This window comes from Polyodon spathula, chromosome 4 (genome assembly GCF_017654505.1).
Source record: "Polyodon spathula isolate WHYD16114869_AA chromosome 4, ASM1765450v1, whole genome shotgun sequence".
NCBI classification, from domain to species: domain Eukaryota; kingdom Metazoa; phylum Chordata; class Actinopteri; order Acipenseriformes; family Polyodontidae; genus Polyodon; species Polyodon spathula.
The window spans coordinates 51398093-51974808 of record NC_054537.1 but is presented as its reverse complement, the minus strand read 5'-3'; the positions used below and the strand labels follow the sequence as shown (position 1 = coordinate 51974808).

Below are 576716 nucleotides of genomic sequence, written 5' to 3'. Positions count from 1 at the left end.
TTAGAACGATATTGAAGTGCTAATGCTGTTAAACGTGTAAAGGCACCAGATCACCTGGACTGCTTATTACTTGGGATTTACGGTGGTCTGCGCAACCAACTAATTTAACTAACCAACTTTTTAAAGCATTTAATAAACCGAAAAGAGCACTGCTAGTGCTCTGATTCGTTAACTTCAAATTAAATAAGTCTGTGTGATTTTTCTTTGGATATATAGCACTCCCAGTGAGTTACAGGAGTTTTGAACATCTCTGTCCTTCTTAAACATCTCCCCTGGTTAAGAGTGTCCTCAAAGCATATATATCAATGAAGAGAGTATGTGCAAATTCTGACACTTCTATCCTGACAAGTCCCCCAGTCCTTGCCGATGAGAAACATCCCCATAACATGATGTTTTCACCACCATGCTTCACAGTAGGGATGTTATTCTTTGGGTGGTGCGCTGTGTTGGGTTTGCGCCAAACATAACACTTTGCATTTAGACCAAAAAGTTCCATTTTAGTTTTGTCAGACCACAAAACTTTTTGCCACATGGCTCCAGAATCTCCTGAGTTTTTTTGCATACTTCAAACGGGATTCAAGGTGGGCTTTCTTGAGTAATGGCTTCCTCCTTTCCACCCTACCATACAGGTCAGATTTGTGGAGTGCTTGGGATATTGTTGTCACATGCACACTTTGACCAGTCTTGGCCATAAAAGCCTGTAGCTCTTGCAACGTTGCCATTGGCCTCTTGGTAGCCTCTCTGATCAGTCTCCTTCTTGCTCAGTCATCTAGTTTGGAGGGACGGCCTGATCTAGGCAGGGTCTTGCTGGTGCCATACACCTTCCACTTAATAATTGTCTTGACCATGCTCCAAGGGGTATTCAAGGACTTTGATATTTTTTTATACCCATCCCCTGATCTGTGCCTTTCAACATGGTTAAGTCTTTGCTTTGAAATGCACCACCCAGCAGAGTAAACCTACTGGAACTGCTGAATTTATCCTGAAATCATGTGAATCACTACAATTTAACACAGGTGGAGGCCAATTAACTTGGTGTGTGATTTTGAAGGCGATTGGTTACACCTGAGCTAATTTAGGATTGCTATTACAAAGGGGGTGGACACTTATCCAACCAAGCTATTTCAGTTTTTATTTTCAATTTTCTGCAAATTTCTAGAATATTTTTTCACTTGGAAGTTGTGGGGTAGGATATATAGTTAAATGAAAAAACATACAAACATTGAAATGCATTTAAATTCCAGGCTATACAGCAACAAAAGGTGAAAACTTTGAAAGGGGGTGTAGACTTTCTATAGGCACTGTGTGTATGTATGTATACATACATACATACATACATACATACATACATACATACATACATACATACATACATACATACATACAGTGCCTTGCAAAAGTATTCGGACCTCTGACCAATTCTCTCATTACTGAAATACAAATGGTACATTGAAATTTCGTTCTGTTTGATATTTTATTTTTAAACTCAATCAATTATTGTAAGGTGACATTGGTTTTATGTTGGGAAATATTTTTAAGAAAAATAAAAAAATGAAATATCTTGCTTGCATAAGTATTCAACCCCTGGAAACTCCCAGTTTGCACCGATGAAAGAAATTGCCCAAACGAGGACACAATTACCTTACCATTCGCCTCCACCTGTGAACCATTAAAGTTGCTGTCACATTTTCTGGATAGAAACCCCACTGTTGAAGGATCATTGGTAAGGCTGTGAATCTGAAGGAAAATGAAGACCAAAGAGCATTCTACAGAAGTTAAAGATAAAGTAATACAAATGCATAGATTAGGGAAGGGTACAAAATAATATCCAAGTGTTTGGATGTCCCAGTGAGCACAGTTGGATCAATAATCAGGAAGTAGAAGATGCATCACACCACCCAGGCACTGCCAAAAAAAGGCCATCCCTCAAAAAAAGCGCTCAAACAAGGAGACTTGTGAGAGAAGCCACAGAGAGGACAGCAATCACTTTGAAGGAGTGTGGCAAAGTGGTTTGTAGTGCTCCAACAAAGGACAAACACGAAGTCTACCGGTCAGGTTTCTTTTAATGCCCTTTTTAAACCGGGTTTCAAATAATAAAGCTGGCTCTACCCAGCAATGGGTATTACCAGCTACAAAAAAAAGGGGTTGCAGTCCTGAAATAATAAACACAAAACACGTCTCCAAACTGGGTGCTCTGGTGCATGTGTGGTGCTCTGAGTGCTGGTGCTGGTGCTCGTGCTCGTGCGCGTTCAGGTCCAGCTTCGTATCAGCCGTCTGGCAAAACAAACACAATACTCCTCAATGAACCCACACTTCATTCAAGATTCCGTCCTTGTCTCCTCCCATTAACCACAACAAAGGAGCCGATTACGGCGTCACGTCCCCCTAAAGTACCCTAAGCCCCGCCCCCTCCGATAGCTAGTTCAATCACGTCTCCTCCAATTCATGACTGAAACTTCGCTCACCGTACTAGGGCGATGACTCCAGGTACCGTAACGTCGCCCTCTTCCTGAGTGGCCGGCTCCCGACTGTCCCCAGGATGAACTGCCCAACCATTCAGTAGGAAGCCCGCAGCTCCTGTTGTACAGTGCCCTCGCTGGTCGAGGGAGATTTTTGATTTGGATTCATTTGCTCTCCGTCACAAGGAGCTACAAAGTTCAGTGGCTGGGAGTGGAGTAATGGTGCACCAGCCAACCATATCAAAAGCTCTGCATAGCACTGGCCTGTATGGGAGGGTGGCAAGAAAGAAGCAGTTACTCAAAAAGCACCATCTGAAATCACGTCTGGAGTTTGCCAGAAAGCATGATAGTGACCCGGCTACAATGTGGGAAAAGGTTTTGTGGTCAGATGAGACCAAGATAGAGCTTTTTGGCCAAAACTCAAAGCGCTACGTGTGGCGCAAACCTAACACTGCCCATGCCTCAAGACACACCATCCCTACAGTGAAGTATGGTGGTGGCAGTATCATGCTGTGGGGATGTTTCTCATCAGCAGGGACTGGGATTCTTGTTACAATTGAAGGAAGAATGGATGGAGCAAAATACAGGGAAATACTGCAAGAGAATCTCCTTCAGACCGCTAAAAAACTGAAGCTTGGGAGGAAATTTACCTTTCAGCAGGACAATTATCCCAAGCACAAGGTCAGTACAACATTGGAGTGGCTCAAGAACAAAAAGGTGAATGTCCTACAGAGGCCCAGTCAGTCCTGATCTCAATCCCATTGAGAATCTGTGGCACTATTTGAAAATTGCGGTCCACAAGCGTCATCCAACCAACCTGAACAACCTGGAGCAAATCTGCCAAGAAGAATGGGCCAAAATCACTCCAACACTGTGTGCAAAGCTGGTGCATACTTACCCCAAAAGACTTGAAGCTGTTATTGCAATAAAACCAATGTCACCTTACAATAATTGATTTTGGATGTTTTAAAAAAATATATCAAACGGAACGAAATTTCAATGTACCATTTGTAATTCAGTAATATGAGAGAATTGATCAGGAGTCTGAATACTTTTGCAAGCCAAACTAATATATATATATTTATATATATATATATATATATATATATATATATTATATATATATTGCGGTAAGCCTAGTGCATATGTGTAAAACAGTTCATTTGTAAAATGTACCAATGCTAATTTGAATCCCAGTGCACCAGTAAAACTTTATTCTGCTAGGCAATTTTTCTTATTACTAATGTGATTAAATATAGTCATATGCTTTGACCATAACTGTATTTGATTTTTTTTTTATTTTTATAATTGTTTTATGTATATTTTTAAAAAAATGGCATCCAATAATGCTGTAGGAGTTTTTAAAAAAGTGAGCTGGCTTTGCTTTTTTATTTGTTTTTTTTTTAGTTTTTTTTTTAAATGTACAGCACTTTGAGATGCTTTGCATTTAGGTGCCATATAAAGTAAAAGTTGTTTGTTGTTGTTATTATTATTATCACCCCCACCCCCCACTGCAATAACGTATGAAGTTACAAGTATATTTTAAATGACTAAGTGCATTCACAGAATAATGTACAGGATCTTATTTACATGTGATTTGTGTGTGTGTTGTGGTATATTATAGCTATGTGGGTGTGTGTGTGTGTATATATATTATATATATATATATATCTATATATATATATATATATATATATATATATAATATAGATATGACTACACACGGTGGTGTTATATATATGGACCGGCAAAGTGCACGCATGTAACACAAAGGTGACCAAGCCGTGCGGGCACGTCTTTTAACAGTAGTGCCACTAGCTATTTCTGTTAGCAAAACCGTTTAGTGTCTAATAAATGGATGGCAAAGGCTTTGTAACACAAAGGTGACAAGTGCGGGGAACTTCTTTTTCAAGGTAGGCCACTAGCTATTCTGTCTAGCAAAACCGTTTACTGTTAGTGAAAGGCTTGTGGTTTTATGAGTAATCGTCAGTTATACAATAAATATATAAATCATCAATAAAACAAGAAACGTTCGATTTGTTCATAATAAATAAATAAATAAAAATAAAAAAAACCTGTAAAAATGTTGTACTATTACAAAGGAGCTACCAAGGTAATATGCAATTCTAAATACAACCTTGCTTGCTTTATCAACAACTCCTGAAACTGTCTCAATAATGTTACTTGGAATATTTGCCTTTCTCTGATCTTGGATTTTCTGTGCTATACCATGAACTTTGGAATCCACATGCTTCTTAATTTTAATCCTGAGAGGACAACTTGACGCCTCTACTTCCATTGCAAGATTCTTCAACATGATAGTTTATTAGAAATAGATATGCCTTGTTCTTTAAAGACTCCAGTAGTCTTGACAGCACTGCAGTCCACACAACCTATAAGGCAAATGGGTTCACTTTAGAAAATTAACTGTCATCTAAAGTTCAGAGCTGTACCCTGTTTAATTGACAATTCATGGGGCATGAGCTGTGGATGTAAGGATAGGGCAGAAGAAGCAGAAGGGAGCGGTTAATAGGACAGAGTGCCAGCTAGAAAGGACCGGACCTAGGATAGAAGGTGGTCAGTGGCTGAGGGCTGCGATGCCGACACAACTCAGGGGCAAAGGACCCAGCAACCAAAAACACATACAAGGTTTATGACTCGGGGAGCCACCCCTCGAGAGGAAGACGGTCCTAGACCGAGACACGAAAGGAGAGAGAGAGAGAGGTACCCAGCGTCTGAGACTTCCGTAAAGGGGCAATCGTTAGACCACCAATTGGTCGAGACTTCACGCTGCCTGGGACCTGAAATAAGGACAAGGCATACAGGTTAGCATGGGACTTGAGCAAGGGGTAGCCACGTCCCGAATTGAAGCAGAGTATAGAACAGAGCCTTGAGTGAGGTAAGATAAGCGCAGGAGCTGTGAAAGGACAGAGTGGGGCCGGGGGTCCGCTCTGACTCACATGGTGAGAACCCCCCTGAAGGTAAAGGAAGGCTGATGCCTAGCCCTGAGGTCAGGGAAGTGAGACTCAATTGCCCCCCAAAGGATGGAACCCCGGCTCCTCGTGAAATCTCCCACACCATGAGACGAACCAAAGACAGCACATGCCAGCGCATAACAAAGACCAGAAGGACAAACGGGACAAACAGGAGGATGGTTAGTAATTTAGTAGGATCTGACTGTGTCTATACCTGCTGCTCAGTTGAGAGATAAAACCCCTTGAGGCTGGTTAGGGGAAAACCTCTGGTGGCCCCAGCAGACAGGAAGCCCCCACTCCGGGCATACTAGCAATTTTAGAAGGAGCAGCAACTATATCAGAGAAGGATGAATGAATGTAGGAATCCACTGCAGAGGAGGACAGGCTCCCACACATTTGTGATCTGGCTGGGGGATGGGAGGTTGGGAGTAGAGGAGGGAGGTCTGCTGTGGAGGCAAAGGTGGAGAGGAGGGAGACCTGCTCTGGATGAGAGGGTGGAGTCGAGTGATGATAGGAGTGAGAAGAATCAATGAACAGAGGGTCCTGGGGGGGGTTCTTGTTTGGGAGATACCTTGAAAAGGGGGATAGGAGACTTGACATTTGACGGATGAATGGACCGACCGTGCTGAAATTGATCCATCTTGGAGGTATGCTGCCAAGTGATGGCGTAAGCATCAAAGGCGGCCGAGTGGCAGCTGATCTCCATAGGGAGATCCTTGTAGGGAGAGAAGCGGCTTTTCGAAAGAGTGGAAATTAGCAAATGGAGAATGTACATTGATATAGGCAGACAGGAAGGTGAGGCAGGGGGAAAGCTCTGAAGAATTCCACAGAGGGTGTGGCGAACTGCTGGTATGGAGAGACTGGAGGGAGATGGAGAGAATCCCTAGCATGGATGATGAGACCCAGGATCCGGTTTTGATTGAAGGAATATGATTATTCAGTTCTGGGTACAGAAGTTTGAAGACACTGAGCAGGCTATAGAATAGGAGCTCTGGAACAGTTTATGAGAGTATTGTCTATAGGGGGTAGGAGGACATTGACTGGAATGTTGATAATCATAGGACATGGTTCTGTGACTGACTGGTGGCTCACGTTGATGAAATGATGACTTTGAAAGTTGAATAAGGTGCCTTGATGAAGCTGGTCAGATTGGAGAAGTGATGCCAGATGAGTAAACATGAATCTGGGAACAGGAATAAGTCGTGGGAATGGATGCCTGATGCAGGGAAGCTGGAAGTTTCTGTAATGGTAGATTCTGAGCATCTCAAAAAGCAACGAAGTAAGGTTGCTTCATGACCAGGTCCTTGAGAGTTGAAATTGGAGAATGTCAGTTGATATAGGTAGGCAAAAGGTTGAGGAAGAGCGGTCCTGAGAATCCCTCGGAGTGACAACAAACATCAGGAATGTATAGAAAAACTGGAGTGTGACCACATTCAGACCACATGCTAAACTAGCAGTGACACAAGTATCATCTAACTCAAGTCTTTTCTACTGTGGAAATGTACATCATACAAGGTCATCTTTTAAAAATAAAGACTAAATGTAGTCTTTTTCAAAATATGATAATCCATAAAATCCATGTTGTAAGTATCCACAGTACAACGGCCAAATGTCTGAATAATTGGAGACCATTGACTCGGCGGAATTGCTGGCGCACTGTGGCAGGAAATGGCATTGTGGTGACATTAGACTAGAAGGCGGAACAAACACAGATATGTAGGTACTGCAGTTCCAAAAGGCGTGGCGTGCGCCGTTTATTAAATAACAACAAAAATAAATAAAGTATTTAAATAAAAGAAACACGGCTCACAGAGCAAAATAAAACAGGTTAACAAAAAGGCCAGGCCTGCTAGCGGAGTGACAAGGATATAGAAAGACAAACGTTCTCCTCTTGCTCTGACCGAGGGTCAGCACACCACCCCAGTGCAGAGAGCTGCAGGTATTTATGCAGGTGCCCATCTCCCGATTAGCAACAAATTAATCACTTATTTAATTCGGGAGATGGCCACCTTCTGCACGAGTTTTATAATGTGGATGGGGCTTCCCATCCATGCTGCAAAACGTATACAAAACAATAACAAAACACATGGTGATTTGCCATCATAAAAATAAATAACAAATACAATAAATAAATCATAATTCAATTCAATACAAAAAGAACACAGGGGCATAGGGGGAAACCATGTTATAAAATAAACAAACACCTATAAATATCAGGGCTTTCCTACAATCCTGCTACACGCACACAAAAGCATGTCAGGTCTTTTTAATCTCAATAGCACTGCTTAACAGATCTAATAAAACATTGAGTTTATATATATATATATATATATATATATATATATATATATATATATATATATATATATATATATATATATATATAAAATTGGTTTAATCATTTACTCAACTCTGTCTTGTGAATTTACAATATTAACACATACTCACCAAGCTTTCTGACCTTGCAGTCCAACCAGGGGTACTTCTCCTTAAATTTTCCCCACTTTTTCTGGTTCCGAATATCAGACCACAAGTTTAGATCAGGAGCTGATGTCTCTGTCATCTGAAATCCATCAATTCACAACCACCAAAACTGCTTTCAGAATGCTCTACGTCTTCAGACTCCAAACTGGTACTTACTGAAGGCTAAAAGAATGTTTGATTGACACCACTTTTTTAACAAATAAAAACAATTACACAATGTTGTAAACAAAATAAATGAACTTTTTACTGTCAGTCTCAAGTGCAATGGATGATTGTTGATAAACGTGTTAGCAGAAGAGATTCATTCATTCATTAATGTGAAGCTTTATACACTAAAATAATATTGTAACAAAGCGCGGTACACAGTCAAAACAGCATCTGTTTATTGGCAGAACAGCTGGCAAACAGGTGACTCCAAATTACCCACCCTGAACAAGAAGAGAGGTTCCCTTAAATAATCAACAAAAACATAAACAGATTAATTGCTATTGGCACTCAGCTAACCAGAGTTCTTATATACAGTTCTTTCCCCTCTCAGGTGCTGATCATGTGAACAGTCACAGACCGGACGGAGCACCTCATGTGAACAGTTCTGTGAGCGCCCTTACACGGGCAAGGATGAAGGCTACTAGCACCGCCCTGCAGGTCTACTGTGCTTAACAGAACATAAACAGAACAAAAACAACCAATCACAGAACACTCACACACACATTTGCATTCCTATATTTTTGGGGACTTGTCATTGACTCTCCGTGGCAAAGTGCCCTCCCTTGTGTGTATTTTGTGTTGTGTGTTAATGTTGGTGTATAGTCATTGATGCACAGGATATAAACGGGTCTGGGTAACACAAGTGTTTAAAATGTAGATTTGTATTAATCACGAGGATTGCACAGCACTTCACGTGCAAGTAAAATGTAATAATATTTGAGCACAGGAATTGCACTTTATTAATTCATATGCAGTTGTACCGCGACTCCAATTGAATGATTGATTCGCAATCGAGTCTCGGTACAGCTGCATAAAAGCTGCATGTTTTCACCCACTCGGGATTGTGTGTTCGGTGAGTGGAGAACGGGATTGGAGAAGGAGGTAAAGATAATAAGAATAGTTAAAGTATCAGCTCACCGTGTTTGTCTGTGTAGTCCGTTTTGTTTATCTCTCTTGTTTTGGCGAATGTGCCATGTCCTGTGTTTATGTTTGTTACAACCGTTTTATTTACTGTTCTGTTAATTCATTAAATGCTGAGTGAGACCATTAGCTCAGCTCCACCAAACTCCACCTCTCTTTCTGTTTATTTCCTGGTTTCTGTTTCTGGTCTGACGTCCCCCGCTCCGGCAGTCTATTTATGTCCTGTTTTTGTTTGTTATAACTGTTTATTTTCTGTCTGTTCATTCATCAAATGCTGAGTGAGACCATTAGCTCAGCTCCACCAAACTCCACCCCTCTATCGTTTATTTCCTGGTTCCTGTTTCTAGTCTGAAGTCGCCCACTCCAGCTGTAAGACTCATCTAAATTTTTACTTACTATTTCTAACAGTCAGACAAAACTCCATACAGGGTGAAAGTCGACAACAAACTAAATATTTTGGCACTTTTTTTTTTTAAATTGTTCTTAAAAACGTGTTTTACAAAGTGGGGACAACCTAGTTTTTTCAGGAGATGCTATCTTTGTGGGGACATTTTCTCAATTTTGTCCACACATGGATAGTAATACCTGCCCCCCCCCCCCCCCCCCCCCACACACACACACACACACACACACACACACACACACAGAACACGCAGTCCAGTGGCCACAACCCCCTGCTCGAGCTACAGCTGAGAGCTCTCAGTCTCGTGCACAGCAACACAACACAGGCGCTCACAGTTAAAATTTCTTGGGCCCGATCTTTGAAATTGGACATTGGAATATAGTAGTTTTTTGAGCAATTCATAAATCTGTTTTGTGCCTCGCAAAGCCATCTGCACATTCACTACCAAAATAGCAACTGCACTCAACAGCCAAGTGCGAATGCAGAATGATGGACAGTCACCATTAGTAATGGCATTACCCCGACAAGCTGCTCTCATTGGTGTTGCCACAGTATGTACCGATATGACAGCAGACGAGACCACACAATATATCCTGCACACATACATACGGACCATTCAAATACACAATTGGCTCCATAGCTAGGCGAGTTTTCAAATTAATGAACTGATAACACCACTGTTTTATTGAAAACGGACAGTATTGTATCACGAGGAAATACTATATAGGTTTCTTTAAAGGCCAGCTGATCTGACATAGCTGTATGTTTTTTAAGTAAAATTTTTTAAAAAGTCTTTGGATACTGTCTTTTTTTTCTGAATGATTTTTTTTTTTATATAAGTTGTGTCTTGACAAAGTCTACTGTGGTAGCACACTCTCTGATTTGTAAATGTAACGAGTTCATTCACTTGCAAAGTAAACATCAATCAAGCATTTGTATACACACAATATACAGAAATGCGTTATGTTATTCATTCTACTCACCCAGTTGAACATCATGATTAAATGCAGTTTGTAAGGTTTTGAGTGTTGCCAGAATGGATTTTTTTCATTTTGACATTTTTTTTTTTGTAAGAATAATAATTAATTCTAAATATGCTCCTAAAACGTTAATTGTAGCCTACTATGATTTCTCAGTAAATGAACAGTCTCTGTACAATTAACAACCGACATTCAGCAGACTGGACAGCTGCATAAAAACAGCCAGAAATTACAGTTAACAGAACTGTTTGTCCCGCCTCAGCTAACTTGTGATTGGACTGCTGCAGAGAAAATACAGCTCTTTGATTAGTTGATGGTATCACCGGTCACTTTAGAAAAACGTTATCATGTCTTTCACAGCAAGAGTGCCCTGATGGTGACTGGCTCTCTGAACTGCAGCTGCCCACCCCTCACACATAATGCTCAGCAACCTATGGAATAGCCAAATAAAGCAATGGGCCACAAGATGGGTGTATGACGTATTTATACAATTAATTTACAGATATGTGACAACACACAGCAAAGATAATAGGCAGGAACCCCCTCCCCTCTTCATCCTTCTCTCAATCTTCATTTCCATACATTGATGGTACACATTGGATGCAGATATGCCTGTGGAGCAGTGAAGAACACATACAGTACCGTGAAAAAATATTTGCCCCCTGTCTGATTTTCTGCATTTTTGCATATTTTTGACACTAAACGTTATCAGATCTTCATCCAAAATCTAATATTAGATAAAAGGGACCCAAAGTGAACAAATAACACAAAAGTTTGATACTTATTTCATTTATTTATTAAAGAAAGCTATGCAACACCCAATGCCCCCGTGTGAAAAAGTAATCGCCCCCTTAGACTCAAGTCCAATGGGGTTTAGGTCTGGACTAGGCCTGTGATAAAGAGAGAGAGGATCGATGTTGTAAATCTCCCTTCCGATCAGAAAAGGCGTTGTGTAAAGATGGTGGTATGTTGCCTCCTAGATGGACCGCCTTGATGGTAGGTGGAAACCGGAAGGTGACCATATTAGGGGGAGCGCGTAGTTGCACTTACCCAGAATGACTCCATTGCGATCAGCTGCGGGACGGCCCTCTATTGGAGAAACCATGGTGATGGGTTGATTACAAGGAGGAGGTCATGGGTACAAAGGGGAAGCAGCTACGTCAGTATGCAACTTTGCACTGAACAAACGTAACCTGAGGACTGGAGCCTGTTTGTTGTTATGTGTGTGTTTTTCTGTGTTGCAGAGGAAGACTGAGCGCCCCGGAGCTGTCACTACCGAGCCAGCAATCATGTCACTGTACAGCATCACGTCTTCTTGCATCACGGTCCCCGGAACGGCGCACGCACTATTTCATGCACGGAGAATGCGGGACCAAAGAAGTCCATCAGACTATTGTTATTATAATTATTGTTTTTGGGTTTGCAAGCTCGCCATGTACCCCCCAATACCATTGCTGGTAAAGGGGTGGATTAATTTTGTTGTTATTATTAAAATACACTGACTGTTTTTGGGAGCCCTTCAGGTTGCATTGAGCTCCCACCACCTTTCAGAGACTGATGGATCAGGTCTTGGCTCCCCATCATCAGTATGCAGCGGCGTACATTGATGATGTGGTGATTTTTAGCTTCATCTGGAAGGAGCATATTATTAGGCTTTCAGCCATCCTACGGTCTCTAAGGGAGGCGGGACTAACAGTCAAACTGGGCAAGTGTGCATTTGGCAAACAAGAGACCCAATATCTTGGCTACATTATGGGTAATAGTTGGGTAAAGCTGATCGCCTCCAAAGTCCAGGCGCTGGTGGAGATGGTGATCCCGAGAACCAAGTCACAGATGAGATCACTATTGGGGTTAGCTGGCTATTATCGCCATTTTATCCCCGAGTATGCCACCATAGTCAACCCCCTGGTCGATCTCACCTGAAAGGCTGCTCCAAAATTAGTTAAATGGACAGGGCAGTGTCAGGAGGCATTTGATATGATTAAGAAGCGACTCTGTCAAGCTCCCGCTCTGATTTCACCAGATTTCAGCAAAGAGTTCATCCTTCAGACTGATGCCTCCCACATTGGTCTGGACGTGGTCCTGTCCCAGCAAGTCGACGGGGTAGAACACCCAATTATTTATTTGAGCAAAAAAATGGCTCCGAGGGAGATTAACTACTCTGTCACTGAGAAGGAGTGTTTAGCTATCAAATGGGCTACTCAAGTTCTTCGCTATTACTAGTTTGGGCGTTCTTTCTCTCTTTTCACTGATTATGCTCCTTTAAGGTGGTTACACACAATGAAGGACAATAACGGCAGGGGCGGATTACTTTTGTTGTTATTATTAAAATACACAGACTGTTTTTGGGAGAAATACTGCTTGGACATTACTTTTATTTACTGTGCTACTTACACCTGATGACAAGGCAATTCCAAAACTTTAAATTTATTGTTCTTCAACCATTCTGATGTAGACTTGTGTGTTTGTAACAATTCACATGCTCCATAAAGTGGGTGTAAGTTTCACCCACTTGTCCATTTTATTAGGGTCAGTAGCCTGGCCAGGTTAAAACTCAATTTCCCATAGTTCCTTGCTATCACCCTCTGTTCATCCTCTCCCCCCATTGGCTCATTCAGATATCCACTCCTCCAATCTCAGAGCTCCTTGGAAGCCAGCACCGTTATTAAAGCTGGCTGGGTAGGTAAGGAAGGAACTCCCTTTTCTCTTGAGGAATCAATTTTACAAACAGCATATTACTTAATTACTCCTCATTTTCTACGATCACTATTTTTTCATCAACCTTCATCCATCTTCATCAGTAGAGGACTCTATTTGGGACTTCTTTATTTGTTGGTGAGATTATTCCTTTTCTGTTTGCTGGTTTAGTTTCTACTTTACTTTGATACTTTAGTCCCTGTAATTTTGGTTTTGTTCTTTTGTTACTTTGGATTGCATGCTTCGCATTACAAGCATTGCTTCACTGGATTTGTTAGGCCTAAATTTCATTTATCATTCACTGCCATGAAGACTGTCTTTGTAATTGGTTTCCCTGTATAATTATTCATTCACCTTTGTCTTTTTTGCCTGTCGGTGTGCTGGTTTTGTGTCGGTTTTGTGTGTGTGTCGGATTACTGGAGGCTGACCGGACACCGCATTCATTTTGCTTTAGTGTTAGTTTGTTTGGATGTTTGTTTAGTTCACTTTACTTTCTTACTCAACTGTACCTTCCACTTAACTAACTGTTCTCTGCAATATGTTGTTGTCCTTCTATTTCATTTCTTACATTATAGTTCACAACAATAAACCGTTTGTTAGTGAAATTGACACCCCTGACGTTCCGGCTTTTGCTGTCTGTCACTCTTGCTGACTTGGTTAGTTATAGATATTGGGCCAGTAGTATCTCCTTAGGGAGGACAGTACAACTGCTTCTCAGTTATGCAGAGTGATCGTTACATGTTTTGGATCATTGTCTTGCTGCATGACCCAGCTGCGCTTCAGCTTCTGCTCATGGATGGATGGCCTGACATTCTCCTGTGGAATTCTCTGATACAGAGCACAATTCATGGTTCCTTCAGTGATGGCAAGTCATCCAGGTTCTGATGTAGCAAAGCATCCCCAAATCATGACACTACCACCACCATGCTTGACCATTGGTATGAGGTTCTTACTGTGGAATGCAATGTTTGGTTTCCGCCAGACATAACGGGGCCCGTGTTGGCCAAAAAGTTCCACTTTTGACTCATCTGTCCGTAGAACATTGTTCCAGAACTCTTGAGGATCATCCAGGTGCTTTTTGGCAAACTTGAGACGAGCATTCATGTTCTTCTTAGTGAGTAGTGGTTTCCGTCTTGCTACTCTGCCATGAATCCCATTTTTGCCCAGAGTCTTTCTGATGGTGCAGTCATGAACACTGACCTTAACCGAGGCGAGAGAGGCCTGCATTTCCCTGGATGTTGTTCTAATGTTCTTTGTGACTTCCTGGACGATTTTACGCCTTGTTCTTGCAGAGATTTTGGCAGGACGGACACTCCTGGGAAGATTCACTACTGTCCCAAACTTTCTCCATTTGGACAATATGGCTCTGACTGTGGTTTGGTGGAGCCACAAAGCCTTAGAAATGGTTTTGTAACCCTTTCCAGACTGATAGGCATCAACAATTTTTTTCCGGAGGTCTTCAGGAATTTCTTTTGATCGTGGCATGATGTGCCTCTATTACCTGTGTGCTGACAACTTCACTCTGCTGGTAAGGGCCAAAGTTAGTCAAATTTATATTGGGCAGGGTTGGCCAAAATCAGGCCTGATTGTTAACCAAAGTATTCAAACAGCTGACCCTAATTATCCCTTTAATTGGGTTGAGTTAACTAGGGGGAGCAATAACTTTTTCACACCTGAAGATTGCATATTTGATTACCTTGCACCCCAAACAAATGAAAGAAGCACCAAACTTGGTGTCATTTTTTCTCTCAGACTCCCTCTATATACTACTACAACCCACAAAAAGATCTGACCAAATTCAATGTGAAAAATGTGCAAAAATGCAGAAAAACAGACAGGGGGCAAATACTTTTTCACGGCACTGTATTTCTGTATATGTAAACACACTACAGCTTTCCATCGTATCAATATAATACTCTGTGATAAAACACATAACTGATCCGGGTTCTGTCTATTGTACGTTCAACATTGCATTGCAGTTGATGCGAATGTCATCAATATCGTAACAACACGGACAAGCAGTTGATCAGAAAACCGTTGAAGCGTATTGAGCACAGCTTACTATTCACCCCCCTTCCCGTAATGCATACTTAACGGGCTCCATCTGTGTCTGGCTGTGGCGTGCCATATTCTCATTACCAATTACGATGACACCTAAACACTAAGCAATTGTACTGTACATGGTTCCGAGGTGTCCATGAGGCACTGCTTCTACCTAGGTCAAAACTTTGAAGAAGTTATATGAGAAGTGTGGAAACATTATATTACCCAAATTAGAAGTGGGTAAACGCAGCTTACCTGTATATACCATTGACTACACTACTGCTGTCTGTCCGAACTCACTTTTCAACACCAGTACAAGACCTGTACTGTTGCGATATACCTGTCCATGTTTAAGATGGTTTATATCGATATACTTGCATCACAGATATTCTGTAAACAACAAGATACTCAACTCCACTGACTCACTGGCCCTGAATATCAAAAGTGTCTTTCAACAATCCAAAGCTTGTTGTCTTTGTTTGTTTTAAACCGACTCTTATCCCGACAGGTTGAATAGGTGCACTATACATAAAGGTGGCAGCATAACTATTCAGTATTTAAATGAAAAACCTATATGTTAATAATGCAAATGACAGTTTGTACATCATTTCAGGATTTCAATTAACAGGCAGGTGGTATTGAAAGGTAGTAAAGGTGGAGGAAAACAAAACAGACGTGTTTCAGGAGATATGGAAAAGCAAACCTCTATACCTTTTCGTTCTCTAATAGAAGATATTATAATAATAATAATAATAATAATAATAATAATAATAATAAATAAAATAAAATAATGACATATAATAATAGGGATAAATAGATAAAAAAATAAAGTTAGAGAGCTCATTTTAATGTAACCTAATTTTGTTAATGTATGTTCTGTATTAATTCAATTATAGTTTCATGTACCCGGTTATGGAGGATATTTTATGCCAAAATAAAAAAAAAAAAAAATGAATACATAAATATAGACTCTTTTTTATTTATTTGTTTGTAACTATCACTCTGCACAACTGAGAAGCAGTTACATTTTCCTGCCAAAGGAGTTACTACTGGTAATATTCCTATAACTAAATAAGTCAGCAAGAGTGACAGACAACAAAAGCAGGGATGTCAAAGATGTCAATTTTACAAACAACTGCTTTATTGTTGTGAACAATAATGTCAACAAATAGAAAAAATGAACAAAATACAGATGGGATAGAACCAATAAAGAAACAACAAAAATAAGAAATATTGGAAATAATAATAACAATAATGATAAGAAAGGAGAAAATAATTACAGGTAAGAATAAAGCTGATATAGTTAAGTAGAAAAGGTGGACAAAACAGATAAGTATAAAGATGGTACAGGTCAATGGAAAACAGAAGGCCAAAAAGTAACACAAAGGCGTAATGGGCAGAGTGTCTGGTGGGCCTCAAATAAAACCACACACACAAACACAAAAACAATGCACAGACAGACAGAGAAAGATAAAGGTGAATGAAATGATCACAGATGGTAACAATAATAATAACAGTCTGGATGGCAATGAATGGTGCATGAAAGTTAGGCCTAACAAGTCCAGCAAAGCAATGTAATTGAAAACCAAACAAAGTAACAAAAGAACAAAAAAAAAATACAGGAAACAAAGTATCAAATTAAATTTGAAAAAAATCCAAACAAAAAAGGAATGATCTCACTAACAGATAAGGAGGTTGAGCAGTAATGATGTTGAAGTAGAAGGTTGAAAAAATCGAGTATGGTGAAATTGAATCAGTCCAGTAGTGCTGTCACACATAAAACAACAAACACTAAACAGACCTTAATTAAACAGCTACACTTAAACAAGTAAGAGTGAAAGGAAAAAGAGAAAGAGGTTGGACAAAGTGCAGGATACAATAAAAAAAAAACAATGACTGCACTGGAATTATCTAAAGATGCCAAAGGATTCATTGATATTTTGACACACACACGCTGAAGGTGCAAGGGATGAACGCCATAGTAGCATTTTAAATTAACAATATTGACAGTATCCTCTTTGAAAGAATCTGGCTACTTGACTTTGTAGTTGTTGGGTCCAAGTCTCTTGATTACAAAAGATGGCCAAAGCCATTTAGGAGCAAGTTCCCTTTACACAGCACCTTCACAGGTCGGGAAGAAAATCTAACACCAAGAATCATTCGATCTCTGTCACACCCTACCATCGGGTTTGGCCACCTTACCAAGCACTCTTCCTGGTCGGGAGGCAGACTAGCAGCATAGATTCCTTCTCTCATTGTCACAGGAACAAATCAACTTGCAGGGGGGAAAAGTTGGCCAATAGAATCCCCCACTGCCCCCATTGTCCTACCGGAGACTAGCACTAACTTCTCAATCATCACTTTTTAAAAGTATAACCAGTTTCAACCTAGAATTACTGAATATGGTAACTTATCTGCAACAGCCACGGGTACGCTGCCTGTCTGACTTCCTATGGTGAAATGGTGAAATACAATTGTGTGGTGGGATATGTCTTGGTTTCCCCATGGATACAGGAGATAACCACATTCCTCCCAAAACAGAAGTCCTAATTAAAGTCTGCCCGCATCCTGAGTCTACCAATGCATGGATGAAGACTTTACTGACCCTTACACCAATGGTACAAGGTCTCTCCCAACCATTACCCCGAGACTTACCTGCCTCCTGTGTCCGGAAGTGGGACTGAAGCAAACCAGGATGAAGTGCTCCAGCAGAACCTGCATACAAAGCGGACATAAACATTATAATGTGATGTAAGGATTTTGCCTGCCACTTAAGCAATTGCTGACCCTCCAAAAACTTTACACCTCTTCTTACAAGGTGCAAACCATTGTAGAAGTGAGTAACTAAGAGCTATATAAAAGCACACATCTACAGAGACCTGTTATTGGCTTCTGGATGGCTGCTGTGGTACACTTCCTGATTTCTCTTGTTGTGGATAGGCAGGTACATGTTCGGAGGAGAAGGGCAAGATAAAGAAGATCCAGCATATTCAATACCAGGGTCACTTAGTTTGGGATGTAGAAGGATGCGGTGCTAAAGTGTTATTGTCTCACTATGTAGGTCATCCTTGGTCATAGCTGAAATGAGGGATGAGCTAGACCCCAGCGTCAAGCTATTGACCACTATCCCTGCACAAGTGAAAGTGCTGTGTTCTCTGCACTACTTAGCCTCGGGTTCCTTTCAGACCACACTTTGCTGCCCATTGTCTTTTTTTTTGGTTTGTATTTTCCTGCTCCACAAATGTCATACAGCAACTATTGATCTCTGTTCTCCTAACTCTGCAAGTGCAGCCACTAAATAGATTGATGTGCTCATTAGACCCTCATTATCATAATATTGGACCAGTTTCCCAGGCCAAGCAGGGAGAATGGACAAAATTGGAGAGTATGGAAAAACACAATATCGGCTGGCGAGATCTATGGACAATGGAACAGAGCAGTATCAGTTTCCTCATGTTCTCCCATCATGACAGAACCTTAATCTATGGGTAGGAGAGGATCCATGGTGTCCTTTTTGTTCATTGCCAGCTACATTAAGACACATTTTGGCAGGATGTAAGGACGATTTACTTGGCGTAGTGACCAGGTGCTGTGATGTTTGGCCTTAGGGTTGGAAGACAAGCGCAGCATGATTAACAGGTTGCCACCAATTCCAGCAATATATGACACACAAAGAACAACATTCCTTCGTAAGGCGAGCAACCACTAAGAAAAGGTATTAAAACCAAAACTCTAGGACAACTGGAAGCTGCTAGAGACTGGAAAATGTTGGCAGATGTTGAACAACGGCTTATTTTCCCACATGAGATTGTCACCACTAACTTTCTACCTGATTTTGTCTTGTGGTCTGGATCAGCACACTTTCTTCACCTGGTAGAGTTAACAGTGCCATGGAAAGATGCTGTGGATGAGGCGTATGAAAGGAAAGAACTTCGGTATGCTCAACTAACTGCTGAAGCAGAGCAGCAAGGATGGATTTACCCAGTGGAGGTGGGTTTTTGAGGATTTGTGGCACACTCCACAACCTGGTTTCTCAGAGACATCAGATTCAGTGATCAAGAGTTGCGAAGCATAGTGAAGAACTTATCTGAAGCAGCAGAGAGGAGCAGCAACTGGTTCTGGCTGAGATGAAAAGATTCTGGTTGGAGACAAATGTCGATGGAAAGGAAGGTAAGCAAGCTGTGCTTAGCTGAGTGGAGGACAGAGTGGGGTGATACTGGGATGCCAGAATTACTTTTGAGCCCTCTTGAGGTGTCGTTGGCTAGTCGACAAAACACAGGGATGGAAGATGACCACTTGAAGACCCCAGAGAAGTACCCTACTCAGCTCAGTCCAGACAGTTGTCATGCTGAGGCGCGCTGTGGTTGATCCCTGGAGCCAGCATTGTAGCCGTTGTGTGTGTTGATGTGCCAGGGAGGCAAAATAGGCTGATCCCTGGAGCCAGCATTACACTTCAACCATCAACACCAGGCAGAAGGATATCTACATCATCAGATAGAAGGAAACGCAGATGGATCACATTAGTTTACTGTAAAATAAGCTATGTTTAGCTGGTGCTTTTCTTGGTGAGAGCTGAGTCCAGTATCAACTGCCACATTCTGATACCCTTGTGATAAAGTAGGGATTTCTCTAGATATAACATGATACATAGTGAGGCAGACAGACAGATAGTCACCTCCATACACCCCTGTGGCAGGGCTAAATAACATGTTTTGCTTTGGGTTTCTAAATAAAATATGGTTTTGGGTTGGTTTCTAAATAATAATGTGTTTAATGTGTTTAATTAGATTGCACGCCTGGGAGGTTAATTAAAATGAATGGGCACAAGGTGGCCAGGGAGAATTGAACAATTGACAATCAATTAACCCTGCTCACCTGCCTTTAAAAATAGGTTGAAAAGCCAGTTTCTTGGTTCTTCTTTTGTTTTGTGTTTGTTTGATGCTGGCGTCTATGCTTGGTGGAGGTAGAGGTGATGGTAGAGGTGATGGTAGAGGTGAAGGTGGTGGTGGAGGTGAAGGAGTTGGAGGTATAGGTGGAGGTGAAGGAGGTGCAGGTGAAGGTGAATGTGGAGGTGGTGGAGGTGGAGGTGGAAGTGACGGTGAAGGAGGTGAAGATGGTGGAGGTGGAGATGAAGGTGATGGTAGAGGTGGAGGTGAAGGAGGTGAAGGTAGAGGTGGAGGTGGGGTGGAGGTCAAGGTGGAGGTCAAGGTGAAGTTGAAGTTGGAGTTCCTTCACGACTGCAGGTTTAACTGTGATCCTTCAGACGAGAGGTAGAGATTAATTTAGGGGATTTATTAATCCTACCCAAGTTTATTTTAGTTTATGCAGGGAGAAGGTTCCTGAAGCAGGACCTCCCTTTTAGTGGCAGTAGAGCTTGGCCTGAGCTTGGCCACCTTTTATTTCCTAATTGTTTTTGCAGTGTTTTGTTTTGCCTTTTTGTTATTCATATACTGCATTGTGAATGTCCTCCCACACTAGGGCTGCCACTGTTGGACATTGAAACTGCCTGCAACTGCTTGTAAAATAAATAAACCCTGGATGCCTGAGCAGCATTTCAAAGTCTCTCAAGTTCCTCAGCAGATAGTAATAGTATAGGATTACAAGAGACAATGTTCAAAGGTAAAAATAAATAGCGTGGGAAACTGAATATTCTGACATCAACAGAAGAGAAAACAGTTGAATTCACACAATTATCATTTGCCCAGGTCTCTCTTTAGCCTAAAACTAGAAGACAATGCAGAGTCTTGAGTAGAGCACTCTTTCTTCACTCATTTGTGTATGTTTTAAAAAATAGTATGCATATAACATACAATATAAATTATACAAATTGATAAAAACTGTACTACTTTGAATTATGGATAAGCTTGTCAAGTAGAATTATATAGAGAATAGTATATGGGTCAGAATATATTACCAACTAATAATATATAAATACATGATGTCTATGGAAAGGGCATAATTATATGAGAATAATTAGCTCCCTCAATTTTTACTACAAGGAATACAAATAAACTGTCCTTTTTTGTTGATATCACAACTTTATACAAGTGACCGGTAGGGGGCACTACGTTTGCGAGAGCTCAATCAATACTCCTGAATTGTACTCTAATACAGAATTGTGCTGTAAGGGATGCCTTTCATGGATTAAATGTTGACCCAATGACCTGTCTACTTCGTTGGTACTGCCGTAGCGCTCATTCAAAGAGATGCTGCAGTGTAAACCCTACTGAAATGGTTACAGTAATACCAATACAAGGCAATTCCAGCCTCTGAGTAATTCTCAGTCTCTTGTTCCCCAAATCACTTCAGTAAATAAGAGCCTTTTAGGTGATGTTGTCTGGTTAAAAGATTCTATTGATTGACTGATTGATAAGGCTCGAGGTCAAAATGTGCAATAGGTGCTACTGACTGAACTTTTAACCTACTGCTGTTGTCATAATACAGTAACTGCTTGAAGTGCTGTCACATGCTCCTTGAGTAACTCAACAACTAAAAAATAATCACATTATTCAGGAAATAGCAGACAGGCCAACGAAATGTAGAAGACCAGGTTTTTAACAGTATAACAAACTCCCATTTTTAATTTACTTTCAGTAAAAGACCTCAAAAATCTGGCCATTTATTTAATTAATTCCATTTTAATTCCAGTTTAATAACATACTTGTCATTCTGTATTTATTCAACTTTCCAAATAATTGACAAAGCGATAACATGAGTCATTTCTATAATTTTTTTTAACGTCTGTTTTCATGGATTTAAAACATAGTTTGATATCACTATGTAACACAATTTTTGTTCCTGGGTAGTAAGTGTTATTTCCTAATTGCTTATGCCTCAAAAGTATAGAAAATGGCTATTATTCCCCACAAACTTTGTTTTTGTGACTAGGACAGTGATATTTTGAAATTTACCTATTTCCAATGAGAAAATGGGAGAATTTGTGTCTTCATTCACATAAAGTCAGAAAAAAACAACATATGAATCCAAATTAACATGTATTTATACTAAAGTAATACAAAAATGACTACAAAAGATTTAGAAGTGAGTAGTTTTTCGAGATTTACAATTATACTGTAAATCACTTTCACGAGTCAGCCCCCAAATGTAGTCTCCCATCATGTTCCGTTATACTGTCCTTGGTAGCGATGTTCAAAGTCCAGTATATCCTGGTGGAAGCTCTCGCCTTGCTCCTCCGAGTATGCTCCCATGTTCTCCTTGAATTTATCAAGATGAGCATCAAGGATATGGACTTTGAGGGACATCCTACAGCCCATTGTGCCGCAGTTCTTGACCAGAGTCTCAACCAGCTCCACATAGTTTTCAGCCTTGTGATTGCCCAGGAAGCCCCGAACCACTGCGACAAAGCTGTTCCAAGCCGCTTTCTCCTTACTAGTGAGCTTCTTGGGGAATTCATTGCACTCCAGGATCTTCTTTATCTGTGGTCCGACGAAGACACCGGCTTTGACCTTTGCCTCAGACAGCTTAGGGAAGAAGTCTTGAAGGTACTTGAAGGCTGCCGACTCCTTATCTAGAGCTCTGACAAATTGTTTCATAAGGCCCAATTTGATGTGCAGTGGTGGCATCAGCACCTTCCGGGGGTCCACCAGTGGCTCCCACTTGACGTTGTTCCTCCCCACAGAGAACTCGGTCCGCTGTGGCCAGTCCCACCTGTGGTAATGCGCCTTGGTGTCCCTGCTGTCCCAAAGGCAAAGATAGCAGGGAAACTTGGTAAAACCGCCTTGGAGACCCATCAGGAATGCCACCATTTTGAAGTCTCCTATGACCTCCCAGCCGTACTCATCATACTTCAAGGCTTCCAGCAAGGTCTTGATGCTGTTGTAATCCTCTTTGAGGTGCACCGAGTAAGCCAGGGGAAGAGACGGGTACTTGTTACTATTATGGAGCAGCACAGCTTTGAGGCTCCTGGATGAGCTGTCAATGAAGAGGTGCCACTCATTCTGGTTACAGGCGATTCCGATTGCCTCGAACAGACTGGTCACATTGTGGCAGAAGCAGAGCCCATCTTGACGGGTGAAGAAGCTGGAAAAAGGTTGGTGACGCTTCCTCTGATCTGCGACTTGCACACTTTCATCCAACAAGTTCCACTGCTTGAGCCTAGACGTTAAAAGCTCGGCATTGGACTTGGTGAGACCAAGATCTCTAATCAAGTCATTGAGGTCTTTTTGGTTGGGGTAGTATGGGTTTCTCTCCTCAGCTCCACCTCGGAAATTGTCATCTGGATCTACAACGTCTTCCTCGCTCTCTGACATGCTGCTCTCTTCTAAAGACGGCTGCTCTCTCTCCGGAGGAGTGGGTACGGGGAGCTCATGGCAGTGTGGCACCGGGGCGATGGATGAAGGAAGGTCCAGATACGTGATAGCAGGTGCATTCTTGTCATTCCGACATTTGGAAGGGTCCACCATGTAGAAGTAGCAGTTGCTTGAGTGGTCAGTGGGTTCCCACCAAATTCTTGGGATAGCGAACTTCATGGCTCTCTTTTCCCCTCTGTACCATCCTACAAAAATATATTTATTTCACCCATGGCCAATGTGTAAGAGATTCTCGCAACATTTTTCATATATGATATATTTTTTCAATAACATTGAAAATTGTAAAACATTTTAAAATTAAAAACTTTTACAATTTTAAAAATTTTAACAAATTTTATAACATAAAATTCCGAGCAACAATTGTCCATCTTACCTATTAGAGCTTTTGCAGTGCTCGCAGGTGAATGAGGTGCCCAGGGTTTGTCTTGATCCCCGACAGGCATGCCGAAATATGCCTTGTAGGCCTCACACATCTTAGTAGATGCTTCCACGGAGTACTTTTTTGCTCTTGTCTTGATAAATTGGCCGCAGACATAGCAAAATGAGTCTGCCGGATGCTTGCAGCCTCTTGATGCCATCTCAGAAAAATGCAGATATGTATTCACTTAGGCAGCTGGAACTAAACTGAACTGGTGGGCTTAAGGCCCCTGTATTTATACTACTATTTATATTACTGGAAAGTTCTAGAAGTTACTCCAAGTTTACTCAGCACTGAATCTTTCTGGAATGTTCTAGAAAATAGGTAAATTTCAAAATATCACTGTCCTGGTCACAAAAGTTTGCAGGGAATAATAGCCATTTTCTATACTTTTGAGGCATAAGCAATTAGGAAATAACACTTACTACCCAGGAACCAAAAAAAAAAAAATATATAGTTACACGGTGTATTCATGAACATGTTCTAGATGGTTTTTGGAGGGGGGGGGGGGTTGTAATTTTTTTAAAACTGCGTGTAATGTCCTGTGGGGCCAGAAGTCATGGCCAAAGACGTAGTGGTACTAAGGTAACCACCCGTCCCTAAATATAAAGATCAAGTCCAGTCCCAGAGTAAATGCCACCGTGGCAGAATGTGTCCTGGATTCCTAGACACAGTGCAATCCTACAGTTTAGCGCCACAGTCAAATCAAAGCATATCTGTATATCTGTTTGGCAATGCCTTACACAGTCCCAGAATGATTGACACATTGGATAGGCAATCTAAGTCATAAAACTATATAAGCTCACATGTTCCCTAACAGCTTGACACTGAACAGCTTTGGATAGCAAACAAAATACAATTTGTAGAATATTTTAATTTGTCTTTTCTTTGTTTGTAGAAATGGCTGAATCTAAAAGTCAGTGACATTGACAGTGATATGTTGGTAAAGGAAGGAGTACCCTGTAAGACCGCCATTCTGTGATGAGATACGGGGCTTTTTTTTTGTGGACACGTTTAAGTCTCTCCTTACCCAATATGACGGTATGCGTACCTAATCCTTCTCACCGTTTAGGTAAGTATGTTCTCCATATTATATATATATATATATATATATATATATATATATATATATATATATATATATATATATATATATAAGAACATAAGAACATAAGAAAGTTTACAAACGAGAGGAGGCCATTCGGCCCATCTTGCTCGTTTGGTTGTTAGTAGCTTATTGATCCCAAAATCTCATCAAGCAGCTTCTTGAAGGATCCCAGGGTGTCAGCTTCAACAACATTACTGGGGAGTTGATTCCAGACCCTCACAATTCTCTGTGTAAAAAAGTGTCTCCTATTTTCTGTTCTGAATGCCCCTTTTTCTAAACTCCATTTGTGACCCCTGGTCCTTGTTTCTTTTTTCAGGCTGAAAAAGTCCCTTGCGTCGACACTGTCAATACCTTTTAGAATTTTGAATGCTTGAATTAGGTCGCCACGTAGTCTTCTTTGTTCAAGACTGAACAGATTCAATTCTTTTAGCCTGTCTGCATATGACATGCCTTTTAAGCCCGGAATAATTCTGGTCGCTCTTCTTTGCACTCTTTCTAGAGCAGCAATATCTTTTTTATAGCGAGGTGACCAGAACTGAACACAATATTCAAGATGAGGTCTTACTAGTGCATTGTACAGTTTTAACATTACTTCCCTTGATTTAAATTCAACACTTTTCACAATGTATCCGAGCATCTTGTTAGCCTTTTTTATAGCTTCCCCACATTGCCTAGATGAAGACATTTCTGAGTCAACAAAAACTCCTAGGTCTTTTTCATAGATTCCTTCTCCAATTTCAATATCTCCCATATGATATTTATAATGTACATTTTTATTTCCTGCGTGCAGTACCTTACACTTTTCTCTATTAAATGTCATTTGCCATGTGTCTGCCCAGTTCTGAATCTTGTCTAGATCATTTTGAATGACCTTTGCTGCTGCAACAGTGTTTGCCACTCCTCCTACTTTTGTGTCGTCTGCAAATTTAACAAGTTTGCTTACTATACCAGAATCTAAATCATTAATGTAGATTAGGAATAGCAGAGGACCTAATACTGATCCCTGTGGTACACCGCTGGTTACCACACTCCATTCTGAGGTTTTTCCTCTAATCAGTACTTTCTGTTTTCTACATGTTAACCACTCCCTAATCCATGTACATGTGTTTCCTTGAATCCCTACTGCGTTCAGTTTGAGAATTAATCTTTTGTGCGGGACTTTGTCAAAAGCTTTCTGGAAATCTAAATAAACCATGTCATATGCTTTGCAATTATCCATTATCGATGTTGCATCCTCAAAAAAATCAAGCAAGTTAGTTAGGCACGATCTCCCTTTCCTAAAACCATGTTGACTGTCTCCCAGTACTCTGTTACCATATAGGTAATTTTCCATTTTGGATCTTATTATAGTTTCCATAAGTTTGCATATAATAGAAGTCAGGCTTACTGGTCTGTAGTTACCTGGTTCAGTTTTGTTTCCCTTTTTGTGGATCGGTATTACGTTTGCAATTTTCCAGTCTGTCGGTACCACCCCTGTGTCAAGAGACTGCTGCATGATCTTGGTTAGCGGTTTGTAAATTACTTCTTTCATTTCTTTGAGTACTACTGGGAGGATCTCATCCGGCCCAGGGGATTTGTTTATTTTAAGAGCTCCTAGTCCCTTTAACACTTCTGCCTCAGTTATGCTAAAGTTATTTAAAACTGGATAGGAACTGGTTGACATGTGGGGCATGTTGTCAGTATCTTCCTTTGTAAAAACTTGTGAAAAGTAATCATTTAACATATTTGCTATTTTTTTTTCTTCCTCTACGATTTTGCCATTTGTATCTCTTAAACATTTAATCTCCTCTTTGAATGTTCTCTTGCTGTTGTAATATTGGAAAAACATTTTGGAATTGGTTTTAGCTCCCTTAGCAATGTTCATTTCTATTTCTCTCTTGGCCTTTCTAACTTCCTTTTTGACTTGCATTTGCAGTTCTGTGTACTCTTTCTGTGTACTTTCTTTTTGGTCCTTTTTTAATGCTCTGTAAAGTGCCTTTTTTCGCTGAATATTTTTTTTAATTGATCTATTAAACCATTTTGGCAATTTAGTTTTACATTTAGATTTGTCTACTTTAGGGATATAATTGTTTTGCGCCTCTAGTACTACATTTTTGAAGCAAATATAATATTATATATATAGTTAATATCTTAAATATATCTGACCTTGACTATACTTTTGCAAAATTCTTCAGTTTCAGCGATATCAAGTTAAATAGTGTTATGAAAATACAGTATCAAATAGTTTATACGAATATACTAAATATACCCCCCCCCCCCCACCACCACCACCACCACCAGGTGTCCCATTTTTGCATTTTTAAAATGTGGTCACTCTAAGTGGTGCTCATATAGTACTTTTGGACACTACTGGATTTACTAGAGATTTTTAAAGTATGAGTAGTATACTGGAAAGAATCAGTTAATGCATTTGCATTCTGTTACAATTACCAATTTTGTTAATTTACTTATATTAAGTGAAAAGTTTTACAGGTGTATAAGTTACAAATTAACGGAATACCAATTAAACTGTAAAAAGTCAATAAGACCTAGAATTCAGTTACATTATAATACATTTGTGTGAATAACAAAAAAAGAAAGAAAAGAAAAAGAAAACAAAATAACAATAAAAATGAAGGTAAATACCTTTGGTCTATATCTGTCAGTGACATGTCACAGGTAGTAATACAAAAGAGCCTAATGATGCACATCTTGTTCCCATGCGGAGTAGTGTCCCCAGGCATGTGACACAGTCTGTGACAGAAATGCAATATGGCAGAATGAAAGGGCTCTTAAGATAAGAACAGAATGCTTCTAGCCTCTTTTTAACTACCAGAATTGAGGGTGAGGTGGCCAAAGAGCCTGTTGTTTATGGTGTGGAAATGTGGGAACCAACAGACTAAAGCAAATCTGGCAGTTTAGCAGGTTGTTGCTTTCTTTTCTTCACGAATGTACACAGAGTCAATATGCAGTCAACAAGTTTGATTTATTAAGACAGCTTTCGCCTTAAGCTGACAGAAATGTGCAGTCCCTTTGGTCACTGGTTATTTCACTGTATATACAGAGGTTGGACAAAACATTGCAAAAACATAAGCTATGTAGCATACGATTTGTATAAATGGACATTCCATCTTTGTCGCTGACATATAGTCTACTTTTATACATGTAAACACTGCATCTCCCTATTACAAGCCAGTTTAAATAACAATGAGCAAGACAGGAATGGTAACTGAGTGATTGAAGTTATGAATGAATTAGTGCTATCCTGCCTCCCATAGTGGCCCTTCATTCAGTTTACAGTGTTAATTCATTTCAAGTATTAAGTTGACTTATTTGCCTCAGCAGAACACTAATGAGCCCTGTCCATATACTCTATACCATAATTAATGGTGACAGTATGATGAATATTTATTCATCTATTTATCAGCTCCATTATATTTAAAACTTAATGGCAGTGTAAGTACCTGACATGTTACACTTTTTTAAAGGTTTCTGATGTGTCAGCAAGAATTGAAAAAAATAATTAATTGAAGTGTACAGAGTCTGGATCTGAGATGCTATCAATACTGACGGGACGGGACGGGACAGGGGATTTGATACTTTGAAAAATCAAACTTCACCATGCCTATGGTTTAAGTTACTTACTTGAAAGACCTTGAAACCTCAAGAGAAAATGTCCATCTCAAATGGCTCTAATTACATTTTATCATGCAGGCCATTTTCACAAACACAAAAGCTCAACCCTATTTAATATTCCGAGAAACTAAAGTACATAATAAACATGTCTTGTTTAACACAGCATATCCTTTTACATGGTTTTAATAACCACAATAATGCACATTCTTAAATGTATAAATTAAATGGAAACATGTAGAATACTGGGGAACAACGTCAAATTACGAGGTTTAAGTGATAAAGCTATAACCCACTGGGATACACAGCTGGACTTTTTAGAGCATTTTATAGCACAGGAATCACCTTAAATTGCATCAAGCACCACTCTGTAGTTATCCAAGTAAACCTCGAAGGACCTTAAAAACAACCTAACTCTGACCCAGTATACAGTTTAATCAAATCTCAGTCAAGCAGACTACTTTGATGCTGAAACACTTGATTTGTTTTACAAATCCATTTTGTGCCTAGCCTGCAAGGCCACCTGAATAGTTAAAAATAAAAAGGTGGGTTTAATAATTATGACCCCCTGTCCTTGATTCTCTTAACACATCTAAACATGACTAATAAACACACAACGTTGCTCTAACAGGTGTTACCTTGCTAGTTCAGGCAAACTGCACTTGAGCCACAATGGAAAACGTGATGGTGATACATTGACTGGGTGTCAGTTTATCAAAGAGTGCAGAAATTCCTAAAACCACGTCAGCCCTCTGATAATTAATGAGCTAATTTGTTTTTAATACTGTTTTAATGCCGTGAGAGAGGGGAGGAGTTGCTACCAAGAATCAAACTTGGGTCCCAAGCCACACAACAAAGCAGCTTAAAGGAGGAGTCAAAGTGACTCAGGTCAGCAAATACTTGTTTAGTTCCCACGGCCTCTTTACCAGCAACGCATTCCACAGTGCCTGCATTCTTCAGAAGTTAAATCCCTCTAGGTTAGGTTAATTGTTGCACAATTAGAAAGCCTTTGTAAGGTTTGTCTATCTATTTGAGCACAATCAGAGCTGCTCACCTGAAATGCTGTTTCAGAGGTTTTCCACAATGGATGATGAAGGCGTGAAGAAAATGCAACATTTCCTGTGTCCCCTTAAATGCTGGCTTTGTTTGCTGGAATCAGTACATCATCGAAAATGTAATTCTTAACTTTCTAAAAGTGCTTCGCCTAATAGAGTTTTGCTGTGTGAATTTAATATTAAATAGGAGAAAAAAACAGCATGAGTGGTATGACAGCTGTGACAAAGTGGCTGAGTGGATGCAGGTGCAGGGGTGATGCAGTGTGGTAATGAAACAGACAGACAGTTTTAGTCCAGTTTGGAAAAGGGATCTTTATTTTTGTATCCAGGTCTCTGGTGACCAATAACAATAATAATAAAAAATAACGGGTCACCAGTCCTGGGTGAGTGCAATATTACTCGTGGTGCACATACAAAAAAATACAAACTATTGCAATATGTAGTACATACTTAACACCCCCCCCCAAAAAAAAAAAAAAAAAAAAAAAACTAAACAAAAACAAAAATAAAAAATAAAAAAACTAAAAAAACTAATTGTAATAGTTGGACTTCCACACACAGTATGGCTATGGCTATGGTTTAATTTATTTTTTTATTTTTTTTCCAAACACCTGTACCTTTATTACAGAATACTTGACACTCAGGCATTACATAATTATGCAAAAAATAAACTTTACTGCAATTTTTTACAAACAGAAAAAAACCCTGTAAATTCAGCAAAAATACAGGAAATAAAGTTCACTATCACCGCTACACACTATCTTGACTAAACCATCAACCTAGTTGTAATAGAGACAAGTTTTACTTTCTGTTGAAAGTAAAAAGTGCTTTTGAAAAGCAAAAATAAGCATCCAGCTGTACAACTGATATAATAGTTCACAGTGTCATAGGCAAAAAATAAAATAATAAATAAATAAATAAATAATAACTTGTTTTTCAAAAACAGGTAACATTGCCTTGCTCAGAAAGAAATGATTTAAAAAAAATGTCTTTGATAATCGATTGTTTATTAAACAGTTTGAGATGGAGGTGCAGGGGGCGATGTTGCCTGTAGCCCATGGTTATCCTTTTGCCTTTCACTAAGCTAACTCTCTTGCTGCTCTTCCTGTGTTTAGCTGCAGGGCTTGCCTCATAACAGAATGTTTATACCTTGAGGACTTGTCTATAACACTGTGTGAACGAGTTGTTTGCAGTGTTCAGGTGTACAGGTGATGCAGGGGCTCCAACAACGACAGACACAAAGTTACGGTTCAAACAGCACTTTAATATTTCACTTTTCTCGGTTTGAGACCATCAAATAACAAGGCTAGCTCTACCCAACAATTTGTATTGCCAGCATATAACAAAAGGGGTTGCAGACCTGAAATAAAAAGACAAACACAAACACGCAACACAGAACAAAAACCTGTCTCCAGACTGTGTGTGCTGTTTGTGCAGGTGCGGTGCTCTCAGCAGTGGTGGTATGTATTTACAGGGCCGGGCATAGTGCTGGTTTCGTACTACAGCTCCCAGTTTCGTAATAACCATCTGGCAAAGACAAATACAACAGTTTATCAATGGAAAAACACTCCACTCACTCCAGTCCTTGTTTCCTCCCATTAACCACAACAAAGGAACCAATCACGGTGTCACTCCCCCGCTAAACTACCCCAAGCCCCGCCCATCTTCACATCTCCTCCAATTCATGACTGAAACTTCACTCACAGTATTAGGGTGAGGACTCCTGGTACCGTGACTCTTCCCCCTTCCTGAATGGTCAGCGTCCAACTGACCCTGGAATGAACTGCCCAACCATTCAGTACGAGGCACACAGTTCCTGTTGTACAGTGCCCTCACAGGTCGGAGGGAGATGGTTGATTTGGATTCATTCGCTCTGTCACACACTGTCATATAATCTGCAGTACTGATTTTACAAACGTTAAGTTATTACCATAACCCTGGTTCCCTGAAAAAGAATGACAACCATAACTGAATGTGAAGAGCCCTCTCTGAGTTTATCACTGAGCATATATAAAAAAGCTGCCCTATCAGGGCCCTGCTGTGAGGAAGAAGTCCCTCCCACCTCCTGTTGAAGAGCATCACTCTCACAGTAGTATATCGACATTTTCTTTCGAAATCAGAGGTCAGCTGGGGACATGACCTCGAAGGGTAATGGTTGTGGTAATAACCTAACCTTTCCTTTCAATTAGAATGACAACCATTACCGAATGGGAAGCTGTACCAAAGCTGTCATTGCTCCAGATTACCTACAGCACAGCCTCGCAGCGATAGCCTCAGAGCCCACATGACGCCTAAGGGCAAGCCGTGTGCAACACTCTAGAGCCCAGAGTCTTCAACATCAAGGTGGTAAAAACGTGCAAATGTCTGACTACCTGTCCATGTAGCAGCATTGCAAAGCTCATCTAAGGATGCACCATGAAGGAAAGCCCATGAAGTTGTTTGAACTCTGGTAGAATGGGCCGTAATGTCCCTCGGCAAGGGGAAGTCCGTCTGTTCATACGCCAAGCGTATGGCATCTGCCACCCAGTGCGCTAGACGTTGCTTCGATAGGGCCTGACCTGTAGAGCAGGACCCATAGCAGACAAACAGCTGGTTGGACCGTCTCCAGGACATCCGCCTATCCAGGTAACAGTGCAGAGCCTGGACCGAGCAAAACATGTGCTGTCTATGGTCCTCCTTTGACTCGTGCGGGGAAGGTCTGAAAGTTTCCAAAACCCCTGGTTGGTTAATATGGAATGATGCGACCACCTTTGGCAAAAAAGCTGGGTTTGTTCTTAATGTTACTCGCGAGTCATTTCCAGTGAAAGCCATACATGTGTATGGCATGAAGCTCACTTACAGCCTTGCTATTGGTCGTGTCCGTTGGTCAGTCCAGTTGTGAGGAGGGTTGATGGCAGCCTGGGCCCCTCAGCGGCTGTCTCCATTGGGCTTGGGAAGGGATGGGTCTTTCTTAGACCCCGGCCTCCAGCCGGAGAACTGGTTACCCCTGGCCGGCGGTGGTCCCTTGCCACTGGCTCTTCCTCTGCCTACTTGTTTTCCTGGGTTGGGGGTGGAGTTGAGACCCAGTTGCCCCTGCAGGCTGTGATGGCCACCTTGGGTGCTGGCAGTAGGCAAGAAGGAGCGAGAATTTCGAAGCGACCTCCATGACCTTGTGGGACCTCTCAAGGCTCACATCAATGGTCACTCTGAATGTCTGCCCCGGTGTAATAGGTGCATCTAATAGTGCTACCTTCTCGGTCTCCACCACCGGACTGGGTTAGCCAAAGGTGCCTTTGAGTGACTACCAGCGCCGCTAGAGACCTGCCTGATGCCTGACCTAACTCCCCCATTAGGTTAGTCATCGCCCTTGTTACCGTCAGTAGCTCCTGTGTCCACCTCCGTTGCCTGCTCCTGCACCCTCTCAGCCAGCTGTGTCTGGTACAAGACCAGTATAGATATAGCATTGGTCGCCCTGGTTGATAGTGCCACTGATGCATATGCCTTTTTCAGCATGGCGTCAGTTGTTCTGAACTGCTTGGATGGGCAGGTCGGGTCTTTGTCCCCTCTGGTGAAGGTGGAGCCTTGCACCAGTACTGTGACCGTATCCCTAATGGCAGGGAACATACCCAGGCCAGCTTCTTGGGCTCATGTGGTGTGAAGCAGGGATTCTGCCGTTCTGGAGCTAGAGGGAGCAGACACCAGGTTGCCCCAAGAGGCGCAAACCAGCTCCAGGAAGTCCTGGCATTGTGGTAGAGCTTGCTGTGGGTGCTCTTTTTGTTTCAGGAAGCGGTTCCCTTTTCCTTCCTGTTCTACTGGCCAGAGAATGTCCGTGGCAGCAGCTGTGCGCTGCATTAAGGCCCGGAACTCCTCCCTCTGTGACACATGCAGCAGGAGCGGTATAGAGCCCACTGCTGTGGCTTGCCCGATTGAGGTGGCAGGGTCAGAAACATCCAACCTAGATGCTGTGAAGGACAGCTCGCCTGGGCTTAGGGGCCTATGTGGAGCCGGGGATGGGGAGCGTGAGTGGGGAAGCTGGAACTGCCCGGTGGTAGGGGGCAGTCTACCCTACAATTTTAAGAAGGTCTCCAGCACAACCTGCTGAGCCCTCACTATCTCGGCCAGATCCTGAAAATGCCACTCAGCTCAGCTATGGTGCTTCTGTGGTGCGCCTCTGTGGGGAAGAGGAGCGGTAATTCCTGGTGACCGCCTACCTCCTGGGGAACGTCCCCTTGAGCATGGTCTTGGGCGATGACCATCTCGCCTCTACGGGCGGATGTCTCCACCTCTGCACATGTGGCGGAGAAGGTGAAGGTGATCCAGGAGTGTGAGGGAGGTCCCTGGTCACCGTGGCAGGAGGGGTTCTTGAGGAACTTTGGGTGGGGCCCTAAACCCCTGATCTCATTCTCCCCTGCTCTGGGGAGAAAGACTCTGCTGGGGAGAGGGCTGCCCTCTTGCGCTTAGTTCTTCTGGAGAACTTGCGGCAAGGAGAGCAGTCCAGCTTGCCCACCAGCGCCTTGGCTGCATGGTCTGGCCCTAGGCACAGGATGGATGCTCATCCTGCCTGAGGAGCTTTGCCGTGCACTGGTCACACTGGTGGAACCCAAAGGAGAACCCATTGGAGCACACTGACAGGGCACAGGATGTTGAGTGACACATCGGTGCCGAATGTGTTAACTGGTGCCGAGTAATCGGCGTCGGTGTCGGCGTCGATGGTGAACCAATCAGTGTCGGTGCCCAGAAAGCATGGACGAAGCCGGTCTGATAATAGGTGCCGAGTGTATCACCTTAGGCGTCAAGAACACGCAGTCGGTGCCGAGCAGTCGGTGCCGAGAGCGACCACGGTTGGTGCCGAGTCTGCCGGTGCAGAGTCTGTCGGTGCCGAGACTATCGCCAATGCTCTGACCAGAGCTGAGTTAATTTGGTGTTGAGGGCAACGGCGAAAATGTTTTTCACCCTTAATGGACAAACAGAGTTGGGGTTAGCTTCAAGGTGCTGTTCAAGTCAGTGCTGAGTTAATACGGTGTTGGAGTCGATGTCGACAAGAGCACTGTCCTGTGCTGATGTAGCAGAATGAGTCGGCGTCGGCGCCGATAGGAAGCGCAGCCACACTAGGAAAGCCTGAGGCTTGATAGGGGCACATAGGCCCGAGCTGTAAGGTAGCTGAGTCCGAATAAATCGGCATAGAGAACTATGCCACAAGCCCGCAGGGTCACTCTACAACACCACAACAGCTCGACCAACAGTAATAACCTCACACAAGGTATTAAAACAAGCAATGGCTGCTTGCCAATCTCAATAAGAGGGGTCGAAACCAACTCTAATCAGGAAAACTGATGCGAGACTAAGGCAAGAGCAATCTCTAAAAACTCTCGAGTTGCTTACTGTGTGATTTTGATAAATTTGTGGGTTTAGAAAAACCGACAAATCAGCCAATTCCCAGAGCAAAGACGTACAAGGCCACCTGTGACCTGACTCAGTGGACTGAGAGAGGGAACAGTTTTGTAAAGAAGAATGGTCAAATATTGCCAAATCTAGGTGTGCAAAGTTGGTAGAGACCTATCCCAACAGACTCACAGCTGTAATTGCTGCCAAATGTGCTTCCACCAAGTATTAACTAAGGGGGGTGGAGACTTATCCAATTATGATCTTTCAGTTTTATATTTTTAATATGTAACTTTTTTTTCCCCTTAACATTATGGAGTATGGTGTGTAGATAAATGGAAAAAAATCATCATTTAAATGCTTGAAACTCTGAGGCACTGACACAACAAAATGTGAAAAAAAGTTCAAGGGGGTGTAGACTTTCTATCGGCACTGTATATTTATACATATTATATAGATATATAAGAGGAACGGTAGTTTTTGTAGTGTGTTTACTATGTTTTATTTTCATTTTTTTTCACCTTTGGTTTTGATTATTCTTTTGTGCACCTGTACTCTTTACCGCTCACAGTATTCCTGTGGTCCTGTTTACTATAGTTGGTAAGCAGGCCACAGACAACAGCGCCCTCTGCAGGCTAAACATAAAATAACAAAAGAAAGAAACCTAATAAAACCGGGGACCTGTGTAGTGTTCCAATTACACTTCTCTGTGTCAGTGAATTCCCTACCCTTCCACAACCTCTTATACACAATGAGATATAAGTCATTAAAATTGTTATTGTCCTTCTTCCTCTTCCGTTTACTTTTTTAAGTGTGTAGCGACTATTCAAACAGAAAATCTAAATAACTGGACATTTACCAATCATGTGTGATGTTGGTCAACGTCAAAATAAGCCAGGGATCGCAAGCAGTTTGATATCCACAACATTTATTAAACTATTTATTTATGTTTTAAAACAGCACATATCACAGAAGAATTAAAAAAAAAAATTACTCAATTTGAACTTGCAACGCGATGTCCTTGAGGGGCACACAGCCTTAGCCCACTGCACCACTGCGCTGTTGTTGAAATGTGTTCATTTTTTAAGCTTACATCCATGCCTAACCAGCTTTCGCTGAAAACTTGAAGGTTCTACTTGATTCTAGAAATGCTCTATTTCCTGTTTGAAAATATCTAGTTTCCTGTTTGGTAGATACCATAGAATGGAATTGTACACAAGAGTGGCATGTAGCTTCCTTGTCTAAATCTTTGATCTCTGATAAATTGTAGTTCCTCATTTAATTAAAAATAAAAAAAGAATAATTTATTAGGTAGAAATAAATTATTTTAAAAATGCATAGAGAAATAAATATATTTAGAAATAGTTTTAAATAAATACATGTAGAAATTAATGTTTATATTATAAATGTAGAAATAAATTAATAAATTAATAAATATCAAGCCAGAAAAATAAGTCATATTAATTGATTTGGCTGATGCTTTTATCCAGAGCAATTGACATTTGTATACCTAGATACAAAAAGTATGTTTCATGTGTTACACAACGAGACATTAGTGCTTCTTCACTTGTAGCATGTGTGCAGTAGTGATTAAAGCACTGTGCTCTTGACTGGAAGGTTGTGAGTGGGACACAGTGCTGCTTTACCTAGATTGGTCCAGTAAAAAACCCAACTGTATAAATGAGTAATTGTATGTAATAATAATAATAATAATAATAATAATAATAATAATAATAATAATAATAATAATGTCACAATAGTAAATTGGCCTGGATAAGAGTGTCTGCTAAGATATACATTTTCAGGCCCGGTTGGTAAAAATACTTGGATTGGAGACTGCTTGGCAATACCAGGTACTTAGTGGAGTAGTCAAGGGTATATACAGGTAAACGGTGTTTACCCACTTTGAATTAAGGCAATATATTGTTTACCCACTTCTATATAGAGGATACAGAGTTTATTCACTTCTACTCTCCTGTGATGTGCAAATCCTGGCTTAAAGACAATGGCCGCGATCTTCGAAATTGTGCCAAGTTGCCATATTCGAAACGTCCTTTTGTGCTTCATAGTCCATTCTGCGCTGTGCAGAAATAAAATGTATGCATCGCACAATATGGGGGGAGTGGTCGACAATATGCATGATCCTGGTATATTCAAAGATATGCACCAAGTACAAAACCAGGTTTGTGATGCGCAGAATAAGAATTATAAAAAGACTGTTAACTCTGCGCACACTACCTTTCCAGCAGTCTACAAACAGGCAACAATGGGAAACGTGGGTAGCACGCAGCGCCTCCGTCAACATTTGGAGGAATGATGCATGGCACACCCAGAAACACAACCCCGACATAGGCGAAGATATATTGAAAGGTTGTACTGGCCCCTGCACGCATATGAGCTCAGCAATGAACAATTTCTATCCAGGTATCGTCTCGACTCATCTATGCCACATGCTGCATGGTGACCTGGCCAAAACAAACCTGCGCAGTCATGCCTTTCTGAGAAATTGGTAGTGTCTGTCTGTATGCGTGTCCTGGCTACTGGGACCTTCCAGAAGGTAGCAGGTGATACAGTGGGGATCACCCAGTCAGCTGTGTCCTGCCCTCTTGGCCGGTTCATAACCGCATTGCTGCGACGTGCTGAGGACAATATTAATTCCCCATTACCAGAGCAAACAGGGAGGACATAATGCAGGGTTTTTATGAAGTTGCGCACCTGGGAGAGGGGTGGGGGTGGGGTGGGGGGTGAGATTGTACAGCTGGCATCAGTCCAAACTCTGCAGTGCATTTGAGTCTGGACACATCCCAAATGCTTTCCTCCTTGGTAAGTAGGCTACACGGTTATATTTACATGCAGGTAGGATTCCAGTTGTATTTGGAATAGTAGGAAATTTGAATAGCTATTCCATGCCATGTAAACAGGGTATTCCAAATTAACCCCTATTCAGGATACCAGGATTCTGAAAACGTAATACTGAATACCCATTTAGTATTAAGATACTACTGAAATACTTGCCCTTCTAGACACCTTATTCAGAAAACCTTTTTCTAGAAACATTAGTCTTTTTTTATAATCTATAATATATGAGACGACGGCTTTTGTGCCCAACAAAGCCTTTACAAAAACTGTGCACAAATATATTAGTACTGTGGTTTTACCACACGTTCTGAATACGGGTTAAACTCATTTGAGTTTTTTAGTAGATCAACTGTCATCATATATATATTATATATATATATATATATATATATATATATATATATATATATATATATATATATATATATATATATATATATATATAATATACACTAATTATCCCTTGCACTCGTTGCCATTATAAAATGCTTTCTCTAAATTCTCAACACAGTTGTATCAAGTCTGCAAGTTCGTGTGTGCGTGCTAAAGAGATACAATCCACACATACAGTCCCACAAAGAGAGAGATTTTAGATTTTTATTTGCACTTTACTTGAAGTAAAATTACCCAATTACAGAAAATCCCCCCAAAAATATTAGAATTCCCCCCACAAATGTTAGAATTCACAAATACCATCATCACATTTTTTTCTCTCTCCTCCACCCCCACCCCCCACATTTCATCTCTATTTCTGACAAAAAAAAACATCAAGTATTACAGGTTAATGATCCGTTCTTCATATATTTCATATAAGGCACCATTTGTACACCAAAACATCTCAAATATGACCACGTTATGCATTAGCTTGTAGTATTTAAAACCCAACTGAATCCTACATTTAACAAGCATATTAAATACATGTGCCGCCTCTTGGCTTTCAAAGCCATTTACCTTGTTCTTCCTGCTCTTGTGAATAGCCATCTTAGCTTTGCTAAGCAGGGAGTTGACTAACTGGTCTGTGCACTTAAGTCTTTTATAGTACTTTGCTTCAAAACAAAAAAAATGTTGTATTAAAAACCAAGTTAAGATCTTTAAATAGATGGGCTAAAAGGTACAAAAAAAAGGATGTTAAATTGGGAGCATTTGCTAAAACAATTAAAAAAAACAACGAATTTTAGAGATGTCTAGAAAATGCTGGATTGTAGGTAAACATTCTTACGAGAGTTTAAAAGGGTTAGACATAGGATGATTGCTGTCATTACCAATAAGTCAATATGGGAAAAAATCACAAGTGTCATTGTCCATCCAGCAACAGTCCAAACCTTAGTTCCATAGTTTTTACAATATGTTTTTATTTTCAATATAACACTAAACACATATACACACACACACACACACACACACACACACACATATATATATATATATATATATATATATATATATATATATATATATATATATATATATATATATATATAGTACTGTGCAAAAGTTTTAGGCAGGTGTGAAAAAATGCTGTAAAGTAAGAATGCTTTCAAAAATAGACATGTTAATAGATTATATTTATCAATTAACTAAATGCAAAGTGAGTGAACAGAAGAAAAATCTAAATTAAATCCATATTTGGTGTGACCACCCTTTGCCTTCAAAACAGCATCAATTCTTCGATTTGTCTTAAAGATTGACCTTCATTTCTTAAAATAATTTGACTTTTTCTTTTTTCTTTGCTTAACTGAGCGTATTTTGCCATTTTCTGCTCCCTTACATTCAGGAATAACAAACTTGTGCCTATGCTACCTGTAATTATAGTAATCACGGAACCTCGCCTGTTAACAATAATTGGTGACAAAAGGTTAATTAGGTAACATGCTAGTTAACTCAAAGAACATCTAACAAAGACACTTTTATAATTAGGCCAGTGTTCTAACAGTGTTATGCACATTTCAGACTTTTAACTGACTTGGACTTCAGACTGAAATCCCCTTTGGGTGACCATTTCATTGAAATTGACAAGATTTACATTTTCATTTAAAAATTACATTTTTGAATGCAATTCACTACGATTATCAGCTTATATCAGTACACGTATCATAGTACTCAAATTAACTTTCATTCAACTAGTGGTAGTAGTGGGTGAACAGTTTACCTAATGAACAGTGGGAAAAAGGCACAAATACAAAATAAAAATACCAAAAATTATTTTAAATTTATTTTTTCTAGCTAGATTATTCTATTTGCATGCGTTTTTCAACTTGTCTGTTTTTCACTTTGATAGAAGCCGTGATCTGGACTATAGAGCCAGTGTAGTGTTAGAAAGTGGTACATCGTCAGAATGTGGTATACGTACCACAACTTGACTCATTAAAATAGTACATTTAGTATTATTTTTACTATTTGTTTTGCAAAGAAGAAACGTTATGTTTCACTTTCATTGCACATGCACTTTTATTAAGTCTGTAATACAATGATGCATTTACGAGGTTGTACTTCAGTTCATTTGATTTCAGATCAAGTATTTTGTAATCTTTTTTCTTTCACACAAAAACATTATGTTTATGTATTTCCTAGTGATGGCTGGTGGCCAAAAAATTTGGGTGTTGACACCTCAGAAGATGCAGGTTAGGGGGTGAGGTCCAGGCGGCCAACCTCAGTGATAGAAGCAGTTTAGCCATATTGATCCATTTTGTTTAAAGCCCAGAAGTTTGCCCAAAGCACTGCAATGCCTAGTACTTGAGCTGCATATACCACAAACTGAAAGAGTACAGTAGGATAGTTCAATTCACTGTAGCATTAACTTAAATAAAAGAGGGGGACTTGAAAAAGCAGAACTAAAAATAATAATAAAGCAAATAAACAAAAGAATTGAACTACTGTTCACCAACAAGTCCATTTCTGGTAAAATCTTGCAGTACATTTCAAGGGTTGAAATTTCTCCAGCAGATCCTTATTCTGTCTTTGGTTCGTGTTCATTAGCATCATCCAGATCCAACTCAGCGTCAGCCATACAACACATGCATATCTTCTGGGTGTTCAACGAGAGAAAACCTACAAGTGAAAGCACATTTTATAAGAGCGCCTAGATATTGCAGTATTACACAACAAAATGCCACCTGCAATTGTTTTGAAACTATATTAACAATATTAATTTGTCTACTTTTGTGTCGAACCTTCAACAAATGATAAAATGACAAACTGTAGAAATATTATTCTCACAACACTGTGATATGGAAATTTGGTACCTGAACCTTCCCTTTTCAAATGTCCTGATTTGCATTCATTTTGCATTGAAGCTGAAATGTTAGCCTGTAAAAACTTACGCAGTAATTTTCCCAGGAAAGCAGGCCTCATCTCTGGCGTGAGGTAGATACAGAAGTAATACACAGGGGCCCCCGAGAGGGCAACCGCTATACCAACCAGGGAGTTTATAGTGTCGCTATAGAGGGGTACCACCACCAGGAATACGCTGCAGATGCAGTACACTATAGGGAAGAATAGGCTCAGCTGTGAGGGAAAACAAAAGTTGCATTTTAGGGTTACTTTATAGGGTTTCCTACTTAGTCATTTTAAATTGCACATTTTTGGAACTTTTGGCACTGGCTATAATCTTACCTTGAGAGCAGAAACATGTGGACACGCCTGAATATTCACTATCCTGCTTCTTCCATGCAAAGACTGGCAAATATTGCTGACATGTGTTGTAGTTTTGTGATACTACTGTGAACTGAGGACTATGGAAATAACTCTTATGGCTGGTTTCACAGACCCCAGTTAGCAGTAGCCTTGGACAAGTTTACCCAAAATAACATTAGTTAGTCCAATATTAGTGATAATTAGGCTTCATGAAACAAGCCGTTCGATAATAACATAACAAGCATGAGGCCTGAAAAACTTAAGTCACATTATTCAAGAGAAGCACTTACCTTCACAGGCCTGGGCATGTCTGGGTATTTTACTCTGAGGTATATCTGACTGGCAATGGAGAGACCAATGAAAAGCCAGTAGTTAAAACTGAAATAATTAATGAGCTGAAATACATCTTCCACACAAAGGTAAATCAAGGACATCCCTCCCTAGGAGAAAGAAAAAAGTAGGAATACAAAGAAGGATATCAAATTATAAAAATAAATTACAGTCACTCATGATTTAAAGTCTGTTTTCATTAAGTTTACATCAGAAGCACAAGGCTTATGGCAGTTTTTTTTTAATGAAAACTGAAGTGCACAAACATACACAAACCAAATAAATAAGCCTATAAAGACTGACATTGTGATGAGTCAAAGGAGTTTCGGTCTGCAATTCAGCCTCCCAACAGTAGAAGGCATCAAACCAACTCGGAACTTCCCTTACCAAGGTCTTGTGACCATGACAAAAGTCATCTTTTTGAGGGGGGGCACCTTGGTGAGGGGCGGAAGTACGAGTATGTAAATTCCAGCCACTGGAGTCAAGTGAAGTTAAGGATACCTGTCAGTCTGGGATTGGTGATCCACTGACTACCGGGGCAGGGTTTGCATACTAAAGGGAACGTGCTACTGTGTTCGGGGTTGGCCCTGAGGAATAGAGGCGGGGAAAAAAAAAGGCTGGAGGGAAGTACGTGCGGGGTTGGACTGTGTTATTTACTTTTAATTACGGACGGAGGCCTTACTAACTTTGCCCTTATCTGTTTTATTCCTTTTTGTTTCATTTTGGATTGAGCAGATCACGAAGAGGATTAAGAGGCTTCCGTTCCTTTATTTTTGATTACTCCAGCACTCCCTCCCTCACATCCTTCTTTATTGTTTTTTTTTTTTTCTTTTCCGTGTAATATTAAATAAAATTTTTATTTTTTTTACACGTAAATCGCTGTCTGGAAAATCCATTTTTACTCACACGCCTCACAGACATATAAACATAACAAAATGACGCAATGTACATGTACATGTAGAATGCTGTTTTTTAACCATTGAATTATAGAATAAATTGTTATGATACAATTTTAATAATAATAATAATAATAATAATAATAATAATAATAATAATAATAATAATAAAAATACATAATCTCTTTTCTACTAAGGTTATGAAATAAATATATGTCCCTTTATTGTATAATGAATGTAAAATCATGTGGGAACACTAGCTGTTTAGACCACATATGTACAGCCCGACATAAAACTCTAATATCTTTACTTTTAACTAGCTTTGGCAAAACCCTGCAAAACAAATTCAGAGAGCTAGGAAGGAAATTAAAAGAGAAAACCAAAACTGTGGTATTTTCTGGTATAATACCGGCAACTTGCAAAGGACCATATGGACAGCTGGAAATAATTAATCAAAACGCATGGCTGAAGACGTGGTGCACATGGGAAGGCTTCACTTATCTTGATCATTGGACCACATTCTACAACGAGGACTACCTCTATAGACGGGACAGACTGCACTTAAATAACAAGGGAACCAGTCTACTTGGAGAAAAGATCCTCAAACAGGTTCAGAAGCATTTAAACTAGAAAGGAAGGGGGAGAAATCAACAAAAAAACAGAAGGGAGACCGCATCAAAACAAGAACAACAACTCAGGTAAGACAACCATTAAATGTATTTATCTAAATGCTAGAAGTATCAGAAACAAAATTTTAGAACTTGAAGCTACTGCACTAACAAGTAACTATGATGTGATAGGTGTTACAGAAACTTGCTTGTCTGAGAGTAATGGGGAAGAATATAATATTTATGGGTATAGACTGTATAGGAAAGACAGGCAGGACAGAAGAGGAGGAGGGGTAGCGTTATACATAAGAAACAGTCTTGAAGCCCAGGTGTTAAACCTGGACAAAGAAAATAAAGCCAAATCAATATGGGTCAGAATAACGGACAAAAATTCAAAGGGCATAATAATAGGAGCATGCTATAGACCGCCAGATTCAGACGGTGAGCAAAATAACCTGTTATACAATGACATTAGAAATACGTGTAGCAAAGGAGAAGCCATACTAATGGGGGATTTCAACTTCCCCCATATAAAATGGGAAAACCCGGTGGGTAGCACGAAGGATGAAATTGAAATGGTGGAAATGACAAATGACTGCTTCCTAACACAATTTGTCAAGGCACCAACTAGAGGGGAGGCATGCCTTGATTTAGTCTTTTCAAATAACGAAGACAGAATAACTAAAACAGAGGTCAGAGAACCACTAGCAAACTCAGACCACAACATGGTCTCATTTGAAGTGCTTTTTAAAACCCCAAAAGTAATGACTAAAGCTAAGGTTTACAATTTTAGAAAAGCAAACTATGAAGGTATGAAACAGAGACTAACAGAAGTAGATTGGAGTAAAATAGAGAAAACATCCACAGAAAAAGGATGGTTGTTCTTCAAAAATGTAGTACTAGAGGCGCAAAACAATTATATCCCTAAAGTAGACAAATCTAAATGTAAAACTAAATTGCCAAAATGGTTTAATAGATCAATTAAAAAAAATATTCAGCGAAAAAAGGCACTTTACAGAGCATTAAAAAAGGACCAAAAAGAAAGTACACAGAAAGAGTACACAGAACTGCAAATGCAAGTCAAAAAGGAAGTTAGAAAGGCCAAGAGAGAAATAGAAATGAACATTGCTAAGGGGGCTAAAACCAATTCCAAAATGTTTTTTCCAATATTACAACAGCAAGAGAACATTCAAAGAGGAGGTTAAATGTCTAAGAGATACAAATGGCAAAATCATAGATGAAGAAAAAAAAAATAGCAAATATATTAAATGATTACTTTTCACAAGTTTTTACAAAGGAAGATACTGACAACATGCCCCACATGTCATCCAGTTCCTATCCAGTTTTAAATAACTTTAGCATAACCGAGGCAGAAGTGTTAAAGGGACTAGGAGCTCTTAAAATAAACAAATCCCCTGGGCCGGATGAGATCCTCCCAGTAGTACTCAAAGAAATGAAAGAAGTTATTTACAAACCGCTAACCAAGATCATGCAGCAGTCTCTTGACACAGGGGTGGTACCGACAGACTGGAAAATTGCAAACGTAATACCGATCCACAAAAAGGGAAACAAAACTGAACCAGGTAACTACAGACCAGTAAGCCTGACTTCTATTATATGTAAACTTATGGAAACTATAATAAGATCCAAAATGGAAAATTACCTATATGGTAACAGGGTCCTGGGAGACAGTCAACATGGTTTTAGGAAAGGGAGATCGTGTCTAACTAACTTGCTTGATTTTTTTGAGGATGCAACATCGATAATGGATAATTGCAAAGCATATGACATGGTTTATTTAGATTTCCAGAAAGCTTTTGACAAAGTCCCGCACAAAAGATTAATTCTCAAACTGAACGCAGTTGGGATTCAAGGAAACACATGTACATGGATTAGGGAGTGGTTAACATGTAGAAAACAGAAAGTACTGATTAGAGGAAAAACCTCAGAATGGAGTGTGGTAACCAGTGGAGTACCACAGGGATCAGTATTAGGTCCTCTGCTATTCCTAATCTACATTAATGATTTAGATTCTGGTATAGTAAGCAAACTTGTTAAATTTGCAGATGACACAAAAATAGGAGGAGTGGCAAACACTGTTGCAGCAGCAAAGGTCATTCAAAATGATCTAGACAAGATTCAGAACTGGGCAGACACATGGCAAATTACATTTAATAGAGAAAAGTGTAAGGTACTGCACACAGGAAATAAAAATGTACATTATAAATATTATATGGGAGATACTGAAATTGGAGAAGGAGTCTATGAAAAAGACCTAGGAGTTTTTGTTGACTCAGAAATGTCTTCATCTAGACAATGTGGGGAAGCTATAAAAAAGGCTAACAAGATGCTCGGATACATTGTGAAAAGTGTTGAATTTAAATCAAGGGAAGTAATGTTAAAACTGTACAATGCATTAGTAAGACCTCATCTTGAATATTGTGTTCAGTTCTGGTCACCTCGCTATAAAAAAGATACTGCTGCTCTAGAAAGAGTGCAAAGAAGAGCGACCTACAATTATTCCGGGTTTAAAAGGCATGTCATATGCAGACAGGCTAAAAGAATTGAATCTGTTCAGTCTTGAACAAAGAAGACTACGCGGCAACCTAACTCAAGCATTCAAAATTCTAAAAGGTATTGACAATGTTGACCCAAGGGACTTTTTAGACCTGAAAAAAGAAACAAGGACCAGGGGTCACAAATGGAGATTAGACAAAGGGGCATTCAGAACAGAAAATAGGAGACACTTTTTTACACAGAGAATTGTGAGGGTCTGGAATCAACTCCCCAGTAATGTTGTTGAAGCTGACACCCTGGGATCCTTCAAGAAGTTGCTTGATGAGATTCTGGGATCAATAAATTACTAATAACCAAACGAGCAAGATGGGCCGAATGGCCTCCTCTTGTTTGTAAACTTTCTTATGTTCTACTGCCCTACTTATAGAGTCCTGATTATGCTTTTACTGTGTGGTAGTTGACCATTTACTTTCAATTCACTTTTTTAAAAGCTACTCTTCAACAATATTGTAGTTCTGTGGTTTCAGTCATTATTAACTCATTATTATAGGGTTTCCTAACCATAAAGGTTGAACACTACAGACTAGTTCACTTTGTGTTGGTTTTCACCTGTTGAAGTCCCCCCCACACAGCCCCCACACCCCATACAGTGTCCCTCTTCACACACAGACCGCCACCCCACACCCCCCCACACAGCCCCCACACCCCATACAGTGTCCCTCTTCACACACAGACCGCCACCCCACACACAGCGCTCCACTCCATAGTGTCCAATCCCCCACACACAGCCCTCCAGACCATAGTGTCGCTCCCCCCACACACACAGCCCCCTATACCACACACACAGCTTCCCAGCCCATAGTGTCCCTCTCCACACACACACAAACCCCTATCCCATACACATCCCCCCCACCCCCCCCACACAGGGAGGGATGGGTGTTGTCCGGTGGGTACGTTCCGGAGGTTTGGGAGGTCCCCCTTGTCCCATGTGTTTCGGGGGGAGGTGGGGGTGTGGGGTGTGGCCCCGGGGTTGTGTCGGGGCCCTTGTGTGTGTCCCCCCCACCCCACATTGGGGTGGCAAGTGTTGATGGGGTGTGTCGGGTGTGTAGTGGTTGAGAGGGTGTGTCGGGGGTGGGGTGGGGTGGTAGTGTTGGGAATGTGTGTCGGGGGGTTAGGTGTGTGTCGGGAACCCACTGGGGGGTGTGGGTGGGTATGTGTGTCGGGGGGGGGTTACACACATGTGTCGGGGGGTGGGGTGGGTAGTGTTGCCTGTGGTGAGGTGTATGTGGGTGGGGTAGTGTTTGGGAATGTGTATCGGGGGTGGAGGTGTATCGGTAGTGTAGTGGAATGTGGTAGTGTTGTAGGTTAGTGTATCGGGGTCGGGGGTGGGGTGGGTAGTGTTGGGAATGTGTATCGGTGGGTAGTTTTGGGAATGTATCCGGGGGGGGGGTGGGGTGTGTCGGGTGGTAGTATTTGTTGAGTGTGGGAATGTGTCGTGGTGGTTGGTGTGTATCGGGGGGTGGGGGTGTGGTACCAGAGGGAATGTGTGTCGCAGGGGTGTGTGCGTATGTGGGTTGGGTCGGGGGGTTGGGAGTGTGTCCATACAGCCCACCCATTACAACCCTTACACACATCGTCCCACCCCACAGCCCACCCATCAAAACCCTTACACACAGCCCCCTCATCACAACCCACACACAGCCCACCCATTACAACCCTTACACACATCGTCCCACCCCACAGCCCACCCATCAAAACCCTTACACACAGCTCCCTACCCCACATGCACAGTGTCCCACTCCACACACATACACAGCCCGCCCCCCCCCCCCCCCCCCCCCCCCCCCCAACACACAGTTAGAAAGCAGTGTGACATAAGCTGCATCATCTTGAAATATTGAAACTGTGAACAGGTGAAGAACACAAAAGTTAATATTGTCTTTGAAAAAGGTCAAAGGACAATCTGTACACCAAACAGTGTCATTTTCAATACATGCAATACATTTTTACTGTTTCACACACCCTGACTAGCACTACCTAATATTTCCTTATATTAGATAATCCTACAAAAGAGCTAATCATCTGGAAAAAGGAGGACTGCCCTTTACGGATTTACCTTAAATTATTTTTAAAAACATAGTGGGACATGAAACTTGGACTAATTGGTTATTAGTATGGACATCGGCGTATCTGTGTGGAAGTGGAAGTTCATCACTTAATTCTCTCTGCCTCTGAACAATGGTGACTATGTACAGTACAGGCAGTTCTTGCACTTAGGACACAATTGGTTCCTGAAAGTCACGTTGTAAATCGAAGCGTCGTAAGTCGAAGCACATTTTTCCAAGGAACAATGTTATAAATTGAGGTTACGTTCCTGACTCTTCAGCTAAATAATATAGTTTTACAAAAATGACCTGTTATATTGTCATGCAAATATTTATTTAACTCTTTACACTCAGCCCGGTGGTTATGCACATATTACTCAGACACCCGCCTGGCTTGTTTAAAGTACAGACTCTGGGCTTTTCAATGGCATATTCAGTGTGTGTATGCGGAACTCCTAGCAGTACGATCACCTGAATTTAAGCCCCTCATCATGTGACAGAGTTCACGCTTAGGTTTCGTTTGGAGTCCATTGCGCTTATCAGTCATTGTTAAGGGCAAATAAATAAATAAATTACATGCATAAAAAAACCTCTAGACTAAGTGGGGTGACCACGGCAGCATGACGCATGGCTCGTATTTCGCCGTGTCGTAAATGCTGTATCGATGTCGTAAAGTCGAAGCAGGGTAATAATGCAAAATGGTCGTAAGTGCCGTGCGTCGTAAATCGAAGCATCGTAAATCGAGGATCGCCTGTATATATTTTTACCATTGTTGGGACATTATATTTTATTTGTATTATTGCATTTTTGGAGTAAACTCAATTTCGCCTAATCCGTGTTTTTCACTAATTTGGGCTCAAATCGGTTCCAATCTGCAAGGATTAACCAGGGTCTACTGTAGTTGTTAATTTCCAAGTTCAGGAATACCCACGTTGAACAGCAATGCAGGAATAGGAGTGTATCTCAAAACATGGATCATGCAGAGAATGTCTGGAAGGTGACCCTCCCGGGAACCCACAAAGAATAACCTGCAAGCATAAAGTAATGTTATTCACCATCAACAGCAAAAAAAAGTGTAAAGACATGCATAACTCTACAACAAAACGTGAGCAGGTAATTCATTCATGTGACTGGCATGCATCAGAAATTGTGTTTATAGATAAAGACAAAACATTGTGTATTCTAACTGTACAGTGCTGCCCATAGCTAAAGTAGACACTCATAAAAATAACCCTATGTGTTTGTCCTTAAGAGCTAAGAAATACAAAACCAGAAAATGTAATTTATATAAATATCGACTTAACATGTTTTACAGTATAAAGTACATAAATGAATACTTGACTAAAATCAATGATGGCTTATTATATTGTATAGTAAAATTATCTTTAATGTATTATGCTTTTGTAATGTCTAAATGCTTCACAGACTTGCTAAAATGGAGGGGCTCCAGCTCAGAGCAATTCCAACAAAATTCCCTGAGAAAGGAAAATATAAGTGTAACACAAATATGTATTTCTCCAACTGTTCCTTCCAGGTTTCCTGACATGGCTCTGTCTCTTCTCCTCACCTCCTCCCTACAGGTGTACCTCAAGGACCTGTCCTGGGACCCTTCCTCTTCTCACTACACCCGCTCACTGGGTACTCTCATCTCCTCTTTTGGCTTCTCCTAACATCTTTACACTAATGATGCACAGATCTTCCTCTTCTTTCTCTCCTTTGACTTCCACATTTCCTTCCACATCTCAGAATTCCTCTTTGCTCTCTCAACATGGACGCATTCTCATCACCTCAAACTCAACCCCTCTAAATCTGACCTCCTCTGACCTCCCTATCTCAGTATCGCTTGACTATCACCCTCTCTCCATCTCCTTCTGCTGAAAACCTAGGTGTTACTCTCGAGTCTCGACCCCTCCCTCTCCTCCTCTCCACATCTCTTCCCTGACACACACTTGCCGCTTCTTTCTTAGCAACATCTACCAAATCCGTTCTTTTCTCACTACTTATTCCACCCAATTCCTGACCCAAGCTCTTGTATTCTCCAGATTGGATGACTGTAACTCTCCTTGCTGGTCTCCCTGCTTCGGCTATCTGCCCCATTCAGCTCATTTCAACTGTTGCTGCTCATCTTCTTTTCAAGATGGCTGCTTAATGCAATCTGTTTGAGATTAGGAGGTGTGTGTCACTGCTGAGAGGCATATTTTTTTTTTTTATTTCCCACCCATACTCCTGAAGAGACACACCCCAATGAAGCTGGGGGAGTAACAAGGGTGTGTTTTTCTCTCTCAAGAGATGAAAAATAAATAAAACATGGTCTATGGGCTTTATAGTTCTATGTAAGATTTATAATTGAGTGTTTAAAGTTGTGGATGAACATACGCTAAACACAATACATTATTTAATTTAAGTTAGCTTTCATTTCTCTTCATACAGGATCGTCTTTATTTTCATACATTATTAATACATAAATAAAGATGGTTTGATATTTAAAAACATATGCATGCAATATACCTCTATTACTACCATCTCCCCCTACCAAAGTAGATAGTTTGACATATTTGGGGCTCCCCCGAGAATAATTCAAACTCAGTTCGGTAATTCAAAGTAGTCTCACTTTGACATGAAGTAATGTTTTTATTTATTTATTTAGTATGAAACTGAAGATGATCCGATATGAAGAGAAATGAAAGCTAACTTACTTTAAGAAATGTGCTGTATTGTATTAGCATATGTTCACCCACAACTAAAAATGCTCAATTAAAAATATTTTGTAAAAGTATACAAAAAAGAAGAAAAACCACACCCTTGTCACTCCAAAGCTTCACTGGGGCGTGTCTCTTCTCTGATCAATGACAGAAAGGACACACTTCTGATCTCAAACCCGAATGCAGTAATCAGCCATCTTGAAAATACCTCTAAGTGTAAAAACTCGTAAGGATGTTAACAAAATGAAAAACTAGAGGTATGTTATTTAAACAGTTGTAGCAATATGTGGGGATGTATACCACTATATTTTTCCGAACCCCGCTACTTGTTCTTTGAATTCAAAGGAATACAGTATTGTTTTCTAGTTTTTTATTTTTTTATTTTTTTTTTTTATGTAGGACATATATGATGGTGTAACAGGGGGTCTTAGTATCTGCTACTTTTGTTGTGGGTGTCCGCTGAATGATGAGAGAGAGACAGAGGGATGCAGTTGACAACGCCACTGAGGCGTCCAGGTTTTATTCAAATAAACGGAAACAGGTGACCGCCACTAGGGTACCAGCAATGATAGCCCTAGTGCTCCGGAACCTACTCTGTGACACACTAAAATAAACTGTTGTGGGATCAAAAGCCCCTAAATTAATCCCTACACAACTCACTGACCCTGGCTCTCCACACAGTACTGAGGCTGCACGCTTGCTGGAACTTGAACAAAAGAACTGGCTTTCCAGCTCCTTTTTTATACCATGTGGCTGGGCTTAAATGATCATCAATTAGTCAATTAAGTCCCAGCCACATTCCGCACATAGATATGGCAGAGAAAAATTTAAACACATCCTTGCCAAACTTAAATTCAAAACTTTCCAACTATGTACAACTGCAAAAACCTACCATATCTAGTGCACACTTAAGTTCAATATTTTTTTTTTAATATATACATATACACAACAATAAATTATTTACATGTGCAAGGATATTGCCCTGCCACATACACTCCCACTCAGAATGGAACCCCTAGGGTCCATTTGACAACTAACACACTACCCGCAATAAACACATGGGTGGGTGATAGGCAACACTGGGGCTCAGCTGGCCTCTATCAAATACCAGACGACCAGAGTTGCTCTCAACAACTTGCACACCCTGCCGTCTGATGCCAGTTGGCCCCAACATTAGCTCCCTGCTATTTACTAGGTTTCTGTACGGTTTAACCCCCACAGTGACCCCTGGACTTATATAAGGGGAGTGCCCGTTTAACCCCCACAATGACCCCTGGGCTTCTATAAAGAGGTGCCCATTTAACGCCTGGCCTACCCCTTAACCTCAGTGTCACCTCTGTCTAATTGTGGGTCCCCGCTGGCAGTGAAGAGCAGGTGACGGCGATGCCGGGAGGGCAGCCCCTAGCCAAGAAGGCAACAATGGGAGCTCCACTTCTCCCTCTGGTGGTGATGCTGGTTGTGAAGGTGGCAGTGGCTCCTCCCCTTCTGGCTGCGAAGGCAGCATTGGCTCCTCCCCTCCTGGTGGCTGCTGAGGGTCAACCATTACTTGCCCTCGTACCCCACCAAAAATTTTTTGAGGGGTGAGGCCTTAGCTCCTCCATCAGGGGATCGTCCCCCCTTGTAAATTGCCATGGCAACAGTTCTGGGCACGGCCGTGGCTCTTCCTCTTGGGACAGCCGCTCTTCTGCTTCGCTTTGAACTGCAAGCTCCTCCCACTCTAGGTCCGTGTCTGCGTCCTCTTCCCGGTCATGGCAGTTGGCCTCCACGTGCCTATATTCCATGCAAACAGAGCACATGGGTGCACAGGCCCGGGCCAACTGGGACTGCTCCGCCTCCCACCACTCTCTATGTATCCGGTCGACCACCCTGCCCATAGCATCAAAAGCCTCTTTTACTGCTGGATAGTGCCCACAGATCCCCTTGAGCTGGGCTTCTGAGGTCAGGAGGACGAAATCCACCAGCATCTCCACATGGATGGCCCCCAGGTATTTCCTCCCCTCCATTTCCAGCCACAGGGGAGTCCTGGGGTCCAGAATCCAGGCCAAGGAGATGTCCCTGACTCTCTCTAGTGGGTGGTCTTGCCTTGCCTCGGCAGAACTCAGCGGATCCCCCTTCTAAAACCACGTGTAACAGGGGGTCTTAGTAGCTGTTACTTATGTTGTTGGTGTCCACTGAATGATGAGAGAGACAGATGGATGCAGTTGACAACACCACTCGGGTCCAGGTTTTAATCAAATAAACAGAAAGTTGCATTGACAGGTGACCACCACTAGGGTACCAGCAATGTAGTACAGGATGACACACACAGACATAGTGTAATCAAAATAACTCAAAAAAGGCAAAACAAAACACAGTGAGAAAACAGCTAACAACATATAAAAGTTTGCCAAACACTGGCTTAGCGCTGCTCCCACTAAAAGGGAGGTCCCAATCTGGGAACCTACTCTGTGACACACTAAAATAAACTGTTGCGGGTTCAAAATCCCCTAAATGAATCCCTGCACAACTCACTCACCCTGGCTCTCCACACAGTACTGAGGCTGCATGCTTGATGGAACTAGAACAAAATAACTGGCTTTCCAGCTCCTTTTTATACCATGTGGCTGGGCTTAATTGATTGTCAATTAACCATTTGCAGTCCTATGTCAGACCAGGTCCAACATTACAATTTTCCCTTTCCGGTCTGATGTCAGACACTGTCCAACATCATCAAAAGACGTCGAGCACAGGTCTGTAGTCTTTTTTTCTCCGGAAGAGGCAGAGAAAACCTTTCAATGACCGTGTGAGACTGATAGGAGCCGAAAAAAAAGGGGGCGGATCCGAGCAATACACATAGCCCCTGCAACACAGAGATAGCACTGACATACAAGATAGCTGCTTCTGCATCCAGTTCTCAGAGAACATCACAGACATTTGTAGAGCTTTTTGAGATGTTATAGTAATAAAATTAAACTTTGATCGCATTATTGAGAAGTTTGGTGATAAAATGAGTGATCAGGAGAGGACTTATCAGTATGCACGACTATGAAGAGGTATGTGATAAATAAGGTGAACAAGGGGTGGGGCGGGGTTGGAGATACAGTACTGAGTGTCCTGTTGATATGCAGTGCCTTTTAAATCTGTTTAACTGTTAAAAAAATACTTTTAAACAACTCATGTAAAATAAACAGTGCGTGTGAAAATAAATTGGACCAGACAGGCGCTGAATAAATGGACCGCAAAAGGGTTAAGCCCCAGCCACATTCCGTACATGGATTTGGCAGAAATGGATTTAACCCCATCCCTGTCAAACTTAAATTCAAAACTTTGCAACTTTATATACAACTGCAAAAAACTGCCATATCTAGTGCATACTTACAGTCAATATTATTTTTAATATATACATATACATAACACCACATTATTTATATGTGTAGGGCTTTTGCCCTGCTACAAATGGAAACAACTATTTAGCACAAGTATGATGTAATATACAGTCACCAAGACAGTTCAATAAATTAAATATACTGTACAGTAGTAACTGTTTGTATTAATGCCAATGTATGAGCACAACACCTATGAACAAGAGGGGCCATACAAAAATACAAAAATCCAGGGCCAAATGACTGCAAGCCACAAAACAAACTACAAAAGTAAAATTATAAGTGCCAATAAGCATGCATTGATGATCCCCATAACTTTGTCATTGCTTACCTGGAGGCAGCTATAATTGAAGAATTCAGCCCACCATAGCACGATATTGCCACCGATAATGGGATCAGCCATTTAACAAAGCCAAGAACTTCATCTGCAAATGTCTGTAATAAAGATTTTAGGTTTGTATGCATTTGAGAACACATCACTTTTAAAATAATATTATTATGACTGATGACAGGGGGTATAATTGGATTCAGTTATTTACTTTGCTCAACAATTCAACACAGTTCTCGTATATCTAAATCAAGATTGTTTATAGCAAATAAGCCAGTAAAGACTTTTACAGTTACTGTCATTTCTACAGCACTTGATTAAACTGAAAAACAAACCAGCTGTCCCTCAAAAGGACCAGGTTGTAATCTAATTAGTTTGACATCCAGGATCTCTCCATCCAAACACCAGACAGCATTATAATAAATGGCTACATTCACAACAAAAATAGAGGTAGCACATAGGTCTGTCACAGTATTATTCACTAAAAAAAAAAAAAAAAATCCCGACCCTGTCTTATATTTTGACTAGGTTTTACAACAAACCATGGGTGTCATTTTATGGTAATTAAAGAGGGGCTATGCTAATATGTCATATAGCATGCATCATAAAAACGTTACAATATTGTAAAGCCATAAATATTTGCAAGCCTTTTATTGTGCTTTTTTCGCGTATGAAAAAAAAGAATATCAAATTCCACTAAAAATACATATTTCATACACTGCAACAGTTCACCAGCATTTCTGGAGCAAAATAGGTTTTATGCATGTGATTCGAAAATATTTATGGCTTTACAATAAACATGCATTGCATTAAAAAGGGTGTTTACAGTGACTAAGATTTTAGAATGATAACACAAGTTTATTTACAAATTGTAGCCACAGGGATTTACAGCAGATTTAAATGGAGCATTCTACTGGTCATCATCTGTCTTTTTTTCTCTAAAGTTGGTTAAATGTAATTATTTGTTAAATGTTTCTCTAAAGAATCCTTTATAGTACAAAAGGGATTCATAATGTGCTGTTGTAAAGTTCTGGCAACATGCTACTGCTACTACTAATTAAATGAATTTTGTTTTATAAAACTATGCAAGGTAATGTGTGCTTTCGCTACACTGTATCATGAACTTCATAAAAAATGTTTTCAAAGAGAGTATAAGTAGTAACTATTATATGACAAGTATATTGTAAAGACCCTGGGTCTGCTGTAACTACGTTGGGGAAGGTTCTGTGAAATAGGGTCACCACTGCAGTGCAGCAGGTGTTCAGGGACATCAGAATCGTCACCAAACCGGAAGCTCGGCTTGCCGCTCGAGCGGGAGCGGTGGCAACACTGTTGTCACAAACCAAGGGACGAGATTTTGTAACTATCCAGAGATCGAGAGGGGTAAGCTGTGTCTGCTTGGGATTGGTGGCTGGTGCATGGGGGTAAGTATTGAGCAGCTGCTGCTGCTGGGAGGAGGAGAGAGACTATGCTGCTCAGCTGTATTTGCATCACTGGCTAGTAAAGCAGCACACTTTTACCTATCAAGTGTAGAGTCCTGTCTTAATAAACCATGCATTCGAGAACTTGCAAAACCTGTGTGAGCCTGCTTCACATTTCCACAATACTACAACGTTGTATTTAAATATTTTTCAACATGGGATCCAATGCTATGATCTTAAGGACCGTAAGCCAAGGGTTTCATAATTGATTTAAATGGAGAGCTCAGCTCATTGCTGAGATTTCAGTGAATTATCAGCCACAGTCTGGAGGTATGTATATCAGCTTGACTATTTATACAGTATATATATATATATATATATATATAGATATATCTATATATATATATATATATATATATATATATAACAAATTTACAAACAGATTAACCTGTTTTAACATTATTCATAGATGTATGTTTTCAAATTTGCAACACAAGTACAGGTGGAATTGTATTTATGTCTCAGTAAAATAACAATTCTCCAATTTTTCCCTTGAACGGGATTCATTTTTATAATGTAACGTAATATTATAAGTTGAAGGTGGTATAATAACATCATGAATCCATTCTGGTTGCCAAAATTCATTGTAAATGTAGCTAATGTTTAAAAGTGCATTATCTTACTCCCACACTAACCAGAGCAGATATGCCAAACTTATGGGACATTGTAGTGCAACCACAGGGATGGGAATTAAGACTTCTATTGTGTCCAAAAGTGTGAGCCACACTTTATTGCAAGCTCTTTCCCATGCCAAGCACAAATGTCCTCAACCCTGTCAAGGACTGGGAAGGTAGGGGCACAGACTTCAGATTTTAGATAATTTGAAGAGTACTATTAACCCATTTCCCTAATTTGTGCCAGTTCGACTGCTGTTTTCATTCTGCTGTTAACATAAAATGTATTTATACACAGTGCTTCCTCTATTTCATGATTTGATCATTCACAAATGTAGTTAATCAAGGTTAGGCCACACTGACTATAAATTGTTCGCCATACACTTGTTTTGATGTGCAAGATGTGCAATAATGAGGAAGGACTTTACAAGCATTGCAGATCTGAAAAAGGTTGAGCTTGACTTTTAAAATACATGATTCAGTGATATCAGAATCGCATACATGCATTGTTTCAAGCCACTAGTTTAACGGTTAATTAGCCATGACGTTTGTTTCCTAGCTTGTTTTTGTGCCATATTACAATATTGCCATGGCGTGTCTAAATAAATCGTTCAGTTTAAAGTTTCAGTATAATAGAAATATGACTTAACATGGGATGCCGATACTTATCGCTGGCCATTATCCCGCACTGGCGCGCCATAAATTCAGTATCACGCAGAAGCAGCAGAACTTGTGTGCTAAGCTTAAATGTATTTCTCTTTCCTACGCAGCACACGTCAGATTCCCTACCACATTTCAAGACATACTTCCCAAGCCTAAGCTCACAGTAAAACCTGATGCAGCTGAAACTATTATCTACTAGGAGTATTCTTCTATGTAGGCAACCAGGTCCTTGATACAAGGTTTTAATTACATGGCTTTTCTTTGTATTTCCAAAAATCTCAATTTCCTTGGAGGTAGTTTCCAGTGCGTCCAGCAGGTGTCTCACTGACTGCCCTCAAGATGCCAAATCTATACTGTAGACCAGGACTTCTCAAACTCGGTCCTGGGGCCCCCCTGTGGCTGCTGGTTTTCATTCCAACCGAGCTCTCAATTACTTAACTAGACCCTTAATTGAACTGATAATTTGCTTAAATAGACCTTTTTGCTTGTTTTGAACAGTTGCATATTTCAAGTTAGCTATAACATTTTATAAGTAACTGTTTAAGAGCTGAAAACAAGTAAAAAAGTCTAATTAAGCAAATTATCAATTAAGGGTCTAGTTAAGTAATTGAGAGCTTGGTTGGAATGAAAACCAGCAGCCACAGGGGGTCCCCAGGACCGAGTTTGAGAAGCCCTGCTGTAGACCTATATACTCAACTCTGAGTAGCTCTAAACTGATTACATTAAGATCTTGAAGACAAACATGGTGCACTTACCACTGCTACAGCTTGACTGCTTAAGACTGTATCCAGGTCCAAGACTGTGTAATAAGCGATATTCGTCAGGATATAGATAACTGTAACTATAGGCATGGAAATGGCAATTGATAATGGCAAGTTCCTGTTGGGAAAAGTTAAGATGCGCAAGATTTAGCTCAGTTTAAAAAGACCTGTCAGTTTACTGTAGTGACTTATCAAAGGCACCTGATTAAAACATAAAAAAAATTAAAGTTGTAAATGTCTGTGTTTAACAATGTCTGGCAGTTAAGAGACCTTACAGAAACATGAACTGCTAAGAAGTGGAATAAACTGTATCTTAATGTCAATCTCTATATAATAGTCTGTTACCAATTTAAATATATTGTAGATAATTCTAAACAGTTAAAATCAGAGGTCCTACATGTTAAAAAATGGGATCCTGGCCCTATTCTCACAACAAATCACAACAAAATGTATGTGTTAAACTTCAATAAGGGCACTTAATGAAGCAAACCAGATGAAACATAATATTACTAATACATTATATGCTTTGTAATTCATATTTTGATAATAAATAGAAAAAATATTGTTCTTGCTTTTCACAGCCTGTGAAAATTAAGCAGAAACATGCTTTTGATTAGGTACTGTAAGTTTACTGTAGATTACAATGAGATTACACACTCAAGCAAAGCATTAGAACAAAAGCCACAAGGTTAGTGGACTAAATCTTTTAAACAGAGCCAGACAAACCCACAGGCAAAGCAGAACATAATTTCTAAAAAAACATCACATCATGGAGCAATTTAACCTTACAATGTATTATTATTATTATAAAACATTTTGTAGTTAATAAAATAATTCTATCAATTTCTCCTTTCATGAGCATGTGTTATACAGTGGACATGTTACACTGGATTTAAAAGGGACTCCATTTGCTTACCTTTCAGGAAGTGAGTTACATTTTTGTTTTAGTAGGTCTTTTCACATTAGGTAGTGTTTTCAGAGTTATGGTAAGCAGCCGGCTGGTTAATGACAGCTTAAAGAGCTTTTGAAGGGATAGGAGCAATACTGTACTGTATTAGATGGGCATGTAAGATTAATGGAAATATTTTATTAGCTGCAAACACTTGAATAAAAAGAAACATTCTGCCTGGACAGATAACACGATGTTCGTTACATCCTGCAGAGAATCGTGTTTATGGATCTGATATTCTGACGTAGAATTTCTCTGTAGTAAGGTTTAATGAAGTGTAGATTATTGCAGTCTGTACCTTTCTGGGTTTTTGATTTCTTCAGTAACAAAGTTGAGTGTGTCCCAGCCAGAGTACGAGTACAGAGCCGAGTAAAGAGCCAAGGCCATATCGCCTGCATTCAGCATGGAGCCGTCAAAAGAGCTGTCAAAATTCCCAGTGTTACCTGCAAATAGACATACATTAACATACAGTAAATGGCTCACATTTTACCCATTCACAGTTCGAGCCTAAAACATTGAAAATGCTTTGTATATGTTACTTTTACGATATGATCAAAAAGTATAGCTAGGAAGGGTGTGTCAGCGGGACCTCCTTTATAGCAGGAGCAGCACGCCACCTTGCTCACGGAAACCTTTTGATTTTTGAGCTGTTTACAGTGTTTTGTTTAGATTTTTTGTACACTAGTTGTATAGTCACCCATGATTGGTAGTGCCACACGGTTTCCCTTATGTTTATTTAAGCAGTGTCACAACAACCACTTCCTGTGTCTCTCCCCATCTGTCAGCAGATAACCCACAGCCCCTATCATAATTACCCATTACAAATCTTTATCAAGCTTACTGTTAAAGGGGGGGGGGGGAGAAGTTTAAGGGTGGACTGAGGGGCTCCCGAGTGGCGCATCCAGTAAAGGTGCTCCACTTGGAATACAGGATCCGCCTTATAGTCTGGAGGTCACTGGTTCGAGACCAGGTTATTCTTTTGCCAACCGAGGATGGGAGCTCCCAGGGAGCGATGCTCAATTGGCTGAGCAGCTCCCAGGGGAAGGGAGGGCTAGGTCAGCCAGGGTGTCCTCAGCTCGCCGCGCCCCAGCAACCCCTGTGGTCTAGCCAGACGCCTGCGGGCTTGCCTGTAAGATGCCCAGGGCTGCATTGTTCTCCGACACTGTAGCTCTGTGTGGCTGCATGGTGTCTGCAGTGTGTAAAAAAGGGTCGGCTGATGGCACACGCTTCGGAGGACAGCGTGTGTTCGTCTTCGCCCCACCCAAGTCAGGAAAAGGGTTGTGTAAACCATAAATAAATAAATAAATAAATAAATAAATAAATAAATAAAGAGCCTGGCACTCTCATTCAGAAGATTGCACCCAGCTGTGTTTACATTGCACTGCTTTAACTTTTCATACATAAATTAACTGTCACATAATATCTCACTACTATACAGTTATTTCACTAACCTCTAAAATTACAAAATGCGGTTGAAATTTACCTTGACCCAGTTTCACTAAGCCAGCAATGATGATGATGATCAGGGCAATTACTTTGGCAAATGTTGAAGCCACCTGCAGCACCGCACCCCACTTTACTTTCATACAGTTCACAAACGTCAAGAGACCTGTGGAAAGTTTACAAAAACAATGCTTGGATTATATGGATTTTGAACCCAGGAATATAATTAGGCTCATGTTAGCATTACCTTATTCCTATACTGTTTATGAGAGGGTCAAATATATAGGATAGACCCCCCCCACCCTCACATCAATACCCAGTGTTTTAGAGACCACGATCTCTCTTTACAAAGTATAAAGTATGCATATGAATAATTGTTAACAAAGTCACATAAGAACAAGATTAGCAACTTGTCCACTTCCCTTGTGATATTTCAGCCAGGGTTTAACTGTATTCAGCTCAGGCATCACTGATCCTTTTAAACTGTTATTATGAAAACATGAGAAGCCTAGAAACAGACAGCCTAACAATGACAGGGATGTGGGAAGCTCACCTCTCACCTCTTCCCATTTCCCTGCTAATTGCATTCAACAAGAAGCTCGACAATAAGACACAGTGCACCATAGCAAACAAACATAAGAGATCTGGGATCTCACTACCAATGCTGACATGACCAGTGGACCCAGGCAATTAAAATAGTGTGCTAGTATCAAAAGGAACTTCTCACTGCCTTACAGAACAACTCTGCTACCTGTTTATTGATTTATAATCAGTAGTAGTCGTTTATAGCCCTATAGAGTCTATCAGAACTCCAGGAGTTTACAATCTTATTATGTACAGCTGCAAGATTATAAGGTTTACTATGTACAGGTCACATGGGCATCTTAACTGACTTCAATACAGCACAAACTGGCAACTTAATAAAAATTATGACCAAATTATTCCTGACAGAGGAATTGAAAAATCATGTAAATGCTGTCACAAGAAAAAAAGACGGAGTGATATAAATTTACTAAAAGCGTAACTGGAAGAAAATTGTGAAAATAGGAAAATTCATCAAATCCAAAAACAGCACCATAACAACATACCGGCGAAACGTATCCTGTCACGAGACGTCAAAACAGAGAAGAATTTGTGCCGCATACTGGGAAGCATAGACGCGTCAATTTACTGCGGTAACCAAACAGACTTCACAAAAACAAAATATAGTTTAGTGGCAAAACAAAAGCATTTAAAAAAAACAAGAAGGTAAGGGACTCATACTGCCCAACCTGAGTACCAGCCAAATAATATTTTACAGATCTAGTATTTGAAAATTGGAGGAAGTAGGGTGTATTGAAACGTTTCTTATGAAGTTATGGGCATTCCGTAAAGTTGGGCAGCTTGGGCATAAACATTTTCGATGAGGCTTGTTGTCTGCTGCAGAAAACCAGTGGAGACAGATTTTGAAAATGTCATCCTTTCCACAACTGTGGCATAGTACAAAGTAGTAATACCATAAATCTTTATCAAAGTGCAACCTTAAGAAATGTGTTTAAGCTCTTTTTGAAGTACAAGAGCCATACCAGCAAAAGTTTACATACCCCAATGGAAATTTATAATTTCTAGAAATTTTTGAAAACAAAAAGAATTTTTGGAAAAATCTTTTGCAGCAAAAGTTTTGCTTTTGTGGATGAGTAAAAAAATTAAGAAATAGATAATTGTTTTTGCAAAACTCATATTCATACCCTTTGATGCTATGATAGTATTGTCTACAAGGTACTAGAAATGTCAATGTGATAATGCAGAACCTAAAATTCTAGAAAAGTCTAGAAAATGTTGGATTGTAGATGAACAGTCTTAGAGAGTATAAAAAGGTTAGGCATAGGGTGATTGCTGTCATTACCAATATGTGAAAAAGTAAAGAACCATCTGAAAACCTTAGGCAGAAAATGGATTCAGCACAGAGAATCAGCTTAAATGAATGGCAGTGAATGAATGATGATGATAGCAATTGCAATTGCAATTGCAATTATGACTGTGGTGGACACTCAGGGCCCGAATGAAAGATAAATTTGGCCGGAGGTCTCGTCCATGGGTGCCCGATGGCTACCTGCGCGAGTCCGGCAGGAAATACATGAACATTTACATGCATCCCAGTGCTGCAGATAGGACGAGGACGAGGACGAGGACAGGGCCATGGGCCATGGGCCACCCCCCCCCATATACACACACACACACGCTATAATACAGTGTATGTAAACCTCATGCATAATTCCGCATCTTGAATTCTATATGCTAAATTCCACGCATTGCGACAACTTGTAAATTAATCATTTAGCTCGCTTTATTTGTGCATATAATTAGCTTAGTGAATACAGCTACCGCTGGTTCATTTTTGTGCACAGTGTGGCTTCCCCCTGCCACGTGGTAATTATGGTCATTTACCACCGTTTAGTGAATGAGGACCTAAATCTGTTTATATTGAACCTGTTATAGTTTAAACATTTTGAATGCTTTGTCACTTACATTCTGAGTGCGAGAGCTACATCCTATACATCTAATTTTAAGTGTTAAATTAGATGTATAGCATGGCTCTCCAGATTTAAGGCTGACAATCAAATCAAACACTTAGTAGCCTAATGTGTACAGGCAACAGCAAAAACAACACGTACTGCAACACTTGAGCTGTTCCGGCTATCCTTAACAGTGATTTTATTCACTTACTGTTTAAGATGTTTGAAACCAAAGATTTTAGATATACATGTAAAAGCAGCTCACTCTTATCTTCAGGTTGGTTTGCACTTTTAAGCAACATGCTGATTGAACTCAATGTGATTTACTACTATACTACTGTAATGATAGGCTTCAAATTCTGTTATTTTACACGCCACACAGGAATTAAAATAAATAATGCATACTCTTAACTGTAAAGCGTAGCTACTAAACACTAACCAAAAGTGTTTACTTAAAAGTGGTTGTTAGTGGATACTGTAATAAACACTTTTTGTATGCAGTAGCTATGCTTTGGAATTAATTGAATATGTTAACCACAATTTTCAACACCTGCAACTCAGAGGTTACATTCTACAGGGCATAGTTTTGTTCTGTTTACAATAGCACCAGACATTTAGCTTGTATGGTAATAGAACACCTTGAAATACTTGTAGCTAACAAAATAATTACTTAAATATTGCACATTTTGCCCTTCCGTTACCTACATAGCTCTCAAAACATACAGGGGTAGATGTACTAATATGGGCCAGCCACAGAGCAAACATACCGCAATTTGCATTTCTGTTGCAACAATTTTAACAAAGTATACATTTTGTTGTATATACTGACAGAAAATATGTTAAAGAGAGCCGCAATATAGTAATTTAACTATGTTTTGAGTCATTTTTGTCGAATAAATAATAAAAGGCAGTTTAATCCCATCAGATTCTATAGTGGGTCCCCCACCTTCACCTCCCAAAAAGCTTTTCATAATCATACAGGAGCCCCTCGCTAAACCAGACATGTCTGTCCAACATAAGGAGGTGTTTTTAAAAAAAAGGTTTTAAAAAAATACAATAAAATTGCACACACATACATTTATAGCGCTCAATATATTTTAAATGTATAAATCATTGTGCTGAAATAACACTAATGTGTTTTGGGTAGGCTACACATTACATTAGGAACAAAAATATAAATCTGTACAATAGGCCTGTACAGTATACAGTACAGCAGTAAAATGTATACCTGGAGCCCTATCTTTTTACTTTAGCCTGTAGGCTACCGGTAACAAAATAAATCATGCTGCTGCACTGTACACATTGGTGTACAATGCAAATAAATTATTTTAAATTGAAAATAAAATTGTTTTATTATTATTATCATCATCATCATCATCATGGCCTACTTAGTAGCCTAGTCAATTAACACAAAATAAAGCCTGATGCCGCATTGACAAGTTATGATATGAGGACAGTCAATTCTCGTTAATACGAATTTCAAGAGATCAGCAACACATTTTGCATTATATAACCCTTACTCATATTACCATGAGCTGCCTGCAAGTAGAGCCTGTGTTTTTCACATATACGAAATAAAAAGAAATGCAAATATAAAACAAAAAAAATCACTATGAAGCAAACACAGAATGACATTTTTAAATTGGGAGGTTTATACAAAAAAAATACTTTAAATAAATACTTGCAATCGTAGTTGTCAAGGCTCAACGGTTACCATAGACATGGTCTGAAGGGAAACAGAAGCTCTGACTAGAACTTGTATAATTTGGAGTGAGTCGTTTGGGAAGATATTGTCGTTAAGCATTATCTGTTTATTCCTTTTCCTTTTGGGTTGTTTGCTTATATTTTATATTAGTATCCTAATGCTTTGCTTTATTTCAAATGGTGCAAACTTTGCACTAGAGCAAATGCTGTTTTGAATGAATTAATCTGCTTTGCTTAGTGTTTAAATATTGAGAAAACCCAAGCTTGTTGCATAATGAAGCCCTGCTACAGTGCAATGGGATTGAAATACAGTTCCTATCAGGTTTTTTTTTTTAATGGGTAGATTGCTGTATGTGCAATTATGACAGCTCCACAATAGTAGGACAATGTAAATATATATTTATTTTATCTTATTGTATTTTTAGCGTGCATGGGCAGTATTTACTGTAAATAGGCAGTTAAACTGCATGTTACTGCTACTGACGCTTATGGTAACACAATTATTTTTGCGGCGCGAAGTCTGTTTGTCAAAATGTAAAAAAATAAATGCTTTTAAAAAAAAATAAGGTGGATAATGTTTAATAAACATGTATGTAATTAAAACATGATGTATACAATTATTTGTATACATGTATTTTAGTTGTTTTATTAATGTGTACCTGTAATAAAATTTAATTTGTGAAAAATAAAGTTGCAACAAATAAATAATTTCACAGGGCTCTACCTAGAAGCCAAATGTATACTGTCAGTTTTTATTTAAGTTAGTCAGTGGTGCAGTGCTAAATTGTGCACAATTACAAACCACCTGCACCTTAATAAAATAGGTGTGTTTCCTATTCCTATACCGATATTCAGAATGAGCTGGAGGAGTTCCAGAGTTTTTAAGGCTTGTAAGCACACCCTGCTTTTAGGGAAAAAAGGTATTTCGTGTGTTCACCTAAAAAATGCATTGAGAACAACTGGCAACACATGACAGAAAGCAGACTGGGAAATGCCAGCAACAATTGTGACTGTACAAAACACGCCTTCAAAAGTTCTTAACAAATTGTTGCAATTAATTAATTAATTGTTGCAACTGGTCGGCAGCTTTAACATCTCACTATAATATTTGAGAACCCTCAATTGCACTTTCCCCAATCCCTTTTTGAAAATGTATGCAGGAACACCTATAATTACATATTCACCTAAGGTTGAACCGCAAAGAAAAGCTGCCGCCACAAAGTACTCCTTAACGAGTCACAAACAGCATTGCGCATGTTTACTGCATTACAGCCTAGACTTCCGACTCGTTTGCAGCTGGTTTGCTACTATTGTGACAGCCGCAACACTTTAGTACATCTACTCCAGTTTTTAAAAGAAAAACATGTTATAGCAACACGTGTAAAAGACTTAGCCTAGTAACTATTTAGATACCTACAATGACTAATGGAAAATGAAAAGATTCTCAAAGAAAGAATGATTACCACTCACATATGATAAGGGCAGCAATGAGGCGGACAGCAATATAAGGTGGTTGGCAGGTCGGGTAAAAAGGCTGGACCAGGTAGTTCGAGAATGTCAATGCAATAACAGCCTGGCATGCAGGCTCTACAATCAGCAAGGAGGTCCACAGCCTAAGAAACGCCAAGAACCCTCCAAAGGACTCCAGGATGTAGGCGTAGCTGGCTCCAGACTTCCTAATTGTGGTACCAAGTTCTGCATAACAGAGAGCACCGAACACTGAAAATACCCCTCCTACTGCCCATATGACTAGAGAAAGTCCGTAGGACCCAGTGTATAATAAAACTCCTTTTGGTGAAACAAAAATCCCAGAGCCAATCATGTTTCCTACGATGAGGCAGACGCCGTGCAGCAAGGATATCTCCTTCTTGAGTCGGACGGAATTACTCGAGATTTTGTCACAATCATCCGCCATGTCTTATTTCATCTGAAGTCAAGCTGTTACAACAGTCAGCAAATACACATCATCAAGCCAAGACTTTGTGCTCAGGAATCTGAAAAAGAGACAAAGAAGAAAAAATATTTCTTGCTTCTTGTAATTAGTAAAATAGTAACAAATCGGGCAAAGTGTTATCCAACAATAATGGGATCAGTACTTTAAACTAGAACAAATGGTTTTTTTACACTTAAAACATTTCTGGGATGTCACCCTTTGATCTTTTGACTGATTCATTCTACTAATCTTCTAACTAAAAGTGGCTGAGCGGTTTTGAAGAGAAGGGGAGTGCAGGGCAGTTATACTGTTGATTAACGAACCCACAGTTGGTGCTACAAATCCATAGAAAACTGTGGATTAGAACACTGTTGATTCATCAACGAAACCACAGTCAGAACAATTCAATAGAAAAGCAAATACCATTTTATTACACAACAATCATTTCAACAATTAATTAATTAATATTACACAAACGTAACACTTGGAAAAGGGCTTGTGTCAGGAAGTTGACTGGTGTGGTTAAAAAAACAAGTCCAAAACAAGTATTTAATTTCCAAAACTTGTAAGTTTTATTTACTTCAAAATCACCCCACTACCAGCAATGGTAGTGGTGAAAACAAGACGATAGTGTGCAGTCCCAAAACAAAATAACAAATAATAATAATTAGTTTTCACTCTCCCATAGCTCCAGTGCGGGGAGGGTGCAATCCCATGTTGTGACTGTGTGCAGGGGTGAGTGCTCCAAGATTTTGTGCTGGCTCTGCCACTTCAGCTCCTATCAATCTACTTCTGCAACACAGACAACAAAACACAGCAGCGGTCTGGCTGAATTAGGATTTAACGTAAAGGGCCGTACTCATGTAGCTGCGTCCTCTTTGAACTGCCAAACTTCTCGCTGTGATCAGGGTGGTGCCCCGCTCTCTCCAATCATTGCAGGCGGCACAGCTGATCACAACAGAGTTGTTCCGCAGTTCCACAGCTACCGCCTTCCCCAAAAATGGCTGACTGTCGGTGCTGTCTTCCCATCGAGTCGATCCATCCTTGAAAAGGCGTACCACCATTACCTAGTGTCCTTCCTGATCATGAGGTAGATTTGAAGCTTGCATTCCTTCTCTCCTCGTCACAGCTTGCGATTTCAGTTTAGCATTTCATATTGTTTGCTAGTGCAGCAATACAATTGTACGTGTAATTTTTTTTTTTTCATAATTACAAAAAGTGACAAAGTTTCTTTATTGACAGTATAACTTTCAACACCATTCTGAGTCCCTAACATGTCTTTAGTGGATAAAGCATACACACAACAAAGGATGGGTTTAAACAGGACTATACCTGTATGTTTATCTGTTTCCACAATGTCCCTTTTCCAGTGGAAACATGGGTTCTTTTAAAAAGAAAAACAAAATAAACCCTAGCTCATGTTTTGGAGCACTAACTAAAACTTAACAGGACCCCTAACTTTAATCAGACACCAATCTGGTTTATTGATTTTAAATATTACTGTAAACCCCTTTATTTTCATTTCCAAAAAATGTTGCTCTACCACAAATGTGGTTGATATTAGCACCCTTTATATTTGAGGGGTGCAAAAGCATAACAGTTGAATTTACTTAAGTTTATTCAATAGCAACATTTAATTTTTATAAAACGCTTTTCATAAGCATCCCAAAACAACAATTTACAATATTGAATAACTAGAACAAATGCAATAACTAACACAACTGCAACTTTAATACTGTAACTAGTACCAACACTCTACAGTAATACATGGAATAGTTTGTGCTCAATAATAAAAAAAAGCAGTTTGCACAGACACTTTCCTAGTTCCTTGATAAAACTTTCCGACGGCACTGGCATTTCCAAATTCTGCTGCATACCGCCCAATCTTCACTCTTAATTCAGGGGAGTACACTCCACAGTTACCATGTCCCAGGTTTTGGATGCAATGGGTTTTTCACAAACTGCTACATCTGCTTCAGAAACAGAAGTCTGATCCTCCTGGCTGGAACACTGACCTTGGTAAGGCATCCCAATTTCTTAAAAAATTTCAACATTTTTGCTGAAAACACTCTTCAGAAATCAAAACATTCTGGATTTTTGAACAGTACTATTCAAACAGGTACTGGTAAAAAAATACTTCCAATATTCATGTACTGCAAAACAGTACTGCAAACTATAAACGTCAGTTATCAAGGCAATATTTGATGCCAGGTAAAAAATCTCAAATTACTTCCAATTTTTACCTATTGCATTTCAGTACAGTACTACTGGTACAATACCTTTTTGGCATCCATTAACTTCGAGTTCTCATGCTAACATCTCAAAAATAAAATGCATGCTAACAAAAGGGGGTTTACAATATTCATGTGTCACAGATTTTGTATACTTTGTTTTAACATACACTGCAGTCAGGTCTATACATGGTTCCTTACCTTCCCACAGACAGCTATTGTCTTTGAAACATGTCCTTTTATACCAGCCTGGCTTGTTAAATTTCAAACAGGTGTATTAGTTTAAGAAAAAAAAGCAATTTCATCATCAATTTGTAAGCCTCCATCAATTACACAGATGTTAGATTTATACACAGCTTTTGCATTTCTTCCTGGCTTTAACACCAGAAACAATGGAGACATACTCATACCTAGAAGCCCCACAGCAGTCTTTGACGGCTGTATTTAAAACACTGTATATAGTATAATGAAAGGAGAAAAAGTTGGATATAATTTTTTTTTTTTATTGAATACGTTACATAAACATCTGAAGCACATTATATATACTGTATGTGTATATATATAAACATTTATTTTACAAATCAAAACAAGAAAATGTAAATAAATAAATACCAGACATCGGTTTACAACATAAATATTTATAAAACTGAAACAATGCCAATACATTTTTAACTTTTCACCAGCAATCAGTTTATTATCAGAAGCGCAAAAGCAACTGAACAACGTAGATAAATAAAACTTATAAAACAACTCCATATTTTCTTGCATTGTAAAACTCCACGGTCTCTAGTATTTGTTTTCACTAGTCCTGATTCTAATTAACTAACCAAAACAGCACAGCTGGCAAGCAGGCTCCAGCCTTTGAAAAGGCTGTTTGAAAAAACAATAGGCTGTCAGTCATTCACTCAGGCAGAAACTAATCTAATTACAGCTAAACATTTGTGAACTGGTAAATAAAAATAATAAAGTAGAATACCGTTCTGTATAATCACAAAACAATTGTTTTCTGTGTGGCAGTCAATGTGACTGCTCCCGGGGCTTTTAGGTATAATGTAATGTATCTCCTTTATTTCTGCTCTCTCTTTCTCTTTCTCACAAAGCTTGCTTTGTGAGAATATTTAATACATAAGGACAGAAAGGTACATGAAAGCGCAGCCCCATATGTGTTACACAACTGCTGAAAATGACATTTTAAAATAAAAAAAAAACACCAAAATGACCACTGCGGGGCTTCTTGTGTTAATCATTGTTCAAACAAGCTTACGGCCCACTTATGTACTTCTCAAAAACCGACGGCAATGTTATTTAGGTCTGCATCTGTTCTAGGTTTCACAAAACTATCAATAATTTTACTCTCTGTTCCCAGTTCACATTCCTTTGTTTTTTGCACTTTTACTTTTCTAATGCCACTTTTATGTTCTACATGTAAAACACAGTCCTCACTACTATTCACTTACGACAAACATTTTTTTCTGTGTGCAAGGGGGATATTAAACTTACTCTGAGGAATTCATAACAACATTCCTGCAATGTGATAGATAAACACTTTATCTCACTGTTTGAACTGGAGGTTTGATGGTACAGTGGTTAAGGAAAATGGTTTGATACCTGCAGGTTCCCAGTTCAAATCCTGGCTCGGCCACTTAACTTTCTTGTGCTCCGTTCTTTGGATGACACGTAAAACTGAGGTCCTATTGGAAGTGACTCTGCAGCAGCAGTTGTTGATGTATAGTTCACTCCCTAGTCTCTGTCACTTTGGATAAAAGTGTCTGCTAAATGACCAATTCATAAAAAATAACAAAAGGAACACAAACCTCATCCAATTACCAAATGAACAATTAAATGTTGTTATTTTGATGCAAGTTCGATCCGCTTTTATTGTGCCTGATAAACAAGTTAAGTTAGTAGAAACAATAGGGGCAACCTTGACTCCCACCGCTTTTACATTGTGCCAATTTGCTTGGTGCTGGCCAAGGTTGCCCCAATTGTTTCTTCTAACTTAGCTTGTGTTCTTGATAGAACTTAGAAGAAACCATGGGGGCTTCTGTTTCAGATATCGCTATGTGTATATATCTGTGTGTGTGTGTGTGTGCAGTAAATGTAGGGTCTACTGCAGAGGTTTTCAAATTGTGGAGCGCACCCCCCTGGGGTGGCACGATGAGGTTATTAGGGGGGTGCCAGTACTGGAGTGCAAAATACTTCTGACTTCCTGGCGATTGTAAAAGCTCTGCAGCAAATAGCAGGCCAAGTGGGCCCTAGGCTCCAGGATGATTGACTGATCAACTACCCAGGCAGGGATCATGTTTAATCTGATCAACCCCCTGTTAAATCTGACCAGTCCTGGTCCACAGAGCTTGTGTCGGCCAATTGTAGCACAGCGAGTCTATCGTCCAGCCCACTTTCATTTGAAAGTTGTGCGGCTAATCATAGCAATAGTTCATACAAAGTGCAGCTGTGGCGGGTTTTAATATCAAATACATTTTGTTCACAAATAAAATCACCCACATAAAACTAGATTTAGATACATTTACAGTTTATAAATAGGGGGCGCCATTGCTTTTAGTTTAACTTACAGGTTTTGCTGTGGGCAGAAAGTAGAAAACAGACAAATGAGGGTGCAACAGTTTATAAAATAAATATTTTTTGAAGTTATTATAAAAAAATTAAGCTGGACAAATATTACAATTACTATTCATAATCACATCAACATTAATAAAAACTTGACGCTTATGAAAATGCACACTCTTTCGTCTTATTCTGCTTTTATAAAATGTGAAAACAAGGATTTGGAGGGTTTAAAAGCCCATTAGTTGCTTCACAGCAAAACATTATCAATTAAACTGATTTTAATAGTATTATTCAGGGTTCGACATTAACCATGGCCCGGGGCTGGTAGACAGCGCATTTTGGCTGGTAGTTATGAAGCACCACAGGCCCGACTGGGCCGGTTACATTTAACTAGTATAATATACATATAGTGCATATGGCTTCCGTTTAATGAATCCAGGAAAACGGGCCACTGTGTCAAAAAGCTGAAAATGAATCTATAAATAATTTTTTAAAAACATAACTATGAACTAATTCTAACTTTCCCGCTGCGCGTCATATTTGTTGTACAGTCAGAATCTGAGACTGCGTACTGAAGTGTTGTGTTGGTACTCGCTCCCGTGGCAAATCTTTTACAAATCAGGTTTTCTACAACTAGGTAACCAATAAGCCATAAAGAATTTAATTATGAAAAAAAAAATTAAGACGAACAGTTAGACTGGAGGCTTCATTGTGACAGAGAAAAAACGTTTTGCCTTGTTTGGCATCAGTTTCTGAGACTTGCAGATAAAACAGCAGCTTTATTTGTTGTGAATTCAATTGGAATTCAATTTGTTGTGAATTGGACTCTTCTGTCCAGTTCATCCTATACAAGTTCTATGGGATTGAGGTCTGTTGACTGGGCAGGCCAGGTCATTAGATTGAGTTGTCCTTCACTTTCCTTCTTTGCCAGATAGTTCTTGCACAACTTTGAGGTGTGTTTCAGGTCATTATCTTGCTGAAGAATGAAGGTCTGCCCAACTAGCCGTAATCCTGATGGAATGGCATGCTTCTGAAGTATGCTATGATAGCCATGCTGGTTGAGCTTGCCATGGACTTGGTAAAGATCACCAACTCAGTCACCGGCAAATATTTCAAATTTTGACTCATAGGTCCATAAGACCAACTTCCATTCCTCAAACGTCCAGTTTCTGTGTTTTCTGGCCCAGGCAAGTCTCTTCCTCTTATTCTCCACTCTTAACAATGGTTTCTTCGCAGCAATTCTTCCAGTTAGGCCAGCTTCACGCAATCTCCTCTGAACAGCTGATGTTGAAACATCTGTACTTCCAGTAGCATTTAGCTGAGCTTGTATTTCAGGGGCAGTTAATTGCCGGTTTCGCAGACTTGTGACTCGAATGAACTTGTTCTCTGATTCTGAGGTCACCCTTGGCCTGCCTTTGACCTTGTTCGATGGTCTTGGCCACAGCAGTTACAGACACTTGCAAAGTTCTTGTGATTTGTCTTAAAGATTGACCTTCATTTCTTAAAATAATTACAGACTTTTTCTTTTTTCGTTGCTTAACTGAGCGTATTTTGCCATTTTCTGCTCCCTTACATTCAGGAATGACAAACTTGTGCCTATGCTACCTGTAATTATGGACCCTCACCTGTTAACAATAACTGGTGACAAAAAGGTTAATTAGGTAACATGCTAGTTAACTCAAAGAACATCTAACAAAGACACTTTTATACTTAGGCCAGTGTTCTACCACCGTGTTATACACATTTCAGACTTTTAACTGACTTGGGCTTCAGACTGAAATCCCTTTGCTTTGGGTGACCATTTCATTGAAATTGACAAGATTTACATTTTCATTTAAAAATGTAATTTTTGAATGCAACTCGCTTATGATTATCAGCTTATGTAAGTACATGTATCATATAATGAAATATTGTTGTTTAGTGTTTATAGACAAGTTTATACAGTTAAAACCATAGATAATCATGAAAAACCTGGTTTCAAGCAGGTGTACTCAAACTCTTGACTGGTACTGTATGTGTATGTGTGTGTGTGTGTGTGTGTGTGTGTATATATATATATATATATATATATATATATATATATATATATATATATATATATGATAGAGATATCAGAAAAAACGACAGGTGATGAAGAACATAGTCCGAAACGATCTGATAAATGATTTTACATTAATCACATTTGTACGTGCCTATATTACATTTCACCTTTATTTTGAATTTTTTGATACACAGCAGTTGTCTTTTTGAAAAAAGGAAAAAATGTACACACCCCCCCACACATACATACATACACACATATATATACACACACACACACACAACACAATTAAAATATCAAATCAGTATGATGGTTATACAATCTCAATTAGCAAAGGTTTAGGGCTCAATTCAAATGTTGATTTCCTTCAGTTTAAAGGCTTCAAAATCCTGTTCTGTCTCAGTGTTCCGGAATTATGGGGCCAGGTGGCAACCATACTGCCAAATAGCGTCAGCATTGAAAACGTAAATGTAGACAGTATTCTGCTACACTAAAACAGTAAATACACTAAACAGCAGTACAGTGTTCTTTGATATTCAAAAACAAAGATGGCAGCACAATTAAAATATCAGATCTTAGTCGTAATATACACATTTTAGTCGTAATATTAAATGAAACAATTGTGCTGGCGACACTATTTGACAGTGGGATCATATTTCGCACTACAGTGCCAAATACTGCCAGGTGACACTGTTTGGCATAACACTAGTATTGCTACTTATTGCGAAACATAGCCCAACTGCCAAATACTGTGACCAGCACAATTGTACCAAAAATACAGGTCGGTACTGTTAGCACAAAAACAAGTCCAGTCAAATGCTTATAAATCACATTAAAATATATTAATAATTGAGATTATTTAAATCTCTGATTTGGAAACTGAAACAAATGTACAGATGTGTTTGATCCCAAACTGCACTTGTAATTTTAACAGCATGCCAGTAATCTAGCTTTACCGGGCATCACGAGTAAAGCCGTGCTTTCACTACCAAACTGTACTCTAGGACTTCACTTTCCTTATTTTAAATTTGAACATTCAATAAATATTTTACAAGTGATATGTCCGTGCTTTCAGATACGCGGGCCTCTGTTCAGCCTCATGTGTTTAATAAAAATATATAATGTAGGCTACACATACATACTCCTTACCTTCGCTTCCTGAAACGTGTGATTCTGTTGAAGTTGCTGTAGTGTTGGATTTCTCTACAACCAGAATCTTACCGAAGCTTTGCTCCGTTCTACAGGAAGCTCAAATGCAGTGCGATTTTTAATAGTATTTTTGAAGAAAATAAATAATGCAGCGTGGCTCAGGAAATCAAAAAATAATTAGTGAGACCGTGAAAATGTCGTCATCACTCCTCTCTAGGTGAAACAATGTAATCCAGACTGACTGATGAAATCGACTCAAAGGAACGCCTCTCACACAGTCGTGTCTTCTGTGTTCAGCTTTAAAAAAAAATAGCTCACTAAAAAAAAAAAAAAAAACGTATGTATAAGTATATGGGATTCAGCCACTGAGTCTGAGCTCTTTCAGGTACATGATAATGACAATAAAATAGGAAACACATGCTTGGAACTACGAATATATAATTCATGGACCATTATTCATACATAGTTTGTTACTCTGATATTTATACAACCAAACCCTTAATAGACTTAATAGACTGGATAAAAAGCAGTTTCAACTACAGTAAAAAGATAATACGTTCTTTCTTTGGCAGAATTAACCAGCCTCTAAAACTTTAAAAACATTTTGTTCATTACTATACACAGAGCCGCAGCTAAACCATGGACAATCACCGAGGCACTTGCCCGTGCACACCCCACACTAAAGTTTTTATAGCGCAAGAAAAAAAGATAGAAAAAGATAGTACATTTATTATGTGCTGTTTATTTAAATACAAAAATTTAGGTTTTTTTTTCTGAATTAAACTTAGAGAATGTTGAATATCTGGGGTTCTAAATTTGCAGGACCTGTGTAGTTTTGTACAGTGTAAATAAGTAGCTTTTTCTTTGCAACATTCTAATTCAATATTAAAGAAAATAACAAACGTAGCAATACCAGAATATTTGTTGTATACACTATGCTTTGCACATACATGCCAACTTATACAAAGGTAAGAAAGCTTCATTATGTCGATTTTACTGTCATGATGGACGTGTCGTGTTGAGCTGGGGGAGGGAGTGTTTTTTGCGTATGACTCCTCCCATGTGTATTGGTCTCGAATTCACTGGAATTTTTTTTTTTTTCTTTCTTGTTAAATGCACAGACGACAAAAAAAAAAAAAAAAAAAAAATGAATGCAAACTATGCAAGCGACTGTTGATGTATCTGGAGGAACATTCAATCTCAGGGGTCACTTTACAATCATAAATTCATATTAATAGTAGTATTTATTTATTTATTTATTTATTTATTTATTTATTACAGAAGAAAAGGTTTTATTGTTCCAGTTCACTCACCAGTATTACAAATAAAGGCAAAAATATTTCACATGAAAAGGAGTAACTATGTAAGTGTGGGTGAATGGAGATTGAGTGGCGGAAGAGCAGGGGCTGGTGTGTGTTAGATTACAGGCATCGATCATAGTAGTCGTAGTACAGCGTGACTGTGACGGACAACCTCCTTGGACGGTGACTGTTAAGTTTGTTTTGACTTAAATCCACTGCAATTCGTGCTGCTGTAATGCAAGCAGCACCAATTTTGTGTAAATAAGAACATAAGAACATAAGAAAGTTTACAAACGAGAGGAGGCTATTCGGCCCATCTTGCTCGTTTGTTTGTTAGTAGCCTATTGATCACAGAATCTCATCAAGCAGCTTCTTGAAGGATCCCAGGGTGTCAGCTTCAATAACATTACTGGGGAGTTGATTCCAGACCCTCGCTATTCTCTGTGTAAAAAAAGTGCCTCCTATTTTCTGTTCTGAATGCCCCTTTGTCTAATCTCCTTTTCTGACCCCTGGTCCTTGTTTTTTTTTTCAGGTTGAAAAAGTCCCTTGGGTCGACATTGTCAATACCTTTTAGAATTTTGAATGCTTGAATTAGGTCGCGTAGTCTTCTTTGTTCAAGACTGAATAGATTCAATTCTTTTAGCCTGTCTGCATATGACTCACCTTTTAAACCCGGAATAATTGCAGGTCGCTCTTCTTTGCACTCTTTCTAGAGCAACAATATCCTTTTTGTAGCGAGGTGACCAGAACTGAACACAATATTCAAGATGAGGTCTTACTAGTGCATTGTACAGTTTAAACATTACTTCCCTTGAATTAAATTAAACACTTTTCACAATATTTCCGAGCATCTTGTTGGCCTTTTTTATAGCTTCCCCACATTGTCTAGATGAAAACATTTCTGAGTCCTTGTTGAGTCCTTGTTGTAGAATGTTGTCCAATGATCGAGATAGGTGAAGCCTTCCCATGTGCACCACGTCTTCAGCCATGCATTTAGATTAATTATTTCCAGCTGTCCATATGGTCCTTTGCAAGGTGCCGGTAGTATCCCAGAAAATACCATAGTTCTGGACTTGTCTTTTAATTTCCTTCCTAGCTCTCTGAATTTGTTTTGCAGGGATTTTGGCCTGTCTCTTCCAATGTTGTTTGCACCAATGAGACTACCGGGTTGTCTCCTGTTCGTTCTAGGAGCCTGTCTATGTTCACAGTGATGTGCTTGACAGAGGCTCCTGGAAGGCAACACACGACATGTCTATTTATTTTTAATTATAAAAACATGATTACTGTTCTTTATAATATATTTTTAAACTACATGTGAATTATTTATTCCATTTATATGGATTACTGGTAAAATAGGCTTTTCAATCAAATATCAACAAGTAGCTATGGTGACGTTACAAGTCAATCATGCAAATTAGTAAATTATGTTCAAACCTTCTTTCGTTAATGTGTTCCGAACCTTCAAAGGTCAAAATGTACCCGTCGTTGAAGCCTTATATTATCCAAATACCTTTTATGTGATATATTAATTCAAAAATCACATTCAGAAATAACATTAATTTAAGTGTGTGTGACAAGAGGGTAAATTGCAACGCTAACATTAAGTGGACAAGAAAATCCTACCAATCTGTAATCCTGGTTGCAGCGTACCAATGATCCTGGTAATTAGTTTATCTGATCAGAACAAGTGGAATAAATTAAACTGATAAAAACGATTAAGGGTCTGTCCACACCACATAACCGATCTCGAGAACTGTACTGCAAACCGTTTTAATTAATCCAGCTCAAAGCGTCCACACACTGTTAAATAGTTCGGATACAGTTCCTAGCAGCGCAATGAAGAGTGGAAATTAATACAATAGTATCACACCATGCACAGTATTTTACTTTAAAATAATGTGTTATGCTTCGTATGATGGTGCATGTCCCATAATAAACATGGCAAATGAAAATAACTGTTTGCTGTGAAATCCCATCAAGGTATCTGTTTTTTTTTTTATTACAGGGTGATGAAGTTTGAAAAATAACAGTAAAGTAACATGCATATCACAACGATAGCCTGTAAGACAAAATTTCAAAATTTTAAAAATACCCGTACTTCTTGTTGTCGTAGTCTGCCGGTGGAAACCTGTGCGGGGGAAGAAATAAATAAATACCACACGTGGTTAAAAAGAACCTACTGAGTCTGAACGCTGATATCTCCCTGGACAGGTGCACTTGTTCAGAGGTACGTGGACTGCATGAAAGTAGCAAAGAAACAAAGTACTGGTTTAAAACTAATAACTAACTTATCGGTTAATACATTTGTAATAGATTCTAAATTGGGTGTAAAAGTCAGCGTTTGTAATTATTTTTAAGTTCATTGAATTCAAGTGGACTTACCTTAACTTTGGCAAACTTGGTTGAAAGATTTTAGTTTACATTGCAGTGGCGCCATGTTTGTGAGGGGCAGCAATGCCTAGAGGTCGCCATGTTTGTTGGAGGCATGGTTAAACGTTTGGTTTTACTGTATTCATAGAAAACAAGGCGCAACTAAATGGGGAGGGAAGTCAGACCCAGCTCTCAGCTCCTTTTATAGAAGAGTTGGAGGGAGTCAGTTCACATTCCAACCAGTCCACAATGGACATCTTACCCTGCTGGAAGGTTACAGAATGACAGCTGTATGGAAATCCCCCAACCTAGATGCCTCAGCCTGGGTATCTGAACACTCTAGATGAAAGGGGGCAGGGCCCCAGCCTGACCACGGGTAACCTCGCTGGATGGAAAAGTACAGACTGAGTTCTCCCGTTCACTCCAGCGCCGGCCCTGCCCATCTCACCAGCTCGCCTCAGGACCCGCTTTAACACAGCCCCCCCTAAGTCCGCCAGCGGACAAAAGATCGACTTCTCTTCTGGGTCCTTCCTGAACCACCCCTTGCTGACACCAATGTCAGAATGGTGAGATGGGCGGGGCCAGTGTGCTGACTACTTGTTAACAACAAGATAGAGCGCACCCTGCGGGTCGGGGCGTGGTCAGCGATCTGGAGTGAAAGGGAGTACTCAGCCTGTACTTTTCCATCCAACGAGTTTACCCGCAGTCAGGCATTATGTTTCGCACCTGCCTGGTAATAGAAGATATATAAAGTACTATACAGGAAAGAGTGGAGGTCTGGTGGTGAATAAAACGTAGATATTGTTCTCTTGGATGTCATTTGTTAAAGATGACAGTTGAAATAGAACTAAAACTGCTGTCAAACACATACTCCACATTTGATCTGGACTGCAAAGTAGCAACCTAACTTCAGCCTCATTTACAGCAGGCCCCTTGGGAGTTGGTGGCAAAGTTTGACTGCAGCATTTATAACGGCTAATGGAAACCATTTCAAGGTGACTGCATGTGTACATAGTTTAATGAAAATTTAAAGATTTCAGTTCATAAAGGACCTTTTCTTGAAATTTTGTGTACATTCTTTAATTCATGTAGGTTAGATTTTCTTTACGTTTTAAATGCAAAGGTTTATTGATGTATATTATAAATTATAATACTGTAATTCTTGATTTTTTTTTGTATACAACTATAAGTGGGCTTGCGTCTGCTAAGAAATAATAATAATAATAATAATAATAATAAATATAATAATAATAATAATAATAATAGAGAAAGCAATTGTATTTTTTTAATTAAAATAGCCATGTATCTTTACTAGTCACATAATCCTGGTTACATAACGTTTTTATTTTTTGTTTTGTTTTGTTTGTTTTCCTTGACCTTTTGTTTACGCAGTTCCAAATGCACTAAACACTCTGCTATGGGTATCTACACAGTGTGCATTAAGATAAAATAATTTGAATATCTTAAAATAAAAATGTAGCAAGAAACTCAAAAATACCATGTTTGTTGGGTTATTGTTAGAGCTAGTTTAACAACATAATATAGGGCTACTTTTGGGCTGGTATTTGGTTACTTTAGCTACAAATGTATTTAATTTCTGGCAACCCTGCAGATTGGATGTACCAAACTGGACCAGCTTTACCCTACTGGGCACAGCTGATTCTTTGTTTGCTCATGTCTGTGGTAAAACATGAGTGATGTGCACGGGCAGCAGTTGTCGGCTGCATTTTGCAATCATGTAGTAACGACAGGACGTCATGATTTCTTTGTGTTGTGTTTAATCAGCTATGGTTTGTTTTCATTAAAAATATCTGACATTTTCTTTAATACGCAGCTTATCACAATGATCTTACTTGAGCAACCTGTCGAGTTTTGTCTTGGTTAAAAACATGTATATTTTTGGGGTGGAGTGGGGTAAGGGCGCTGGAATTAGGGGCAGCACCCCCTGGCTTTGCATGGCTTCCAGCATATACAGGGGTTACAGTTTTGTTCAATAGCTTTCAGCACCCCACTTTAAAAATTGTTCCAATGCCACTGGGGGCAATATGAAGCCTACATGATATTACTTGCAGCTAAAACAATATAAAGTACTTATTATTAGTTTTTAATGCTTATTGTATTAACTACGCGACCTACTGCTTTAAAAGTAGCCTATTTTTTAATATATCTTTTTTTGGATTTCAAAACTTGAAAGTAATCTGAGAACGAATTTAATGTTGTGGCTCTGTGCCTTGTGCTGTTATGTCTAGAATATATCCTAGTCGTGTAAATTATATTAAAAAGCATAATGTATTGTATATAACATTAATGTTTACAGATATTTGTTTATATGTATTTTACATACAGTACACACACCACACAAGATTGATATTGGGTGTATATACAGTTAGAACACAGGACACCAAATTAGACAGCCGACAATATCAGAGTTAAGGATATGATTTTGTCATGGAGGTCACGGAAGTCATGAAAATCGTGAATTTGAACAAAAGTCTGTGAAATCTTGGAAATGGAAGTAAAAACACATTTGGTTAGGCACTGCCTTTATTTCCTATAAAATGCAGGATGTCATGCACTGAAAATACAAATATGTGAGTATCTGTAAATTGTTTGGTCATTTATGTGCAGCTATGTAGGTCAGCGAATGAGATTTGTATTTTGTATTTGAGCGAGCATGTAATTGAACAGATCGTATGTTACTGCGAACATTTGGTTGTGATCTTTACAGCACCTGTTAATTAATTAATTAATTAATTTTAAAGTGGGCTTGCATCCGTGGGCATCCGCAGGTAGGTGCAAACCATGAATGAATAATAATAAATAATTAACGCACTCCACATTGGCACTCTGCCGCCTATCCCCCAAATATTGAATTTAATGAAAATCAGGAGCTGAGACATGGCCCATCCCACAGAGCATGGCTGCACCGGGGGAGAGAGCCCAGCCTCCCCAACCCGACCATTCACCCCACAGAAATAAATACAAACCGCTCAGCACTCGGGTAAGGAGAAACCCCCTACTCACATATTTTTTATTTTTTAGGGGGAAACCTCAGGAAATCTGTGGCTGAGAGCGGCCCTTTCTCCAGGCTCTAAGCAGTCAACTCCCGTTTCAGCTTCCCAGCGCTTGACTGAGCAGCCGAAACAAAAAGAAGCGACATGAAAGAGTAACACACAGAGCTTTTATGTGCTTGCTGATGACGTTTTGGTTAGGGGCGGATTCTCCTTCCAGAAAAGCAACCAAGTTTACAATTCTCTGTTTTAATTCAGAAACCAAAACACATTAAAAGTGAGGCTCTTCTCCAGAGCCTCCAATGCTCCAGCTTTCCTCCAATACACAGATTGTGGCAGCATTCCCACAGTCAAGGCTAACGCTAATCCCCATCTAATCAAAATACAGGGCACTTCCTCAGCAATCCTATTTGAAGTAGGATTTTAGGTTAGTGTGACAGAAAGATAATGAGTTCTGGTGATAAATCTCACTCCCGACCTGTGAGGGCGCTAAAGAACGGGAGGAGAAGTGTCTGGAAGGGCTGGCCTGACAGTTCGTTTCCGGGACCAGGAAGTCGGTCAGCCTGGAAAAAAGCAAGACTCTGTTGTAAGACCGTATTGACCTGAAAGGTAAACAAGGGGCAGCTGCAAGTAATAAGGCAGCTGCAACCGTTTACCAAGATTTCATGCGGGATTACATATAGGGGCCAGGGTAACGCTGATCTTTTCCTTAGAAACTAGAATATAAATAAAAGCACTTTTTCACCGGATTATAATTGTCTGCCTGTCACTCGTCAGCCAAATGTTAATGTACAATTGAGAATGTATAAGTACTTACACATTTTTTTGTGTTAACCGCTACAGTAGGAAAGGGGTTAGATATTGTGTACTTAACTGTCTGCATAGATCTAGTTTGGCACTAACAGGAATTAATCACAGGCTGTCTGCAAAGACCAGAACAGGATAAAACCACGTGACAAGCTGCACTAAGAAACGGGGTGAGACAACTCCAAGAATAAAGAAAGAATTTTTTAGAACAGCTCGGCCTCATAGCCGGTGAAGAGCAGCCCTTTGCAGCAGAATAGGAAGGGGGGGTGGGGGGTGAGACTGAATTTGTAATTGTAATGAGGTATAAAAGGAATTATAACCTGTGGATCAGTGAGCTTACCTTGTGTTTTACCACCTGTGTAACCTCCCGGGCTCATGATTAAAGTTCTAACCTACTACAAAGACAATGGACTGGTGTGAATTCCTTCCTCCTACATGAACTTGTGCTGCGACAGGTGATTCCGCAATCCACGGATGGTAACATTGACAGATGGCTAGAAAGAAAGTAGGTACCTTTGTTATTTATCCTTTGTCTGTTTATTGGTTACTTGGTGGATTGTGGAATACCTAAGAATTATTGTTAAAAGGGGGAATTAACCGGTATTGTATTTATGTGAGTAAGGTTAGAAGTTGTGTTGTGTCTAGATGTATATAAGTGGCGTTGAGAATGATGACCTGTGGGTGAAAAAGACCACGAATTTTGTGAAGGTGGCTTCGGGGTGGTCCCCGATGTTTTAAAAAGACCATGAATATAGGTGGAGTTGAGAATATAGGAATCTCTATTGTCTTGTGATTGTGTCATATGTAAGGTGTTTTGTTAATTGACATTTGTTGTCATCTGACTATATTATTGGTTTGCGATTGTTTGTGTAATATTATTATTATAGGTGTTTTGAGATGTCAACTGAAAAAGAGAAAGAGACTTGACCAGTCTCAGACTACATATTGGCAAAATTGAAGAAAGTTAAAATTAAAATGGAAGGAGGTTACAGTTGTAGGTAATAACTGCACTGATGAATTAGCACAAGGAGCAGTCAATTGCTATTTGATTTTCCACCAGATGTAGACAGATAAAGCAGTTGGAGCAGGGAGTACTGTACAGACTGTTTAAAACAAGCAGGAGAATAGTACCCCCTACATTAAGCAGGTGGGCTATTCTGAGCACATAAGAAATAAGAGCACTACATAGTGTATTAAGGGGATCCCATATCAGCCTATGAAGAAAATACTAGTGCCCAGAACTGCATGCTAAAACAAGAGATCTACAGAGCATGTTTATTCTGCCAGAACTTTATTGAAGCATTACATTCAGACAGGCAGAAGTAAATGAGAGAGATTTCTGTTTGGTAAGGTGACTGTGCAAATGGAACATATTAAGAATAGTACCTGGAAATGTTTTATTAAAATATTTTCATGAATTAATACTTGGATTATAGATTGCATAAAAAATCAAAGACATGTTACTAATTTGGCTAAAATGATTTATTAAAAGAAAGTATACATTATACTATTTAACTTTAGAGTATAATTTGTATAAATGAAATTCTGTTTATAACAATTAAAATAAATGTTATTGCAGTTTACTGGTAATTATGTAATGGTAATAAGTAAAGCCTGATGTGGTTTAATTTTATTACATGAATTGAATAAAGATTAAAACACAAATTAGTAATAAGAGATGTGAACAGTATTGTAAGTAATTTTTTTCTGTTTTGCTTTTGTAGAAAGAATGTAACAGAATTACTGTCTTGACTTAACAAGTAAAGCAAAACTATGCAAAGAAAATAATAGGGTTTTAAGAGAGCAGTTGGGAAGGTATAAAATGCTTATGACTGTTTATTGAGAAAGTGTGTTAATATGCACCTTCCTCTTGTAATACAGCAGGCAGCTTGTGTATTGCAAAACTATTTTTTTTTTTAAAAAGGGAGAAAAGAAAAGGGGAGAGTACAATATTTTTTTTTTTTCCTTTAACACTTTCTTAAATTTAATTTGAAGCGTTCTAGGCGTTTGGCCAAAAGGAACAGAAAAGGAGTTCAGTCTTTGTGTTTTACATGTATATGTACTAACTTTTGCAAGTCTAACCAGGGCTAGACGAGGGGATTTTAACAGAAGTTGAACCGCATCAGTGTGACCTGGAGGGAGAAATAGAATATATATAAATACTGAACCGCTAGAAGAGTGAATGATACTGTATGTAGAGTATTGTCTAGGCCAAAATACATTGAGAATGTGGCTGGAACCTAATTGAATAATGGGATAAGTAGCTCCAGCCACATGCGAAATTACTTTGTTTGGTGGAGGTGTTTTGGGGTGAATGTTTCTGTGTTGTGTGTTACCAAGTTCTGAAGGCTCTGCCCAGCCTGAACAGTTTTTTTGCCACCTTTTATTTTTGGCTCTGTAGCAGTGTTTTGTTTTACTTTTTGATTTACTTTTTGTTGATTAAAACAGCGCAGCAGCGCTTTAACTGCAGTTTATTGTCTCCGAGTCTCTGACTCCTGGCTATCCTGTCACAGATATAAATACTGAACCTTTTGGGGTGGTGCACTGTATTATTCAGGAGTGAGAACAGGGAACATTGTACTGGATGGGCAATAGTGACGTCAGGTGAAGTAGTGGCCAGGAGGGCACCTAAAGAACTAGCCTAGTGCAATGCCTGGTAGTTACATGCATTGACTCAGGCCTGTGTGTTTGGTGCTAACTCAAGCTTGACCATACACACAGATAGCTGATACGCTTTTGGGGTGGTGCACGATTATTCAGGTAGTTGGGAGAGACGTGGTTACGTGACAACAGGACGGGGAGTAATAAAGAACTATGAGGTTAACTGTTGTAAAAATTAAAGCTCACCAGACCAGGGCAGACCCACATGTAGTTGGCAACAGAACGGCAGACGAGGCAGCTAGGGCAGTGGCCTGGCAACCGGTGCCAAAGCCCCACACCCCACAGGTGAGACAGCTGAAATAACTAAATTGCAGCAGGTAGGAGCCCAGCAAGAGGATGGAGTCTGGCCGATCCCCTCCACCAGACAGGTAATGGCTCCTGAGAGCATACAACGCTCTCTATTGGAGCTGTATCATGGACCCTCTCAATGTGGGAGGGATGGTTTGATTAACACATTAAAGAAAGATTGTTTTTGGCCTAGTATGGGCAGGGATGCAGGGAAACACTGCCAGAGATGCTTGACATGCGCAAAGGCAGGGGGTAAGCCCCTGAGAGTGAAACTGGGTCATCAGCCCAGACCGAGAGGTCCCTGGCAGAATCTGCAGATAGATTTCACGGGACCCCTCCCCAAGGATTACATCTTAGTAGTACTATACCAGTTTACAAGATGGGTAGAGGCATTTCCCACACACAACTGCACTGACACCACTGCAGCGCAGATCCTGGCCACCGAAATACTACCCTGCTGGGCATCAAGCAGCGATTCCACATTCCATTCCATCCACAGAGCTCTGGGTTTGTGGAATGGACCAATTGTTCACTGAAAGAAGCAGTGCAGTGGAACAGGAATCTCTCTCTTCGAGCTAATGACAGGGTGAGCCATGACTCTCCCAGGTTTAGTGGTCAGCACAACAGAGAGTAGCTCCCCTTACAGAGATGCCCTGATGCAATATGTGCAGCAGTTGGCCAACCAACCTCAGAAACTGCAAAACCATGCCCAGACATAGCAGGACACCAAAGATTTAATGAGTCGGGAGGAAGTGGGGTACGTCCTTCCCCAACCTGGCGACCAGGTTATGATCAGAGAGGTAGGGCTCTGACCTGGTCTGTGAGACAAATGGCACGGGCATTATCAGGTGCTGTTTACCACTGACACCAGTGTGAAACTAGAAAAGGTCACTGGGAGTCAATGGAAACATTGGTCTCAAATAAAACCATATCTAACCACAATTACTTCTGTTTCTTGTGTCCAGAGGAAGGCCAGAGGATGAGACATTAACTATTTCTGTTCTAGACCTTTCTCCTTTCTCCACCAGTTGATCATAGACGTGTCAGTTGTATGAGGAATGCATATTCAGGGGGCACTGCTGCTCCTGTGGGTGACCTGATGTGGGGGAGGGCCCCCATGCAAAAAAAAAAAACAGACTGGCACTGGTAAACTAACCCTCCACCTCCTGGAGTGCTTCGCTTTGATTGCCTATCCCAACAACCACTTCACTTCTGCAGCTCCAAGAACATCCCAAGGAAAGTATGGCAACCCATCCATCTTTAATTTACCTTAGGGGGCGGCAACCTCCAAACAAAATTGAACACACTACACTGCGAACACAATGAGATACACATTCAAATCACTAGCCCTTGTACAGTGCAATGCTGGTGCCAAGTACCCCAAATTAGAAGGTACTACGGTAGCCTATGGGAGGAGGACTGGTCGGCTTGTACAAGCGGAAATGACAGCCCATTGTTGCCAGCCCATTTGTGGCGACATAGAACGAATAAATGGCACAATGATAAGGGTGAGATATAATAAAACTAGCTTATGCACTGTCACTAAACAGGATGCATTTAGATATGATCACTATGAACCCGGGAAGTATAAGAAACTGGGAGCATACACGTTTCTACACAATTCACCATTTGTAACAGCAGCACCGAATACACCGGGAACATGTATAGTGGATCGGTCAGGTTTATTTGGGTATACCAAGGGCCGGGACCAGGGACAGAGGGGTCCACCGAATGTTGCAACTACACCGGTTGGGTGCCAGTTGAGCTTGGCACAATGGATAGCAGTTGGGGCATACCTCTGACGGAGACCCAATTGGTGGGAGCAGCATGGTTTAATTGGACACGGTGTTACCCTACTCTGGAGTGCCCCAGCCCCGAAACATGTGGTTAAAACAGCACGTGTGAAAATAAATTGGACCTGATGCACCTGACAGGCACTGAGTAAACGGACCGCAAAGGGTTAAACAATTAGACCCAGTCACTGTGGGAAAAGTGACTGGGGTGAGTGTGATGAACTCCCTCCAACTGAAACAATTATTGGCGAATGCCCATGGCTTGAAGTAGAAATACAAGGGGTGACTCTACCTTATCTGTTGGATACTGGTTCCCAAGTGATGTTATTTAGTCAGGCTTTCTTCTGGAAATGGTTGCTGGATAACCCGATGTAGATGGCTGCAGACCTAAAGTGGTTGACCCTGAAAGTGACAAATGGGCTGAAGATCCCTGTGGCAAAGTGGTGAATACGTGAATGTGAGTGCAGTGCAGAGCTGATTAATCACACAGACAAATGATTTAGAGGTGCAAGGGTGTTTATTAATGATTATAATGTCCAGAGCCTTATGGCAGAACCTGCAAACAATAACAATGATGGAAGTGGTACAGCGGCGTGTATCACTCCTGTTTGTAAAATCCAATGGGTTTGACCTGCAACCAAAAAGTCCTGTCTTTTCTCACCCACACAAAACACAAACACAGACACAGTTCCGACAGTCCGTGATTTTAGTGCTAGCGGTGCAGAGACAGTTCCTGTAGTGGAAAAGGTGACTTGTGATATTCAGGTTTATGCTGGCCTGCGGTTGCAGCTCCAGATCATGTTTAGTATTCTTTTTGTGAGAAGACAAACAAAACACACAGTGTTAGTACACAGACTGACAAAACACTCACGGCTTTCAGTTTCAATTTATACAGGTTCCTTCTAGGTCGTTTGGTATAACCATATGCAAAGGGACAGATCACTGAAGCAACGCCCCCCTATTTATACCCTCGCCCATGACCCCTAGGTTAACGAACACATCCGCTCCTCGAATCCTCGGATGCCACACTGTCTACCGTCTGGGTCAGTGAGGTTGGGTTTGAAGTGTCACTTACTAGCCTGAAGCATGCTACTTGGTATTTCACTTTAGACTTCGCAAGTGGTTACTGGCAGGTAAACCTACACCTGGGAGACCAAGAGAAAATGACATTTACCACCCTACTCTGGCTCTGTAATGCACCAGAAACTTTCCAATGGCTGATGCAGTGGTGTTGGGAGGGCAAGTTATCATTCTCTACTAATCTACCTAGACCATGTGTCTATTCACCAGATTTTGACATCCATCTGATGCATCTGGAACAAATCTTTGAATGTCTGTGGAGGCATGGGTTGAAACTGCAGCCTGCTAAGTGTCAATTGCTCAGAAGTATCAGACATGTTGGGAGTACCGGTGGAATATCCCCAGATCCTGAAAAATTTGCAGCAGTGCAAGATTGGCCGCCCCCAAAGACTGTTTGTCAAATACGGTCTTTCCTGGGTTTCGTGGGGTATTATCGAAGATATATCGAAGATATTATCTCCTCGTTTGCCAGGCTCGCAGCACTGATACACAAACTATTGGTGGGGACTGCAGTCTCTGGGAAGAAAACAGTTTTGGTGTCCTGGACCTTATCATGCCAAGCGGCATTCGAAGAACTAAAGAAGGCCCTCCTCGAATATTCGTTACTAGCTTATGCAAACTTCTCTTTACCTTTTCGTCTTTATACCAATGCCAGCCTCAGTGGATTGGGAGCTGTGAGCCCAGGAAGAAGGGAGAGAGAGGGTCATAGCTTGTGCTAGTCAGAGCCTACGTGCAACAAAGAGTAATGACCAGAATTATACCTCATTCAAATTAGAACTTCTTGCGTTAAAATAGGCAGTGACAGAAAAATTCAAGGATTACTTGTGGGGAGTGCCTTTAATCATCTACACAGATAATAATCTGCTGGTGAATTTGGAAATGAACAAATTAGGAGCAACAGAACAATAGTGGGCTGTGCAATTGGCAAATTTCAAACACCAGATCAAATATCAGTCCGGCACTGCAAATATCAATGCCGATATTCATGTCATGACGACCAGATAGGGATGACTCAGTGTAACAGGATGGCGTGTGTGGTGACGTCAGACCCGGAAGAAACACTCAGTACTGCCAGGTGAAATGTGAATTGTGTTGTTGTGCAGTTTAATAAATAAACAGAAAAGAAAAGTTTGAACAAAAGAAAAACACTTTGTAAAATAAAATGGCACAGCAGCCAAAACTAACAGGCAGACAGACAACAGTGGATGAACAAACAAGTATTGTGCTCGTGTAAGCCAGCACGTAGCAATCGTTAATCTTAGTTTTTACCTCCTCTCCACACCCGTTCTCCACTCACGAACACACAACCCCGAGTGAATGAAAAGATGCTGCTTTTATGCAGCTGTACCGAGACTTGATTGCTAATCAATCATTCAATTTGAGTCTCGGTATAACTGCATATGAATTAATAAAGTGCAATTCCCTGTGCTCACATATTATTCATTTTACCTGCACGTGAAGTGTTGTGTAATTCTCGTGCCTAAATAAAAATATACATTTTAAACACTTGTGTTACACAGACCCATTTATATCCCGTGTACCAATGACTACACGTCAAGATTAACACACAACATACAACACAAAATACACACAGGGGCAGGCACTTTGCCACAATTACACTGTAAATTAATATTGAAAGAAAAAAGAAAGAAATCATTGTACATGTTTTGTCTATGTAGAAATATTAGTTCTTACCACTTGGTTGCTTGAGGGAGAAATCACGTTTTATTTACAGTGGGTTGCGAAAGTATTGACCCCCCTTGGAATTTTTCCCATTTTGTTTCCTTACAACCTGGAATTAAAATTGATTTTTATTTGGATTTCATGTAATGGACATACACAAAATAGTCCAAATTGGTGAAGTGAAATGAAAAAAATAACTTGTTTCAAAAAATTCTAAAAAATAAATAACGGAAAAGTGGTGCGTGCATATGTATTCACCCCCTTTGCTATTAAGCCTCTAAATAAGATCTGGTGCAACCAATTACCTTCAGAAGTCACATAATTAGTTAAATAAAGTCCACCTGTGTGCAATCTAAGTGTCACATGATCTGTCACATGATCTCAGTATATATGCACCTGTTCTGAAAGGCCCCAGAGTCTGCAACACCACTAAGCAAGGGGCACCACTAAACAAGCGGCACCATGAAGACCAAGGAGCTCTCCAAACAGGTCAGGGACAAAGTTGTGGAGAAATACAGATCAGGGTTGGGTTATAAAAAAATATCCAATACTTTGACCATCCCACGGAGTACCATTAAAGCCATTATTAAAAAATGGAAAGAATATGGCACCACAACAAACCTGGCAAGAGAGGGCCGCCCACCAAAACTCACGGACCAGGCAAGGAGGGCATTAATCAGAGAGGCAACAAAGAGACCAAAGATAACCCTGAAGGAGCTGCAAAGCTCCACAGCAGAGATTGGAGTATCTGTCCATAGGACCACTTTAAGCCGTACACTCCACAGAGCTGGGCTTTACGGAAGAGTGGCCAGAAAAAAGCCATTGCTTAAAGAAAAAAATAAGCAAACACATTTGGTGTTCGCCAAAAGGCATGTGGGAGACTCCCCAAACATATGGAAGAAGGTACTCTGGTCAGATGAGACTAAATTGAGCTTTTTGACCATCAAGGAGAACGCTATGTCTTGTGCAAACGCAACACCTCTCATCACCCCGAGAACACCATCCCCACAGTGAAGCATGGTGGTGGCAGCATCATGCTGTGGGGATGTTTTTCATCGGCAGGGACTGGGAAACTGGTCAGAATTGAAGGAATAATGGATGGCGCTAAATACAGGGAAATTCTTGAGGGAAACCTGTTTCAGTCTTCCAGAGATTTGTGACTGGGACAGAGGTTCACCTTCCAGCAGGACAATGACCCTAAGAATACTGCTAAAGCAACACTTGAGTGGTTTAAGGGGAAACATTTAAATGTCTTAGAATGGCCTAGTCAAAGCCCAGACCTCAATCCAATTGCGAATCTGTGGTATGACTTAAAGATTGCTGTACACCAGCGGAACCCATCCAACTTGAAGGAGCTGGAGCAGTTTTGCCTTGAGAATGGGCAAAAATCCCAGTGGCTAGATGTGCCAAGCTTATAGATACATACCCCAAGAGACTTGCAGCTGTAATTGCTGCAAAAGGTGGCTCTATAAAGTATTGACTTTGGGGGGGTGAATACTTATGCACGCTCAAGTTTTCTGTTTTTTTGTCTTATTTCTTGTTTGTTTCACAATCAAAAATATTTAGCATCTTCAAAGTGGTAGGGATGTTGTGTAAATCAAATGATACAAACCCCCAAAAAATCCATTTTAATTCCAGGTTGTAAGGCAACAAAATAGGAAAAGTGCCAAAGGGGGTCAATACTTTCGCAAGCCACTGTAGTTGTTATTGTGATTTTGTTTTCCTTTTTCATGTTGTGTAAATTCACTCGGATTGTTAAGGGTTAATTTGGACTATACTGATAATTCCCATAGCTGTTTTCCAACAGGCATTAACATGATTGTTTCCCTATATAAACCTCTTTCTGACCATACAAGGGCACACAGCAGGACAGGAAAGCACAGAAGGAGTTGTGGCTGACCTCGAAACCGCCAGGACTGGATCTGGGGGTCGACTGCAGGGACGCAGCTTGGCATAATTACTATCAGCATTGCCTGGACTCAAGTACAGTGGGAACTGGATTCAAGACACGAATGGACCGTGACTTGCACCACATTGCAAGAAGAAAAAAGGGAAGTAGCATTTTAAATTGATTTAAGTATGGTATCTTGTACCAGGATATTCTTTGGACTGAAAATGTGAGCCTTTTGTGATAGGGACTTAAGCTGTGTTAAAAGGAAAATATAAAGAAGAAAGAAGAAAAAGGTCATGGTTATAGTTAATAATATAAAATGTACTGCATTAAGCATCTAAACCGCCTAGTAATATAGAGATACTACTACTTGCTAAATGGTGGCTATAGTTTGTTAATCAAACTGTATTATATTACGCTGTTGCAGGTCAGCAGAAGTACTGTTACTGTTTGGGGGGAATCACAGCAAGTTTATTTAGCCTTAACTGTTAAACCTCTTAATAATGTTAAGTTTTAGGTAATTTATATTGACCACATTCAAGTTGTTGCCCTCACAGAAGTATGTTTATTAATGCATAGCTCCATTTAGTCTCATGTATAACTGAACATAGTGACTCCAAAAAGTCTGTGATAAACTGCTCTCCTAATATATAGTGTAAGAAAATAATGAAACTGATAAACAGTATTAGTGGTGTCAAATATATATGTTTATTTATATAGCTTGTGTCACTCTGGGCTACAGTGAGATTAATAAAACTGAGCACCAGACAATACATTCACTTCAGTTTTGTAGATTCTAAAACACACCCTTATAATGATGACATTTGTGTCCCCTTGTGACAGAAATACAATGAACATTGGTTGTAAATGTCCCTTCCAACCTGCGAGGGTACTAAGCGAGGACAGAGTTCTTTGGAGGGGCTGGCTTCTTTCCCAGGGTCGGGAAGTCGGCCAGTCTGGAAATAAGTGACTCTGTTGCAAGAACGTATTGACCTGGAAGGGAAACAATGTAGCAGCAGCAGAAAAAGGCAGCTGCATTCGTTTACCATGCGTGTCAGCATATAAAGGGGACAGAGAATCTTAATCTGTTCTTTTGCATTTGGTTTGTAGTGAGTAAAAGCCAGAAGAACAGTAAAAGTGTACTGTTGCCAGAATTCGTGAGTGTTGTGTTTTGTTTGTTTGTAATTGTCTCGTCTTTTACATTACCAGACAGCTAACACAGTTCCAGAGCTGTCACCAGGGGCCAGCACAAAACCAAACAACACTGCACCTTTGTCACAAATATAAAATGTATCACCCACCATGAGCACTACTGCACGCACCCAGGACTGATGACCATGTTTGTATATTGTGGATGTACTAACTGTGTTTATTATTTGGGACTGCAACCTGTTATTATTAAACAGTGCAATACACATTGCTGCGTATTGCTTGAGATTATTGCTTAGTTACCAGACCTGCAAAGATAATAACACATTTCTAAACTGGATTATAATTATCTGTCTGCTTCTTTCATGCACTGCATCACCGTTACATCTATCTACAATACACCACTTTGCCACATGTGGTGTCAGAACACAGGACTATAGATCACGCAGCACTTTCAGTAGTGCTGCAGGTGCTGGACAGCAGACAGGAGGCTGTGGAGAGACGGAGAGAGGAGCGGTACACAATGTTGGTGGAAAAGGTCGGTCTGGCGGTCCAGACCACGGTACCAGCAGCACCCTTCGTGATGGTCCCAAGGGAACGGGCTAAGAAAATGATGGTGGAGGATGACCCCAAGGCTTACCTGGTTGCTTTTGAGCAGCCGGCTACCACTGTGTCATGGCCCAGAAGATAATGGGCGAGCCAGCTGGGATCCTGCCTGATCAGGGAGGCTCAGGCAGCATATCAAGCCATGACAGACACCAAAGCCGCTGATTACGACCTGGTAAAGCAAGCCATCCTGTGCCAGCTCAACATCATGGGGGAAACGCACAGGGTACAATTCCCGGAGTACTGAAGATCCCCAGATACATGTCCCAGGATGGTGGTGTAGCAGTTGTGTGATCACATGGTGCACTGGCTAAGCCCCGCTCAGAAAACAGGTCTGCAAATGGGTGAAGCCATAACAGTGGAGAAATTCTGCCATGTGGTCGGTGCTGAAACCCAGGTATTACTGCTTCCAGCTTTATTGCTGGAAGCATCAATAAAACTGGTGGAAGATTTCGAGGACTACCTGATCTCAGCCCACACCAACCTGGCCACAGCTCCCATCCACCGGATCAGCTGCACACCACCTCCTCTCTCTGCTCTATCTACAACACCGGGACCAAAACTTCCTAGATCTCCTGCCCCAATGGGCAATTTGTCTCCTCTTCATGGAAGTTAAGGTTGGTCCCCAGCAGGGGTAAAGCAGTTATCCCGGCCTCGTTGCTATACCAGCAATGAGGCATTAAATTAACCAATGTTCCCTCCTTCTCCTCTATTTTTTTTAAGATGCAATCAACAGGGGCACCATGTCAGGTCATGCCCAGGGGCAATGGAGTGTGACATGGCAGCGTGCAATTGGGCATCTGGAGTGGGTAAGCGTGGAGAAAATAGCTGGGAGGGGCCTTGTATTGTGAATGCAGTTTTAGGCAAGGTGACGAACCACACATTAGTGGTCACCGGGTGACCTTGATTAAAGCAGGGCTGTATGTTGTGGCAGCCACGAGGCTAGGTGGTGATCTCCTGCATCCATGGAGCTACGGTGACATACCCCACCCTAAAAGTATATTAATTGGTAGGACCGATAAAACACCACCTAGTAGTTGGGGTGGCGGAAAGGCTAGTACACCCAATAATTTTTTGTCCGGACTGGCTAAATTATAAAGAAAACTTGGAAGAAAAAAAGAAAAGGAATGAATTGGTAAAGTGTTTCCTTTTCAAGCTGAAATGTTTTCCCCCATTTTCCATCCTAGAAAAACAAATAAAGAGAGACGGACTGCAAAATGGGAGGAGGCATCATTAAGACAACGCTCAGGTGGTAACAAACACCAGTCAAAAGGAGTCAGAATGCAGTGTGACCAAGATAGCGAGGCTACTGGGGCATCTGATCGTGGAACCAACTTTCTGTCTAACACGTTATAGCAGGTCATAAAATATTAAAAATACGTCCCATCAGGACATCTGTTTATCATCCACAGATCGATCATTGGGTGGAATGCTTTAATCAGACCATGAAGTTGATGCTGAGACAGTTTGTAACACAAGAGCAGAAACATAGGGTATCGCTTCTTCCCTACCTCCTTTTTGCATTGAGAGATGTGCCGCAGAGTTCGACAGGGTTATCCCCCTTCGAGCTCTTGTACGGCCAACAGCCTTGCGGCATCCTCGATCTGTTGAGAGAGGGGTGGGAGGAGCACAAATACTCATCCAAAAATGTAGTGAAGCATGTCCTCCTACTACGAGATCATCTGGATTTGGTCGGTCTTTTGCCCTAGGACAACCTCAAATCGGCTCAGCACCAACAACAGCAGAATTACAATAAAAATGCATTAATTCGAACCTTTAGACCAGGAGACAAGGTAATGCTGCTGCTTCCCTCCTCAGAATCGAAACTATGTGCTAAATGGCAGGGGCCATATGAAGTGATTCGGACTATAGGAATGATGAATTATGAAATTAGACAGCCCGGTCGCCGTAGTGAACGTGAAATGTATCATGTAAGTTTATTAGACAAGATAGAGGATGATTTAGGCCCTGTCCAGAGACCCCTAGGACTAAAATCATTTCGATAGGGGAACAGTTGGTTCCAGATCAGCAAAGGGAGCTGCTTAAACTTATTGAGGAGTTTAGCTGTGTTTTTTTCTGACTTGCCCAGCAGAACTAACTTTGTTGAATATAACATAATATATCCCTCAGGTGTCACAGTACGAGAGAGATCATACCGGATCTCAGAAAGTCAACGAAGTGGCATTCGCAAAGAGGTATGTGACATGCTCGAACTTGGGGTGATTGAACCTTCCAGGAGCGAGTGGTGCAGTCCAATTGTCATAGTGGCCAAGAAAGACAGCACCAATAGCTTCTGTTTAGACTTCTGGAAGGAAATGCTATTGTCAAATTTGATGTGTACCCTGTGCCTCAGGTTGACAAACTTTTAGACAGACTGGGAAAGGTTTTATGTCCACATCATGAATATGCAGCAGCCTATATTGATAATGAGGTGATTTACAGCTCCACCTAGCGACAGCATCTGGCTAGGATTATAGCCATCCTTCAGTCTCTAAGGGTACAGCCCAGCTAACAGCCAACTTGAGAAAAAGTGTGTTTGCCAAAACGGAGACTCAATATTTGGGATTTTTAATGGGAAATGGAAGAGTGAGACCTGTGGTCACCAAAATCCAGGTTTTGGTCGATGCGGCGATCCCCAAAACCAAGACAGGTGAGATCAAAACTGGGATTAGCTGGTTATTACTATTGCTTTATCCCCGAGTATGGAACAGTGGTTAACCCTTTAGTCAAACTCACCAAAAAGAGTGCTCCAAATTTGATTAAATGGTCAGCTGAGTGTTAGGAGGCATTTGATACGATTAAGCATAAACTTTACCAGGTCCCTACTCTTACAGTGCCTATAATAATTATTCACCTCCCTTTGACGTTTTCAGTTTGTTGTGTTACAACCTGAAATCTTGATGCATTTAAATGGGATTTTTGTCTTTGATTTACACAACCTACTCAACACTTTGAAGAGGCAAGAGAATTTTTATTGTGAAACAACAGTTAATGAAAAAAAAAAAAACTGAAATGTTTTGGTTTGATAAGTATTCACCCCCCTGAGTCAATACTTGGTAGAATCACATTTGGCAGCAATTACAGCTGTGAGTCTTTTGGGGTAAGTCTCTACCAGGCTTGTACATCTGAATCGTTCAGTATTTGCCCACTCTTCTTGGCAAAATTGTTCAAGCTCTGTCAAGTTGGATGGGGATCGTTGGTGGACAGCAATCTTCAAGTCTTGCCACAGATTCTCAATCGGATTCAAGTCCAGGCTTTCACTGGGTCACTCTAGGACATTCGGTGTCGCTTTGGCTGTGTGCTTGGGGTCATTGTCCCGCTGAAAGGTGAATCTCAGTACCAGTCTTAGGACTTCAGCAGACTGAAGCAGGTTTTCCTCAAGGATTTCCCTGTATTTAGCTCCATCCGTTTTGCCCTCTACCCTGACAAGCTTCCCAGTCCCTGCAGATGAAAAGCATTCCCATAGCATGATGCTGCCACCACCATGCTTCACAGTAGGGATGGTGTTACCTGGGTAATGTGGTGTTTTGGGTTTGTCCCAGACATAACGCTTTGCATTTAGTCCAAATAGTTCAATTTTTTTTTCATCAGACCACAGAATCTTTTGACACATCTTTTCAGAGTCTCCCACAAGCCTTTTTACAAATTCCAAGCAGGATTTTACATAGGCTTTTTTCGGAAATGGCTTCCTTCTTGCCACAGTTTCTCCCACCTCAGCCATGGAATGCTGTAGGTCTTTCAGAGTTGTCATTGGCCTCTTGGTGGCTTCTCTGACCAATGCCCTTCTTACCTGGGTCCTCAGTTTGGGAGTAGGTAGGACAAGGATCTAAAGGACACAGTTCATGTGGGAGAAGTTAGACAACAAGCAGTGGAAGGGTTGAAGAGCATAGACAGCAGTGTTTTACATAGACAGCAGGACGGCCTGCTCTAAGCAGATTCTGGGTGGTGCCATATACCTTTGCCTTCTTAATGATCAATTTGACTGCTCCAAGGGATAGTCAGTGCCTTTGAAATTCTTTTATACTCCTCCCCTGACCCATCGGTTGCTGTCCTCCACCCTGGCAACCCCACATGCTGCCACACCAGGACTAGGTCAGTGCTTCCCAGGCCAGGTAGTGTTTGACTGGGGGGCAGTGTAATGGTAGGTCAGTTTGGGACTGCTAGTGTTACTGTATTGCTGTGTGTGTGTGTGTATGTCTTCCTGTCTTCCCCGCCGTTTGTTTGTGTCACCCTGCATGAGTCTGTGACTAGAAGCATGTTTTGTGTCTAGACAGTGCTGGCGTGCTGCCTGGGGGTGTCATGTGCACAGTACAGCTTTATGTAGATGTGTATGTAAAAGTTTAACTTTACTCTTATTCCTTGTTAAATAATATCTCTTTTCTCTACAGGTTTAAGATTCTGTGGTGTACACCAAAACCCCCTAAGATGGACGCCCAAGGACCACAGACCAGATAAGTAAAATTTACTTTCTTTGTTACAAAATAGAAAAGACAATATCAAGATGGGTTCAAATTGTAAAATCACCATAAGTACACAAATAATCATTTCAGCAGTTAATTGATATTAGGCCAGTAACCAAACAGGCTAATATCTCATTAGGCAATATTTTAGACTAGAAAAACAAGCAGGCTAACAATTCAATAGACAATATTTTATCAGTTATTACTAAAAACTACTATACTTTATCATCAACTGGTCCCTGGACATGACTCGACTACAAAGTACTTAGCTCTCAAGAAGATCCTTATCAAAAATCTATCCTAACAGTCTTCAGCCCTATGGTTGGTCCCAATCGAGATTTTGCTGGCCACAGGCTGGTCCTCTCAAATGAGTCCTAATCAACAGTCTGTATAACAGGAATAGTGTGCCCCGTACTGGATGGTTTGGCAGTTCATTCCGGGGTCAGTCGGAAGCTGGCCATCCAGGAAGGGGGAGGAGTCACAATACAAGAAGTTATCGCCTTAATATGGTAAAGAATGTGTCAGTCATTGGAGGATACATGATTGCAGTAGCTATTGAAGGGGGCATGACTAAGGGTATTTCAGGGGAGGTGACAAAACAATCTGTTCCTTTCTTATGGTTACTGCAAGGACCTGTACCCGGAATTGCTCTTCGGGCAGTCCATTGTAGAAATGTGGTTGTCCAAAAAATGTCAAGTTGCCCATAATTGTCCTATGGACTGTGATTTGTACAAAGTACAGTGTACTGAATTTAGTTACAGTATCTCAGGGTTCATACACTTTTTCAACATCAAAATTCCAAACATTTTCCATACTTTTTTCCAGACTTCCATTTGTTTTTCCCAGACTTGCATTTTAGTTAGCTGCTACTAGTTTTTCGATAGTTATCCACATAGGCGGGCAGTCGCAGAGCATTATAGCTTTTTGACCAAGAGCAGAAGTTGCTCCTGGTTTTCTAAAAGTATTTGTCAGACTCTGGAGGTGCATATCTAGCAAGAGACAATGCAGCAAAAAAGGAGAGGAAGGAGTTCCATGTGACATTCCCAGAATTGGCTAATGCATATGGTTCAGTGCCACATGAACTTCTTTGGGCAGCATTTGATTTTTTCAGCGTACCAATGACAATAACAAATTTAGTGAAAGCCTACTTTGGAGATTTGTAATTTGGTTTTTCAACATCAGAATTCAGCACTACATGGCAATGCCTAGAAGTTGGAGTAATGGCAGGATGTACCATTTCTCCACTGGGTTTTAGCATGGCAGTGGAAGTAATTATTAGGGCATCAAAATGGGTAGTGGGAGGAGAGCTCTTGGCTTCTGGAATGTGACTACCACCAATTCAAGCATACATGGATGACATGACATCAATGACTACAGTAGCCTGGACTAATCAGTTATTGGGGAAATTAACCAATAACATTGAATGGGCATGAATGCAATACAATTTCATTAAATCAATACAATACAATTCCATTGCATCTCTGTAAATAAAGGTAAAATAGTAGATAAAAGGTTCTACATTAACGGTGAGGCAATACTAACAGTGTCCAAGAAGCCAGTGAAAAGTCTAGGGAGATGGTATGACAGGGATCTAAAGGACATAGTTTGTGTGGGAGAAATTAGACAACAAGCAGTGGAAGGGTTGAAGAGCATAGACAGCAGCTCTTTACCGGGCAAACTTAAACTCTGGTGCTTTCAGTTTGGCCTATTGCCAAGACTGCTGTGGTCACTGACTATGTACGAGGTTTCCTTGACAACAATTGAGACGCAGACCCTTTGCAGTCCATTTATTCAGCGCCTGTCAGGCACGTCAGGTCCAATTTATTTTCACACACATCGTTTAAAATATTAAAATATTAAGGCACATTTTGACAGGATGTAAGGTGGGTCTTAGCCAATGACGATTTACTTGGCACCATGAACAGGTGCTGCTGATGTTTGGCCTTAGCATTGGAAGACATGTGTAACCTGACCAATAAGTTGCCACCAGTTCCATCAAAGCATTACACACAAAAGACAATATTCCTCCATCCAGGAGAGCAACCACCAAGAAAAGGTGTTAAAACCAAACCTCGCCCAGGACAACTGGAAGCTGCTAGAGACTGGAAGATGCTGGCAGATGTTGGTCAATGGCTTATTTTTGTTCATTTGGTAGAGTTAACAGTGCCATGGGAAGATGCTGTGCATGAGGTGTATGAGAGGAAGAAACATCGGTATGCTCAACTAGCTGCTGATGCGGAACAGCAAGGATGGAGAGTCCGAGTTTACCCAGTGGAGGTGGGTTGTCGAGGAGTTGTCTCAGAGATGTTGGGTTCAGTGGCCAAGACTTACGTTGTACAATGAAGAACTTATCTGAAGCAGCAGAAAGAAGCAGCAACTGGCTGTGGTTGAGACTGGAAAGATTCTGGCTGGGGATCTCAAGCACAATAGAAAGAAAGCAACGCTGATGTACGGGTAAGTAAGATGGGCTGATCTGAGTGGGAGGTGATGCTGGGACACCAGAATCACTGTTGAGCCTTCTTGAGGTGTTGTGGGCTAGTCGACGAAACACCAAGGATGGAAGGTGCCCACTTGAAGACCCCAGGGATGTACCCTACTTAGCTCAATCCAGATGGTTGTCATGCTGATGCACTGGGGAGACTGCACTGGGTTGATCCCCGGAGCCAGTATCGCAGCCGTTGTGTGTGCTGATGTACTGGGGAGGCAAAAAAGCTGATCCCTGGAGCCAGCATTACACTTCAGCAACCAACACCAGACAGAAGGATATCTACATCAGAAGGATGGAAAGCAATGCAAATGGATGGAGATGCAGATGGATCACACTAGTTTACTGTAAAGCTACATCTTAGTTGGTGCTTATATTGGCGAGAGCTGAATTGAGCATGAGCATGAAATTTAACATCTACTCATGTAATGGAAATCATGCAAAAGAGAAGTAAGCTACAATCTAAGAAATGTCCAATATTTGAGAACTATGTTGCATTATTTACAAAAAATATATACAATATTGTATACTGCAAGTATACTTGTCCCAACATAGGATAGTATCATGGTCCCAATAGTATACTAAAACCAGACCATTTGGGCACAAGTATACTCGCAGTATATTAAAATGTGCAAGTGTCGTATATTAAGCATATAGGTCAAATACTAAATACAGTACACCCTTGCAATAACAACCCTGTTTGGGTCCAAAGCCTTTTGTTCGACAATCCAAAACAAACAAGCTGCTGGACTAAGTTGTAACAGTCACCCTACACAGTTGATAGGCAACTGTACTGTCCTCCCTTAGGAGATCCTACTGACCCAAATAATTACAACTAAATAAGTCAGCAAGGGTGACTGACAGTAAAACAGGGTCTTCACAATGTGTCAATTTCACTACATAAACGCTGGTTTATTCCGAGGAACACAAAGCTTGACCAAAAGAATAAGACTACACAATTTCAGTAGAAAACAACTCAATTAGGGACAGAGTGACAAAGAAAATAATATAGTGTAAACCAACCCAGGAAAACAGATTATAAAGGAAGATACACAGCAGAGCTTGAGAATATAACCACAACCGTTTAACAATTACTGACACAGAGGATGATTAATATGCAGAATGAGCAAACAATGCAGCACAAAATATAAATCAACAAAATAGTAATGAAGTCCCAACAATTAACAAAAGAAAAAAAACAACAACGACGAAAAAGTCCATGGAAAAAGCTCACCAAATCGGTATGGAAGTTCAGATAATTACTTGGGATGAATGTGAACGATGATGTAGAGGTCTTCAAGAGATGAAAAACATTGAGAGTGATGAAACGGATGTTTGATGAATACTGAGGTTGCCAACAGTCCAGAACAGATGCACAAAAACAAACAACCACACACTCCAGCAAAAAACACAAAAGTAATTACCCACCTAATTAAGCAAAAAATGCTAACTAGACAATAAACTAAAGCAGCAGACAAAAAGAAAACAAAGGCTAAAGAATAATATCTAGCTAACAGTATAAAGATTAGGTTTTAAAAGGTAGACAGACTCACAAAAATGCTAGCTACAGAACAAACAAAAACCCCACCCCAACCCCCCACAATCAGAGAAATAAGAGACAGGTGAAGAGTGACTGTGTGAGAGGATTGGTAGATGAAAATTTGAATGGACCAATGGGGAATAAGAAAGAAAGAAATGGATACTGGGAAATGTAGTTTTTATAGGTTGGCCTGGCCAGGCTACTGCCTTTACTTAAAGAGAGAGGTGAGTGAAAATTACACCCACATATGTAGCAACAGTGCTACATAATTCTCCCCCCCCCCCCCCCCCCCCCCCCTTGCGGAGGTGCAAGGGATGAACGCTGTAATAGTGTCTAAGATTCACTACATTCATGGTTTCCTTCTTATCGGACTCTCCCCATTGTATACGATAATTGTTAGGGCTTAACTTTTTGGTTATAAGCGCAGGCCCTACCCACTTAGGTGCAAGCTTAGCGGAAAACTTACCAGAGGCATCAGATATAGGATGTGATCTGATCCAGACCAGCTCACCTGCATACTGACAGGGTACTCTCCAAGCATTATAATTCCGAGCTTGATGTTGTTGGGCTTTAGAGAAACGATTCCTTACTTCTCTTGTCATTTCCTGTTGGCGATCCAGGAGTTGGTAGGGATCCGTGTTAGGGGCAGGAGAAATGCAATGAGACGGTCCAAAGGGCCTTTGAGGTTCCTCCCCAGAGCCAATTTGGCTGGTGTGAACCCTGTGGTATCATATTTGGCCGTATTGATTGCAAACCGGAACTCGGGTAGCCATTGATCCCATCTGATGGTTGTTTCTGACAAACGAAGCAATCATAGTTTTACGAGTGCAGTTGACTCGTTCTGTTAGATTGGTTTGTGGGTGGTAACTGGTGGTAAGTTTCTGTATCACCCCCCAGGTTTTGCAAACCTCAGAGAGTGGCTGACTGGTAAATTGAGGACCACGGTCTGACAAAAGATGTTGTGGTGTTCCCCATCTTGTAAAAATGTCCTGAATTAAGATACTCACAATTTTGGGAGTTTTACTATCCTTTAAGGAGAATAGTTCAACTCATTTTGTGTAATAGTCGACCATGACAAGGAGGTAAGAGTTACCTTTTTTATTCCTTGGGAATAAACGTCAGGCTCCTTCACAGTCGTGGATTGAAGGAAACCGGCTGGCTTTTGTTCGAAGGTTTGTAGGTCTGGCAAATCTCTCTCTCACACGATTCCATGTGTCCTTTCGTATAGTGGGCTACCAGGCAACCTCTAGGATGCGCCGTAAGGTCTTCATTCTACCATGGTGCCCTCCAAGGGGGTTGTCATGATAATACTGATGGAAGGAAGTAGTTAGCTGTTCAGGTATAATCCACTGAAATCTATACCCCTCATTAGCAATCGGCACCCGACGATACAGTAGTCCTTGCTGTAATACAAAGGAAATACGATCATCATTGGCAGTGGTGTTATCAAGATCTTTAATGATTTTGGCGATAGCAGGGTCCTTGGACTGAGCGACCGCAATCTGGTCCAAAGTGGTCAGAAGGTCCCCACTACTCGCAAAGGCTTTGCTTACACAGATTGCAGTAGATGAGATTAAAGATGTTATTACAGAAGCCCTGGAGAGTGCATTTGGCACGATGTTCAAACTACCTTTAATGTAGAGAACATGAAACGTAAACTGCTGCAGATGGAGAGTCCAACGGGTCAGTCAGGAGGAAATCTTGGGATTCTTGAAAGCCCAGAACAGTGCCGCGTGATCAGTGACCACTTCAAACTCTACACTCTCCAAATAATGCCGCCATTTCTCCACTGACCAGACAACAGCAAGACACTCCTTTTCAGAGGTAGAGTAGTTTCTCTCTGCTGAGTTGAGTAACTTGGAAGCAAAGGCAATCACTTTTTCTTCATCTTGGTGAGATTGGGTCAGCACAGCTCCAAGTCCTACATCATTTCCATCAGTGTAGACTCTGAAAGTCCTGTTGACATCTGGATGAGCCAGGACTTGCGGACTGACCAAAGCTTCCTTTAGCAGTTCAAAACTTTGCTGACACTCTGCATCCCATTTCCATGGGACATTTCTCATTTTAAGGCGATTAAGAGGAGCAGTAGTGTCGGCAAACTTGGGAATATACTTATGGTACCAACCCGCTAACCCCAGGAACCGTTGCACCTCTTTCAAGTTAGTAGGTACTGGATAATTCTGTATGGCTTTGAGCTTCAGGGTATCAGCTGCTATACCCTCTGCCGACACTACATGTCCTAAAAAGTGAAGGGAAGGTCTAAAGAAATTACATTTTTTTAGATTCAGCGTTAGGTTGGCTTGATGGAGCTTCTGGAAAACAGCTTTGAGGTCTTAAGGTGTTGTACCGCCGTTGGTGAATACACAATGATGTCGTCAATGTATACAAAACACACCTTCCCTCGGAGGTCTCCCAACACACGTTCCATAAGCCGTTGAAAAGTAGCAGCTACGTTTTTCAGTCCAAATGGCATTACATTAAACTGGTAAAGTCCAAAATGTGTGGAAAAAGCAGTCTTAACACAACTGTTTTTGTCCAGTGCCACTTGCCAATACCCCGAGCGTAAGTCCATTGAACTGAACACAGATGCATCCTTCAAAGATTCCAGTATGTCATGTATGAGTGGCATAGGATAGGCATCGAAGATGGTCTTGGCATTCAATTTCCTATAATCGACAGAGAACCGATATCCACCATCTTTTTTCTCAGTTAAAACCACAGGGGATGACCAAGGAGAGATCGACCACTCCATCTCGAAGCATATCGTCCAGGTGTTCCTTTATGAGAGCTTTCCTCAAGGGAGACACCCTAGACGCATATCCTCGGACGGGAATCTCATCTTCCGTGGTTATGGTGTGTCGAATCACCTTCGTTATTCCCAGTTGGTCAGTACAGACTGATAGTCACTTCTGCTGGGGCCTTGCCAATTGCAATTGACACCACTCCTGGATGTCAGATGATATAATCACGGTCCCGGTTGCGGCTTGGAGTGACTCGGTATTACCGATAGAAGGCAACTGAAGACTAACAGGGAAATACAAACTCATGTTAGGTATGTATTCCAACCATGACATTTGTAACTCCGATACCTGTCGAAAAGGATGGTAAGTGAAACTATGGAGTCGTTTTACACTGTACTTTTTGTTAGGTATCGGAGTTACAAATGTCATGGTCGGAATACATACCTAACATGAGTTTGTAGTTTCCGACAAAAGAAGCAATCATAGTTTTAAGAGTGCGGTTGATTCGTTCTGTTAAATGGTTGTGGTTATATTCTCAAGCTCTGCTGCGTATCTTCATTTATAATCTGTTTTCCTGGGTGTGTTTACACTAAATTCTTTTCTTTGTCACTCTGTCCCTAATTGGTTTGTTTTCTACTGAAATTGTTTAGTCTTATTCTTTTGGTCAAGCTTTGTGTTCCTCGGAATAAACCAGTGTTTGTGTGGTGAAATTGACGCATTGTGGCAACCCTGTTTTATTGTCAGTCACCCTTGCTGACTTATTTAGTTTTAATTATTTGGGCCAGTAGTATCTCCTAAGGGAGGACAGTACAGTTGCCTATCAACTGTGTAGGGTGACCGTTACAAAGTTAAGGAAGTAACCTTAGATAAAGGCATTAGCTAAATTATTAATAATATTAGTACTGTTTTATTCTTTGATTTTCTTTATTACAGTATTTGTCACTACAGGCACTAATAATAATAAATAATAATAATAATAATAATAATAATAATAATAATAATAATAATAGTAATGAGATTGTGAATAAAAGTAGAATTACAAGTACAGTACCTGTTTGTGGCTGCATCCAGTATTCTGGCTATATCCTACTCACTGAAGGACACAGTAAATAACCCTTCCCCCCAAAAAAACACATCAGCAAAGTTTCAGTTTTGTTTCGATTGCAAATGTTAATTTTAATCTTGGTTACTTATTTAAAAACAAAACAAACAACAACAACAAAAAAATATCAATGCCATACATTTTATTAATCACATTAACAAAATTAAAAAAGCGATGTTAACATGTTATGTGCTAAATCCGATAAGTGATAATAACTATTATATTCTCTTTTTTCCTGGGTTGGGAAATAGCGATAACGATTTATTAAAGGTAACAACAAGATAATAAAATGTGAATCTTGGTGAGCTCAGTACAGTAGCTTGTAATTCTTAAAGCTTGTAACTTTGTTTAAAAAAATCATATCCTTCAATATTAATGTATATACTTTGGCTGTCATAGTGTCCATTTTACCCTTTGTTTCATTGGATCAGACAGAATCATGTGACATATACCAGTGTGCTGACTGGATAGGATTGCTTGAGTTGTCAGAACGTTGTCAGGAACTTTATTACACGGGGCAAGCCTTGTGGGATTTGGTCTCAAGCAATATAGTTGCTACTAGTAAATTGCATAGACAGTTGCCGGTAGAGATGCTGACCCGCTTTCAAGATCAAGTATAATAATAATAATAATAATAATAATAATAATAATAATAATAATAATAATAATAATCACTGAATTATTTTCATTTTCCTGTGATACTAGTAAGATTCCAGACTTTTTCAACACTTTCATAACTGAGACATGGTTTTTCAAGCATTTTCAAGCCCTGGAAATCAGTTTTTCCATACTTTTTCCAGACTTTCAGACTAGCCTACGAATCCTGGCATATGTATCATTATTTGTAATAAACTATAAGATATATTTTGCCAGCAATTATGTTTTACAAATTCAGTGTTTATCTGATATGTATAATGTTTATCTGAAATATATTATTTAAAGAAAGTACTATTTATTGTGTTTTTTCTTGTTAGTTTAATAAGACAACATGCTCAACAGACAGTAAATAAAGAGAACTAAAATGGATGCTGTCAAACTGTAGTGTGTCTTTGGTATTAGGTTAAAATCTTTAATAAAATACCTTAACTTAGTAGCAGACTAGTGTTAGGAATATTTTTGTTCACAATAAATACAGGTATTTTATTTTAGGTTTGAAAGACTACGTTGGATCATTATGACATACCTGTCAAGGTCCCATGACACTTGACCATGACTGAGGATATATACAGTGCCTTGCAAAAGTATTCAGACCCTGACCAATTCTCTCGTATTACTGAATTACAAATGGTACATTGAAATTTCGTTCTGTTCGATATTTTATTTTAAAACACTGAAACTCAAAATCAATTATTGTAAGGTGATATTGGTTTTATGTTGGAAATATTTTTAAGAAAAATAAAAAACTGAAATATCTTGCTTACATTAACCATACACATTAATATTTGGTAGAGCCACCTTTCGCTGCAATAACAGCTTAAGTCTTTTGAGGTAAGTATGTACCAGCTTTGCACACATTGTCGGTGTAACTTTGGCCCATTCTTCTTGGCAGATTTCTTCCAGGTTGTTCAGGTTGGTTGGACAATGCTTGTGGACCGCAATTTTCAAATAGTGCCACAGATTCTCAGTGGGATTGAGATCAGGACTTTGACTGGGCCACTGTAGGACATTCACCTTTTTGTTCTTGAGCCACTCCAATGTTGCTTTGGCCTTGTGCTTGGGATCATTATCCTGCTGAAAGGTGAATTTCCTCCCAAGCTTCAGGTTTTTAACGGACTGAAGCAGATTCTCTTGCAGTATTTTCCTGTATTTTGCTCCATCCATTCTTCCTTCAATTGTAACAAGATGCCTAGTCCCTGCTGATGAGAAGCATCCCCACGGCATGAAGCTGCCATCACCATACTTCACAGTAGGGATGGTGTGTCTTGAGGCAAGGGCAGTGTTAGGTTAGCGCCACACATAGCGCTTTGAGTTTTGGCCAAACAGCTATATCTTGGTCTCATCTGACCACAAAACTTCGCAGCTGGGTCACTTTTATGCTTTCTGGCAAACTCCAGACGTGCTTTCAGAAGGTACTTTTTGAGTAACGGCTTCTTTCTTGCCACCCCCCCCCCATACAGGTCGGTGTTATGCAGAGCTCTTGACATGGTTGACTGGTGCACCATTACTTCACACCCAGACATTGAACTCTGTAGCTCCTTCAAATTAATTGTTGGCCTTTCTCTCACAAGTCTCCTTCTTGTTTGAGCGCTGAGTTTTGAAGGACAACCTTTTCTTGGCAGTGCCTGGATGGTGTGATACAGCTTCCACTTCCTGATTATTGATCCAACTGTGCTCACTGGGATATCCAAACACTTGGATATTATTTTGTACCCTTTCCCTAATCTATGCATTTCTACTACTTTATCTCTAACTTCTGCAGAATGCTCTTTGGTCTTCATTTTCCTTCAGATTCACAGCCTTACCAATGATCCTTCAACAGTGGGGTTTTTATCCAGAAAACGTGACAGCATCTTTAATGGTTCACAGGTGGAGGCCAATGGTAAGGTAATTGTGTCCTCGTTAGGGCAATTTCTTTCATCGGTGCAAACTGGGAGCACAGGGGTTGAATACTTATGCAAGCAAGATATTTCAGTTTTTTATTTTTCTTAAAAATATTTCCCAACATAAAACCAATGTCACCTTACAATAATTGATTCTGAGTTTCAGTGTTTAAAAATAAAATAGCAAACAGAGCGAAATTTCAATGTACCATTTGTAATTCGGTAATATGAGAGAATTGGTCAGGGGTCTGAATACTTTTGCAAGGCACTGTGTATATATATATATATATATATATATATATATATATATATATATATATATATATATATATATATATATATTAGGGATGCACCGAATCCAGGATTCAGTTTTGGATTCAGCCCGAATACCTACTGTTTGAGCAGGGTTCAGATTTGTCCAGATACTTAGGATTCGGTGAACCGAGTCAGAATCCTATATCCTCCCAGGCGCACATCCATTTTAGTACATCTCTCCAATGTGTGTAGTTCTTTAAATAAAGAATCCGGTATCGAATGTAATTTTTGTATTTAATAATAAAAACACTTTTGATGAACTCTTTCGCAGCTCTCAACTCCCTAAATTACTGTTGGCGTATGCACTAAACACGTCACGCAGCTGCTGAATGCAAACATACCACAGTATGAACAGCATATTCACATCAGACTTTTAATGTAGTAACGGTATGCAGTAAACCTGTAATATTTACAGTGCCTATGGAAAGTCTACACAAAATTTTCAGATTTTATTGCCTTATAGCCTGGATTTAAAATGCATTTAAAAAAAAAAAAAAAAATCATTTATCTACACCTCCTACCCCACAACTTCCAAGTGAAAAAAATATTCTAAAAATTTGTAGAAAATAAATTAAAAATAAAAATTTAAATTTAAATTGTAGTGATTCACATAATTTCGGGATAAATTCAGCAGTTCCTGTAAGTTCCCTCTGCAGGGTGGTACATTTCAAACAATGACTCAACCATGAGCACAAAGGCGCTTTCAAAAGAACTCTGGGACAAAGTTGTTGAAAGGCACAGATCAGGGGATGAGTATAAAAAAATATCAAAGGCCTTGAATATCCCTTGGAGCACGGTCAAGACGATTATTAAGAAGTGGAAGGTGTATGACCTAGATCAGGCCGTCCCTCCAAATTGGATGACCGAGCAAGAAGGAGACTGATCAGAGAAGCTATCAAGAGGTCAATGGCAACTTTGCAAGAGCTACAGGCTTTTATGGCCAAGGCTGGTCAAAGTGTGCATGTGACAGCAATATCCCAAGTACACCCCAAATCTGGCCTGTGTGGTACGGTGGCAAGAAGGAAGCCATTACTCAAAAAAGCCCACCTTGAATACCATTTGAAGTATGCAAAAAGACACTCAAAAAAACAGATTCTGTAGCCATATGACAAAAAGTTTTGTGGTCTGACGAAACTAAAATGGAACTTTTTTGCCTAAATGCAAAGCGTTATGTTTGGCACAAACCCAACACAGCCAAAGAACACCATCCCTGTTGTAAAGCAGTATGGGGATGTTTCTCATTGGCAAGGACTGGGGCACTTGTCAGGATAGAAGGGAAAATTAATGGAACAAAGTACAGAGAAGTCCTTAAGGAATACCTGCTGCCCTCTGCAAGAAAGCTGAAACTGGGATGGAAGTTCACCTTTCAGCAACGACCCAAAGCACACAGCAAAAGCTACACTGGAGTGGCTAAGGAACAAAAAGGTAAATGTCCTTGAGTGGCCCAGTCAGAGCCCCAACCTAAATCCGATCAAAAACTTGTGGCATGACTTGAAGATTGCTGTCCGTCAATGCTCCCCAAGGACCTTGACAGAGCTTGAACAGTTTTGTAACAACAAATTGTCAAATATTGCCAAATCTAGGTGTGCAAAGTTGGTAGAGACCTATCCCAACAGACTCACAGCTGTAATTGCTGCCAAAGGTGCTTCCACCAAGTATTAACTCAGGGAAGTGGAGACTTATCCAATCATGATCTTTCAGTTTTGTATTTTTAATATGTAATTTTTTTTCTCAATAAAAACGTTTTTTCCCCTTAACAGTGTGGAGTATAGTGTGTAGATACAGTTCTGTTAAAAAAGTATTTGCCCCCTGTCTGATTTTCTCCATTTTTCCACACTTGTCACATTAAATTTCGTCAGATCTTTTTGTAGTAGTATATAGAGGGAGTCTGAGAGAAAAAATGTCACCAACGTTTGGTGGTGCTTTCATTTGTTTGGTGTGCAAGGTAATCGAACATGCAATCTCCAGGTGTGAAAAAGTTATTGCCCCCCTAGTTAACTCAACCCAATTAAAGGAATAATTAGGGTCAGCTGTTTGAATATTTTGGTTAACAATCAGGCCTGATTTGGGCCAGCCCTGCCAACTATAAATCTGACTAACTTTGGCCCTTAACAAAGTGAACTTGTCGGCACACCGGTTCTAGAGGCAGATCATGCCACGAACAAAAGAATTCCTTAAGAACTCTAGAAAAAAAGATGCCTATCTGTCTGGAAAATGTTACACAGCCATTTCTAAGGCTCTGGGGCTCCACCAAGAGAAATGGAGAAAGTTCAGGACAGTAGTGAATCTTCCCAATCTGCTACCATCATCTCAAACATGCATACAGTAGCTATGCACAGATAGCGTCTGCAGCTCACTAACCCGCTCTGCGGAGGTGATAGCCAAGCGGAAGGCTGTCTTCATGGACAGGAGCTTCAACAAGATGGAGTATATAGGCTAAAATGGGGCCTGCATGAGAGCCGCCAGTACAATCTCAAGGCTCCATTCAGGGAGAATGGCCCTCCTAGAAGGGCGCAGTTGCCGAGTACCTCGGAGAAATAGAGTAGCCAAAAAATGAGTCAATGGAGGCATGACAAGCATAAACCTTCAGTGTGGAAGGTGATTTACCAGCCTCAAACAGATCTTGCAGAAACTGCAAGATGGCAGGCATGGGACAGGAGATTGGATCATGACAATTAGAACGGCACCAATCTTGAAACCGTTTCCACTTATAGGCATACAGCGACCTAGTGGAATACACCCTAGCATTCTGCAGTGTACCCACGACTGCGTCTGAAAGCCCTAGGGCTGACCAGCGGTCCCTTTCAGGGGCCATACCAATAGCTGGAGCCTGACCGGAATGCGCATTCAGAGAAACATACTTCAAAGTATCCTCCATATTAACACAATCCACACAGATGTAACGCTTATCAACTTGTCGTGTTTATTTACCACACACTGCTCTTTCACACTGGGCACAGATATCAGACGTTTTGTTTTTGTTTTTATTGCACTTAGTTACCTGCCATTTTGCAGCTTTCTGATCAAAATGTTTTTGCCAAAGCTCCGTGGCTAATGTAACCCCTTCCTTTGCAAACAGTACTCTGCGTTGAAATTCTTTTTTTTTCCGGTCTTTTCGTGTGCGCTGATTTCCACTCAGTGTAAGCTCACGTAAGGCAGACAGGGTGACATTTCATGAATCAACGGCTTTTATTGATCTGCACATGCAGCGTCGGGTCTGTAAGAAGCAAGCCTGGAGTCACTTCAAATAAAATAAGTGTAATACCAAAAAAACAATCATATTAACATTGCAAGTGTACACAATATTAACACGTGCTAACCATGTTTCGCCGCACTTAGCATTCAAAAATTATTTTAACATTTTTTCCATACCACATAATGCTCTAAATGTGTATCTTATAACAAACATTATATATATATATATATATACCAATCAGATAGTTTAACAAAATATCTGTAAAAATCGAAATGATAATATTATAAATCAGAGCACCTCGAACACACAGCCTCATCTGTAAGAAGCAAGCCAGGAGTGACTTGTTCCTGCGCAGATGGGTTCTTACCCTTGACCTCAAATGAGGCACTATTGAACAGGCTATCAAATTTTAAAGGAACAGTGCAAATTCAAATTGCACCTGTTACACTAGCATCATAAGATTTCCCTGAAGGCTGCCATGTCCAGTACACCGTAAAATACAGCAACTGGACACCGGTGATTGCTTTCACAGAGTATTAAGTTTTGCACAAATGGTGGAAACTCTCTTCTCACTTTGTTTACTGTTCCAACCAATCTGTTTTTTATTTATTCAATTGTTTTTCTAATTAGTGAAATAAAAAAATTGTCATTGGTAACATTTATCCCTTTTCCTAAGCATGGTTACATCAGCCTATGTATCACATTGCCACCCAGTCTCTGACCAGCTGGCGAGTTTCATCTTTGCACAGGTAGGGGTAGGGTAAGCTGCCAGCCAAAACTTGATCCCAAATTTAACAGGTTTGTTGGATGTGTATTGTGTCCACCGACACCATGCTTTTGTTGGAAACCACTGAGTGTCCGTGTATTGTTTTATGTCTAGCTTGAAACAGGCAATGCCTTTTCAGTGAAGTCATTCATCAAAACACAAAAATACCAAGATTTCTCAAGAAAGTCTTGTAATAGTAATATTATCTGACAGCAGACTATATGCTCACATAGACAGCATTACAACAGAGATTTGGATAACAGATCTAGACCTCAAGAGCAATATTTTATTCAAATACTGCTGTAAACTCAGCAGAGATAAAGGTAACAAACTGGCTTGACAACCAGACAACCGCTGATCTTTAACACACACAGAGTAATTTAAATTTGAAAAGTGAAAACCTTCAAAATGACTACCGTGGCGGTTCTAGTGTTAATTACTGGTGTTCATTGTCATGAAACCGGTCAGGTTTTATCAGTGCTAACAACTCATGTTGTGCTCATCTTAAGCACCTACAGACGCTAAACACTTCAGACATGAAACGCAAATAACAAAACAGTAACAACAAACCCCCAAACACATCGCACTAACACAAATGTTTAATAAAACGAACAAAGATCAATCAGATCCAATTCTGTAGTCTTAAACAAAATCCACAAGCAACAATTTAAAGTTTACAGTGATTTATATTCCCCATTTAGTATATTTATCGTCCCAGTAAACTATCAAATCAATAAACAAAATGCTACTGGTATTTATTCAACCCTATACTGATAGACTGATAGGTAGATAGCTCATTATGATTTTTGGCAAGGTCTAGACCCTTAGAGATGGAAAATAGGTGATAGCATTGAATAACTCTTTGCCAAATCTGTTTAATCACCATATTTTTAACCACACCCCAAATTCGCCAACAGCCAGAATTCTATAATTGTGCAGCAGGATCTTTATATCATACTCCTATAAAATCTTCATTGTTTAAGTTAGGGAATTGAAAGATAGTCAAACACCTGCACTTACCATTACAACAAACAGGATTTAATTATTTTCACTGGTTTGCCATTCCAGAGCTCGCAAAATGATGAAATGGATGAACTCCATGTAGGCCAGTCTCTTTATAGCTTCACATATACACTTGTGTACACATACTGTGTGATTATACATCTTGCCTTCAAGAACTGCAGTTACTGAGCCTTCTGCAATGATGCCTGCTTCATTGTAAAGATCACGAAGGCCAGCATCCTGAAATCATTTTGAAAAAGGCACTGCAGATGATATGAAATGTGTCCAATCGAAGGATGATGTTGGCATACCTTTCTTTGTGCTTCCAGACAATTTCTGATGCTTTTGCATACAGAGCTTGATCCATGACTATTCTATTTTCTGAAATTGTAGAGCCTTCCTAATTAGTTCTGACTGGTTCAAAATTTCAGACACTGCTGTCAACTTAGTAGCTAGGGCATTGATGGTAGGAAGATAGCCAATGGCATCCTGTGAGACATTAATTAAGTCCCTAGTACTAATGTTAAACCCTGTCCAACTGGGTATTTTCTGGTTTACTGCGTCTGCCTGCCTTGCAACTAGCCAAACAAAGTTTTTGTTCTGAGCAGCCCTAGCTTCCTCTGTGCATTCCTATGTGGTTGCAATGGCTATTAGTGGCTGTGGGCCAACCCTCTCACCAGCAACATAAACTGCCAGTTCTTCATTTGCAGTGGTTACAGTTCATTGCTTTTGTTTCTCAATGCTAGGGAGAGGAGCCTTTGGGAGATTTGGTCCATAGACTTTGGCCTGTATGGCAATGCCATTGACTCGATGAGTGGTCGCCTTGCCAGTCAGAGTCTCTTCCAGCCTATCAATGTTGTCCCATGCTAAACTCTTGAAAACATAAGGCTGAATGTTGGCTGGAAGAAGAGTTGGCTGACCAAACCTCGTAAATAACTCTTTTTTTTTTTTTTTTTCGAGGCTTGGGGGGCTTTGGGGGGTGGGGGGGGGGGGGGGTCCCCCCCCCCCCCAATTGGCATCCGTGCAGTCGGGTCCCTGCTCTGACGATATATATATATATACAAAATTTTTACAAAATGTATTGACACTATTTTTTAATATTTGGAATTGTATAACGTTTGTCTTCAGTATATTCACTGAAGAAGATAAGGATTGGAAGGTCTTTTTGATTCGATAAGAAGTTTCTGTTTTACAACTGTACTTTTGTCGAATGTTTGACATTATGTAAGAACACATTTTAATATTATATTTAGAATGTAAGCTTGTTTTTTTCTATAGATCAAAAAATCATGGCGCTTAAAAAATGGCATATAAATGAAAGTAGCTTGTTGTTAACTGATATACCCAGCATATAAAAACAGTTGTATATATTGTTTACATCGCATTCATTCTTTCTTAATTATATCATGTGTTAAACACAACAAATTAGGAACTTTTTCAATAGTATAATCAATTGTGGTGGCTTGTTGCTAACTGAAGTACCCTACTGTAGCAGGGGAGGAGATCTGTGCTGACTCTGCTGGCGTGTTCATAGTGCTGCAGGAAGAGGGCAGCAGTCGTCCAATAACTGCCTGTGAGTCATGGCAGTGACACGGAGAGGTGGGAGAGAGGGGATGTGGCTTTTCCTCTCTCTGAGTGACTGAGAGACAGGTCTTGGGGGGATTGTCAGTCCTATAAAATAACACTCTACTGCTTCCTCAGGTCTGCGCTTTTAGACGTGCTGAGCTTGTGGAAGCGCTGGCCCAGGACTAAGAACGGCCAGGAGAAAGCAACCCGGGAGAAACAAGAAATAATAAAAATAAAACAGAGAGACATAGTGTTAGCAGGGAAACCTTGGGCAGAACCCCGAAGTAGAGTGCATAGTAGGCAATGACCAGGATAACGCTGCCAAGTGAAGCACCTTTTATTTATAGTCAGGCCACGGACAACAGTGCCCTCTGCGGGCTAAAACAAATCACCGACCAAAGAGTCTAGATTAATAAAACTTGACACCTGTGTGGTGTTTCAAGTGCAACTTTCTGTCTCCTGTGTGTCACTGAATCACCCACCACCGTTCCACACCTACATATAAAACGCATGATGCTTGATAGTTACACAGTTACCCATTTGCAATGTCATCAGTGCATATGAGTTAGGCATATAAATATTTGAAATCAAAGTAAATAGCACGAGCAGCCTTTACTTCCAATGGACTCCCACATGTCTATCTCCCCAGTAAAAACAGATAGAAAAGTCATTTGAGTAGATAAACAGTGATCTGTTTTGCTGGACAGTGTTTCATTACCATTTTTCCACATAAAAAAAAAACATTCTAATAACCATCACCCCAATAACAACACACAGAAAACAGGATCTGCATTGCTGGACAGTGTTTCATTGTCAACTTCCTCCAGAAAACAGTTGCCAATACCCATCTCCCAAGTAAAATATATGCAGAACACTGATCCTGGTAGATAAACAGTGTTTCTTTGTTGCATTGCCTCACATATCCTATTCTGTATTATTACTCATCTTCCCAGTAATAATTGGGAGGAAGCAGCGTTCTTTGTATTTTACCACTGCAAAGAGTATAATTAAGTAATAGTAACAGTATTCCTACTGGAAAAGTATATATAACTGCAAATTTCAATATTTTTTTCATACACAGACCTGCAACAAAATATTGTCTGAATAACATTTAGAATGAATAAAACCCAGTATAAACATGTTTGTTGTGCCATCTAGTGACTGTCATATTTATTGCAGTTATACAGTCAGCAACAATCCACTCTAGAGAAATAATAATAAATTGCCACACAAAATAAAGCAACTTTTTGCTTAACCTTTTAAAATGGATTGCTGATAAAACATCAAACAGAAACTATGGCATACATATGTTCCACTATATATATATATATATATATATATATATATATATATATATATATATATATATATATATATATATATATATATATATATATGGCACAACATCTCAATGGGGTTTAGGTCTGGACTTCGACTAGGCCATTCCAAAACTTTACATTTCTTGTTCTTCAACCATTCTGATGTAGACTTGCTTGTGTGTTTCGGATCATTGCCTTGCTGCATGACCCAGCTGCGCTTCAGATTCAACTCCAGCTCACAGACAGATGGCCTGACATTCTCCTATAGAATTCTCTGATACGCAGCAGAATTCATGGTTCCTTCAATGATGGCAAGTCATCCAGATCCTGATGCAGCAAATGCTTGACCGTTGGTATGAGGTTCTTACTATGGAACTCAGTGTTTGGTTTTTGCCAGACATAATGGAGCCCATGTTGGCCAAAAAGTTCCACTTTTGACTCATCTGCCCGTATAACATTATGGCAGAACTCTTGAGGATCATCCAGGTGCTTTTTGGCAAACTTGAGATGAGCATTCATGTTCTTCTTAGTGAGCAGTGGTTTCCGCCTTGCTACTCTGCCATGAATGTCATTTTTGCCCAGTGTCTTTCTGATGGTGGAGTCATGAACACTGATCATAGCCGAGGCAAGCGAGGCCTGTAGATCTCTGGATGTTGTTCTAGGGTCCTTTGTAACTTCCTGGATGATTTTAAGCTTTGCTCTTGGAGAGATTTTGACAGGACGGCCACTCCTGGGAAGATTCACTACTGTCCCAAACTTTCTCCATTTGGACAATATGGCTCTGATTGTGGTTTGGTGGATCCGCAGAGCCTAAGAAATGGCTTTGTAACCCTTTCTAGACTGATAGGCATCAACAACTTTTTTTCCGGAGGTTCTTCTGGAATTTCTTTTGATCGTGGCATGATGTGCCTCTAGATTTTAGAACCTGTGTGCTGACAACTTCACTCTGGTGGTAAGGGCCAAAGTTAGTCAGATTTATATTGGGCAAGGCTTGTCCAAATCAGGTCTGATTGTCAACCAAAGTATTCAAACAGCTGACCCTAATTATCAATTTAATTGGGTTGAGTTAACTAGGGGGGCAATAACTTTTTCACACCTGAAGATTGCAAGTTTGATTACCTAGCACACCAAACAAATGAAAGAAGCACCAAACTTTAGTGTCATTTTTTCTCTCATACTCCCTCTATATACTACTACAACCCACAAAAAGATCTGACCAAATTCAATGTGAAAAATGTGCAAAAATGCAGAAAATCAGACAGGGGGCAAATACTTTTTCATATTATATATATATATATATATATATATATATATATATATATATATATATACACACACACACAGTACTGTGCAAAAGTTTTAGGCAGGTGTGAAAAAATGCTGTAAAGTAAGAATGCTTTAAAAAATAGACATGTTAATAGATTATATTTATCAATTAACTAAATGCAAAGTGAGTGAACAGAAGAAAAATCTACATCAAATCAATATTTGGTGTGACCACCCTTTGCCTTCAAAACAGCATCAATTCTTCTAGGTACACTTGCACACAGTTTTTGAAGGAACTCAGCAGGTAGGTTGGCCCAAACATCTTGGAGAACTAACCACAGTTCTTCTGTGGATTTAGGCAGCCTCAGTTGCTTCTCTCTCTTCATGTAATCCCAGACAGACTTGACGATGTTGAGATCAGGGCTCTGTGGGGGCCATACCATCACTTCCAGGACTCCTTGTTCTTCTTTACGCTGAAGATAGTTCTTAATGACTTTCGCTGTATGTTTGGGGTTGTTGTCATGCTGCAGAATAAATTTGGGGCCAATCAGATGCCTCCCTGATGGTATTGCATGATGGATAAGTATCTGCCTGTACTTCTCAGCATTGAGGAGACCATTAATTCTGACCAAATCCCCAACTCCATTTGCAGAAATGCAGCCCCAAACTTGCAAGGAACTTCCACCATGCTTCACTGTTGCCTGCAGACACTCATTCATGTACTGCTCTCCAGCCCTTCAGCAAACAAACTGCATTCTGCTACAGCCAAATATTTCAAATTTTGACTCATCAGTCCAGAGCACCTGCTGCCATTTTTCTGCACCCCAGTTCCTGTGTTTTCGTGCATAGTTGAGTCGCTTGGCCTTGTTTCCACTTCAGAGGTATGGCTTTTTGGTCGCAAGTCTTCCATGAAGGCCACTTCTGACCAGATTTCTCCAGACAGTAGATGGGTGTACCAGGGTCCCACTGTTTTCTGTCAATTACTAGCTGATGGCACTGCTGGATATCTTCTGATTGTGAAGGGAAGTAAGCATGATGTGTCTTTCATCTGCTGCAGTAAGTTTCCTTGGCCGACCACTGCGTCTACGGTCCTCAACGTTGCCCGTTTCTTTGCGCTTCTTCAAAAGAGCTTGGACAGCTCATCTGGAAACTCCTGTCTGCCTTGAAATTTCGGTCTGGGAGAGACCTTTCTGATGCAGTATATCTACCTTGTGTCTTGTTGCTGTGCTCAGTCTTGCCATGGTGTATGACTTTTGACAGTAAACTGTCTTCAGCAACCTCACCTTGTTAGCTGAGTTTGGCTGTTCCTCACCCAGTTTTATTCTTCCTACATGGCTGTTTCTGTTTCAGTTAATGATTGTGTTTCAACCTACATGTTGAATTGATGATCATTAGCACCTGTTTGGTATAATTGTTTAATCATACACCTGACTATATGCCTACAAAATTCCCGACTTTGTGCAAGTGTACCTAGAAAAATTGATGCTGTTTTGAAGGCAAAAGGTGGTCACACCAAATATGGATTAGATTTAGATTTTTCTTCTGTTCACTCACTTTGCATAAATATAATCTATTAACATGTCTATTTTTGAAAGCATTCTTACTTTACAGCATTTTTTCACACCTGCCTAAAACTTTTGCACAGTACTGTACATATATATTGTGAATGATCCACTCACTTTTCACATTCGTTGCCCCTTTCCGATAGACCCACGACACAGAAATGGAATTGATTTAGCGCTGACGTTCACTTTTAATAACACAAAATTAAACAAAACAAACAAAAACCTAACTCGGTTTTGGAGCTCTCACTAAACACCAACAGGAACCTAACTAATACGCAGGACGGCTAAGCCGTTTACCTGCTACACAAACACAATACACGACAAAAGTTTTTCACACAACACCTTACTCGGCATACGACTGCTCACACACACACAGTCGTGCTCGTCTCTCAGCAGCCTGGAAAAGACTGGCTGCCTCTCTTAAATACCCTGCACCTGGCTTCAATTTACAATTAGCACCAGGTGCAGGGGATTATCTAAACAATAAAACAATTAAACAATTAGCCCGTTCACCCAAAAGTGCATTCCCACATATTTTTAGCAGGGAAAGATTTTAACCCCCTCCCTGCTATCTTACTATATATATATATATAGACACACACACACACATATATATATATATACTGATGCACAAAAACCCCACAAAACTCTGGTCTAATGGATTTAATCAAATATTTTAAACATAGCTATCAAACAAAATCACAGAGAATGTGAACACAAATACTAAGTTTTCAGTATAAAACATGACATTGTCAAAATGAAAACATTACAAAGTTAGTATCGGGTATGTCCTCCTTGAGCATTAACACAATCCTGGCAGCGATGATGCACAGACCTGATCAGCCTCTGGATAGACTGCTGTGGATGGCAGGGGCAATTTGGCTCAACAGATGTTCTATTGGACTCAGGTTAGGAGAAAAAGCTGGCTACGGTAGGATCTCGACATTGTTTTCTTGAAGTCGTACAATTGTAATCCTAGCACTGTGTGGGCCTGCATTGTCCTTCTGGAAAATCAACACTTCCAGATTGGCTTGCAGAGACAGAAAAACTGTTGCCTGAAGGACTTAGTCAATGTGTCGCTGAGCAGTGATGTTGCCCTCAATCTGCACCAAAGGCATTCTTGTGTTAAAGGCGATTACTCCCCACATCATCACACTTCCACGGCCCATCCAGTTGGCTTAAACAACATAACAGTCAGCATAATGTTCACCATGATGTCTCCACACATGTTGTCTTCCGTCAGGTCTGTCAAGGGCAAAACGGCATTCATCAGTGAATATTACCATCACTCTTTCTGACTCCACCTCAGATGTTCTCTGGCCCACAGAAGACAGTGATTTTGTCTCTCAGCTGTCAACATGTTACCCCTGAACAGCTTCCGAGCGTGCAAATCATTTTCATGCAGACAGCAAACTACAGTCTTCTGCTGATGTGCAGGTTATTTCTTCCTGGAATTTCTCGTGCTGTAGCCACTGCAGTCTGAAAATGATTACACAGATGGATCAGGCCGATATAGTTCTGGGCTGGTGTGGTGACCCTCTGCATTGCAGGACGTGGCCCGTCCCTCACAGAGCCGGTTTCCTGGTTTATCTGGACTTGTCTGCCGATTGTTGAAGCAGTACATCTCATTCTCCGGTCAACTTCTCTCACAGACAGACTGCCTTCAATCATGTTGATACCAGCCAGACGATCTTCATTAATCAAGCAGTGCATGGTTGTATCTTTGCTGTTCTTGCGTTAATTAAAATCATGTCTTTTTGAATGGCTATTTTTACAGACTCGTTAACTCATTTTGTTAATTTTAACTCAACACGAACACCAAACACAAAGCGTTTTATGAAATCACATGACTTGCGCTCTATATTTTGTTATCCCAAGGAACAATACTACTCAAACAATCAACAAACCTATCTGCTCACAATTTAAAATGTAAATAACATTATGTATGTGCAATTGATGTGAAACTTAGATGTTGCGTTTTCATTGTGCATCAGTGTGTGAGTTTATATATATATATATATATATATATATATATATATATATATATATATATATATATATATATATAGTGCCAAGAAAAAGTTTGTGAACCCTAATGATAATTATGGAAATTCCATAGTTTTACCATGACAGCCTTCTTGAATCAAAACCAGTAGGGTTTATATTAACCAATTCCATGTCTTTTGAAACAAAATGATATATGAATTAGAAAAACAATGAGTAATTTAGATTCAGAGTATGTGAAAAAGTAAGTGAACCCCTGGTTTTGTCAGCTCAATTAAGGGAATAATTAGAATCAGGTGTTTAAATAATTAGGTAGATCTTCAGGGGTGAGTTTGGGAAGCCCCATCCTATATAAAGATCAGAAACTTTGTGAGTTTGGTCTTCACCATATAGGTGTGTGGCCACGATCAAAAGAAATCTCTGAGGACCTCAGAAAAATAATTATTGATGGTCATCAGTCTAGAAAGGGTTACAATATCATTTCTAAGGATTTGGGGATCCACCAATCCACTGTCAGACAGATAGTCTACAAATGGAGAAAGTTCAAGACCACAGTCACTCTACCCAGGAGCAGTCGTCCTACCAAAATCTCTCCAAGAATAAACCGGAAAATCACCAAGGAAGTCACAAAGAACCCCAGAGTAACATCCAAGGATCTGCAGGCCACTCTTGCCTTGGCTAATGTGAATGCTGAACAAGAATGGTGTTCATGGAAGGATAGCCAGGAGGAAAACCCTGCTCTCTAAAAAGAACATTGCTGCCCGTCTGAAGTTCGCCAAAGAGCACATAGATGATCCACTTTTGGAACAATGTTCTCTTGACAGAAGAGTCAAAGGTGGAATGTTTTGGCCTCAGTGAGAAACATTGTTTGGCGAAAACCAAACATTGTGTTCGAACAGAAGAACCTCATCACAGCCATCAAGCTTGCTGGTGGGAGTGTGATGGTTTGGGGCTGCTTTGCTGCCTCAGGACCTGGGCGGCTTGCCATCATTGACACAACCATGAATTCTGCATCAGAAGATTCTAAAAGAGAATGTCAGGCCATCTGTCTGTGAGCTGAAGCTGAACCGAAAGTGAGTCATGCTGCAAGACAATGATTCTAAACATACAAGCAGATCTACAAAAGAATGACTGCAGAAGAAGAAATTCTGCATTTTAGAATGGCCTAGTCAAAGTCGCCTGGATTTTTGGACCTTACCCCACTCGACGGGTACGCTGCCCATCGCAAGAAGCACATGTCAGAGTTTTTTTTTTTGTGATCAATTTTTTTTATTTATTTATTTATTTTTTAATAACATTAACAAAATAATAAAATGAACTATTTACAACATTGCCCATTAAAAAAATTATAAAATAACTAAGAAAAAGTTACTTTAATAATGTTATCTAAAAAAAAAATTACATACCAAAAATAGAGGCTAGTATGAAGGTAATGGAAAGGAAGCCCATGTCATTTAAGCATCAGCGCAGCCAAATCGGCAGCAGTTGCTCTCCATGCCTGTATAGTTGTCAGACGTGCCTTATTAATCCTGGCTGTGGAGCATTCCAAAAAAACAATGCTTCTAAAGTCCGAGAGCCAGGTGGCAATCATAAGAGGAGTAGGGTCTATCCAAAGCCGTAAAATGGATTTCTTGGCTGCAGTTAACCCTGCCAGAAGTATCCTTCTCTGGTGTAGAGAAAGGCCCAGGGAAGAGTCATCATTCAATTGTCACCAGTCTGACAAACTGTACAAACTAGGGGACCTTTTCATTTTAAAAAGTATGTATGGAGTAGCATATGCTTTATGGATAAGTTTAAAGTGTATTAATTGGTGAGCTGGGTTCTTGGAAAACGTATTGTTCCATACATTGTCCCAATCAAGAGAAAAGACCAGCTTTTCGATTTCACGTTCCCAAATTTTTGTAACTGGCAGAGTATTACATGCTTGTTTTAGCAAGTGTCCATAGATAGTTCAGACTATCCCTTGTGAACAGCTGAGTCCCAAGGAACCTTATAGGCATGTAAAGCAGACCTTTGTTTTAAATATAGAAAATAAGAGAAACCTGGGAGAGAGAAGACTGCCTTGGGTTCCTGGAACGTTCGAAGGCTACTTTCTGTTAAAATATCTTTAAAACTATACACACTGCTACTTGTGTAGCAGTGTGTAAAGGCTACTTTCTGTTAAAATATCTTTAAAACTATACACACTGCTATTTGCCCAGATAGGGTATATAAAAGGATTACCTCCTGTTAGTAAATGATTATTATTCCAAATAGGAGACGAATGAGAAAACTTAAATGGACCTCTGTGGCAAAGTGGCTGGTGGAGAGGAATAGGTGTAGCGGTGCGATGCAGGAGTGACAGGCAGACAACGATATCCAGTGGAAAAGTTATTTTATTTGTAATCCAGGTCTGGTGACCATCAAATAATAAATCCCCGGCTATACACAACAATGTGTAAAGCGCGGGGATAACAAAACTGGGCACAGTCCCGAACAAAAACAAACACACAGTCAACAGTCCTGGGTGAGTGCAGTTGTGCTGGTGCTGAGTGAAAACAACGGTACTTCGTGACGATAGTGCAGTGGTGCTCCAGACAGTGCTGACCCTGTCGACAGCTCCGGAGGTGTGCTTTAACTGTCTACAAGTGAAGAACAGACAATTAACAGGACAAACACAATAACACACAACACAAATTATTTTTCCACACACTGAGAGCTCCTCTCTCAATCCTTCTCTCTCTCTCTGATCGTTTTACCCAAACGAAGGAAAAGATCAGTGTTACCCTGGCCCCTATATGTAATCCCGCATGATATCTAGGTAAACGGTTGCAGCTGCCTTATTACTTGAAGCTGCCTCTCGTTTACCTTTCAAATCAATATGGTCTTACAACAGAGTCTCGCTTCTTTCCAGGCTGACCCACTTTCCTGACCTGGAAACGAACTGTCAGGCCAGCCCTTCCAGATACTTCTCCTCTCGTTCTTTAGCGCCCTCACAGGTCGGGAGGAAGATTCATCACCAGAACTCAAATTTCCGTCACATATCCCACCGCTCAGAGTGGAGCTGAAGGAACACTCGGCTAAATCTACCTTCCCCATTACTCCCCCCTCCCGGGAAAAATAATCCGCATTTTGGTTAAACACTTTTTTTCAACTACGGAGTAGTTGCGATCCCAAGGTAACATTTTTTTACTCAGGTATAATATCGGGTGTTCTACTCCAGCTACTTTTTGGGACAAGACTGCACCCAAACCTACATCTGATGCGTCGGTGTGGAGGATGAATCTCTTGGTGAAATCTGGTGTGATAAGAGTGGGGGCCTGGCAAAGTGTACACTTAATAGTATCAAATGCCCCCTGACACTCAGCTGACCATTTAATTAAATTTGGAGCACTCTTTTTGGTGAGGTCGACTAACGGGTTAACAACTGTGGCGTACTCGGGGATGAAGCGGTGGTAATAACCGGCTAAGCCCAGTAGTGACCTCACCTGAGTCTTGGTTTTGGGGATTGCTGCATCAACCAAAGCCTGGATTTTGGTGACCACAGGTCTCACCCTTCCATTCCCCATTAAAAATCCCAAATATTGAGTCTCTGTTTTGGCAGACGTACATTTCCTCAAGTTAGCTGTCAGCCGGGCTGCCCTTAGAGACTGAAGAACGGCTGTAACCCTAGCCAAATGCTCTCACCAGGTGGAGGTGTAAATCACCACGTCATCAATATACACTGCTGCATAGTCGTGATGTGGGCGTAAGACCTGGTCCATCAGTCTCTGAAAGGCAGCGGGCACACCATGTAGCCCAAATGGCATGGTTTTAAAGTGGAACAGCCCTTCTGATGTTGAAAATGCGGTTTTCTCTCTGGAGCTGCGGGTTAAAGGGATTTGCCAGTATCCCTTCGTCAGGTCCAGAGTGGAAATAAACCTCGCTTTTACCAGTCTGTCTAAAAGTTCTTCGACCCGAGGCATGGGATATGCATGAATTTAGCAATAACGTTCACCTTTCTGAAATCCACGCAGAAGTGGTTGGTGCCGTCTTTCTTAGCCACTATGACGATCGGACTGCACCACTCGCTCCTGGAAGGTTCAATCACCCCAAGCTCGAGCATATCCCATACCTCTTTGCGAACACCACTTTGTCGACTTTCTGGGATCTGGTACGGTCTCTCTCGCACTGTGACACCTGGTGGAGAGATAATGTCATATTCAACTAAGTTTGTTCTGCCGGGCACGTCAGAAAAAACATCGTTGAACTCCTCAATAAGCTTACGCAGCTCTCTTTGCTGATCCTGAACCAATTGTTCCCCCATAGAAATCGCACTTGTGCTCGGGGTCTCTCGACAGGGACCTAAATCATCCTCCATATTGCCTGGGGCTAGAAATAAGACCTCCCTTGCCTGCCAGGGCTTTAATAAATTTACATGATACATTTCACGTTCATTTCGGCGATCGGGCTGTCTAATTTCATAATTTACTTTCCCTATAGCCGGAATCACCTCATACGGCCCCTGCCATTTAGCACACCGTTTCGATTCTGAGGAGGGAAGTAGCAGCATTACCTTGTCCCCTGGTCGAAAGGTTTGAATCCGTGCATTTTTGTTGTAATGCTGCTGTTGTCGGTGCTGAGCCGATCTGAGGTTGTCTTGGGCCAAACGACCAACCAAATCCAGGCGATCTCGTAGTAGGAGCACATACTTCACTACATTTTTAGACGAGCCTTTGTGCTCCTCCCACCCCTCCATCAGCAGGTCGAGGATGCCGCGAGGCTGCCGGCCGTACAGGAGCTCAAAGGGGGAGAACCCCGTTGAACTCTGCGGCACTTCTCTCACCGCAAAAAGGAGGTAGGGAAGAAGCGATGCCCAATGTTTCTGCTCCTGTGTTACAAATCGCCTAAGCATCGACTTTAAGGTCTGATTAAAGCGTTCAACCAAACCGTCCTATTGTGGATGATAAACGGTCGTCCTGATGGGACGTATTTTTAATATTTTGTACACCTGCTGTAACGTATTGGACAAAAAATTGGTCCCATGATCAGTCAAAATCTCCTTGGGGATCCCTACTCTAGCCATAATCTGTGCTAACTCGGTGGCTATTGCAGCTGCACTAGTGGACCTCAATGGAACTGCCTCCGGGTACTGCGTTGCATAATCGACCACTACTAATATATGCGTATGCCCAGAGTCAGAAGGTAGCAAAGGGCCCATTATGTCCATTGCAATGAGCTCGAAAGGAGTGGAAATAATGGGCAGTGGGACCAAAGGGGCGGGGTGCACTCGACCCGGCGCTACTCGTTGGCAGTCTGGGCATGTGACTATATATTTCGACACATCAGTATGAAGACCGAGCCAATAGAATTGAGCCAATATTCGTTCCCTCGTCTTCTCGGCTCTGAGGTGCCCCACAAAAGGGATATCATGCGCCAGCCTCATGATCTCGGTCCGACAAGACGGGGGAAGTGCAGGGGCGGACAGGATTCCGACCCGGGCAGAAGTCAGGGAGTCCTTGAAGTCTTCCGCCAGTTTGACAGCCTCCTCCAGGGTGTCGGGGTTGTGGCCAAGCCGCCGCGGTAGCCAGCCACTCGAACGCCACCAAATACGCCTCCGGGTCATCCTCTGCCGACATCTTCATCACCCATGCCTTTGGGGGCGACATCACCGGTGTTGTGGTAGGGGTCGTTGCTGCAGCAACGGCCAGCCCTACCCGTTCAATAAGCTTCATGTAGCACTCCTCCCTCCTTCTCTCCTCTGCGTCGCATCTGCTCTCCAGCGCCTGCAGCAGCTCCGCTAGCGCGTTGCGGTCCATAATCCCACCCAGACACCACGTGTGGCAAAGTGGCTGGTGGAGGGGAATAGGTTTTATGGAACCAGATTTCAACTTTGCTGAGGAGAACCATGATGCAATTATATCATAGCCTCATGGGAAGATGGCTCCTTCCTTCAAAAGCAGCCCCTACCTCCCCTGACCATTACTTTGGACCAGCGGTTTAGGAATTGCTGCTGCGCTCCCACTGAGAATGCAAGGCGCCTCGGCAGGTAGAGAATGAGACGTGTGCGACTGCTGTACTTGTCAGGCTGTCTGGCCGGGCGAATGGTTTATCACACTGGACCGAAAGAATGTAGATTCCACATTCCTATTCGTCCAGCGCACAGGAAGTATCTCCACTTCACCTTACAGGGGAGCTTCCTGAGTTTTCTGTGCTGTGATTCAGCCTCTCCTAAGGCCCCCACACGTTTTCAAAGTGCATGGATGCCATCCTCGCTCCCTTGTGGCTGCAAGTGATCAGGGTGATGAATTAGCTGGACAACTGGTTGATCTTCCCAGTCGCAGGAAGGAGCAGTGGACCACACAACAATTTGTGATGAAACATTTGTTTGAGGCTGGGTTTCACCCTGAATGATGCCAGAGCCAATTAATACTGGTGTAAAGTATGGTCTACTTGAGTCTCTGGCTGGATTCCCTTACGATGCAAGCATACTTGACAGACAACAGATGTCTGGGCAGGTAGATGAGTTCTCGGACCCTGGTCGGTTCCCTGGACATCCCTGAACATAAAAGCGTGGGAGCTGAGAGCAGCCCACGAGTGGCCTAAAGCGTTTTTGTACACTTTCCCACCTATACCGCTGCTCCTGGCTTTTCTCAAAAAAGTCTGATTAGAGAAAGCGTCAGTTCTCCTAGTGGCCACGGAGAGTATGGTTTTTGACCCTTTGCCAGCTGTTGCATGGCCAACCCTGGGAGATTCCACTTCACTTGGACCTCGTCAGTCGGGCGAAAGGCTTTTTTTGACACCTGGAACCGGGCATGTTCCAACTATGGGTCTGGCCCTTGAAAGGGACCGCTGGCTAGCCCTAGGGCTATCGGATGTGGTTGTGGGCACTCTGCAGAGCACTAGGGCAGAATCCACTAGGTCTTTGTATACATGTAAGTGGAAGTATTTTCAGGCTTGGTATCTGGTTAGAAGCCATGACTCCATATCTTGCCCTGTGTCAGTCATTGCTTCCGTCACCCTCATGGGTTTGATGGAAAAAGAGGAGGATCTTCCTTTGGGTGAAGGTTTTATTCCTTCTGTGGGCAGGACCAAGTCATCCCAGGAAGGGGCCTTTCGGCAGCTCTGGTATAGAGAGCTCAGCAATACCTACCTGACGGGCAGGAATATCCCACACCTAATGCAGCAGTGGTTGCCTTCTCTTTCAGGGAACCAAGGTTATGGTAACTAACCTAAAGTTTAAAAGCATGATGTGGTAGATATGAACTCTTTTTAACGTAACTGTTTTATGATCTCTCATTCAAACAAATCAACTGAGATCTGTATGTGTTACTGTACTAAAATACAATAAAACATTGCTGTATTTTATTTTATTTTTTTTTACAATTTAATCGTGCAGAATTTTATTTTTGTATACAAAATAAAATCAACAAATAGAAGAGCTAAATTTTCTCAGCGGCAGTCCAATCATAAGTGAGCGGACGCAAACACAAACAGTTTAAGTTCTTTAGTAGGTTTAACCAATGGGAGAATCAAAGATCTGTCCCTTGTTTTACAGCTATCCAGTCATTAGTGAACAGCCTGGACATAAATATGCTAAGGTAGGATGTAAGAATAGTTGAATTTCACATGGTATTGCTTATTATAGAGGCTGTTATTGAGAATTATACTGAGAACTTCAAAGTAATATTTCGAATTGCTTTTTACAAATAAAAAAAAGAAATGTCATAAGACAACAGAGACATTGTAATCAGTTTGGTTAGAAATCAATTTTCAAGAACTCCAGAGTTAAAAAACAAACAAAATTGAGGTATAAACCACAAATACCTCAACTGACACATGAAGTGAAAGGATATACACACCACTTCCAAAATTGAAATTATGAAAGGAATCCATGGCTCTCCTGGGTCATGGTCTCCTGGGCCAATAAGGGGCTACTGACGGCACACTGAGGAGTCGCCACGAGAGGAGGTCTGCTGCCCAGTTTATCACACAGGGGCAGGTGTACTGCTTGCAGGGAGAAAAGGTGATTGTGCGCCCAGGGCAACAACTTGCGGGCTACTCAAAGGAGACTGGGAGACCTCAGGCTACCCTGGTGGTTTATAAAAGCCACCACTGTAGTCTTGTCCATCTGGACAAGCACATATCTCCCTTGAACCTGCTGTAAAAAAAAATTCAAGGCTAGAAACACTGCCTGCAACTCCAAAATATTGATATGGAGCCCTTGCCATAGGGGTTTGTGACAGAGAGTGAATGATTCTTGGTGTTAGATCTCCCTCCCGACCTGCGAGGCAGCTGCATAAAGGGAAAAGAATACCCTTGACTAAACGGCATGACAGTTTAGTCCCAAGGTTAGGTGGAAGTCAGCCATCTAGAAAGGGGGCAAAGCTACAGTATACAAACTGAATGACCTGGGCAGGAAATGGTGTGGCATCCGTGGATTGGAGGAGCAGATGCACTTGTTGACCAAGGGGTCATGGGTGATGTTATAACAAGGGGTTAGTGATGTGATCTGTTCATTTGTGAATGGCTAAAGGACCGAAAGGAGAACCTGTATTGTGAAACACAGGTTGTCCGGTGCCCTGGTTTTATAGGGATAGTGGAAATACACTTCCTTTAAATCCACCATGGTGAACCAGTCGCCTGGCATGATTGACGGCAACAGCATCTGCATGGTCAACATTTTGAACCTCCGTCGACTCAGATACAGGTTAACCTGCTGAGGTTGAGGATTGGTCTGAGGCCGCCATCCTGCTTGGGCACCAGGAAGTACTTGGAGTAAAACCCCTCTTCTAGAAGGTGTTCCTTGCCAATAGTCCATTTTTGTAGCAGTGCTTTCACATCGAGACTCGTGGGTCCATGACTAAAGTAGAGTCACACCCCAAAAGAGAGAGGGGCCATGTTTGAACTGCAGAGAATAGCCGGTCTGAACAGCAGTACACAACCAGTTGTCTGTGGTGCTTTGTCACCAATACTCCAGGTGACTCCCTGAAAAGGGACCCTGGTCCTGAGGTAGCAAATTGCTAGGGCTGTTGCTTGGCTTGAGGCTTAGCCCGATGGTTTTGCCTGTGTGCTTGATGGTAGAACCTTGTTAAAATTCCCCTGATACACAGCCGTGAGCCGATTATGAAAACCCCAGCTGGCTATAGCAGCCACCTGTACCAGTCTCTGAGGCTGCTTGGTCACCAGCTTGGCGCTTATTTGCTCACTGGTGGAGGTTGCTTGGGAAGTAGGCACAGCAGCTGTTTTGTGGAATCTCTTGCACGTTGAGAGCGTTGTAGCATCTTATCTACCGTGGGTCCAGCAGAATGCCCAGGTATAATGGGGACATCCAACAGCGACACTTTATCTCCGTCAGCCACTTGTGTCTGGGATAGCCACAGCTGTCGTCTCGCGGCTAACGGAGAGGCAAGATTTTTGCCCACCGCCTGTCCGTTCAGCTTAAATATATGGAGCAGGTTCTTAACAAGCCACAGCTCATCTACCTGTTGTGGTGTGGGTCTGTGGTTCTGGGAGAGAGACCTAAGCAAACAGGTTTGGTAGGCTACCAAAATGCTGTTATAATTATCCAGTCATGAGGTGAATGTGCCAGCTGAGTAACCCCCCTTCACCCTTTCAAGACCAAGCATTTTTCAGTGGGATGCGCCCTCAGGACCAGGCATTTTTTGGCTGTTGTTGACTTCTCTTCCTATAAAAATTCACGCTTTTTTTTTTTTTTTTTTTTTTTACAGTAGCATCTTGGGGAACATTTTTATGTACTTCAGAAACCATATTAAAAAAACACTTTTTTTAAAAAAAAACAGTATTTCATTTTTTGTTTTATTTTATTTATTTTTTGTTGTTTTTAAATGAAGTACTTTTTATTATGTATTCTTCTTAGAGATACATGTATAAAAATACGTTATTCGATGACCCGAGGGACCTTATATTACTTCCTGAAAGTTTTGTTGAAAAATATGTTGTTTGGGTAAATTACAAGACACTGATTCACCCGAGTGATTGCAATGATGTAATCCAAATTTATTCTGTGGATCTTTGTAAGCAATAATGGACAACTATTTATTTTCTCAAAATAAAAATTTATAAATAAAATAATAGTTGCACATTTCATTATTAAGGTAATAAGGAAAAAAAAGCCTGATACATTTAGTTCATGAAATAGTATATGTTTATATCCACTTGTTTCTTGATATTTATAAATGTTGCAAAAAAAAAGTTTTGTTTCTGTTTTTGTATCTTCCTTGGTGCTGTAAACAGTCTCCATCTTTTAGACACTAAATGCCCCTCTCAGTGATGTCACATAAGAAAAAAAAACTATCAGGAAGTGAACGTCAGTCCCTCCCCTATCCATTAATGAGTGTTTCAAGCCTGTACTGCAAAGTACGGTGGCCCAGTAAGTCATCAAAACAAAGTGCTTTTTTATCGTGTTTACACGATCGCACTCCTAGAAGCTCACTTCAGTATGACTGTGTTAACATGATCCCAGTCCTTAAAGGGTTAAGCATCACCTTTGAGACCTGACACAGTTTATTTGATCAGGGAGCTGTCTTTACTAAGGAGCGCTAACTTGTGTGTCTACACCAAAGAAGCGATGGCCGCATCTACTTGCGGGAAGGGAGCCAAGCCAAGTTTCCCTGCCTCATGGATATGCTTACAAAGTCCCCAAAGACTTGGAAACAGATGGAGCTGTAGCCAGGTGACCCCAAGATGGGTGCACCTCAAAAAGAAAATCCGGGTGCACTGGGGGGGTGGGGGTGGGGGTGGGGGTGGGGGGGGGTGGGGGTGGGGGGGCGTGGAGAGGAAGTGACACTCTGTGACAACTGCTGTATATATATATATATATATCTATAGAACCACCCATATAGAATTTTATGTACTGTTTTTTAAATTAAGCAGGCAGGCATTTTGATAGTCACTGTTAATATATGTAACCCCTTTTCACAAAAATCTAATTTTGTGCAAAATATAAGTCTAAAATAAAATGAAGGCACAGCAAACACTGTAGGCCTACCTATGAAAGTATCTTTTGGATGGGAATACTGCTGCTACATGGTCTAAGATAGAATGCAAAATAGGTTTAACCTTTCAGGGTCCGCCCAATGTTACATATCCTGCCGGCGACCTGTCCCTTTAACTCTTTTTACGCAGCCACTGTGAGAGACAGCCAGTCTGTCATTGGAAAGAGGAGGTTATGGAACCCTTTGTAACAAGGTCCTACTTGTGTATTTTCAGCAGATTACCATATAAGATCATAAGAACATAAGAACATAAGAAAGGTTACAAACGAAAGGAGGCCATTCGGCCCATCTTGCTCGTTTGGTTGTTAGTAGCTTATTGATCCCAGAATCTCATCAAGCAGCTTCTTGAAGGATCCCAGGGTGTCAGCTTCAACAACATTACTGGGGAGTTGATTCCAGACCCTCACGATTCTCTGTGTAAAAAAGTGCCTCCTATTTTCTGTTCTGAATGCCCCTCTGTCTAATCTCCATTTGTGACCCCTTGTCCTTGTTTCTTTTTTCAGCTCGAAAAAGTCCCTTGGGTCGACATTGTCAATACCTTTTAGTATTCTGAATGCTTGAATTAGGTCTCCACGTAGTGTTCTTTGTTCAAGACTGAACAGATTCAATTATTTTAGCCTGTCTGCATATGACATACCTTTTAAGCCTGGAATAATTCTGGTCGCTCTTCTTTGCACTCTTTCTAGAGCAGCAATATCTTTTTTATAGTGAGGTGACCAGAACTGCACACAATATTCAAGATGAGGTCTTACTAGTGCATTGTACAGTTTTAACATTACTTCCCTTGATTTAAATTCAACACTTTTCACAATGTATCCGAGCATCTTGTTAGCCTTTTTGATAGCTTCCCCACATTGTCTTGATGAAGACATTTCTGAGTCAACAAAAACTCCTAGGTCTTTTTCATAGATTCCTTCTCCAATTTCAGTATCTCGCATATAATATTTATGATGCACATTTTTATTTCCTGCATGCAGTACCTTACACTTTTCTCTATTAAATGTCATTTGCCATGTGTCTGCCCAGTTCTGAATCTTGTCTAGATCATTTTGAATGACCTTTGCTGCTGCAACAGTATTTGCCACTCCTCCTATTTTTGTGTCGTCTGCAAATTTAACAAGTTTGCTTACTATACCAGAATCTAAATCATTAATGTAGATTAGGAATAGCAGAGGACCTAAGACTGATCCCTGTGGTACTCCACTGTTACCACACTCCATTCTGAAGTTTCTCCTCTAATCAGTACTTTCTGTTTTCTACATGTTAACCACTCCCTAATCCATGTACATGTGTTTCCTTGAATCCCTACTGCGTTCAGTTTGAGAATTAATCTTTTGTGCAGGACTTTGTCAAAAGCTTTCTGGAAATCTAAATAAACCATGTCATATGCTTTGCAATTATCCATTATCGATGTTGCATCCTCAAAAAAATCAAGCAAGTTAGTTAGGCACGATCTCCCTTTCCTAAAACCATGTTGACTGTCACCCAGGACCCTGTTGCCATATAGGTAATTTTCCATTTTGGATCTTATTATAGTTTCCATAAGTTTGCATATAATAGAAGTCAGGCTTACTGGTGTGTAGTTACCTGGTTCAGTTTTGTTTCCCTTTTTGTGGATCGGTATTACATTTGCAATTTTCCAGTCTGTCGGGAGCACCCCTGTGTCAAGAGACTGTTGCATGATCTTGGTTAGCGGTTTGTAAATAACTTCTTTCATTTCTTTGAGTACTATTGGGAGGATCTCATCCGGCCCAGGGGATTTGTTTATTTTAAGAGCTCCTAGTCCCTTTAACACTTCTGCCTCAGTTATGCTAAAGTTATTTAAAACTGGATAGGAACTGGGTGACATGTGGGGCATGTTGTCAGTATCTTCCTTTGTAAAAACTTGTGAAAAGTAATCATTTAATATATTTGCTATTTTTTTTTCTTCATCTACGATTTTGCCATTTGTATCTCTTAAATTAGGAAATAGCCTTGATCCAAATGTTTTGGAATGTTATTTTATTATTTGTTTTATTTAGCAGACATCTTTATCCAAGTAATTTACAGAGACTAGGGTGTGTGAACTATGCATCAGCTGCACAGTCACTTATAACAACGTCTCAACCAGAAGACATAGCATTAGGAGTAAGTGACTTGCTCTGGGTCAAACAGCGAGTCAGTGGCTTTGAACCAGGGACCTTCTCGTTAGAAGCCCCTTTAACCACTGGACAACACAGTCTACATAGATCAGACCACAGTGTATATGATAACAGTACGATATTAATGCATTGTTTTTAATTGTTTTGTATATTGTTGTTGGTAATGTGCAAAATAAAACAAACAGTAATTCTAAGTACTTTGCAGCTAAGGCATACGCAGTTAGACGGTAAAAACTGGGAGCTCCAGGACCGGGATATATGTGAATCTGTAGTATAGTGAGGGGCGATACAATGAGGGGTGGGTGTATTTGTTTCCCTTTCAATTTGAAGATGGTCACCAAAACATTGTTATGGGATATACGCCTGCCTATAGGTAGGTGTCACTGAGCTCTTTCTATCATAGCTGCCGATAGACCTCCTCCCCTCGGCGACACCATCGGTCCCGCATACCGACGGTACATAAACTTCATGCAGGGGAGCCTCACCCTCTTTTTGCTTCTCAAGATTGGTACAGTGAGACCTTGCATTGAGCTCTTTTTTCTCCTTAAAAAGCGATGCATAATTTACTGCTAGTTCCCCTGCAGTTCATGCTGAAGCCGGCTTCACCACTTTTCCCCGAATTAGTAGCTTTAGTTTGTAGCCTTTTTTATTCTGTTTGTAACTATCAGCACCTGCTCACTTCGCGTGTCAGGCTGCTTCTCTCTGTCTGTACGTCTTAGTACGGTAAGTGTTATTGTTAAGAACTGTGTGTGGTTTTCACCCCTTTTCTTACTTGGGAGAGCGCTGTTACTCCACGGGGTGTCCCCGCTGTCGAGTTAGCCCACCAGCTGCCTGCGCCGCAGATCAGGCTTTGTTTGATTGTAGCTCCACATCCCTGTGCTTGCGTAGAGGATTAGCAGCAGTGCAGCTGCTTACAGACAAATCAGCCATATACTCCTCACTGAGGCTTCCTCGTTGTTGAGTTGAGACGTACGCAGTTTGCGTTGGCCTTCACCTCGTGTGTAGATCTTACAATCAAGCAGACATTGTGCTCTCCCCCATCTGTACTGTAATATTGAACTGTTTTTGTATTTTACAAACTCTTTTTGTATTACTGTGTTGTAAAGTCAATCACTCACCTCGGCTTCGGCCCTATCCCCATCTTGTACACTTCGCGCTGCTCAGGTGTATGACCATGCAGTCAGGGTAAGCACTGTGCATAGCTTCCCCGGTGTTTTTTAATACCGCGGTGCGCGAGACTCAGCCCGTGCTTCTTTTCTACCACGGTGCTTATTGACTCGCTGTACCGATACAAGCTAGCACGCCATGCTGCAAGGTATGCGGTACTGCACGGCAGGCGGTACACGCGGTGCACAAGATACTTGGTGCACATTAGACCCGGTGCTGCGCAGCACTCAGTGCACCGGTGCTCGGTGCATTCAGGGTTATGACGGGCAGGGCTGGTTTTCATGCTTGTGAGGCCTGTGGGACTAATATCCCACAGGAGGACAGGAACAGCAGTGCTTAGGCCCCGAGCACTCCTCAGCCCTGTAAGGCTCCTGCGGCATCTGAGTGGCTTTTCAGCCCCGAATGCTCGCCAATTGCCTGGAGAGAGTCGCACAGGGGCGTTCTGGGGGGTTTCCCAATGAGCAGGTGGCAGTGTCCACACGCAGCCCCCAACCCCCCACCCCCTGCATCACCAATGGCTAGACGGGTGAAGAAGTCCCGGCAGGCACGGGATATTATGGACATGAAAGCTCAGATCGGCTGGATCATCTTTTAAAGAGGCAACAGGCTCCACCAGCTCCAGTCATGGGCCCCCATGTGGCTCCCAGTTGCTGTACTGCCCCCTGAGCTCTCCATGGGAAAGCAGGGCGAGCGGGTCGACTGGGCGCTTTGCTCGGATGAGGACGCGTTCTCTATCGCTGCCTCATGGGGGGAATCCGCATTCCCACCGGATACGGAGGTCGAGGCGGATTCTGAGTTCCCTGCTGATGAGGCCCCTAGTTCCGTGGTTTCCTCGATTACTAGCGCACCTCCACTGTCACTGTCGGTGCCCGTGCTCATGGGGCACTCGGTGGTGTACCTGCAGGTCCCCTGGACAGTGCCGGCAGAGCCATGTCGCTCCGTTTTTTGGCCACATGACGTGGCTCCCCGAGCTCAACCCTTCCCAGCTTTCCCTGATTTTATGGAGGAGGTATGCTCCTCCTGGAACCACCTAGCCACAGAGTCGGGTTAGTTGAGACAACGTTCTCCACTGGCCTCACTGGAGGGGACGGAGAAGCTGGGCCTGGCTGGGTTCCCCCCCGTAGATACCACCATCGCAGCGTTGGTCAAGGCTCCACTGGTAGGAGGTATGCCCTGTGTGCCTGAATCTGCAGTGTAGGGTTATGGAAACACACATCCGGCGGGCTTACGTGGCGGGGGCCTGCTGGCACTCTACCCCGACGTGGACAGTCAACAGGATGGTGCCAGTTCCCACAGCCCCACTAGGTAACCTTAGGCATCGCCTACAGGCCTCATCACATGCAAGGGACAGGACCTTCCAGCAACGTGGTGGGCGTGGCCATGGACAGCCCACGCAGCAGCACCCTAGAAGGCGGTTCCAGGGTACCCGCCCTAGGCAATCGCCACAGCCAGCCTCGCCTCAGCCTTAGCCGTCCCAGCAGGGCCCCTGAGGGCTAGTGGCCTCAGACCCAGTTCACGGCACAACAGCTGCACTAGTGGCGTGCTTGCACCTCCAATGCGTGGGGGCTCGCAACCATACAATACAGTTACGCGCTTCAGTTTCGCTTGGGACCCCACTCCTTTTCGAGATGTCACGACTGTGACATGATGGCTCCGCTTCAGGACTCTGTGCTCCAGACCGAAGTAGCAGCTTTGCTGGACAAGCGCGCCATCCATCTCGTAGATCCCATCTCTCTCAGAGAGGGGTTCTATTTGAGATACTTTCTGGTGCTGAAGAGGGACAGTGGCTTTTGCCCCATCCTGGACCTGCGGTTCCTCAACCAGTTTCAGAAACCGAAGGGGTTCCAAATGCTCACTCATTGTCACATACTCCAGTCTGTCCGGCTGGGCAATTGGTTTACCACGGTGGACTTGCGGGACGCGTATTTTCACGTTCCCATTTGTCCACAGCAGAGGAAATATCTCTGCCATGCCTTTCAAGGCAGCATGTAGAGTTTACTGTGCTGCCGTTCGGCCTCTCCCTAGCTCCCCATACATTTTCAAAGTGTACTGATGCTATCCTCGCCCCTTTGCAGCTGCAAGGCGTCAGTGTGATGAACTACCTTGACGACTGGTTGATGTGTTCCCAATCGCAGGAGGGAGGGGTGGCCCACAGGGCGTTGGTGAAGGAGCATCTAGTGAGGCTGGGCCTCACCTTAAACGATGCCAAGAGTCGGCTGATGCCAGTGCAGTGCATAATGTATGTTGGGCTCAGGCTGGACTCTATCACGATGCACACATACCTTTCGGACAACAGGATAGCAGCTTTACAACACCACCTCTCCCTGTTTTGGCAGGGATCGAAGGTGTCCCTTGTTTTGTGCCAACAACTTCTGGGTCTGATGGTAGCAGTGGTATCAACCATCTAGCTGGGTTTATTGCACATGCGCCCGCTAAAGATGTGGCGCAATGCATTACGGTTGCATCCCAAACGTGACAGGCACTGTCGGCTGACAGTGTGTCTCACGTGTATGGCGGCCCTGCACTGGTGGAGGATTCCAAATGGGGGTGGTTTACACCTGCAAGGTAGTGACGACAGACACCTTGGGTTGGGGATTGGTCTGAGAAGGCAGAGGAGTAAGCAGACCCTGGTCGGGCCACCGGGCGTCCCTGCATATCAACATATTGGAGCTGCAAGCGGTGTTCCTTGCCCTCCAGTTCTTCCTACCCGTGGTGCAGAACAGACATGTACAGATCGCAATGGCCAATACATCAGTGGTGGCATATGTCAACCACCAGGGTGGCCTTCAGTCCCCGGGGTTGCATCGCCTAGCCTTCAGGCTCCTGATTTGGGCACAACGCAACATGCTGTCCTTCGGGTGATGCATGTTCCGGGCGTGGAGAATCGGGCAGTGGACCTCCTCTTGAGGGAGGGCTCACAGCCATCAGAGTGGTGACTCCACCCTCAGGTGGAGGAGCTCATTTGGGAACGTTTCGGGAAGGCGCAGGTCGATCTCTTCGCCTTGGCCACTCCCTCCACCGCTGCGGCAGTCCACTCGGTGTCGACGCCCTAGCCCACGTATGGCCCAGAGCGCTCCTTTATGGGTTCCCGCCTCTGCCATTACTCCTGACCTTTCTCGAAAAGGAGAAACTGGTTTTCATCCCTGTGCCAGCTATTAAACAGCCCCGCTTCTCTGGGATCTTCTCAGTCATGCGAGAGGCACACTTTGGCACCCAGAGCCGGGCAGGCTCCAGTTATGGGTCTGGCCCCTGAAACGGACCTCTGGTCAGCCTTAGGGCTGTCAGACACAGTCATGGGTACGCTGCAGAATGCTAGGGCGCATTCCTCTAGGTCACTGTATGCCTATAAATGGAAATGTTTTCAAAATTGGTGCCGTACTAACGGTCATGATCCAATCTCCTGTCCCATGCCCGCCATCTTGCAGTTTCTGTAAGATCTGTTTGAGGCTGGTAGATCTTGCTGGTGGATCAGGTCTGCAATTGCCAATAGCAAGCTAGGCCAATGCAATAACGCAAAAAAGTTGTCTCGAACGTTCATTTTATTCAATTATCTATCTATCGGGGACACGTAAAAGAATCACATGAGTGTTATTTATCCGACACAAAAAGCATTATAATATCGTTATGTCATGTTTGGATAGAAGCATCAGCCAAATAAATTAATAATACATTAATAAGTATTAATAATTTCTAATTACATTTGTACACAAACTCCATCTTGTCCATCTCCGGTTTCGCACTGTGTCTTTAAAACACAAATCTTAATGGGATTGATGCAGTGCTTGCTGGATTATGAAGAGAGAATCTCTTCCGCAGAAATGTACAGTGCTTGTACACTTCGGGAATGCCCACTTGAAGGGCCCTTCGGGGGAAGCAGTTTTATGTAAATAGCTCGTCTGTAAAGCCACTGCTGGTATATTGAAGTTGAAAAGGCCTTTTGACACCTTGTGGTCTAAATTGGCATGGTGCAAATGAGCTCTCAGACCAGTCTTTTTAAGACTCGTTTTGAGGTTTAAAACTCAATTAAACCGGTTTAAGTGATACGTTACAATTGACTCCGTGTTTACCAATGTTTGGTCAATGAAGTGTCTAATACATTTTTTTTTTGTTTTTAGGAAAATTGTGCCATATAGTGGTTTAAACAGTAATATGTATTTTCCAATAAAGTAAGAGAATCAGGTTACTTAGTCTACAGTACTATAGAAGTAACACATTACAAACATACATTTGTATACTTAAACATTTCTGCATCATACAAACCAACGGGTTTTGTCATAAAAAAAAAAAAGTTACCTCATATTGAGCAAGACCATCTAACCGAGATGTAATCAGTCCTGAATCATATCTCAGTGGCTTTGGTTGTGTCAGGGTCGTGCCTGTATTCCATGAACAGGTTACTTTAGCCAAGAATGCATGGGTAAGTTTGTTAGTGCAGTGAAGAAACTTTTACATTTTTACACAAGGAAAACCACACACTCCAGGAAGTATAGATACTGAAGATACTGACAACATGCCCCACATGTCATCCAGTTCCTATCCAGTTTTAAATAACTTTAGCATAACTGAGGCAGAAGTGTTAAAGGGACTAGGAGCTCTTAAAATAAACAAATCCCCTGGGCCGGATGAGATCCTCCCAGTAGTACTCAAAGAAATGAAAGAAGTAATTTACAAACCGCTAACCAAGATCATGCAGCAGTCTCTTGACACAGGGGTGGTACCGACAGACTGGAAAATTGCAAACGTAATACCGATCCACAAAAAGGGAAACAAAACTGAACCAGGTAACTACAGACCAGTAAGCCTGACTTCTATTATATGCAAACTTATGGAAACTATAATAAGATCCAAAATGGAAAATTACCTATATGGTAACAGGGTACTGGGAGACAGTCAACATGGTTTTAGGAAAGGGAGATCGTGCCTAACTAACTTGCTTGATTTTTTTGAGGATGCAACATCGATAATGGATAATTGCAAAGCATATGACATGGTTTATTTAGATTTCCAGAAAGCTTTTGACAAAGTCCCGCACAAAAGATTAATTCTCAAACTGAACGCAGTTGGGATTCAAGGAAACACATGTACATGGATTAGGGAGTGGTTAACATGTAGAAAACAGAAAGTACTGATTAGAGGAAAAACCTCAGAATGGAGTGTGGTAACCAGCGGTGTACCACAGGGATCAGTATTAGGTCCTCTGCTATTCCTAATCTACATTAATGATTTAGATTCTGGTATAGTAAGCAAACTTGTTAAATTTGCAGACGACACAAAAGTAGGAGGAGTGGCAAACACTGTTGCAGCAGCAAAGGTCATTCAAAATGATCTAGACAAGATTCAGAACTGGGCAGACACATGGCAAATGACATTTAATAGAGAAAAGTGTAAGGTACTGCACGCAGGAAATAAAAATGTACATTATAAATATCATGTGGGAGATATTGAAATTGGAGAAGGAATCTATGAAAAAGTCCTAGGAATTTTTGTTGACTCAGAAATGTCTTCATCTAGACAATGTGGGGAAGCTATAAAAAAGGCTAACAAGATGCTCGGATACATTGTGAAAAGTGTTGAATTTAAATCAAGGGAAGTAATGTTAAAACTGTACAATGCACTAGTAAGACCTCATCTTGAATATTGTGTTCAGTTCTGGTCACCTCGCTATAAAAAAGATATTGCTGCTCTAGAAAGAGTGCAAAGAAGAGCGACCAGAATTATTCCGGGCTTAAAAGGCATGTCATATGCAGACAGGCTAAAAGAATTGAATCTGTTCAGTCTTGAACAAAGAAGACTACGTGGCGACCTAATTCAAGCATTCAAAATTCTAAAAGGTATTGACAGTGTCGACGCAAGGGACTTTTTCAGCCTGAAAAAAGAAACAAGGACCAGGGGTCACAAATGGAGTTTAGAAAAAGGGGCATTCAGAACAGAAAATAGGAGACACTTTTTTACACAGAGAATTGTGAAGGTCTGGAATCAACTCCCCAGTAATGTTGTTGAAGCTGACACCCTGGGATCCTTCAAGAAGCTGCTTGATGAGATTTTGGGATCAATAAGCTACTAACAACCAAACGAGCAAGATGGGCCGAATGGCCTCCTCTCGTTTGTAAACTTTCTTATGTTCTTATGTTCTTATTATGCTATGGTCTGTGGTGCCATGTGCTGCATTGTAATGAGTCTTTGTATTCTTCTGAAGAGCAGAGAATGCTAGCAACAGTCTGAACATTCGGAATAATGCAATGATGCCTATAACGATGTTTACGTACCCAGGAAGATCCCATATAATACTGGTTTATAGAACATAATGCAATGTTTCGTTTTATAGAGATCAGCCAGCACAGTTTCAGTCCCACTAAAGGTTTATGGGACATCTAGATACCAGTTACACCATGCTTGTAAGTAAGAAAGTGACTTCAGTCAAGTAAAAGAGACAACAATTGTCTTAAGTACCTTAGCACCTTAATCCAGCTCATGTATGTACACAGTATATACATATGTACAGATGGACAAAACCGGTGCCTCCTTATACCCTAGATTCTGGTGCTTTCAATGTGCTTTAGAATGTCCCCACAATTGGTTAAGTGGTTCTTCAGATACATGTTGGCAAGTGTTAGGAATGAGGGGTAAGTAAATATGCACAAAATGAAATGTTCCAGTTGTAAAATCATCTTTATTGGTACAAATATACACATGAAGAAATTCCCTCAACCTGTAGAATTGCTTACAGTAATTAAGCCTGTAAAGTGTATTTTTTTTTTAAAACAAACTAAACAAATAGGTGTATATGTAAAATATAATATAATTAAAAGTTTGAAAGAATGTAAACAGAATCAAGTTGCCTGTTGTGTATCAGTAACAGAGTAGTAATTGCCCTGTATCCCCATTAATCACAAATACCGCAATCCTTTAGTATTGCAACCCTGGTATCCCATTTATAAATTATAGCTGTTATTTATTGTGCTTATGGCAGTGTTCCAGAAGAACTGAGTAGAACTGAATTGTTTTTTCACTTTAATGAATAAAATGTACATTTGAAGAATTTAAGGCTCACTATGGGAGAATTTAAAAAGGTATACCCTCTTAATTTTTTTTGTATTTTCGTGATAAAGCTTATTCAAAATAAATCAATTAATGGCATATCAATTCGTGAATTAAACGCATTATATATGCATATATTATATATATATATATATATATATATATATATATATATATATATATATATATATATATATATATATATATATATATAGTCACAGACAAAAGTATTGGCACCCTACACTTCATATAAGATAATTAAAGAAAACATGTTAGATACAATTATTTAGTGAATATTAGCCACTAATTAATATGACAAATACCTAAATACACAATTTCTGGTAGTTTCATGACAAAAGTATTGGCGCTTAAAAGTCTGTAAAAAATGTAATAGAATTAATTTAAAAAAAAATTCATTGATTGAAAACCATTACACAGTAACTGCATTATAAAGTCAATAGCCAAAAAAAAACAGGTGATTGTTTTCAACATCTGTTGAAGGTGAATTTTTTGGCAACGCAGCACAGACAAAAGAGTTAATTCACGGTTAAGTCACAGGTACAACAAGTAGCAGAATCATCTGAGCAGCTAAACAAAATCCAAGATTAACAGCCAAGGACTTAAAGGAAAGATTTACATGCGTCAGGCATAATAGTGATCGAAAAAGAAAATTCATAAAGAAATATGAACAGGAATCTGAAGCATTCAAAGACTGGAGACATTCATGTGATTGATGATCAAACTAATGCAGCCATGTAACAAGACATTCTACAAAACGATATCATCTGCTCCTAGGCTGACTGGCAGACAGTCCATCCTCCATCACGACAACGGCACAAAGTATACGGTAAGTCAGCTCGGAACTATTGAACATTCTTTAAATGAAATTTTTTTTTTTGATACGATTATTTGTTAAATTAAATTAAATAAATTAAATACTAGAAATTGTGTATTTTGCTTCTTGTTTTATTAAAAAGAGGTTAAAGTTTACCAAATGCTTGTCCTTAATCTGTTACCTTGAATTATGCTACAATAAGCCATGCAGAACAAGTAGTCCTTATAGCTTGGGGTGGGCAAAAGTGGCCATTCCAGTCAGGGTCGGTGTACCTACCACATTTTAAATGGTTAACAGAAGAAATGAAAAGGCCAAAGTAGTTAATTACGCAATTATATCTATTATACTGGAGAGGAATGAACATACAGTTGCCCACTCCCATTACTCTGCTTTACTGAGATGTGAAAACATTTCAAGGACAACAGAGGAACACTGGATTTCCCCAAACAAAGAAAACCAAAACCCCCAAACAAGAAAAATAAAAAGGCAAATAATAGACGGTTTAGGTCATGCAAGTTGAAAAATAAATTAAGAAAATTCAACTACTAATTGGATTGCAAAGATCAGCATTAAACCAACATAATTTGTAATGCAAATCTGGTGAATAATCATTCTTGAAAATCAAAAAAAAAGACCCACATGGGTAGACTGCTGCAAAGTTTATTGTTCTTATACAAAAATAAAGTCCTTGTCTCCTTCCTCTCCAGAGTCACACGACTTGTTCTCCTGCTTGTCTTTGCCAGGGGACCCCTCTTTTGGCTTTGACCCATCGTTCCCTGAGTGTTGCCTGGAGCTCTGTCTTTGAGTTGCTTCCGACATGGATGGTGGACACACTGCTGTGTAAATTCAGAAACAGAGCAGGTTGTCACAACAAGTATATACATTTACCAATAAGGATTCCTACCTTCAGAGTCCTAAGCATTTCCAAATGTAGACCCTAATATTGAGGTCTATTGGGCTCACATGCCCTTACTATTTTACACCATTTAGAGAATAATGTTCTCTAAATGGTGCCATCTACAACTCTGTTACTGTTCTTTTTTTGAACAGTTTCCTGACTTAACAAACCACAGGATTTTGATTTTGAAGTGATTTCCCTGTCAATGTCTGTCTAATTCTTTGACATGGAAGCACAGTAGTTGTCTATAAGTAATTCCTGAGTGCTACTAGAAGAGTAGCTGTGTAATACAAGACTGTTCCAGTAGGAACCCCAGCTGGTACAGTGGCTCTCAAAAGTATTCAACCCCCTTGGACTTTTCCACATTTTATTGTGTTACAACATGGAATCAAAATTGATTTAATTGGGAGTTTTTGCCACTGAGCAACACAAAAAAAGTCCATAATGTAAAAGTGAAAAATAAAATCTGCAAACTGTTCTAAATTAACTACAAATACAAAACAGAAAATAATTGATTGCATAAGTATTCACCCCCTTGAGTCAATATTTGGTAGAGGCACCTTTGGCAGCAATTACAGCCATGAGTTTATTTAGATAAGTCTCTACCTGCTTTGCACATCTGGACAATGCGATTTTTGTCCATTCTTCTTTGCAAAATTGCTCAAGCTCCGTCAAGTTGGATGGGGACCTTTGGTGAACAGCAATTTCAACTCTTTCCATACATTCTCAATTGGATTGAACTCCAGGCTTTGAATGGGCCACTCCAGGACATTGACCTTTTTGTTTTTAAGCCACCCCAGTGTGGCTTTGGCTATATGTTTGGGGTCATTGTCCTGCTGGAAGATGAATTTTCTCCCAAGTCCCAGGTCTCTTGTAGACTTCAGCAGGTTTTCCTCCAGGATTTCTCTGTACTTTGCTACATTTTTCCCTCTATTTTCACAATCTTTCCAGGCCCTGACAGAGAGAAGCATCCCCATAGAATGATGCTACCACCACCATGCTTCACAGTAGGGATGGTGTTCTCAGGATGATGTGCGTTGTTAGGCTTGCGCCAAACATAGTGCTTAGCATTGAGGCCAAAAAGCTCTATTTTGGTCTCATTAGACCATAGAATCTTCTTCCACTTGGTCTCAGAGTCTCCCACATGCCTTCTGGCAAACTCTAGCCGTGATTTGATGCAAGTTTTTTTCAAGAATGGCTTTCTTTTTGCCACTCTCCCACAAAGGCCAGTTTTGTGAAGCACCCAGGCTCTTGTTGCCACATGCACAGTGTCTCCCAGCTCAGCCGTGGAAGATTGTAACTCCTTTAGAGTTGCTATAGGTCTCTCGGTGGCCTCCCTGACTAGTGTCCTTCTCGCCCGGATACTCGTTTTGAAGACGGCCTGTTCTAGATAGATTCACAGTTGTGCCATATTCTCTCCATTTCTTAATAATGGACTTTATTGTGCTCCAGGGGATATTCAATGCCTTGGAAATGTTTTTATATACTACCCTTGATTGGTGCTTTTGAAGAACCTTATTCCGGATTTGCTTTGAATGTTCCTTCATCTTCATGATGTAGTTTTTGTTAGGAAATGTACTAACCAACTGTGGGACCTCCCAGAGACAGGTGTATTTAACCTGAAATCATGTGAAACACCTTAACTGCACACAGGTGGACTCCATTCAACTAATTATGTGACTTCTTAAGGCAATTGGTTGCACCAGAGCTTATTTAGGTGTGTCATAGCAAATGGGGTGAATACTTATGCAATCAATTATTTTCTGTTTTGTATTTGTATTTAATTTAGAACCATTTGTAGATTTTATTTTTCACTTTGATATTATGGACTTTTTTGTGTTGATCAGTGGCAAAAACTCCTAATTAAATGTTGTAACAGAATAAAATGTGGAAAAGTCCAAGGGGGGTGAATACTTTTGAGAGCCACTGTAAGTGTGTAGAGTCCATCATTCTATGAAGAAACCATACTCCAGGTAATCTTCATTTTCTTACCTCGTCTGATGAACTCCACACAGAGTAAACTATACCAGCGCATGTACAGAAGAGGGTGGAATGTTAAATATTAGTAGAATATGCCACAGATAACACTGAGGCGCAAATTTATAAAGGGGGAAAAAACCACCACAAAATGCTATGTAACGTGCGTGTTTAGTACGGCCGCACTCATCGTCAAAATAACAACCTATTTTATAAGACTAATTAGATAAAGCAGGAGATTCCGCAATCAACCGATTTAAATACCCCTCACCGCAATTAGCGGTAGAGAATTGCACTTCTCACAATAAAAAGCATGTTTGGGTCAGCCCTGCTTGTGTAGGCTACACATTCCAAAAAGAAAATGAATGGCACACAATGACCTCAGCCTGGTACTAGCCATGGTGATGAGGATGCTAGGAAGCGAAAACTGAAAGTCTTTCCAGTTCCCCTATACTTTTTGAAAACACTCGGTACATGGAGTCACATGTTTCCAAAGTAAGTTTCATTCACAGTGAGAACAGTGGTGTCATAGTCCAAAGTTTCTAAATGTGACACTGGTGTACCACAATGTTCGTTACGCCAGGCACGGGAAACAACTTGCCCTTTGTTGAAGTTTTAAAACATTTTTCAAAGATTTTAATGTTAAGAATACAAAAATCATTACAATTTCTTTATTTTTTTTGTAAACGCATGCAATTCAACACACTCGTGCCTGATACCTAATTTGTCTAGCTATGACTATGATATTGGTAAGCATTTAATCAAACCAGGCTGCTCGTGAACCTACAAGAACGAATTTTTTGATCACTCTGGATGTTTCGTGCTTAAAGGTTAGATACCCTGGTTCAATGTTCACAAACTTAAAACATTTTCCAATCTAAGGGTTTAATGTTTTGAATTTTGAAGATTTTTTCACAAACTTATATTCATGAAGTGTTTGTCTAGAGGTATATCGAACTTCATAAAGAAGTCCACGGGAATTGGAGGGATCATGACAAAGACCTCCCTATCCTGTTTATGTACTACTACCGATACAACTAACTAACGTCCAAATTCTTTTAGCAGAAAATCGTCTTGGAACCTAATTAAATGGACTGCCGACATAATTAACCGTATTGGCAAGTTTTGTTTTCATAATACTGGATATGAAGCAACTTAATGATTTTTAAATATATATAATATAATATATACTGATATATATATATATATATATATATATATTTAATTGATTAATTTGAAATGAATATTCAGTTAACTAAAGATATACAGGATAGAAGTTACTGAAGACATGTGTAGGGTTCATACAGGCCATGGAATTCATCATCATCAAACCTAAATTAAAATGGTTTATTTACCTTCTCAAACGCTACTTGTTATCGCGAGACTGTCTTGAGGTACACTGATTGGTTTAGTAAATCTTCATTTCATATGTTGATGAACATGCCTCATGACAAGTAATACATATTTATTTATTGATTCATATTGTGTCTGGGAAATAATGTCCATCTATTCTCCATTAAAAAAAAAAAAAAACGTCAAAGTGATCTCATTCATTGTAACAAAACATAACCATTATAACATTAATGAAGTTACAGAACAGCTTAGATAAAAACGATCAAGCTTAAAGCATGATCTAAAACTAGTCTGAATTAATACATTTGTTTATTTACAAATACACAAACCCATGCAGTACTGCTTCTGGAACAAACTACACTTTTAGAACTATTTATGGATATTTAACACTCTGCCAACCACATAGCGCTCGGTTAAAGAAATAAATAAATCTATTAATAAACACGTTTATTATAGTTAAAGTAGAAAGTTAAAGCGTAGAAAACACATAAGCTTATGAATTGTCATGTCTCAGCCCAGTTTTTGAAACGTATGCATTATTCACTGTTTCAGTTCATTTATTGACAAATACATTTGTCTGATTGACCTATGGAAATCTTATTTTGTTTTATTAAAGATATTTTATTACATTCAGTATGCAGTACTTTGCCCAAGTCTGTACATAACAATATGAAAAACCAACCGCGTGATTAAAAATTGCCATTAAACCTATTAATAAAGTGAGGATCGAAAGTTAAGACCATTTTCTAAGGGGAGAAAAAAAAAATCAAGTACTTAAGGACTTTTCTAAAAGTTTCCAGTACTTTAATTTTACCAAATGAAATTCAAGCACTTTTCAGGATTTCCAGGACCTATTCGACCCTGCCTGTGAATACCAAGCTTCTTTTTCAGTAGGCATGTTTGCAAATTACTAGGGAATTTACAAAGTATTAAACTTCCTTTATGAAAGGTAAATATTCTTACATGTCCTACAAGTTTAAATTGATTAAATGTCATGAAAATGATCTAGTGAGAACAATGGCAAATACAAACAAGTTTGCAGGTGTACAGTTACTCTAGTATTCAACCACATTTGATTTACTCCTAAAATGTTGTCTTAACATAAAGAATAAAAAATTGTCATATAAAATACTGTAAATAAAATTAAATAAAAATGGAAAAAGTGAAATGTAACACATACAAATAATCGTCCATTGTCATACTTTTGAGCTGTACTAATTCAGCCTTTTCCATTTTTTGGAAGCAATGAAAAGTTGCAGTGAGAAGCAATATGAGAAATTATGCTTTTGAACTAGCACTAGTGAGAGGAATGTTGTGGATATCAAAGCTCTCTTTTGTTGCCATTTCCAGTTTAATTAGTTGATAGTTTTGGAATTGTCTTTTTGTAGTTGTACAAACCAATCAAGAAATACAAATCCAGTTGTTTTGCATTTCTTGGAAGTATATGAAAAAAGCTTCAGTTTGCTAGTGCCCACTTGTTAAAAGCACTTCGTAGATTTTATATTTACTATAGATTCAAGGCTAGGATTTTTTTTTTGCACTTACAAGAATCATGAACTTCATAATCTTTCACGGTTGGTGCAGAAGCGGTTTTGATATTTAGAAAATTCGGGGAGGGACCTCCTGTGCTCACACTCGTACACTTCCTCTGCAGCACTGGTGGAGGATTGCCTTTGGGTTATTTTCCCTCCACTGGGTGTCTTGTCATGATCTGTACCAGCTTTGCTATCATCCCCGTAATCTCTATTCAGGAAAAGGTACCTTTCTTTACTCAATCTAAATATACATTTTTTAAAAAGTCACCTACTGCTCACCTGACGTAAAAATTGAACACTCTCACAGTAACGGTGCAAGTAATAAATCATAACTGCTATTTTAAAGTTTTTTTTTTTTTTTTTGTATTCTTTGAAACCAGACAGCCTTAAAAGCAGCATATTCTCAAATGCACTTTCACTAATGAGTTTTCTAATGAAAACTGACTGTTTGCCTATGAAAGCCTTCCACAATTACCTTTACTAACAGACTGGGAGTAAAAGTTTATGTTCCCTTTTAGTTCTAAACTGTCACACCCAATAAATCCTAAGAACTACAAGTCTTCTTTAAAATACATCTCTTTGACAGAGCAAAATGTGGCAGTATCTTATAAATATCTGAAAAACATACTTTGTTACATAATAAATGATATAACCTCCACTGGGGGCAGAATGTTGCAGGTTAAACCAGTCAATGGTTACATTCAGGTGTACCAGCAATACTTAAGAGAAAATATATGTTTTCCAAGAGATCAACAGACACCAAATGAGTGCTATAAACTGAGTTTTAAAAAAAACAAAACACTGAAGGCTGAAACAGGAAACAGAAAAAGTGATTCTAAACAAAAGACGAATACATTTGACAAGATTACCCCGATATTCCATACTAGGGCTGAGTTGCTCTTTCCCTTATGGAACAAACATATCTTTTTAATATATGGTAGAGACATAAGATCCTTATTTTTTTCATATATAGAAACTGTCCCCTTATTTACATATCTCAAATATATGGAATATATTTAAAATATATTTTAGTTGTAATCCATACATTTATTTCATGTGTTGAAAATATATGGTGCATATCCCATATATTTTAAATATATAAAAAACTGGGCCAATTTGTATATATGAAAAATATAAGGAGCATACTTTTCTACTACTTACTCTGAAGGCTTTTTTTATTTTCTGATGGAGAAGAAAAACACCCAACACCCACCGGTTGTCACAATCAACAACAGCAGAGCCTACAAAACCCCTTACTTTCTTGTGCTGGAGAGCAGCTGCCAGATCCACTGAACAGAGGGCTGCTCTGCCCATCTCTCTCCTTCTCTGAAGGGCCTCGCTTCAAAGAGTGTGGCAGCAGACAGAAGCTTCCAGCTGGAGACTCTGGGCCTTCCTCTAGGATAGTGTTAAAAATAAACAGTTCAGTCTGTGCACATTAACCTTAACATTTTTTTTTTTAATTTAAAAAGTACACTTTCCAAAATGAGCACCTTGTATTCTGACAGTCAATACCACTCAAAGATGCCAGCAGGCAACCCTAAAATACTGAATAATAAAGGCAATATTAAAATATTAAATCCATTGTATAATGGGCTGACAGCACACTCAAGCAATGTACCTGTGCTCCTGCTACTCCAGGGTTTCTGCGGAACAGCAGGCCGTCCTATTAGACTGGGCTTGTTGGCCTGTGGGGGGGGTTTCGGGCTGGTGGGGGTTGTGGAAGAACTGTGCAACCTCACTCCAGCCTCAGGCTTGGCTTCATTCTTCAGGTTGTTCTCTGGGGAATCGCCTTTCCCCCCAGGCAACAGGCTCTCAGATGGGATATTGTGGCCCTTAGTTACTAATATAACACAAAAAGAAGGGAATACACAATTGATATATGTTGTACACAAACTCTGCTATCAGTAGATCACACATAATGAGACAGGGCTCAGGGTAAGTTTACTTTAGATAACAACAAATAGCAGTATGTCATCATCTGTTAACAAATCAAGTTTAAATATGATTAAACCCCTGTCTGCATGTTTTTAACAGACATGCTGTCAGCTCAAGCTAGCTGCTCAACTTCACATGTAGGTCAAGTTAAGTTTAACAGCCTATAGACTACACTGAAGTTAAGCAAACATACCTGAACCACTTCCGTCGTGCTGATCTGTACTTGAAGTGCTGTCATGAGACTGTAAAACAAAAAGATCAAAAAGAATGAACAAATCAACTGTTAATTACAACATTGTTTCACAAGCTATTGTAAAGTGCTTGAATAACTTTGACGTTTATTTTGAAGATGTATGCATCAGTGCATTTATCTCTCTATTTGCTGTTTAAAAAAATAATAATCTGTATGCAATTAATAAAATAGTTCTGTGCACATTTTGCGAAATACGCAACTTTACAGGTGAATTAAAAAATAAATAAATAAATAAATAAATCTGAGATTTTCACAGGGCCTGCTCACCTGTATTGCTTTTCTGGTCAACTGTCAGCTGAATTGGTCCATGTTTAATGTAATGCTCTCGAATGAGGCGATCTTTTGGCATTGGGTCACATGGATCATATTTAAGAAATTCCAAACATAAACATGTATCCTCATCCATAGTTTATAGTTTACAATGTCTCAAGATCAATTAGTGCCAAGTCATTTTGAATGTCGGCGGTATCTATCTATACGGTCATTTTGGAAACATTTCGATGTAATCCATTGTCTTTTATCACATACAGGCTAAATATTCAGAGTTTAACATTGTTTAAACTTTTTTTACTCATATTAATATAACTTGAATAAAAAGTAATTTCCAATGCCAACGTAGAATATAACACTTGGTTTTATTTAACAGTGACAGGCTCTGTCCCTGGGACTGAGCCCCGTAACAAACAAACAGTGGTTCCGACTCCCTCCAGCTTTTAGTATGCTCCATAAAATATGCTAACGCGCGCACTGGGCAAAGCATATGGAGCTGATGCTCTTTGTCAGACTGGAATGGGGGGTAATGGAAAGCCTCCAATTCCAGAGACTGATTTATGTGGAAAACTGAGATGGTCTTTGACAGGAAAGCTGGGTTAGTATGAAAGATGACCATTGTCTGGCCTTTAAAAAAGCTTAAAAAATTGAAAATGCTTGCATTTCACTCATCCGCTTAGAGGAGGCAATTGCAAGCAAGAAAGCTGCCTTGAAAGATAAAGATTTGAGCTCCGCTGAGTGCATGGGCTCAAATGCAGGTTTGTCAATGCATTAAGCACCTACATTTAACCTCCTGATAGGACCTAAATCCTTCACCGGGGGCCTAAGTTGCTGGGGGCCTTTCAAAAATTGCTCTGCCAGAAAATGAGCTCCTGGGGAGACTGAATAGATTTTTACATGGCACACCGGAATGGCTGCCAAATTGACCTTTAGAGTAGAGGGGGATTTCCCCTCATCAAAAAGGTCATGTCGTGGGTTTGAACCCAGGAGCCAAACACCATGTCTGGAACGTACCCCTCTTGTACCCATATTGGAACAAGTAGAGTCTGTTTTTATCACTTTGCCGTTCCAAAACATTGATGTGGCGACCCTCCCAGGGGGGTTGCCACACACTTTGCACACCCCAGCTTTCCCACACTCCGCTCCAACCTGAGTTGGATGCATCTGTGGTGATGACCTCTCTCGCCTGTAGACAGTGATTTGACACCGTCACAAGCTTGTTGTGGTTCACCACCAGTTGATGAACCATGTGGTTGAATCAGAGCTGCAGAGGGCGCATGTGTAGAAGACCCAGTGGGAGGGTATTCGATGCTGCTGCCATCAAACCCAGAAGCCTCTGGAAAACCACTACTGGAAGTACCCTGCCGAGTTGAAACTACTTTTGGCAGGCGGTTACTCTGTCCATTCTGTCCTCCTACAGGGTGGCCAACCAAATAGGTCTATCCGGGTGGGCATTAGTGGACTCTTTGCATTGTTCACTTTCAGACCTAACTGATGTAGGTGGTTGGTGATGAGTTTTGTGTGCTTGTGCTGGAGACCCTGCACACATGAGCCAGTCGTGCAGATAGCTGAGGATTCCGATGTCTCAACAGGGTCAGAATGGCTTCCACATACTTTGTGAAAACACATGGAGCCAGAGAGAGGACTAATGGTAGAACACAGAACTGGTACACTATGCCTTGAAAAGCGAACCTCAGGTATTTTCTGTGCGCTGATTTTATTGAGATGTGGAAATAGGTATTCTTTACTACCAAGGTGAACCAATCTGACAACAGGGAAGTTAAGCCACTCACCTGTATCCAAACGCTCTTTTGTTGGTACTCACAACAAATCTCTTTCTCCGTAAACCATACACCTCTCCTTCCACCTCTGCACTCCACCGTAACACCCCACGCCACAATGAGGACCAAGGGAGGCTTTTATACACAGTAATTAGCTTGAATTATTTATTAACATCATTAATTAGCATATATATATGTGTGTGTGTGTGTGTGTGTGTGTGTGTGTATATAATATATATAATATATAAAAAAAACACGCGCTAAATCAGACCTGATTAAAAGCCTAAAAGCCTGCTGCAAATTAATCACATGACTATATGCATGTTTTCCTTACTGAACACGGACACTTTTCATTCTAATTTCAAAGTGTTTTTCAAGAAAGCAAAGTAAGCTGAACAATTTAATGATACTCACCTTATGACTCACAGCTGCTCTCTTCTCTTGCTTGGCTTTCATCTCAGCCAGCAGTCCACTGCCCATAACCTGGACTCCATAGCGCCTCCCTCCCTGTGGACTGCCCTTGCCTCCCTCTGGCTTGCTGTCGCCCTTCAGCGAGTCTTCCGAGTGTTCGTCCATGGAGTCAGGGGTCTTGAGCTCCTCTGAGCGGTCCGAGCTACTGCTCTGGTCTGTCAACACCTGCTTCACCTCCTTCACTTTGCTGGGCTCCACTGCAGGGCTCTTCACGGAGCTCTTGGGGGAGGTAGGCTCCACTGTAGGGCCTATCACTGAGCTCTTGGGGGAGGTGGGCTCCTCGCTCACAGCTACTGTCTGGGGACGCTCTGACTTGGAGGACCGGGACTTGATCAGGTTGAGAAAGCCGCTCTTCCTGGAGTCCCGCTTCTTCTTTTCTTCCGTTTCCCCTCCCTCTTGAGAATCGGACTTCACAGAAGGCCTTCTGGAAAAAACAGGACAATAAAAAGACAACTGTTGACTCAATGGTATAGAGTGGGACACTAATTAAAATTTCAGGTGTCAATTATTGGATAAATAACAGCATCTTGAACCACGTTTTAACTCCCATGATTTGAGTTGGTAGTTCTTTCACTCTCACATGTGCCCACTTATTTATGTTTAGTTTTGTATCTTGGATTTTAAAAACACAGCTCGCTAACACAATAAGGTGGAGTGGGGGGAAATTCAAAGAAATTTTTCCTTGCCCAATGAAAAATATATTCTTACTTTTTGGTATCCATTTTAGTAACCTTCTTGGAGAAGAATGCATCCACTCCCTCGTCGACTCTTCCAACGAGGCTGTTCTGATCTCCCTCCTGAGACAAAGCAGTACTGACCTGCTGAAGAGGAAATGAGGGAACATTAATTCTTACCTTTCAATTCACAAAACCAGGGCAAACCAGACCCTGTTTCAAACAATTTCAAACATGCATTTCATTCTCCTACAAATTAGATAACGAATCAACCACAGGATCTATCAAAGCCCTGTGAGGGGAATGGATTCTACATGGGCAAAACTAAAATCTGTCCCGACACAGGACATCTGCAATTCAGCAATGTGGGTATCCTTCGAGACTTTTATCAAACATTATAATTTAGATATCTCTTGCTGTCAACCTTCTTTTGCTCACATAGGCCCAGATTTATAAAAGGATTGCGCATGTTTTACGACCGTAAAATGGGGACTGTGGGTTCTGAATTCTTGGATGGGATTTATAAAACACATGCAATGGCATAAACGTGCAATTAATACATGATTTGTGGGAGCATTGTCTCTGTGTGCTTCAGCCCTTGATACGTATGTAATTCTGTATATGCATATGTAATTCTGTATATGCATTTGTAATTCTGGGGCGTTTCTGGATGACACCGCTAAAATTGGGAGGGGATTTTTCAATTTAAGTCTATTAAATATTCTGTCTAATTTATTAAAGCTGCCGGTAATTGCGGGCCTCGTATTCACATGAGTATTTTAAGAACTCTGAAAAGCAGGCATTAATTTGCTGCAGTAAGACAGTAGGGTATATACAAGGCAAGGTGATGTAGGAGATTTGTCTGCAGCAAGGAGGAGATGCTGTTTTCAAGGATTAATAAAGATTTAATCACATTTTGCAAAGAGCTCAATTTTTTAACCGTTCTGATCAAATCAGGTTGTAAATTACGGTTTATAATACCGGTATCATTTTGTTTTGCAAACTCCAATTTTCAATACATGTTGCATATCTTACATGACAAAACAGAAACTCTGCAAATAGAGAATATAGAATCCATGTAAAAAAGATTCTTAGAAGCACCTAAAAAGGTCTTCCCACAGTGACAAAGCAAGGTTCTAACGAGAGCCTTTACTTCTTGTAGGCAAAAGAACAGTGGAGGAGATTATGAAAAGATGGAACGATATTCTGAGGCACACGAAAGAGAAAGTCTCATATACAATGAGGGCTCATCATCCACTGTTATTTTAGTAATGCCAACAGAATTTATTTATTGTAGTATGGTATTCTGGTATTTAATAATACTGGTTCAGGCAGTATTGTTAAATTTGAGTTGGAAAGAAAATGGTAAAAAAAAGGACAGAGGGACAGATGATGCAGTTGGTTTGTAGCTTGAGCAAGTACAGTTTTTTGACCATATATACCATACAGATATGCTTTAAAATCAGACGTAGAGTACGAAATACAGACAAACATAATAAATAGGAGAGATGTAACTGCATAAGAATTTAAGAAGATATAAGTCATAGTTAAACTGAAGACTGTTTGTATGCAGTTGTATTGTTGCTGAACATATTGCTGTACAACAATGAAAGGATTATCCACCCATTTGACTGCCATGGATGCAAGTAAATAAAACGTATTGTTTCTGAAGTTTGAAAAGTCTATATGCTTGGAATAATTCTATACGAAATAAGTTGAACTAATATGCGAAGCACAGTAACTGGATGATGTGTCGTAATCTATAAGCAATCTACTACAAACGCTGTGGTAAATTTGTTTATTAAGAAGCCACCACACATTCCATATTTTATTTATTTGTCATGGTGATGTATTTCGAGCTTGTAACACATCTTCTTGTGTTACAAGTACTGCTTGTACCAAAATCGCCAATTCCATAGTGGTAAATTTCAGCATCCTCATCACCATGGCTAGTACCAGGCTGAGGTCTTTGTGTGCCATTCATTTTCTTTTGGAATGTGTAGCCTACAAAAGCAGGGTTGACCCAAACACGTTATTTATTGTGAGAAGTGCAATTCTCTACCGCTAATTGCGGTGAAGGGTATTTAAATTGGTTGAGTGTGGAATCTCCTGCTTTATCTAATTAGTCTTATAAAATAGGTTGTTATTTTGACGATGAGTGCTGCCATACTGAACACGCACATTACCTAGCATTTTGCTGTGGGTTTTACCCCCTTTATAAATTTGCGCCTCAGTATTATCTGTGGCATATTCTACTAATATTTAACATTCCATCCTCTTCTGTACAAGAGTTAGTATAGTTTACTCTGTGCGGAGTTCATCAAACGCTGAAGATTACCTGAGAATGATGAACTCTACACTCTTACAGTGGCTCTCAAAAGTATTCACCCCCCTTGGACTTTTCCACATTATTTGTGTTACAACATGGAATCAAAATGTATTTAGTTAGGAATTTTTGCCACTGATCAACACAAAAAAGTCCATAATGTCAAAGTTAAAAATAAAATCTACAAATTGTTCTAAATTAATTACAAATACAAAACAGAAAATAATTGATTGCATAAGTATTCACCCCCTTGAGTCAATATTTGGTAGAGGCATCTTTGGCAGCAATTACAGCCATGAGTCTATTTGGATAAGTCTCTACCAGCTTTACACATCTGGACACTGCAATTTTTACCATTCTTCTTTGCAAAATTGCTTAAGCTTCGTCAAGTTGGATGGGGACCTTTGGTGAACAGTAATTTTCAACTCTTTCCACATATTCTCAATTGGATTGAGGTCCGGGCTTTGACTGGGCCACTCCAGGACATTGACCTTTTTTTGTTTTTAAGCCACTCCAGTGTGGCTTTGGCTGTATGTTTGGGGTCATTGTCCTGCTGGAAGATAAATCTTCTCCCAAGTCCCAGGTCTCTTGCAGACTGCAGCAGGTTTTCCTCCAGGATTTCTCTGTACTTTGCTGGATCCATTTTGCCCTCTATCTTTACGAGGTTTCCAGTCCCTGACGCAGAGAAGCATCCCCATAGCATGCTTCACGGCAGGGATGGTGTTCTCAGGATGATGTGCGATGTTAGGCTTGCGCCAAACATAGCGCTTAGCGTTGAGGCCAAAAATCTCTACTTCAGGTTCAGGTTTTTTTTCAAAAGCTTGAACAATTTCTAATGTTTTGTAAACAGCTGTTCATTTCACCGTTTGTTTACATGCCATTTTGTAGTGATGAGGTGCGCTTATGGAAATTAGAATAATAAACAAGGTAATGATATGATGACAAGTCACTTTTAAAAAGATTGAATACACCATTTGAATTTAAGGTTGATGATCATGAGTTATCGGGTTACAAAAACAGGACTGTACCAGTTGTGAACCAATTGCTAGTGGTGCCAAAAAGGTGCAAAGTTTTAAGCAAAGTTCCTGTTCCTGTTCCTTTAGGCAGAGCACAGATAATAGGAAAAATCAGTTTCACCACAAGGGTGTTCTCTTAGGAGGTGTTCCTATACGCAGAGCCTACTGTATAAACAAACAGTCTGTAAACGTCTTTAAAATGAGACTTGTAGCAAATAATTATTACTTTTATTGAGATCGATATAATTGCAAATGGTATTTTGGTATGATCTCGCTAAAAAGCAATCATTTAAATCTGATAGAAACATAATTGAATTTAACTTTTAAAAGTAAAACAATGCTTAATGAATAAGTTATCATTTTTACAAAAACCTAAGAATGCTTAATCTGACTGAAGCTGCTGTGAAACTAACACTGCAGCAATTTTAAAGAGACAGCTCTTTAAAAGTTGCTGCAAGTTAAACTTTGTCTTCAGAACTGTGTGTCATCTACTGTGTCTGAAATGAGGCTTGAAATCCATATTTTTTCATGAGCCATTTTGTTTTTTCAGTTGCTTTTTCTGGAAGCCATTTTGTTTCTTTCATAAACACCTGACTAGACGCCATTTAGGATCTCCAGTTTCAACTTCCTGAACACCGTTTTCACCACGAGGAGACGCCATCTACATCCTTTACCTTTTGTTTGAGACTATATCAATTTCCCTCAACCCAGAGTGGTAAATATATACGTTTATTGAATTATTTGGTGCATTTGATTAAATGTGATTTTAAATATTACTTTGTAATCTAAAGGTACTTTCACACCAGGCGCGTTGCGTCAAACTGTCAGTGTACAACGTAACATACTGTACATCTTATGGAAGCTTTCACACCGGCTGCGTAGAGTAAAAAAAGTCTAAAATACAATGTGTTCCTATTTCTCTGTGCGTGCCCAACGTAAATGTTATATATAAATGTGAACATTGCTCCAGATATTGTTTCGGGTCTCGGAGTAACTTAACCTCAAATTAAAATGTATTTCATGGGGTAAAATGCAACATTACCTTTTCTCATAGCGCGAGTTTGCAAAACAAAACTTTCCATCTCCTACTCTTTAATAAAATGGCATGTGATAGTAATATAATACGCTGCATTCCATGCGGTCCATGAATCGGTCATAATGGGATGATTAATTGAAGTCGTTGATCTGTGATTAGACAAACTTGTGCTGCAGTGGTCTCATTTAATTTATCAAAATAATTACAAGCGTTGCTCTTCTTCGAAGCTGTCATTGTATCTGTTATATCTGCAGTGGTCAGTGAGATGAGAGTTTTACCTCACCAAAAAAACATTCCCCAGTGTAGTCGGCGCATTTTTCCATTTGTTTAAGAAATAATGTATTAATTTAAAAACAATTATTGGTTAACACTTTTTTGAGTATTCAAACCTCTGTCAAAGTATTCAAATGATAATTTAATGTAGAATATTTGAATATTTGAATAGTCTAACTCACCCCTATCAATAACCTTATTGGACAGACTCAGACGGCTCAATGCAGCCATTCAGGGGCCAGACCCAGAGCTACAGGCTTGATGGGCGGAATGCCATAAGGTCCCTCATGCCTGATTGAGCAGGTCACGGTGCTTGGGCAGTCTCCGTGGCTGGAAGTTCAGGAGCTGCATTAGGGTTTAAACCAGTCTCCCTTCTAGTGACACTGCCCAGAGCTATGCCAAGGTATAGATTGGCAGACTGTTTTCACCAAAAGAGTGCCTTTAGACAGAGACAAAACACTGTCAATAGGCACTGGCATTTCAGTACAAGCTGAAAAAGTCCTGCTGTTGAACCAGGCTTGCAGAGGGTGCATACACAGGAGACCCAAAGGTAGGATCTGAGAAGCTGCTGCCATTAAGCCCAGAATTTCTGGTACATCATTACCATGAGTGCTTTGTTGAGCTGATATAGCTCTAAACAGGCAGCAATTCTTTGCACTCTGCCATCCGACAGAGTGGACAGCATGGACCCAGAGTCCAAGCACACTCGTAGATAGGAGGTTGTCTGTAAAGGCATGAGCTGGCTCTTCGCATGAGGCCCAACCGTTGAAGGTGGCTGGTGACCCATTACGTGTCAGCGTCTGTCTGAGCTGGAGACTGGGCACAAATGAGCCGTCCAAATAATAGAGTCCTCTCAATGGTTCCAGTACAGCTTCTCTGCACCTCAAAAAAGCACGAGGAGCTAGAGAGGTGCCAAACAGCAAGCTTCATGTGTGCCAGTTTTACGGGAATATGAAACAGGCGTCTTTGCGGTCCACCATGGTGAACCAGTCACTTGGCCTGATTGGCTGCATCTTCAACATTCTGAACCTCCTTCGGCTCAGATACAGGATGACCTGCCTGAGGTCGAGGATTGGTCTACCACCTTAGGCATGGAGTAGAACCAGTCCTCCAGCTGGAGGGGGTATATACCAAACAAATAGCCTGTTTTTGAAGCAAAGCAGCTACCTCCAGCGGCAACCTGTGGGTCTGTGACTGAGCTGCAGTTACATCCCGAAAGGGAAGGGGACCGTGTTTGAACTGTAGCCGGTAACAAGGTAAAAAGTACTCAGATGCATGTGGTGCACTGATGCCAATAGTCCTGGGCCTGTGGCAGCAAACACCTAGCGCCGCTTCTCACCTTGTGACTTGACCTGAGGCTCTTGCCACTGCATCGGAACTTATTATAGCCACAGTGAATGGCCGTGGGCCGGTTCTGAATAACATCTCTGGCCGCAGGCGCAGCTGGCTGTGCCAGTCTCTGAGGCTGCTAGCACAGGGATAAAACCCAGGCATTATGCAAATAGCAAGCAATGTACAGTAAGAATATGCATTGCTCCCTCAGGCCAAGCCAGCAACAGGTCTGTCAACAAGGCCTGCTTCGTACCAGACTGGGGATGTAAACAACGTTCCTCCCAGTGCAGGCTGGACCTGCCTGCTCAAGCAGCAACACTGCGGTACATTAATGTAACAGGACGGGTCAAGACCCAAAACCTAGTCCTCTAGTTCTGGACCAGGGATGGTACCGCAGTTGGGAACCGGTTCAGTGACTTTGCACTGAGTTGATACGGTACGGTACCGGGATGGCACCGGGTTGGTTTAGTACCAGTTAGGTGCCACAGCGCCTGGTCAGTACGGTACACTCGGTAAAGTACCCTCTGTACGGTAGTTTAAAACAGAACGGTACCGGTCGTTTCAATACCGGTACGGTACCTAAGTGCCGTTCGGTACAGTACAGTATATTTGATAAGGTTCCCCTCGGTATGGTACGTGAACTGGAGCGGTACCGGGATGGTAACCGCTTGGTTCGGTAACTTGCACCGGGTTGGTATGGTACGGTACAGGTGTGGTAACTTCGTTCTTTGTTAGGCACAGGTAACGGGTCGGGAATGCAGTGAGTCGGTGACCTACAGGTCTACTCGTCACGTTACCGCAAGAAGCAGTATATAGGGATGTCCACCTACAGTGCCTATAGAAACTCTACGCCCCCTTTCAAAATTTTCACCTTTTGTTGCCTTACAGCCTGGAATTAAAATGCATTAAAATATTTTTTTTTCATTTATCTACACAACTTACCCCACAACTGTTAACCTATAGGTGGGGTTCAAGGGGCGGAGCTAGGCACCAACAACCTATCATCTCCTGTCATCAATTAAATCTACCTTATTTAAACATTAGTCACCTCTACCTAGCTGTCTTGTGTTTTTTCGTTTGGCATAAACCTAAGCGATTTCAAGACCCATCAACTTTCGTATACCTCAATAATGGAGTACTTACAGCAGTTGTCATCGGATTCAGAGGATTCCCAGGATTTTCTGCCATTACCAGATCATTCTCCTCCAGCTTCAATCCAGGGTCCATCCAGTCTCCGTTCTTTCAACCCTTCTGGTATTTCAGTTACATCTGATCAGGCTCCCGATCAGGCTCTTGTCCAGGTTCCAGTTCAAATGTTGCCTACCGTTCCTGCCACTCAAACATCTAATCTGCGCCGATCCAAGCTACTTCGGCCTCAGGACGCCCCTCCGGATCGATTGTTTTGGAAGTACTGGCCCATGAATAAATTGATAAAAACCCTCCTTAAAAACGGTAATGCGATTCCAGCAGGGAGTGATAGAGAGTCTCTTTTTATTCTCTATTGCAATTTAGTCTCAGCAGAACCAGTCTTTCCTCCAAAAAAACAATCAGCAGCGCCCAGCCATTCAGCGTCCTAAAACAGACAGCAGGCAGTCTATTCCGGATCAAATCACCCCTACAACTAGCCCCACTAACCAGCAGCCAGCCATTGAACGAGATAAAATCATTTATGCAGCCTTTTGCCGATACTCTATCTTCGGTCAGTTCTCAACTGTTGGATCTAGATAAAAGGGTGTCTAATATGGAACAGGGAAAACAAAATCTACAGCGCTGTCATTAATTCCAGCATCAAATACTGCAGCGCCGCCTACAGCTTCTTCCGGTCCAGCCCTAATTTCAGCCAGCGAAGCAGATCCTCCAATATACAACCTCGCTACTGCCTTTACATATGGATCCTCAACTGCAGCTAGACGTCACACTATATCTCCACAAATCAGACGTAACATTCTCGAAGGTAAGGAATTATTCTTGTTTCACTATTAATGACGACTTCGGAATTCTTGGACCATAGAGTAGTGGACTGCGGAGATTTGGCAGTAACTCTAAAATCCAGAGATCCCAGACTGTTTAAAAATCTTACATTAGGGGAATTTGTCCTTGCGTTCTCCATATTCAGAGATGTGTTATGCTCGGTATATCCTAACCGCAGAGCTGAATTGGACTCCTACAAATACTACATCGTGGAGCTGTCTGTCAGATACGGAGGGACTATGTTTTTTGAGCATCATAAAGCATTCTCTGCAAAAGCAGCAGCGATATTGGCAGCAGATAATTACATCATCAATTGGGCACAACCTGACCCAGATCTATTTAACAGAATTTTTGGTGGTTTAAGAGCTAACGCATGTGGGGTCTGCTCTTCAACAGCTCACTCAACATCCCTCTGCCCTAAAGCTGCAATTGTATCAACTTCTAAAGCACCCAGTTTCGCCGCTAATTCATACAGGTCTTCAGTACCTAATCCTATACATTCTTCAGCTCCCCTCGATCAATCCACAAGGAAAGACAAATACGGGCGCAGTATTCGATATTCAGGAGGAAGACAAATCTGCAACAGTTTCAATACTGGCTTCTGTTTGAATAGGCAATGCAATCTTATCCACATGTGCAGCAATTGCGGAGACGCTCACGCTAACACAATCTGCCCTTTAAAACGCAAGTGACTTTCCCCGATGCTCACAGTCTTTACTCCTATAAACATCCCAGCATTATCAAGTAAATTACAGAATCATCCCGACAGTAATTTAATCAATTACCTGATCGACAGATTAAAAAATGTTTTTTCAACCGGTCTGACTCAAATTCCTTCTTCCTCGTTCAAAAGCAAAAATCTTTATTCAGCGACTCAAGAACCACAATTAGTGCAATCTCTCATCAAAAAAGAAATTATAAAAGGATTGATAGTCGGTACATTTTAGCTCCTCCTTTTCCAGTATATAGAATTAATCCTATCGCCATTGCCACGAGGAAAATGTCAGGAAAAAAGCATCTCATTATTGATTTATCAGCACCACGGGGGTCAAGCACCAGCAGCATTAACTCATTAATTCCCCAAGATCAATTTTCCCTGCATTACATCACTATTGCAGACGCAATACATTCAATTAAATTATCAGGTTGTGGTTCCTGGTTAGCAAAAGCAGATATATCAGATGCATTTAAAGTAATGCCAATCCATCCGTCTCTCAGTCACCTGTTTGGTATATGCTGGCATGGGAAGTTTTATTTTTCCACCCAATTGACTTTCGGCTGCCGCAGCAGCCCGAAGATATTTGAAGCACTATGCTGGATTCTTCTTAATGTCTGTCATGTCCCATTCTTGCTCCGCTTGCTGGACGATTTTTTTGTAATTTCTTCTCCTTCAGATGCACCAGCAGAAGCGATTTCCAATCTTAAAATCTTATTTTCTGAAGTTGGCGTTCAGCTTTCAGAAGAGAAATCAATCGGTCCCCTTCATTCTTTGGAATTCCTTGGAATCATTCTAGATACAGAAAAGTTTGAAGCTAGTCTGCCTGAGTCTAAACTTAACCATATTCATTTGCTCATTGAGGATTTTCAGATCAATAAAACAATTTAAAAAAACAGGCACTGCTTTCATTGCTGGGTTATTTTAACTTTGCAATACGTATCATTCCACAGGGGAGGACGTTTATATCTCGACTGCTAGCGCTGGCATCAACAGCAAAAAATCTGGACTCCTATATAAATATCTCCTCAGAAGCTAGGAAAGACATTAAAGTGTGGTCTGCGCTTATTCAGCACTGGAACGGTCTCTCTATGTTTTATGATGATTTCATTTCAGCTCCATACGATATGGCTTTATTTACTGATGCCTCATCTGGGATTCGGAGGTGTATTTAACAATCAATGGTTTTGCAGTACATGGCCTGAGAAAATCGAAAACATATCTCCTCATCTAAAATCCACAGCTCTGCTAGAGATATACCCACTAGTAGCAGCTGCCCAGCTATGGGGTCATCTCTGGTCTAAGAAATCAATACTATTTTACTGTGATAATTCAACTACAGTGCATGTTATAAATAAAGGACGTTTCTCTTCCCCTCTTATCATGCAATTGCTGCGGTGGCTACTATGGATTTCAGTCTCTAATAATTTCCTAATACAAGCTCGCCACCTACCGGGCATTTTTAATAATGCAGCTCATGCTCTTTCTCGTTTACAAATTTCCAAATTCCACAGTTTGCTGCCCACAGCTTTGCAATATGCAGCAGCAACACCACAGTTCAATCAGCTGATTTTCAACTAAATCCAACTATTAATAAACTTCTTAATTCAGCTCAAGATTACATGGCATCAGCACTTGCCCCATCTACCAGATCCTCGTACTCTACAGGTTGGGCATGTTATTTAACTTTTTGTTTACAAAGCAGGATTAATCCTACTCCATTCAACCAGGACTGGATCATGGCGTTCATAGTGCATGCAAAGGACTCTCTCTACATCTGGCACCAGCTACAATCAGACTATATTTGTCAGGAATTCAGTATCAATTTTACTTGATGTCCATCAATTCCCCAACTCTATTATCAATTCCAGTGGTTCGTCTCCTTTTACGAGGAATTTCCAAGTGCTCTCCGGCTCCTTCTGCTCGCCTGCCTATTTCTGTAGGCTTTCTCAGTAACTTGATTTCAACTCTGCGCCATGGCTGTTTTTCTCCATTTGATGATTTAACTATGGAAGTCACATGTCTATCTGCATTTTTCAGGTTTTTGAGATGTTCTGAATATACAGTACCTTCTATTGCCAGCTTTCCTACCCTCGGTATCTGCTGCAGTGACCTCAAGCTCATCCCAGATTCTCATTTCATCTTATTTCTTCACATTTCAAAAACAGATCAACTGTGACAAGGACAATGTATTCAGCTTTCTAAGATCAACTCTACTCTATGTGCCTTCACTTCCATGTTGAAGTACATTGCAGAACGCAAGGCCATTTCATCCTCCGACCCTTTGTTTATCAATTCAAGCCGGTCCATTGTATCAAGGCATTGGTTTTCAACACACCTTTGCACCGTAGTGTCCAGAGCAGGTCTTCCTTCGCAATTCTACACTCCTCATTCATTTAGAATAGGGGCAGCTACTTCAGCTGCAAAAGCCAACGTTAACCAGCATTTAATTAAAAATATGGGGCACTGGACTTCATCAGCAGTTGAAACTTATATTCGTTCTTCATCATCTGAAATATCCTCCGCACATCAGTCCATTGCTAGTATGTCCAGAATGGGGACGACCTTTCTGCCTGAGCCACCAAAGATTTCCCCCTAAGAAATAAAATTAAAAGAAAGGGTTTTTTTCTTTCCACTGTGCAGAGGGTCTTCACCTAGTCATTAGGGTACAGCCTACTAACCCCTTTGTCACGTTAAGTGTTTGTGTTCTTTCGTCTAAATGTTTTCTCTTTTCTTCTTTCTTATGTATTGGCGGTTCTCTCTTTTTTCTTCTTCACGTTGCGTCAGCGGGGAGCCGGGGGTCCATCTTTTGGGGGGTTAGTGATTCCACTTTCTCCAACCCTTTGTTAAGCTCCGCTTCATTTACCTCATAGAGGAGGGTTCTCCATGAGTCAGAGGGGACCCCTGGCCAAACCCTACCATCTGCATGTATGTTTCTTTTGGATTCTTTTTGGCATCCCTCGTGTTTGTCGGGTCTCCTCAGGTCCCTCGTGTTTGTCGGGTCTCTTCAGCGACGGAACCCCCCTTCTATTATGTATACGTATATACAAAATTGGTTTTGATAGGCGAAAGCCAAGCATGCTTGGAGAATACAAACCCACTTAAAAATGTTTCTTCACCGGGTACTAGACCTTACAGTATGTCTGGACCTCGGTTCCTGCCACCTCTCAATGTCGGTCAGCTCAAGAAGAGTCGCCGCCTTGGCGTCGGGTTGGTCAGCGGGTAATATACACCACCTCCAATAGGCGGGGCTGTGAGAAGACCAATTTTGTGTGGTAGTCAAATAAGAAGTCATGTTTGCGTTCCAGTTCGCGACCTCTTGCCATTGGGCGGGGAACCTCGAGACGGGGGAACAGCCCAAGGTGGCCCCTCTTTTGTTTAACAACACCAATCATGTTTTTCTTTCCAGTTCGCGAGCCTCTTCGTATGTCGGGTAACCTCAGAGACGGTCCCCCTCTCGTATGTCGGGTCACCTCAAAGACGGTGGCCCCCCTCCTGTTTATCGTGTCTCGATCAAGTAAATGTTCTTCTCTCTCTGTGTATATGTTTACTAACTCTGTCAATAAACACTATCAGGGGCCATAGCTCCGCCCCATGAACTTCCAAGTGAAAAAAATATTCTAGAAATTTGTAGAAAATTAATTAAAAATAAAAATTGAAATACCTTGGTTGGATAAGTGTCCACCCCTCTTGTAACAGCAATCCTAAATTAGCTCAGGTGTAGACAATTATTCAAGACAATTATTAAGAAGTGGAAGGTGTATGGCACCACCAAGACCCTGCCTAGATCAGACTGTCCATCCAAACTGGATGACCGAGCAAGGAGGAGACTGATCAGAGAAGCTACCAAGAGGCCAATGGCAACTTTGCAAGAACTACAGGCTTTTATGGCCAAGACTGGTCAAAGTGTGCATGTGACAACAATATCCCAAGCACTCCACAAATCTGACCTGTAGAGTAGGGTTGCAAGAAAGAAGCCATTACTCAAGAAAGCCCACCTTGAATCCCGTTTGAAGTATGCAAAACGTTTTGTGGTCTGACAAAACTAAAATGGAACTTTTTGACCTAAATGCAAAACGTTATGTTTGGCGCAAACCAAACACATAACTCAAAGAACACCATCCCTACTATAAAGCATGGTGGTGGCAGAATCATATTATGGGATGTTTCTCATTGGCAAGGACTGGGGCACTTGTCAGGATAAAATGGAAAATGAATGCAGCAAAGTACAGAGAAGCCCTTGAGGAAAACCTGCTGCCCTCTGCAAGAAATCTGAAACTGGGACAGAAGTTCACCTTTCAGCATGACAACAACCCAAAGCACACAGCCAAAGCTACACTGGCGTGGCTAAGAAACAAAAAGTTAAATGTCCTTGAGTGGCCCAGTCAGAGGCCCGACCTAAATCTAATCGAAAATCTGTGGCTTGCCTTGAAGACTGCTATCCATCAACACTCCCCAAGGAACTTGACAGAGCTTGAACAGTTTTGTAAAGAAGAATGGTCAAATATTGTCAAATATTGTCAAATCTAGGTGTGCAAAGTTGGTAGAGAACTATCCCAACAGACTCACAGCTGTAATTGCTGCCAAAGGTGCTTCTACCAAGTATTAACTCAGGGGGGTAGAGACTTTTTTAATATATAATTTTTTTCTCAATAAAAACTTTTTTCCTCTTAACAGTGTGGAGTATGGTTTGTAGATAAGTGGAAAACAATCCTGTATGAACAATGCATGAAACTCTGAGGCACTGAAAAAAGTTCAAAAGGCGAGTAGACTTTCTACAGGCACTGTATATAGCTTCCGGCAAACTCAAACAGTCTGAACACACACAAGACTGAGGGAAGTGTTGCCTTTGTAATGGTGCTGCAAGCAGTCACCAAGATGACCCCGAAATACAGTAGGAGAGACTGCAAGTAGTCTCTGCCAAAACGCGTATCTTGGTCAACACACAGAAAAAACACACAAGAGAAAGAATTCTCACAGAGAATTTACTCTCAGAGTTGTACTTAAAAAATACTGCAAGGCAGAACCATGAGAGCTGTAGCAGCTACTGTACATTCTCCTCCTGGGATTTAGCACTCACAGTGATTTTGCTAGGCTGCTGTTTCTTGTTCCTCTTGGGCCTCAGTTTGGTGAAATGCTCCAGTTTCTTCTCCTCTGAAGGCAGCTCTGGAATGGCACCGGAACACCTCTTCTCCAGCATGCTGTGAGCAAGGGGAATATCCTCGATGTAGATGGGGACTTCTTCCAGGGCTTTATCCAGGTCAAATTCCATTTCTGCAGGGAAGAAAAAATACTAAATGGTATACACAATCTACAAAACTCAGCTCTAATACTGAAGGGTATTCTCCAAAGCAGCAAGTATAAACTATCAACATTACCTTCATAATAAACCACTGAAAAGTGTGCATGTATGAACAAAACATTATCTAATTTAAGAATATGAAATTTTTACTGAATTTCCATAAAACCACAGAAGTGTTACCATAACTGACGTTAAAACAGTAATTATGTAGTATTACTAAGTCTAGCAGTTATTAATATTAATTACATTTTCCTTAAGTAATACTACATATTCCACAACATGTACATTTTTATTATGGATGATAAAACAGTAAATGAGAGTTTTGAATTAATTTAGCTGTCTTAATATATTACAGTAAAAGCAGCCGAGCTTAAATAATAAAAATGTCAAAGTGAAAATCTTTAACATCACATTAATATGTAAATCATTTCAAAGCACAGTAAATTCATTTTAAATAATGACCATCCATCAGATAAAAAAGATAAATAGAAAAGACAGTTGGCTTTCTTAATTTTAGTTTTTATTAAAAACTTCTTATTTCTCTCAGCATCTACTTGAAGATGTTCTTTAAATATTATGACTAGCTCTATGCTTACCAAAAGCCCTTGAAACGGGACGCAGCATTCTGCTGTGAATGCTTTTTCGCTTTGACTTGGGCGTCATCTGTCAAACGGAGGGGAAAAAACTGTTACTAGCAAGCAGAAATATTCAAGTAAAATTTGTGAAGGAACCTAACACAACTCAGTTCCTCACCTGTATCCAGTAAAAGTCAGGTACAAAAATTAGGGCAATTTTTTAATTCCAGTACTGACAGAACCTGATTAAGCACAATTCAATAATACAGTAATACACACTTTCTTCAGTCTCGCAGTTTTGCTTTTCAGAGCTAGCCATGCACTTCTAATAATTTAATTGCATTGTGCCATTGGTATTTAGTAGTTGTCAACAAGTCTCTTGCTTATACATACTTGTTAAAAGAACTAACTGCAGGTAGCATGTGTTATAACATACTATTGTTTTCTGTCACCCCATGTAAATGATCCGGAAGATCCTGTTGTTCATGATTATTAGGCTATTATCTTGTTTATCTTAAGCGATGAAATGATCATAAGGAAACATGCCGTTTTTTTTTAAACAAAGTATAAATATCAATATAAATACATTTATGAACATATTCATGTTGTTATTAATAATCAATCAGATAATATAAATGTAACTAAAGTATTCATGTTTTAAAAATTGTTAAATGTAATAGCCTAGTAATAATAACTTGTTTTATGTATTAGATGTCTACGTATATATGTGGATAAGGTATCTAAAATGTGGTCCTACCTGGGAATGTTTGTTATAACAGTAGATCATTTTTCTTAAACAAAAACTAACAGTTGCACCACAAAAAAAACAAAACAAAACAAAACAGCAAACCAAAAACTTCCTTTATGATATACAAAGAAGATTACAATCTAATTGGGGGGGGGGGGGCTACTTTCCATTGCATATAAATATAATGATTTAAAACCAGCCTTCCAGGGAAAAAAGAACGGATATTAAACACAAAAAAACACATTATAATTCATGGAAAGAGCTGGCAATTCTGAAAAAAAATGAAGGTAAAAAAACTGTCAGGTAAGGCCGCCACTGCGCCCTTACCTGACCCATGTTCTGACAAGGCTTTCCAGCACAGCGCGGTGAGCTGGGAATGTACTTGGTACAGACTTGTTCCAAAGTCGTGTCACTGCTTAACTGGTACTGTAGGCGAGTTCACTTCAGACAACATGTGTAGTCACCAGTGGGTTGCTGAGGATTCAAAAGAGGATTCAAAAACAGCCTACTACATATCCTTTAGAAGTTTAGAAGAGTCACTGTAATAAATGGATAAAAAAGATCTAAAAATAAATAACGTGTCTCACTCCAGATGTGTTAATATTCCAACTATTCTAATTAGCTTTTCCAATTCACATATAATTCTATGACAACATGAAAACAACCATGGTTGTTCTGGTTTTAGACCTCACCTCACCTCACCTGCCCAGTGCTGTCTACACATGTTGTCTGAAGTGAACCCACCTGTTCCAGTTACGCAGTGTGTGCTGGAAAGCCTTGTCAAAACATAGGTCAGGTAAGGGTGGAGTGGCGGACTTAACTGACAATTTCCTGTCTTTTTTCACTTACCGTGAAGTAAAACTTATTTTTTTGAGTTTAATAATGTTTTATTAATGTTGGAAACTAGGTATTGGTTACTGTTAGGTTGAGTAGTTTAGAAACTGTCACAGAAACCTGATGAGGAATTATTTTCCTTTAACTCACTGAAGCCCATCTATTATTTTTTATAATACATGGATATTAGTATCTTTAATAAAAAAAGGACAATAAACGGGTGTTAAGGTTCAAATTGCAAGTTAATTTAATAAATAATAATAACGTAAATTAAGTAAATATTAAAGAATCTTATTTATTTATTTTTTAAATGTAGTGCTCACCAATTATTTTTATTGTTTTCTTCCAAATTTAGTAATGTCCAATTATTTTTTGACTCAGCCCACCGCTACCACTCCTGCGCTGACTCGGCGAAGATGAACACACACTGTCCTCCAAAGGGTATGCTGTCAGCCACCCGCTACTTTACACACTGCAGACTCACCATGCAGCCACCCAGAGCTGCAGTGTTGGAGGAAAACACAGCCCTGAGCAGCTTACAGGCAAGCCCAAAAATGCCCGGTGAGACCACAAGCATCGCTGGTGTGAGGTGAGGTCGCTGGTGGCCGACCTAGCCCTCCCTCCCCCCCGGGCGATACTCGGCCAATTGTGCGCCACCCCTGGGAGCTCCCTAATGATGCATTTATTATTCTATGGTCTAATTAAGCATGTTAAAATTTTCTGAGCAGCATACTTGCTTGGTTCATCCCCTGTGTTTAGAATTCACCAAGGCTTCTCCAATACGCCTCAGGAGGCATTACAAGTCTGTACAATAACTCACCATCCTCTATGCAATCCTATACCAATATAAATGGAGGCATGTTTCGTTCATTAAATACTGAAAACCCAAAGGGGTTAATAGGCAACACAAATGGAAATGGACCACAAAGACATGTAAGCAAGCAGGGAGGCCAAAGAAGAGCGGTACTTACACTGGTGCAGCACAGAGTCTCCATGAAGCAAAGGCAAAAGAAACAAAATGCAAGAGAGAGAGAAGAGACAATGAGGATCAATGGGATGATCAGAGACACAGCAGTACAAATGAAAATCTTCAGAAAAAAAAGATTAGAAAATCAAAATTGCAGCAGATATGTAGCAGTGAAGAGACAAACAACTGCCAAAAAAACCTGTTCAGTTATTATCATAACCTTCATTCCCTGAAATATAAATGCAACCATTACCGAATGGGATATAGCTCTTATTGTTGCAATTACCTGAGCACTTAATTAAAGCTGCTCTTTTAAGAGCCCTGTATGCATCAGATGTCGTTTCTGCCCCCAGGGGATAAACATGACTAGCATAGGACTCAGAGCCACTTTCTCTTCAGGCCTGCTGTGTTGGAGTGAACGCAGCGACCTTGAAGGGTAATGGTTACATTTCTAGTTCAGGGAACCAGAGTTATGATAATAACCTAACATTCCCTTTCAAGTATGAAATGTGACCATTACCGAACGGGATACAACACCCAAGCCATTGCAAGTGAAGGACTTGCAGCACATTAACACCAGAAATCCAAATAATGTGTGTGGCTAACTACCCCAGGACTTAAAGTGGAACACAGAAAGTGTGTTAAAAGGCAGAGTGAGTGGCTGCCCTTAACACCCCCAAAAATAGGGTTCTGCTGATGTGCGACGTGCATTTTGCTTGCAATTCACCTACCTGCTTGGCAGAGGTAATAGCAAGGAAAGCTGTGGGAGATTTCTCTTCATCAAAAGGGTCCTGCAAAAATTGCAGTATATCTGCCATGGGGCAAGTCGTGGGGTCCAGTGCGCACGACTGACACCACGACTGGAAGACACCCCGTTTGTAGACGCTGCCCTGCCTCTCAAGAGAATGTGTGTACACAGAGTGCACAAAAATGGAGCACTGGTAACGGTTTTGGTGCCAAACCGCACCGAACTGGGTCAATGGTACCAATTCTGGTATGAACCAGATTACTGGTACCGACCTTGGTATCAATAAAGGTGACTGGTACCTACCGACCAGGTCTTGGTACAGGCTCTGGTACTGACCAGGTCACTGGTACTGTCTGTGGTTACCGTAGGAGTGCCCTGGTACTGACCTCGGTACCAAACAGGTCACTGGTACCAAGGTACCGATAACATGTCACTGGTACTGTCTCTGGTACGGAGTGGTACCAGCTCTGTACCACGAGGAGTGGCATGCAGGTGAAGACCTGGAAGAGCCACTAGCAACTGTAAGCATGCACTGTTAAAACAGACAGGGGCTGCAGATCGCCTACTAACCAAAAAAATGTAAGAGCCTTAGTTGGCAGGGACACAAAAGCAGACACAGCAATGTCAAAGAGAAATTTTGAACATTCTCCGGTCGAAAAGTCTTCTGCCAATTCGACAGTGCATGTAGCTAAAAAGCAGATATCACTGGCAGCGCTCTTCAGCTGTAGTTTATATATATATACACACACACACACACACACACACACACACACACACACACTATATCGCGGATTTCAGGGTCCAATGTAAATCTGCTATATATCGAGGGCCGCAATATAGCGAGAGACCCATAGTAAAACAAATAGGCTAACAAATACTGTACAACCACTTCCTCGTTTTATCGTGGGCGTCAGGGTCAGGTATAAATCCTCTACGCAACCCGCTTTTTCTCATTTTTGGGATAAAAAACAGCACACCATTTTAATTCGTACAGCGGAGGGTAATTGCTTCTCATCAACTTCAGTCTCCAGTTAATTTCATGAGTCTTCCTCTCCTTTCTCAAATGCACAAACCCGCTGCACTGAAATAATCCATTCACAACAACAACATAGGAGCTTGTTGCTAGGGAGCTGGCACACGTGAACACCTCACCTTTGCCGTTTTTAATCTCTAAGGGTATTTCGTCTTGATCGCCCTTTGCTAGTAATGTACTAATATTGAGCCAACAATCCATTTTTTTTTTTCACGGATTGAAAGCTAAAAATTCATACTCTCACACCAGATCTAACAGCTTGTAAAATTAGACCGCATGGCAATACTTCGGTTTCTGATTGACCATACATTCTGTATTGTGAAATGAACCAATAGTACTTAAGTTCCAATAAACTTTAATCAGTGGCACTGGAACCATTTTTAAAGTAGGGGTGCTGAAAGCCATTGAACAAAACTGTAACCCCTGTATATGATGGAAGCCATGCAAAGCCAGGGGGTGCTGCCGCAAACCCAGCACCCCTAGCTCCAGTGCCCTTGACTTTAATCGGGTCATTGAAAATATCGATTTCCAGGCATGAACACACACACAGGACATAAAATGAGTTAAAGACTTTTAGTTTTTTTAAATATGTATTTTTCTTTTATCCCAAAGACAGACTGCAATAGCTGCCCAACTGTTTATATGACATTTAAACAGGGCTTATTTAAAACGTACATATTTAATATGTAAATTAGTCATGTGTACTGAATGCTATCTCACAGCACATCAGTCTGGGAGGTATGACACAGGCCTGGTTTTTGGAATGGAACCACACAACAGTCTCACATTTTGATTGGTCCATGTCTGTCACATGAATATGTCGCCACACGAGTGGAAAAGCTTGCAGGCATTTTTAACATTACTATCAGAGAGAGAAAGAGCGTGAGAGATCTTTTCAATTCCACAACCTTTCAATTAAAATATAAAGTGGTATTTTGCTGTATTAATATAACAACCTATGGGTTATTACTTTATATGAATTAGCAAGTTATGCACAAATGTAAGATTTTGTAGTTTTTTTTTTCTGTAGTGGTGTACTGTTTTCTTTCAAATAGCATATATCTGTAATCGTTTGCGCGATGTATTTTAATATCAAATATATACACTATTGCAGTTTTGTTACAGGATACATTAGTTTATAACTAATGTAATCACAGTTTTAAATATAGGGTGCCCTTGTTTTCATTTACGTCCCAAATTCTGGGCTGCTCTGGTCCCATTCAAATGGTTCTAGCCTCAGGGGACCAGACTGAATGTAACATGTCCAGTTTTGTAGCAATTCTTTGCAAAAAAAATCAGGGTGTTCTGCCCCATTCATGTCTATGGCAAAGTTGAAAAACACATTGTCATGCATATCTCTTGAACCCGAGCACGTAGAGCCACCATTGAGAGTGACATAGACTCAGGAGCGCCCCAAACCACCTCCGAAAACGGCACAGTGGTTCACCCAAAAACTCGAGTCATGAAGAAAAAAATTATTTTGCTGAGCCATCCTGGCACCTAGAACCATGGAAACGATGACTCCTTGTGCAGGGGCCCCACCGCAAAAAAAGAAAAGTTCCTAATCTCCACAGAACCAGAGAGACTTCCTGTCAAAAATGTCCAAAAACTACCCTTCTCAGAGTCATATCTGAATGACCTGGGGCCTAGAACCTGGGTTGAACTTCCTAGGGTCATGTCTGGGGCCCCTCTTTCACAGGGAGCCATCAGTTTTGAAATGTTACATTTTCAACAAATTTCACATTTTCAGCATGATGGCATGTCAAGGTTGGATTTCCAATAGCTTTTGAGCTCCAGGTTGGTAAAAAAAGTGTAAATTGGGGGGATCAATTTTTTACCAATTTTAAAATCTTGGGGACCCCTGAAACCCAAGATATAGCACCCTGAAAATATCTATAGGAAATCCCATTATAAAACACCTTTGGGGCAACGGCCGCCATCTTGCGGCGGGGTGGTGTACGAACCTGTGACTTGTGATTTTCTTTAGTTGAGAGTCATGTGCGCATGAGGAGAGTGCTCCTTACTTCCTTGCCCCAGGGATCGTGGAGATATGAGGTATGATGAGACCACCCCTCCCTATGGCAAATCCCATTATATAAAAAAAATTAAATCGGCCCAGAATTTGGGACATTATCTGCAAGCCAAATCGGCTCAGGATTTGGTACGTAAATGCAAACAGGGCCAGCCTATATTTAAAACTGTGATTACATTAGTTATAAATGAATGTATCCTGTAACAAAACTGTAATAGTGTATATATTTGATACTAAAATACATCACGCAAATGATTATAGATAAATGCTATTTGAAAGAAAACAGTACACCACAGAAAAAAAAAATTAAAAATTCTTACATTAGTGCATAACATGATAATTCATATAAAGTAATAACCCATAGTTTGTTATATTCGTACAGAAAAATACCACTTTATATTTTAATTGAAAGGTTGTGGAAAGCAGATCTCTCGCTCTCTTTCTCTGATTGCAATGTAAAAATGCCTGCAAGCTTTTCCACTTGTGTGATGACATATTCATGTGACAGACAAAATGCGAGACTGATGCGGTTCCATCCCAAAAACCGGGCCTGTGTCATACCTCCAGTCTGGTGTTAGTGATTAAATGTTGATTACAAGACAAAAGTTTGCAATAGATTGGCAAGTGGTACTAAATAAAATGTATTATCCACCATTTCAGAATTTTTCTGGGGTACCCCAGTCTGGAAACCTCTGCTTTACAAGAAACCACACTACCAACAGATACAGTTTAATAGTAATAGTATTTAAATGCCATTGTCCTGACTGGTAAATTCTTACCTTCCAGCTGCCCCTTTATTTTGACAACTTCCATTCTTAGCTCCCAAGTAAATAATTTGGACAGTTTTCAAAACAGTGTTTGCTTTATTTTTACATCACACGTTGATGCTGTTGATATGATAAATGTGTATATCTGCTTCAGATACTATATTTAATTTTTTTCAAGGTCAAACGATAGCCCGTGTTACACAGAACACTAAAAATAAAAAGTAAAATATACAATATGTGTTTTGTTGGTTTTGTGGATTTGCTATATTTTAACATATTTTAATACTGCATATAATGATATGGCTTTGAAAATGTTACTTACCAAAACCGTGATTTTACATGAACTGTTTTACATAATCATTTCCTTTATTCCGATTCCAGTGGTGTTTTCTGAATGCAAGATGTATTGTAGGCATATATACAGTGCTGTATAAAATCACATACACTGTGTGTGTGTGTGTGTGTGTGTGTGTGTATGTATATATCTCATAACACATACTGAATTATTTTGGAACTGAATTTGAGCTTTTTTTGTCATATAAAAGACAAATTTCACATACTTTATAATGTTACCGTATGATACTTTTAAATTTTTTTTTAATCAATTTTGCAGTTTTTGTTTTACAAATCTACTGCTCTTTGTCTATAAACTGTACTGTAGTACGCAGAAGTACACATTTGTCCCATTCACTTCCTAGGTCACTTCATATCTCCAAACATAAGACAGACGATTTGTCTAGCAAAGAGAAAGTTTACAGCAGATTAATTTCACAGTATTTGTAAGCACAAATGTAATAGTCTACATTTCAACAGTCACCGTCAAAGCGGATTACTTATTCTTCCAGTAGTAATGGTCAGGTGTAACAGGGATACAAGGTTATATTTGTGCCAGGCCGTGTTGTTAACAAGCCTGATGTCGTTGTCCAGGCTTTACAGTGAAACTGACTGTAACGTGGGAGGGTGTGCGCGCATTCTACTGGACTGGAGAATAAGGGCATGTGAGTTGAATTATGAAAACGCAAGTGTAAACAAAAAAGTGAAAAAGATTAGACCTGTCATTAGACATGTCATGTTAATACAAAATGCATGAATTTACTGCGTATTGGGATTGGGTCTGGTCTGGGAAGGGTGACACACAAGCACATTAAGAGCAATTCAGCTGGACTTTTTTTTTTTTTCAGGGGGGCATTGGCACGGCCCAGCGTGAACACTACTTTGGATGTTAATTTATTATTTTGTTTTGTGTGTTCACAATGGACACTGCAATTTCTTACTTGTAGAGATTATGTAAAACCCTTTTATTGTAGTTGACCGATAATGTCACGTTTTATATATGTATTTTTTAAAGGTAACAACTTTTATTTGAGTGTTTTTCACCTACAAATGTGCTGTTCATGATGTGGTTTTGCACTATATAATGCAGGTTTAAAGTTTAACGTTTGTTTTGTGAAAAGATTTGAAATGACTAAACAGTGAACATACTGCAACAACTTTGAATTGTATTTCACTAGTTATTAAGTATATTAATTGCACTTCTTGATTCTTTAGCGTGACTGTGTGTTGTGCACCACCTTTGATTTTAAGCATGCCTAATTATAAACGTAATCCATCTACCTAATGTTAATAATATTCCCTCTGCAATAATGCAATAATGCCATAATGCGCACCCCACACACACTTTTGCCTTGAAATCCTGTTAGTCAATTTGACTCGGCAGAATCTCGCATATGAAAAGGCACTAGCAAGAAATTATATTGACTTTCGAAGTGATGAGCAGCAAGGAAGAGAGCATGAAAAGAAGGGACCAAATCCCAGGGAAGGGGCAGGGAGAGGTGCCAGCTTTGAGCAACACAGAAGGTCGCAGAGTGGACTAGGCTAAGAAGAATTATATGTTTAAATTAATATGTCATGGGCTCCCGAGTGGCACATCTGATAAAGGCACTCCGCGAGGAGTGCAGGACGCGCCCTATAGCCTGGAGGTCGCTGGTTTGGGTCCAGGCTACTCCACTGGTTCACAGGGGGCGGCGCACAATTGGCTGAGCGCCATCTGGGTGGGGAGGGTCTAGGTTGGCCAGGGTGTCCTCGGCTCACCGAGCACCAGCAACACCTGTAGACTGGCTGGGCACCCGCAGGCCTGTAAGATACCCGGAGCTGCGTGGTCCTCCAACGCTGTAGCTCTGAAGTGGTTACATGGAGGGCCCGCATAGTGAAAAGAAGCGGACAGTTGACAGCACACGTTTTGGAGGACGCGTGTGTCTGTCTTCGTCCCAACCGAGTCGACGCGAGGGCAGCAGCGGTGAGCCGGGTTGAAATAAAAATAACACTATGTAACACAATTTTTGTTCCTGGGTAGTAAGTGTTATTTCCTAATTGCTTATGCCTCAAAAGTATAGAAAATGGCTATTATTCCCCACAAACTTTGTTTTTGTGACAGGACAGTGATATTTCAAAATATCACTATTTCCAATGGGAAAACGGGCAAATGTGTGTCTTTTCGTTCACATAAAGTCAGAAAAAAACAACATATGAATCCAAATTAACATGTATTTATACTAAAGTAATACAAAAATGACTACAAAAGATTTAGAAGTGAGTAGTTTTTCGAGATTTACGATTATACAGTAAATACAGTAAATAAGCAATTAGGAAATAACACTTATTACCCAGGAACAAAAAAAAAAAAAAATTGTTACACGGTGTAATTGGACATTTCAAATGAGAAAAAATAATTGCCGTTTCCAAACTTAAAAATAAATAAATAAATAAATAAATAAATCATTGCCTTAGTTTTAACTAAAAGTCAGAGCTCACTCCTTCTCAGGCAGGCTGAAAGCCCTTGCTACAGCCATGTTTTTCCCTGGGGGCGTTCGGGGCTCTTAAAGGAGCATCTTTGATAAAAGTGCTCATGTAATTCGAGCTATAAGATATATCCCATTCGGTAATGGTTACATTTCGTACTTGAAAGGGAAGTGGTTAAAAGACTGAGTTTTGATCAGAGCTTATAGTGTGACAGGGCTGTTTCTCATGCAAACACTGCCGGTACTGTAAAGGATGGATTAATTCTTTGAGTACAACCAAGCAAGTTAAAAACAGGTAATTTGTGGTATTATGATACCAAAACAAAGTTCTTCACCTCAAAAGTTATTTTAACAACTGGCCTTCTATATTAAACTTGTTACCTCAATACCATACCATGTGTATTTACTTGGTGTAATTCTAAATCATCAGCAAATTACATTTTAACCAAATTACTTTTATTCTGTGGATGGAAGGCCTCCAATTCCACCGAGTAGTTGATATGGAAGCAGAAATGACAGCCTTCAAATTAATCTGCCATTACATTTGAGGTTGGTTCATACATCAGACTCCGACATAATTTCTGGTCGGAGGTGAGGGTCTCGGACCCTGTGCGACAGGTCGGAATTAAATGTAGTGCAATTTAGGAAAGTTAAACCTGCCATGTTGCATATCAACCAGCAAGGTCATCATTGTGCTGCCTTTCCATAATTCACAAACAAGAAAGCATTTTCAAATTCCAAGTATTACCATCTAAATAAAGTTAGTGCAACTTATTTCAATACATTTTTTAAAACAGTTAGTGTTATGTTTGGTATGTATTATATATATATATATATATATATATATATATATATATATATATATATATATATATATATATATATATATATATATATATATATATATATATATATTAAATGGTTTTGTTTTTACATTTTTCGATGTCTAGACTGGGGGTCCATGTATTTTTAGAATGCTTCCTGAAACGGAAAAAATTAAAATGTGATCTTGTTTACATCCACCACTTACATTGAAGGTATTTTCAAATGATGCCGCTTGATGATGTCGTCATTACAGCACAGTGTCAGCACATCTTTAGTTTACAAAGTACGCATGCTTAGACTATTGCCCTGCTGTTTCATACAAGTGTAAACACACCGTTTCGGAATCATATCGGAAGGATTCCGGAAAGCAAGTGTAAACGCATACAGTAGCATGTGCCAAGCCGCAGTTTAACATGCCCACACAAACATTAAGTGAAACCTTAATCATCATGGTAAAAAAAGTTCACCAAGTCAATATTCCAAGTGTAATGAATTTACTCTTGGGCAGATACAGATTGCTTTTGAAATTGAAAATACAAATACTTGCTACACTGGAGTGCACAATGCCTTAGAAAATTACTGAGGATCTTTATTACTATATAGAAACACGTTCCTTCTGATCTTTCACGTTCAAGTAAAGTTTTCATTGGTTAACACCAACAGCCATACATATATCAGTGTGTTATTGCAAATTGACCAACAGGATTTCAGTTAGTTTCTGAGGTGCGATCGAAGGTGATTGAACAAATATGAAAATGTACAAATGTCCGACTCGCAGATAACTAGTAAAAAGTCAAGTAGCGTGTTGTCTCATTGGGTTGTAGATTTCAGTTCAAGATCAGAGGAAGATTTTGAGGGGTTTACTACACACAGACAGGAACCATTCTGACTGGCTCTTCAAGGCAGGTTGTTATAATATTGATGCTCTGTCCTTTCTTGTCTTTTCTGGGGTGACAATACTAAGTAAATACGACCAAATGATCAGAAAGCATCCTAATAAAGCAAAATATCTTGATGCCTACTTACTTGTTGGAAATGAAACATTTTTTGGAAATTAGCCTGTCAATGGAGCATTGTGTGGTGAAGAGGTGATACTGGTTGTATTGGTCGTTGAAGCTATTTCTGTTTGACACTCCTGGTAATGAATAGAAATTGGTTTACAGAGAAACAGGCATTTCTGCATGTGGTTGATGAAGAGACGGTACAAAAATCCAACAAGCTAAACAAGGTTCTGCCACTGATAAACAAGCTAATAACACATTTTCAGCATCATTATGTGCCTGAATGGAAGCTGTCCATTGATGAGGGAATGGTTCCAACAAAAACTATTGGGGTTCAAACAAAATATGAAAGATAAGCCTGTGAAGTTTGGGATCAAATCTTTTCAGCTTTGTGAATCGAACACAGGGTCGTTTAAAATGTTGAGATTTACACAGGGCTAAGAGAGAAGATTTTGGGAGCGCGGTTTTATGGACGACACTTCTGCCCGGCACTGTAAGATTATGTAAAGTTCATGTAAAAACAACATTGTTAATATTACAAATCATGCAAAACAATTTAATACTGTATATAACTATTTTGATTATTTTACAAGTATTAATGTTTCTAAGAAAAACATATTACTTAAACCAAAGGAAGACTAATGTCCAATTGTTTGTTACCAGATAAGTTTCTTCAGTTTTTAAAGTATTTTTGATTGAGTGGATGGATTACTATTTACTGTGTATATTAACTGTTGGGATTTATAACATATCTGAAGCAGTGCTGCAATTATACATAATAATAATAATAATAATAATAATAATAATAAGCATTGCCTTAGTTTTAACTAAAGTCAGACTCTAATTAATTATTATTATTAAAGGATCAATGTTACTTTTGTGTAGACTAGTGTGTAGTCAACACATCAATAAATGCTTGAAATCTAGGTATAGTAGGTCTACATTTCTCAGTTAAAACTAAACATGTTTAGTTAGATTTTTTATTGTTTCACAAGTCATGTGTAATGGGCAGAAAGGGGTTCAGCCTGAAATTCGACCTCCCGACACTAGGAGGCACTGAGCCAACAAGGAGCATCCTTCACTAGGATATGCAGGAAGGACTTGTGGAGGAAAATCTAACTGCCAACCGGGGAAATAGAAAAGGGAAAACCCCTGCAATCACCACCCTTGGATCCTGTACTGTGTATTTTGTTTGGTTTGTTCTTGCTGCACCTCCCCAGTCAGCCTGTGCCCCCACTACTTGTAAATACTGCACCAAAACCACTTCAATAAATATTTGTTTATTTTTCACTATAAACGCCTTGGACTTGTATTTCTGCACCTGACCACTCACTGCTTGTTTATCGTCTTTAACAACTTTCCTGTTTGAACAACTTTATTTTGCAGCGTGTTGAGAGTGGCGCTGGGGGTACCAATTCAAGACCATATGTATATGCTATTTCAATGAGTCAACGAGGGAATGTCGCTAATTTATGTTTGGGGCCCGTAATACCGTACTAAACTAAAAAATATATATATATATATATATATATATATATATAAATATATATATATAATAATATAATATAATATAAATTGTTTACTTAATGAATGTTATTTTAAGTTTTCGTTAGGGGCTGGTGTAGTGTTTGTTCGTGGTAGTGTAACCAACATTCTAATTCCAGACGCTGAGTGTTTATAGAGTTAAGTGAAAGGTGCAGAAATATTACCTGAATGACTGTTAAACATTGTGAAGAACTAGTGTTGGACAACAACAGCATTTTCAGTTATCGATTATTGGCTGTAAATTATCATGATAAAGCATGATTATAGGCTGAATAAATAGAATATATACAATTTCTTCTTACTGCCAAATTGTTTGTTTAAAAAAAAAACTTAAATAACACAACCAAATTTAAGTTTGTTTGGTAGCTTTTCAAATATAGGCTACACAATAAAAAATAAATCAGTGTTTCAAACAATGCTTTCCAGTTCATACAAGTTCTAAATTGTAATTAAAAAAACATCAGCTGTTGGACAATTTCAGCAGAATATTTCATAAAAATGGAAATGTGTTATAAATATTGTGTATACATTTCATCCATTGTTTCGAGTGCTGTTCTCTTTGCCGAACTGTAGAACAGTCTTTATTTACTGCACTTCTACACTGTTGAAAGATAACTGCCTTCTTGTTTGACACACAGACAGCAATGACTGTCCTTATAATCATTCAAAAATCAGTTTGATCGATTGTTCACATTCCAAACACAGATTGTATGTTACTGTAACCCCTGGTTGGGATCTTTATATACATACAGCACTTGCTAATTCATTTTTTAACCTAAAAAGTAGGGTTGCAACCATTATAACATAATTATTAATTAATACGTACAATTTATTACTTGCAACCTTTTTTGCACAATGCAGGGTACCCCGGTGTATCTTTCTAACATTTGTTCCCCTGGTCCCACCCCGGTGTGTTGAAAAGAACCATTATTCAACTAAATACTTCAGACTGGGTGAACATCTGTTTGTAAACTAAAGATAAACGAGAGGTTTCTCCGATTTGTGTCTGTGTGCTGTGACCTTTCAACTCTTGATTTTTAAGGGGTAGTCTTGTAATCTACTCAAATCAAAACAGTTATTTGCCAGTTATATTTTTCATAAATATATTGGTTAAATAAGTACATTTACGACGGATGCCAACAAAGAATAGGAACACAGTACATTTTAGAGGCATCTGTTTTACCTTATTGACCGGTGTGAAAGCCTCCATAAGTACAGTTATTCTAAAAAAAATGAATGTTTCTCCTGCTTTGAGCTGCTATTACCCACAAATGTATCATGTTGATTAAAGGACGATAATATGATTAACGATAATAATTTTTCAACGCACTACAATAATCTATGCAAAAACAATATCAATAATATCATGATAATCGTATGAAGAACACCACTAGTTTTCTTTCAACGTAGCCACCAGCTACACATGATGATGGCCCTGATTAATGATTCCCTGAGGCTGAAAAATCATAATACAAACTGCTATAGTTTGGATGCAAGAAAAGGTGCAAAGCACATTGTAAATGTGTAAGGGCAGCACGAAAGTGCACTACACTGTGTGACTGAAGTGGTGAATGCTACTGTGATGACCTGTAAATTGTTTAGTGCAGGGGTGGAATTCTCAACAAAGAAGTGCAGGTACTCATACACACAGCGGGGTGGAGCATACCTGTGGTTCAATTTTTTGTTTTTCTTCCTACATGTAAACATTAAAACAATTTAGACAATTTGAATGGCAATGAATAAATAATTCTAAAATGTATAGCTGTTACGGTAAAAGTCTGGATATTGAGAAATCTTAAGATTTACTGGTAAATGTCCGAAATAAACATGATAACGCTTTACTGCGGACATAAAGGTAAATGTCAAGAATATAACGCTTTACTGCGCTTTACAGGTAAATGTCAAGAATAACCAAATGCCTTTGGCTAATGATCCAATGTCTTGCTAATCGCTTCCACACATTTATTTAGTTGCCAACATGACTGGGAAAATGTTTCTAAGCAGTCTCTTTTTCGTGGGCGAGGTTAAAACAATGTTTGTGCAGTTGAACGAGTTCCAACAAAAAATGCTTTTGTAAGGCTTCATTGTCTGTCTTTGTGGCGTTTTGGGTCATAAGCAAAGAATGATTATCTGTTGAAAAAAATGAAGGTCCTAAATTTTTTAATTTGCATTTAATTTAAGAGAGTACATATGAAGTACAATATCCTTTAGCAAAATTGTGATTTGTTTTATATGCAAATTTACCAGAATGTTGGCTGTTCTACAAAAGTGGTTCACAATATTGTTCAGTAACATGTTGAACTAATTTAAATTGCTCAATTGTGCATTACTGTAAGAACATGAATGATTATTTTGTTAATGGAAAATGAGTATGCAGAAATACATGTTAAACCTTAAATGATAAGTATTAAGAAATATTCCACTGTTCTGCAACTGCAATAGAGAGGGAGGTTTGTTTCAAGATATCCTAAAGGGGTGATGTTATAAAAAAAAGTATACAAAAATGAAAAAATATAGACTGCACAATAGGAGCTGAAATACCCCTCTATTTTTAATGTAACAGGCACTACTCTTAAAAAATGATGTACTTGACTTTTATTCTCCATAGTCCTCATCATACTTTCCAGATGCTGGGTACTCACCTACAACAGGACCTGGCCATGCTACATCGATAGACTTTGATTAGAACATATATCTCTGTTATTTCATTTGTGTCAATGTATTACTTATACTACAATAATATATTTTCTGTGCTTCTCTGTTGTGTTGCTGTTTAGATGAATTGCCATGAACTATTCTAGAAAAAAAAATACTCATGAAAAGGCTTCTCAAAACTGAACAAGAGGAAATGTGATGGAATTGTCAGTGTACACTGTTCACCTTCAATACATTTATCATCATAGTGTGATTTTCTTCCCCTACATACTTTCTGTCAATCAGCTTTGAGAAGTCTTTTCATGAGAATTATTTTAAAACAGATTTGCTAGTCAGCATGGCAAATACTTTAATTATTTTAAAAAACTCAAAGTTCCAGTTTTTATAATGTTATATTGATATTTTCCCAATGTAATAAAATATGCTTTTAATATAGCTATAGACAGTGTATACATAGTATAGTACTACATTAAATTAAGAAGATAGAGCATTTCAAAAGGAATTCCTTTTAAAAGACAGGTAACTGTCGATACTCACGTAACCTAGGTTCACCGAAGGAAGCCGACATTCATCACAAATTTCATTTTATTTTGACCAACAGGAGGATGTTGAACTTCTTGTACTGCTAATAGCAAGTAAGCTGCAAACTACCGGCCATTTTAATGTAATCTTTTACAACACATGACGCTGAACCCAAGAAATACCACTACTAGCAAGATACTGCAAACAACTGGAAGCGTCTATTTTGTTGGCATACAAATAGACAGCTTCCAGCAAAAATGATCAAGATTTGAAATTTTAATTTATCTCGCCATATTTTACCTATGTGCTTGAAATAATAGATAACAACCTTTACTTTCCTTATTATTGTTATTTTTATTATTATTTATTTTAGTAGACAGGACTATCAGCATGACAAGACTTACTATACATTTTATGCAGTTTTACTTTTCTTGTTCTGGTCTGCGTGGACAGCAGCCACATTGTTGTTGGGTAACTGCATTATAACTAATGCCTCTTGTTACTATGTTAACTGTATTTTCTGTATATCTTAACTTCATGCCATATGTTGCTCACATCTGGCTAGTTTTGCCTTCCACAGGATCTATTTTTCCAATAATATACTCCAGACAGCAAATATCAAATCTGAATACTCAATATTACTTCTCCAGCTTCCAAATTAACTATTACTCTGTTTTCTCTGACATATGTTAGTCAATAAACATAGTTTAAGGATTGTCTCATGAAATGTCAAAGATGTACTAATTCAATCAAAAGAAGCAAAATTCTCTCTGCCCTGGCTAAACTTCATTGTGTCTTAGCTCTAATACAGCAATCACAAACAGATGAAAATGAAGCAAATAAAATGAAAAGATGGGACATGTACCAGTACCTGAAGGGCCACAGTTCTTTCCTCTTAGACAAAAAGCTTAAGTTACAATTAATAGATACATTTGGAAGGCAGACTAATAATATAAACAGTGAAACTGGGGACATTGAAATAGGTATAATTAGTGTTTATGCTCCTAATACTAATCAAGCCACTTTCATCAATTCTGTTCTTGCAAATTTAAGAGTTTTTGCCACTGATCAACACAAAAAAAAGTTCACAATGTCAAAGTGAAAAATAAAATCTAGAATTTGTTCTAAATTAATTACAAGTGTAAAACAGAAAATAATTGATTGTGTAAGTATTCACCCTTCCAACCTGATCTGTCTACCTCTCGTCCATCTACTCCTTCTTCCTGCTGTCTCTCCGGCACCCTCTGGAACTGCCAGTCAGCCTGCGACAAGGCTGACTTCATCTCTGCCTCTGCATCTCATCTCTCTCTTGACTTTCTCATTCCTAAGAACACTGCAACCCCAACTGCTCTCTCCTCTCTCTATGTCCTCTCGCTATCCACGCTCCTCAGGATGAGGCAGGGGGACTTGACCTACTTTCTCCACCCTGGAACATTTGGATACCCTCTACTCTCTCCTCCATCTTTGTCAGTACTTTTCACACAATTGAATTGCATTCTCCCTGTCATTTGCTCCTTATAGTTCTCCATTAACCCCCCTGGTTTCTGTCTTCTATCATCACCTCTATTCCTATCATTTTGTTTCCCACTCACAAAACTGGCTGTCAGCTGGACCTGATTTTCTCTAGAAACTGCTCCTCCTTCCCCTACTATCACCCCCTCTCGGACCACTTTGCCTTGGTGTCTGCCAAATAAATTATAATAATATACAAACAGTAATATATGTGAAATAACTATCCAGATGACGTTTTAATAACTCTCTTGTGAATAATGAAGAATTTACAAGACGTTTAAATAAAAATTCAGTATCTTCTCCAGGCACCCTTTGCATAAGAGGATTTGTTATTTCCTATACTTCCTATAAGAAAAGAAAGTGATCATCTTTTCAATTCTACCCTCTGTACCATCCACCTTCTCTCTCTTCATTGGAACCTCCGCTCCCTTTCTCCAACCACATTTACTTCTTTTGATCACTCCCTCCTCTACACCTGTCATCCACTAACAACCCCCACCGACTTTCGACTTCTCTCCACCTTTTCCTCCCTTCAATCTGGGTTCCGTCCTGTACATTCCAAAGAAAATCGCCCTCCTTTCTGTAACTGACTCCTCTCTGCTTGGGCTGTATCCTTCTCCATTTCAGTTTTCCTTAAACTCACCTCTGCCTTTGACACATTCAATCATGCTACTCTCTCTGTCTGACTTGGGGATCTTAGGCACTGCTTTTGCCTGTTATCTCTTTTAATTGTTCCTTCCAGGTTTCCTGGTGTGGCTCTCTCTCTTCTCCTTGCCCCCTCTCTACAGGTGTACCTCAAGGATCCATCCTGGGACCCCTCCTCTTCTCTCTGTACACCAGCTCGCTAGGTACTCTCCTCTCCTTTTTTGGCTTCTCCTAACACACTTATGCTGATGAGGCCAGATTTTCCTCTCCCTTCCCTCTTTTGACTCCCACATCTCCTCCCGCATCTCAGAATGCCTCTCAACTATCTCAACTTGGAAACATTCTCAACAACTTAAACTCAACCTATCCTATCTGGCCTCTACTTTCCTTCTGTTTCCTCTCCCTCTTCTGACCTATCCATCTCAGTATCCCTTGACTCCATCTCACTCTTTCCATCTCCTTCTGTTAAAAACCCTAGGTGTTATTGTTGACCCCCCCCCCCCTTTCTGTCAACACATCTTTCAGTCACACTTGCCACGTCTTTCTTAACATCTACAAATCAGTCCTTTTCTCACTACAGTTCCTGGTCCAAGCTCTTGTACTCTCCAGATTGGACTACTTTAACACTCTCCTTGCTGGTCTCCCTCCTTTCAGCTCATTCAAAATTCTGCTGCTCGTCTTGTTTTCTCCCAACCTTGTTAATCTCATGCTACCCCTCTGCTAACACCTTTCTCTGCTCGCATTCAATTAAAGACCCAAGTTCTTGCCTACTGCTCTCTTCACCACACTGCCCCCTCCTACCCCCAATCCCTTGTGTCTTCCTACACCCCCTCTCCATTCCTCCTCTACTGCCTTTTCTTCCCTAGCCCCTCTATGGTGGAACCAGCCACCGGAGAACTTTGGGACTATTCCGTCTCTCACTGCCTTCTGATGCCTCCTCAAGACTACACTTGTAGATTCTGTTGATATACCCCTCCGACCAAGCAATGGACTTGCCTGACCTAAGTACCACATTATTGTATCCTCAGCTAATCGCACTACCAATATGTCTTTGTAGATACAACTTGTTGTAATCCTTACTTTTTGCATCCTAGTTTATATCGTATTTTAGTAGTAGTATTTGCACTTACTGTAAGCTATACTGTACTTCAATATTAATCTTGCATTGTAACACTGTACTGCCCTATAACACCTGTAAATCGCCTTGGCTAAGCAGAGGTGCCAACTGCTAGGGTTTAGCCGTAGCAGCTATGGTGTTTGACTCTGCTACGGTGCTACAGGCAAAGGTGCTAATAATATGTTTTTTAAGTTGTATCACAATACAGGTTAAAAACATTTTTCATGTTTTTTTTCCCCTTCTCCTTTACTATGCGGGGTGGAAGGGGGGAGGGACTGTCCCTGTGTGCTCCAGTGGCATTACTGAGCATGTGATTTAGTTGAATCAGAAGTCAGAAGAGGTGGCTGAAGATGACAAAATACAGTTCATGCAGCTACTGCCTGTCTCTCCGATTCACGGCACTGATTCGAACTGCACAAATTATTGCACACCTCTGAACAATGGCGGCAACTTCCAAAAACACACAACCAAACATTCAAAAATTCAAGGAATTTTATTCCTTTATTAAGGAAAGTAGAATATCAGATTTTCTGTGTATTGTAGATGCGATTTGCTCTTGAAACATGGTAGAATAAACGACCTAAATGACCATGTAAAAACCATGACACACGAAAGAAATGCAAGGCCAGCCCAAGATAACAGATAATAGGCTGATCGACTTGTTTTTTAGACCAGACAGCGAAATCGATGTTTCTGAAAGCAGAGACCCTTTTCACCAATTTTATTTTAGAGCACAACTTACCATTGCAGATCATGTAGGTCCACTGGTGAAAGATGCCTTCCCTGACAGCAAAATAGCATCTAGATATGGGTGTGCAAGAACAGAAACTACTGCTATCATTGAAACCTTAGCATCTACTTCATCTACAGATCTGGCCCTAGTCATGAAAACAAATGTTTTTGCACTTGCAACTGACCTAAGCAACGATATGGAGACACAGTTGTACCCTGTTGTTGTTGTTGTAAGGTATTTTAGTACAGAGATGGGCAGAGTCGTGACCGAACTTCTTGCTTTACCGTCATGCAATGACATCAGCAACAGGAGAAAACATCTTCAACACTGTAAACACTGTGCTGCAGTCATTTAACATATCATGGAAAAATTGCATGGCATTTGGAAAATTGTTGTAGTTAATTGAATTAGGACATGTTTATGCCTCTGATTATAATCTTCTTTACTTTTTATTTAAGCAGTAAGTTCTTACGTTGATATACTTATATCAAGCTGTTTGACTTAAATTATGCAAGACTGACCTTATGTGGATTGCTTTAAGGGAGTTTAGGCTCAGTTAGGCTCAAGTGATGTGTCCACTGACACAGGCAGTGTGAAACCTAAGGCTGTTGAAACTTCTTCTGCAAGTGGCAAAGGTACCACCTGTTTACCAGAATACCTGTTATTGCAAGATATAACAGTAGCCTGTCACAAAGCAATACTGTAATGCAGTACTCAGCAACTGCCAATATTCTAAGGGGGGAATTTGCTCTCTAACTCTGTCTTTGCAAAATTTTATTGGTTCATTATTAAGTCTAAATGTTTATAGTACAAAGTGGTGTAAACCCACTAGATGCATTTGTTTTAGTGTAGCTACCCTTATTTTTTCAAGTTAGCACAGGTTTTGCATAAGATGGAAAATTAATATGCTATGGAAAAAGAATATGTTTAAGAAAAATGTCCATGGACTTCAGTGTAGCTTGCTTTGCAAAGAGAGGACAGAGACAGGGAGACTTGTCAGCAATAGGAGTTGTGTAAAGCCAAAAGTAGCAGCAGCTAGGAAGCCAGACACCAGATTCAGTAGAATAGAAATCAGAAATCTGATATTATATTCATATTATTAAGAATATTTGGAATGTATGGTACTTTCAATGGAGAGATATTGAGCATATATAATATATAATATAGTTTAGGTGGGGTATTTTGGAATGCAGGGTCTGTCTCAATAAATTGCAGATTGATTGGAGGAAGAGCAAATATGACCATTTGTGAAGGGTTCTCTGTTCTGCTCTGCTTGATTGCATGGGGATGGGAGAATGTAAAGGAATGTTTGTGAGGCTTGGAAAATTGCCACATACACAGGTATAGTGAGGAGGTGTCATAAATGACATCATTAAAAGGGTGTGTTTTGGAATCTATAAAACTGAAGTGAATGCACTGTCTGGTGCTCAGTTCTATCAATCTCACTATAGCCCATAGTGACACGACTCTGTTCAATACAATTGTCTATTCTATGCTGTACCAATAAACATATATAGTCAACAAAATTGTTTATCAGTTTCATTATTTCTTACAATATAGCACAGCCTAGAGAACCCTCTTGCGATGCTGTCTTGCCTGTTTCTCCAAGCCTCCTTGCCATGTTTTGATGGGTTAAATACTCTTGCAGACAGATGAGCCATTTATTCATATTCTGAAGCAGAAACTAGATTCCTTGCACTTAGTCCTTCTCAGCAACTTTATCAAGCCATCAGTGATCACCAGCAGCAGATCTGCATATGATGCAGATGTAAAAGTTAGAGCAAACTAAAAGGACAGAGATGACCTAGTAATTGGTGTGAAAACAAGACAATATTTAGATGAATCCAGGGAGAGTAGAAAACTAGTAAAGGATGAGACGAATGTCTTATTTGATTCTGTCACATAATACTATGCAAAGGCATAGTACTTATATCGCCAGAAAATTGCCAGTGCATGGTGAGGTTTTGAAACATGCTGAAGTGGCTGACATTAGTCAGAATAAGTGTTAAATATGTTAAATAAACATAGTTTATGTAGTTAATAAATGGTTTATGTAGTTAATAAACTGTAGTTTTTTAGAAACTACAGAGAACTATATAGAACAAATACATTTTTGAGGGTTAAATACTAGATGCCCCAATTTCAGACCAAGAATGATGGCTGCGATTTTTCAGTCGCATCGGGCAGTGTGTTATGCTTTACGATGTGATTTTACAGGATCAGCCAATCAATTTCAGTCGGCTTGCAAAGTTTAAACATGTTTCAATGTTTGCGATGTGATGTCCTTGGATTGGCTAGTGTGTTATACCTACTCTTAAAGTCACCAACCAATGAGTTCACCATGTTAAGTCATATGACTTGAGTGGAGACATGCATATATTCGTTCTCTAATTGTTATATATAACGTACCAGGTTAATAGGATTCACATTTAGATCTGGAGGCAGCTGGCCTAGATTCTATAACCCCATTCACAGTACTGGGCCGCCCCATATTTAGGTAGTTTGAACACAATGATTGAGATTCACAAGACAAACTCACGACTAACCACCTAATAGTACTACTTCTCCTTCCTAAGGAAAGACACGGCATTAAATAATGTTAAATACATGACACATGTATCTTCTCAGGTTATACATATTTGTTTAACCTGCATGAATACCTTCTTTGTTTAAAAACACGATTGTTAAATCATTCTATCTTTTACCCATTATTATTCTCATTGTTATTATTATTCTCTAGTCCCTAACCATTACCAGTGAAGGCTGAACATCAGCATTACCGCTCCACTAGGAAGATTACCAAACATATGGCTATAACAAAACCCATGTCCTACATGTAAAAGACAAATTCATTAAGGGAAGTGCCCTAATCTAAGTACAGCAATAAGCCATCACATGTCAAATACACTTTGCTCAACAACATGCATGATACATAGTAAACCATTGCTCTAGCGCCAGCAGAACAACATTAACAACAATAATCACAATAACAGGCATTGAAATGATAGTGAGGATCTCATCCTCACATGGTGCATCAACATTTGTGTATGAGAACAGTATTTTATGAGTGTGTAAAAGCAAGCAGCTAAAAGAAATGATCTGCATTTTTATGTAAAGACGCACACTTCTGTAGCTATGTATATCATTGTGCAAAATAAACAATGTTGGCTGAAAATGCCAAGTCACCGCAATATTCATCATTACTGAGATACACAATCCTGCAGTTTTTATATTTATCGTTTAGTTACTCAATCACAGGAAGAAAATGTAATTGTGACAAATTAAGCATAATTATGCACTGCAGATTGTATAAAATGTGAAAGAAACAACCTGAACATTAACCCTCTAGATTTAAATGTAATATTTTTATAATTAAAGTGGTATGATGTAGAAATAATTACTATTCAATATTGATCCCCTGCCGTCTTGCCTAGCACAGCATTCAGCTTTATATTTACCACATTGGTCGTGTGATACGAAAGGCTGACCATAAATCTGCTTTGCATTCATACATATGTAAAGGCCGGCCCTGATTCCGGATTGCAGGCTCTGGGCAGCATCGAAACGGTGGCCTAAATCTGGGCTGGCACTGGGCTGCAATTTCTTTTTTGGAGAGTTCACATATGAAAAAAGGCAGCCCTGGGCCACCTTAAATCACAAGTGTGAACAGGGTCTATGACAACCAGAAAAATAAGCAGTGTAGTCTTTTATTCTTTGTGTATTAAACTTATTTTTAATTGCAATGAATCTGCAAAATTGTTATAAAGGAGATAAAAGGGAGTGAGCCTACCTCGGTAACCATAACTACACTTATAAGTGAGGCCCATAGGCTCGACCAAGTTTGATTCCCTAGAATTGCCAGTTTTTGCGGCTAATTCAACATAGTTATTGTGAGCAATGGGAGATATTGCAAGTTTGAAAATCTTCAATGGCAACCAAGAGGCTGTCCTTGTTTTAGAGTGAGTTTTATAAAGTCAGTCAGAGAAATGAATGAGTAGAGGTAACAACTCCAACTGCAATGCAGCTATTAACATCTACAGTGCTTATAGAAAGTCTACACCCCCTTGAACTTTTTTCACATTTTGTTCCATCAGTGCCTCAGAGTTTCATGTATATAAATAAGGATTTTTTTTCCCACTTATCTACACACCACACTGTTAAGGGGAACAAAAGTTTTTGTTGAGAAAAAAATTATACATTAAAAATACAAAACTGAAAGATCATAACTGGATAAGTCTCCACCCCCCTGAGTTAATACTTGGTGGAAGCACCTTTGGCAGCAATTTCAGCTGTGATTCTGTTGGGACAGGTCTCTACCAACTTTGCACACCTAGATTTGGCAATATTTGACCATTCTTCTTTATAAAACTGTTCAAGCTCTGTCAAGTTCCTTGGGGAGCATTGATGGACAGCAATCTTGAAGTCATGCCACACATTTTCGATTGGATTTAGGTTGGGACTCTGACTGGGCCACTCAAGGACATTTACCTTTTTGTTCCTTAGCCATTCCAGTGTAGCTTTGGCTGTGTGCTTTGGGTCGGTGTCATACTGAAAGGTGAACTTCAGTCCCAGTTTCAGCTTTCTTTCAGAGGGCAGCAGGTTTTCTTTAAAGACTTCTCTGTACTTTGCTCCATTCATTTTCCTTTCTATCCTGACAAGTGCCCCAGTCCCTGCCGATGACAAACATCCCCATAACATGATACTGCCACCACCATCCTTCACAGTAGGGATGGTGTTCTTTGGGTGACGCACTGTGTTGGGTTTGCATCAAACATAACACTTTGCATTTAGGCCAAAAAGTTCTATTTTAGTTTCGTCAGACCACAAAACTTTTTGCCACATGACAACAGAATCTCCTGACTGTTTTTTTGCATACTAAAATGGGATTCAAAGGTGGGCTTCCTTGAGTAATGGCTTCCTTCTTGCCACCCTACCAAACAGGCCAGATTTGTGCAGTGCTTGGGATATTGTTGTCACATGCACACTTTGATCAGTCTTGGCCATAAAAGCCTGTAGCCTCTTGGTAGCCTCTCTGATCAGACTCCTTTTTGCTTGTTCATCCAGTTAGGATGGATGGTCTGATCTAAGCAGGGTCTTGGTGGTGCCACACAGCTTCCACTTCTTAATAATCGTCTTGAATGTGCGCCAAGGGATATTCACGGCCTTTGATATTTTTTTATACCCATCCCCTTATCTGTGCCTTTCAACAACTTTGTCCTGGAGTTCTTTTGAAAGCACCTTGGTGCTCAATGGTTGAGTCTTTGCTTTGAAATGCACTAGACAGCAGAGGGAACCTACATGAACTGCTGAATTTATCCTGAAATCATGTGACTCACTACAATTTAACACAGGTGGAGGCCACTTAACTTGGTGTGTAATTTTGAAGGCAATTGGTTACACCTGAGCTAATTCAGGATTGCTATTATCAGGGGGTGGACATTTATCCAACCAAGCTATTTCAGTTTTTATTTTTAATTAATTTTCTACAAATTTCTAGAATATTTTTTTCACTTGGAAGTTGTGGGGTAGGATGTGTAGACAAATGAAAAAAAAAACTATTGCAATGCATTTTAACTCCAGGTTATAAGGTAATAAATATTTTGAAACTCTTTGTAATACTTTCCTATAGGCTACTGTATCCGTGACATCGTTCGTTTCAGTAAATTTTCTCGAATAACATCTTAGAACCAACAGCTCGAGGTTTGTACTTGTCTATTAAGTCAGAGAAAAAATGAAAGCTTTTAATAACTGGACGGCAAGCTCTGAATAACACCTAGAAACCACCCAATAACTAATAAACTTGAAAAAGACTGAAACACTGTTTAAAGGACATAAACATAGAAATAACTTCACTATCTGGGATCGTCATTAAATAAGAGGACAAGTAATGATTTAAAGACTCAGTCAATGGACTGAATTGACCTACCGGGAATTCTGAATTTTACTGGAAGAATTTTTGTTTTGTTAAACATACTGAAAGTGGACAGCGATGTCACGCATGCTCAACTCTACGAAACAAACTTTGGATTCCAAATTACACTAAAGAACAGAAAGGGTTACATAAGCTATACTTGGGGAATTAAATAAATGTATATTTGCAGAAAAGTTGATAGTGGTGTAATGTAAAGAGGGTGTGTGTTATATTTAGTTTTCTTACAAAAAAAAGGCTAGTTTGAATTTTCTATAAAAGTGAATTACAGCTAACAGCTAGAATAATTGCAAGGTGATCTATGCACTTGAATAAGGGGTGCTGAATCTTATTTTCCTTAAAGAACAGATGAGTGGGTTTGTGATGGGGTACACCCCGTCCATTGTACATGTATTATTTTGTATTTGTGTTGTATTATTATTTAAAAACATATTGTTTAATTTGTAAAAACAATGTTTTGTTATTGTTATTTTGCAGCATGTATGGGGTTAAAATTCCCCATCCATGCTAAACTCATGTAGAATGTGACCGTTGCTAATTTGGAGACGGTCACATGTATAAAAACCCACAGATGTGGCTGAGCTAGGTTGTTGTGCTCAAAGGCGGAAAGTGAGTCGTGAGGAGGAGTAAAACTAAAACTAATTGATAACAATTGCTACTCGAGCTAGTTTAGAGTAGCACGATACTTGTTTTGTCACCATCGCCCGGGGATGCCTGTATGTGACCGTCCAGGGGTGCCTTGCTTCTCATCAACTGGGACTTTGTTGTGAAATTCTGGGGCTGAAGCCCAAGAAAAGGGAGGGCCAGCTACAGAGGTGGTGAGGAGACCACCTCCACCCACAGTAGGTGCACTGCCGGAGTGTCGTGTGCAGTACCTCTGCAGACTCCCATTCACCATGCGGACTGACCATGCTGCCCTGCAGTAACTGCTGTCCTTCAGGAGAACCCGAGGGCCAGGTGGTGTGCTGCATAGAGCAGCTCCAGTCCTTTGATTACAAGATCCAGCAAAGCTGGGGAATGCCACACGAATGTAGACACAATGTCCCTCCATCCCTGCACCAAGGAGGACCGATTGGAGGTTTGGGAGCAGGAGTTGATGGCCATAAAGCAATGAGGGGAGAAGATCAGGAGCAGCCCCAGCAGTTACCTGTCGGTGGGCCTATGGGGCATGTGGGGGTCAACATACTGGTGCCCTTTCCGCGCACTGACTGGGGGAACCGCTACATCCTGGTGGCGATGGACTACTTCACCAAGTGGCCAAAAGCTTGCACTATCCCTCACCAAGAGGCAGAGACCATCACTGAAGCCTTGCTGGAGGGCTTCTTTTGCTGCTTTGGGGTGCCACAAGAGCTGCATGCGGACCAGGGGCGCAATTTTGAGTCACAGGTATTTTTGTTGTTGTGTCAGCGGCTGGGCATTCACAAGATCCACACCACCCTACTACATCCCCAGAGCGATGGGCTGGTGGAGAGGTTTAACCGCACTCTCTCTGCCCAGCTCACCATCGTAACTGCTGACCATGGGATTCGGATATCCAGCTGCCCCTGGTACTGCTGGCTTCTTGCTCCGCTGTGCAGAGCTCCACCAGCTGTACCCCTGCTTTAGTCATTTTTGGACAGGAGCTTCGACCAAGTAGATACCACCGGCCCAGAGTACACCAGGTGGCTGCAGGACTGCCTGGATAGTGCTCATCCCTTTCCTGCTGGCATCTGCCAAAAGTGGAACTATGACGTTTGGATGAGGGGTAGGCACTTTTGTGCAGTGGAGCTGGACTAGGCCTACAGTCCCTGCCAGGTCCTGGAGCGTGTAGGGGATGCAAGTTGTATTGTTTATTGGTTGTTTTCTATCTGAATAAATGTATCAAAATGTTTATTATTTGTATGTCTGTCTCTAACCAGGTCCGCTAGGACTGTATTTAGGTAGCACGGTGACCTGCTTGTGTTGTCGGTTCCAGAACGGAAGCGTAATAAAGAGCCTGTTGAGTTGAATTGCATTCCTGACTAGCGTCTTTCATTAAAATATATTCAGCATACATAATAACATCCTAAAAATATAGTACAGGGTGCTGTGAGATACAGAGCTTTACACCATTCAAGGTCACAGCACAAAATATGCTTGACAGTGAATTAAATAACACTGTCAGAGCATTTATTATTATAATAACATAAGGGTATGTACAAACAATGAGTAAACAAACAAGATGCTACAAGCAGAAGTACCCTTTTGTAAGTTTGCATTGTAATTTTTGCACAGTATTTTTAGTTTTTCCTATGGCTTTCCCATGGTTATACTATGCATTTACCATATTTTAGCCTGGTTTGCCAAGTTTATTAATATGCTTTACCATACTTACCTATACTGTACTATGCTTTCACTATTACACTTTGCTATGCTTTTACAATGGGAAACGTTTATAAGGGTAATGTTGGTGTGGCTTACCACGCAGGTGTCCAGCTCCTCCAGCCTCTCAATCTCAGCGAGGTCCTCTGCTGTCAGGGCGGAGCGCTTCACCACTTTATCCTCCATCACCTCTATTTCAAGTGATTCCTGGTGAAGAAGAGGAGCACCTCGTCTTGTCAAGTGCTCTGCCTGGTAAGACCAAATTACAGTTTTTAGTTTGAGGAATGATGCAGTAACTGCTTGATTTGTTTTCAGAACAACACAAAAACATATGAACATTTACAAATGAGAGGAGGCTATTTGGACCATCTCAGCTCATCCTATTCAGAGTAGCTGATTGATCGCAAAACTTTGTCAAGTTGGGTCTTAAAGGATCCATGTGATTAAGCCTCAACAATGACTAGGTAACCCATTCCATACACTCACTACTCTCTGTGTAAAGAAGTGTCTCCTTTTCTCTGTCCAATGTCTATCTCAACTTAATTTAGAATTTCCTGTACTGTGCTTAAAGAGTAAGTAGCAGGGTTCGGTAAAATATTGCATATAGTATTATATACAACTGTATACAAGTATTGCTACAACTGTTTAAATGTAATTTTAATTTTCACTGTTGACATCCTGACAACTTTTTACAAGTTTAAAGTCTTTTAACGTTTAAGGTCTTTTCAACAAGTCAGCTTGCTGTGTTACCTGTGTGGCAATGTGGACAACAATCCTTACACTATCAGCTATAATAATAATAATAATAATAATAATAATAATAATAATAATAATAATAATAATAATTAGTAGATTATTTGTTTGTTTACTGTACAAATATGATGTCTGCAAACAAGCAAAACCAGCTTTCTGTTAAAAAATATATGCAAAACGTATAAATGCGGAAAGACATACATGGCTGTTGCAGAAAACTCACCAGTTTGTGCTGAGAGCTGGAAAGTGATTCTAAGATCTCGTCTACAATTCGGTCTGAAAGGAATGAGGCCACATTCAGCTTCAATTCACTGTGTGAAAATGTAATAAGAGTGGAAAACTTTAATTTACAGAATTCTCACCTGGGTCATCACAATGCAAGAACTTACTGGAGTGTATTAAAATGTAGGCAACTACTACTGCAATTTTCTTTTGTGACATCAGGAGATATCACAGAACGTTAGGTTATTTTCATAAACCTAGTTCCTTGAAATAGAAATGAACTATTATCATATGGGTATTTACCTCCTAAAGACCCAAAACCTGAATAAGATATATCAAAGCTGCTCAACGAGCCTGTGAGGACATAAAAGCACTGCAGTCACAGAACTCAACATCATTTTTCTTTAAAGCCTGCTGCAATCATGGACATAGCGATCTTGAAGGATAATGGTTACATTTCTACTTCAGGGAACCAGGGTTATGATAATAACCTAACGTTCCCTTTCAAGTACTAAATGTAACCATTACCTAATGGCTAAGTGTACCAAAGCCGTCGCAAGGCAATATTGCAGAACAACTGGAATGCTACAAGGCTAATTCAAGAGGCTGCCTTGCACGTTACCATACGGAACCCCTATAACAAGTAGCTAGGACTAAAACATTAAAATATGCCTGTCGACTGAGAAGCCACCCTTAACACTCAGGGGTTTTGAGGACATATGACATTCAGTCCTAAGAACCTAGTGAAGGTATGAGTAGTAGCCCACATTGCTGCACTGCAAATGTATTTGCCAGATGCACCCTGGAATAAAGCCCACAAAGTTGCCATACCCCTGGTAGAATGGGCAGTGAGCTTTTCTGGAGGTGGCAAGCTGGCTAGCTCATAGGCATTCCTGACCGTGGCTGCTATCCATTCGGACAACCTCTCCTTAGACAGGGCTTGATCATGGGACTTCGTGCTACAGCAGACAAAAAATTGTTTGGACGGCCTTCATCCTGTCAACAAAGTACACCAGGGCCCGAAATGGGCAGAATTTATGGAGCTGTCAGACTGGAAAGGAGGTGGATGGAAGCCTCCAATTCCAGACTCGTTGACATGGAATTCCGAGATTGGTGCAGAGTGTAACCTTTGTCCTGGCCTCTGTAAAAAAAATTAAGCAGGCTTTTGCAATGGGGAATCCCTGCATCTCACTCATCAGCTTTGTGGAGGTGATAGCAAGCAAGAAAGCCGCCTTGAGCTATAAATATCTCAGCTCAGCTGAATGCATGGGCTTAAATGGAGGCTTCATGAGTGCATTAAACATCATGTTTATCTTCCTGGGTGGAACAATGTTCTTCATAGGTGGCCAAAGCCGCTGAGCCCCTTTCAAAAATTGCCCCGCCAAGAAGTGAGCTCAGGGGGAGACCGAGCCAAATCTGACATGAGAAAATTTGGGTACATGGTCAGGCTGTTTCCATCAAGACAGCACCTTTAGACAGTGACTGGAAAACCCTCCCACTGCACCAGACCTGCAGAGGGCATATGTGCAGGAGACCCAATGGACAGATCTGGTAAGCTGCCACCATCAAACCCAGAAGTCTCTGGAAAGGAGCCAGTACTTTAGATAACTGAGCACTCTGATGCCTGTGAATCTCAAAGGATCCAGGATAGTTCCATGCACAGAGAAGGCATGGGGAGCTAGGGTGAGGCCAAATGTCAAGACATGCAACTCATACACTGTTCCTTCAAAAGCAAACCACAAATACTTCCAGTGTGCTGGTTTTATGGGGATGTTGAAATAGATGTCTTTGAGGTCCACCATGATAAATCAGTTGCCTGGCCTGACTGACTGCAACAACTGTTGCATTGTCAACATTTCAAACCTCATTCAACTCAGACTGGACCAAAGTGGAATGCCCTGGTGTAATAGGTGAATCCAACAGCAGTGCTTTGTCCCCTTCAGGCACAGGAAAAGCAAAGCTGCCTATATACAGCTACCAGTGCAGCCAGGTTCCTGATACAGCCTGCCTGTTGAGTTTTGACACACAGAGCAGGTTCTTATTAACCAGGCACAGTTCATCTAGCTGTTGTGGTGAAGGCCTGTGACTGCTGGAAAGGGACCTCAGCAAATAGGACTGATAGGCTAACAGAATACTATTGTAGCTGCCCAGCCATTGCGGTGAACACACTGACTGAATAGGCATGCTTGAGGACCACCTCCGAGATCCAGCAGGGCTTGAGAGCTAAATTAGGCACCTGTACCAAAGCGACAATTGAGGCCCCCACTGGTGGAAAATGGGCCAGGTCCAACTTCTCTGCATTATGCACCTTTGTGGAAAGGTGATGGGTGATGCAGTATAGGAATAATCACAGGCAGGTAACTGTAATCCAGTTAGACTAATCAAGACTTTATTTTGTAATTCCTGGTCTGGTGATCAAAACAATAAACCTCCTGCAATACAAACCTAATTGTAAAGCACAGAGTGTATTTACACAAATGGTTCTGCACAACCAAAATAATAACACGGTATTTATCCACCCCACAATAATACAAGACATGGTCACCAGTCCGGTTGCATGCTGTAGTGCTCATGGTGGGTGTTAATTTATTAAAAGACAGTGAGTGAAAAGTGCAGTGATGACCCGGTTTAGTGCTGGCCCAAGGCAACAGCTCCGGATTCGTTCTTAGCTGTCTTGTGATTACAAAAAGACATAGACAGTTACTAAACACACAAACAATCAAAACATTCACAAACTCTTTTCTTATTTCAAGGAACAATCTCCAGGTCCTTCCTGTTCCTCGTATTTTAAACCAAGTGAAGGAAAAGATTAGCATTTCTCTGGCCCCTTTTATGCTCTCCCTCAAGACCCCTTGGTAAACTATTACAGCTGCGTCTATTGCTTGCAGCTGCTACCTTGTTTACCTTCTAGATCAATTCGTTCCTGCAACAGAGTCTCGCTTCCTTCCAGGCTGACCAACTTCCCGACCTTGGAAACGAACTGTCAAGCCAGCCTGTCCGGAGACTTCTCCTTTCGCTATTTAGCACCCTCACAGGTCAAGAGGGAGAGTTACAACCAGAACTAATTTTATTTCTGTCACAACCCCCTATAGGGTTTCCATTGACTTGGAAACAGCTGGAGCTGGATGATCCCAAGATGACTGGATTTCAAAAAGAAAATCCGGGTGCACAGGGGAGGACACGGGAGAGGTTGTACGCTCATCATCAAAGACAGACTGCCTTGTTTCGCCTTCTGTAAGTCAGAGCACTGGCAAGACTGCAGGGCCCTCTTGATCAGCAGTAGAAGCTCTGCCGACAGGGAGAGCTTAACCGCAGGGGATGTGCTGTCTGACTCCACATCCTATGGACAAGAACGTCAGCTCCTGTTCACCCACCTTCTCAGAGGTGATGATGGACAGCATGTCACCCTGCTGCCAATCTGCATTTGTAGCTACCAGGGACCCCAAGGGGACAGGCGGTGCCGAACGTTCACGTGTCGAATGTTCCTTCGTGGGAAACAGCTGCTCACAGCTTCTCTATCTGCTCTGAGTCTGCCGATCACTTGGAATGGCGACTCTTCATCTTCTTTGGGTGAGCAGGAGAAGCAGAGGAAGATGAGAAAGACAGGTGAAGACAGGTCCTGAGAGGGCTACTTTCCCAGAAGTGTCATTCTGTCTCCCTTAGCACAGAGCCATGGGGTGAGGACTCAGCCACCTCTCTAACAGAGGGTGATGGGTGAAGAGCGCTGTGGAGGAGTAAGGGATGCTCTGTAGAACAGCATGAGAGACATTTCTCAAGTGTGCACTTAGAGAATTGTGCACAAAACCTCCTTGGCATGCTCTGGCCCCAGGCAGGAAGAGCATCTGTCGTGGTTCTCCTCAAAAGGCAGACTGGCCTTGCATGTGTCGCAGGGATAAAACCAAGGCATGATGCAAGAACAAGCAATGCAGTGTACAGTATACAGATGCTGCCTCAATCTGCTTATAGACAGCAACCGGTCAGGTCAAGACCCAAGACAAGGTTTGGTACCCAACCAGTGGTGTGAGCACCAGTGAGTAGCGGGCTGTGTAGGAGCAGGTAGAAACCAGGTTAATACCGGTCCAGTCCGGTTCGGTGACTTTAGCACTGATTCGGTATGGCACAGGTTCAGTAACTTTAGCACCGGGTAGGTATGATACCAGGGAAGTTGCGGGCATGGTACAGAGTCGGCACCAGTGCGGTAACCTCGGTCCTGGTTCGGTACAGGTCAAACGGTTTGCAGTTACTGTGGGTAGCAATGTACAGGGATGCCCACCTGTACAAGCCACTGGCAAAACCACTGTGTCAGTACTCACACAAGACTGAGATGCTGAAGCTGTCACCAAAACATCATCAAGATACTGTGGGAGAGATTGCAAGCAACCACAACTGAAGAAAACATCTTGGTCTGAGTTCTCTTTCTGCAGTGCTAGATTCATTGATGCGAGAAGTGGCAAAATCCAATTCAAGAAACTTTGATATAGAATGAATTTAGGAGATTGTAGCATGTCATGGATATTTTGGCAACTTGTTCTATAACTCAGTGATCCATTCCCAAATGCCTCTCTCTCAAAGTATTGCACTAGAGAATCCCGCAGTAACTCAAACCTCTCAGCGCAGGCAGACAAACTTAACCAGCAAATTTTTTTGTAGTTAACCAGGTTTGAGTATTCCTCTTCATTCAGCTCACAGATCTGTCTAAACTCCTTTTTTCTTGCAGCCCCAATGAAATGTTTCAGTGTCACTTTGATTGTGTCTTCCACAAAGTCAGGTATGACTGATTCAGTGTCTTTAGCCATTAAGACTTGGCGATGAGTCATACAGTGCTGGACAAATAAATCGCCATAGCGATCTTTCAATTGCCTTGAAACACTTTCATGTTGGGCTAGCATTACAGATGCCCCATCTGATGTAAATCCTACAATTTTCTCTACAGGGTATTTGTTTAGGTCATTTTCCAATGACCAACGATGGTTTCACTCAGATTACAACGCTCGGTTATTTCAATTAAGCTGATAACTTGAGCGAATTTGAACTGTGTCAACATTCACAAAACGATGATAAATTATTATTTGACTCTTGTCACTGTGGTCAGTGCTCTCATCGCACATTAAGTTTACGAACAGTGCATCTACTGCTACTTGAACAGTTTCACTGTAAAGATAGCCACCTAAATCCTCAGTGTTTCTTGACACAGTTTTTGCATTACAATGCAGTCTTTGAAAAGGAGCAGAGTTTGGGTCAGTTTTTTCAGCCATTTCTTTGAAAACGACACTTGCTGTAAATGGCAGTTTGGCTTTTGCTAAACTGTAGGCAAGGCAAAGATCATTTTGTGCATATTTGAGATTGCGGTTAACAAAGTCGGTCATTGACCTTACCTGGCTTCCTATGTTGGCTTTGGCCTCCTTGATGAATTTATCTTTCTCTACACTCAACATGTTTGAAGTCTTAGATATTTTTTTGCACCATTTTTCAGCATTGTCGCGAGCTACTGTTGACTTGAGTTGTTTCATTACTTGGCCACATCTTGTGCACTCCATAAAATAATCTGTGAGTCTTTCAAAAATGAAATATTCTCTTTCACAAGCTGGGTTGAACAATCTTTTTTTTAATTTTGACGCCATGTTTTTTTCAATGTTAGGAAAAAGAAAACAGTGCACAACGTGAATGTAACTAACTCTTAATCGGATTGTATAACAAGGCTTCAGTAGGCGGTTCAGTGTCATCAAGACTCTGCAATAACCACAGTTACAGTAGAATATTGTCATTGTCAGTTTACGAGGAGAAGCAGAGGCCAAATCTAGCCTATTCGCATCGCAATTGCAATATGTACATAGATAAAGCATGTTTTTTTTCAACAGAGATTGTAAATTGTACTTTTTTAAAATAAATTACCACAGACCTCAAACTTTTTACCACGGACACCTTGCCGATCCCTGCTTGGGGTTGGGCCATGACAGCGTCACAGACTCGTCGAGCAGCTTTGATATATCTTATTCAGGTTTTGGGTCAATAGGAGGTAAATACCCATATGGTAATGGTTACACTTTATACTTGAAAGAAAACTAATGGTAATCCAAACTCCCAAGACAGGTGTGAAACCAATGTTTCACAGTGAAACATATTGACCTATTTCACCTATTTATTACCTGAACAAATATAGATACGTGTCACAGTGGGGGACCAGATGGGTGAAAATGGCAAGACAAATAACATTTCAGGACAAATCAGATTTACTGTTAACCCTTCCTCAGCAGCATGGGGTGCAAATGCACCCCAGCATGTTTAACATTAACACATACATCACATACATCATACATCTTTGAAGATCTTTATATTTTTAAAGGTCTAGCATGCAGAATGAAGTAACATTAGTAATCAATTCATTACACATACTGAACATAGGCCCTCTTTGAAAAGCAATTGCAAAAGCACGGCTGCTTGAAAAGCACAAATTGATATGATTTACAGCTAATTTCTGTTGCACTGTACACAGAACTTGGTAAAACAAATGTGCTTGAAAGTTTTTTTCTGCCTTTTTGGTGATCAAAATTGGAGAGTAATATGAGATCTATCACCACAAAAACGTGTTATTAGTCTTATATTGATGACTTGTCAGTGTAACAAACAAACCATTCTCATCAAATGTAAGTCATCATGATTGAGGAAAAAAAAAGAAAAAAAAAAAACTCCTACCACAAAGCACTCTGATGGGTTATGTATGTGTGTGCGCATATATGCACGTGTGCGTGCAATGCACCTGATTTTGTTGAGGATGTCTATTCCGGATTGCTCCAGTAAAACATTCTTGATGAATGTATGTGGAATGGACATTTTCCCACTGCTAGCCTCAATCAGATCCTGCCGGATGTTGGTTTTCATCATCACGTGAGGGCAGAGCCCTTCAGCTGCATCCACCATTGACTCCAGCTGAGTCTACAGGGACAAAGAAAGTGGCAAACAAAAAACATTAGCTACTACACAACCACATTCATGCAGGCCATCATAACTGGATTCCAGAAACGATTCGCAGTTTTACCGAGCTGAAGACTGAGGTTAATCAATTAATTTTGGCCACAATCACCCATCCTTTTTTTAAGATGCGTGGTTACCACAGTTTTGATAGAGAAACAAAGAGATTCCATCAGAGTATGCACCATGCTGCTGAAAAGCTGGGTATTGTATTTGAATCTGCCTGTGGGAGACAATGAAGAGGAAGAGGACAACGTCTTTGTTTTAGTGATAGCAAGGTGTTTCCCAGATAATGACTCCCTCAATAAGAAGCAACAACAAAGCTGAGTTGGAGATCCTTAGTTTTTTTTTAAGACAATGGCAACACAGGGCATGAAGTTAAGGTTATGGATGGCAAGACAATGTTGCCTTCGTTGGGTGAGAAAATTCAAGGGCACCAAGGCAGTTTTATGGGGAAAAAAGGCAAAACATAAATCCAACACAAGGGCATCAAAGCGATTTCAAACTCATTCATAAAACAACAAAAAAGAAATACAAAGAGCCTATTATGTTGATGACATTTTAATTCAAACAAACACATATCAATGTTTTCTGAGTGATTCACATGCTAATTGCTACAAAAATAAAATATAGGTCACATTTTTACATTGTAAAAATAAAAGGACGTTAAAAAAATCTAATTTAAAAACAACATATATGAAAAAATACAAAGCATAATTTGGCATAAAAATAAATATTCGGGGTATTTTTACTAAACTCAGTCAGCCTGTTAACGAGAGCTAACACTTGTCTGTGTCCTGTAATTAAAGCTTTTTTAAAACTCTCTATGCCACGTGTTTCATAATTTAGATTTCCTATAAAAATTAGCAACACTAATAAATATATACCTATTGTGTGTTCATTTTTAGCACTGGTGTTTTGGGGGTAATAGAATTACAAAACAGCATATAAATTATCAATTTATATACACTGAAAACATGGAAGGAGTTAGAATGTGTATTGCACCGTTGCATTTTGCAATTTTAAGCATAGAATCAGATCTCTTACACCATATGTTAATAGAATATGTGATTCTGTATAATGTGGTATATGTTATATGTATTTTTTACTAAGCTGTAAATTAAAGGAAATTTAAATCAAGATCTACATGATTTGAAAGATATTCATGTGTATGTGAAAGAGTGGGCAGCGAAGCATCGAAAAGAAATTAAATTACAGCTGCTAAAGAAATGGCCTGAAAACCCTGTTTGATATTTATTTGTGAAATGCCGAAATGATCCAAACACAAAGGAATGCAAATTGTGTAAGTGGCTCTTAACAAATGAAGGCACAACCAATTTCTGCAGTACTTGACAACTGTACAGTGGCTCTCAAAAGTATTCCACCCCCCCCCCCCTTGGACTTTTCCACATTATATTGGGTTACACATGGAATCAAAATTGATTTAATTAGGAGTTTTTCCCAATGATCAACACAAAAAAAGTACATAATGTCAAAGTGAAAAATAAAATCTACAAATTGTTCTAAATTAATTACAAATATAAAACAGAAAATAATTCAATGTCCTGTAGTGGCCAAGTCAAAGCCTGGACCACAATCCAATTGAGAATATGTGGAAAGAGTTGAAAATTGCTGTTCACCAAAGGTCCCCATCCAACTTGACAGAGCTTGAGCAATTTTGCATAGAAGAATGGGCAAAAATTGCAGTGTCCAGCTGGTAGAGACTTATCCAAATAGACTCATGGCTGTAATTGCTGCCAAAGGTGCCTCTACCAAATAAGGTAGAGGGGGGTGAATACTTATGCAATCAATTATTTTCTGTTTTGTATTTGTAATTAATTTAGAACAATTTGTAGATTTTATTTTTCACTTTGACATTATGGACTTTTTTGTGTTGATCAGTGGCAAAAATTCCTAATTACATACATTTTGATTCCATGTTGTAACACAATAAAATGTGGAAAAGTCCAAGGGGGGGGGGGGGGGGGGGGGGGGGATACTTTTGAGAGCCACTGTAAGTTCACATTAATATTATTATTATTGTCAGGGATGAATTGTTGTGCACTGTGGCAAAATGGTTAAGTGGGTACAGGTGCAGGAGGGGTGCAGTGCATTATGAAACAAACAAGGAGAGTTGGAATCCAGTTGGAAAGGTTTTTTTTTAAATTTATATCCAGGTCTGGTGACCAAATAATAAGACCCCGGCTTAAATAACAACAGGTTACAATCCCAAATAATAAACACAATATCCCCCCCACAATAACACTAACATGGTCACCAGTCCTGGGTCGCATAGTAGTGCTTGTGGTGGGTGTGTGACAAAGACGGCTGTAGTGGGGACGTCAGACCAGTAGAAACACACAGTACTGAGAGAGGAAATGATAAATGGACGCGCTGCTGCACAGTTTATTATTATAAAATAAAACAGGACAAAAACAGAATACGGCACTGGCAGCCAAAACAAAGAGACAAACAAAACGGACTAACACTAAACAAAACATGGTGAGCTTCTATTTTAATTGATACTATTACAACTACCTCTGTCTCCAATCCTGTTCTCCAATTGCCGAACACACAAACCCGAGTGGTTGAAAACATGCAGCTTTTATGCAGCTGTACTGAGACTCGATTGCGAATCAATCATTCAATAGGAGTCGCAGTACAACTGCACGTGAATTAATAAAGTGCAGTTCCCCTTGCTCACCTATTATGTTTTACTTGCACGTTAAGTGCTGTGCAATCCTTGTGACAAAATACAAATATACATTTTAAACACTCATGTTGAACAGGACCGTTTATATCCCGTGTACCAATGACTATATACCAACATTAACACACAACATATAACAGAAAATACACACAGGGGCAGGCACTTTGCCCCCCCCCCCCCCCCCCCCCCCCCCCCCCCCCCCCCCCCCCCCCCCCCCCCCCCCCACCTTGTGAAATGCACACATGGCTTCAATGGCCACCTCACCTCTTAAAATCCCCAAAGTCTCGCTCAAAGTCCTGGGCCAAGAACAGGGACTTTAACGGGTTGATGGGTGGCAATGTTGCCAGTAGCCAGGCTGCTACTGGCCATGCTGTCAGCAGACGTGCTGACAGTGGGGTGAATCTCTCCTCCCACTGTACCACTGGCAGCAGAAATGCTGTCAATGGTGCGGCTGTCAGCAACCCCAGGCGATGCGGAGCGGCTGGCAACCCCAGGTGATGCGGAGCAACAGGCAACCCCAGGTAATGTGGAGCAACAGGCAACCCCAGGCGATGCGGAGCAACAGGCAACCCCAGGTGATGCCAGGCAGGCATCCTTGGGTGAAGCAAGGCAGGCATCCTTGGGCAAAGAGAGACAGGCATCCTTGGGTAAAGCAAGGCAGAGAGTCAAGACAAGCTGGGGTGCGGGTGTTGGCAGTTCTTCCCCGTGCTTCCCTCAGCAGCCTAGGCAAGGGCTGCTGAGGACCGCCTGCATCTATTCCTGGTCATTCTGGTGCAGGGAGAGGCAGCTCCTGCTCCTCTCCCTCTGATGGTGATGGAGGCAGAGGCAGCTCCAGCTCCTCTCTTCGTGATGGTGGGGGAAGTGATACCAGCAGGCATTCATCTTCTGCTGGCGCGGGGGAAGTGATACCAGCAGGCATTCATCCTCTGCTGGTGGGGGAAGTGATACCAGCAGGCATTCACCCTCTGCTGGTGGACAGGGACCCAGCAGGCATTCACCCTCTGCTGGTGGAGGTGGCAGAGGCAGAGACAGCTCCTGCTGCTCTGCTCCTGCCGGTGGAGGTGGCGGAGGCAGAGGCAGCTCCTGCTGCTCTGCTCCTGCCAGTGAAGGTGACAGAGGCCGAGGCAGCTCCTGCTGCTCTGCTCCTGCCGATGGAGGTGGCGGAGTCAGAGGCAGCTCCTGCTGCTCTGCTCCTGGCAGTGGAGGTGGCGGAGGCAGAGGCAGCTCCTGTTGCTCCGCCCCTGGCGGTGGCGGAGGCAGGGGTAGCATGTAGCCTCCTGGCGACAGAGGTGGGAGCGGCGTGTAGTCTTCTGGCGATGGAGGTGGAAGCGGCGTGTAGTCTACCCTTGTTTCAGGGGACTGGTGCTGCTATCCCTCACTTACAGGGGACTGGTGCGGCTCTCCCTCACTTGCAGGGGACTGGTGCAGCTCTCCCTCACTTGCAGGGGACTGGTGCGGCTCTCCCTCCCGCTCTCTGGGTGAAACCAGCAGGCATTCTTCCCCTGCTGGTGGTGGTGGAAACAGCAAGCATTTTTCCTCTGCTTGTGGAGGTGGAAGCAGCTGTCCGTCGGGCTTTGGATTCCCGCGGTCCCCCCGTCTGGGCGCTGGACAATCACGGTCCCGGTCTGGGCGCTGGACACACGGGCTCCTCCCACTGGGGCACTAGTTCCCCCTCTGCATATTGCTGGGGCATAGCGCCAACGTGTGCCCATATACCCCACAGCCAAGGCACAACTCCGCCTCGAGGCACTGGAAAAAAGCCTTCAAGCCGTCGTCCCCGACCTCCTCTTGCTGTTGCAGCTTTCTTCTCCCCCTTCTCCCCACCTTCCTCTCTTGGGCCGGTTCCTCCTCCTCCTCCTCATAGTGGTGGAAGGGACAGTTGGCGAACAGATGGTCCTGGTCGCAGAGGAGGCACCCCGGCGATGGCTTCTTATATCGCTGTGGATGTCTGGCCATTAGGTGACACTCCTCATCTCTGTCCTTCACTTCTTTATCCTCCTTCCATCCCATTTTATTTATTTTTTTATTTTTATTTTTTTCACAAAAAACTGTGGTTCCTGCTCTGGTCTGCGTCTAGCAGGCGCTAGTAATCCCACAATGAGACCACGTGTGACAAAGACGGCTGTAGTGGGAATGTCAGACCAGAAGAAACACACAGTACTGAGTGTTGCAATGCTGATACATATTCCATTCTCTCTAAAAACAAATAAACACAAAATAAATAAATATTCGATTTATAAAACAGAAATATAGATATGTATATATACTTACGTTTGTCTTTACATTCCTCTCCTCTTGTTTCTCTACGTTTCACTTCCCTCTCCCCCAGGTGCAGATGATTGCGCTCCGAATAAGCCTGCCTGAGATGTCGCTTTCAAAATGCAAACGCAGCATCCAGCGCCTCATCAAAATCACTTCACAACAAAATGTTAATGACACGCCTTAAAAAGATATGGTGACCACTGGTGCTAGCCCTAAAAGACGACGCAAAACATGGCTCCAAAATCACATTCCAGTGCAAAAAAAGTTTGCACCGACTTTGAGCTCCACAAATCGTGCCCAAACAACCTTTGCACTGTCATATGAAAATCACAATTATTGCAAAAGTCAGGTGTATATTATCCATATTTTCTCAAACAATTTAGAGATGGAAATCTGCAGTTTGAGTGCCTTCTGATGCAGTACATGACAAAAAATTAAATAAATAAATAAATAAATAAATAAATAAATATAAAATTGCCATAAAGCACCATGATACTATGTATGTCTCTCTTTACACAGATGATACAATAGCAGATTTCATAGGGCTATATTTAAATAAGTGAAGAAAATATAGGTAACACATACTGATAAGTGTTACAGCCATGTATAATGAGTTATAGTCCATATTTAATGGAAATGTGTATAAAAAACATAATCAAGGAAGATACATTTTCTATGGATATATTATGTTAGTACACTGAAACTACATTTCTACTCCCAACTGAAATTATTTATTTGAAAACAGTCATTGTCATGCCTTGTGTATTTACCTTTAATTGTTCATCTACAACCAATGTGACCTCCCCAGCCATGGACTCCAGTTTCTCATGAATGGGATTGGAGGCAGAGCCATCCACACCTGTCCAGGAAGCCCCACCCAGGTGGTACAGGTTTGGGAACATCTGCATGGAAAAGGGAATCAGTTAGACTTGTAGAACTGACACCTCAACAAACAAATGAGAAACAGCACTGTTACCATTCCTCTTTAAATTAAATTATTATGTCAAGTTCCTTTGATTTTTCCTCTTTAAATTAAATTATTATGTCAAGTTCCTTTGATTTTTGTCTAAAGAAGAGGCAACCTATAATTAAAAAAAAAATCTATCAACAGGTCCAAAGTCAACTGTTTCAAAAGCTCTGTCATGGCTTAAAGTCCCCTTGTGGTTTACTGAAAACATGTTATTTAATAAGAAATCATATTTTAAATCTGTAGTTATCTTTCCTTTAACACAGAAGCAAACACTTCACTTTTTATAACACTGGTTATAAAAATGTTGCAAGTTGGGCTATTTTTTACTACTACTACTACTACTACTACTACTAATAATAATAATAATAATAATAATAATAATAATAATAATAATAATAATAATAATAATAATAATAATAATAATAATAATAATAATAATAATAATAATAATAATAATAATAATAATAATAATAATGGATTATTAATAACCGTTTTTGAGTTTTTAGCATCCCTCATGTAGTTTTCCGCCATTTTAACATCTTCCATCACAGAATCAGTTTCCGAGTTTCTCAAAGAGTTAAGGTGGTCTTGAACTTTGACACACATCCTGTTGACCATCTAAGAGCAGCATAACAGGAAAAAAAGTGTCATGTTTTACCTGTACGGTTTTAGTAACCTATCAACAAGAACGAGGCAAAACAATAAATACAAATAAAACACGGGGTGGGGGCTTGGTTTAAACACAGACTAGCTTGCCATTGTTTTATGATTTGCACATGTGAAAGACACTTTGTGAATGTAATTTTCTTTATTTTACTATAATGTACATAATTTCTCTTGCACTAACATTCAGTAATAAATACTCAAAAAAGGCACATTTACTCAGGTGTATTTGGTCCCCACAATTAATGAGGCAATTTGAGCTTAATTTTCTACTGCACATGCTGTACATGTGCATATAGGTCTGAGTTATGAAACTACACGCCCCTCCATTCACAATGCTCCAGGCAAACTCCTGCTATGCTTAGTGGTTTTGCAGGGGAGCATTACATGAAGAGTGTATGGTTTTACTGGAGCAGTCCTCAGTATTTCCAGCCAAACACTCCCTATAAACAACAGGCAATGCAACTGGAAAAAAGTTAAAGGAGTTTATTTTAGAGATGTTTTCAATAAAAAGGATCCTTAAAAAAAAAAAAAAAAAAAAAAAAAAGAAAAAAAAAATTGAAACAGTAAATGCCAGATTGCATTGTGGTACAGCAGTTTGTGAACATATTCACACTTACACAGTGTACTCTGTTTAGAAGAATCACATCCATCCCGATGATTTGATTCTTACGAGCGGACCGATATGATTGCTGTGGTGAAGTGCTGCAGAATCAGTGTGTTAGCTTGAGAAGGAAAGCTCTGCTCCCTGCAGTGTGACCACTACATGTCATGAGTTCCTGCATGTATGCATACCTCAGGAAAACCCATAGTTGTTTCCTTAACGAATCAAGGACAATGGTCAGATGACCACAGGAAGTATTGTTTAGTTAGTGCTCCATGTCTAACTGAGAGCTAGGTTTATTTTGTTTGTTTTTATTAGCGGTTGCTTTCCCACCGCACTGTAAGAAAAATAAAACCAACACCGGTTTTAAACTGTACATCAAGACTCCAGTCTGATCATTTACACTGCCCTCGGCCACATCACATTACAATTAGAAAAAGCGCCTCTGCGTATTAGCAGTTTAAATACAGTATACAAATGTCAATGGAACTCAATTACTGAGGACATTACATCAAAACAAGTCCTCGTGGGTATTCAGCTTGTTATATGATCACAATTATATATACTCTAGGCTGCAGAATCCTACTTTACTACAGTATATTTCAGAAGTGATCGTCTCGTGAGGGTGCCTAGTTTAACTGACGTGCAGTGTTACGTGTAATGGCCTTTGAATTAAAATGGCATTACAGTACAGTATTTTACTGTCAGGACTACCACTGCATTTAAGCATCTGTGGGTTGCTTATCTTCAATTGTGATGTAAATCTCACGTGTTTCACTAAGTGGAGATGCAAAGCTCCGCAATCTCCCTCCCTCTACATGCATATCACACAATAACACTGCTGTACTCAGTATGTATTCAATGAATGTGCATTCACTTTATTTAAACAATTTTCACTTAATGAAAACAAAAAAAACATACCTGCACAATGCAGTGGCACACTCACTGCCTGATTACAAACAATTCAGTGTTTCCTGCATCACTGCACGATCCACACTGCATGTGTGCATAATCACACATAATGTGAAAAAATTCAAATTAAACAACAGTTGTATTGTGTAGTGTCAGTTCGGGCCATAATATCATTCTGTTATTATATTAAAAAAAAAAAATGTAGTCGTTGCCCGCGATTTTACCTCAGTTTTCTCCCCAATTTAGAACTGACAATTGTATTTTATTAATCCCGGTTCACCGCTGCAGCCCCCCGACGACTCAGGGAATGGTGACTGACACAAGCGTCCTCTGAAAATTGTCCCTGCCTTTTTTTGCACTGTAGATCCACAGCAAAGCCACCAGATCTATAGTGCCAGACGACAACACAGATCCGAATGGCTCCACAGCAGACCTGCAGGTGCCCTATCAGTCAAAGGAGTCGTTAGTCCACAATGAACCGTGGATCGCCCTGTCGCCCTACCTACCCGGGCAATGTTCAGCCAATTGTGCGGCGCCCCCTGGGAACTCACGGTCACAGTCGGCAATGACACAGCCTGGATTCGAACCTGCAATTGGCCACTCAGGAGCCCCAATATCATTGTTTATGAAATTAACAGAAATGGAATATACAGAGAAGGGGGAGGGGATCCTAAGCCATTTGCTGTGTCTGCTTGTTTTCTTGTCACAAACTCCCCCACTAACAAAAAATGCTTTTAAAAAGAGTTGTAAACTAAATACTGGACAAAGGGGTTTATCTTTATCATCACTGAATAAATCTTTGGCCCAGGTGTGTCTTCCAATAGGGTACATGTAGTCATGCAGTCAGTTTGCCCCAAAATTATTTTTATAAGCGGATTGCTTGATTCTTACAAACAGATTATTTTAGCAATGATTTTGACCCAGTGGTTTTCATCACTATATGTGATTAATTCTTGTAAACGGAGTGCACTGTATTACAATCCTCCTATTTGGGAAAAGGATTACTACATTTTGTTTTTGCTATTAGTGTTTTTATAGTGTAGATTTAGTAGGACATGACAGAGGGAACTAGCTGTTGTTTGGTTTAGTACAAAGTTTATTAATTAAATATTGGACAGGTATTAAACCAGTGGCAGCAAGTGTTATTTTTGTATTGTCCAAGTTTTTTTTTTTCTTTTATATTCATTAGTACTAAAGTTAAACTAAGTAATACAAGTACTGATACCTTTCATTAATTTTTACGGCAAAACTCACGTGTGTGTATATGTGTGAGTCGAGACTAGGAGGAGACTCTGCATTACAGTAAAGACAAATAAAGTTGAGATACTCAGGGGGTTGGCATTCCGGAAATAACTCTTGATGTACCAGCTAGGAATGGGTCGGTATACCGGTTTTTCGGTTTACCGCAGTTTAGGTACATTACGTTATTAATACTTAAATTTTTGCATAAGTATTCACCCCTTTCAGTCAATATTTGGAAGACGCACCTTTGGCAGCAATTACAGCCATGAGACTATTTGGATAAGTCTCTACCAGCTTTGCACATCTGGACACTGCAATTTTTGCCCATTCTTCTTTGCAAAATTGCTCAAGCTTCGTCAAGTTGGATGGGGACCTTTGGTGAACAGCAATTTTCAACTCTTTCCACATATTCTCAATTGGATTGAGGTCTGGGCTTTGACTAGGCCACTCCAGGACATTGACCTTTTTTTTTGTTTTTAAGCCACTCCAGTGTGGCTTTGGCGGTATGTTTGAGGTCATTGTCCTGCTGAAAGATAAATCTTCTCATCAGTCCCAGGTCTCTTGCAGACTTCAGTAGGTTTTCCTCCAGAATTTCTCTGTACTTTGCTGCATCTATTTTGTCTTCTATCTTCACAAGCTTTCCAGGCCCTGACACAGAGAAGCATCCCCATAGCATGATGCTGCCACCACCATGCTTCACGGTAGGGATGGTGTTCTCGGGATGAAGTGTGGTGTTAGGCTTGCGCCAAACATAGTGCTTAGCGTTGAGGCCAAAAAGCTCTCAGACCATATAATCTTCTTCCACTTGGTCTCAGAGTCTCCCACATGCCTTCTGGCAAACTCTAGCCGAGATTTAATTTTTTTCAACAATGGTTTTCTTTTTGCCACTATCCCATAAAGGCCAGTTTTGTGAAGCACCCGGCCTATTGCTGCCGTATGCACAGCGTCTCCCAGCTCAGCCATGGATGACTGTAACTCATTTAGAGTTGCAATAGGTCTCTTGGTGGCCTCCCTAACTAGTGCCCTTCTCGCCCGGATACTCAGTTGCTGAAGACGGCCTGTTCTAGACAGATTCACAGTTGTGCCATATTCTCTCCATTTCCTTGGAAATGTTCTTATATTCTACTGCTGATTGGTGCTTTTGAAGAACCTTATTCCGGATTTGCATTGAATGTTCCTTTGTCTTCATGATGTAGTTTTTGTTAGGAAATGTACTAACCAACTGTGGGACCTCCCAGAGACAAGTGTATTTAACCAGAAATCATGTGAATCACCTTAATTGCACACAGGTGGACTCCATTCAACTAATTATGTGACTTCTAAAGACAATTGGTTGCACCAGAGCTTATCTAGGTGTGTCATAGCAAAGGGGTGAATACTTATGCAATCAATTATTTTCTGTTTTATATGTATAATTAATTTAGAACAATTTGTAGAATTTAGTACAATTTGTATTTTTCACTTTGGCATTATGGACTTTTTTTGTGTTGATCAGTGGCAAAAACTTCTAATTAAATCCATTTTGATTCCATGTTGTAACACAATAAAATGTGGAAAAGTTCAAGGGGAGTGAATACTTTTGAGAGCCACTGTATGTGTGTCATATATATATATATATATATATATATATATATATATATATATATATATATATATATATATATATATATATATATATAGATAGAGAGAGAGAGAGAGAGAGAGAGAGAGAGAGAGAGAGAGAGAGAGAGAGAGAGAGAGAAGCAAGAGATTGGCGGCATTGAATCTTAACGGGCATTGAATCTTAACGACGAAGGGATTGGGACGGGTTGATGAAAAATAACAACAACAAAAAAAATACCTAGGTTCATATTTTCAAGAATATGGTATATAAAGTTAAATAAATTACAGTAATTGCAGACATCCGCGTGTATTTTAATGCAGCGAATAGTTTAGTTCAACTTGATAATTATGAATTATGCCTCACTGACTGTCTGGGAGACTATGGGAGAAGTTCAACTAGTGTTGAAGAGATGCAGACAGGAATAAAAAATAAAGGTGCAGAGCTCGATTATTGTACTTAGGGAAACAGTGATTTCAAATGTCAACTTTACTTAATTATGTATAAAACATGTAAACAAACAGTTATATTTTTAGCTTTTCAAACTGCTTTACAAAAAAAAATAGTTACTTACCCTTTTCCAGGACAAATAGTGCCCATTTTATGCAATAAATTTACAAGACACCCATGCTGGTGGCCTTAGAATGTCGATCCCTAAAACGTAACGTTCTGAGTTTCATTTCATTGCCGGACTGTGACTATCAAAACCACTGTGTGCTCAATGTATTAATGTATGCACTATAAAGATGTGTGAATTTATGACGTCTCGCATTTTGCAAGGACACCTTGCTAAACCGCTATTATGTGAATAGAAGTTGCTTGGGAAACGCTCACTTGCTGTGTAGTCGTGGTGACGATGCCCTGCTGTAACCTGTAAGCCTGCTCCTGCAAGTACTTCCTAGTCTCATGATTGCGGAGAAGATAGTTCTCAATCTGAAAGAAAAAGAGTTTCAAATAACAGTAACCAGCAATAAAATAAGGCTTCAAAAGATCCTTAAAAAAAATTGAAACAGAATACCAAAAAATGATTTCCATGTTGTAAAAGCATTTATTAAGCTTTTTAATTTAAAAAGGCAAGTGTCACTATTATGACTAGCATTTCAAAACCAGACAAGTGGTTCTAAAGTAATAGCCTCTATAATTCAACCAATTACCTGTATTATGAAAATGTAACTCACAGTGACCTACATTCAAAGTAATGTATATGGAACAACAGTGCACAAGATACACTGTAGACAAAAATGAAAATGTGACCAAAAAACCCAACTCTGATAAGAAGAGTTAGCTTGTACTGGTCCTGCCACAGATCTCCTCAGATAGCTATAGTATAGAGGGTCTCACCTTCTGTAATGCATCTTCAGTTTTTTCCGGATTGGCTTTCAGTGCCTGGGAAGCGTCATTGATGGGAATAGGCATGAATCTTAAAGTAAAATTCCTAGGAGGAAATTTGACAGGAAATATAAAAAATAAATGAATTAAAATTATCCACCAGACAACCTATGATACAATTAAATCCCTACCTGCCACATTTGGGTTGCATTGAGATAATTATACATTGTGACAGAGCAGAGACTCAACACTTGGGAGAGCACATATGTGTGCGTGTGTGTGTGTGTGTGTGTGTGAGAGAGAGAGAGAGAGAGAGAGAGAGGTGTTGGTGGCTGATGGCCATCTTGGTGAAGGGACAGCCTGTAAAGAAGATGGCCACCGTTTATATAGCCGCATGGTGTTGGGTGATTGATTAATTGGTTGATTGAGAATGAATGAGAGAAATATGGAATGTGGTCAGGTGGTGATTTATTTAATGATTAAATGTCAATCAACAGCATTATCAGTGCTATGTGACAGGAAAAATTGTTCTGAACACTGCCAGGTGCTGTCATTAATTAGTTTGTTTAAGAGTACTAAAACTTAAATAGCCAATTCCTGACTGTTAATGGCCTTAATTCATTCAACTAAATAGTCATTAAACTACAAGAAATTGGCTATTTTTAAGGATTGTTAGTTAAATACAGGATTTCTTGTTGCCAGATGTGTGTCAATTACTGGATTTGAATTTAATATAAAGACTTAATGGTTATATGTACTATGCTTGCAGTATACAGTATTCATTTTATGCAATCTGGAAAGGCTTTTAATAAGTTGTAATAAGTTCTCCATCTACTCTCACCCAAACAAAACTAGCGTCACAGGGCTGTAGTAGCAAACTTCCACAGAGTTTCTCTCTAATTTGTCAAGTTAACCTTTTAGAGAATGTATGATAAGAAGTAAAGATCACTGACAACTTTCACATTTTGTGCTTACTTCTATGTAACAGAAACAACACTGTACATGACTTCATATATACCCCCTTTACACAAGCCACTTTAAGCTGACTCTGAGACAGCTTATTACTTTCCACACATATCTACAAACGTAACCTGTGGGCGTATTTTGATATGCATGAATATGTGGGAACCTCTATCTAGAATTAAACAAATCATTACAGTAAAGTTGCTAAGAAAATTAAAGGTTTCCAAGGGGCAAATACAGTCCTTTGTTTAAGAGTAACATGTGACCTGCACTTACCACTAGTTTAATTTATATGCATCACAACACTAACAATTACACAAATTTGAAAAATAAAGCTGCAAGCTTGTGGAAGTTTAATCAATTTAAATGTACAGGCTTTACTTTTCAAAGTGTATCATCATAAGTGCCGTGATGTGAACAGGGTTACCAGACATCCTGGGAAAACTGGGATTGTCCTAGTTTTCAGCCTTCATTTTTTGTCCCAGTCAGAAACAGTAAAATTCTTAAATCGTCCTGGTATTGTATCTGTGTATCAATAGAATCAGTGTGCTGAACAGTTAACAGCAGAGTAATTTATTAGGTTGTGTTTGTGCCATTCAAAATAAAATGAACAACCTTATGTATTATGTGTTTAACTCTGATTATGTGTATAACCTGATCAACTAGGCCAGTTCAGGTCAGAGGTGTAAGTGTAAACACACTAATAGAACAAACAAACCATATTCCTGAATCAGTATTGCTTACTTCATCTTTTCACCATTTCATATAATTTTCATTGCTTCTATGAGCATATGGCAATAGAGGCTAGTATGCGGACTAATGGAAGTGTAAATCATATCAAATCAAAGTATTTATATAATAGACCTTCATACAGGTAGGGGCGTGGATCAAAAATCCAGTCAGTATCTGGTGTGAGCACCATTTGCCTCACACAGCGCGACACATCTCCTTCGTATAGAGTTGATCACGCTGTTGATTGTGGCCTGTGGAATGTTGTCCCACTACACTTCAATGGCTGTGCGTAGTTGCTGGATATTGGCAGGAACTGGAACACGCTGTCGTACACGTTGATCCAGAGCATCCCAAACATGCTCAATGGGTGACATGTCTGGTGATTATGCAGGCCATGGAAGAACTGGGACATTTTCAGCTTCCAGGAATTGTGTACAGATCCTTGCGACATGGGGCCGTGCATTATCATGCTGAAACATGAGATGATGGCGGCAGATGAATGACACGTTAATGGGCCTCAGAATCTTGTCACGGTACCTCTGTACATTCAAATTGCCATCGATAAAATGCAACTGTGTTCGTTGTCTGTAGCTTATGACTGTCCATACCATAACCCCACCGCCACCATGGGACACTTTGTTCACAACGTTAACATTAGCAAACCGCTCGCCCACACAACGCCATACATGCTGTCTACCATCTGCCCGGTACAGTTGAAACCGGGATTCATCCATGAAGAGAACACTTCTCCAGCGTGCCAGTGGCCATTGAAGGTGAGCATTTGCCCACTGAAGTCGGTTACGACACCAAACTGCAGTCAGGTTAAGACCCTGGTGAGGACGACAAGCACACAGATGAGCTTCCCTGAGACGGGTTATGACAGTTTGTGCAGAAATTCTTCGGTTGTGCAAACCCACAGTTTCATCAGCTGTCCGGGTGGCTGGTCTCAGACGATAACGCAGGTGAAGAAGCTGGATATGGAGGTCCTGGGCTGGCATGGTTACACGTGGTCTGTGGTTTTCAGGATGGTTGGACGTACTGCCAAATTCTCAAAAACGACATTAGAGGCAGCTTAAGGTAGAGAAATGAACATTCAATTCTCTGGCAACAGCTCTGGTGGATGTTCCTGCAGTCAGCATGCCAATTGCACGCTCCCTCAAAACTTAAGACATCTGTGACATTGTGTTGTGTGACAAAACTGCACATTTTAGAGTGGCCTTTTATTGTCCCCAGCACAAGGTGCACCTGTGTAATGATAATGCTGTTTAATCAGCTTCTTGATATGCCACACCTGTCAGGTGGATGGATTATTTTTGCAAAGGAGAAATGCTCACTAACAGGGATGTAAACAAATATGTGCGCAAAATTTGAGAGAAATAAGCTTTTTGTGCATATGGAAAATTTCTGGGATCTTTTATTTTCAGCTCATGAAACATGGGCCCAACACTTTACATGCTGCGTTTATATTTTTGTTCAGTGTGTGTGTGTATTATATATATATATATATATATATATATTAATATATATATATATATATATATATATATATATATATATATATATATATATACACACACACACACACACACAGTGCCTATAGAAAGTCTACACCCCCTTGAACTTTTTTCACATTTTGTTTTGTCAGTGCCTCAGAGTTTCATGTATTTAAATTAGGATTTTTTTTTCTACTTATCTACACACCACACACTTAAGGGGAAAAAAAAGTTTTTGCTGAGAAAAAAATTATATATTAAAAATACAAAACTGAAAGATCATAATTGGATAAGTCTCCACCCTCCTGAGTTAATACTTGGTGGAAGCACCTTTGGCAGCAATTACAGCTGTGAGTCTGTTGGGATAGGTCTCTACCAGCTTTGCACACCTAGATTTGGCAATATTTGACCATTCTTCTTTTCAAAACTGTTCAAGCTCTGTCAAGTTCCTTCAAGTAATGGCACAGCAATCTTCAAGTAATGCCACAAATTTTTGATTGGATTTAGGTCAGGGCTCTGACTGGGCCACTCAAGGACATTTACCTTTTTGTTCCTTAGCCACTCCAACGTAGCTTTGACTGTGTGCTCAGACTGAAAGGTGAATTTCTGTCCCAGTTTCAGCTTTCTTGCAGAGGGCAGCAGGTTTTCCTCAAGGACTTTTCTGTACTTTGCTCCATTCACTTTCCCTTCTATCCTGACAAGTGACCCAGTCCCTGCCGATGAGAAACATCCCTGTAACATGATGCTGCCACCACCACCATGCTTCACAGTAGGGATGGTGTTCTTTTGGTGATGAGCCGTTTTTGCGCCAAACATAACGATTTGCATTTAGGCCAAAAAGTTCCATTTTAGTTTTGTCAGACCACAAAACTTTTTGGCACATGGCTACAGAATCTCCTGGGTGTTTTTTTGCATACTTCAAACGGGATTCAAGGTGAGCTTTCTTGAGTAAAATACAGGCCAGATTTGTGCAGTGTTTGGGATATTGTTGTCGCATGCACACTTTGACTACTCTTAACCATAACAGTTTGTAGCTCTTGCAAAGTTGCCATTGGCCTCTTGGTAGCCTCTGATCAGTCTCCTTCTTGCTCGTTCATCCAGTTTGGAGGGACAGCCTGATCTTGGCACGGTCTTGGTGGTGCCATACACCTTTCACATCTTAATAATCGTCTTGACCATGCTCCAAGGGATATTCAAGGTCTTTGATTTTTTTATACCCATTCCCTGATCTGTGCCTTTCAATAACTTTGTCCCAGAGTTCTTTTGAGTTTTTTTTGCTTTGAAATGCACTACCCAGCAGAAGGAAATCTTACACCTGAGCTAATTTAGGATTGCTATTACAAGGGACACTTCTCCAACCAAGCTATTTCAGTTTTTATTTTTAATTCATTTTCTGTGACTTTTTAATAGTACTGATTGACTGACAAATGAAAGGTTTTATCTTGGTAAAAATTTGATGAAAATGTCTACTGACAAACATATTTCTTATGCTGTCAATGCAGGTTGCAGTGACCTGATAGGAAATTTATTTTCATAAAAAAGCACTTTTGTACAACAAATCTTTACATTTCTATAGTATTGTGTAACACTGCCCTAAAAACAGTGATCAAATATGAAATTCATTTAAGCTAGTCTGTTAGTTTTTTCTTTTCCATTTCCTTAATTTTTTAATTTATTTTTTCCTTTTGCTGAATAACTTTTCTCCAGTGAAAATACTAGTTTTTCATGCCTTCCCTGCCCCTGGGTGTTGTAATAGTGGTTGGTCACAGTGCAGATATTTAAAAGTAACCAAGGCTAGACAGTACCATACCTGATCTATCAGTGGATCTGGTTAGAGTCATTTACCACTGGTGATGCATTGCTGGTTGCATAGCAACATTGCTGTGTGCAACTGTTTCCCTTGGGTACTAGTAACATATGCAACACTGTTATAGCAATTACAGCTGACAGTTGTTTGCATTGCACACTACTGCGATTACATCATGCCGGGGTTTCATTCGTGTGATGTATGTAAGATGGGTCTCACCATGGAGGACAGACATGGCAGATGCACTGCCTGTCTGGGTCTGGAGCATGCTAAAGAGGCACTTGCCAACTGCAACTCCTGTGAGTCTTGTGCTTCCTTCTCTAAAGCCAGGCTTACGCTGCAAGATTTTTGCAAATCGGGAGACGCAGCGCCACTCACACTTACCGATTGAGCTACGATTTCTCACTGTAGATCTGGGATTGCAAGCTACACACACTACAGGAGATATCTTGTCACGGACTGCGCCTATTTTCATTGCAGAATCATTGACATCATTCGGGAGAATCATGGACTCAAGCGAGGAGGCGATCGCTGTTGTCAGTGCATTGTTTTGCACAGAAAAAAAAAGAAGAAAATGCAGAGAAGATCCATTTGGATGCGCAATTAGCTTGATAGACGTGGCCAGTACGGACTGATGATTTTACAGCGAGAGCTTGAGGTGAGGCAACACTGAAATGTAATATGAAATATATTGTGTTACTCGTATGAGGCCGATACAAATTAAATAAACTGACAAATAAATATTTTGTACTATGAGGGAGTGTTGCACTTTTGAACAGACTAGAATACTTGAAGAATAATAGTAAGCTACTACAAGTTTATCATAGGTTTAAATATGCAACAACGTAATCTACATTCTCTCTAGTTCTCACACACACAGACGCGCACCACTCCTCGTATTTTGATTAAATTAGCAATACAAGCATACATTAGGGGTTTGGAAGGGATATCGAATACAAGTGACTGTAGAAATTGATTGCCATGAGAGCACACACAAGTATCTGCTTTGGCATTGTAAACAATTATTTACTTACCAATTACCTGAAGTTCCAAAGCAATTTCCCTCCATCTTTGTTCCTTCAATGAGTGATCATGATAGGAAATGTCACTTAAGTCAAAGAGACACAGATGTTCCTGCCACATCTCCACCATCCTTTCTTCAATTTCGAGGCGCCACACCTTGCGGGGCACAACCTTTCTTCGTCGCTATTGTTGCCAGCTTGTCCTATTGGCTGCTGGCAGCATTCATCAAGAAATCGGCCCATAGCCCCTCACACAGTTCACGAATTGCTTTGTCGGGGACTAAAGTGTTCTGATATGTTAGAAATTTGTCAGGACGTCGTAACAGCGTCGGGAGATCACAGAAGCCGTAACAGGGCATCGTAGACCCTTTCACACTTATCGACCATTTTGTCCCCGACAACCTCATTTTGTTCCAAATTAAGAAATTAGTCGCGGACTCCTCAGCTCGTCGGCGATCAGCAAAAATCATGCAGTGTAAGCCCGGCACAAGTGTACATTGGAGAAGCAAGTATCATGCAGCTCTGTAGAGCAATCTTCAATCTTCCACTTGGACAAGGCTCCTCTCCTTCCTCGGCTCAAAAAGAGAGGGCTGTATCCTCTCATGAGGGCTCTGTGTCTAGGGAGAGTAGGAGAGCCTCACATAGGAGACTGATTTCATGGTCTTCCTCATCCTCTCCTTCTCCTTCTCCCTCCCCTTCACCAGTTTCCCCTACTAAGAGGAGGAGGATGAGCCACTGGTCTCATAAATCAGAGAACTCTAAGCATCTGGATAAGCACTGGGAGGCAGTCTCCCAACAGGGCAACATGTTGGCTGAGCTACTGCATGACCGCACTGCTATACCTGCTCCCTCTGTGCAGCAGAATGGCAGCAATACGATCTGCTGTCTATCGCTGCTTGAGGAGGTAGTCAATAAAGATTTCCCCTCTGAGGAGGATGACTCAGACAGCGCAACATTAATAGCGCATATATCATTGTGAGCAGAGCTTTTGCCGCTGATTAAGAAAGCCACTGGTGTTTTAAATGTCCCATGAACTGTAGATGACAAACGGAAACACATTTTTGAGTATGATCCTGCTTCTCAGGTATTTTCTTTTTGAGGTGCATTCATCCTGGGGTCACCCTGCTACAGCACCTGCTGCTTCACGTTCCGTGGGGATGCTGTACAGCTTAAAGAGGCAGAAAAGCTTGGCTGTCCAAGCTTTTCCACCAGTAGATGCTGCTATTGCATCACTGGTGCAAGCCCCAAAGCTAGCGCTTTTGAACAAAGACGCTACCTGCCCGAATAAACAATACAAGGTTTCAGAGATTATTCTCAAGAAGGCTTACTCAGCTGGTGCATTTGCTGCGCAGCTGGGCAAGTACAACAGCACCTATCCTGGTGGCTTACCAGAGCTGTCTGTTTAAGTCTCTTTCACAGAGCCACAGACCCACACCACAGCAGCTCGAGGAACTGCAGCTGATAAATAAAGAACCTGCTCGGGGTATCAAAATTCAACGGACAGGCAGTGGGTAGGAACCTTGCTGCGTTAATTAGCCGCAAGACGTCAGCTCTGGCAGTCCCAGGCGCATATTGACAAGGCACCATTGCTGCATGCTCCCATTACTCCAGGACACACTTTTGGTCCTGCGGTAGATGACATGCTGCAGCGCTCTCATCAGATGCGGGAGTCTACGAAGGAACTAGTGTGTCTGCTTCCTAAGCAACCTCCCCCAGTATGCACCTGGAGTACTGGCATCAATGCACCTTGGACACCTAGGTGCTCAATACTGTACAGACCGTCTATTCTTTACAATTCAGACAAGGTCCTCCTCCATTTCAGGGCATGACTACAACGTTAGTTACGGATCCACAAGACACATTGGGGTTGTCTCAGGAGGTGACAGCCCCGCTGCAGAAAAAGGCTATTTGCAGTTCATCCTCCTCACTTAGAAGGCGGCTTTTACTCCAAGTACTTCCTAGTGCCCAAGCAGGATGGTGGCCTCAGACCACTCCTCGACATCAGACAGGTCAATCCATATCTGAATCGACGCAAGTTCAAAATGTTAGTTGTTGCAGTCAATAAGGCCAGGCGACTGGTTCACTACAGTGGACTTAAAATATAATAGATGCCTTAGCACACCAGTGGCTGAGGTAGCTTCTGTATACTTTTCCAATACTCGCCATGCTCCCACTGTGCCAGGAAAAGATCAGGCAGAACTAAGCCAGGGTACTATTAGTAGCCCCTTATTGGTCCGGAAGACTGTGATTTTCAATCCTGATACAACTCCTGAATGCCAGCTGTGGAGCTTGCCGAAATGCCATGGCCTGCTCAATCAGGCGTGTGGGACACTGTTTCATCCACGACGCATCAAGCCTGCAGCTCTGGGTCTGACCCATGAACGGCACCATTTGAGCCATCTGGGGCTTTCTAATAGGATCATTGACATCCTAAAGAATGCCAGAGAGGGGTCCATGCGTTCCCAGTATGGGTACAAGTGGAGCATTTTTCAAATGTGGTGCCTGTCTAAGGGGTTTGACCCCACAACCTTTCCCATGGCAGTTATACTGCAATATAGAACCTATATGATGAGGGAAAATCCCCCTCTACATTGAAGGTCTATTTGGCAGCCATTTCAGCTTGTCATATTAAAATTTATTCGTCTCCCCAGTAGCGCATTTCCTGACGGGGCAAATTTTGAAGAGAGCTCGTGGCTTTGGTTTCCTATGAAGGACATTGTCCCTCACTGGAGACTTAATGTTGTGCTTGAAGCACTTATGAAGCCTACCTTTTGAGCCCTTGCATTCACATACACATGGGAAAATTAGTGTTTGTGTAATTTATATGTGGAATCAGGTTTGTTTTTTGTGTTTTTTGGAGTGTTATGTTTGATCTAATGATTGTTTACAGACATACATCAACTGAGACTTGCTGTCTGTTTGTCTTCTGTATGTGTCCTCTGTGCGTTACCAGCATTGGTAACGTCACATGACCCATTTGTTTACTTTCTGTTTTGCGTTTCAGCTCCAAATCCCATGTCTCTCTGTATCCACACATGTGACATGAGTACCTTGTCACAACATCGTTTAAATGTAACTGAATTAATTCTCGTCCTTTTTTTGATCCCAGCTATGTCCAAAGACAACTTTTGTCTGCCCTCCATGTTAGTAAATATAGTTGGTGAACTGGATGTCATGAGCCAGCTCGATCGCCCAAAACAGCGCAACAACATTGTGGCAAAGTGGTGAGTGCTTACAGATGCGTGCAGTGCAGAGCGGATACAAAAAACAGACAATGATTTTCAGGTGCAAGAGTGTTTATTGATATAATTAGCATCGTCCAGAGACTTATGGCGAAAACCTGTAAATAATAATGAAGTGATACAGCGGCGTGTATCACTTGGTATTTGTAAATCCCACGGGTTTGACCCGCAACCAAAAGTCCAGTTTAACATACCAACACTTAACACAAAACACAAACACAGTTCTTAGTGACAGTGAATAGGTGCTAGTGGTGTTTTTACAGTTCTCTGTGAAATGCAGGGGTGAAAGTGATGTCTGGGTTTATGTTGGCTTTTGCTCCGGCTCGTGCTAGCGGTAGTTTATTTTAACAAACAGACAACAGTTAACAAAACAATACGGCAAAAATCTCCTTGTAGGTTAAAACACTAACCATTTATCAAAGGAACAGTACACCCCTAATATACACTAACTCATGACCCCCCTAGATTAACGAGCGCATCCACTCCTCCAATCCAAGTCACTGAACTTGGGTGTCATAGCTCAGCCCCCTTCCTAAATGTCTGACTTCCACCTACCCTGAGGAATAAATTGTCGTGTCATTTAGTCAAGGGTACTCTGTTCCTTTTACATAGTGCCCTCACAGGTTAGGAGGGAGATCTAAGACCAAGATTTATTCGATCTCTGTCACAAACATCCAACAAGTTGTTGATGCTCTCTCAGAACTGACCAAATAAAATTGCAAATGAACATATTGACTGTGTTTTATTTGTTTGCATCATTAATTTTTAACACAAAAGTAAATCCAACACAGCTTAAAAGAAAGAAGAGAATCTCTGACAGCACGAGAATCCTCAGATCGCTCCCGTCCAATTGAAACTGGTAATCTTCTCCATCTGTCTCAGAGCAGGCAGTGCCAATTTTGGGAACAAACTAATGCTACACTTCAGTTATTTCATCAGTATCCGCCACCTCCCTTTCAAGTGCCCACTACCCGTATTTGCCCAAGCGTGATGTTGAATGCTTCCTCAGCAGCTGTTAGCCATCCGTATAGGTAGTGTTTCTAAGCCAGGGTAGTATATGCTATATTGCCTGGATGTGTTTTTTATATATAAAAAACGTCTCTGCTGGTTTTCAGCCATGGTGATCTGCAATACCTGTTGGTCAGTTTAATTTTATATCTCAAAGTTTATTTTTAATTAATCAGTTGTAAGTTACATTAGTTGAAACAGTATTCACTACTAATGACATCTGAAAAACAATTTGGGCAAGAGTAGTAAAACACATTATTAATCAGCTAGACATGAGGTATTTGCTTTATTACAGTAGCTTAGATTCACTTGTGTACCAGTTCTCTGCGCATGGAAACCACATTTTCACAAAACTTCACTTGTAATCTACAAAAACAGCACAAGTACTTTACGCATAACTAATTTATATATCAACCCCCTCCCTTCACATTCATTCTTCAAAAACAGCACAAGCTAATTTACTTATCAACTCCCACCTTTCACAATCATTCTTCAAAAACAGCACAAGATAATTTACATATCAACCCACCTTTCACATTCATTTGCATGACGTCGGGTGAAAAGCCTGGTTTACTCGAGTAAAATAAACTGAGCGAATGGAAACCCAAAAAAACAATTTACATGAGACATTTTTCTTGTGTAAATGTCTTGAGTTAAACAAAAAAAAAAAACCTGCATGGAAAAGCCATGTTTGTTTACTGTGAAGAAACCACAATGGCAAAAGATTGAAGGCTAAAAAGACTGAAGCTATTGAAGTATTTATGAAGCTGATATGAGGAGCCAATCAGTATTACCTTGGTCTTCTCAGGGTTCAACTGTAGGAAATTCTGCTGCATCTAATTCTTAATCTCACTCAAGCAGAATGTTAAAGAAGATACAGCTGACTCCAAATCAAGGGCAGTGCACATATAAATATGAGTATTGTCAGCATAGCAGTGAAAATTAATGCCGCACTTGCAAAAATCTTACCCACTAGAAGCATATACATGCTAAACAGAATCGCCCCAGAACTGACCCCTGAAGAACACCTGATATGACTGTGGTTTTGGCGATGAACATTGGCCAATTTTTACATGTTGCTCCTTCCTGGTCAAGCAAGATTTAAACCAAGAGAGAACCTGTCACACTTTTCCAGTCTACTCAGCAAAATAGTGTGGTCGACGTTATCAAAGGCAGCACTAAGATCCAACAGGACAAGAATGGAAACAAAGCCTGAATCAGCATTCATCAGTAGATTACCCTGACAAATGCAGTCTCCATGCTGTGCATAGATCTAAAACCAAACTGGAAAGGTTTGTACACATTGTCATTAGCTAAATGACTTTGTATGCACTTAGGTTTATTTCCCATCTGTTTTCTGTCATGGCATGTATTTAAGTTATAAACTTTTCACTTACATTTAAACACACTAGAGCTAGAACATGTTGATACACATTTAGGCACAGGCTACACTTTTAATCAGGCACTTAATAATATGCTCCTGCAACATAAATAATGCGATCAATAACTGACGTGCTTTCATTAGTTAACTTGAATGCTTGTTGCACAGTCATTTTCTGAAAACAACGATGGTGCGAGCAAGTGTCAACATTTCTAGTTTTAATAAAATTAAAATGTTTTAATAGCATTACAATGGGATTTGTATAATTATTTGTTTGCATGCTGTTTGAATATTGTCATGAAAACATCAGGAAAAATATATTTTCTTACTATTTTTATTACTAAATGATGATCAGACATTGTATCAGTGTCAGTAGTCATTTCTGAAATGTATTAGTTGATTGGTACAAGTGTAGGTTGCAATGTTCTGTTACTGTTACCCCCCCCCGGTAAGCACATCATAGTGGCTTATGACCCCCCCAAGGTTTGGAAATTGAACACCACTGGTCTAGAGACTACACCACCCTAAATACTGAATGTCTACAAGGTTTATGATAATTGTGGACTTGATAATATAGGTACAAATGTGTGACAGAACATACAAAGATAATTCGGTTTCTTTTACATGAATTGCAATTACAAAAGTTTAAAGAAACCCATTCACCCCATGTACCAATCCCTACGCGATGACCAGGTACCCATTTTATAAACAGGTCAAAGTCATGAGGGCTACCTTCTTACCCAAGAGATTGTGTCCCCTTGGGGAGATAGAGGCTAAATAGAAGGTGCTGCTTGAACATTGCTTGACCTGTGGCAAAAGGCAAAAGGTTGCCTACTTACTTTTCTAAAGCAACAGCAATGTCCTGCAAGCCTTGTGGACTGACATTGTTCTTGTCCCAGATGACAGTCCTGTAAAATAATACATTAAAACAAAATGGCAAAACAAATACAATGTACAGAAGTCATCTCCTATACTAACAAAGAGTCCCTGATAGTAAACGTGGACAAACCCATCCAAAATGAAAGATGGAGGGCCCTACATGATTTGTAAAGACAAAGGCACATTTTCTGAGATAAGATAAATAACAATATAAAATTTGCAAAAAAACAGCTTGCAGGGAGAAGCAATTAAATTAAACATTTCATGGTACACTGCATTTAGGCAGATGATAACACTTTTTAGCATATTCTGTATTAAGTAATTCTATGAGTAATGCTAATATAATAAGACACAAACAACGCTCTTTTTCTGGCATTGTTAAAACATGTGTCTCTTTGATCAGTCAAGTCTTCTTACCTGAGCTTTGTGTTGATCTGCAGTGCTTTGGCCAGCATCTTAGCCCCCATGTCTCCCATTCCATTACCACTGATGTCCACTTTCGTGAGCGAGGTATTGCTGCCAAGGGCATTCAAAATGATTGTTAAGTCACTCTTCAGTTTGGAGTCTGCGAGGGACAGGGATGTCAGAGGCTGAGAAATTAAAAACACAAAAAAAGAATAACCATCAAACAACAAATTTGGTACAAAGAAGGGGAGTTGTGTTTATTCAGAAAAAACAAAGCCAAAACACAGACATGGAGAAAGAAAAAAGATAAATATGAAGTAATAAAATAATAAACTAATACAAATATAAACTGAGTTAAGGCAGAAACATTTAAAATAGTCATTTTTCAGGTTCTTTATTGAAAAGGTAGACTTCAAGTTTCAAGTTTCTTTTAAAATCACTTTTATAATGTCCCCTGAGAGGTCTTAAGAAGTGGGTTTGACCTTGCAAGCTCTGAATGGCTAGCTCCACAGAGAATACAATAGACAGGGCCTTTCTTTATGTAACATGAAACATGGATTCACTGGTTGAAATTAATGGCTGCACTTATCTTAGCTTCCCTCACTTATATTGAAACGAGAAAACATTAGGTTATTATCATAAGCCTGGTTCCCTGAAATAGGAATATTAACCATTACAAAATGGGTGTTTCCCTTTAAGACACCCGAACTGAAAACTCTACACCAGTGTTTCTCAACGGGGGAAGTACCGCCCCCCAAGGGGCATTCTGAAGCCAAAGGGAGGCATTTATATCCAAGAGGGTGGGAGGGGGTGTTTTATTAAAAAAAAAAAAAAAAAAAAAAAAAAAAAAAAAAGAGGGCATTGTGTTTTCTTATTTAAAATTAACGAAACTTTTATTTCAAAATGTTGATTAACTACTCACATACAATGCACCAGTGACTTGTACAATATAAGATCGTGTACACATCAAGTCAGAAATGCTTGGGGAGTGGGCTGGTGTCAATAAATAGACTGAGATAACTGGAGATACATAAAAAATATTTTGCAAAGGAAAAAAAATGACACTGTATATATAACATATAATCCATAAAAGATGGATCTTTTGCGATATTTCGACAATATTCTGCAATCTATGAAACTGCCCTGTATAATTAAAGTTAACAAAATAATCAATAAACTCCAATTTGAACAGTAAGAGTTTTATTACAACAGCGAAAGCCATTGTGTGCTTGTATATGAACCTTGTTAATGGCAAATTTCACAAAGCTTACAATTAAAAAAATCTTTAACCACATGGTATGTGCAAACAAGTCAGTGTATGTTAGGATCCCAAGCTGAAATATGACCCCAGCGGCTTGGGGTTAAATTACTTTTTTAGCTAACCGAAATTACTGCTAATGATTTGATGAGAATTACATGAATTACTCTCTGTGTAAAAATTAGAGGGTAAGTTTAACGGAAAACATATATGACTTAAATTTAAGATGACTGGCAATTTTGGGACAACCCTTTATAAGCATAATATATATATATATATATATATATATATATATATATATATATATATATATATATATACACACACACACACACACAGTGCCTTGCAAAAGTATTCAGACCCCTGACCAATTCTCTCATATTACCGAATTACAAATGGTACATTGAAATTTCATTCTGTTCGATATTTTTTTTTTAAAACACTGAAACTCAGAATCAATTATTGTAAGGTGACATTGGTTTTATGTTGGGAAATATTTTTAAGAAAAAAAAAAAAAACTGAAATATCTTGCTTGCATAAGTATTCAACCCCTGTGCTGTGGAAGCTCCCAGTTTGCACCGATGAAAGAAATTGCCCTAACGAGGACACAATTACCTTACCATTGGCCTCCACCTGTGAACCATTAAAGTTGCTGTCACATTTTCTGGATAAAAACCCCACTGTTGAAGGATCATTGGTAAGGCTGTGAATCTGAAGGAAAATGAAGACCAAAGAGCATTCTACAGATGTTGGAGATAAAGTAATACAAATACATAGATTAGGGAAAGGGTACAAAATAATATCCAAGTGTTTGGATATCCCAATGAGCACAGTTGGATCAATAATCAAGAAGTGGAAGCTGCATCACACCACCCAGGCACTGCCAAGAAAAGGCCGTCCCTCAAAACTCAGCGCTCAAACAAGAAGGAGACTTGTGAGAGAAGCCACAGGGAGGACAACAATCACTTTGAAGGAGCTACAGAGTTCAGTGGCTGGGAGTGGAGTAATGGTGCACCAGTCAATCATATCAAGAGCTCTGCATAACACTGGCCTGTATGGGAGGGTGGCAAGAAAGAAGCCGTTACTCAAAAAGTACCATCTGAAAGCATGGCTAGAGTTTGCCAGAAAGCATGAGAGTGACCCAGCTGCGATGTGGGAAAAGGTTTTGTGGTCAGATGAGACCAAGATAGAACTTTTTGGCCAAAACTCAAAGCGCTATGTGTGGCGCAAACCTAACACTGCCCATGCCTCAAGACACACCATCCCTACAGTGAAGTATGGTGGTGGCAGCATCATGCTGTGGGGATGCTTCTCATCAGCAGGGACTGGGCATCTTGTTACAATTGAAGGAAGAATGGATGGAGCAAAATACAGGAAAATACTGCAAGAGAATCTGCTTCAGTCCGCTAAAAAACTGAAGCTTGGGAGGAAATTCACCTTTCAGCAGGACAATGATCCCAGGCACAAGGCCAAAGCAACATTGGAGTGGCTCAAGAACAAAAAGGTGAATGTCCTACAGTGGCCCAGTCAAAGTCCTGATCTCAATCCCATTGAGAATCTGTGGCACTATTTGAAAATGCAGTCCACAAGCGTCGCCCAACCAATCTGAACAACCTGGAGGAAATCTGCCAAGAAGAATGGGCCAAAATCACTCTGACACTATGTGCAAAGCTGGTACATACTTACCCCAAAAGACTTAAAGCTGTTATTGCAGCGAAAGGTGGCTCTACCAAATATTAATGTGTGGGGGTTGAATACTTATACAAGCAAGCTATTTCAGTTTTTTTTATTTTTCTTAAAAATATTTCATAACATAAAACCAAATGTCACCTTACAATAATTGATTTTGAGTTTAAGTGTTTAAAATAAAATATCTAACAGAACGAAATTTCAATGTACCATTTGTAATTCAGTAATATGAGAGAATTGGTCAGGGGTCTGAATATACTTTTGCAACGCACTATAGTCACATAATACACACCACACACACACACACACACACACACACACACACACACACACACACACACAGTACCAGTCAAACGAGTACACTTGCTGGAAACTAGGTTTTTTTCATAACTGACAATATTTTACGTCATATGCGTTTCTGTAAATACTTGAAAATGAAAACACGTTACAATATTCAAAACAAAAACATAAGGGGTATCAAAGCAATGTTCAAGAAAATTGAAAATTGTCTCTAAATCTTGTATTCCTCAAAATAGCCACCCTTTGCCTTAATAACAGCCTCACAAACACAAGGCATTTGGTTAACAAGTTTCAGCAGGAAATCACCCGACATGTCTTCCCAGCTCTTCTGCAGCAATTCCCAGAGATGTAAGGCACTCGTGGGTAGCTTTGCTTTGACTCTTCTGCCAGGTTTGTCCCATACAAATTGTATGGGATTGAGGTCTGGAGACTGGGCAGGCCAGGTCATTAGAGTGAGTTGTCCTTCACTTTCCTTCTTCGCCATATAGTTCTTGCACAACTTTGAGGTGTGTTTCGGGTCATTATCTTGCTGAGGAATGAAGGACTGCCCAACTAGCCGTAATCCTGATGGAATGGCATGCCTCTGAAGTATGCTATGATAGCCATGCTGGTTGAGCTTGCCATGGACTTGGTAAAGATCACCAACTCTGTCACCAGCAAAGCAACCCCAGACCATGACACTGCCTCCTCCATGCTTGACAGTGGGGACCACACATGCAGAATTCATGCGCTCACCCTCTCTGCGTCTTACAAATACTCTGCGGTTGGACCCAAGTATTTCAAATTTTGACTCATCGGTCCATAAGACCGACTTCCACTCCTAAAACGTCCAGTTTCTGTGTTTTCTGGCCCAGGCAAGTCTCTTCTTCTTATTCTGCACTCTTAACAATGGTTTCTTTGCAGTAATTCTTCCAGTTAGCCAGCTTCAAGCAATCTCCTCTGAACAGTTGATGTTGAAACATCTGTACTTCTAGTAGCATTTAGCTGAGCTTGTATATCAGGGGCAGTTAACCGCCGGTTTCACAGACTTGTGACTCGAATTAACTTGTTCTCTGATTCTGAGGTCACCCTTGACATGCCTGACCTTGTTCAGTCCTCACGAGTGCCAGTTTCTTCAAATCGTTTGATGGTCTTGGCCACAGCAGTAACAGACACTTGCAAAGTTCTTGTGATTTGTCTTAAAGATTGACCTTCATTTCTTAAATTAATTAAAGACTTGTTTCTTTGCTTAAGAGAGTATTTTGCCATTTTCTGCTGCCTTACATTCAGGAATGACAAACTTGTGCCTATGCTACCTATATTTATAGTAATCATGGACCGTCACCTCTTAACAATAATTGGTGACAAAAGGTTAATTAGGTAACATGCTAGCTAACTCCGAGAACATCTAACAAAGACACTTTTATACTTAGGCCAGTGTTCTAACACCCTGTTATACACATTTCAGACTTTTAACTGACTTGGGCTTAAGACTGAAATCCCCTTGCTTTGGGTGACCATTTCATTGAAATTGACAAGATTTACAATTTCATTTAAAAATTAAATTTTTGAATGCAATTCACTTGTGATTATCTCCCTATATAAGTGCACGTAGAAAGGAAGGGGGGAGAAATCAACAAAAAAACAGAAGGGAGACCGCATCAAAACAAGGACAACAACTCAGGTAAGACAACCATTAAATGTATTTATCTAAATGCTAGAAGTATCAGAATCAAAATTTTAGAACTTGAAGCTGCTGCACTAACAAGTAATTATGATGTGATAGGTGTTACAGAAACTTGGTTGTCTGAGAGTGATGGGGACGAATATAATATTTGTGGGTATACACTGTATAGGAAAGATAGGCAGGACAGAAGAGGAGGAGGGGTAGCGCTATACATAAGAAACAGTCTTGAAGCCCAGGTGTTAAACCTGGACAAAGAAAACAAAGCCGAATCAATATGGGTCAGAATAACAGACAAAAATTAAAAGGGCATAATAATAGGAGCATGCTATAGACCGCCAGATTCAGACAGTCAGCAAAATAATCTGTTATACAATGACATTAGAAATGCGTGTAGCAAAGGAGAAGCCATACTAATAATGGGAGATTTCAACTTCCCCCAAATAAAATGGGAAAACCCGGTGGGTAGCACGATGGATGAAATTGAAATGGTGGAAATGACAAATGACTTTGCTTCCTAATGCAATTTGTCAAGGCAACAACTAGAGGGGAGGCATACCTTGATTTAGTCTTTTCAAATAACGAAGGCAGAATAACTAAAACAGAGGTCAGAGAACCACTAGCAAACTCAGACCACAACATGGTCTCATTTGAAGTGCTTTTTAAAACCCCAAAGGGGGTCTTACTGATGGTGTCGATCGGTTCCAAAATGTTAAAATCTTTTTCAGTTGTTGATAAATTCCATACCTTTTTCACAGTAAATTACTTCGTCGAGTCTATCATTTAATGTTAACCTCTTGGTCGTTGAGGTGCTTCCCATTTCGTCAACAGAATGTTTTACGAGTCAACAATAATTTTTCGTTTGTTAGTACAGATACCTATCACATTCACAAAGTTCCAAACACAGTTCTCGTTAGCCCTGGAGCTAGTTAATTTGTTTCATTGTTCCTGTGTTTGTTTTATAGTCACAATTTTCGTGTGAAAAGAAAGTCCAGTACACAGAACGAGAACACAGAACTGCAAAGTGCTCAAGTCAAAAAGGAATCTAAAAAAAAGGAATGTTACGAAAAAAGTGCCAAGATAAGTAAATAAAATGAACATTGCTAAAGGGGGCTAAAACCTGTTGCCAAATGTTTTTTTTTTTTTTTTTTTTTTTTTCCAATATTTTAACAGCAAGAGATAAACCTTTCAAAGAGGAGGTTAAATGGAAAAGAATTACAAATGGCAAAATTGTAGATAAATGAAAAAAATAGCAAATATATTAAATGAAATCTTTTCTTTGCAAGTTTTTACAAAGGAAGTTACAGACAGCAAAAAGCCTTTTCCCAAATCCGTTTCCTATCTGCAGGTTTGCCAATATCTTGTTGAGCATAACAGGAGGCAGAAGTGTTGATCAGCATTTTAGCTCTACAGAATAATTCAAATATATCTGGGCCGTATTTCGTCTTACTGTACAGATTCATTCCCCTTGGGCCCGATGACGATCCCGCCCAACTAGTACTCCAAGCAGCAAAATGAAAAGCAGTCCATTTTATATAAATTGGAACTCTAGCTCCTGCATGTAGTCTTTACAACAAGTTTTTGTGTATTCCGACAGCCCCTGCATTATTGCACAGCAGCTTGTACATGTAGGTCAAGGTTGGATTGAAAATCTGAACAACGTAACTACCAAACGAAGAAGCCATCCCCGACTCTTCTGGGAGTTTTGCAAGACTCCTATGGCATCTCCTTCTGATTTCCCAAATTTTTTAAATATGGCAACAGTATCATGGGAGACAGTCAACATGGTTTTAGAAAACAAAGATCCTGTCTAACTAATCCTGCTCTTTTTACTTTGCCTTTCAATTAAATGTTATTTTTGCGATTGTTTCGAGTACGTTCGTCATGACATGGTGTCCCCAACCATGGCCTTAGATTTTATTAACAAAGTTTTGCATTTACTAATTGTTTTCACCTGAACACGCAGTTGGGGACGTCCAAGACACCTAGAACTAAAGAACATCAGGACACTAAGAAAATATACCAACATAGAGGACATCGCCCATCTTGCTTAAATTCATTCTGGTTTTACCCTAGTTAGCTAGATTCATCCCCCCTAAAATCCATCAAGAGCCAGCGGGTCCTGGGAGCCAGTCAACATTGTTTTACACCAAAGGGAGAACGACCATCACAATTTCTAACTAACTTGTGTCTTTCTCCTATTTTTTTTGAGGGTGCAACATCGATAATGGATAATTGCAAAGAACATGACATGGTTTACTTAGATTTCCAGAAAACTTTTAACAAAGTCCATGCATGAAAATTAAATCTCAAACTGAACGCATTGGGATCCTTGTTTTAGTCTTTTCTTGATCCTCTTGCGGGTTCGCCCTAAGTTCCTTGTAATTCCTGTATTCAAATAGCAAACATGTTCTTGTTTTATCTTTTTTCCAAAAGTTATAACAAAGGAAGATACTGACAACATGCCCCACATGTCAACCTGTTCGGCCCGTTTTGCTCAGTTTGGTTGTTAGTCTTGAAGAAGATCCCAGGGTGTCAGCTTCAACAAACATTACTGGGGAGTTGATCTTCCAGACCCTCACAATTCTCTGTGTAAAAAGTGATCATTCCTATTTTCTGTTCTGAATGCCCCTTTGTCTAAACTCCATTTGTGACCCCTGGTCCTTGTTTCTTTTTTCAGGCTGACAAAAAAAAGAAACCTTGGGTCGACACTGTCAATACCTTTTAGAATTTTGAATGCTTGAATTAGGTCGCCACGTAGTTATTCTTTGTTCAAGACTGAACAGATTCAATTCTTTTAGCCTGTCTGCATATGACATGCCTTTTAAGCCCGGAATAATTCTGGTCGCTCTTCTTTGCACTCTTTCTAGAGCAGCAATATCTTTTTTATAGCGAGGTGACCAGAACTGAACACAATATTCAAGATGAGGTCTTACTAATGCATTGTACAGTTTTAACATTACTTCCCTTAAATTCAACACTTTTCACAATGTATCCGAGCATCTTGTTAGCCTTTTTTATAGCTTCCCCACATTGTCTAGATGAAGACATTTCTGAGTCAACAAAAACTCCTAGGTCTTTTTCATAGATTCCTTCTCCAATTTCAGTATCTCCCATATGATATTTATAATGTACATTTTTATTTCCTGCGTGCAGTACCTTACAATTTTCTCTACCTAAATGTCATTTGCCACGTGTCTGCCCACTCCCTTCTGAGGTCTGCATCTTTTCTAGATCATTTTGAATGACCTTTGCTGCTGCAACAGTTTTTGCCACTCCTCCTATTTTTGTATCGCCTGCAAATTTAAATTTAACAAATTTGCTAACTAGATTAGGAATATAGTAGGACCTAATTATAAATGTATGCACGGTTTGCACCCGCTTAACGGTGTTTAATCGTCTCCTTGGATTAATATTCCATATGGGACACATAAACCAATTAACAGTGAAGGTTTGGTGGGTAATCACAATCTCCCTCCCTTCAGTTTTTACTTTTTTTCTACATGTTAACCACTCCCTAATGTTCTTAAGTAGAGTAAATTATAAATGTATGCAAAGACAATGCTATTGAAGCAAGTACTGTATAAGAAAAGCACTGATACTGTTAAAATAATGATAAAAGGGAATTCAGGCAGCTGAATGTGTCTGTTGCTTTGGTTACACAATTCTAACCAGGGCTTCACTCACTGTCTCACTAGTGTACAGATCACTGATATAATTTCATAGCTAGAAAGTAACAGTTACCTTATTGTTTTTAAACAAACAATACCACTTTGACACATCTTGTTGACATTTATCATATTTTCTTTGTATTTCAATATTTATCTGCGTCAGAATCACTTGACTTGAGAAACCTTATGATGAATAGAACACATTTTAGAAATCATTGTATGTATTTATGAGAGATTGGGATTTGACAGTGCAGTTTCTGAACTGACATGAACTGCTCCATATGCTACAGGTTTCTCATTTCTTTTCCCAAATCTGTTTTCACTTTCCAGTAAAAATGTTGCATTTTTCATTTTATTCTTTTTACATAAGTTTTTCCAGCCTAATTTTGCAAATGACTAGTTTCTTTGTTTTTCTTTTTTCAAATAAGTTTTCCTCTGCTGCAAGTCACTGCTGGGGTCTCCTACTGAATTTATTTGAACTCATTTTCATTGACAACAGAGCTCCATGACAGCTGTCATTCAGTATCTTAAAGAGTACATAAGGACCTTTTTATTTTATTGTGTTACATGTTCTCATGTGTTGCTACAACTGTTTACGTAAGGTGTGGTATTGTTTTATTATTATTTTTAACATTTTGACCACTTTTAAATTGCATTCCCTGCCTCAAGATGGCTTCACAAGTACCTGCATGGACCTCTCACAACTAGATTTCCCATCATCCTCCTGCTCACATATGTAACTGAGATAGATTTACCAGTGGATTTACCCGGGACTTTGCAGCCTGTACTCCCCTCTGCGATCACGACTGTATGACTCCCCCTTTACCAGGTGAGCCACTCGGGGAGGGGGGGGGTCCCCGCTACGGTTTAACTTCATCCATGAGAAGAATAAAACAATTACAGTGAATCTTTTATTAGGCACAATCTCCCTTGCACTGTAGGTGTAATTAGAGTTATACTGTAGGTTGAATAAAGAAGACTAGCATTACAGTTAGTGCCTTAATCAGGCACTACCTGGACTTTGCTTTTTATAAGTTTTATCTTATAATTTATGATAGTGTGTTTTTGAGTTTATAATGTATGTTACATACAAACATTTTAACAGACCATGCAAGTAATTCTTTCTAGTAATACATGAACTCACCGACTCCTCTTCCTGAATCATGTGTACCAAATTGTCCATAACGCGGGCCAGATTTCTGAAAAATACAAATAGTGATAATATTAGAACACTGCATTCAACCACTTCTTTAAGATTTATATTGAGTGAAAAAAAAGAATGGGTTTACTTGGATTTGATGTTGCTGAAGTTTTTTCCCAGTGCTAAATGTCGAATTGATCTGTTCTTGCTTAGCCATACCACTAGAGTGGTAAGATCAGAATCCAAACCTTCACAAGAAAATACATACATCAATGATTTAAAATAAATAAATAAATAAATACTCTCTAAAAAGTGTTATACTATTTCTATGTAGGCATTTCTAACTTATTGTAACATGTGCTGTAATTTCTTACAGATTCAGAACTGTATAATGTTTCCTGTTACTATTACTGTACTATCAATGTCATTTTAAAGTACTCTGTACGGTTTACATAGTGCCCCCTTGTCATTTCTCAAGTCAGACTGTGGAAGGGTGGTGGGTAATTCACTGATACGGGAGACAGAACAGGTGTACTTGAAACACCACACAGGTGCCCAGTTTTATTTTGAAGTAGTAATTTCTTTTTACCCGCAGAGGGCACTGTTGTCCATGGCCTGTCTATCAACGATGATAGACAGCACCATGGGAATACCAAGGCTGGTAAACAAACTGAATGCGGCGCACTCGCAGGTGCTCAAAATAATAATGAAAACAGAAGGCGAAAGGAAAAAGGAAAATAAAATAGAACTAATTGTAGTATTATTGTAGTAATAAAACTACAAATAAAAGGTGCTGAACTTGGCAGCGTTATCCCGGTCATTGCTACCCGCACGACCTGGATCACCAACCTACACTAGCGGCTCCCTCAGCCTGCTATACAATATTTCGGGGGTCTGCCCAAGGGTTCCCCGCTGTCACTATCTTTCTTTTGTTTTTTTTGTTTCTTTCTCCCATTACTTTTCTCCCGGCTGGTTCTCGGTCCTGGACCAGCGCTTCTGCACACTTAGCACGTCTAAAAGGGCAGCCCTGAGGAAACAGTATAGCATTATCTTATAGGGCTAACAATCTCCCCAAGACCCATCTCCCAGCCATTCAGAGAGAGGGAAAGTCCACACACCCCCTTTCCCACCTCTCCGTGTCACTGCCATGACTCACAGGCGGTTATTGGACGACTGCTGCCCTCTTCCTGCAGCACTATGAACACGCCAGCAGAGTCAGCACAGATCTCCTCCTGCTACACAGACATTAAAGCAGAACCGTATAAAATCAATTCTCATTAAAACTAACGTGGACTAGACTCATTTCCTGATAGTATGAACTTCCTACATGGTCCTGGCCAAATTTAGCAGTCGTTTTATAAATTACTTCTTACAACACAAATTTCCTGTTAGTGCAAATTATTTTGGAGCCCCCTAGGAAAAAAATAAATACTGGAGACGTTGAAAGCAGTACACAATGCACTACCATACAGAAAAAGAAAGATGTTGTTGCAGATTTCAACATTACCACAAACACTCTCAACCATTCTGACAAACGGAATACAACAATACAGGCCCAATGAACAGCAAACTGCGGATGCAAGTCATCAGCATTTCTGATTTGCTGAGTACATGATGTTGAGGACTCCTTTAGTGGATTAAAATGCCATTGCAGAATAGGACATGCAGGTTGCAAGTGAAGTTCATTTAAAAGTTCACTTCCAACTCATTTTTAACACAATGCATAACTATTTTAAATGCATAATACATTTCATAGTTCTGTAATTGAAATTTGATTTCCGTGTTACTCTAACTTCAATAAAAACTAACAGTATGCATTTGGCTTTAGAATTACTAATAATACACATTTCTTTGCTGGTCCCTTGAAATTCGTATTACCGAGAATTGACTGTGCATTCAAAGCATTTTAAAGTTATTAATCTCTATTTAAATTAAGTAAGTGTGGTATTGCAGTGGGTGTTACCCAGCAGATTGTACAGACAAAAATTAGCTCCCTGATAAACAGGTTCATAGTTCATGTCTTCTAAATTGCACATACAATTAGACCATGTTCAAGTGTATGTGTAGTCACTTCATTACTTATGCCTATGTTATAAAGTGGCACTCACATGGTTAGGAGTAATACATTTCTCAACTAATGATGGTTTTAAACTGTATGCCCTAAGACGATACCATATCCTAAACCAGCACTTGATTAAACTGTATCAAACTCTTGAACAAGTTTGAACAGATTTGAACAAAAGTAATGAACACTGAACAAGTTTCCATCAAGTGTAGAGCACTGCAGCTGATGAGTGAACAAATAGTTTATTATGACAGTCAAAAATAGAAGATGAAACTATATGCAGGAAAATAAAAAAATGAAATAAAAAAAAAACTCTGAAAAACACTAATCAAAAATAATATACATTATGGAGTACACAGCTATTCAAAGACAACTAATATTGCAGCTATAATGGACTTCCTCACAACAAGGACACCACCTCCCACGGCCAGCCCACAATGATCAACCAAGAGGTTTTATACCCCCATTGGTTATGGCTCCTGAACATCATACCTTTTAAAATATGATAACCTCTCTATGGAGTGACCCCCCCCCCCCCCCCCATTTCAGCCCTGGTTATGTGAGCGCATCTCTGCTGAACATGCCTGCACTCAGAGCTCTGGCTTTACTCATGAGCTATTACAGGTATATTAACGTTGACCTCCCAGCTATTACGCTCGAAATAACATGCACCTTACTCCAAAAATAACTTTGTTTTTAACATAAACAAGTTACCTCTTTCTTCCACTTTTACAGGCCTCTTCACCACTCCAGCCCCAGGACAAAACCTGCTGCCGCCCACAACAGCCAGAACAGTTACGTACATTCATTTCATTATTTTTTTCCCTTTGACAATCAATTATTTTTTTCATTTATCAACAACTGTACCATATAGGTAATCATTTTAACAGGACCATGTTAATGGTAATGGAGGAAACGAAAGTCTGTGGTCATTTTTATCGTGATGGCGTTCGGGAACAGCTTCCTCACAGTAACATAAAACGAGTACGTCTTTACCAGTACCTAATGTCAGCTCAGGTTTCCTTTACAGCTTAAATCGCTGTGCTGTCATTGAAAACATATTTTTCTTACCGTTATCTGAAATATCCAGGCTTGAAATGTTAGGAATTTCTGCAATGCAGCCTTCTAAAATCTGAGAACCTCCAGATCTTAACTGAAGTAATGGAACAAACAACATACTCAATTAGAATTTTACTAATTTTTGTTTCTTTTAGAAATAACCACTGTGTACTACCAACATGCAAATGTAACTGTTTAGTGAAGGCAATTATCTCTGCCACAGAACAGATTTCCACATTTCTGGGTAAAGTACAGTGATACCTTGAAGTTTCACAATTTAACAATTCATTAATTTATGCTATGCTGACAGCAGATTTAGCAAAAACTTACATATGCAATGGGGTGAATTCAACTGAACTTAATGGTTTCCAATCTAAATGCCACCATCTTAAATCTCTAACTCATCTCACTGACTCTCATTCACTTAGATGTCTGAATTTCACAACATTGATACACATTTCAGTGGTGGTATGTTCACTGTTTAGATCAATTGAATACACCCACTGTACTCAACTGTTTAAGGTTTGGTTGGTAATTTCCTGCATTATTGCAAAGGGCAAATTCAAAAACATTAAACAATGTCCAGAAAAAATTAATATTTCTTCATGTTGCAAAATACGAGGGTTTGTTTGCTGAACATTGTAACAAAATACGTGTATTATCAGGCAGACTGCAAGCAAGCTATTGTATTAAAGGAACAGAAATTAATAATTTGGTTAGTAAGCTGGGTACTTACACAGTGACCAAGCTACGGAAAGCAGTCAGGGAATAGAATGGTACATATAAGTGCAAATAAGGACATGCTACAAATATCAAGTTAGTATAAGAACTAATTCAAGCCAAGTAACCAAGGAAAAAAGCCAAAAACAATAATCTAAAATGGAAAAAATACAGCACTTTGAAGGTTTTCTGCAATATATTGTATTTTCAGGTTTCAGTCTCTTCTATACCCTGTATTTCAGAAAGCTACAGCATGTGTTAAACTGAGTTCTAATTGAAAAGGAACAACCTCTATAAAGCAAAGAAAGCTCAACTACAAAAATAAACGAAATATGTAAAAGAAACAGTAAAAGGCCCTACACACCAGACACTATGCAATTTTTCATCTGACGTCAAGATACTTTTGCAGCAACATAACCACACCTGAAGCGACGCGACAGATTGGAAATACCAGATCTATAAAACTGTAAAGAATTGCTACTGACAAAACTATGATCAAGACTGGAACATAATCGTCAACATGATGTAGAAATTATGAGTGTTTTCTCTGATGGTATTTCAACATATATGGCAATATATCCATACCAGGCTTATCCAGTGCCTTTGAAATAGACTACCATATATTATCTTTCATCTCTGTATCTATAATTGCAATGATGTTTGTCATAAAGCTCTGGGTATTTTTCCACGGCAAGTATTTTTTTCTCCCTCATTTTGGATACTGCTTCACTGTGGTGGACACCATGCATTGAAGCTGTTCTCGGTTTGCTTAATTCCCTAGTTGTCACGCAAATAAATTGCAAGAAATAGGATTCATCTGTCATGTTGTCTGAGGTGTGAAAGACACTTATCTAAAGTCTAGGTTCTATTCATTTTTCACATTGCATCTGGTATGTAGAGGCCTTAGACGTTTATTTGTCAGTATCCTGCAAGTTTCAGCAAGCAGCTTCCAAGTTGCTGTTTTTTTATTTTTTATCAGTAAGCACAAGGTTGTTTAAACTCTTGTTGTTCTACATGCTCTTACCTCACAGCAACTAAGATCTAGAGATACATCCTTTAGGTGAGGGTTGCAAGCGAGGCCTAGTAAAAGAGATCTGGGGAAAGAGAGGCGATGTTACTTTGAAAACAAGGTTACCTATTTCACAAACAAACGCTAGTATATGCTAGAATAATTTAATTAAAATGCACAATTCTGTAATGTTTTTAAATGACACACTTCAGAAAAATGTACCTGCTGGAGTGTACAGTATGGGGATAGCACCATTATGCACACATCAAAACCAACATATGTATTGTTAAGGAAAAATCATTGTCAACTAGTTATGTTTATTTTATTTCATTGGTTTATCACTATGACAGAAACAGTTAGAACGGCATGGCAAATCAACTTGCATTTTCTTCAGATCAAGCTCAGTAGGAATGCAATGAATAAAAAAACAAGGCTTACTTCAGTGCTTCAGGAGGGAGTTTGGTGCCTGACATACTAATGTTTGATAAAGCCACAGAACTACTAAAGAACTGTTTGAAGGATGGTGGGACATCTTTGCCTTTCCTGTTTGAAAAGACAAATAGATAGGATGAACGCATTCATTTCTATAATTCCGTACATGTTTCAGCTCTAACCCTAGAATACCTTTTCCTTGATTGGACCAAATTACCCCTGTCCACACTTGCGATTTGAGGAGGCCCAGGGCTGTCTTTTCCTATATGTGAGTGCTCCAAAAAAGAAAAGGCAGCCCAGGGCTGGCCCAGATTTAGGCCTCCATTTCAATACAGCCTTTCATATCACATTATCAGTGTGGTTACATAGCTCAGTATACACTCTCATACTCCCAAGCACTCGAAAGGTAAATAGAAAGCTTAATGCTGTGCTAGGCAAGATGGCAGTGGATCAATATTGAATAGTAATTATTTCTACATCATATGACTTTAATTATAAAAAAATATGAACTAAAAAAAAAATATGCGGGTTAACGTTCAGGTTGTTTCTTTCACATAATATATGAGCTGCAATGCATTCATAATTATGCTTAATTTGTCACAATTATATTTTCTTCCTGTTATTTAGCAAAAACTGCAGGATTGTGGATCTAAATGACGATCAATAATTGGGTATATTCAGCCTCCATTGTTTATTTTGCATGCAACGATATTCACAGCTACAGAAGAGTGCGACTTTACATTAAAATACCGATCATTTCTTTTAACTGCTTGCCTTTACACACTCATAAAATACTGTTCTCATACACAAATATTAAGACCGCTGATGCACCAAGTGAGGGTGAGACTCTCACTGTAATATTTCAATGCCTGTTATTGTTATTATTGTTGTTAATGTTGTGGTGGTTTATTATTTATCGTGCATGTTGTTGAGCAAAGTGTACTTGATATCTGATGGCTTATTGCTGTACTTAGATTAGGGCAATTCCCTTAGTGAAGTTGTCGTTTGCATGTAAGACAAGGGTTTTGTTATAGCCATATGTTCGGTAATCTTCCAAGAGAATAATAATAACAATGATAACAATAATGAGTAAACAACAGAATAGTTTAACAATCGTGCTTGTAAACAAAGACAGTATTCATACAGATACATGTAACTGAGAAACATGTGTCATGTATTTAACATTATTTAATGCTGTCTTTCCTTAGGAGGGAGCAGTAGTGCTATTAGGTGGTCAGTTATGAGTTTATCTTGTGAATGTCAGTCACTGTGTACAACCTGATAGTCATTTGCAATCTGAATGAAGTATCCATTCCGAAAATAAATATTTATACATGTCAACATTAGCAAGTTGCTGTTTCCTGTGTTCTAAATACCTCTGTGTTCTTGAGAGAATAATGTGATTGTGGGTGTGGGGGGAAGTAAGCTTGCACCGTCACCCTGTTACACACCATAACAGTAAGTCAAAATAGTCAATATGTTTTTTTTAATAGATACCATACAATTGCTAATGTGCTGTACTGGAAAAAAAAAAAAAAAATATAATATATTATATATATATATATATATATATATATATATATATATATATATATATATATATATATATATATATATATATATATATATACAGCTCTGGAAAAAATTAAGAGACCACTGCAAAATTATCAGTTTCTCTGGTTTTACTATTTATAGGTATGTGTTTGGGTAAAATGAACATTTTCTTTTATTCTATAAACTACTGACAACATGTCTCACAAATTCCAAAAAAAATATTGTCATTTTGAGCATTTATTTGCAGAAAATGACAACTGGTCAAAATAACAAAAAAGATGCAATGTTGTCAGACCTCGAATAATGCAAAGAAAATAAGTTCAGATTCATTTTTAAACAACACAATACTAATGTTTTAACTTAGGAAGAGTTCAGAAATCAATATTTGGTGGAATAACCCTGATTTTCAAGCACAGCTTTCATGCGTCTTGGCATGCTCTCCATCAGTCTTTCACATTGATGTTGGGTAACTTTATTCCACTCAGGGTCTTGATCTGGTGGTCCTCCATCCACACCTAGATTGACCTGGCTGTGTGGCATGGAGCATTGTCCTGCTGGAAAAACCAATCCTCAGAGTTGGGGAACATTGTCAGAGCAGAATGAAGCAAGTTTTCTTCCAGGACAACCTTGTACTTGGCTTGATTCATGCATCCTTCAGAAAGACAAATCTGCCTGATTCCAGCCTTGCTGAAGCACCCCCAGATGAGTCCAATTTTCAGCTTTGCCCAACACCTGGTCGTCTAATGGTTAGACGGAGACCTGGAGAGGCCTACAAGACACAGTGTTTCACACCCTCTGTGAAATGTGGTGGAGGATCGGTGATGATCTGGTGGTGCTTCAGCAAGGCTGGAATCGGGCAGATTTGGCATGAATCAAGCCAAGTACAAGGTTGTCCTGGAAGAAAACTTGCTTCCTTCTGCTCTGACAATGTTCCCCAACTCTGAGGATTGGTTTTTCCAGCAGGACAATGCTCCATGCCACACAGCCAGGTCAATCAAGGTGTGGATGGAGGACCACCAGATCAAGACCCTGTCATGGCCAGCCCAATCTCCAGACCTGAACCCCATTGAAAACCTCTGGAATGTGATCAAGAGGAAGATGGATGGTCACAAGCCAAACAAAGCCGAGCTGCTTGAATTTTTGCGCCAGGAGTAGCATAAAGTCACCCAACATCAATGTGAAAGACTGGTGGAGAGCATGCCAAGACGCATGAAAGCTGTACTTGAAAATCAGGGTTATTCCACCAAATATTGATTTCTGAACTCTTCCTAAGTTAAAACATTAGTATTGTGTTGTTTAAAAATGAATATGAACTTATTTTCTTTGCATTATTCGAGGTCTGACAACACTGCATCTTTTTTGTTATTTTGACCAGTTGTCATTTTCTGCAAATAAATGCTCTAAATGACAATATTTTTATTTGGAATTTGGGAGAAATGTTGTCAGTAGTTTATAGAATAAAACAAAAATGTTCATTTTACCCAAACACATACCTATAAATAGTAAAACCAGAGAAACTGATAATTTTGCAGTGGTCTCTTAATTTTTTCCAGAGCTATATATATATATATATATATATATATATATATATATATATATATATATATATATAATAAGAAACATCTGCTACAAAAGGATTACTGTATATCCCCGTAGCTCTTCCACTCTGAGTGCAGGCTAGGCTATTGTTCTGTTAAACAAAAAAAAAACCTTAGCCACATTTTACACCGGCTTTTCAGTCACATTGGTGAACATGCAAAGGCGCCTTAAAAATGCAAATGTGAAAGGGGTGCAGACCTAAATATGGGGCTTCCCTGTGATAATGCTGCATAAAATGGCAAAAAATATCATCTAGCTTAATTGTAGTGGTTGTTTGTTTTGTTATTTGGTACTTTTAAAATTTCTGCTACAAGTACAGCTGTGATAAAATTAAAAAGCAACCTTAGGGCTGTACTTTGAAGTATCCCCTATTATAACAAACCTGTCAAAACTGGACACTGTTTACCTAAAAACCACCAAAACCCACCATCACATTGTTGTTTTATATCAGTTGCTTCATATTTTGGGAATCTAAAAGATCCAGAAACACTAATTTATATATATTTCTGTTCTCATGACAAAACATAGAAACCTCCATCAGATCATCTGAATCGAAGGGTTAAACATGGGTGTAAAAATCACCTGGACAATCCTGCTGAATTTTTCGATCTATAGAATGGTCTGTTCTGTTCAACCATCTCTTAAATATTTTAGTTGCTTCTATATTTGACAGTATTTAATCGTAAACCTTGGTGTGATTGCTAAGTTGCCTGTGTGACAGACAATGTAAGAAAATGATGCAACAGGACTGAACTGTTTTCAGCAGTAAAGAGTTTGTGAGATGCCAAGTCAGTGAAAGACCTCCCTGTGCTGCCACACATGCACTCTCCAACATCATACCTTTCAGCACCATAATGAGATAAACTGTTTAAAGAACCAGGCCTATCTAGGCAGACTGGCACCTTCCGATTTTGAAGAGATTAGGCCCTTCCTTATGGAAACAAAGGCTTGGTGGCAAGTTATCAGTGGTATTAATTAGCCTGCATATAGGACATTCCTTACTAATCAAACTGGGATAACATAAAGGTGTACCTGTGAGAGAAAACAGTCTTGGAGAAGTTTAAAACTGCCAGGTGTTGTAGACAGCCTCGTAGAAGTGCTCCACACACCTGAAAAACATTTTTAAAAAGGAAGGTTCTTTTTCCGGGGAAAACTATTAACCATGAGATCAACAGTTCAGGCTGTTAAACTTACCATATCAAGTGCACAGTCTGAGTTGGATACATCCAGGACAGTAAGGCTGTTGGGTTGAGCCAGGAAACTGTACAGGTTCTGAATAAAGAAACATTAATGAATACGAGGTTTGACCAGTAATATCCTGCAACCATGTACACTTTTACATTAAAAAGTCTTCTTTATCAAGAACTCCACAGTTCGTTTTTTAGTTTGTTTTTTGTTTTTTTCAGAAAGTAAGTACTTACAGCAGTAGGAAGTTGTAACATTTTTTTTTTCAAATTTTAGTTTAGGAAGGAAAAATATAAATTTAAGTATTCATTCTGGCTAATAGTTTACATATTTCACATCCTTGCCATTTTATATTGCCACATACCTTCTGTTAAACTATAGTTATTATAATAATCCAAAGGCACTTGATATTGTTCTACAATAATATGGAAATCACCATACATCCAATATGTTTAACCTAATCCAAAAAAGGAATTAAAATACAGTACCGGTATCCTTATATACACCCACCCCTTGTTATATGGCCCCTCGCTATACTGCGGATTCAGCTATATCACGGACCTGCAGTTGGCTCCCCATACTGTCTAACTGCATATGCCTTAGCTGCAATATACACAGGCACTTAGAATTACTGTTTGTTTTATTTCGTACTGCACCTCACAAACAAAAATATATACAAAACAATAAAAAACAAAGCATTAATATCATACTGTTATCATACACAAATGTATTGCACAATGACACAAAGCAAATTAACTATCTACTTGTTGAGGCGGTTTTTATTTTAGCCTATGAGGTGTTCACGTGTGGCATTAATGCACTAGCAAAAATCACAAGGCAATGATTCCTAGCAGCTCCCTAGCAACAAGCCTCCTATGTAGTTGTTGGGAATCGATTTTTTCAATGCAGCGGGTTTGTGCATTGATTGGAGACTGAAGTTGATGAGAAGGAATTACCCTCTCCTATACGAATTAAAACGGTGTGCTGCTTTTTACATAAACTAGGGAGTGGTTGTATAGTGTTAGTCTATTTGTTTTTCTGCGGGTCTCTCGCTATATATCATGGGCCTCGATATATAGCGAATTTATACTGGACCCCGACACCCGGGATATATCGAGTGGGTGGTGTATTATACATAATATTCTTTGTATTCTAAAAGTCTTACATGTTGATTTATCCAATTAAAAGTAACAGTATCGTTTAAAAGTCACAGGACGAGAGCATAAAAGTGTGCGTGTGCGTGTGTGTTTCTCAATACAAGTTTACATACCCCAATGGAAATTTACAATTTCTAGAAATTTCTCAAAAACAGATCATTTTTGTAAAAATGTAGCAAAGTTTGACTATCTGTGGAAGGGTGGTGGGCAATTCACTGACACACAGGAGTCGAAAATTTATTTGTAACGCTGCTCAGGCGCACCGATTTATTTTTACCAACAGAGGGCGCTGTTGTCCATGGCCTGAATACTGACAACAGTAAAACCAGTGACCACAGGGTTACCAATACCAGTATACAGTCCAGTGCACATACAAGTGCTCAAAATAATAATGTAAACAAAAGGCACAAAGAAAAAAGGGAAAACAAAACATTATTAACAACACTGCAAAATAAAGGTGCTGTACTCTGCAGCGTTTCCCCGACCGTCGCTACCCGCACGGTCCGGGTCTCCATCCTACACTCCACTGTTCCCTCAGATTACGGTCTATACTTTTGGGGTCTGCCCACTGTTTCTCCGCTACCCCTATATTTATTATTTTATTTTCATTCTTCGACCATTCTCAGAAATAGAGCTTCCACTCTCTCATTTGTCGTCCTATAGGGACCGACCTGAGAGAACAACAGAACGTTATTTTATAGGCCTGTCTCCCAACCATTCAGAAAGAGGGAGAAACCATACACCCTTGTCCCACCTCTGTGTCATTGCCATGACTGATAGGGGGATCTTACAGGTTGCTGTCCTCTTCTTGCAGAACCATGCATGTGCAAAACAATCAGCAAAGATCTCCCCTGTTGCAGTGTCATACCCCTTTCATGCTGTGTAAGTATTGTCTACAAGGTGCTATAAATGTTAATATGATAATGCAGAACCTAATTCTAGAAAAGTCTAGAAAATGCTTGTTGAGTAGGTCTGGTGAGACGTACAAAGAAAAGAACACCATACCTACTGTCAAACAAGGAGATGGTAATATCCTTCTATGGGGGTGTTTTTCCTCGAACTGCACAGAAAACGTAATTCCAGTACGTGGTAAAATTGATTCCATAGCATATCAAGAGATATTGGCCAATCATCTGAAACCCTCTGCTCTAAAACTTGGGTTTAAAGCCTGGACATTCCAACATAACAACGATCCAAAGCTAACATCTTAAACTACCTCAGAATTGTTAAAGAAGAATAAAATCAAGGTTCTAGAATGACCTAGTCAAAGTCCCAATCTAAATCCGATTCAGAATCTTTACAATGAGTTGAAGAAAGCTGTGCACAAGAGAAGTCCTTGGAATCTGAATGAGCTGGAACAATTTTGCATTGAAGAATGGTCAAAAACCACTAAAGAATCATGCAAAAAGCTCACTGACAATATCTTAATTGTTTAAAAGAGGCTATTATTGCTGGAGGGGCCTCAACTAGGTATTAATTTAATTTTCCTTGTAAGGGTATGAATACTTTTGAATTGACATTTTTGGAGTTTTGCAAAAAAATCATTGTGGACTATTTCCTAGACTAACTTTTTTTCCTCATCCACAAAAACAAAACTTTTGCTACAAAGATTTTTCCTATAATTATTTGTTTTTGAGAAATTTGTTGAAATTATAAATTTCCACTGGGGTATGTAAATGGACGTCTTTTTACTGGAAATATCAACTGGATGAGCCCATTGAATAAAATGTAGAGCTAATGTGTTTCTGTAGTACAGCGCTTAACTGTACAGTTTTATTAAAGGTCCTGCATTGGTTGTTTGTTTTGCATTTTTATTGCCTGTAATATATACTTTTATATTTTGTTTAATTTCTGTAAGTCACTTCGGATAAAAGCACCTGCTAAATAATAATACAATTTAATGAAACTGGACAGTTAAGGGCTTTGTGAAATACTACAGAAACTCATTAGCGCAACATTTTTTTTCAAATGTGCTCACCCAGTTGATATTTCCCATAAAAAAAACACATCGGGTTATTACAGGAAACACACACTCATTAACACCTACAACAGAGCGCGAGCTAATAACTTACTGATATTGACCACAAAATACCAACCATGTGATATAAATTCTCATATCACACACAATCCTGTGCATTATTCTCTATACTTCACAATAATTATGAAATTCACATATCACACACAACCATGTGCATTATGCTCTACATTTCACAATAATTATGAAATTATCATATCACACCCAATCCTTAGGATTATTCTCTATACTTCACAATTATTAGATTCTCATATCACACACAACCCTGTGCATTATTCTCTATACTTCACAATAATTATTAGTTTCTCATATCACACACAACCCTGTGCATTATTCTCTATACTTCACAATAATTATTAAGCTCCACTTCAGTTCTGCACATGTTTAATTTGAAATAACGTAACATTATCTTGTAATAACGTAAAACTTTTTTTTTTTTTGGTGATCCAGTCATTAAAGAAAAGAGTTGGTACCATGAGGTTCAAATCCCAGCTTAGCATGGACTCTGTTTGTGACCCTGAGCAAGTCCCTTAATCTCCTTGTGCTCCATCCTTCAGGTGAGACGTAAAAACTAGGTCCTATTGCAAGTGACTCTGTAGCAGCAGTTGTGATGCATTGTTCACCCTCTAGTCTCTGTAAATCACTTTGGATAAAAGCATCTGCTAAATGACTGATTAATAATTGTAGTAGTTTTTGAAATCTATGATTCATAATTGTAAAGTAAGAAATGAAGTGCCTCTTCAGGTGTTCACACTAGACAATATAAATGACTTAACATAATGTAATAGCCCTTTATGGCAGTTTAAACAGGGTCTAAAAATGCCTCATGTTTTGTCCATAAAAACAACTTTAATTATTTTCTATTAAGGAGACATGTACAATGCAATCTTCAAGTAAATCTACAAGTAAAGGTAGACAATCAGCCCAGTGTTTTAATCTGGAATTTTAATTCATGAAATGTGAGACAGTAAAAAATGAATCAAAATGAATCGTTTCTATTATTGATCCTCATTGAACAGAAATGAAAGCTTCATGCAAGTTGTTTTAAATTCACTGGGTCAATTTTACTTTGAGGAAATGTTTCTTTCAGCAGTTTGGAACACATTTGCTAGTAAATGTAAGTTACATATTAAGAGTAAAACTAGAACAAGCAATACTTGGAGTTACTAAAATATTAATATTGTTGTATATTCTTTTAAAGTTTCTGCCTGTTTTATTCATTTTTTCTCTATAAACTCAATTCAACTGCTGGTGTCCAGGTGTTTTAGTTTATTGCATCACAGATATAAAAATCACTGCTAAATATTGCAGCTGCTTTGTGGAATTCTGATTTTTCTTTATTTTTTTTTTTTTCAGTTTTGTATCTGCTGAAGCCCAGATCTTTAAAGGAGTCTGCATTTTTTCCTATCAAAAAATATGCAGTATTTGCAATTCTGCTTTTTCTCCTTCTGTTTAGTTCTATTACAAAGTTATTTTTTAAACATAGCTATTTTCCCTCATCTAACCTGTACCTGTGCTCTTGTCCCCATGATGGCTGGTTGGAGCACTGCTGCAGCGGGGTGATCTGAACCTGTGCACTTGTCCCGATTTTTTTTTTTTGTACCCAATAAAAGATCAGCCTTTTCCACAGTTAGCTAATCAGAAGTGATAGGTGTGGGACTTAAATACTCCTTAGCCTAGGTCAAGAGCTGTCTCGGAAACAATAGGTGACAAGTGAAACAAAGCACTAGCGTAATATAGGTTTTAGGAATGCATCACATGCTGATTATTACTTTATTTAAAATAAATAAAGTCTTGAATGTCAAAAGTGTGGATTGATATTTGTTTTCTCACCGGTTGACATAAATCACTGTGAATCAGTCTGAATCCATGCCTGACATATAAAAATAAAACAATTTTTACGTATTTTGTCATTTTTGTTGTTATATGTTCTTAACTTTATTGAACTCCTAGACAAAAAGCAAAGCAAACTAATAATACTGTTGCATAAATGTATGTGCGTTACTGTGTGTGTGACTGAGGGTTTGTGAATTAAGGGGATATGTATTGTGAGTACAAAATGCTACTTACATTTTAAATAGTGAGCATATAGGTTTGTTGATTGTTTGAGTAGTATTGTTCCTTGGGATAACAAAATATACAGGTATACAAGGATATACAAGTCATGTGATTTCATAAATATGCCAGGTGGTCAGTGTTTGGTTTTTGAGTTAACATTGCAAAAATGAGTTGATTAAGAATCTGTATAAACAGCCATTCGAAAGGACTAATTAACGCAAGAACAGCGAAAGATATGACCATGTCTTGCTTGAGTAATGAAGATCACCTGGTTGCTATTGTATGATTGAAGGCAGCCTGTCTAACAGAGCAGTTTTCCCGGAGAATGAGATGTTCTACTTCAACAATCAACAGACTAGTCCAGAGAAAGGGAGAGGGTGAGCACACCAGCCCACCACGTCATAGTGAGCGTTATGCTGACTGTTGTGTTGTTCAACCCAATCAGTGGAAGTGTGAAGATATGGGGAAGAATATCCTTTAACACAAGAATGTCTTTGGTGCAGATTGAGGGCAACCTTACTGCTTAGTGATACACTGATGAAGTCGAAGGCTTCGTGGCGCAAGCCAATCCAGAAGTGTCGATTTTCCAGCAGGACAATGCAAGCACATGGTGCTAGGATTACAATTGCACGTGATGGACTCACCTCTAATGTTGTGACGTGACTGGGTGGACTGGGAAGCCGCACTCAGTACAATGCCAAATCCAGGATTCTGTGGGTCCACGACATTCACCCGATAGAACCCGGTAAACGTATGGGAGGAAGCCCACACTGCTGCTGCACAGTATATCTTGAACAGATGCACCGTAGAACAAAACCCGTGAAGTCGCTTGACCTCTGGTGGAATGGCCGGTGAGCTTCTCGGGAGGGGGCAGATAGGCACAATACAGACTGCATGTGAACTGGCCAGTTAACCATTTGGACAGACGTTGCTGAGACAGAGCCTGTCCCTGGGACTTAGCCCTGTAACAAACAAATAGTTGCTCCGACTGCCTCCAGCTTTTAAGGGCCGTTCACACTGGACGCCACGCGGCAAAAACAATTGTTTTCAATGAAGGCTGTCATGGGAAGCGGCACTGCAGAGCGGCGAGCAGGTAATAAAATACTTTCGCCACGCTGTGACATAAACTACCAGCAACCAATCAATGGAAAGTAGGAGGCTCCTTTGTGAGGAAGAAAAAAAAAAGTACAATGGAAGAAAAGCTCATGGTTCTGATGTCTGATTTTCCAGAGTTGTATAATACAACATTAAGGAGGTTTAAAATCTGCCTTCATCAAACCGGAGCTCCTGCATCAGCCAATGATATATATTCGATGTACCTTTTTCTTTTCTTGCCAATGTCATGGACCCACAGAATTCCCAGATTTTTTTTCTTTCTTCAGTAGAGTAGGGCGATCGCAATTATCTTTTTTTGTGTTGTTAGATGCTCAGTACCACTGATTGTTGCTGCGTTTACAGTCCATCCCGTCGCTCCAAAAGTTTGGTATGATGGGGTGGCAGTAGTTGCATTTTTGTGTATACGGTAATGCTCAATAGTATCAAAGCATAATGATGACTGTAACTCAAACTCTCTTTGCCTATACACAGCAAACCAGACAAAACTCACAAAGAAAGAAAATATCTCAATTTTTAAAAGCAACGTGTATTTATTTTATTTTAAACAACACAATTGCCTGATATTTTGGGTAATTCTGGGGGAATTAGGATGGTGTGTGTGTGTGTGTGTGTGTGTGTGTGTGTGTGTGTCTATATACACAGTGCCTTGCAAAAGTATTCAGACCCCTGAACAATTTTCTCTTATTATCGAATTACAAATGGTACATTGAAATTTCATTCTGTGTGATATTTTATTTTTAAACACTGAAACTCAGAATCAATTATTGTAAGGTGACATTGGTTTTATGTTGGGAAATATTTTTAAGAAAAATAAAAAACTGAAATATCTTGCTTGCACAGCACAGTATTCAACCCCTGTGCTGTGGAAGCTCCCAGTTTGCACCGATGAAAGAAATTGCCCTAACGAGGACACAATTACCTTACCATTGGCCTCCAACTGTAAACAATTAAAGTTGCTGTCACATTTTCTGGATAAAAACCCCACTGTTGAAGAGGCATTGGTAAGGCTGTGAATCTGAAGGAAAATAAAGACCAAAGAACATTCTACAGAAGTTAGAGATAAATACAAATGCATAGATTAGGGTAAGTGTACAAAATAATATCCAAGTGTTTGGATATCCCAGTGAGCACAGTTGGATCAATAATCAGGAAGTGCAAGCTACATCACAACACACAGGCACTGCCAAGAAAAGGCCGTCCCTCAAAACTCAGCGCTCAAACAAGAAGGAGACTTGTGAGAGAAGCCACAGAGAGGCCAACAACCACTTTGAAGGAGCTACAGAGTTCAGTGGCTGGGAGTGGAGTAATGGTGTACCAGTCAACCATATCAAGAGCTCTGCATAACATTGGCCTGTATGGGAGGGTGGCAAGAAAGAAGCCGTTACTCAAAAAGTACCATCTGAAAGCGAGTCTGGAGTTTGCCAGAAAGCATGAGAGTAACCCAGCTGCGATGTAGGAAAAGGTTTTGTGGTCAGATGAGACCAAGATGTTGCTTTTTGGCCAAAACTCAAAGCGCCATGTGTGGCGCAAACCTAACACTGCCCATGCCTCAAGACACACCATCCCTACAGTGAAGTATGGTGGTGGCAGCATCATGCTGTGGGGATGCTTCTCATCAGCAGGGACTGGGCATCTTGTTACAATTGAAGGAAGAATGGATGGAGCAAAATACAGGAAAATACTGCAAGAGAATCTGCTTCAGTCCGCTAAAAAACTGAAGCTTGGGAGGAAATTCACCTTTCAGCAGGACAGTGATCCCAAAGCAACATTGGAGTGGCTCAAGAACAAAAAGGTGAATGTTCTACAGTGGCCCAGTCAAAGTCCTGATCTCAATCACATTGAGAATCTGTGGCACTATTTGAAAAGCAGTCCACAAGCGTCGCCCAACCAATCTGAACAACCTGGAGGAAATCTGCCAAGAGGAATGGGCCAAAATCACTCTGACACTATGTGCAAAGCTGGTACATACTTACCCCAAAAGACTTAAAGCTGTTATTGCAGCGAAAGGTGGCTCTACCAAATATTAATGTGTGGGGGTTGAATACTTATGCAAGCAAGCTATTTCAGTTTTTTTTATTTTTCTTAAAAATATTTCATAACATAAAACCAATGTTACCTTACAATAATTGATTTTGAGTTTAAGTGTTTTAAAATAAAATATCCAACAGAACGAAATTTCAATGTACCATTTGTAATTCAGTAATATGAGAGAATTGGTCAGGGGTCTGAATACTTTTGCAAGGCACTGTATATATATATAGGTTTCTACCAACTTTACACACCTACATTTGGCAATATTTGCCTTACAAAACTGTTCAAGCTCTGTCAAGTTCCTTGGGGAGCGTTGATAGACAGCAATCTTCAAGTCATGCCACAAATTTTCGATTGGATTTAGGTCAGAGCTCTGACTGGGCCACTCAAGGACATTTACCTTTTTGTCCTTAGCCACTCCAGTGTAGCTTTGGCTGTGTGCTTTGGGTCATTTTCATGCTGAAAGGTGAACTTTCGTCCCAGTTTCAGCTTTCTTTCAGAGGGCGGCAACTTTTCTGTACTTTGCTCCATTTATTTTCCCTTTTAATTTGCCAAGTGTTAAGTTGGGGTGTCATTTTGAAGGCAACTGGTTACACCTGAGCTAATTTAGGATAGCTATTACAAGGGGGTGGACACTTATCCAACCAAGCTATTTCAGTTTTTTATTTTTAATACATTTTCTACAAATTTTTCGAATATTTTTTTCAATTGGAAGTTGTGGGGTAGGATGTGTAGATAAATAAAAAAAAAAAAAAAATAACTGTTTTAATTCCAGGCTATAAGGCAACAAAAGCTGAAAATTTTTAAAGGGGGTGTAGACTTCCTACAGGCACTCTGTGTGTGTGTGTGTGTGTGTATTTTATATATATATATATATATATATATATATATATATATATATATATATATATATATATATATATAGCTATATATAATGTTCAGTTCCGTTCAGTTCTTTTACTAAGCTTTGTGCCTTCTGTATAAAAACAGTTTTCCCTTCCTGCTGGCATTTACTGTTTGTTGCTTGTACATGCGTAACAACAGAACGCTCACTGACTTTCCCCTGTCATGTTTGGTATCAACAGTGGTCTGCGGCAACTGCAGAGTGACGTGCAAGGAGGAGGTATGCACGCCGCATCCAGTGTGAACAGCCTTTAAGTCCTCTCCACATAGCATGCTAACGCCTGCACTGGGCAAAGCATATGGAGCTGGCGCTCCTTGTCAGATTGGAAAGAAGGGGGATGAAAAGCCTCCAATTCCACTGACTGATTAATGTGGAAAACCGAGATGTTCTTCGGCAGGAAAGCTGGGTTACTATGAAGGGTGACCTTTGTTCTGGCCTCTGAAAAAATTAGACAAGCTTTCAAGGTTGAAAATGCTTACATTTCACTCACTCGCTTAGCAGAAGTGATGGCAAGCAAGAAAGCGACTTGAAAGACAAGAATTTGAGCTCAGCTGAATAAACGGGCTCAAATGTTGGTTTTGTTCGTGCATTAAGCACTACATTTAACTTGCAGTGAGGAACTAAATCTTTCACCAGTGGCCGAAGCCTTTCAAAAATTGCCCCGTCAGGAAATGAGCTCCTGGGGAGACTGAATTGATTTTTACATGGCTAGAAAAAGTAGAAGGAGATTTCCCTTCATCAAAAAGGTAATGTAAAAATTGCAGTATAACTGCAATAGGGCATGTCATGGGTTCCCATGAGACAAGAACACATCTGGAACACGCCCCCTCTTGTACCCATATTGGGAATGGAGGTTGCCCTGGCATTTTGCAGGGTGTCAATCACCCTGTTTGATAATCCCAGATGACTCAAATGCAGGGTTAGGGTTAGGGTTAGGGTTAGGGTTAGGGTTAGGGATGGAGTCTCCACTCTGCGCTGTTGGGGATCCCCCTCAAGAGGAGGTCCGCTGCCCAGTTGATCACCCCCGGCATGTAAATTGCCCGGAGTGAGAGGAGGTTCGCTTGTGCCCACAGCAGAAGTTTGTGGGCTACACAGTGGAGATTGGGTGACCACAAACCACCCTGGTGGTTTATGTAGGACACCACAGTCGTATTGTCCATGCGGATGAGCACGTGTCTCCCCCCGTTCTAAAATATTGATGTGGCAACTCTCCCATGGGGGCTGCCACACTCCTTATGAGCCCCTGCCGTTCCACACTCCACCCCATCACATGTTGGATGTATCTGTGATGATGAACTCTCTCCTGGTGACGCTGCTTGGCGGTCTCCACCAAATGAGTGCCTATACATAAGAACATAAGAACATAAGAAAGTTTACAAACAAGAGGAGGCCATTCGGCCCATCTTGCTCGTTTGGTTGTTAGTAGCTTATTGATCCCAGAATCTCATCAAGCAAGCTTCTTGAAGGATCCCAGGGTGTTAGCTTAACATTACTGGGGAGTTGGTTAGGTGCCTCCTAGGGTTGAATGCCCCTTTGTCTAATCTCCATTTGTGACCCCTGGTCCTTGTTTCTTTTTTCAGGCAGAAAAAGTCCCTTGGGTCGACACTGTCAATACCTTTTAGAATTTTGAATGCTTGAATTAGGTCGCCACGTAGTCTTCTTTGTTCAAGACTGAACAGATTCAATTATTTTAGCCTGTCTGCATATGACATGCCTTTTAAGCCTGGAATAATTCTGGTCGCTCTTCTTTGCACTTTTTCTAGAGCAGCAATATCTTTTTTATAGCGAGGTGACCAGAACTGCACACAATATTCAAGATGAGGTCTTACTAGTCCATTGTACAGTTTTAACATTACTTCCCTTGATTTAAATTCGACACTTTTCTCAACGTATCCGAGCATCCTGTTAGCCTTTTTTATAGCTTCCCCACATTGTCTAGATGAAGACATTTCTGAGTCAACAAAAACTCCTAGGTCTTTTTCATAGATTCCTTCTCCAATTTCAATATCTCCCATATGATATTTATAATGTACATTTTTATTTCCTTCGTGCAGTACCTTACACTTTTCTCTATTAAATGTCATTTGCCATGTGTCTGCCCAGTTCTGAATCTTGTCTAGATCATTTTGAATGACCTTTGCTGCTGCAACAGTGTTTGCCACTCCTCCTACTTTTGAGTCGTCTGCAAATTTAACAAGTTTGCTTACTATACCAGAATCTAAATCATTAATGTAGATTAGGAATAGCAGAGGACAGAGTAGACAGCGTCGGGACACTGTCAACAGGAGGTTGCAGGTTCAAAACCGGTTCACAAGCCGTGCACTTGAACCAAACCTGCAGGGGCTGCATATGCAAAAGACAAGTGGGAGGTATTTGATTCTGCTGCCAGCTCCAGGCACACCCCCAGATAGGTTACTAGCCGGGTGGGTATTAGCTGGCTCTTTACATGGCTTATCAGGCCCAACTAATGCAGATGGTTGGTGAAGAGCTCTCTGTGTTTGTGTGTCCTTGTTGGAGACTCGGTGCAGATGAGCCAGTCGTCCAGTTAATTGAGGACTCTAATGTCTAAGTCTCAATGGGGCTAGTATAGCCTCCATGGATTTCGTAAAAACGTGTGGGGCTAGAGACAGACTGAATGGTAGGACACCAAACTGGTACACTGTTCCCTGAAAGGTGAACCTCAGGTACTTCCTGTGCTCTGGTTTTATTGGGATGAGGAAATATGCGTCCTTCAGGTCCACTGTGGTGAATCAGTCGCCTAGCCTGATGGACTGCAAAAGTCGTTGCAAAGTCAGCATCTTGATCTCCGATTCAGATACCGGTTCACCTGTCTGAGTTCGAGGATCGGTCTGAGGCCATCATCCCGTTTTCTCACTAGAAAATAGCTGGAGCAGAACACCCTGTTCATGTTGAGGGGTCTACTATGCAAATGGACCACTTTGTCGCACCCCGGAAAGTAGGAGGGCCGTGTTGGAATTGGAGAAAGAAAACAGTTTGCACAGTATTGATTTTCCAGTAGTCTAAATGGCTTCTGGAGAAAAAGCCCTGGGTGTGTGGCCGCAATATCCTAGGGCAGCATGTCTGTTGTCTAGCCACAGGGCACTTAAAAGTACACCTGCTATTTTGCTGCAGGCTTGCATAGTGGGGGTGCGCTCTTTGGGAGAAGGTGCACCAACTCCCTGGTGGACTCCCTTGTACATTGCGACTGCTGTAGCATTTCGTCTAACGCCTGACCAAATGTGTGGCCTGTGGTGACGGGAGCGTCCAGCAAGGCCATTTTATCCCAGGCCAGCACTCATGCCTGGGAGAGACAAAGCTACCTGCGTGCTGCCACCAATGCTGCCATGTTCCTTTCTATAGCTTGTCCACTAAGCTTGGACAGTCTGAGCAGGTTCCTTGAGATCAAGCGCAACTGGAGAGACAAGGGCTTGCAAATATCAGCAATGGACCCGATAAGGTGAGCCTGGTAAGCTACAAGGATGCTCTTGTTGCTTCTCAGCCTAGCAGAGAAAGCACTAGCTGTATATGCTGTCTTGAGAAAGACCTTCAACTCTGCATTGCTTGTTTGGACATGCTGCATCCTTGGAAGGCAAGGAAGAGTTAGCAGGCTGAACAAGTGAAGCAATGGGGGCCTCTACTGGTGGAAAGTGGGTAAAACCCAGCTTCTTGTCACAAGAAACCATGTTCACTGCATCCATTAACAGGAAACCACCACAGACACGGTCAGGTGTTCTCAGGTGAATTGTACCTCACACAGGAAGTCTGGGTGGACCAGAGGGGCAGAAGGGGTAACTGTCAGCTGCTCATCATAAATAGAGTGCCTTTCAGTCTGTGCTGCAAGCGTCAGGTGACACTACTGGCAGTATTGGTGGAGTTCTCTCAGCAGTTCCGTAAGGATTGCTGGCTCGATATCGCTTCCCAGATCTTGTCGATTTGCCCCCTGGCTGCCTAACGTGATTGGTGGGCTTTCCTCCTCCTCCACTTTGGAGAGGGGGGAAGGTGAGGGGGAACTGTAGGAAGACGGCGAGGAATGAGAGGTAGAGCTAGATATAGGGCTCTTCCTAGCTCAACTCCTACCATCTTTCTGGACAGGATCACGAGAAGAGGGCCCAGCTTCACTGGTGGCGCACAGCGATACCGAGAGCTGTGCAGGCATGAAAGATCGTTCCCTAGAGGCCGACGCTCGGTACCTACACATGTACTCGGTGCCGACGCTCGGTACCTACACATGTACTCCGTGCCGACGCTCGGTACCTACACATGTACTCCGTGCTGACGCTCGGTACCTACACATGTACTCCGTGCCGACGCTCGGTACCTACACATGTACTCCGTGCCGATGCTCGGTACCTACACATGTACTCCGTGCCGACGCTCGGTACCTACACATGTACTCCGTGCTGACGCTCGGTACCTACACATGTTCTCCGTGCTGACGCTCGGTGCCTACACATGTACTCCGTGATGACGCTCGGTAACTATACATGTTCTCGGTGCCGACGCTCGGCGCCGACACAATGCACTTGACACAGACGCTCGGTAAAATCACAAGCGAGATCGGTGCTGATAAATCGCAGTTACTGCAAGTGGTAAGTTAGCAGTGATGCCCACCTGCAAGTCAGCCACTGGCTAAACTGCGTAGTCAGTGCAAACACCAAAACAGCAGCGGCCTGCACCGAAACAGTAACCTCGGTCTCTAAGGATTGGGGGCGACGAGTCGCAGTTACTGTATGTGGTGAATCAACAGCCACTGGCTAATTCAAAATTCATGCACGAAAATAGAAAAAGCCCGCTTCAAAAAGCCTTGGTAATAATTATGCAGAAGCAGTACTAAAACAGCATCGAGCTGCTAGTAGGAACGCCTACAATAGCTGCTCGGAATTTTTCAGTACGTCTTTAAGAATGAAAAACAGAAAAACATATATACACAGCGGTGGAAACGAAAGCAAAACCACACGGTCCACAAAATATTCTTGGATTTATTTACATGTAATACATTTACAGAAAATGAATGTTTTATATACGGTACTCCAACTGCAGCGAGTCAGTCTAATGTACTAGGATCCCGGGAAGGAACGGCTAATCGAGCCGCAGGCTTCCCACAACACACAAGGCTGCGGTGGGACGTAACCAGCACAGACTAATAACAACAGAAAAACAGCCTGAAATAATATTTTACTTCAGCAATTCTGTGTGTGTGTGTGTCTACATATATATATATAGACTTAGAAGCAAGCTAAAAAGTGCTAACAATAGGAACATAAAGAAGAAAGATACACTTATCTGAAAATGAAAATGACTATGACCGTAGGGGTCGCTGCAGCGCCACCCTGCTCTTGCGAAAATCTTTGGTATAGAGTTTTCAGTTCGGATGCATTAAAGGGAAACACCCATTTTGTAATAGTTAATATTCCCTACTTGAAATCGCCAGTGCCATCCACAGGAGACAACCGCAACCAGCCAACCTTCGGCGGGACATCCCACAGCAGTCTATCCAGAGGCTAATCAGGTCTATGCATCAACGCTGCCAGGACTGGGTGGTCATAACTGATATTAACTAACCGATTCTTTGATCTGTATTTTTGTTCATATTTTCAGTGAAAACATTTGAGTAAATCCATTAGACCTGAGTGTTGTATTTCTTGTATGCATCAGTATACATCAGTGTGTGTGTGTGTGTGTGTGTGTGTGTGTATATATATAATATATTATATATATATATATATATATATATATATATATATATATAGATATATATATATATATATATAAGATATATATATATATTTGTCCAGCAGGCAAAGTATAGCGGTAAATCTAGTTGTCCCAGGCATTGGGCAATATGAATTCCACACCACTGTAAGTGATCAACACACAAATAAAAAATAAAAAAAATTATGGAGAATAACAAATATAATAAGAGTGTCAAATATTGTGAAAATGTACAGTATTAGAATGTTTAACTGATTTAAATCCCTTTCAGTGGAAACAAATGACACTATGTCCCTTGCTTGAAAAAGTGTGGGTATCATTCAGCCCAGTTTTTTTTTTTTTTTTTGTTATTAAATTGAAATTATTTCCACACATATCTAGAAATCTGAGCCCTAATGCGTTCAGCTGGGCTGATAGAATACACAAAAAAACAGTTATTCCCTCTGCCCGTCTCCTCAAGATCACAACATGATGCAATACATACTGAGAGGTCATCTCCTCGAAGAAGGTTCCCTGAGAGGTCAAGATAACGGAGGGTGTTGGGAACTAACTGGTTGGCACTCAGTGACTGGGCAAGGCTGTTCACACCTGAAACAACAAAGGCAATGGTTTTACTCAGGCAATATTTTTTTCACATCTGTAGAATAAATATAATCATATTTACAAACTATTAGTTACATTTTCTATTAAGGTTGTGATAAGGCTAATCAATAAAGATTGTACAATATTGTAATTATAACTGAATTGGCCTTACGCATTGTAATGCAACACCTAATACATGCAATAAAAATATCCCAAATGCAATATACATCAACATACAGTGATACATGTGCTACTCCTGTTGTACTATACATTCTGCTAAGAAAGCTGTACCATATCAGTAAGGCTTCTGTTTTTCAGTGCGCATTTCTAGATATTTATAGGCATTTATTTACAATGACAAATAACACCTGAAGAACATACAGGGACATACATCAACACCAACAGCATTCAACTGACTAACAGTGCACCTGTTTAGTTTAAAGATTATAAGGTTTATTATGTACACGTGTGCGCATATCTTAATTGTCTTCACTACAGCACACAAACAGAAAGACATTGAGTGATATACATCTATTAAAGGTACCTGGAAGAAAACAATGTAACGAAATGTATCCTGTCAGTGAGACAACAAAACGGACCTCTGTGGTACGCTGGAAAGCACAGACAGGTATTCAAAGCGACACAAATATCAAAGTCAATTTAATCCTAACCTTTTCAAGCTATTCTAAATGGCTACAAATGATTACAGTAGTCTCCGCGTATAGGAACAACTCCTAAGAGAACACTTCACCAAAGGGAACACCCTTGTGGTGAAACTGATTTTTCCCATTGTAAATACTCCAGCTAAAGGAACAGGAACTTCGCTTAAAAGAACATCTTCTTGGCACTGATAGCGATTCGTTCACAACGGATACAGTACTGTTTTGTAACCTGATAATTTAGCATCATCAAACTTAAAATTCAAATGGTTTATTTAGTCTTTTCAAATCCAGAGTTTCCTCCTCTAGCAGCGAAGCTTAAAATTATACACAATGGCCAGTTCACCATATACAACACTCCTCAAGATGACCAGCGCTTTGTTTCACATTTTCAGAAGCACAATGCCCCGTCCATAGAATAAGATTACCTGCTGGTTCATTTGTACAACCAGATTTATTTTTGGAGTTTTGTTTACAATGCAATTATGGGGATGTAGTTTGTAATGCTTGCTCGCCACCAGAGGTGTGAGTAAAAGTACAACTATTCAGAGTTTGTTCATGATAGCCAAGTTATATGTAAGTGAGGGGTTGTCATCAGAACTTTAACTCTTTATACTTCTACAGGCTTTTGGGTGTGTGTTGTCCCATCTTGGTTCGAGATCCACAGAAGCTTTTGTTTGTTTTCTTTTCGCTAGCATAAGTGGTGTGGCAGCGTGACTACCTCCCTGTAGGCCCCAGGAGGCTGGCATCTTAGATGTAGTTGTTTTATCATTGTATTTTTTTGTTTCTATTTGTTTTCAGTCTGTGTGCTACCTACAGCCACAGGGTCAGTCAATTGATTCAGCCCCCCCACCAACCAGTTTCATATGCGGTGCTCTTTTTAGATGCTGAGAAGGCATTTGACCATTTGGAATTTCATTACTTGTGGGCAATTCTGGAACGTTTTGGTTTTGGACACTCATGTATTAATATGATACGTATTTTACACAGTAGTCCTACTGCTTGCCTGCAGGCCGGCTCAGTTAGGTCTTCTCAGTTTGAGTTTGAAAAAGGCACACGTCAATGGTGTCCCCTATCCCCTCTATCGTTTGCTCTCTCTTTAGTACCTTTGACACAGACTGTTAAACAAAGCCCCCACATCACCTCCATTGATATACAGGGATCTAAACATCACATAGCTCTCCATGCCGATGATATACTGCTACTTCAGTATTTCCAAAAATCACTTCCTCACGCTCTGAAATTAATTGATGACTTTGTTACACTTTCTGGGTACAAAATATACTTGTCCAAGTCGGTCTTAACGCCTGTAAATCCTGCGGCTAAAACTGCCCCTCTCCCTTCTAATACCCCTCTTCAGGTGCAGTCTACGTGGGTCACTTATCTGGGTATTAAAATACACCCCAATTTCCAACAGATTTGTAAAGACAACTGTTTTGACTACAATTAAAACAAATTGGGCTCGATGGTCTCCCTTACAGATTACGCTGCACGGTAGAATTTCTATTTTGAAAATGAATGTCCTTCCTCACATCAATGTTTTATTCTCCATGATACCCATCACTACCCCACAAATACTTGGCAGAAATTAATTGTGTACTGGCTTTATTTGCATCTAACACATACATAAAAATGATGTATATAACTTGGTGCTATGATGAGCTATGATGGTTCACACTCTCAGCATCAGCAGCAAAAGTAATCATGTCCTTGTCCATCATAATCCTTGATTACAAGCTGCCACATGTCAAAATCAAGTAAAAGGTTAACTTTTCAATATAAAGGTATAAAAGAGAATAATGAGGCAAATTCCTTTTTTTTTGTTTTCTTGGCAAGGTGTCCAGTTAAATCCGTATTTCTAAACTAATCCTATACCAGTTACATATGTTTAAGCTGGATATGGTGCAAGGCACTTCTGATCCTTAGTTCTTACTGCGCTGAGGGCAACATCTCAACTAGTGAAGCACGGAATATCTTCCAAAAACAATGAAGTTGGAAAAGACAACAGAATTGTCACGCAATCTGAATTAGTGTCTAGACATTTAGTGTACATTAACAGTTTCTGCAGAGGACTCCAAGGACTGACACCAAAGTGTTTCAAATGCCTCTAAAGCCACTGCTTGCGGTGCTTCAGTAAGAATATCACATTCTCCTGCTTATTTAGTACAAGTCACAAACAATTCAATGGCTTCTATACTATCGCAGGTCTGCATAATATCCTTATTTAATAAATACATGTGTTAATATATTCAAAACTTTGCACTAACCAAATACTTGTTATGTGCACCATAAAATGAATACACAATTCCCATGAATTTAAAAAAGCCTTAAAAGCCCTATTTAATGTTAGCAATATAAAACACCATCATTAGCCAGTTAAAAAGCAGAAGTGGTTCCATCAACTTTAAACTTAAACACAATCATGATTTACAGTATTTTTGTGCCCATGGCTGGCTTAAAACCACCAATTATTACCAAAATATACTCTTTACAAAAGCTTGTCAACATCTCTTCTGTAGGACTTCTCTATGCGTGTCCTTCTTAACCTAACAGCTGCTTTTGACACCGCAGATCATGGCATTCTTATTGACCGCCTTCAGAAGTATGCTAGAATCTTTGAAATCTGTCTTTCCTGGATGTCCTCTTACCTATTCGGATGCATGCAGTCTGTTTTTTTTTTATGCTGGATGCAGTGTTGTTGCAAACTCAGTCACTTGTGGTGTCCCCCAAGGATCTGTTCTTCGGCCCCTTCTCTTCAATATCTACATGCTTCCCACCTCATCTGCCAACACAACCTATGTTGATGTCACCCAGCTCTACTTAAAAATCGACCCTGGTAGCCCCTCTGCCATGGTCTGGCTCTCTGCCTGCATTCAAGACATCGAGGCCTGGATGACTGCCAATTTTTTTCAACTGAACAGTAAAAGTAGGATCTACTAGGATCCTTCTAGGATCTAGTAGGATCTAAAACGCAACTTAAGAATCTCAATATAGCTGCCCTGAACCTCGAAAACTGTCTGCTGCTGCCTTCCCCCACAGAACGAAGCCTTGGTGTACTTCTTGACAGCAACCTCTCCGCTGATACCCACAACTCCTCCATGGTCAAATCTTCCTTCTACCATCTTCGAAACATCTCCACAGTCCGTCCCTACCTTTCCCTCCCAGATGCGGAGATACTTTGTCATGCATTTGTCTCCTCTCGACTGGACTACTGTAACTCTCTATATGGTGGTCTCCTGGCACACACTATAAACAGACTGCAGCTAATTCAGAATGCTTCTGCCAGGATCCTTACCAGATGTAAAAAATGTGATCACATCACATCACCCCCCCATCTTGCCCAGCTGCACTGGCTACCTGTAAAGTTCAGAATTATTTTCAAAACCCTCCTACTCACTTACACTGCCCTTCATCACACAGGTCCCGAGTACCACCTCAACTTGCTGACCCGCTATGTTGCTGACCGCAAGCTGAGGTCCTCCGACTCTGGCCTGCTTGTTATCCCCAAGCAAAAGTGCATCACACTTGGACAACGTTCATTTATCTTCATGGCTCCGACTCTCTGGAACTCTCTCCCAGTTTTGGTGCATGATGTTCCCACCGTCGCTCACTTTAAATCAACTCTCAAGACCCACCTGTTCTCTCTTGCTTTCCATGCTCCTTAAGCCTGATATCTGCTCTTAGCTGCTCCTACTATTTCACGTATTGTTACTATCATGTATTATGCACTTTCCACTGTATTTAATGTACAATTTTGCGTATTTTGTATTTTCCACTGTATTTAATATATTATGTTTTTTTTAACTGTATATCATGTATTATGCATGAAGGAACCAAACAGGATAACAGGATCAACCAACAATCATTGGGGTGCAGTTTTGCAATATGAAGAACTTGTGAAAGGTGGAAGAAAGGACAGAATGTTCCTTCACACCCTTAGGTTGAGTCAGAGTCAGATGACTGGGGACAGAGGAAGGGGAGAAGTGCTATGTTTGCTTAACCATAAAATGCTTGCTTAATCTTAACTGGTTTCTGAAATGAACATACTGCAATGGGGGGGAGGGGGGGGGGGTTAGACGTGCCAGTTCCTGATAGGAGCAAGGGATTTTATGTAGAAACTATATAACCCATGTACATGCTTACCCCGGTAGAATACACTGGTTACTGATAAAGTGACCATTATTCTCCGGAGCGCTTTGTTGTTTGATGACCACTGCAATAAACCTTTGATGCAACAATCGGTAGCTATTGGTTGTCTCTGACATCTCTGCACTTTATTTTGCGACCCTACATGCACCTCTCTGTATTTGAAGTATTATGGATTTTTCTGTATTTACTGCACCTTGTAAAGCTCTTTGTGATGGTGTTCCACTATGAAAGGCACTATATAAAATAAAGATTGATTGATTGTATTTGAAAATGGTCAACCTTTGTCAACTTTTCTTGTTAACAGACAACGCTACTCAAAAGTGTATAACACTTTTGAAAAAGTGTATAACAAATACCTAGTCTCCTCGAAGAGTGTATCGATAAATATAAAATATATTATTCATTCAAACTATTTAACCTGGAGAAGGCCCACTGAGATGAACCATATTTTTTACAAAGGTTTACAGGTTTCATGACACATTGCTGATCTAACAACACAGAAAAATTACATAACACAAATCTGCAGGTTTAATAAATAAAACAATATTATTCAAGTGTGTTTGGATCCGATTTAAATAGATGAGGTCTAGAGGAGGCTTTTAAAGCAATTGGAAAGTCATACCAAGCCAAGGCTGCCCTGTGTCTAAATAATAGTCAGTACTGTTTTTGCTTTAGGAACACAAAGTGCCATGAAATAATTATTTGAGTAAAACAGTAAAGCCCTGTATACACTGCCTGATGTGATTGTCGCACGTCAATGGTGGAAGTCGCACTGCAAAAAAATTTGTGAGTGAACATCATACACTCTTTGATGAAACTGTAGGAAGAGACACACAATTTGTTATTTTTTCCTGGTGTTTGAACTGCCCTGGATGCATAAAAGTACAGCCGCAATGGCATGAATAAATAGGCAAATAAATAGGGTATGGCAGTACTAATATCTAGAATACCTGGTTGTGCAAACCGCATGAAATAATGGATCACTAGCGGGCATGAGCAGGGTGCTCACGACAACCTTTTACAGGAATTGAGATCTGAAGACCCAAACGATTAGCACGGCTTCTTGGTATGGACACAGGGCTCGCAAAATTTTGGTAATGGTACTTGCCCTTCGGGCAGTCCATTGTCGACATTTTGTTGTTCAAAAAAATGTCAAGTTGACCATAATTGACCAATGGACTGTGTAGAAAGTGAATGGATTTGTACAAAGTACACTGTACTCAATATAGGTACAGTATCTCAGGGTATCCCATGCCAAGGAAATGCATGTACATGGATTAGGGAGTGGTTAACATGTAGAAAACAGAAAGTAATGATTAGAGGAGAAACCTCAAAATGGAGTGAGGTAACCAGTGGAGTATTAGCTCCTCTGCTATTCCTAATCTACATTAATTATTTAGATTCTGGTATAGTAAGCAAACTTGTTAAATTTGCAGACGACACAAAAACAGGAGGAGTGGCAAACACTGTTGCAGCAGCAAAGGTCATTCAAAATGATCTAGACAAGATTCAGAACTAGGCAGACACATGGCAAATGACATTTAATAGAGAAAAGTGTAAGGTACTGCATGCAGGCAATAAAAATGTGCATTATAAATATCATATGGGAGATACTGAAATTGAAGGAATCTGTGAAAAAGGCCAGGGAGTTTTTGTTGACTCAGAAATGTCTTCATCTAGACAATGTGGGGAAGTTATAAAAAAAGGTCAACAAGATGCTAGGGTATACAGTGAAAAGTGCTGAATTTAAATCAAGGGAACTAATGTTAAAACTGTACAATGCATTAGTAAGACCTTTTTCAACATCAAAATTCCATACTTTTTCCAGATTTCCATTTGTTTTTCCCAGACTTGGGTTTTAGTTAGTTTCTACTAGTTTTTTTATTGTTATCCACATAGGCGGACAGCCGCAGAGAATTATAGCTTTTTCATCCAGAGCAGAAGTTGCTCCTGGTTTTCTAAAAGTATGTGTCAGAATCTGGAGGTGCATATCTAGCAAGAGACAATGCATGTACGCAAAAGAGAAGCAAGATAGAATCTAATAAATGTTCAATATTTGAGAACTACGTTGCATTATTTACAATAAGAATATACAAAGTTGTATACTGCAAGTATACTTGTGCCAAAATAGGATAGAATAATAGTGCCAATAGTATACTAAAACCAGACAATTTTGGCACAAGTATACTTGCAATATGTTACTTTTTTGTAAGAGATGATATTGGATTCTGATCCAAACTTCTTTGCACCCTCTGTTAAATGTTGAACACTATGGGTGCTGAAAAATAACAAACGTGAACTAACAAATGTGCACACATTATATATTAAAATGTATAAGTGTTGTCTATTAAACACATAAGTCAAATAGTAAATGCAGTACACCCTCGCTATAACAACCCTATTTGGGTCCAAAGCCTTTTGTTCGCTATAGTAAAAGGACAATCCAAAACGAACAATATAAGCTGCTGGAGTAAGTTAAGGAAGTCACCTTGGATAAAGGCATTGGCTAAACTATTAATAATATTAGTACTGTTTTATTCTTTGATTTTCTTTATTATTACAGTATTTGTCACTATTAGCACTAAATAATAATAATAATAATAATAATAATAATAATAATAATAATAATAATAATAAATATAATAATAATAATAATAATGAGATTGTGAATAAAAGTAGAATTACAAGTACAGTACTTATTTGTGGCATGCTGCATCCATATATCCTATTCATTCAAGAACACAGTACACCCCTCGATTGGGAAACTGCCATTTGATTAAAGCACAGAAAGTTATTTTGTTATAGAGTAAAAAAATCGGATTGCCCATCGGGCAAGCAGCCAAAAAAAAACATGTTGTCCGACAGATTTTTTTGGTTGTCCCGGAATGAAAATACAAGAAAAACACTTGCTGACATATTTTGCGTTCAGTGGGAGAAGAGAGGGAATTTTAGCAGCTACCTGAGAAAGACCTGGACATGCTACACCTTTCCAATTTCATCTTGCATAGCCATATATGAATAGAGCATTTTCTACAGCAGCGTGTCACAGTTTATACAAACAAAATAAAACGCTCAGCCAAACAAAAACAGCGCAAGAAAGTAGGTAACATAGAAATAAAAAATAACAATATGGGTGAGAATATATTACCACGCAGAAATATGTCTCGTTGGTTTCACTATGTCATAAAAAAACAAAAACAAAAAGATTTTGCAGTGAGAAAACTTCTGGTCCTGGAGGAGGCACCCCTAGCTATCATACACACATATGAGAGTAATGTGTCTTGTACAAAATCTGCATAGAGAATTACAAACATCTAACTGCTTAAGGAAGCCTGAGATGGAGCTGTGTAAACAGCATTACTGTAATCAAGATCCAGAAGCAAAACCTGGATGACCATTTTTGTGCAAACCCGCAGAGACATACAGCTATTTTTCAGTATAATACACCAATATTGTAATTTATGTTTTTCACAAGTTTGTCAATGTGCATACCAAAAGAAAGCTGAGGGCACACCTAGGCATTTAAATTAATTCACAACTTCCAGAGGTGTAGTATCAAGAAACCAGAGGCTTTAGCTTTGTGTCCAAGATCACGGTCACAGTTTTCTTGTTAACTGTGACAGGGTCTTACTCGTGTCACGTGTGTGGGTAGTCGCTGTTCAAGCACACAGAGAGACAGGTGGTGTTGATGTTTAAACGCCGGCACAGGCGCGCAGGATTTATTAACACAAACGAAAACGAAAGTAAAATAAATGTGGTCATTTGATGTTACCAGCGATGGTAACTCACAGAGGACAAGTACATCAAGCTGTATAAAAAGTGCAAAATAAAACACAGTACAACAAACTATAAATCAAAGGTGCTGTGAAAACAACAGGCCTTGCAGCAGCCCCGATCACAGCGATCGCCATGGTTTTATACTGACGCTCCGCTGAGACATGCCCACCCGCCTGCTGGAACAGCTGATTGCTTTCAGCTGCTGCTCCATGCAGATGGGTAGTCGTCCCCGGCGGAGCCACAGCAGCTAAACAATTAATTAAATCAATATATTAACAATTAACCCAAAAACATACAATAAACTACATATTTCCCCATGTGCAAGTTTACGCCTTGCCACACTAACATAACAAACTTTCTGTTTAGATTGTTATCTGTAAACCAGTTTTGCACATTATTAAAAATTGTTTGCAATTTAGCAGTCAAATTACAGTAACCAATTTCTCACCATAGTAAATTATGGTATTGTCAGCTTACAAATGATTAGTAAAGCTAGTACAAACACTGTTATGTCATTTTAAAAAAAAAAGAAAACAAAGAGATCTCAATATTGAGCCTTGGAGGACTCATTTTGTTATTTCATGAGGGTGTAAGTAAATACCATTAATGAATAAGGCCAATAGCCCAACATAATACAAACTCTTCTCACTGTTCTGTCCCTACTGTAGGATAATGATTTTACCCCTGTCAGTTATAAACAGCCCCCCTCTGCATACACACACTCACTAACACACACGCAAACACACACACACATACACTGTAAAAACATAAATCACTCAGACAGGCCCAGGTAAAAATAGTATGTGCGTGCAGCTGATAAGCACAACTGCTGAAACCTGTAACAAAATAACTAAGGCTGACCTGCAGTAGCACTGAAAGCCTGCGCTTTATGCTGAAACTTGATCAATATCCTGATAAAGAGGAGCCATTAGACGCTTTGTCAACTGAGAAAAAAAAGAACTAGCTATCAGTTCATTAAAGGTCATTAAATGCACATGCCATTTCACTAAATAGCTCAGCCAAGTAAAACCAAAATCCCCTAGACACGTAAATGAACATTTTATTATTTTTGGCTTGCTCAAATGGTAAAAGCAGCAGACTCTCTCGCTATCTTGAAGATTTATCGGTGGATATAAAAAACTAAGAAACCACCTTGCAGTACTGGTATATTAGTTGCAATAGAGGTACTGTACCTTCAGTTAGGGCTAGTAGCAGAGTTTCCTAGCAATAGAAACTAGAAAATTGCAATTTTGGAGACTGAAAACAAATCTAACGGTAAAATAATAATAATAGAGTGCCCAATTTAGAACATCCAATTACATTCTCTCCCCTTAGGCATTCTCTACAACAGCTCAGGAGAAGCTAGCCTCTTTGCACCCAGGAACTCGAGCGCATATGAAGGCAAGCTACTGGCCTGTGGAAGACAAAGGCCAGCACTTGAGGTGTCTGCTTTAGCTCATAGGTGCCTGTAGATTTTGCCTCCCTAACCTGACGGGTTCCTAGAGTAAGAGTCGTGGCAATGACGAGGACAGTGTAACGACCTCAGAACAGCTGACGGCCAGATGGGCAGGTGGTGGGAGAAGGAGACTGACAAATAATGAGAAAACAGCACTGAGAGAGAACCACCCAGCAACCACCATTAATCCGGCCTAGCCGCTACACAGGCCCTTATTCATGGCTGCATGACCCCCCTCCCCTCCTGCAGCATCTGCTGAAGGAAGCGACACATAGAGGGAGTGGACGGACAACCAATCTGAATAAAGGAAGACTAAGAGTCAGAAGGGAAGCCGGACAGGAGTCCGAGTGACGAGCCAAGAGGAACTGCAGCTGGAGTTTCTGTGTGTGTGTGTGTGTGTGTTATGACCTGTGTCAGTGTGTGTTATGATCCCTCCCCATCCTTCTGTCTACCTGGTGCTCTTTCCCTCTATATTTAATATTCTGAATAAATATGGGCTGTCATTCCTTTCTTCCCCAATCATCTTGTATCCATCTGATTCCATTAAGACCCTTACCCGAGAAAACACTGCAATATGTATACACCGTAAAACATCAATTAAACACCTATGGTGTTTATTTAAAATATTTGCCCACAGACCAGGTGATACAGTGGCTCTCAAAAGTATTTACCCCCTTGGACTTTTCCACATTTTATTATGTTACAACGTGGAATCAAAATGGATTTAATTAAGTTTTTGCCACTGATCAACACAAAAAAGTCCATAATGTCAAAGTGAAAAATAAAATCTACAAATTGTTCTAAATTAATTACAAATACAAAACAGAAAATAATTGATTGCATAAGTATTCACCCAATTGAGTCAATATTTGGTAGAGGCACCTTTAGCAGCAATTATAGCCATGAGTCTATTTGAATAAGTCTCTACCAGCTTTGCACATCTGGACACTGCAATTTTTGCCCATTCTGCAAAATTGCTCAAGCTCCATCAAGTTGGATAAGGACCTTTGGTGAACAACAATTTTCAACTCTTTCCACATATTCTCAATTGGATTGAAGTCCAGGCTTTTGGTCATTGTCCTGCTGGAAGATGAATCTTCTCCCACCTCCCAGGTCTCTTGCAGACTTCAGCAGGTTTTTCTCCAGGATTTCTCTGTACTTTGCTGCATCCATTTTGCCCTCTATCTTCATGAGATTTCCAGACCCTTGATGCAGAGAAGCATTCCCATAGCATGATGTTGCCACCGCCATGCTTCACGGTACGGATGGTGTTCTCAGGATGATGTGCGGTGTTAGGCTTGTGCCAAACATAGCGCTTAGCTCTATTATGGTCTCATCAAACCATAGAATCTTCTATTACGTGGTCTCAGAGTCTCCCATATGCCTTCTGGCAAACTCTAGCCGAGATTTGATGTGAGTTTTTTTCAACAATGGCTTTCTTTTTGCCACTCTCCCACAAAGACCAGTTTTGTGAAGCACTCGGGCTATTGTTGCCGTATGCACAGTGTCTCCCAGCTCAGCCATGGAAGTCTGTAACTCCTTTAGAGTTGCCATAGGCCTCTTGGTGGCCTCCCTGACTAGTGCCCTTCTTGCCTGGATATTCAGTTTTTGAGAATGACCTGTTTAGATAGATTCACCGTTGTGCCATATTCTCTCCATTTCTTAATAATGGACTTTACTGTGCTCCGGGAGATATTCAATGCCTTGGAAATGTTCTTACATCCTACCTCTGATTGGTGCCTTTGAAGAACCTTACTCCGGATTTGCTTTGAATGTTTCTTCATCTTCATGATGTAGCTTTTGTGGGGAAATGTACTAACCAACTGTGGGACCTCCCAGAGACAGTTGTATTTAACCTGAAATCATGTGAAACACCTTAATTGCACACAGGTGGACTCCATTCAACTAATTATGTGACTTCTAAAGACAATTGGTTACACCAGAGCTTATTTAGGTGTGTCATAGCAAATGGGTGAATACTTATGCAATCAATTATTTTCTGTTTTATATTTGTAATTAATTTAGAACAACTTGTAGATTTTATTTTTCACTTTGACATTATGGACTTTTTTTGTGTTGATCAGTGGCAAAAACTCCTAATTAAATCCATTCTGATTCCATGTTGTAACACAATAAAATGTGGAAAAGTCCAAGGGGGTAAATACTTTTGAAAGCCACTGCATGTGAATATAACTTTTTAACTAAAAGGGTTCCATGTAAAAGTAACAGTAGGTCATTTTTTTAAATATATTTTATAATTGTATGGTGTATATGTATTATTCTCATTCCCAAAGTAAACTGCTGCACAAGACAACATAACAATTAAAACTATGGCAGTTACAACATTCTCACTATAAGCACACCCACCCACACATCTATATACATATACACAGTAATATTCAGAAATTGCATATTAGAAATATTTTAGTTTTTTTTTTTTTTTTTTAAATAAATAGATGGATTCTCTTACCAGCCTCTTAATGCGATTTCTGTGCCTGCTGTGTAGACACACATTTTTCAATCCAGGGATGAATTTCAGACAAGGGCACTTGGAGCATCTTTCCAATGCTCAGCCTGTTTCAGTATTTAGTTTTAGTTGCAGTCATTGCTGAAAATTCGCTTTCGCAAAAAGTAAGCAGAATGAAATGGGAGTAAGGTTTTGACTGCCAGTTCACGGAGTTGTAGGTATTCTGTATTTACTTTGATCCAGAAAACAGGTAGAGTAAGTTGAAATTGTAACTTCAGACCCTCATCACTTGACAATTCCAGAAGCTTATCCTCCAACAATGGCAAAAAGGTTGTCTCTGCATCTAGAGATGCGAATGGGTCACGCACCCATTGCTTTCCTTTCCGTGGATCAGAGCCGGAGGGGAAATACTCTTCGAATTTTTGGAGAGTTAATTTTAGATGGGATGAAATAATTTCGCGCAGGAGAGTGAGATCTACTTCTCTGTCGTCAATAGTCATGAATGCAAAAGACGGGAACTTGTCAAAACAATCGTGCTCGACTCTTTCTTTCCAGACTTAGAGCTTCTTTATTACAAACACACTGGATACACTTCCCTGCATAGAGAGATTCAGGTGATTGAAGTTATCAAATATATCTGCCAGATATGCAAGCTTGGCTAGCCATTGTAAATCCTGAAAGTATTCTGCCAAAGGAGACTTCTTTTGATACAGAAAGGCTTCAAGTTCACGTCGCCATTAAAATGGTTAAAATTCACCATTTTAACTACTATACTGAGGACACTGTTAAGTTCTGGAGATAATTTTTTGGTTGCGAATACCAATCTATGAATGAAGCAATGTGTTGCTTGAGCACACGGTTCAACTTCCTTCACTCTGGCCGCTTGTGACGAAGTGCCCGCCCCTGTGTGTATTTTCAGTTATATGTTGCATGTGATGTGTTAAATGTTGGTGTATAGTCATTGGTACATGGGATATGAACGGGTCTGTGTAACACGAGTGTTTAAAATGTATATTGTATTTAGGATTGCACAGCACTTCACATGCAAGTAAAAAGTAATGTGAGCACGGGGAATTGCACTTTATCAATTCACGAGCAGTTGTACCGAGACTCCAATTGAATGATTGATTAGCAATCGAGTCTCGGTACAGCTGCATAAAAGCAGCATGTTTTCACCAACTCGGGGTTGGGTGTTCGGTGAGTGGAGAACGGGATAGGAGACGGAGGTAAAAATAATCATAAGAATAATAATAGTAGATAAATATCTGCTCACCGTGTTTGTCTGTATCGTCTGTTTTGTTAGTCTGTTTATTTTGGTGAATGTGCCATGTCCTGTGTTTTTTGTTTGACAACCTTTTTATTTTCTGTTCTGTTTATTAAATGCTGAGCGAAAACATTCGCTCAGCTCCACCAAACCACACCTCTCTGTCGTTTATTTCCTCGCTCTGGTCTGATTCCACCCACTTCAGCCGTCTTTGTGACACCGCTACACCTGAATGTCTGCCTGTCACTGCAGGCGCTCCATCAATGCAAATTCCAATGCAGCGGTCCTACCGGATACCATGTCCTGTCACATACTCATTTAGAACTCGAAAAATTTCAGCACCAGTTGTATTCTGTGGCAGTTCAGCAAAGTACATCTTTGTGAAATGCCCCTTCATATGCATAGCGCACATAAACAATAAGAACCGTGGCACTGGAAATGTCCGTAGACTAATCCAACTGAATTGCAAACCAGCCAGACTCTTTCACTCTCAATCAGTTGTGATTCAATATCTTCTACCATATCAGTTATTCTACGTGAGACAGTATCATTTGACAGAGGAATGCCACTGACTTTTTTGGCAGCTGTATTACCCAAGACATCACGACAGGCATCTATTATTGAAGGCATTATTAATTTTTTACCGATTGTAAATGGTGACATTTGGCTATGCTCGCCATTACTATGCGAAGGGCCAGCAGATATGATGCTTTTAACATGCCTTCATTTGTTGTTGTGATGGCATGCAGTAGTTTCTGTTGAGACTTCACGTCATCTCGCTTGTGTTTGAAAAATTAGAATGGCTTTTCTTTTAAATTTGGATGTTTGGTTTCCAGGTGACAAATCACTTTCTAAGGTTTCATAGATTCGTTGCTCAGAATCACACCACAAGCAACACATTTCGGTTTTGGGCATTCTTCATCCCCGCTTGCAATAATCCCATATTTTATATATGAGGCATCATATTTTTGGTTGAAATTTTTTGGTTGGTTCTTTTACAACCCTTCTTCCTTTTCATTGCATTCCTCATCACACTCCTCATCTGTATTACGTTTCCCTGAACTTTTACTAGTTCCGAAAAACCGATCAAAAAAACCTTGCTTTGACACTTCTGATCAAGTAAAAGCAAATCTTTCGCTTGACGCTCTCTACTACACAGTAGTGTACTCTTTTTCTGCTGAAAGTTTGCACGCCACCATCATTATGTTCAATAAAGCCCCGGAGTGGAGCTCACTGAGTTGATCCGCTTTACTTTGAGCAGTGAGTAGGACTTTGTGAAATTCCACTCACCTGTAGTAAATATTAATATTTTGAGTCAGGTTTTTTTTTTTCCCCTTATTTTTTTTTTATATACCTGTGGCAGAAAATGGCGTTGCAGTGACCCAGACCAGAAGGAGGAACAACAAAAACAAAAGGTACAGTGCAGTGGCACGTGCGCAGTTTATTAAAGAACAAAAATAAACAAAATATTTAAACAAAAATAAACATTTGCTCGTAGAGCAGAAATAAAACAAATTAAACGAAATAAATCTCGAACACAAATAACAAATTAAGGTCCGGCTGGGCAGTAGCCTTCACGGATCCTTATATTCTTTTAAATTTTGTTTCTCCTCTCTCACTCCTCGCTCACTCTCGTTCCTCCTCTGAACAACCACAGAGAGCTGCAGGTATTTATACAGGTGACCATCTCCCGATTAGCAACAAACTAGTCACTTAACTAATTCGGGAGATGGCCACCTTCTGCACGATTTTATAACGTGGATGGGGCTTCCCATCCACGCTGCAAAACAATAACAAAACTAAAGCACAGCTACGCTGTCATACAAAATAATAAACACATGGCGGTATAAAATATACAAATATAAAACAATAAACAAATACAAAATAACAACACAGGGGCGGAGGGGGAGACCCCGTTCTAAAAATAAACAAACAATACGAATAAAACAGCAGGGCTTTCCTACCGCCCTGCTGCAATACCTTAACAAAAAAAGTAAAATCTTACACGGACCGGCAAAGTGGCTGCAGCCACTCTGTGGATCAGTCGTTGAGAACCACTGTATTAGATCACTAATACTTCATGCGGTCATTGAATAGCTGCTAACACACAACTTTGTAGTAACATCGCAACTTAATTGAAACATTCCAGCAATTTTGTTAAAAGGTTGTGTGTCAGTGGGAACTAAGTTTTGTTTTATGACAAAATTACATTGTATTGTACACCCTCAAGTATAAAGCGAAATTATTATTATAGTCTTTTTATATGCACTGGTTAACAAGGATACGGTATGCAAAACGTTGGAAAATGAACAAGCAGAAGTATGAATTTGTGTTTAAAAACAGAATTAGATCTACCATTAAGAAGGTTCTTTCACCAAGAACAAGTAGAAGAATTGTGAGGAAGGTTAATAACAATCCAAGATTGACTGCCGAAGATATTCAAAGTGAACTGGCTGCAAGTGGGACTGGAGTTTCCAGTTCAACCATACGCCAAGTATTGCATGGTGAAGGTCTCAATGGTCGCAGGCCAAGGAAAAAGCCACTCTTAGGAAAACTTTACGAGGACAATTGCTTAAAGTTTGCAAAATGGCACTTGAATGAGTTCATGGTCAAAGGTTTTGTGGAGTGAGCAAACAAAAATCGTGCTATTTGGTCACGCTGATATTTGTTACGTTTGGATAAAGTCTGGTGAAGCGTATAAAGAAAAGAACACCATACCTACTGTCAAGCACAGACGTGGTAATATCCTGCTATGGGGCTGTTTTTCCTCTAATGGCTCAGGAAATTTAGTTCCAATACATGGTAAAATGGATTCTGTAGCAAACCAAACAATATTGACCAATCATCTGAAACCCTCCGCTACAAAACTTGGTTTCAAGCACAATTGGATGTTCCAACACAAGAACGATCCAAAGCACACATCAAAATCTACTTCATAATGGTTGAAGAAGAATAAAATCAAGGTTCTGGAATGGCCTAGTCAAGTATCCGATTGTGACTCTTTGGTATGAGTTGAAGAAGGCTGTACACAAGAGAAGTCCTTGGAATTTGAATGGACTGGAACAATTTTGCGTTGAAGAATGGTCAAAAAATCAGAAAATAATCATGCCAAAAACTCACTGACAAATATCCTAATTGTTTAAAAGAGGTTATTATTGCTAAAGGTGCCTCAACAAGCTATTAATTTAATTTTCCTCATCAGGTTATGAATACTTTTGAATTAGCATTTTTGGAGTTTTGCAAAAAGATTGATTACTTTTTTTCCTCATCCATAAAAGCAAAACTTTTGCTACAAAAGATTTGTCGTACAATTATTTGTTTTTTGAAAGTATTTTTTAGAAATTATAAATTTCCATTGGTTTATGTAAACATTTGAATACAACTTACATGCACATTTTTATTCATCTTTTTTACTATTATTTTTTCCCCGTCCCCTTAATTAAACATATTCATGTCAAAGCGTTTTTGGTAAATAATGAAGATTCATTAAGTTTCCCAAAATCATTTGTGTGTAAGATTAACCCTTATATTTTAGAAATAAATTAAAAAAGTCCTATTTTTGTTTTTCACCCATTTTTTTTCACCCGTCCCCTTAATTAAACATATTCATGTCAAAGCGTTTTTGGTAAATAACAGAAGTTTGTTTGTTTTGCAAATAGCTGTGTGTAAGATTAACCCTTATATTTTAGAAATAAATTAAAAAAACATTATTGTACGCATCAACTTCATCTAATGACATAGTTATGTTTGTTTGTTTTGCAGATAGCTTCCTAAAACAAAGTTCACAGGCTCGGACTAGTTCATTGAGTAAAATAAGGAGGGATGGAGAATCTGGTGCGTTCCAGTCCCAACAAAACAAGTTAACTATTCTGAATCATAAAACCATTTAAAAATATTGTTAAGGGGTCATAAAAGTGTGTGTGTGTGTTTGTGTGGGGGACAAATACATGTATTGTTTCCCCCACTTCAAAGAGTGGTTGGACCTGAACCCCCCCGGAATCTGCGGTTATGGCCAGAGTAGAGATGTGTTGAGAGTAAGAGAGGGAGGGTCGAGGAGGGAGAGTTGTGGATTCAAGAGGAATAGAGATGGCTCAGAGGGGGGAAAGGAGAGGAAGATCTAATCATCATCAGCATAGAGAAGATACGAGAAGCCATGGGAGGAGATGAAGGGACCCAGGGAGTGGATGTAGGGAGAAAACAGGAGGGGTCCCAGGACTGAGCCTTGGGGGACACCTGTCGAAAGAGAGCAAAAGGCAGAGGGTGTGCCATGCCAGAACACCCAGTAAATGTGATCAGCTAAGTAGGAGGAAAACCAGGCAAGAACAGTGCAGGAGAGTCCCAGCCAGTGTCAAAGGCTGCAGAGAGGTCGAGGAGAATTAGAACAGAGGAGAGGGAGGCAGCACGGGTAAAAAGTAGAGAGTTAATGACAGAGAACAGCAGTTTCAGTGGAGTGTGCTGGGCGAAAACCAGATTGGTGGGGGTCGAGCAGAGAATGCGTTTGCAGGAAAGCAGAAAGCTTGCAATGTACAGGTCGCTCAAGGGCTTTAGAGAGGAATGGAAAAAGGGAGACAGGATGGTAGTTCTGGAGGGATGAGGGATTAAGGGAGGGTTTTTTTTAAGATGGGGTGATGCAGGCCTGTTTGAAGGCAGAGGGAAAGTAGAGTGGACAGTAGAGTGGTGTTTAGAAGAGAAGTGATGAAAGGGAGTAGAGCAGGGGCAGCAGCTTGGAAGAGGTGAGTGGGGAGTGGGTCCAGAGTACATGTGGTGGATTTGTGGCTCTAGAGCAGGAAACAAAGATCTGAGTCTGAGTGTGGCGAGGAGGAGAAGGAGGGTAGATTAGTAGGGGTTACAGAGTGTGATGGTGAGTGACTGAATGAGCAGAGGACAGGGGGTGGGTGGGGAAGAAGACGAGGTAATGAAGAGTTTGCGGGTGTCTGATTTTGGAGAAGTAGGAGGCAAAATCATCAGCCGAGATAGAGGAAGGTGAAAGGGGTGTAGGGTAAGGAAGGAGGAGAAGGTAGAGACATAGGAATTGTTAGTAGAAGACTGAATGATAGAGTAGAAGTAGGAGTGTTTGGCAGAGGTGAGTGTAGAAGAGAAGGACGAGAGGAGTAAGTGACAGATCCAAGGCAGCAGGGAGATTGGCTTTCTTCCATTTCTTTTCAGCAGATTACATAAAGATGTGTAATACCAGTGAAAAACAATCCCTTTCATAGCTGGTGTACAATTGCAATTGTGACTCTTCCTTTGCTGACAACACTATAAAAGACGTGTGGAAGGAAAGCCACGCACTTGTTTCCCCGCAGACAGAGACCAATACTTTTCCTAACATCAGGGGCATAATTTACTATGGAGCTCCCCCCCCCGAAACTGCAGGATATAATATAATCACATAAAAGATGGTCAAAGTTTTCTTCATGCAGCTACTTTACAGGAAAGCCAGCTGCAAACAGGAAGTTCTTTGGTTTGAAATAGCAGTGCTGTTATGAAATACTATCAAAACAAAGGACTGGGTACAAGGCAATAAAGCAGGCATCTGCGGCAGCCAGATCCATCACAATGCCTGCACAAAGTAGCTGTGTACACGCATTTGTGACTATCCCTCCTACACAAGGGAAGCAGAGAACACAAAAAAGAAAATGAAAAGACGCAAGAAAAATATGCAGTGGTTGTGAAGGCAACCCTGGTTTCTGTTGTATTTAACATTTCAATAAATGGCACAGAGCAAGTCAATAATGGCACACGTTTTGATGTTGTTTGATTTTTATTTGATAAATACTATTTACTGATTATTTTTGTTATTAGCAGCATTTTTGTTTTCATTGTTTTAAAAAAAAAAAAAGTGGTTTTATCTCTATATTGAACAGGGGTATGTAGAACACAGGAGCATAAAGGGTTAATGAAAAACACAGTTTAGGTCATTTATTTGTGTTTTATTCATCAAATGTTAACATTTTATAGCAATTACAGGTTTGAAAACATTATTATTATTTTATTATTATTATTATTATTATTATTATTATTATTATTATTATTATTATTATTATTATTATTATTATTATTTTGAAAATCTGGTACCTGGGAAGAGGTTTCCTTTTTAGATCTGGAGTTGAAGTGGTTAACGTCACAAAAATCAAGTACATTACACATTGTACTCTTTGGTGACTCTTGATACTCAGTTTGTAGGTGTGTATCACACTTCAACCAGTAAAGAATTTGAGTAAACACTTCCTTGCAATTCCTGTTACTTGGTGTTTGAGAAATTCTAAGATACAGGTTCTATGTAAGTATAAATATTATATATCATATCCTATCCAGATCTAACTGAAGTTGATAGAGGGCTGATAGTTGGGCAAGGAATAGTCTCAGTAGCAATTCTGGACAACAGACTTTACTTCAAATTTCTGTAATCAACTGATATAATTAAAAGGTAGTTATAAATAGGCCTTCAGAGTATCGGTTTTAACCGATAAAACACGATAAAACACCCCGACAAAAAGAAATCGTTGAATAGCCAATAAACACAGGAAAATCTGTGGTAATGGTTACAATTCACGTTGACTTTACCCTTTTCTCAGATTAAATTCATTCCCCAGTGCTGTCCCACCTTCCTGATTTACATCTATTATTGATTTGTTCTGAATACTTTAAACCCTCCCCAACTACTGAGTGACAGCACATTCCTACATTTCTATTGGAGACTTTGCTTGTGAGATTTAAAACAAGATTACAATCAGGATGGAGGCTTGTTAGTGGGATTTAAAGCCGTATTACAATTAAGATACAGAGGATTTAAAACTGATGTGGTGAAATGAAAAAAAACCCAGAAGAATGTGCCCGTGACCATAGGGATTTCATTATGGAAGACAGCAAAGGAAAGAAGGTACAACTTAAGTGTGCAAGTACTGTCGAGTTACTACTATACATATTTTGACTGAAAAAAAAAAGCTGAAGGATTTTGAAAATAACCGAAAACACAAATTTCATACAGTATATCAAAAACGAAAGCCCTGAAAAAACAATTTACATAAAACTCGAAAATAACGAAAAATAAGCACTGAAAAATACAATTAATAAAAAGTGAAAAACAGAAGCCTTAGTTATAGTTATAAAGAATACTCCTATATCCAGAACAATTCCCATAACTTTTGAACACACTGAACCAGTGCTGACCTGGCTGCCCTACAACCTATATCCTATTGACAATATCCTGGTAGGTAATTTGTGTCCAAAATCTTTAGGTCAGAGGCCAACAGCAGATACGTAAAACAAACCAAAAAAGTTGCAAATACATAGTACAAACCTTTAGGTGATAATGAGGTTTTTGAGATATTTAAGTGTTTCAGTCCCTTTGGGAGTTTGGCAAACTGGATACTCAGAGAGAACAAACCTGTAACAAAACACAAGAAACAACTGTCACTGGAAAGGATAAATCAAAAGAAAATCTGCCTGCCACCCCCACCCTCCTTCCCATACCTTACCCATAACAGGTTTTGTTTTATCAAAGGTGCCAAAAAAGAAGCTCAAGGGAGGGAAAACAAAAGGCATTGTCTACGACTGAGCTCTCCAGCTCCTTGCCAGTCAAAGGATTTTATATCAGTCCACTTGGCCCCTTCATTTGTGCTGCCTGTTCATCATGCCAGGGCTCCTGAGAAAACTCCATATTCTTCCAACACTGACAAATGTAATACATTTCTCAAAATAGTCAGCAACTTGTTAGTTGTGTGTGTGTGTGTTTTTTTTTTTTTTTTTTGTACAGTGACAACAAAAATATTCACACAATAACTAAATTTCAATATCCAAAGTTCAATGTATAACTGCAGGTTTCCATTGTGCAAAATAAAGATGTTTACAGTGAAGTATGTCCTAACTTTTATTCCTAAACAGACAGAAACCTCAACTAAAGGTTTCTCTATAATCTATAATAATAATAATAATATAATAATAATAATAATAATAATAATAATAATAATAATAATAATAATAATAATAATAATAAAATCAGTACCCGAAAGCCTATTCCTTACCTCGATCCTCAAGTGCATTATTGGCAAGGTTTATTGTGTGAAGTCGTGAACAAGGATTAAGGGCGAGGGCGTTGGCCAGTTTCTGTGCAAAATCTCTAGAAGTTTAAAAACAAAGAGGTTAGAAATATCCCACAGACCCATTCTAACTATAAAGTCCTGCTTTAACACTGAGATTGCAGTACCACTTCCCGCACTGCACTTGCCACAGTACATAGGGATGCTGCCCTAGAACTCCCAGCAATTGACTGAACAGCAGAACAAAGCTGTTTGAGAAAGTCCTTTTAGGTTATTTAAATGAAAGTGTCGTGCATATTTATGTTGCATATCTAGGATTTATGTCACGACTGTTTCTTTACCATTAAAGAAATTACCCATTATAGCTCATAATGTAATTATTAAAAATAATAAACACAATATCTCAATAAGAACTAGTGATTCTGGCTTAATTACCCCTAGATTCATGATGAAACGATTAAGTATTTCAAATCAATCACAAATGTGTATTTGTTATAAGACAAAAAGAAACATAACAATCCAAATTATTATTACATTTATTCATATTCTCAAAGGAAGAAGAATAAAGGTTAGGCTTCATAGTTAAAAACATATGTATAAAGAAGAAACAAATTAAAACATTCAAGGAAAAGTAATGCATTGTTAAATGTTCATAATGAATCCTTGATATGCTCTCTGGTCATAGAGTTCTGCATTAGTGAAGCAGTCTTAATTGTTCATCATGCATTCTTTGGTTGAGTCACTCATTACATATACATGTGCCAGCTTCCACGTGGCTAAGTATGCATGTCCAATGTTCAGCATCTAGTTAAACAGACGCACATTACTTATTGTGACGATATCAATATCATGGCTTCAGTTCAGTTACTTGTAAACACCCAATATAAGTTTAATACTTATTCTGTTGGTGCAATGTTTAAAACAAAGTCTTCTTAACAAGGTTGTCCTCTTTATAGAAGTTAGTTGTGCAGCAGCGCAGTGCAGTATCTCTGCGAAGGCTGTAGGCAAAAGCTTTTGTCGTTCTGAAGGGAGCCTATCTTCTCCGGGACAGCTTTGAAGATTACATCATTCCGTCTTCGTTGAAGAACTTCAGAGTTTGATGAGTTGATAGCGATGAGATGTTTTGAAGAAAGAGCGAATCCAGCGAGATTCCAGGGAGAGCCCAGAGAGTCCAGAGAGTGAAAATCCTTGTTTTGAGATTAAATAACACGATGTATAGGCGTTCCCTTGTACTGTAAACAAATCTTTGTCAGTCCTTCCATTGGATCACAGTATTTGATAGACAGTTGCGAGTCACACAAAAAGGGTGTGTTAGAAATGGAATGTATCCGCCTATTTTGTTATCAAAGGATTTTACATTTATCATTTAAACCTCCTATTCAATATAACTTTAGTTACATTCATTGGAGAAGCATACGAATTTCAGTTACATTCTCTATACAAAATTACGATTACAAGCATATAAAACACATCATAATACAATCAAAGGATAATACTTTAAAATAGTTATTAGTTTATAATACTCATTTAAAATACAATAAACTCTTCAGATTTATTGGAAACTTATAAAATACTATTAAACTTGTGTCCACAAGTTATGTAATTAAAAATTATTCTTAAAAAGCATTTTAACTAACTTTTAACACAATAATTTTACAACTGCATTGTCACTATAGCTTGCTTGGTAAGTTTTAAGACACCTTAGCAGGCCAGACAATCAGATAGCATTTTGAAAGGTGAGCTTCAAAGAGTTAACACAGTTTGTGACCTGTGCCTTATCTAATGAGCTTTGAAGTAAATCTGGTTAAGAATGTTCTGAAATCGGTGTTAACAACCCAATCCCTACAGCAGGTCAATACAGACAACATAAATATCTGAGAAATGCTTATATTAAAATGAATTTAACCATGAATTCCCTTGACAAAAATTACCTAAGCCTATGTATCGCTGTAACAGGGCCAGGAGCCCTGCACATAGAAAAGGGGGCAGGGCAAAGCCCTGCCAATTAAAATGTGTTTATTTTTTATTTGTATTGTTTATTTTTAGAACAGGGTTCTCCCTCCACCTTGTGTGTTATTGTTTTGCACTGTTTCATTTTTATCTTAAGATTTTGTATATTTATTTGTTTAGTTAGTTAAAAAGAGGGTATATGTGCATGTGTGTACATTCTGGCAGAAGCTATGTTTGGCAAACTAGTCTTTGACAATAATTCAAAAACTTGTGCTGAATGCAGCCAGGAAATAATCAGCTAATTGGTAGCTGGTTAATCCCCCGGCTGAGTATATAAAAACCTGCAGCGCTGCACTGGGGGGGATTGCGAGAAGTATTAAAAGCGAGAAGCAAAATTTACTAAAGTCCGTGAAGTCTATGACCAGTCTGACCGGTACCTTTTTGCTATTATTTTGGTGTTTGTGATTTGTGTTTGTTTATCTCTTATTTTTCTCTGTGAGCAAGTGTTTATTTTTGTTAAAACCTTTTATTTATTTTTGTGTTAAAAAATAAAATGACGCACCAATGCTGAATTAGGCCATTTAAAAGTGCACTTTCTATAAACCAATGTAACAGTGTGCCCAAGTTTAAGAAAATGCTTATAACAAATAAAAACATATACATGGTTACAGTCAACCAGTGTGTTTCATGACACCATGAGTCAGCTGTGTGGTGTCGATGCTGATGGTTCAACTTTGCAAAACAAGCTCTTACATTTATCCATTATATTTTTAGAGGGGACAAATCTTTCCCACTCAAGAAAGAAAGTACTTACGTTTTGAGTCCTGCATTTTCCAGCACCAACTCCTCCAACCAACTCGACCGGCCCACGACACGCAGGATCTGTTCACAGACATCTGCAGACTACAAATAAAACGTCATGTTGTCACGGATAGGCTTGTGAGTGACATCAGACCAGGAAATACACAGATAATACTGGGGTATGGAAGCACTGATGCACAAGTTTAATAATAAAATATAAGAATTAAACAAACAAAACATGAAAACAGCACGTTGGCCAAAACAGACAGACAAAACAAGCACAGAACAAAACAAACAAGTATCACACTGGTGTATAACCAGTGCACGTAGTAATTGTTATTTCTGTTTCAGTTCTCTTTACTCGTTCCGTCTCCAGATTTGCAATTAATTGATCAATCAATCTGGAGACAGTCACATTTTCCACGAGTTTAGCATGGATGGGGAATTTAAACCCCATCCATGCTGCAAAACAACAATAACAAAGCATTGTGTTTTTTGCACACCAAACCATACATTTAAATATTAATAATAACACAACACAAATACAAAAGAATACATATACACACACAAAGGGGCTGAGCGTACCTCGTCACACATGTACACAAAGATTGATAAGGAAAGTGAATATATTCATATTGTGTACATATTTATAGTCTACAGTATAATGACTATTAAACATAGTGTTTCTACACAATACTGGTAACATTTAAGCTATTTAGGTAAAACTAGTATCTTAGGCATTCAAGCCCTAGTGTCTTGTATTTTTTTTTTTGTAAGACAGGACATTTATTACATATTTCTATACAAATTATCTAAGTCAGAATATAAAACTTTTTTTTCTACCCACTTAAGAGAATATATTTTGGAAAACGTGAAATACTTACATAAACTCGGAGTTAACTACAGAGAAAGTTAAATTATAATCATAACCTTGGTTGCCTGAAAAGCTGCTGTCGAACCAGGCCTGCAGAGGGTGAATGCACAGGAAACCCAAAGGAAGAGTCTGTGAAACTGTTGCTATCAAGCCCAGAAGTTTCTGGAATGTCACTACTGTGAGTGCTCTGTTGAGCTGAAAGACCTCCAAACAGGGGGCTATTCTCTGCACTCATCAGTCCGACGGAGTGGGCAGCATGGACCCGGAGTTCAGTCACACTCCTAGAGAGAAGGCTGTCTGAGAATGTGTGAGCTGGCTCTTGGCGTTATTTACCATACCCAGCCATTGAAGGTGGCCAGTGACCAGTTCCGCGTGGGCCTGTGCTGGAGACTGGGCACAAATGAATCCATCGTCCATATACTCGAGCACTAAGAGTCTCAATGGGACCATGTGGCAAAGTGCTCACCCCTGAGTGTAGTATATGTTGTGTGTTAATGGTGGTGTATAGTCATTGGTACACGGAATATAAACGGGTCTGTGTAACACGAGTGTTTAAAATGTATATTTGTATTTAGGCACGAGGATTGCACAGCACTTCATGTGCAATTAAAAAGTAATAATATGTGAGCACGGGGAATTGCACTTTATTAATTCACGTGCAGTTATACCGTGACTCCAATTGAATGATTGATTAGCAGTCGAGTCTCGGTACAGCTGCATAAAATCAGCATGTTTTCACATACTTGGGGTTGTGTGTTCGGTGAGTGGAGAACGGGATTGGAGACAGAGGTAATAATAAGTGTATCATATAATAATAATAATAATAATAATAATAATAATAATAATAAATAATAATAATAATAATAATCGTTAAATAGAAGCTCACCGTGTTTTGTCTGTCTAGTCCGTTTTGTTTGTCTTTTTGTTTTGGCGACGAGTGCCGTGTCCTGTATTTTTGTTTGTACAACATTTTTATTTACTGTTCTGTTCACTCATTAAATGCTGAGTGAAACCATTCGCTCAGCTCCACCAAACTCCACCTCTCTTGTTGTTCATTTCCTGGCTCTGGTCTGACGCCACACACTCCGGCCTTCTTTGTGACAGACCAGGATACCTTCCATACACTTTGAGAAGGCATGGGCAACTACAGAGGCCAAATGGCAAGACACGGCACTCATATGCTGAAAAGCAAACCACAGGTACTTCCTGTGCACTAGTTTTATGGAGATGTGGAAATAGGCGTCTTTGAGGTCCACAGTGGTGAACCAATCACCTGGACTGACTGACTGCAACAGCTGTTGCATTATCATCATTTTGAACCTCTTTCTGCTCAGATACAGGTGAACCTGTCTGAGGTCGAGGATTGCTCTGAAGCCACCATCCCACTTGGGAAGGAAGTAGGAAGTACCTGGAGTAGAACTCTTCCTCCAACTGCAGCAAAGCTGCTACCTCCTGCAACACCATTGTAGCGTCCTGTGGGTCTGTGACTGATGTTACTGCCATGCCCCAAAAAAAGAGAGGGACCGTGCTTGAACTGCACAGTGTAGCCAGTCTGAACGGCAGTAAGCACCCAGATGTCCATGGTGCACTGACACCAATACTCCAGATGGGACCTGGGCCTGTAGCAACAAACTCCTAAGTTAGCTGCATGGCTTGTGGCTTGGCCTGAGGCTTCTCTCTGCACCAGGCGATGGATCCTATTGTAGCAACTGCGGGCCAGTTCTGAACACCACCTCTGGCAGCAGGCGCAGTCGGCTGTGCCAGTCTTTGAGGCTGCTGGGGCCTAGGGCATTAGTTTGTGCTGGTTTGCACACTGGGGGTGGCTGCTTGGGAACCAGCTCCTTCGTGGATTCCCAGGTGTGGTGTGAGCACTGCAGCATTTCATCCACCATGGAACCAAAGGTATGCCCTGGTGTAGTAGGGGCATCCAATAGCAGCGTTCTGTCCCCGTCAGCCATGCGTGCATGGGAAAGCTAAAGCTGCCTCCCTGCAGCTACCAATGCAGCCAGGTTTCTACCTACAGCCTGTCTGTTCTTTTGACAGACAGAGCTGCTGGTTCTTATTAACCAGGCGCAGCTCATCCAGTTGTTAGGGTGAAGGTCTGTGGCTGCCAGAGAGGGACCTCAGCAAATAGGACTTGTAGGCTACAAGAATACTATTAAAGTTGCCCAGCCATGCAGCAAATGCACTGCCTGAATAAGATCACCTCCGAGACTCAGCACTGCTTGTTGGGGCAGATAGCATCCTTGGACAGGAGCGCTAAATTAGGCGCCTGTACCAGTGCGGCAATTGAAGCCTCTACTGGCAGAATTTGGCCAGACCCAGCTTCTCCGCATCGTGCTTCCTATATAGGGTGTCCCTAGACAGGGAAACAGAAGGAGCTGTAGCCGACTGACTGCCTGGGAGGCTCCCATGTGGCGCATCCAGTAAAGGCACTCTAGCTTGCAGATTGGCTTTTCAAATTCAGGCTATACCACTGCTGACCGTGGGCAGGAGTTCTCAGGGGGCGGCATACAATTGCCCAGGTGCTGCCCGAGCAGTGAGGGTTTGGGTCGGCTGAGGAATCCTTGGGAATCACTGAGCACCAGAGACACCCTGTGGCTGGCTGGGTGCCTGCAGGCCTGCTTGTGCAAAAAAAAGCGGATGGCTGATGGTATACATTTCGGTGACGCGAATGTTCGTCTTCTTCTCTCCCGAGTTAGTTGTTTTGGTGAGCTGGGTTGAATAACTGGGCATTCTAAAATTGAGAGAAAAGCGGGAGTAAAATAATTAGCTATTCCAAATTAAAAAAAATAAAATAAAAAACAACTGACTGCCTTGTCTCCCTTTTTGTAGGCCAGGGCACTTGTAAGACTGTAGTGTGCCTCTCGATCAGTGGTAGCAGGTCTTCCGACAGGGAGAGCTTATCCACAGGTGTTGTGCTGTCTGACCATGCCGTCAGATGGGAACGCCAACGGCTTCCTGCTTGGACCTCTACAAGGTCACAAAAATCAAGCATGTGCACATTTTGTTTTGTTTTGTTTTGTTTTCCCACGATAAATATATACCCCCCAGCCCAAATTTTTTTGCACTTCTACACGAATCATAGGAATGGACCAGGGAGAGGCTGTTTTGATGAAATTCCATCTGCAGACGGAAAACTTTCATCCATGCTGGCCGGATTAAAGGAGGCACCAGGCCGTATCTTGCCCCAGACCACACCTCTACCTTACAGAGATTAGGTAGCTTTTATCTTACCAGTTTGAGGTCCTTGCTGGAGAGCTTGGTAAACCACTGGTTGTATTCCAGAACAGCAATAATAGGTATTAAATCTCTAAAAAGTAAGAAACAAATACATAAAAAATATATAGCATACTTAAGTATTACAGAACACCCTGCAGTGTTTACAAGAAACACATTAACTTACCTATACAATAACAATAAATGAAAGAACAAAGCGCATAATAAATAATAACAATACAAGTGAATCAGTGATCGCTGTGCATTGTGGCCTAAGTTAGTAACTGCAGCATGGAGCTTAATTTTGTCCGTGACTGAAAATCTTGCTTTAACTTTTTGATAATCGCTCGCATACCTATCCTTACAGTACTGCTTACACATTAAATATGTAACAAAAACATCTTGAGTTGCTATAACATTTGTTAAACAAACAGACATATAAATTACAAAGTTCATTTTAAATGATTTATTTTTAGTTAGTATATTCGATCAACTTATTCCCTGGGCTACTAATTCCCCAGATGCTGTACAAGTAGGCGTAAACCTTGGAACAATGGAACCTCGCCTTTAAATTCTAGATGGCGATCCACTTTTTCCCCAGTCTACTTATTCCCCATGACAATGGAACACAGGAAAGATAACGTAAGTGTTTCTTGTAAACTTCTTGTTCTGTAACACTTTAACTTCAACATATTTTCCAGACAATCATATATATATATTGTATGATGTATAGCTGTGATTTTTAAACTCCACTCTGTAGGATAACCTCCAAAACAAGGATGTCATCTCAAACAGTGCAACAAGGAGGAATACACCAATGTAATGGAATCTTTAGAATGAACGTCTCAACATTCTGAGGTTTAAATCCCAAGACAGGCCTGGTGTCTAAGTGTAAGGATGCACTCTCAGGTTTTCTCAACATTTGCAGTTCAGTAAATGCTATGAAATTGAGCATCTTTTAAGGACAGAGTGTCTCCTAAAAGTGCTCCATGAAGGAGGACATACAGATTAAGGTATTGTACTATACGTAGAAGCCAATGACTAGAACTTCCTTCAATTTACATTTTTCTTACCCACAAACTAAAAATATCCAATAGCGCTTAAAAGCAAAGGAATTTTTTTAAAGTTAATTTTCTGTGAACTGCACAATGGTTATAACAAGATTAAAATCATATCTAATAGACAGTTATATTCTATCTATATAATTGATTATTTCGGAAGTCTAAATCTGTCCAACCTACCTTAATGCAGACTTACCTGTGCTCTAGATGACTGAAATCCTGAAAGTTCAATTCTCTGGTGTCTTGTGTTAGATAAATTGTGTCCACATCCTTTTTTTTTTTTTTTTATAAAAGAGAAATAAGTAAAATAAATTAAACAAAGAAAAATGTAGGCAGTTTTCTAAAAGATACCACTATCCTCAGAAAAGTATTAAGTAATTTTTTGCCTTTAAGCAACATTAGAAAATATGATTTTTGTCATTTTTTTTCAGTAAAACACATTTTAAAAGTGATACAATGCCATAAAAAAAACAATAGAGGATGAAAGAAAATATAGGGCTGTGTTTTATTTCCTAATTCATAAATAAATTTAAAAGAAAATGAGACGATACTTACCCACTGCACCTCTTCTCTATACGGAAATCCCAACCAGTCACAGACACATTTGTACATTTGAGAGAAACCACCTATGAGAAAACAAACAGTGACCTCTACGTCCAGCTGTCCAAGTAAAAACAACATATTTAACATCAAAGACATTAATATGGGTTTTTCTTAATGAGAGCTGGTCTCAGATTTCCATTCACTTTGCTTCTCATGGTCAGAATGCAATACGAGCAACTTGGAGCATCAAAAGTTAAGCTACAGTTCTTCCTTCAGTTTATACATGGGCTGCCAATTGTAACGTATAATAGGCTCACATTGTAAAATACAGATTAAAAACAATTCCGTAATCCTGTAAAGTTGTATTTGTTACCCACCATTGTGTATGGTGTGGTCCCATATATCTATATAAGATATGGGAATAATGTTAGTACACTAGACAAGGTAAGGTGTTAAATTAACCAAGTCAAATAGACAAATGTTTATGTAGTGTTTTTATCAGTATATTTTATTTGAAAGTTTCCTAATTTACAAAGGCCTGGGTGTTTCTTTTTCATTTGCAAGATCAATGCAAGTGATAATGTTGGAAATACAGTTTAAAAATACAGTCCTGCTTACCACAAGGCCCTGGTTCAACCACATTCTGAGTATCCCACAGTGCCTGAAGGTTCACGAGTCGCTCTGGAGGTTCCATTACAACTTTTTTCAGTATTTTTCTGAGAAACAAAGAAACAGAATTCAGAAAAAGACCCGCTTTAATAAGACCTGCAACCCGACCCAAATCCGCAAGTGTTTGTCCTTTACCTTCTGCCGGCATCGACTAACTCTCTCATGTGCTCACACTCACACACAGATATATCTACCACTCTACACAGATTGAGTTTACATAATAGGATAAACAGCTTGGTAGCTATCTCTAGCGGTCATATTAACTACAGTCAACCCTCTTTATACCGCACGGTAAGGGCCATGTGCAAATGGGCAATAAGCGAGGGTGGCATTATAGGTCAACAAAAAATAAAACACACACACACACACACACACACACACACAAGCCTTTTTTAGGCAAAACAAATCAAGGTAAGCCACTTGTTTTTATTCATTATAATGTCTCCAATTGTCCTTTGATTAACAGTATATGCCTCACTTAGACGAGAAAACATTTGCGATGTCTTGCTGACTTGCTTTCTTATTTTCAGATGCATACATGCCCATTTTTTTCTTTTTGCTCTAGTGTTAAATGTAGGGTCGACTCGCCATGTTGTACTTTGTGTTTTGCTTTGGGAGCGGGATTGTTGATGGCACTGGTATGAACGATCAGTTAACAATGAATTAGGAAAGCGAGTTAAAGGTTAACAATAGGTTACGGACATAACCCCGGTTCCCTGAAAGAGAAGATGATTGGATATGCCTGCTTGTCAGGTATTTGCTGCGCATTTTATATCAAAGCTGCCGATAAGCCCCTCCGTGGAGTGAAGTCCTCGGTCCCGCCTCCCGAGGTAATAGACACTGCATGGAGACTTCACATCTCCTGCACTGAACCCGTGAATGCGAGTGATGCAAACTCACAAGGTTGGCAGTCATCTTCTCTTTCAGGGAACAGGGGTTACATCTGTAGTCTGTCGTTCCCTTTCAGATCAATGATGACTACCAAACAATACTTTTGGGAAAGTATGCCAAAGCAGTCGTGAGGGAGAATGAGTGGACAGCATATTAGGGACAGCTTGCCACTGCCATCTAGTGTTAGTGGTGTGAGCGTGCAACCTCAAGGACCCTGGCGTCTATTAAAGACATAGAGGGATCTACAACATAGATAGAACAAAGTCAATAGAACCTGGTAAATGTATGTGGAGGAGCCCAGCTAGCTGCATTACAAATACCTCTAAAGAGGGCCCATGACGTAGTCACACCTCTGGTTGAGTGTGCGGCCACCCTCCCAGGTGGGGGTAGGCAGGCATTAGTATACGCAGTCAAAATCGTGTCCACAATCCAATGGGACAGTCGCTGCTTAGAGAGGACTTGTCGAGTCCATTACCACGACAGACGAAGAGCTGGTCAGACCGATGCAGAGCTCTCATTCTATGCACATAACATCTCAATGCCTGAACCAGGTAGGGGGAAATTAATCTCCTACCCATCTCCTCTGCAAAGGGAGTGGGATGGAAAGCCTCTAGTTTCACTGACTGATTCAAGTGAAAAGCTGTAATCACCTTCGGGAGGAAAGCAGAGATCATGCGCAACGACACCTTGTTTTCATTGTCCCAAATACGCATACAGGAACTGTGCTCGGACAGTGCCTGTAGCTCGCTGACCTGCTTAGCGGAGGAGGTAGCTAACAGAAAGGCTGTCTTCGTAGAGAGATACTTCAGCTTTATGGAATGTATGGGCTCAAAGGGGGGCTTTAGAGAGAGCCTCCAGTACCACGTCTAGACTCCATTTGAGGAGGACGTCCGTTTTAGGAGTACCTAACCGCTCAGAAAATGGGTCGCCAATATATGAGTGCCTGGGGATACTGAGTCAATGGGAACATGGTGTGCAGATATGGCCGCTAGGTACACTTATAATGTTGAGGGGGATTTACCCGCCTCTAACAGATCTTGCACAAACTGTAAAATAATTGCTACAGGGCAGTAAATGGAATCATAGCCTCAGGCCATGTACCAATTATGAAAATATTTCCACTTGTAGGCGTACAACGCTCTGGTGGAAGAAGCCCTAGTGTTCTGCAATGTACTGACTACTGCACCTGAGACCCCTAAGGCGAACAGATTGTCCCATTCAGGGGCCAGACCCACAGCTGGAGTCTGCCCGGTTCTGAGTGCCAGAGGGTGCCTTTCACCTGGCTGAGGAGAACCATGCACAGAGTGATCTCCCGGGGCTGGCCTCGCAGCAACTGACAACTGAGGTTCGAAAAACAGATTATCTTGGACCATCTGGGGGACACCTGGAGAACTGTTGCCTCGTCTCTCTCTCTCTCTCTCTCTCTCTCTCTCGAAAGGCAGGGAGCAGCGGTATAGGCGGGAAAGTGTACAAAAATGCTTTTGGCCATTCGAGGGCGTCGACGCATAGTGGACCTCCTCAGCTGCGAAGGGAGAACCACAGGGGTTCTTTGGGTTGTCTCTTCCGTGGCAAAGAGATTGACCTGGGCTTCCCCGAAGCGTTCCCAAATGCGCTGCACCACCTGAGGGGACAGTCGCCATTCTGACAGGTGAGGAGGGGAGAGGAGGTCCGCTGCCCAGTTCTCCACTCCCGGGAGATGTACAGCCCAGAGGGACAGGAAGATCAGCAGCCGAACGGCTATGTGGTGTAACCCTGGGGACCGAAGCCCTCCCTGGTGGTTCATGTACACAACTACTGACATGTTGTCCGTGTGGACAAAAACATGTTGGTTACGGAGCACAGGGAGGAAATGTTGCAGTGCGAGATGAACCACTTTCAGCTCTAGCGCGTTTATGTGCAGGGATGTCCAGCGACCCTGCCCAGACCGCCCCCCATCTGGAGTTGGATGCGTCTGTCATTGCCACTTGATGATTGTAAATGACTTCCATCCTTACCCTTTGCTCAGATGAGGCGCATGCCTCCACCAGCATAGCGCTTTCGAACATAGGCGAAACACTGTCAGCCGACAGGGTCTGTCATGCTTGGGGTGTAGCTGAAAGGCATTGAGCCACGCCTGAAGTTGCAGGATCTCCTCTATTGCTGGTCCAAAATCATGGCCAGGGGAGATAGGTGAGTCCAGTAAGACTGACTTGTCCACATCCAGGACCCTTGTCTGCGACAGTCACAGCTGTCTGCATGCCACCACTAAGCCTGCCAGGTTTCTGCCCAGGGCTTGCCCATGGAAACACAAAATCTGCAATAAAGTGCTGGAGATTGTGCATAGCTCTGAAGCTAGCAGCTTGGGAAGTGTAACAGAGCACAGCATACCGTCCAGGTAGGCCGTCAAGAGGCCTCCTTTGTTAGCAAGGCAAGTCACCTGCGCTTCAGCCGCTTAAGCCTTTTTCTGGGTGTCTTCCCTGATCCTGAATTGGCCGCCGGGGCATCAGGATCCCTGGACAGACCTCCTACTGGGGGGGGTGGGGTGGGGGCTCGCACTAGGGCCACTATGGTGGAGTCTACCGGAGGGAACTGTGCTAGCTGGTTGTTGCCAGGAGGATTTGACCTCCTCCAGAAAGTCCGGGAACACTGGAAAAGGCTGGGGGGTCGAAGTACGCGCTGGTCTGAATATATTCCTGCGCTGTTTAGAGACTGCTTTCCAGGGAACCTGGAGGAAGTTGGCGGCTCGTTCCATAAGCGCCCAAACCGAGCTCGAGGGCACTACAATCTCAGGCTCTGAGGCAAGCTCAGAGCTGGGGACTGTTACTTGGGTCAGGTCTAGATCTTGAGTCTCTCCACGTAGGAAGGACTCCTCATCCCAGGAAGTGGTTATGGAAAGCGCATCCTGTTCCTCCTTGTTCATCACCACATCCTACTCTGAAATATCTCGAGCGACCACTGGGTCTGCTCCAGAGCAGGCATTGTTGGTGGAGCTGGGGCAGGCGCAGGGGGAGCCTGCTGCCTGCTTAAGGGTTCGATTATTTGGACCATCTGGCCCTTTAACTCAGCAATGTCCCTCACCTGGTCCGCATTCCTCACTCTTTTTCTCGGACGGTTGCGGGATGAATGGGCTGGAGCCTACGTGCAAGGTATACTGTGAGCTGGGCTCCAGAGCTGGCAAACGGGGGAGACCTTGGATCCCGAGGCCGAAGATGGCTCTCCCAGGCTATCCGCAAGAGTCTTGCTTGTGAACTGTGTCATTTTGTTCTGGAAGTTTTTTTCCTTCGATCTGGTGTAAATAGTGCAGAACGTCCTATCTGCCAAGGCAGCAGAGGTGTGTTCCATGCACAGGCACTTTACACAAAGGGTGTGTTTGTCCTGTGGGGACAGATTCCGCCTGTGATTTTGGACCAAGGGAATCGACACACCGAGGTGTCAAGGCCCTGGGGCACTGAGGGTGTCGAAGCACTGCGGCTCCACGGTACTGGGGTCAAGGGTGTGACAAGTCCTTGAGGCACTGAGGGTGTCGAAGCACCAAGGTACCAAGGCTATGGAGCACCAGGGACCGAATGTCTCGAGAGTACTGGAGCATAAGGCTTAAAAAGTCTCAAAGCACAGAGTCATATAGTCCTTGAGGCACCAACGGTGTTGAAGGACCGAGGTATCGAGGCTATGGGGCATAGGGACAAAGATGTGCAGAGCTTGTAAGCCTTGAAGACGTCGAAGCGCCGAGGTGTTTAGTCCTTAAGGCACCGAGAGTGTCGACACACCGAGGTACTGAGGCTATGGAGCTCCAGAGCACCGGGGCACCGAGGCAACCAAGGGCACCAATGTGCAGGGCTTAAAAGCCTCGAAGGCATCAAGGCACCAAGAATGCTGAAGCACCCAGGCACCGAGGCTACTGAGCAATGAGGCACGAAGTCATCGATGTCAGGAAGCACTTGAACACCAAGGGTACCAAGGCACCAAGGCTTTAGTGCACTGAGGGCGCCGAATTGTCAAGGCACCGAGGACTCGAGGGTACCGCGGGCATCGAGGCTTAGACACTGGAGTGCTGAAGCACCAAGTACCGAGGTCAAAGCACCAAGGTACTGGGCTGTGTCTTTGTGTCTGGGCAGAACCAGTGCAGCGTGAAGCTTGCAGTGGAGTGGAGCACCTAAGTTAAAATGCATTAAAATAGTTTTCATTTATCTACACATCCTACCCCACAACTTCCAAGTGAAAAAAATATTCTAGAAATTTGTAGAAAATTTATTAAAAATAAAAACTGAAATAGCTTGGTTGGATAAGTGTCCACCCCCCTTGTAATAAGAATCCTAAATTAGCCCAAGTGTAACCAATCGCCTTCTAAATCACACACCAAGTTAAGTGGCCTCCACCTTTGTTAAATTGTAGTGATTCACATGATTTAAAGACACATTCAGCAGTTCCTGTAGGTTCCCTCTGCTTGGTAGTGCATTTCAAAGCAAAGACTCAACCATGAGCACCAAGGTACTTTCAAAAGAACTGTGGGACAAAGTTGTTGAAAGGCAAAGATCAGAGGATGGTTCTAAAAAAAATATCAAAGGCTTTGAATATCCCATTGGAGCATGGTCAAGACGATTATTAAGAAGTGGAAGGTGTATGGCACCACCAAGACCCTGCCTAGATCAGGCTGTCCCTCCAAACTGGATAACCGAGCAAGAAGGAGACTGATCAGAGAGTCTACCAAGAGGCCAATGGCAATTGCAAGAGCTACAGGCTTTTATGGTCAAGACAGATCAATGTGTGCATGCGACAACAATATCCCAAGCACTCCACAAATCTGGCCTGTATGGTAGGATGGCGAGAAGGAAGCCAATACTCAAGAAAGCCCACCTTGAATCCCGTTTGCAGTATTCAAAAAGTTTTGTGGTCTGACGAAACTAAAATTGAACTTTTTGGCCTAAATGCAAAGCGTTGTTTGGTGTAAACCCAACACAGCACATCACCCAAAGAAAACCATCCCTACTGTGAAGCATGGTGGTGGCAGCATCATGTTATTTGGATGTTTCTCATCGGCAAGGACTGGGGCACTTGTCAGGATAGAAGGGAAAATGAATGGAGCAAAATACAGAGATGTCCTTGAGGAAAACCTGCTGCCCTCTGCAAGATAGCTGAAATTGGGACAGATGTTCACCTTCCAGCATGACAACAACCCAAAGTACACAGCCAAAGCTACACTGGAGTAGCTAAGTAACAAAAAGGTAAATGTCCTTGAGTGGCCCAGTCAGAGCCCCGACCTAAATCCAATCGAAAACGTGTGGCATAACTTGAAGATTGCTGTCCATCAACGCTGACCAAGGAACTTGACAGAGCTTGAACAGTTTTGTAAAGAAGAATGTAAAATATTCCAAAAGTTGGTAGAGACCTATCCGAACAGACTCACAGTTGTAATTGCTGCCAAAGGTGCTTCCACCAAGTATTAACTAAGGGGGGGTGGAGACTTATCCAATTATGATCTGTCAGTTTTGTATTTTTAATATATATTTTTTTTCTCAATAAAAACATGTTTCCCCTTAACAGTGTGGAGTATGGTGTGTAGATAAGTGGAAAAAAATCCTCATTTAAATGCATGAAACTCTGAGGCACTGACACATATGGAAAACTACAAAGCGGTATGCAATTCAATGTTAATGTAACAATATTCAACCGGTTTCATTTGACTTTGTTAATTCTATAGGGTGTTGCAAAACTTTTGGCCACTACTGTATTAGTATTTTGTAATATCATTATTTATTTATCTTTACAGTTTTAGAACAGTAAATTGCAACTAAGAGAAAATCCTTGATAAACGAACTTTATGTTTTAAAAAAGTTACAAATAATTGTGTTATACATACAAATCTCTCTCCCAAACTGAATACCTACAATGGAGACAAACCAGGACAAATCCTTTGAAGACAGTTCCCAATGTGTGCTACCACTTCATTCACATCTTCAGATGAAGCCAATTTCATTGAGGCCAGTCCCCTCTCATATTCCACTGCCAACTGAAACACACAGTGAAAATCACAATTTACAAATCAAGAGGCAAGCCCTTCACAGCTCACTGCTAGCAACAAATAAAAGAAGTAGGGCCCCTGTTGATATTCCACATCATTAAAATCCACAACATAATTTGGCACAATCGGCAGTCGTTCTACTTCATGAAAGGGGATGTTCATGTCATGATTTAGGTGTGCTGGTCTGAACTGTGAAGGGCAGCTCTCAACACCTGTTTATACTATTGCTGACCCACTACCATTGATCAGTTGGTTTGCTGTTACCTAACTGAAGTTTTTCTAAAGTTGTGAAGACATGTAGGAGATTATGTTTTATTTATTACAGACAACCAGTCACTGCTCTCCCATTGTTTTCTATGGAGATCAGTCGTTCTGTTAAAACTCAAAAGGAAAAGGTTACAATAATTAACACCACTTCCAAAACCACTGCTTATACTGGTTAAATGCTTCACATTGATGTTTGACTCTTACTCTCAAAAACAGTCTGTAAAGTTTAATAAATCAATTACTGTCAAAAAGTATAATAGTGATAATTAGTGCCACAGGACTGCCATAAATTCCTTAATTATATACTGCAGCTCAAAGCAGTACAAGAACCTTCAGTAAAAGTTTCTGGTAGGAAGATTCTGTTTTGGGTTCACTGTAAAAAGCTGGGTGTATATACTGTATCTCTGATTGGAAGGTATATACAGTTAACCTGTAAACGTTACATATGGTACTGTATACTGATGGGTAGGGTGGATTACAGCAAACTAACTTTTTTTTTTTTTTTTAAACAAACACAATTTACTGCAATGAAAACAAGAAACTAATAAATACAGTCCTTTTGGGATGGGCATAACAATTGTATTTCCGAAATATGTGACTACTGCTATTTGTCTGGAAAAATAGAAAAATGAAAAAGCACCAGTAATGGCTCCAAGAATATCTATTTATGATACTTGACCGCCTGCTGTAAAAAAATGTGTCCTTGATAGCCAGTCACTAACCTTATTTGATAAGCTTTTATCTAGCAATTTTCCAATAGAAAAATGGCCACAGGGGACAGTTTTTAAGATGCAAACAGCATTCACTTTAGCTATTTAAACTCTGTTACATACCATTAATTAGCTTAAGCGATATTGACCAGGCACAACGGGAGATTATGGATGGTGCTGGTTAATGTATTTCTGTCAGCAGACCATGATTTACATTAAACAAATGCCATTCAATTACAATAAGATACTCTGTTTCGTAGGCACAAGCAAGAGTACCACTTCGGTTCAATCAATTGTAATTTATTTTGCAGAGGTTAACGGTTGTTTTTCAAAAGTGAAACCTCTCCATTGCACGAATTGGAAGGTTAGTTCATTAAACCATATGATGTCATGGTAGAGAAAAACATTATGCTACTATCATAACCCTGGTTCCTTGAAATAGAAATGTAACCATTAAACTTCAAGGTCACTACGTCCATGATTGCAGCAGTCTTGAAGAAAAAATTATATTGAGATCTGTGAGCGCTGTTCTTTTGTGCTCTCTGGGGCGGGGCCATGATTGTTGGTGAGCAGCTTTAGTGTACAATTTTCAGGTTTCAGGTCTTTAGAAGGTAAATACACATTTGGCAATGGTTACATTTCTATTTCATTTTCAAAATTATGATAATAACCTGGACTGGAGTCTCAATTGGGCCAAAATAGCTTCCATGCAGTTCGAGAAGGCAAGTGGAGCTACAGAGAGGCCAAATGGCAAGACACGGAACTTGTATGTGGTTCCCTGAAAGGCGAACCGCAGGTACTTCCTGTGCACTGCTTTTATGGGGATGTGGAAATAGGCATCCTTTAAGTTCATCGTGGTGAACCAGTTGCCTGGCCTGATTGACTGCAACCACCATCGCATTTTCAACATCTTGAACCACCGTCAGCTAAGACCACCATCCCGCTTCAGCACTAGGAAGTACCTTTTGTATTTGCAGTGGGTGGCGGAACCTATCATGGCCTCCACAGCGAGTAGCTGCATGATGGTTCAAAACATCACCTCTGGCAGTGGGTGCAGCTGGGTGTGCCGGTCTTTGAGGCTGCTGGGGCATAGGGCGCTAGTTTGCGGCTGGTTTACATATTGAAGGTGGTTGACTGAGAAGCAGGCGAACCAGCTTCATCGATTCCTGTGTGTGGTGAGAGCGCTGCATCATCAAACAGCCACACTTTGTCCCTGTCAGGCACACGTGCCTGGGAAAGCCAAAGCTGCCTACGTGCAGCTAACAGCGCAGCCAGGTTTCTACCTACAGCCTGTCCATTGAGCCTGGACACACAAAGCAGGTTTGCGTGAACCAGGCGCAGATCATCCAGCTGTTGTGATGATGGCCTGTGGTACTCAGAGAGGGATCACAGAAAATGCAACTGGTAGGCTACCAATATGCAGTTGTAGTTCCCTAGTCGTGTGGCAAATGCACTAGTTGAATATGCTCTCTTGACAATTTCAGAGACCTAACACTGCTTGCAGGGCAGACAGAGTTCTTGGATATTTGCACTAAAATTAGCTTCTCCGCATCAAGCACCCTAAGGGTGTCCATCGACCGGGAAACAGCATGAGTTGTTGCCGATAGTCCCAGGAAGACTGGATCTCAAGGCAAAATCTGGGTGAACTGGGGTGAATATGGGAGAGCTGGTAGGCTCATTGTTTAAAATCTACTGCCTTGTTTCCTCTGCTGTAGGCCAGGGCACTTGTAAGATTGCAGTGGGCCTTTTGATTAGCGGTATAAATTCTGCCGATAGAGAGCGTAACAGCAGCTGACTGGCTGTCAGACTCCATGTCCTCAGACAGGAAGGCCAGCACATGTTCGCCCATCTCCTCAGAGGCGGCGGCGATGGATAGTATGTCCTCCTGTGGCCAATCAGCACTCGGGGCCCCAAGGGAGTAGGCGGTGCCAAATGTTCCCACAGTAATTCAATGAGAATGTTTCCTTGGTAGGAAATTGCTACCCAGAGCCATTCCATCTGCTCCAAGTCTGCTGATTGCCTTGCCTTGCTCTTCCGCAGGGTTCGAGGAGGATGAAGAAGACTACTTTCCCAGGTGCATCATCCTCTCTCCCTTGGCACAGAGCCATGAGGTGAGGACGCACCCACCTCTCTATGGAGGACGATTGTGAAAAGCACAAAACTTGCAGAAGCTGCAATTAGCCAGTGCCTCCTTGCCGTGCTTTGGCCCAAGGGATATGCTTTTCAACCGAGCGGGTCAAGACCCGAGCGGGATTGGTCTGGTCGACAGTGGTCTGACTTTATCATCAGGTCGGTACAGGTATGGTAACGAGGTCGGTTTGGTACCGGTTCGGTGACTTTAGCACTGGGTCAGTGCAGGTACGTTACCAGGTCGGTGACTTTAGCACAAGGTCTGTACCGCTTCAGTACCAATTTGGTGACTTCAACACTGGTCGTTATAAGGACGGTACTGGGTCAGGAGTGGAGCAGAGCGTTGACCTTGGTACCGGGTTTGTACGGGTCCTCCAGTTCGCAGTAACCGTGGGTGGCAATGTACAGGGATGCCCACCTGTAAAAGCCACTGGCAAAACCACTCAGTCAGTACCACACATGAGACTGAGGGAAGTCTGCTTGTTAGAATGAACTAACAGCATTCATAATGGTGATGATAAAAGCTATTACGAAAACGTTAGTTTAGCTACTGTAAACGTGGTTCCCTGAAAGAGAAGATGGCCATCAAAACATCGTTATGGGATATACGCCTCCCTATTGGTAGGTGTCATTGAGCTCTTTCTATCAAAGCTGCCGATAGACCCTCACCCCCTCAGTGACCCCCTTGGTCCTGCCTCCTGAGGGTTCATAACCATCATGCAGGGGAGCCTCACCCTCTTTTCGTGACGAAACCGTGATTTCGACCGACGCGACCTTGCTGTTGGTGGCCATCTTCTCTTTCAGGGAACCGCGTTTACAGTAGGTAAACTAACGTTCCCTTTCAATTTCAAGATGGCCACCAAAACATCGTTATAGGAAAACCAGTACCAGAGCCGTCGCGAGGGAGAGAAGAATGGCAGCAATGAGGGACGCCTAGGCCTGCCTGACCAAGGTCAGCGGTGTGAGCGTGCAACCTCAAGGACCCTTCTGCCCATTGAAGGCAATGAGGGATCTATCACATTCAGGCGATAGAACCTGGAAAAAGTATGCCGGGTTCAGCTAACCGCATCACAGATCTCAGTTTTGGAGGCACCTCTGAAGAGGGCCAATGACGGTGTCACACCTCTTGTGGAATGTGCGGCTACCCGTCCAGACGGGGGTAAGCCAGCACCATCATACGCAGCCGAAACTCTGTCCGCAATCCTATGCGAAGGCCGCTGCTTCGAAGGGGGCTGTCCCAGGGTTAGTGTCCCATGGCAGACGAACAGCTGGTCAGACTGTTCGTAGCACTCTAGACCTATCCACATAACATCTCAATGACGAACTGGGCAGAGAAAGTTCAACTTCCTATCCTCCTCCAAGGCAAACTGCGGAGGATGAAAGGACTCCAGTTCCACAGACTGTTTCGTGTGGAAGGCTGTAACCACCTTGGGGAGAAAAGCAGGATTTGCACGCAGTGACACTCTGCTACCATCATCCCAAATACGCAAGCAGGAGCTATGCACAGACAGCGACTGCAGCTCACTAACCCACTTTGCGGAGGTGATAGCCAAGAGGAAGGCTGTCTTCATGGACAGGTTCTTCAACTTAATGGAGTATATAGGCTCAAATGGGGCCTGCATGAGAACCTCCAATAGAATCTCAAGGCTCCATTCAGGGAGAGTAGACCTCCTAGGGCGCCTCGTAGAAACCGCTTAGCCAGAAAATGGACACCAATGGACACTGACAGTACCTGTTGCGCTTGGGGGTGTAAATGGAACGCATTGAGCCACGCCTGTAGCGGGTGCATGCACAATAAGCGTTACCGCCATCAGACAGCCTCGATCCCTGTCAAAATAGGGACAGGTGGTGCTGGAGAGCTGCTACCCTGTCGTCTGTCAGGTCTGTCACGCGCATCGTAGTGGAGTCCAGCCGGAGCCCCACATACATCGTACACTGCACCAGCGTCAGCCGACTCTGGGCATCGTTGATGGTGAGGTCCAGCCTCACTAGATGCTCCATCACCAGCGCGATGTGGGCCACCACTCCCTCCCACAATTGGGAAAAGATCAACCACTCGTTGAGGTAGTTCATGACTCTGACCCCCTGCAGCCGCAAGGGGGCGAGGATAGCATCTATGCACTTTGAAAACGTACGGGGAGCTAGGGAGAGGCCAAATGGCAGCACGGAAAATTCGTATACGCTGCCTTGAAAGGTGAAGTGGAGATATTTTCTGTACTGTGGACAAATGGGGACGTGAAAATGCGCTCCCGCAAGTTCACTGTGGTAAACCAGTCGCTCGGCTGGACAGGCTGGAGTATGTGACAATGAGTCAGCATTTGGAACCTCCTCTTGTTCAGAAATTGGTTGAGGTACCGCAGGTCCAGGATGGGGCGAAAGCCATCGTTCTTCTTCGGCACCAGGAAGTATCTCAAGTAGAGGTGGGGCCTACGAGCCGAATGGCACGCTTGTTCAGCAAGGCTGCCACCTTGGTCTGAAGCACTGAGGCCTGAAGCAGAGCCGTCAAGCATGTAGTCATGACACCGCGAAAAGGAGGGGGTCCCAAGCGAAACTGAAGCACATAACCGTATAGTATGGTTGTGAGCACCCACGCATCGGAGGTGCGCGCCAGTAGTGCAGCTGTTGTGCCGTGAATTGGGTCTGAGGCCTCCAGCCCTCAGAGGCCCTGCTGGGGTGGCTGAGGCTGACGCGGGGCTGGCTGCGGTGGTTGCCAAGTGCTGCTGCGTGGAATGGCCACGGCCGCCCCCTCCACGTTGCGGTAGAGTCCTGTCCCTCGCCTGAGATGAGGCCTGTAGGCGATGCCTAAGGTCACCTAGCGGGGCTGTGGGCACTGGCACCATCCTGGTGACTGTCCGTGTCAGGGTTGTGTGCCAGCGGAGTGGGGGGAGGGAGGGAGCAACGCAGCTACTTGCCTCGACACCTTGCATTCCCAAAGAGACCACTGCAGGATCTCCTCCACTGCTGGGCTAAAGGTATGGCCTGGTGATATAGGCGCATCCAAGAGTCCTGCAGGCCGGAGATCTGGAGCAACATGTACGATAATAATCGAAACTCTGTGGCCACCGGCTCTTGTCGCGGGACATCAAGTAAAATACCATCCATGTATGCAACCAGCATGCTGGATGTATTGGCCAAGCGGGTACTCTAAGCCCCCGCCAGGGTAACCCCTGCAGGACGTGTGTCTATGTAACTCTGCATTGCAGGTTCAGCCACAAAGGGTCCTAAGGATACCTTCCACCTGTGGAGCCTTCACCAAGGCTGAGATGGTGGAGTCTACGCAGGGGAACCCGGCCAGGTCCAGCTTCTCTGCCCCCTCCAGCGAGGCCAGTTAGGAACCCTGTCTCAACTGAGCTGGCGCTGTGGCTGGGTGGTTCCAGGAGGAGCACACCTCCTCCATAAAATCAGGGAAAGCAGGCAAGGGTTGGGGTTGGGGAGTCACGTCATGCGGCCGAAAGATGGTGGGGCCTGTTGCCTCTCTAAAAGGTCCATGATCTGGCTGATCTGAGCTTTCATGTTCATAATATCATGTGCCTGCTGTGACTTCTTCACCCGTCTAGCTGTAGGTGACTGAGAGCGGCGGCGGGTGGACACAGACGCCTGCGCACAAGGAATCCCCCCAGAGGGGCTCTGTGACGGCGTCGGGAGGCGTGGCTGGGAAGGGCCAGCTGCGGTGGACGAAAAACACCAGCGTGTGACACTCTCCAGCCAACTGGAGAGCACTCAGGGCTGAAAAGCCACGCAGATGCCGCAAGCGCCTTGTAGGGCTGTGGAGGCGTGCTCGGAGCCTAAGTCCCACAGGCCTCACAGGTATGGAATCCAGCCCTGCCCACAATATAGCTGGTATATACACCGTAAGCACCAAGCACCGGGCTATCCCTTTCACCAAATACTGCGTGTACATCTGCACCGAGTACGGTGCAGCGCCAGGCACAGTGCGCACAGAGTACCTCGTGCACCGAGTACTGTGCAGTGCCGGGCACAGTGCACACAGAGTACCGCGTGCACCGAGTACCGTGCAGCGCCGGGCACAGTGCGCACAGAGTACCGCGTGCACAGAGTACCGTGCAGCGCCGGGCACAGTGCGCACAGAGTACCGCGTGCACCGAGTACCATGCAGCGCCAGGCACAGTGCGCACAGAGTACCGCGTGCACCGAGTACTGTGCAGCACCGGTGCACTTGCCTGTATCGTTACTGTGAGTCAATAAGCACCGTGCGTACTGTGGTACCGAAGTAGCACTGGCTGAGTCTCATGCACCACGGTATTAAAAAACACCAGGTCACACATCTGAGCAGCGCTAGCGTACAACAGGGGGAGAGGGCCGAAGCCACGACGGGCAATTGACTCGTTACAACACAGTAAATACAATACAACATACAAAAACAGTATATATTACAATATATCGGTCCTGTGCAGTGCTGCTGAGCACAGCAGTTGCTCTTGCTGCAGATGTGCTTAGCACCATGTTGCTAACAGGCCTGTGCATAGTATCTGTAAAAAACACAGAAAACACACAAAGAGAAAAATCTATGCTACTAAAACGCAAAAATGAAAAACAAAATAAGCTTCAGCCAGAGCTATGCAGCCTGGGGGGAGAGCACAAAGTCAGCAGACTTATGTTGCTGGATCTCTGGGAAGGAGCAACTCAGGGCACAAGGCAGCAGCGGGACGTAACAAGCAACAGCTTGTAGTGCACACAATAGCCGGAATCAGTAAAAACTATTGCAGCGATTAGTTCAAGTATCACATAAAATTTGTGTAAAAACACAGTAAATGAGAAATATATACAAATAGATGCAACAATGCACTTATCTGAACAAGGCTCACCGATAAGGTCAGTTTTGAAAGGAAAAATGGAGCTGAGATCTGTGAGCGCAGTCCTTTTGTGCCCTCGGGGGCGGCGCTATAACTGCATCACAGACACGCTGAGCAGCTTTGGAATACAATTTTCAGGTTATGTCTTTAGCAGGTAAATACCCATTTGGTAATGGTTAAATTTCATACTCAAAAGGTAACTGTATTTATCAACATGTTACATTTTCTTTCTTACACTGTCGAACATGCTTATTACTGCCAATCGAGGAACAATTTTGAGGTTTAAAATGGGGCCAGACAGTATAGACCGGTGTCATTTGCGAAAACAGCGCAGTCAAATCCTGATCACTTTCACAATTGATAACAAATTTCACTGTAAGAAAGATGATTTCTCCTGTGTGGTTTATACAGTTTTAAGGGTTATGCTTAGTGTATACCGTGTTTTCATATCATCATTAGCACAGTAGCATAAAGTCACTAAATAGCTCAAACACAACAGCTGATATATTTAACTATATGAAGGTGATGTAGACAATTGATCAAAACTGCAACATACCTTAATACAGCCAATGAGATAATATAAACTTGTGTACCAAGATTATGAAAATGTAACTAACATTGCAAGTGATTTTCTTCAGTACATTTCTGTCTGCAAAAATATGTAAAAAGCCAGCTAGTGATTGAGAGGACAGCAGTATTGAATACACCCCAACAAATGACATTAGTATATTGTCCCAAAATGTCTCTCTGGTTGAGGGATGTAATACTGTACCATAAATTGCTAAAACATTCACTAATGGATTTTTCTAAAACTGCTTTAGGTTAGAGGTACTGCACAAATAAAAGCTGGCTTGTTTAATGCATTATATATATGCATTATATTATATATATATTACACACACACACACACAATTTACTTACATGTCCAGGTTTACTGCAATAGATTCTTTGTATTTCGAAATAATTGAAAGTTTGTTCCAGCTAAACAGACAAACAAATAAAAAAGTTCAGTTAATAATGCATTTCATTGAAAGAGAAATTTTTATCAAAATACTCTATAGCTGACAGCTACAAAACATCCTGTTATGAAAAGACACTTTTCTAAATATTTGCCTTCCAGACTGTTATTCCTTTTGTTTAACTCTGAGTAAACTGTATTCAAAGAAATGGGAGGAGGTGAGGTTTGCAACATTGTGCTTCACTGGTCTAGCATTATTTGCTGTGTGGCAGGTTCACCATTAATTTGTCTCGATAGACATATTTGAAAAAAGTTACAAGTGGTATAGAAAAGTTGCGATCTGATTTTAATAAAATAAATACATAAATCCTTGTGACCAAGTACTATGAAATAAGGACTTGGCGTATGACAGGATCCAGATAGAAGTTTTTGTGGCACAGGACTGTTCTCTTCAACACAACACGTTTGTGCTCTTTAACCCCTTGTGTGCTGTATCTCTCTCCCACTGGAACCAATATTGTTCACTGTAAATATCACAAAAAAATCTGTATAAAGTACCAAACGTTTGTTTCTCCAAAAACTTGGTCTTTGTGTACTTTGTTTTATTACCCAGCGCCCCCTGGCAGTGAAGATGGATACGGACCGGTTTCGCTTGGAGCAGGAGCAAATACAGGATGCTCTAGAGACACAAAGACAGCTGCAGTGGGCTAGTTTCTTCTTGCAAGTGGCTGAGGAGATAACTACCCTCTTCCCTTACCCAGAAGCAACAATTACGAGGATGTTCTCAACCCAGCTGAAGCTGTTGAATATGACCACGGATGATGATTCTGAAGCGTATGTGGTGATGTTCAAACATATGGCGTAGACAGCCAGGTGCCCAAAAGAAAACTGGGCCATTACAATTGCTCTCTGTCTTATTGGAGAAGCCCAGGCTGCCTACTGAGCATTGAAACAAAAATGTTTTCCCTGCATCTCTGCCACCCCAATACCAATGGAGGTGTATGTCGGAGGGATCCTTACCTAGTGTCGATAGAGGTGGGACAACGGAGCAGTCACGCTTTAGTTTAGGGTGTAGAAAGTCTTTAATTCGAACCTGGTAAACCCTGCCCCTGTGTTTTTTGTATTAATTTTGTATTTTTAGTTTTATTATTTAAATGAATTGTGTATCATTGTTGTCATTATTAGTGGAGGTCAGAGCATTATTGTGTTGTGTGGGGTGTATTGGGTGGCAGGGAGGCAGTTAAAATCTTCCCTGCAAACACACATGGGAATGTGGCTGGAGCCATCAATTGAATAAGCCACAGGTGAGTGAACAGCCACAGGTGAGTGAGAAATGATGGTAAGAATTAATGTTGATGAAGGTGAGTATTTTGTGTGCTGTGAGGTTTAAATATGTATGAGTGTGTACACAGAGAAATATTGTTGGGGTTTAGGTTGAATTTTTACAAAGTCATGTATTGTATGTGGAAAATCTGCGGCTCTGTCTAAAACCGCAGTATTTTAAAATATATACTTACATATATAAAATATATATTCTGTTTTCTTTAAACTGTTTGTTTGGCCGTTGTGCCTGAATGTTTTGTTTTGGTTATTTGTTTATTATTAAATTGTGCAAAAGAGCCTTTAAACCTGCAGCTTTCGTGTGTTTGAGTCTCTTCCTGGTTAAATACAGCCTGACCAGGAACGTCATCCTGTTCACAGGGTTTGACTTGGCAGCCACTGAGTGCAGTGACAATCTATTGTATCAATGGAGATGCCCAGTCATATCCTACCACTAAAGTTAAGGTTTGTGATCAAAACCGTACTGCAGAGGTAACCGTCACAGTTCCAAAAATACTGCCTTACCCCATGGTTCTGGGGTGGGACTGGACATTTTAATTAAGTAATTGGCAATTCCAAAGTGTGTGTGGCCACCCAAACCCAGACAGTTAAGGAGAAAACCACTGGCATTCCCCTTCAGTCTGACCTGTGCCCCCCCATCCCGTCCCCGAAACTCTGCCCTAACAAAACTAAGAGGAAGCGTAGGGAGGGGACACGGCATAAGTTGGGGGAAGGGGCACCCGGAATATGATTAAGCAGTAAAGGAATAGGGCAGGTGTGCAGTGTGACTTACAGGGTGCTGCTAACCAGGACAGTCGAGACTACCAATTAACTCGTTTTGCCTAATGCACTAAGCTTCTTGGACAGAGACATTGATCTGGTCATGGCACAAAGCAATGACCCGACTTTTAAATTTGTCCAGGGCCAGATTCAGTGTATCGATGGTAAGTGACTTCATCTTTTGGCCCCAATTATACATCCATATTTTTACCAACACAACAGTTGCTGAACAGAGTTTTATGGATCTCTAAGACAGGGCACATTGTGCAGCGGCTGTTATTGCCAAAACCTTTTTGAACTGAGGTGCTCAGGCTGGTCCATGACATCATGTCTGTGGGGCACCTCGACCTACAAAAGACAATGGAAAGAGTCCTGGACAGATTTTATTGGCCAGGCATTTTTCGAGATATACTGACCTATGTGCCGTCATGTTCGATATGCCAATTGACGGCCCCTAAATGTATTAGACCGGCACCCCTGGTACCACTGCCACTTGCGTCCACCCCGCTTCATCGCATTGGGGTAGATATTGTGGGCACTTTTGATGGCACGGATTCGGGATATCGGTTTATTTCAGTAATAGTGGACTGTGCCACCTGATATCCCGAAGACGTCTGTATGTGAAACATCAGTGCACAATCAGTGGCCAATGAGTTGGTGAAGCTGTTTTCTCGGGTGGAAATTCCTGGAGATTCTTACTGACCAGGAGACAGCATTTTTGTCACAGTGCACTCAGCAAGTTTGCAAACTCCTGAAAATACAGTTAATTCGAACATCAATTTACCATCCATTGTCTGATGGTCTGGTTTTGAGTGTTTTAATTGGACGCTAAAACAAATCTTACGCCGCTTTGTTGAAAAAGATATGATCATTTGGGTTAAAATGCTTCCCTAACTTCTGTTTGCCTACAAGAGATACCACAATCATCTACTGCCTTTTCTAACCCTAACCCTAACCACAATCCTCTACTGGCTTTTCTAACCCTAACCCTAACCACAATCCTCTACGGGCTTTTCTAACCCTAACCACAATCCTCTACTGGCTTTTCTAATCCTAACCACAATCCTCCTATGGGCTTTTCTAACCCTAACCACAATCCTCTACGGGCTTTTCTAACCCTAACCACAATCCTCTACGGGCTTTTCTAACCCTAACCTTAAACACAATCCTCTACAGGCTTTTCTAACCCTAACTACGATCCTCTACTGGCTTTTCTAACCCTAACCACAATCCTCTACTGGCTTTTCTAACCCTAACCACAATCTTCTACTGGCTTTTCTAACCTAACCTCAATCCTCTACGGGCTTTTCTAACCCTAACTATAATCCTCTACGGGCTATTCTAACCCGAACCACAATCACAATCCTCTACAGGCTTTCTCCATTTGAGTTATTGTATGGGTAACAGCCCAGAAGTATTCTTGATTTGGTTAAAACAAGGGTGGGAAGCAAATCAAACCAAAGTGCACAATATTGTTAAATATGTTCTAAACATGCGTGACCACTTGGAATTGGTTGGCCACTTTGCTCAGGAAAATATAAAAGCAGCATAGCAGCATTATAATCAAAATGCTTGCATTTGAACATTTCAGCCAGGTGATTGAGTGTTATTATTACTTCCCTCTTCAAAGTGTAAACTGTTTCTGAAATGGCAAGGGCTCTTTGTTAGTTCAGAAAAGCAAATTATGAGATCGGGCAGTTGAATAGATGGCAGGAAAATTTTAGGTTATTATCATAACCCTGGTTCCCTTAAATAGATATGTAACATTTACCTAATGGGATATTTCTCTTATAGCCTGAATTACCTAAGCACTTATATCAAAGCTGCTCCTTTAAGAGCCCAGTGTGCATCTAACACCATCTCCGCCTCCAGGAGATAAATATGAGTGACACATAAGGCTCAGCCCCATTTTTCCTTCAGGCCTGCGGCGTTGGAGTGAACGCAGCGACCTTGAAGGGTAATGGTTACATTTATATTTCAGGGAACCAGGGTTGTGATAAAGTACAAAATGTAACCAATGTATAATGGGATACAATACCCAAGCTGTTGCAAGTAAAGGACTTGTAGATGTGCTAAAAAGAAAGATAAACTGCCTTTAGCATTCTGGCCGAGGACCAATAAGGGTCCATAGCATATAGTTCACAGTGAAGGAGAACCCTCATACAGTGTATATGCTCCAAGGTTAAACTGAGTAACCTCAGCATTTAACACCAGAAGTCCAAAAGTGTGTATGGCTAACTACCCCAGGACTTGAAGTGGATCATAACAAAAAGGTATTAAAAAGCAGAATGAGTGGCTGCTCTTAACACTCTGGTCCCAAAACCAAGGTTGTGCTGATCTATGACATTCAGTCGGTAGAACCTGGCAAAAGTTTGAGGTGTGGCCCTGTGGCAAAGTGCCCACCCCTGTGTGTATTTTATGTTGTATGTTAATGTTGGTGTATAGTCATTGGTACACAGGATATAAACGGGTCTGTGTAACACAATTGTTTAAAAAGTATATTTGTATTTAGGTATGAGGATTGCACAGCATTTCACGTGCAAGTAAAATGTAGTAATATGTGAGCATGGGGAATTGCACTTTATTAATTCACGTGCAGTTGTACCGTGACTCCAATTGAATGATTGATTAGCAATCAAGTCTCGGTACAGCTGCATAAAAGCAGCGTGTTTTCACTCACTCAGGGTTGTGTGTTCAGTGAGTGGAGAACAGGATTGGAAATGGAGGTAATAATAATAATAATAATAATAACAATAGTAGGTAAAATAGAAGCTCACCGTGTTTTGTCTGTATAGTCCGTTTTGTTTGTCTTTTTGTTTTGGCGACGAGTGCCGTGTCCTGTGTCTTGTTTAACTTGCAACCCTTTATTTTCTGTCTGTGCACTATTAAATGCTCAGCGAGACCATTCGCTCAGCTCCACCAAACTCCTCACCTCTCTTTGTTTATTTCCTGGTTCCTGTTTCTGGTCTGACGTCTGACGCACCAGTCCCCTGCAAGTGAGGGAGAGCCTCCGTCGCCAGGAGACTACATGCCACCGCCACCTCCATCGGAGCTGCTTCTGCCTCCGACATCGCCAGAAGCAGAGCAGCAGGAGCTGCAGAGGGTGAATGCCTGCTGGTTTCCTGTCCACCAGCAGAGGGTGAATGCCTGCTGGGTCCCTTTCCACCAGCAGAGGATGAATGCCTGCTGGTATCACTTCCCCCACCAGCAGAGGATGAATGTCTGCTGGTATCACTTCCCCCACCAGCAGAGGATGAATGCCTGCTGGTATCACTTCCCCCACCATCAGAAGAAGAGCTGGTGCTGCCTCTGCCTCCATCACCATCAGGGGGAGAGGAGCAGCTGCCTCTCCATTCACCAGAAGGACCAGGACTAGATGCTGTCCTCAGCAGCCCTGCATAGGCTGCTGAGGGAAGCACGGGGAAGAACCGCCCGGCCACAGTGGCCTGAAGAGGGCCACCCGCTCCACAGCTTGTCCTGACTCCCTGGAACTGCTTCGCCAGGGGTCGCAGTCAGCTCTCCTCTGTCAGTGTGGCCGGAGACCCATCAGAGGGAGAAGCCGGCTATGAAGAAGGGGTGAGAGGTCAGAAGACCACCTTTCCCCGCAGCAATTTCGCTGCAGGAGTTCTGGGGGCTGGAGTCCCCCCAGAGGGAGCTGCAGGGTATAAAGGGGGGAGAGGTCAGGAGACCACCTTCCCCCTCAGCAGTTTTGCTGCCGGAGATCTTGGGGGAGGTCTGGAGACCACCAAGCCCAGCAGCTTTTCCGCTCCCGGCTGAAGGAGTCAGTCTGGGAGCTGTCAACACGTCTGCTGACAGCCGCACCATTGGCAGCATTTCCGCTGCCAGTGGTACAGCGGAAGGAGAGATTTGCCCAACTGTCAGCACATCTGCTGTTCTTGGCCAGGACTTTGAGCGAGACTTTTGGGATTTTAAGGGGGGAGGTGGCCATTGAGGCCATGTGTGCTTTGCACAAGGGGGGCTATATGTGGCAAAGTGCTCGCCCCTGTGTGTATTTTGTGTTGTATGTTAATGTTGGTGTGTAGTCATTGGTACACAGGATATAAATGTCTGTGAAACACGAGTGTTTAAAATGTATATTTGTATTTAGGCATGAGGATTACACAGCACTTCACGTGCAGGTAAAATGAATAATATGTGAGCACAGGGAATTACACTTTTATTAATTCACTTGCCGTTGTACTGAGACTCCAATTGAATGACTAATTAGCAATCGAGTCTCGGTACAGCTGCATAAAAGCAGCATGTTTTCACTCACTCGGGGTTGTGTGTTCGGTGTGTGGAGAATGGGATTGGAGATGGAGTATTTCACCGTGTTTCGTCTGTATAGTCTGTTTTGTTTGTCTTTTTGTTTTGGCGACGAGTGCTGTGTCTTGTTTGTCTTGCAACCTTTTATTTTCTGTCTGTCTGTGCACTATTAAATGCTAAGCGAGACCATTCGCTCAGCTCCACCAATCTCCACCTCTCTTTGGTTGTTTCCTGGTTCCTGTTTCTGATCCGATGTCCCCCTCTCCAGCCGTCTTTGTGACAGGCCCATACAGCAGTGTTACAAATGTCTGTGACAGATGCACCCTGGAATAATGCCAAAGAGGTTGCAAAGCCTCTTGTGGCATGACAAATGGTGTTTTCTGGTGGGGGCAGGTTGGATAGATCATATGCAATCCTGACTGTGTCTACAATCCACCTTGACAGCCACTGTTTAGACAGGGTTTGTCCGTGGAACTTAGCCCCAAAGCAAATAAACATTTGTTTAGATTGCCACCAAACAATAATACACCATTGCCCCAAATGGACAGAGCATATGGAACGTTCTCTCCCTGTCAGACTAGAAAGGAGATGGATGGAAGGCCTCCAATTCCACAATTCATATATATATATATATATATATATATATATATATATATAATATATATATATATATATATATATATATATATATATATATATATATATATATATATATATATAGATAGATAGATAGATATAGATAGATAGATAGATAGATAGATAGATATAGGGTTAGATTCCTCCCTGCCTAAGAACATGTGCAAATGCACATTGGTTTAATTTAATTAGACTTTTGTTAATTGTTTTATTGTTAATTATCCCCTGCGCCTGGCTATCATTGTAAATCAGAGCCAGGTGCAGGGTATTTAAAGAAAGCAGCCACTGTGATCAGGGCTGCTGCTGTGTGGAGGGCCCAGATGATGGTGCTTTCAGCTGATATGAAAAAAAGGTACTGTGTGAAAGGCTTTTTTGTGTTTTGTTAGCTGGTGCAACAGGTAAACAGCTTAGCTGTCCTGTTGTATAGTTTAGGTTCCTGTTCATGTTCAGTTAGTGCTCTAGTAAGAGCTAGGTGTTTGTTTTTGTTTATTTTCTGTAATTAAAAGTGCGTGCCAGCGCTGTTCCTTCCAATCCTGTGTGTTTAAAGAAGGGAAAAGAACCCGAGCGAGCCTTCAGACCCCTGTGCTGTGGAAGCTCCCAGTTTGCACCGATAAAAGAAATTGCCCTAACGAGGACACAATTACCTTACCATTGGCCTCCACCTGTGAACCATTAAAGTTGCTGTCACATTTTCTAGATAAAAACCCCACTGATGAAGGATCATTGGTAAGGCTGTGAATCTGAAGGAAAATGAAGACCAAAGAGCATTCTACAGAAGTTAGAGATAAAGTAATACAAATGCATAGATTAGGGAAAGGGTACAAAACAATATCCAAGTATTTTGGAATCCCAGTAAGCACAGTTGGATCAATAATCAGGAAATGGAAGCTTCATCACACCACCCAGGCACTGCCAAAAAAAGGCTGTCCCACAAAACTCAGCGCTCAAGCAAGAAGGAGACTTGTGAGAGAAGCCACAGAGAGGCCAACAATTACTTTGAAGGAGCTACAGAGTTCAATGGCTGGGAGTGGAGTAATGGTGCACCAGTCAACCATATCAAGAGCTCTGCATAACACTGGCCTGTATGGGAGGGTGGCAAGAAAGAAGCCATTACTCAAAAAGTACCATCTGAAAGCACATCTGGAGTTTGCCAGAAAGCATGAGAGTGACCCAGCTGCGATGTGGGAAAAGGTTTTGTGGTCATATGAGACCAAGATAGAGCTTTTTGGGCAAAACTCAAAGCGCTATGTGTGGCGCAAACCTAACACTGCCCTTGCCTCAAGACACACCATCCCTACAGTGAAGTATGGTGGTGGCAGCATCATGCTGTGGGGATGCATCTCATCAACAGGGACTGGGCATCTTGTTACAATTGAAGGAAGAATGGATGGAGCAAAATACAGGAAAATACTGCAAGAGAATCTGCTTCAGTCCGCTAAAAAACTGAGGCTTGGGAGGAAATTCACTTTCCAGCAGGACAACGATCCCAAGCACAAGGCCAAAGCAACATTGGAGTGGCTCAAGAACAAAAAGGTGGATGTCCTACAGTGGCCCAGTCAAAGTCCTGATCTCAATCCCATTGAGAATCTGTGGCACTATTTGAAAATTGCAGTCCACAAGCGTCATCCAACCAACCTGGAGCAAATCTGCCAAGAAGAATGGGCCAAAATCACGCCAACACTGTGTGCAAAGCTGGTACATACTTACCCCAAAAGACTTAAAGCTGTTATTGCAGCGAAAGGTGGCTCTACCAAATATTAATGTGTGGGGGCTGAATACTTTTTGAGTTAAAATTCCTCCCTGCTAAACATGTGAAAATGCACAGTGGGTGAATGGGCTAAGGGTTTTGAATTGTGTTAATTGTTTTTATTGTTTAGTTAATCCCCTGCACCTGGTGCTAATTGTAAATTGGAGCCAGGTGCAGGGTATTTAAGAGAGGCAGCCAGCCTGCTAGAGGCTGCTGAGAAAAGAGCCCGACTGTGTGTGTGTGAGAGCAGTCGTATCAAAGAAAGGTATTGTGTGGAACGTGAGTTTGAGTTTTTGTGTGACAGGTAAACGGCTTAGCCGTCCTGTGGTTTAGTGAGGAACCAGTCTATGTTTATTCAGAGCTCCAAGAGGGAGCTAGGTGTTTGTTTTGTTTTCATTTCGGTGTTTATTAAAAGTGCGCGCAAGCACTAAGAAAACTCCATTTTGAGTCCTGGGTCTATTTTAAAGGGGCAACGAACGAAGAGAGTTGCAAGGATCGTTTACATATGGTGGCAGCGTCTGTGGGCACCCCTATGACCCAATAAAATGGAGAGTTTGTGGAAATTAATCGCTGCTCAAAAAGAACATAACAGAAGACTAAAAGAGTCGATCGCTGCTCAAGAAGAGCAGAATAGAGAGTGGAGGCAGGAATTTGGACTGCCAGAGCCAGAGCTCCCAGAGCCCAGAGAGAAGGAGCCGACGGAGCTGGAGCTACTGCTCCAAAAATGGGAGCAGCAAGAAAAGCCCTGCTGTTGCTTCCAGAGCCTCGAGAGGAGGAGCTGCCGCTTCCAGAGCCTAGAGAGGAGGAGCTGCCACTTCCAGAGCTCAGAGAGATGGAGCTGCCGCTCCCAGAGCCCAGAGAGAAAACAAAAAGATTAATGGATAAAAAGGATAAGCAACCAGAGAGAGAGAAGCAAGATAGAGGAGGAGCCATCGCTCCCAGAGCCCAGAGAGGAGGAGCCCAGAGAGGAGGAGCCGTCGCTCCCAGAGCCCAGAGAGGAGGAGCCGCCGCTCCCAGAGCCCAGAGAGGGCCCACAGGTGTGGTCCCTTGCCCCGTGCTCCTGGACACCCTGCCGGTATTCCTAAATCTCCCTGCGTTGAACCTGGAGCCCAGGAGTCTACAGCACTGGCCACAGCTTTTCTCCTGGTTCCCTTCTCCACTCTCCCCGAACACCTAGACATCGCTGGGCTGCTGCCAGACATCGCTAGTGCTCCCCCTGTTCGCTGCTTCATTCCCCCTGGGTGATCGGACATCGCAGCGTCGGACCCCAGTGGAAAACCTCTGTCCACTGCTGCATCCTCCTGTTCCCCGGTCGTCGCTTTGGTCGGCCCTGTCATACCGACGGGGTCCCTTGTTGCCGGTTCGTGGTCCCTTCCCAGATGTGCCGGAAGGTTCGACCCACCCTCAAGTCCGCCCGTGGAAGAGGGCGGAAATTGACATTTCAGGACTTGAGTGTGGATGGTTGTGTTTTAGGGGAGGGGGTGGCCTTGGTATGGCCGGTCAGTGTTGCACACTTGGGGGGGAGGATATGTAAGATAGCAGGAAGGGGGTTAAAATTCCTCCCTGCTAAACATGTGAAAATGCACAGTGGGTGAATGAGCTAAGGGTTTTGAATTGTGTTAATTGTTTTTATTGTTTAGTTAATCCCCTGTACCTGGTGCTAATTGTAAATTGGAGCCAGGTGCAGGGTATTTAAGAGAGGCAGCCAGTCTGCTAGAGGCTGCTGAGAAAAGAGCCTGACTGTGTGTGTGTGAGAGCAGTCGTATCAAAGGAAGGTATTGTGTGGAACGTGAGTTTGAGTTTTTGTGTGACAGGTAAACGGCTTAGCCGTCCTGTGGTTTAGTGAGGAACCAGTCTATGTTTAGTCAGAGCTCCAAGAGGGAGCTAGGTGTTTGTTTTGTTTTCATTTCGGTGTTTATTAAAAGTGCGTGCAAGCGCTAAGAAAACACCACTTTGAGTCCAGGGTCTATTTAAAAGGTGCAACGAACGGAGAGAGTTGCAAGGATCTTTTACTATATATATATATATATATATATATATATATATATATATATATATATATATATATATATATATATATATATACTCCTTTCACACACAAATCCCACTACTGAGCTGTGGCAGAGACGTTTTAAAAAGTATTTAATATACCCCCCCATTCACACAGCCAAAGGGATCTGACAGTACAACTTTCAAACCTGTCAGTCAACAGATCGTTATCATGGCAACAGTGATTCACCCATAAATTACATCATCATGCACCGGTGTAAATGAGAGGTTAGATTAGAGGCAGTGTATGCGTTTTGATTAAAATAATAATACACTTTGATATAGCTTATATATACACATGTCTTCCTGAAAAAGAACTGTGACCACCAGCAATGCAATTTCTCACAGTTTAAGATATTTTACTTTTGGTTGCAAAAAAAAGGATCCTCTAATGTCAGCACGTTTCCTTTCCAATGCACAAGAAAGGTGGCACTGGAGCATCAGTAAGCTCCAGTTGTTTCTCAATGTGTTTCAAACTTTCATTTGAGTGACAAATGGCACAGAAAGACAGCACTGCAGTTACATACATATATACAGGCTTTAGAGCCATAAAAAGGAACAGCGTAATTGAACTGGGCGAAGGAAATTTAATTTAGTCTTGCCTCTATTATGGGAGAGGACATTGGTATGGCCTTGTTTTAAAAAGCCAATGTGCAAAAACTGGACATACCAATACTAAGATAATTGTGATTATCAGGACCGATTTAACTGATAATTGAGAACTGAAAATGTCATCAAGTGCGTCAGTTAACCTGCCCAGTCTGTTGTTGATTTGACATAAGAAATCATAACATTTTCTATTTTAGTCAACAGGGACAAGATGGGTGAAGCTGACAAATCTGCTCTAGAAGGTTTGATGAAGCTTAAGTGTCCTCAATTTGCAAGTATTAAAAGATGATAAAATAAAAAATATATATAAAACCGATATCCTGATGTTTCAAGCTTTTTGATATACAGTAAGCATACTGAGTGAAGAGCACTGCACTTTTTGTGTATTTTTCTGACTGGAAAGCTGAGCCTTTATTGTACCTTGGTGGGGATTCGGGCTGTCAACAGATAAGCTCGGTGTGATGCAAGTACCTGCAGGAAGAAAAAGAAAAAGGTTAGAAAAGGTAAAATACATACATAATCACTTCCTAGCTGTCAGGACTTTTTACAACACAGCAGTGATTTGCCATAGATATAAACCTCCAAATCAACATCACTTTTTCACGTTAAGATGATCCACTAGCATTTAGAAAATTAATTTTTGTGTAGCCTTCTGTTATTGCATGACGTGTCAATATTGCATGACCAATGAACGATCCACCTGGCCTTTCCCAAAAATGAGGTGATCTGTTGCCATCATGTATGACATGTAAAGCTTTAAAATATAAAAATAAAATAAAGTTTTTATTCAGATTGGAAAAATAGTAGAAAAATGGAAGTTATGCAATCATAACCAGAGGTTAAAACAATATGCCAGTATAACAATGAAGTTATACCAGAAAACAGCAGCAACAACTTAATAGAACAATCATAAAAAAAAAAAAAAAACCCAGCTGTGCAACAAATATTAAGACAATAACTCAGAATGTACTGTCTCTATATTCTACAAACAAAGTCATATGCCCTCAATATGGTAGCCATACTAGTCAGAGGCAGAAGTGGAAAGTAATGAAGTAGAAATACTTTGATACACTACTTAAATATTTGTTTTTGGGATCTGTACTTTAAGTACTTTTTTATTTTTATTTTTATGTTTGTTTAGAAAATATTGTACTTTTTACTCCACTACATTTCCCAGAGCATCTCGTTACTCGTTCTTTCAGTACACTGACACTTGTGATGGCTAGAATTCTGACTGGGTAAAGCACAGCCGCATGCGCAGTGTCTGATGATGACATAGTGGGTGAGTTAAGTAAGTGATCGGCTCAGAGCGGCTCAGTAAAAGAATCAACTTAACGGCTGAGCATTTTTCATGTGATCAGAGTGAGCGAACGGAATGGCCACCTGCAGGAAACAAGTGGAGATGACAGGCAGGATTGACAAATACGTTTGTCAAGAACGATGGACTGGTTTCGACTTATGAAGTTATGTATTAATTGGTTAAATAGGATGGTAAAAAATGTTGTTTTCAAATTTGTATCCTTTAATTTCACTTTTAAAAAATGTAGAGCTGCGTAGCAGGAAATGGTGTTGAGATGACTTCAGGCCAGAAGGCGGAACAAACACACACAGTATTTTTGTTTTAAATACAAACAATGCAAAGCAACAGGTTGCCCCAGGCGATGCGGAGCAACAGGCTGCCCCAGGCGATGCGGAGCAACAGGCTGCCCCAGGCGATGCAGATGTAGCATCCTTGGCTGGTGCAAGGCAGGCATCCTTGGACGGTGCGAGGCAGGCATCCCTGGGCGAGGCGAAGCAGGCATCCCTGGGTGGTGCGAGGCAGGGCAGCAGCGGACCCTCGGGAGACGACGGCAGGAGGATAGCCAGGCCTAGTTGTGGTGCGGGGGTTGGCCCTCTTCGCTGCCACTGCAGACAGGCGTTTCTCCCCCGTGATCCCCTCAGCAACCTATGCAGCGGCTGCTGAGGTCCGGCAGCATCCTGCCTTGGTCCCTCCAATGCTGAAGGTAGAAGCAGCTCCTGCCTCTCTCCCTCTAGCTGGGTTGGAGACAGAGGCAGCTCCTGCAGCTCTGCTCCTGGTGGTGGTGGAGACAAAGGCAGCTCCTGCTGCTCTTCTCCAGGTGGTGAAGGTGGTGGAGACAGAGGCAGCTCCTGCTGCTCTGCTCCTGCTGGTGGAGACAGAGGCAGCTCCTGCTGCTCTGTCCTGCTGGTGGAGACAGAGGCAGCTCCTGCTGCTCTGCATCTGGCGAAGGCAGCAGGGGCTCCTCCCCTTCTGGCGGCGAAGGCGGCAGGGGCTCCTCCCCTTCTGGCGGCGAAGGCGGCAGGGGCTCCTCCCCTTCTGGCGGCAGTGGGGAAACCAGCAGGCATGCTCCCTCTGATGGTGGAGGTGGGAGCGGTACATAGTCCTCCCACGGTGGTGGAGCTGCCACCAGCAGGTACTCTCCTTCTGCTGGTGGAGGTGGAAGAGACAAGCAGTCCTCCCATGGCGGTGGAGGTGGACGCACCGACTCCCCCCTCTTGGGCACAGGACGTTTGGGCTCCTCCCACTCAGGCACAGGACGTTCAGGCTCCTCTCACTCAGGTGCAGGACATTTCTTTTGCGTGAGGGGGCAGATAGCTGGGAAATGTCCCCACTCCCCATAGATGCAGCAGCAATACCACACTCCCATGCTGTAGAGGAGGGCATCCCAGCTAACCTCCTCTTGTGGCTGTGGCTCCACCTCTTCTTCCTGAGGTGGCGAGTGGTAACCGTCGGGCGACACGTGGCCTGACTTGCCCACCTCAAAGCACCACTCCTCCCCCCTCAAGCATGTCAGGCAGACCTGCTGTGGCTGTTGCTGCTCCTTCCTCCAGCGCCTCCTTTTTCCTCCCATCCTTCTTCCTCTTCCTCCAATCTTTTCTCCCAAAAAAAATAATAATAATAAAAAGAAAACTGAAACTGCAGTACCCTTCTGGCTTGAGTCCAGGAGGCGCTGGTGATCCCACCACTGCCACCACGTGTGGCAGGAAATGGCGTTGCAGTGACGTCAGGCCAGAAGGTGGAACAAACACAGACAGGCAAGTACTGCAGTTCATAGGCGCGGCTTGCGCCATTTTTATTTTAAATACAACAAAAATAAATAAAATATTTAAACAAAAGAAACACAAAAATAAGAGACAAACAAAAACAAATCACGCACACAATAATAACTGTTAAAGTCCGGCTGGGCAATAGCCTTCACGGATCCTTTAAGCGTTTTTAGTTTCATTTTCTCTTCTCTCTCCGCTTGTTCCGCCTCTCGAACACCCCACCCCGGAGTGCACAGAGCTGCAAGTATTTATACAGGTGACCATCTCCCGATTAGCAACAAATTAATCATTTACTTTGGGAGATGGCCACCTTCTGCACAGGTTTTTAATGTGGATGGGGCTTCCAATCCACGCTACAAAACAATAGCAAAACTAAAAACACAGCTACGTCATCATACAATAAATAATAAATAAATAAACAAGTCTGTTGATGCCTAACCAGAGGCCGTTTTGATTTTTAAAATAACCAATCAACAAACACAGCGTTTAGCTGTGGAGGATGCATTAGTAGTTTAGAAGCATAACAGGAATCTACAAGCAGTTTCAAAACAGGATTTCACATTTTTAACATTAGAGCCTAAAATTGTTTCATGAATTGTGTTTTATTTATGGATAAAGGTTGTGACTAAAATTTTAATTCCTAATTTGAGATTTAAATTAAGCATTTGAGTCTAAATGGGCGCGCTTAATCGTGTGGTAATGCCTGCTTCGTGCAGTTACATGTCCGGGCCGATGGCGAGAAGGCTCCTGAGGGCTCAAATGGTATTAGAATATGGATACATTAAACAAAATTAAAAAATTATGTTTTTCTAATAGTTTGATGAATAACTGATTTAATGAATAACTAGCTTTTGTTGCTAAGCGTTTACCTCAGTATTCCATGAGTAATGTGGTTTTCTCAAAAAACATCTGCGGTCTGTTCAGTCTCTGGTTTAATCCATGCGGTGGACCCTGTAGGCAACTTCCACTGCGGCATAAATAACAATTTAATACACACAGTATTTAATTAAAATATTCTATTTACATGCAGCTGTTGGTACCGTGTTTTGTGAAGTGTTTGTTATTGCTAAAAATTAATTAATTAATTAATTAAAAAATAGGATTTGAGTGCATATTTGTACAGCCAGCTAAATACCAGTATTTACTTTTAGGAAACTTTTTGTTGTTTTTATGCTTTTATGTGACATTGGTAATCATGCTTTTGTGTTCATAAAGTTTATTCTAAGTGCTGTCAAAGAACAGGTACCATGTGTGTTTTGCTGGTGATCCGTTGAAATAAAGTTATTGAATGTCAGTCTGCATCCATTTGTTTTATAACTTGTGAATAAAACCATAGAGTGGTTACTATAGCTGCTGATTAACACTATTTTCGATTGAGTTTTAAAAAAAAAACAAAAAAAAACTATTTGCTATTCTAAATTTAAATAGATACAGGAAGGACAGCTAGGAAGAAGACATTGACACACTTTGTTCAGAGTGTGTGTACAATAAGAAAGGAGATGTCCTTCCATCAAGCAGGAAAGGGTCAATAATATTAGAAACGAATGCATACCGTAGGTCTGCAGTACTTTACTCTTGAGTACTTTTAAGATATAATACTTACTTTTACTGAAGTTGTTTTCTAGAAGGATACTTTGACTTTTACTTAATTAATTTTTTTTTTCAAGTAACAGTACTTTTACTCAAGTAACACGTATGAATATACTTTTTCCACATCTGGTCAGAGGTCAATGCCAAAGTAACGCATACATTTTGCACGCAGTTCTTAAATAACCATGGAGATATGAAGTCACTACTTCAAATGGTGTTAGATATGGAGGCCATGATATTGTGGTGGAATCTTTGTAAAATTATCATCACAAAGCAGTTTTTCTTGTGCAATACCCATAAATTTGACCTGAATCACAAGATACAGTTGTGCTCTAAGTAAGAAGCCAGTAAAAGCATTAGGTCTTTATCATCCAGAAACCAAAAAGTCACATAAAACCAATTAGGCAGCCTCTTCAATCAAAGTAAAGGTTCACAAGGAGTTTCCATTGAGCTGAAAATATGAAGTTGGTATTTATCGATAGTACTTAAGAGTTTTTTTTTTTTTTAATGCCCTCTCCATGCAGTTTGTTTTGGTCCGGAAGCATTTTAATTTATTAAAAATATAAAAATGTATATAATCATGATTCTTTTTAAGATTTAGACTACAGAGACAGAGTAATAGTGGGGTAGTTTAAGACATTTTGATTGTTTTAGTGCCCCGTCTGGGGAATTTTGTCTTGCTGCGGCTTTCTCCAACTCTCTGTTTTAATATACAGGTAGTACGACTGGAAAAAAAAAAAAAAAAAAAAAAAAAAAAAACATTGTAGTTTCAAACTATAACAACTAACTAAATCAGGGACTGTTCAATCCTGATATCTCAGACATATATATGTGCCTCAACAATATATCTAAACAAAATGACTAGTCACGGAATCATCACACTGTAGTAATCCATTTCACGTTACTTGGAAGTAACAGAAATACAACTAGAAAGAAAAAAAAAAAACATGCTGTAAGTAACTTACGTGACAAACTTGATTAGAACATGAATGTTAAAATAACCTTCCTTGTTGAGCCATCTTTAGTTTAACACAAGCTTGACGTGCCTACAACCAGCTGTAGTAGAGGTATTACATATGGCAATGTATAAGGTTCCCACCAGAGTTTTCCGGTTACTTTTATTTTAAAATACTACATTTGTATTACTGTATTATATACAAGTATTATTGTACCAGAAAATAAAATAAAAAGCACATTCTTTTTGTTATGAGATGTTGTCTGGGTTGTCAGGTATAGAGGCTTACTCCTTTAAGAAGAAATGCATGCTGGGATATCAGCTGACCCCTTGACAGCTAATGGCAGAAGGTGAATGGGAGAGGGGGATCTGAGGAGGATGAAGCAGCGAGAGATTGGGAGACAGTGCACCAGACTCAAAATAAATCTGGGTCAGACTCCAATACTTGGTACCAATAGGCACTGTAACATTTGTTTAAGTTTATCTATTGTAAAAAGCTATTTTATTGAGGTTAATGTTTGTTAATATTTGGTATGTCACAAACACATGCAAAAAAGTGCATTACTTTTACTTTAAGTATATTCACAAATATTGACAAAAACAGTGCACGTCATGAAAAGAAACAGGTATTTGTGACATGTACCTTAGGCCCTGTCCACACTATGCCTTTAAAAGTGCTAAATATGCAGCATTTAATACTCAAGAACTGGATTCGAGACCACCTCGGGGTAGTCAGGCAAGATATGAAGGTAAAAACAAAAATTGTTTTGTAATCAACAGCTTTTTTCTGAGTTTAATTATGAAAATAGAATTAGCTCAATTTGTTTAAAGGAATATCACCTGATTAAAACCTGAAAACTTGAAGGCCTACTTGTGTGTGTGTTTGCATTTACTTTTTAAAAAATACTTATGTTATTTATTTTTATCAATATGGATCTCTATTAATATGGGGCTGTGACAGGCTGGCTTCAGTGGTGGTCAGACCAGAAGAAAACACACAGCACTGCGAGTGATATGGTAAATGCACTTGCTTGTGCCAGTTTATTGCAAAACAAAAGATTGATCCAAAACGGCGCACCAAAACAGGACACGCCACTTGTGGGCAAAGTAAATAGGCAAACAAAAACATACTAACAGACAAAACAAGTGGATGAATGTTAAACAAGCAAGTACCGTGCTGGCACTCCAGCATGACTAAATAACAGCAATTGTTATTTAATTTTAAATTACCTCTCCTCTCTCTCACCCATTCTCCACTTCCAGAACACACAACCCTGAGTGAGTGAAAACATGCTGCTTTTATGCAGTTGTACCCAGACTCGATTGCTAATCAATCATTCAATTGGAGTCTCGGTACAACTGCACATGAATTAATTTTGTGCAATTTCCCATGCTCACATATTATTACATTTTACCAGCACATGAAGTGCTGTGCAATCCTCGTGCCTAAATACAAATATATATTTTAAATCACTCGTGTTACACAGACCCATTTATATCTCGTGTACCAATGACTATACACAAACATTAACACACAACATATTAACATAAATAAGCACTGGGGCAGACACACTGCCAAAGGGGCATAACACATTATTTTAAAACCAAATACAGTGCATGGTGGGATACTATTGAATTAATTTCCACTGTTCATTGCGCTGCTAGGAACTGTAACCAAACTATTCTAAGAGTGTGAATGCATTAAGCTCGACTAAACATGAAATGGTACTTTAGTGTGGATACTTTGAGCTGGATTCATTAGATTGGTTTCGAGTACGGTTCTCAAGATCAGTTATGCAGTGTGGACAGGGCCTTAAATTAAGAAATTCCTTTGTTATATACATTTTCAATGTGTTACTTTACTGAAAATGAAATATGCTTTTAAAATATGCAGTTTTTTTTTTTTTTTTTCTTGCATGTTGGAGCTACAGATCATTAAAATTCAGGTTTCACACATTAGTGTCAATAATTACACTACAAAAAATACTCAGAATGTATTGCTGTAACAGGGGGTCTTGGTACCTGCTACTTTTGTTGTGGGTGTCCGCTGAATGATGAGAGACAGAGGGATGCAGCTGACAACGCCACTCAGGCGTCCAGGTTTTATTCAAATAAGCACAATTGCAGAGACAGGTGGATGCCACTAGGGTACCAGCAATGATAGCCCTAGTGCAGGAAGACATACACAAACAGAGTGTAATCAAAATAATAACTCCAAAACAAAATACAGTGAGAAAACAGCTAAAAACAAAAGTTTGCCAAACACTGGCTTAGCACTGCTCCCACTAAAAGGGAGGTCCCGCTCCGGAACCTACTCTGACACACTAAAATAAACTGTTGTGGGATCAAAATCCCCTAAATTAATCCCTACACAACGCACGCACGCCAATTTTAAATGATTTTATGAATTGTGTACTGTTGATCTCTCATTAATATATAACGCATTTATATCAAAAATATAATTTTAACTACTCCCCATTCATATGAATATCAGAATATGATGGGCTACGTCCTTACCGCAGTTTGTGTTAAAAATGTCCATACTTTTCATTAATATCATAATCTAGTATTTTACAACAATTACCAAAACAAATTTTAAAGGTTTTTTTTTTTTTTTTTTTTTTTTTTGTGTTTATTGTGTTTGTAATACTGGCTTGATGCGGGAATCTGTTTAACTCTGCATATTCCACACTGGTGTCCAACATTGCCACATCTGTAGGTTTGTTACACCGGGTCCACAGCGAAAGATGGATAAATTGAATACTATTTTTTGAGTCTATTGTCTTTGTTAAATTCACAAATTGTTATAAATATTGCTTTTTATTTCTTATTACTAAAGACTAGATACCTTTGACAGCAGGGGGTACTGCGGTATTTGGTAAGGTCGGACTCGTTTCTCAATTTTTATCTGAATCATTTGCTTTATTAAAACCAGTGTGATTTTTCTTAAACTATTTTTTTTTTTTTACTGTTACCAGTGCAGTATATATTTATTTTGTTCAGAAGCAGCTTCAGCTACTTGCTCTCTATAAAGTAGAACATTTTGTTCCTATTCAAATAGCCTAAACCTTAATTCCCAGTGTGCTGTATAAATCCATCATCTATGAATTTAAATATCTTGAATTACTTGAGATTGAAGCAAAATAAATAAATAATAATCATAAGATAATACATGACAGAAGGGATAATATTTGAAAAGACAATATTTAAACTATTGTGGATTATGTATAGATATTTACTACATTCTTACATAGTTCAGCTATATGTACACTCAACTTCCTGTAGACTTCATGCAGACTTTGCTTATATTCCAGTTTGTTTATAGCTTCCAAATGTCATTTTTAGTGGGGTTTCCCAAGGTTTTGCACACTGCACTGTATAATTTGTGTTATTTAAAGAAGTAGAGGTATATTTAAGTTGAGTGAAAGTCAATATTCTGCATCAGTCTATTTCAGCAATTAGGAAATACTAGCTATTTTTTCAGTCAGTCTTGTATTGCAGGGGCCTTGATGCTCCTCTTGTCACTGTGAGCAGTGCTGAAAAAGCTCCTTCATTGCACTAATCAAGTATTTTGTCAGACACTACAAGCAGACCACTACTACCAGCACATGCTTAAACCAAGCACAAATGTGCCAGAAACCATTTTTATCCCTTTATTCAAAAGGACACTGCCCTCCCACACTCTCTCTCCTTGACTCTATGCGCCTAGATGACATTGGTGCCCCCTACTACCTTGTAAGTACCACCACATACTTCAAAACTAATTGAAAACCCTATGTCCCACTATTATGGGCAAAAGGGAGGTAAGTATACAAATTAATTATTCATGAGAGTTGATCAAAAACTAAGAAAAACCACCATTAAGATGCCTGTGAATTACAGTAGAAGCAAGAAGTAAAGATTGGAGGAGTGAGAAAACTCAAGTTTTACCACCAATACATGAATCAGGCCCTATGAGTTAAACTGGCTGATCTAATTACATGTTGGGGGATCTATGGCAATGTATGTACAGTGGCACATGTTTTGATTTTTATATATAACTGGACGGACACTGATTCAGGTAAACAAAATCTACCAGCAATGGTAGCATAAAATGAACAGAAGAGCAAAATCAATCAACTGCAAACAAAAGGTGCTGGGAAGCAAGCGTGTGCCACAATATTAACAATGGAGGCCCCACTTATACATATCGCTTCTATAGTTTTACATAGGATCTAAATCCTAAATGAATCCTTACTCCTTATAGAATAAAACAAACCCAGCCTCGGTCATACTCACAGCTCTTGACGGTTTCAGCTTCAATCCCAGTTAAATACACAGTATTCAGAAGATTTTGGCTTTCACAATTCGTTGTCCAGGTAGTGTGGACTTTTAGTCTTTTTGTCTTTCTAATGATTATTTACAACAATACTATTTACAGCAAACAAACAAAATCCCTGAAAATAAAACAAAACATACTTTTTCTCATGTGTAGGCCCTGGTAGAAATCTTCAACAGGATCCTGTATAAGATCCTGACAGATCCCATATGATCCTACAATAGAATAGTGTACAAGATTCTGCAAGATCCTACATAGGGTCCTGTAGGACACGAAAAGATCCTGCAAGATCCTACGCAAGATCCTACAAGATATTATAAGATCCCACACATGATCCTAAAGGACGCTATGTGATCATGTAAAATCCTACACAGGACCCTACAATATCTTGTGAGATTTTGCACAGGATCCTGTAAGATTCTGTAGCTTCCCCATAGGATCTTGTACAGGAACAGGGTCTTGGTCAAAATCCTGTACAGGAACAGGATCCTAGTCAACAGCCTGTGAGAAATATGATTTAATCTCATTACTTTAGGAAATATCAGGACCCCGCTTGAAATTTATATATATTACACACACAGTGCCTATAGAAAGTCTACACCCCCTTTCAAATTTTTCACCTTTTGTTGCCTTATAGCCTAGAATTAAAATGCATTAAAATAGTTTTGTTTTACACACCCTACCCCACAACTTTCTACACAACAAATTTGTAGAAAATTAATTAAAAATAGAAACTGAAATAGCTTGGTTGGATAAGTGTCCACCCCCCTTGTAATAGCAATCCTAAATTAGCTCAGGTGTAACCAATCGCCTTCAAAATCACACAGCAAGTTAAGTGGCCTCCACCTGTGTTAAATTGTAGTGATTCACATGATTTCAGAATAAATTCAGCAGTTCCTGTAGGTTCCTTCTGCTGGGTAGTGCATTTCAAAGTAAAGACTAAACCATGAGCACCAAGGCGCTTTCAAAAAAACTATGGGACAAAGTTGCTGAAAGGCACTGATCAGGGGATGGGTACAAGGATATTGACCAGGATCCTGTTTCTGTACAGGATATTGACCAGGACCCTGTTCCTGTACAGGACATTGATCAGGAACCTGTTCCTGTACAGGACATTGATCAGGAACCTGTTCCTGTACAGGACATTGATCAGGATCCTATATGGATGCTACAGGATCTTACAGGAACTTACAGGATCCTGTGTATGATTTCTACCAGGGGAGCCACGGACTATAGTCTTCTCTATTCACTTTACTGATACCAAAAAAAAATAAAAAATAATCAATAGTGATGAATTCATGGGCTACTTTGTCAATTTCCACCACCACATTCACAATGGGATACACTGTAATCCTCATGTGTCCCTCCAGAACAATTAACAGCTTTCAGAAAATCAAATCAGTGAAATCCTATGTCAGGCATTTCTAATTATTAAACCAACCCCTGTAAATCCCAGGCGCAATTTGCCTTAAAACCCTTTAAGGTCTAAGCTATTTTTGCCTGTTTTTTTACTGTTAGATTTGTGGCTATAACTCTAACTATAAAAGGTTACAGGTACATGTCATACATTAAATGAATGTGTACACACTACGCTTTCATAAAAAAAGTTAAATTGTGTGAAACTCACCCTGTTCAATACAGATTTAAAAAAAAACACAAAAAAGAGATGTTTTTAGAAGAAAAAAATAACATTTCTTCTTTGTAAAAAATATTTTAGCATGGCCAGCTCAGATGTGACAGCGTACAATGAAACTTCACCATGTAGGGAACATGGAACAAATTGGATAATAAAAAAAAGGAATTACAGCCTCATATACAAAAGGGACCAAAAGCAACAAAAAAAAAAAAAAAAAACTGGTTATTTGGGATCCCAGGCATCCTGATCGTGTGGGGTTAGTCACTGAGGCTTGAATGGCCAGCATGGTGGCAACCATGGCAACATAGCCCCAACAGTCTTGTGCATCTGATCCACAAACACGAAAAAACAAATATACTGTATTTACAGTATAATCGTAAATCTCGAAAAACTACTCACTTCTAAATCTTTTGTAGTCATTTTTGTATTACTTTAGTATAAATACATGTTAATTTGGATTCATATGTTGTTTTTTTCTGACTTTATGTGAACGAAAAGACACACATTTGCCCGTTTTCACATTGGAAATAGTGATATTTTGAAATATCACTGTCCTGGTCACAAAAGCAAAGTTTGTGGGGAATAATAGCCATTTTCTATATTTTTGAGGCATAAGCAATTAGGAAATAACACTTACTACCCAGGAAAAAAAAAAAAAAAAATTGTTACACGGTGTTATCAGATCAGTTCCTTTTCTGAGCTACGGAGCCAGTTGTATTAACAAGTTCAAAAAACTGAATTCGATCCGGGCTCACTGAAGCCGGATCATCAAAAGGCATTGTACTGTACTGGAAATGTCATAGGAGCAAGATTGGAGCCTGGGTCCAGGATTGGATCCGTTTAGTACAAGAGATTTATGAATACCCTTGGGTCACCGGTTACATACCAAAGCTCTTGGTGGCAGACAGGTGTTTTTTCAGCAAGCTTTATAGCCTAAATGGATTTCCAAAAATCTTCTAAGGATTGATGTGCCATTTAGCACTAATATATAAAATGTGCATGGATGAAATTGGTGTATATTCTTTTGCATAAGGTACGAAACAGAGACAGGTTTAAATCTTGCTGTTGCCACTCTTGTACTTTTTGGTAAAATGCTTTCCTCTCAAAATCTATAACCAGAGACATGCAGATTATGCATAACAATTTCCAAAATGAGACATTCCACTGTTATTGTCTGTCTACAGTACAACAACGTACTGCTTTCCAATTTAAAAGGAACTAGTGTGCTAAAAACATGAGGAGTCTCCTACGGCTATATTTTGTACTCTAAGCTTTTATACATTTTTGTTTTAATGGTAAAGTGGTACATTGTTATAGACAAGAAAATACAATAGAACGGCGGCATCAATACAGAAGTAAGGTCATATGCACCATGTCTTTTCACATATGGCAAGTTAAAATTGCTAATACATATTTTCTGTCATTCAAAAGCAATGCAGTAAATACACACAACCAATAAAAGGAAACCTTTTTTTTTTTTTTTTAATTCAAATATATAAAATACATAATTGAAAATTGATAAGAAATTTGTGCACACAAATAAATCAATACATTAAGAGATTTATTCAATTAAATCACACAAGTTGGCTTAAAAAAATAAAATAAGCCCAAAAATAAATAATTTGAATTATCTGACAAAGTACTTCAACAAGGCACAAATGGTATACCATTTTAGCGTACAGCATGCAATATGCATACCTGTACAAATCTAAAAAAAGAAATCTGCGTTTTCACAAAATAAAAGTATGCACACCGGGAGCGAAGCGAACGACACGCATACAAAAAAAAAAGTGATGTCGTGGAGACAAAATAAAATAAATAAAACACAAAGAAAGAGAGTACGGATACACCACAAAAATAAGGAAACAGTTCAGAGAATACCACTGGCTTGTTAAAGAGCTAATATGATTACAGAACAACTCTATAGAAAATTACATTTACCCATGCACAAATAGGTTACTGGACAAAAATAAAGTGCAAACTGCTTTAAACATGGGGAAATGCTTTACATTAAAAGAGAATGTAAACGAGATTAAGAATACATTACAATGCAGTTTATAATACACAACAAGTAGCTGTATTCCGTGATGGTGCTTAAAGCGCTTTGCTAGCCAGTTTAAGCCTTGAACTAAGGATCGCCGTCCAGCACAGTGTTTAACTGTTAGGCTTTATCACTCAGAATTGGACCAGATATTGGCATCTCTTCATTTCTCCTTTTTACAAGCCAGATAAAAACTGGATTATCATCCTGAGCACTGTGACACAGTAGGGTTGTTCAGCAGAAGGGTTTGAATTGGCTGTCAGCCCCATTAATTATTAACTAATTACTGATACTTAGTTAAGCCCTCTGTCATTTATAAAAGGTGCAGCTGTACAGCACAGGGAGGTGTGTAAAGGCGAGCTGCAAGCTTAGTGCTTAGAGCTGCAAGTGATGAGTTAAGTTAAGGAATAAAATTGCTACCTGTGAGAGTCTTACCAGTTCTCTGGTCTTGGGGGTATTTGTATTTTGTTTTTCTTTATTTTGGGCACTGTCCCTTTTGTTTTCAGTTTTTGGTTTATTATTTAATAAAGTCCTGAGTGCTGAGGCACATTTCAACCCACATTGTGTTTTTGGATTGTCCACAAGCACCTCACATTGATTGATTTTGTTGACCGCACAAACAATTTTAGATGTGGTTCTGCCTTCTCAATATGTGTAAAGGCACCCAAAATCAGCTGCTTTCTTTTCCCAAATTTCACCCTTTTCAAGGTCAAGAGGATTTCAAATAGTTTTTTTGTTTATTTTTTTTTTTTTAGTTGATGACAGCCAGGGGCATAGATCTGTCTGAAAATCGCTTTGTTTGTGGTTTTGGTTTCTTACATTAAGCTGATTATGATCACAAAAATTTAACTGGCAGTGGAAGGGACTGGAATTAATAATCATGTCAATAAATTGCAATACATGGGGCTCCCAAGTGGCACATCCAGTAAAGGTATTCTACGTTGAGAGTAGGATGCATCCTATAGCCCGAAGGTCACCGGTTCGGGTCCAGGCTATTCCACTGCTGGCCATGGAAGGGAATTCCCGGGGGCAGCGCACAGTGACCCCTGTAGACTGGCCGGGCACCTGCGGGGCCCCTTCTCCAAATAGCCCAGAGCTGCATGGTCCTCCAACGCTGTAGCTTTTAGGTAGCTCTATGGCGGGCCTGCAGTGTGAAAAGAAGTGGATGGTTGACAACACACGTTTCAGTGGATGCGTGTGTTCGTCTTCATCTCTGCATGCTTGCCTCACTGTCGGATGACAGGATTCGGTCGTTGGAGACCGCGCTCTCCCTATTCAGAGAGGACGCTCTCCTGCAGGTCAGAATATATCAAAGGTTGTTGGCTGATGGCAGCCGCCTCGAGAATCCTTCCACTAGGGCTGCTGAGAATTCGCCCGCTTCAAGCCTGGGTGAATACGCTCAAGGTGCACCCGGTCCAAGATCTGGTGCGAGTGTCCAGACAATGCCGGAAGACACTGGAGTGGGGGCTCCATCCCGGCAATCTGTGCTTCTGATCTCCCCTCGAATCCCCTCACAGAAGGGAAGTGATCACTACAGACGCCTCCAGCCTTGGCTAAGGTGCAGTCTGGAATGGGAGAGGAATAAAAAGTCAGTGAAAGGGACATTGGCAGCAAGCACACATAAATGTGCAAGAGCTGCAAGCAGTGAGCCTGGCGTTATCCTATTTTTGCCAGCAATTAGTGCACAAACATGTTCTGGTCTGGACGGACAAAACCACAGTTGTAGCCTACATAAATCACCAAGGCCCGATTGAGATGATATTAACCTTCTTACAACACTTGTTTGACGCAGGAAAATCAGCGTCCACTTTGAAAGTATACCTGGAAGCAATATCAGTGTGACAAAATTGACTCGGTGTCCCCTGGGGCAAGTTTCTTGGCAATGAAATTGCTTAAAGGGGCTCGGAGGCTTCGTCCTCCCATGAAAAGTATGGTCCCCAACTTGGATCTAAAACTGGTACTGTGGGCCCTTATGGGTCCCCCATTTCAACCCATGGCGTCAGCACAACTGCGTCCTGTTAAATTGAAAGTGGCATTTTTAATAGCCATTACGTCTGCCAGACGAGTAAGTGAGCTTCATGCGCTGTCCATCAATGGCACATGTATGGTTTTCACTGTAAGTGACTCGAGGGTAGCAGTAAGAACAAATCCATCCTTTTTGCCAAAGTTGGTATCCTCATTCCATATTAACCAATCAGTGGTTTTGGAAACTCTCAGACCTCCCCCACACGAGTCAAAGGAGGACCATACACCACACACTCTATGCCCAGTTCGGGCTCTGTGCTATTATTTGGATAGGATGGCGTCCTGGAGACAGTCCAACCAGCTGTTTGTCTGCCACAGGTCCCGCTCTAGAGGTCAGGCCCTATCGAAGTAACGTCTAGCGCACTGGGTGACAGACGCGATACGCTTGGCATATAAACAGACGGACTCCCCGTTACTGGGGGACATTACGCCCCATTCTACCAGAGGCCAAGCAACTTCGTGGGCTTTCCTTCATGGCGTCTCCTTAGATGAGTTATGCAATGCTGCTACATGGACAGGTAAAACCTCTGAGACTTATTGTAAAAAATAATACACATATAAAAATAAATAAATAAATAAACAATTGTGTAATGAAATATATGGGAAGTTCGAAGAGCCGCAGTTTGACCACAAAAGAGCCGCATGCTGCTCGGGAGCCGCCGGTTGGCCACCCCTGTGCTAGTATGTATTATTTGATGCTAAAATTCAATAATCGATACTTGCTTAAATTTAGCGTTTAATGAATTGTCTTCTTCATTTAATTTGTGTTGCTTTCCCCTCCCATACTCATATAACACCATGAATTGACAGTATTTAATTTATCTGCATCCTGGCAGAACCTTTCGAAAACAGCTATTTAATGTCTCTTTGTATTCCAACAACCAACAGAATTAATATTTGCTGGGGAGTTTCTTTGTTCTTGTCCAGATTGAAGATCCTGGCTGATGAGATGTTTGCTGATTTAGTTCAGGCTTGGCGCCGATTTCTTTTTGTAGGTCTCTTTCTTTTGTCCAAACTGTCGGAATCGACATTCTGCGATTGCTCAGTCTTAACAGCTCGGCTGGCCTAGATGGCTCTTTTCATTTTGACGTCAACAGGAGATTAGCAGGTAGAACGCAAGTGTTTAAACAGGTTTAAAATTCATTATAAAATCAAGTCATTGTTGTGCATGTGTTTGTGTGTCCAATGGGAGGGCACTTAACTTTCAACAGTACAGTACAGAAAAGAAAGACTGCTTTACATACTCGAAACGGCAGGCTAACCAAATGCATATACACTAAGTATTCATAACATAGTCCCATATATTTTTCATTTTGAAAATAAAAAATAAAACATAAAAAATAAAACTTTAATTCAACACAAAATGTATCAGTATGATTTAACTGGTACTATTTCTAACACACAAATTCGTCAACTGTTCAAGCTGCAAGCTGTTCAAGCACGTTTCTCAAACTCAGTTTGTGCATTGTTGTCGCAGGAGTGCAACATTATTGCAATGCAAACTTGTTTGCTAGACGACGGGCGGAGCTTTGCAAGTAGACTTTTTTTTTTTTTTTTTTAGTACGACGTAGTTTGTTCTGTTCTATGAAATTATTAGATAACTCTTTTTTACTGGTACAAGATGAGATGTAAAGAGAAGAAACATTACATATATAATTACAGTAAAATTAAGCTTGAAAACTGGGGGGTATGACTACATATGTCACCACCCTAACAAAAAGTATAGGATATATATATATATATATATATATATATATATATATATATATAATATATAATGGGATAGCCCCGGGATCTACACCTATGCTGATAGCATTAACACGGAACTAACCCTGGGCAGTTAATTGGTCAGGGTGGTTATGTGACGGTCAGATATGCAACGTTGTATTGCATTATTATTGGTCAACATTATTAAAACAAAAATGCGTCATTTTACAGCAATACAAAACCAGTGTTTTTTTTTATTTCTGTGTTAATCTCTGCGTGAGCAAGACAGTGACCGTCTGACAGCCACTACAGTGGCTCTCAAAAGTATTTACCCCCCTTGGACTTTTCCACATTTTATTGTGTTTCAACATGGAATCAAAATTTATTTAATTAGGAGTTTTTGCCACTGAACACAAAAAAGTCCATAATGTCAAAGTGAAAAATAAAATCTAAAAATGTTTCTAAATTAATTACAAATATAAAACAGAAAATAATTGATTGCATAAGTATTCACCCCCTTTGCTATGACACACCTAAATATGCTCTGGTGCAACCAGTTCTCTTTAGAAGTCACATAATTAGTTGATGGAGTCCACCTGTGTGCAATTAAGGTGTTTCACATAATTTCAGGTTAAATACACCAGCTGGTTAGTACATTTCCTAACAAAAACTACATCATGCAGACGAAGGAACATTCAAAGCAAATCCGGAATAAGGTTCTTCTAAAGCACCAATCAGGGTTAGGACATAAGAACATTTCCAATGCATTGAATATCCCCCGGAGCACAGTAAAGTCCATTATTAAGAAATGGAGAGAATATGGCACAACTGTATGCAGTATCCTGGCGAGAAAGGTACTAGTCAGGGAGACACACTTGCCACTTTAAAATTAATTAATTTCTCCGGTTGTACAAGTCCTAGTGATCGTCAATGGCTCATTTGAAAGGTAAGAACTTGGACTAATTATCTGTCATTTATGTATTAATTTTAAATTTTCTATCCCTTAAAAAAATAAAATATATATAGATAATTATTTTACAGAGCTGCCCATTTAATCATAGTCGTGCCCGCACTTTGCGCACCACTGCTCTATCCAAAGCATGATGCAGCAGCCAGCTTAATCCTCCCGCTGTGCTCGAACAGTAGATCGCAGCTCACTGGTAAGTGCAGGCAGGATTTTTGAGAACCAAAACCTCTTGGGCCAATAAGGTTCTATCAAGATGGGGCTGGCCTTGTTTCTTTTTACTTTCTTGAGTATTGCTGGGATTAGTGGCAGGGGTGTATATCCGTACATTAGGCCCTTTGCTCATGAAATGGACAGACCGCCTGCTGCCATGGCTGCTTTCTGGTAAAACCGGGAGCAAAAAAGTGGCTTTTGAGTGCTCTCTGTTGTCACAAATAGGTCTACATGTGGATGGCCCAGTGTATTAGATACCCAGTCTATTACCCTTGGGCATGTGCCCCCCTCTGATGGTTGATGTATTTTACAGCTGTGGCATTGTCTGCAAAAATCTTCATCTCCCTTCCTCTTAAAACTCGGCTGAAGTGTTTCAGTGCTAAAAAGATTGCCAGGGGGCGCATCCGATAAAGACGCTCCGTGTGGAGTGCAAGATACACCCTATAGCCGGACATCGAGTTCAGGCTATTCCACTGCTGACCATGGACAGAAGGGGTGGTGGGTGGGGGGAAGGAGTGCTTAGGTCGGCCAGGGTGTCCTCAGCTCATCACGCACCAGCGACCCCTGTGGTCTGGCTGGGCGTCTGCGGGCTTGCCTGTAAACTGCCCAGAGATGCGTTGTCCTCCGACGCTGTAGCTCTGAGATGGCTGGATGGTGGGCCTGCAGTGTGAAATAGAAGCTTGTGCTTTTCTTCGCCCCGGGTGTGAGTGGTGAGCTGAGCCTAAAAATAATTGTGTATTCCAAATTGGGAGAAAATGATAAAAACAATTGCAGACTACTAAATTAAAAAAAAATAAAGATGATTTATGTGGAGGTGGCTTTGTATGAGTATCCAAGTGCCTTGAACCTGAGCCTCTGACAAGTGTGCTCCCACCCTATTAGCAGTGAATACTTCTGCACACACACACAGTGGTTTGCAGAAGTATTCACCCCCTTGCAAAGTTTTGACATTTTGTTGGCACCTCAGCGTACTCCACGATGCTATCAAATTAGCAAAGCTTCAATCAAAAGAAAAGAAAGACGCAAACTCAAATGCACTCCAGAAATAATGGAAATTTTATTTAACGAAAACGTTTAAGAATGTTTTAAGCTACAGTAACAGCCTTCATCAGGGTGACAGTTCATATGGTTTTTCACAGGTTTCATATGGTCATACATTGGAATACAACTTTAAAACAACACAATAAACAAATAACAACAAAAAAAAAACATCTAAACAAGGTTATTTTCTTCTAGTAGAAAAGCTATCTGATGCAAGTAGACCTATTTTCAATATCATTACCGGGTAAATAAGAAATTAACATTTTTTTTTTTTTTTGCATAAAAACTATAAATATTCTATATCAAGGTCCTAAAAGACCTCATTATTATGACGAGGTCTCACTTCATAATTACATCTGATAGCATCCAGCCAAAGTTTGCAAGCTTGACAGAGTGACGGGATGGCTCTGGCTCTGATATTTTGCTCACAATATTGTGTAACACGTAGCATGTACAGTCTGGTCTCTCCAGCCAGACAAAAGCATGTTTCTTCCCAAACTGTACCATGCAATTAACCTCTACTACTTCATCATCAAGGATCTTGGTTATCTGGCCGACATATGGCTTATCATATTTGACGATCACAAAGATTCCCACGGCATACTTATCCGCTTCATCCTCACTATCAGCAGAGCTAGAGAAGAGGTTACCTGGCTCATTACTGTGCTGTGGGCCCTCTACACAGGGTCTGTCTTTGTTTCCAAAATCAAGTTTGGTTGGTTTGTAGCAGGAGCAGATCCCTGGGCATTCACAGGAACAACTGACATCTCTGTAGAAGATGAAGATTCCTGGTGAAGATGAGAGGATTTGGTGTGTATTCATTATCCCAGTTACTTTCTTCAAGCATTTCATTGTGTCGGAGTATGTCAGATTCCTCTATCCATTTAAAGTTGACAGCGCTCGATGATTTATTTATTTTTGTTAAGAAACTCATACAGTTCTTTGGGACACTGCAAGCCATTATCGCTGTTTATGTTTGTCAGCCATCCTTTTTACTGTACCTCCCATGCCATCTGGGGAGCCTTTCCCATGTGCCTTTTCTGTGAAATTCCATGTCATATGTTTGAACCCACACCTGAACGCAATTGGCCCTGTTTGGTGTATGGTGTCTATTTCTGTCTCATGTTTTTCCTTCAGCTCCTTGATTACTGAATCAATGTGTGCCCACACTGCTCACTCATCGTGCCTTATTGACTGAAACTGTTGCAAATGACTACAATTGTCTGCATGTGTACCCAACAAGTGTGAATGGTAGCTTGTTCACGATTTCCACCAAAACGAAAGGCCTGGATTTCAGAATTTAGTTTGCACGCGTAGTTTTCGGAGAAGTCAAAATGCAGGGCTAGTTCATTTTCCATCAAATGTTCTTTTAGGTGCCTGAATTCTTTGACTGATAAAGCCAGTTGAACTGGTGACAAGTAATTGCTTCAAAATGGTTGTTGAGTTCACTGACCAGTTGTTCCAGACTTCCATATTGTGATTTTTTTTCACCCAGTTTTTATGTTTTATCACCAACTGTCACGTCTTCCTTCTCCCATTGTTCTTATTTTACTTTCATTTGTGTCATGTTCTTTTAGTTCGACTTCATTGTACAGCATTTTGTACACTCCTGGTCAATGCATTTTTTGTCCTGTGTGTCGCATGTTATTTTTGAGAGAAGGGTTGATATGCTTTTTGTTTGTATGATGCCCTTCTGAGCCAGTTTATCAACAATAAGGTGTACATTCTCATGCTGGCAATAGGCACAAGTGTTGCGATTACTGCTCTTTGCTTCCGTGATATACATAGGTTGATACCTGTCAGACATGGAAAGTCTACCACCAAACTCCTGACTGTACTCGGAATGTAGTTCCTGAAGGGACTTTAATAAGATCCATCTTTGATTTTCCTTCCAACTATCTTTTTTTCTAGGGAGAAGTTAACTATTTTCATCCGTTGATAAGAACGGTTCTACTTTTTTTTTTTTTCATGGGCAGTGTGTTTCGATGACCTTGGCTTAAATCTTTCACTTTACCAAACTGGTAAAATATACAAGTAACTAAGATTAACTCTGTGGACAAAGTATGAATGTGTAAAACTATGCCAGAAACATAAAAAATAGATTTTATAACAATTTAAGTAGGTTTATTAGTGTTTCAATTTTTACAAATTTGCTCAGGACAGTCACACCAAAGGACATTTCACATGTTTAAACCGATATTATGCAAAAACTGAAAATATTTAAATATTTGTAGATTATGTCTGAAATAGATCACAATGAGCATTGTCATTATGTAATATAGTTTATTTTCTACTTTTCCTACATATTGCTTTTTTTTTTATTGGGACATGAAAAATAGCATGGCACATCAACTGTCCATCTACAGCCAAGCCCCACCCCTTGTTGTTTAGTGCATTGGGCTATCAGAGAAGACCTTTTTTTTCGGACTCACTCGTCTATTGAAAGGATTTCTCTGTTTTTTCCGGAGAAAAAATGACTAGAGATCTGTGCTTTATGTCTTTTTGATGATGTCGGACCCTGGGAAAATTGTAATGTCGGACCTGGTCCAACATAGGACCGCAAAGGGTTAAGACGTGGATGATGCATCATACCACCCAGACACTACAAAGATCAGGTCGTACTCCAAAACTGAGCAGCCAGGCAAGCAGGAAAATGATTTGGGATGTCACTCTGAAGCCAACAATGATCTTGAGAGATCTGCAAAGTTCTGTGTCTGAGGTGGGAGTCAGTGTTCACACATCGACAATAAGCTGGTCCATGCACAAAGCTGGCCTGTATGGACAGATGGCAAGAAAGAAGGCATTACCCAAAAAGCCTCCTCTTAAAGCACATATGGAGTTTGTGAAAAAGCATATAGATCAGGGGTCTCCAACCCTGGTCCTGGACAGCCCCTAACCAGCAGGTTTTATATGTGTCTTTACATCATCAGTGGCTAAAGATCTGGAAAACCTGTTAATATTGACTAATTAAGCAAATAATTGGTTCAGTTAAGTAACAGAGATTGGTTGAAACAAAAACCAGCAGCCAGAGTTGCTCTCCAGGACCAAGGTTGGAGAACACTGATGTAGATGAAACTGCAGACATGTGGAAAAAAAGGTTTTGTGGTCAGACGATACAAAAATTTTACTTTTTGGTCTAAATTCCATGCATAATGTCTGGCGCAAGCCCAACACTGCACATCACCCAGACAACACCATCCCAACTGTCAAGCATGGTGGTGGTAGAATCATGTTATGGGGATGCTTCTCTTCAGCAGGGACTGGTAAGCTTGTCAGGATAGAAGGGGGAATGGATGGTGCTTAAGGAAAAACATGTTTGAGTCAGCCGAAGCACAAAGCCAAAGCCAAGCTGGAGTGATTGAACAAGAAGAGAATTAATGTTCTTTAGTGGCCTAGTTAGAGTCCTGACTTGAATCCAATCAAAAATGTATGGCGAGACTTGAAGATTGCAGTCCATCAACGATCCCCAACAAATTTATCAGAACTGGAGCAATTTTCCTGTGAAGAATGGGCAAATATTTCACCATCCTACTGTGCTGCTAGTAGAGACCTATCCAAAAAGACTCGTGCACACATTATTTTGAATTTAATAAAAGGTTATATTATTGGTAGGGGGTAAATACTTCTGCACACCACTCTGTATGTGTATATATATTACACACACACACACACACACACACACCATAAAATAAACAACACAGGTAATGAGCTATAATGTAATTTTTCAACATATGGAATATATTGTACTTTATTAAAGGTTCAAGGGAATCAACCAAAATTACATTTCTCAAAATTATAAATTTATTAAAAAAAAAAAAAAATTAAGCATCACAATTACTGGCTCCCTTGTTTTCAGTACTTTGTGCACCCTCCCCTTGCAAGGATAATGGCACTGAGCTTTTTCCTATAATTTTTTATGAGATTGGAGAACACATTGGAAGGGATCTTAGACCATTCCTCCATACATAATCTTTCCAGATCCTTGATCACCTTCAGTCTGTGCTTATGGACTGCCCTCTTCAATTCAAACCACATGTTTTCAATGGGATTCAAGTCCAGGGAGACTGAGATGGCCATTGCAAAATGTTGATTGTGTGGTTAATTAACCATTTCTTTGTAGATTTTGACGTGCACTTGGGGTCACTGTCTTGCTGGAAGATCCACTTGCGGCCAAGTTTTAGCCTCCTGGCAGAGGTAACCAGATTTTTTGGCTACAATATCCTGGTACTTGGAAGAGTTCATGATGTCGTTGACCTTAACAAGGCGCCAGGACCAGTGGAAGCAAAACTGCCCCATAACATCAAAGATCCACCACCATATTTTAGAGTAGGTATGAGGTTCTTTTCTGCATACGGATCCTTCTTTCAATGCCAAACCCATTGCTGATGTGCATGGCCAAAGAGCTCTATTTTCATCTCATCTGACAACACCACCCGGTTCCAATCCAAGTGAAATCCCATTTAGCAATCTCCAGGAGCTTCCATTTGTTGGCTGCTCTCAAAAGGCTTTTTTTTTCTGGCAGCCCTTCCAAATAGGCTATTGGCATGGAGGTGGTGTCTAATTGTAGATTTGGAGAATTGGTGACCTCAAGATGCAACCAAATTCTGTAATTCTCCAATTGTGGCCTTTGGATTCTTTTTTGCCTCCCCAACTGTCTGTGGGGGCAAAATGCACTTGCGTCCTCTACCAGACAGATTTACTACTGTTCCACTGGTTTTGAACTTCTTAATTATTGCCCTAATAGTGGTAAGTGGTATATTTAGATTTTTAGCTATTTTTTGTACCCATTGCCTGATTTATGAAGGTCAATAGCCATTTTTCTCTCTTCATTTGTGAGTTCTTTGCCTTTCCCCATGGTGATGGATGACAAATGGATTTTACATGCGTGTTACCTCATTTTTATACCCGTGAAAAAGAAAACCATGGAAGTTTTTACTTATTAAAAACAAACATTTTCTCTGAGCAATTGTATTAGGATAAAAATATAGGTTTCCCATATTTTTGAGCATAAAGTATAGCTCATTATCTGTGTGGTTTACTTTCTATAGCCTATTTTGCTCATCTTTATCAAGGGTGGCAATCATTTGAGGTGCACATTATATATATATATATATATATATATATATATATATATATATATATATATATATATATATATACATACATACACACACACACACACATATTCCTCTCACAGTTTTCACATTTTGTTGCTTTAAAGCTTGCAGTCAAGACACTTTGAAGTAGGAATTAATATGTGTTATATACACAACCTACTCCACAAATTCAAAGCAAAAACAAAAAGTAGTAAATAGATAATTTAAATGAAATAAAAATGGAAAAGTCATTCAAGTATTCAAACCCTTTGCTGTAGCAAACCTAAATTAATTCAGGTGCACAAAATGACCTTAACAAGCCACACAATTAGTTGAATGGCCTCTGTCTGTGTGCAATATTTGTGGTTTTCATGATTTCAGAATAAAAAACACCTGTCTCTGTGAGGTTCCTTTGTCAGGTAGTGAATTTCAAGCAAGGACTCGACCGTGAAGACCAAGGAGCTTTCAAAGCAAGTCAAGGATAAAGTCATTGAAAAGCACAGCTCAGGAGAAGGGTACAAAAAAATATCGAAGTCTCTGAATATCCCTGCGAGCACAGTCTACTCAATCATCAGCATTGTACCACCCAGACACTGTCTAGATCAGGCCGTCCCTCCAAACTGAGCAGCCGGTCAAAGAGGAAACTGTTGAGGGACGCCACTGCGAGGCCAACGACAACTCTGACAAAGCTACAGAGTTCAATGGCTGAGATGGGAGAAAATGTGCATCAGTCAACAATATCTAGAACACTTCACAAAAGTAGTCTGTATGGCAGGGTGGCAAGAAGGAAGCCATTACTAAAAATAAGCCATCTCAAAGCCTGCATGGCATTTGCAACAGAGCACCTGAGTGAACCTGCAAAAATGTAGCAAAAGCTGTTGTGGTCAGATGAGACCAAACTGGAACTTTTTGGTCAAAATGCCAAGCGTTACGTTTGGTGCAGACCCAACACAGCACATCTCCCAGGCAACATCATCCCTACAGTCAAGCATGGTGGTGGCAGCATCATGCTATGTGGATGCTTCTCCTCAGCAGGGACGGCAAAGCTTGTTAGGATTGAAGGAAAAATGGATGGAGCAAAGTACAGGCAAATACTAGAGGAAAACCTGTTTCAGTCTGCTAAATACTTAAAACTGGGGCAAAAATTAATCTTTCAGCAGGACAATGATCCAAAGCACAAGGCCAAAGCTACACTGGAGTGGCTTAACAATAAGAAAGTGAATGGCCCAGTCAAAGTCCTGACTTGAATCCTATTGAGAATCTGTGGAAAGAATTGAAAACTGCTGTCCATAAGCGATCCCCAAGCAACTTGAGAGAGCTTGAGCAAATCTGCCAATGGGCACAAATTGCACCAAGTCGATGTGCAAAGTTGGTAGTTGGTAGAGACTTACCCAAAAAGACTTGCGGCTGTAATTGCTGCCAAAGGTGCTTCTACCAAATATTCAGATGGCAGGTCTGAATACTTATGCAATCAACATATTTCAGTTTTTTCTCTTTGGTTTTTGCTGACATAACTAACTTCTTACCCTCAGAAGTCTTCAGTTTGAGCATTCAAATTTTCAATACAGTGCCATGAAAAAGTATTTGCCCACTGTTTGATTTTCTGCACTTTTGCACATTTTTGTCAGATCTTTTTGTGGGTTATAGTAGTATATAGAGGGAGTCTGAGAGAAAAAAAGACACCAAAGTTTAGTGGTGCTTTCATTTGTTTGGTGTGCAAGGTAATCAAACATGCAATCTTCAGGTGTGAAAAAGTTATTGCCCCCCTAGTTAACTAAACCCAATTGAAGGGTTAGGGTCAGCTGTTTGAATACCATGGTTAACAATCAGGGCTGATTTGGGCCAGCCCTGCCCAATAGAAATCTGACTAACTTTGGCCCTTACCATCAGAGTGAAGTTGTCAGCACAGTTTCTAGAGGCACATCATGCCACGATCAAAAGAACTTCCTGAAGACGTCCGAAAAAAAAAAAGTTTTTGATGCCTGTCAGTCTGGAAAGGGTTACAAATCCATATCTAAGGCTCTGGAGCTCCATCAAACTACAGTCAGAGCTATATTGTCCAAATGGAGAAAGTTTGGGACAGTAGAGACTCTCCACAAGAGGGTCCGTCCTGCCAAAATCTCTCCAAGAGCAAGGCGTAAAATCGTCCAGGAAGTCACAAAGAACCCTAGAATAACACTCAGGGATCTGCAAGGCTCTCTCGCCTCTAAGGTCAGGTTTTCATTGCTCCACCATCAAAAGGACACTGGGCAAAAATGGGATTCACGGCAGAGTAGCAAGGCGGAACCACTGCTCACTAAGAACATCATGAATGCTCGTTTCACGTTTGCCAAAAAGCACCTGGATGATTCTCAAGTGGATCAGATGAGTCAAAAGTGGATCTTTTCGGCCAACATGGCCCCTGTTATGTATGGTGAAAACCAAACACTGCATTGCACAGTAAAAACCTCATACCAACGGTCAAGCATGGTGGTGGTGGTGTCATGATTTGGGGATGCTTTGCTGCACCAGGACCTGGACGACTTGCCATCATTTAAGGAACCATGAATTCTGCTCTATCAGAAATCCACAGGAGAACGTCAGGCCATCCGTCTGTGAGCTGAACCTGAAACGCAGCTGGGTCATGCAGCAACACAATGAATTGAAACACAGAAGCAAGTCTATATCAGAATGGTTGAAGAACAAGAAATTTAAAGTTTTGGAATGGCCTAGTCAAAGTCCAGACCTAAACCCCATTGAGATGTTGTGGCAGGACCTGAAACAAGCAGTTTATGCTCGAAATTTGGGAAAACCCACAAGTACTCACGTCCCATGGGTACATAAGCAGTGTGCTCGAGGCTGCTGTGTGGATATGCCTGACTGTGTGTGTATACAGCCGTGACACACACTGTAGTGTGTTGTATATATTATCTTATATCTATATATATATATATATATATATAATATATTATATACCTACTAAATTAAACCTAACTGATAAAATTCGATGTCTACTGACTACCAAACTATCACATACTGTAGATGAGGAAGTATTTACTGCGCTAAGTAATTAACTAAGTAATGGAACTAATGGGGGGTTACAAACTCCCGCTCGCCTGAAACGAATGAAATCTGCTGAAGACAAGTTGATGTCTATGTCTCACTAGCCTTCTGTGCGAGTTCTTAAAACTAATGTACACATATACTCTCACGCTCAGTCTTACGTTAAAAAAATGCAGGGAAGTCAATTTTCTAACAGGGTGCTAAATACTATGGAGGATAATTCGTGCCAAAATCAAAACTAACTAAATAAATAAATCAGTAAATAAATTACATTTATTTACTTCTTTCATTTTGGCACGCTCTTTTCACTCTAGTATTTCTCACTGAGCGTCACTCATACTGGAAGGGCGGGACACTGCTCTTGTGAGCTTGATTATCTACTAACTGGTCTGCTGGTTAGTCAACGTAGAATCGAGAACTGACGACTGAAGAAACCTTTCAAATTAACATCCTCAGAAAAGTGGTTGCTAAATAGATGAACACTTAAATCATTTTAAATAAAATAAATTAAAAAAAAAACTGTTAAAAAGGACTGTAAACTGTATAGTGAAGCAACAGACGATCTGGAATGGTAACCACTATACCACTAGTCCCGCCCCTGTTTCCAGCAACAGTCCATCACTCAGCTCATTTGAGCTCAATGAGATTTTTTTTTGCACAATTAACAACCGGGGCATTTGTTTCTATATTGCGAGATCATAAGTATCAAATATGATAAGGTTTTTGATCAGTTATCACCTGCAATCTGAGTGAGCAACAATATAGTATGACATTGTATGAGATATACAAACGAGTCTCAGGTTTTTAGGGTGAACAAACTTCAACTACCATATTATTATTGTTATTTATATATAACAAATTTGTTCATATTTTAGTGGGATGCAGGGCATAAGGTCTGGCAACAAAAAATAAATACATAAAGATTGACATGTATGCAACAGATACATTAATGCACCTATAGATTGTATTTCTCTATTACTCGTACCGATAAATCAAGGAAGCCGTTACTTGGATCATGGTAACATTATAACTATTTGCTCCTGCTTTTTTTTATTATTTTTTTCCCTCATTGTCAGAGTCTTGAAAAAGTATTAATTAATTATCTACCTAGTATGTGTTCATTTTTAGCGTGGGCGAAACCAGGGTTAACATTATAACAAAACCGGAGCAGTCATTGTCCATGACAGATTAAATTACCATTTTATAGACACTGAATAAACTTAATATTCTGTTAGGTCATTGCCTGTTACCTTAAAAAAAAAAAAAAAAAAAAAAAAAAAAAAAAAAAAAAAAAAACACAAAAAAAACAGTTGTTTTTACAGTTTAATTTTACTTTTGGTCTAAAATTGTATTTATGTTATGTTTTGTGACAGTATTTGTACTCCGCTGTCCAATACAATTTTCACTGTCTGCCTCGCAGTATCTACATGGGGCTGTACAAAACAACTTGGAAGCTGATATCGGTAATTATATATGTGTCACTCAGGATCAGTCATATAAACTTCAGTGTAAGGTATCAGAAAAATGCTACTGCATAAAAAAAAAATAAATAAATAAATACATTTTGGGGAAGCAAAATGCTACCAAATATACATTAACTTCGAGCCTTGCAGCGATTTAGTGGAAAGTTACAAACAATCATGGCCCTACTCTGACTCAGTTTATGGACTGGTGTGCCCCAGCCTTAAACTGGTGTGTCCAGCACATAAGTAGCACACAACCCAATCCAGACTAGGACCCTAAATTGGTAATCGGCAAGTAGCTACAACTAGATATCAGAGGACTTGAATGCAGCCTACTTATGTGAGGTTACTGCAAGACTCACTTTAAAGCATGCAATCCCTAGATTAATATTATGTAATTGCATCTGAATTATTGACAAATACAACACTGTTAATAATTTTCTGTTAATTTATTTGTATCCATATGAAAGTATGTTTTTTTGTCTTGAGGTCTTTCAGAAATGGCAAAAAAAAAAAAATTGGACAGGGCCATAGCAGTAATAAGTGGAAATGTTAAAAATCTATGACCTCTACCAGCCACTTCCAGCACAACTAAATTCACCTGGAACAAACAACTTGTTCAGTTACCTTCTGAAACTATTTTGGATGATGGGTCTTAAGGAGGATGAGGCACGTTCACTAAATGTGTTTCACTTTTTTTTTTTTTTTTTTTACAAAAGTTGTGTACATTGCAGATACAGCAGTCTTTTGATTGCATGGGTAAACATCCACGCATACCAACATACTCACAAACACAAACATTTGATTAAATTAAAAAAGTTAATCTTTTTAACTTGTTTTTGTTTCCATAATTCTAATTTTAGAATACACTGCCTTTAAAAGGCGGAAAATAAGTGAAAAATCAAAGCATTTTATTTCCTATATTTCGTTTTCAAAATACAAAATGTTTGATTTAGTCATGCCAAAGTTTCATTTAAAAAATGTTTTATTGAACGTTGGGCCCAGATTAAGAGCCCTATTCTGACTTGGTTTGCACGCTTCTTACATGCAGGACACATCAGAGTGTAAACCAAGTCAGAATAGGGCCCTCAGAGAATAAAGCCCACATTGTTTACTCTTGCTTTGAAGAGACTGTGTGGCAAGAACTGTCAGAGATTCAGAGATTGTCTAGAATATACTTATGTAGTGGTTCAAGTTTGTTTTTAGAATTATTTTCCTTTTATTTATTTATGTATTTATTTATTTAGTCAGAGCTGTTTTTGCAGGATTAATCTAGGATTTGGAATAGCTATTCCTAAGGAGAAGTTTACCCTGGTAACCCTTTTGAATCACAACAAGAACAACAAGATATAACGGAACGTCTATTTTCAAAAGAGGAAATGGCTACTTCAGTGACGTGCAGGAAGTCAAATATTAAAGAAAATGCAGTTATGAAACCTCCTTTGTGCAAAAACAGAGTTTCTGCCATTATTGCTTGGCAATGTTAGTTACCCAGAACTGTGTTCAAAGTTTTACTGTTGAATAAATAAAACACAGTGCTGTTGTACAAAAAAAAAAAAAAAAAAAAAAAAAAAAACACACACACTACCTACCCCATTACAGCTATTCAAGCAAATCAAACCCTGAAACAAAATACCTGGAGAATTAAACCAACAGTCATCTTATACACTTAGAGTGCCATTTTAACCAGGAACATTATTCAAACTGACATGGAGTATTCAAACAGTAAAAAAAACATTGTAATAAAATAAAACAGCCATTAGTAGGAAATGAGTACCATTCAACCTTATTCTTACCAGTTCTATATTATATATATATATATATATATATATTATATATATATATATATATATATATATATATATATATATATATATATAGAGAGAGAGAGAGAGAGAGAGAGAGAGAGAGAGAGAGAGAGAGAGAGAGAGAGAGAGAGAGACACACACACACACACACACACACACACATATTATCAGCAAGAGTTTAAAACTGTGGAGACCACAATGGCATACAAAAGATGTGGTGGCCACTCACTGCAATGCTAGACTCCAGTAATCTTGTAGACACAAATTTAATAATCACTGTACATTGCAGATTAAAAAAACAAACTGAAAAAATAAATTACAAACTCTACATTTACTTATTTTATTGTCAAACTATTTAAACTGATGTTCATTTTGCATTTAAATCTAATTAAAAGACATACAAACCTGGAATGAGTGTATTTTCTTATTGTATACATACATGTAGGTGATTTTAAAAAGAAATTAAGTTTATAGGTAAGAAACCAACATGAAGCCCATTAAAATCCCACAAGATTCTCATGGGAACTGTGGTGGGGTTCACCCCACCCTGAGCGAATGAATGATTGGGCTGTATAAAAGAGGCATGAACCATCAGTCTAGGTTGGGTGTTCAGAGAGAGACACGTGAGTAAAAATAAATAATTGCTACTCGTGCTGGATTTGGACCAGCACGATACTTGTTTGTTCACAGTGTTTTGTATTACCTGTTTGTTTTAGCCAACATGTAGTTTTCTTTTGTAAAGTGTTTATTTTGTGTTTAAACTTTTTATTTTGCAATAAATCCGTGCATTAGCACTTCAACCCATAGTATGAGTATCAGTCTCTTCCTGGTCTGATGTCACCCCCAAGCCTATCCATGACATATGGCTTCGTGAAGTGGGAAATAGTGTTTCCATGGATGCCAGGAGAAGTACTGCAGGTGGATTTTTCAAAAAAAATTAAGAACTTTTTTTTTTTTTAATTTTTTGTGATTTTTGAAAAGGAGAAAATGGGATGGGAGGAGAAAATGCCACAAACCGACCAGGACATCTCCCTCACCTGCCTTAAAAGAGGAACTGGCTGCCCAAACAGGGCTGAGTGAGGCACCAGCGCCTGAAGAGGAAGGAGGAGAGGAGCGACTGTCCCAGGAAGGTGGTGAAGAAGCTCCAGTGATATGGGACTAGCCGCGGGACCCTGAGGGGAGCATCAAGGAGGCCCTCCCGATGGCAATCAATATGCTGTTCCAGAGATGGGGAGCAATAGGACTGAATGAAAAACAAGCAATTGAGCTCAGGCACAGCTGCATAAAAGGCAGGAACCATCAGTCTAAGTTTGGTGTTCAGGAAGTAAGAACGAGAGACATGCGTGAAAGAAATATGAACAATTCTTACTCATGCTGGATTTCGACCAGCACAATACTTATTTTGGATTCTGTGTTTTGTATTGTCGGTTTATTTTGGCCAACATGCTATTTTCTTTTGTAAAGCGTTTATTTCGTGTTTAAACCTTTTTATTTTGCAATAAATCCATGCAACAGTGCTTCAACCCACAGTTCTGGTCACCTCGCTATAAAAAGATATTGCTGCTCTAGAAAGAGTGCAAAGAAGAGCGACCAGAATTATTCCGGGCTTAAAAGGCATGTCATATGCAGACAGGCTAAAAGAATTGAATCTGTTCAGTCTTGAACAAAGAAGACTACGTGGCGACCTAATTCAAGCATTCAAAATTCTAAAAGGTATTGACAGTGTCGACCCAAGGTTTCTTTTTTCAGCCTGAAAAAAGAAACAAGGACCAGGGGTCACAAATGGAGTTTAGAAAAAGGGGCATTCAGAACAGAAAATAGGAGACACTTTTTTACACAGAGAATTGTGAGGGTCTGGAATCAACTCCCCAGTAATGTTGTTGAAGCTGACACCCTGGGATCCTTCAAGAAGCTGCTTGATGAGATTTTGGGATCAATAAGCTACTAACAACCAAACGAGCAAGATGGGCCGAATGGCCTCCTCTCGTTTGTAAACTTTCTTATGTTCTTATGTTCTTATATATTGACTTATTATAACTGGGTGGCAACATCACAACAGTGGAATTCGGCTCAAATAAACTACATTTTAATTAACTCTTATTTTTGAAGAGGGTAAAACAAATGTTAAGTTTACAAAATTTGAACGAAACAACAAAGTTATATTTTTATTATCTGAAGGACTCTCAAGGGGGGTTGTTTTTCATTTTGTTCTCCTTTCAAAAAACAAGTGTTAAAGATAATAGGAAACGCTTAGAAAATATGGCACCTTGTCTTCAATTGCATTGACCATGCAAAGTTGTATTTTAAAATAAAAAAAAAAAAATGACTAGGATTACTTTCCAAACTGTCTCACTACTTAGAATAGTTGACACCTTTCAGCAAGTGGATAATGTTGTCATCCTAAATCAGATATTTATGACATGAAATCTTCTCAGACCAGCCAATACAATAAATAAATAAATAAATAAATAAATAAATAAATAAATACTCCATAGATCTGTGAAAAGCACTGATCCACATAAATAAAATACCAGATATTAAGCAAAATCTTGCCTGTGGCATTTGGAACATTTTAGCAAACAGACTTTAATTACTTTAATTAGGTCACGTGTCAGTGAGATTATAAAGCTTGTACGTACCAGCTTCACATGATCTATCAAACTATTTAGCAGACTAAAACACTTGTGGAGGCAGGAATTATCATATCTCCAGGTCCTGAAGTGTAATCAATAGAGTGTGATAGGGCAGCACATTCCCAACAGCTTTCCCAGTATCAGTGAGTGCATCTGGTTTGCACGTTTTGTAATGATACATGAATTAGGATGACAAACAGTGCTTCAAACCAGATTTAGTCCTGACTTTTGCCTTTCCATACAAAGTTACATTGATTGAATGGAGAATAATATGTACCATCTGCAGGTGAGTCAAATTAGAAATATGGCCAAAAAAATAAATAAAAGAAATTTGAATTATGATCAGGGTAGATGAAAAACAAATCAAAGCAATCACATTTGTTTACAAAGATACAGCATGGAAGACAGGAACTGTAATGACATTACTTGAAAACGTTACTTTTTAATTCAATGGAAAAACACATTTTATTATATATATCTAGATATATATAATATCTATAATAATATATATATAGATATATATATATGTTATACTTATATAAATACAAAGTGATACATAAATACTGTGGCAACAACCCATGGTGATCTACTTTTCCATGATACTATAATTTTGTATTCACAGCAGTGAAGGGGGTTTCCAGGGTCAAGGTCTAATTGATTAAAAGGTATTTCACAGAAGTACAAACTATTTAAATTGTAGATAAAATTACCTTAAACAGACACTACACAATAAATTCAAATGTACTAGTGTAATAGCAGTGTTGTGCAATACGTTGCCGTTACGAGTTCTGTCCAGTCCGCTGTCGACGAGGGATGCAAACGAGCTTCCCTTGCATTGTGGTTTAGACACTCGCTTGCAGTGCACAGGATAGCCGGTTTGCGCCCAGCCACCATTAACACCTTTTACTGCTTCACTAATATGCAGTGTAATTAAAGCAAATTGAGAAGATATAAAATACTGTATTACTTCGAATTAACGGCGCCTTCAAATTAAGGCCTGTGGCAAAGTGGCTGCTGATAGTGAACAGGTGTACAGCAGGTGCATTGCTGGTGCAATAATCCAAAGAAACCAACAGACAACAAAGTATGGGTGAAATGGTTTGTTTATTATTTGTTTATAATCCAAGGGTCTGATGACCAGACCGTAAATAATAACAAGCTTGCAATATACAACATTTAAAAGCAAGCAAATTGATTCACCTTTGTGGTCCTGTTAAAGCTGGCATCAATGTACTGCTAATGCAATGTCCCAGAATATTGCATTATACACGTCAGTCAACAAGAGATCCTCAGGTAATTCAATTATATTAAGATGGATGTGTAATGCACCACAGTATACATTTAGCTACTATAGCCATCGGATCACAAATGAAACTCTCTAGCAACAAGGAGAAGCAACTGTTATATACATATATACAGTATCTATAGAAAGTCTACACCACCTTGAACTTTTTTAACATTCTGTTGTGTCAGTGCCTCAGAGTTTCATGCATTTAAAAATGATGATTTTCTTTCCCACTTATCTACACACCATACTCCACACTATTAAAGGGGAAACAGTTTTTATTGAGAAAAAGACTATATATTAAAAATACAAAACTGAAAGATCAGAATTGGATAAGTCTCCACCCCCCTGATTTAATACTTGATGGAAGCACCTCTGGCAGCAATTACAGCGCTGAGTCTGTTGGGATAGGTCTCTACCAACTTTGCACACCTAGATTTGGCAATATTTGACCATTCTTCTTTATAAAACTGTTCAAGCTCTGTCAAGTTCCTTGGGGAGTGCTGATGGACAGCAATCTTCAAGTAATGCCACAAATTTTCAATTGTACTTGGGTCAGGACTCTGACTAGGCTACTCAAGGGTATTTACCTTTTTGTTCCTTAGTCACACCAGTGTAGCTTTGGCTGTGTACTTTGGGTAGTCATGCTGAAAGGTGAACTTCCGTCCCAGTTTCAGCTATCTTGCAGAGGGCAGCAGGACTTCCTAAAGGACTTCTCTGTACTTTGCTCATTTCATTTCCCCTTCTATCCTGACAACTGCCCCAGTCCCTGCCGATGAGAAACATCCCTATAACATGTTGCTGCCACCACCATGTAGTAGGGATTTTCTTTTGGTGATGCACGCTGTTTGGTTTGCGCCAAACATAATGCTTTGCATTTAGGACTAAAAGTTGCACTTTAGTTTTGTCAGACCACACAACTTTTTGCCACATGGCTATAGAATCTCCTGAGTGGTTTTTTGCATAGTTCAAATGGGATTCAAGGTGGGCTTTCTTGAGTAAAATACAGGCCAGATTTGTGGAGTGCTTGTGATATTGTTGTCACATGCACACTTTGACCAGCCTTGGCCATAAAAGTCTGTAGCTCTTGCAAGGTTCCCATTGGCCTCTTGGTAGCCTCTCTGATCAGTCTCCTCCTTACTCGGTCATCCAGTTTGGATGGATGGCCTGATCTAGGCAGGGTCTTGGTGGTGCCATACACCTTCCACTTCTTAATAATCCTCTTGACCATACTCCAAGGGATATGCAAGGCCTTTGATATTTTTTTATACCCATCCCCTGATCTGTGCCTTTCAACAACTTTGTCCCGGAGTTCTTTTGAAAGCTCCTTGGTGCTCATGGCTGGGTCTTGCTTTGAAATGCACTCCCAAACAGAGGGAACCTACAGGAACTGCTCAATTTATGCTGTAATCATGTGAATCACTACAGTTTAACATCGGTGGAGGCCACTTAACTTGGTGTGTGATTTTGAAGGCAATTGGTTACACCTGAGCTAATTTAGGATTTAGGAATATTTTTACAGGAGCACGACAGGCCATCCGTCCGTGAGCTGAAGCTGAAGCGCAGCTGGGTCATGCAGCAAGACAATGATCCAAAACATACAAGCAAGCCTACATCAGAATGGTTGAAGAACAAGAAACTTAAAGTTTTGGAATGGCCTAGTCAAAGTCCAGACCTAAACCCCATTGAGATGTTGAGGCAGGACCTGAAACAAGCAGTTTATGCTCAAAAACCAACAAATGTCACTGAGTTGAAGCAATTCTGCATGAAGGAGTGGACCAAAATTCCTCCATGGCGTTGTGAGAGGCTGATCAATAACTAAAGGAAGCATTTAATTGCAGTTCCCTTTCAATTCGAAGATGGCCATCAAAACATCATCATGGGATACACTCCTGCCTATTGATAGGTGTCACAGAGCTCTTTCTATCAAAGCTGCCGATAGATAGATCTCCCCTCGGTCCCGCCTACTGAGGGTACATAACCGTCACGCAGTAGAGATTCGCGATTGGTACAGTAAGAACTCTCTGTGTTGCATCGAGTCTTTTTCTTCTAAAAAGTGATGCATAAGCTACTGCTAGTTATCCTGCACTTCATGCTGAAAGCTGGCCTTCGCCACTTTTCCCAGAATCAGTAGTTTAAAAAATTCGTAGCCTTTTTATTCTATTTCTAACTATCAGCACCTGCTCGCTCCGCGTGTCAGTCTGTTGCTTTCTGTCTGTCCGTCTTAGTATGGTAAGTATTATTGTTAAGAATTGTGTGTTTTTCACCCTTTCTTGCTTTTTTGGCCTTGGTTGGGCCTTGTTTCCATTGTAGCTACGCGTCCCTGTGCTTGCGCAGAGGACTAGCCGCAGGGCGGCTGCTTCAGCCTGGCCAGCCGTATACTCCTCACCGAGGCCTCCCTCGTTGTTGGGTTGAGACATACGCAGGCTGCACAGGTCACTCAATCAACAGACATTGTGCTCTTCCTGTAATATTTTAACTGCTTTTTGTATTTTAAAAACTGTATTACTGTATTTGTATTGCTGTGTGTGAAAGTCAATTTCCCGCCGCGGCTTCGGCCCTGTCCCCCTGTTGTATGCTACGCGCTGCTCAGCTGTGTGACCATGCGGTCAGGGTAGGCACTGTGCCTAGCTGCCCCCATGTTTTTTAGTACCGCGGTGCGTAAGACTCTGCCCATGCTACTTCAGTACCACAGTGCGCACGGTGCCCATTGACTCGCTGTACTGATACAGGCTAGAGCGCCAGTGCTGCATGGTACTCAGTGCACGTGGTGCATGTGGTACTCTGTGTGCTCAGTGCCTGGCTCTGCACGGTACTCGGTGCATCTGTGCACGCAGTACTCGGTGCAAGCGGTAGCCCGGTGCTCATTATACCGGTGCTGCACACACGGCACCGGTGTTCGATGCACACGGTGGTTTATCTACCCCGCTCTATGACTGGCAGGGCTGGCTTCCATGCCTGTGAGGCCTGTGGGACCAATATCCCGCAGGAGGACAAGCACGACATGTGTGCTTGGTGCCTAGGCCCCGATCATGCTGCCTCAGCCTTGAAAGGCTCCTGCGACATTTGAGCGGCTTTTCAGTCATGCATGCTTGCAAATCGACTGGAGAGATTGGCACGGGGGTGTTCTTCGTCCCCGCAGCGGGCCCCTCCCAGCCACGGCTCCCGACGTAGTCTGTGCACAGGCGTCTGTATCCACCCACAGCCGCTCCCCGTCACCTCCGGCTAGACGGGTAAAGTCGTCCCGGCATCATGGATCACAGACTGGTCGGGTCATGGAACTTTTGGAGAGACAGGCCCCACCGGCTCCGGCCGTGGGCCCCTGTGTGGCGTCCCCTCCCAACCCCTTGTGCCAGTTGGAGTCTCTGTACCGCCACCTGACCCCTCTGCGGGAGAGCAGGGCGAGCAGATCGCCCGGGCGCTCTGTTCAGACGAGGACGCTCTCTCTTTCGCTCCAGATATGGAGGTCAAAGCGGAGCCTGAATTCCCGGCTGATAGGGCCCCTAGTTGCGAGGCTGCCTCAGTTACTAGCGCGCCACCACTGGCAGGGTCTGGGTCCGGGTCCGTACCCGCACTTGTGGGGCGCGCAACGGCGTACCTGCAGGTCCCCTGGACACCCCAGACAGAGCCACGCCGTTCTGTCTTTCGACCGCATGATGTGGCTCCCCGAGCTCAACTCTTCCCAGCTTTCCCAGATTTTATGGAGGAGGTGCGCTCCTCTTGGAACCACCCAGCCACAGCGCCGGCGTAATTGAGACATGGTTCTCCTCTGGCCTCGATGGAGGGTGCAGAGAAGCTGGGCCTGGCTGGGTTTCCCCCTGTGGACTCCGCCGGTGGGAGGTATGCCCAAGGACCCTGTGTGCCCGAACCTGCAGTGCAGGGTGATGCAGACACAAGTCTGGAGAGCTTACGTGGAAGGAGCCCACAGTACCCACTTAGCGAACACATCCAGCATGCTGATTGCGTACTTGGATGGGATTTTGCGTGATGCCCCGCTCCCACAGAGTTGCGATTACTATCGCACATGTTGCTCCAGATCTCCAGCCTGCAGTGTCAGACCCTGGGCCGGAGTCTGACTTCTACTGGTCACGCGCCGACAGCTCTGGCTGTGGCAGGCGTGGTTGCCTGATGCCGATAAGGCCGCACTGTTGGACGCACCCATATCACCAGGCCACACCTTTGGCCCAGCAGTGGAGGAGATCCTGCAGCGGTCTCTTAGGGAACGCGAGGCGTCGAGACAGGTAGCCGCGTTGCTCCCTCCCCCTGCTTCGGCGCAGGTCAGGTCAAGCAGCTGGCACATGCACAGACGCAGACAGTCACCTGGACGGTGCCAATTCCCAAAGCCCCACCAGGTGACCTTATGCATCGTCTACAGGCCTCATCTCAGGCAAGAGGCAGGACCCTCCCTCAGAGTGGTGGACGTAGCCAGCCCACGCAGCAACAACCTAGAAGGCGGTTACGTACTATAAATCTGCAGCTTTAGATATAGCATAGCATACTGAACTATAAAATAGAAGAAAATAATCTAATGATCTTCAACATGGGGGTGGGGAGGAGGGGGTGATACTATTGCAACTGTTATAAGAGGTATCTCAGGTACTACTTATGCCCAGGACACACTGCCCGATGCGATCAATAACTATGCAGAGACATGCATGTATTCTCTCTCTATTAAATCTTTTGAAAACAAGCTCCGACAGCCCCACAAGCATCTTACTATTAGATGAAATATGTATGGAATACTTAAATGACCACGCTGCGTGATTATTTTATTATTAATAGTGTTATAATTAATGATACCAAATCACGTTTTTATTTACAATGAATGGAAAACATAATTTATGTTTTTGCTGGCATTATAAGCATTTGGGCAATACAGTATATGTTCCCTTCATTGTAAATAAAAACTTGATTTGGTAGAATTATAACGCTATTAATAAATTCATCATGCTTACAGCAATAGTATTTAAGTATTCTGTAAATATGTAGTTTAATAATTAAAAAAGTACAACGCTTGTGGGGCTGTCTGAGCTTGTTTTCAAAAGATGTCTGCCCAGACGTACATAAATCAATGGAGTCCTTGTGTGTGTCTCTTTGTAAATATAATGTATATAAATCAGTGGAGTACCCTGTGTGTGTTTTTTTGTAAATATAATATATACCAAAGACCTCTGCACCCAAAACAAACAGCAAAATGGTATGATGCTACATCTCACAGTAGCAAACATATAACCCCCTGACCTGTTCTACTGAGCAGCCCTGACTGTATTTTTTGCAATAAATACTCTTAGCATTTCAATTAGCTCAATAGCTGAAGGGTGGGAAGAAAACTACTACACCTATTATTAAAAAACTAAATTACATTCCTTGCTTTATTAGTTTCTTGTTTCAAATGCAACCCTATTTGCATTTAGCACACATATATTTAGCTGAATACACAGAGATTACTAGACTAGTAAAAGGAAATTATAAAAGACATTGAAAAAGACTAGTCAAAATGTTTCTTTATATTTTAAGAATATAGACTGTAATTGAGTGTGCAAACTCATGGATAAGAGATTTTAAACAAATTAGTGTAAAAGATAAAATACTTACTACTTTAATACATCATTTGGTTTCTTCAAATATTAACTTCAAACAGTGTGAGGCTGCAATGACATAATACAGGCATGTGTACTGTATGTAGCAAAGTACAGTTTTTTTTTACATTCTGAGTGAAAGCCAAACACTACAACACAGTTGAACAGGTGGAAACTGTTCATGTGTGCCAATTATAGTGAAAGTGCATGAAGGGCAGCAACTGTAGTTGATTCATTTTTCAGACCGACTCAGTGCCACAAACTAATATTGCACACTGAAGCCATGCTGCTGAGCCATTGTATAGACATAAAATGTAGAAACCTGGCTATGGAGATCATAAGATCATAAAAGGGAACAGTTAGTGTTTGAGTGATTCTAAATCTGCCTCTTACATCGTGAATGGAATACTGCAAATGGAAAAAACAGCAGGTGCCAGGTCATGCTAAGAATGCACTGTTTGAAGATAAAGATCACCACCATGTAGGTATATAAATTAAGAGAACAGTGAATAATGTAGGGTGTGCCTGACCTAATCAGTCAATTTGATCTCTTTTACAGACCTTAATTTATAACCCAGCAGGGAGAACTGTGATTCCTAATAACAAATCTTGAAAGGATAATTAAGGATGAATCCCTCCCAGATTTTAAACCTTTCTGCCCTACAGGTGGACATCATTCTTTCTATATTAAGAACATAAGAAAGTTTACAAACGAGAGGAGGCCATTCGGCCCATCTTGCTCGTTTGGTTGTTAGTAGCTTATTGATCCCAAAATCTCATCAAGCAGCTTCTTGAAGGATCCCAGGGTGTCAGCTTCAGCAACATTACTGGGGAGTTGATTCCAGACCCTCACAATTCTCTGTGTAAAAAAGTGTCTCCTATTTTCTGTTCTGAATGCCCCTTTTTCTAAACTCCATTTGTGACCCATGGTCCTTGTTTCTTTTTTCAGGCTGAAAAAGTCCCTTGGGTCGACACTGTCAATACCTTTTAGAATTTTGAATGCTTGAATTAGGTCGCCACGTAGTCTTCTTTGTTCAAGACTGAACAGATTCAATTCTTTTAGCCTGTCTGCATATGACATGCCTTTTAAGCCCGGAATAATTCTGGTCGCTCTTCTTTGCACTCTTTCTAGAGCAGCAATATCTTTTTTATAGCGAGGTGACCAGAACTGCACACAATATTCAAGATGAGGTCTTACAAGTGCATTGTACAGTTTTAACATTACTTCCCTTGATTTAAATTCAACACTTTTCACAATGTATCCGAGCATCTTGTTAGCCTTTTTTATAGCTTCCCCACATTGCCTAGATGAAGACATTTCTGAGTCAACAAAAACTCCTAGGTCTTTTTCATAGATTCCTTCTCCAATTTCAATATCTCCCATATGATATTTATAATGTACATTTTTATTTCCTGCGTGCAGTACCTTACACTTTTCTCTATTAAATGTCATTTGCCATGTGTCTGCCCAGTTCTGAATCTTGTCTAGATCATTTTGAATGACCTTTGCTGCTGCAACAGTGTTTGCCACTCCTCCTACTTTTGTGTCGTCTGCAAATTTAACAAGTTTGCTTACTATACCAGAATCTAAATCATTAATGTAGATTAGGAATAGCAGAGGACCTAATACTGATCCCTGTGGTACACCGCTGGTTACCACACTCCATTCTGAGGTTTTTCCTCTAATCAGTACTTTCTGTTTTCTACATGTTAACCACTCCCTAATCCATGTACATGTGTTTCCTTGAATTCCAACTGCGTTCAGTTTGAGAATTAATCTTTTGTGCGGGACTTTGTCAAAAGCTTTCTGGAAATCTAAATAAACCATGTCATATGCTTTGCAATTATCCATTATCGATTCCAAGAGCACTCTTTATAGATTAGAATAATCTATTATAAATGTGCTTTTGTGGAAGGGTGGGAATTCACTGACATGGGAGACAGAAGGTTTTAATTGAAACACCTCTCTGGTGCCCAGTTTTATTATTTTATTTTCTTTCTTTGGTTATCCGCCAGTTGGGGCTGGTTTTGCTATCCCCAATACCAATGACGGTAAAGGGGTTGCACTTGTATCATACAGCACTTGCAGGTGCTCAGAAATAATGATGAAAACAAAAGGCAAAAGAAAAAGGGAAAATAAAACACAGTAGATAAAACTACAAACAAAAGGTGCTGCTTATGCAGCGTCCCCCACTGCCGCTAAACTGGTCAGCTTGGGTCTCCAACCTACGCTCTGGTATTCCCTCACTATATGCTGGGGTGGCCAAGGTTCCCCAACTACCTACACAGGTCCCCCTTGGGTACGTAACATTTTTCTCTTTCTTTTATTTGATATCGGCTGTCTTCCTCAGCAGTGCTTGCTTGTTCCATTCTCTCACTCCAGCTGCTGGCGTTCTTGCCTTTTTTACACCTGCTTCCGAACCCAGCGTCACTGGGTTTCCCCTGTAATGGCCACCCGAATGGATAACAGAGCGCAGTTCTTATAGGTCGAGCAACCCTCCCCAAGGCAACTCAAAGAGAGGGAAAGACGACACACCCTCAGCCAACCCCCCTGTGCCATTGCCATGATTGACTGGCAGATCCTGCGGGGCTCTCGACCCCCTGCTGCCAGATAGCCAGCACAGATGTCCCGCTACAGCTTTACTAATGGTTTAATGCCATAAAATAGGGGGAGTGGGTGGGCTTTGTACTACATCAGGGTAACTACCCAGAAGAAGCTAACAATATATAAGTGCACACATCTAATCAATTGATTGTAATGTAACTCATAACAAATCTGCAAACCATGTTCAACAACAATAAAGGCATGTGATTACCATTCACAGCCCCCTGCTTTCTCCTCAGTGGAATGGCCGTCACCTCTTGGACAAAGGTCATTTCAAAACAAGTTGCACATTTTCAACAACTGGTTTAGCTTTGAGGTGAAATATAAATTAATAAAATTGTAAAGTATAAGATGAACAGGTAGAACATTTGCGCAAATTGGAGGGGGGGTTATCAAGTACTATATAACTAGTAGATTCTTGTTTCCATTAAAGTCAGTGAAACACAACAGTGAGGCAAGACTAAAAATTAACTTAAGGCAGTAGTGAGGATTTGCTACCTACCTGGAAAGTAGGTAGCAAAATGGTCTTATTTGGTAGCGGTTTATTATGATTATATATATTATAGATATATATATATATATATATATATATATATATATATATATATATATATATATATATATATATATATATATAATTAAAAAAATAAAACACCTACCTACTGTTTCAAATAGACTGAGTAACCCGAACTATCACATAGTAAGCCTATATTTAAATCAGAAAGTATGACTCATTCGGCGCCACAAGCCAACCATTCACACTTAAGAACATAAGAACATAAGAAAGTTTACAAATGAGAGGAAGCCATTCGACCCATCTTGCTCGTTTGGTTGTTAGTAGCTTATTGATCCCAGAATCTCATCAAGCAGCTTCTTGAAGGATCCCAGGGTGTCAGCTTCAACAACATTACTGGGGAGTTGATTCCAGACCCTCACAATTCTCTGTGTAAAAAAGTGCCTCCTATTTTCTGTTCTGAATGCCCCTTTGTCTAATCTCCATTTGTGACCCCTGGTCCTTGTTTCTTTTTTTCAGGTCAAAAAAGTCCCTTGGGTCGACACTGTCAATACCTTTTAGAATTTTGAATGCTTGAATTAGGTCGCCGCGTAGTCTTCTTTGTTCAAGACTGAACAGATTCAATTCTTTTAGCCTGTCTGCATATGACATGCCTTTTAAGCCCGGAATAATTCTGGTCGCTTCTTTTTTATAGCGAGGTGACCAGAACTAAACACAATATTCAAGATGAGGTCTCACTAGTGCATTGTACAGTTTTAACATTACTTCCCTTGATTTAAATTCAACACTTTTCACAATGTATCCGAGCATCTTGTTAGCCTTTTTTATAGCTTCCCCACATTGTCTAGATGAAGACATTTCTGAGTCAACAAAAACTCCTAGGTCTTTTTCATAGATTCCTTCTCCAATTTCAGTATCTCCCATATGATATTTATAATGTACATTTGTATTTCCTGCGTGCAGTACCTTACATTTGCCATGTGTCTGCCCAGTTTTGAATCTTGTCTAGATCATTTTGAATGACTTTTGCTGCTGCAACAGTGTTTGCCACTCCTCCTATTTTTGTGTCGTCTGCAAATTTAACAAGTTTGCTTACTATAACAGAATCTAAATCATTAATGTAGATTAGGAATAGCAGAGGACCTAATACTGATCCCTGTGGTACACCACTGGTTACCACACTCCATTCTGAGGTTTTTCCTTCTAATCAGTACTTTCTGTTTATTACATGTTAACCATTCCCTAATCCATGTACATGCGTTTCCTTGAATCCCTACTGCGTTCAGTTTGAGAATTAATCTTTTGTGCAGGACTTTGTCAAAAGCTTTCTGGAAATCTAAATAAACCATGTCATATGCTTTGCAATTATCCATTATCGATGTTGCATCCTCAAAAAAATCAAGCAAGTTAGTTAGACACGATCTCCCTTTCCTAAAACTATGTTGACTGTCTCCCAGGACCCTGTTACCATATAGGTAATTTTCCATTTTGGATCTTATTATAGTTTCCATAAGTTTGCATATAATAGAAGTCAGGCTTACTGGTCTGTAGTTACCTGGTTCAGTTTTGTTTCCCTTTTTGTGGATCGGTATTACGTTTGCAATTTTCCAGTCTGTCGGTACCACCCCTGTGTCAAGAGACTGTTGCATGATCTTGGTTAGCGGTTTGTAAATAACTTCTTTCATTTCTTTAAGTACTATTGGGAGGATCTCATCCGGCCCAGGGGATTTGTTTATTTTAAGAGCTCCTAGTCCCTTTAACACTTCTGCCTCGGTTATGCTAAAGTTATTTAAAACTGGATAGGAACTGGATGACATGTGGGGCACGTTGTCCGTATCTTCCTTTGTAAAAACTTGTGAAAGGTAATCATTTAATATATTTGCTTTTTTTTTCTTCATCTATGATTTTGCCATTTGTATCTCTTAAACATTTAACCTCCTCTTTGAATGTTCTCTTGCTGTTGTAATACAAGAACCAGTCTATGTCATAAATCCAGCCGACAGGGGGCAGAATAGCGGACCAATGGAGAACAAGGCCCCTCGTCGGTATGAGAACAATCAATGAAAAACACTTCATGTGGGCTCAGGCACTGCCCAAATTAACCCAACTATCCAATCACAGGGGTAGAAAGAGAACTACAAAAGTAGAGATTGAACCGATGCTCCTCACACAAAATCCAAGGCTCCAATACACAAACCAGTCTTTGAACTGTGAAAACCTGGAAATCCAGCCTGCGACCAGCTGTGACGGAGATACCATTTTTGGACAATCTAATACGAGATAGCTATTCTAGTGTTTGCCTTGGTGTGAGAGTCCGCTGCGTGAGACGTCTAAAATCCTGAAGTACTTAAGAACATAAGAACATAAGAAAGTTTACAAACGAGAGGAGGCCATTCGGCCCATCTTGCTCGTTTGGTTGTTAGTAGCTTATTGATCCCAAAATCTCATCAAGCAGCTTCTTGAAGGATCCCAGGGTGTCAGCTTCAACAACACTACTGGGGAGTTGATTCCAGACCCTCACAATTCTCTTTTAGAATTTTGAATGCTTGAATTAGGTCGCCACGTAGTCTTCTTTGTTCAAGACTGAACAGATTCAATTCTTTTAGCCTGTCTGCATATGACATGCCTTTTAAGCCCGGAATAATTCTGGTCGCTCTTCTTTGCACTCTTTCTAGAGCAGCAATATCTTTTTTATAGCGAGGTGACCAGAACTAAACACAATATTCAAGATGAGGTCTTACTAGTGCATTGTACAGTTTTAACATTACTTCCCTTGATTTAAATTCAACACTTTTCACAATGTATCCGAGCATCTTGTTAGCCTTTTTGATAGCTTCCCCACATTGTCTAGATGAAGACATTTCTGAGTCAACAAAAACTCCTAGGTCTTTTTCATAGATTCATACTCTAACTTAGCCCTGATTGATCACTGGATTAAGAGTTGGATACACATCTGAAGTCGACATAAATTGAAGTATATTCAATTTATTGAGCTAGCAGCCGCCGGAGTTTGCGGTGGAATATCCCAGTGGAATATCTAAATAGTTAATATTCAGTGGAATATCTAAATAGTTAATGACTCGTAGTTCTTGGTTTAACGATGCTTTGATTACCAAATATTAAGGAAAGTGAACATTTGCGTTACTAAACGATACCCCTGTTAAAACTAACCTTTGTCGTAAATAGCTGTCAGGAATGCAGTTGTAACCTTAAGGGAATCTCCCATAGATTGCGTTGAATCGCTAATCGCTAATCAACCAGCAGGAGTGGGGGTGTCATTGTTTGAACTTTCTTTTCTGTAGTCTTTAGTTAATTGTTCCTTTCTGTATTATCTTAGTTTAGTTGTTGCACCTTCAATGTTTCCTTTATTTAGTTTTATTTCTAATAAAACTGTTATTTGTATTCAATAGAAACTGGGTCTAGTCTAATTATTTCAATAAGGGTCAGGTTCTACATGATTTTAATTCAAAACAAGGTATTCAATTATTACAATTGTAACTAGTCAAAATACAAATATACCTTGCACACTACAATATGCCTTAAGTAACCAGGTTATGTTTCATCAGTGGAAATTAAGTGGTACGAAACGATCCTCTTGCCTGAGATTTCGGTAACTAACAAAATCACAAAACATATAAAAAGACAGCGATGAAAACATAAATAAATAAACAATGTGTGCCACATTATTGTTGTATGACCTTAAATAAATTACAAGGTTACAATCATTACTGAGCTGTTTTGAAAATGAAAGCTAATTCCAGCACGGTACCGCTACATTGAAAAGATTCATGCCACGTGTTATACCAACTGGATTGATTACACCGTGTAACAAATATATATATATATTTTTGGTTCCTGGGTAGTAAGTGTTATTTCCTAACTGCTTATGTCTCAAAAGTATAGAAAATGGCTATTATTCCCCACAAACTTTGCTTTTGTGACCAGGTCAGTGATATTTTGAAATTTACCTATTTTCCAGAACATTCCAGATAGATTCAGAGCGGAGTAACTTCTAGAACTTTCTAGAACTTTCCAGTAATATAAATAGTAGTATAAATACAAGGGCCTTAAGCCCACCAGTTCAGTTTAGTTCCAGCTGCCTAAGTGGATACATATCTGCATTTTATTGAGACGGCATCAAGAGGCTGCAATGGTGGCATTCCTGATGGGTCTGCCAGGCGGTTTTACCAAGTTTCCCTGCTGTCTTTGCCTTTGGGACAGCGGGGACACCAAGGCGCACTACCACAGGCGGGACTGGCCACAGTGGACCGAGTTCTCTGTGGAGAGGAACAACGTTAAGTGGGAGCCACTGGTGGACCCCCGGAAGGTGCTGATGCCACCACTGCACATCAAATTGGGCCTTATGAAACAATTTGTCAGAGCTCTAGATAAGGAGTCGGCAGACTTCAAGTACCTTCAAGACTTCTTCCCTAAGCTGTCTGAGGCAAAGGTCAAAGCCGGTGTCTCGTGAAGATCCTGGAGTGCAATGAATTCCCCAAGAAGCTCACTACTAAGGAGAAAGCAGCTTGGAACAGCTTTGTCGCAGTGGTTCGGGGCTTCCTGGGCAATCACAAGGCCGAAAACTATGTGGAGCTGGTTGAGACTCTGGTGAAGAACTACGGCACAATGGGCTGTAGGATGTCCCTCAAAGTCCATATCCTTGATGTTCATCTTGATAAATTCAAGGAGAACATGGGAGCGTACTCGGAGGAGCAAGGCGAGCGCTTCTACCAGGATATACTACACTTTGAACGCCGCTACCAAGGACAGTATAACGAGAACATGATGGGAGACTACATTTGGGGGCTGATTCGTGAAAGTGATTTACAGTATAATCGTAAATCTCGGAAAACTACTCACTTCTAAATCTTTTGTAGTCATTTTTATATTACTTTAGTATAAATACATGTTAATTTGGATTCATATGTTGTTTTTTTCTGACTTTATGTGAACAAAAAGACCGTTTTCTCATTGGAAATAGGTAAATTTCAAAATATCACTGTCCTGGCCACAAAAGCAAAGTTTCTGGGGAATAATAGCCATTTTCTATACTTCTGACGCATAAGCAATTAGGAAATAACACTTACTACCCAGGAACAAAAATTGTGTTACATAGTGTTATAAATATCTCAGTTCACGCTCTGCCTTTTCACTGGATTTTTAAATGCTGTACAATTTGGAAAATTAACTAAGCAGTAATAATAGAATAAGGGATATCAACCAAGATAAAAAGGGTTTGCTTTATTATTAAACAGTGACATTGGTTAGCTGCGTGTGTAAGTTAAAGCACTCGTTTCACTAGTTAAACAGGAGAAGTAGGCAAGGTAGTTGTAAGGTATCAGAAAAATGCTACTGGATTTATTTATTTATTTTAAACTAGTCGCAAATTAAGAGCTTTGGGTAGCAACGTGCAACCAAATAAACGTTAACTTCGAGCCTTGAGTAAGGTCTATGAACCATCAGACTCATAACCTACACCTTAGCCTTTTAACAGCAATACGGTAGTCTCCGTGTATGGGAATACCTCCTAAAGGAATTCTTTGGCTCAGGGAATAACCGAAACAGAAATTTTCCCATTGTAAATGCCCCGCCTAAAGGAACAAGAACCTCGTTTAAAGGAACACCTTTTTGTCACCGATAGCGATTTGTCGCTAACCGATTAAAAACTGATACAGTACTGTTTTGTAACCTGATAACTTATTATCATCAAACTCAAATTCAAATAGTTTATTCAATCTTTTCAAAACGGACTTGTCATCACGGAGAGTAATATAGAGCTGCTGCTGCATTTGACTGTGTAAGGGTGTTGTGTTAATAACCCTTGTGTTAAAATGTATTCTCGTATTTATAATTACTGTTAGAGCCGCATTTTTACCGTATGTAGGGGGGGTTTGTTAATTTTGCTTGTCAGTAAGTTTATGATTATAGTGTTTTAACATATGCTTGTTTATTTCTTGTCTCTGTTCATTTCATATGTTAATGCACGTGTGCCATGACAAGTACCATAAAAATAATTTATAGGTCTCACCTGTGTAAAAGTTTAGGGAAAAAAAAAAAAAAAAAGTCTGTGTTAAAATAGCTTTTTTACAATAGTTTTTTTTTTTTTTTTTTTTTTTTTTTCCTGCATGCTCAACAACAAATAAAGAAAGATACACAGGTTTAGTTTTGAAATAACTCTTATTTGCAATATTTTATTCCATTAATAAGTGTACAGTGTATTTCGAAATTGGTTCAAGCAAATCTAAATTCACTGACAGAATACATCAAATATAGATATTGTTGCGATCCATGCATTTGTGCTGTATTCCCTGTCTGTTTGCATGCTGTGTGTTACTCCCTCCCCGTTGTATTCTGCCACTGCTTGTTTACTTGTACATAGACAATAGTTCCAGCTGCATTGGCTTTTGCAAATGTGTTGTATTAATTCAAATTTAAAAGAAAAATATCACACACTGCTGCTTGCATCAATTAAAAAAGCAAAAAAAAAAAAAAAAACTACAGTGTTGCACACGGTGCAGTATACAGTAGAACAAACTACAATATGTTATGTATTAAAGTCATTCAAAGTACTCCATTCAAACAATGTTTTCTACATCATAAAGACTTTCCTCCGCTATCAGTTTGTTTTTCTTTCGCGATATTTAAAGTTTGTCTTTGCTTCGTCTCCAGTCACGCACTTTTTCAGCACTGCGATGCATTTCGGCAAATTCAACAACGCGCAATTTCAAACCTGTTGTGTAAAATTTTTATTTTTTGTCCGACGGTCCTACTTTACCCAGTGTAACCACTTTTGGCTCTCGGGTTCGTTATTTGACCCAACACAAGATTTTTTTTATTTTTCAGTGTGTACTTGTGCACTATTATTTACACAATAAAATAAACAAATAATAAAAAGGGCCTTTAAGTAGGGCTCCATTAAACAAACTGCAGCCAGGTGTTTCGCCTGACTCATCCCCCTAATCTGCCACACCTGTCTCAAAAAACCCTGCACTTAACAAACAAACTTGATAAAGTTACTCGGCTTCCTAATCAATAGCAGTTTGCTACGGATCCCCGGGGCAGGTTTAGTCTGAATGTTGACAAATCAACGGTTCGGGAGGGTGTGTATCAGGAAATTCAGAGGGATTGATAGCTAGTGTTAACGGAGAAGCAGTATAGGTGAGACGGTTTTAGTTTGAAATAGTCTGAATGCTTACGTTTAACATTCAAAGTGGCATAAGGTATTGAGAGTAACAAATTAAAACTTTTAATTAGAACAGCGGTTTTGGGTTAGATCCTGAAAAAATAAAATCGGGATGTTGACAGCTATGCTTGTGTGAGCAATAACCGTGGCTGTAGTAATCTCATTGTGGTACACTGGCACAGTAGTTTAATATTAGACACACCAACGTATACTTCGCACCGGTGTATAAGTCACTACCCCTTTGTAAGGGTCCCAGAAAATGTCTAGAAAAATCAACTTTACAGTAATAAATACATTTGTATTAATTGATTCATATTGTGATTGGCCCTGGCATATTGTGTACTACTGTACATTGGAATATTTGATTTCAGTCCTGACAAAGGCAAGTATCGGATTGTATTTCAGTATGAACCGCAATTTTAAATGAATATTTTACTTGAGCATAATTCTGATGGTTTTTCATGCAATCTTTAAAGCTTACCTTTACATATAAATAATATAGATAGATAAGGTTCTTTGTTATTTCTGGTAACTGCAAGCTTGCGTTTTCAAGTTTCCTTAATTTTGCGTTGTAACATACAAGCACTCATTGGGTCACTTCCTTCAAATTGAGACAACTTCCTAAAAAATGTGAAAAGTCTGCTGCCACTGGGAACAAACTGGACTGATTTGAACCCACTTTCCATTACCAGATGGAAATAAGGCTCCAGTTTGGTTCACATTGTTATACAATTGCCCTGCCACTCCTACATTTCAAAGCATTTGCACACGTGTTCCACATCAATTGTAATAAACCAGCAGCTAGACCATCACCTTTCATATCAGGTCATCTATAAAAACAAAACAAAAACTACAAATCACACCACTAAATCAAAAACGCTTACTGAGTGAAACAGAAAACACAGAACAACTACAAGCCATTGCATGACCAGAGCAAAACCCCAGGAGTCAGCATTAACAAACAGACAACATTTACATAATCACAAACAGTGTCAGGATTCAAGAAAGCATAATTACTTACCACAACTTTATTTTCCACCTTGTCGCCTTTGATTTCTAGCTTGACTTTCTTTTTCACTGCAATTTGAATCTTCCTGCCAATAACATCCCTAATACTTTCTGTAAAGCAAAGTATAAGAGATTGAGTAAAACGGTCAAGCAGTCAGGCAAAGCAACTCCCCCCACCCCACACACACACTTTCACTTGTAAATATCAATTTTGTAACAATCTTTTTTCTGGATTCACAGTCCGCAGTTATATTCAGTTTAAAATGGTGATTACAGGAGGACGGGTCGTATAGTCACTATTATAGAAAATGAATGATTGTGAAAGCATTCAGCCGACAGATTTATATAAAAATGAACTGCCTTCATCTACTATACTGATTACAAGCATTCGCTTTTAACAGAGCAATCAAGAAAACAGGTCTAATTTCCATACAACCTATAAATCAATTAGTGCTACACTGTATAATTGTGACTTTAATAATTTATTATTTTCATAACTGAAAAACGTATCAATGAGTATTTTTAGAATTGATTAACTGAAAGTAAATTTTATGGTTAACAAAATTAGTAGTTGTGTAACTTAAACTTGTCAGCCTGTACATTGTCAAGATGTTTTCTTACTTTGACTGTACATGTAGCACAGAGCTCTGGAACAGATTTGAAACAAGAATGTACTGGTCCATACATTACCATTAAACTATTTCTGGCTTATGTTACTGAAGTGGTTCACATAGAATTTATTCAATTAAACTTAATATATTTATATATATATATATATATATATATATATATATATATATATATATATTATATAATATATATATTCTTTATATAATTATATTATTAATTATAAGCATATATATATATATATATATATATATATATATATATATATATATATTATATAAATATATGATATATAATACTAAAGATTTAAATAATCACCCCAAATTAATGTTTCTATTAAAAGAACTTTAGGAAACTTTAAATCACCCCAAAATTCAGTTCTATTAAAAACACAGTAAAGGCATTTTTCAACTGTTGAATAATCATGCAATATTCAATACATCACTACGGCAGGGTGGAAAACCTAACAAACCAAATAGTGTGGGGGTGTGTCGGTTTAAATTTGGCAGGGATGGGGTTAAAATCTCATCTCTTCCAAATCCTTGGGCAGAATGTGGCTGGAGCTTAATTGAGGATTAAATAAAAATGAATAACTGTAAAAACATTGTGATTTTTTTTTTAATATAACAGCCAATGACATAAAGTGATATTACATCTGTGTCTATAAATGCTCATTTAATCTGTCATGGAGAATGTCGGCTCCAGTTTTGATATAAGTGAAAAAAACACAATCGGCAAGCGGCAGTTTTTGTTATTTTAGCTGATAATGTATTCATGCTTGAATTTCTTCAAGCACAGAATTGAATGTTTGGTCAGTTACACTTACCAATGACATAAGACTACTGAGACACTTATTTTCCCAGTGCTGTGTAACGTGTGGCCAAAATGCAGTAAATACATCTCAAAATAGCGCTGTTTATATATTTTTTTATTATATACAGTACTGTGCAAAAGTTTTAGGCAGGTGTGAAAAAATGCTGTAGTAAGAATGCCTTCAAAAATAGACATGTTAATAGTTTATATTTATCAATTAACAAAATGCAAAGTGAGTGAACAGAAGAAAAATCTACATCAAATCAATATTTGGTGTGACCACCTTTTGCCTTCAAAACAGCATAAATTCTTCTAGGTACACTTGCACACAGTTTTTGAAGGAACTCGGCAGGTAGGTTGGCCCAAACATCTTGGAGAACTAACCACAGTTCTTCTGTGGATTTAGGCAGCCTCAGTTGCTTCTCTCTCTTCATGTAATCCCAGACAGACTCGATGATGTTGAGATCAGGGCTCTGTGGGGGCCATACCATCGCTTCCAGGACTCCTTGTTCTTCTTTACGCTGAAGATAGTTCTTAATGACTTTCACTGTATGTTTGGGGTCGTTGTCATGCTGCAGAACAAAATTTGGTGCCAATCAGATGCCTCCCTGATGGTATTGCATGATGGATAAGTATCTGCCTGTACTTCTCAGCATTGAGGAGACCATTAAATCTTCACAACATCCAGGGATCTGCAGGCCTCTCTCGTCTTGGCTAAGGTCAGTGTTCATGACTCCACCATCAGAAAGACTCTGGGCAAAAATGAGATTCATGGCAGAGTAGCAAGGCGGAAACCACTGCTCACTAAGAAGAACATGAATGCTTGTCTCAAGTTTGCCAAAAAGCACCTGGATGATCCTCAAGAGTTCTGGAACAATGTTCTATGAACAGAGGAGTCAAAAGTGGAACTTTTTGGCAAATATGGGCACAGTTATGTCTGGCGAAAACCAAACACTGCATTTCACAGTAAGAACCTCATACCAACGGTCAAGCATGGTGGTGGTAGTGCCATGATTTGGGGATGCTTTGCTGCATCAATGAATTCTGCTCTGGATCAGAGAATTCTACTGGAGGATGTCAGGCCATCCATCCATGAGCTGAAGCTGAAGCGCAGCTGGGTCATGCAGCAAGACAATGATCCGAAACACAGAATCAAGTCTACATCAGAATGATTGAAGAACAAGAAATTTAAAGTTTTGGAATGACCTAATCAAAGTCCAAACATAAACTCCATTGAGATGTTGTTGATGTTTACATAATTTATGTCATGTCCTTGACTGGTGAAGTGCTGTACTATTGGTTCATTCATTTATTTTATTTCTAATTAATGAAAGGTGGTTCTGAATTCTTTTATATAAAGTTGTTCCAGTCTCTCTAACATATTTTATTTCATCACATTTTTCACAGGCTATTCCATAAACACTGCTATTTTTTCAGTAGATATTAGTATTTTTTGGATATGTGTTGTTCTTATGTTTAATTAAACTTTTGTCCACATTACACATGTTGCATGTACTAGTGCAAGTATTTGTAGAATCTATTCTGTCAATTATTCTTATGTTTATTGTGACCTAAAACATCACCTAAATTAGTTTCTCTTTTGAATGCTACAACTGGGGACTTAAGAAACACTTCTTTCAATTTTTCTGAATTATGTAGAATCCGCAAGTGTTTCCAAATTATCTTATCTTTCTCTATCTGATTTTTTTTATCTCTATATATATATAATATATATATATATATATATATATATATATATATATATATATATATATATATATATATATATCTTATGCAAGCAAGATATTTCAGTTTTTTATTTTTCTTAAAAATATTTCCCAACATAAAACCAATGTCACCTTACAATAATTGATTCTGAGTTTAAGTGTTTTAAAATAAAATATCAAACAGAACGAAATTTCAATGTACCATTTGTAATTCAGTAATATGAGAGAATTGGTCAGGGGTCTGAATACTTTTGCAAGGCATTGTATGTATGTATGTGTGTGTGTGTGTGTATATATATATATATATATATATATATATATATATATATATATATATATATATATATATATCTGTTTGATATTTTATTTTAAAACACTTAAACTCAAAATCAATTACTGTTAGGTGACATTGGATTTATGTTGGGAAATATTTTTAAGAAAAAAAAAAAACTGAAATATCTTGCTTGCATAAGTATTCAACCCCCACACATTAATATTTGGTAGAGCCACCTTTCGCTGCAATAACAGCTTTAAGTCTTTTGGGGTAAGTATGTACCAGCTTTGCACACAGTGTTGGAGTGATTTTGGCCCATTCTTCTTGGCAGATTTGCTCCAGGTTCAGGTTCGGACGATGCTTGTGGACCGTAATTTTCAATAGTGCCACAGATTCTCAATGGGATTGAGATCAGGACTTTGACTGGGCCACTGTAGGACATTCACCTTTTTGTTCTTGAGCCACTCCAATGTTGCTTTGGCCTTGTGCTTGGGATCATTGTCCTGCAGAAAGGTGAATTTCCTCCCAAGCTTCAGTTTTTTAGCAGACTGAAGCAGATTCTCTTTCAGTATTTTTCTTTTTTTTGCTCCATCCATTCTTCCTTCAATTGTAACAAGATGCCCAGTCTCTGCTGATGAGAAGCATCCCCACAGCATGATGCTGCCACCACCATACTTCACTGTAGGGATGGTGTGTCTTGAGGCATGGGCAGTGTTAGGTTTGCGCCACACATAGCACTTTGAGTTTTGGCCAAAAAGCTCTATCTTGGTCTCATATGACCACAAAACCTTTTCCCACATTGCAGCTGGGTCACTATCATGCTCTCTGGCAAACTTCAGATGTGCTTTCAGATGGTACTTTTTGAGTAACGGCTTCTTTCTTGCCACCCTCCCATACAGGCCAGTGTTATGCAGAGCTCTTGATAGGGCTGACAGGTGCACCATTACTCCATTCCCAATCACTGAACTCGGTAGCTCCTTCAAAGTAATTGTTGGCCTCTCTGTGGCTTCTCTCACAAGTCTCCTTCTTGCTTGAGCACTGAGTTTTGAGGGAATGGCCTTTTCTTGGCAGTGCCTGGGTGGTGTGATGCAGCGGAGAGAACAGAGACAAAAAGAAAAGAGAAGAAGAGATGAGAATGACAAGAAAAAGAAGAGGGAAGAAGAATAAATGAAGAGAAAAGAAGAGGAAGAAGAAAAACACCACTTCCTGATTATTGATCCAACTGTGCTCACTGGGATATCCAAACACTTGGATATTATTGTGTACTCTTTCCCTAGTCTATGCATTTGTATTACTTTATCTCTAACTTCTGTAGAATGCTCTTTGGTCTTCATTTTCCTTCAGATTCACAGCCTTACCAATGATCCTTCAACAGTGGGGTTTTTATCCAGTGACAGCAACTTTAATGGTTCAGAGGTGGAGGCCAATGGTAAGGTAATTGTGTCCTCGTTAGGGCAATTTCTTTCGTCGGTGCAAACTGGGAGCTTCCACAGCACAGGGGTTGAATACTTATGCAAGCAAACTATTTCAGTTTTTTATTTTTCTTAAAAATATTTCCCAACATAAAACCAATGTCACCTTACAATAATTGATTCTAAGTTTACGAGTTTTAAAATAAAATATCGAACAGAACAAAATTTCAATGTACCATTTGTAATTCAGTAATATGAGAGAATTGGTCAGGGGTCTGAATACTTTTGCAAGGCACTATATATATATATATATATATATATATATATATATATATATATATATATATATATATATATATATATATATATATATATGGCTTGGAAAAATAACCACCTCTGATTGGTTAAACAGCATCACATGATCGTGCGTATACATAGCGTATACCATGACTTGCATACTAATGAGCCACTTCACACTGAATAAATCACTATGCACCACTGCATTCTAAATTCCATGACAAACTGCAATTTTATTTGTTATTAGTTTCAAACCACTACCAAAAATGGGTGGCATTTCACCTATTTCCTTTAATGTATTTGGAAAACTACAGCAAAACTACAGCATGTTAATGTTAACTAACAGGTTAATGTACTTAAAGAAATAAAAATGTGGACATTCATTTTATGGAAATAAATAAAAAAAAATCTGAACATCATAAGCAAATTTTATGCCAGTGCAAGAAGTTAAACTAATAACCAGTACTCAGTCTCCAGTTTTATAACGCTGAGCTGGACTAAACACATAATTTAACAGTAGAAGTTTTAACATCTCTGCTGACAGCGAGTTTAAAACCAGCAGTAATGTATTCAAGTCAGTCAGGGAAACTCTTAGAAAAGCAGGTAACGACAAGGCCAGACACAACCTGCCGAATTACCGGCCTGGATTTTAAACATCTGCGGGAAACTGAGGTACTGTCCCCTGACACCGCGGTCAGATTGGTACGTAAAGTCTGGTTCGATCGTTAACTTAATCTGGCACGACTTGGACGTGAGGGTGTCTGACAAACAACAAAAACATATTTTGAGATCTAAAAGAATGAAAACGTACTAGAATATGTGTAAACTTTATAGTAAATGCTTGTATAGTTTCTAGTGAGATGGCACTTTCACTGCAGAAATTCACAATAATCCAACGTGTGCAACTTATTTGTAATAAACAGACAATGAATTAAATTAAATTTGAGACTATATTACACTGTGGATGTGTACACAATAAAAGTTTCTGGTTTTGTCCTAATTTAAATGTGTTTTAATTATTTTAATTACTTTTCTTCCCACAAATGACAGGTAGCCGTGTTATAAGCGGTACAAACCACCTCGGGCCGTGCGGTTCAGATGATATATACCACAACTGGGGTGGTTAAAGCTTATCACCACCTCAGGTGTGGTATATATCATGGGAACCGCACGGCCCGTCGTGGTTTATAGCTTGCATATATAACTATCTTTCTTTCCTGCTTTCACCTGAAGAACAGACATTTGAGGTCTTGAAACTTGTGAATAATTATTATTTAGTTAGTCCAATAAAAGGTATCACATCTTTGTCTATCAAATCATCCAAGAAACATTGGGCAAAAGAGTAAGTCATTACTAATGGGACTATTTTGACCTTTATCTCTATTTTTATAATCTAGCAAATCATCTCTTTAGTTTATCCACTTTTCTTAACTCCATCTATAATTCTTTCTTTCTATCCTATTTTTTTAAGACTTGTTTTTAATACATTTCTTTGTTTTACAGTCACTTTCTTTAGAGCATATTCTTTGTATTCTTATTCCTAGACCCTTTGGGATTGCCCTTTTAGTGTGTATTGGATGTGCAGAGGACATGTGTAAATACTGGTGCATGTCAGTAGGTTTACAGAAGAGGTCTCTACAGTATCTAAAAATTCTATTTCTTTTCTTGACCATCAAAGGTCCACCTTAATATTACTGTATATTTCACTTGCCATTTTATGAAACTGGAAAAGAGATTCTTCTCCATGTGTCCAAACCCCAAAAATATCATCTACAAACCAAATGTATTCTAAAAAGGTTCTCTTTCTTATTTTCTAAGTAATTATTCTTCCCATTTCCCCATGTATGTACTAGCAAAATACATTCCTAATTTAGATCCTACTGCTGTACAATCGTTTTGTTTGTAATTTTTATCAACAAGTGTAAAATAACTGGTTTTCTAAAACTATGTTGATCATGTTCAGCACCTCTGCTGTTGGTATTGATTTATCTAGTCTATCTAGTGCTTTTTGACAAGCTTCTAAAGTTTCTTTATGAGGGACAATTGGGTACAAGGATTTTACATACATGCAATATATAATTATATTCTCTAGAAGGTTGTGCTTTAGTGATTCAAGTCTTTTTAAAAATTGTCTTGTATCCTTAACATAGCTTGGTAATTTCTCCCCATGTGACCTAAGTTGTTTTTATGCTACTTCAACTATTGTGTGTTGGACTATCAATCGTGCAGACTATCATTCGCATAGTATACAGTGCAGAGAAAGTTTGTGAACCCCAATGATAATTATGGAAATTCTAGTTTTACCATGATAATCTTCTTAAATATCTTTCAAGCTGCAACCCACATAGTTTGTTGCATGAAGATCAAGGAGCTTTTGAAACAAGTCAGGGATAAAGTGGTAGAGAGGCACAGAGCAAGAGAAGGGTACAGGAAAATTTCAAAAGCGCTGATTATCCCTCTCAGCACAGTGAAGTCCATCATTAAGAAGTGGAAGATGCATCATACCACCAAGACATTACCCATATCAGGTTGCCCTCCTAAACAGAGCTGCCGGGCAAGCAGAAAACTGGTTTGGAGATATCACTCTGAAGCCAACAATGACCTTGAGAGATCTGCAAACTTCTGTGTCTGACATGGGAGTCAGTGTTCACACATCAACAATAAGCTGGTCCCTACACAAAGCTGGCCTGTATGGACGGGTGGCAAGAAAGAAGACATTACTCTTAAAGCACACATGGAGTTTGCAAAAAGCATGTTGATGATACTGCAGAAATTTAAAACAAGGTTTTGTGGTCAGACAAGACAAAAATTTGACTTTTCGGTCTAAATTCCAAGCGTTACATCTGGCGCAAGCCCAACACTGCACATCACCCAGTCAACACCATCCCAACTGTCAAGCATGATGTTGGCAACATCATGTTATGGGGATGCTTCTCTTCAGCAGGGAATGGGAAGCTTGTCAGGATAGGGGGGAGAATGGAAGGTGCAAAGTAGGGGCAAATCCTTGAGGAAGGCCAAGACTCTGAAACTGGGGAGGAAATTCACATTTCAGCAGGACAATGACCTAAAGCACAGCGCCACGCTGGGGTGGTTGAACAATGGAATTAATGTTCTTGAGGGGTTCAGTAAAAGTCCTGACTTGAATCCAATCGAAAATTTATGGCGAGACTTGAAGATTACAGTCCATCGACGCTCCCCAACAAACTTATCAGAACTAGAGCAATTTTCCTGTAAAGAATGGGCAAAAATTTCACCATCCTCTGTGCAAAGCTAATAGAGACCTATCCAAAAAGACTCGTAGCAGTAATTGCTGCAAAAGGTGCTTCTACCAAGTACTGACTTAAGGGGCTGAATACTTATGCAACCAATACATTTCATTTTGTACAATTTCTTTGCAAGTTTTAACCTCCTCATAAAACAGTGTTCAGTTTAACCACTACAGCTTTGACTAAAAAAAGTTCATTTGAAAAAATGTGCATAAATTATTTGTAATTGTAATATTTATTATTGGTAGGGGTGAATATTTCTGCAAACCACTGTATATACTTCTGCAAACCACCCAGCTGAAAAAACCTGATATTCCCATCTTGCAGATGCTACTGTGCCTTTAACAATAAGGATTGCTTGCACTTCTAGCAGACTAGATCAGTTGCAAGTTGCTGGGTGAAAAAAAAATCTTGGAACCACGACAGCTGTGTTACATCTTGATACAACATTTAACCAATCAGAGTTGAAGGGGCGGGTTTTCTGTGTTAAGCACTTTGAGAGGCTAAAACGTTAAATGACTACTAAAAAAAATAACCAATTATTTTCAAAAGCAAAATAGTGACAATGAATGCAGGGGCTCAAAGTAAGCCAGCGATCAGGAACAATCAACCGCCAAATACTATATTTACTCCGGCTGCTTTATTAAATTATTATTTTTTGGGGGTATTATCATTAAGTAAATTTTTTGTGGTATTACTCTACTATAAGGTGATACACAGTACATAATATTTATACATATGCACTACAAAAGTATTCCTTTTGTTGTGATATCGTAACAATATGTACCCAGGTGCTTGAGAGATATTGGTGTTCATTTATGCTGTACGCCTTTAAGAAGAAAGGCGTTATAGGATATCAGCTGTTGTCAGCTGACATACAAATGGTTAAGAGGTGCTGGATTATTACGCTGCGGTTTCATGCAAGTTACAATGGTGACCAAACGTGTGCGAGTACTGTTGTGTTAAAAAAAATGGTTCAAATGAACAGTTGCATTAAAAAAACTGAATAGCTCAATAATTAAGCTAAAAAGGTAGTGAAAAGGTTGCTGTTTTTTTGTGAACTCCAATAACCCTATGTTATCTTTCTCCAGTCAAACAGCAGAGTGCCTAAATAAGCATGGTAATTTGCCATAGTAAAAAAGTGTCATGAAAAAGAAAATGTAGAACATAAAAAATAGCAATCAGATACAACCAACGAAAGACAACACATTATTCTAATTCTTTGTCATAGTATATATTTAAGGTAAGGCAAGTTCATTTTTCTGTTAAAAGGGCTCCCGGCTATAGTGTTCTGCCATCCGGCTGTACAGAATTCCTGGTAAGAACCCTGGGCTTGTCAAGCTACAACCCCTGAAATACACTCCAAACCATTAAAGATGTCTGAAGTCCCACAAGCAGAATGGCAAGATGTCAGCGCAGATTTCTATGGACCTCTCCTCACTGGGGAATACCTTCACATTCTTGTAGACAGAAGTTTAAATCTGTAATAAAGTAATCGCTTGCTTTTGTTTTAGGGCATTGAAAATTGTAGGTGCCCGAATTTTTGAACACTGTATGTTTATATTTCAGAGACTGTATATAGTTTCACATTACTTGAAAATTACAGTTCTAGCAAAGGACCTGCAGTTCTGTTTTTGGGATGGAACAGCATAACAGTCTCGCGTTTTGATTGGTCCATGTATGTCTCATGAATGTCATCATACAAGTGGAAAAGCTTGTAGGCATTTTTAACATTACGATCAGAGAGAGAAAGACAGCGAGAGATCTGCTTTCTACAACCTTTCAATTAAAATATAACACGGTATTTTGCTGTACTAATATAACAAACTATGGGTTATTACTTTATATGAATTATCATGTTATGCACAAATAAGAATTTTTTTTTTTTTCTGTAGTGTACTTTTTTCTTTCAAAATAGCAGAAATCTATCATCTAGAATAATAATCTGATGGATCCCCCCTTATTTAATAAATAATTTAATGTAAAAACAGTTTGTGTGACAAACTGCTGGTTTGGGACAGAATAACAAACACCCTTAATTCTTAAAACTTTTAAATGACAAGTATTTGGATGCACAGAATTAAAAAGACAAGTATTTTGGTCCTCCTGTCGTACCCCGTAAGTCCACAAATCCTGGGCCAACAAACATGGTAGTACTACTTTTTAGATGCACAACAGTCTTAGCTAAAGAAATTGGGTTCCTTTGAGTTCATACGACTCAAGTCCGCCATTTGCTGAGCCTTACCCCAGTGATGTTTTATAATGGGATTTGCCATAGGGAGGTGGTGGTCTCATTGTACCTCATATCTCTCTTCATGTGCACATGACTCTCAACTAAAGAAAATCACTGGCCACGGGTTTGTACACCACCCCCCAGCCACATGGCGGGCGTTGCCACAAAGGTGTTTTATAATGGGATTTCCCATAGACATTTTTCAAGGTGCTATATCTCGGGTTTCGGGGGTCCCCGAGAAATCGGTACGGGGGTCCACCTCGGTGCCCCTGTCAATCCCTCCAAGCGACGTCTCCCCAGCTGGAAAGGACCTAAATTTAGACTTTTTTTGCCAACCTGGAGGTCAAAAGCTATTGGAAATAGCTATGATGAAAATGTGAAAATTTGTTGAAAATGTAGCATTTCAAAACAGATGGCTTCCTGTGAAAGAGGGGCCCCAGACATGACCCTAGGAAGTTTAGCCCAGGTTCTAGTTGTTTTTGGACATTTGTGACAGGGTGTATCTCGGGTTCTGTGAAGGTTAGGGACTTGATTTTTTTGCGGCAGGGCCCTACGCGGCCCCCGCACAAGGAGTCACCGTTTCCACGGTTCTAGGTGTCACGACTCGAGTTGTTGGGTGAACCACTGCATCGTTTTAGGAGGTGGTTTGGGGCGCTCCCCTGAGTCTATATCACTTACAATGGTGGTTCTACATGCTTGGGTTGAGGAGATATGCATGAAAATGTGTTTTTCAACTCTGTCATAGACACGAATAAGAACATAAGAACATAAAGTTTACAAACGAGAGGAGGCCATTCGGCCCATCTTGCTCGTTTGGTTGTTAGTAGCTTATTGATCCCAAAATCTCATCAAGCAGCTTCTTGAAGGATCCCAGGGTGTCAGCTTCAACAACACTACTGGGGAGTTGATTCCAGACCCTCACAATTCTCTGTGTAAAAAAGTGTCTCCTATTTTCTGTTCTGAATGCCCCTTTTTCTAAACTCCATTTGTGACCCCTGGTCCTTGTTTCTTTTTTCAGGCTGAAAAAGTCCCTTGGGTCGACACTGTCAATACCTTTTAGAATTTTGAATGCTTGAATTAGGTCGCCACGTAGTCTTCTTTGTTCAAGACTGAACAGATTCAATTCTTTTAGCCTGTCTGCATATGACATGCCTTTTAAGCCCGGAATAATTCTGGTCGCTCTTCTTTGCACTCTTTCTAGAGCAGCAATATCTTTTTTATAGCGAGGTGACCAGAACTGAACACAATATTCAAGATGAGGTCTTACTAGTGCATTGTACAGTTTTAACATTACTTCCCTTGATTTAAATTCAACACTTTTCACAATGTATCCGAGCATCTTGTTAGCCTTTTTTATAGCTTCCCCACATTGTCTAGATGAAGACATTTCTGAGTCAACAAAAACTCCTAGGTCTTTTTCATAGATTCCTTCTCCAATTTCAATATCTCCCATATGATATTTATAATGTACATTTTTATTTCCTGTGTGCAGTACCTTACACTTTTCTCTATTAAATGTCATTTGCCATGTGTCTGCCCAGTTCTGAATCTTGTCTAGATCATTTTGAATGACCTTTGCTGCTGCAACAGTGTTTGCCACTCCTCCTACTTTTGTGTCGTCTGCAAATTTAACAAGTTTGCTTACTATACCAGAATCTAAATCATTAATGTAGATTAGGAATAGCAGAGGACCTAATACTGATCCCTGTGGTACACCGCTGGTTACCACACTCCATTCTGAGGTTTTTCCTCTAATCAGTACTTTCTGTTTTCTACATGTTAACCACTCCCTAATCCATGTACATGTGTTTCCTTGAATCCCAACTGCGTTCAGTTTGAGAATTAATCTTTTGTGCGGGACTTTGTCAAAAGCTTTCTGGAAATCTAAATAAACCATGTCATATGCTTTGCAATTATCCATTATGGATGTTGCATCCTCAAAAAAATCAAGCAAGTTAGTTAGGCACGATCTCCCTTTCCTAAAACCATGTTGACTGTCTCCCAGTACCCTGTTACCATATAGGTAATTTTCCATTTTGGATCTTATTATAGTTTCCATAAGTTTGCATATAATAGAAGTCAGGCTTACTGGTCTGTAGTTACCTGGTTCAGTTTTGTTTCCCTTTTTGTGGATCGGTATTACGTTTGCAATTTTCCAGTCTGTCGGTACCACCCCTGTGTCAAGAGACTGCTGCATGATCTTGGTTAGCGGTTTGTAAATTACTTCTTTCATTTCTTTGAGTACTACTGGGAGGATCTCATCCGGCCCAGGGGATTTGTTTATTTTAAGAGCTCCTAGTCCCTTTAACACTTCTGCCTCAGTTATGCTAAAGTTATTTAAAACTGGACAGGAACTGGATGACATGTGGGGCATGTTGTCAGTATCTTCCTTTGTAAAAACTTGTGAAAAGTAATCATTTAACATATTTGCTATTTTTTTTTCTTCATCTATGATTTTGCCATTTGTATCTCTTAAACATTTAATCTCCTCTTTGAATGTTCTCTTGCTGTTGTAATATTGGAAAAACATTTTGGAATTGGTTTTAGCTCCCTTAGCAATGTTCATTTCTATTTCTCTCTTGGCCTTTCTAACTTCCTTTTTGACTTGCGTTTGCAGTTCTGTGTACTCTTTCTGCGTACTTTCTTTTTGGTCCTTTTTTAATGCTCTGTAAAGTGCCTTTTTTCGCTGAATATTTTTTTTAATTGATCTATTAAACCATTTTGGCAATTTAGTTTTACATTTAGATTTGTCTACTTTAGGGATATAATTGTTTTGCGCCTCTAGTACTACATTTTTGAAGAACAACCATCCTTCTTCTGTGGGTGTTTTCTCTATTTTACTCCAATCTACTTCTGTTAGTCTCTGTTTCATACCTTCATAGTTTGCTTTTCTAAAATTGTAAACCTTAGCTTTAGTCATTTCTTTTGGGGATTTAAAAAACACTTCAAATGAGACCATGTTGTGGTCTGAGTTTGCCAGTGGTTCTCTGACCTCTGTTTTAGTTATTCTATCTTCGTTATTTGAAAAGACTAAATCAAGGCATGCCTCCCCTCTAGTGGGTGCCTTCACAAATTGTGTTAGGAAGCAGTCATTTGTCATTTCCACCATTTCTATTTCATCCTTCGCGCTACCCACCGGGTTTTCCCATTTTATTTGGGGGAAGTTGAAATCCCCCATTAGTATGGCTTCTCCTTTGCTACACACATTTCTAATGTCATTGTATAACAGATTATTGTGCTCACCGTCTGAATCTGGCAGTCTATAGCATGCTCCTATTATTATGCCTTTTGAATTTTTGTCCGTTATTCTGACCCATATTGATTCGGTTTTATTTTCTTTGTCCAGGTTTAACACCTGGGCTTCAAGACTGTTTCTTATGTATAGCGCTACCCCTCCTCCTCTTCTGTCCTGCCTGTCTTTCCTGTACAGTGTATACCCACAAATATTAAATTCGTCCCCATCACTCTCAGACAACCACGTTTCTGTAACACCTATCACATCATAGTTACCTGTTAGTGCAGCAGCTTCAAGTTCTAGAATTTTTTTTCTGATACTTCTAGCATTTAGATAAATACATTTAATGGTTGTCTTACCCGAGTTGTTGTTCTTGTTTTGATGCGGTCTCCCTTCTGTTTTTTTGTTGATTTCTCCCCCCTTCCTTTCTAGTTTAAATGCTTCCGAACCTGCTCGAGGATCTTTTCTCCGAGTAGACTAGTTCCCTTGTTATTTAAATGCAGTCCATCCCGTCTATACAGATAGTCCTCGTTGTAGAATGTGGTCCAATGATCAAGATAGGTGAAGCCTTCCCGTGTGCACCACGTCTTCAGCCATTCGTTTTGATTAATTATTTCCAGCTGTCCATATGGTCCTTTGCAAGGTGCGGGTAGTATACCAGAAAATACCACAGTTTTGGTTTTCTCTTTTAATTTCCTTCCTAGCTCTCTGAATTTGTTTTGCAGGGATTTTGGTCTGTCTCTTCCAATGTTGTTTGTACCAATGTGGACGACTACTACCGGGTCGTCTCCTGTTCGTTCCAGGAGCCTGTCCACGTTCTCAGTGATGTGCTTGACCGAGGCTCCCGGAAGGCAGCACACTGTTGTAGTAAGGGGGTCCAAACTGCGAATTGAACTTGCTGTGTTTCTCAATATGGAGTCCCCAACAATCATGACCTCCCTTCTTTTTGCTGTCTGGTCACCACTGTCAATAGGGTCCTGGATGTTGTTCCTTTCATTCTCTTGTTGTTGGTTCTGCTCATCAAAATTCTGAAGTGACTCAAATCTGTTGGTTGTTTTGATTTCTGGTGGTTGTGTTTGACGAAGTTTCTTTTTTTCCCTGCTTCTGCCTACCTGAACCCAGCTGTTCTGACCTTCTATCTCCCTGGTGGCTTTCAGTCTGTTAGGGGTGATGCAGACTTCCATGAATTGTGGGTGTGCCAGTTCCTCAAGATCCTGTTGCTGTCTCACTTCTTCCAGCTCCATTTCTAGCATACTTACTAGTTTATGCAAATCCTGGATCGCGCGGCACTTTACGCACACTTGGTTTAGCTCCGCTGGGTTTTCTCGGATTTCCCACATCAAGCAGGTGTCACAGATTACTGGCTTGAAGACCATGTTGAGGTTTTTTTTTTTGAAGTTTAGTTTCTTCTGCAGCCGTCAACCTGCTTTCAAACTGCTTCGAAACTGCTCTGTACTTTTCCACGCCTGTACTTCTCCCACTCGCTGTCGCTGGGAAGACAGCGAGTCTGAACACCCTGAAAATATTTTTTGCAAAGAATTGCTATAAATTCAGACTGGTCCCCTGAGTCTAGAACCAGAAATATGCATTCAAAGTGATGGCTAGGTGTGTGCATGCAGGGGCTGCATGGTGGTGTGCGCGTGCAGGGGTCCCATGGGGGCGTGCGCCTGCGCGTGCAGGGGTCCCATGGGGGTGTGCGCGTGCGCGTGCAGGGGTCCCATGGGGGCGTGCGCGTGCGCGTGCAGGGGTCCCATGGGGGCGTGCGCGTGCAGGGGTCCCATGGGGGCGTGCGCGTGCGCGTGCAGGGGTCCCATGGGGGCGTGCGCGTGCGCGTGCAGGGGTCCCATGGGGGCGTGCGCGTGCAGGGGTCCCATGGGGGCGTGCGCGTGCAGGGGTCCCATGGGGGCGTGCGCGTGCAGAGGTCCCATGGGGGCGTGCGCGTCTGCAGGGGTTGCATAGGGGTGTGTGCTTAGAAACTCGTCTGTCAGCCAAGTCCCCAAAACTGGGCTGAATTCGAAAATCACCCAAAAACCCAAGCAGCCCAGAATTTGGGACATTATCAAAAGCAAAGCGACCCAGAATTTGGGACGTAAATGAAAACAGGAGCAGTCTATATTTGAAACTGTGATTACATTTGAGATAAATTAATGTATCTGTAACAAAACTGCAATAGCATACATTTGATTTAAAAGACATCGCGCAAACGATTATAGCTATAAGCTGTTTGAAAGAAAAAACTACAGAAAAAAAAACATCTTACTTTGTGCATAACACTATTTCATATATAGTAATAACCCACAGTTTGTTATATTAGTACAGCAAAATACTACTTTATGTTTTAATTGAAAGATTGTGGAAAGTAGATCTCTCGCTCTCTTTCACTCTCTGATGGTAAAGTTACAAATGCCTGCAAGCTTTTCCACTTGTGTGACGCCATATTCATGTGACATACATGGACCAATCAAAACACGAGACTGTTATGCGGTTCCATCCCAAAATCCAAGCCACTGCCATACCTCCATTAACCACTGTGAATGACGAAGCAGTAAAATATATATTGTTTTTATATGTAAAAGTGCCTTTTTTTGCCATTCCCTGTTTATATATATATATATATATATAGATAGATAGATAGATAGATAGATAGATAGATAAAACAGGGCAGCCGAATATGCCACCTTCGATGACTTACTCCAGTACATGTTTGATTCAGAGCCCGATAATTATGTCTTGCCTTGGTAAAGTGCATATCTTTATGCTTCTCCAAGATCAGGCTGCATCACTGGGCCAGGTCATCATAGACACTGTCACTGGCAAACTGATCAGAAAGACGCATGGCATGGCAAGCTAACTTTGTTTAAATACCAGTAGATGCAGTCATTTCATTTTTGAAAATATTGATTAAGATATGTACATATTTGATATACAGTACACCTTTTAATGTGTTAATTAAAAGCTTGTGCACAACAGTTGTAATTACGCCTGGGTTGTTCCTGTAGGCACTCCTGTAGTATGTTATGACATGCCTAAAGCAAGTTTAACATACTACAGGAGTGTTACTAAAATACCAGATTACAGTACTTTGGAATGTAATCTATATAAACTAGTCAAGAGTTTATGAAAAACGTTTTTTTTTTTTTTTTTTTTTTTTTTTGGTGACAGTTTTAGCATCACGCATTATACCTTGTTAATAATGTACCACTAACTTTCATTATCTGTGAAATACATAATGCGGAAATCCCTGCCTATATCATCATCTTAATAGTAATAATAACAAATTGATTTACTTATCACAACATGCATACCCACTAACTGATCTTTACTCTAAAATTGCGTTTAACAAGATCGTTTATTTATTTTTAACGTTACTGAATACTGTTAAATACTCATTATATAACAGTTACTTTTGAAACTCCAAAGCGCAAACTACATACAGTCAGTTTTCTTCAATGTGCACACTTATTTACAGGCTGTTTTCCATGAATACACGCTTGTTGTCTTGCTCTAGACACAAGGAGGTGCGCTTTGTTTTGTTTGTTTATACATTGGATACACAGAGGAACATACTTACATATAATTTTCAAAACTGATTCGCTGGTAGGATGTGACCAGTAAATCAAACGAGTAGGCGAGAGCACGGCCACTGCGTGTCTGTGGCAGAAATACTGTAAATAGCAAGTTTCGGTGCAGTTTCGTTGATAATGCCATGAGCATTACAAAAATGTAATTACTGAACCGAGTATCCAGTATGTATATCGATGTATACAGCAGTAATGAAATCGTGCGAAAAATCGATTTTCGATTTAATCGTAGCAACCCTACACTTGAAACCTGTTAATCCATTCGTATCTCAATCAAAACTGAGAAACGCGTTAATAGTAAAATTGATTTATGTTTTTTCTTTTTGTGTGTGTGTGTGTGTGTGTGTGTGTGTGTGTGTGTTTTGTGAAACCACTAATGGGCTTTTAAATGGCAAGTCTTACTTTTCCATGTAAAAGCCGAAGCGACTCATCTTTATTAATTTAAATAGTTACTCGTCATAACGATTGTAATAGCGAGTCCAGCAAAACATTTATTTTCATTCTAGCTTTAATACAGATTAGTCGCTTATTAACATATTTCGATCTCGTTTGTACGTGAAAAAATAAGGCTTGGCCTATTTAAAAGCCCATTAAGGCCCCATTCTCACTTGGCTGATATTCCGTTTCCCGGTACGGTTCGTTTGAGTTTGGAACATTTGGCTTTAAGTGTGAAAGCTCCACGCGTTCCCGTGAACGATTAAAACGAACCCTCCCGAGACCACATGAAACAGGTGATCTCGGCACGGTTGAATCCGTTCTGGGGACAGTTCACTTATTTATGCTTCAGTGTGAAAGAAAAACATTCTCAGTTCAGTTGCGAACGTCAAGTGTACCAAAGTGTCACATTTTTAGTTTAGTAACTGATGTAACTCAATTGGAACTAAAACCAGAAGAATCTTGTATACAATAATATTATTGCCATCATTGTAGCACACCTTGAAATTGAAGATGTCACTTCATGGAGATGAAGAAAAGCATTCCGTTGCCTCTTCTGCAGCTGTAGAAATATTGTTCTTATGCTTTAGTTAACTGTGATATCGGATGGTAAACTTTAAAAGTTTTTTTTTTTTTTTAAGATTTAAAAAAAAACGCCACATTTTAAACAATCGAGAATTAAGAATATTTAACTAAGCCATATATGTTATATTAGGCGGGCCTATATAATAAACAAATGATAACTTGAGATTTGTTTTCGTAGTAGTGCCAGTAGCTGGGAGACTACAAACTCCGGTGAGCTTTTGTGCAAACAGCAGATCCCACAAGATACTCTGAACACGAAGTAAGCTATAATAACAATAACAATAATAATAATAATAATAATAATAATAATAATAATAATAATAATAACGGGTTTTTATTTCATTCACGCTCGCTCATGCAGTGGTTTCATTTGAATGGTAGTTTTACTTTAATTTGTAAATTCTGTGAGTGAATCGATTTTAATTATGATGCGTATTTGTCCCAGTGCTATAAAGAAAACATTTGCTTTGTGTTTGGTTTTGCCAAGATCGTAATATTGTTACTGCATCATATAGATCAGCTGCTAAGGACCTTTCTACCACAGAATAGAATATGTTTTGAAAAATGCATGAGACAAGTGGCTGATGAACAGTAAGTGCAAAACGTTTTATTATTAAAAAATAAAAAAAAAAAAAAAAAACAAACTATTTATTAGCTATTAGCTGTTTGTGTGTGTGTGTGTGTGTGTGTGTGTGTGTGTGTGTGTGTGTGTGTGTGTGTGTGTGTGTGTGTGTGTGTGTGTGTGTGTGTGTGTGTGTGTGTGTGTGTTCTCAGTACACTTGAAAAGATGGAAGTGAACTCAGTACATTTCCAAGTGTACTCAGCACACATCCAGTCTGAAAGACAAACGATCCGAGGAGGTTTCCACTAAAAAGCGCCGAGCACACTTGGCAAGTGTACCGTGACAAAAAAAAAATTAAATTAAATTACTAAATTAAGCCCTATACTGTATGTAAATAAATGTAAAAAAAAAACAGTGAAGCAATATGAACATATAGCATATACGATAACGTTTTGTTTTGATTACATGGCGAGCATTGCATCATTATTATAGAAATGTTATGAGGTCTAATTATTTTAAAAAGCGCTAAAATCCGCAGATTAATCCTATTTACTGTATATAAAAGAGACAAGAATTAGTTATCACATCAAACTGACTTAATTCCAAGTACAGTATCACGTAAATTCAAACAATCAATATTCCGTTTAAAAAATAATAATAATAATAATAATAATAATAATAATAATAATAATAATAATAATAATAATAATTTACTAATAGCAATAGTTTATAGTTATCTGACTGGCATAAGTAAAAAAAGACCAAGAAATAAACAAAATGGAAATAATCTTCTGTTAAAAGCAAAACAAAACAAAAAAAACGTATTAACATCGCTCGAGTCTCAGAATAGCAAAAAAGATCAACACAGCCTTCTGTAATCTGGCTCAACAAAAGACATTAGGTGAATCTGGTTTCCCCTACAATTGAAATTCGTTACATGCCATTTGCGATCGTCTCAATAATCAACCGTGTTATGTTTCCAGCCTGTATTTTATCGCATATCCTAACATTTCGCTTGCAGGTCTGGGCCACCCACCTGCTTCACGCTCCATTAGGTAGACTAGTCACGTGACCAAAAGCATGCTAGCCATTGGGAGGTGAATATCCAATGACAATTATGCCACGTGACACAAGTAGGAAATAATACAGAAAAAAACAAAAAACTGAGTAGTCGTTATTTGCAGACACCCGCTTCCTAATATTTGACAAGTTTAAACGACTAAGCGAAATTTAAAATTTTTGACACTTTACTAATGTTTAAACTCTAAACGATTTACACCCTATTTTGAATAAAAGATCCGTTGGGATTCTTGCATGTTGGATTAAGATGTGGTGCACTTTGAAACGATTCATGTCAGATTCATTTTAACCATTAGACGACCAGGTGTTGGGCAAAGCTGAAAATTGGACTCATCTGGGGGTGCTTCAGCAAGGCTGGAATCGGGTAGCTTTGGCATGAATCAAGCCAAGTACAAGGTTGTCCTGGAAGAAAACTTGCTTCCTTCAGCTCTGCCAATGTTCCCCAACTCTGAGGATTGTTTTTTCCAACAGGACAATGCTCCATGCAACACAGCCAGGTCAATCAAGGTGTGGATGGAGGACCACCAGATCACGACCCTGTCATGGCCAGCCCAATCTCCAGACCTGAACCCCATTTAAAACCTCCGGAATGTGATCAAGAGGAAGACGGGTGGTCACAAGCTATCAAACAAAGCCGAGCTGCTTGAATTTTTGCGCCAGGAGTGGCATAAAGTCACCCAACATCAATGTGAAAGACTGGTGGAGAGCATGCCAAGACGCATGAAAGCTGTGCTTGAAAATCAGGGTTATTCCACAAAATATTGATTTCTGAACTCTTCCTAAGTTAAAACATTAGTATTGTGGTGTTTAAAAATGAATATGAACTTATTTTCTTTGCATTATTCAAGGTCTGACACACTGCATCTTTTTTGTTATTTTGACCAGTTGTCATTTTATGCAAATAAATGCTCTAAATGACAATATTTTTATTTGGAATTTGGGAGGAATGTTGTCAGTAGTTTATAGAATAAAACAAAAATGTTCATTTTACCCAAACACATACCTATAAATAGTAAAACCAGAGAAACTGATAATTTTGCAGTGGTCTCTTAATTTTTTCCAGAGCCCATATGTATATGTGTATATATAATATGTGTATATATATGGTATGTGTATATATATATATATATATATATATATATATATATATATATATATATATATATATATATATATATATATCTACTAGTATATATATATATCAGTTTATTTCAATATGACAGGGTATGTACCACTACCAGTAAGACCATTATGCTATTTGCCAGGCAGGTAGCAAATCCTCAGTACTGCCTTAAAGTAAACTTTTAGCTAACACATAACAAATATAAAACATAGTAATATATAATTGCTTTAGTTTGGAGGTTTGTGGCACTCTAAATGGTGCACGACCCATAATAAGCCATCATCAAATAGCCTTTCATCAGAGTGGACTTGCTCAAGCTTGTTTGTAATGTTTGTTTCTCAAAGGCATCATTGATTTGGACTCTGCTTACTTATTAAACAAAGGAAAGGACAGCCACATTTAAGCCAAAAACTCTGACCTTATGGTTGATATGTTGGTTATGTGGACTTGCTTGTTCAACAATATTAAGTCAACTTCCAATGCTGTGCAGGCCATCAATAACCCAAGCCACCCCTGCAGCTGGAAGCAGGACCTAATGACCCAAAACAATCTCATTCACCACCAGTAAATGGCAAAGGACTAGTGTGTCTTCAGTAGACGTCAGTTGAGAATTAATGCCCATAGCAGTTGGGTACAATCTGGAGCACACTGCTTCACAGCAAAAACATCTCTGCCAGAAAACATTAGGCTCTCTTGAGAAAACGATTACGTTACAGAGCAATTTGCTTACTTATTATACTAAGTAGGACGACACTCAAATGAATAAATACAATATGTAAAATTAATTTGCCTCAATGATCGATTTATCGTTATGTTGTATTATCCCTATGCCAGGATAGGGATGAATGGTTAAGGAACACTTAACTAAAATAACGAAAAACATAATTCTGCCAAATGTGTCCTTAAGCTTTAATGTGTCATTTTATGAATAATAAAGTGAGGAAAATAAAGAAATTAAAAACATATTTACAAATACATACGGAAACAAAATCCAGCTCTATCGTTATGAAAGATACAGCTCATTGCTCAACACGAGGTATTTGTCTGCGCGCAACTTCGACTAGTATTAACAACACTGTGCTGCCGGAGCCCCGACTTTCACGTCCAGTAATATTTTGACATATTTAATAAATATCTATAATTTCTTTATTTTACTCAATTTGTTTTTCTTAAAATGAACTATTAAAGCCCAAGGACAAAAATCTGGTAGAATTTTCTATTGAGTGTGTGTTAAGTGTACCGTATAACCGGGATGAATAATTGATCCTGACATAGAACCTATTTATTCACACATTATGTATTTAAATGGAAAAACAAATACTATTGCTGGAAATCAATTAGGAACACGTATCGCTATGCTTTGTAGAACACACATAAAATACTACTGTATACTAATATTGGGGGAATAACTTGCACCTCAGTTTTAGAAAAGTAACAGACTGTCCCATTTTGGTAAAAATATCCTTACATTATCTGGCATATCCTGGCTTTACTTGCTTCAGAGAATTTAACATCCATCCAGTCCCCGTTGAATTTACTTTACAGCGATCGGTAAAAGCAGCAGTGGAATAAAACAAACGTGTATCTTTCAAATGCTCCACATTATAAATAACCACATCACTTAATGCAGAGTAATTTCAGCTTTTCTGCACACAACCCAGTGTGAGAATGTAATGACGATGATGGATCTGAAGTACACTTACCTAGCAGTTCTTTCGGAACATCAGAGATTTCTTCAGTCATTTTTGCAGTATAGCTGTTGTTAAATTAAAATCATTGAAATGGAAAAAAATTAAATAAAAAATAGTGGTTCGTGTATTGTGCGATTGTATTTGTTTAGTTGCATGTTAGTCTCTGCGGTCTACCTCAGTGTTGCTATAATAAATCCCTTTGATTTCGGTTCTCTTCGGAAGGGATTTGATACACTGAGCAATAACAACGGAAGGGAAAAGCCACTTAAAAAAACAAGTCTCACCTCGCGCGAGAATGAGCAGCCGGAAGAATCACACACCCTCAATCAAACCCTCAGCAGCACGATCGGCATAAAACTTTGAACCCCTCCTCGCATAACACACACAGACCAAACCGCAAATCACAGCTGCTGGTAGAGATAGAGGGAAATGGGGCCACCTGCTGGTGCTTTACAAATCTGTTCCCTGTACTGTCCCACAGTTTCAGTGAAATAAATCACAACAATATGTATTTATCTACTTGCCTATTTGAAGATATTACAACTGCAAAAAGTAATTATGTTTACTCTAATCATCTGATAAGAAAATCTATGTGACTTTTGTGTCTACTACATTCATCCATAGTTTAGCCTTTTGTGGACTTTCATTTATCAGAAACCAGACCTTGGTAGTGTTAGCTATTGACACAATCATTCTCATCTCCTAAAAACAGGTTTTCACTAAATCACTGGAAACCAAAATAGGCATGGACCTTTCACTACAGTAGATGGTTTTACATGGTGCTTTGATTTGAAGGTATACAGGTAGCAGGGCACACTTTGCTTCAGGTATAAGCCTTAAATTAAAATATGAAACCCTGCAAGTAATTCCAGCACTAACTAGCTCAAACTGGTTTAGATAGTCATCAGCTATGGCTCCCAGCTGGTCTGACCATGGATTATAGCGTTTGCTTTGCAATTATACCTGAGGCAAAGCTCTGACACTTTTAAAGCTTCTATTGCACGGTAATACCCGATGTGGAGGGCCTTATTCCTTGTATACTTGAATATTTTCTGTATTTCTAAATACTTTTAAAGTGGGCGTGAGAGAGAGCGAAGGTATTTAAACTGTAAATCTCCCTCCCGACCAGAAAAAGCTTGGTGTAAGGCTGATTGTATGTGTTCCACTCGACTGGCAGACTCGACGGTAGGTGGAAACCGGAAGTCGGCCATCTTGGGGAAAGTGCGTAGCTGCAACTACTCTAAACAACTCAATTTCAATCACATACAGGTCAGGCAGCGATTGGGTAAACCATGGCAACGGGCTGATTGCAGAGAGGAGTTTGGTGGTACAAAGGGGAAGCAGTTGCATGAGTACGGCCCCTTACACTGACGGTACTAATGCAGAGTTGTGTTTGTTATTGTTTTGTATTGCAGAAGAGGAATGAGAGACCCAGGAGCTGCAGCCACGGAGCCAGCATGAATCCCACCCCTCGGGAGGAAGTCATTCCCTGCAGACCAGGACAAAAGCATGGAGGTTAGTATGAGCAATGAGAGCGGCCACATCATGAAAGAAAGGTTGAATACAGAACAGAGCCTCGAGCTGAGGTAAGATATGCGCAGGAGCTGCGAAAGGACAGTGTGGTCGACGGTCTGCTTTGACTTACATGGATGCCTATGCCTGATGTTGGGCATGTGAGAACTCACTTGCCCCCCAGAGACGACTGATGCAAAGGCATGTAGGAAGGTGGAGGAGATAAACAAAACACTAGACAGTGACGGTGCAAGTGATCAGGGCTTAAAGAGAAAATAGGTATTAATTGGAAAGAAATTAGAGGCCTCCAGCTCTGCTCCCCCTGAACTGCGCTACTAACATTTATATTCAAAAACTCACAGGATCAATTATATTGCAACATTAGAATCAATTTATCCGTCTCTTTTAGAAAATCAAAACTATCAATGAGAGATTCTTAGTGTTCAGAATATCAACCCATCAATTCAAATACTATTTGTTTCAGCGCTTCAGTTTAACTATTGTGCATAATTAACATAAAAACATCCTTATTCATTTTGATGTTTAAGTACTTCACTGTATTAAATGAACTCAAATTATACAGCACTTCAGCCCTTTAAATTGTTAAACCAATATTATACATAATAAACATGTGAAAGAAACAACCAAAAGTTCAATAAAATTCTGACTCTGAAGTCTTCAATATCAAGATCAGGACTGGATTCAGGATCAGGTTCCATCTAGAAGGATGTCACTAGGTTGGCAGGATAAAGTGAAGCTCTTCAAATGTAAAGATGTACTGCAGCTCCTTTAACAGCAGCCAAACAAAACTAGCTTTTCCCTGGTAATGCAAACAACTAACTGCTGTAATCTCCTTCTGACTGGCACAACTCTTGACAGACAAAGGCTGATGATCACTCCCGTCCATATCTATTCTTGATAGGCACAGTATTTCTCTCACAAAGGCATGTCTAACTAACATGCTTGATTTTTTTGAGGATGCAACTTCGGTAATGGATAATTGCAAAGCTGGGGTGAAAAGTGACGTCCGGTTAATGCCAGCTCTGGATCGTGTTACTGACAGTCTAAAAAGACAAACAACAGTTACAACCGACACTTCTCAAACACAAAAAAAACACCCATGGTTTTCAGCAAAACTTTTACTTCTTTTAGGTTAACTACAACCATTTACAAAGGAGCAGATTAATTTGCTATGCCCCTATTTTATATCCACACTCGTGACCCTTGATTAAGGAACGCATCCACTCCTCCAATGTGCGGATGCCACGTCGTTTCTCGTTTGGGTCAATGAGTTTGGGTACCTAACCGGCTGACTTCCACCTACCCATGGGAACAAAGTGTCATGCCTTCTAGTCCAGGGTGCTCTGCTCCCTTTATCTAGCACCCTCTCAGGTTGGGAGGAAGATCTAACACCAAGCATCATTTTATCTCTGTCACACTATGGCATAAACAAAATGAACATACATACAGGCCTATTTCATGATGGTTAAACAGTGTCAAAAATGCAATTCACCTCAGATAGGCGCAAGGGAATGCATTGCATGAAAAAAAGTACTGTATTCCGTCAAAGTAAAATCAATGAGTCCGTTAGTGCACACTGTAGTGATCACTTCATGCAACACGGAACACTAAGACTAAACCTTTTATTTGTTGGTTTCTGGCAGATACCATTAATTTTTTTCTTTTGTAAGACACTAGTACACAAGTTCACAAACACACGCAGGCCTTTATAAAGACAACTGTTCACGAAGACAATCATCGAGTAAGTGACCATTGATTCATTTTCTCCTGCCAACAGCGGAACCATTTAGAAACCGCAATACTTTTAAATTTTTTTTTTTAACCAGCCTTAATTAAACAATTTTGTACCGTTTACTTTTTAATATCAGTATGAAGTGTGTTATATATGCAGCTATTTAATATACACATATATATATTAAATACCTGCATATATAACACACTTCATACAGATATTAAAATGATTATCATAGATTTTTTTTTCTTACCCCGTACACTAGTGCTCAGTACTACTAGGCTATCCACTGTGCATAATCAGTTCTCTGTAAGTGTTGCATTTGTTTTTTCAGAAGCCAGATATTATTATCATTATTATTATTAATATACATTATACCGTTTTCAAATAAACTCTGTGGTCCAAAACTACCCAAAGAAAATAAACATGAGCACGGCTTTCATATTGCTGACTTATAAAAACAATAACGTCAGAGTCCTATAAACCAGTACAAACACATTGCATGATCAAGATTTCTGATGCAGAAATCAAAAGAATGAATCCACTCATCCAGCTTTTTTAGTTAAGCTTTTGATTTTCAGTTTTATCTTTAAGGTAATGTTCATATGCACATTACTAGGTAAGGGCATCTGCCAAGAAATAATAACAACAATTAGGTAGAGTTCACAAGGAGGTTGGGACTATTTAATTTCACAGAATCAAGGAAAGCAAAAGTGTTTATTTCATGAATGAAGTTGAAGAGCTCTATGTGACCATACAAGTCATCTCGGCCCTATAATATAAACAGTGCTTTATTATTGAAGTGAATGGGAAACGGTACACACTATTTGCAAGATATAAATGGTACAACAAACCAAATATAGAAATACACATTTTTTATTGCTATAAATGAACTGCTAGCCAGGGTATACAAGATACAACATTCAGAATTGCCGACCTGCAGACAAGGGAGTGTGTCGCATACATTCCTCATGCCAGCGTGGTTATTTTTTCATGCTGGAGATTCAAAACAGTTCAGAATCAGGCCTCAAACCACTTATTCTTCCTCCCCACAATTTATTTCATTACACACCACACTCCCGCTATCCTTATTGTAATCCAGACTACTCAAAACATAGAAGCAATTCATAATGATCGCTTTCACAGTCTAAAGCCATGTACAGTTCCTGGTATGTGTTCCTCTAGTGACATAATGCCAACTTTGTGCAAGGTCTAAGGTTTAATACCCTTCCAGAATTCTAGTGTGTGTCTGTGTGGCAGGCTGGCAAGTGGACAGAGGCCCAGAGACAGTCTGCAGTTCAAAAAAAATACTAATTTTATTACAAATAACACAAAATAAAAGTGCACAATGGCAAAATAAAGGGATTTAAAGACAAAAAAAAAACCCAATACAAAAACAAACTTACAAAAACAAGGTTTCCAGGCTGGGCAATGCCTTTACTAGATTCAAATTTACCAAACCAAACCAAAACCAACAAACACCAACCTGCTTCCTCAGCTCCCTCCTCCCAAATGAGAAGCAGAGGCCTCCTTTTGTCAGGTGGCTGGGCTCTGATTGATGGTTAATTAACCTAATCAACCCCAGCCACCTGAACATAATAAACCCAAGCAGGTAGGGGAAATTAACACCCTTCCTTGCCAATTTAAAAAGACACACCTCCTCCCATGTACACCGGCCGCAATCGGCCAACTCCTCCCTCCCCCCTCCCCCCAAAAGTCCAATTATGTCCTTTGGGTGGGCTGTTATGGTGGGTGGTGGTGGGCGGGGTTGATGTCGGAGCCCCCAAGCCTTCTTTGGTTGAGGGGGCCCCGGATCTCCAAGGTAGTACGGCGACTGCGGCCCGGCTCTCTCTGTTGGCGAAGGAGGCCCGGTTCCCTCTGGTGGCGGAGGCGGCGACGGCAGCAGACCCTCGGCAACCCTAGAAAACAAAAAGGAGACACCAGCAGTCCCAGGCGATGCGAAGCAGTAGGCAACCCCAGGCGATGCGAAGCAGCAGGCAACCCCAGGCGATGCGAATGTGTCATCCCTGAGCGGAGCGGGCGTGGCATCCCTGGGCGGTACAAGGCAGGCATCCTTGGACCATAGCTCCTCCCCTCTGGGCTCTGGGAGTGACGGCAGCTCCTCACCCCTCTCTGGCTCTGGGAGCGACGGCAGCTCCTCACCCCTCTCTGGCCCTAGGAGCGACGACAGCTCCTCACCCCTCTCTGGCTCTCGGGAAGGCGGCTCGCCCCTCTCTGGCTCTCGGGAAGGCAGCTCACCCCTCTTTATTGGAGTGACCGGGGCATCTCCCATGCCTACCGCCAGGTAATTAACCACCATGAGGGCAACCTCTGGGAAGGACGCTGGGTGGTGTTGTTCCTCCCACTGTTCCCACCTCTCCCCATCTCAACGCCACAGCGTGTTGATAACTATGGGGAGATAGTGGACGAGGTCTGCCTCAGGGTGCATCAACCAGTCCCAGATCACCTGGGATGGTGGTGAAGGTGGTGGTGCTGGAGGTAGTGGGGTGGCCCCCGATGCCCGAGGTGAATACTGCACCTCTTCCTGGGCCTGGTTGTAGGGGCATCCTGCCCAATTGTGGCCGTCCTCCTCACACCGGCCACACCAGTTTGCCAGTGGCACATCTGGGCAGGACCGCCAATGATGGTCTTCCTTCCCGCACCAGGAACACCAAGGGAAGAGGCTGGCCGGGTCCTCCAGTGGTGGCTGCAGCAACTTACATCTCTTCAGCTGCTGCTTGTCCTGCCTTTGCCGCTGTCTGCTCTTCTTTCCCATTTTTTTTTTTTTTTTTCAAAAAAAAAAAATAAAATAAATAATTATCCCAAAAATTCCAAAAAAAAAAAAAAAATGACTGCTCGAGCCTCGGAGATCCACCGTGATAGGGTGACGCCTGTGTTTGGCGGCTGGCGGAGTGGATCACCCTAAGGCCCAAGGGTCTTCTCAGTTTCAAAAAAAAAGTTTGTTTTTATTATAATTTAAAATAAAACATTGTGCACAATGGCAAAATCACCTCAACCCCCAACCCCCCCAAACCCCCAACCCCCAACCCCCAACCCCCAACCCCCAACCCCCAACCCCCAACCTGCTTCCTCAGCTCCCTCCTCCCAAATGAGAAGCAGAGGCCTCCTTTTATGTCAGGTGGCTGGGCGCTGATTGATCATTAATTAACCTAATCAACCTCAGCCACCTGAACATAATAAACCCAGGCAGATAGGGGAAATTAACCCCATCTTTGCCAATTTAAAAAGGGCAGAGCTTTGCTCTGCCACAGTCTGAGACAGACTTTTAATTCTTTTACTTTTAAACTCTACATTTTCCCTGTAAATAAATACCTATGTTTATTACTGCAGTAAAACTTAAATAAATGCAACACTGTGGCTTTTTTTAGTTTTAAATGTAATTCTGTCCAATTGTTGATTTTTCTTTTGTAATACAAAAGCCTCCATATTTTTTGCTCACAAACATCATACCAATTAAAGTTGCTACTTTCCTGATAAGAACTGATACTATAGACAACTTTTCTAATTTAAATGAAATGCTCACTTGGGCTGCCAAGTTTTCATTAATTTCTATAATATAATATAGAGAACGGACATTACACTGTAATGTAGCCGTTATTCTGTTACCAAAAGTTATTTTGTTAGTTAATTTTAAAAAGATCGTTCATTGTAGAAAGACCTTGGATTCAAAGCTGCTGATTATCAACAAATCCCGCTTCAACTGCCAGAACCTATTTTTCATGCCCCGCACAGCTTTGCAACTAGCAGGTAAAGAAGAGGTCACAAAACGAGTTATTTTTCTTCAGCAGGTCAACTGTGTACTAAAGTTTTTAAAGACAGTTCACAGTTTATTGTCTTATATTCGAACTTAACAGTTCCTCTCTTATAAAGAAACATTTACACTTATAATATATTATAAGAACATAAGAACATAAGAAAGTTTACAAATGAGAGGAGGCCATTCGGCCCATCTTGCTCGTTTGGTTGTTAGTAGCTTATTGATCCCAAAATCTCATCAAGCAGCTTCTTGAAGGATCCCAGGGTGTCAGCTTCAACAACATTACTGGGGAGTTGATTCCAGACCCTCACAATTCTCTGTGTAAAAAAGTGTCTCCTATTTTCTGTTCTGAATGCCCCTTTGTCTAAACTCCATTTGTGACCCTTGGTCCTTGTTTCTTTTTTCAGGCTGAAAAAGTCCCTTGGGTCGACACTGTCAATACCTTTTAGAATTTTGAATGCTTGAATTAGGTCACCACGTAGTCTTCTTTGTTCAAGACTGAACAGATTCAATTCTTTTAGCCTGTCTGCATAGGACATGCCTTTTAAGCCTGGAATAATTCTGGTCGCTCTTCATTGCACTCTTTCTAGAGCAGCAATATCTTTTTTATAACGAGGTGACCAGAACTGCACACAATATTGATCCCTGTGGTACACCGCTGGTTACCACACTCCATTCTGAGGTTTTTCCTCTAATCAGTACTTTTTGTTTTCTACATGGTAACCACTCCCTAATCCATGTACATGTGTTTCCTTGAATCCCAACTGCGTTCAGTTTGAGAATTAATCTTTTGTGTGGGACTTTGTCAAAAGCTTTCTGGAAATCTAAATAAACCATGTCATATGCTATGGCAAGATCCTCGAGCAGGTTCGGAAGCATTTAAACTAGAAAGGAAGGGGGGAGAAATCAACAAAAAAACAGAAGGGAGACCGCATCAAAACAAGAACAACAACTCAGGTAAGACAACCATTAAATGTATTTATCTAAATGCTAGAAGTATCAGAAACAAAATTCTAGAACTTGAAGCTACTGCACTAACAGGTAACTATGATGTGATAGGTGTTACAGAAACTTGGTTGTCTGAGAGTGATGGGGACGAATATAATATTTGTGGGTATACACTGTATAGGAAAGACAGGCAGGACAGAAGAGGAGGAGGGGTAGCGCTATACATAAGAAACAGTCTTGAAGCCCAGGTGTTAAACCTGGACAAAGAAAATAAAACCGAATCAATATGGGTCAGAATAACAGACAAAAATTCAAAGGGCATAATAATAGGAGCATGCTATAGACCGCCAGATTCAGACGGTGAGCACAATAATCTGTTATACAATGACATTAGAAATGTGTGTAGCAAAGGAGAAGCCATACTAATGGGGGATTTCAACTTCCCCCAAATAAAATGGGAAAACCCGGTGGGTAGCGCGAAGGATGAAATAGAAATGGTGGAAATGACAAATGACTGCTTCCTAACACAATTTGTGAAGGCACCCACTAGAGGGGAGGCATGCCTTGATTTAGTCTTTTCAAATAACGAAGATAGAATAACTAAAACAGAGGTCAGAGAACCACTGGCAAACTCAGACCATAACATGGTCTCATTTGAAGTGTTTTTTAAATCCCCAAAAGTAAAGACTAAAGTTAAGGTTTACAATTTTAGAAAAGCAAACTATGAAGGCATGAAACAGAGACTAACAGAAGTAGATTGGAGTAAAATAGAGAAAACACCCACAGAAGAAGGATGGTTGTTCTTCAAAAATGTAGTACTAGAGGCGCAAAACAATTACATCCCTAAAGTAGACAAATCTAAATGTAAAACTAAATTGCCAAAATGGTTTAATAGATCAATTAAAAAAAATATTCAGCGAAAAAAGGCACTTTACAGAGCATTAAAAAAGGACCAAAAAGAAAGTACGCAGAAAGAGTACACGGAACTGCAAACGCAAGTCAAAAAGGAAGTTAGAAAGGCCAAGAGAGAAATAGAAATGAACATTGCTAAGGGAGCTAAAACCAATTCCAAAATGTTTTTCCAATATTACAACAGCAAGAGAACATTCAAAGAGGAGATTAAATGTTTAAGAGATACAAATGGCAAAATCGTAGAGGAAGAAAAAAAAATAGCAAATATGTTAAATGATTACTTTTCACAAGTTTTTACAAAGGAAGATACTGACAACATGCCCCACATGTCATCCAGTTCCTGTCCAGTTTTAAATAACTTTAGCATAACTGAGGCAGAAGTGTTAAAGGGACTAGGAGCTCTTAAAATAAACAAATCCCCTGGGCCGGATGAGATCCTCCCAGTAGTACTCAAAGAAATGAAAGAAGTAATTTACAAACCGCTAACCAAGATCATGCAGCAGTCTCTTGACACAGGGGTGGTACCGACAGACTGGAAAATTGCAAACGTAATACCGATCCACAAAAAGGGAAACAAAACTGAACCAGGTAACTACAGACCAGTAAGCCTGACTTCTATTATATGCAAACTTATGGAAACTATAATAAGATCCAAAATGGAAAATTACCTATATGGTAACAGGGTACTGGGAGACAGTCAACATGGTTTTAGGAAAGGGAGATCGTGCCTAACTAACTTGCTTGATTTTTTTGAGGATGCAACATCGATAATGGATAATTGCAAAGCATATGACATGGTTTATTTAGATTTCCAGAAAGCTTTTGACAAAGTCCCGCACAAAAGATTAATTCTCAAACTGAACGCAGTTGGGATTCAAGGAAACACATGTACATGGATTAGGGAGTGGTTAACATGTAGAAAACAGAAAGTACTGATTAGAGGAAAAACCTCAGAATGGAGTGTGGTAACCAGCGGTGTACCACAGGGATCAGTATTAGGTCCTCTGCTATTCCTAATCTACATTAATGATTTAGATTCTGGTATAGTAAGCAAACTTGTTAAATTTGCAGACAACACAAAAGTAGGAGGAGTGGCAAACACTGTTGCAGCAGCAAAGGTCATTCAAAATGATCTAGACAAGATTCAGAACTGGGCAGACACATGGCAAATGACATTTAATAGAGAAAAGTGTAAAGTACTGCACGCAGGAAATAAAAATGTACATTATAAATATCATATGGGAGATATTGAAATTGGAGAAGGAATCTATGAAAAAGACCTAGGAGTTTTTGTTGACTCAGAAATGTCTTCATCTAGGCAATGTGGGGAAGCTATAAAAAAGGCTAACAAGATGCTCGGATACATTGTGAAAAGTGTTGAATTTAAATCAAGGGAAGTAATGTTAAAACTGTACAATGCACTTGTAAGACCTCATCTTGAATATTGTGTGCAGTTCTGGTCACCTCGCTATAAAAAAGATATTGCTGCTCTAGAAAGAGTGCAAAGAAGAGCGACCAGAATTATTCCGGGCTTAAAAGGCATGTCATATGCAGACAGGCTAAAAGAATTGAATCTGTTCAGTCTTGAACAAAGAAGACTACGTGGCGACCTAATTCAAGCATTCACAATTCTAAAAGGTATTGACAGTGTCGACCCAAGGGACTTTTTCAGCCTGAAAAAAGAAACAAGGACCAGGGGTCACAAATGGAGTTTAGAAAAAGGGGCATTCAGAACAGAAAATAGGAGACACTTTTTTACACAGAGAATTGTGAGGGTCTGGAATCAACTCCCCAGTAATGTTGTTGAAGCTGACACCCTGGGATCCTTCAAGAAGCTGCTTGATGAGATTTTGGGATCAATAAGCTACTAACAACCAAACGAGCAAGATGGGCCGAATGGCCTCCTCTCGTTTGTAAACTTTCTTATGTTCTTATGTTCTTATATGCTTTGCAATTATCCATTATCGATGTTGCATCCTCAAAAAAATCAAGCAGGTTAGTTATACACGATCTCCCTTTCCTAAAACCATGTTGACTGTCTCCCAGGATACTGTTACCATATAGGTAATTTTCCATTTTGGATCTTATTATAGTTTCCATAAGTTTGCATATAATAGAAGTCAGGCTTACTGGTCTGTAGTTACCTGGTTCAGTTTTGTTTCCCTTTTTGTGGATCGGTATTACGTTTGCAATTTTCCAGTCTGTCGGTACCACCCCTGTGTCAAGAGACTGCTGCATGATCTTGGTTAGCGGTTTGTAAATTACTTCTTTCATTTCTTTGAGTACTACTGGGAGGATCTCATCCGGCCCAGGGGATTTGTTTATTTTAAGAGCTCCTAGTCCCTTTAACACTTCTGCCTCAGTTATGCTAAAGTTATTTAAAACTGGATAGGAACTGGATGACATGTGGGGCATGTTGTCAGTATCTTCCTTTGTAAAAACTTGTGAAAAGTAATCATTTAATATATTTGCTATTTTTTTTTCTTCATCTATGATTTTGCCATTTGTATCTCTTAAACATTTAATCTCCTCTTTGAATGTTCGCTATAAAAATAATGTTCATTTCTATTTCTCTCTTGGCCTTTCTAACTTCCTTTTTGACTTGCGTTTGCAGTTCTGTGTACTCTTTCTGTGTACTTTCTTTTTGGTCCTTTTTTAATGCTCTGTAAAGTGCCTTTTTTTCGCTGAATATTTTTTTTAATTGATCTATTAAACCATTTTGGCAATTTAGTTTTACATTTAGATTTGTCTACTTTAGGGATATAATTGTTTTGCGCCTCTAGTACTACATTTTTGAAGAACAACCATCCTTCTTCTGTGGGTGTTTTCTCTATTTTACTCCAATCTACTTCTGTTAGTCTCTGTTTCATACCTTCATAGTTTGCTTTTCTAAAATTGTAAACCTTAGCTTTAGTCATTACTTTTGAGGATTTAAAAAACACTTCAAATGAGACCATGTTGTGGTCTGAGTTTGCCAGTGGTTCTCTGACCTCTGTTTTAGTTATTCTATCTTCGTTATTTGAAAAGACTAAATCAAGGCATGCCTCCCCTCTAGTCGGTGCCTTGACAAATTGTGTTAGGAAGCAGTCATTTGTCATTTCCACCATTTCTATTTCATCCTTCGCGCTACCCACCAGGTTTTCCCATTTTATTTGGGGGAAGTTGAAATCCCCCATTAGTATGGCTTCTCCTTTGCTACATGCATTTCTAATGTCATTGTATAACAGATTATTTTGCTCACCGTCTGAATCTGGCGGTCTATAGCATGCTCCTATTATTATGCCCTTTGAATTTTTGTCCGTTATTCTGACCCATATTGATTCGGTTTTATTTTCTTTGTCCAGGTTTAACACCTGGGCTTCAAGACTGTTTCTTATGTATAGCGCTACCCCTCCTCCTCTTCTGTCCTGCCTGTCTTTCCTATACAGTGTATACCCACAAATATTATATTCGTCCCCATCACTCTCAGACAACCACGTTTCTGTAACACCTATCACATCATAGTTACCTGTTAGTGCAGTAGCTTCAAGTTTTAAAATTTTGTTTCTGATACTTCTAGCATTTAGATAAATACATTTAATGGTTGTCTTACCTGAGTTGTTGTTCTTGTTTTGATGTGGTCTCCCTTCTGTTTTTTTGTTGATTTCTCCCCCCTTCCTTTCTAGTTTAAATGCTTCTGAACCTGCTCGAGGATCTTTTCTCCAAGTAGACTAGTTCCCTTGTTATTTAAGTGCAGTCCATCCCGTCTATACAGATAGTCCTCGTTGTAGAATGTGGTCCAATGATCAAGATAGGTGAAGCCTTCCCGTGTGCACCACGTCTTCAGCCATGGTTTTGATTAATTATTTCCAGCTGTCCATATGGTCCTTTGCAAGGTGCCGGTAGTATACCAGAAAATACCACAGTTTTGGTTTTCTCTTTTAATTTCCTTCCTAGCTCTCTGAATTTGTTTTGCAGGGATTTTGGTCTGTCTCTTCCAATGTTGTTTGTACCGATGTGGACGACTACTACCGGGTCGTCTCCTGTTCGTTCTAGGAGCCTGTCCACGTTCTCAGTGATGTGCTTGACCGAGGCTCCCGGAAGGCAGCACACTGTTGTAGTAAGGGGGTCCAAACTGCGAACTGAACTTGCTGTGTTTCTTAATATGGAGTCACAACAATCATGACTTCCCTTCTTTTTGCTGTCTGGTCACCACTGTCAATGGGATCCTGGATGTTGTTCCTTTCATTCTCTTGTTGTTGGTTCTGCTCATCAAAATTCTGAAGTGACTCAAATCTGTTGGTTGTTTTGATTTCTGGTGGTTGTGTTTGACGAAGTTTCTTTTTCCCTGCTTCTGCCTACCTGAACTCAGCTGTTCTGACCTTCAATCCACCATCACACCACCACCATCAGCCTGCAATGTTGACACGCAGCATGATGGATGCATGTACTCATGTGGTTTTCTCTAAACCCTAGTCCTCCCATCAGCGTGAAACACCAGGAACCGGGATTCATCAGTCCAGGCAATGTTTTTCCAATCCTCCAGTTTCCTATATTTTCGTTCCTTAGCCCACTGCAACCTCAGTTTCTTGTGTTTTGCTGAAAGATGTGGAAATCTGTTAGGTTATGGGCTGCCATGCCGCATTAGTGTGAAGGTACAATGAGTTGTGCATTCTTTTATGGGTCTTTCGGCACCATTGTTGTACGGGACTGTCAAGTTGACTAACTGTAGCCCGTCTGTTGCTCTGCACAATTCGTGTCAGCCTTCTTTGGCCTCTTTCATCAATGAGACGTTTTTGACCACTGGCCTGCTGTTGGCTGGTGGACCATTGATACACACGGGAAACTGCTGAGCGTGAAAAACCCATCAAATTTGCAGTTCTTGACACACTCAAACCAGCGTGCCTGACACCTACTACCTTACCCCGTTCAAAGGCACAAAACTCTTTTGTCTTGCCCATTTACCTTCTGAATGGCACACATACACAATCCATGTTTCAATTGTGTCGTGGCTTAAAAATCCTTCTTTAACCTGTCTCCCCTTTATCTACACTGATTGAAGTGGATTTAATAGGTTACATCAATAAGGGATCGTAGCTTTCACCTGTGTAGGGTCGCAAAATGAAGTGCAGAGATGATCAGAGGCAATCAATCACACCGATTGTTGCATCAAAGGTTTATTGCAGTGGTCCTCAAAATACAGAGCGCTCCGGAGAATAACAGTCACTTCATCAGTAACTAATGTATTCTGCCAGGGTAAAGCACGTACATGGGTTATATAGTTTCTACATAAAATTCCCTGCTCCTATCAGGATTTGGCACGCAGCAGACAATTCATCCATCCCTACCCCCTAAACTCAAATACTCAACCAATAGACAATAGCTGTGGGGCATGAGTGCCCCCTCCGTTGCGGTTGTTATGTTCACTTCGGCCTGGAATTTATGACCTAGCAAGCAAGCAGGCATTGCCCTTCTTCTACCATCCCTCTACTGCCCCTGGACATCTGACCCAACCTAATGGTGTATTGAAATGTTCCACCCTTCCCCCCTCCTTTCACAAATTCCTTACTAAACATTGTAAAACCGCACCCAAATGATCGTTGGTTGATACTGCTATCCTGTTCGGTTCCTTCACCTGGATTCACCTTGTCAGTCTATTTCATGGAAAGAGCAGGTGTTCCTAATGTTTTGTGCACTCAGTGTGTGTGTGTGTGTGTGTGTGTGTGTGTGTGTGTGTATATATATATATATATATATATATATATATATATATATATATATATATATATATATATAGTTTAACTTAAGTAATCAATGAGAGCCTAACCACTGTAAAATAATTCAACAGGTCAGTTTAAAATTATAATGATATATTTTTTAGTAGAAAATTACGAAATTCTATAATAAAATATATACATATATACATTTGACATTATTTATATTTACATGACATAATGATTTTTCTTAAATCCCAGTGAACAGCTAAATTATCGATCTGTCCCTCAGGTAATGGCTTTCTCTCGAATGGAAAATAATGAAAACGTTGCGCAAGGACAGAAACGCTGGTCTAAGTTAAGACCCCCCAGAAAATCATTTTGTGAAACGACTTAAGACTCGGTCATAACAAAGTCAGCAAAGACGACTTAAGCCCTTTTTTTGGTCTTAGACTTAGTCAGCTTTGTGAATACGGCCCTAGGGCTCCTGCAGTTCCAGCAGCGTCTTGCAGGTGTGATCTGCCTGACAGCGGCGGCGTCTTTGTCTCCGTCACTACCTTCCTCTTCCCTGACCACATGAACTCTGGGAGTCCGGTCTCGCTCACCCTCCTAGAGCACTGCCTTGACCCTTGTAGGGAGGTTGGGGTGGCAAGATGGACTTGTTGTGGGAGTGCAGTGGGGCTCAGGTCATGGACGAATGACTCTGTCACCAGGTCTTTTTGTACGACCTGGATACCCCCATCGCACCAAGTTCATCGTGTCAGCTTCTTGCCATAGGTCTTCTTTCTCATGACAAGGCAATGGCTCAGGCTGACGGCATGCTCCACTTTCCCGAAGTGGTGCTGGAGAGCCGTGGAGAGGGCATGAAAGTCACATGGCTCCACCGGGTCTAAGTCTAGCAATGCTTGCAGTGCCTTCCCTTCTAGAGCTGCTGCCAGCTGCCCTGCCTGTTTTTTCTGGTTTCCAGTTGTTTACCAAGGCCACAGGCGGAACTTCACCAGGTAGGCTTCCCAAGGCAAAGTCCCTTCGTAGTGGCCTGCCTTGACGGTACTTTTGCTAGCCATGCTGGTTCCGCCACAAGAAAGGGCTGGGGTCGCCCTGTCTGGTCACAGTTCCTGCCGCGTTGGGTCTGCTTGATGCTGTGCTCCTCACCTGTGCTGTTCTCGCCATCTCCCCTGGGGTACCCTGCTTGGCAACTGTCTTCACCTCCTCTCCTGGACTAGCCCACTCAGCTGCTGTCTTCACCGCCTTTCCTGGAGTAGCCCGCTCAGCTGGGTTTTTTTTCCTGTATACTGGCCCTTTCCACATTGCTTCCCTGAGGTAGCCCTCCTGGTTGCCATCTTCGTGGCCTCTCCTGCGTTAGCTTGCTTGGCTGCCAGTCTTTTCCGCACCGGTGTCTTCTAGTTCACTTCTTCCAAGGCAGCCCACTAGGCTGCTATCTTTACTGCCTCTCCTGAGGTGGCCTGCTCGGCTGCTGGCTTCTTCCTACGGCAGAAAGAGTCTCACCCCTCGGCTGCTTCTCTACTGTATGCACTAGACCTCTTCCATCAGCTGGGCAATTTCTTCTTCCACCAGCCTCCGGGTCTCAGCTTCCTTGTCACAGCAGGAGATCAGCAGGCGCGTGTCATCCATTCCACTCCTGACAACATGGCAGCAAGCACAGCAATCACTGGAGACACATACCAAAGCTTTCAGGTACAATATATTTTCATTAGACAACCAACAGCAAGTCAGTACCCCCCCCCCCCCCCCCCCCCACACACACACACACACCCACGCACACACACACACACACACACACACACACAGCCCTGTCCCCACCCCAGAGCACTACCTCTCAGGGTGACATTCACACACTACATAAAACAATACAGGAAGGTTTCAACAGTTACAGGGTATTGCATAAAAAATAAGGGCACTTACAATAATCACAACAAATTATAACAACCATAATTACAGTCTTTCCCCTACCATATTTCACACTCCAGGCATCCTCTACTGTTCAGTAGCATAGTTGTGGAAGGCCATCTCCGGGCACGGCACACAATCGGCCAACAGGTGACGATGGAGAGTGTCCAGTCGTGCTTGTTACAATGTTATTAATAAAAAATATAAGATAGTGTGGTGAAGAGGCTGATATATTACAAGAAGCAGACAGGAGAAGAAATTGAAATGCAAATGAAATATTTATTTTCAGACCCCCCCCCCCCCCCCCCCCCCCCCAAAAAAAAAGAAAACAAATAAACAAACTAACTAACAAAAAACAATCAGAATGAAATCCAACTATTTATAATATCAAACTGTGGGCATACAGCACTGTAACTTTCAGACCTCTCTGAGCAAACTACTCACTAGACTTCCACCCAGAGTCTGTCACCTCTTGCTTTTGAATGAGCCAGCCACAGTATACCTTTGCTTACTCTAGCCCCTCCCCTAGACTAGTTCAATACACTTTAGCCATAAGCAAAATGACCTTCAGTTCCCCTTTTGACTGGAATTCCTTATTTTAAAACACTTGGGTTACTTCAACTTAGTTAACCCTGAATCACTCCACAGAATAAATGCATACAATGCAAATAACATGCTCCTATGTTATCTTTCCCTCTCGGACTTGTATTGGGTGTGCTCCAGGTTAGATCTAAGCCTTACATCATCGCACGCGCCCTCCAAGATGGTGGCACCCACGGCTAACCAAACCTACAGATTGCCGATTTAATCTTCAAAAGTAAAATGGTATTTAAAAATATTATCCAGTGATTTTAACCTTTTCATTTAACTAAATATTATTCAGAGCCTAAAACGAATAAACTTGCTTGTACCAGATTGTGTCATTGCCAAGCATATGTGCACCTGTTCTCAGCAATACACACAAACACTCACGGTGAAACTTCAGGACCCTGCATACACATATGTTTTTAAAGGTTTCAATCAAGCTGGAGTAGGTTTCATTCTGGTGTATTCTCCATCACACAGCCCCAGAAATGAAAGCATTATATTGAAATCTTTTTCATCTCTTGGTTGGGTTAGGCAGCTATTTCTGGCATAGTAAATGTGTTGAGCATGTGCAGTGTGAAAAGGTAGAACAGAGCATGCGCAGAGCATGTGCTGTCCCCGAAGGAAGCAAAAAGTGAAGAACACCGGCATAGATTGCACAGTTTCTTGCTGTGAGAATGGTTATTTTAATGGGCATAGGCCCAGTAGTGACATTTGTGTGTGAAAGTGGTAAACAACTCTGCATAATTCAGTTTTGATCTCTCCACCTGTTAATCATGTCCCCTTTTAATTGCTTCTGTTTACACCTAATAATCACCATGTTACACATCTATGTTGTTTAAGATTTTAGTCGACCAGTGACCTCTAGTGTCGTTGTTATTGCATGTCACCCTATTTTACTGTATGGGGAATAATGCTCGTCTCATCCTGAGACCTAAAATATACTCCCTGTTACCTTGTTACAATATCTATCTATCTATCTATCTATCTATCTATCTATCTATCTATCTATCTATCTATCTATCTATCTATCTATATATATATATATATATATATATATATATATATATAATATATATATATATATATATATATATATATATATATATATATATATATATACAACACGTGTGAAAATAAATTGGACCTGACGCGCCTGGCAAGCACTGAATTAATGGACCGCTAAAAATCTGTGGGCAGTTGACCAGCCATTTCAGATGCCAAAATGACATCAAATTCGAAGCTAATTTGGCATCTGCCCGCTGCAGCTGGGCATTTCGGCAACAGTCCATAAAACACACACACACACACACACACACACACACACACACACACACACACACACACACACACACATATAGTTTTACGCATTTTTAATAACCTATCATTGCTATAGTAATATAATATTTTAGATGTATCATAAGATTACAGTCTGCAGAATGGCAATTTTTTTAATGGTCTTACGGACTATCACTAAATGAGCTGAGAACATCGCGGCAGTGCTATTCTATCCCTGTTACAAAGACCTTTCGAATCATGACTCAAGCTCCATGTCAGAACATCCTGTCTTACGTCGTCAGTCAGTCCCTAATGTTTTATTGTCTATATAAATGATCTAAACAGTGCCAGTTGTAAATATCCTGGTTTTTTTTTTTGTATCATTAAAGGTGGTGTCAGGGTTCAAACAACTAACAGTGAATGTGAGTCTGTCTCTTAAAACGTGTATTTGTGATTTGGCCGTATATAGATGCAACACCATTTAAAGTAATTGAATAAACTACAAGACAGATTCCCCGGGGAGAAAAATAAAGGGCATAGGAGGAATGGCCTTATTGCCAATGGTGACCCACACAGTCTATTAGGGCAGACATTGTTGATGTTTATCCAACCCTGTTTCTATTCTGTACTAATTATGTACTGCAGCACATTGGTAAATAATTCCGTTAGGTTCTGAGAATAATTTGAAAAAAACATATAGAATTTATTTTTCATTTTGGCAAGTATGGACTACAGAATAATAGGCCTACTTAAAGTTTTCGGTAGTACCCCACCCTTACAGAAATGTCCTATAGGATCCTATAGTGGTACTATAGGATATTATGGAACTAAAAAGTTTTTTTAGAGAAATCCTAAAGGATTCATTTAAAAAAAAATATCCTCCTATAGTACTCAAAAGGGTCTCCCTACAGTAGTACTATAGGACACTCTATAGGACTTAAAAGGTTTTAAAGAAATCATATAGGATATTGTATAGGACTTGACCAATTTACTATAGGACTTTCTATAGGTTATTTCCGTAAGGGCAGACTGCCCAATTGAAGTGCAATGACTCAGACAGAATGAAGTAGCCATATATTGCATATTGCCTGAAACGCACGTAATCGGATATAGTTTGCAGGGGTGTTTCTCAGCTCCGAATGAGACAGCGCAGAAAGGTGAATTTATTTGTGCTCTCTTTACGCAGGCGTGATAAACGAAATCTTTCAGTCCATCACCGGAGGTGGGGCTATCCTGTTTAAAGTACAGAGCAGAAATCCCCCACTGCTAATATCAGTTCTCGTGTAGATTTAAAATACAGGACTTGTAACTTCCCTCACAGATATAACGGCTTAACTCCAACCACCTTTTTGAAGCACCAGTACCTCAGTGTTTTTGTCAGCTCTAACATTCGACCATCATCACCATGGACAGCATCTTTGACAATCTGGACGCATCTGGCTTTTTAGAAATCTGGCAGCACTTTGATGCTGATGGTAAATCATTTTATTTTATTTTATTTTAGTTTCCAGCAGTTTTAAAGTAGTTTCAATGACATAATTTAAAGAAAAGTATTACTTGTTTAGAATCTCTTTACAGTTTTTCAGTCTGATAATATAAAAAGAATGCACAATTGTATTTTTAACAAGCGTTTTAACAGTATTATATTTAGCACATATATGTCAACAGTTGAAGTGTCTTCTTTAAGCAATTTGCTTATTAAGTAATTCGTTTGAATAATTGGTTATACTGATTGTTTCTTGAGAGAATCTGTATTTATATTCTAAAGTTAGTAATTACCTCATCCATTAACTGTATTTACTACTTTTTAGATAATGGTTACATTGAAGGGAAAGAGCTGGATGCATTTTTTCGCCACCTGTTGAAGAAACTGAGTACCGGTACTGAAGTATCTTAAAAATATATATATATATATTTATAATAGATATCTACGATATATATATATATATATATATATATATATATATATATTATATATATATATATATAATATATATATATATATATATTATATAGGATATATATATATATATATATATAGCTAGATATGATAGGCTATATATCTATATATATATATATATATATATATATATATATATATTATATATAGGACTATTGGTAAATAATTTGGCTTAGCAAATTTCAACTAATCTAAAATGTCTGGGCAATATCTCCAAGGTTACAAATGGAAGCGCCAGGTGAGGTTTCAATTTATCTCCTAGCAACAAAGAGCACAGCTTAATCATTGCTTTTTACATGGGAAAAGTCTTAGTAGTCAGACCAATATATTATCCATACTTGAAACTAAGCTTTGTACTTTTTCGTCATTATAAGGGGACTTCGTTTACTGGCAAATAATATTATTTTCATTTTACTGAAATTAATTACTATTTTTTTTTTAAATTGGGTTTCCCTGTAGGCGATTCACTTAGTAACTAATTTTGAATTATTGTCAAAAATTGTTAAACCGTGTAATGGAGGGTGCACTAATGTAACAGTTACCGGTACTTGCGTCACCTTTGAACAATTTTCGTTTTTTGATTTAATAATTCAGTTTTTGAAAGTTTTGCATTGGGTTTGTACACTGTAGGTTCCCAGCATCACAAAACAATAACGTGATATTTTCCTTTCTTTTTTTCGGTAAAACAATTAACAAATAGACTTCCGAGTACAGTCACAACACACTCATAATAGAGTAGCATACTCTAATAGAGTAGCATACAGTTCGGTTTCTAAATGCAAAAAGACAATCATTAGAAAAAATATTTTACCGCTAGATTTTTACTAAATTTAGAAACACTAAAATAAAAAAGTCGCACTCTAAATGTAGCGCTATTGATGGTTTAATATAATCGAATGCTGCATTTGTGCTAAATGAATATATACAGGTCTTGCCGTGTCTAAATAAACAGCAATATTTTTTTTGTACTCTGACATGGGATCTGATTGGCATGTACTTTTTTTAATTTATTTTATTTTTTTAACCAGACACCCTAGTTGTATAGGCTATTAAATATTGCAAAATTCTGCAGTCGTTTTGAAACGGCACTGCTACTGGTAAATGTAAATTGATTTAGAGATTTACTATAGGCATGGTTAAATTGTATCAAGATAAACAAGTTTAAAGATGGTATTCTCAATATGTTTCTGAAAGACGGCGACAGCTAATTTTGGTTTTACTAACCGATTTTTACATTAGTTCATATTAAATTATTCATACATGCCATACATAATTAAACCCCCAGTTTGAGTAATAATACACGCAGATTAAATAGCTTTGCAAAAAAAAAAAAATGTTTGCTGCATACCGGTTTTGTGTAGGTTCCTACTATAGTATATATTTGACTACACCCATGACTATAAATGACTGAGTGATATAATATACAGTAATACTAAAATAAAATAATATCCATTTACATTTACGTATTAGACATTGGATTACATGTACGTTATGTTTAGAATATTTCAGAATGGTCCTTGTGAAAGGATCTGTTATACTTTAAAACTTTTGAAATGGTCAAGAGGGTCAGTACTTTATGTGAAATAAAAAAAAAAACTGTGAAAAGATTTGACAACAATGACTTGCATCATAAAAAAACAAGAACAAGCTGTTTAGAAAGTCATCTGACAATGGAAAAGGCCAGCATATCATATCCTAAAAACAAGAAAAGAGATTCCACGCTGTAACCGCATAGCGTTAATAGAAACACCTCACTGCTTCAGTTTCTAAAACTCACTGCTTCCCTTTCTTTTTGTCCATTACAGTATGTTCAGTTTTTAAATTATCAGTTGTTCCTCTGGGGAACAAAACTGGAAGAATTAGGGATGGTTTTGCAGGATATTGTAACATATATAATTATGTAATCAAATTCTTGTGATTTGCCTTGCTTCATTTAAGCATGCAAGATTAGATATTTAAACTCAGCAACTCTGAGTCCCTTATGGGTTTAAATGAATGCCTATGCCCTTCTACTTGTACATTGTGCAAAAAGAACAAATGATCCCAGAAATGGGAAAATAATTTTTTTAATAAAGCTAGATTCTAATCTACTGAAATTCAAGGCCCTCTAAATGAGTGGAATTTGAAGCAAAGTTGTAGTGCCAAAGATGAGCATGACTTATTGACTTCAGTTGGACAGGTGGTGGAGTGCTGTTTAGTTTTAAACATATATCATACATGTCCCCACGTGTTGCTACACATGTTTACATAACGTACCTGCCATTAGTCTTTTCAATGTTAACATCCTGACAATGTTTTACACTTATAACTTTAAAATCTGTTTCAAAGATCTTTTTTAAATTGACCACTCTAGTGCACTGGGGTTTGAGATCTGTCCTCTAAATCACTGCAGGAAGAGCGATTAAAAAAACAAAACAAAAACAAACAAAAAAAATAACAAGAACTCTGGCTTTTCTGTTCCGTACTACATCATGTTGTTGCTGTGTTACCTGTTTGACAATAATCCGTACATTATCATTGCACTAGAACAACCATTTTGAAAAGAGCTTTGAAACAGACTTTAAGTTATAAGTGTAAAACATTGTCAGGATGTTAACAATGAAAAGTTACAGGTACACTATTTAAACAGTTGTAGCAACACATATTTTTTGGAACCCCTAATACTTACCAGTATGTATTGTAACATGTAACCTACCAGCTGAGGCTCACTTTTCACCCTACACATATCAAGTCAGACACAGAACTTTACTTTTATAGCACTTACATGCACATTTACTTATTACACAAACAAATAAAAAAAACTAACAAAAAACTAACTCCTAAACAGAGCACAGCTTAAACTTTCTTCCAGTTCCAACTATGGCTCGATGGCTACACCATTTACCAGCCAAAAACAAAACAAAAACACGTTTCCACACTGTGGAAGGGTGTGGGTATTCAGTGACATGGGAGACAGAAAGATGTATTTGCCACACCGCACAGGTGCCCAGTTTTGTTTTCTTTCTGCATTGTTTATTTTAGCCCACAGAGGGGTGCTGTTGTCCTTGGTCTGTATACCGGCAATGGTAGTCAGGACCACAGGGTTACCAACACAGGTATATTGATGCAGGTTTGTGCAGGCGCACTCACAGGTGATCAAAAATAATAATGATAACAAAAGGCGAAAGAAAAAGGGAAAATAAAACACAGTAATAAAACTATAAAACAAACGTCTGCAGCTCTGCCGGTCAGATTGGCTCTCCGTCCTAAGCTTGGCTATTCTCTACACACTGGGGTGGCCACAGTTCCCCATATATCTATACACGTCCCCTTGGGTACTTTATTTTCTATGTTCTTTTCTCTAAACTGGCTGTTTTCCTCAGCCATGCTTACCTATTTTGGTCACTCATTCCAACCACTGCTGTTCCTGCTTGGTCTATGTTTACACTGGCCTTCTTGGCAAGCGCAATACTTCTGGGCCGAGCAATGCCCCAAGGCCAGCCTCTCAGCCATTGAGCCAGAGTGAAAACGAACACACCCTCTTCCCCACCTCTCTGTGTCATCACCATGACTGACAGACAGATCTTACGAGGGTACTGCCCTCGTCCTGCAGTACCACGCATGCACCAGACCATCAGCACAGATCTCCCCTGTTACACACACACACAAACACAGTGCCTCATTTTCAGCAGGCCTCTTCAGCAGCTGGCTTGTACGCCTTCAGCCTGGATGCCTATGGCTGTCTCTCCTTTAGCAGCCCTGACTGCAGGGCTACCCCTGCTTTTATCCAGGGCTTAATCAGGCTCAGTTGAAACACTGTTGCATTTTATTCTGGACTTCCTGCCCCCGCCACCCACACTTATTCTAACCTCTATATCTAACCCCGATAGCCCAATGCACCACAGAGATAACACGGACACAAACAAAGGAGATAGCTCCTTCCCTAAAGCCGCCAAATTGATGTTTGGTACATACACATCATATATATATATATATATTATATATATATATATATATATATATATATATATATATATATATATATATATATATATATATATACACACACACACACACACAATGCCTTGCAAAAGTATTCAGACCCCTGACCAATTCTCTGATATTACCGAATTACAAATGGTACATTGAAATTTCGTTCTGTTTGATATTTTATTTTTAAACACTGAAACTCAGAATCAATTATTGTAAGGTGACATTGGTTTTATGTTGGGAAATATTTTTAAGAAAAATAAAAAACTGAAATATCTTGCTTGCATAAGTGTTCAACCCCTGTGCTGTAGAAGCTCCCAGTTTGCACCGGTGAAAGAAATTGCCCTAACGAGGACACAATTACCTTACCATTGGCCTCCACCTGTGAACCATTAACGTTCCTGTCACATTTTCGGGATAAAAACCCCACTGTTGAAGGATCATTGGTAAGGCTGTGAATCTGAAGGAAAATGAAGACCAAAGAGCATTCTGCAGAAGTTAGAGATAAAGTAATACAAATGCATAGATTAGGGAAAGGGTACAAAATAATATCCAAGTGTTTGGATATCCCAGTGAGCACAGTTGGATCAATAATCAGGAAGTGGAAGCTGCATCACACCACCCAGGCACTGCCAAGAAAAGGCCATCCTTCAAAACTCAGTGCTCAGACAAGAAGGAGACTTGTGAGAGAAGCCACAGAGAGGTCAACAATCACTCTGAAGGAGCTACAGAGTTCAATGGCTGGGAGTGGAGTAATGGTGCACCAGTCAACCATATCAAGAGCTCTGCATAACACTGGCCTGTATGGGAGGGTGGCAAGAAAGAAGCCATTACTCAAAAAGTACCATCTGAAAGCACATCTTTAGTTTGCCAGAAAGCATGAGAGTGACCCAGCTGCAATTTGGGAAAAGGTTTTCTGGTCATATGAGACCAAGATAGAGCCTTTTGGCCTAAACTCAAAGCGCTATGTGTGGCGCAAACCTTACACTGCCCATGCCTCAAGACCCACCATCCCTACAGTGAAGTATGGTGGTGGCAGCATCATGCTGTGGGGACGCTTCTCATCAGCAGGAACTGGGTATCTTGTTACAATTGAAGGAAGAATGGATGGAGCAAAATACAGGAAAATACTGCAAGAGAATCTGCTTCAGGCCGCTTAAAAACTGAAGCTTAGGAGGAAATTCAGCTTTCAGCAGGACAATGATCCCAAGCACGAGGCCAAAGCAACATTGGAGTGGCTCAAGAACAAAAAGGTGAATGTCCTACAGTGGTCCAGTCAAAGTCCTGATCTCAATCCCATTGAGAATCTGTGGCACTATTTGAAAATTGCGGTTCACAAGCGTTGTCAAACCAACCTGAACAACCTGGAGCAAATCTGCCAAGAAGAATGGACCAAAATCACTCCGACACTGTGTGCAAAGCTGGTACATACTTACCCCAAAAGACTTAAAGCTGTTATTGCAGCGAAAGGTGGCTCTACCAAATATTAATGTGTGGGGGTTGAATACTTATGCAAGCAAGATATTTCCCAACATAAAACCAATTTCACCTTACAATAATTGATTCTGAGTTGCAGTGTTTTAAAATAAAATATCAAACAGAACGAAATTTCAATGTACCATTTGCAATTTAGTAATATGAGAGAATTGGTCAGGGGTTTGAATACTTTTGCAAGGCACTGTATATATTATATATATATATATATATATATATATATATATATATATATATGCACTCCATATATATAGATAGATATATATATATTGCACTCCAAGATCTAAGAATCAACCACATATAGTAATCAAAACCACTGGGACCAAATCATTCCTATACTAACCAATGTAAAATAATCATCTTGTAAGACTCGAGTACTCCTTTTATAAGAATCATTTTGAAGCAAACAGTATATAACTACATGTATATGGTACTGTGTCAAGTGGAATGACGTGTACTGCCAATAAAGCTGTTTTTGAATTTGGTGACATCTTGCATGATTAGGCATGTACGCAGTGTGGATCGTGCAATGATGCAGAAAACACGGGACAAGTTTGTAATCAAACAGTGACTGCGCCACTGTATTGTACAGGTATGTTTTTTGTGTTCTCTGTTAGTAAAAATGTGTTTTAATAAAGTGAGTACACATTCATTGAATACATACTGAGTACAGCAGTGTTATTGTATGGTGGCACGGCGTGGTGAGGAGGGGGGGTGGGGGGGGGGGTGCAGTGCTTTGCATCTCTGCTTAGTGAAAAGCTGTGAGATTTGTATCACAACTGAAAAAAAGCAAGCCACAGATGCTTAAATGCAGTGGTAGTCCTGACAGTAAAATACTATACTGTAATGTCATTTTAATTCAAAGGCCATTACATGTGACTGAGCATTATTGACATCTGTATACTGTATTTAAACTTTTGCTAATTGTAATGTGACAAAGTGACTGAGGACAGTGTAAATTATCAGGCTGGAGTGTTGATTTACAGTTTTAAACCGGTGTTGGTTTTATTTTTCTTAACTGTGGTGACGAAGCAACTTCTTATAAAACAAACAAAATAAACCTAGATCTCAGTTGGAGCACTAACTAAACAGTATTTCATGTGGAATAAACTCTAGATCTCTTCCTTAAGTTTTGGTTTCTGAGGAAATTGCTAGTGACACACAACCTTAACTATGCATCATTATGTGTATGTATGACATCACATATGATATAACTAATCACATGACAAATGAACCCCGAAGACAGGCCATAGGAACATAACCTGGGTGGGTCTGCTAAAATGTATGTTCTTAAAAGTAAAATTGGGGAGGAGAGTTCATTTTTGTGCTACTACCCAGTGAAGAAATGTAAATACATTGTACAGACATTTAATTCATATTTTCCCATAAGTAACTGAAGGTACAATACTTCAATCACTTTATATGATCTATCATTATATTTATCATTTTTTCTTTACAAATTTTACATCAAAATGTCTGTTATATCCAATATCTTCTTTCTTTATCCGAGTGCAGCATAAGTTTGTATGGCTAAAGAATGTCATTTCCCATGTATGTATATCTTCATATAAGAAAAGTAGTTTGTCTGTTTATTTAATTGTTTTTTCTGTTTTAATATTCTTTTTAATCTTTTTAAAACTCATTTATAAATCTTTGCTAATATTTAAAAAAATAATGCCTCTTGTTTTATGATTCCATATACTGGGATGTTGTGGGATGTCTAAAAGTAATTGGTGGAACAGTTGTAATGGCAATAGATTTAGTATGTTAATTATACACAGTCAGCACTTACATATCCGACCCTGTAAAATGTTGACTACAGTGATGGTTAAATAGGTGTGATACATGTCTGATTATTTCTTGTTGGCCCGTTCCAACCCTTGTCCGTTTGTCAGGGAACACAAAAGATACAATATCAAAAATACATAGCTGAAAGGACTGTGCTTTAAAATAAGCAGGCTTACATTTAGATGCACTGTATTGGTTTTGTTGGCCAAAAGAGACGACACGTGGACTTTACAGTACATACTTTTAAATAAGTGTTATTTTCAGGTACACAGGTGAAAACTGGAACGCAGCGCACTGCGCTTGCTCACACATGACTAAACAACTTCTGCCTAGAAAGCATGGACGTGCCCATTCAAATCTGATGCATTATGCTATTTTCAGTCTGTTTTCATCTTTTTAATTAAATTTATCATAATTTTCCACCATTAAGAAAATACTATGCAAATATTTATCACATGCAATACATTGGGTCGAACATTTTGGTTTACTTGTGCAACTTTGCGGTGGACTTCTCATTGTGTCTTGTTCGTCCTCAATTGTTTTTTTCTTTTTAGAAAAACTGATTGTCTGTTTCCAATTTAAGTCTGTGAAAAAATGATTTGCAAATAATGTTTTGCAAAAAAAATAATGGTAAATGTACCTTTGAAAATAGGAAAACACATCACATCGCAAATTGATTGCAACAGTATCAAAATCTCAATGTGACAGCATATAACTTACTAATGTTACACAGGTCAGGTTTTGGTAAGCATACTGCATTGTGACGATGTATCTACTTTATAACACTACACCAGTACGTATTATATCAGTATACAACATTCCAAGTTAACGACCCAACAGCTAAATTAAATCAGAATGTTACCCATGCACAGAGCGTAGAGCATAAAAGGCAATGTAATTTAGCGAAAGATTTAAAATAACAAAACAACAACATTTTCCAGAATTAAAACAGTGTCCAAAGTCAATATTGAAAATTGCAGAATATACTGCTCGATAAGACCCTGTGACAAAGTGGTTTGCAGTACACAGGTGTACCGGTGATGTGATTACAAAACTGAAGACAGACAACAAAGCTCATGGTCCAAACAATGGTTTATTTTTGTAATCCCGGTCTGGCAACCACAAAGAATAATCCCAGGCAATACACAGCAATGTGTATTGCACTGTTTCAAACAACGGGTTACAGTCTTGAAATAATAAACACAGTATAACACCCACAAAGACACACACGATCACAAGTCCAGAGTGAGTGCCAATGAATGTGCAAGTGGTGAAATAAAATGTATTTGTGTACAGTTGGCCTTACGTATTAGCTGTCTAATAACCAAGTATATAGTTAGACACAACAAAACAAACAAACACTCACGGTACAATTTTGGTTCTCCTTTAGCGGTTCTCTCTTAACCATAACAAAGAAACAGGTCACCTAGCCACGCCCCCTTGCTTAGTGAGTTCAACTGTTTCTCCTCCAAACCATGGTTGCCACATCACTTCCCTTCTGGGGAGATAATTCTGCCACCCTCTCTAGATGGCTGACTTCTACCTTTCCATGGAATGAATTGTCAGACCATCCAGTCCGGGGCACTCTGTTCCCTTTACACAGCACCCTCACAGGCTGGGAGGGAGATTATAACCAAGATTCATTCTTTCTTTGTCACGGCCCTGAAGTCACAGCTCATTTGCAAATGGAAATGCACAAAATAACTAAAGATCATAGATTTAAAAACAAACAAACAAACAAAAAAACATCACAATATCTAAAACTGTTTATATTACTCATTCACTTTGTTTGGCTGTTTCGTCAGGTGAAACTGGAGGAAGCGCTGTATAACTGCACAATAAAAACACACTTATTTGCATGTGAGAGAAAAAAAAAACGCTAGCTGTGACAGATATTCAAATAAATTATAATATTGAAGAGATGGGCTCTGTATCAGAAAACTGGTGACAGAGTCGGAAATCACGTGTGACGGGTAAGTGCATTAATTTGTTATATATATATATATATATATATATATATATATATATATATATATATATATATATATATATATATATATATATATATATATATATATAATGGGGATTGATTTTATTCTTGATACAAGTGCAGTAAAACGTGACGTGATAATGGGTCTGGGTAACGAATATCTGAGTGCTGACTGTAAATACATTTGTTTATTTCATACTATTTGTTGCTTTTTTATGGATTTAATAACTTTGTAATGTCTATTTTAAAATCATGTTTCACAGTTGATACTTATTTTTTTCTTTCTTTCACCTTTCATTCATAATAATTTGGTAATTGGCTAGTTCGTTATAACTTCACGGTGATCTTGGTGTGGAAGGACAGTTTTCTTCATCTGTATTACACTGATCAACTACCAGATGCTTTGGGACCAAGTTATGGTGAACGATTTCTCAGTATTATGTTCCTATGGCCAGTCTTTGGGGAGTATTGTCATGTGACTAGTTGTGATGCCATACATACGCATAATGGTACAGAATTAAGGCAACTTTAACTCTCAATTTCCTCATTTTTCAAGGGTTTTGCTTGAGTAACCTCAAAGTTACTTAGCGCAGTTTTTGCAATTCATTTTATTAGGTTTTTTTTTTGTTAAAAAAATAAATAAATCGATAAATAAATAAATAAATGCATTTTAAAAAGTTAAGAAGGTTTTAGTTAACATTCCTTATTTAAATGACAGGTCAGGTTGAAACAAAGTCCTGCTGTGAAATGGATTGGAAGTGCCAAGATTGGCTTTTGTCAACTGAAAGTAGAAAATTTTTAGTATTCAGGAATAATTACACTATGTAACAGAATTTTTGTTCCTGGGTAGTAAGTGTTATTTCCTAATTGCTTATGCCTCAAAAGTATAGAAAATGGCTATTATTCCCCACAAACTTTGCTTTTGTGACCAGGACAGTGATATTTTGAAATTTCCTATTTCCAATGAGAAAACGGGCAAATTTGTGTCTTTTCGTTCACATAAAGTCAGAAAAAAACAACATATGAATCCAAATTAACATGTATTTATACTAAAGTAATACAAAAATGACTACAACAAAAGATTTAGAAGTGAGTAATTTTTCGAGATTTATAATTATACTGTAAATCACTTTCACGAATCAGCCCCCAAATGTAGTCTCCCATCATGTTCTCATTATACTGTCCTTGGTAGCGGCGTTCAAAGTCCAGTATATCCAAGCGCTCGCCTTGCTCCTCCAAGTACGCTCCCATGTTCTCCTTGAATTTATCAAGATGAGCATCAAGGATATGGACTTTGAGGGACATCCTACAGCCCATTGTGCCGTAGTTCTTCACCAGAGTTTCAACCAGCTCCACATAGTTTTCGGCCTTGTGATTGCCCAGGAAGCCCCGAACCACTGCGACAAAGCTTTTCCAAGCCGCTTTCTCCTTACTAGTGGGCTTCTTGGGGAATTCATTGCACTCCAGGATCTTCACGAAGACACCGGCTTTGACCTTTGCCTCAGACAGCTTAGGGAAGAAGTCTTGAAGGTACTTGAAGTCTGCCGACTCCTTATCTAGAGCTCTGACAAATTGTTTAATAAGGCCCAATTTGATGTGCAGTGGTGGCATCAGCACCTTCCGGGGGTCCACCAGTGGCTCCCACTTGACGTTGTTCCTCTCCACAGAGAACTCGGTCCACTGTGGCCAGTCCCGCCTGTGGTAGTGTACCTTGGTGTCCCTGCTGTCCCAAAGGCAAAGATAGCAGGGAAACTTGGTAAAACCGCCTTGGAGACCCATCAGGAATGCCACCATTTTGAAGTCTCCTATGACCTCCCAGCCATACTCATACTTCAAGGCGTCCAGCAAGGTCTTGATGCTGTTGTAATCCTCTCTGAGGTGCACCGAGTGAATCAGGGGAAGAGACGGGTACTTGTTACCATTATGGAGCAGCACAGCTTTGAGGCTCCTGGATGAGCTGTCAATGAAGAGGCGCCACTCATTCTGGTTACAGGCGATTCCGATTGCCTCGAACAGACTGGTCACATTGTGACAGAAGCAGAGCCCATCTTGACGGGTGAAGAAGATGGAAAAAGGTTAGTGACGCTTCCTCTGATCTGCGACTTGCACACTTTCATCCAACAAGTTCCATTGCTTGAGCCTAGACGTCAAAAGCTCGGCATTGGACTTGGTGAGACCAAGATCTCTAATCAAGTCGTTGAAGTCTTTTTGGTTGGGGTAGTATGGGTTTCTCTCCTCAGCTCCACCTCTGAAATTGTCATCTGGATCTACAATGTCTTCCTCGCTCTCTGACTTGCTGCTCTCTTCTAAAGACGGCTGCTCACTCTCCTGGGTACAGGGAGCTCATGGCAGTGTGGCACCGGGGCGATGGATGAAGGAAGGTCCGGATACGTGATAGCAGGTGCATTCTTGCTAGTCCGACGTTTGGAAGGGTCCACCATGCAGAAGTAGCAGTTGCTTGAGTGGTCAGTGGGTTCCCACCAAATTCTTGGGATAGCGAACTTCGTGGCTCTCTTTTCCCTTCTGTACCATCCTACAAAAATATATTTATTTCACCCATGATTAATGTTTAAGAGATTCTCGCAACATTTTTCATATATGATATATTTTTTCAATAACATTGAAAATTGTAAAACATTTTAAAATTAAAAACTTTTACAATTTTAAAAATTTTAACAAATTTTATAACATAAATTTCCGAGCAACAATTGTCCATCTTACCTTCCAGAGTTTTTTTGCAGTGCTCACAGGTGAAATGAGGTGCCCAGGGTTTGTCTTGCTCCCCGACAGGCATGCCGAAATATGCCTTGTAGGCCTGTAACAAAGTGCCCGCCCCTGTGTATATTATATGTTATGTGTTGCGTGTGGTGTGTTTAAATGTTGGTGTATAGACATTGGTACACGGGATATAAACGGGTCTGTGTAACACGAGTGTTTAAAAATGTATATGTGTATTTAGGCACGAGGATTGCACAGCACTTTACGTGCAAGTAAAATGTAGTAATATGTGAGCACGGGGAATTGCACTTTATTAATTCACGTGCTGGGATTCAAGTGAATAATTAATTGGTAATTGAATCCCAGCACAATAGTATATATAGATGCATGTTGTCACATACTGGTGGTTGGGTGTTCGGTGAGCGGAGAACGGGATTGGAGACGGAGGAAATAAGCAGTAGTAATAATAAGAGGAGAAAGTATCCGCTCACCGTGTTTGTCAGTGTCTGTCCGTGCACCGTTTTGTTAAGTTTAGTCTGTTTTTGTTTGTCTATTTATTTTGGCGTAGAGTGCCGTGTCCTGTGTTTTTCGTGTTTGTTTAAACCTTTTATTTTGTATTAAACCGGCGCCAACAGGCGTCTTCATCATTTCATTTCATCCGTCCTGTGTTTTGTGTATTTCATTACTTTTCCTGGCTCTGACGCCGCCCACTTCGGCCGTCTCTGTGACAAGGCCTCACACATCTTAGCAGATGCTTCCACGGAGTACTTTTTCACTCTTGTCTTGATAAATTGGCCGCAGACATAGCAAAATGCGTCTGCCGGATGCAGCCTTTTGATACCATCTCAGAAAAATGCAGATATGTATCCACTTAGGCAGCTGGAACTAAACTGAACTGGTGGGCTTAAGGCCCCTGTATTTATACTACTATTTATATTACTGGAAAGTTCTAGAAGTTACTTCAAGTTTACTCAGCACTGAATCTATCTGGGATGTTCTGGAAAATAGGTAAATTTCAAAATATTACTGTCCTGGTCACAAAAGCAAAGTTTGTGGGGAATAATAGCCGTTTTCTATACTTTTGAGGCATAAGCAATTAAGAAATAACACTTACTACCCAGGAACCAAAAAAAAAAAAAAAAATATATATTGTTACACAGTGTTTTCATTCAACAGTTTCCTTCAGTTTTCTTGACAGTTTTTGTAGAATCTTATCATATAATTAAATATTAAGTGTTTATAGACAAGTTTTTACAGTTAAAAGCATAGATAATCATGAAAAACCTGGTTTCAAGCAGATGTACTCAAACTTTTGACTGGTACTGCATATATATATATATATATATATATATATATATATATATATATATATATATATATATATATATATATATATATTTAAAATTTATTTATTTTTGTATTACTCTGTGTGGCAATGTTGTCCCGCCCCTGTGTGTATTTCAGTGTTGTATATTGCGTGTTGTGTGTTAATGTTGGTGTATAGTCATTGGTACATGGGATATAGGTAGGTCTGTGGAAAACAAGTTGTTTAAAATGTATGTTTGTATTTAGGAATGAGGATTGCACAGCACTTCAGGTGCAGGTAAAATGTAATAATATGTGAGCACGGGGAATTGCACTTTATTAATTCACGTGCAGTTGTACCGCGACTCCAATTGAATGATTGATTAGCAATCAAGTCTCGGTACAGCTGCATAAAAGCAGCATGTTTTCACTCACTTGGGGTTGTGTGTTCGGTGAGTGGAGAACAGGATTGGAGACGGAGGTAACAATAATAAGAATAGATTGTTAAAATATCAGCTCACCGTGTTTGTCTGTGCAGTCTGTTTTGTTTGTCTTTATTTTGGCAAAAGTGCAGTGTCCTGTGTTTTGTATTACAACCTTTTATTTTCTGTCTTTTTCACTATTAAATGCTGAGCGAAACCAATCAGAAAGAATTAACGTTAAACCAGCCAAGCATTGTCTCCTCCAATGACATTGAAATGCACCTAAATCCTATATCTGCACTACAGTGTTGATTTTGATATCCCTAGCAGTCTGGCGGTTGCGCAGTAGAAAAACAAGAAATATGTTAGACCTGCTTTGCGCACTTGTGGGAAAAAAAAAGATCTTCTCTCACAAATATTGTTTTGTGTTGGTCAGAACAATTTCTTGTGAGGGTTTAGGCAATGTATTTTGGGGAGACTTGCCTCCCCAAGCCTCTTCTATGTGCCACCTAAGCACACACATTTATTTTTTCTAATGATGTTACTGAACTGAACTCAGTCTTCACATATAAACTGAAATGCCTGAATGAAGCAATGGTGAATTTTATCAATCCTTATTGGATATTTTGTTAACTTACTTGAATGTGGCATAAGTAAACTAAAGAAATTAAATCTGTATGCATATTTCCTGAAGTAACTCAGAAGGGCATTTGCAATCTTCTGGTATGCCTTTCAATTTGATAGGTTTATTGTTGTACCAGGTGAATCATTGTAGAAAGTAAGACTTGCATCTCAATTGAGCTGTTCTCTTAAGAAGAAAAAAAAGTAAATGTGCGCTTAGAAAATACTATGTAATACATTTACGACATTGCTTTGCCATTAAGTTATATTGTATCTTATTTTCTCTTCGAGGACAAAATAACTGAAGAGAAGGTTCAAAAACTGAAAAAGAGATTTATGTCAGCCTACGATGCCTCTGCACATGGACGACTACAAATCCAAGAGGTAAACAGTTGTTCTTTTGTCCTTTAATTAACATTTATGCACAGGGAAGACATCTGATATCCTGTTATCTAAAACCTAAAATTTTTGTACACAAGACAATTCTCTATGCATAACAGAAAAGAAATAATGTTAGTTAATTGTGTCAGACAGCAAATGAGTCCTAGTCAACAATCTCCCTCCCAAGCTGTGAGGGCGCTGTATAACAGAAACAGTGGGCACTGGACTGAATGGTTTGGCAGTTCATTTCAGGGTCAGTTGGAAATCGGCCATCCAGAAAAGGCGCGGAGTCACAATACCAGCAGTCATCACCTTAATGGTGTCGGCAGTGTGTCAGTCAAGGATTGGAGGAGACATGATTGCACTTGCTATTGAAGGGGGCATGACTGAGGGTATATAAGTATGTGGCCGAGCAATCTGTTCCTTTGTTATGTTATGGAAAGATCTGTAAAGGACATACGAATGAAAAAGAAACTGAGTTTTTGTGTGTTGATTTGTCTGTCTATTTAACTGTTATATTTGCCATTATAGAAGGCCAAACTCTGGGAGCTGTAACTAAACAGCTAGCAAACAAACCCTGACTACACTTCACCATTGTACATGTATAAATTTGTAAATCACCACTTTCATTGAAGCCAATGTAACACGGGGCAACTTTTCCCAGCAACTGTTGCATCAAAAGAGTTGCTGGCAACCAAGTTGCTTCAACTTCTATGTAATACCAGGCAACCTCCAGTGGCAACCTTTTCAGGAAACAATTAATACATTTTTGTACGTTGGTATTGTATGTCGTAATGTATGTGCATAATCAGTTTGGAGTCATGCACTTACAAGAATAAAAGTTAAATTAATAAAATGCTCATATATATGAGGCTGTGTATGCAATTCAAAAAGACAAATCATTTGGTGCATACGTTTTCACTTATAGTTTTAAGTAGTTATTTATGATGACTTAATTTGGGGAGCTTATAGCAATGAATTCAATATTAAGCCCTACAATTCATACATATGTGCATACATAAATATAGATCTGTAAAGCAAAAACTATTTAGTTTGCCCAAATGTTCAAACAATTCCTTCAGGGATTGTCTTCTTTTATCCCGTTTGAAATATTCTTCATTTGAAGGATCCCATAAAAACCTGTGACCTGAAACAAAAGCGCAGTACAAATGGAAATAAATGATTTATTTTATTTATGTATTATATATACACATCTAGCCTATAGTTTATACACATATATTTAGAAAAGTAAGTTGTGATTACAGGCATTATGACAGTCCTAACTGAAGTTCTTTAACCTTGTTTTAAATCGTTACTTTTATTTATTTTGTTGCCAACAAAAAAACTTGTGCTGTAACAGGTTATTTCAGAGATTTAAAAAAAAAAAAAAAAAAATTATTACAACATACCTTTCAACAAGCAGTCTACAGTCTTTTGTTCTATGGTTAAGTGGTTTACAGTTTTGGAAACTCACTCAATTTGGACATACTTTTACCCAACCTATGTCATTAGAATATGATGTAAATAAATTATATAAAACCTTGGATGAAGGTGTCTGCTAAATCTTAATAATAATAATAATAATAATAATAATAATAATAATAATAATAATAATAGTAAAACATTTTATTTTGTATAATGGTTGAATGTATACATTGTAATGTACTATAATTAGGGCTTCTGGTTTTTGGTGTTTTCGTAGTGTTTTCTGCTCACCTTAGGTTTCTTTATTAAAACTGAGAAATGTGTTAAATGTGTAATTAGTAACTGGTGTGATTCTTGTTATGAATTAGTCTTTTAAACATGATTAAAATGTGATTGGAGTCAGACTGCAGTTGTTTCATTAGGAAGTAGAGGAGTGGTGATAAATAAGGTTTTCCAACGCTTATGTATTTTAAACTAAATACGTCAATTGTTAGAAAGAAGCGCTACACTGTCTTCATGGGTGATAAACAAATACAATGTCATTTTTTAATCGTCGATTGAGGCAACTTTAAAAACATGTCTTATTATTTAGTGGTTATTCAGTATTTAGCAGACACCTTTAAACACAACGATTTACATGGTTTGTCAAAAATAAGAATACATTGTGTTACATTGTACACATTCCACTAGGTGGCACAGTGACAACAGTTGCCCCTCAATTGTACCCACTTCACTCTCCGCTAATACGGGGTGTAGCAGGGCGGTAGAAAATCCCTGCTGTTTAAATGTATTGTTTTGTTTATTTTGAGAACGGGGTCTCCCCCTCTGCCCGTGTTGTGTTTGTTTATTATGATTTATTTATTGTATTGTATTTATTTAAATGACGGCGAAAGCCGTGTGTATTTATTTATATATTGTTGTTGTGGTTTTTAAAAACCTTGTAGTAATGTGTGGCTGTCGGCTGGTGCGTTGTTAAACTATCCGGCAGTCACACATAATTAATAAACTCGTGCAGATTGTGGTCGAGGGTAATAGACTGGTAATAGACTAATTACGAGCTAGTTAAACCCCTCGGCCACGGTATATAAGCCTGCAGCTCTCTGCAGTCGTGCTGGGTGTGTACAGAGGAGAGCACAAGAGAGCGAGAGGCGAGTAAAAAGGAAACAAAAGCAAAGGATAGGATTAGTGAAGGTGATTGCCCAGCCTGACCGGTTTGTTTAATGTTTGTGATTTATTTTGTTTAATTATTTATTTTTGCTCTGTAAGCTGTGTTTGTTTTTGTTAAAATATTTTATTTATTATTGTTTTTGAATAAATTGTGTGTCTCTTCCTGCTTCTGGCCTGACGTCACCACTTAGCCATCCATGGGGTTCCACACATACTCTACCCCCAGGCTTCACAGTACGGACTAGGCCTTGCCATTTTTTTGAACTCTGTGAAAATAATGTAACTAAGCTATAACATAAATAATCAATGCAATCTTTTTGTTTGTTCCCCACTGCTGCCTTTTCGGTAGCCATGTTTTTTTTTTTTTTTCTGAGTAGAGGTCTAGAGGTCATATGACGTAAATCTGGATCACGATTGGTTGTTTCACTGAAGTCGTGAGAAACGTTGCACAAAATCAAAATGATCTAGTTTTGAGCAACCTGCAGGAAATTGCTTGACAAAGTCGCAGGTAACTAGTTGCTGCAACTGTTGCCTGAAACAGTTGCTTGAAAGCTGGTTCGTGTTACATCGGCTTTATTAGAGCACTCACACTGGACTTGTGACTGTGTTGTGTTTGCCTTGTTTAGAGTCTTATTATTTCGGGACTGAACCCTGTGGTTTAACTGAACGATACACATCAGGTGTGAAGAGCCAGTTATTATTATGTAAGAGTGGCGATCACGCAACCCAACCAAATAAAATAGGTGCTTTTCACAGTGAACTGTCTTGTGTCTGTTATTACAGATCACTTTGTGAACTATACAGCTGCACACTGCAAACCATTAATACATCATGTTTAGTGTGTATTATTTAGTAGAACTGTCTTCTCAGTGTCAACAACATGTTTCAGGATCAACATCATGGCTAGGTAACCACCTTTCCTCACCACTCTCTGCATAAAGAAGTGTCTCCTACCTTCTTTCTCCATGAATAACTGTCTTTTGATCTTATGGTTTATGACATTTTGGAAACCCACCAGTTTTTTTTTTTATTGTTATCAGTTTTATTATGTTTTAAAATTTACTCCAAACCATATATTTTTCTTTTTATTCATATTTTCAATATTAGTATTGAGCCCATAACAAGACTAATGACCAGATGCATTTTGATTGCCTTTCTTTTGACATTAACAACTAATTTACAGTAATCTGTTGTGTATCCGCCCGTCAAATATCCACCCTAACCATTTATCCGCCATAATCAAGCTCTTCAGTACACACAGTGTTTGTCTGTGTGTGTGTGAGAGAGAGAGAGAAAGAGACGAAGAGTGAGTAAGCCGACGACGAAGTTTTTTTACTATTGAACAGAGAACATTAGTTCACAGATTCTAGATCCCACCAAAATTTTTGTACACTTTGTTGTATGTATTCGATGCGCTATTGTTGTTGGTAGTGTTATTTGAGCTATTCAGTTGGTTTTATATGTAAAAAAAAAATCCTGTTTGCCTGCGGGGAGTATCATCTTCAACCTCTGTCTTGATCTCCTGCCTGTCATTCAGCAGCGAATGCATGCACCCACATAGCAGACGGCTACCCTGTCACAATAATTAATACCCTGTATCATTCTAAACAAAGGATTTAGGGGAGCTCCCTAATAAAAGCTTAACTTCAAAATAATAATTGTGTGAATACAATAATTGTTACAACTGTGTATAATGGTATTTAAAACAGGATTAATTTATCTGACTTTTTACATATCCGTCCTTACCAGGGGCATCATTTGCTATAGGGCGGGAGGGTAGTACACCCCCCAGACACATAATATAATAACACTATTATTATTATTATTATTATTATTATTATTGTTGTAAAGTATCACATTACACTTATAAAATACAATAAATTCAGTAGTAAGTGAGAGAATTCAAATGAAAGAAAATGAATACAGTAAATAATTGTTTACAATCGATTACAACTAAGAGCAGTTAAACTTAAAAATATTTAGTGATAAGAGTAAATTCCATCAAGAGCAAGTACATTATCCTCCACTAACACCGTCAGGGTTATTGCACGTTTATATCGGGCAAGTAGCGTTTGCTATTTGTCATTCAGATTGATTTCAATAATAAAGGAATTAGAACATAAGAAGAACATAAGAAAGTTTACAAACGAGAGGAGGCCATTCGGCCCATCTTGCTCGTTTGGTTGTTAGTAGCTTATTGATCCCAAAATCTCATCAAGCAGCTTCTTGAAGGATCCCAGGGTGTCAGCTTCAACAACATTACTGGGGAGTTGATTCCAGACCCTCACAATTCTCTGTGTAAAAAAGTGTCTCCTATTTTCTGTTCTGAATGCCCCTTTTTCTAAACTCCATTTGTGACCCCTGGTCCTTGTTTCTTTTTTCAGGCTGAAAAAGTCCCTTGGGTCGACACTGTCAATACCTTTTAGAATTTTGAATTGAATTAGAATTATACCGTGTTAAGCGTGTTGTATATTTGAGCAAACTCAGCCTTTTGGATCTCGTTATGTGCCATTCACATAGATTTAAATAACAAACACACTGCGTATACTATAGTAATTGCTCTTAATAATCAACTAATCAGCAGTTGTTACCTTGCCAGTCATATATATTTCAATACAAAAGGCAACACTTTACTGTAGTAAAAGCTTGACAGATCGATCGATCAGCTGTTTGCACCTCGTTACTGAGTAATTACCCCCGTACTCTACCTTGGCTATTTAATCCCTGTATGCATGTCAGGTTTACAGTTTGAAAATACAGCACTAACTCCAACACCAGGCATGGCTGGAAAGAGAAAAGCAATGCACATCAGCATGAAAAATTCAGTGTAAATAACATTTATCTGTAGATGCTGTGCACTTGCTAAAGCATGCTTGGAACTCTGTCAGTTAGCAAACAATGCAATGTTGCTTAAAAAAACAGCGTTCCCTTTCAATTCGAAGTTGGCCACCAAACATCGTTATGGGATACACTCCTGCCTATTGGTAGGTGTCACTGAGCTCTTACTATCAAAGCTGCCGATAGGCCCCCCTTCCCTAAATGATCTCCTCGGTCCCACCTACCGAGGGAATAAAACCGTCATGCAGGGAAGGATCAACCTCTTTTCACTTCTCAAGTTGGTAAGGTAAGAATCTGTGTTGCATTGAGCCCTTTTTATTACTTTAAAAGATCTGCATTGAGCTTGCTGCTAGTTCCCTTGCACTTTGTGCTGAAAGCTGGATTGCCGTTTTCACGGAATCAGTAGTTCCTAAATCGTAGCCCTTTTCCCCCTTTTTATACTGCCTTCAGCACCTGCTCACTTGCATTGCAGGCTGCTTTGTCTTTACTGTCTGTCATCTGTGAGTCGACTGCCTGTGCAGTATTGATTTTAAAGGAGTGAATGTGTGTCTTTCACCCGTTTTTACTTTGGAGAACGCTGTTACTCCACTGGGGCTAGGCTTACCTTGTCCCTTTCGTTGAGTTAGCCCACCAGCCACCTTCGGGCTGCCGGTCGGTGCCTTGTAGTTTTGATTGTGCTGCGCGTCCTCGTGCTTGCGCAGAGGACTGGCTACAATGTGACTGCTTACAGCCCCAACCAAGCATGTATTCCTCACCTAAATTAACTCAACTGAGAGCTATACATTACACATGTATGCAGTTTGGAGTAGTGGTTCGGGCTCTGGCCTGTTGACTGGAGAGTCCTGGGTTCAATTCCTTCTGCTGTACCCTTGAGCAATGTTTTGCTCTATTAAAAACCCAACTGTTCCAGAATTTGTATTGTTATTTATTTATTTGGCAGATGCCTTTATCCAAGTCAACTTACAGGGTTACAATGCAAGATTCATATTTCAATACAGTATAGTTTACAGTAAGTGCAAGTGCATTGGAGGTAGGAGGGGGCAGTGTGGTGAAGAGAGTGATTGGCAAGAACAAGGGTCTTGAATTGAATGTGAGCGGAGAGAGGTAGCCAGTGGTGCGTTCAAAGCAGAGTGCTAGCATGAGAGTAGCGAAGTTGAGAGAATAGAAGACGAGCTGCAGAATTCTGAATGAGATGAAGGGGGCTGATAGTCAAAGCAGGGAGACCAACAAGAAGAGTAGTCCAATCTGGAGAGTACAAGAGCATGGACCAGGAGTTGAGTGTAATAAATAGTGAGAAAAGGATGGTTTCGGTAGATGTTGCTACAAAGTGGCAAATGCATTACAGAGACGATATATGTTGAGAGTATTAGAAAGTCTCTCCAACGTCATGATTTATGTGACGTAGCAGCACATACCACACACACTCCACATGCTATAAGAAGAGTGCGTCTAAAACATGACACAACCATCATGACGGTAAAAATAGACATAATGAAGCGTTGTTATCTTTGTATAAGTTAGTGATCAGCAGATGTGTCAGCCACACGAAGAGCACAGTGTGTGGTTTTCACTAACTCTGCTGTGCAGAATAATTTTTTTTTCTATGGGTAAATATCATAACTTTCTTCCTAGGCATCGGGACACGGAACATGTAGTAGGAAATTGGGACTGTCCTGACCATATAGGGACTGTTGGCATATATGGATAGTACGCAACCCCGGTCCTTAGGTGTATTTTGGGTTATTTTGTATAGTGTGGGTTCACTTTGAGTTCAAAGACGACCACCAACAATAGTTTTGGGATATGCCTGCCACAGGTCAGGTATTCACTGAGTATTTTATGTCAGAGCTGCCAATAGGCCTCTCCGGGGAGTGATGTCCTTGGTGCCACCTCCCGAAGGAACAAACAGTCACTGCACAGAGCTAATTTCCTCTTTTGCTTCTCACTGTGATAAGGTAAGGTACTAACCTGTCCAGTTTCTGTGATTGAGTCTGTATGAAAGAGCTCTCACTCGAGTTTTATGGAGATTTCCTGCAATATTTTATATTGCTGGAAATCGGCTTGCCACTTTCCTGGAATCAGAATCTCTGCTTCTGTGAACTGAGGTGTAACACTGCGCAACTACGCTTTGTTAAATGTTCTTTCTTTCACCAGTCTGCACACTGCTTTCTAAACCTGCAGCATCTGCTGTTGTGTGTGTTTTTTCTCCTACTGTTGGAGCTAAAAAAAAAAAAAAAAAAAAAAGATATGCATGATTTCCTCTGCTGGTTGCCTTGGCCCACCCGCTCAGTGCGCTTGGCCCAAAAAAAAAAAAAAAAAAAAAAAAAAAAAATTCCACAGTCCACCTTTCTGGTACGGTGACTGTTCTAACCCACAGCTAGGCTGTTCTGTGTGTATGTGTGTGTCTGTTTTTCTTTTACTTCTCTTGCAGTTAAAAAATAAATAAATAAATAAATAAATACAAATAATTAGACAACATGTGCTTCCTTCACTGTGGGTTGGCTCTACCTGTTGAGTAGACTCCACCAGCTGTCTCAGCCCGTCCACCTCGGTGCGTTGGGTCTTAAAAAAAACAAAAACAACAAACAGTACTGTCTTATTTTTGCTGTATAAACTAGCAGCTCAACCTGCTCCTAACGTAGATCTTGAGCCTGTGCTCCACTTGGTGTATGTTACACGCTCCAGAGTTTAAGCACCCTCTGTGCTTCGGCACCCTCAGGTTACACACCGGTTACGTGCTTCAGTTCCATCAATCAAGCCGTCTACCTCATAGAACCCACCTCCAAGAGTAGGGGTTCTACTCGAGATATTTTTTGGTGCCAAAGAAGGATGATGGCTGTGGCAGAGCAAAGTTCTGCCCTTTTTAAATTGGCAGGGATGGGGTTAATTTCCCCTACCTGCCTGGGTTTATTATGTTCAGGTGGTTGGGGTTGATTAGTTGATTAGGTTAATTAACGATCAATCAGCGGCCTGCCACCTGACATAAAAGGAGGCCTCTGCTTCTCATTTGGGAGGAGGGAGCTGAGGAAGCATGTTGGTGTTTGTGGTGTTTGTGGTGTTTGTGGTGTTTGTGAATTCTACATCCAGTGAAGGCATTGCCCAGCCTGGAAACCTTTGTGTACTGTTTTTTTTTTTTTGTGTTTAAATCCCTTTATTTTGCCCTTGTGCACTTTTATTTTGTGTTTATTTATAATAAAAGTATATTTTTTTGAACTGCAGACTGTCTCTGGGCCTCTATCCACTCACCAGCCTTCCACATTTGGTGTTAGAGTGGGATAGCGCCACCTAGAGGCTCAGAGCTGTATTTTTTTTTTTTTGTTTTGTGGAATTTTTGGGATATATATATATATATATATATATATATATATATATATATATATATATATATATATATATATATATATATATTTTTTTTTTTTTTAAACATGGGAAAGAAGAGCAGACAGCGGCAAAGGCAGGAAAAGCAGCAGCTGAGAAATGTAAGCTGCTGCAGCCACCGCTGGAGGACCCGGCCAGCCTCTTCCCCTGGTGTTCCTGGTGCAGGAAGGAGGACAATCGTTGGCGGTCCTGCCCAAATGTGCCCCCGGCAAACTGGTGTGGCCGGTGTGAGGAGGACGGCCACAACTGGGCAGGATGCCCCTACAACCAGGCCCAGGAAGAGGCGCAGTATTCACCCCGGGCATCAGGGGCCACCCCACTACCCCCAGCACCACCACCTTCACCACCGTCCCCCGAGATCTGGGACTGGTTGATGCACCCTGAGGCAGACCTCGTCCACTATCTCCCCATAGTTATCAACACGCTGTGGCGTTGAGATGGGGAGAGGTGGGAACAGTGGGAGGAACAACACCACCCAGCGTCCTTCCCAGAGGTTGCCCTCATGGTGGTTAATTACCTGGCGGTAGACATGGGAGATGCCCCAGTCACTCCAATAAAGAGGGTGGAGATGCCTTCCCGAGAGCCAGAGAGGGGTGAGCCGCCTTTCCGGGAGCCAGAGAGGGGTGGGCTGCCTTCCTGAGAGCCAGAGAGGGAGGAGGAGCTGCCGTCCCCAGAGCCAGAGATGGAAGAGGAGCCGCCGTCGTCCCCAGAACCAGAGAGGGAGGAGGAGCTGCCGTCGTCCTCAGAGCCAGAGAGGGAGGAGGAGCCGCCATTGTCCCGAGAGCCAGAGAGGGAGGAGGAGCCACTGCCATCCCCAGAGCCAGAGAGGGAGGAGGAGCCGTCGTCCCGAGAGCCAGAGAAGGAGGAGCTGCCGTCGCTCCCAGAGCCCGAGAGGGAGGAGGAGCGGCCATTGTCCCGAGAGCCAGAGAGGGAGGAGGAGCCGCTGCCATCCCCAGAGCCAGAGAGGGAGGAGGAGCCGTCGTCCCGAGAGCCAGAGAAGGAGGAGCTGTCGTCGCTCCCAGAGCCCGAGAGGGAGGAGGAGCGGCCACCGCTCCCAGAGCCCGAGAGGGAGGAGCCGCCACTCTCAGAGCCCAGAGGGGAGGAGCTATGGCCCAAGGATGCCTGCCTTGCACCGTCCAGGGATGCCACACCCGCTCCGCTCTGGGATGACTCATTTGGATCGCCTGGGGTTGCCTGCTGCTCCACATCTCTTGGGACTGCTGGTGTCTCCTTTTTGTTTTCTAGGGTTGCCGAGGATCCGCCGCCGTCGCCGCCTCCGCCACTAGAGGGAGCCGGGCCGCCGTCGCCGTACTACCTTGGAGATCCAGGGCCCCCTCAACCAAAGAAGGCTTGGGGGCTCCGACACCAACCCTGCCCACCACCATCCACCATAACAGCCCACCCAAGGGACATAATTGGAATTTTGGGGGGAGGGGGGTGGGGGGAAGGGCGGAGTTGGCCGATTGCGGCCGGTGTACGTTGTACATGGGGGGAGGTGTGTGGCAGAGCAAAGCTCTGCCCTTTTTAAATTGGCAAGGATGGGGTTAATTTCCCCTACCTGCCTGGGTTTACTATGTTCAGGTGGCTGGGGTTGATTAGTTGATTAGGTTAATTTTAATGATCAATCAGCGCCCAGCCACCTGATATAAAAGGAGGCCTCTGCTTCTCATTTGGAAGGAGGGAGCTGAGGAAGCAGGTTGGTGTTTGTGGTTGGAAACCTTTATTTTTGTAAGTTTGTTTTTTGTACTGTTTTTTTGTGTTTAAATCCCTTTATTTTGCCCTTGTGCACTTTTATTTTGTGTTTTTTTATAATAAAAGTATATTTTTTTGAACTGCAGACTGTCTCTGGGCCTTTATCCACTCACCAGCCTTCCACAACGGTCTTCACCCCACCCTAGACCTGAGACACCTCAATGGGTTCTTGAGGGAGAAAAGGTTCCAAATAGTCACACACCGTCATATTCTCCAGTCTGTCCAGCCAGGCAACCTTTTTACTACTGTGAACTTAAAGAATGCATATTCTCAAGTCCCTATTCATCCCATAGGGAAGCATCTTAGAGTTGTCCATGCTGTGATTCAGCCTCTCCTTAGCCCCCCACATGTTTTAAAAGTGCATGGATGCCGCCCTAGCTCCCTTGCGGCTGCAAGTGATCAGGATGATGAACTACCTGGACGACTGGTTGATCTGTCCTAGTCACAGGATGGAGCAGTGGTCCACACAGTGATTGTGATGAAACATCTGTTGAGGCTGGGTCTCACCCTCAATGATGCCAGAGCCAATTAACACTAGAACCGCCATGCGGGTCAATTTGGCCCATTTTGGATTTCAAATGTTAATTGCTCTTCCATTGTAAATCGTGCATTTTTAGTCTGTTTTTGACTTTTCCTAAATTTATTAATTAAATATCCAGACGGCGTTTGATAGCCAAAATCACAAAAATTATGAAGTTACAAACAATTCTATCTAGAACCACCATACGGGTAAATGTGACCCATGCATTACAATGCATGTCTTTTTTCAATATAATGTAAAATATTTTATTATTTTTGTAAATGCAGCAAACAAGACATGCCTCCTCCTTCTAGTGCACCTGTGTTTTTTTTTATTTCAAGCCTTTGTTTGTAGACTGACTGCGAGACAGAGATTACTATATTTGCGGAGGTGTCAAGATGCAAACTCAGTGAAAGCCTATGTGTTATTTTTCAATGTACCTGGGAGACAAAAATCCTTAATTTTGTTCCACAAATGCAACAGGGAATATATCAGAAGGAAACATATAATCTTGAAAGTAGTCATTTTGATTGGAATATGGCAAGCTGCACTCAGATGCACACAGATGAAATGACAGGTAGGATAACAACGTATGTGCCTAATAAGAACCATATTTTATATATTATTTTTTATATTATTTTTAGAAAAAAAACATTTTGGTTTAACTGGTTTAAAACACAGCTCCTGTATGCAGGCAGAGTCAGTTGGCAGACACGTATGCTCCTCTATAGAGCACAATGCTGCCCTAATACTGGAAGTAGTTATATTTTCTTTTTATGTAGTATTAGAAACAATGATTTCGGTTTTATAGTTTTGTGTGTACATATACCCATTTACACCTGTACACAGATATATGTGCATACCTGTTTCTTTTGAAATTTGTATATTAATTTTTTTCAGTTTGTAGTCGTGCTGTATATGTGCTCATTTTAGAAATAAAGCCTTTTAATTTTACATTTAAATATAGTGTTTCTGTGATGCAAGGATATGATGTTCATGAATAAACCTTTTCAGTTGTATCTGATAGTATGTCTTTAATTTTCATAGCAAAGCAGATTAAAAATATATGGGTCAAAGTGACCCACGTGGCAGTTCTAGTGTTAATGCCGGTGTAAAGTACGGTCTACTTGAGTTTCCAGCTGGATTCCCTTACGATGCAAGCCTACCTGTCAGATGACAGAGTAGTTTCCTGTAACAGGGTGACGTGTTACATGTGTTGCATTGGTGTTGATATGCCACACAGGCACGCAGATTAAATTTCAACACAGAACAGACACTGCTGTACCAGCGATGGTAGACCTAGTGTCACATTTAATAAAGAAATAAAAACAAAAACAAAAGCTAAAAATAAAAGGTCGCCACACAAAGTGACGAACGCTAGTCCCACTACAAGGAACGTCCCGCACCAGGAACCCACTACTCTACGGTAACCCTCTCTGCACTGTTTTGGGATCTACATCCCCTAAGCTGACCTACTTCTGTTCTGTTGCTTCTGAAGTCCTGGCCTCCCAGCGACTTTGGGCTCTTCCGACGTTCCTGGCTGGGGAGAGCCTTCACAGACACCATCTTGCAGTTAAATGGTTCCGAGGTAGCAGTTCCTGCAGAGCGGACACTCCCCTGTGAACAAACACAGTGCCTGTCTGTGTGTCAATGGCATTTCAATCGCCTCGAGCTGTAGCCCAGACGCTTTTTGAGCTCTGCGCAGCATCCCCATCCCCAGACCTCCCGATCATCTTAGCTCAGGACGAGCCTGCCTCTCATCTCTTTGCTTAGCAACACGTCTCTGGCTGCGCGTTGCAGCTGATTTAACACAGGCACACACATTTGTGCAGAAACCAGCGACCCGGCTTCCTGTCACACTGCCATTTGCAACTGTCTGGCCCTGTTCCGCCTTAGGGCTCCCAGTCGCAGTTGTCTGTACACTGCAGAATGCTAGGGCCTCCTCCACAGGGGTGTTATATGCCATATGTGGAAATATTTTCTAAGTTGGTGCGTGGCCAGAGGTCATGACCCCAATTATTGCCCTATAGTAACTAATTTGCAGTTTCTGCAAGATCTGTTAGAGATGGGTCGATCCATCTCTACATTGAAAGCGTACCTAGCAGCCATATCTGCATGCCGTCACCATTGTCTCAGTGTCCCGGCACTTATATACAAGTGACACGTTTTTTCCAGGAGGGCCGTTCTCCCCGAATGGAGCCTTGATATTGTACTGGAGGCTCTCACGAAGACCACGTTTGAGCCCATACACTTCATAGAGCTGAAGTATCTATCTATGAAGACAGCCTTCCTCTTGGCTATCAGCTCTGCTGAGCAGATCAGTGAGCTGCAGGTGCTGTCTGTGCACAGCTCCTGCATGCATATTTGGGATGATGGTGGCAGGGTGTCTCTGCATACCAACCCTGCTTTCCTCCCCAAGGTGATTACAGCCTTCCACATTAATCAGTCTGTGGAACTGGAGTCCTTCCTTCCATCCACCACCGTTTCCTTCAACAGAGGATGAGAGATTAAATTTCCTCTGCCCAGTGCGGGCATTGAGATACTATGTGGATAGGGCAAGAGCTCCGCGACAGTCTGACCAGCTCTTTGTCTGTCATGGGACATGAACCCTAGGACAGCCCCTCTCAAAGCAGCATCTGTCACATTGTATTGTGGACACAGTCTCGACTAAGTATGATGGTCCTGGCTTCCCCCCACCTGGTAGGGTAGCCACACACTCCACTAGAGGGTTGTCTATATCTTGAGCCCTCTTCAGAGGGGCCTCGATGTCTGATATTTGTACCTCTAGCACTCACTGTGGACTTGTGTTTGTGTCTTGTGTTCTGTGTGGGTGTTAAAGATCAGGACTATTATTATTTTGGGACCAACCTGTGGATTAAAACACAACACACATCACTATCTTGCCTGTTTTCATTGTTGTTATTTACTGCCTTTTGTCATCAGACTTTGGATTGTACAAATAAAACACCTTTGCACCTGCATAATTGCCTGTCTGTTTATTGATCACCGCAACACTTCTGCACCTTCACACTGTTAACCAATTTGCCACAATTACACACCCAAGTGGTAGTATATTTAGGATTCATGTTTGGATTGAAGACAGTTTGTAGGGTTGTAGTGCTCATACATTTGGTCTGATGGGTCATGCTTTACAAAACATAACCTCGCTGAAGTAACACTTTTTTCTCTTTACTGTAGCTTGCAAATATGATGTTACCAAAAGATGAAAACTTCCTGCTACTTTTCAGACGGGAAACGCCACTTGATAACAGCGTAGAGTTTATGAGGGTAAGCAAATGTTAAATCCTAAATCTGAAGGTTCTGGAATGTCACTAGAAACAAAGATGGTGAGTTTTCAAATGCCTATTTACTGTAGCACTATTACTCCCCTCAATAAAGTAAAAATAGTAACATCTAAAATAAGTGAACTTTTTAGCAAGTACAATAGTTCTTGTTGTGAAGCATCCACACTATAATTTGATGGAACAGCACAACCTTTTAATTTTAGCCATTTTTTTGTTTGATTTCAGGGCAACATTTTTAGCATGACAGCTCATTCATTAATCACCTTTATTGTCATAGGAGCTGAGCACCCGCTTAGTTTTCCTTGTCGGTGCCTACTCCCCTAAATATTGATCTTCTTAAACAAAAATGATCAAATGACATTGTGAGGCGAGAGTGTATTAAATAGAATGTCCAGACAGTAATTTATGTGTACAGAAATAAAATAATTTATTTTTATTTTCTATACACAACAAAAGGATTAAATAACAAACTTTGCCATGTTTGCTGTGAGCCCCGCCCTCCTCAGAGACTGTAAGACGGCTTCTAATCTAGTCAAATGTTCTCTCCAGGAAGAACTATAAATGACTACATCATCGATATACGCAGCTGCATACTCTCGATGAGGTTGTAAAACCCTGTCCATTAGTCTCTGAAAAGTAGCAGGCGCTCCATGAAGTCCGAACGGCATAGTACAAAATTGAAAAAGACCCTCTGGGGTTGAAAATGCCGTTTTCTCACGAGAGGCTTTCGTTAATGGAATTTGCCAATATCCTTTCGTCAGATCCAGAGTTGAAATAAACCGAGCTTGCCCCAGTTTGTCTAAGAGTTCATCTACTCGAGGCATGGGATATGCATCAAACTTGGAGATAGCATTCACCCTCCTAAAATCGATACATAATCGTAGTGACCCATCTGGCTTGTCTATTGGTACTATTGGGCTACACCACTCACTTCGGGAAGGTTCAATTACCCCAAGTTTCAACATACACTCCACCTCCCTTCGAACAGAATCTCTCCGACTCTCTGGAATGCGATACGGTCTCTGTCTAACTCTTAGACCTGGCGGAGTGATAATAGCATGTTCGATCAAATGCGTTCTTCCAGGCACGTTAGAAAACACATCACTGAACATTTTAATTAGATTGCTTACCTCTTCACGCTGATCAGGAGTTAATTGTTCCCCCATCGGGACCTCAATTGCTGACTCTGACTCAATTGAGGGTCCAAAATCCTCTCCCTCCTGTACAGGAGATATAAAATGGACTTCCCGTTCTTTCCACGGTTTCAGGAGATTAACATGATAAATTTGACTTTCTTTCCGACGCCCAGGCTGTCGGATCTCATAATTGACTTTACCAATTGCTCGAATAACCTGAAAGGGACCCTGCCATTTAGCAAACAACTTAGATTCCGATGAGGGCAACAATAACAACACTTTATCTCCAGGTCGAAAGTTCCGAATTCTTGCATTTTTATTGTAGCTTTGTTGCTGCTTCTGCTGTGCCGCTTTGAGATTGTCATGTGCCAATCGACCGACTAATTCTAAGCGATCGCGTAACTGCAACACGTATTTTACTACATTTTTAGACTCCTTTGACTGTTCTTCCCAGCCTTCTCTTATGAGATCCAAGATACCCCGCGGCTGCCGACCGTACAAGAGCTCAAACGGGGAAAACCCCGTTGAGGATTGTGGTACCTCGCGAACTGCAAAGAGCAAGTAGGGAAGCAGTTTAGCCCAATTGCGTTTTTCTTGATCTACAAAGCGGCGCAACATATTTTTCAAAGTCTGATTAAATCGTTCAACAAGCCCATCCGTTTGTGGATGAAAAACTGAGGTTCTAATTGAACGAATTTTCAATAATTTATATAGTTGCTGAATACAGTCTGACATAAAATTAGTGCCCTGATCAGTGAGAATTTCTTTCGGGATTCCCACCCTAGAGAATATTTTTACCAATTCATTTGCTACAGCTACTGCATTCATAGAGCGTAAGGGAACAGCTTCTGGATATCTCGTTGCGTAGTCCACTACTACTAAAATATACCGATATCCTGACTCTGTTCCCTCCAGAGGGCCTACTAAATCTACACCAATCCTTTCAAACGGTACCCCAATAATTGGAAGTGGAACCAGAGGTGCGGGGCGAACTGACTTAGGGGCAGCTAATTGACATTCAGGACACTCCGATACATACTTCCGCACAAGACCATAAACCCCAGGCCAAAAAAACCGGGCCAGAATTCGTTCCTGAGTCTTTTCAGTTCCCAAATGACCTGAAAATGGAATGTCATGCGCCAATCTCATGACTTCTGACTGAAAAGGCCTAGGAACCAATAACTGTTTTACGAGCTGTCCCGTCCCGGGAGCCCGGGTTATTCTATATAATAAGTGCCCAGATACAGAAAAATGCGGAAATACCACCGGTTGTCCTTCCTGCATATCCTTCCCCTCGATATATCTAACCCGTTTCCAAGCATACCGTAACGTGGGATCATTTTGTTGTTCATATCCCAAGTCAATATCTCGGTCCCAATGGTTAGGTACACAGAGAGGAGTGTCTTTTATTACATGACCTTCCACCTCAGTAACCTCGCAGCCCCGGTTACACTGAATACCTACTCCCTTTCCTTGCCGTTTCAGCGATTGGTTTACTTTTGTGTCAGACCCCTCCCCTTGTCGTCTCAGAGTTCCCTCATATTTTTCCACCCGACGCTCTCTTTTTGTTTTTCTTGGGCGGATTTTAGGGTTAAACAGGTCGGATTGCAACGGAAAAATCTCGCCAATTGTTTTCTCCTGTTGCTTTAATTGTCCCCTGGTAGAAACTAAGACCATTTCCCGACCTAAAATACGATCAAAAAACGGCCAGTCTCTTCCCAGGAGAACAGGGTATGGTAAACATTGCGCTACAGCCACTTTAACGCAAGCTGAATAATCACCTACAATAAGTCTAACTTTAGTGGTGGGATAAACCCGAGTTTCTCCATGAATACAGGAGATAGCCACTTTACCCTGTGGCTCCCAGGCTACCCCATCCAAGAGAGCTTGCCGAATCAATGTTTGTGCACACCCAGAGTCCGCAAATGCGTAAGTACTCTTTCCCCCGACCTGTACTCTTAACTGATAAGGGCCCTCCCGACATTCCCCAGTGTTCCTACCTGTTACTGCTGACCAGGATCTTGTCGCCAGGTCCACCTTTATTACTGGACAATTCCTGGCAATGTGTCCAGGCTCATTACATTGGTAGCACACTTGGTTAGGAGGCATCAACGGAGTTAATCTGTCCTGCGAGTCCGCGACCGGCAGGTTAGGGGGATTCTCTCTCGCCCAGGATGGGGCTAACCTCGACCTCCATGGTCTGAAGGTCCGGTTACCCCCTCTGGGCTTCATTGGTTGGTTGGTCCGAGTTAGTTTAGGGGCAGGAGTGGGGTCTGACCCGGCACCTTCGTTTGCGTCTTCGTAGGCCTCCGCCAGGAGGAGGGCATCCTCGAGAGTGGTAGGTCTATTCCTCTTAATCCACTCTCGATTCCCTGGCGGTAGTATAGACGCAAACTGTTCTATAACTATTTTCTGCACCAGTTCTTGGGGTGTATGTTCTTCTGGCCGCAGCCACCGGGTGCACTGATCTAAAAGATATTGTCCCGCAACCCGGGGCCGCATCCCCTTGGACAGCTGGTATTCCCGAAAACGGCGCCGGTATGTTTCCTCCGTGATCCCGAGGCGTGAGAGAATGGCTTCTTTAACTTTAACATAGTCCCCTGCATTCGTGGCCGTCAGGGCTCGATATGCTGCCTGAGCTTCCCCTGTCAGGCAGGGTGCCAATTTCATGGCCCAGTGTTCCCTAGGCCACTCTGCAGCCTCTGCCACTCTCTCAAAAGTAATCAAGAAAGCCTCGGGATCATCTTCCGAGGTCATCTTCTGAAGATTAGGCTGAGCTGCAAACATCCGGGCAACCGCTCTCTCTGATGTTGATATTGATAGTTTTTCTACCAGCTGTCCCAAGAACTGGGCGAGCTGTTCCAGGTGCCGTGTCTCTCTCTCCTCTCGCTTCTCCTCCTGCTCCCTAAACATTGTCAAAACTGTAGCTGGATCCATTTTCACTTCTGACACCACGTGTGAGGCGAGAGTGTATTAAATGGAATGTCCAGACAGTAATTTATGTGTACAGAAATAAAATAATTTATTTTTATTTTCTATACACAACAAAAGGATTAAATAACAAACGAAAAACAAAATGGTGTGAGGGAAGGAGTGCAGGGGTGGAATCCAAAACAAACTGTGATGACTTGTCTTTAATTTGTCTTCGTGGTGACCCATACATAAACAAAAAAAAAGAAAAAAGAAATGTTAGTATTTCAAAAATCCCGCTGCACAAAACCAGACTCTCCCTCCACCCGTTACTCCTCCTACTTTACTTTCGGACCAACCCCGAACACAGTAGTACGTTCCCTTTAGTATGTAATGTCCCGCCTCTGTAGTCAGTGGAACACCAATCCCCAACCGACACGTGTCCTTATCCTTCACTTGACTCCAGTGGCTGGAAGTTACATACTCGTACTTCCGCCCCTCACCAAGGTGCCGCCCCTCAAAAGATGACTTTTGCCATGGTCACGAGATCTTGGTAAGGGAAGTCCCGAGTTGGTTTGATGCCATCTACTGTCGGGAGGCTGAATCACAGACCGAAAACCCTTTGACTCATCACAGACATTTATAATAGTAAATGCATTTATCAAATTGCTACAAGTATTTCTACAAAGTGTCTTTGTCCATCTTGTCAGAATGCTTTAATATACAGTGCCTATAGAAAGTCTACACCACTTTTTTTCACATTTTGTTGTCAGTGCCTCAGAGTTTCATACATTTAAATTAGGATTTTTTTTCCACTTATCTACACATCATACTCCACACTGTTGAGGGGGAAAAAAGTTTTTATTGAGAAAAAAAATTATATATTAAAAATACAAAACTGAAAGGATCATAATTGGATAAGTCTCCACCCTCCCTGAGTAAATATTTGGTGGAATCTCATTTGGCAGCAATTACAGCTGTGAGTCTGTTGGGAAAGGTCTCTACCAACTTTATAAACCTAGATTTGACAATATTTGACCATTCTTTAAGTTATTCCACACATTTTTGAATGGATTAGGTCAGGGCTCTGACTGGGCCACTCAAGGACATTTACCTTTTTGTTCCTTAGCCACTCCAATATAGCTTTGGCTGTGTGCTTTGGGTCATTGTCATGCTGAAAGGTGCTTCCGTCACAGTTTCAGCTTTCTTGCAGAGGGCAGCAGGTTCTCCTCAAGGACTTCTTTGTACTTTGCCCTTCTATCCTGACAAGTGCCCCAATCCCTGCCGATGAGAAACATCCCCATAACATGATATTGCCACCACAATGCTTCACAGTAGGGATGGTGTTCTTTGGGTGATGTGCTGTGTTGGGTTTGCGCCAAACATAACGCTTTGCATTTAGGGCAAAAAGTTCCATTTTTGTTTCATCAGACCACAAAACGTTTTGCCACATGACTACAGAATCTCCTGAGTGTTTTTTTTTGCATACTTCAAACGGGATTCAAGGTGGGCTTTCTTGAGTAATGGCTTCCTTCTTGCCACCCTACCATACAGGTCAGATTTGTGGAGTGCTTGGGATATTGTTGTCCCATGCACACTTTGATCAGTCTTGGCCATAAAATCCTGTAGCCTGTTGGTAGCCTCTCTGATCAGTCACCTTCTTGCTCGTTCATCCAGTTAGGAGGGATGGTCTGATCTAAGCAGGGTCTTGGTGGTGCCACACAGCTTCCATTTCTTAATAATCGTCTTGAATGTGCGCTAAAGGATATTCAAAGCCTTTGATATTTTTTTTATACCCATCCCCTTATCTATGCCTTTCAACAACTTTGTCCCGGAGTTCTTTTGAAAGTGCCTTGATGCTCATGGTTGAGTCTTTGCTTTGAAATGCACTACCCAGCAGAGGGAACCTACAGGAACTGCTGAATTTTTTCTGAAATCATTTGAATCACTACAATTTAACAAAGGTGGAGGCCACTTAACGTGGTGTGTGATTCTGAAGGCGATTGGTTACACCTGAACTAATTTAGGTTTTTTTCACTTGGAAGTTGTGGGGTAGGATGTGTAGATAAATTAAAAAAAAAAAAACTATTTTAATGCATTTTAATTCCAGGCTATAAGGCAACAAAAGGTGACATTTTTGAAAGAGGGTCTAGACTTTCTATAGGAACTGTATTTTCTCATCTGTATGTCTGTGCCTTCATTTGTGTTTGTGTCCACAATCATAGCCGATGCACTGTTGCTGGCATTTGACTCAGCTTGCTTATTAATAACAACAGAATGCCATCAAAGCCAGTCAAATCAGTAGCCTTGCTCACTGTGACTGAAACTAGTGCAACAGGTCGATGTCAGGGATGCTTTTTACATAGCAAATTAATCCATCATGTGAGAGAAAACAAGTCTGTGCTGCATATACTAGCATTGTTGGCAGGCATTAAGTTAAGTAAGGATATCAATAAAGTGTAAATTGGAAATAAAATAGCCTTTTAATAAAACCTGTTCTTTAAAATGATATATAACTTTTTTCTTATACATTTTTTACAGATTTGGCGCAAATATGATGCTGACAGCAGTGGGTTTATATCAGCTTTAGAGCTCAAGGTATGAAACTGATCCCTTACCATTAAAGTGTCTGATGCCTCTATGGCAGGCTTAAGGTATGCTGTGTAATGTGGAAAGCTCGCTTGTCTATTTTCTATTCCATACATAAATATTTAATTAATATAATGCGCTGCAGCAGCCATTCAGTTATTGAAAATCTGATTATAAAAACCCAGGATTAAACAGCATGTGTGTCACAAAGCAGTTTGAAGAAATAATGCTCTATTGTACTATGGTTTAGTATTGTTAATTATTTATTTTATATACAGTATAATGTACAGTATTGTTGTCAATAATATTAATGTATTGTAGGGGAATAATTGCATAGAACCATTCCTGTACCTGTTTGTCGCTACACTGTACTACCATTATTCACCGAGTTATATGCTTTAAAGCAATTTGAGTTTATGAAATGTATTAAACTACAGGTACATGTCACTGAAAACCAAACTGTGGATGGTGTGACAACTGAGCTGGCTCCAGCTTATCTGTTAATTACCCCGACTGAGCTGGCTCCAGCTTATCTGTTGATTTTTATTGTGTTACCTCTAAATACCTGCCCCCCCCCCTGTTGTTGTTGCCCCAACTGAGCTAGCTCTAGCTTATCTGTTGATCTTTATTGTGTTACCTCGTAAATACCTGTCCCCCCCTGTTGTTTTTGCCCCAACTGAGCTGGCTCCAGCTTATTGGTTGAAAGGGAAACTACCCTGTCTCTCTGCAAAGGTATAATAACTATATGCTAACTCTGTATGGCAGAACACTGCTTGGGCTTCCTAACACTGATGTGTTGAGATGCTAAATAAACAAATAATAACAACTAGAAGTTGCAAGCAGTTATTGTGAAATTTAAGTTGAATAAAGCATATTTGGGTTCCTATATGTGTTCCATAGTAACCATGACCCTATCTGCACTCTGTAAAGAGTTATGAGCAAGTTTTGCATTTGACCTTTAGCAGAGGTCAGAGGTCACAGGTAAGGAACATTTTTGATAGAGCATATATGGGTTCCTATGTGTTCCATAGTCACCATTACCCCATCTACACCCTGTCAAACCCTACAGATAGAAATGGTAGCACACAACTGTATAGCCCTTCACAGTTCTTAATGACCTTGCATGTCTCAGTCCTTGCACATGTTCACACAGTTTGGATTTACAGTATAAGTAAACATCAATCAATCAAAAATGCTTAACTAATTAAATGCTTACCTAAAGCCATACTCATGAATATGTAAATGTTCTGATATGTGAGTCTAGAATTGAGTCGATGAAATGTGCTGATATGTGAGTGTGGGTCTGGGAATCTGATACCTGAGAGGGCGCTGTGTAAAGGGAACTGAGTGCCCTGGACTGGATGGTCTGACAGTTAATTCCAGGGAAAGGTGGAAGTCGGCCATCCAGAAAGGGGACAGAGCTACGATACACCAAGTCATTGCCCCAGAAGGGAAGCGATGTGGCAACTGCAGATTGGAGGAGAAAAGGTTGCACTCGCTAACCAAGGGGGCGTGGCTGACAGTAGAAAAGGGGATGTGAATAGGTGATTTGTTCCTTTTGTTATGACTAAGAGCAAACCGCTAAAGGAAAACCAAATCATACCATGAGTGTTTAGTGTTTGTTTGTTTTGTCGTGTCTAATTAATCTAACACATACCAGGAGCTGTCACTTAAGGCTAGCACCAACCCGTACTAGATTTCACTGTACTGTACACGACTAAATTGTATTTCACCACTTGCACCTTAGCACTCACTCTGGACTTGTGATCATGTGTGTGTCTCTTTGTGTGTGTTATACTGTGTTTATTCTTTTGGGACTGTGACCCTTTGTTTTGGAACAGTGCAATACACATTGCTGTGTATTGTGTATTGCCTGGGATTATTCTTTGCTGTTGCCAGGCAGGGATTCTAAAAATAATGTCTGTTTGGATCATGAACTTTGTTGTCTGTCTTCTGTTTCATAATCACATCACCTCTACACCTGCGCACTGTAGACTGCTTTGCTACACATCCCCATGCTATCTAAAAGGTATGGTAGGGTTTAGATGCTAGAGCACATAGAAAGCAGAGAGTATGCATTGTGTAATGTGTAAGATGTAAACAACGAAAAGTGCTGTTCAGCATATGGGGGGGGGGGGGGGGGGGGGTCTATTCAATTGATCTAAAATTAGAGGCACATCTTAATAATTAAGATCATTGAAATAAGGTTTTGCAAATTAACATCTAAATGTGAATGTGCGTCTCATTAGTATATTTTGGTGTGTAAAAAAATGCAAATCACCCAAGAGTCTTGTTTTAAAGTAGTCTCTGATAAAATTTAAAATTTAACTGAAACTAATTAAAAACATTTGTTTATCGAAACAACCGTGATATTCAGATGACAGGCTTTGCAATCATTTGATTAATATGCAATAGAATTAAACACTCTTTTAAATCTTTATTTCAATTTAGGAAAGTAATCATGTCATTCTCCTTAACAGAACTTCCTGCAGGATCTGTTCCTACAGCACAAGAAGGTCATTTCACCCAGCAAGCTGGACGAGTATACTGACGCAATAGTAAGTGTCATCTTAGCTTCCATAGTTAAACTAACAGGTGATTTATGTATGCTGCAATACAATATCTCAAACTTATGAATTGCTTGAAGTAATTATATTAATGCAGACCCTATATATCAACAACAAAAAGGTTCTCCAGGAGATTCAATCAAACTTTTCTTGGCACGTTTCCTTCCACGTTTAACTTCTTGTGTGGCTTGTGGGTGTCTAAATAAAAAATGCAAATACTTGCTGCACATTTGTTATTTATGGTGGTAAAATGCATTAATATTAAGCATATTATTTGAAATGCAAACCTTACAAATGTTCACCTTATCTTTAATACTAGGTGTAGGAGCTTTTAAATAAGTGGCTAGCATTGGCTAGGTACTTTACATTTTATACAGTAGAGTTTATTTATTTTTTACCTCAGGTTAGGTGTACTAAGGAGGCTTGTGGTTTAAAAAGCACCGTGTAACATATTGAAATTGCTGGGACTCCGGGAGTCAGCTCAGCACAGGTGGGCCTAACTTCTCAATAACACCTGTCTTCTGTTGTGTGTCCCAGCTGCTTCCATAAAGGCACACATGCACTCAAGAACCAGCGACAGGGTCTCCCTGTCACAATGCTTCATTAGCTTCTCTAACATTTCCAATTACACTTCCCCCTGTTGACAGGGATACAGGGAGATGTCTGTATGTTTATACAGTATATCTAAGGCTTGAATATTTTGTTTTTTATGTTATGTTTAGTTTGGGGGTATTTTTTAAGCTTTAATATTATTTGGCAAAATCAGTTATTTTCAGTTATTAAAATTAAGCACCACTGAAACACATACATTTTCAGTTTCTAAATATACTGCATGTACGTTTCACTAATACAGACACAAAGGTTAACTTACTGTGTTGAGGTGAGGGTGTCCACACCTAGGATTCAGGCAATCTAGAACTGTGGATGCATTTGAATGACCTTTGCTGCAATGGCATTTGCCACTCCTCCTATTTTTGTGTCATCTGCATATTTAACAAGTTTGCTTACTATACCAGACTTTAAGTCATTAATGTAGATTAGGAATGGCAGAGGACCTAATACTGATCACTCTGATACGCCTCTGGTTACCTCGCTCCATTTTGAGGTTTCTCCTCTAATCAGTACCTTCTGTTTTCTACATGTTAACCATTTCCTTGAATCCCTACTGCATTTAATAGGAGAATTAACCCTTAGCGGTCCATTTATTCAGCGCTTGTCAGGCACGTCAGGTCCAATGTATTTACACACGCGCTGCTTATTTGACACACGCTGTGTATTTTTTTTTTTCAGAGTAAAACAAGTTTAAAAGGCCCTGCATAACAAAAGGACATCAGTACTGCATCTTCAGCCAAGCCTAACCCGTTGTTCGCTGTATTTTTCACATACCTCTTTATAGACTTGCATACTGATAAATCCTCTCCTGATCATTCATTTTATCACCAAACTCCTCGATCCAAGTTATTATTTTATTACTATAACATCTTAAAAAGCTCTGCAAATGTATGTGCTATTCTTTGAGTGCTGGATGCGGAAGCAGCTATCTCCTTTAAGAACATAAGAACATAAGAAAGTTTACAAACGAGAGGAGGCCATTCGGCCCATCTTGCTCGTTTGGTTGTTAGTAGCTTATTGATTCCAGAATCTCATCAAGCAGCTTCCTGAAGGATCCCAGGGTGTCAGCTTCAACAACATTACTGGGGAGTTGATTCCAGACCCTCACAATTCTCTGTGTAAAAAAGTGCCTCCTATTTTCTGTTCTGAATGCCCCTTTGTCTAATCTCCATTTGTGACCCCTGGTCCTTGTTTCTTTTTTCAGGCTGAAAAAGTCCCTTGGGTCGACACTGTCAATACCTTTTAGAATTTCAAATGCTTGAATTAGGTCGCCACGTAGTGTTCTTTGTTCAAGACTGAACAGATTCAATTCTTTTAGCCTGTCTGCATATGACATGCCTTTTAAGCCCGGAATAATTCTGGTTGCTCTTCTTTGCACTCTTTCTAGAGCAGCAATATCTTTTTTATAGCGAGGTGACCAGAACTGCACACAATATTCAAGATGAGGTCTTACTAGTGCATTGTACAGTTTTAACATTACTTCCCTTGGTTTAAATTCAACACTTTTCACAATGTATCCGAGCATCTTGTTAGCCTTTTTTATAGCTTCCCCACATTGCCTAGATGAAGACATTTCTGAGTCAACAAAAACTCCTAGGTCTTTTTCATAGATTCCTTCTCCAATTTCAATATCTCCCATATGATATTTATAATGTACATTTTTATTTCCTGCGTGCACTTACACTTTTCTCTATTGGATGTCATTTGCCATGTGTCTGCCCAGTTCTGAATCTTGTCTAGATCATTTTGTTTGTGTACGTGCACAATAGAGCCACGCAGGGGCTATGTGTATTGATCAGATACGACCCCCCCCCCCCCCCCCCTTTTTTTTTTTTTTGGGCTTCATTTGTCTCCTATTGGTCTCACTCGGCCATTGAAAGGTTTTCTTGGCTTTTTCTGGAGAAAAAGCAACCAGAGACCTGTGCTTAACGTCTTTTTGATGATGTCGGTCAGGGTCCAACATAGGACCACAAAGGGTTAATCTTTTATGCAGGACTTTGTCAAAAGCTTTCTGGAAATCTAAATAAACCATGTCATACGCTTTGCAATTATCCATTGTCGATGTTGCGTCCTCAAAAAAATCAAGCTGGTTAGTTAGACACAATCTCCCTTTCCTAAAACTATGCATGTAGGTAATTTTCCATGTTGGATCTTATTATAGTTTCATATAATGTTTACATATAATAGAAGTCAGGCTGATTGGTCTGTAATTACCTGGTTTGGTTTTGTCTCCCTTTTTGTGGATTGTTATTACAGTTGCAATTCTCCAGTCTGTCGGTACAACCCCTGTCTCAAGCGGTTTGTAGATAACTTCTTTCATTTCTTTGAGTACTATTGAGAGGATCTCATCTGACCCAGGGGATTTGTTTTTTAAGAGCTCCTAGTCCCTTTAACATGTCTGACTCTGTTATGTTAAAGTTATATAAAACTGGATAGGAACAGATTGACATGTGGGGCATATTGTCCATATTCTCCTTTGTAAAATCTTTTGAAAAGTATTCATTTAATATATTTGCTGTTTTTTTTTTCTCTTCATCTACGATTTTGCCATTTGTATCTCTTAGACATTTTACTTCTTCCTTGAATGTTCTCTTGCTGTTATAATATTGGAAAAACTTTTTGGAATTGGTTTTAGCCCCCTTGGCAGTGCTCATTAAGAATCTCTCTTGGCCTTTCTAACTTCCTTTTTGAGTTGTGTTTGCAGTTCCAAGTACTCTTTTTGTGTACTTTGTTCTTGGTCTCATTTATACGTTCTGTAAAGGGCCTTTTTTCTCTGAATTTTTTTTTAAATTGATATATTAAACCATATTGACCATTTAGTTTTGATTTTGATTTGTCTGCTTTTGGGATGAAATTGTTTTGCACCTCTAAGACTACATTTTTGAAAAATAGCCATCCTTTTTCTCTATTTTACTCTAATCTAATTCTGTTAGTCGCTGTTTTATTCCCTCATAGCTGGCCTTTTTAAAAAACCTTAGATTTAATTATTACTTTTGGGCTTTTATCTTGCACTTCAAATGAGACCATGTTGTGGTCTGAGTTTGCTAATGGTTCTCTGCTGTAGTTATTCTGTCTTTGTTATTTGAAAAGACTAAATCAAGGCATGCCTCCCCTCTAGTCTGTGCATTGACAAATTGTGTTAGGAGCATTCATTTATCATTTCAACCATTTTAGTTTTGGCTACCATGCTCCCCACTGGGTTTTCCCATTTTATATGGGGGAAGTTGAAATCTCCCATTAGTATGGCTTCCCCTTTGCTACATGCATTTGTAATGTTGTTGTATAACAGATTTGCTTTGTGTCTGAATTTGGCTGTCTATAGCATACCCCTATTATTATGCCCTTTGAGTTTTTGTCCATTATTCTGACCCATATTGATTCTGCATTGTTTTTTTCTTCCAGATTTAGCACCTGTGCTTCAAGTCTATTTTTATTGTATAGCGCTACCCCTCCGCCTCTTCTGTACTGCCTATGTGTCCTATACAGTGTATACCCACTAATATTACATTCATCCCCATCACTTTCAGATAACCATGTTTCTGTAACACCCATCACATCATAGTTACTTGTTAATGCAGTAGTTTCAAGTTGTAACATTTTTAGATGAATACATTTAATGTCTTTCTTATCTGAGTTGTTGCCCTTGTTTTAAAGTAGTCTCCCTTCCTTTGTAGTTTAAATGCTTCTGAACCTCCTTGAGTATTCTTTTTCTAAGTAGATTGGTTCTCTTTTTATTTAAGTGAAGTCCGTCCTGCCTATATAAAGTAGATAGTCCTTGTTGTAGAATGTGCACACTGCTTGCCTTCTGAAAGCTGTTTTCTTTATGTAGAAAGAGCATACTTCATGATTGACATTATTTCAAATATATTCCCAAAACCCAGGTTTATCAATTAAAAAAATAAAACCTGAATTTTCTAAATTGTTCTTCTGGGATGTTTTTTCGGTTAAAAGCCCTAAATATATCTTAAGAATCAATCATTCAGTTATTATGAAAATTGGTATAGGCATTCATTAGCACAAATGCTTGGGGGTATCCAAATATTTATCATGGTGACCTACCTTTACATGAGTTTTGGCATTTGATTAGCTGGGCTAATGAAAGCTACAGAATGGTTTTCCCAAATTTGATTAAACGTTGCATGAACACTCAGTACAAGGAGTTATTCCATATACTGTGTGAGTGAAGCTCATGTCGACATAGTTTCTCACACTACTGGCAGGTGATTGTCAGAGCTATTAAGGTTATATTTTGGGAACTGCTTGCCAGAATTTGATTAAACTTTGCCTAGACATTCAGCGGCGGCACCAGACTTTCCCTGATGAGGGGGCTAAGAGGGGCAGAACAACAAATTGAGGGGGCTGCATACTACTTTGAGTGGGCACACATAAAATACATTTGAATCATTTTCCAGATAAGTGGACCCGTGTGAACAGCAGGCATTTAAACATGTGCTGTATGTATTTTACCTTCGAAAAGGATAACAAGTGAAAACATTTTGCATGTGAACGCCGACGAGAAAACTAGTGATGTGCAGTGTGCAGTTCATTCTTTTTACTGACTTGATTAGTTCAGGGCTTCTCAAACTCGGTCCTGGGGCCCCCCTGTGGCTGCTGGTTTTCATTCCAACCGAGCTCTCAATTACTTAACTAGACCCTTAATTGAACTGATAATTTGCTTAATTGGACCTTTTTACTTGTTTTCAGCTCTTAAACAGTTGCAGTTCAAGTTACTTATAAAATGTTATAGCTAACTTGTGGAGAGCCTGCTTCATAGTGTGCACAAGCGTATGGGAAAAAGGTACTGTATGTTGCCTTTTGTGAAATAGTTATTTCTAAAAACTGTGTGTTTTTGTGTTAACAGGTAAACAGCTTAGCTGTACTGTTTGTTAGTTAGGTTCATGTCTGTGGTAGTTAGTGCTCATATACAGCTAGGTTTTTGTTTTCTGTTTTGTTTATTTTTTCTTTATTAAAAATCTTTCAAAAACCTCCATCTCTGTGTCTGTGTCGGTCCTTTAAAAGGGTGAAATGAACCCGAGCCACAAGGCTTATTTACAATATATTTACAGTGTACATGAAAATGTCTATGTAAATTGTATGTAGGCCAATATACTACTTTATACAAAACACATTACCCCCACTGCACGATTTCTCGTCATCAATAAGTATGCAGGTATAGTTTCAATCAATTAATCAACATGTTACTTCAGTTATTTTATAGTACAGAAATAGGCAGATATAATTAGAAGCAGCTTTCCTAGAACACAGACAAAAAACTCAATATCACAAATGTAATATAAGAGTATTTTATTTCAATGGAAATCTCAAACAGATATAATGCTAAGTCTCAATATTTTACTTATATTATGCCACTATGAAATTAACCTTTTATGACTTTTATCAGGACACTTTGTACTTCTCTTCTGGCACACTTGATAACAATGCTTATTACATGTTCTAATTCTGCAACTTTTCAACATAATGCCTGTTGATGTAGAATGCAATGTAAGAAAATTGGTACTTCTACATTTCTTTCTTTAATGTTTTCCAGCACTCTGCTAGCCAGTCCACTCTTTTGTCCAGTCATACACAGTGCACCATCTGTTGTAATCCCAGTAAGGGATCCAAGGTAATTGTGCACTTTCCATGGCTTCTTGAAGTTAAAAAGTCCTTTCCTGTGGTTGTGTTGTTCATGGAATCCACAGCAGTTTCATATTTTCTTCTCATTTTCAGAAAAACCTTTAGTTGAGACTCCGTAGCTTCTTTCATTTCCAGTAAACTGAAAATACATTGCTTTGTGCAGCGTGTCACAGTGACATTTCGTGTTATAATCTTTCATAACTGCAACTGTTGCTCTGCAAATCAGACATATTGCCTTGCTGTCAAAATTATTCATTGAACAATTAATCATTCTAAAATTTTAGAATTTTGTGTTCTGCCTCCACACAAACAACTAGTTTTTGGCTATTCATTTTAAATTGTACACAAATAGTTTAAACAAGCTGTCACTTTGCTATCCTAATCAAAATTATGTGTGCTATGTGTGTGAGGAAATGGATCCTGTGCACTATTTGATTGACCATTTTACTACCTCTGAGAGCTGTGATTGGCTTAATGGGAATGCCACTCATACAGTGCAGACTGCACCTGTTGAATATACGTGTTATATTAAAGAGGCAGGCTGTTTTAAAGAATTCCAAAACGATATAGTACATCAATGCAATTGTAAAAACTAATGGACGGCCCGTCGTATGTATTAAAGGAGGAAGGAAAACTTTTTTTTTTTACACTAAACAAGGAATACATGTTAAAATTAAAAGGTAAGCAGTGCAGTTTCACTTTACGTTGCCTCTGCCTGTCCCCTGCTGAGTGCTCTGTCTGTTGATCTATCATTGTTGGTCAATGGAAGCAACCTCCACCTTCACAATAAGCTACTGACCAAAAGATACGCCTGGACTGCTGGGGCTTTAGATATCACGATGGTCACTGGTAAGTCTCTGACATTATCATGCATATTAAATTATCACTCACAATACTGTGATAGTAGTGTGCAAGGTATGGTATGTAAATCAGTCAAATACTGTGCATGTAAATGAATGCGTTCTAGTTAGTAAACAGGCAGTACATTTAGATTTATCGTGCACATTAGGCTCACTATTTTATGTTTGCGCGACCTCCAAATGTAGTGCCCTTTCATAAATAAGGCCCTGTGTTCTAAAACTACCAAATATGTTGATCAATAAAATTAACCCCCAGTGTTTAGTTTAAATTTGTGTATTACTGCCAAAATGTATAAACTTACCACACAGCAGATCTAAACTAATTTTTTTTTTTTTTAAATACAAATGGTTTTACAGGTTTTTTATTACCCAATCAAATCATTTGGAGTGAAAATGGCATCTGCAGATAACTTTATTTCAAGTTAATAACAAAGAACAACATTGTCTTTTATGTTAAATAACATTAGATGGTGGTTACGGGATTTAAACATGCTGTTTATATATATATATATATATATATATATATATATATATATATATATATATATATATATATATATATATATATATATAATTTTCAGAGTAAAACAGGTTTAAAAGACATTGAATAGCAAAAGGACTCTTAGTACTGTATCTCCAGCCAAGCCCCACCCCTTCTTGGCTGTATTTTTCACATACCTCTTTATAGATGTGCATACTGATAAATCATCTCAATAATGCAATCCAAGTCATTATTTTCTTACTATAACATCTCAAAAACCTTTGCAAATGCCTGTGATATTCTTTGAGTGCTGGATGCAGAAGCAGCTACCTCCTTTGTTATGTGTGTGTTATTGCTGTAGTGGATGGGGCTATGAGATATGCCCTTTTTTCGGTTTCATTCGGCTCCTATCGGTCTCACTCATCCATTGAAAGGTTTTCTTGGCTTTTTCCAGAGAAAAAACGACTCCAGACCTGTGCTTTACGTCTTTTTGATGATGTCAGACATGGTCCGGCATCGGACTGGAAAGGGAAAACTGTAATGTCGGACCTGGTCTGGCATAAGACCGCAAAGGGTTAAAATTTAAATAACTTTAAAACTACAAAACCAATAAATTCTAACCACCATACAAAATACGTAGTGTTCTATGAAATTGCCCCCTTACTTTCCAGACCGAAAGCTGCCAAATAACTTCTCAAGATCTTGCTGCCAAGAACTAACATCAATATTTTAATGATTGTGTTGTTGTTGTGACAAGACTGCTTTCTAACAGAAAGCTACTGGACTGAATAAAAGTGGATGTAATGGATGCAGGTTGGATCATAAGAAGGTAAAATAAGTACCGGCAGAATTTTATCTCTGCCTCTATGATATTAGGTAATTGAAGAAGCTATAATTAAAAAAAAAAAAAAAAAAAAAAACCCTCTGGGCTAAACAAAAGCTTTCTTCTCTTATGTAAGTACAGTAAAACTGGAATTATCTCGTCTCTGTTTTAGACAGATGGCAGCTGATTGCAGGTGCCTTTGTTTTTCACTTGAAAAAAGACAAAGAAAAACAAAATACTGTTCTGGTAAGAGCAGGTGTCTGTTTGTGTGTATGGGATCATATTCTAAAAGTGGTTGTAATTACTAAATTCAATAACATTTGACATCCTTAACAATCTCAGTACTAACAGCTGATGTCTCCTTTGTATGGCACATTGTTGAAAATGCATTTTTGAACAAACTACTGTAATGCCATTTGCCATTACTCAGCCGGAGATGCCAAAGTCATTTGACTACCAACAGTTAAGGTTGCCATCTATGTTTTCTCTGGATCTTTCTAGTTTTATGACATGTCAGGCTTTACACTTAAGTTATGGATGAATATATATATATATATATATATATATATATATATATATATATATATATATATATATATATATATATATATATATATATATATTTAACTGTACCATGCAGGTTTCCATGTGAAACTGGGCATGGATTTTCCTGTGTGTTTTGTCATGTACACAAGTAAATGAGATTTACCCTATCCCTCTCTTTAGCCATTTTTTTTTTCAGCCACAAACCTGATTTACCCGAGTAATTCTCCCAAAAGTGCATGCGCATCTCCATTTCTCATGTAAATTGACACGCATGGAAACCTGACGATTGTCATTATTATTCTCTAGTCCCTAACCATTACAAGTAAAGACTGAACATCAGCATTACCGCTCCACTTGGAAGATTACCGAACATATGGTTATAACAACAACATGCACAATACATAATAAACCACTGCTCTGTCACCAGTAGAATAACATTAACAATAATAATCACAATAACAAGCATTGAATTATTACAGTGAAAATAAAATTGTTTAAACTTTCATATTCTGTGCAAGTTACAAGCTTAACAGTGCCATTAATCAATAAAACAAACTTTTTTTTTACTTGTTATAAACAAAATAAAAATAAAATCATGTTAGTTCAACTCTGTGGAAGGGTGGTGGGTAATTCACTGACACAGGAGACAGACAGGTGAATTTGGCAACACCGCACAGGTGCCCAGTTTTATTTCAGGGTGCTGTTTTTTCTTTAGTCCCGCAGATGGCTCTGTGGGTCCGTGGTCTGATTTACCAACGATGGTAAACAGAACCACGGGCATACCAAGCGATGGTACACAATACCGGCGCCCTTACAGGTGCTTCGAAACAATAATTCAAAACAGAAGGCACAAAGAAACACGGAAAATAAAACAGTAACAAAAACTACAAAGAAAAAGGTGCTGCACTTTGCAGCGATATCCCGGTCGCCGCTGCCCGTGCGACCCGGATCACCGTCCTACACTGCCGGCTCACTAGCCTGCTCTGATATACTAATCAGGGGTCTGCCCAAGGGTTCCCCACCCTCACTGTCTCGCTCTGAACCTCTGTTTCTTTCTCTCCCACTGGTTCTTGGTCGTTGACCAGCGCTTCCGCACTCTCGGCGCGTTTAACAGGGCAGACCTGAGGAAACAACAGAGCATTCATTTACAGGGCTAACAATCTCCCAAGACGTGCCTCTCAGCCATTCAGAGAGGGGGAAAGTCCACACCCCCACTTTCCCACCTCCCTGTGTCACTGCCATGACTCATAGGCGGTTGTTGGACGACTGCCGCCCTCTTCCTGCAGCCTGTGAACACGCCAGCAGAGTCAGCACAGATCTCTCCCTGTTATAAACTCACTTAGTCTTCGTCATCCGAATGGCTATCGTAACATACAGCTGCAGTATTCTCCAGCCAGATTGTCTGAGACGCTGGCATTGAGCACAGAAAAGAATCCCAAATTTGCTGTTGTTTATGTTTCCTTTCATTCAATTTATGTTTAGCGCTTCCCCTCTGTTCTACAATTGTCTGTGAGCATAATCTACAGCCTTGCTGCATGAAGTACAAAACAGCACATTACCATCGACGTGAAATTCATCGTTGCCAAACTCATTGAACTGATTTTTAGGGGTGATTGTTATTGCTTTCGGCATCTTTGAACAGCTCTGGATACCGACTGAAGTAAACTGAAGCCTCATTCAGCTCTGAACTTGAACCGGAAACAGTTTTATTAGACAGATAAGTTTTCGTTGGTTGTGTTAATGTTTATAAATGGTACGTGTATTGATTTGGGTCTGCTTTGCGTTCATACATATGTAAAGGCCGGCCTTGGTCTGGGATTGCAGACTCTGGGCCGCATCGAAACAGCAGCCTAAAGGCCCACTGGATCAATAACTCATCCAAATTTAACAAGCGTCTAAACAAAAAAAAAAACATCATTGGCATTTACTGAAAAAACTCTGGGAAGACACGTGGATTCTTGCAGTTCCCTGAACAAAATGGAAAATCTAAATTTGTGTGTCGCCAAACAAAAATTACTTTATGATAAATCCAACAAAGATTACAAAGACTTAAAAAAGAAAAGAAAACATGGAAAGACATTACCACGGACTTGGTATGAATGATATGTGTTATAAAACATGAAATTATGAACTGATAGCATACATAAACATGTGGATTTTGTGCAGTATAGGTTAAGCATATACTTTTTATTTCAATTGTAGTCGAGGAAGTAAAGAAACGATAGCCTAACCTGGAGACACAAATCAGAGAAAGAAGCGTGACAGGGCAAGAGCGGTCAGGGCTTAACAGTCAGAAAAGAGGGGCAGTACATGAAAGTGGTGGAATTTCTGGCTCCATACACAGAGTAAAATGTCAATATGGTAAATTATTTTCGATAGTTCCTTGCTAGCTTCCCAACTTTTAGATCTATTTATTACAGGAGCATAACAACATTATTGTAGAAACGTAATAATAGCAAACTTCTTAGCTTCCATCAACGTTTGCCGCACAAAAGATTAATTCTCAAACTGAACGAAGTTGGGATTCAAGGAAACACATGTACATGGATTAGGGAGTGGTTAACATGTAGAAAATAGAAAGTACTGATTAGAGGAAAAATCTCAGAATGGAGTGTGGTAACCAGTGGTGTACCACAGGGATCAGTATTCGGTCCTCTGCTATTCCTAATCTACATTAATGATTTAGATTCTGGTATAGTAAGCAAACTTGTTAAATTTGCAGACGACACAAAAGTAGGAGGAGTGGCAAACACTGTTGCAGCAGCAAAGGTTATTCAAAATGATCTAGACAAGATTCAGAACTGGGCAGACACATGGCAAATGACATTTAATAGAGAAAAGTGTAAGGTACTGCACGTAGGAAATAAAAATGTACATTTTAAATATCATATGGGAGATACTGAAATTGGAGAAGGAATCTATGAAAAAGACCTAGGAGTTTTTGTTGACTCAGAAATGTCTTCATCTAGACAATGTGGGGAAGCTATAAAAAAGGCTAACAAGGTGCTCGGATACATTGTGAAAAGTGTTGAATTTAAATCAAGGGAAGTAATGTTAAAACTGTACAATGCACTAGTAAGACCTCATCTTGAATATTGTGTTCAGTTCTGGTCACCTCGCTATAAAAAAGATATTGCTGCTCTAGAAAGAGTGCAAAGAAGAGTGACCAGAATTATTCCGGGCTTAAAAGGCATGTCATATGCAGACAGGCTAAAAAATTGAATCTGTTCAGTCTTGAACAAAGACTACGTGGCGACCTGATTCAAGAATTCAGAATTCTAAAAGGTATTGACAATGTCGACCCAAGGGACTTTTTCAGCCTGAAAAAAGAAACAAGGACCAGGGGTCACAAATGGAGATTAGACAAAGGGGCATTCAGAACAGAAAATAGGAGACACTTTTTTACACAGAGAATTGTGAGGGTCTGGAATCAACTCCCCAGTAATGTTATTGAAGCTGACACCCTGGGATCCTTCAAGAAGCTGCTTGATGAGATTTTGGGATCAATAAACTACTAACAACCAAACGAGCAAGATGGGCCGAATGGCCTCCTCTCGTTTGTAAACTTTCTTATGTTCTTATGTTCTTATTAAGTTTATACTACATTTAAAAAATTTTTTGTGTTCAAAGTTATGTAAGAATTAACAACAAAATTGTATAAATTTTTTTGTTAAACTACTGAAACTAGGTATAGTTACTACAAAGCCTTTAAAGATATTAACGCAGCTAGTGTAAAATGGACTGATGCACGACTTTTTTTGATGACGGATGCTAAATGACGGAACGGATCCCGTGTGCAATGGTTAGGGTTAGGGTTAGGGTTAGGGTTAGGTAAATCTTAAATCTAGGCTGGACCTGGATTGCCTTTTCTTTTTCGGAATATTCACATATGAGAAAAGGCGGCCTTCAGGCAGCCCTAGGCCTCCTTATATCACAAGTGTGAATGGGATCAATGACTCATCAACATGGGTCTTTAAAGCACGTGTGGTTTAATCTCACTCAGGATGGCCGCCCCAACCAGACATGAGACTTAATGTCTGTGCCATCTTGAAGAGGGTTGTAGGAACAATTCAATAACTGACCATTTAGAGTTTATCTGGGTTGATTAGTTCTCTTATTAAAAATATTTAATTGATGTGTTACAAGTTGCAAGATCAAGGATTTACTATGAACACACACACACACTAGACATGAGGAATACTTAATCAATTGTAACATTTTAATAAGTATACAAATATTTAACAAAAAGAGAAATCAGAGAAGTCAGAAAGTAAATCTCTTAGGGCAGAATTTTCAAAAACCAGTGTTACTGTATTGAACTCATGGTATAGTAACACAAGCTTTATTAGCAAATGATTTTCAAATGAAAAGTACTAATTAAATCAATCTGCTAATGCTTGAAATGGAGTCGATGAGATTGTTAATGAACGCATTTCTCGTTGAACAGCTTTATTGTCGCAGGTCACGTACAACACTTCCTGTCTCAACGACTAGATAAGGGGAACTCATTTATCAAAATTCATGTTAACGAGATCAAGAAAAATGAATGGAAGCATAATTTGTTGTTATGGAAACTACTAACATACAGGGAGATGGCTCTCCCACCAGTGAGCAGAAGCCACATGGAAATAAAAAATAATGGAAATGTCTATGTTGTGTATAATTTGTAAACTTGATTTCAAATTGTGGATTTTTGTCATGCAGAATGTGCATTTATTTTGATAACTTCACATATAAAATGCTTATTCATGATATCTGGCGTGTGGGTACAAATCGGAAAGTACATATATACAGTACTCTGCAAAAGTTTTAGGCAGGTGTGAAAAAATTCTGTAAAGTAAGAATGCTTTAAAAAATAGACATGTTAATAGATTATATTTATCAATTAACTAAATGCAAAGTGAGTGAACAGAAGAAAAATCTAAATCTAATCCATATTTGGTGTGACCACCCTTTGCCTTCAAAACAGCATCATTTCTTCTAGGTACACTTGCACAAAGTCAGGGATTTTGTAGGCATATAGTCAGGTGTATGATTAAACAATTATACCAAACATGTGCTAATGATCATCAATTCAATATGTAGGTTGAAACACAATCATTAACTGAAACAGAAACAGCTGTGTAGGAGGAATAAAACTGGGTGAGGAACAGCCAAACTCAGCTAACAAGGTGAGGTTGTTGAAGACAGTTTACTGTCAAAAGTCCTACACCATGGCAAGACTGAGCACAGCAACAAGACACAAGGTAGTTATACTGCATCAGCAAGGTCTCTCCCAGGCCGAAATTTCAAGGCAGACAGGAGTTTCCAGATGAGCTGTCCAAGCTCTTTTGAAGAAGCACAAAGAAACGGGCAACGTTGAGGACTGTAGACGCAGTGGTCGGCCAAGGAAACTTACTGCAGCAGATGAAAGACACATCCCTTCACAATAGGAAGATGTCCAGCAGTGCCATCAGCTCAGAATTGGCAGAAAACAGTGGGACCCTGGTATACCCATCTACTGTCCGGAGAAGTCTGGTCAGAAGTGGCATTCATGGAAGACTTGCAGCCAAAAAGCCATTCCTCTGACATGGAAACAAGGCCAAGCGACTCAACTATGCACAAAAACACAGGAACTGGGGTGCAGAAAAATGGCAGCAGGTGCTCTGGACTGATGAGTCAAAATTTGAAATATTTGGCTGCAGCAGAAGGCAGTTTGTTTGCCGAAGGGCTGGAGAGCAGTACATGAATGAGTGTCTGCAGGCAACAGTGAAGCATGGTGGAGGTTCCTTGCAAGTTTGGGGCTGCATTTCTGCAAATGGAGTTGGGGATTTGGTCAGAATTAATGGTCTTCTCAATGCTGAGAAGTACAGGCAGATACTTCCATCATGCAATACCATCAGGGAGGCATCTGATTGGCCCCAAATTTATTCTGCAGCATGACAACGACCCCAAACATACAGCGAAAGTCATTAAGAACTATCTTCAGCATAAAGAAGAACAAGGAGTCCTGGAAGTGATGGGTATGGCCCCCACAGAGCCCTGATCTCAACATCATCGAGCCTGTCTGGCATTACGTGAAGGGAGAGAAGCAACTGAGGCTGCCTAAATCCACAGAAGAACTGTGGTTAGTTCTCCAAGATGTATGGACCAACCTACTTGCCGAGTTCTTTCAAAAACTGTATGCCTAGAAGAATTGATGCTGATTTGAAAGCAAAGGGTGGTCACACCAACTGTTGATTTGATGTAGATTTTTCTTCTGTTCACTCACTTTGCATTTTGTTAATTGATAAATATAAACTATTAACATGTTTATTTTTGAAAGCATTCTTACTTTACAGCATTTTTTCACACCTGCCTAAAACTTTTGCACAGTACTATATATATATATATATATATATATATATATATATATATATATATATATATATATATATAAAACCCCATTAGTGAGTTACCTTCATTCGGGGGGATATTTTGCCACAGCTTACTATATACTACTCTTTTAAAGTGCATTTTGCAATCTTTTTTGGTTAAAAAGAAAAAAATACCACAACCCATCTATGTATAATGGTTGTAGTATATTTTCTTATGAGATCTACTTTTTTAGTATGTACGATTGTAGGCTGTACATAAATACAGTACACCCTCACAATAACGCCTTTCATTACAATGAACCTTCGGTTATAACAAACCTGGCTGCTGGACCCCAAATTAATAAAAATAAAAAAGATAATGCAAACACACACTGTCAACATCCCGACCTGTAGGCATGGGATGCCAACTCCGCAGTGACGTGAAACGCGTGGTGTGTAACTATCGTTTTGAAAAAAAGGCATAATGCTGGCATATCTATCGTGAATATAGGGTGTCAAAAAGCACACTGGTTACAAATGGTTAAAATAAGTGAATAAATCAAATTCATAACCACAAGTATAGAAAAGGCAAACCTATTTTCTTAAGTACAAATATTGAATTATTGAGGTAGTCTATCAGAAAATAACCTTGTTCTTGTGCACCTTGTATTGTCGGTGTCACAGGCGTGGTCTGTTAAATGCATGTTTCAAGGTGAGTTATATACTCTTTTTTAATTAAAACACTCTTTTTCCAATTGCAAATTAACTCCTGATAAATTATGACAATTAGCACTGATTTGCTTTTAAATTCCCATGCAAACAAAAGAATTTGTCGCAAAAAGCACATTAAGATATTAACATTGTTTCATAAATCAACATAATTTCAGAAATCACATTAGCATGATCATTTAATAACGAAATAGGCACAACGACCACTTGAAATGCCAAATTCAATGCTACACACCGACTTCTTGATCAACACTGGAGTTATCATTTATCAAATCCTGCTCTTGGTCTCTAAGCTCTGCCAACTCAAAAATAATAACACGAACAAATAATATGGCAAAGTGGCAGAACATCTTGGATGTACCAGAGCATGGACGTTGATAGTCTGATAATCCAGAAACTAACTACAGGATGTTTAAAAATAAAAATTAGGTTCTAATGAACTCCAAATGAATGCAATCCCCATGTGTGATACATTGTGATAAATTATATAATTAAATGTAATTACGTTTCATTATATATTATACATCAAACAAATAAAATAAGTCTTTAATTTGGAGAAGGCATTACTAATAGCAACATGTCGTCAAACAGAGAGTAGCAAGGAGCAGGAAGCGCAGCCAGCTCTGGGATACAAGAACACGACCATACACACCCACGTACACACACGAACTAAATTGAAATGGTGCAGACAATCTTAGAATTTATCACATTACTCTTATTAATGGTATATAAATTAAGGATATAGCAAGTTTACTTTTAAAATAAATTCTTCATAAAACAATATGCGGTAGATTACATATAGTTCAGCAAGTTTCACTAAAAGTTATTTCACACTCAAAGTGTGCAAATTAATTAATTAATTAAGTTCCTCGAAAGGAAAATGCAACTGGAATTATACTCAGAGGATCCTTGAAGCTTAGACTTTTGGTCAGCTGGTTTGGAAACTTAATCTGTTGAAGTGTCCAGTACAAAAGGCTCTCCTCTCAGCAACAAAGTCTTCAATTCTCGATAGAATCAACAAACAGCTGCAACAAAGTCTTCAGTCCTCAAATAGGATCCACAACAGCGCCCGTCCGCTCTGTCCTCTTCGCTGAATCTTTAGCTGCACAGGTATCAGGGCACAGTTTATTTTTGGATACTGTGGCTGTGAAAACAGAAGACCCAACTTGTTTGTCTGATCAAAGTCTCTGTAGGTTTTAAGGCAGTTCTCCAGCAGGACCTCTCCATCTCGTCGCTTGTGGTTGTTGACTTGCTTGCAGCTTGCTTTCTCTTCTTGGATCCGAGTCCCGGAGTTGCAGCTTTGCTTGGCAGAGTGACAGCACCTTGTTTAGCATGCGATGTGGAGCTCCTAATGTTTAGTTTTGCTTGGATACTTGTTGTCTTTTCACTCTGCTGAGTAGCTACTTTCATGAGGTCACTTGTGTACCTTGCTTTATTAACTCCCAGATCTATAAGATCTGTCTTTTGATAACTTCCTTTCATCCAATGGCTTGTTGTTGCAGTTGGGAATTGTTGGCATGTATATTTTATGTCTTCCTTGCACCAAACTGCTTGTGTTTGCAGTTTTAAGGTCTTGTCGCTATCCTTTCAGCCTCACCCAGTCCAGATGCCCCCATAGCCCTGGTCATCTTCAGTTCACTGTTTCTGCCAGGATAAAGGGGCCCTTTTCTCAAGACACAGCAGTTTCTTAAGACACAGCAGTTTCATTAATTAATCCAGTTATAATAACATATTGAGGGAATATGTCCCACAGGGTGGGAGTTAGCGTACACCGCGAGAGGCCACACTTCGCTCCTGAACAAGGCAAAATGCTTTGCCCTGTCACAGCGTTCATTTATAATGAGTGGTAATTCCAGGTGCGTGATAATTGCAGAGATTTCCCCAGAGATGCAGGAAATAAAAGGCCCTAACAGTGCAAGTCTGTAAGTGGCTTTTTGTGAAAGGTGAAGGTGGCTTACATTGGCAAAATGACCAACAGACACAGGCCTCAGGAGGAGACTGGCAGAGCTTGAAATTCTACTGGAGGAGGTTGTCTCAAATTATAATACCTTTGTTTGCTACAGCTTCCTCCAAAACTGCTGCTTCCAGAAAGCAATATAGGCAGGAATATAAGAGAAGGTCAATGCCCTGGGCCACAGCCAAAGGCCCATAGACATGCTAAAAAAAATGGACTAAGCTTAAAAGAAAAACTAAAGAGACACTTGCTTAGAACTAGTCTGGGGATACAGGCACAGGAGGAGGACCATCAGGACAAATGGAATTGACCAGTCTGGAAAGGACAATTGAAAGGCTCCTCTCCCCAGGACAAGTTCCACAACCTACAGGTAAATTACATAAATGACACAAACCACTTAACTGTTTTTCTAAAGTGTATTTCATAACATCTTAATGTAAAATTGCAATCTTACTGAAGAATTAAAAGGTATCTTTTAACAACTCAATTATTGTACCAATGTAATAGTATAAAAACAAGTCTAAGAAATTATAATATTTATTGATGTTTATAGCTGTTGTTAGGCCATTCAAACTTAATATAACCTGTTGTTTAGAGGAAATGTTCACTGCTCTATATTAACACATTATGCATGCAAGTAAGTTAATAACATAACATAGTTATTAGACTTATAGATACATAAAAATGTACAGTGGCTCTCAAAAGTATTCACCCCCCCCTTGGACTTTTCCACATTTTATTGTCTTACAATATGGAATCAAAATGGATTTAATTAGGAGTTTTTGCCACTGATCAACAAAAAAAGTCCATAATGTCAAAGTGAAAAATAAAATCTGTAAATTGTTCTAAATTAATTACAAATTTAAAACAGAAAATAATTGATTGCATAAGTATTCACCCCCTTTGCTATGACTCACCTAAATAAGCTCTGGTGCAACCAATTAAGGTGATTCACATGACTTCAGGTTAAATACACCTGTCTCCGGGAGGTCCCACAGTTGGTTAGTACATTTCCTAACAAAAACTATATCATGAAGACGAAGGAACATTCAAAGCAAATCCGGAATAAGGTTCTTCAAAAGCACCAATCAGGGGAAGGATATAAAAACATTTCCAAGGCATTGAATATCCCCTGGAGCACAGTAAAGTCCATTATTAAGAAATGGAGAGAATATGGCACAACTGTGAATCTGTCTAGAACAGACCATCCTGAGAAAATGAGTATCCGGGTGAGAAGGGCGCTAGTCAGGGATGCCACCATATCAAATGGAAATCAACAGAGAGCAGCAGTAATCACAGTCCTGAATTCCACACTTACTGGAGTAAGGACCTTATTGGACTAAGGGCGGTGCTTCAGTGACAACCACAGCTGCACAGCCAACATCTTCAACTACAAATGTCAGTTTTCCATGCACATGCAGTATTGTTTTGTGAAGACAGAGAGGAGGGATGTCCTATCGATCACAGGAGGATGCTCCTGGAAGAAAGTCCAGATGAAATAAATAATAAGCAGATGCTGCACTATGTATAGAAGTTTTTTTCTATAGTGTTTATATAATCTTAATTTGTCATAGCATGTGTGTACATGTTAAAAAAACAAAAACAAAAACAAAAAACAATTGTTGAATAACTATTGCAATGGAGAAGGCAAAATGTGCCTTGATTTTTTTTTTTTTTTAATTGAGAACCACTATACTCATTATATATGTTGGCCATGTGACCCTTTAAAGCATACTATATAAAATAAAAGTTTTTTTTTTTTTTTATTGTACTTACACGAGAAATATTGATTGATAATATGTAGCCTCACTTCTCTTCCCTTTCCTGTATTTTCACCCAGAAGAGCAGGCTCCATAGGTGGATCAGGGTAAAGGTTGTGTAACATGTCTCCTGATAAACCATTGTTCATAGCTAAGTTGTGCAAAATGGAGCATGCAACAATGATCTGACTTTTTGTTGCACTGTACTGTCGCACAACCACCTGATTTGTCTAGACATCTGAATTGAATTTTTAACAATCCAGATCTCAATGATGGAAAGTGTAGACGTGTGTGCTATATTATACTGGAGCTCTGTGACTGCTAGGATCAACCACAAGGGTAAAAGCCCTTAGCCCATAGCAAGCATCACCTAATTAACAAGTAAACAAGATTGTTATTGCAAAGTTACAACAAGGTATTTTCCGGTCTCAAAATCATCAAACAGATCACTGTGTCTCAATATATAATTGCCGTGGGGCACTGCCAGGATACCTGTCAACCACATTCAGGATTCTCATTTGAGAGTCAAACACCATTTGTATATTCAGGGAATGAAAATGCTTCCTATTCCAGAAAATATGCTTCACTTGGTGGTGTCAGTGCTACATGAGCTCAATCAATAGCATCCATCATATTGGGGAAGCCAGCTACCTAGTAGAAGCCCATTTTCAAGCCCTGTATGAAATTTACTATAATTCCCTGTGAGCTTCAGCAGGGCATGCTGTAATTAAAAAAAACACAGGATTAAGGGCCTTTTCTTGTAAAGCTCCTACATTATGGAATGCTTTGCTTCTACTGTCAGGGAAGCTGGGTCTCTTACTGTTAAGTCAAGACTGAAAACATATCTTTTTTTTAATTCTAATGTTATTACATTTTTGTTTTCAAATTTTGTTATTGCTTTATTGATGCAAACTATTTTTATTTTTTTTTTTACAATTAAAACCACATGTTTTAAATCTCTTTTTAATTGCCATTTTCAAAATATTCTTTATTAAATGCAATGGTCTAATTGTTGGCAGTTTAGTGTATGTGGCACGCCTTGGAATCCTTATACTAATGTATTTTATTGTGATTTTTTTTTTAATGCTATTTATTGTACAGTGATTTGAGATTTTTGTATGAACGGTGTTAGATAAATAACATTTGATTTAATTTTAATTTCATTTCATTTTCGGCAGCTCTTTGGAGCCTAACCATACAAACTCTGTATCGAAGTAATGCATATGTGATGCCAAATAGTTTTCAGCCAGAAAAAGTGCTTAACGCCTAGGTTCCGCCAGCACTTATTAGCGATAACTTTAAAGTGCAAACTAAAATGAATCCCCTTTAGTAAATACCATGTGAATACAGTTCATCTGATTAGTCTGAGCTGGATGCATCATTTAAATACATTGTCACAATAAATCACATATTCATTCTGATTACCATAGTGTGAAACACTAAATTTAACGTGTGCCAATTTGTGTGCCTGTTACTACTACTACTACTACTAATAATAATAATATAATAATAATAATAATAATAATAATAATAATAATAATCCTTCAAATGTATAATTTAAGGGACACCATTTAGGAAGAAAATAAATGTAACTCCCCTTACCCTCACACCACTACTGAAGATATTTATATATTTTTTTCTGTTTTCTTTCAGATGAAAATCTTTGACAAAAATAAGGATGGACGCTTGGACTTAAATGATTTAGCAAAGTAGGTATCCTAAAAAAACATATTTCATATACATATTTTGTAAAAGACTATAATACTGTTTGTGTCTTTCTTGTTCAAGAATACTGGCTCTGCAAGAAAACTTCCTCCTGCAGTTTAAAATGGATGTAAGTGTGTAATTTCACTAAGAGGCAGGCATATTTACATAACAATCACCAATAGCAGCAACTTAGTGGACTTGTTTTTGTTTATGCATTTCAGGCCTGCAGTAAGGGGGATCGGAAACGGGACTTTGAGAAAATTTTTGCGCACTATGATGTTGTAAGTATTAAATAAATACATCTTTTGGATTGCATCACACTGCAGACAGGTGTAGCTACATGCCCAAGCTCATGGGATGGAACCATATGGGAGAATGTTCCAATTAAGAATTATGGTTGTTGTGATGTACTGAAATATGACAATGGCTGTGGGTGTTATGAGGCACAAAGATGTATAGAGGGATGAGTTAGCATATGGGACCATGCATTTCTTTCTTCATGGCTTGGTTTCCAGTAGCTTCTGATGGATGTCACCCGTTATGGACATTATGTATTATGTTTTAAGTTCATCTTTGGCAAGAATATGAAAAGCAGTAATGTCAGATCTCATCGAATGATTTGTATATCTATTTGGTAGTCATATCACTTCGCTCAGCTTCAACATCATTGAATCAAGGTAATTCATATCTGTCACAGCATGGCTGAGAGGTGTGGTATGACATGAGCGACCTGGAAGCAGTACAAAAACACCAGGGGGTGAGCAAAACTGTATGGATGTGCAATGTATTTATGAAGCAAATCAAAAGCAACAAAATAAAGACTTTTACTGAAAGTACAGGACAAGTGGCTTATTAAAGTCTTCATACATCATTATTTGATTTCTTTCTTTCACTGCGGGAGCTATGATTTTTATTCTTAGTGTTGCATCTTTTTCCTGACATCTATTTTTGAAAACCCAACAGGTGTAGTACATGCTTTATTGTAAGGGGAGGGGTGCACTGAGCCTCTGTTTTTTTAATTTCCCCATCCCTTTTGTTTCTATTTATGCTTTAGTAACTTTGCCTGGGGGTTGTGTAGGGTTGTTGACTGCAGTTCTGCTTGCAAGTTGCAACCTTGGGCTGTGTACATTCGGTCCAATTGTTTTTTCTTTTATAAAAGGGAATTGAAAAACTGGAAAACAACTAATTTATTGTTTTAGCTTTGTGAGCAGAAAAATAAATAAAAAACACTACGTTGTTTTCCGATTTTATAGAATTATATGTGATGTTTCACCATCAGATTTGTGTAGGATGTTAAGAATTTTTACATACATGTCATTCTTTATATTGTATGTATTTATTTTCTGTTGCCAAACCATATGCCATTCTATATAACGCTGCCTGCACAGATTGCAGGTGATAACTGATTGAAAGCCCTATCATATTTTAACTTACGATCTCACAATATAGAATCGAGTCCCTGGTTGTTGTCTGAGCAGAAAAAATTCTCATTGAGCTCAAATGAGTTATGTGTATATGGACTAGTAATGCTGGAAGCAAGGGAGGGACTTGTGGTATACAAATTCGGTTCCCATTCTGGGAAGTCCGTTGCTCCGCTATGTAGTTGTGGCATTCACAGTCATTTTAATTGTTTTTTATTTTATTTATTTATTTAATTTAAAATGAGTTAAATATTCACCTATTTAGCAATCTCTTTTTGGGGATGTTAATTTGAATGGTTTCTTCAGCCATCAGTTCTCGATTCTACACTTACCAGCAGACCAGTTTGTAAATAATCGAACTCGCCAACAGCAGTGTCCTGCTTTTCCAGCATTGACGCTCAATGAGAAATTCTCAGTGAGAAATACTACAGTGAAAAGAATGTGCCAAAATAGAAAAAATAAATAAATAAATAAATTAATGTAATGTGTTTCGATTTTTATTTCTGCATTTATTTATTTATGTTGTTATTTATTAATTTATTAATTTTGGCACAAATTATGCTCCATAACAGTATCAGGTTGAGGTGCGGTGGTAGTGCAGGTGCTCCGTGGGGCTGTATCGGGTTGAGGTGGGGTGGTAGTGCAGGTGCTCCGTGGAGCTGTATCGGGTTGAGGTGGGGTGGTAGTGCAGGTGCTCCGTGGGGATGTATCGGGTTGAGGTGGGGTGGTAGTGCAGGTGCTCCGTGGGGCTGTATCGGGTTGAGGTGGGGTGGTAGTGCAGGTGCTCCGTGGGGCTGTATCAGGTTGAGGTGGGGTGGTAGTGCAGGTGCTCCGTGGTGCTGTATCAGGTTGAGGTGGGGTGGTAGTGCAGGTGCTCCGTGGGGCTGTATCGGGTTGAGGTGGGGTGGTAGTGCAGGTGCTCCGTGGGGGTGTATCGGGTTGAGGTGGGGTGGTAGTGCAGGTGCTCCGTGGGGGTGTATCAGGTTGAGGTGGGGGGTAGTATCAGGTTGAGGTGGGGTGGTAGTGCAGGTGCTCTGTGGTTCTGTATCAGGTTGAGGTGGGGTGGTAGTGCAGGTGCTCCGTGGGGGTGTATCAGGTTGAGGTGGGGTGGTAGTGGGTTGAGGTGGGGTGGTGGTGCAGGTGCTCCGTGGGGCTGTATCGGGTTGCAGGTGGTGGCTGTGTCGGGTTGAGGTGGGGTGGTAGTGCAGGTGCTCCGTGGTGCTGTATCAGGTTGAGGTGTGGTGGTAGTGCAGGTGCTCCGTGGGGCTGTATCGGGTTGAGGTGGGGTGGTAGTGCAGGTGCTCCGTGGGGCTGTATCGGGTTGAGGTGGGGTGGTAGTGCAGGTGCTCCGTGGGGCTGTATCGGGTTGAGGTGGGGTGGTAGTGCAGCTGTATCAGGTGGGGTGGTAGTGCAGGTGCTCCGTGGGGCTGTATCGGGTTGAGGTGGGGTGGTAGTGCAGGTGCTCCGTGGGGCTGTATCGGGTTGAGGTGGGGTGGTAGTGCAGGTGCTCTGTGATGCTGTATCGGGTTGAGGTGGGGTGGTAGTACCCTGGCTTCGTGGGGCTGTTTCAGGTTGAGGTGGGGTGGTAGTGCATGTCCTTAATAGAGCTCATTATCTGTTTCTTTCAGAACTGCATATTTGAGACCTTTATAAAATGGAAGTACAAAGCAAGAATTATTTTGTGAGCTACAACCGCTTAGTAAAAATATACAATAATGATCATAAATCTAACATTCTTTCTTATGTTTTAAGAGTAAGACAGGGGCTTTAGAAGGGCCAGAAGTAGATGGATTTGTTAAAGACATGATGGAATTAGTAAAGGTAAGTAAAATGTTTTAGTTCCTGGTACACGACACACCAGAAAGAGCTATAACCAAAGAAAAGCAAAATGATCGAGGATGATGCATTTTTTAAATGTAGATTAGGGGGAATGTACTAGTCATCCACAGGTACATCTCTGTCACTTTACAGACTTCTCATATCTCTCAAATAGTTATCCTAAAGCCATTATTGGAGAAACAAATGAAACATTTTTTCAGAGGAAGCATATTTTAATTCAGAACCTTGAGCAGAAAAACAGAAATACTGGCATTAAGGGGCAAGGTGGGGTGGTGGGTTAATATGCTATAACTGTCTTTTAATCTATGTCCTTACAAAAATGTACCTCAAATGTTATCATTCAAGCTGTGTTTAATCACTGCTCCAAATCAATGTGCTGGAAAATACATAAATACAGTATTCATATATTTAATACATATATTGCTCGATAAAAGAAAATCTCTGTTTAGTACACACCCTCTGAACGCTGCTTCCTCGCTGTTCTATGCATTCAATCTATCTATTTAAATTTAGTATAGCAAATAAATAATAAAAAAAAAATAGTAAGTGTTTGCTGTCAGCGGCAATACAGTAAACACAATAGCAACTAGTCTCTGGTTTGAATAATAAATTGAAGAAATCCAACAGCTGGGTGCATTCTGATTACTTTCAGCAACATTATTTCAGCAAATCACAGTAACAGCACACAACGGTGCTCTCTTCTCTAACAAAGCCAGGAAGTGGCTTGAATAAACACGCTGTGAACAAATCACTGATCAAATAGCATGATCAGCGTTAACACAGACTACTAGATAGGTTTAATTACTTTTTTTTTATTTTGCTATTATATTTTAGGACCTAACAGTAACTAAAATACTGAAACTTACACAAATACACAAACCTACACTGAAATCCTAAATAAAAATGTAAAAGTTAGCTGTATTTTTATTCTTTTACATGTTTTACAAAGTTCACAAGCCATGTTCATTTTTGTGTACGAGGTACCTAAACTGAACAACAGCTCCATGTAAGCAGAATATTTTTTTATAGTATTAAGGTATATTTAGGCAATTGGAAATGCCCATGATGTGATATAGTCTACCGCTGGGATAATAAAGCCCAAAGGCTACCAGACCACAGTGGAATATTAAGGAAAACGTTCATATTCATTATCAACAAAAACTAACGCTGCATAAAATCACGTTATGTTAACCTTTTAAGGACCAAGCACCTTTCAGTGGGATGCTACCCCAGGACCAGGGTTTTTTGGCTATATTAAATATATTTTATTTTCAAGGACTTCATAAGCAATAATGGACAGTACTTTATATTTATTTTCTCAAAATAAATACCGGTATTTATAAATTAAATAATAGTTATTCATTCTATTATTATCAGTAATAAGGGGAAAAAACATACTTGATAAATTTTGTTCATGAAACATGCTTATAGCCACTCATTTCTTGATATTTATAAATGTTGTAAAAACATACAGTATATATTAAAACACATGAGACAGAATAAATGTTCTGCTATACACGGAACAAAAATATAAACGCAACATGCAACAATTTCAAAGATTTTACTGAGTTACAGTTCATATACGCAAATCAGTCAATTGAAATAAATTCATTAGGCCCTAATCTATGGATTTCACATGACTGGAAATACAGATATGCATCTGTTGGTCACAGATACCTTAAAAAAAAAAAAGGTAGGGGCATGGGTCAGAAAACCAGTCAGTATCTGGTGTGACCACCATTTAAGAACATAAGAAAGTTTACAAACAAGAGGAGGCCATTTGGCCCGTCTTGCTCGTTTGGTTGTTAGTAGCTTATTGATCCCAGAATCTCATCAAGCAGCTTCTTGAAGGATCCCAGGGTGTCAGCTTCAACAACATTACTGGGGAGTTGATTCCAGACCTTCACAATTCTCTGTGTAAAAAAGTGCCTCCTGCAGTGCGACACATCTCCTTCGCATAGAGTTGATCAGGCTGTTGATTGTGGCCTGTGGAATGTTGTCCCACTCCTCTTCAATGGCTGTGCGAAGTTGCTGGATATTGGCAGGAACTGGAACACGCTGTCGTACACGTCGATCCAGAGCATCCCAAACATGCTCAATGGGTGACATGTCTGGTGAGTATGCAGGCCATGGAAGAACTGGGACATTTTCAACTTCCAGGAATTGTGTACAGATCTTTGCGACATGGGGCCATGCATTATCATGCTGAAACATGAGGTGATAACGACGGATGAATGGCACGACAATGGGCCTCAGGATCTCGTCATGGTATCTCTGTGCATTGAAATTGCCATCGATAAAATGCAATTGTGTTCGTTGTCCACAGCTTATGCCTGCCCATACCATAACCCCACTGCCTCTGTTCACAACGCTGACATCAGCAAACTGCTCGTCCACACGACACCATACATGCTCTCTGCCATCTGTCCGGTACAGTTGAAACTGGGATTCATTCGTGAAGAGCACACTTCTCTAGCATGCCAATGGCCGTTGAAGGTGAGAATTTGCCCAATGAAGTCGGTTATGACGCCGAACTGCAGTCAGGTCAAGACCCTGGTAAGGATGACGAGCATGCAGATGAGCTTCCCTGAGACGGGTTATGACAGTTTGTGCAGAAATTCTTCGGTTGTGCAAACCCACAGTTTCATCAGCTGTCCGAGTGGCTGGTCTCAGACAATCCCGCAGGTGAAGAAGCCGGATGTGGAGGTCCTGGGCTGGCGGTGTTACACGTGGTCTGTGGTTGTGAGGCCGGTTGGACGTACTGCCAAATTCTCTAAAATGACGTTGGAGGCGATGGTAGAGAAATGAACATTCAATTCTCTGGCAATATCTCTGGTGGACACTCCTGCAGTCAGCATGCCAATTGCACGCTCCCTCAAAACTTGAGACATCTGTGGCATTGTGTTGTGTGACAAAACTGAACATTTTAGAGTGGCCTTTTATTGTCTCCAGCACAAGGTGCACCTGTGTAATGATCATGCTGTTTTTAATCAGCTTCTTGATATGCCACACCTGTCAGGTGGATGGATTTTGGCAAAGGAGAATTGCTCACTAACAGGGATGTAAACAAATTTGTGCACAAAATTTGAGAGAAATAAGCTTTTTGTGCGTATGGAAAATGTCTGGGATCTTTTATTTCAGCTCATGAAACATGGAACCAACACTTTACATGTTGTGTTTATATTTTTGTTCAGTATAATTATAAGTAAAATACATTTTAATTACAATGTTCACCTGTTTCTTTCTTATCTCTCTGAACAAGTTCCTGTGATGTTTTGTTTCTGCATGCTGCTGTAAACTGTCTCTGCCCATCTCAGTGATGTCTCACAAGAAAAAAAAAGTAACAATCAGGCAGTGAACTTCAATCCCTCCCCTATCCAATGATATGTGTTTACAAGCTGTATTGCAAAGTATGTTGGCCCAGTAACATTTTTTATCGTGTTTACCTGATCACGGTCCCAAAATGACACTTCAGTATGATCGTGTTTACCTAATAACCGTCCAAGAATGACACTTCAGTATGATCGTGTTTACCTGATCACAGTCCCAGAATGACACTTCAGTATGATTGTGTTTACCCGATCACAGAATGACACTTCAGTATGATTGTGTTTACCTAATCACAGTCCCAGAATGACACTTCAGTATGATCGTGTTTACCTGATCACAGTCCCAGAATGACACTTCAGTATGATCGTGTTTACCTAATAACCGTCCAAGAATGACACTTCAGTATGATTGTGTTTACCTAATCACAGTCCCAAGGTCCTGCTCGTTATGTTAAGGAGAAGACTTTCGGCTTTGGAAAAATTTAACGGTGGTAAAGCTTCTGGTCCTATTGCTTAACCAGCACCTTTCAAGAGCATCAAAGAAAATACAAACTTGTTACCTGCTCACGTGATTGATCACCATCAGCTGAACACTAATAAATGTCTGCAACATTATACAGTATAAATCAGAACCTTAATATAGTGTCGAATAAATTGCAAAATCCAGGTTCATTACTGTGAGATAATGACAGGCAGACACTCAACGTTTAGGGTCTATTTAGAATTCTTAATACACAGCAACTGTACCCTTAATACAATAACAGCCAAGTTCAAAAGAAAAAGTAGCACACTGTTTTATACAAGCTTGCCTTACTAGTGTGCTTTATTCTCAATATTTTACAGTTGATGTCATCTGCTTGAAAACCATGCAGTACCTTAGGCACCTCTTAGAATTACTTTCAGCTCCTTAGTCAATTCAGAATAGTGACTTCACAAACAGTAATGCATCTCAACTACTTATTTACCATCAAAATAAAAACAAAAATATGGCAGATTGATCCATGGACATCTATTATGTGACAGTGCCCTGGAATGGAGCTTTCTAATCTATTCATGACAGTTCTGAGGCGTCTAATTATTAATAGCTGTCCTCCTTAATCCTTAATCCTCTACACTCATTCATGGCATAATTGGCCTTGCTGCTTATCGGCTCTTTATTATGCTTCCTTTGGTCAATTATCTTCAATCAGACAGTGGTCTTTTTCAACAGTAATACTAATATTATTAATAGGAAATGTTTCAAGGATTTTCCCTTAATGTTGTCTGGTCATCATAACTTATTTTTTTCCTCACAGCCTAGCATCAGTGGAATTGATTTGGATAAGTTTCGTCAGATTCTGCTCCATCACTGCGATGTAAACAAGGATGGTAAAATCCAGAAGAACGAGTTGGCACTCTGCTTGGGATTGAAAGTAAACCCATAAATGTGACTTGCTAGATTTATTTTATTCAGCTGTCATTTTATTAATGTGACAGAGTGGAGCATGTACCGCATCCTGTACTGCATGTTGAAACTTTTTGCATGATCTTACAGTCATTAGTTTTGAAGAGCATTGCATGATGATCAATACTGTTGAATGTGTAGTGGTTTCCTAGGTGTATGAAGAAACTGTATATGCTTGCTTCATCATTTTATTACAACAATGACAAACGCTTGTACAGATATGGGTCACTGTAAACTTGTGTATCTATTCAAAATGGCCATGCCTCAGGAACCCAATTAAACAACTAAGTACCTGATAAACTGGGTACTTACATGTTGTGTATCAGTAAAACCTCACCAAAAATAATAGTGTATAGCAAGAACCACTAGAATGGAGGCTGATAAAAGGCTGTGTAACCAAAATGTGCCTGAATTGGATAACTGTTGCAAATATAAAAGTCTGTTATTCTTTCACTATATTTAATCAGGCCAAACAACTAATTCTAGATAGTGTATGATAGCATTCACATTGTCATTTTTAAGGTCTCAGTATCTAATTTATCTGAATAAACAAAAAAGGAATTTTGAGTGTCACAGAAGAAAGATATAGCACTTTTGGAAAAGGTGTATGTGTCATAGGTGTTTAATATTTGCATGTCAAAAATAAAAACAATACTTTACACACGTTTGCATACAATTTTTGTAAACTGTTTATATCTTGAATTCATGTGGTATTATTATACTATTATATTAGACTATATTATGTTAAAATAGCTTTAACCAAGTTTTGAAACTAATTGTTTAATGAATATCAATAGATTCAACTACACTGAAAAAGAGAATGAAGAATACTTACCAAAACTTCCTCAGTGGCCACCAGGTGACCATATTTCTCAGGAGGACAATTTGTAAACAATTTGTCCTGAGGAAACTAGTTTGACCAATGGGTGCCCGGTCAGTTGACTGCTGATTAACATTAGAGGGCAATTTTCTTTTTTTATATTGTCAGTTAGAGTGTCTGTTTTTGGTCAAGAGAGTTTAAGTTGTAAGGATTTCATTTTATTATATGTAATTATTACTAATTATCCTATAACTACAAAAAGAACACCAGAGAGACAACTACTTATTTTGTAAAAATTCCTCATAGCTGCTGAGTTTTCAAATTCCCACTGGGAATCCTAGATGGGGGCCTGAGTTAGTCTCCACCCTCCACCTCCCTTACGGCCACTATAATCAGAAGTATAAATACTGCCACTGCTCTATTATTATATTCTATGTGCAAGAAGCATTACAAAAATATAACATTCATACATTTTATGTTTTCCTATAAAATAAAAATAGTGATACAGATTTTTTTTTCCTTTTTCAACTAATATAATATATATATATATATATATATATATATATATATATATATATATATATATATATATATATATATATATATGTGTATGTATGTATGTATACACACAGTATAGAAAGTCTACACCCCCTTGACATTTGTTCACATTTTGTTGTGTCAGTGCCTCAGAGTTTCATGCATTTAAATGAGGATTTTTTTTCAACTTATCTACACATCCTACTCCACATTGTTAAGGGGAAAAAAGTTGTATATTAAAAATATAAAACTGAAAGATCATAATTGTATAAGTCTTCACCCCCCTGAGTTAATACTTGGTAGCAATTACAGCTGTGAGTCTGTTGGGATAGGTCTCTAACTTTGCACACCTAGATTTGACAATATTTGACCATTTTTCTTTACAAAACTGTTCAAGCTCTGTCAAGTTCCTTGAGAAGCACTGATGGACAGCAATCTTCAAGTAATGCCACAAATTTTTGATTGGATTTAGATCAGGCCTCTGACTGGGACACTCAAGGACATTTACCTTTTTGTTCCTTAGCCACTCCAGTGTAGCTTTGGCTGTGTGCTTTGGGTCGTCGTCATGCTGAAAGGTGAACTTCCGTCCCAGTTTCAGCTATCTTGTAGAGGGCAGCAGGTTTTCCTCAAGGACTTCTCTGTACTTTGCTTCATTCGTTTTCCTTTCTATTTTGACAAGTGCCCTAGTTCCAGCTGATGAGATACATCACCATAACATGATGCTGCCACCACCGTGCTTCACAGTAGGGATGGTGTTCTTTGGGTGATGCACTCTGTTGGGTTTGCGCCAAACATAATACTTTGTATTTAGGCCAAAAAGTTCCATTTTAGTTTTGTCAGAACACAAAACTTTTTGCCACATGACTACAGAATCTCCTTACTGTTTTTTGCATACTTCAACAGGATTCAAGGTGGGCTTTCTTGAATAATGTCTTCCTTCTTGCCTCCCTACCATACAGGCTAGATTTATGAAGTGCTTGGGATATTGTTATCACATGCACACTTTGACCAGTCTTGGCCATAAAATCCTGTAGCTCTTGTAAAGTTGCCATTGGCCTCCTGGTAGCCTCTCTGATCCGAAAGCAAAACACAAATCACACATAAGCTTTCACACTACCTTCTTTTACGATTGCACACACAACCAGGCTCTTCACTCTGCAGCCACCCCGAGCAGACTGCACCCTTTTTAAACCCCCGCACCTGGCACTAATTTGCAGTACTTACCAAGTGCGGGTGATAATTAAACAATAAACAAAATTAACAAATACCAAAAATCCACCCTCTTCCTGCTACCTTACAGTACAATATATATATATATATATATATATATATATATATATATATATATATATATATATATATATATACACACACACACACACACACACACACACACACACACATATATATATATATGTGTGTGTACGTGTGTACACACTGCTGTGAAAAGTCTTAGGTTAGGTACACACACTCTGCATTTGGCTCGACAATCATATTTACAAACGGTACTCGCTGCAGTTGTTTGTTGTACACACACACCTTTCATTACTGAAGTGAGGTTTTGTGTGACAACATAGAGGCTATGTTTTTGGAAGAAAGTACTGTACGTAATCAGTGAAGAGCTTGTCAAGCACAGCTGTGCTCTTGTCTGCAAAACCAGCAGAAATGCAGTTTTGCTTTTTCTGCAGTGCTAAATACAGTGGAAATGATCTGCAGTACCCTGATAGTAGATTGAAACATTTGGGCAAACTTCCGACTAGAAGACTGGTGAGATGGAAAATGAATTGTGGTAGCACCACAATTGGGGATATGAATTGTCCCATATTGTTTTATGTAAGTTAAAACCAAACACACACACACACACACACACACACACACACATATATATATATATAATTTTTAAATCTTACAAAAAAATTATTGTTACAACTGTATGTTTTGATTAAATTATAAAAAAAGTTTTTTATATTATATGCACTATTTACCAATGTTACAATGAATTTACTATTCATCAGTCATTACAAAATCAACATGGCTCATCAATACCTATAATCTTATATATATATATATATATATATATATATATATATATATATATATATTAGCCATGTTTATCACACGGAAATGTCTGATAAACAATTACATCATTTCACAGGCGTGAGCAAGGCCCCTGAGGTGATTTAAGTATGTGGAGTTAGTAACAGAAGAGTGGGGCTCCGCCTCTTCGAAGGCCCAACATTTAGAAGGGGGGTTCCATCATTGAGGAGATCCAATAAACAGGAGGGGTTGACCATCTCTGAAGAGACCCTGACAAACAGGAGAGGGGTGACCGTCTCTGAGGAGACCCTGACAAACAGGAGAGGGGTGACCGTCTCTGAGGAGACCCTGACAAACAAGAGAGGGATGACCGTCTCTGAGGAGAACTGACAGGAGAGGGGTGATTGTCTCTGAGGAGACCCTGACAAACAGGAGAGGGTGACCGTCTCTGAGGAGACCCTGACAAATAGGAGAGGGGTGACCGTCTCAGAGGAGACCCTGACAAACAGGAGAGGGGTGACTGTCTCTGAGGAGACCCTGACAAACAAGAGGGATTCCGCCGCTTGGGGACCTCACATGAATAGAGGCATCAGAACCTGAAAGAGAAGACAAAGGATCATGCATGCTAAAAGAGGGGTTAGCTGGGGGTCCCCTCTGACTCATGGAGAACCCTGCTCTACGAGGTAAATTAAGCATGCTTAACAACGGGTTGGGGAAAGTGGAATCAGTAACCGCCCAAAGAATGGACCCCCGGCTCTCCGCTGAAGACATTTATGACTGTTTTAAATTGCTTAACAGCAACAATTTAAAGACTGGCATGCTAACGTGTCTATATGTTAACTTTGGTTGAATTTGAGGATGCATTTGTGAGTTTCACTGTACTCCCTATCAGCACATGATGTGTGCCCTTGCAGCACGGTAACCAGATCTGTAACCCGACCTACCCAATTAAAGGCATCACATTCCGAAGGGGAAACACTAAGTGTTATATCTACACTGTGGGTATTTATAGTTACAATTGTGTGGCACATGCTTCAAGAAAATTATCATATATCAGTGGTCTTTGCATGGGCGTCCACAGAACTAATTCTAGGGATGGGCAAGGTGTTTAAAAGTAGTCGGGTAACGTGGTTTTGTATTGCATAAAAATTCTTCTAAGCCTCATTTACATTAACAACTCAGACTTAAGCTAAAATCCGATGAAAACTAATACTGTAAATGTGCCTCCATTAGGGTTGCTGGGGGGCAGGGCTCTATTCGAAATTTTATTTAAGTACAGTTGCTCAGAAATCCTGTTTCCTGTGAAGGTGTAAATTACAAACATTTAAACGTCAAGAAGTACAGAGTAACATTAATTAGTAATAAGGTACCTTACTGGTCCAGGTTTCTTTGCGCTCCTGGTTGTTAGAATGTGCAAGTTCTTTAACGTCATGCTGCCTTTCTCTCCCTCTGCACACTGAATGCACAAGTCATTTCCCGCCAGCAAAAAAACTACAATAAAAAAAAAACAAAACAAGGTCCTGCCCAAGAATCTCTGGACAGCCAGGTTGTTATCTTTTTGATCAGCTTAGTGTGCTTTCCTACAGCTTTCAAAAACATTATATCATCACCTGAACCGATGACTCTTCTGTACTACCGCGTACCACTAACTGAGACAATTAAGATTTAAAAATAACAAATTGATTATTTTTTTTTGTTTTCTCACTATTTAGTAATTAAGATGTGTAAAGTAAACTACTAACAATTAATTAAGATTGGGACATTTTATATGCATTCTGAGACCAAAAAAAAGTCACACGGTCAAATTTCAGCGTCATGCATTTTAATAAGACCAATATCTGTTTACACTGTATTTGTTCTTAACCAGCTTTTTTTTTGGTCTGAAAAAGATGACTGTACATTGAATTTTGTTTTGTGAACATTAGCAAAAACATTATTTTTTGCATAATCTTAGAAAAAAAAAACTTTCTAAATATGTAAATTCACTTCATATTTTAATTTATACTTGCATCCAGCACATTTCGTGTTGACATCGTAGCAGGATTTCTGGGAACTGCCTGCTATAGAGTGGTGTTCTCTTTCAATTCGAAGATGGCCACCAAAACATTGTTAAGGGATACACTCCTGCCTATTGGTAGTGTCACTGAGCATATTCTATCAAAGCTGCCAATAGGCCCTCTCTCCTCAGTGACCCCCTCGTCCTGCCTCCCGAGGGTACTTAATCGTTACGTAGGGGAGATTCATTCTCTTTCGCTTCTCACGATTGGTATGGTAAGACCTCTCTGTGTTGCATTGAGCCCTCTTTTCTCCTAAAAAGTGCTGCGTAAGCTATTGCTAGTTCCACCGCACTTTGTGCTAAAAGCTGGCCTTCGACTTTTTTCCTGGAATAAGTGGTTTAAAAATTTGTAGCTTTTTTATTCTATTTCTGACTATAAGCGCCTGCTCGCTCCGCGTGTCAGGCTGCCTCTTTCTGTCTGTCTGTCTTAGTATGGTAAGTATTATTGTTAAGAATTGTGTTTGTTTTTCACCCTTTTTTGCTTGTGAGAGCACTGTTACTCCACAGGGCCAGGCTTGCCTTGTCCCCGTTATTGAGCTAACCGTTGTTGTTTTGTTGTAGCTACGCTTCTCCGTACTTGCGCAGTGGACTAGCCACACCGCGGCTGCTTCAGCCGGACCAGCCATATACTCCTCACCGAGGCTTCCCTCGTTGTTGGGTTGAGACGTACGTAGGCTGCGCGAGCCTTCACCTCTGGTGTAGGTCACTCAATCTGCTCCCTCCCCATCTGTACTGTAATATTTAACTGTTTTTTGTATTTAAAATCAATTTTTTATTACTGTGTGTGTGTGTATGTCAATCACCCACCACGGCTTCGGCCCTGTCCCCCTGTTGTACGCTACGCGCTGCTCAGGTGTGTGACCATGCTGTCAGGGTAGGCATCGTGCACAACTGCCCCAGTGTTTTTTAGTACCGCAGTGCGTAAAACTCTGCCCGTGCTACTTCGGTACCACGGTGCACACTGTCTCGCTGTACCTTTACAGGCTAGCGTGCAGGTGCGGCATGGTACTTGGTGCACACGGTGCACGCGGTTCTTGGTGCGCGCGGTGCGTGCGATGCCTGGCGCTGCATGGTACTTGGTGCATCTGTGCCCACAGTACTCGGTGCACGCGGTGCATATTATACCGGTGCTGCATGGTATACGTGGTGCTAGGTGCACACGGTTCAGGGCACACAGTGGTTTTCTACCCCACGCTATGATGGGCACGGCTGGCTTCCATGCCTGCGATATCCCACAGGAGGACAGGCTTAGCAAGTGCTCGTGGTGCCTAGGCCCCAACCACTCCGCCTCAGCCCTGAAAGACACCTGCAACATCTGCGTGGCTTTTCAGCCCCGCGTGCTCGCGAGCCGCCTGGAGAGAATCGCACGGGGGCATTCTTCGTCCTCTGCAGCGGACCACTCCAAGTCACGCCTCCTGACACCGTCACAGAGCCCTTCCGGGGAGATCCCCCATGCTCAGGCGTCTATTTCGACACGCAGCCACTCCCCGTTACCTCCAGCTAGACGGATGAAGAAGTCCCGGCAGGCACGGGACATCATGGACATGAAAGCCCAGACTGGTTGGATCATGGAGCTTTTGGAGAGGCAGTCCCCACCGAAAACTTCGACCATGGACCCACTTGTGGCGCCCCCCTGATCCAGTCGCAGTCTCTGTACTGCCCCCTGACCCCTCCGTGGAATGTGGTCCAATGATCAAGATAGGTGAAGCCTTCCCGTGTGCATCACATCTTCAGCCATGCGTCTTGATTAATTATTTCCAGCTGTCCATATGGTTCTTTGCAAGGTGCCCGTGCCCTTAGTGTACCAGAAAATACCACAGTTTTGGTTTTCTCTTTTAATTTCCTTCCTAGCTCTCTGAATTTGTTTTGCAGGGGACTTTGGTCTGTCTCTTCCAATGTTGTTTGTACCGATGTGGATGACTACTACCAGGTCGTCTCCTGTTCGTTCTAGGAGCCTGTCCACGTTCTCAGTGATGTGATTGACCGAGGCTCCCGGAAGGCAGCACACTGTTGTAGTAAGGGGGTCCAAACTATGAATTGAACTTGCTGTGTTTCTCAATATGGAGTCCCCAACAATCATGACCTCCCTTCATTTTGCTGTCTGGTCACCACTGTCAATGAGGTCCTGGATGTTGTTCCTTTCATTCTCTTGTTGTTGGTTCTGCTCATCAAAATTCTGAAGTGACTCAAATTTGTTAGTTGTTTTGATTTCTGGTGGTTGTGTTTGACGAAGATTCTTTTTCCCTGCTTCTGCCTACCTGAACCCAGCTGTTCTGACCTTCTATCTCCCTGGTGGCTTTCAGTCTGTTAGGGGTGATGCAGACTTCCATGAATTGTGGGTGTGCCAGTTCCTCAAGATCCTGTTGCTGTCTCACTTCTTCCAGCTCCATTTCTAGCATACTTACTAGTTTATGCAAATCCTGGATCGCGCGACACTTTACGCACACTTGGTTTAGCTCCGCTAGGTTTTCTTGGATTTCCCACATCAAGCAGGTGTCACAGATTACTGGCTTGAAGACCATGTTGAGTGTTTTTTTTTTAAGTTTAGTTTCTTTTGCAGCCGTCAACCTGATTTCAAACTGCTTCTAAACTGCTCTCTACTTTTCCACGCCTGTACTTCTCCCACTCGCTGTCGCTGGGAAGACTGCCTTGTTTAACTGCATTGTTCTGCTGTGCTGTTGGCGCCTCCCCTCGCCCGTGTCTCAGAACGGCGCTGAATTTGAATCAGCTGCTCAGAGTTTCAGCTTGTTTGTTATCAGAAAAACACACGCGGCTGTTTGACTTTGAGCTGCTGCTGTGTTTCCCCACTGTCCTCTGTTTTCTGATTAAAGCAATTCAAGATGCAATTTCTCCTTACTGCTTCTAAACTGCTCTATACTTTTCCACGCCTGTACTTCTCCCACTCGCTGTCGCTTCCACTCGCTGTCGCTGGGAAGACTGCCTCGTTTAACCTTGTTTATACGCGTACAGTCACCCGGACGTTGCCAGTTCCCGCAGTCCCACTAGGTGACCTTAGGCACCGCCTACAGGCCACATCTCAGACGAGAGGCAGGACCCTCCCTCAGCGTGGTGGACGTGGACGTGGCCAGCTCACGAGGCAACATCCTAGAAGTCGGTTCCAGGGTTTCCGCCCTAGACAACCGCCACCGCTAGCCCCACCCCAGCCTTAGCCGCCATAAAAAGACCCCTAAGGCTGGCAGCCTCAGACCCAGTTCACGGCACAACAGCTGCTCTACTGGCGTGCTTGCACCTCTGATATGTGGGAGCTCGTAACCGTACAATAAGGTTATGCGCTTCAGTTTCGTTTGGGACTCCTTCCTTTCCACGGTGTCACGACTACGTTCATGACAGATCCGCTTCAGGCCTTGGTGCTCCAGACCGAAGTGGCAGCCTTGCTTGGCAAGCATACCATTCGTCTCGTAGGTCCCACCTCTCTCGGAGAGGTGTTCTACTTGAGATACTTTCTGGTACCAAAGCGGGACAGTGACTTTCACCCCATCCTGGACCTGCAGTTCCTCAACTGGTTTTTAAAACAGAAAGGGTTCTGCATGCTGACACATTGTCACCTACTCCTGTCTGTCCGGCCGGGTGACTTGTTCACCACGGTGGATTTATGGGATGCTTATTTTCACGTTCCCATTCATCCACAACACAGGAAATAGCTCCGCTTCGCCTTTCAGAGTAGCAGCTTCAAAACACCACCTCTTCCTGTTTTGGCAGGGATTGAAGATGCCCCTTGTTTTGTGCCAGCAGCTACTGGGTCTGATGGCAGCAGCGGTATCAGCCATCAAGCTGGGTTTACTGCGCATGCGCCGGCTACAGGCATGGCTCAGTGCGTCCCAGTTATATCCCAAACTCGACAGGCACCATCGGCTGACAGTGTGTCTCGCATATACGGTGGCCCTGCACTGGCGATTCCCACTCACCTCCGCCAAGGAGTCTGAATGGGAGTGATTTACAACCGCAGGGTGGTGACGACGGATGCCTCCCACTCGGCTTGAGGCACGGTCTGCGAAGGCAGAGGAATCAGCAGACCCTGGAGCTGCAGGCAGTGTTCCTTGCACTCCAGCAATTTCCTACCCACCCCCAGGTGGCCCAGGAGAATCTGGTTTTCATCCCTGTGCCAGCTATTGATCTTCTCATTCAGACAAGTTGCCAATTTGGCACCCGGAGCCGGGCAGGCTCCAGCTATGGGTCTGGCCCCTGAAAGGGACCGCTGGTCAGCCTTAGGGCTGTCAGACACGGTCGTGGGTATGCTGCAGAATGCTAGGTCTCATTCCACTAGGTCACTGTAGGCCTATAAGTGGAAATGTATTCAAGATTGGTGCCATACTAACGGTCATTTCCAATCTCCTGTCCCATGCCTGCCGTCTCTGCTTGAGGCAGGTAGATCACCTTCCACACTGAAGGTTTACCTAGTGGCTATTTCTGTTTTCCATGCCCCTGTTGACTCAATGTCCCTGGGCGTGCATTTTTTGGCTTCCCCGTTTCTCCGAGGTGCACGGCAATTGCACCCTCCTAGAAAGGCCAATCTTCCCGACTGGAGCTTTGAGATTGTACTGGAGTCTCTCACGCAGGCCCTGTTTGAGCCTATATACTTCATCGAGTTGAAGCACCTGTCCATGAAGACAGCCTTCCTCTTGCTATCACCTCCGCAAAGCGAGTTAGTGAGCTGCAGGCGCTGTCTTTGCATAGCTCCTGTATGCGTATTTGGGATGATGGTAGCAGAGTGTCACTGCGGGCAAACCCTGCTTTTCTCCCCAAGGTGGTTGTAGCCTTCCACTTGAATCAGTCTGTGGAACTGGAGTCCTTTCATCCTCCACCATTTGCTACAGAGGAGGATAAGAAGTTGAACCTTCAATGTTTTGGTGGCCATCTTCGAATTAAAAGGCAACGTTAGTTTACCTACCATAAACATGGTTCCCTGAAAGAGAAGATGGCCACCAATTGCGAGATCGTTTCGGCCGACATCACGGTTTCGTTGCGAAAGAAAATGAATCTTCCCTGTGTGACGGCTAAGTACCCTCAGGAGGCAGAACCAAGGGGGTCACCGAGGGGAGAGGGACTATCATCAGAAAGAGCTCAGTGACACCTACCAATAGGCAGGAATGTATCCCATAACAATGTCTTGGTGGCCATCTTCTCTTTCAGGGAACTAGGTTTATGGTAGGTAAACTAACGTTTTTTTCAGTGTGTCTTTTTTTGCATATACATGATTTGATCGCTCATTGTGATTAATTTAACTTCCTCTGCTGATGCACGTGTGTTCAAGGGCGTTATTCTAAACGGAATGAGGTTTAAAAAATATTTGGAAGCAAACATTCCTTTCACTCTGGGCGCTTGCATCTTCACTCGCGCTGTCAGAGATGCCGTAAATGATAAAAAACACACCGCAAAGCGTATGCAAATTAGCAAAATGGATGATTCATCATACACACGTGACCTTTCATAAGTCCTACCTTAAATTAACATAATAGTCTTCTCGAGAGTCATTTACTCGCTAACATCCGTGTTTTCGTCATGTTTAACTGTAACTAGGACTGTGTGTCTGTGTCGCAACATGTAGAAGAGTTAGCATGTCTCTCCAAGAAAATTACAGGTAGTCTGTTTTTATTTGTTTACTAAAAAAAAAAAAACCTTAACTGAATATACATTTTTTTTTAAATACAACACAGTTCTAAAGATCAGTCTATTAATATTCCTGAAAAACACTTCTTTTTATCCCCAGATTGGGGGTGGGGGGTGGATGGTTACTTGCACCTATCTGCAGACGCCCATGGGTCTATGTGATCTAAACAGAACTATGAATTAGTTCACTTTAACCACATGAAGTCATACCAGGAAGTTTTTTTTTTTTTTTTATATAATTAGCGCAATGTTGAAAATCTTCTGAAGTTCATATGGAATGTCAGCTTACAACCCAGATCCCCAACATATTTAATAATCTATGACAAATACCTACCTCATGCAACATTACGATTACAGTAATTTTCTAAAGCTGTGCAACATCGATAATAGTATTGCAGCACACAGTGATTAACAGTGTATTGTGTTTTCAGTGCCATTTTCCTGGCATTTTGGGGACCCATATTAAGCTGATAATTTACATGTACTGCTCCTTTGCACAAAAGGAGCTGTCATGGAAAGGGAAAGCCCCCACAGGCAATAATTAGATCAGGACACAGAGAGAGAAAATAATAACCAGTGACCTGCAGCAGATGCTGATTTCAAATGAATGGTTTTCACTTTTGACATGTAAGTGAACTGCTGGTTGCAGATCATTTGCCTGCAACTTCAAAATAGTTGTAAAGCTTTCATTATACTTAGGGTGACCAGATTTTTAAAGCTCAAAACTAGGATACATTGTGAAATAATCAATGAGTAATTAAACTATTTAAATAGCCATCCTCTCACTCTTAGTATTTTATATATATATATATATATATATATATATATATATATATATATATATATATATATATATATATATTGTAAAACCGGCCGGCATTCACATTGTTCGTTGCCCCTTTCAGATGCAGACCCAGACAGTCAAATTAAGTTTTAAGAGCCCTTAAGTGCTATTTTTAATATTTACAAAAAAACCTGACCTCGTTTTTCGAGCACTAACTAAACACACAAACAGGAACTCAAACTATCTTGAGGACGGCTAAGCCGTTTACCTGACAAACAAAACTAACAAAAACACACAGTTTCACAGTTCCAAAGGTTTTTACACTACCTTTCTTTTCTATGCTTGAGAACACTATCAAGCAGGCTTCTATACACACCCACACCTGGACAGACTGGCTGCTTTCTTTAATACCCTGCACCTGGCTCTAATTCACAAGGATAGACAGGTGCAGGGGATAATTAATAATAAAACAATTAACAAAACAATTAAACAAATGTAAATAAAATAAAAACCTCAAGCTATGTCAACCTGAAGTGTGCGAGAGGCAAGACTAATTTAAATGATTTTCCTTGTTTGATTGATGCTTAGAGAAACAGAATTTCTGTTGACGCAGGCAGTACTGTTGTGCTGTCATGGTTAAATTCATTTTAATATAAGCATTTTCCAGATATTTAATTCAGATTCTTGTCTGTGTGTCATCCTGTGGGGAATGAGTTGTTTCTTCAAAGCCGATTGGATAAGGCATAGGCCGCAAACTGTGTTAACTTTTTGAAGCTCGCTTTCCAAAATGTTATCTGATTGTCATCTCCTAAGGGGTCATAAAACTTATCAAGGCAAGCTATAGCTACAATGCAGTTGTATCATTATTGTGTTAAAAGTTAGTTAAAATGTTTAAGAAAAATTTTGAATTACATAACTTGTGGACACAAGTTTAATAGTTATTTTAACTAAGTTTCCTAATAAATGTGAAGTGTTTATTGTGTTTTAAATTAATATTATAAACTAATTATTTTTAAATATTATACTTTGATTGTATTATGACGTGTTTATATGATTGTAATCGTAATTTTGTATAGAGAATGAAAATTCGTATGATTCTCCAATGAATGTAACTAAAGGTATATTGAATAGGAGGTTTAATGATAAATGTTAAATCCTTTGATAACAAAATAGGCGAATACATTCCATTTCTAACACACCCTTTTTGTTTGACATGCAACTGTCTATCAAATATTGTGAACCAATAGAAGGACCGACAAGGATTTGTTTACAGTACAATTAAACTCGAAACAAGGATTTTCACACTCTTATCTGGTCTCTCTCTTCTCTTCTATCTGGATGCTGGACTCTCTCTGGATGCTCACTGGATTCTTCAAAATATCTCATCGCTCTCAACCCATCAAATCCTGAAGCTCTTCAACGAAGATGCAATGATGTAATCTTCAAAGCTGTCCCGGAGAAGATGGGCTATCTCCGGAACAACAAAAGCTTTTTGTTTTACAAGTAACTGAATTGAAGCCATTATATTGATATTGTCACATGCGTACTTAGCCATGTGGAAGTTGGCACATGTAATGCGTGATGAACTATTTTAAGACTGCTTCACTAATGCAGAACTCTATGACCAGAGAGCACATCAAGGATATATTATGAACATTTAACAATGCACTACTTTTCCTTGAAAGTTTTATTTTTTACTTCAAAAAATAAGACCGGTCTTCATTGCTTAGCAACAGTAGCTTAAGACCAGTCTTATGTAAGACCTACTAAGTTTAGCTTTTGTGCAACAGGCTTACCTCAAGGTATTATGTTAGACCAATTTCGCTGGACTTAAACCAAGTCTTAGACTTAAGTTAAGACTTTTTTTGTGCAACTGGCCCCTAGGAGATTATATTTTCTACAGACATTTTAATTTATTGAATCTAGCAGGGAAGACAATACAGTCACAGTGTCGTGCATACTGTATTTACATTGTATATCTAGGGTTTATGTCATAACTGTGTCCTCTCCAATTACCATTAAAGAAAATACCCATTATAGCTCATAATGTAATTATTAACCATAACAAGCACAATACCTCAATAACAACTAGCGATTCTGGCTTAATTATACCTAGATTCATGAAAAGAGATTAACAATTAATATGATGTATGTTTAAGTATTTCAAATCAATCATTAATGTGTATTTGTTATAAGATAAAAATAAACCTAACAATCCAAAATATTATTACTATTATTATTATTCATATTCTCAAAGTCATAGTTAAAAACACATGTATAAACATATGAAGAAACAAATTTAAACAATCATGGAAAAGTAATGCATTGTTAAATGTTCATAATAACTCCTTGATGTGCTCTCTGGTCATAGAGTTCTGCATTAGTGAAGCAGTCTTTAATAGTTCATCATGCATTGTTTGGTTCAGTCACACATTATGTATACATGTGCTAGCTTCCAAGTGGCTATGTACGCATGTACAATGTTCAGCATCTAGTTGAATAGACGTACATTATGTATTGTGACGATATCAGTATCATGGCTTCAGTTCAGTTACTTATAAACACCCAATATAAGTTTAATACTTATTCTGTTGGTGCAATGTTTAAAACAAAGTCTTCTTAACACGGTCGTCCTCTCTATAGAAGTTAGCTGTGTAGCAGCACAGTGCAGTATCTCCGTGAAGTCTGTAGGCAAAAGCTTTTGTAGTTCCGGAGGGAGCCCATCTTCTCTGGGACAGCTGTGAAGATTACATCATTGTATCATTGTTGAAGAACTTCAGAGTTTGATGAGTTGAGACCGATGAGATGTTTTGAAGAAAGAGCAAATCCAGAGAGCTACGAAAATCCTTGTTTTGAGGTTTTAACACAGTGTATAGGTGTTCCCTTATACTGTAAACAAGTCTTTGTCGGGCCTTCCATTGGTTAAACCACCTATTCAATATAACTTTAGATATATTCATTACAGAAGCAAATAAATTTCAGTTTCATTCTCTATACAGAATTATAATTAAAAGCATATAAAACAAATCATGTGTACAAGTTATGTAATTTAAAAATTCTTAAAGCATTTGTGGAAGGGGTGTGGGCAATTCACTGACCAGGAGACAGACAGGTGTAATTGAAAACACCACACAGGTGCCAAGTTTTATTTTTAGGCCAGTTCTTATTTTTCACCAGCAGAGGGCACTGTTGGCCATGGGCTGCCTATCAACGATGATAGACAGCACCACGGAAATACCACAGCTGGTAAGCAAACAGCAAGTGCACTCGCAGGTGCTCAAAGAAATAATAATGAAAACAGAAGGCGAAAAGAACAAGAAAAAAATAACACAATAATAAAACTACAAATAAAAGGTGATGCACTCGGCAGCGTTATCCCAGTCGCCACTACCCATACGACCCGGATCACCATCCTACACTGCCAGCTAACTAGCCTGCTCTTACAATACACCGGGGTCTGCCCAAGGGTTCCTCGCTCTCACTGTCTCGCTGTGAAACTCTTTCTTTTCTCCTGGCTGATTCCCGGTCCTGGACCAGCGCTTCCGCACTCTTGGCGTGTTTTTAACAGGGCAGACCTGAGGAAACAGCAGAGCATTTTTTTATAGGGCTAGCAATCTGCCAAGACTCACCTCTCAGCCATTCAGAGAGGGGTAAAGTCCACACACCCACTTTTCCACCTCCCCGTGTCACTGCCATGACTCACAGGCGGTTGTTGGAAGACTGCTGCCCTCTTCCTGCAGTACTGTGAACACGCCAGCAGAGTCAGCACAGATCTCTCCCTGCTACAGCATTTAACTAACTTTTAACATAATAATGGAACAACTGCATAGCACTATGTAACACAATTTTTGTTCCTGGGTAGTAAGTGTTATTTCCTAATTACTTATGCCTCAAAAGTATAGAAAATGGTTATTATTCCCCACAAACTTTGCTTTTGTGACCAGGACAGTGATATTTCAAAATATCACTATTTCCAATGGGAAAACGGGCAAATGTGTGTTTTTTCATTCACATAAAGTCAGAAAAAATCAACATATGAATCCAAATTAACATGTATTTATACTAAAATAATACAAAAATGACTACAAAAGATTTAGAAGTGAGTAGTTTTTCAAGATTTACGATTATACTGTATTTACAGTATAATCGTAAATCTCGAAAAACTGCTGTCTGCCACTACCACCTTAGGAATGCCGTACCTTGCAAAAATAGCTTTCAACTGTCTCTCAGCTGCTGGATTTGAGGGAATTTGAAATAGTAATCAACCACTATCAGTTAGCTGTGTGTGTCAAAATCAAATATGTCCGCACCAGCCTTTAACGATGGGATGTCAGGAATGTCATGACTAACCAGGGGCTCTTTGCAGTTGGCAGGGAGTAGCGCCTGGCATGGGTCACACTGTTTAACACATAACTCTATGTTAGAACCCATGTTGGGTCAAAACATGTACTCTCGTGCATATGCCTTGGTTCTATTGACACCCTGACACAGTCTTTCCAGCATCAGTGTTCTAAGGTTAGTAGGAATCAGGGTTGCCAGCTCTGCTTTTAAACCGCGGAATTGGGCTTCTATTTCCACTGAGTTGGTTACAATTTTACCTTGCTGCTTTTTACTATATTTTGGGTTTCTTCTCATGCTTGGTCACTTATGTTGAAAATGTTTAACACTGCAAAAGTCTGTACTATTAAATATCATTCTTGTATACAAAAGCAAAATACATTATCTACCAGGTTTTTGTTTTCTCTGTAAAATATAGGGGGTCGATTGCAGCGTACCAAAATTAGTCCACTTGATGCATCTAATTTGAATTAAGCAGTTTTAGTCCATTTGCTAGGACTAAAGTTAGTACACTTGTTAATCCCGATTTCAGCATTCCAGAAGATAATACTACAGGATCATCCGCTAAATAGGATTAAACAAGATCCTGATTGCAGCATACCAACTCGGACGTGAGATGATCCTTTTCAGGTGGACTTATTTAGTATTTTGAAGTATAAAACTAACTTAGTATGCTTGCTTGTCCTACGTTTATACAGCACATTCTAAAACAAAGACAGCTCCATTATTGAAATGAAAAGTGAAGCCTTTTGAATCATTTTGTTCAGTAAGGTTCGCTCGCCGATGTCGAGTTGCATGAAGAGCTTCATGCTCAGTGCAAGGTACTGTAGAGCCGCATAACTCAATGTCTCAAGTGAATGGCATCACTAAAATGTAATAGAATGCAGAACTATATATAATATTTTAAATTATTATTGAAAATTGCACTGCATGTGATACCATTACCTTGTGTCATTGATATACAATATTAAGCAATTATACATTTTCCAAGTACATTTTTTATCTCCCTTATTAAAAAAGTAGTACACTGCAAGTATGCCCAGGTCAGAATATTACGGTTTTACTATTAGAACATAAGAACATAAGAACATAAGAAAGTTTACAAACGAGAGGAGGCCATTCGGCCCATCTTGCTCGTTTGGTTGTTAGTAGCTTATTGATCCCAAAATCTCATCAAGCAGCTTCTTGAAGGATCCCAGGGTGTCAGCTTCAACAACATTACTGGGGAGTTGATTCCAGACCCTCACAATTCTCTGTGTAAAAAAGTGTCTCCTATTTTCTGTTCTGAATGCCCCTTTTTCTAAACTCCATTTGTGACCCCTGGTCCTTGTTTCTTTTTTCAGGCTGAAAAAGTCCCTTGGGTCGACACTGTCAATACCTTTTAGAATTTTGAATGCTTGAATTAGGTCGCCACGTAGTCTTCTTTGTTCAAGACTGAACAGATTCAATTCTTTTAGCCCGTCTGCATATGACATGCCTTTTAAGCCCGGAATAATTCTGGTCGCTCTTCTTTGCACTCTTTCTAGAGCAGCAATATCTTTTTTATAGTGAGGTGACCAGAACTGAACACAATATTCAAGATGAGGTCTTACTAGTGCATTGTACAGTTTTAACATTACTTCCCTTGATTTAAATTCAACACTTTTCACAATGTATCTGAGCATCTTGTTAGCCTTTTTTATAGCTTCCCCACATTGTCTAGATGAAGACATTTCTGAGTCAACAAAAACTCCTAGGTCTTTTTCATAGATTCCTTCTCCAATTTCAATATCTCCCATATGATATTTATAATGTACATTTTTATTTCCTGCGTGCAGTACCTTACACTTTTCTCTATTAAATGTCATTTGCCATGTGTCTGCCCAGTTCTGAATCTTGTCTAGATCATTTTGAATGACCTTTGCTGCTGCAACAGTGTTTGCCACTCCTCCTACTTTTGTGTCATCTGCAAATTTAACAAGTTTGCTTACTATACCAGAATCTAAATCATTAATGTAGATTAGGAATAGCAGAGGACCTAATACTGATCCCTGTGGTACACCGCTGGTTACCACACTCCATTCTGAGGTTTTTCCTCTAATCAGTACTTTCTGTTTTCTACATGTTAACCACTCCCTAATCCATGTACATGTGTTTCCTTGAATCCCAACTGCGTTCAGTTTGAGAATTAATCTTTTGTGCGGGACTTTGTCAAAAGCTTTCTGGAAATCTAAATAAACCATGTCATATGCTTTGCAATTATCCATTATGGATGTTGCATCCTCAAAAAAATCAAGCAAGTTAGTTAGGCACGATCTCCCTTTCCTAAAACCATGTTGACTGTCTCCCAGTACCCTGTTACCATATAGGTAATTTTCCATTTTGGATCTTATTATAGTTTCCATAAGTTTGCATATAATAGAAGTCAGGCTTACTGGTCTGTAGTTACCTGGTTCACTTTTGTTTCCCTTTTTGTGGATCGGTATTACGTTTGCAATTTTCCAGTCTGTCGGTACCACCCCTGTGTCAAGAGACTGCTGCATGATCTTGGTTAGCGGGTTGTAAATTACTTCTTTCATTTCTTTGAGTACTACTGGGAGGATCTCATCCGGCCCAGGGGATTTGTTTATTTTAAGAGCTCCTAGTCCCTTTAACACTTCTGCCTCAGTTATGCTAAAGTTATTTAAAACTGGACAGGAACTGGATGACATGTGGAGCATGTTGTCAGTATCTTCCTTTGTAAAAACTTGTGAAAAGTAATCATTTAACATATTTGCTATTTTTTTTTCTTCATCTACGATTTTGCCATTTGTATCTCTTAAACATTTAATCTCCTCTTTGAATGTTCTCTTGCTGTTGTAATACTGGAAAAACATTTTGGAATTGGTTTTAGCTCCCTTAGCAATGTTTATTTCTATTTCTCTCTTGGCCTTTCTAACTTCCTTTTTGACTTGCGTTTGCAGTTCTGTGTACTCTTTCTGCGTACTATTACTCTTTCTGTACCCTATTACCGCTATACTATTTTACTTTCAATAAACCAATATTTTTATGAAGGTTGTCACATATTGCTCAGCAATTTCTTTGTATTTATTCATTTTTTTTAAAATTTATACAGTCAGCTGTGACATAGCCTGGATTTTAACCTGAGCTGTCCAGGCTATAGGGTGCAGCCTGCACGCCACAGGGATCCCAGTGGGCTCTATTCATTTCAAAAATTGTTATTATAAATGGATTAAGAATGGTTTAAGAACTGTGAGTGATTCATCAAATGTGGATTTTGTCTCTTCCGACAACTGAGTGACGTCATGGCACGTGAAATAGTGACTGTTTTCCACAATCCGACAAATCCTAAAAAAATGAGTTTCCTAATTTGCATATCATCGCCTAAGCAAGTGGGAAAAGGGAAGCGATTCATCAAACATTTTTGTTCAAAGAAGGACAGTTTTTTTCTGTCCACGTTGCAGCTGTTCTTAATACGCACCAAACATGAACAGGGCTGCAGTGTTGGCAGAAAATGCCAGTGCAAATGCATTTACAATTGCAGCCCTCGCAGCATATGACCTTATAGAACACAAGGCTGCTATACAACAAGATAACCAGGGTCAGCAAAGGCAAATCCATCCGAGAATTTTTAAGCAAATAATTGTTTTCCTTAACATGCCCAGTGATGAGGTTAAAAAAAAGATTCAGGCTGGATAGAGCTGCAATATTTGACCTGTGTGAGGAACTGAAGGGAGATCTGGAAAGCCAGACCACTAGATCTCGTGCCATACCAGTGCACATTAAAGTAAAAATGGTACTGTGATTTTACGCTACTGGATCGATGCAGAGACCGGGAAGGGATCTGTATGGAGTGAGCCAGCCAACAATGTCACGTGTGCTTCATCAAGTGACAGAAGCTTTGGTGAGACGGGCAGGCAATTACATTTCTTTCCTGAGAACACAGCAACGGCAGCTACAAAACAAGTATACTATTGGATCATTCCCTTCAGTACTGGGGGCAATAGACTGTACACATGTGCCATTACGTAAACCGACTGAGGGCGCCGCAGTTTATCTCAATTGCAAGGGTGTCTCATCAATTAATGTACAGGTAGTTTGTGATGCCACTTGCAATATCATCACTGTTTGTGCCAATTTCCCAGGATTGTGCCACGATTCTTATATCCTGAGCCAGTCCAGCATCTATAGACTTTTTGAGGGAGACAGACCTCCTGATGATGTTTTACTGGATAGGTAAAATTATTTCCTTAGATATGTATATAGTTGTAGTTAGAAGTATAAACACCTTCTATTTGCAACAATTGTAGAACAATTAGTGTTCAATACACTTAAAAGACATGTTATTGTTATGTAAGTAAGGTTTAACAGAGAACAACTTATACTTCATACAATGGTAAATGACTTTTGGAAAATAGTATATGAATACTTAAGACAACTACTGTATAGACACATACAAGAGTTTCATACAGGAAAACAAATGTGAGCTATTCTGATGTGTTTTCTTTTCTCCTGAAAAATCACAAAAATTTAACAGGAAACAGGGGCAATAATAGCATCTACCCTGACTCAAATTAAACTTTTAAACTTCAAAGACACACGCTGGCTATAGTAAAATAGTGAATCTGTAATATTTGCGGTTCAGTGACCAGCAGCATCATAATTGAACCTTGCAGATTGTTGCAGCAAACCTTACCAGTATTGATGTCTGTTGCAATGCGTTCATGCTTCACTATTGGTTTAGTGCATCTTTCTGACCTTAATCCACAATTTGTGTATCAATTTTGCTCTCTTTTTCCTCGGATTGTTGCGGTCCGTAGGTAACCCTTATTTTAATTTATGTATGGAAATCTGACAGAAAAGGCTTTACGATTGTCGGATTTTCGAAATGCAAGTTCGATGAATCGCTCATGATTTCAGGAAAAGTTGAAAACAAGGAATTGTAGGAAAAGATTTCTTAAAAAGTTCTAAACACTGACACTTTGATGAATAGAGCCCAGTATTTTTTTTTTTAAAGACATAGACAAGTTGAATAACTTTTTATAGTTTTCGAATGACGTTTCAAGTAAAGTGATCCTTATCGCGTGTCTCGAGCTGGTTCTGATTCACTTAAAGTGGTTTCAGACCTTAAAAATAGTTTAGTTTGCTTTTCTGAAAAAATGGTGAACACTTGTGTAGTCACCGGCTGTTGCAGTAGGCAACATTTCATTTTATAGATGCCGAGGGTTATACAATTGCAGGGAGAGAAAATAAAAAACATAACGCAACGAAGATTAGGCAAGTAGCTAGCGAATGCCCCTTTTCCACCTGCAAACCCAAGTCGAGCCGGTGCCAAGTCGAGCCAGTCTGGTACAGCTGGGGTAGCTGGAGTTACTTTTACACTAGAGAAAGGCAAGCTGAGCTGAGAGACGTCACGCATAATGAACGTGCCGAGTCGATTAAATTAAATGTCACAAACTGCATAAATAGAACTAAGCATTAATTTAATAAAATAATATTTTATCATGGATTTTTTTTTTTAATGCAGGAAAATACTAAGAATGTGTGTGTGTGTGTTTGCGTGTGTACATGCCTAAACAAAGGAAGCAAAGACGGGGGACCATATTACAGGTATACATATTTTAATTACATCCTTATAAAATTATATGACATGTGGTTTAATGTTTCTATTTTTTTTATTTTTGATGTATCGATCAATAGTGACAGCTTTAATATCTATAGTACTCCCTCACTATAAGGCTCTCGATTATAATGCACCTTGGATAGAACATGCCCCCCAATTCCCTACTAGTGATTCATGCAATGTTTCTACAGTAAATACAGTACCGGTGTTGTTCAAACTGTAAACAACTTCTCAGTCTAATTTCCTTTTCTGCCTTTCCCTTTTGATACAGTATCTGAACTGAAGAAAAGCTGCGCTGGCACTTTATAACACATACAACTTAATCAGCATTAATTTTATAACTAAATAAATATTAGGCCTATTACATGGTTATCTTTCCTAATGTATTTACTTTTTTGCTGTGAGAGGAGCTGCAACTTTCTCCTGGAGACGCTTCAGCCCCGCTCTGGCAGCAGCCAAATGTGGAGTGAGCCCATTCCCTTTTCCCCTCTCCCAACCCGTTCTCCTGCTCACACTTTGTTTGGTTGCCTGTCACTTCAAACTGAACTCCCAAATGCCATTTAGCCAGGCTATTTATAGTTTTAAAACTTATAAATCAAATGACCCAGGCTTGGGAACGTTACCTTTTTTTTTTTTGCGTTGATTTTACAGTTACATTTTTGCTTCACTATATGTGCATTATAGAGAGGGAGTTATTTTATTTTGTATTTTAGTCAGGTGTGTGTTGTTATGTATCCCACAGTGTAAAGGTAAGGAGTTAGGAAAACATTTAGCGGTTGTGGTCCTGGGGGTTGTCACGTTCTCTTGGCATGACGCTTGAGCGTGATTCTGAAATGCAATAACCCCACCCACAGCCTGCTTCGGCCTCGAGCCAGATTTAGATATGTTGTGAGGCTGGAGATTCATGGTTGTGGCTCAGCTCGGGTATTTGCTAGTGTAAATACACCCGTACCGTGAGGGTGTGGAGCCCTCATGCTAAGGGTGTGCTAATGTAAACGGCACATAATATATCAAGGGCAGACCTGAAGGAGTGTAGCTACCTGTCCTCAAGAGTATGTTCATGACATTTCGTTAGGTGTGTTACTCTTACCATATTACTGAATAGTTGTTAATAGTAGTTGTTTGAAATGTCCTGTTCCAGAAATATAATGTAAATAATTTACAGTAATATAAGAATATATAGATGTACTAATTGTATAATTTGTTATGTCTGGAAAATAAACGGTTGGCAATAATTGCACGTCCTGGCTCCATCTTTGCTCAGAAATAGCACACGGATCTTGATTACCAATTGTATGTATCTTTTCACGTATCTTTTCTTAGATCTAATTTCCTAAAATAGTAAGAAAATGCTGCGGTTCCCGACATTGTTCAATTATGTGCATCGGTAAAATTCACACATGAGCCCACCAACATGGCTGCTGTCTCTGTTAAGAATGGTTACTAGGTGATTTATGATTTATCGAAAACGATCTACAGACAAGTTGATGTTCATGTGACAGTGGTAATTGGGCTTCTTTTTCAAGTCCAGTTGGCTTTTTTTCTAACAGAGATCTGACAACCCTGGTAGGAATTACCACTCTGTCACCAAACATCATTAATTCATCTTGGACTCACAATAAGTGCTTAATTCACCAAAAAAGGCTTGGCAATAGGATGGGTATGAGACAACCTGTCTGGCCAGTAAGCTAAGGATCATTTGCTGTGTCCTCTCATATTTTTTCTAACATGTCATCTGGCAATGAAGCACTTACCTATATGCTGTTGTCAATCCTGTCTTCAAATTGCTCTATGTTCATTCTGCACAGTCACCAGGGAGAGAAGCAATGACTACCTTTGACCCCGGAACATATACTATTGACAAATCATACCTTTGCAATTGTAACAGCATGCACTGTAAACATGCTGGGGTTTAAGCCATTGACTTGTGAAATATAACGTCTCTAACGGCTTGTGATCAGTGTGCACTGATGCAGTTCTACCATACACATTCTGATGAAATTTGCAACAGGCAAAAACAATAGCAAGGAGTTATTTTTCAATCTGTGCATAGTGTTGATCACATTTGCTCATGGTCCCAGAAGCAAAAGCTAAAGGTTGTCCTTCTTGCATTAAGCACGCACCCAAACCATCTTTTGACACATCTGTTTGGACCACTAAAGGCAGAGATGGGTCGTAAAATCTGAGTACTGATGCATGACAGATGACTGACTTGAACTTAAATAGTACTTGCTCTTGTTCTGTACTCTATTGCCAGATAATATCCTTATGTCTGAGCGGGGCTGTGATGTCAGCCTTACTGGGGATGCACTGTGCTAGATGCCTAGTGTAGTGTCAGAGGGGGTCATAATATCATTCTGGGTATGAAATTAACAGAATTGAAATATACAGAATGGAATCTTAAACCATTCTCTGTGTCTTCTTGGTTTCTGGTCACAAACTCCCCCACTGAGAAAGAATGCTTTTAGAAAGAGTCGTAAACTAACTGCTGGACAAGTGTTTTATCTTTACCTGTCACTGAATAAATCATTTAGGTGTCAGCAGTATCTTGCAGAAGGCAAGCCAGACAGTTTTAAATATGCTTTGACACCTCGGACAGTGAACAATACCCATCATAAATAGAGCCGTCAGGGGTAAAAACCACAGACCAATTGAAAACAATGGGCTGAACGAGAACAACCAATGAGAAACATCCCACGTGGACTCAGGAACAGCCCAAAATAACCAAACTAACCAAGCACAGGGTGGAAGTCAGGACAAAAAAAAAAACAGCCACGCAACTTTCAAAGAAATACCATGTGTGCTGCCCAGGTGTGCTCTCCGCAATCGAGGTGTGCTTGAGGAGTGTCCACCTGCTAGCAGTGGCTTGGAGCTCTGAAGAACAAAATGGAAGCTAAACTACTCTGAAGCTAATCATGAGAGCATAAGTACTCGAATTCATGGAAGGCAAGGAAGAATCAATGTTCTGAAGAATGACTGAAATCAACTTTGAAGAGAGCCGTATCACTTTGCCCTACGAGAGACTGAAACAGTAAATGGAAGCAAAGCCGTACAAAAGAATTGCAACAAGAACACATCAACGAACTACATAACTTTTCAATTGCAATTCATTATCTGAACTGAGTTACATCTGATCAACAGAACTATTCCCAGTGGGAAAACTGTCAACAATAAAGATAATGTTGCAAAACTTGGAGATCAACAAGCTGATCTCCGTTTGAAAATAAATATTTGTTTATTGTGAGCCTACGCAATACAATGCATACAGCAAAGGACCGTCTTCATTGGAACTTTGGATCTCGAGAGCTGCAGTGTTCATCAACAAAGATTGACTTCTTTATATGGAAATCAATAAGTATTCAACAAATCTAATATTAAATACTTTATGACTCGAGAAAGTAACTGAAGCAAATTCTATCAAATTAAGTAGATAAACTGTTCTAGGAATAGAATATAACTTCCTGTTCTAGAATGTGTAAGAAATGTATTTTGTTTGTTGAAATGTGCAACTCAAGGAGTTGCCTCGTAAATGCAGAGAATTTGATCATCGCCCCATTTCTAAGTTAATTTGAATATATAATCAACTGAGGTTAATAACATATTATCAGTTTGATTCATCACGTCTAAACTAAATTAACACATTAAAACTAATTTACTAATGTACTGGAATGTTGGATTCCGTACTGAATGGGAAGTTGAATTAAACTGAATTGAACTGTGCACTATTGAAGCATATCTCTAACCAGTAGCCTTTCCCTTCTGTAATATTAGATTAGTACCCATTTTTATTCTTAAACTATTGTTTTATAATTCTGACACGTTGTGTGAATGTCGGTTATTGTCAAGGGAATCCAAGTTCTACATGATCTCACTGAACTATTATGACATGACTCAGTGTGACGGAAAAATGAGTTCTGGTGATGAATCTTCCTCCCAACCTGTGAGGGCGCTAAAGAACGGGAGGAGAAGTATCTGGAAGGGCTGGCCTGACAGTTCGTTTCCGGGTCAGGGAAGTGGGTCAGCCTGGAGGGAAGCGCGACTCTGTTGTAAGACCGTATTGATTTGAAAGGTAAACGAAGGCAGCTGCAAGTAATAAGGCAGCTGCAACCGTTTATCTCGATATCATGCGGGATTACATATAGGGGCCAGGGTAACTCTGATCTTCTCCTTCGTTTGGGTTAAACGAGTGGAGAGAGAGAAGGACTGAGAGAGGAGCTCTCAGAGTGGATTGTGTTCGTGTTTTGTATTGTTGTGTCTGTCCGTGTAACTGTCTGTTTTTGTATTCAGCACTAGACAGTTAACACACATCTCCGGAGCTGTCGAAAGGAGAGCACTATCCGGAGCACCACTGCACTGAGCACCTGCACGTTTTCGATCACCCAGGACTGGTGACCGTACCGTTGTTTTTGTTCAGGACTGTGCCCTTGTTTTCATTATCCCCGTGCTTTACACATTGTTGTGTATTGCCGGGGATTTATTATTTTTGACGGTCGCCAGACCTGGAAAAGAACAATAAAGCACTTATTCACTGAATCACTGTTGTCTGTTCATCACTCCTGCACCGCATCACCGCGACATCTGTTCACCTTACCAACCACTTTGCCACACTCAGTTACTAACATTTGGATGTTGTTAAACAGTGCGCCTAGAGACTAATTTATATATAAATAAATTGTACACCTAATTCACTTTTTACATTTTTGGAGGCCCCACTAGGATATCATAGACTGAAATGAACTGGATTCCATTGATAATAATTTGAGAAATAGTTTCTTAAACACACGTTCAGAAATACTAAACAAGATGGCACTATTCTGATACTCCTCTCACAAATTGAGTCAGTAGAGAAACTGGTCGTGTCCTGCATGTCTACACTGAGCTGCAGTCTGCGTATGTGTGTTATACTGTCAACGTGAGAAGTGCATATTAAATCAGCTGCAAGCACATTTTGGATGAAAGTAATTACATATAATTATTTTGCTGGTACTTCTTTGAATAACGATGGCATCACTTTGTGAATTTGAGCATTTATGTTGGATGTTGATTTTAAGTGTGGCATTAAACAAACGCCATCTCAAATTGATACTAGGCAGGAGATCCTGGGTTCAGATTGGATATGGAAATGGTTGAAGGAGTTAGCGTTTACTCTGAAGGAGTTAAATAAAGCTAAAAATAATGAATGGGACCAAACTGATTTGGTTGAAATAACAACTGCAAAAGAAGCAGGAGTTAATTCTGCCTGAATCAGCGAGGTGGTAATTCAGGAGAGAGACAAGTTAAAATTGAAATATTTATCATTGGTCTGTAAAAAAAATACTTTGTAAAATAAGTTTGACGCATTGGTAAATTAGAGAGATAGTCTGCAAAAGGCATTTGCTTGCTTCGCTTAACGGGTCGCAAGCACTGAGAAACAGCTGCGGCACACAGACTGACCCACTGTGGTTAAAAGACATACAAGAAAGGGAGGATGATTTTCAATCTCCCTGCCTTGCCCCGTTACATATCCTCCCCCCCCCTTAGAATGACACCACCAGTTAATTCGAAAATCCTACACCCTCATGCCTTCCCGAGAGAAAAAATTTGAGTTTTGATGCAGTCTCCGTGCTCGGTGGACATGATCTGTAACTAGAGTGAAGTGTCGGCCCAGGAGGTAGTTCCAGAGTGACTCGACTGCCCACTTACCGTGAGACACTCCTTCTTGATGGTGCTATCATTTTTCTCGCAGGGAAGGAGCTTCCTGCTAATGCACAGGACCGGGTCCTCGCTTCCCCGAGCCTCCTGAGACAACACTGCCCTGAGACCTGTCTCTGACACATCCGTCTGCAGGGTGAACCTCTTACTGAATTCCAGACTGCACAGCACTGGCTTGCTGCACAGCCTCCGCTTCAAGGTGAGAAAGGCTTTCTGGCACGACTCCGTCCACTGAACCATATTTGGGGCAGTCTTCCGGATGAGGTCTGCCAAGGGAGCAGTGAATGTGGCGAAGCTCGGGATGAACTTCCTATAATAGCCCGCTAGTCCCAAGAAAAAGAGCACCTGGGTTTTGGTCGTAGGAACCGACCAGTCAGCCAAGGCTTTCACCTTAGCAATCAGCAGTCTGATCTGCCCCCCCCACTTGATACCCCAAATACTCCGACTCACTCTTCCCAATGGCACACTTCTTTGGGTTAGCAGTGAGCCGAGCCTCCCGCAAGGATTGCAAAACCTCTGGCACCTTACACAGATGACTTGGCCAATCCTCACTGTGGATAACAACATCAGGTAAGCAGCGGAGTACTGCTGATGGGCTGCAAGATGCGATTCATTATTGGTACAACCAGATGGGAGTCGAAAATGCCATCCTTTCTCTAGATTCCGGGGTCAGGGGTATCTGCCAGTTCCCCTTCGTTAAATCCAGTGTCATCATAAAATGAGCTGTGCCTAGACGCTCCAGCAACACATCTATCCCGGGGGATCGGATAAGCGTCAAACTTCAATTTTTCATTGATTCGCCTGAAATCAATGCAAAAATGAGTTGACCCATCTGGCTTATCTACTAAAACAACAAGACTGTTCCAGTCACTTTGGAACTCTTCTATTACCCCCAGTCTAAGCTTTTTATCAGTTTCTGTCTTTATTACCTGTCTTTTACGTTCAGGTATACTGTATGGCCTCTAGCGAACTGGAGTCACCGGCTCAATGTTAATGTGATGATGGGCTACTTGAGTCTGCCCCAGGACAGGAGAAAACACCTTAGGAAATTCCGTCACCAGATCTTGAGCCTGACATTTCTGTGTTGGTGTCAGATTCTTCACAATCTGTAGCAACCCTTTTCTCGCCAACACAGAAAGATCAGGTCCCAGGTCTGGGATGTCATCTGCATGTGCAGCTAGCAACGCCTCCAGTTGCAACCAAGGCTTCAGAGGTTTATATGATAAATGTGTTTCTCTCTCTGTCACTCTGGCTGGCAGCTCTCATAGTCCACCCTCCCAACCCGGTGTGTAACCTCAAATGGTCCTTGCCACTTAACCAGAAGTTTCGACTCAGAACTGGGTAATAATAGTACCTTATCCCCCGGCTGAAATGTGCTCAACCAGGCTCCTTGGTTGTACTGTGTCTCCTGTCTGTGCTGAGCCTGCTGCAAATTGTCATGCTCCCATTTACCAACAGATTCAAGACGTTTGCACAGGTACAACACACACCGGACGGTATTGGTCGAATTATCCTGCTGTTTCACCAAGATCTCTCTGACCAGATCAAGCACACCCCGGGGTCTCCGCCCATAAAACAGCTAGAATCGTGAAAACCCAGTGGAGGCCTGGGGTACCTCTCTGATCTGAAACAGAAGGGGAGTAATCAGCTGGTCCCAGTAATGCACATCCCTAAAAATAAACCTGTGCAACATGCTCTTAAGGGTCTTATTAAAGTGCACCACAAAACCATCGGTCTGAGAATGAAACACAGAGGTCCTAATGGTCTTAATTCCCAAAAGCTTACATATTCCGTAGATTAGCCGGGACATAAAGTTAGTGCCTTGGTCAGTCAGTATTTCCTTGGGGATCCCCACCCGGGAGAAAACCTTCACAAGCTCATTGGCAACAGACTTAGCGGACATAGATTGGAGGGAAATGGCCTCTTGATAATGCGTAGCATAATCCAAAATGACCAGTAGGCAGGTGTATCTTGCCGCACTCCTTTCTAATGGCCCAACTATGTCCATCCCAATACACTCAAACGGAGCTTCCACTAGGGGCAAAGGCATGTGGGGCTCATGGGACAGCTCTAGGGCTGGCCTTCTGACATTCCCCACTACGTTCACAAAAACGTCTGACGTTGCCATTCAGCTCCAGCCAAAAGAACCTTGTCATGAGCATTGCTTTAATTTTGTCCCTTCCCAAATGACCAGACATGGGAACAGTGTGAGCAAGCTGCAACAAATCCTCCTTAAAAGGCTGAGGAAAGAACAACTGTTGACGCACTTCCCCCGTCTGGGGTAATTTGTGAACATGGTACAGAAGGGCTCAATTAATTTCAAAGTGAGGGTACATGGCAGCGCATCTAGGCTTGACCACACGACCATTAACCACAGCTACTTGGTCAAAGAGCCTGCCCAGCACGTCATGACTCCCTTACTCGAGCTGGAAATCATGGTAATGAGCTTCCAGCTTGGGATCGAGTCGGTCCTGTGCTGGCTCCGTGCCCCCCCTCCCCCCCCTCGAATCTTCGCCAATCGCCCCCACCTGAAACCACTCGGACTCACTCCACCTCCAGCCCTCATTCTTAGCGCCCTGGCGATCCCGTTTAGTTTTCCGAGGTCTAAATCTATGGCAAAACCAAAACGGGTCACGTAAGAGGAATATCTCGCCAATTGCATCTCCATGAATACATTTAATATGTACCCATCCCAATATGTGTTTATGTCCCAGTGAGATTAAGCTTTCCTGTATTAGAGATTGATCACATCCTGAATCCTGGAGAACCTGGGATTTTGTACCATCCACTGTCACAGGAATAACAAAACCCATCTGCTGAAGTGACTGAGGTAATTGAACGTGCTTACCTGGTTGGCTGAGGTCACACTCCATCACAGGGCAATCCTGGGTGATGCCCCACCCTGCCCCGGTTCCCTGGCCGGGAGCTTCCGCCGACACCCCTCAGCCAAATACCTGACTACCCCTTCCCCCCAGTCCCTTTGCCCTCTCCAGGGCCAGTTGAGGGGACGATCCGATAGCCACACTCCTTCCAGGCAGTCTAGTGGCCGTTGGCTCTGCTGCCTGGTACTGTTCTGCCAATTCGACCGCCTGGTCCAGAGTGGTAGGTGCCTGCCTCTGTACTCCTAGCCGAGGACCCGGGGCCAAACACTCCAGGAACCACTCCACCACAATCACCTCCACCAACTTGGCTTTGGTGGTTGTGTCCAGGTTCAGCCAGCCCATGGCGTAATCCTTTAGGTGGTGGGTTGGGTTGAGTGGGAATACCTCTTTCAGGCTTTGCAGAAATTTGGATTTGGACCTAAATTCATTGCTTGGATTAAATTGTTGTACATGTCTCCCACTGTCTCAGTTACACCAATAACACACATTCCAAACATTTCCCCATGCAGCTTGGAACATCTCTTGAAATGTAACTTTGCTCCACTATTGGAGTGTACCAAGCAAGATTTTGCTCACTGGTACACCCTACCTTGCTGGTCATATTACCTCAGTCAAAATGAATACCCTCCCAAATTTTTTTATCTCTTTCAATGTATACCAGTTTTTATTTCCATGTCTTTTTTTCAACTCTTGTGACCAAGTTATGTCCCCTTTCATTTGGAACAAAAAGCCCCGCATCTATACATTCTTTCTCCAAAGGCCTAAAGCATTAGGGGGCTTGCCCTCCTCAATTTGTAGTTTTGTTATTTGTCCGCTAATATTCTTAGGCCCAAATTTATAAAGGGGAAAAACCAACCACAGAAAATATGTAATATGCGTGTTCAGTACTGCCTCACTGATCATCAAAATAATGACCTATTTTATAAGACTAATTAGGTAAAGCAGGTGATTCTGCAATCAATCAATTTAAATACCCCTCACCGCAATTAGCAGTGGAGAATTACACACCTCTCACAATAAATAGCAGGTTTGGGTGAACCCTACATATATAGGGTACACATTCCAAAAGAAAATGAATGGCACAAAAAGACGTCAGTCTGGTACTAGCTATGGTGATAAGGATACTCAGAAGTGAAAACTGAAATTTACCAATATGGAATTGGAGATTTTGGTACAAGCAGCACTTTTGACACAAGAAGATGTGTTACAAGCTTGAAATACATCACCAGGACAAAGGAATAAAATATGGAATGTGCGTGCGGTGGCTTCTTAATAAAAAAATGTACCACTTCAGAGTTTGTAGTAGGTTGCTTAAACATTACAACGCATCATCCAGTTACTATGCTTCGAATATTAGTTCAACTTCTTATTTCGTATAGAATAATTCCAGGCATATGGACTTTTCAAACTTCAGAAACCAGAAATTTTATTTACTTACATCCATGGCAGTCAAACGGGTGGATCATACTTCCATTGTTGTACAGCAATATGTTTAGCAACAATACAACTGCATATAAACAGTCTTCAGTTTAACTACGACTTATATCTTTTTAAAGTCTTATGCAGTTACAACTCTCCTATTTCTTATGTTAGTCTGTATTCCTTACTCTGTGTATGATTTAAAAGCATATCTGTATGGTATATATGATCGGAAAACTGTACTTGCTCTAGCTACAAACTAACAGCGTCATCTGTCCCTCTGTCCTTTTTTTTTTTTTTTTTTTTTTTTTTTTACAGTTTTCTTTCCAACTCTAATTTAACAATACTGCCTGAACCAGTATTGTTAAATAACAGAATGCCATATTACAAAAACATTATTTTGTAGGCATTATTAAAATAACAGTGGAGGATAAGCCCTTTGAACAGTGAGGTGCAAATACACATATACAATGAGACTTTCTCTTTCGTGCACCTCAGAATATTGTTCCATCTTTTCATAATCTCCTCCACTGTTCTTTTGCCTACACTCTAAGAAGTAAAGGCTCTTGTTTTATATACATACAGTGCCTTGCAAAAGTGTTCAGACCCCTGACCAATTCTCTCATATTACTGAATTACAAATGGTACATTGAAATTTCCTTCTGTTTGATATTTTATTTTTAAACACTGAAACTCAGAATCAATTATTTTAAAGTGACATTGGTTTTATGTTGGGAAATTTTTTAAGAAAAATAAAAAAAACTGAGCTCCCAGTTTGCACCGATGAAAGAAATTGCCTAACGAGGATAAAATTACCTTACCATTGGCCTCCACCTGTGAACGATTAAAGTTGCTATCACATTTTCTGGATAAAAACCCCACTGTTGAAGGATCATTGGTAAGGCTGTGAATCTGAAGGAAAATTAAGACCAAAGAGCATTCTACAGAAGTTAGAGATAAAGTAATACAAATGCATAGATTAGGGAAGGGTACAAAATAATATCCAAGTGTTTGGATATCCCAGTGAGCACAGTTGGATCAATAATCAAGAAGTGGAAGCTGCATCACACCACCCAGACACTGCCAAGAAAAGGCTGTCACTCAAAACTCAGCGCTCAAACAAGAAGGAGACTTGTGAGAGAAGCCACAGAGAGGCCAACAATCACTTTGAAGGAGCTACAGAATTCAGTGGCTGGGAGTTTAGTAATGGTGCACCAGTCAACTATATCAAGAGCTCTGCATAACACTGGCCTGTATGGGAGGGTGGCAAGAAAGAAGCCATTACACAAAAAGTACCATCTGAAAGCATGTCTGGAGTTTGCCAGAAAGCATGAGAGTGACCCAGCTGTGATGTGGGAAAAGGTTTTGTGGTCATATGAGACCAAGATATAGCTTTTTGGCCAAAACTCAAAGCGCTATGTGTGGCACAGACCTAACACTGCCCATGCCTCAAGACACACCACCCCTACAGTGAAGTATGGTGGTGGCAGCATCATGCTGAGGGGATGCTTCTCATCAGCAGGGACTAGGCATCTTGTTACAATTGAAGGAAGAATGGATGGAGAAAAAAACAGGAAAATACTGCAAAAGAATCTGCTTCAGTCCGCTAAAAAACTGAAGCTTGGGAGAAAATTCACCTTTCAGCAGGACAATGATCCCAAGCACAAGGCCAAAGCAACATTTGAGTGGCTCAAGAACAAAAAGGTGAATGTCCTACAGTGGCCCAGTCAAAGTCCTGATCTCAATCCCACTGAAAATTTGTGGCACTATTTGAAAATTGCGGTTCACAAGCGTCATCCAACCAACATGAACAACCTGGAGCAAATCTGCCAAGAAGAATGGGCCAAAATCACACCGACACTGTGTGCAAAGCTGGTACATACTTACCCCAAAAGACTTAAAGCTGTTATTGCAGCGAAAGGTGGCTCTACCAAATATTAATGTGTGGGGGTTGAATACTTATGCAAGCAAGATATTTCAGTTTTTTATTTTTCTTAAAAATATTTCCCAGCATAAATCCAATGTCACCTTACAATAATTGATTTTGAGTTTAAGTGTTTTAAAATAAAATATCGAACAGAATGAAATTTCAATGTACCATTTGTAATTCAGTAATATAAGAGAATTGGTCAGGGGTCTGAATACTTTTGCAAGGAACTGTGTACTGTATACTGTGCAAAAGTTTTAGGCAGGTGTGAAAAAATGCTGTAAAGTAAGAATGCTTTCAAAAATAGACATGTTAATAGTTTATATTTATCAATTAACAAAATGCAAAGTGCGTGAACAGAAGAAAAATCTACATCAAATCAACAGTTGGTGTGACCACCCTTTGCCTTCAAAACAGCATCAATTCTTCTAGGTACACTTGCACACAGTTTTTGAAGGAACTTGGCAGGTAGGTTGGCCCTAACATCTTGGAGAACTAACCACAGTTCTTCTGTGGATTTAGGCAGCCTCAGTTGCTTCTTTCTCTTCATGTAATCCCAGACAGACTTGATGATGTTGAGACCAGGGCTCTGTGGGGGCCATACCATCACTTCCAGGACTCCTTGTTCTTCTTTACGCTGAAGATAGTTCTTAATGACTTTTGCTGTATGCCTGGGGTCGTTGTCATGCTGCAGAATAAATTTGGGGCCAATCAGATGCCTCCCTGATGATATTGCATGATGGATAAGTATCTGCCTGTACTTCTCAGCATTGAGGAGACCATTAATTCTGATGAAATCCCCAACTCCATTTGCAGAAATGCAGAGACTCTTGCCTGCAAATTGCCTGCAGACACTCATTCGTGTATCGCTTTTCAGCCCTTCCTCAAAGAAATTGCCCTCTGCTGCAGCCAAATATTTCAAATTTTGACTCATCAGTCCAGAGCACCTGCTGCCATTTTTCTGCACCCCAGTTCCTGTGTTTTCATGCATAGTTGAGTTGCTTGGCCTTGTTTCCACGTCAGAGGTATGGCTTTTTGAACGCAAATCTTCCATGAAGGCCACTTCTGACCAGACTTCTCCAGACAGTAGATGGGTGTACCAGGGTCCCACTGTTTTCTGCCAATTCTGAGCTGATGGCTCTGCTGGACATCTTCCGATTGCGAAGGGAAGTAAGCATGATGTGTCTTTCATCTGCTGAAGTAAGTTTCCTTGGCTGACCACTGTGTCTACGGTCCTTGCCTGTTTCTTTATGCTTCTTCAAAAAGCTTGGACAGCACATCTGGAAACCCCTGTCTGCCTTGAAATTTCTGCTTGGGAGAAACCTTGCTGATGCAGTATAACTACCTTTTGTCTTGTTGCTGTGCTCAGTCTTGCCATGGTGTATGACCTTTGACAGTAAACTGTCTTCAGCAACCTCACCTTGTTAGCAGAGTTTGGCTGTTCCTCACTCAGTTGTATTCCTCCTACACAGCTGTTTCTGTTTCAGTTAATGATAGTGTTTCAACCTACATATTGAATTGATGATCATTAGCACCTGTTTGGTATAATTGTTTAATCATACACCTGACTATATGCCTACAAAATCCCTGACTTTGTGCAAGTGTACCTAAAACCAAATATGGATTTGATGTAGATGTTTCTTCTGTTCACTCACTTTGCATTTTGTTAATTGATAAATATAAACTATTAACATTAACATTTTTGAAAGCATTCTTACTTTACAGCATTTTTCCACACCTGCCTAAAACTTTTGCACAGTACTGTATATATATATATATATATATATATATATATATATATATATATATATTGTAGAGGTTGAATTTATGTTTTCCAAATATTTGTGTATGAGGTAGGAATATACATGGGAAAATACAGGCCATTTAGGGGGTATGAAGTTGCAGTTCCAGTACACTCAATGTCCCCCTTTAATGCCCTCTCCCCCAGGCGGATTGGTAGCTGTGGGAGGAGAAAAACCACTCATAATTGAAGTCACCTGGTTGCAGACGTTGGTAAGTGTAGACATTGAAGATATCAAACAACAATACGTTAAAAGGTGTGGGGAGTTAAGATTATTGACATAAACACTTAATAAAACATTGAATCGGGAGCTTGGGACTTACCAGCATAATGCAGGTGGCCGAAAGAGAAGGGGTTTGATTGATGACATGGCTGGGTGGTTCGGAGCTGTGAATTCAGGTCTCAACTCTATAGATAGTACACAACAGGAAAATGAAAACCATGGGCAGTTTCTGAAAACAGGCGATGCTATTCAGAAGTTGGCCATGGCTGAACAAATGAGTGATAAAACATTAGACATTACAGCAAATGTCATGCGAGAGAAGTAGAGGCAATAATTGAGGATGTTAATTTGACAACAAGGGAAGAGAGATGCAATAGGATGCAAGCAGCTTTGACACGGGATGTAATAATAGCTATCTGATATTTGCACAATGGGATGATAGGTGGGACTTGGAAAAGACAGATGCCTTTTTAGTTTAACTAAAACCGGATATCCAGTATATCCAGAGTTTCAGGATAATATGGTGACATGTACGGGGCGATGTGATGAAGGTATTTGTTTTATTTTAGTAGTGCTACGTACCACCAGTCGGGTCCACCACATTACTGGAATAAGGGTAAGTCGCATAGGGGTAGTAACTGGAACACAGGCTATAGTCCCTCAAATAACATGAGTTGGTCAACGTGCCCGAAATGCCACCCTGTACTTTAAGGCCACTGAGTGTATCGAATTTGGTGATGTTATTCTGTGTGACCATGCTGGCAGCACTAACCTTCAATGCAAATGATGAAGCAGCGGTACACCCAAAGTTAGAATATGAGAGGTGCGCCCCGATGAGGAATGGAACATGGCGCGTGGTAAGTATCAAGTATGACAGTGGGAAGTAGCCGTCAGGTATGCCCTATGTCGCCGCGGGGTGTTGTGACTGTGGGACACCTGATCATGCACCCCACTCCACCTATTAACATCACAAGCACCATAGAGGATGCTGAAGACAATTAATCATACAGGTTTGCTGATGGCGTTGGCACACATTAACAGGCAGCTTTGGACGTCAGTCCAAGGGTAGTGGTGGCTGGAGTGCAGGCGTAGCTGGCGGGCAACACGGTCAACTGATATTAGCAAATGCCCGGTCATAAGGTATCCTATGTGGATTAGCTGGAGTTGACTGGGCTGACTGGTGGAATGTGGCGGGACATGTGTCTTCACTTATTTCATTATTAGTGCTGCTTATTACTGTGTTACTGTTTGAAATGTGTGCTTAAGAAACAAAATAAATTCATTAAAGGGCCAGCCAATGAAACATTGTGTCAACCACTGAAACAGGACGACACAACTCAGGTTTAGTGGGTTGAACCTAAATTGAGGAAAATGAAGTACAAAGGAGGGACTGTGGAGGTGGAATTTATATTTTCCGAATATTTGTGTATGAAGTAGGATTTTAGGTCAGTCAAGGGTTAATGTGTAGTTGAGAATGCATACTGCAATGGAGATTGTGCTAAATTATTGTGTGCTTGGCTGTTGCTTGCAGGCCCTAGCTTATGCCACGACAGCAAAAGGCTAAACCACAGGTGTATGTGCTCACCTGCAGATAGTGTAGATAACGTCGTATACGTTTCTGTAAATACTTGAAAATGAAAACACCTGTTACAATATACAAAACAAAACATGAGGAGTATCAAAGCAATGTTCAAGAAATTTGAAAATTTTCTTTAAATCTTAAATTCCTCAAAATAGCCACCCTTTACCTTAATAACAGCCTCACAAACACGAGGCATTCGGTTAACAAGTTTCAGCAGGAAATCACCCGACATGTCTTCCCAGCTCTTCTGCAGCAATTTCCAGAGATGTAGGGCACTTGTGGGTAGCCTTGCTTTGACTCTTCTGTCCAGTTCGTCCCATACAAATTCTATGGGATTGAGCTCTGGAGACTGGGTAGGCCAGATCATTAGATTGACTTGTCCTTCACTTTCCTTCTTCGCATGATAGTTCTTGCACAACTTTGAGGTGTGTTTCGGGTCATTATCTTGCTGAAGAATGAAGGACTGCCCAACTAGCCATAATCCTGATGGAAAGGCTTGCCTCTGAAGTATGCTATGATAGCCTGCTAATTGAGCTTTGGGTGACCATTTCATTGAAACGACAAGATTTACATTTTAATTTAAAAATTAAATGTTTGAATGCAATTCACTTATGATTATCAGCTTATATAAGTACACGTATCATATAATGAAAAAGCATCGATAATCATGAAAAACCTGGTTCCAAGCAGGTGTACTCAAACTTTTGACTGGTACTGTGTGTGTGTGTGTGTGTGTGTGTGTGTGTGTGTGTGTGTGTGTGTGTGTGTGTGTATATATATACCCACACATATATCAATTGCAAAAAGATTTCACTTGTTTCCGTGGTTCAATTGCCCTTTCTCAGCAGACACAGAAATTGAAGTTTTAAGCACTTTCATGGCATTTTTATTATTTAAAGAAAAACAATAATAAACAAAACAAAAACCTAACTTTCCATGGAGTTCTAACTACACTTTTTCTCTCCTGTTTCCCACCGGACAGTTTCCATCGGACAGTTTTTGGATCACAAAACACTTTTTATACACGTTATATCACACAAAAGGTTTACACAGTACCTTGTTCTGTTAAGGACAGCCTCTTGATCTATATATATATATATATATATATATAAATATTATTATACATGACTTTATAATATACACAAACCATCTTGCATTAAAATATTAAACACATTTACACAATTGTGCCGTTTTTATTATTTACAGAAAAACAAAAACAATCTACATAATAATTCAGAAAAGGTTACAGAAACAAGTTGTAAAACTTGCGTTGCCATCTTGTGAGGAAACCGCTATCCCTCAACACATCTGATTACAACCATGAACCGTGCCACAAACCTGGCTCACTGGTTCAGTGGACCCATGACTGCTAGGTCTAGTGAACCTATTGTTTAAACACACAACCAGACAACCTGACGACCTGGCTTCATAGCATGAAAACGCACCCCTGCTTGTGTGGATTACAAGTGTCTGTGTGTATGGCACGTGAGAATCGAAAGCAAGAGGAAAAACCTGTCTGGAATTACAGCAGAGTCTGGAATTACTCTATAAACAGATGCCACTAACAGAGTGAGTTAGTTTGTATTTCCCGTAAAGTAAATCTTAATGTGTGTTTCAGATTAAGGAAATAGTTCATTTTGGTATACCTGCAGTGAAAGTTTTGTGAGACGAAGAGTTCATACAATTTTTCATTGATGTCTGTTTCCCCTTGTGACATCATTTATTATTTACAGATGTTTGCCATAAGGACCTTGCACCTGTTCATAACTGTCTGTGTGATTCTTACCTGCACTGCACTGCACTGACCTGTACCCACTGACCACTTTGCCACACACCTGCATACTTTACAGTCAGGAAGGCGGAGGGACTGTAAGTCAGTTGTCTCATGTGCTGGTTTCGGTTACAATACCTGAAACCCCCTGTTGAGCAGCTTGTTGTTTAAGCCTGTTTAATCCTGCTTTGAGAAAAGATCAAGGAAACTGGAAGTGTCTGTTTAATAAAGGACTGATCTTTTAAAGTTGGCCAGCAGATGGTGCCAAAAACCCTGAAAAGCTAAAGGACTGACTAAACTGTAGCTTACCTGAGAAACCTATAAAAGAGAAGAAAGGTTATTCATGGTAATGGAAGCAGAGAAATAAAATTAGCATTACATATATTTAAAGATCACTAACCTGTGCACAGTGTCAGAACTGGAGTGCAGGATAACAACGCTTCAAAATTTAAGAATCAGTGGACCACTGAAGATTTCCTTGATGACCATTTCTTTTTCATTTGTGTTTTATTTGAGTTTGGATTAGTCATCCTCAAATATTTAGATAGACTTGAAGAAATGTAGATAGGGCCCCAGTGAGTAGGCTAGGTTTTTATTTTCATTAAAGAAAGTGTTTTTGTTTATTTGTAAAATCTTCAAAATAAAGGCTGTTTTGGTTCACATGACTGTTCCCTGACAGTCTCTGCAGCAATACAGTCAGACCTCCCCACAAACTCAAGCTACCCAGCTCACAGGGGGTAATTATTTACGGTCGATAGGGTAATCACTATTGGCTTTTGTGGTAAGAGTTGAGATTGTTACAAAGTACCTACTTTTTCGCTACCTACAGAATTGTGACTTTGTGCACTATAAGATAGCTCAGTTCCCCACTTTGCCTGACAGGACACCAACTAACTCCATCCCAAGCCAAAGGAGGTTGCTATCCAAAATATATTCCTATAATTGGCACTTCATTGTCCCTTGCTTTCCACACAAAAAATTTTGTTGGAGCAAGATTTAGAAACCGAGATCACAAACGATGATTGGAAGTCATCCCAGGAAGAAGAGGACAAAGCTGGAACAAGCTCCGGTGCCCACAAAGAAAAGCTTGAGCCTCCAGCGCCACGGGGACAAGCCCCACTAGCTCCAGTACCACCATTTCCAATATCCTTGAGGGAGGTATGGAGCCGGCTGGTGGACCCTGAGGGGAGAATGAGCAAGAACCTTCCAGGAGCGTTTGACCTGCTGTGGGCCCGAGATGGGGAGCGATGGGCATCCTGAAAATAGCAACATAACTAGTGTCCCTCCAAGATATTGCAGCCTTTGTACTCAAGATATGGGAGGGACCCCGCCATCTCCAGTCCTATCAAGAGGAGCCACACCTACTCCAACTACACAGTCAGTAGGCAGGTCCCCACCAGAGCCCAGAGGAGAGTCTCACCAGTCTCCAGCGACTGAGGGAGAGCCGCACCAGTCCCCAGTGATAGGACACTACCTGTTGCTCTTGCCTCAGCCACCAGTGAGATACTACCTGTTGCTCCCACCTCCACCACCAGAGGAGCTGAAGCCACCTCCCGAGGGTCAGCTCCTGCTGTCCTGCAATGCCTAGGGCTGCTGAGCCTGCATGGTCTAGTGCAGAGTCCAGTTCACCATCGCCTGGGGAGGCCAGCTCACCAGTGCCTGGCGATGCCTGCACAACACTGCCCGAGGATGCCTGCTTGTCATCACCTGGGGTTTTATTGTATCCAGCAGCACCATTTGCGCTGCCGGAAGTGCTGGGGCTAGAGCCCAAGAGAATGGAGCTGCTGGCTACAGAGAAAGGGGGAGAGGTGAGGAGACCACTCCACCACCACTTCCCGTGTGCCCCACCGCTGACAGCCTTTTCCGCTGCAAGCAGTGACACGAGAGGAGGACCTGGCCCTGCTGTCGGCATTTCCACTGACAACACTGCCACTGGAGGACCGCGCTCCGCTGCCAGAATTACCACTGGCAGCATGTCTGCTGCCAGAATTGCCTATACTGGAGGAGCCAGCCTTTCTGCTGTTGGGGATTGCCCCAGCTGGAGGAGCCAGCCTCACCAAGGGCAGTATTTCCGCTGGTAGCATTGCCACTGCCAGCATTGGTGTTGACTGCATGGCCGCCTGTGGGCCCATTTAAAAGCTACATTCTTGGCCCAGGAGTACCCCTGAGATTTTGGGGATTTTAAGGGGAGAGGTAGCCTTTGAGGCCATGTGTGCTGCGCACAAGGCGGGAGATATATGGCAGGGTGCTCTTCACCTGTGCATATTTATGTTATATGTGGTGCGTTATTGTTGTTTTAGGTATGTATTGGTGCATGGGGTATAACTTGGGTCATGTAGCAAGGGTGATTTAAATGTACATTTTTATTTAGGAATGGGGGTTTATTTAGGAACGTGCAGGTTAAAGTGGGTATTTGTATGTGGGCACGGGGAGTGCACAATTAGTTCACGTGCAGACTGTGCCTGGATTCAAGTGAATGATTAATTGGCAATCGAGTCCCACCAAAGCACCATGGATTTCTCATTCAGGGGCTGGGTGTTCAGGGCGAAAGAACGAGAGAGAGAGGAGAGTAAATCTATATAACTACAACAATTGCTTCTCGTGCTGATACAGCTCAGCATAGTGTTTGCCATGTTTTGTTTGTCTGTCTGTTTTGGCCATAGTGTCATTTTGTTTTGGAAGTGTTTTGTTTTGTTAAAAGTATGTATTTGTTGAATAAACCACGCAGCAACGACCTTATTATGTATTTCTTCCGGGTCTGACGTCACCACAAAGCCATCCTTACCACAGGGTCAGTTTATTCCACTAATGAATATGATGCTGTGGCAAAGTGATTTACAGTGTAGTGGTGAGGTGATTAGGAAACAGAAGACAGGCAAGAAAGTTCACAATCCAAACATGTTTTATTTTGTAAATCTTGATCTAGCGACCACAAAGAATAATCCCAGGCAATACACAGCAATGTTCCAAAACAACAGGTTACAGTCCCAAAATAATAATACACAGTTCAAAATGAATAAACACAGTAGAACACATAAAAAGACACACATCTTCACAAGTCCTGAGTAGTTGTTATAGTGCTTGTGATGAAATACAGTTTACTCGTGTACAGTGGTGCAGTGTGTCAGGGTTTAGTGCTGGCTTGTAGCGAAAGTTCCGGATTGCGTTAGCCATCTAATAATAACAAACAAGTTATAGACTTGACAAAACAAATAAAATACTCATGATAATTCACAGTACTCCTTCTGGTTTAGAGTAACCATAATAAAGGAACAGATCACCTAACTACGTCCCCTTTTGTACCGTCAGCCATGCCCCCTTCGTTAGCGAGTGCAACCGTTTCTCCTCCAATCCGCAGCTGCCACATCACTTCCCCCGGGTCAATGACTTGGTGTACCGTAGCTCCGCCTCCTTTCTAGATGACTGACTTCCACTTAATCCTGGGAATGAATTGTCAGGCCATAGAGTCCCTTTACACAGCGCCCTCACAGGTGGGGAGGTAGATTTATAACCATAAGCATTTAATGAGTGAACAGAACAGTAAATAAAAAAGGTTGTGACAAACAAACAAAAAACACAGGACACGGCACATTCGCCAAAACAAGGAGAGACAAACAAAATAGACTAACACTACACAAAACACGGTGAGAAGATATTTTAACTTTACGTTATTCTTCTTCTTTTTCTTATTACCTCTGTCTCCAATCCCATTCTCCACTAACCGAACACACAACCCAGAGTATGTGAAAACATGTTGCTTTTATGCAGCTGTACCGAGACTCGACTGCTAATCAGTCATTCAATTGGAGTCGCGGTACAACTGCACGTGAATTAATAAACTATAATTCCCCGTGTTCATATATTATTACATTTTACTTGCACGTGAAGTGTTGTGCAATCCTCGTGCCTAAATACAAATACACATTTTAAACACTTGTGTTACACAGACCCGTTTATATCCTATGTACCAATGACTATACACCAACATTAAAACACAACACATAACACAAAATACACACGGGGATGGAACTTTGCCACATATACCCCCCCTTGTGCAAAGCACACATGGCCTCAATAGCCACCTCCCCCCTTAAAATCCCAAAAGTCTCGCTCAAAGTCCTGGGCCAAGAACGGGGACTTTAAGGGGTTGATGGGTGGCAATCTTGCTGGTAGCCAGGCTGCTACTGGCCATGCTGTCAGCAGACGTGCTGACAGTGGGGTGAATCTCTCCTCCCGCTGTACCACTGGCAGCGGAAATGCTGCCAATGGTGCGGCTGTCAGCAGATGTGCTGACAGCTCCCAGAATCTACAGACCTCCCCCAAGATCTCTGGCAGCGAAACTGCTGTGGGGGAAGGTGGTCTCATGACCTCTCCCCCCTTTATAGCCTGCAGCTCCCTCTGGGGGGACTCCAGCCCCCAGAACTCCTGCAGCAAAATTGCTGCTGGGAAGGGTGGTCTCCTGACCTCTCCCCCCTTTTTCATAGCTGGCAGCTCCCTCTGGTGGGGCTCCGGCCACACTGACCCCTGCGGCCAAGCAGTGCTGACTGCAACCCCTGGCGAAGCAGTTCCAGCGACCCCAGGCGATGCGGAGCAACAGGCAACCCCAGGCGATGCCAGACAGGCATCCTTGGGCGAAGCAAGGCAGGGAGTCAGGACAAGCTGGGGTGCGAGTGTTGGCCCTCTTCTCGGCCACTGTAGCCAGGCGGTTCTTCCCTGTGCTTCCCTCAGCAGCCTATGCAAGGGCTGCTGAGGAATGCCAGCATCTAATCCTGGCCCTTCTGGTGCAGGGAGAGACAGCTCCTGTTCCTCTCCTTGTGATGGTGGGGGAAGTGATACCAGCAGGCATTAATCCTCTGCTGGAGGGGGAAGTGATACCAGCAGGCATTCATCCTCTGCTGGTGGAAAGGGACCCATCAGGCATTCTCTCTCTGCTTGTGGACGGGGACCCAGCAGGCATCCACCCTCTGCTGGTGGACATGGCGGAGGCAGAGGCAGCTCCTGATGCTCTGCTCCTGGCGGTGGCAGAGGCGGAGGCAGCTCCTGATGCTCTACTCCTGGCGGTGGCAGAGGCGGAGGCAGCTCCTGCTGCTCTGCTCCTGCCTATGGAGGTGGTGGAGGCGTGTAGTCTCCTGCTGGTGAAGGTGGTGGAAGCAGAGGCAGCTCCTGCTGCTCTGCTCCTGCCCATGGAGGTGGCAGAGGCGTGTAGTCTCCTGGCGGTGGAGGTGGGAGCGGCGTGTAGTCTACCCTTATTACAGGGGACTGATGTGGCTCTCCCTCACTTGCAGGGGACTGGTGCGGCTCTCCCTCACTTGCAGGGGAAGGTGATGGAGGCAGAGCCAGCACCTGCTCCTCTCCTCCAGGTGGTGACGGTAGGGGAAGTGATACCAGCAGGCACTCACCCTCTGCGGGCTCTGGATCCCCGCGGTCCCCCCGTCTGGGCGCTGGACTCTCGCGGTCCCCAAGACTGGGCTCCGGAGACCCTACTACCTGGGTTGCTCTTCTATTTATAGCTGCCTCCAGGTAGCAGAGAACCAACTCCACCCCTTCCTCCAGGGAGTTTGGGGTGTGTTCCCTCTCGTATGCCTCCCATCGCTCCCCCATCAGCCACAGGACCCGGATGGCTATAGGAATGGACTGGGCCTCCAGCCCAGCATTGTCCCAGATCCAGTCCCTCAGCCTGAAGGCGTCTTCTGACTTTTTTTTTTTTTTTTTACAAGAAATTGTGGTTCCTGCTCTGGTCTGCGTCTAGGAGGCGCTGGTAACCACATCATGACACCGCGTGTCACAAAGACGGCCGGAGTGGGGGACATCAGAACAGAAACAGGAACCCGGAAATAAACAGAGAGAGGGAGGTGGAGTTTAGTGGAGTTTTAATTTAATGAGTGAACAGAACAGTAAATAAAAAAGGTTGTAACAAACACAGGACACGGCACATTTGCCAAAACAAAAGAGACAAACAAAACGGACTAACACTACACAAAACACGATGAGCAGATATTTTAACTTTACGTTATTCTTATTCTTATTATTATTATTACCTCCGTCTCCAATCCTGTTCTCCACACACCGAACAAACAAACCCGAGTATGTGAAAACATGCTGCTTTTATGCAGCTGTACCGACACTCGACTGCTAATCAATCATTCAATTGGAGTCGCGATACAACTGCACGTGAATTAATAATGTGCAATTCCCTGTGCTCACATATTATTACTTTTTACTTGTACGTGAAGTGCTGTGCAATCCTCGTACCTAAATACAAATATATATTTTAAACACTTGTGTTACACAGACCAGTTTATATCCTGTGTACCAATGACTATACACCAACATTAAAACACAACACATAACACAAAATACACCCAGGGGCGGGCATTTTTCCACACCAAGATACATTCTTTCTCTGACACAGATGTTTTTTTTTTATCAGATTTCTGATACTATGTTAGGTTTTTCAGGATACTGATGTATAATAGGAGGTAATTTAAATGCTGTAATCAGCCCCAATTTGGATAAGTCCATTTCAGAATCTACAACACTTCATTCATCCCAGGCCCTATGTAACTTTATCCATTATTTATATATAGTAGATACTGACAGCAGTGTAAGTGATTTTACATGTTTTTTCTTATTCTTGAATTGATTGATTGATTATGTTTTTGTATCTCCAGGGCTAGCTAATTCTGTGATAAACGACATCCTTCCAATTGTTCTATCAGAGCATTCCCCAGCTTTCTATATTTTTATTCCCATTCACACAGCTTTGCATGCCACTAGGTGGCATTTTAATTCCTCTCTACTGCAAAATGAGTTCTTAGGAAATACTTGGATTTTAATTCTGACTGAGATTCCACGGATGTTGTGGAAGGTTACTAAATGTTTTTTGAGAGGTAAATGTACTACTGTCTCTTCATATTTAAACTCCACTTGGAGTAAATGTATTAATGATCTATACAGGCTTAGGGCAGCATTTTCTGAAGAAAGAGCAAATTAACTGAGTGTATAAAGGGTGCATTTAATGATTTGTCTTTAACTAGCGCTGAATTTATTATGCATTACACTGAACAAAAATATTATTTTCAGGGGGAGAGATCAAGTAGATTATTAGCACAATGATTCCCTGGCCTCAAAACAGAGGAAGGTGTTGTAGTTATATCTTTACAGATATTTTATTCTAACCTTTACACATCTGAAATACAAATCGACCATGACAAAAATGCTATTAGGTCAATGCAATGCAAAAATGCCCCCCCCCCCCCCCCCCCCCCCCTCCCCCAGAATTATTGCTAGGAATTTGGGACATAGTTTGCCCATTAATGCTGGTCTCTATAAATGATGCCTCTTTTCACAGAGATCAAAAAACTGCATTGATATCACTGCTGTTAAAAAGGGCAAAAACCATATTGATTACACAAGCCATCGGCCTATTAATAGCGATGGAAAATGATACGCTAAGGTGCTGTTTGAGAAACTGGAGGCTTATTTAGGAAATGTAATCCATTTTGATCAAACTGGTTTTATGAAAGGTTGATTGGCATCAGACAATATTTTGCATTTGCTTCATATAATCATATAATATATTATCTAATCATATAATCATGTCATATATTATATAATCCACTCAGCTGGCACTCACTTTGCAGTGCATTTTATTTCTCTTGATGCTAAAAAGGCTTTCAATTGTCAGAAATGGGACTACCTATGGTTTTGGCCATGAATTTATTAGTATGGTGCAGACTCTCTACAATATCCCTCTTGCTTCAGTGCTAACTGGCAGCAGTCCACTGTCACCCTTATTTGTCTTTGGCACCTGCTATTAGGCAAAGTAATTTAACTTAGAGCTATTTCGAAAATATCTTTAATGTCTCAAAACACATAATTTCTCTCTATGCCGATGATATTCTTTTGTATATCTCTAACATACCAAAATTTATCCCCAGTGCCTTGACCCTGTTTGATCAATTTGGAGGCTGTCAGGTTACAAAGTCAGCTGGACTAATTTTGATGCCCTTAAATATTGTTTCTAGGAGCATTGTTTCCCCCTATTATTGCTACAGAGAGAATTTTTACTTATCTAGTCATACAGATTTATTCATCTTTATACTGGATTTGTAAAGACAACTTTATTACTCTTATGCAAAAGATCAAGGCTGATCTCTTAAGATGCTGCTCTTAAACATTATCTTTGCAAGGTAGAAGAGCAATGATTTTAAATAAATGTATTATCATGCATCCATTTTTTTTGTTCATCATGTTGCCCTTAGCACCCCCTCTCATATTTATAATAGGAGGCGGAAGCACACACACAGCTTATAGCTTTTCGCAAAGCTAAATTATTGGATGGACTGTCTCTTGTTAATTTGAAATTTGACTACTGCTTTGGTGCTGCCTTATAGGTAGGACTTGAAGTTTTTGGTTTTAACACTAGTTCTGCCGGATTGTCTACCTAGCACCATCACTTTGACCCATCCATTTTTAAAGTGCTTCGTTATGAAAATGAAAGACATACTATTGGATACAACTGAAAAGTTGTATTCATGAACATCACATCTAACATTTGCATGGCAGAAACACTGTATTTGAATAAAAAATGTAACATAAAATGCTTTATTTTTATAATGAGCGCTTATACAACAAGACTACAAATAGTGAAAAAATATAATAAAATACACATTTCAAAAGAAACGGGTATGTACATATACCCGTGTGCAGGTGTAAATGGGTAAATGTTCACACAAAACTATAAAACTAATACTACATAAAAATAAAATATAACACTACTTCTGGTATGACGGCTGCATTGTACTCTATGGAGGAGCGTAAGCGTCTGCCAGCTGACTGTGCCTGAGGAGCTGTGCTGTATTGAGAGGAACGGTAGTTCCTCGTACAAGTTAGAAAAACTTGTTTGAAACTACCAAGTGTCTCTATACAGCTCCAATGGTTTTTCTGTTTTCACCATGTTTTAGCATCAAAACTAAATCACTTAGAATTAACATCTGTACCAGTACCAAAAGTCTGAAAATTTCTTACATCAAATGTGAAAAAAAAACGTATATACCTTTTATACAAAATGAGAGATAAGTCATCAAACTAAGGTAAAATTGTTATTCTGCTTCTTCTGCTTACTTTTTTAAGACTGTGTAGTGACTATTCAAACAGAAAAGCTAAATAACTGGACATCTGCCAATCATGTGATTCCACATGTTGGTCAATGTCAAAATAAACCAGAGATCACAAGCTGTTTGATATCCACAACATTTACAGTACTGTGCTAAAGTTTTAGGCAGGTGTGAAAAAATGCTGTAAAGTAAGAAAGTATTCAAAAATAGACATGTCAATAAATTATATTTATCAATTAACTAAATACAAAGTGAGTGAACAGAAGAAAAATCTAAATCAAATACATATTTGGTGTGACCACCCTTTGCCTTCAAAACAGCAACAATTCTTCTAGGTACACTTGCACAAAGTAAGGGATTTTGTAGGCATATAGTCAGCTGTATGATTAAACAATTCTACCAAACAGGTGCTAATGATCATCAATTCAATATGTAGGTTGAAACACAATCATTAACTGAAACAGAAACAGCTGTGTAGGAGGAATAAAACTGGGTGAGGAGGAACAGCCAAACAAGGTAGTTATACTGCATCATCAAGGTCTCTCCCAGGCAGAAATTTCAAAGCAGACAGGGGTTTCCAGATGCGCTGTCCAAGCTCTTTTGAAAAAGCATAAAGAAACGAGCAACACTGAGGACCGTAGACGCAGTGGTCAGCCAAGGAAACTTACTGCAGCAGATGAAAGACACATCATGCTTACTTTCCTTTGCAATCGGAAGATGTCAGAAAACAGTGGGACCCTGGTACACCCATCTACTGTCCGGAGAAGTCTGGTCAGAAGTGGCCTTGGCCCCAAATTTATTCTGCAGCATGACAATGACCTCAAACATACAGCAAAAGTCATTAAGAACTATCCTCAGCGTAAAGAAGAACAAGGAGTCCTGGAAGTGATGGTATGGCCCCCACAGAGCCCTGATCTCAACATCATCGAGTGTCTGGGATTACATGAAGAGAGAGAAGCAACTGAGGCTGCCTAAATCCACAGAAGAGCTGTGGTTAGTTCTCCAAGATTTTGGGCCAACCTACCTGCCAAATTCCTTCAAAAACTGTGTGCAAGTGTACCTAGAAGAATTGATGCTGTTTTGAAGGCAAAGGGTGGTCACACCAAATATTGATTTGATGTAGATTTTTCTTCTGTTTTTTCTTCTGTTTCCTTTGCATTTTGTTAATTGGTAAATATAAACTATTAACATGTCTATTTTTGAAAGCATTCTTAGTTTACAGCATTTTTTCACACCTGCCTAAAACTTTTGCACAGTACTGTATATTAAACAATGTACTTATGTTTTAAAACAGCACATATCACAGAAATAAAATAAATAAATAATGGAACTTGAAACATGATGTCCCTGTAGAGTACACTGCCTTAGCCCACTGCTTTTGCTGAAAATGAAGGTTCTGCTTGATTCTAGAAATGCTCTATTTCCTGTTTGAAAATATCTAGTTTCCTGTTTGGATACCTTAAAATGGAATTGTACACAAGAGTAGCATGTAGCTTCCTTGTCTAAATCTTTGATCTCTGATAAATTGTAGTTCCTCGTTTAATTAAAAATTAAATAAAGGAATAATTTATTAGGTAGAAATAAATAAATGCTTAAAAAATGCATAGAGGAATAAATATATTTAGATTTTTTTTTTAAATAAATAAATGTAGAAATTAATGTTTATATTATAAATGTATAAATAAATTCATAAATAGCAAACCAGAAAAATGTTATATTAACACTAGAAGCTCTGCGGCGGTCATTTTGGTGTTTTTTTGGTTTTAAAATGAAATTGTCTCCAGTCATGTAACACATATGGGGCTGCGCATTCATGTACCTTTCTGTCCTTATGTGTTAAATATTCTCACAAAGCATGAAATGTGTGAGTGCAGAAATAAAGGAGATTTATTACATTATGTGTGGCGAACGGCTGTCCCCTGGTAAGCGTCCCCTCGAAGTCCTGACTGACCTCTGCGGAGGCTCATGGATCACTGATCTCATTCTCCCATGGCTTGAGGAGAGAAACTCTGCTGGGGATAGGGCTGTTCTCCATCGCTTAGTTCTCCTCGAGAAATTCCTATGTGGAGAGCAGTCCAGCTCACCTGCCAGTGCTTTGGCCATGTGTTCTGGCCCTAGGCATCTGGCGCAGGACTGGTGCTCGTCCTGCCTGGGCAGGTTCGCCGCGCACTGGTCACACTGGTGGAACCCAGCAGACAACCCAGTCGACTGGACCGATATGGATTTGCAGGTGAAGATGCTGTGCGCGATGACAATAGTAGTCAGTCAGTAGTCGGTGCTGGCTGTAGATGCTTCCAAGCGATTCACCGGTGCCGAATCAGTCGGTGCCGGGATTGGCGTCGAGGAGAGCTCTGTCGGTGCAGAGAGGTCGGTGCCGATAGGTAGCGTGGTCTGTGTTGGGCTGTAGATGGCTCTGAAGGGGTTCACTGGTGCCAAATCAATAGGTGCCAGGAACGATGCTGAGGAGAGCGCTGTTGATGCCGAGGTCTGTGCCAATGTGTAGCACAGTCGGTGCTGGGCTGTAGACGGCTTCGAATATAGTCACCTGTGCCTAGTTAATCGGTGCCGGGATCAGCATCGAGGAAAGTGCTGTCGGTGCCGAACAGTCGGTGCCGAGTGGACCTGTTCCCATGTCGGTGCCGATGGTAGGCACTGTCGGTGCTGGGCTGCAGGTGGCGCCGAAGATGTTTACACCGGTGCCAAGTCAATCGGGGCCAGGTAGGCGCTGTTTTTCTCAGCCTCGCAAGTCGGCAGGAAAACCGCGGTTGATGCCAGAGTATGCAGCCGATTCAGTCGGTGTGGTCGTCGAGGGCAAGTGCAGCCCCGCTAGAAAAGCCCAAAGCTTGAGAGGGGCACTAGGCCCGAACTGTTTTTTTTTTTGGGTGCCCGCGGAGTCTCCTTACAGCCCCACAACAGCTCCCCACACAGTATATCAACTACACAAGGCCTCGTGTAGTGAAAAAGAGCAATGGTCGTCCCCAATCCCTCAAGAGTGGTCGAAACCAGCTCTAGTCAGAAAACTGATGCTAGAATTAAGCGAGAGCACTCTTACCAATGCTTGAGAGTGCAATTTTACCGTGGATCCAATAAATTTGTTGGTGAAAACCAAACAAATCAGCCAAATTTGGTACCAGAAAGCAATCACTATCTATGATGTGTCTCAATGGAGTGAGAGAGAAAATAGCAATGTGCTACTGTGAGGACGTCCCTCTTCAACATGAGGTGGGAGGGACTTCCCCATCACAGCAGGGCCCTGATAGGGAAGCTCCTGAGTTAGAAGTAAATCTTTTATTTAGATTACAGTAATACAGCTATTAGAATGTTATTTAAAAGAAACAAGACAATAAAATAAAAATAGTACAAACTGTAACTCTAACAGTAAACTTACTAAAGGAATACAAACTAATGTTGTAACCTTGATTCTCACTTGCTTGTGGTACAGGCAGTGTTGAAAAAGTTTAATTGGTTTTGGCCGATTAGTCTTTTTTGATGGTCAGCGATTTAAAAGCCAAGATCTTCTCTATAATGAGCGATCTCGTTACTATTAATGAACAAAAATATTTATGGATAATAGAAGATAGGAGTTTACCTTACAATAATCATTTTCTATATATAACAGAAATTAATTAGAACCTGGCAGGAACAGATAGGAATGGAAAGCATAGGACGTGTCTTAAAAACCTGCTTTGACTGGATTTTGTATGTACAGTGAAGAAGGTCAGACTTCAGTCACTATAACACTATTCCATTCTAATATGTTAACAGTAGCCTGTATTTACCCCCTTTTCACACTGCAAAGACTTGTAAGTGTATCGAGTACGGTGCACTTACAAAGTGTACTCACCGCTTTTCAGTGGAAACCTCCTCGGATCGTTTCTCTTTCACACTGGATGTTTGCTGAGTACACTTGGAAATGTACTTCCATCTTTTCAAGTGTACCGAGAACACTTCCCTTTCACATTAAACATCTGCAATTGTACTGATAACACAAAAAAACAGTTAATAGCTAATAAATAGCACATTTTTTTAACATTTTTAACATATTCTATTCTGTGGTAGAAAGGTCCTTATGCAGCTGATCTATATGATGCAGTAACAATATTACGATCTTGGCAAAACCAAACACAACAAAGTTGTTTTCTTTATAGCACTGGGACAAAATATATTCATGTCACATAATTTACAAATTAAAGTAAAACTACCATTCAAATGAAACCATTGCATGAGAGAAGCGTGAATGAAATAAAACCCTGTATTATTATTATAGCCTACTTCTTGTTCAGAGTATCTTGTGGGATCTGCTGTTTGCACAAAATCTCACCCGGAGTTTGTAGTCTCTCAGCTACTGGCACTACGACAACAAATCTCAAGCTATCATTTGTTTATTATATAGGCCCGCCTAATATAACATATATGACAAAATTAAATATTCTTAATTCTCGATTGTTTAAAATGTGGTGTTTTTTTTTTAATCTTTTTAAAAAAAATAATATTTAAATTTTACCATCCGATATCACAGTTAGCTAAAGCACAAGTACAATATTTCTACAACTGCAGAAGATGGTTTCGAAAGGTTTTATCGAAAAATACGTCACAGAGTCAATTGCAAAGACGCAGCAGCAAATTTTTTTCAACATCCGCAATGTTGCCAATGTAGCCAGCTTGTTGCCTGCCAAGTCAGGACCTGATCAGTCACACAGCTTCGAAGCAGCAGCAGTTTAAAGTTTTGGGGAAAAAAAAGAAGAAGAATAATAATAAAAAACTTTAAACTTTTGGCTGGGAAACCTAATAATAATAAAATAATATAATAATACTAAAAACTTTAAAACTTTGGCTGACCCAAGAATAATAATAATGGGAATAATAATAATAATAATAATAATAATAATAATAATAATAATAATAATAATAGCACAGGGCAAGAACAGAGAAAGCAGAGCAAGATGTGGTACATTGCATAAAGTGAACAAACAGCAAATTCAGCCTTAAAAATAAGTGAAGTAGTAAATCTTCCAAAGATATTCACGAGTGCCTTTAAAAGTGCCATTGTTGTGCATTTACAAAACATGCAGAGTGTCTGCAAGGGTTGCGTTTGATAAAGTCCAGAAACTGGGATATACAAAAGCAAAGCTTGAAGAGATGCCGTGCTGAAACGAGCCATTATACGAGCCAGGCTTAAAGCATGGGAACCAGGACGGACAGAAACATGAGTACTACTTGCGTATTCAGTGCTGGATTCACTGCTTTATTGTGGAACGGGACTGTTGATTTTCATATTGATAAACCTGCAATAGTTTGGGACTGTAATTATACCATGGCTGGGGTTAACCTTTGTTTACCAGTGGAGAAGAGATCCATAGGTCTACCAGTGGACTGCAATTAATTAATTTGCATTTATTAAACAGAAGTATCGAGTCTACTGGTGCTAGTTTTAAAAGGGCAGTGTTGTTTTTTTTTTTAAACCTCCCGCAATAGTTAATAGGAGTATAAGAACCTCTCTGAGAATAGCGTTGTTTAAAAATAAAAGTTAATTTTTAACAAGAATTATAAAAAGACTGTTTGCTTTTATTACCCATGTGTGCCAAAACATGCTGGGTTTCCATCTTATTCCATACCAAAATCTGGTCTAGAACTCCAAATCTATATTATTTTTTTAATAAAACACACTCAATAAATTTCCAAATGAGAAATAAACCCAAACATTTAAGTTAGGGTTTGCTATTAGTCCACAACAAATGACTTTATTCAATGCATAAGGCCACATTCCTTCACATGTTTTAAATGAGAGCAAAAGAAAAGTAGAATATTGCCATCTTTAACATCACATGATACAATTCCCTTGCTTTGCAGTTTAAATGCAATCCAAGATGCAGAACAGATCCCACGCTGCAGAACTGTTGACCTTCTTGTGACTGTTACTCTGGTATTTCTTGGCAGCTGTCAAAAGTGACATTTAAAATATTCCTGGATTTGTACAAGACACATATAAATAAGTGCTAGCAACTAAGTCTGTGTACAATGATGTACTAAAATACAAATACCCAGAAAAAAAACAAAAAAATGTATTTGTAAATGTGAGTTTAATAATATCTTTAAAAAATATATTTCCATATGATACCACTTCCAATTGAATTAGTGTGGCTTGTGTACCAGACCTAATTGTAAAGGATTGTCATGTTATTACATTTTGATGGATCTCTGTGGTGGTTTTGGTGTACTTGCCCCAGCAGGAGCTGGTAGGTGCCATGTATCTCTAATGTAATTTGACTTTATTAAATTGCAATTAAGAACATAAAAATATAAGAAAGGTTACAAATGAGAGGAGGCCATTTGGTCTATCTTGCTTGTTTGGTTGTTAGTAGCTTATTGATCCCAAAATCTCATCAAGCAGCTTCTTGAAGGATCCCAGGGTGTCAGCTTTAAAAACATTACTGAGGAGTTGATTCCAGACCCTCACGATTCTCTGTGTAAAAAAGTGCCTCCTATTTTCTGTTCTGAATGCCCCTTTGTCTAATCTCCATTTGTGACCCCTGGTCCTTGTTTATCTTTTCAGGTCGAAAAAGTCCCTTGGGTCGACACTGTCAATACCTTTTAGTATTTTGAATGCTTGAATTAGGTCGCCGCGTAGTCTTCTTTGTTCAAGACTGAACAGATTCAATTCTTTTAGCCTGTCTGCATATGACATGTTTTAAACCCAGAATAATTCTGGTTGCTCTTCTTTGCACTCTTTTAGAGCAGCAATTTCTTTTTTATAGCGAGGTGACCAGAACTGCACACAATATTCAAGATGAGGTCTTACTAGTGCATTGTACAGTTTTAACATTACTTCCCTTGATTTAAAGTCAACACTTTTCACAATGTATCGGAGCACCTTGTTGGCCTTTTTCATAGCTTCTCCACAGATGAAGACATTTCTGAGTCAACAAAAACTCCTAGGTCTTTTTCATAGATTCCTTCTCCAATTTCAGTATCTGCCATATGATATTTATAATGCACATTTTTATTTCCTGCGTGCAGTACCTTACACTTTTCTTTCTTAAATGTCATTTGCCATGTGTCTGCCGAGTTCTGAATCTTGTCTGGATCATTTTGAATGAGCTTTGCTGCTGCAACAGTGTTTGTCACTCCTCCTATTATTGTGTCGTCTGCAAATTTAACAAGTTTGCTTACTATACCAGAATCTAAACCATGAATGTAGATTAGGAATAGCAGAGGACCTAATACTGATCCCTGTGATACTCCACTGGTTACCACACTCCATTCTGAGGTTTCTCCTCTAATCAGTACTTTCTGTTTTCTACATGTTAACCACTCCCTAATCCATGTACATGCATTTCCTTGAATCCCTACTCAGTTCAGTTTGAGATTTCATCTTTTATGCAGAACTTTGTCAAAAGCTTTCTGGAAATCTAAATAAACCATGTCATATGCTTTGCAATTATCCATTATGGATGTTGCATCCTCAAAAAAATCAAGCAAGTTAGTTAGACACGATCTCCCTTTGCTAAAACCATGTTGACTGTCTCCCAGGACCCTGTTAACATATAGGTAATTTTCCATTTTGGATCTTATTATAGTTTCCATAAGTTTGCAGATAATAGAAGTCAAGCTTACTGGTCTGTAGTTATCTGGTTCAGTTTTGTTTCCCTTTTTGTGGATCGGTATTACGTTTGCAATTTTCCAGTCCGTCGGTACCACCCCTGTGTCAAGAGACTGCTGCATGATCTTGGTTAGCGGTTTGTAAATTACTTCTTTCATTTCTTTGAGTACTACTAGAACATAAGAACATAAGAAAGTTTACAAACGAGAGGAGGCCATTCGGCCCATCTTGCTCGTTTGGTTGTTAGTAGCTTATTGATCCCAAAATCTCATCAAGCAGCTTCTTGAAGGATCCCAGGGTGTCAGCTTCAACAACATCACTGGGGAGTTGATTCCAGACCCTCACAATTCTCTGTGTAAAAAAGTGTCTCCTATTTTCTGTTCTGAATGCCCCTTTTTCTAAACTCCATTTGTGACCCCTGGTCCTTGTTTCTTTTTTCAGGCTGAAAAAGTCCCTTGGGTCGACACTGTCAATACCTTTTAGAATTTTGAATGCTTGAATTAGGTCGCCACGTAATCTTCTTTGTTCAAGACTGAACAGATTCAATTCTTTTAGCCTGTCTGCATATGACATGCCTTTTAAGCCCGGAATAATTCTGGTCGCTCTTCTTTGCACTCTTTCTAGAGCAGCAATATCTTTTTTATAGCGAGGTGACCAGAACTGAACACAATATTCAAGATGAGGTCTTACTAGTGCATTGTACAGTTTTAACATTACTTCCCTTGATTTAAATTCAACACTTTTCACAATGTATCCGAGCATCTTGTTAGCCTTTTTTATAGCTTCCCCACATTGTCTAGATGAAGACATTTCTGAGTCAACAAAAACTCCTAGGTCTTTTTCATAGATTCCTTCTCCAATTTCAATATCTCCCATATGATATTTATAATGTACATTTTTATTTCCTGCGTGCAGTACCTTACACTTTTCTCTATTAAATGTCATTTGCCATGTGTCTGCCCAGTTCTGAATCTTGTCTAGATCATTTTGAATGACCTTTGCTGCTGCAACAGTGTTTGCCACTCCTCCTACTTTTGTGTCGTCTGCAAATTTAACAAGTTTGCTTACTATACCAGAATCTAAATCATTAATATAGATTAGGAATAGCAGAGGACCTAATACTGATCCCTGTGGTACACCGCTGGTTACCACACTCCATTCTGAGGTTTTTCCTCTAATCAGTACTTTCTGTTTTCTACATGTTAACCACTCCCTAATCCATGTACATGTGTTTCCTTGAATCCCAACTGCGTTCAGTTTGAGAATTAATCTTTTGTGCGGGACTTTGTCAAAAGCTTTCTGGAAATCTAAATAAACCATGTCATATGCTTTGCAATTATCCATTATCGATGTTGCATCCTCAAAAAAATCAAGCAAGTTAGTTAGGCACGATCTCCCTTTCCTAAAACCATGTTGACTATCTCCCAGTACCCTGTTACCATATAGGTAATTTTCCATTTTGGATCTTATTATAGTTTCCATAAGTTTGCATATAATAGAAGTCAGGCTTACTGGTCTGTAGTTACCTGGTTCAGTTTTGTTTCCCTTTTTGTGGATTGGTATTACGTTTGCAATTTTCCAGTCTGTCGGTACCACCCCTGTGTCAAGAGACTGCTGCATGATCTTGGTTAGCGGTTTGTAAATTACTTCTTTCATTTCTTTGAGTACTACTGGGAGGATCTCATCCGGCCCAGGGGATTTGTTTATTTTAAGAGCTCCTAGTCCCTTTAACACTTCTGCCTCAGTTATGCTAAAGTTATTTAAAACTGGACAGGAACTGGATGAAATGTGGGGCATGTTGTCAGTATCTTCCTTTGTAAAAACTTGTGAAAAGTAATCATTTAATATATTTGCTATTTTTTTTTTCTTCATCTACTATTTTGCCATTTGTATCTCTTAAACATTTAATCTCCTCTTTGAATGTTCTCTTGCTGTTGTGATATTGGAAAAACATTTTGGAATTGGTTTTAGCTCCCTTAGCAATGTTTATTTCTATTTCTCTCTTGGCCTTTCTAACTTCCTTTTTGACTTGCGTTTGCAGTTCCGTGTACTCTTTCTGTGTACTTTCTATTTGGTCCCATTTTAATGCTCTGTAAAGTGTCTTTTTTCGCTGAATTTTTTTTTTTTAATTGATCTATTCTAGTACTCCTTCTTCCAGACAACATTTGGCCTCTTACCTTAGAGCAGTGGTTCCCAACCTGTGGCATGTGGACCTATTGTGGCCTGTGAGTAAAATGCAGGTGGTCCACAAACAACTCTCAAAATTCAGTTATGCAGTTCTACGCAATCACTGGTTGTGCTACTAATATATGTATTACTAAGCAACTGTAAGATTTTAAATCTTGTACAATTTTACATTTCTCTTTGGATGTCATGAAGGGTAGCTCTCCCTATTTGTGGTCTCACACACCAGCAAAATGCCCTGTCTGTTAAGAAACAGGATAAGATCTGGTTCTTTCATAGCTCAAAAGACCCTTCTGGGGTTGGTGCCTGCTTCTATCTCATAGACAAGATAACAAACTGGTTTATTTTATGGTATAGAGAGCGGTTGTTACCTTGGGCTGAGTGCCTTTGATTATGTATGCAACTAATTAAAATACTAATTATGATCACAGGTACAAGTCTCACACCTGAGCCGGCTTGATCTTCAAAGACTTCAGCTGGGCGACCACAAGGAGGGAGGCTAGTTTTGTACTGTATTTATACCACTGTATTTCTGTATCAAGGTACTCTCTCTCTCTGTCATTATCCAAACAGGTATTTGAAGGTTTTTTGATCGATAGAGAGTCCTGCAGGGTTAAACCTACAGTATTGTATTGTTTTGAAGATTTGTCCATGCAGTTCATATGTGGTTACGTACTGTACTGTGTATCACTGGATTTCCTTTTGTGTCACAATTAAACTGTTTTTGTTGAAAATCACATCAAGAGGACTGGAATTATTATTTGTGAGAAATAAAACAAACCAATTAAATCTTACACAACACAACAAACAACTTTAACCACATCATATATATAATTATAAGATATGCAGGTATAACAGGGTCGAAATGACCCGTTACTTCACATTTTTATTTTTGCACTTTTATTTATTTGTATAGTTTGATTTGTGCACATTTTCTTTGATAGAGCACTTTATTTTTGCTTCCCCACTCAGCATCCGAAGCTAATTAATTCATTACATATAATTTAAATATAAATATCCCTTGATTTTTGATTTTCCAGGATGGCCATTCACCTTTTTTCTTGTCTGTGCATATAGGAGAGAAGGGACCCGAGATGGTAAATTTTACACTTTGTTCTTGTTGCTGCTGCTATGGTGATGGTGACGATAAAAACAGTGTAGTTGGGGAGTAAAGTTTAGAGATGTCCCCTCCTCTACACACACTAACGTTTTGTTTTCTGTGTTTTATGTTTGTTTTTAAATCGGTTGTTTTAATTTCGGATCCTTTTAATGTGATTTAAAACAAAACCCTTATTTGTTAGTTTTTTTTTCTTTCACAAAGCATATAGTGCTTTCGTAATGATCTGCTGCTAACTATTTTAATTCTGTGCAATAAGACGTTATTTTAATTGATAATGACTGTGTCCTGGTTTCTCTGTTCCCGATTTGCCCTCCAAAAACAAAGAACTTAAATTCCGTGGGTGTAGTTTTCTTCAGTGGCGTAGTCAGGGCTACCTTGCAGGTGTTACATTTTGACAGGATTTGGAATTCCAGGGCAATTCTGAGGAGCAGAGTTTCCAGGGCTATTTTTAAATGTCTTTTGTTTTTAATAATGTTTTTTTGCTGTGGCCTGTCTGAGCATTCCCTTTTAGCTAGATTACTCGTGGGGTGCTTTCGGTGGCATGAGCACAGGAGAAGTATCCTCTACTGGACGGTGGTCGGCCTGAGTGGAGCCCATGAAGATATGGATACCCTAAACAACAAGGTGAGACTGAGGGCGGGTACCGGTCCTTACAGAAAACGAGAGGGGTGGTTGAGGCCAGAGAAGAAAGAATGCTTGAGCTGAGAGACCATTCCCTGATGACCCGCTCCTTTCTATGAGTGTTAGGGTGCTGCATGGCTGGGGTGGAGGAGGTCTTACATAACTCACCCCAGAACCCATGAAGACGTGAGTGAGACACTCCCACTCAAGGAAAGGAGCAGCAGCAGACGTCCCCATCCTCGTAGGGCTAAGCCAAGGAAGACGAAACTGGGACTGGTGTGCTCTGCCGCCGGGAGGCACTCCTCAAATGGCAAAATCGTAGAGGAAGAAAAAAAAATAGTAAATATGTTAAATGATTACTTTTCACAAGTTTTTACAAAGGAAGATACTGACAACATGCCCCACATGTCATCCAGTTCCTATCCAGTTTTAAATAACTTTAGCATAACTGAGGCAGAAGTGTTAAAGGGACTAGGAGCTCTTAAAATAAACAAATCCCCTGGGCCGGATGAGATCCTCCCAGTAGTACTCAAAGAAATGAAAGAAGTAATTTACAAACCGCTAACCAAGATCATGCAGCAGTCTCTTGACACAGGGGTGGTACCGACAGACTGGAAAATTGCAAACGTAATACCAATCCACAAAAAGGGAAACAAAACTGAACCAGGTAACTACAGACCAGTAAGCCTGACTTCTATTATATGCAAACTTATGGAAACTATAATAAGATCCAAAATGGAAAATTACCTATATGGTAACAGGGTACTGGGAGACAGTCAACATGGTTTTAGGAAAGGGAGATCGTGCCTAACTAACTTGCTTGATTTTTTTGAGGATGCAACATCCATAATGGATAATTGCAAAGCATATGACATGGTTTATTTAGATTTCCAGAAAGCTTTTGACAAAGTCCCGCACAAAAGATTAATTCTCAAACTGAACGCAGTTGGGATTCAAGGAAACGCATGTACATGGATTAGGGAGTGGTTAACATGTAGAAAACAGAAAGTACTGATTAGAGGAAAAACCTCAGAATGGAGTGTGGTAACCAGCGGTGTACCACAGGGATCAGTATTAGGTCCTCTGCTATTCCTAATCTACATTAATGATTTAGATTCTGGTATAGTAAGCAAACTTGTTAAATTTGCAGACGACACAAAAGTAGGAGGAGTGGCAAACACTGTTGTAGCAGCAAAGGTCATTCAAAATGATCTAGACAAGATTCAGAACTGGGCAGACACATGGCAAATGACATTTAATAGAGAAAAGTGTAAGGTACTGCACGCAGGAAATAAAAATGTACATTATAAATATCATATGGGAGATATTGAAATTGGAGAAGGAATCTATGAAAAAGACCTAGGAGTTTTTGTTGACTCAGAAATGTCATCATCTAGACAAGTGGGGAAGCTATAAAAAAGGCTAACAAGATGCTTGGATACATTGTGAAAAGTGTTGAATTTAAATCAAGGGAAGTAATGTTAAAACTGTACAATGCACTAGTAAGACCTCATCTTGAATATTGTGTTCAGTTCTGGTCACCTCGCTATAAAAAAGATATTGCTGCTCTAGAAAGAGTGCAAAGAAGAGCGACCAGAATTATTCCGGGCTTAAAAGGCATGTCATATGCAGACAGGCTAAAAGAATTGAATCTGTTCAGTCTTGAACAAAGAAGACTACGTGGCGACCTAATTCAAGCATTCAAAATTCTAAAAGGTATTGACAGTGTCGACCCAAGGGACTTTTTCAGCCTGAAAAAAGAAACAAGGACCAGGGGTCACAAATGGAGTTTAGAAAAAGGGGCATTCAGAACAGAAAATAGGAGACACTTTTTTACACAGAGAATTGTGAGGGTCTGGAATCAACTCCCCAGTAATGTTGTTGAAGCTGACACCCTGGGATCCTTCAAGAAGCTGCTTGATGAGATTTTGGGATCAATAAGCTACTAACAACCAAACGAGCAAGATGGGCCGAATGGCCTCCTCTCGTTTGTAAACTTTCTTATGTTCTTATGTTCTTATGTTCTCAGCTGGACGGACAGTGAGTCAGGGGAACATTGAAAGAGCAGTGATATGAAGTTGATTTTAAAGAAATGCATTTTATGGAATGTTTTATTGTTGGTTTTTATAGCAGATCCAGAGAGGGGAAAAAGGGTGATTTTTATTTTATGGAGAATTTTAATTTATTGTTTTAACTGTCTTGTGTTTTTAAAAAAACATTTGTTTTAGCGGAAAGGTGAGTATTGGTAATAAAAAAAAAAAAAAAAAAAGACTATTGTATTTGGGAACTGATGATATTGAGTGGAGCAACAATGGGTGATGGTGATGGAATGACACTGTTTGTTTATTGCACTTTTTAAAAATGTGTTATTTTATTATATATATTTTTTAAACGTGAGGACACGTTTGGGGAAAGTGGGCAAGGGTGTAACAGGGTTGAAACGGTTTATTTTTGCACTTTTATTTATTTGTATATTTTGATTTGTACAGTTTTCTTTGATTGAGCACTTTATTGTTTCTTCCCCACTCAGCACCTGAAGCTAATTACCCGCCATGCAACCTGGGCAAGTGCTGTGCGCTATGCTGGGTTTCCATGAATGCGGCTCTTTCAGCTGAAAAATGCTCCCAGAAGACCCGCATGAATTCTGTGTTTCATGCCTGGGTCCAGAACATGCTGCTTCAGCTCTGTCCAACACAGCATTCTGCGTAATCTGCGGGAAGTTCCAGAGGTGGGTCCTAAAGGATAGAGTCAACAGGGCAGTGGGGCTGGGATCTCTTTCTAGCAGGGGATCTCATTGTGAGACTGTTCCCCCTGCCTGCCTGCAACTATCCAGGTCACCCTCTCTGTCTCTCGGGTGACGCTCTCACTCACCTACCAGGAGCGTGGGGCAACTTCGGCACTCCCCTCCTAAGGAGCATTCACCTCCCGCGTGGAAGAATGCGCGGCCCAGGTCCCCTAGGGACAAACAGTCTAGTGGGATCTCGGACCTCACAGACCAGATGGAGGTGGTGATGGGACAACAGTCATTCATGATGAGTATGTTGTCGGCCCCTGGCACCATGGCTGCGTCGGTACCCCAGCCGACTGTTGAGCCTGAGCCTGAGCTTGAACCTGAGGCCATCTCAGACTATGAAGAGGACATCCTCTCTCTGCAGATGTTTGGTGATGATGAGCTTGTGCAGGAGGGACCTTCTTGCAACTCGGTGGATGAGTTGCAACAGGAACCGGAGGTATCTCCAGGGCCAGCGTTTGAGGCTTTGGTTGAGCGAGCGGCTCAACGTCTACGGGTGGAATGGCCCAGAGACAAGGAACCCCAGGCCTCCTGGTTCTCCTCGGTTAAGCCAGTACAGGACAGGACACTGACCCCTTTCCCCAACTTTGTCAGAGAGATCCAGTCTTCCTGGTCCAACCCAGCGTCAGCACCTAGCATGGTGGCTGGAGCTTGGGTTTTATCTTCCATGTAGGGATCAGAGGGTGCCGGCTTGGCAGCCTTCCCCCTGTCGGACAACAGAGCTGCACTTCAAGAAGGTGTATGCCGCTTGCTCCCAAGCTGCCCGGCTTTCCAATGTGTTGAGCATGCTCTATGTCTATCAGGCCATCCTTATTAAGGAGCTCCCTGATATGGTCACCACGGCTCACAAACAAGAGCTGAACCAGGTCTCTGACGCAGTCACCAAACTGGCCCAACTCACGGCCAGAGCAGAGGGCCAATGCCTTGCGGCACTGGTGGTCACCAGAAGGCAACTCTGGCTTTCCCAGGCTGGAGTTCAGGAGCAGGACAAGTCCTCTCTCCTGGACGCCCCTATCACTCCTGGCCATAAGTTTGGCCCCACAGTGGAGGAGATGCTTCAGAGGACTCTGAAGACCAGGGAGACATCAAGGCAGCATGCCCAGCTGCTTCCACAGAAGTCTGCCTTGTCTGCTAGTGCTTCCCCCCCTGAGGGGGCAACAGCCTACGCCCAGGCCTGCTCATGCTCCTAGTACCTGCCCCTCAGGGAAGTCAGCCTGCAAAGAGGGGCAATTGGCGACCTAGGGCGGACGGCAATTGCCAGTGACCCAAGGGTCCCGCGACTGCCCCTTACACCTGGCCTAAGGCTCAGCTTCCCTGAAGGGCCGCAGCATGCACACTTTGTCTTAGCCATAAAAGACAAACACTCTCCAGGGCTGCTGCCGTGAATGGAACCTCTAGCTCCCTTTTATACACTGGTTTGAACATCTGCTTGCACCAATTAACTAATTATCCTACCACCACATTCTCACATGTTTTCCAGGGTTTTCCAGAGTAGCTGTCCTGTCTAAATACCTGCCTACCCTAATCCCAATTTAACACCACGTGTGGGAGGGTGTGGGGCTTCACTGAACAAGTAGGAATGAGATACCACCTCACTGGAATACAGTTTTTATTTAAGGCACAAGGGGGCACCCTTGTACCACGGATGACGAATACCAACACCGGTAAGTTTCATGTTATTTTCAACACGGTTCATATAGCACATGCAGCTGCTGAAAATAACTTTCAGAACAGAAGGCAGAAGAAAAATAAAATAAAACTACAAATCAAAGGTGCTGCTTCTCGCATTGTTCCCCAGCCTCCACTATCTGGTGCGGCTTAAGTTTCCATGAACCTTGCTATCACTCACAGGGTTGCCCAAACTTCCCCAACTAAACTAACAACGTCCCACTCAGGCACATAATAAAGCACTAAATAATGTATAGTGTCTGCCTTCCTCAGCTGGGCTTGCTTGCTCCTGTTCCAGACACTGGCGTTCGTTTTGATTTTAATCCAGGTTTACTAGTAAGGTTTACTAGCTCCCGCTATCATTATTCCTAGACAGGCAAGAGTGAAGGAATAGCAGAGTGTTCGTTTTATTGGTCGATTGACCACCCAAAATCCGCCCCTGACCACTCAGAGAGTGAGAACACACCCTCACCCAACCTCTCTGTGTCATTGGAACTATTGGCATTGCTATGGGGGCTTTCAACCCCCCCCTGCAGGAACACACATGTGCCCGAGAGCCAGCACAGACTTCTCCCTGCTACACTAACATACACATTTTTCAATAAATTTGTTTTTAATGATGCTTTTTGGTACCTGTGCTGTTGGTCATTTGGTCAAATTAAACTAGACTATTGGAGCAAGTTACAACAACAGCAAAGGAAGTGATAGGAACCAGGAAGAAGCAACTTTAATCTATAGCATATCCAGTCTATAGCATATTTTGTATCCAGAATTAAAGTTTAAAAACAAGCAAAGATCTTTAACATGATAAAAGGGGGTCAGTGATATTTTGAAAGTGCTAATATAAGAAACTTCCCATAAAGATATAATTGTCAGAATCACTATCGTCGTGTATGGTTTGCACAGGTGACTTCATATCCGCATGTATCAGTGCATGGCAGTCTATTTCTGTGGCAACAGTGTTGCATTTTGAAAAGGTTTTCATTACAGTTGATCGACTTCAAGCTAGCATTTGTAGCTGTTGATAGCTGCATCCACAACTATAAACTAACAACTAGATTAGGTCACTGTGAGGCGTGTGAGTAAAAATGGATTTTCCAGACAGTGATTTACGTGTAAAAATTAAAATTTTATTTAATATTACACAGAAAAAAAAAGAAAAATAATAAAGAAGGATGTGAGGGAGGGAGTGCTGGAGTAATCAAAAATAAAGGAACGGAAGCCTCTTAGTCCTCTTCGCGCTCTGCTTAAATCCAAAAATAAAACAAAAAGGAATAAAAACAGAAAAGAGCCAAGTTAGTAAGGCCTCCGTTCGTGACACAGTCCAAACTTCCACGTACTTCCCTCCAGCCTTTTTTCCCCCGCCTCTATTCCTTAGGACCAACCCCGAACACAGTAGCACGTTCCCTTTAGTATGCAAACCCCGCCCCGGTAGTCAGTGGATCACCAATCCCAAACTGACAGGTATCCTTAATTTCACTTGACTCCAGTGGCTGGAATTTACATACTCGTACTTCCGCCCCTCACCAAGGTGCCGCCCCTCAAAAAGATGACTTTTGTCATGGTCACAAGACCTTGGTAAGGGAAGTCCCGAGTTGGTTTGATGCCTTCTACTGTTGGGAGGCTGAATTGCAGACCGAAACCCCTTTGACTCATCACATATCCCACCCCTCAGAGTGGAGCCGAAGGAACACTCGGAAACCTCTAACCCCTCTGTGATGAGTCAAAGGGTTTTCGGTCTGTGATTCAGCCTCCCGACAGTAGATGGCATCAAACCAATTCGGGACTTCCCTTACCAAGATCTCGTGACCATGGCAAAAGTCATCTTTTTGAGGGGCGGCACCTTGGTGAGGGGCGGAAGTACGAGTATGTAAATTCCAGCCACTGGAGTCAAGTGAAGGATAAGGACACTTGTCAGTTGGGGATTGGTGTTCCACTGACTACAGAGGCGGGACATTACATACTAAAGGGAACGTACTACTGTGTTCGGGGTTGGTCCGAAAGTAAAATAGGAGGAGTAACGGGTGGTGGGAGAGACTGGTTTGGTGCAGTGGGATTTTTAAAACAAAAAAACACTAACATTTCTTTTGTCTTTTTTGTTTATGTATGGGTCGCCACGAAGACAATTAAAGACGAGTCATCACGGTTTGTTTTGGATTTCACCCCTGCACTCCTTCCCTCACACCATTTTGTTTTCTTTTGTTATTTAATTATTTTGTTGTGTATAGAGAATAAAAATAAATTATTTTATTTCTGTACACATAAATTACTGTCTGGACATTCCATTTAATACACTCTCGCCTCATACATGGTGTCAGAAGTGAAAATGGATCCAGCTACAGTTTTGACAATGTTTAGGGAGCAGGAGGAGAAGCGAGAGGAGAGAGAGACACGGCACCAGGAACAGCTCGCCCAGTTCTTTGGACAGCTGGTGGAAAAACTATCAATATCAACATCAGAGAGAGCGGTTGCCCGGATGTTTGCAGCTCAGCCTAATCTTCAGAAGATGACCTCGGAAGATGATCCCGAGGCTTTCTTGATTACTTTTGAGAGAGTGGCAGAGGCTGCAGAGTGGCCTAGGGAACACTGGGCCATGAAATTGGCACCCTGCCTGACAGGGGAAGCTCAGGCAGCGTATCGAGCCCTGACGGCCACGAATGCAGGGGACTATGTTAAAGTAAAAGAAGCCATTCTCTCACGCCTCGGGATCACGGAGGAAACATACCGGCGCCGTTTTCGGGAATACCAGCTGTCCAAGGGGATGCGGCCCCGGGTTGCGGGACAATATCTTTTAGATCAGTGCACCCGGTGGCTGCGGCCAGAAGAACATACACCCCAAGAACTGGTGCAGAAAATAGTTATAGAACAGTTTGCGTCTATACTACCGCCAGGGAATCGAGAGTGGATTAAGAGGAATCGACCTACCACTCTCGAGGATGCCATCCTCCTGGCGGAGGCCTACGAAGACGCAAACGAAGGCGCCGGGTCAGACCCCACTCCTGCCCCTAAACTAACTCGGACCAACCAACCAATGAAGCCCAGAGGGGGTAACCAGACCTTCAGACCATGGAGGTCGAGGTTAGCCCCATCCTGGGCGAGAGAGAATCCCCCTAACCTGCCGGTCGCGGACTCGCAGGACAGATTAACTCCGTTGATGCCTCCTAACCAAGTGTGCTACCAATGTAATGAGCCTGGACACATTGCCAGGAATTGTCCAGTAATAAAGGTGGACCTGGCGACAAGATCCTGGTCAGCAGTAACAGGTAGGAACACTGGGGAATGTCGGGAGGGCCCTTATCAGTTAAGAGTACAGGTCGGGGGAAAGAGTACTTACGCATTTGCGGACTCTGGGTGTGCACAAACATTGATTCGGCAAGCTCTCTTGGATGGGGTAGCCTGGGAGCCACAGGGTAAAGTGGCTATCTCCTGTATTCATGGAGAAACTCGGGTTTATCCCACCACTAAAGTTAGACTTATTGTAGGTGATTATTCAGCTTACGTTAAAGTGGCTGTAGCGCAATGTTTACCATACCCTGTTCTCCTGGGAAGAGACTGGCCGTTTTTTGATCGTATTTTAGGTCGGGAAATGGTCTTAGTTTCTACCAGGGGACAATTAAAGCAACAGGAGAAAACAATTGGCGAGATTTTTCCGTTGCAATCCGACCTGTTTAACCCTAAAATCCGCCCAAGAAAAACAAAAAGAGAGCGTCGGGTGGAAAAATATGAGGGAACTCTGAGACGACAAGGGGAGGGGTCTGACACAAAAGTAAACCAATCGCTTAAACGGCAAGGAAAGGGAGTAGGTATTCAGTGTAACCGGGGCTGCGAGGTTACTGAGGTGGAAGGTCATGTAATAAAAGACACTCCTCTCTGTGTACCTAACCATTGGGACCGAGATATTGACTTGGGATATGAACAACAAAATGATCCCACGTTACAGTATGCTTGGAAACAGGTTAGATATATCGAGGGGAAGGATATGCAGGAAGGACAACCGGTGGTATTTCCGCATTTTTCTGTATCTGGGCACTTATTATATAGAATAACCCGGGCTCCCGGGACGGGACAGCTCGTAAAACAGTTATTGGTTCCTAGGCCTTTTCAGTCAGAAGTCATGAGATTGGCGCATGACATTCCATTTTCAGGTCATTTGGGAACTGAAAAGACTCAGGAACGAATTCTGGCCCGGTTTTTTTTGGCCTGGGGTTTATGGTCTTGTGCGGAAGTATGTATCGGAGTGTCCTGAATGTCAATTAGCTGCCCCTAAGTCAGTTCGCCCCGCACCTCTGGTTCCACTTCCAATTATTGGGGTACCGTTTGAAAGGATTGGTGTAGATTTAGTAGGCCCTCTGGAGGGAACAGAGTCAGGATATCGGTATATTTTAGTAGTAGTGGACTACGCAACGAGATATCCAGAAGCTGTTCCCTTACGCTCTATGAATGCAGTAGCTGTAGCGAATGAATTGGTAAAAATATTCTCTAGGGTGGGAATCCCGAAAGAAATTCTCACTGATCAGGGCACTAATTTTATGTCAGACTGTATTCAGCAACTATATAAATTATTGAAAATCCGTTCAATTAGAACCTCAGTTTTTCATCCTCAAACGGATGGGCTTGTTGAACGATTTAATCAGACTTTGAAAAATATGTTGCGCCGCTTTGTAGATCAAGAAAAACGCAATTGGGCTAAACTGCTTCCCTACTTGCTCTTTGCAGTTCGCGAGGTACCACAATCCTCAACGGGGTTTTCCCCGTTTGAGCTCTTGTACGGTCGGCAGCCGCGGGGTATCTTGGATCTCATAAGAGAAGGCTGGGAAGAACAGTCAAAGGAGTCTAAAAATGTAGTAAAATACGTGTTGCAGTTACGCGATCGCTTAGAATTAGTCGGTCGATTGGCACATGACAATCTCAAAGCGGCACAGCAGAAGCAGCAACAAAGCTACAATAAAAATGCAAGAATTAGGAACTTTCGACCTGGAGATAAAGTGTTGTTATTGTTGCCCTCATCGGAATCTAAGTTGTTTGCTAAATGGCAGGGTCCCTTTCAGGTTATTCGAGCAATTGGTAAAGTCAATTATGAGATCCGACAGCCTGGGCGTCGGAAAGAAAGTCAAATTTATCATGTTAATCTCCTGAAACCGTGGAAAGAACGGGAAGTCCATTTTATATCTCCTGTACAGGAGGGAGAGGATTTTGGACCCTCAATTGAGTCAGAGTCAGCAATTGAGGTCCCGATGGGGGAACAATTAACTCCTGATCAGCGTGAAGAGGTAAGCAATCTAATTAAAATGTTCAGTGATGTGTTTTCTAACGTGCCTGGAAGAACGCATTTGATCGAACATGCTATTATCACTCCGCCAGGTCTAAGAGTTAGACAGAGACCGTATCGCATTCCAGAGAGTCGGAGAGATTCTGTTCGAAGGGAGGTGGAGTGTATGTTGAAACTTGGGGTAATTGAACCTTCCCGAAGTGAGTGGTGTAGCCCAATAGTACCAATAGACAAGCCAGATGGGTCACTACGATTATGTATCGATTTTAGGAGGGTGAATGCTATCTCCAAGTTTGATGCATATCCCATGCCTCGAGTAGATGAACTCTTAGACAAGCTGGGGCAAGCTCGGTTTATTTCAACTCTGGATCTGACGAAAGGATATTGGCAAATTCCATTAACGAAAGCCTCTCGTGAGAAAACGGCATTTTCAACCCCAGAGGGTCTTTTTCAATTTTGTACTATGCCGTTCGGACTTCATGGAGCGCCTGCTACTTTTCAGAGACTAATGGACAGGGTTTTACAACCTCATCGAGAGTATGCAGCTGCGTATATCGATGATGTAGTCATTTATAGTTCTTCCTGGAGAGAACATTTGACTAGATTAGAAGCCGTCTTACAGTCTCTGAGGAGGGCGGGGCTCACAGCGAACATGGCAAAGTGCGCTATTGGAAAAGAAGAAACTAAATATTTAGGTTTCATAATGGGTAAGGGTAGAGTGAAACCGTTGGTTTCAAAAGTCCAGGCTTTGTTGGATTCACCGGTACCTACCACGAAAACCCAGGTGAGATCACTGTTAGGGTTGGCTGGTTATTACCGCCGCTTTATTCCACACTTTTCCACTATAGCCGCCCCTCTCACTGATCTCACTAAAAAGAACGCTCCAAATAAAATTAAGTGGAGTGCAGAGTGTCAGACAGCCTTTGAATCTATTAAAACTAATTTGAGTCAGGCCCCAGCATTAATAAGCCCGGATTTCAGCCGAGAGTTCGTCCTGCAGACAGATGCATCGCAGACTGGTCTGGGGGCGGTTCTGTCCCAGGAGAGAGATGGTATAGAACACCCGATACTATACATCAGTCGGAAGTTACTGCCCAGAGAACAGAGGTATTCGGTAGTGGAGAAAGAATGCCTGGCAGTGAAATGGGCAGTGGAATCTTTAAAATACTATCTTCTGGGACGACCTTTTGTACTCATCACAGATCACGCTTCTTTAAAGTGGTTAGACACGATGAAAGATTCAAACGCTAGGATTACGCGGTGGTACCTGGCGCTCCAACCCTTCGACTTTCAAATAAGGTATCGTGCGGGTAAGTTACATCAAAATGCTGATTTTTTTTCCCGGGAGGGAGGGAAAAGGGAAGGGTTAGAGGTTTCCGAGTGTTCCTTCGGCTCCACTCTGAGGGGTGGGATATGTGATGAGTCAAAGGGTTTTCGGTCTGTGATTCAGCCTCCCGACAGTAGATGGCATCAAACCAACTCGGGACTTCCCTTACCAAGATCTCGTGACCATGGCAAAAGTCATCTTTTGAGGGGCGGCACCTTGGTGAGGGGCGGAAGTACGAGTATGTAAATTCCAGCCACTGGAGTCAAGTGAAGGATAAGGACACTTGTCAGTTGGGGATTGGTGTTCCGCTGACTACAGAGGCGGGACATTACATACTAAAGGGAACGTACTACTGTGTTCGGGGTTGGTCCGAAAGTAAAATAGGAGGAGTAACGGGTGGAGGGAGAGACTGGTTTGGTGCAGCGGGATTTTTAAAACAAAAAAACACTAACATTTCTTTTGTCTTTTTTGTTTATGTATGGGTCGCCACGAAGACAATTAAAGACGAGTCATCACGGTTTGTTTTGGATTTCACCCCTGCACTCCTTCCCTCACTCCATTTTGTTTTCTTTTGTTATTTAATTATTTTGTTGTGTATAGAGAATAAAAATAAATTATTTTATTTCTGTACACATAAATTACTGTCTGGACATTCCATTTAATACACTCTCGCCTCACACCCTCCTTTTCCCCTCCCTCCCAGGAAAAAAAATCAGCGTTTTGATGTAACTTACCTGCACGATGCCTTATTTGAAAGGTGAAGGGTTGGAGCCCCAGGTACCACTGCGTAATCCTAGCGTTTGAATCCTTCATTGTGTCTAACCACTTTAAAGGGGCATGATCTGTGATGAGTACAAAGGGTCGTCCCAGAAGATAGTATTTTAAGGACTCCACCGCCCATTTTACTGCCAGGCGTTCTTTCTGTACCACAGAGTACCTTTGTTCTCTCGACAGTAACTTCCGACTAATATATAAGACTTTTGTCATGGTCACAAGACCTTGTTAAGGGAAGTCCCGAGTTGGTTTGATGCCTTCTACTGTTGGGAGGCTGAATTGCAGACCGAAACCTCTTTGACTCATCACAGTCACCTAATCACTTCATGAGCAAAGCTGCCAACTCTCCGGTGTTTGCTGGGAGGGTCCCGTATTTCTTACCCTTCTCCACGACGGCTCCCGGGATAAACTTTCTCCAATATTTTAATCCTAGTGCCCCTAGCATAATACCGGAAGATATCTGTCATAGTGTAGGACCCAGTAGAAGCCAGGCAATGCAGGTGCATGTCAGGGTTGGTTAAATAGGCGAAGCAGCTTCAGGAGACCCAAGAATGCCCACGCCAGTTCTGTCACTTGACTCACCTCTGCAATGGCTTACCGAGATTTAAGTCCTACTCGTCAAGTAAAAATAAAAAAAGTATTCTTGTAAATTCCAATCCTGCTGGAATACAATATTTAGTTTTCTAGCTCCAGGCAAGATTGGAAAAGGCCATGCTTACTACAAACTATGCAGGACTGATTTTAACGTGGACTACAGAGGACAGAAAGATGAACTTCAAAACAAAAAATCACAGAAACACCAAAAAGCTAATTAAACCGTCAAAGCAAACACTTCCATAATCTTGTTTATTGCCTCGGAAACGGTCTGCTGCTGCCTTCCCCCACAGTACAAGGCCTTGGAGTACTTCTCATCCATGGTCAAATCTTCCTTCTACCATCTTCAAAACATCTCCAAAGTTTGTCTCTACCTTTCCTTCCCAGATGAGGAGATACTCTGTCATGCATTTGTCTCCTCTCGACTCGACTATTACAACTCTCTCTATGGTGTACTTTGTTCCAACAAAATCCATAACGGATGTATCTGTGGCAGAAGTGAAGTACAAGGGGAAAGAGACTCAGTTGACTGATACAGACATCAACATAGGTTTGGAGGGTCGTGCACACCCCTCTTTTTTTTGAAGAGAAAACTGAACCACACTGATGCAGGCATGAGCTATACTAATATTTATTCCAGGACACTAGGGTTAATCCTTCTACGCTTATCTTTTTCTAAGAGATGCAATAGGATGAAGCTCTAAGGTGGTATAAATGCAGGATACAGCTGCTGTGGCGTTTGTGATTGTGATAATTGGATTAATTGTTTTATACTTATTTTAAATAGTCTTTTTCATGTTTCAGGACAATCAGAAAGTTCTATGAAGCTGTGTGATGGGGTGCCCGCCCCTTGTATGAATGTGTTTCATTTGAATTATTATTATTATTATTATTATTATTTATTATTATTATTATTATTATTATTATTATTATATGTGTTAGAATGCGGACAGACGAAAGCTGTAAAATGTAGTTGGCATGGATGGGGTTAAATCTCCATCCCGATAAAGACCGTAGGAATGTGGCTGGAGCCTTAATACGGTAAATGTTAATAGGTAATTAAGGCTCCAGCCACAGTATAAAAGACCCACTCCGAGCTCAGAGCAAGAGAGGAAATTAAAAGACAAGACCAAAACTGTGGTATTTTCTGAGATACTGCCGGCACCTTGCAAAGGACCGTATGGACAGCTGGAAATAATTAAACACATGGCTGAAGACGTGGTGCACACAGGAAGGCTTCACCTGTCTTGATCATTGGACCACATTCTACAGCAAGGACTATCTGTATAGACGGGACGGATTGCACTTAAATAAAAAGGGAACCAATCTACTCGGAGAAACGATCCTCAAGGAGGTTCAGAAGCATTTAAACTAGAAAGGAAGGGGGGAGAAATCAACAAAAAAACAGAAGGGAGACCACATCAAAACAGGGGCAGCAACTCAGGTAACACAGCCATTAAATGTATTTATCTAAATGCTAGAAGTATCAGAAACAAAATGTTAGAACTTGAAGGCATGCCTTGATTTAGTCTTTTCAAATAACAAAGACAGAATAACTACAGAGGTCAGAGGACCACAGGCAAACTCAGACCACAACATGGTCTCATTTGAAGTTCTTTTTAAAACCCAAAAAACAATGACTAAAGCTAAGGTTTACAATTTTAGAAAGGCAAACTATGAAGGTATGAAACAGAGACTAACAAAAGTAGATTGGAGTAAAATAGAGAAAACATCCATGGAAAATGGATGGCTGTTTTTTTTTTTTTTTTTTTTTGTGTGGTACTAGAAGCACAAAACAATTGCATCCCAAAAGTAGACAAATCAAAATCTAAAACTAAATTGCTAAAATTGTTTAATAGATCAATTTTTTTAAAAAATCAGCAAAAAAAGACACTTTAAAGAGCATTTAAAAGGAACCAAAAACAAATTACACAGAAAGAGTACAAGGAACTGCAAATACAAATCAAAAAGGAAGTTAGAAAGGCCAAGAGAGAAATAGAAATGAACATTGCTAAGGGAGCTAAAATGTTCCAAAATGTTTTTTTCCAATATTACAACAGCAAGAGAACATTAAAAAAAATAGCAAATAATATTAAATGATTACTTTTCACAAGTTTTTACAAAGGAAGATACAGACAACATGCCCATATGTCAACTTGTTCCTATCCAGTTTTAAATAACTTTAGCTTAACTGGGGCAGAAGTGTTAAAGGGACTAGGAGCTCTTAAAATAAACAAATACCATGGGCCAGATTTGATCCTCCCAATAGTAATCAAAGAAATTAAATAAGTTATTTACAAACCGCTAACCAAGATCATGCAGCAGTCTCTTGACACAGGGGTGGTACCGACAGACTGGAAAATTGCAAACGTAATACCGATCCACAAAAAGGGAAACAAAACTGAACCAGGTAACTACAGACCAATAAGCTTGACTTCTATTATATGCAAACTTATGGAAACTATAATAAGATCCAAAATGGAAAATTACCTATATGGTAACAGTATCCTGGGAGACAGTCAACATGGTTTTAGAAAAGGGAGATCATGTCTAACTAACTTGCTTGATTTTTTTGAGGATGCAACATTGATAATGGATAATTGCAAAGCATATGACATGGTTTATTTAGATTTCCAGAAAGCTTTTGACAAAGTCCCGCACAAAAGATTAATTCTCAAACTGAACGCAGTAGGGATTCAAGGAAACGCATGTACATGGATTAGGGAGTGGTTAACATGTAGAAAACAGAAAGTACAGATTAGAGGAGAAACCTCAGAATGGTAACCAGTGGAGTACCACAGGGATCAGTATTAGGTCCTCTGCTATTCCTAATCTACATTAATGGTTTAGATTCTGGTATAGTAAGCAAACTTGTTAAATTTGCCACGACACAAAAATAGGCCTATTTAAATGCCTAAAAGGCAAACGTCACCTCCAGCCGTCATTTACGACGGCTGGAGAAAAAAATACAAATTAGCATCCTCTTAATAGAGGATGCTAAATAGTTAGGCATTTAACTAATTCAACGAAAACCGGTCAAAAAGTCTGCAAATTAAATGTTCAAAACAAAAGGGGAGGTGGTACAGAGCACGCCCCCTAGGGTCCACTGGTTGACAAATGATAAGAACATAAGAACATAAGAACATAAAAAAGTTTACAAACGAGAGGAGGCCATTCGGCCCATCTTGCTCGTTTGGTTGTTAGTAGCTTATTGATCCCAAAATCTCATCAAGCAGCTTCTTGAAGGATCCCAGGGTGTCAGCTTCAACAAGCTTCGACATGATGCCATGTCGCCAGCAGACTCCGCGTGGGCGTGCTCTAAATTAATCCGGGAACGGAGGAGGGCCCTGAACATGGCCCCGCAGTCAAAGAGACCTTCCCCGCTCATCTTCCGCTTCCTGGTCTTGTAAATGGCCAGTTTAGCAAGAGCCAGGAGCAGATTGACGAGGAGGTCTCTCTTTTTGCTGGAGCCACGAACAGGGTGCCCGAAAATGAGGAGGGTGGGTGAAAAGTGCAGCCAGAACTGCAGCAAGAGGTTCTTCAGCAGCAGGAAGAACGGCTGCAGCCTGGCGCATAAAAAATAAATATGAGCCACCGACTCGGACTGACCGCAGAAAGGGCATGCGGCGTCCGAGTCGGTAAAGTGACGCAGGATCTCTCCTGACGCGAGCGCTCCGTGCAGGACCCTCCAGCCCAGGTCCCCAGCTCTCCTTGAGACCAGCGGGGAGTACAGGGCCTCCCACTGGGGACCGACGCCCTCCGGCGGTCGGAGGGTCTCCCGCCAAGCGGTGTCTCGGCGGGAGACGAGGGCGGGGAAATGGAGGGTGTGGAGCGTCATCGCGTACAGGGTCCTCTTCGACGCCGATGGCAAGGGGGTCGAGGAGAACTGCGAGATCCTGCTCAGGTTGTTCTCGAGGGGAGGCCGAGGGGGGGCTCGGGCCTTGGGTTCGATCAGCAGGACCGGAGAGCCGGGGGTCGGGGGGGTGGGGGTAGATGGCTCGCCGGTCCTGAGAACTCCCTCGAGATACCTGACAGAGTCTGGGTGCAACGCTGCTTTGCACTCCCGGATCGCTCGGCCGGCCGTCCGGACGGACACCCGAGCCGCCCTGGCGACGAGCGCCTCGGGCGCCAGCCACGCCGAGCGTTCGCGATCCAGGAGATCCCAGACTCTGGTCACCTTGGCCGAGATCAGCGCGCGCCGCACCGAGGGGGACTCCAACGCCTGCGCACCTAGGTGGGGGTTGTGCAGCAGGGGCTCCAGCAGGAGTCCTTGGCCCTCGGTCGGCACGGCGTCTCGGCCGACGGAAAACATGCTCCGGGTCCTGAGCAGGTCCTGGTAGAAGACCGGCAGCTCGGGGAGACGGATTCCCCGCAGGTCGATCCAGAAGAGCTGCCGGTCGTAGCCCAGGTCGTGCAGCTGGCGCAAAAGGAGGGACGCCAGCGTGCACCACTGCGGGGCCGGGTCTGCGTACAGGTATCTCTGCAGGGTCTGGAGGCGGAAGGTGTGCACCTGGCTCCTGATGCACACCAACCCTTGCCCCCCCTCGGCGAGAGGGAGGCTCAGAACCGCCGCAGAGACCCAGTGCTTTCCGGCCCAGAAGAAGTCCGTCAGCTTCCTCTGGACCCTGGCCACAAACTCAGGGGGCGGGCTCAGGACGGTGAGTCGATGCCAAAGCATCGACGCCACCAGTTGGTTAATGACCAGAGCCCTTCCCCTGAAGGAAAGCAGTTTGAGCAGACCCGACCACGACCTCAGTCGCGCAGCCACCTTGTCCTCCAACTCCGTCCAGTTGGCGGCGACCGAGGCCTCCGCGGGGCTCAGGTGGACTCCCAGGTATTTGAAGCTGTCCGCGCTCCACTGGAACTGCTGGAGCGCGGCAGGGAGGGAGTCCGCCCGCCAGGGACCCACCAGTAACCCGGAGCATTTGGTCCAGTTGATCCTGGCAGAGGACGCGGCAGAGTAGACGCTCTGGCAGCTCCGCATCCTCTCCAGATCGGCCGGATCCGAGGCCACCAGGAGCACGTCGTCGGCGTAAGCCGACAGGACCACCCTCGTGTCCGGCGCGCCGAGCGCCAACCCCGTGAGCCTCCCGCGAAGGAGGCAGAGGAAGGGCTCGATGCACAGCGCGTACAGTTGTCCGGACAGAGGGCAGCCCTGACGTACTCCTCTCCTGAAAGCGAGGGGCGCGGTCAGGGACCAGTTGACTTTGATCAAGCACTCGGCAGAGGCGTACAGCATCCGGAACAGGCCCACGAAGCGCGGCCCGAATCCGAATGCTCGCAGGGTTCCGAAGAGATATTCGTGATCCACCCGGTCGAACGCCTTCTCCTGATCCAGGGAGAGGAAGGCGACCGACCGACCGGTCCTCCTGCAGTAGTGCAGGAGGTCCCGAACCAGGAAGATGTTGTCGAAAATCGTCCGGTTCGGGACCGTGTAGGACTGGTCGGGGTGGATCACGTCTGCCAGCACGGACTTGAGCCTCAGGGAGGCGGCCTTGGCCACGATTTTGTAGTCCGTGCATAGCAGCGAGACCGGGCGCCAGTTCTTGAGGCTGCGCAGATCCCCTTTCTTGGGCAGGAGCGTGATAACAGCCCGCCTCATCGAAAGGGGCATCTCCCCGGTCTCGTAGGCTTCCGCCAGGACCCGCGCAAAGGCGGGCCCCAGGTCCCAAAACTTCTTGTAGAACTCCACGGTCAGCCCGTCGATGCCCGGCATTTGTTGTAGGGCATCTGACTTCGGTGAGCTCGGCCAGGGTCAGGTGGCCCTCGAACTCGTCCCCACGCCCTCGTGACCGTGGGAAGCCCGTCAGAACCCTGCCCGGAGTCGACGATCCGGAGAGAAGAGGGCAGAGTAGAAGGCCCTGGTCTCGTACGCTCTCCGGGTCAGAAGGGAGACGTCCTCCGCCAGGAGGCAGGTGATGTTTTTACGGTCTCCCTTCTTTTTCTCCAACGCGTAGAAGAAGTGTGTGCTGCGGTCCATCTCCCGAAGGAACTGGACCCGCGAGCGCACAAACGCCCCCCGGGACCGCTGGAGCCGCAGGTCCCGCAGGGTGCTCTTCTTCTCCTCGTACGCGCTCTGCTCGAGTTGGTCCCCGCGAGCCAGGCGGCTCTCCAGACCGAGCAGCTCCCTTTCCAGCCGCTCGATCCGCGAGTCCCTCCGCCTGCTCGCGCCCCTCGTGTACTCCTGACAGAGGATCTTGATCTGCGCTTTCCCCACGTCCCACCACTGACGCCACGTGGGGAAGCGAGATCGCCTGCCGTGCCAGACCGTCCAAAAGTCCCGGAAAGACCGCTCAAAGCGCTCGTCCTCCAACAGGCTGTTGTTGAAGTGCCAGTAGGCAGCGGCGTGCCTAGCTGGCGCCACGGCCACCGTCACGACCACCAGGTTGTGGTCCGTGAACGGCGCCGGCCTGATGTCGGAGGAGCGAACGCAGTGAGCGTGGTTCCGCGAGACGTAGAACCTGTCGATCCGGGACTGGGACACCCGCCCCTCCCTCACCCGGGTGTAGGTGAAGGCCGAGGCGTCCGGGTGTTGCCACCGCCAGATGTCCACCAGAGAGAGCCGAGCGATCAGCTCTCTCAGGGCCGCCGACGAGAGCGGGTAGGGTTCCCGCCCCACCCGGTCCGCGGCCTCGAGGGTGCAGTTGAAGTCCCCCCCGAGGACCACGAGCTCGTCGGCGCCGATGGTGTTCAGGTGGGCGGACATCTGGCGGAAGAAGTGAACCCTCGCCGGACCCGTGGACGGAGCGTACACGTTCAAGAGGTGAACGGTAGCGTCCCCGTCCCGGATCCGGTGGTGTAAGAGACGGCCCGGCACGACGTTGACCACATCGAGTACCGTCGGAACGAAGGACCCGGAGAAGAGCGTCGCCACCCCACAAGATGACTCGGTGAGGTGGCTAAACGACACTCTCCCCCCCCACTCTAGCAGCCAGTTGGCCTCGGCCTGCGGTGTCAAGTGGGTTTCCTGCAGGAAGCACACAGAGTAACCTCCCTTTTTCAGGTAGGAGATTACCTGGGCCCTGCGGAAATGGTCCTTGCACCCGTTAACATTGACGGTACTGATGGCATACATGGTCCTCTGTCAGGAGCGGCTGGCGACACTCACGGGAGACCCTGAGATCTCCCGAAGTTCACCAGCTGGTCGTGCAGCTTTCGGGCACGAATGTGCACGCACGTGCCCGAAGTCTTGCTGGCGTGGCCGGCCCTGAGGAAGGATCTCACAGAGTTTAGGACTCTCTCGAAATCCCCCCATTTGTCCAGGGCCAGCTGAACCTTATCCCTGCGGTGGGTGGTGGCCTCCAAGAAGTCCAGGAGCTCCGCCGCAGGGATGTTTGGAGAAGAGGTGGACAGAGCCTCCGAGCCCACGCCGCACGCGGACTTCAACTCCTCCTCCCTCTCCTCCGGTTCTCCACCGCCCCCCTCGCGGTGAAGAAGCACAACGCACTCACGTTGGTGAGTGAGCGCGTTGCGTCTTATTTTGATTTTCACCGAGTCTCCCGGCGTCCCACCCCCGGGGGACGGCGCGGGAGACATCGGCGGAGGAACCCTCGCGGGCGTCGTCTGCACCCTGGATTTAGGGAGCGCAGACGGGCGCTCGACGCGCGCCGCCGAACCCGACGGCTTGGGTCCCTCTTTCGGGGGCCGAGGCACGGTCTCAGGCCCGTCCCCGACCCTCGGAGGGAGGGGATCTACCCTCTCGGGTTCTTCCCCGCCCTCGGCCGCGGCCACCGGCTCTTTCGGGGGCTCCTCCTGCGCCCCCTCGGTGACCGCGACGGAGACCGGCCCCTCGGCGGTGGGTCGGGGACCGGTCTCGCGGCTCCTTTGCGCTTCCGGGAGGGGATCTACCTCGAGGGCGGCGTCTTCTGCCCTCTCCGGTTCTTCCCCTCCTTTCCGCGCTCCGGCAGCCGACACGAGCGCGGGCTCCTCGGAGCTCTCGTCCCCGCAAGAGAGGGACGCCCGAGGCAGTTTTAGTTTTTTCTTTGAGAGGGGAGGCTCTATTCCCCCCTCCGGCCCCTCGGCGGGGGTCTCTTTCGCGTGCTCCCCGGAGCACGTTTCCGCCTCGGGGCCAGAGTCCATCTCCTCGCCGGAGTCGGCAGGAGGAGGCGGGTCTTTTTCCGGGAGGGGCGTTTCCTCGCCCCCCTCCGGCCCCTCGGCGGGGGTCTCCCGGATGGGCTCCTCGGGAGCCGGCTCAGCCACGGGGGCCGAGACCGCCTCCCCGCCAGAGCGAGGAACCCGGGGCGGATCTTTCTCCGGGAGGGGCGTTTCCTCACCCCCCTCCGGCCCCTCGGCGGGGGTCTCCCGCATGGGCTCCTCGGGAGCCGGCTCAGCCATGGGGGCCGAGACCGCCTCCCCGCCAGAGCGAGGAACCCGGGTCGGAACTTTCTCCGGGAGGGGTGGTTCTTCACCTCCCTCCAGCTCCTCGGCTGGGGTCTCCCGCATTTCCGCGGAGCCCGCTTCTGCCTCGGGGGTTGGTTCGGCCGCCCCCTCTTCGGCAACACCGGGTTCTGGGCCCGTGTCGCGGTCGGAGGAGGACGGCGCCCGAGGCAGCCGCACCGCGGAGGAGCCCTCCTTCGCCCCCTCGGCGCTCCCCGCCGTGGCCGGCCCCTTGTCGATGGAGTCGGGGCCGACGTCCGTGGTCTCTTGCGGCGCGGGGAGGGGAACCGCCTCGAGGGCTTCTTCCGGTCTCTCGGCGGTGGCTTCCTCCATGGGCTCCGCTTCTTCGGCGGAGCCCCGGACCGCCTCGGCAGGTGGATGTTTCTCCCCCTCTTTGACATGACGAGGGCCGAGGCCCCCGTTGCCGGTGGAGGGGGGACGCCGAGGCGGGCGTTTGGGTTTCGGGGGGCTTTCTTTCGTCCCCCCGGGGACCCTCGCCAAGAGACCGGTTTTAGTGCACTTATGTGCACAGGTGGGGAAGAGGGCTTGTGCTTTCCTCTTCCCCCTTATGCCGCCAGAGAAGGTCCCCCGCCCCGTCGCGGCAGCGGGGAGCTCGCCTTCGGTGGCGTTTCTCTCCACCCGCTCGGGGAGGAGATGTTTTATTTTACGGGCGGCTTTGCCGCCCTGCCTCGCAGGGGGTTCCGGCGAGGGAGTCTCCTTTTCGGGAGCGCCCCCTGACCCGCCGCCAGACGACGACGGTTTCGTCTCCCCCCGCTTGGCCTCCCCGGCGGACCCGGCCGCCGCCGCCTTCTTTTTGCTGCGGCCGGCGACCACGGTCCACCCGGCGGCTTTCTCCCCCGGCGCGCTTACGGTAGGCGCGGAGGGTCCGGCCGCCTCGGGGGCCTCCTCCCCCTTCCCCCCCTTTGATGTTACCGGGAGGGGGGCGGGTGTTGTCTTGCCCCCCTCCGCGGGCCTCTTTGAGGGCCCCGGGGGCGAGGTGGACTCGGAGGGGCGCGGTGCGGGCGCGGGTGGCTTTGCGCCCTGCTGGAGCTTGGGGCACCTCTTCTTCTGGTGCCCCAGCTCCTTGCAGTGGTAGCACCGCACCTCCTCCGATGAGTAAAAGATGACATAATTGGTCCCCTCGAAGGGGACCACGAAGCTGCCCTCCGCCACGTCCTGACCCGCCAGGTGAATGGTCACCTGGCGGCGGAATGATAATATGTGGCGGAGGTGCTGGTCTTTGCAGCCTAGGGGGAGGGGGTGGATAGATGTCTTTATCTGCCCCAAGGCTTGCAAATGGGGCCTGAGCAGGTCGTCCCTCAAGAAAGGTGGCACGTTTGAAAGGACGACCCTAGTGCCCAGGCCCGCGAGCGGTTCGACGGGGATAAAAATCCCCGCCACCGCGAGACCCCTCTCGATTGCCACGATCGCCGATGGCCCCACCACCTTGGCCATGGCCTTGACAAAGCCCTCAATCGAGAGGGAGTCCTTCAGGAGGCACCGGACTCCGTGCCTCCTGGTAATGTTCTTAAAAGGTGCTGCAGCTTCCGCTGCAGCCACCTTTGCCCACTTTATCGGGGCTTCTTGAGCTTGCCCGCTCATTTTTAAATTTTTTATTTTTATTTATTTATTTAAACAAAAACAAAAGGAAACAGACAGACTCACCCCTGCACTCCAATAGTGCAGGGGTGCGCAAAACAAAATGGGAAAAAAAGGAACTAAAGTTTTTTATTTATTTTTTCAAAAAATGATTTAATTTAGTTTTTTATAACAAAACAAAAATAAACACACACCCCTGCACTCCAATAGTGCAGGGGCAAACAAAAAATCAAAAAGTGTTTCAAAAACCAAACTAATTTTTAATTTTTTTTTTTTTTAAATAAACAAACAAACACACACATGCACCCCTGCGCTCCAATAGCACAGGGGCACAAACAAAAATGAAAAATAAAAAAAAAAAAAACCAAAGAAAGGATTTTTTTTTTTTTTTTTTTTTAATTGTTTATCCTATCCCGTTTTTATTCCCCCCCCAAAGGAAATAAAACGAGATAAAATGAAAACAACAATAATAATAATCAAAATAAATAAATCCAGTTAAAGGTTTTCTTTTTAAAAATAAAAACCTTCAACTAAAAAATATAATAAAAATAAGAAACAGGGCAGACAAAAGTGCCTGCCCTTCCCCTACTCTGCCCAAGGCAAGAGCAGGGGATTTTTAAAACAAAACGATTTTTAAAACAAAGTCAAAAACAGTTTTTTAAAACAAAAATGATTTTAAAATAAACGAGATAATGTGCTCTTAATTAAAAAATCAAAAAGCACCTAAAATAAAAGTAAGAAACCAAAGTTAAAATTCAAAGAAGGAAAAAAATAAAAATCAATCAAAAAGAAAAAATCCAAAATGGCCGCCCCCCTGCACTTACAATGCAAGTGCAGGGAGACAAACAAACCAAAACAAACAAACACTTATTTTAAAGAAAAGAACCGTTCAAAAATTAAAATTCTTTAACTAAAAGGTGCACCACTACTTTAGACAAATGAAAAGAACCAAAAATTTTCCAAAATAAAACTTTAAACCACTGTTTTTTAATCTTTTGTAATGGGATAAGCAGGAGCTCCACTCATGGGTGACCTGCTCCAAACGACACAAAAGTAGGGGGAGTGGCAAACACTGTTGCAGCAGCAAAGGTCATTCAAAATGATCTAGATGGCAAATGACATTTAAGAGAGAAAAGTGTAAGGTACTGCACGCAGGAAATAAAAATGTGCATTATAAATATCATATGGGAGATACTGAAATTGGAGAAGGAATCTATGAAAAAGACCTAGGAGTTTTTATTGACTCAGAAATGTCTTCATCTGGACAATGTGGAGAAGCTATGAAAAAGGTCAAAAAGATGCTCGGTTATATTGTGAAAAGTTTTGAATTTAAATCAAGGAAAGTAATGTTAAAACTGATTATTTTTGTTTAAACCTCCGTGAGCAGTGTTTTTTTGTTTTACATATTTAATTTATTTTTGTGTTTAATAAACGACGTGGGCCGCTTCTTTTTGCACTGCAGTTACCTGTGTGTTGTTCTTCCTCATTCTGGCCTGATGTCACCGCGCAGCCATTTCCTGTCACACGTGGTGGTAGGGTGGGATCGCCAGCGCCTCCTGGACTCATGTCAGAAAAGGATACTGCAGTTTTTCCTTTTTTTTTTGTATTATAACTTTTTGGAGTGAGGAAAAGGAGGAAAATGGAAGGAAGAAGAGGAAAGGTGGAAGGAAAAAGGAGGAGCTGGAGCTTCCCGAGGGTCTGTTGCAGCTATCACCTCTCAAGGATCCGTTGCCGCCGTCGCTTTCTGAAAGATCGCTGCTGCCCTGCCTCGCACTGCCCAAGGATGCCTGCCTCCAACTGCCCAGGGATGCCACGCCCACACCACCCAGGGCTGTCTGTTGCTCAGCATCACCCGGGGTTGCCTGGTGCTCCACATCGCCTGTGGCTGCCTATGCCTCTCTCTGGGGGTGCCGAGGGTCCAGCTTCACCTGGGACTGCCAAAGGTCCCGCATCGCCTGGGGTTGCCTGTCTCTCCTCTGCTCCTCCTAGGGTTGCTGCTGGTCCTGCTTTGCCTGGGGTTGCTGAGGGCTCTGCTTCGCCTGGGGTAAATGAGCGCTCCGCTTCGTCTGAGGTTGCTGCCTAGCTTGCGTCGCCTGGGGCCGCTGCCTGGGGCCGTTGCCTGGCTTGCGCTGCCTTGAGCCGCTGCTGCAGAAAATGGGGCTGCCAGCCACGAAGAAGGGGGGGGAGGTCAGGAGACCCACTCCTTCCCGCAGCTTTCTGCTGCCAAACAGTGTGTGGCTGGAGCCCTGGAAGAGGGAGCTTCCAGCCAGGAAGACATGGGGGGGGGGGAGGACCTCCCACCATGGCCACCCCCATGGATTATTCCAGACCCATCTCCAGGACTTTGAGACTGAGGGGGGAGGTGGCTATTGAGGCCATGTGTGCTTTGCACAAGGGGGGGGGGGGGGGGATATGTAACAGGGTGAGCAACCCTGTCCAGTTATTTTTAGAACGGGGTCTCCCCCTCCACTCCTGTGTTATTTTGTGTTTGTTTGTTTATATATATATATATATATATATATATATATATATATATATATATATATATATATATACTGCGAAAGCCGTGTGGTTTGTTTATTACGATTTATTTGTTGTTGTATGTTTGTATATGACGGCGAAGCGCCATATATTTTGTTATTGTTTTTGTATGTTTTGCAGCGTGGATGGGAAGCCGCATCCACTTTAAAAACCTGTGCAGAAGGTGGCCATCTCCCGAATTAATTAAGTGATTAATTTGTTGCTAATCGGGAGATGGTCACCTGTATAAAAACCCTGCAGTTTTCCCTGCTTGGGGGGTGTACAGAGGAGAGTATGGGAGAGCAAGAGGAGAGATAAACTGAAACTGAAACTGAAACTGAAACTCAGAAGTGTCGTGAAGGCTACTGCCCAGCACGTGGGTGTTGTATTTTGTTTTCAGAATTATTTTTGTTTAAAATTTTTATTTTTCTGAACTGACAGCAGTGTCTTTTTGTTTAAATATTTATTTTTGTGTTTAATAAACTGTGTGCGCCGCGTTTTTTTGCACTGCAGTTACCTGGGTGTTATTTTTCCTCATTCTGGCCTGACGTCACCGCTCAGCCATTTCTTGTCACAGAAACCAACTCCCCAGTAATGTTGTTGAAGTTGACACCTGGAATCCTTCAAGAGGCTGCTTGATGAGATCAATAAGCTACTAATAACCAAACCAGCAAGATAGGCTGAATGGCCTCCTCTCATTTGCAAACTTTCTTATGTTGAAGAGCAAGAGTGAATGTTACCAGTAAGTGAGCCAAAGTATTAATAAAACACTGAGCGCTGTAGAGCCTCAGTTTCACCCCGTATGTTGGTGTTTTGGTTTCATTTCCCTGGTCGGAAGTCACCACTGCAGCCCTCGCTGCCACACATGTTGTCCTGCGTGGGATAAACAACGCCTCCAAGAGTCAGCCCAGGGAAGGACTGCAGGTATTTTTTTATGTGTTTTTTTTTTTTTTTGGTTTAATTAATAAATAAATGGAAAAGCATGGCAGAAGGCAGCAGCAGCACCAACCTCTGCCAGAGCACGAGTGTACAGTGCCCAAGAGAGGCTGCTCGGACGACTACTTCCGCCTGGTGGAGGCCGCGAGTTGGTGCCAGGTCTGGGGGAGAGGGGCCAATCCATCCTCAGCTGCTCTTTTTTGCCCAGAGAGGAGTAAGGCCTACCTCAGCACTTTCGAGGCTGAGAACCTGTGCCCTGCCTACAGAGAACAGGGCCACTTTGTGGTCAGCTGCCCACCCTCCAGGAGGATGAGGAGAGGGAGCGCCATTTCCGGGCAGCTCCCACCTCTACCACCAGAGAGAAGTCATGGGCCGGTGTGGAGTCCGATTGAGGGAGACCGCCCATGGAGTGAAGAAGGATCTCCCGGGGATGCCAAAGGAGATGGACTGTGTTATCTGTCTCCGCCACACGAGGGAGAAAACTGGCCAGACTTGAGTCCCACTGAGGGAGATGGCCTGTGGTGCCCACCTCCACCACCAGCGGGAGACTTCCTGCAGCTCCCACCTCCAGTTCTGAGAGGTCCATGCGGGTACATGTGAAGCTATCTTGAGGGAATTAAAAAAATTTAAAGTGATCATTTTTTTTTTAATTAAAACAATACACACATCTTATGTAAACAGTTGTAGCAACACATAGGAACATGTAACACAATAAACTATTTTGGAATATCTCCCTTACTTTGATAACTTAATATTTAGAGGTATGCATGAGTTGTAATTCAAACTCACTTCTATGGCCTAGCACCATGAGGACTTCAAAGAAGTTGACAGACCATTCCATTGAGATGTACCACAGCTAATAATATGTTCGGGGAGCATATGAAGACACAGATTAAGACAGGGAACATAGATTAGGCCTGGTAATATTTACACAAAAATAGAACTTAAATATGTTGGTGAGGGTACACAAAATACTAGTCTATACCCCCACAGGACATGATAAACATGATAATTATTGCACAGGCTTTGATTCTCTTACAAAGTAAGTTGTTGAGATAAGGGAGACACTAACTAAGATTCCAGGTGTGTATGGGTTTGGATTTGATTTTGCCTCCTAAGTTTAACAACTGCATTTATACCAAATTCTGATGATTGTGTACCATGGCCTAAATATATGCATTTTGTGTTGTTTATCTCAAGGTCTCTAGTAATACAATATACCATTTTTTTATGGTCTGCTTTAAAATTTGATGTTTACGTGTTAGCTCAAAAAAAAAAAAACTCCACTCAAGCTCTATTTATAAATTACCAAACTATTTACTGTAGAATAAAATATTGCTTCCTTTTTCCTTAGCTTTGTCTCATGGACAATTCATCAGTCATTATCTTTCTAAAACACCTGTGTGCATAAGTATGCATGTGTATTTATTCATGTGCACATCAAAAATTGTTTGTATGTATGTTTTTTAAGGATAATTATGTATTGACCAAATAAACTATACTGTATAAATGATAAAGATAGAGAGTATTGTCACTTTTTCCTCTAATCATTCTTAAAACATGTCATTGTATACTTTAATCAAAGTTTCCTATATCCTGTATCCTGTTTGTTATAATGTTGGCTTCTGCTTATCATACTCATTCCGGGAATGCAGATAGGTTAACCCTTTTCAGAGTTTACTAATACATTTTAACAGTGCTGTTGATCATATTTATAGTATGCATTCATGTTTTTCATGGTTAGTCACTACTTATACCAATCACCATGTTTCACGTCACTACTTTTTTGAGTACGCTTATTTTACAAATAAATGTTGCATTACTTTTGGGATTGTAACAGGGTGTTACATATGTGGTTTGTTACTGAATAATACTGAGGCAAGCACAGAGCATTGGGTGTTGACACATCACACAGGCATGCAGATTTAATAACAACACAGGTCCTGACACTAGGGTAACAACAATGGTAATCGTAGCATCAGATTTAATAAAGAAAACAAAACAAACCTCAAAATAACATTTTGCAATACAAGTGGAGAGCGCTTGTCCCACTAAAAGCAACGTCCTGCTCCAGGAACCTACTACTCTACGCAAATCCTCTTTACACTGTGTGGGATCAACCTCCACTAAACTAACCTACTTCTGGGCTACCGTAGTCCCGGCATTCTCACTGCGACTCTGGCCTCTTCAAATGGCCTTGGCTGGGCAATGCCTTCACGAGCACCGTCTTACTCACTCATGCTCTTCATGCCTAGGAGTGGCACATAAGGCTCACACAAGGTCCTGCCATGCTCTTCTGTCCTGGGCTCTCCTTGCCGCAGTACCCTGGGTTAAACTTGCAGATTTGAGATCTTTCTCCACATATTTTGGAGTCTTCTTTTTCTGTGGCTTCCTTCTGAGATCCATTTTAGAGCTGTCTTAGCTGGGATATAGTTTTCCATGCGCATGATACAACACAACCAGTTCCATCTGCTCTGCTTAAAGATGATGGGGGTGTCTTCTGTGTTATGTGGTTTGGTGGAGTCTGGAATTAGACACAGAATTGGAAACTTGTTGTCTTTCTGAAAGGAGACTCCACCATCAATCTCATGCTTTACCAGTTTAACCAGTTAAAAAGGTATCTCTGCCCACAAACCCCTGTCGTTTCTTTGTTTGGTATGCTTACCTGGCAATATAAAATCAAACTCCTCGGTCTTGAAGTCATGTTTCAGCTCCTGAGAGCCCAGCTACTCCAGTTGAACTTAGCCGTAAGAGAACGTCTCGGCTGCCTCTTCAGCGCGCTGCACCAATTAAAAAAATGAAATACGAATCATGGAAAATTCCTCGGGTTCTCAGTACACTGTACTCAAGGAATATTTCTTATAGTGCTGGTGCTTCCCATGAGGACCTCATCTCTTAGCTCAATCAGTCCGAAGCATCAACCTCCAAGTCTCTGGTCCTGTCACCATTCAGCGAGGCCTCCACTGTTCAAGCTGCCCAGTCCGGATCGGATTCCCCCGACATCATCGTTAAGTCCCCCATGCATGCCAGCTCTGTCTTTAACGCGGACATCCTCCAAGCACTGCAAACAATGCAAGCTTCAATCTCCGGGCTGTAGAATCAACTCTCTCACCTTGAATGTCATCCTGTACCTCTCGGTCCCCCTGCATAGGCTTTTCTCGCCACTCCATCTCCGCTTCCAGCTGCAGCTCCTTGTTCAAGGCCACTCAATTCCGGCCCTTCTTTTAATCTTTCTACAGCAGTAACCAGCTCAGATTCCCACAACCCAGCTTCTCTGCTGCCCAGACCAGCCTTAGTTTCAGACTCAAACTGCATAATAAATACAAGAAGGTAGGGACATAAATATAGTTATTTTGCTTATCTGTTCCCTCAAGTTGGATGATAACAGGAGTGTTAGACTGCGGGGAAGTATCCGCCGTTTTGAAATCCAAAGACCCCCGGTTGTTCAAAAAATGTGCTTTGGAAGAATTTGTTATGTCATTCAGTCTGTACAGACATTCTCTGAGACGCATTTCCCGCACGCCGTCAAGAGCTGGACGTCTATCTTAGTCTCGTAATTGACTTGTCCATGAGAAACAGAGGTTAAGAACATAGAACATAAGACTACGTGGCGACCTAATTCAAGCATTCAAAATTCTAAAAGGTATTGACAGTGTCGACCCAAGGGACTTTTTCAGCCTGAAAAAAGAAACAAGGACCAGGGGTCACAAATGGAGTTTAGAAAAAGGGGCATTCAGAACAGAAAATAGGAGACACTTTTTTACACAGAGAATTGTGAGGGTCTGGAATCAACTCCCCAGTAATGTTGTTGAAGCTGACACCCTGGGATCCTTCAAGAAGCTGCTTGATGAGATTTTGGGATCAATAAGCTACTAACAACCAAACAAGCAAGATGGGCCGAATGGCCTCCTCTCGTTTGTAAACTTTCTTATGTTCTTATGTTCTTATGTTCTAATACAGTAGCAATGGCGATGGCTCTTGCAGATCATCCTGGTAGAATTTTTGTTAGTTATATTTCAGGTCTGAACGATGGGAGTAAACGATCCCGATTCTGTTGAGATTTTGCTCATGAAAGAAACATTTCACGATTGGCCCGTTTCCTGAACCCCCCTTCCCGTCATTCCATATTAGCCCACTGGGGGTCGCAACTTGCAAATATTCAGGCAAGAAAAGGTTCATTATCAATCTATCCTCACCTCATTCACTTTCTGTTTCTGCATTGACAACCTAATTCCCCCTGATCATTTTTCTCTACACTATACCATAATTGATGATGCTATCCATTTTATCAAAACAGCAGGTCAAGGGGCCTGGCTCTCCAAGGCTGATATCACAGATGCAATCCAACGCATATCTGTCTGTGGTGAGACCAGAGTAAGGGTGGATATGTAAAAAGGTGGATGAATGAATCTTGTTTTAAGTACTATTATACACAGCTGTAACAATTACTATATTCACACAATTATTGTTGTGGGATTCAGCTTTTATTAGGGAGCTCCCCTAAATCCCTTGCTTAGAAAGCTATAGCGTATTAATGTTAGTGACAGAGTAGACATCTGCCCTGTGGGTGTGTGCATTCGC

At 40.7% G+C, this 576716-nt stretch overlaps 3 protein-coding genes across 6 annotated transcripts; 1 reads left to right on the top strand and 2 right to left on the bottom strand.

Annotated features, from left to right (window-relative positions):
* Positions 1 to 40375: 40375 nt before the first annotated feature.
* Positions 40376 to 74674, bottom strand: LOC121314620 (Y+L amino acid transporter 2-like). The gene is made up of 10 exons (XM_041248068.1): positions 74426 to 74674; positions 65974 to 66497; positions 60345 to 60470; positions 59160 to 59304; positions 57907 to 58030; positions 54397 to 54500; positions 48933 to 49029; positions 41836 to 41985; positions 41233 to 41416; positions 40376 to 40960 (listed from the first exon to the last, which is right to left on the bottom strand). Exons 2-10 carry the CDS (start codon positions 66416 to 66418, stop codon positions 40860 to 40862), a joined length of 1476 nt encoding a protein of 491 aa, XP_041104002.1. The 5' UTR covers positions 66419 to 66497; positions 74426 to 74674; the 3' UTR covers positions 40376 to 40859.
* Positions 74675 to 143209: 68535 nt separating this feature from the next.
* Positions 143210 to 398744, bottom strand: LOC121314619 (F-actin-uncapping protein LRRC16A-like). 3 transcript variants are annotated; one of them, XM_041248065.1, is made up of 37 exons: positions 398473 to 398744; positions 375533 to 375630; positions 324168 to 324218; positions 312304 to 312363; positions 303328 to 303449; positions 296522 to 296619; positions 295916 to 295986; positions 295557 to 295630; positions 294318 to 294393; positions 290220 to 290308; positions 287441 to 287535; positions 286717 to 286803; positions 265544 to 265647; positions 250056 to 250133; positions 249894 to 249970; positions 245715 to 245819; positions 245292 to 245361; positions 243560 to 243641; positions 240572 to 240671; positions 240427 to 240481; positions 230714 to 230886; positions 230257 to 230325; positions 217782 to 217875; positions 217275 to 217373; positions 211909 to 212037; positions 211220 to 211351; positions 205266 to 205441; positions 198510 to 198597; positions 197633 to 197782; positions 168804 to 168870; positions 167986 to 168179; positions 154271 to 154383; positions 153506 to 153986; positions 150981 to 151029; positions 150471 to 150692; positions 150110 to 150247; positions 143210 to 143925 (listed from the first exon to the last, which is right to left on the bottom strand). In XM_041248065.1, exons 1-37 carry the CDS (start codon positions 398510 to 398512, stop codon positions 143759 to 143761), a joined length of 4173 nt encoding a protein of 1390 aa, XP_041103999.1. In that variant the 5' UTR covers positions 398513 to 398744; the 3' UTR covers positions 143210 to 143758. The 3 variants fall into 3 exon arrangements, with proteins under 3 accessions (XP_041103999.1, XP_041104000.1, XP_041104001.1); XM_041248066.1 differs by having other exon boundaries at positions 154271 to 154380; XM_041248067.1 differs by having other exon boundaries at positions 205266 to 205435.
* A 19241-nt stretch (positions 398745 to 417985) lies between these two features.
* scgn (secretagogin, EF-hand calcium binding protein) lies at positions 417986 to 487191 on the top strand. Of its 2 annotated transcripts, XM_041248062.1 has the most exons (11): positions 417987 to 418302; positions 418639 to 418715; positions 433386 to 433478; positions 447754 to 447843; positions 454448 to 454504; positions 456976 to 457053; positions 478453 to 478508; positions 478588 to 478633; positions 478728 to 478787; positions 481680 to 481748; positions 486391 to 487191. In XM_041248062.1, the coding sequence occupies exons 1-11, from the start codon at positions 418233 to 418235 to the stop codon at positions 486517 to 486519; spliced, it is 825 nt and encodes a 274-aa protein (XP_041103996.1). In that variant the 5' UTR covers positions 417987 to 418232; the 3' UTR covers positions 486520 to 487191. The 2 variants fall into 2 exon arrangements, with proteins under 2 accessions (XP_041103997.1, XP_041103996.1); XM_041248063.1 differs by lacking the exon at positions 433386 to 433478 and having other exon boundaries at positions 417986 to 418302.
* The last annotated feature ends 89525 nt before the right edge of the window (positions 487192 to 576716 follow it).

Excerpts from the sequence above, each read along its gene's own strand:
- LOC121314620 (XM_041248068.1), bottom strand. The coding sequence starts at position 66,418 with ATGGCGGATGATTGTGACAAAATCTCGAGTAATTCCGTCCGACTCAAG. Across the intron at positions 58,031-59,159 it reads GAAATCAAAAACCCAGAAAG|GAACTTGCCATTATCAATTG; the intron begins GTACAGACTGCA and ends TTTTCCCAACAG. Across the intron at positions 40,961-41,232 it reads TTTCCTGGGAAAATTACTGC|GTTTTCTCTCGTTGAACACC; the intron begins GTAAGTTTTTAC and ends TTTCACTTGTAG.
- LOC121314619 (XM_041248065.1), bottom strand. The coding sequence starts at position 398,512 with ATGACTGAAGAAATCTCTGATGTTCCGAAAGAACTGCTAG. Across the intron at positions 217,876-230,256 it reads ATTGCTGTTGCTTTAGAAAA|GAATTTTACTTTAAGATTCA; the intron begins GTAAGTAGGCAA and ends ATTTCCTCCTAG. Across the intron at positions 143,926-150,109 it reads CTGCTCTCCAGCACAAGAAA|CAGTGTGTCCACCATCCATG; the intron begins GTAAGGGGTTTT and ends GAATTTACACAG.
- scgn (XM_041248062.1), top strand. The coding sequence starts at position 418,233 with ATGGACAGCATCTTTGACAATCTGGACGCATCTGGCTTTTTAGAAATC. Across the intron at positions 433,479-447,753 it reads GACGACTACAAATCCAAGAG|CTTGCAAATATGATGTTACC; the intron begins GTAAACAGTTGT and ends TCTTTACTGTAG. Across the intron at positions 478,788-481,679 it reads TTTTTGCGCACTATGATGTT|AGTAAGACAGGGGCTTTAGA; the intron begins GTAAGTATTAAA and ends TTATGTTTTAAG.